The 576,716-nt window shown below is 42.0% G+C and overlaps 1 protein-coding gene across 1 annotated transcript; it reads right to left on the reverse strand.

Moving 5' to 3' along the window:
* Positions 1-36,390: 36,390 nt before the first annotated feature.
* Positions 36,391-463,107, reverse strand: CDH4 (cadherin 4). Its single transcript, XM_027697374.1, has 16 exons — positions 462,965-463,107; positions 460,767-460,878; positions 206,221-206,444; positions 191,309-191,485; positions 134,046-134,201; positions 125,832-125,976; positions 112,633-112,805; positions 78,960-79,097; positions 59,800-59,985; positions 54,142-54,395; positions 50,641-50,783; positions 46,150-46,383; positions 44,853-45,086; positions 40,585-40,724; positions 38,489-38,653; positions 36,391-37,090 (listed from the first exon to the last, which is right to left on the reverse strand). The coding sequence occupies exons 1-16, from the start codon at positions 463,028-463,030 to the stop codon at positions 36,884-36,886; spliced, it is 2,754 nt and encodes a 917-aa protein (XP_027553175.1). The 5' UTR covers positions 463,031-463,107; the 3' UTR covers positions 36,391-36,883.
* Between the last annotated feature and the right edge of the window lie 113,609 nt (positions 463,108-576,716).

Below are 576,716 nucleotides of genomic sequence, written 5' to 3' on the forward strand. Positions count from 1 at the left end.
TATCTGTATTTGCTAATGTATTTTTCTCTCTAAATCTTTTCTCCACTTGGATTTATTTTTCTTGGTAAAGTAAAAGATGAGTCTACCTGAGGGGATGCTGTTTCCTAAAGATGCACTTTGGGGTGATTTTATATTGCTTTGTTTTGTCAGTGTTTTGGAGGTATGTGACTCTATGAATCTTGACATTTAATTGCTGTCTTAGGGGTCTTGGACTGAGATCAATGGATAGTGGGTTTGGTTGTTTTTTAAGCAGGGAAGGTGTCTGAAGAGATCTGAAATATTTTGGGTTTGTCTAGTGAAGGTTTAATAAAACACCCTCTCCTTGAGGGCAACCTGCTCCTCAAACACAATTAACTACAATGGTTTGCAGAAGAAGATGGGACATAAAACACAATTTAGAACACAGTTATAAAAGAATATAATCAGGGACACTTTTGATTATCAGCATGAAAATCTGAGAAGTGTTTCTGATGCTCGGTACTGAAAATTTAGCTTTTGGTTTGGTTTTCTTTAATTCCTCCTCTCATGGGTGACTTAACTCACAATTGTGAGGGCCTAATCCTGCTAATACATTAATTTGATGATTATTCCTTGCACACAGACAAATCTGTCCACAGGCTGCTGCCCCCAGCACCCTGCTGTGGATCTGGCACTCGGCCCTCGGGAGATCAGTGTCTCTGGGAAAGCGGATTAGCTCCTAAAGGGATGTACTCACCTGACACCCTGTACAACACTGACCTGAGAACTTTCATTGTTTGTAAACTCCAAACTGTCTTTCAAATTGTGCCATGTTATTAAGGGGAAACAAACACCTTTGGCTTTTGGCCAAAACACTGTCAGAGCCTTCATCTAATTGTAGCAAGAGTGTGGATGTAATTGTTAATCACCACTGGCACAGTGTCTGCAGAGGTAAGTGGGGAAGAAACTGACCTTCTGGTGTTGCTTCCAACAGCAAATTGAGGGTAAGACAAGTTGAAGTTAAGACATGGTGTGCTGTACTTGGCACTCATTGTTCAGTAGTAGCTTAGAAATACGCTGGAGAGGCCAAGGGAGGAGGGAGAGATCTGTAAGACCGGGGTCTTGGTTTTGTTGTAAGCAATGTGAGTTTTAAGTGCACAGTCAGCCCTTTACTCTATACAATTTTTCTCAGCTTTTAAAAGTTCCTGTTCTCTTAGCCTGAAAAGCTGGGAGCATCCATCTCCTTCCAGTAGTTTCAATTCATGTAATTTTGGACTGGGAAATTGGCACCTAACTTTATTGTCAGTACTGGAGTGAACACTGCTTCATGCAGCCACTGGCACTTGTGAGAGGTTCTCATGGCAGAGCAGTTGCAGATTTTTGCTGATTTATTGTTTTTTTTCCTAATGATAAAACTGGTAACTATTTCTGAAGCTGCTCAGAAGTTTTACGTTTCAAAGCAAAGTCACAACTGAGCAGAGGTGGCATTTACAGGGCAACACATGTGTACAACAGCACTTCTCTTGTGTGTTGGTGACCTGTAAAGAGAGAAATTGTGACTCTTTCCTGGTCCCAAAGCTTGTGCAGTTTCACCAGAGGGTTAATGTGTGAGGGAATTTACTGTCCCTTCATCTTCATTGTACAAAGAATGATGCAGCTTCCCTGTAGCACCCCCAAAACTGAAGTTTGCCACAGCTGGGACATTCTCTCCATGTGCAAGTCTGTGAAGGTTTATTGTACTTTTATTTTATCTCACTTTCAGCTCCATGCCAGGGACAGGTTGCTTCTCTCTTGCCTGTGTGTGACTTATAGTGGGCTCTCTACTCTGTTTTACAGAAGTCTTGGTCTCTCTCTTTTTTTAACACCTTTGATTAGGTAGTGCATAACTAATGCTCCTGAACTATTGATACAATAGTTGATTGATACAAATATTGATACAATTTGTGTTCTTCTAGCACAAAAATTGAACAGAACAAATAGGTTCTGAATTCAGCTTGTTTTCCTTATTTCACAGGTTTATAATTAAATAGATACAAGAAACCTGTTGAAATATGTAGTGAGAGATGCATGCTTGAGTGCCCTGATAAATGCCATTAAATTCACAGTAGTTAAGATTTTGTTGGAGGTTTTCAAGTTTTCCCACATTTCTGAGATTTCCTAAATTGCAAATGATGATTTTAACCATTGTCTTACATTTACAGTTATTTGTCCATCTGCAGAGAAAAGTCTTAACCTTTGAGGGTAAGTCGGGTGGGGTGGCAGCTTGGCTGGGTACACGGGGCAATGGCATCTCAGCAGTGACATTTCCCTGCAGTGTGTGAGTGTGGACCCACATGCCCAGGTAAGTGTGCAGAGCCCTGTGCTTATGCAAGGTGGGAAGACCCCTTCTCTAAAGACTTCCAGTGCTTGTGCCAGGACTTTTGCCCATCGGGGCTTTAGACAAGTACAGACCAACCTGTTATGTTAAAATGTGGTGTAAAGTGCCAAGAGGAAAATGTTTCAGTAGTATGGGTTGATCCTAATCTTTAGGTTTTTGGGAATGTCATGTAAGCAGCCCCATGTGTAAAGCTTGGTCCTCAGTATCTGGGGAGGTTTTTTAGCAAGTGACATTTCCCTGTTTGTGAAAATTGCCGGGCTGACAAATTTGGGAGATTCTTGTTTGTTGAAGGGGTGAATAGGGAGCGCAGCACGTGCTGCTGACCTGCCTTTCATTTGCCCAACACAAAAGCCCTCCCAGTTAGCATATCCCCCTGGCTGAACTCTGGGGGATTAAAACTGCATTTTAATTGCACAGATCTGTCCTCCCCCTGCAAAGTTGAAATGACCAAACCCTGCACTCTACAGTTGGCATCCTGGGAATGGATTGTGCCAGAGACCGGGACAAGCCAGGACTCCTTTATTTTGTGTGGTAGTGTTACATCCAATGCCTGCGAGGAAGGGAATAAATACATTCTTTAAAACTTGCTTTTAGGCGTTCAGTCACGTTCCTTGTTTTCCTGTGGCACCTGAGAGAGGCTTGCCCTGTGCTGCCTCAGATGTGGGAGAGCGAGCAGGAGCTCTGAGGGCACTGCGGGGCGGCTTCGTAGCTGCTGCCTGATTTTACTTTGTTCTGCTCCTTCAGAAATAGCTTTCCTTGGGAAACACAGTATATTTTCCCTTTGTTTTCCTGCTCAGCTTATTTACTGTTAGTCTCTGTAAGCAGCTGGGTTGCACCCTGTTTGGTTTCCTCCTGGGAGTTTCCCTGTTCCGAAGTCAATAGAGGACTTGTACAAACAATGCGAGCAGCGTTGGGGCTGTGATATGTACCACGCTGCTGTGGAAGTGCTGAATAAATGCATAACAAATCTGGCTTTTACTGCACTGTGAAAGTACTGTATGGTTTTACTTCAGCACTTATGTACTTTTTCAATCCAATAACAAAATTAGGTTGCAAAAAAAAAAAAAGTTGCGAGTGCTTTCTAGTTTGCTGTGATGCATTTGGTGCTCTAATTTCAAGCAAACGTGTTGGAGTGTTGCCCAATTATGGCAGATTGGAATATGAAGAACAATATATCTAATTTCCCAGGAGAGCAATGTGCTGATGTTTAGGCACAGCTTCTTTAAGTGAAAACAAAAATCCTACTGTCTTGTCAAGTGTGTCACTGTTTAGCACCTTGACTCCTTTGTTCCACTTTGAGAGGGACAAGAGTAAAACCTAGGCAAGTTACAGGTAAGATCCTTCACCTCGAGATGGAATTGATGGAATTTATCATTTCTATTTGAGAAATAAGAGTTAAGTTCCTTAAAAAATTATATTCTCACTGATGCACAGCAACCGTGTGTGATTTGAAGTTGTGCATTTTTTCCACCATACAATAGTTTTTCTTCATCCTTATTATTCTTGAATGGTGGGAATATGTTTTGTGTATATTTACTTGTTCTTGATGCAGATATTTCAGGGTCCCTGTTTGGAGCACAGCTCTAAACCAGTTGTGCTGTCAGAGCTGAGTGTGCCAGTGGAGGTGGGCACCATTCCCATCCAGGCACCAGAGGAGGGCTGTCCCTCCTGTCCCTGCATGGCCAGCTCTGCTGCTGCTTGGTCCCAGAAAAACTCCCCAAAATTCAATTCCATAATTGCAAAATGACTGAGAACTCCTCTGGATAGGGATGAGGGCAGGAGCTGATGGCTGGCAAGGAGGGAATGAGAGACTTGGACAGCTGAGGTGTGAGGCAGCGTGGGATGGGTGAGCTGGAAGCTCTGAGCAGCTTCACTCCATGGGAACATGCCTGAGGCTGCCCATAAATTTGAAAAATAAGTAAATTCCCTAGAAAAATAACCAGGTACCTACACAACAGAAAGCAGGTCTGTGTGAGCACCCCCCATCTCCTTGGCAACGGAAGCAGGCAGGGAGTGTGGGGAAGGTTGTGTGTGATGGGTGAGTGGGGTCAGCTGGGTGGGCAGTGGCCGTGGAGGAGGTGAGGAGAGGCTTCATCCCCCCCAGTGCCAACATCACATTCCTGAGATGGGAACTGCTGTCTTGGGGGATTTATAGGCCTGGCTGGATTCTTCTGTGACTTTAGGAAGGTGCTTTGTAAGTGTGGAGGAAGGTCAGGATGTGCTGGGAGCCCCTGGGGCTCCTCATGGCATGGGCTGCCCCAAGGCACTACCCCTGCTCCCAGCCCACCTAATTTATGGACAGACACATGCACACATGTAATATATGTGTCTGTGTATATATATTATATATATTTTTATATAAATGCATCATACACATATAGATATTTATAAAACTCTGCTTTATATGTATAAAGTCTCCTCTGCAGGGATGCTCCCTTCTGCCTGTAGCGGGGCCGGCTCTGTGACCCACCAGATCTTCAGTATTTCTGGTCCTGACAAAAGCTGATTTTGCAGAATTGGGGAGTGTAAGTGTCACCCAAAACTCCTTAGAGGTGTAAGAGGGAATTGTTTTGTAACTGTGCAGCAGGGACCCACTTGGATGTTTCGTGCTGGGCATGGAAACTGCAGTGGGATGCTCACTGTGAGGGTGGTGGTGCTAATAGCTACTTCGAGGAAAGCTCCTGGTTTTCCCCCCCACGCATCCAGTGAACATTTCTGTTGCACATTATTTTGTAGCTGGATTTGGAAAGGGAGCGGAGGGAGGAAGTGTGAGAAGATGAGAGAAAAACAAGAAGTAAAAATGTTGACAAAGTAGTTCAACACTCAGCGTGAGTTTAATGGCAGAGCCAGGGTCAGTGCAGAGCTGGGTGGGAGGGAATAAAGAGGTCAATGCTGGGGTCTCCCTGCCCTGTGGTTGAGGGAGAAGGAAATAAAGATTTCTGGGAAAAAAAGTGTTGAAAAAAGGGGGGATCATGGAGGTATCTAGTCCTTGCTGTCCCGTGTCTTCACCTGTCAGAGGGATTAACACCGACCGCATCCCATCCCTGCCTCAGCTGAATTCCTGCTGAGGGAGCACGTGGAAACCCTCAGCTGGGAGACGCTCGGTAATTGCTGTTATGTCATTAATAAGGCATCGTATCCGTTTCTCCCGCTCAGGGAAGGGCTGGGAGCCCGCATGGGCGGTCGGCTCACCTCGGCAGGCAGCAGATGGTGCTCTGAGCCCGGTTACGCCGCGACAGAGTGCTCCATCCCGGCTCCATCCCCGCTCCATCCCTCCTCAGGGAAACACAACCCTGCCGAAACCACCGGCCGCGGTGGGGGCAATGCCTTTCTGTTTAATGCAAAGTATAAATTATTGATTTGCTGAGCGCTAAATAATAGAAAGTGGGAAGGGGAGAGAAGGGGATGTAGCTTGGATGATGCGGCAGGAAAAAAACCCCAAACCTCCAATTAAAACAATAAATTTAGAAAAAGGAACGAGGAGAGCCCAGTGTGCTTCAGCAGACTTTGATCAGAATGGCTGCCCCGGACTACTTATTTATGTATTTAAGCCTTTTTGGAGGGCACAGTTGCTGAGTGGAGCAGATGTTGGTGAGCTTACCAGTGCGAAGGCAGGTACAAGCAGGGGGAATTAGTGGAGGTGCAGAAGAAAGTGAAGCTGCTGATTAGAAACATTTACAAACAGGACAGAGATGTTCAAAGGGGACTTCTGGTGATGGCAAGATGTGAGAAAATCAGTGTCAAAAAGCACGGTACACACAGAACCAACATTTTAATCACTGCCTCCTAATTTCCCTTCTTCTTTCAAGTGCTGCAATTCCTACAAGTTACAAACCTATAAGGTTTCATGTGAGCTGTGTTTGGAGAGGGTGGAGATAAGCTGGGCCAGGAGCTGTGGCTGCTGGAGGTAAAAAATCCCAAATATCCCAGTAATGTGCTTTGGGAGTGCTGTCAGGCCATGGAAGTGGGGGCTGTGGAACAGGGTCTGCCCAGGCTCTTGTCACTATTGGGTTTGCTGCTGCTTCCTGCCTTTGTGGGACAATTCCTGCATGTGGAGGAGTGGGCTGGTGTGGATTTCCCAGCTGCTGGGATCCAGGCTCTTGGCCCTAAATCCCATTAATCTGTGTTGAGCTGAGCTTTGGTGGGATTTCTCTCCCCTCATCCATCACTGAGGGATGCAGTGATGGAGAGAGATGGGTGCAGGCCAGGCTGTGGGGTCGGAAGTGGGATGACCCTGCTTCCGAACCATCCCTGCTGCTGGCCTGCCCCTTCTCCCAGGGTGCCCAGGTCACTGCAGACCTCCAAGATGCTCCCAAAGCCACACTCTAATGTCACCCTGTGGCTCAAGGGCTGGCCTGGCCCTGGTTGCCAGCGCTGTCATGTCCCAACCTGGACTGCTGCATCGATTCCAGGTCACACCACCCCACAGGCAGCGCCGTGCCAGGGAATGGCTGTCAGGGAATCGCTGTGTTTCTAGGTCGTTAAGTCCTTTGCTCTTTAATTCTTCCCCTCCTGAACACCCCCAAGGTGTGTTATAATCACCCCAAAATGCAGCCACTAATTGTTTGGTGTCCCCGGGGGGGAGGAAGAGCAGAGTCACATTAAATCACAATAATCAAGAGCTTCTGCAACAAATGAACTCGAACCTACTTGACAGGAGGAAGCCGAGGTGGTGCCTCGTGCTCTGTGAAGGGCTGTGTTCAGTGGTAATCTTATTTGTAATCTAATCAATATGTTTACTGAAGGAGAGAATATCATCAAGTATTACTTTAAGACACTTAGGGGATGTGATGCCGTTCACAACTCAAATGCAAACACGTCTGTTGGCTGCGTTTGCTGATGGGAAGAACACGCTGTGTTTTAGAGGGGCTTATCTGGGGAGCAGAGGGGACCCCACCTGCTCAGGGTGTCAGGGATGGGCTGTGCCTGAGCCCTTCCTTGGCTCCCCATCCCACCATCTCCACATGAGTGTCTTGGCCCTTTCCCAGGCTATGGGCAGGCAGTTCCCTCCCTGCTGTGGCTGATGCTGACGACTGCCCTGAGCCAAGTCTGTCCCATGAGACTTTTTCTGAGTGTGTGTGTTTTCAGGAAAGTTTGGAGGTTTTATTAAAAACTTACAGGGCACCACATGACATCCATAACAAACAATTAGGCTCTAATGCACCCTGTGGAGGAGTTTCCTCCTCATCCCAGGCAGTTAGAAGGTGCCTTTTACCCTGAAACATGAGGGTTATACGTATAAAAGTGTATAATGTTTCCCTTATAAAATTTTTATCCTGTCTAATGTATCCCAAAGCTCTTTGAAAACTGAAAGCAGAAGCTCTGGAGGTTTGGCTGCAGTTGTGGGGAAAGGGATGGCTGCTGAGTTCAACACAGCCCCTGCAGACTGACAGCGAGGGGGGACATTGTGTCCAGCCAGGGCAGAAACATCATCCAAGACAGGCAGGATGGGACCATTCCCAGGGGTCTTGGCAAGATGTGCCATACTCCTGAAGCATCTTTTGGGGTCCAGAGCCCATGGCATCACACAGGCATGCACCCAGCCCACTGCTCCAAAACACCTCACATCTGAGCTGAACTGACAAGGAAGCTGGTAGGAAAATAAAAACGACACGAGAAATAAATGCTGCCTGTTTAATTATTTAAATTAAGACTTATTTGAAAGCTGTGTTTGCAGAAAACACACCCCCTTCCCTTTTATTTTTTAATGAGTTCTAGTGCATTGAAAGTGTGGGGGGGGAACCAATAAACTCCCCCTTGCAGTTTCGTAACATGTTTAATTAAACAGGTAGGAAAAACCCCTTCATCCACCGCTTCCAGAACAGGCAGCATCAGCATTCCTTCCCAGGCACAATATCTCCTGCCTATGGGACAAAGCTCTAGAGGATCCAGTGGGGTTGGGGTAACCCAGGAGGGGTTTGGGATGCAGAGCAGAGGGGTCAAAGAGCTTCTGCTTGTGGAATCCAAGGGTTGCTGCCAACCCTGCTCATGTGAAGGTTTTCCTGCATCCCACTGATACTGCAGGGGAACGGGCTTATCCCTTTCCTAGTGCAAAGGAAAAAGTTCACCACATCTCTCCCTGTATGGATCTCATAGGATGAAACCCAGTCCTGGGGGAGCTGCTGCTGGAGGGCTGGACTCTGGGGCCAGCAGTGCCTCTGTGGGATTCCAGTGGTGGATGGACTGGGCTGGCACTTGCAGCCCAATCCCAGTGGGTCTCGGGCATTGCTGTGGCTCCAGGGACTTGGCTCTGTCTTTTCCGTCTGTGCAACCAGTGAAAAACAACCCAGGAAGGTGGGAAGGACTGGGTGAATTGGTCAAAATATCCTTAAAATGGCATTTTCCCAGGTCAGAGGGAGGCTGTGGGGGCACAGGACACCTGGGCAGCGAGGCCATGCACACCCTGGGCATCACCCGGGTCTCCATACAGGGTAAATTTGGTTAAGCCTTGGAACAGGCTCCCCAGGGAAATGGTGGAGCCACCATCCCTGGAAGTGTTCAAAAAACAAGTAGATGTGACACTTCACAACAGGGTTTAGTGGGCAAGGTGGTTTTCGGTCAAAGGTTGGACCTGATGGTTTATTTTCCAACTTTAATGATTCTGTGATTCTATGATTCTATGAATGCACCCACTGCTGTGCTGTGTGGAGCTGGCACAGGGCTCCTGAGGTGGCTTTTTGTGGGATTTCATTATGGGCTTTTTTTTGGAAGTGGAATGGGTTTTTTTGAATAGCATAAAGAGTGATTTTAAATAGAGCCCACTCATCATAGATGGCAGGGTAGTTATAAAATCCAGTATTTTAGGAGAGAAACGCCAACACAACAACCCGCAGGCAGTTGGAAAAGCCGATGGATAAAGGGTGGGTGGCTGTGCTGGAGCTGGTGCCTGGCACCGTCCAGGGCTGGGAAACTGCATCCTCCTGCCAGGGAGTGGGGGCAGAGGAGTAGGTGATGGCATTTGTGGCACAGGGAAGTGCAAGTCCGGGTGCCTTTGGCTGCCCAGGGTGGGTGTGTGGGATGTGGACCGGGAGCAGAGGAGAACCGGGAGCCGTGGATGGGTTTCCACCGGAGCACGTTGTAGGGGTGCTCTGGGGCTGATGCCTCAGCCAGGGCTTCCCCTGCCAGCTGCTGTCTCTCCAGGAAAGTTGGGTAAATTGGCAGCTTGTCCCCCTGAACACCCAGCTGCTGTTGCTGCATCAGAAAGCTTGGGGGTGCTGGTCCCTTAACTTAGGGGATACTGGAGGGGAAAATACGGGAGAGGTGCGTTGTTCTGGGATGTTTTTCCAGTGGACCTGCTGGAGACAGGTAACTCCTTCGCCCATGCTGGCTCAGACAGGCTCTTTCCTCCTTGTCTCCACTCCCTTCAAACTGAGTCTCCCCGAGCTGGTGCAACGGGGCCCTACAACCCCGAGGAATCCCCGAGGAGCCGCTGGCATCCCATGCAAGGCAGGAGCACGGAGCTTGTGTTCCTGCTGCCTGCAGGCAGGGAGCAGTGTCCCCACGCTGATTTCTCTGCAAACCTTCGGCTGCTGTGTGGTGACTGCCACATCAGAAACGCTGTCCCTGGATGCCCCGACCCCTGTCCCTCTGTCCCTGCCCATCCTCGCAGCGCGGATGTTCTGCTGCCCCCACACCCACTGACCGGGAGGAATGGATCTGGATCTGGGGTGTTCTCCTGTGCAGGGAGAGGGCTTTGCTTTCATTCTGTTGTTATCAGATAGACTGAGTCACACCAAGATAAATCCTGCAGATATTACAGCCTGTGTGTGCCTTAAAAAGATGTATGTGGATGTTAACACTGCCAGTTGTCACCGTGCTATGAGGGATGTTGTAGAAATAGAAATGGAGAAAATATAATAGATACTTCAGATTTGCAGCCTTAATAGCTTTACAACACATCTAATTATTATATATCTATCACATCAATATACTGCAGCACTCGTGGTATTTTTATTTAGCTCCATCTGGTGTATGATAACACACTTCTGGTACCAAAACAAGCACGAATTGGAAAGGAATTTAATACACAGTTCTGCAGAGAAGTCCCTTAAAAGACATCATAAACCAAGCACGTGCCATGTAAAACCAATACTGCAGTTTGGATAGAGAAGGTGCTTCTGGGTGAAAAGGAGGGATGGGAGCAATTACAAGGACACTGGTCTGGACACGTTGCTCCAGGTTTCTTGCCTGTAGCCTCCAAATCCAATGTCAGTGCTGTGTTTGCTGATCTCTTGGCACTCAGCACGTTCTCTGGGGTACAGAGATGCAGAATGATTCCAGGCTTCTTCTGGCTTTGTGAGAGATATAAGGGTGAAAAGAACAGGCACAGGAGCACTGGAGATTGAGAGATGAGAGGGGAAGGAGCCAGCAAAGCACCCTGTGGATGTGGGAATGGTGGAAGGGAGAAATACCGAACAGCTAAAGAAACCCTGCTCACTGGGGGCTCCTTTGCCAAGAGTCTTTGACCTCCCCAGCTGTGTGGAAATGAAAAGGGCTTTACTTCAATGGCAAAACCAACAAAATAAATTCCCTGCTTGCTTCCCGCTCTGTTCCCCAAGCGAGGGGCAGCGGTGAGGGGATGTGCCAGCCTTGGTGGCCCCATTAACTGCAGATGGAATAACACTGGGGAGCATTGAAGAATTTATTTTAAAAGGGAAAAAGAGGCTTTGTGGGGGGTAAAATCCATTCCCAAGCAGTGTGGGGTGAAAGAGAAGATACATATGCTGCCAGCATCCCTTGCTGGGGAAACCACCTGCAGAGCCCTGGGATGCGTGAGCACCGAAACCCTCCTTCCTCCTGCTCTTGCAGAGATTCACCTTCGTTCTCCCAGACGAGCCCTAGAAAACATAATTGTATTGAACAACTCTGGTAACGAACTCCTGGGTCTGCAGAGAGCTGGTTTACAGCCAGGCTGGCAGGGAGCAGGTGTTAAATCCTTGGCTCCACCTGGCCCCGGGTGCCCCTGGAGCATGTTGGCACAGGCCACTGACCCTCCGGGCTTTGGAGCCGCTTGAATAGAAGCACTGAGGAAACAGGGGCTGTGTTTGTGCTGACAGAGAACCACATGAGGCCTCGAGGGACTGCCCTTGACACAAGGTGGGAGATGGAGGTGATACAGGCAGGTGAGCAAAGACCTCTCCATTTCGCCGTCTGTGAGTTCAAGCGGGATTTTCCGGGGAAATCTCCCTCTGCCTCACTAACAGCACAACGATGGCAGCACAGACCCCAGCTTCGGGCTGGAAAGGACAGTTATATCACAAGCTCCTATATAAAACTGACCTGTAGCTCAGTGCAGCTGGTCCCACACTGGAGGCAGAGACACGCTCGGCCATCCCACAGCAAATGACAGAGGGGCTGCTCTGTATTTACTGCTGGATTACTTTTAATCATATGTTTTCCTCCAAACAAAGAATTGCCAGCTCGGTACTTAGAGATCAATGCATTTTATTTATCATCTCCAGGCAGGCACTGTTTCCTATTAGCATTTTCCACACTTTACAGTCTAATTAAGGTCATTCGACCAGCAGAATGCTGCTGTGTGTGTTTTACACTGCTATACCTAATTATTTCTTTTAAACCTTGTGTGGAGTAGCCTTTGTCAGACCAGCAGGTCCCTGCTGCAGGCCAGGGGCTCAGCATCAGCTCCCTCCTGCTCCTGGGCAGGAGTCAGCACAGGTGGGGACATTGCACATGGTCTCTAGTGATGTTTTTTTTGTTTTATGGTTTGAGAGCTCAAAAAAAGCCCTGGAAACTGCTTGACATTGATCCAGACTTTTAGCATGGGTGGCACCAGGGCCTCTTGCCATAGTGTGACCTCTGAGAAGTGGGAAAGTCCCACGTGAGCCCAGTCCAGACACACCTGGGCAGTGGTGCATCTCCTGCAGTTTTCTTTGATGTCGTCCCCACACTCTCAGCACCAGTGTCACCGAGCTTGGCTTGGTGTCACATCTGATTTCAGAGCAAATAACCTCAAAATCCTTTGAAAGGCACTGCTCCCCCTAAACAGATTGTGGGACCTGCACCTACCTCTCTGCTACCTTTAAATCAAACTTCTTTGAATATATTACACCACAGAGCCATATGTTCAGTGCTACTTCCCTCGGTGTGTCATGTATTTCACTGGCTATAGGCTTCCTGAGATATATGGACCTTGCCAAAAAAAGAAACACTGGACAAGCTCTCCTCCCTTCAGCAGAAACACACTTCCAGGTGGTTGGGGAGGAGGGGGATGAGAGTGGGCTTGAAGGGTGACCACTAGATGCCACACATGGGCAAATCCCTTAAATTTTGCTCTGCAGACCCCATTCTGTGAATGCTGCAAGGACAATCCTTCAGCTGGTGATTGTGTCCTCCCTCTTGTAGGAAACCCCTGCAGTTTTTTGCATTCTGAGTCCTGCTGTGCCCATCCCAGCTAATACCCAATGCCCTTGGTATAGCCCTGTCCCACTCGGGATTTTTCACGACTTTCAGTTTTTCATTTCCACATTAAAAAACACTCAACTGAATGAAGAAATTGGAGTGTGTTGGGCAAAAGGCACATTAATAAATTTTTGCTGCCATGGGGGGACAAATGTGCTCCTTTCCCATCTGAGCAGAATAGAATCTGGTAAAGACCTGACAGGTTTCATGTTCATTAATATTAACACACTCAACGGGGCCATCAGTTCCCTGTCACCATGGGGGGAACCATGGGTCCTGTTCTTCTCCCAGTGTCCCATCCTGGGATGAAACATAGAATAGTTTGGGTTGGAAGGGACATTTAGCAGTGAGGCCCTCCCAGGTTCTGTTTTCCAGTGTCCTTTCTATCCCCCTTGTTTCTTTCACCCTCTGGCTGTGGCTATCCCTGAGCAGGGCTGCCAGTCCCATGGGTGATTCTGGTTTTGGGGGATGATGCTTGGGGTGTACAGAGGTGCTGGACCCCAGCACATCCATGGGGGCTGCCCTGGCTCTGTCTTGGCAGCGGCTCCAGCGCTGGCCAGGCCCCACTGAGCGGGCACCGCCGAGTGCAATTACGGCTCTGAAATGCACTTTCCTGTGAATACGTTCCAGTACCAGCTAATATATGCTCTGATATTGGCACTGCTCTCGCTAATATTCCTGCCAGCGAATTCTCTGCTCTGCTTGAATATTCATGGGAAGCGAATGTGAGGAAAGGCACAGCCTAAATGAGGTGAGTTCGTTTAAAAATTCAGGCTCCGAATTCGGTGGCTATTTCTTGCAGCACTCACCCAAGCGTTAGCTCCCACACTATTAATTTTAGTCTGTGTTTCGGACTTCTGAGCAAATTTTCTGTGTTTTTCCCTCACTGGATCTGCAAACTCTTCCCCCCTTGAGATCAGTAGCTTTGTAAGAAAACAGCAACTCTCCTTGATGAACTTTACAGTCAAAGGATTTGTTTTCCCTGACTCTTACTTAAATTATTCTGCCTTCACCTCCCCGTGCATGGTTCAGAGCCTGTGGTGGCTCTGTGCTGAGACTGAAATGATTCTTGCTTAGGCAAACTCTCATTTGGACTTGTCAAAGGAATTTGGTGTGCTTGTAATTAAGTGCCTCTCACACCTTCTTTAACCTCACTTACACAAAGCCGAAGTGCTAGAAAAGCCTGTAAGAGACAGGAAAGGCTCATTTGCACCTTGAAATGCCCATGTTTTGGGAGATCAATGCTGTCTGTATGGAACAAAACCATAAGCAACTTTCAAGTGCTTTTTTCTTGTGCAGTGCCTCTTTTGCATATTGGATTTATGTCTGATTATATGGTGTGAGATAATAGGAAGGCAGCCTCTAATGCATTAACTCCTTCACACGTGCAGTGGCTCCAGCACAGCTCAGCTGAGCTTTCTTGTGCTTCCTCCCTCCTAAATATAATCACACCCGACCGGATGATGGAAAAGAAGCACTACTGTTACAAAGCCAAGCGTGAGAAGTTTAGACTGTATCAAAATTAGGGTAATTAGTGTTTGCATTAGGCTGTTTCTCAGCTGTACAACTGGTTCCAGGCACGGGATAGGCGGGGATGCAGGAGGGACTGTGCTCTCCTCTTCTTCCTCCCGGGAGGTGACATCAAGGCAGGATGACCACTCGACCTTGTCCTTGCCCTCTGGCTCCACGGTGGCCTGAACCATCCCTGGGTCCATGACGAGCTGGAATTGAGCAATACACACTTTGCCCAGCTGCCACTCTGCCTACAGCACTGTGGGGGTCGGAGGAAGCAGGTACCTCAGTAATCGTCCATGAGCCACTCCTGAAAAGCTGTGAAATTTCCAATTAGCCTGGAAAAAGTGTAGATAAGCATGTAATTCTCAGCCTAAATTAAATCAAGCATCCAGGCACGCTCTTCCCTCAGCTCTTCCCTCACTGCTGCGTTACATCCACCACCACCATCTCCTCCCTGCATCCTTTGGCATAGCACATTTTTCTTTTTAATTGGTGGCAGACATTATCCTTGGAGTTTAAACTTTGCTAGCTGATGGAAGCAAGGAGCTGTTTCTTTATTTGATTTAGAGGAAGGCTTTGCTGTTGGGAGGATCTAATCCATCAGCTTTTTGGGGGTTTTGTATCCACTCCCTGTCTGTGTCAGACTGGCTCTGGTCTGATGCAGCAGAGGAGAGAAGGAAGCTTAGTTTGAGATACAGGTGGGAGCCCTGGATCTGGCTCATTTGGGAAGCTCTGCCATAGGGTTTGCATTAGAAACATGTTGATGCTGCTGAACATGGAAAACCAGGGGAATATTAATGGTCCATTTATTAAATATCTCAAAGTCCATTTAGGATCCCGTAGAGACTCAGTAAATTAGAGTTCAGGAGGCAAACTGGTGCTGTTGCATATGCAACATCGAATTTGTGTGGCCAGCCTGCTGTGGTGAGGGACATCCACTGCTGATGGGTGCCCACCAGGAGGACCAGACCCCAGGGTTTCTGTGCCACTGATGGCTCCCAGATAGTTCAGGAGACGCTGGGGATGATACAAATTGGAAAACTTGCTACAAAAATAAATAAATGTTGCATCAGGTCTCAGCTTGCTCCACTGGAGCAGTGTTTTGGATGCTTGGAGGTGGCATTTATAGAGGTAGTACCCACTGAAACTGTCCTCAGCGCAGTCATCCCATCCTTCCCACCTGGAGCAAGCCTTTCCCAAGGATTCCTGATTTTTCCACCTTTCAACATTTAGCAAACAAAACCCAACACAGATCCTTTTTTATTTAACTCTATCCCAATATAAAACTGAAAAATGTCCAAATCACAAGGATGGCCAGGGAGCCTGTTCCACCCCAGCTCAATTGCTTTCCCAGCACTGGGCTCATCCAAAGGAATACTGACCAATTATTTTTCTGTCTATGCAGCAATTGCTCCTAATTGCTGCCTCCATTGTGTGCCTTCTGGTTTGGAGCATGGTTAGTGGGAGATTTGTGCTCATCTTGAAAGGATGCCTGCTTTAATGATCGGAGAGAGCGTCAGTGAGCTGGAAGTTCACAAAGCAATGCCCTTATTTTCTGATTTCCACTGTGAACTTCTCCCATCTGCAGCTCCTGCAATTTAATACCGAGGGAAACCCAGAACTGGGCAGGGAGATTGAAGGATGGATGGTGGTTCAGCTGGTAAACCGTGGTGGGGGTCTCAAAGCTGATTTTTGGGGACAAACAGTATTGCACAGGGGCTGGAGGTAGAGGGCTCCTCTGCTATGGGCTGAGCTTTCTGCTGGAGAGAACTGGAAGAGAACTCACCTTCCTCCAGCCATGGGTCTCACTTGTCTGAGTGGATTTGGACATGGTGTTTTGGCCTGTGATGCCCATGGAGGGACATCAAGAGGCTGGGAAGGGCTGGAGGAAGGGAATGGTGCTCTTGCCTGTGTGCAGGAGGGAAACACCACTCCTGCAGCCACACACCCTCATTTTCTTGTGTAATTCCATGGAAATGGGGATGACTGTCTGTGATTAGATGGGTTTTGGTGGAGGGCTTTGATCCTGTCAGAAGAGACAGGAGAGTGACGGAAAGAGAAGAGAGTGCAAAGAAAGGAGAGGGGAGGTGAGAAGCATCATGGAGATGGTCTTGACAGATGGGGAGGAGGTGAGGGGGGGTGGAGGGAGATGTTTCCCACCACTGCTCGAAAAGGCAGAGTGAGGATGGGGGCTTGGGCTCCTTCTCAGAGAGAGCTTTCTCTTAAACCTAAGCTGTGATTTCCATTGGTACCGTCAGATCAGCCCCGAAACACTGGCAGAAAGGGCAGTTTGACATCAATTACTGCAGTCCTGTCTCTCCCTGGTCTGGCAGCAGCCCGGGGAGTGCACTTCGGAGACAGATGTGTTTGACTTGCAGACGTGATGTAGAGCAGAATATTAGGCAGTGCATTGGGCTTGGTGATGCTCTGGGTGTTTTAGTGGGAACTGAGATCCCGAACATGCTGGATACAGTGGCCTCAGCTAGTGATGCACTGCCCAAATCCCTGTCTGTGGGGCAGAGATCCACGCAGCCACAGGGAGCTCTGGAAGTCACACCTGGCAGCACTCAGCATGTGGGGACAGAGCAGGCAGGGCTGGCAGTGGGCAGGCTCCATCTCAGGGCCTCCCAAATGAAGCATCAGGCATCCATGGGCTCGTGGATGCTGAGAGCTGCATGATAATTGCTGATAGGTGTGCAATTCCCCTGGGAACTGAAGGATAAATAAACATAATACAAGATAATTAATATCATCTCTCCCTTTTGACCTTCCTCTCTTTGCTGTGGAGAGCTGGGGAGGGCCGTGTGTGGGGTCTCACCTCCACCTTCCTCCAGCACAAAGCCCAGGGTTGTCCTGCAGCTGTCACCATCCTGCCTCCCTCTTGGCTTCCCCATCCATGGTGGATCCCAGAGGATGAAGCAAAACTTGTCTGGATGAGATCTTTTTGTAAACACAGCCTCGACACCCCCACACTTTAATACAGCACTTCCTGTTCTCTGCTGGAGGTTTTGTAGTGGAGGCTTCTAAAAAAAGGAGAATTTCTGGCATTATTTACAGTTAAAAAGATTGGGTTTGACACATTTATGGCCGAGACAGTAAATATGACTTATGGCAAATCAATTTACTGCATTTGACTGTGACATCCGTGCTGCCAGGGATTTGATTGGGAATTGACGGGGTTGTTTGCTGGAGGGCTGGGAGATGCCACCACCGTTGGCATTACATCTGCCCGGGGTCTGGGCTGGAAAACCAGGGACTCTTGCAGAGTACTGAGAGCTCAACCCATCCCTGCCATGCCTTTCCTGCTTTTCCCAAACCCTGGGAATCACTGTCAGGGGCTGTAATGAGGCTGATGCTGTCTCTCTGTGCTGAGTTGGCATTTTCTCAGCTTTGCCAAACTTTTGGGTTTCTTTTCCATCCCTCCCCCTTTTCCTCAGAGCCCATTTGGATGTCTGAAAACAGAGATGTTGAAAACTGAATTTATGCTACAAGGCAGAGTGGTATAGATAAAGGGGGGTGAGGGGGGAGCTCGAAAGGCAGCTTTTTTATTTTTTTTTAATTTTTTTTTGCTGATGGCAAGTGGTAAGCATGTTTTATTTATGTATTCAGAGATCCTCCAACGTTATGTTTTTCTCCTGACTGATGCATTGGCTGCAGTGACAGCTTACACCGAGCAGGCTGTGCACGAGCCTTATTTACCCTCCACAGGCGCCTTCCCGAGATTGACAGTGAATTATTCTGCACCTTGAACTGCTGCTCGGTTAATGCAATGCAAATTCGGCCTCTTTATTAAAAAATGATTGTTTTTTTTCAAATGTGCAGATTATTTTTTCAATGAAAGGGGCTCGAGGCTTTTCCGAGATGGAAGAAACAAGCTACCTTAAAAAACTTTAGTAAACTCTACCTTCCAGGTGCCTTGTTCCCTGACTATGGTGGCAGTGGAGAGCCTGTATTAGGTGAGAGCTGAAGGATGGTGATTCCTTTCTCCCTCCTTTTGCTGTTGGAGGAGAGGTGGGTTTTACCTGTGAGAGCCACCCTGTGCTTTCCCAGTGCCCGCTCTCCTTTCCCACCACATCGGTGAAAACTCACTTGTCTGCTTCTCTCCAAAGCACTTTTTTGGGTCCTGGTGGCCAAAACCAGACCAGACAAAAGCTCAAGGTATAAAACTGGAGAGAAATTAGAGGGTGCTCCCGGGGCAGCTGCCAGGCTTTGTAGGAAATGCTCATTCTCTGACACGTGTGTCCATGAGCACACATGTGTGTTTGGGAGAAACTTTTATCAGCAGGAAAGCTCCTGCCAAGGCCGTTTTGCTGGTGCCAGGCAGCTCTCCCTGGCGGAGCACGGCTTCGGCCCCACTTCAATCCCAGCTAGGAAACTACTTTGGCAAAATCATTGCTAAACGAGGCTTTTAGCAGCGTGCGGTGTGGAAGGCATCCAGGATTGTGGTTTTCCAAGGTAACAGCCAAAGGAAAGAAAAAAAATTAGACCAAAAAAGAAAAAAAAAAAAGGTAAGACTGAGCTTTTGTTAAGTAATTAAAGAATTCCGGCTCACTGGAAAGCCCCAGGGCTGTGCTTCTGCGGCTGATCAGAGCCTTTGTTTGCACGAGGCTGGTAAACAATTTGCAGTTCTTGGCAATAACCTGAATTATGTCGTACAAAAAAAAAAAGAAAAAGGAAGTTGGAAATGCTGGGTTTATATTGTTATTTCAGGGCAGGGAGAGGAATGAGGGAGGGAGTTTTGATGGTGCTGGAGTTCACTGAGGTCTGTGTGGAGATGCCCTCACTTCTCCAGCTCTGTCCATGGGATGTTTTGGGGTAAATAAATGAAGTTCAGGAAGAGCAGAGAGAGCCCAGGATTACTCAGTGCTGGAGCTCCTTCCCTCAAACTGGGTCTTACCACTGCTTTTAAGCACAAAACATTAATATGCTCTGTATGTATCCTGGCTCTGTGCTCACAGCCAGGAGATTTGCATGCGAAATCTCTGCTCCTGGAGCCTCTACACCCACATCTTTAATTAAGCAATGCCCCATGTTCCTGCTCCATAGGATAACTGAATGTATGCAACTCGAATGCACAGGAGAGAATTTTGTAATGATTTTGCTGTTTGTTTAAGTGAGGAGGGAAGTTAACTCTGTGGGTTTGCCTGACCGCCAGCTACACTTGGGTGGAAAAATATATAAATAAAGCGAGCTGTGATCTCCCAGCTGGGATGAGCTGCCAAAACAGTGCCTTCACCAGCACATGGGGGAGAAGTGGGGATCAGAGAGGCCTTAGCACTGCTCCCATCTCCTCCTGGCAGGGCCAGCTGCTGCCTGGGTAGGGTTAGCCCACACCCAGTGCTTGGCAAAACTTTGGGTTGGGGCAAACTCAGGTGAAGGCGAGATTTGAAAGCTGGAATAAAACCAAAAAGCACATCTAAAACATCCCCTGCCTTGCCCAACCCTCCAAGGATGAGGTTTGCAGTGGAGGCTGGGAGAGTTCATCCCCCATGAGCTGAGGGCACTTGTTGGTGTTCCAGCCCTGCAGCCCCATGTCCCTGCATCACACTGTGCTGCCACTGGTGCCTGGCCTGCCTGCCATGGGGATCCTGCCTCAGGGATGGGATGGAAGGCAGGAGGATGCTCACTTCAATCCCCTTCAGTTCTGAAAATGGATTAAAAAAGACCTAGGAGACCCCTCCTAGGAGGAGATGCTATTAGGAGAGTCTCTTTTAAACTCTGTTGACTCTGCCCAACCTTGGGTCAAGTGGTGTTTGATAGCGTGGTAAAGGACACATACTCCATGGCCTTTGCAAAGCCACAGGAGATATTTTTTTATTAGACACAACCACTGTTGTGTCAAAAAAAGCTTCTGGAAGAGGCACCACTCCTCATTGCACTGCAGGAAAGATCATCTGAATTAACATGAGCTCCTTGGCTATTAAACGGAAATTTTAAATGGGGAGAAAATTCTGCAGTGACTGCTAAATTGTGTGTCAGCAGAAAGGGGAAAAAGCAACGTGTGTCATTCCTATTATCATCTTGAAATCCATCTTCCCTCTACACGCCATGACGGTGGATAATCCCCCAGACGATCCCTGCATCGCTAATATTTGCAGAGGCACAATTCCTATTTGGGAAGCCTTTTGCTCTGCATATCTTATCCCCCACCTTGAAAACATGGTTTGAGATGATGGGAAACGCTGAACATGCTGTTCCTGGGGGGTGAGTTTTGCCATTGGTGGCAGCAAACTGGCCTCTGAAGTCCAAGGAGTCAAGGGTTTATTGGAATGCCCACCCAGTGCCGGCGTGCTGAGGTGGGAGCTGTCGTGTCCCTGCGTGCTGCGTGCCCGGCTGTGGGTTAGACCTGCTGCAAGGACAAGGCACGTTTTCATAATAAGAAAATGTTGCCAAGCCCAGTCAGGGTGAGGGTGAAAAGGCAAATGTGTGTACCCAGGGCTGCAGGAGTGCATCTTCAAAAAGAAAAATAAAATCTGTGCTGCTTCTTTATCGCCTGTGGATGAGCACGGAGATCAGACAGGGATGCCAGGGCATGATAAATTTTGCAGCACCTGTGCTTTCTTAACCCCTTGGTTGCACTGGATTGATCAGATGGTTTGCTGTGGTGGGTTTAGATGTGAAATGCATGAAGGTGGTGAAGGGGTTCCTGTTTCCAAGGTGAAGTTGCATGTCCCACAGCTCCTCCTCAGGGAAGGGGTGACACCTCAATGGTGGGATAGCCCAACTCCAGGGCAGTCTCACTGCTCTTCTAGTGTTTATCATGATGATTAGCCAAGTGGCATGGGGTGGTGGATGAGCTCATGCTGGAGGGAATTTAAAGCAATGTCACAAGTAAGTGGTAATGCACAATTTGTTAGCCTTGGGACTCAGCTATGGTCCATCACAAGTCTGCTCTCCAGCAGATGTCCCGGGGGGTGAGGGAAATGATGGCTGCAATCTTGGTCACAGCTTTGGTTCTTCAGGCCAGGCTTTGGTGCTCTCATGGTGAAATGGGGCTGCCTGTGCCAGGTATCACTCAGTGGGCAGGTTTTGGAGACAGCTGTGTGTGTTCAATGCCTTTGCATTGCTGCCCCCACAACAACTCATGGGCTGTGGGAGGGGAACTGAGATGGGTTTGTTTGCAGTTGAGGAGTCAAGACATGGGAATGAAGTGAGTGGTGGAGAACTGGACCTCGTGTGTGCAAATCTCTGCATATGGCACTGAAAAACTCCTGACCAACTCCCTCCCTCAGAAAAATAACCTCAGCACTAATAAATCTCTCCCTTCAGGTCCCCATCCTGCTCTGCCTGACAGGGGGCAGGAGCACAGGGATGCCCAGGAGAGAAAAGTGCAGAGGGGAGAGTGATACAGAGTGAAAAAAACCCAAGCTAATGATGTAGGCATTTGTGCAGAGGTTAAAAATGAAGCAATAAAACCTTTACACAAACTTCCAAATGCTTCGGCAGCTGCACGCCGCAGCTCAAAGCGGGGAATAAATAAGGGAAGGCGCAGGCAGGCAGAGGGAGGCTGACAGAGCCATCACTCCTCCCCAGCGCAGCTTCAGCAGCAGCAGTATGAGAAATATGTCCCCACAGTGTCCCTGTGGCCCCCAAGACACGTGGCCTCTGCTCCCACTCCTCCTGGCTGGAGGAACAGAGGCTTGGGGTGTCCTGATGCCTCCCAGTCGGTTTGGGCCACACTATGGGCAGCAGGAGGGGTGATACATGAGCTGAGTTTTCCAGGTGTCTGAGCTCACAGCCTGGCCAGCACAGCATGGTGGGTTTATGTTCCCTGGCAGCCTGGCAAGGGGGGAATTAAAGCCTGTAAGTAGGATGAAGGATTTATTGATGTCCCTTTCAACCTCTTGGGGGGGAAGCAGGGTGGTGGGTGAAGGAGGGGTATGTCCCGCTTGGATTTGAGGAAAAGTGAGGAGCAAACAGGGAATTCTGAGTTCTCACAATTTTTCTGCTATGTGGATGGAGAGGATGGGCTCAGCCAGGTCTGGGAGCCTGGGGAGGCTGCAGAGCACTCTGTAAAGGGGTAGTGGATGCTGTTGGGTGGCCCGATCACATACCCCATGTCCCCATGGGTGCAAACACTCCCTGTCCTGGTGATGCCTGTGGGGGCTCAGCAGCACCCCAGCTATGGGGTGGATGACACGGTCTTAAGCTCTGCCAGGGGAGGTTTAGGTTGGATATTAGGAAGAAATTTTTTACAGAGAGAGTAATCAGCCATTGGAATGGGCTGCCCAGGGAGGTGGTGGATTCACCATCCCTGGAGGTGTTTAAGGTGAGACTGGATGTGGCATCAGTGAGATGGTCTGGGAACCACAGCGGGTTTGGATCAAGCGTTGGACTTGATGATCTTGGAGGCCTTTCCCAACCTGGTTGATTCTATTATTCTATGGGGCCTTTCCTGGGATTTGGAGTGGGGAGAGGTAAATTCAGCCCGTATCTGGTGCAGTGATGCAGGGCTCAGTGCTGAAGACCAAGAGGTTGATTTTGAAGTTGGTCCAAAACGAGGGGCTCTCTGAGTCTGTGTGCAGTGTGCAGCACAGTGTGAATTTTGCACAGGTGCAGGTCCTTCCTCTTGTTCAGGAACCACCTGCAAAGCCAAGCAGGACTCCTGGGCAGGGGGAAAAATGTTTGCACAATTGTGGGCAAAAGCCCCATGAGCTGGAATCCCAGAGCACATGCTCCTGGAATCAAAATAAGTGAATGTGAGGGGAATTCCCACCCTGTGCACCATTATCTTTCAAATGTCTTTAAGTGGCTCAGTGTAATGGGACTGTTTTTATCCTTTTACTCTTTGCCTAGGGGAGGTTTGAGCTTTCTCCTACCTTGTGAGCTGGAGAAATTTGTGTAGATAACTTTCTGATCTTTAAGCTGACTTCCTCTGCTTTACCAGCCTTCAGAAGACAGTTTCCTCCATCATTTCCTTCCCTGGCACTGGGCTTTCCTGCCCTGAAAAGCTCCAATTGCTGTTGTGATGGAGGGGAGAGATGATGAAAAATGATGTTTCCTGAGCACAGACTTGTTCCTAAGGCTGATGCATGGAGGATCCCTCAGCCCTGCCTTTGATTTGGCTGGAATGGGGGTGCCGTGGCAATGAGCTGAAGCCCAGTTAAAGCCCAGCATTTCAGTGGTCCACAGCAGCTCTGCATCGTGGACTCCTCCACAAAGATGTTGTCCAGGCGGCAGGCGAGAGCAAGGAGCAGCTCCTGGGAGGACAGGGACGATGTCACTTGCTATCTCCCAAGGCTCTCATGCAGTTTGCATTGACATGAGGCTTTTATTAACTGTGTCTCTGATTAGAGGTGCTAAAGACACAGATAATTCATCATGAATTTCCAAAGGCAGAAACCTGCTGCCAGAAATGCAGTCGGACCTCCCTGGTGGGTGCAGCCTCCCACCTTCCTTCCTGCTGGACTTTCTGAAGATGAACCAGCAGCCACAGACATTGTCAGTGCTACAGCAGCACGAGGGTGCCCAGAGAAGGCAGGTGGGAAAAAAGGCTTTTTAGCTAAGTGAACTTCAACATAGAGCCGGGGGGGTCTCTCTGCTCCCTGTGGAAAGTCCCTCCTGGCAAAGCAGGCAGAAGCACTGGGTCATCCTGCCCACAGCATGCTGGGGCTCCTGACCATGAGCCATGTCCAGCCCTGCTTGGAACCTCTGCCTTATAAATGAGTGTGCAGAAGGAATGTGAGCATAACGCAGCTTCCCAGGAAGCAGTTCTGCAGCCTCTGCAGATGAACTCACCATCTCCTTAGCTTAAGGCCTGGGTAAAGAACTAATTATTTGGACCTAAGCTTAAATCTGTATCCACAAAGATGGATTTGTGACTCTTGCCAGCTTCCCCTAGAGGATTGCAACCTCATTTTGTTCCTCATGAACTTCTGCTGAGGTGTAAAATAACAACAATCTTGAGAACTAAAATCGCTGAAGGATGGATTAAATTATAATGCAATCAGTCCAAAAGACCTTCTGTCTGCAAGGAGCAGCATTAGGCTGTCCTGGAGCAGACAGCTGAGCACTGCCTGGGCAGGATTACCCAGCCTGTGCTGGCTGTTTTGTCTTCACCAAGAAACTGCATTTCCTGGGCAGAGCGATTACGATATCATCTGCTGAATGTTCCTCGGGAGCCTTGGCATCACCCTGCCCAGGCCTGGACTCACTCTGAGAAGAGCTCTATAAACCCACGACAAAAAAAGACAGATGGCAATGAATATTTTGAGGTCTGCAGCACATTCCTGTGGAAGAATTGCTTCCGACCTGCCATCTCCACGCAGACTTTAAATCACAACTTGAGCAGCAAGCTCGGTCTGGGGTCTGTTAATATGTGTTTGGAGAGGATTTAGCATAGCAGGGCTCCAATCCCCACTGAGACTTTCGAGAATAAGCTCCTATAAATAACTAGGACAGAGCCCATGGGATGATTGTCAGGCATTTGAAATACCCTGGGCCGTGGCCTCAGAGCCCTCACACAGCATGGGAAGCAGCTGGGAGAGCAGGAGCTGCCTGGCTGGGACTGACCCTGCCGCGTCCTGCCCTGCTCCCTGTCCCACTAAGCCCCTCACCTCGGGGTCCAAAATGCTGCTTCTCCAGCTGCCCTGTGCCACCACATCTCTCTGTGGCCGGTGGAACAGGGTTTATTCCTCCAGCAGCAACTTGGGGCTCCCAGCACCTGGCAGGATGTTGGACAGTGACCTTGTAGCAAACAAGGCATCCCACAAGTGCCAATGTGAAGAGTTGGGTTCCTCATGATTCCTTGTAGCTGGCTGCAAAAGCTGTGGAGGTTTTATCTCTGTTTGGGGCAGGTTTAAGGTCTCTTTGGCAGGGAGACTTTTTTTCCTATATAAATTCTGTTTTATCTGCTTGAACCCAGCACTTGAGCTGACAGAGCACTCCTTTGGCCCCTTGTTTTTCACAAAAGGTGCAGGGATCTAATTATCTTTCTGGCTCTGTCCAATTTAGTTTCTCCTTCTCAACAAGCTCCACAGTCTGTGTAGAGCAGGAGGAAAGCATGGGAGGGCAATGCAGGCAGAGCACAGCTGCTTTTGTTTAAGAAGCCCTGCTAAAAAGACATCTCCTTTCCAGAGATAACCCTGTGTTGCCCTCTGCTCCATGCTCAGCCCACAAAGGAGCCTCCACATTGTTAGGCCACGCTTATTAGGATCCTGTGGGAAAAGTGGTCCTTGAGCACCCTGCCCTGATACCGTCCTGCAGAAGTTTGGCTGAGCCTGGACTTGACCCCTTGGCTCTTCATCTGTGTTGTTCCCAGGTGATGAAATGCAGAGTTTCTCTTAAAAAAACACCTCTTATCCTTGGGCTATAAGTTTACAGCAGTCTCCTACGAGAATGAGGAAGCCAATATGATGTGGCTGAGCTTCCATCTGCAGAGATGTGTCATGGTCAGGGACTAATGACTGGACATCATTTCCAACATGTCTGAAGTCTCATTTTTTGTTTCTTTGCTATCTCTGAATGAAAATACTTTGATCTTTCTGTTTGTTTGTTTTAGGGCTGTTTTTTTTTCTTTTTCTTTTTTTTCTTTTCTTTTTTTTTTTTGGTGTGTGTGTGAAGAGGTTGCTGTGCTGAAATATTTTTTCTTTGTGAAATGGCAGGTTGAGTGGGTCCCCCCCCCGTTGCACATGTAGTTGCTTCTGTGCCACCAGGGTCCTTCTACAGCTGCAGAACCATAAGAACAAATGGGAGAGACAAAGCATGAACAGAGGCAGAACAAATGGAAAACCAAGATGCTGAGTGAAATATTTAGAGAAGCATTTTAAGCAAGGAAAAGGTTGTTCTTTTTCTATTTATTATATGGTTTGGAAGCAAGGCACTGCCTGCTTGCAGGGGGCTGGGTACCTGCAGCAAAGCCCTGCTTTCTATTTGCACATTTCCTTGCATTAAGACAGGGAAGATGATAAAATGCTTTTGATCAGAGGCACTTAAATAGCAGGATTCTCCTGTACAAGTGTGTTTTCCTGCCCTGATGTACTTAGGAGCATGTGTTAGCCTGGGCTTGGGGGCTGTGATGATGCACAGCACGTGGTCACGATGGCATCTCACACTGGGGCAGGAGGTAATGCAGATTTCATGTCAGCCTTGTCCCAGGTCCCCTGAGCCAACACAGTCATGGTGCTGCAGTGATGTTTGGTTGTTCTGGGATATTTGCTCTTGTCTTCATGTCTTTTACAAGAGCACAGATGTAATGTCAAAAGAAACCACTTTGGTAATGTACTTAAAAGTTAAATATTTTATACAGTACTATAGTAATGTGATGTATTGCCTTCCCAACATCGCTTTTTGCCTGAGGTCTGGAATTTTGGGTCATCTGTAGGGCTGGATTCCTTCGTCGTCTCCTCTCCAGGGTTTCAAGTGCCTTTTTCACATAGTGCTGAATTTCTTTCTGTCCCTAAAAAACCACTCAGAGCAACTCAATCACAGTTCCTGGTAAAACATGGGTTCTGATTATCCGACAGTTATTGTTGGAGCGATTAGGATCGATGGCACTATATTAAAGCAAGGTACTCACTTCTTCTCAAGGCACGGTGTGAAAGAAAATTCCTCATGAATGCACATCAGCCTGTGTGCTGGGTGTCAGGACCTCAGCTGGGGAACAGCCAGGAGACACAGGCCAGGGAGTCCTCACGTAAATGTGTACATCTACGTCTAATTGGCACTTACTGATACTCCAGCTATAGTGGTTGGATGATGAGGATCTGCCTTAGCGACTCCACAGGCATTTGCAACGGTGCACTCTGGGAATCTTGAGCTGTACACCAATGTAAAAAATACAAAATGCATCCCACAGCTTCAAGCAATCAGCAAAGTGTTGGTCTTTGACCAAAACCAAAGCACATGCACAGCACCAATATCATAGTCCTGTTGGTGCAAGGCATCGTCAGCGGTGTCTGGCACTGGATTTCATCCCCCCCCAAACATCTGCCCGGGGAAAGCTCCATGGGATATAACAGGACACCCCATCCTGCCTTGCTTGTGGCACGAGGGCTGATGATGGGCTGTTCAACACCTGAAGCAAAGGGCTGGGTGTTGTACAGAGAGTAGCAAGTGCTCACAGCGCACGTTTGCAGAGGACTGTGGATGCTCTCACCTCACCTGGCGGCTGCATTCCAATCAATATGGTTTTCACAGACCAGGATTAGTTGTGTCGCCCTTTGTACTCCGAGGCAACTCAAAGTACTTCATAAAGTAATGAATTTAGCTATAGATAGCACAGGTTAATGGCATGGCTGTTATGTACTCGGTGATAAAGCTTCCAAGTGGCCTCAGATATTATAAATCTGGTTTATGAAGAATGGAAGTATTGACGGAGACCCGGCTCTGCCTTATTCCTTTTGCAGCCTCCCAGGGATTTTTGACAATCCACTTCTGGCAGCTTCCAGCACAGATAGAGACTCAACTCTCAAAGGAAAACTGCTATTTTGGGGTGAAAATTAACCCATTATTTATATTTGCAAACATTTGTGAGCGTTTGGAGGCTAAAAGAGAACCAGGATAAGTATACACCAGAGGGGCTGTGCTACTTCTCCAAACCAAAATAGGTTTAAGCTATCATGAATGATGCTGACTGGACATGCCCAGCCCAGCTATCCATCCTTCCTCTCTCACCTCCCAGAGGAGCATCGTGCCTGACTGCCCAACTCAGTTCAGCAGCTGCTGAGCATTAGATGATGATTCTTCCATATTTTTATTACCAGATCTAAAGATAGATTTTTAAAGGTGCAAATGACAGGTCAGCACCCAGCACCAGGGAAGCCCACGGCACTGGATCTTGCTCAGCAAGGCGAATGTATCAGGAGCCGCCCACACAAAGCAAATTAATGACTGAAAATGCCCCGAGTGGCAGCTGCTGCTCTAAATGAACTCCTTGTAGGGTCAGTTTGTGGTCTGGGGTTCACTACCCTGCACACAGCGAGACCCTGACACCAGGGTGTGAATTCCCAATTAGCTGGGGAGGGACTGTTTCCCTTTCACTGCAGGTGGAAATAACCCTTCCTGAAGCCACTGGTCACTAATTAACACGAAACCACAGCGTTCCTTGAAGCAAGGTTTCCCTTCCAACCCTGACAACTGAGCACAGCTCACCAAAGCCTCCAGGCGTTTCAGCAAAGGTTTGGGGTCATTTGGGTTAGGCTGGCTTAAAAACCACCTTCCCAAGGAGGTGGATGAAAGGTGTTGATGGAGACGTCCCTCCTCCCACTCCTCTGATCTCCATGGAGAAGGGGCTGGATGAGGGCAGCAGCAGGGAGAGCAAACCTGCCAGCGAGCCATGGCTTTTCAGAAAACCCCAGGAGTAGCCAGGAGGGTAGATTAAAGTTTAATCTTTCAGCCCTGGCCATGGCACGAGGCCCTTGTCACCAGGTTGGAGGTGTCCTGGACTGCAGCCTGGTCCTCGTGTCCCATCACAGGGAGACTCTGCCATTACTCACAGCCACCCCCTGCCGCTGTGTGACCACTTACAAAGAGAATTGCAGCAAAAAAAAGAAAAAAAAAAAAGAAAAAAAATTTTTCTCGTTAAGAAAAGAAAGTGGAAAGGGGGGAAGGTGAGGCGAGGAGCAGGAGAGATGGATTGTGCTGGGGCGCTGAGAGGAGTGTGGAGCAGCCCTACATTAATCATAGAGAGAGGGGAGGGGGGAAAATCCTACAACTCTATCCAGAGAAAGTGTTTGCTGTTGTGAAGCGAAGCTGCTGCCCGTGTCCAAGCTCTGCCTGGCAGCTGTTCCAGCCCTGCTGCTGGTGGGGAATTGCCAGTTGCCAGGCTCGGGTCAGGCTGGGAGCACCCGACCCCCTCCGCTTGGCATCCTGTGCCCTCTCTGCTTTACACCCACATCCAAATCCTTAACGTCTCATTAACTATGTTTCCCCATGCAGGATCTGCCCTGAGTGGGAATGGAGAACATCATAAATAATAACCAGAGCATTGCTGGGGCCATCTGAGCAGAGGGTCCTGCTGAAGCCTGTCCTCTTTGGGGGCCCTTGCTTGTCCTTGGCACCTTTCATTTTACCCCAGGATTTAGAAGGATGCTGCTGCTTTGGTTCATGAGTGCTCACGGCCTGGTGCTGCTGTTGTGGAAGAAGTGCTGGGGGTACTCTCAAGATAAGTAGTGAAAGGAGCTACTTAGCTGGGCACAGGCTTCCCACAGGTGTCTGTGTGTCCCAGTGTCCCCTGTCTGTCCCTTCTTTGTCCTTTGCAGCACTTCTGACCTTACTAGTAATAATAAATGTTGGGAAAAAGGCCAAAGCTCAGTCTCAGGGCTCCTGTCAGCACCAGTACACAGAAGCACGGGGCAGAAGGGATGTGCAGGCCAAGGGACTGTGAAGGTGATGGTGCTCAGCTGCAAAAAAGGACCTCACCATGCCATCAGAATAGCTGAGCACATTTTGTTTTATATGGAAGGAATTTTGGAAAAAAAACCGGATGGCATTGGATTATTTACGTTTTTTAATTTTTTTGAGACAAGGAGACATCTCGACCAGTGGTTAATAAAAGATTTTGTCTTCCCAATGCTTTTTCCACCTCCACCCAGGAACTGTTTTGACAGTAGTGCAGTAATAGCATACAGAGTTTGGGTTGGTCTTTTTTTTGTTACTGCTTAATGTGTCTGTTAACTCAGCTTTTGGTTCAAAAATCGGTTCTGTATTGAAAAAGATGCGGGAGAAAAAAAGGTCTTGGTAACGCAAAGGTTTTAGTCTGGAGAACAAAGAAAAGTTCAGTTATTTTGCTTATCGAAAAAAATCATAATCCCCGTGTGCTTTGGCTTGATCTGAACCGAATTCTATTTCAAATTCTGATATTTGACTTGAGAGAAAAAAACCCCAACCCAAGAGCCTATAATAATAACTGTAATAGTAATAGTTGTTATTTTTAATTTTGGTACAGAAGTCCCTGGATTTAGGGGAGGGTGGCTGTTTCCATCAGCTTAGTAAAACTATTCACATGGTCAAAGTTAAGCACGCAGCTAAATCATTTGAGGAACAAGACTTTCTGCAGGCAGATAAGAGTCTAATAACACGATGATGAGAGCCCAGCCTTCCACTGATAGCAGAAACCAATATTTGTGATGCAACAGTCTTGCATTATTCAGTAGTTAAAGATAATTCTAAGAAACAGAACAGCTTGAGAATTAGCAAAACTAGCAATAAAATATTCTTAGCTGACTCCGGGGGGAAGTAAATTGCCATGTACAGGATTTGCATTCATCTTAATGTTTATTAACAGCGAGACAGCGCTGCTTTCCACGTGCTTGGCCGGAACAGCTCCATGGATTGCTGGAGCCACGTGTCCTCCCAGCCCCACTCAGCCCCAGGACCTGCTGAGGCCTTGCTACCTCATGGCATATGTGGGTTGGTGTTGGGGTGAGAGTGATGGAAACCCAACTATCTGCTCAGGCCCTGCAAAGGTCACAAGGGTGATGTAAATGATCGCTGCCAGTGCTAATTGCTAATTGTGTGCTCTGCACTTGCTGCTCAGTTTGGTACCTGGAGGGTGTTCGTGCACCCTCTGAGGGCTCTCGGTGAAACCTCCAGGGAAGAGCAGGCCAAGAAAACAGGAATGATGTCCCTGAAGGAGTGCACACAGAGACGTGCTGCTGTACTCAGCCAAGGGGTTTGCACACTCTGCTACGTGCACAGCAACATTTCCAATCATGTTTTTGCTCCTGCACGTGCAGAGGTGAGGAAATACAACTGGGAGAAGCAAGCTCAGGCTTCCTCTGCAGGGGATCAGCTGGCCCAGGGTGCTCAGTCATTCCCTAGACCTTTCTGAACCATTCCTGTTCCCTGGCAGTAAAAAGGCTGGTGGTCAGAGCGCCAGCCATGGGACAGTGGGCAGGTGGAGGGGCTGGTCCTGATGCAGCAGTTGTGGGGTTACCAATGTGTTAGCAGCAAGTAAAGACCCCCGAATGTGCTGGAATTCTGCTAAGGAACAAAGACCTGGTGTTGAAGAGTGAAATTGCACCCAGTTGAATTGCACCAACAGCTTGATGCAGTAGAAACGCACCTGCATTGGGACGGAGGAGGAACATGTACCACCTCATCCATGCTCCAAAGAACTGTGGGCTGGGGAGGAGCAACACTCCTGCCCTTAATGAATGCAAATTTCTGCAGGAGCACCCAGGATCTCCAAAAACCCCACTGATGTCTGCATACCTGGCCCCACACCTGCAGCCAGGCCACCCTTTACTGGCTCACTGATAAGAGCTGTGAGCAGTGACTGAGCTGGGGTGGCCATGTGGGGAAGGAAAATGAAATAAACCCCTAAAAATAATAATAATTAAAAAAAAGCAAGTGAGACTATTCAAAAGGGGGACTTTATTTTTAATTACACTGGAGCCAGGCGTCAGTGCGCCAGTTCAGCTTTGATACACAATAAATCAGCAAACCTGTCACTCAGTTTGGAAACCAAGATTGCAGTGGCACTAAAAACACATTGAAAACATTTACTTTCTTCCCTTTTTTTTTTCTTTTTTTTTTTTTTCCTCTTTTGTTTTTGGTACAAAAATGGTACAAACAACAATACAAAATATTTGTGCTGTTGACGGTTACAAAAAAAGGTTTTTGAACTGGGTTAACGGACGCAAACTGCTTTTTGCGCTTCAGCGTGAATACAGCAGAACAGCAGAAGTCTTCCTTGAGAACAACCACAGTCATGCGGGCTGCTACACAGCTTCTCCATCGTAAAGGAAACATGCAAAATCATTGCTCAAATTAAAAAAAAAAAACAAACCAAAAAAGAAAGAGAAAGTGCTCCAATTATACATCTATATGTTGTTGTTGTTGTTGTTTTCCCCTATCGATTTGTAGCTTCAAGCACTAACTACATTATGTACACTGTGTGTGAGCAGTTGTATGTGGGGTTTGTGTGTACTGGAAAGAACTTCTATTTTCCCCATGAAACTGAGTTAATTTGCGTGGGAGCCACCTACATTGTCTGGCTGCTGTTTTAAACATGATTCATCATTATATAGCATCCCCCCTAATATTTTTTTCACGCTCCAAAAGACATCACAAATAAAAGTCCCATATTTTACCTTTAATATGTTTTCTTTTTTTTGACTAAACAAAGTTGCAATCTTGGCATATTGTGTGGTGCAGACTCTGCACTGTCCATTACCATTCTCCAATGCCCGAGTGTCTATGCTACGTGAAGTGGTTACAGGTGATTCAGCTGCCTCCAAAGTTCTTCTTACTTCTGAAGGCTGGATTTGGACCTGACTATCCCTAAAAACCCATGAGGAGAGAACTCCCCATCACTGCTGTACAACCCCTAATGGCATCACCCGATCCAACAAAAAAGGACCAAAAAAAAAAGGAAAAGGAAATGCAAAACCAGAAGTGGAACTATGACTAGTGTGTAGGACACCCAGGACAGACTAGCCTATTTACTGTCACTAATTACCTGATGAATGTTCTCCTTGCCTTGCAAAGCATTTCCATGCTGATGGTTCTCCCAGTTATTAGGCTACATGATAAACAGACCACCAGGGCTGTGGTCATGCTCTGCTGGAGGTGGCTGTCGGTACAGCAGTGACATTGGACCTGCACAGTCCCTGGCTTGGGGATGTGCAATCCTCAACCTTAGGAGGTAGGGAGGCCACTAGAGGTGTCCAGCATGCCTCAGTGTCCTGGGAACTCACCATCCTCATCCCGTAGACAGCAGGGAGAGCTGTGGTGGTGTGCTACGGGGTACAGGATTACAGGGTGAAACAGTGGTGTTGCAGGGATGGGATCCCCTCCACCTGCCTGAAAGCAAGTCCTTCCCCACAGCCTTGTGGTGTGCAAAAAGGGGGGGGCCATTTCTTCAATTATTTTAATGCTTTAGTTTAGATTAGTCAGGGAACAAGGACTCTGGTCTCAATGCACTCATCACCTGTGGCCTGTAAGAATAAACAGCAACTGTACACCAGCCAAAGTGGTTGTTTGCCCACCCCAGCTCCTTGCAAGTCACTGTCACCTGCAGCTGCAACTGGCAACACCGTGTCACATCCACGAGGATCAGAGGGGGACAGAGTGATGGTACAGTCACCTTCTCAATGAGACCCCTTGGATTAATATAAGTTTTCTTAGCTGGGCTACAAACCATCAGTAACATTAAGAAGCAAACAGGTCTGTAAAAAAGCAATCTGTTTTCATTGCTGGATGTGCCCCTTTCTTACCTTCTGCCGGTCCCACTGCAAGGAGATGCTGCTGCTCCTTGTGGGGCTGTAAAACTCAGTGGGGGAGGATGCAGGGAGGAGAAGGAGGAAGAGGAAGAGGAGGAAAAGAAGGAGGAGGTCCTGCAGAAGGAGACTGAGCAGAACTGGGTCAAAACACACTAAAGTGGTTGGTTTGATTTATAGGCTCGTGGGGCTGGAACAGCTGGATTGCAAATGCTGCAGAAAAAAATATCCGCTGATTTAAAAAAAAAGTCGCCAATGGAAACAGGTTGGTTTATTTTTAATCACTCAAGCAGTTCTGTTTGGACTCAGGTTGCATAAATGTTCTTAAAAGCCTGAAATGTTTCGTCAAGCTGAAGTCTGATAACAGCTCCTTTCACTGCATGGCAGGTCCCCTGGGGACAGCGGGACGACGGACGCTACCGATGTCCCTGCAGCCACTGTCCCACATCGCTGCCAGCCCCTTCCCTACCTGAAATCCATCATCCCAGCCAAGCCGCAGCAGATGTCACACACCGAGCGCTGTGGAGCAGGGATTTAGCTGCTGCTCCCAGGTAAGCGGTGCCAGGTGGATTGCAGGACACGGCTTACAGCGGAGACCTGGCCGGCACTGCGGGATCCACACGAGCATCCCAGGAGCTGCACAGAGCCGGCAGGCAGCAGCAACAACCCAAGGGATGGAGAACCACTGGCATGACCCGGCCCTGGAGCTGATCCTTCTCCCGTGTTGGTGGTGAGGTTACGGTGACAGACACAACGCGCCGACGGGCACCAAGAAACACCAAGTTCATTTTTATTATTCACCACTGCTGTGACTGAGCAGCTTCTGTCGAGGTGCAAAGCCCAGATGGTGAAATACTTCAAGCCTGTGGCTTTTCCAAAAGAAAAGGGGAAGAACCAAGAATGCCACGGGTGAAGAGCAGAGGCTGTGGGGCCATGGAGCCTCTGTGCCAGGCTGCTGGGAAGGGGGGCTGTGAGGATTGCCAGGAGTGGCCAGGAGGAGGGGGATGGCACACGGCAGGAACTAAGACTTTCATAGTTGTCACACAAGACAACTGAGTTCAGAACTACGGAACAGGAATTTGGAAAAGTGTCAGGTCCTGGCAGTTTGCCAGGCACTGCCCTTCATCCTGGTCAAGGCACGTGCTGCCAGCCCATGCCTGTGGCGTGACATCCTCGCCCTGCTGCTGCCATTGGTGCCGTCCCTCTCCCGAGGTCCAAGCCATTGCCTCCTGGTTTCCTCAGGAAACTTGGGTGAGAGTGAGTTTGCTCTCCGAGCCGTGAAAGACAAACTGACCCATTGACTGACCAACTGACTGACCAAGACAAAAAGAAAGATCACATCCTTGGTAGTCAATAACATACCAGTAACACTGGAGTCCCCTCGGGCAGACTTTTTACCACATTCCACTTCATACAAGACACATTTCAAATGCTCATTAATTTACAGAAATTGCATTTTATAGAAAATATGATACAATGAAATATAAAATGCACTAGGAGCATTTCAAAAATCTATAGAGACGATCTTGCAGCCCAGTATACCCTCTGAAAGGCGCCCACTCACCACCGCAAGCTCTCGTCCTCTCATTCTCGCTCTCGTGTGCACGCGCTCGCTCCCCCCGCCCCCCCTTTAACTCTTAGCATTCAACTTGAGAATTAATAGAGATATCAAAAAAAGCATGATTATCCCCTGGATAATCACCTTCCAATACTGTGCACATTCTTGGATTTAAATGAAAATATATCTAAGCACTTTTACAAGTTTTAGCGAACCCACTGCAAAATCGTCTGCAGAATATAAAACACAGGTAATCCAAGATTTCATAGCACATTAATTAAGTGGCTCATAATCCATTAAATGTGGTTTATATTACACATCCATGCAGTCTAAATCATTTTACAAACATTAGACATAAACCCACTAGTCCAAATCAGTAAAGGAAAAATGTAATAAAAAAAGCTAATAACTATTTGTTATTGGTTAAACTGACCCTACATATAAACTAGGTAGTTTGCTACCATTTATAATACTGATGTTGAATTACGCCTGGATGCTGCGAAACCTCTTGCTTACTTGGCAATGCTTGAGCATATTAACCACAAGATACTTAATAGGCCCTTGTTGCACTTCTTCTCCAAAAAAACACATTTACTACAGATAGCAGCGCCTACCCATCGAATAGAAAGGACACACATTAGCTGAGTTACACGATGTTGTTGAGCTTTGGCTACTAATGCTCCAAGGCATTAATGTGATACTACACTAACTCCATACTTACGGATGGGAAAAGTGTGGATAACCTGTCCCTGTCCTTCGCACTGCCTCGGCCTCGAGCGGAGCCGCCACACAAACCCTTGCCTCACCCCAGGAGAGCAGCACCAGTGTTGGGCATCCTCGGGGATGCGGGACACCACCACCTCACCCAGCTGGTACGGACATCACTCGAGAGGTCGTGGGAGCCAAAACACGGCGATAGCATAAAAACAAACAGATGGGCCTTTGGTCATGTCACGATTTACTTTGTAGGGTTTAGGCAAGGGCTGTTGGAGATTTCTGTTGCAATAACCAAAGGCTTTATCAATGCTATAGTTCTATGCAGCTACATTGAGTGTGACCAGGGCCCGGCAGAGGCCCTGGTCGGTATTTTGCATCTGATAACACTGAATTATATACAACATGATGACTAGTTCACCACCTGCTGAGGCTTAAAGATGGCTGTTAAGATTTTGACTCAAAACATCTTCCCCCCCCCCCCCCTTCTTTTCGACCCCAGAATGAGTCACCCCCTTAAAAAAAAAAAAAAAAGGCAAAAAAGAAACAATCTCCACAGTTCCTTTTTGTTAACTCCTTCCCAGCTAGAACTGGCTTAGGGTCACAGGGAGTGCTGCCCAGGATGGTTGTATGTTTGTTTTCATCACTCCTGAGATTGAAGGGAATCTGACACATGCACCAAAAGGCACTTTCAAATATATATATATATATATATTTTAAAAACAGTGCTTCTGTTCTAAGAAATTCAAGTTAAGACAGAGTGCCTTTCACTCTCTTTAGTCATAAAGCAGGTAAACGAGCAATATCCCAGCTGACATTAAAAAACCAAAATAACAAAAAGAAACCTGCAGCAGAGACAAGTGTTCATGCGAGACAGCTCAATATTCTAAGAAAAAAAAATGGAAAGGAAAAAGAAAAGAAAAAAAAGAAACCTCCTATATTGCCACTAAAAATAACAGTACAGTCAGCAGGGGATATTAATTAAAAAAGCTGCCACATCTGTACAGTTCTTGCTCCTGCATCGGCTCTTTTTGTTAACGTTGTCGTCTGTGGGTTTGTTGTTTTTTCTTTTTCTTTTTTCCTAAATTTTTTTCTTCTTCTTCTTCTTCTTCTTCTTCTTTTTTTTCCTTCCTTTTTTTTTTTAATTTTTTTTTTTTTTTTAAATAACATGAGGTCAGTTTAATCTTCCTCGCCTCCCCCGTACATGTCCGCCAGTTTCTTGAACCTGGGCCCCCAGTCGTTCAGGTAGTCGTAGTCCTGGTCCCCGGAGCTGGAGGAGTTGAGGGAGCTGACAGAGCCGGCGGTGGAGCCGCTGCCCTCGTAGTCAAAGACGAGCAGGGAATCGTAGGGGGGGGCTGTGGGGTCGTTGTCTGCTGCCCGCAGGCCCTGGGGGGGCAAACACACGGTGTTAATACCCACCACGGGGTTTTATGGTGCTAAGGAAGGGTGTCTGGGCTGCTGGGATGTTGGGGATCCCTGCAGCACAGATAAAAAGAGGATGGTGAAAAAATGAGGGTCCCAGATGCACCTCTGGGTACAGCCCTCCCAGCTGAGCCCCAGCAGAAAACCCAGTAACTCCCAGTGCCTCTGAAAAAGTGGAATGGAGCAGGAAGGGGCTTGTTTCCCAGCATCCAGCTCTGGATTTGGAAAGCTTTGTGTTCTGGCCAGTGGGTCCTTTCTGGGGTTGCCTGTTGAGATTTCCAACGAAAGAAGGAACAGCACCCTTCCTCTCCTACAATTATTTTAATTCTCATGATTTTCTTTCCCTTAGGAAAAACAAAATAAAAAAAACCACTCCTAGCAAAATTCTGCAATTAGGACAGACATGGGGTGTGAAATCCTGGGCAGAGGGTTGGGAAGCATCGCTGCTCCTGTGCGTTGTGGGCAGCAGTGTAGGCAGGCCATGGAAATGGCCTCGGGATATGGAGAAAAAGAATTGCTTTGCTGCAGCCCAGCATCAGGAAAAGCCTGGTGGAATAGACCTGCAATAAAGCAAAATGCTCCACCTTCAGAACCCTCAGCCTCAGTGTGGGGAGATGGAGCTGGTTTCACTGCAGTGGAAAGAGTTGGGATGTGTGTAAGAGCGAGTCTTCACGAGCATGGATGTGTGTAAATGTGACTGAAGGATGGGCAGGAACAAAGGAAAAAGGGGTTTTAATGATGAAAATGAGAAAAAGCACAGCAGGAAATGCATGTAATAATAGAATTAAATGGCTGTAACATTTATTCTTCTGGCTTAGGAAATGGATAGCGTGCTTTGTCTCCGAGGAAATAATGCATTGATTGGTTTGTAACCACTCAATCACTCAAAACTAAAAATGAGATAAGAAAATACCAAATGGACAGATATTTTCTACAAGCAGATAAAGGAGCAGTAATCGAATATAAAATAAAGAAACCCTCTCTGATCTGAGATGAGCCTCTCTGTGCTGCAAACTCTTTGAGGCTTTACACCAAACAGAGCTTACGAGGAAGGCACAGACTGCTGAAATAATTACGAGTTCAGGAGCCAGAAATGGCTCATTCTGCCTGGGTGCTGAAAAGCATGGTGTTTGTGATATCCACAAGACAGAAATCTTGGGCCTTTTGCTTCCACTTTGGATTTTACACGTTCAATGCCTTTATTAAGGCAAAGTCCTTTGCTCGTGCCAATACTTCCCCGGGCTTGCATCAGACTTCTGGTGTGAGCAACAGCATCACTTGCTCCATGCAGTCAGGGAAACCTGACTTTAGCTGGCTGCTCAAGCTTTTAAGATGTGACACAGGACACCCTACAGAACATACCTCATTAATAAAATCACCAATATCCCCTGGATGTGGGATTACTGGTCTGATAGGATACTGTGGTTCAGCACCAATAGGTCTTTCATCCACCCTTCTGACTCCGGGTGTCTTGTTCAGCACGTGATCCATGGTCTCTGGCTGCTGGAGCTGGCTTAAATCGTAATCCTGTGACAAATGGGAAGGCACAGTGTGAAATCAAGGGCTTTTTATTCAGATCATCTACTCACCCAACGTGCAAACAAGTTGAGAGCTGTAATTCTGTTTCCGCTGAAGTTTGAGGGTAAATCTTATCCCTGGGCAGGCAGCTCCTCTACCTAAATTACAGATGAACCTGAACTCTGAGTAGCTCATAAAATTGCCCTCCTAAGAGTGCATCTTGTAACATAAGTTAAATCAAGTATTTAAATATTTTCTGAATATTTCACACAGCGTCTAAACATTTAGGATAAAAACCAGGCTTTTGTGTGCTTGTGCAGAGGTGTATCCATAACTTTTTGATGAAATACACAATATAATGTAGAGACACAGTGTTGGTAGACATATTATTGCAATTACATTTCTGCAGAAGCAAAAACATTAAAATGTGTATTGCATTTATGCATGTAGGCCTTTCAAAGTAATTATGTTCTTTTTGCTTGTGAAAAATCCCAAGAGAATAGGTTTCTATCATGGAATGAGAACCAGGTAATATTTCATTAAAAATGTATTCATGTAGGTAATGGTGTTTTGCTGTTCTTCCTTTGCTGTTATTTTTTAACGAATCCTTTCTAAAATATTTAAGCCTACAGTGTAGTTGCCTGAAACCAGATACTTCAGCTAGTTGGAATGCTTATAACAGTACTTTGTTCTACTGGTAAAACCATCCCTGTGCTCAGACGGGGATGATTGAAACTCCAGGAGCAATATTTATAAATAACTTGACAGTGACAAGAAAAAAGAAATGCTAATTGCGAGGATTTTTCTGTGGAATAAGAACTTCCCAAGTTCAGGTAAGTCCCTGCCTCAGCTTGTCATGGCAGCTCTCACCAGGCTCACCTGCTTGCCTTTGGATACCACTGGGACCTCCACAGCAGCATGTGCTGCAGTGGTTTCGTGGGCTCCTTGAGCACCAGCCCCGGTCACTGACCTTTAACCATGCAGCCCAATTGAACAAGCAAGAATAAAACCATTATATGATGTAGAGTCACACAATTTGCACGACCATTATGTTTGGGAGTGTCCCGGGCTCTTTACTAAAGAAAGTAAAAAACCAGTGACTTAAACATGAGTGACCAAACTTTGCTATTTTAGCAGAGGTAACAGATCAGTAGCAGTGGAAAAGCACATCCCAGGAATGCAGGCCAGGGAAGTTTTCGTGAAACATCAGCCTCGGTGTCTGTGAGAAGCAGCACTGCAGAAAAGCTGACGTGTTCAGGCAGCCCTTGGCTCAGGGCTCTGTCACCCAGCAGAGCTTTGCCACCGCGCGCTCCGTGGTGACAGAGAAAACCCCCAGATCTATTTGGACATTTCTCACGAACCACGTCCAGAAATTAAAAGAAATTAAAGGCACATTAGAGATGATTAAGTAAATGCAGGGAAAACCCACGGAAGCTCAGGGCTCAAGCAAGCCAAGCCAAGAGCCCGCAGCCACGGGGCTGGGGAAGGTGGCAGCTGTTGGCTGGTTTTACAAAAGTCTCTGATGGGGAATGGTAAAATACACAATTTTAACGTCTGAAGTAACAGAAATACTGTTTGAAGATGAGTGTCAATGGATTGATTTATAGTCCTTTCCCCAGGAAGCTGCCCAGGGGGTAGAAAAATCCATGTGTGTCGTGAAAGAGGGGGGGAGCTGGATGCACCAACACAATGTGGCACCAGCCTCCTGGCATGGTCCCGCTTGCACAGGAAGGTGTCCCAGTGACATGCTGAATCTCCTGCACTTGCTGGCTCTCACCAATGTCCACACCACACCAGGGAAGCCAGTAAAGCTGCCTGGTCACAAACAAGGGGAACACAATCCTTTGCATGTGCTGTAGTGAAAATTATGTGGTTTCTGCTTTTTTGAGAGTATAGTTTGCACAGCTCCTCCTTGGCCACAACCCACAGGTTCCTCTCACCTGGTCTTCCTCTCCACCTCCCTCTTCGTCGTACTTGAGGATGTTGTCCCTGACGTCGTCCTCGGGGTCGATCAGGAGCTGCTTGGTGTGACGCTCCTTCTCCCGGCGCTTCATCCACACCACGAACAGCAGAACCATGGCTGCAACGGGGAAGAAGGTGGGTGAGCTGGGACCTCCCACAGCACGAGGCCAGGCTGGAGTGTCCTAACACCTCACCTGCCCTTGTCCACTATGGAGAACCTCACTGGCTGCTGGCAGGAGGAACAAAATGTTATCGTACTGCATGTTCTGATTTTTAAAGAAGAGATCAGTGAGAGACATGAATACTGTGACAGGTCTCCACTGCAAACATTTCTTGAAGATCCTGTCACCAACGCTGATTGAGATGACGTTTATCAGGAGTAAAACAATCAAAGGAAAAGAAAACAGAAAGTGTGAAAACTGCAGCTTTCTGAAAAAAAATCCTGAATTTTTAGGATTAGATTTCCACCTTTATTTTATTCTGGGGTATAAAATAAAGACAGAGGGAAGAGAGCTGCAGACAAGGAAATGGATACAGACACCCAACACCTGTGCACAAGGGGCTGTTCCAGCAGTGTGACACAGGTTCAGCCCATTCAGGTGACAAGCCCTGAGTGTGACAGTCACTTTGCTGTTGTCTGCAGTTGGTCAGGCAAGACTGGCCTGGGGAGGCTGCACAACACTAGGTCCTGTAATCCAATTTGGACTCCCCCATGTTCTTCTTTGGTCCATGAGGGAAGCTCTTTAGACTTCCAAGATCACATTAGCCAGGACATTAGCACGTGCATTTGGCCATCCACTTGCAAAGCAGATCTGAGATCATCTGAAATCCTTTCAGAAAGCAGGGACAGCTTTGCAGAACAAGGGAGAGCAAATCTGGTAGCACACAGCCAAGCTCCTCAGGCATCAGCATCTGCATGCCAGGCTTGGCTAATCTCTCTCAGTACAGTAACAGGGACAGATGAACAGTTCTTGAATCATGAGAAATTTTTCCCTTCTTGAACAGCTTTACCCACAGGGAACACTGGCTCACTGCTCCACAATCTCACCCTCCAAAGGGCCACATGCATCCCAGGGGCTGTGTGCTCCCTGGGAATTACTGCATGGAAGTCAATATGGGAACTGAAGTCTCCATTAACATAAGGCAGCCAGACCTTGTCTTCTCCAAGAACCTGTTAATATACTCACTTTCATTCTCGTACTCAGTAGCTGCAAATAATGTAATTAAAAATGAAGTTAAGCCTGGGCAGCTGATGCAGTTACACCTCCCACTGTCTGCTTTCCCCTCCATTCTCCATGCAAGCCCCACAACAAGCTGCAAAAGTGGCAATCTGCAGGAGAAGGGAACGATGGGCGGACAGTGGAAGTGGGAACGTGTGGCCCAGGCTCATTTCACCCGAGTCAATCCTCAAGTGTGGCAAACCACTGCAGCCAACACAAGCAAACCCAGGCAGGATGTGAGATCCCAAACTTTGTGGTTTTCAGCTGAGACCAGACCCTGGGAATAGGGCTGGGCAGCCCAGCCTGCAGCCCCTCCACGGGGGGAGGTGGTTAGGAGTTCTTCCTCCCAGCGCTGAAGTGTTTATGCCCAACAGGAATTCAGTGAAGTGAGCGGAAAAGGACCGGGCAGCTCATTACTGCCATTGTGTGCCAACTGGCGGCCATCCCTGCCTGCCAGCCAACAGAATTGTTTCCAGATAGTTCAGCATTTCTTTAAGGCTTATCCCACATCTATTCAAGACAGAAAAAAAGAAAAGGAAAGAAAATGTAACTCTTATCTGCAATATAAAACCTCAGCTATTTAGCAGACTATTGAAGTCCCTTTCTCGTTGTTCCTTTTCAAGTCTCTCACAACAAGATACCTGACTGGTCCACCAAGACAATATTATAATGGCTACTAGGTTTATCTTTTTATTTCTTTTTTTTTTTCTTAAATGATACTTTTTCCATGCACTTGTGGAAAAAACCGTGCCATTAATGCCTTTACAGCTACCTTGGAAAAAAAAAAGACCTTCAGAGTGTCAATGGTGGATGTAGTGCACTCTCCTTCCTTTTATTCACTCTGCAGAATGGGAAGTGCTATTACTGCTGTTAGACCCATTTTCACTCTGCATGTAGTTTTCCTTGAAATCTATTGTCTTCACCCTTCACAATTTTTTACTGCATTGCTCTTCTAAATGTGTTATTTGTGCAGCTAATACATCAGGTAGCAAGAAGAAGAAAAAAACCCCCTTTGAGCAAAGGTAAAGGCAGAAGCTTCCTTCACAGGAGCAATCTTGGATCTGTCCTCTTGCTGCTTCTTCCTTTTAAAGTCATCAAACTTTGACCTGCTGACTCTAAAATGGACAAATAGCACAAAAAAATCCCGCATCTGCCTTTTTCTAGGCTATTGTTTAGAGGTCATGATACGACACAGATAGAAAGGAGGCAAAACACTGGGAGGATGTAACAGTAAAACTGCTCATTGCAAATTACATTTTTCATCACTGATACAGTGCTTTGCAGCTCTTGAAGATAAAAAAAAAGTCAATTAGAATTACAATGAATGTAAAAATAAGCTTTTGTAATAAAAACCGTAATTTAAAATGGGATAATGTATCTGAAAATGGAAAGAGGAATCTCTTAAATCAAATGTCCTTCAGCTGAAGTTAATTTCAGTCAATAGGATTTTCAACTGTTTTAAATCGTATTTTAGCACTGGATTTATACAAGAGCAGCAAAAAGAAGACCTGCGTTTAATCACTTCTGTGGCTCCAGTGCTAACTTAAGTACACTCCCCAGTGTACTGAAGGTGGTGGGGCTGATGAACACCGTGTTTTCATCTGGGTGTGAATTCACCACAAAAACCCCTTTGCTGAAGGGAGCAGCCAAAGTATTTTTCTACTGGGACCCCACACGCAACGAAGGGCAGGAATTGCCCATCGTGGCTGGGCACAGGGATGCTTCCATGGGTTTGGCTGGGCTGGGTGAGGAGGGGGGTCTGCACAAACCCCCTGTTTCTTGCTCACTCTCCAGCCTGATCCAGTAGATCAATTACAAACCAATACATTCCCATCACTGGCCCAGGAGGGTGGATGTTTGCCCAGGGATGACCCATTCTCCTAATGGGTCCATCAGGTGACATTTGTAGCATACGTCGCTCTGTCTGCTCTCTGTTAAAACACATTGGGGGTAAATATTAAATGTGATTTAGCACCATAACTCCTATTAGCTTTAATGAGAGTCTCATGGATTCATCCTGTGTTTCTTGATGAATATTTACCTCATTGTACATTTCAGCTCTTGTTTTTATCTATTCCTACTGTGCCAACTGCTGCTTGAAGTTATAATGATATCATTTTTATTTTTAAGTGTGTGCACACATGGCTATTGGTAATGCTCAGGACTGACAGCATTGCTGGGCAAAAGGGATAGTTTTGCCTCAAGGAAAGGGATGGCCACCCCTTCTCTGTGATCCACACCCAGCCTTCCATTGCTCCTGACAAACTGGGGATTCTTCCTCTAAAAACACTCACAGTCCTCCATGATTAAGCAATCTGAGGTCATTTTACAGGCAATGGGAATACCTAGCATTGTTCTTTTCCTTGGAACAACCAGAAAACCACAGTCCCTCTGCAAGGGACTTGCCAGACTCTCATAACCAGTGGGAACCACCAGTATATCCATAGCCAGGCAGGGACCTGAGAGCTATGGGGGTGTCTGCAACAGGATTTTAGAAGAGTGCATCACCTTTTCCTGCAAAATGTGGAGAATCCTATCACACTACCTACCTACAAGTTGTTGTCAGGTATAATGAGTTTTTAAAGCTACTCTAAGTCTTAGAAAGACAAGTCTGATGCAGGTAGAGCTCATTCTGCTGATGCTGCAGTGAAGGAGGTTCGAATGCAGATGTGTGAACCAACCCCACAGCCCAAAGCTCAGGGATCTGTCCTCTGCACAGAGCTTGAAAAACACCAGTCATAGGAACAGGACAACAGGCAACAGGTTGGGAAACAAGAAGGAGGGTAGATTTAGAGTAGGTACTAGGAGGAAATTCTTTACTGTGAGACAGCAGCACAGGTTGCCCAGAGAAGCTGTGGCTGCACCATCCCTGGAAATGTTCAAGGCCAGGTTGGATGAGGCTTGGAGCAACCCGGGATAGTGGAAGGTGCCCCTGCTCATGGCAGGTGGTTGGAACGAAACAATCTTTAAGGTCCCTTCCAACCCAAACCATTCTGTGATTCCATGCCAGCCCCTGTGGCACTTACTCAGTAAGATGATGATGCAGATCAGGATGGCAATGATGGCCCCCGTGCCCAGCCCTGCAGCTGCCACGGCCCCGATGGTGGTGCAGTCGCCGTTCTCGTCGCAGGGACACACCTTCACCTTGATGACAGAGGTGTTGTACAAGGGGGGGTTTCCTGAGTCCGTCACGATGATGGGCACATCATACACACCCGCCTCCAGGTACATGATCCGTAAACTGAGCTGAGCGTAATCACCTGGAGAGACCAAGATGGACAGACAGATGACAGACACTGGTAGAGCCTTGCAGCCACACTTGTGCAGGATCCTCTGCTAGAGCAGAGTCCTGAAGAAGAGGCTCTCAGCAACACACCCAGGCAGGACAGCTTCAGATTTCTGCCCTAACAGTCTGGTCAACAACCAGCCTGTGCTTTGCAAACTACCGTGTGTTTTCACTGTGGCACTAACCTGCCTCGGTGCCATTTGCAAATCCAGTTGCCTGTGTTCAAAATGGCATCAAATGCAAATAGTAACACATGGATAATGCTTCCTGAGGCTGGGCTGCCCCTGGCCACTGTGCAGGTTCTGTTTTCACCCACCCTCCCACCTCAGGATTTTTGGGAAGCCCATTGCTCATTGATGACACGCTCAGCCAGGTAATCCCACTGTGATACAGGGATTGAGCCCTGAGCTGTGAGGGCACAAGCTGTTGCTCCTGGTCTGGCACTCTTTGCCAGACCTCAGCAAGAGCAACCAGCTATGAAGCCAAAACCAGCCCATAACTCCATGATATTTTCCATCCTCTGCTGAAACTACCAATAAGCAGAGCAATTAGGGCCATTTGTGGTTGCACGCTGCAATATAAAAATCCTTCACATACTGGTAATCTTCACACTTACCTAGCCCTCCTGGTTCCATGGTAAATTAAAAGGCTGCCTTTATGCAATTATGGTCAGAGAAATGAACATTGATCCTGATTGTGGCTTATGACAATTACACTGGAGGAACATAAGGAAGACTGATAATAGCTTTTTTCCCCTTGGCCATTATGGATGATTTATACTCTGTTCACCACTGATAACTGTTCATAATTATGAACTGCATTAAAAAAAGCCAAGTGCCAAGGCTCTTAGAGTTATGCTGCAGGTCTGATACAAATCATTCCTGATTAACTATCTTGTCTATAATGTCAGCCATAATGCGCTTTAAAAAAACAAAAATCGGATAAAAAGAGTAGCAAAGTTTGGAAGTTGGAAACCGCACGTGGCCTCATTAGCGAACGAGAGCCCAAATGTCCTCAGGATTGCCTGCCCCATTTACCATTCAGCCGTGTTATGGTCCAGTTCTTCCTCACCGCAGATGGCACACTTGGCAGCTCGAAGACGAAGGGCCCGACGTTTGGATCGATGTCAGCGTCCGCGGCTGTGATGTTGATGACATTCAGGTTTGGCTTTTCACAGATCTGTGCCTCCTTTGGCAGGAGCTCGGGAGCGTTGTCGTTGATGTCGATTAGGTAGATCTGCAGAGTGCCGGTGCCGCTGGCGGGGGGGATACCTGCACGGGGGAGGCAGAGCCAGACACGGACCCGTGGCCATCACTCGGGAAGCAGTGGGATCAACAACGCCACGGACCAGCCCCCTCTCTGCCTTCCCATTTCAATAAACCAGGCTATTCACCTTCCCTCCTTGGACCTTATGAGGGACATACTGCACTTTCATGGTCCCTTGCTTTATGAGTTATTATTAAAACTTCCCCAAGCCTCCTAATGTTGTTTTTCGTTCCTGCAGAACGCTGAGGTTGAGTCCTGCAGATCTGGAACCTACAGCAATGTCCTTAGTCAAACTAAAATTACAAGCAGGTGATGCCAAGCTGCTCCTGTAAATCTTGGTAATGGCTGTTTTGAAGAAGAACAAACACTGGAAAGATAGCTGACAAGAGGAAGAAGAGGGCTTGGAGGGGAAAAAACCCCAAGTAGTGTAAACTTTTGTTCAGCATTTACTGTAGCACCTGTTGGCCAGGTACAGATTTGCAGACCATTACACTGCTTCAAAGAAAGCCCAACTCTCCAGCCTGTACCACATCCAGCTCCAGCTTTAGTGGTGAAAGGTCCTTGTTGGCAGCCTACAGTAAGAGTCAACCACCACTGAACACGTTTGGTGATGCCACTGACCCCCACAGCAGCTGATGTCCCAATATACAGTTCTCCATCCTCTCTACATCTATCCCAACCAGCAGGGATTCTGCAGCACAGCAGTCCTGGTCCTCTGGCCCCTTCTTGATGGAGAGCCAAATTTGTCTGACTAATGACCACTTAAACAAAGTAATACCTGTCCTGGCAGGAGAGAACAGCCTTCCCAGAAATGGCTCAGTATTTTTTACTTCTCTCCCCACACATTTCTCTGGCAGCTCTGTGTTGGCCCGATCACTGACTGCCTCCCTTCTCAGGCAGCGTTGCTTCAGCAATTATTTTTTAAGTATGTACTTTCAGTCCTGGCTTTTCCTCCCAGTGCTGGATACAAAGCTACAAAAACCACTTCCCCACCAGAATTCTGCTTCCACAGACTTTCCTTCCCACATTCCTTTCTCCATTTCTCAAGGGAGCCGTGAAAATTCTGAAGGAGCCTTGGAAATGCTTCTTTCATGGTTCCTGCATAAGTTCTTCAATCACTCATCTCATCCTTTCATCTAGTAAGCACGGGGGTAGGTGCTTACCCTCCAAAACAATGTCTTTTGATCAGCCTTGAAAGGTTATGGAGGGACAGAGAGACCATCAGGACACTGGGGCTGAACATGAAAACTGACTTTCAGGATGAAGCAAAGTGATTTTAGTGCTTTCACGTTACCCAGAATATCTTCTGGGATAAAAGCAAGGCTCCCACTGTAACCTCTGAGACAAACTGAACACAAACCCTCAGTCCTGAGAGGCACTAACTGGCACGTGGCTGAAATAACCTGCAATTGCTGCACATACAAATGCAGTTTTGTTGGGCTATTGAGTATTGTTGGGCTCTGTGTCCTGGTACTTTTGTTTCTTTGTGCTCCTGAGTGCAGTTCTGGGGCAGTTTCAGGAGAAATGAAAAGCAAACAATTTTTTAAATGGCCAAGTGGAACCATGGAACATTTGACATTATTTCAGCTGTCTTATGTGGAGAGAGCAAGGACACAGATAGAGCAGGTACTGATATAAAATGAAGGATCCTTTGATTTTATGCTTGAGAAGAGGACTACCATCACATCCCTCACTTCAGAGGAGAAGCTGGTCCGCTCCCTGAAATTAAGACTGAAATACTAATGACAAAAGAAAGAGGAATACACAACCTCTACATCTACACTTAACTTTTGCATTCTTCTTCACTGCCTTTTTCACAGTGCCAGAGTCCACACTCCCGCAGAAAGGTATAAGCCGAGGTTTCACGTTCAGCTGCAAGCAGGAGTCACTCCCATCCTGCTTGTGCAAAAATTTCTAAGGAACCTGGGCCACTGTCCTGATAAATCATGGCAGAAATGAAGTAAGCTGTGCCTGTGGCTGACCAGCATCTTCCTGTCATTGAGTGCAGAAAAGCAGGAATATGCACTCAGCCTGTTTTCCTACAGTACTGGGCCCCACGGGTGAATTCCCATGAGGTCCTCTGATATTGAGGAAGGGGCAGGAACCTCCTTCCTTCACAGACAGACTCTCTCTCCCCTATTCAGCTCCCTATTTCATGAAACCTGCTGGAATATGATATATTTAAGTTCTGTGAGCTTCACTGTGAGATTGGCTGAAGGGTTCAAACACTGCCAGGCTCCACACTTGTGTAGACACAGTGTGATCCAAGAGACTCTGTCTCCTGGGAAACCAGGTTAAAACTGTGCTGTCAATTAGGATTCCCCTTTTACCCCCTTACATTGCAGCCAAGACTTTTCCTAAAGTGAGTATCTTTGCACTGTAGCCCAGGGAGAGAAGGAGAACATGTCCAAGGAGTATTTGGCTAAACTTCTTCTTTTCCATGTACTGAGAAGCAAAAAGAACTTCAAGGAAAGAAGGCACTGCTGCTTCCTCAAAAAAGAAAGAAAAATCCCCACCAAAACCCTTGACTCAAACCCTTTCTTTGATGCTGGAGAACCTGGAACTTGGGAGAAATGTGGAAAGAGTCTATTAGCCTAGATGAAACTTCAGCTGTTATCCTAAGCACTCTAGACAGAATTTTAAATAAGGTGTTGCTTTATGTGCATTTTAATGGCTGCAATATACCAGTGATAGATTAATTTTTCAGACTAAAGAGATTTATCTAGGTCCTCACTTTCTGAGCTGCTGAATGATGGATGGATGTGGAGGTGCCGATGCACTGCAGCATCAGCACCGAAGCCAAGGAAAGGGGTTAACTCCACATCACATGGTACTAAGTGCCCAGGATTTGCAAGGTCAGACGGTGAGGATTTGGTTGATGGGTTCAAGCTCTACCACTGCTTTTGTGAACAGCCTTGGCCAACTCATTTGACCTGTTTTACCCTGCGGTTCTTGCAGGTGACCATCATTAGACCGGCTTGAGAATATTTTAGATTTTGCTGCCCTGGCTGCCTTCATGGAGGTGAAGCTTAAGATGGGGCAGTGGGACCAGTCCTACCATTCATGGCACATAGAAGGGGTAAAATGCACTTCTTGGTACAGCTCCTCAGCCCTGAAACTCTTCCAGGAGTTTCTCTCACCCCTGTTACCTGGGTTGCAATGACTGAAGTGATGCCTGGAATCCCAGAGGGAGAAAGTTTTCATTAGCCCTGCGAGCACCACCATATCAGCTCATAGTAGCCATGGCACCTCCAGCCTGAGGGATGACAAGATCTAACACAAACACTGCCCTGAAAGCACCTACAGAGTTCGAGCAGTATACAAAGGTGCTCACAGCCAAGGCCAGACTTAACTGTGCTGCTGAAGGATGGCTCTGGTTTGAGTGAGTGCTCAGCACCCTGCAGCAGGAAGGAGAGGGCGGGAGAGGAGGAGGAAGGCCCTCTCCTTACCCTGGGAAACTCCTGAGCCCTTGACAGAGCCTTTTCCAGCTGGAGGAACTGATGAATGAAATATCAGCACGGCCATGTTTAGGTATGGTTAGCAAAATTCATCAGCTTCTCCTAAACAGAATTAGGAAGAGAAATACAGGGCAGCAGCAATGGGCTGCTTGCCTTGAGCGAGGCCAGTGCTGAGGTCCTTAGTGCTAATTTGACCAAAAAGCACTGAGTGATCTTTAATGAGCAGAGAAGAGCAAGCTTTAACAGGACTTCTCCAAGAGAGAAGACACTGAGTGGCCTCAGTGGCTCTGGTGATAAAGCACACCAGCACCCAGATGCTCTGATGGTGGTTGCACATTTCAGGAATGGTAGTGGCAAGAAAGTGATCAGCTCCCATGGCAGACAGACAGACAGTTCAACAGGTGGGCTTATTTTTAATACCCTCCTGCCATCCCCCTACAATTATTTCTGGTTTCCTGATGGAGGGCTTCCTGAACGCCTCTGGGACGATTACCAGGACTGGTGTGCTTGGCAGCCCTGCGAGTGCACATCCCTTTGATATTTTTTTTTAAGTTCAGGCTACACCGCTACACTGAACTCCCCAAATCGATTTTCCATTTGTCCTCCCTTTCCCTTAATAACACTCTCCGTATACTGTGCACATTTAATTTACTCCAGCAATTTCCCGTCCCACTTTCACATTTTTGACCATAAAAACCTGGGAAAAAGATAACTTATACTGACAACTCTGTCAGGGCATCATTTCTCTTAATGCATCACATTAGAGTCTTATTGAAGCATGAACAATGTGAAGCCTGGGCTCACCGTTGTCAGCCGCCAAGAATGTGGCCTCGTAGACATTATTCTTAATGTAGTCTGACTCTCGATCAAGGACAGCAGCAGTAGTGATCTGACCATTTGTGGCATTAATGTTCAGCCAGTTTGCAGGATCTGACAGCTTAGAGTATCTACAGAGAAAGGAAATAAATACATGGCAGTCTTTTCACTGACATACCCTTAACATTGCTTGAGATACGGTTTTTCTGGACTCCTGACCTGTGATTCAAAGGACCTTTGGATAACTGGTTTTGTTGACAAACACAATGCTTAATTGAGTATATGGTTTTTGACCTTTGCAATTATTCAATTTCTTTCGTTTTAAAGGTTTTCCTTTCCACTGTGTGCCACTTACATGCCAGTTTCCTGCTGCCAGGAGTGGCCATAGCCTGAGGTCTCTGCAGCCAAGGAGAAATGGGGTCTGCAGTGACCACTGCATTTGTATGCCTCAATTAAAGGATGGATTCCTGTGCTCTCCTTCTCCTGATCTTGCCCTTCCTAAAATAGGTATTGCTTTAAAGTCAAGGATGTTCCTGTTTTCTGCCTATGAACAACAGTTTGGGAATACCACATTGGAAGAATGCCACTCTTTTGTATCAGAATTGCATCCTCATCAGCAATTGCCTTGGGGACACTAATCAGACCTCACAGCTGCATTGAGGTGTGGACTCAAGGGTGAAGCAGCTTCAGGCCTGCTCTCCTGCAACATCTTTATATGTTCCTGAAATAGCAGGGAAGATGATCCCGTGCATGTGGGAGGTTTGAAGAGAGCAGCAACAAGGAATTCCCTTGGCAGTCCTCAGTATCCCCAGGGCTGGAAGGACTAGTTGCCTCCCATCTACTCAGTCAACTCACAGCCCATGTCTGTTCATGCCCTATGGAACCAGCTTTGACCATGGTTTGTTTTGGGCAAACTTTTTCCATGTTCTCCAGATCAATGTGTTCTGTTCATTTTTCTCACTTGTTTTCTTGCTTTACTCATTGCTCTTGATTTCTACCTCTGTTTAGTACAGTTTGAACTGAGATGGACCATTACTATCCAACTGGAAGCTAATAAATGGCTGAACTATAAATGACTGAAATAAGCAAACAAAAGCTGAGCTTATTTTATGGCTAACTCGGACCTGCTGATAGTTTTATATAATTTTTTTGTAGTTAGATACGCAGGTGAGAGCACTAGCAGCTTCTGGTGAATATCCCTTTCCAGAAATGGGCTGTTTGAAGCAGAAATTTATAGGGAAACTTGAGCTGCATCAATCCATGTGAGCAGGAAAGCAACACCCAGCTGCACAAGCCCTTGCCAAAGGAAAGAATTACATTTTATGGAGCTAGACTCTTTGGGATGTTTTCATTTCATTTTAATACCACTGCTGTGAGGCTCCTGCCCTTTCTCTGCTAAATGACCAGGGATCCAGTTTCAAAGCTGACTTTCTGAATGTATCTGTGGCTAATGAGGATAACTTGAGGTGTGACAGTGGCCATGCCAAGCTGTGCCTCACTGGAGATGCTCCTGCTTCCTTATCTTCTATTTGTAAAAACTCTATTTCATCAAAGACTATTTAGAGAGAGACTGAAAATTGTATGCAAGGCTCTAGCAGCTGGATCAGCTCTGCAGAGTGTTTATCATGGATCTGTATAGGCTTAGCTTTTTGGGTATATTTTTTCCTAACTCGCCAATGCCAACTGTGAAGTAAAAAATAAAATATCCTTTGCACAGCTCACAAAGACAGGACCCCAAAAATGCTTCTTGCAAAGCCTGGGCATTGGCTGTCCTGATGCAACAGGAGAGAGATTGTACTGGGTTTGGAAATTAAGTGCTGGTGAATACACAAAATGTGTGTCCTGGAAGCCCTAGGAAAGAAACAATTCAAGTAACTGGCTGTTCATATTCCCAGAAAGTCTTACAAGACCCTACACATGTGATGACAGGAATGGCAGGTGCTCGTTTGGATTACAGATCACCCACCTCCACCTTAGAGGGAGCACTCAATCAGAAATGAGCTGCTCTCTCCTCTGAAAACCAGCCTTGGTACAGACATCAGGGAAATAAAGACCCTTCAAAGGCCAATACTTCAAAAAGAACCTAAGAAAAATGGGCTTGTTAGTTAGGATGGTCTTTCTCCTCCAAAGTCGCAATACCTGTCTAAAGACAACAAGATGAGGCAGTGAATAAACTATCATTTCCTAGACCAGACAGCTCTGTGCCAGGTGAAATATTTCAAACTGTTCCTGACACAAAATGTCACAACTGATGTAAGTTTAAGTGGCCTCAGCTGTGGTCACATCGTCTACTCAGGTTTTGCTAAAAATACTGCAGTCCTTACAGGCTGGGAATAAAAAGAAACAAATTTCTATGGATGTAGAAGTATCCACAAGCAGGAAATACCATTTCCCGTCTGCACAGACAGACCTGAAATAATTGTGGAAGTGTCACAAGGACTCTCATTTTCACACACACTTTTCTGCCAATTATTTCCTGGAGGGAAGGCGTGTCAGTCTCGCTCGTGGACTGTGGATTCAGTCCCCCGTCTGCCCAGGTGGGGCAAAACAGAGTGAGTGACACCCTCCCGGTCACTGCACAGACTAAAAGTGCTCTTAAAATGCTTAGATCTGACTTTTACAAAGCTAAAATTTTGCCAGCTAAATCCTTTTCATAGGGAAAGCAGCTAAGGAGGAGGTTGTGTTTGGCAGCTTGTCTGAAGAGAAATGGAAGGTCAGAACAAACTGCACTTACTGAGAGCAGGGAAGGGCTGCTGGGGAGCGTTAGTGAGACACAGACCAAGTGCCAATGGCCTGTGAATGGGCGTTTGACTGCTCAGGCAATACTGAACTATATGACACCTTAAAAGCCTGCCCAGAAGCTGTTTGTAACCTCGCCAGCCTTGCACTGAACCGGGCTGACAGCTCTTCTCGCACTGCACTTTTAAGCCAGGCTGAACCTAAATCCTCTGAAAGCAACACAGGGCATGATTAAAAATCCCAGCCATTCATTCCCTTCGAAAATCCAGGCCCAGCCCTTTCTGTGCCTCAGTTTCTCCACCTGCAAAACAGAAATAACAAAGCTGCTTTTTTTCTAAACCTCTGTGTTTATGAAGTGCATGGACAACACAGGTCAGAGCATCCCGGGAAAGGCAGAGATAAAGGGTACAGTGCAGTCCTGACCTCTGTAACAACTCAGGAACTTCTTGTTATCAACTGCTTCATTTGAAGGTGTGATCTGCCCTATGGCAAGCCGGCAACACGGGATCCAATTCTGCCTGCCCTCCCAGACCCAGCTGCTCAGAGTCTGGCTTATCTGGAGGATTGTGAGTTTACAGGCTTACGGGATACTCTGCAAGCACTTCACTGCAGGTGCCAGTCCCTGCCAAGCATTTCATTCATATCACATCAGTTAGTTTGGAAATTAGCTTTCAGCTGCTTGGCTCCCCAAACTTCTGCAGCTGAACCCCCCACCTGTACGGGAGCGCCCTGGGCTGCCTGGTGTCCCACCTTACTGCCTGCTGCATGAAGCGATCGGGGTCCACCGCTGAAAACGTTGTCAGGACTGTTCCTGTTGGCACCCCTTCCTCCAGCCTGATTAACTTGTGGTTCGTTGGGAAATATGGTGCTTCGTTGACATCTGTGACTGAAATGGTGACTCCTGCTGTCGACTGGAAGGACATCTGGATGCCACTGGCCAGGGGAGCTTGGTTTGATACCATCACTGTCAGCATGAAAGCTCTGTTCATCTCGTAATCGACTGCCTAAAACAAACAAACAAGCAAGTATAGAGCCAAGCAGAGAATGAATTCTACCTTCTGGCTGAAAGCTGCAAGATTAGAAGGCAGATATCGTTGCCTCATCTTGTTTCCTCCTGAGCTCAGTTCTTTTGAAGGTGGAAATCCAGACCAGCTTCAATCCAGTGCAGGATTTCGCCTTCCAGTGTTTGAAGGGTCAAATATTAAAACAAAATCCACAAAGGAAAAATTACAAACAGCAGGGAGGATTTGCCCTATTTTTCGTTCCAATGCTAAATGGTTTCCAAAAGAGAACCTTCCTGTGAGAGTGGAGCATCAAATGAACAAACCCACCCAGGGCTGCTCTAATGCAACAGGTGGAGCCTGTTAAGAGGGATGGGACGGGTACTTAGCAGTGCTATTAGCACTGAAAACTGCTGACTTTGTAACTAGGACGGTCTATGGGACCCATAAGCCTGAAGGGCTCTTTATTTTCCCTCTTAAATGAGTTTACAAGCAACGGTGGAGCTGCCAGGAACAACGCCTGGCCTGGTTAAGCAGGTGGTCCTTCCAGTGGGACCTCTGGTCCTCCTGCAAGGCACCTCCTTATCCCCCGAGGTTTCCTGTACACTCCTACAGCTGGGTATTGCTGCTGGGAGGTCACAGATCTCTCCTCAACAGGCATGTGAAGAGGATGTGTCTCAGGAGCCAGATGAGTGAAAAGCCTTTGCTGGCACGACTGACTGAACCCAGTATAATAATAATAATTTCTAAACCATCCCACTAATTATTACGAGGGAAGTTGCTAATCATCTGCCAGGGAGGCTTGAGTTATGCAGGATCACACCTCTGCTTGTTAAAAAACGCTTTGCCGTGATTTATAAATTTAGAAGCACAACCACTCTCCCTAATACCTTCTCCAGCGCTGAGTCTGCAAAGCAAACACTCACGGTGTAAAACACCACTGACTTCGGCAGGGCTGGGCTCATTTACATCAGCAAGATCTGGCTGCCATGTCCTGTTTAATACCCAGTATTGTCAGGAGAGAAATCAAATCATAGGAGGCTACACGAGAGAAACAAATTTCAGGGGCAAGAGGTAAAACAACGGAATCTCTATTTGATTGAAGTGCAAATGTTCCCATTGCTAAATGATTTCCTGACAGGCAGGGCCAACATTTAATAAATAAAAGGAAGCATAAAGATTCCCAGTACACCCACCCTTGCTGACTCACAGACTTGTACTGCATTCAAAAATGATGCATTGTAAAAGTTCCCAGTTAAACACTGTTCAAGGCCTTGAAACAATTTGACTAATGTGTTTCCTCAATTTCTTTTCACAACCCTCAAATTTATATTCCTAAAATATTAATTCTCTCTTTTTTTTTTTTTTTTTTAATGCTGGCCTGTTTGCTAACCTGCTCACAGCCAGTCTGCACCTCCCTCCCCACAGAGGTTCAGAAGGAGCAGGGGGGCTGAGATCAGCAGTTCCATGGGGAATGATGTGGGAAACTCCCTGCTGATGATGCTCAGAACAACACTGACCACACACACCTCTGCTAGGATGTGGCCTCATGCAAGGTAGTTGTTTTTTCCTCCCCAAAATGTAGAGCTGTTTACTCAGCTTCTTCCTCTCCCTTCTGGGAGCAACAAACCCAGGGCTGCAGAAAAGCCATGCAGGGAGCAGGGTTGGACTGGGATCACCCATCCCATCCAGAGGCATAAGTGTGGCACAGGGTGGCACAGTGTCCACCACACTTCAGTCTGCAAGACAGAGATGGTCTGCCTCCATCTCTTCTGTGCCCATCTGAGCCCTATTTCACACAGTTTTGTTGAAAAAAAAAACGTAAAATCAAGGTCCTGTGATGTCCTGGCAGCATTCGTGGTATTGACCCCTGTGGGACAGCAGCCCCTTGAGGCAGACATAGTCCAGCCCTAAGGCAGAAGTTCTTTCACACCATAATAAGCAATTTCTACCAGAACAGTTCTTATTTCTGCTCCCTAAAACTGCCTCCCTCTGAGGATAACAGGACACAGAGCACCCTGTGTTCTTCACACGGCTCTAATCCCTTCTGCCTCCCTGCATCTCACTGATAAAAGCTGCATATTGGTCATTCAACGTGGCTTTAGGGACATGGTGCACTTGGCATTGCCAGGTTAACAGTTGGACTTGATGATCTTAGAAGTATTTTCCAACTAAAATGATTCTTTGATTCTATGACAACAGGATCCTGAAAAAGCCCACAGAGCTGCTGTATTTGGGACAAGGACTTGGACACTTGGGACAGTGTTGGACTGTTGCCTGCTTTTTACTCTCATGTCCAAGAAGCACTTGACACGAAATTAAAAAGCAGCACTTTTGCAGATACCCCTTGTTGGATGTTTGTTATGGCACAAGTGGCTGTGAAATATCCCCCTGGAGATGCTGCACATCCTCCTCCTTCACGAGCATCTCCGACCTCGATGCAGCAGCGGGATGCCGAGGGCTTGCCACGTGTCCTCCTTTTCTCAAGGTACTTTTAACTGAAGTGAACAAATTTGCCTGATGTTATAGTTGAGGCAAATAATAACTGAAGCTTCGGCAGCATCTCCATTAGAAATTCACAGCTCTGATCCATGCAGAGTTTATAATAACATTTTACTTAGCTGGCTGCCACAGGGCAGCCACTGCTGCTCTGGGAGATTGTCTTCAGACTCTGCGGTGTCTCATCTGAGTGGGAAGTTTCTCTCTCCCCTTGATCAAGGCTTTCTTTGAAGATTAGGGTCTTGCACAGTTATGGAAATGGTTTGGAAAGGCTAGAACAGAAAAGGGAAATGTTACACTTCTGGTGATCAGACTGGAGCTGCAGATGGGGTTTTGCGGAGGGCAGCTGTAAAATGGCCCCCATGAGCATCATCTGAACTCCAAAGGGCTTTTTGGTTTGGAAACATTTCTGGCCCTCCATTTCAGGCCCCCAAATTCTAGTGAAGTGGTGGGATTCTTCACAGAACACCCTTCTCTGTTCTGTTGCTGTGACTGCCGTGGCCCAGACACAAGCCCCTTTGCTTGCAGCAGTGAGGAGTTACATGTAAGCAGCTTTAAAGAGCCACATTAAAATCCAGCCATGTAGGGTCTGTAAATAAATGGTTCATCACTTGACTTAATTTTTTACCTGTGTTTTCAACCTACATCACTAATCAAATCAGCAAGACACTGCTCCTACACTGTGAAGAACAAGCTCTGACTGGCCACCCAGGTTGACGTGGATACATCGTCCAGATCTTTAAGCATATTCACTTATTAACAGAGAACAAAATATTTCAAAGAAGAGGGTGGAATCCTAAGAGTCTTCCCTTCTTCACCATGAAAATTTAATCACAAGCAATTTCACTCATTCTCCTTGCTGAAAATACACCAAAAAGCCTCCCGGCTTGACAGGGGTAGGAAACTCGGGCACACAGGAGGATCAGGTGAGGTGAGATAGTGAAGACATCCAGTGCAATTTCAAGCTCTGAGCTCAGCTTGACAAGATGGGATTTTCATGTGGTTCTCTGCATTGTGATCACTGTGGCTTACACAGCAGTGGAAAGTCAACACCAGCATCACTGGTGTCTTGACAAATCTGCCCTGCGTTTTGCCTGCAAGTCCTGAATAAGGGATGGTTCATTATGCACAAGTCCTTGTGCAGCAGTGATGATCATGCAAATCCTCTGTTGTTCACTTTGAGGTGCCTTTAAACTAAAGTCCTGACACTTTGCTATATTAAAAATAAGGAGTCCTCCTCTGTTTGCAATGAAAATGTTGGCATTTTGATTTCAGACTGGCTGCTGATATCAATGGAAGCTAAATTCTAGCATTTTACTTTGTTGAGTATTTTCTATTTAAGTAGAACATATAGAGATATGGATATATGTACACTTAAACACATACATTCACCCACATACACATGTCTAGAGCTACTGCTAAGCTTGAAGAGGTTTCATAATGTTGTACCAGGTAAGGCTGTCAACCATCATTACAGAGCAATAAAGAGTGATAAATAAAAGGACCCTGCCGAAATACCATCTGGCAGGTAAGATGATGTCTCCCTTGAAGTTTCAGCAAAGTAACATCTGCAGACACACACACACATAGCCTAAGGGTCAGACAACAGGACAGGCTCACAAGCTCACACATTCCTACCAGTGTAACCTCACTGGCATTTCACTGATGTCATTTTTCCTAATACCCAAACTGTGCACATTAGGAATGACTGCAACTTGTTTAGCTAATAAGAAGGAAGCAGGGCTCTTTTTTCAACAAAGAACTATTCTTAAATCACATTGCTCCTTAAGCATTAAGAATTCATCCTAAGTTTGTGATTAAAACTTTTTGTCAGAGAAGGCCAGACTTATCAGAAGATGCTGGCTTTATCCGTCACAGTGGGTATTATCCTTCCCAGGTGCAGTGCAGGGTGTTGTGCAGCTCCTACATATCACAACAGCCTATGTGTGATGTCTTTGCTTTTTTCTGTAGTTAGAGGGAGCATCCTTAGGCATCTTATCTGGGAAGGGCTTCAGTGAATGCTGAAGGGATCCAGTGATGTTCTGGCTGTGTGTAATGACTGCAGAAACACTCCCTGGCCTCAGAAACCGAAAGAGAAGCGAATGCTCAAGTGAAGATAAAGTCATGTTCTTTGGAGGCAGGGAAGGAAACACAATTTGATACTTGCTGCAGATACCTTGAGGCTTCCAGCTCTTGTAGGAAATGGAGGGAAGAAGGGATGGTGGATATTTACAGCCTTATTTCTCAGAGCTTTTAGACAAGATCCTCTGCTGATCTAACCTAGGGGGTGGCTTTCACTTGAGTGGAGCTATCCTGAGCTGAGGGTTTGTCCCACACTGTGTGTTTATCACTTAACACTAGGAAAAGGAAAACTTCTCTAAATTTTTTCCTTCCACACAACTCAGTCAGAGGGAAAATCTCCTTTGCTTCTGTTACCAGAAAACTCACTCCTCCTGATATCTCCCCTGCACTCCCTGCTTTCACAGAGGATCACTTGACTGAGCCCTGCAGTGAAACACTACCCTTGATTCACAGCAAACCAGGGGTTTTCTGGCTCAAGAAGGGCAGGGCTGCACAGCTTAGGTCTGTTCCCTCTTACACTGCTCAAAGAGCTAAGCAGAAGTAGGAGGTGGAAGTCAGGTTTGGGTGCTGGGAGGACCCTTCAGCATGTGAGGCTTTTTGAAAGCTCATGGTGGGCTGGGCTGAGGTAGGAAACCCAGAACCAGGGCCATATGCTTGAAGTGAGACTATTCAGGACTACTGCACAGAGAGATGGGAAACAACAGATCCACGCACTTATCTTTCCAGGTAGAGAAGGCGTGAAATAACTTCAGGTGCCTGGCAATCCCTGCAGCCTTAGGTAGCTGAAAGGGTGATAAGCATGGATTTGCTTTGGCTTCCCCCTTACCTTCACCACGGTCACCATGCCCTCGTTGGTGACGGGGTCTGTGCGGATGGTGAAGTGGCCGGAGGGGTCCCCGCTGATGATGCGGTAGATGGCATTCCAGTTGGGGGAGTGAGGCTGGTCCCGGTCCATCACCGTCAGATTTGCCACCACAACCTCCACTCGGTTCTCAGGAACCTCTCCTGAATACTGCAAATAAAAAATAGGAGTGGTCACGGTGGGAGCTTTCTGTGCATCCTTGTGGCTACCTCCCTTCTCCCCTACGTCACCAGGCTGACTGGAAAACCTGTCCCATGCAGAGGATTGTGGTAACAAGCAACACATCTCTTTCTCACATCCCTTTTTTCTGGTTTTCCTATTTTTTTTTTAAACTGTGAATACTTTCCTGAACCCTTCAGAGAGTTTCACCTCTCAGCCCTGCTATCACACAGTCACTGCACGAGCTTCAGCAAATGCTCCAAGGAAGCAAAAAAAAAATGTTCTTGATATGCTCGTTCAGTTACAGCAATGAGAGAGTTAATTGTCAACAGCAGGGGAAAATGGCAGACTAAAATGTCTAAATTTTTTAGGATGACTATGTCCCTTTATCCCAAGGTATTTTGCCTCACTCAGATTTCAGTGATGGCATTTTATTGCTTCTTCAGTGATTTTACTTCATTTTCCTTCTTTCTTGCCTTTGATTTGATTTTGTCTCATTATTTGAAGTGTTTCTTGTGATTTTGCCACAGCCTTTCCTGGTGCTTAATTCTCTCATTTAGCACTGATTTTTATGGAGCATGTCCCGTTCAGGCATATCCTGACACATTAGCTGCATTCTTTCCTGCTTTCCAGTCCCTGATTTATCACACGGCTGATCAGGGATCCTGGCCTGTGAATACTTCCAGTGTTTGGGGCTCAAAAGCTGCCAGTAAGACACATTCCCAAATTTACAACTGTCCTCATCTCTCAGCATTGCCTTTTAGCAGCACTTGCAAATCAACACTCTGATTGGCATATGGCAAATTAAACACTGGGGAAATGCTGGGAGCGGCTGGCTCAGAGTCTGTAACCGAAATCCTGGCCCCAAACTGCAGGAGCAGAGCACTTCTAAAATCTGGCCTTTGGTGTGCACAAATGCCAGGTTGTGTAAATGATAATAAATCATTCCTTTGTTAGCACAAGAGTCTGTTTCCCCTGTAACCCATCTCCATCCATTGGCATCTTCCAGTTACGGATGCCTATATTTAGTATATATTATTTCACCACTGACAGGAAAAATATTCAATCTGCCTTATGCTAATGTAAATTTAAATTTGCCCTTTAGTGGTATCCTGAATGGCATCTTGCCCTCTTTTCTATTATGCACCTGTCCTAAACAAGTTTTCATTAGTGAATGCAGATGGCATCTCTTTCCAGCCATGCCGAGTGGTGGGGAAGAACAGTGGGAAGCTGCAGGATAATTCTAATTTCAGTGCCCGCTACAGCTCTTCTTTTCTCTTTATTTCCCATGATTTCACTTGTTCTTTACCCATTCTCTTGCCCAGTTTGGAGTCTCTGCGGCACTCAGCTTAAGCACAGGAAATATATGGAAATTTATCAAAAGCCTCTTGAAACATCCATTAGATTATGTCATATGTACATTCTATTATCAACCTCGTCTGAAACCCGCTCCAAAGAACTGAAGGAGATTAGTTAAACAGGATCATATCTCCCTAAATCCACACTAGTTACTGCCCATTACATTAAATTAATGTTGTGGCATGGCTGCAATGAAAAGCTGATGAGCCCCCAATCTCTTTCAGGAGGTGGCTGCACTGATGACAACATAGTATCATACTGTAAATCCAAAGGAATTAAGCAATTTGTGAAACCATCTCAAATCTTTGACCCAGCATCTGTTTTATGCCCTGCAGAATTGACTCACCAAGAGTAAGCCATTGGGTGTATTTAAGATTTTTCAGAGGGCCAGTCCCACAGGCTGCTGAACACCTTTAGGAGGTCATAGCCCAGGTGCTGCCAATGAGTTTGGGTTACATGGAAAAGTCCCCCACAATCAGCAGCAGATTTTACAGCAGCTTCTCTAAGAGCCATCACAGCACCTGTTTTCAGCCCATAGTTATGAAGCTTACGTGACATATTTTAAAATATGAGGTATATTAAAAATCATAAACACACAAGCACGTGCCAATATAAAGCCTGGAGGAAGATCACAACAGCCTATAGAGGTTTTCCATTAGGGTAAATACCACCATGCTCAGTATATACTGGGCAATCCAGGAGTTCAGCCAGTTGTTGACCTCTGTTAGGTATAGTTAGGAAATTATCAGTCCTAAGCAGCATTTAGACTGGACATTGCCTATTATGCTTACAAAGCAAAGTATTTTTCTGATGAGAACAGAGCATCTTCTCTGAAATTAAAGGAGCCATTCAAAGCTATTCAGGGTGAGAAGGAAATCTTGGAGAGATGTGCTATGAAGAACAGAACAATTTTCATCAGCTACCAATAAGCAGCTACTGGGAATTCAAAGCTGATCCTGAATTTCCTCCTTCTCACACTCCCCCACAACTACTATTACAGGTAAATGCTGTAACGTGTATTGTCCACAATTGTCTTTACCTGTAATGAAATTAAGTAATGACAGTAAATTACACCTGCTAAAGGAAGGATGGCAGCACAAAGCTACCCACACTTCTTTAATGTCATTCCCTCCCTACCCTGGAGTAATTCAGGATAATGAACATCTTTCACTATGCTGCTTTCCAGCATTCCCTCTGCTGTAAGTTCTCTTTCATAAGATTACAATTGATTTTCAAATAAAGAGAAGAATATCTATTCAAACAAGGTAAAACAATGGGCAACGGAGGAGCTGCTGGAGTAAACACAAGATTGATAAAGCAGTGCTTGACCTGTACCTGTAGCATTTACTCATATTCCCCTGTATTTAATTTAGCTTCACTTTCAATGGTTGCATTTGAAGTCCTTAATTTCCAGAGTGCTTTCTAAAGACCATTCACCAGGATTTCTATGGCTGATTGTTACACACTTCGCTTCTCTTCTCAGATAAGGATTTGTTCTGAAACTGGCATGTTCTAAAATCCTTAAATTCTGTAGGATCTTTTTTCCTCCCCTCCTATAAAAGCCTGTGCTGGCAAAAGCCCATCTCCCACTCCTCTGGAGTGGGGCTGTCTGAAGTCATGTCTTGCTGAAAAGGCAATAATTCATTCTGATTTTTGGTTTGGTACTAAAATTGGTTTAATCCCAGAGTTTGTCTTTCATCTCACTCAGACCTGACAGCACATAAACACACAGACAAATATCACTCTGGAGGAGAAAGGGATTGACATGGGGGACAAATGATGAATTCACACCATGACTTGACTTTGTGCAATAAATCTGGAGTCTGGTCCGTGAAGCCACGCACAGCCGAGTAAAACCAATTAGCTCACTGCAGCCACTCCCAGGGAGGTGTGGAATTGAGACAGATGAATATAAAGATTATTCTTCAGTTTTCCTTCTAAAGGGAATTCCTTTTTTCCACTGTTCTTACTTTTTTTTTTTCTCCCTAGCTGGTTTTGCTGAAAAGCTGTGAAAGCAAAGACCTGCTCACATGAATGTCTGCAGAAAAGATCTTTCTGTCGTCTCCAAAATTCGCTAATGATGACGCAACATTTGTTCCAGGCAGCAGCAGTTTATGAAGGCAGAATTGCCTGGAGAAATAGTGTTTCATGACCTATAGCTATGGATTAACACAGAAGAATAAGGGCATCTCAGTCCTCTTATTAGACTTTGAGCCCTTCCCCTGACAGCTCTGACTGCTGCAAAGTGCTGAATCTTCTCTCTGAGTCCCTTAGGCTGAGAGAAACCGAGATGAGAGTGAAGGAGTGCACGTGTGCACGTGGTGGTGGGGAGTCCCATCCCTCCCCAGTTTCTGCTCCCAGCACTCAGAGGGCTGCATTTGCCCACGCAAACTGTGGGAGCAGCACCCAGCCTGAATACAACCCATAGCTCCTCACGCTTCAGGGCATCCACCCAACCCCCTGCTGGCACCCCAGCCAAGGGTTTACCTTTTCTGCATGATATTTAACAAAGATGCTTGAATAGAAGGCAAATTAATAAACAACTGCGGTCTGGTTGCAGCAATCTGTGTAAAATGGGAAAAAAAAAAGTGATGAAAATCTCCTAATAAATCATTAATTGTGATGTGCCTGCCCAGCCGCAGCACGGAAATAAGCAAATGCCATCCTAATTGATTGCTTCTTATTCCATCTTTATAGGCCTGCATTTTTTACTGTGGGGGTTGAATAAGCCCAGAGGTGTAAAAAACCTCTAGATTGTACTCTGTGTATCTGCCAACTTGATATTTAGATCAATAATCCTCTTTCCCCCCCCACCACTACTCCTACTACTGGTAATTTAGCTTTTCTTCCTAGCAGCCTAATTGCTGTTTTCTTAAGCCTTACTATCAATTCTCTGACCTTTAATTTCCAATATTGTTTGCTGTATGGATCACTGTGCTGGGGCTGCAAGTTATCCCAGCCCCTCTGCACCGTGTGGGTCAGACTTGGCTCTGAGCTGCTGTGACAGTCGAACAGGGACTGCCAGGTTCCCCCTCCACTGCTGCCAGTGTGCAGAAAAGACCAAAAGCTCTCTCAAATCTCCACGAAACCTCCCTGAAGTCAACCTTATTTTGCAAATCAGGTTTTGAGATGCTCATTTTTTGTTTTATTAAACGACTACTCACTCTGGTGAGGTCTTGAGTGATGACCACCGATGTCCTCGCTCCTTTTTGAGGCTGCTCTGCACTACACCAGCCAACAGCCCCTCTGTGAGCTTCTTTCCTGCTGTTTTTTCAGGCTCGTGGCCACAACATCCCCTGCACTGCAGCATCCCTGCTTCAGTTTCACGTCCACTTGGATCTACTCCACGGTCCAACCATGTACGCATTCATACCTCAGACTAGTTATGTGCCATGTGGCAAACACTTCCCAAAACGTGATCTATAAAGCCCAAGGTGCTCTTGCCAGTTCACAGCTTTGCTCTGCTGGTACAAGGCCCAGCTGGCACAGTGCTCATTCAGAAAGGAGCTGCTCGGGCTGCAGGCACCGGCTCGTGGCAGTGGGGCAGGAGCCAGCCTCGCCCAGCCAAGCCAAGGGAAGCAGAGGACAACAAGCTCACCAGCTTTTAAAGGATGCATTGGAAGTTCTGCCTTTGTCTTCAGCAGTTTGTGTTATTAAAACATCTTGCCAGCCTGCAAAGGAGCCCTCTCTGCTCTGTGCATGGTGTGGTGGGGCCAGGGCACCCACTCGCTCATAGGGAGTTTGTACAGGAACCCTGAGTGATGTTCGTGCTGGTTTTGCTGCTGCTGGGTGAGTCTGACCAACAACAGCAAGCCCGAAATTTGGCACTTCTGAAGCTGATTTCATGATGGAGCACAGCCACCCTCCATTGTGTTCCTGATGCAGGTGACAGCCACTGGCTTTACGCTTTGCCTTTACTGCTGTGTCTTCTTCAAAATGTCAAGTGATGACTGATTTTGGATTAATATACAAGTTTTACTCTTTGAATATGAAGACAAAGCAGGAACAGAGGAGAATAAAGTAATACCCTCTCTTTCAGAAGCAGCAAAAGAAAACCCTCTCACTTCAGACTCTGGTGTGTGGAAGGAACGTGCAGGTTTCACCTTGGTTCAAAGACTCTTGGAGTACTTGCCAGGAGTTCAGAGCACATAATAGTAAAAGGATATTAAAAAAAAAAAAAAAGAAGTTTGCATGTCTGACAATGAGCATTGATTTTTTTTTCATTATCAGATGTTACATTCTTGTGACAGTATGAAAAGATGCCACCAAAATGATGACACAAGACACCATTCTGCTGCAAGATAACCATTTCCAGATAAAAATATCTTAAGAAACGAGGTTCAAAGTTTGCATAGAAATTTAGATATTTTATAAAAATGCATTACAACACAAAGAAGATTTTTACAATGTTCATATGAAAGGTTTAAAAAGAGATTAAAATTATGTCCTTGGGAAGGCATATAGCCTTGTCAAGTAAAAAAAATTCTACATTAACCCCATGTAGGAAAGTTGTACTTTATCTGTATTTCAAAGGCTATAAAGAACCACTTTAATCAACCTACTTGACTTTGGGGACTTGCACATCTCACCGAAACTTGTGAAATCTGCCATAGTGTGGTTTCCAGAACACAAAAGCCTTTAATCCGTAAACCGACACTCTTGTACATTCAAATCCTGATACTATCTCCTTGTTAGGAACTAAAATTGTGAATTTATCCAAAATGGGATCTCATCTCATCTAAATGATGTAGCCTTTGCAACAGTGACCTTTAACAGTGGTTATACTCAACAATGAAAGATTTTATGTCAGGAACCAGTGGAAACAGTATACGTTAAAATTCTGATCTGATAGCACAGCCTTTTATTTTCCAGTTTTAGACAAGGATCCTTTGAACATTTCGTTTGCTCTCTTGTCTAACATACCTTTGTTTCTTGCCTACGGAATGAACAGCAGGAAAAGGTGGCTGATACTTTTCTGCAGACTATTTGATTGTCAGGTGTAATTAGTAATGCTCTCTTTTAAATAGAGACATAGATTTTAAAGCAGCTGGAACTGCCGACAAAGCCTCATTCTTAAAAAAGCCCTTATATACATACATTTATATAATAGAACATTTTTGCACAGATACCTCATGGCTTTACAGTGGTTGACAGCCCTATGCTTCCCTTCAGCTGCAGATGCAAAGGCTAAAGTGACTTGCCTGTCTCCTGAGGCAGTTGGAGAACGGGCTGGAGCTGTGCTCTGTGCTGGGGCAGGATCCTGAGAACATCATTAATTCATGTGTTACTTGATAAAACCATTAGGTCAGCCTGGCTTAGTCTATTGATCTCCCCAGTGCATTGTCACACAGCCCTGTGATCCTCACTGAGCTCCCGAGATGGAAAAGCTCCCAGATGGGAAGGTTGGCAGAGAACTGTGTGCTGGGATGAGAAGGATCACCAGCACAACTCTTCGCCAGCTCTGCACCTGAACAGGTTTGTGTGGCTGGGGAAAAGCAGGCCAAAAGAACAACCAGCTGGGAAGCTCCACCACCTCAAAGGCCAACAACAGTTTGGATACAATGACCTCGAACTGCCAAGGCACTGCCAGCACCTTGTGCATCCGTCAGCATGGCAGGGAGAGCTTTCCAATGCAGAGGCTGTCCCCCTCACCCTTACTCTCTAAAATAACCATCTTCATCAAAAGGGGATGAAATTCATTCATTTGTTGCCATATCAAGCCTCACATTTCCTTTCTTCAAACTGCAAAGCAGCAAAGAACCACTCTGTTCTGAACACAACTTTGAAAACACATTTTTCCTGATTTACATGTAAACTGGAGCGACAAAGATTGTGAGACAGAGCTCAGCTCCTAAGTGAGCAAAACGTGCTCCACAGGCCTGGCTTTGTATTTCTTGGTGAAATGTGCAGAGAAGAGGACGTTTCAGTTCAGGCACCTGTAATAAAGTTTCATAAAGAAGGGCCTTAAGCTGATAAATCTGGTTTAGGATTTTCTTATTAACTGCCCATTCCTCATAATGAGTTTTTAATTTAATTTTTTTCAGATTTTAAGGCATATAAAAGCTGCTCATGTACCATTGGGATCTGAAGACGGGTATTTGGGAAGGGGAGAATTTTAAGAGTACTGAAACTGAATTTTTATGTACACTATAATTCTGGTATGGAGATTTTTAACAAGTTTCCTTCTCAGCCTGTCTGCACAATGACTCCTCCTCAAACCTCCTCTGCACTGCAAGTGGAATCTCTGCTGTTTCCAGATAAGAATTAGCACAAAGGGGGATTTTTTTTTTTTTTAAGTGAGTAAATTGGAATTCCACAATCAGGCACTGGAAAACCCACAAGTCTGGCCATAAACAGGGTTCCTGACTGGACAAGCATCCTTGTAGGAGAAAGCTACTCAAGCAGATGTTCTATTATAAAAGTGTGGTTTATTCTGTGCTTTAAAGACATGATCTTCTGTGCTGGTGCCACAATGGACAATTTTTTATGTCCCTACTGATGCTTAAAATGTAACAGCAATGCCTGCCAGTGGTGTGAGAGCTTGCACCTACAGGAGATCTGTCTGCCAGGGTTTCTATGGGAAGGGGTGGAGTCCCTAAAATCTCAGAATCACAGAATGGTTTAAAGGTCACCTCGTCCAACCCTCTGCTATGAGCAGGGACACCTTCAACCAGTTGAGAATCTGGCATTCCAGAGAAATGCTGCCTGCCTGTTTATAGAGCACTGAAAAGACTATATTAAATGCTGTGTAATTCATCAGACTTGCCATGAAAAAGAAACTTCTTGATGAAATTTTGTTTACAACATTTCCTGTGGAATGGAGCAGAAAGATGTAGTGAGAAATGGGAGGATACTGGTCAGTGAAAAGATGGAGTCATTATATACGTGTAAGTTTAGGCAAGAAAACAATATTATTTCTTCTCTGTTATTTTTTAGCAATTAAAACTTGTTATTGCACTACGCTGAACAGTATGAAAAACTCTTCCATGTTCAAGAAAACCATGTGAAACCTTTCAGCCATTCTCTCTGATTTTAACTCTGGCTGTTGTTTGCATTCTGACCCTTTCTTCTACAACTGGGAAGTGTTAAGACATCCTGGACAGTTAGAAATATTTGATAAGAGAGAACTCACAGCACTACCAAATACTTTGCTAAATCTCCTTTTTCTTTCCCCCCCAGCATGTCACTAAAGATTTCATAAGTGAAATGTGCTTAATGAAATTCCAGATATATATCCTCTTAAAATGACATCGCTCAGAAGCAACTGTTTTTAAGGCAACAGAATACTGAAGACTTAAAAACCTGCCAACCCAAGGAAGTTAACCAACCTGAGGAGGGGATTTATTCCAGTGCTTTACAATAGAGGAGTTACAGAATGTATTTAAATTTCTCAGCCTCGCATCAGTGCCTGAGATGCTGTGAACTTTTAAGATAATGAAATAATCCACCAGAAATGGGTATTTGCCTGGGACATCTGGTAGACGTGGAGATGGACCTGCCAGAGCTGTGTGGATGTCCAGCCTAACCAGGGACCTCCTAGATGTCTACGTTCAGGAGGAGGATCTGGATATCTAACAAATATCCAAAAGCAGAAAGAGGCACAAAAATCTAGAAGAAACCAACAAAATTTGAGAAAAATGCTACAGGTGGATAGATGAATGTCAGACAAGAAACATGGTGTGGGTAGATATATGATATAGGAGCATCAATGTCTGATTTCTCCTTGAAATTTTAGCTTGACTGACACCCCAGAGATGACAGGAACAGTGTCTAACCCACACACACACATCTGGTGGTGGAGACCACAGCGATTTCCATTGCAGCACACCACAGAGTGAGAGTCCTCTGATGACATTTCCTTTGACTACAGAGATGCTGTCAGTGACACCAGTCTGTGTCACACCCTGTTGCACACATGTATCACATCTCCCCTGGAACCCCCTTCTCACTGGACAATTCCTCCACAGCACTACGGGAGGTGCAGGGCGGGGTGTGGTCTGCAGATTCCCCCTCCAGATATCCCGTACAGATTAAACAGGGAAGGAGAAGGAGGAGAGAAGTCCCTGCTAAATGAGACATTGCAGGGACTGCAGCAGAGAGACAGCACTGCCAGATGCTGCAAATGAGCCAGCCCCTGACAAATGGGACACGACAAGTGATGGCTGATGGGTGCTGTGGTTCCCCACGGGCCGGGGGTGGCCGTGCCAGGGTACAGGTATTGTCTGTGCTTTGATAATATCAACCTGACTGCACAAACCAGCAAACCAGCAGGTTAGAAACCCAAATGTCGAAAGGAGCTGTTACATATCACCACAGTGCTGCTGATGGATGTGCATGTGCTGTTCAGCCCCCTGAATGACAGCTCCTGAACGCTCTGCAAGGACAGCAGAGCATCATGCTGTATGCTGGAGGTGCACAGATGCATGAAGTACATGGGTACAGAGGCTGTGCTGTTACTCCTGGATATCAAGGACATGAGCAGCACTGTGGGCTCTGCCTCCCGTGTGGAGCTGCAGCTCTGGCTGAGATTGCTCTCCCCGGCATCGAGGGCAGGTTGAATTATTCTTGATTTTACACCAAGTAGTACATGTGTCCAATCTGAGGGAGACCAATAGAGTATTTTTTTTTATATTCCCCCTTTCTTTTTTTGTGACAGAAAATTGAAATCCGTAATGAAACTATCGTTCCCATTTTTTTTAATCGCTGGTCTTCGGCAATTTTAAACTCTGAGGTCTGAAAAATTCATTACTACTAACTTCCATCAAGGGTGTTCCTGAAACCAAAATTACTTAATCAACTCAATTTAGCTTCTTGTGTAGACCTAATTCAGAAAAACTTTATCTTCTTGAATTGTTATTGCAATTAATTTCCCCCCCCTTCTTATTCTGCAGCAGACGACATTTCAGTAATTAGATATTTTATAAAAATGAGTTATTCATTCAGAATGGCTTCACTTTTATATTTGATTAATCATATTACCACCGAGGTCTGGGTTTTGTCTCCAAGGAAAGTTTAATGACCTCATTTTAATCCTTCTTTTAACCACCAGGCAGGTATCAATGAAGAGAAATAAAATTATCTTTTTTTTTTCTTTTTATCTGCTTTTTTTTCGCAATCTCAAGATTACATTTGATGCTTTTTCTGTGTGACTGACCCATTTACAAGGAAGAATCTAGCTGATTCCAATTAGGTTCAGGACAGAATCAGGCTAAACAGAGCCTTGAACTGTGCCTTAATAACTAATGCTCAGTGTAATGGAGAGGAACCAGAACTGCTTTACCATGTGGCAGCCGGTTTAAAGAACTGTACATGATTAATTTGGTGATAATTTGAAAATGAATGTGCTGAAAGGAAATAAACAAAACAAAAGCCACTGCAAATTTAGGTTTTGATTAATAGGGTCTATTAAGAAGAGACTTCTATCAAGGAGATGACATTTTTTTATATCAATGCATATGTACCCACACAATGTAATGGAATAATTCATATAAACCACAATTTATCTGGAAGTAGAGACTTGGATATGATTGATGACTGTTTGCCTTACATCAGCATCTGTCTATGCTTTGGATCCAGCTATATGCACATCTATATTTGCGTATTTATACATATACATCTATGTATCTCTATCCATTTTGCAGACTACACTAAGCAGTCTCAAAGGTATTTCATCCTTTCTATCATATCTTACACTGGTGTAAAGGCATAACAGACATCACAGAAGAGGCTGATGCTTTTTTCATTAAGACATGAGGAATTATTGTTTTCTCATAAAGCGAGAAATATCTTTCATTTCAGATGAAAGAGGTGATAAAACAAAGCACAAAAGTTGAGTATCCACAAGAGAGTACGAAGCGTGTCTTGTGTTCCATAGCGCTGCATTGAAAGAGACCTTCAGGCACCTGAAGATGCTGTGCCTGGGAAAGCTCACAGGGAATCTGCACCCTGAGCTGGGGATCATCCTCATTCTTTAACAGAATTAAACTGTGTAGACATCACACTTCCTAAGCTCCATTGGACAGGCTTTGCATTGAGGTAGGATCCATCTCCAAAGGTCAGTTTGACTCGAAAGGCAGGTCAAGATGTAAATAATTTCTATCAGGACCTACATACTTTTCTAACCACAGTTAACCTGCATATCTGCAGTGCCAAAGCCCCTGGAATTATTGCAGTCAGTCCTGCACAAGGCTGAGACAGGATGGGAAGAATGAATATTGTTTCTGCTTGTGCTCTGTTTGTTACTGCTACCTCTTGACCTAACATCCTTAATCTAATTCATTGTTCATGGCAAAGGTTTTCATCAGGACCTGCAATGAGAGGCAGAAAGCCCATTTCAATTTAGAAACACTGTGCTCTTATTTAGGAAAACTAGACTGATTTGTAGTTTGTAAGACTTCACCAACTATATATTTAATGGAAAGTACACAGAATTAGGTAGATGCTCATGTACCCAAATGCTGCTGGGCATATTCAATTCACTTGAAGACAATTATTTATTTCAGTTAGATGGTGACAGCTCTGTAACAGCCCAAGCTTTGCTGGGTAGTTTGGCTGAGCCTCGTTTTGATTGGAAAATTGCAAGTGAACACAGTCATCTGGGATTTTCCATGAAAGCACAATTGATTTTTAACAATAATGCCTGTCTGCAGGACTGTACAGAACTCCTGGTTTGTCTTCAGCTGTGAAACAACACAGTCCTGTACATCCTCTCACCGTCGTATTTGGTCTTTCCCCTTGCCAGCTCTGACCTGTGCAATCAACTTGATTTCTGCCTCTTGTGACAACTGCTGCTGAATTATGCCACAAGCACAGTTTTGATGATTTAAAAATACTGTAGGATCCAGGCTAAGCTACGTTCAAATGTCATTGTAGACTTTCTGAATGGCACAGGTGTAGTGACGGGGACCATGAGATCTGAATGGGCAAGTCCATATGCAACTTTAGACTATACACTGGCAAATCAGGTACACAGTGCTCAAGATTTAGGCCCTTGATCTTTTCCAGGGTCTAGGAATGGGGAGGAGGCAGACAGACAAGTGCCCAGGTCCTGGCAGATAGCTAGCTACCCACTTTCACTAGTTTTTCCTGGATCAGCCTGGTGAGGTCTCTTCTTAGGAAGCCCTTGGCAGGCATCCTGGCCCAATTTTCTGTCTGCAGGAAATCCCACTGACATCCCGTTCCTGCTCGGTTGTCCCTTCACAGTGTAAGATTAATTTGTAAAACATGAGCATGCATGTAAAAGGGATGTGTCATAACACTCACATGTGCCCAACACTTCCAGACACCTCTGCCTATAGATGTGTTTAGGAAACCCCAAGGCAGCTGACACGGATTTGGTTTTGGTTTCCTGCGACCATTAAACACAATTTCTCCAAAGCAGACGTATTTACATCTTTTCATCACAGTCATTTGGAAGTTACAATCTTTCAGCCTGAAGGAAAAGCTGAGGGTTTTTCCTGCTACTTTGCTATTTTGGAACTCACTGTCAAAACCAGAGCTCAGCGGGATTCGACTCAGGGGGCTGGAGCCCAGGTAAAGCATTCATCCCGAGCTTTGCCACTTGCAAAAAAACCCACACTTTTACAGTTCACATCAGCTATTTCTGCAGCTCTGAGCAGTGCTGCATCATAGGCTGATGCACAGCCATGCTCTGTCCTCAAATAAACACTGAGCATAAGAACAAACACACACAGAACAAGGAATACAATTTTGGATTATGCTTGTTTGCTTTTCCACAATTTTGGCAAGTTCACAGAGCAGGAGGCAAAGGGAGCTCTACACCATGGCTGTGAAAAAGGAAATACTAGTGCTCTGAATCCAGTCCACTGAAACTGGATTACTATATCCAAATTGGGTCAGAAGAAAGGAAACTGAGCAGAGCGTGGAGCACAGCAGGGTTAGCAAGGTAACCAGGGAATGGAAAGCTATAAAGTAAAAGGGTTTGGAGGATCTTGGCTTGTTTTGTTTCACAAAACGATGCACATTAGTAAATCAGGGTGGAGAGGGAGAGAAAATGGGAAGGAAACATCAAAATGGAAGAAGGAAGAACTATTTCTGGTAAAGGACAAGGCCAGCATGGCAGTGAAGCTCTAAGAGCATGCTTCCCTCTCCAATTCCAAAGCACTTCCCAGAGTGGGCTCATTAGCATCTCCCATTGTGCTCAGAGGAACCAGGATACTTGCACAGACAAAGGTCAGACATTTTTGGTGGTGTGGCGCCAAAACTAAAAAGTCCTTTTAACTTGCATTTTTCTGTGTACTTTTGTTCAGGAAGTGCTGAGTTCACTGCAGATTCCATTGCTGCCTGATCCAGCCCAGCACGAGCCAGGTTACAAACTTGACGTCACTGCAGCAGCCAGAGATGGGTCTGGTCTGACAATATTAATTAAATTGGCCAGTTAAAAAGTGGCTAGAACTGCTTTTCCTGATGTACTTGCAACAAGGACTTGTTCCTCCACTGATTAGCCAAATCCACATTGTAACCAGAGTACCCTCACCCAGCAACACATCCCCTCCTGCTCCAGCACAGCATCTCTGAATACAGGTTTCTCTGTACCAGCTACTCTGCTTTGAGTTCAGCCAGTCTTTGGCCTTTGCCAGGCCAGCAAGAGCCACCACTGCCCGGGCACTGTGAGCTGGGAAGCACCCACACATGCCTGACAGTCCAGTCCTAAACCTTTGCAGCTGTTCCTAACTGGAGTCAGTGTCAGGATCAGGCAGCAAGGCAGCACAGCGGGGAAGGGAATGCGGTCCTAGAGCTGCCTCTTTAAAACAGACTCCACTGGATTCAGCTTTGGAAGAGGAGATTCTCAAAGCAGTGCCAAAGGGCAAATTTTAAAGTAGCTTTAAATAAGACCTCCTAAGGCTCAGGAGCTTAAAGAACTTGAATAGCCCAGTTTCTTTTTTTTCCTTTCTTTCCACATCATCCCCCTCTTCCCCTTTTTCTTTTTTTTTTTTTTTTTGTTTAAGGAGAGGTTGATTGCCAGGCAGGTTTTCCCAAGAATCCACAAGCTCAAGTAATCATGAGCACTTTAGCCCTGTGAAATAATATTTCCTTTACACCGGCTACTATAAAAACAAGTTCTGCACAGTAGGCAAATTTAAAATAACTTTTAATTAACATTTCAGACACAGAAGTCTGATCATGCAAATTCATCTGCGTCTCCTCTCTGCGCCTGATTGTTCCTGATTGAATAAGATAAAAATAGACTTTGTATGAGTCAAGTGTAGGCACGGATTTCTTTCACTTCTCCTCCCCTCTGATTATGCATTTTCTTAGATAAAGTGGAAATCCTTGGATGGTTATTAACAGTATCATAGGTCAGACTGGAAAGGGCATCCTGCCTGAGAGGAGTTAAAGATTTCACTGGAATTAAAGGCATTCCTTCTGTGAGCAAAAGAGATGCTTCAACCTCACATAATACCTTACCTGAGCCTATCCAGCATTGTTCTGTCTCAGTTGACTTTTAATCTCCAAACTACCAACACTAATTTCATTGCACCCCCTGTATCTGAGGTGAGCATCTGGCCAGAGGCTATGGATCTATATTAATATGGAAAAACCACGACTCACTCACACACAGGAGATAAATATTTGAAGGGAGGCTGGGGAATTTCCACATAATTAAGACATGTCAGAGGACATGACCCTGTTATGAGTACAAGGGACTCTGGATAAGGGAGGGCACACTGATACCTTTATCTTGTAACAGTAATGAAGCCAGTTTCCCAGTAAAACCTCCTGCAAAGCCTTTGTAACACAGTCCAGTTAAAATGTCAGTATTTTACACCAGCTGATGATTTGCCAGATACAAAACCCACGAAAAATGAATGAGCACAGCTAACCACTCTCTAAAAGCCATGAAAAACTTGGGCACGGAAGATGTGGAGTTGGTGCTACCTCTGCTCTCTGGCAGAGGGAAGAACTGTCTCCCTTCATTTATTTTTGCAGCAACAATGTCACATGAAGAACACAACACAATGAGCAGGCTGAAGTCCCTTAGCTGGCCAGAAGAACATTCCTTGGGTCACAGCCCTGCACTAAATCATTGAAATTGTCCCAAACAGCTGCCTGTAATGTTTATTGCATTTCAGGGGATGTTTCACTCTTCTGATGTCTCTAATGAGACACCTCCCCACTGTTGGCTGCTCTCTGATGCTTCTCAGCTCAGGCAGGTAGCACTGCAGATCAAGAAAACACTCATCATCACAAAAAACAGAGCTGGAAAGGACCAGAGGAGGAGCCTCAACTCCTGCTGTGCCCCAGTGCCTCACAGCTTGATGCAGGAAGTCCTGGTCACGACTATGAGGACTGGCCATGACTCCTGCTGATGGAGACTGGACTTGGAGCAGACCTGAGTTCAAAATTGTTTCATCCAGAGACTGTGATTTCCTCCCTCCCGTATAATTTCAGAATCCTCTGTATGGGAAGGTGGGGCTGCTTCTTCCCCTGCTGTTTTACAGGACCCTCCCCAGCCTTTCAGGTGATGGACCAAAGGGTGTGACACCCACAGTGATCTGTTTTCACAGAAGCACCCAAGCATTTTGGAGTTTTACTGGAGTACCTTCATTCTGTACCTTTATGGATCTTCTGTGTGATTTTACTGCTCTTTTTCCACTCCTCACCTAGCACTACATTTTGATGACAGCCCATTTGATATTTTGGATGTCTGCAGGTCACCCACTCCAGTGGATGTGTCATTTTGGCATATCTATGCCTGTCTGAACTTCCACATGGTCCATACACTCAGTCTCTTCCCCCCCTGCACTGTGTGCTCGACCACAGACGTGACCTGACTTTCTCGGCCATCGCAGTGGCTGTTTTCTTCTCTCCCATCCCGTTGTTAAATTTTACACAGCAACATTAATTCCTGCTGCTGAATACATGAGCTGTGACACCAGCATGGTGCAGTGTCCTCCTGAGCTACATTCCTATCCAGAAACGATTAAGTTTAAAACCACCCTGGCTGAATGACAGGTAATTTAGGAGCACTATAGGGTGGGCCTTTGTATGTGTCTGGGATGAATGCAGTTCCTGAGTTCCTCTCATCTGGAAGCTTTCCAAGGGCAAGCCACACTTTCAGTTATTCAGCTTATTTTGTTTTTACAACAGCATCTCAATACAAGTATTTAAAATAAAAATACACGGTATCTCTCCAAACAGTCCACAGACTTAAAAGGGACCATGGGCTTCCTTACTCTCTGAGGAGCTGTAGATTTCCTGGAAAGCAATTTTTGCTACTTTTTTAGAGGTGTTAAAATGCAGATCAGACTATTTGAGGACAGCAAGGAGATTCAGCTGAGGTTTAAAGAGACTGATCAGCCTGATGCTGTTCTCTCTGCCAGTAAGGGAAAAACCATATTATACTTACACGGAATTCATCCTGGCTATACCCGGGAGTATATCAAAGATATTTGTTTCCATAGAATCAGAAAGTATTATTGTAAAACACCCTTGGTTTTCAAATCTTCATAAAGAAGTCCCATGTGCTACTGTGTAAAGCCCTTTGGCCCTTACAAAACTCTTTCTTCGGTGATTGAAATTAGAGAAATAATGGTACACATCAACTCTGCTTAAAGCAAGAGCAGCATTTTCTAATCCATTTACCACAATTCTATGGGTAATTCTCTTGATGGTTTTTATTCCTTCTAGGTTTAACACACAGAGACATTAAATACTCAGAATTCACCTGAAAGCAAATTTCCATTATCCCACCTTCCAGCAGATTCAGCTTTGGAAAGTGTTTTGGAAAGCCATTAAAATATGCCACATCTGGAGGGATGCTGCCCTCCAGAAGGCACTTACGTGCTCATGCAACTAACCCTGACACAGCTCATCCCACTCCCAAAACCTCACCTTCCAACTTGCATCTGGAGACAAGGACCAGGCAACCTGGGTCATCTGCACAACCTGTGCTGAAGTGACATGGCCACTAGATGTCATTCCTTTTTCACTCAAATGGAGGGTAAAGAAGTATTTACCTGGCAGAATAAGGTCCCCCCCAAACACTAAGGAGCTGTGGGCCCCTCTTCTGCTGTGGTGCAAGGTCCCACGGCCCCACAGACACAAACTTCTCTACGAGTCGCAGCTTTCCAGAGAGAACAACCCTGTCCTGGCAGGAGAAAGGACCACACAGCCCATGACCTGTGCCAGATTTTTATGGCTCTTCATAACTGTATGTATCATCCTGAAGGAGATATTGAATCACAACTTTACAGCACAAAGCATGGTGTATCCACGATGGACAGGAAGCACATGTGTGCTGTTACACCCACCCTGTCCTCGCTGGAGCAGCAGCACAGCCTGCAGATTGATGCCCAGACCTGAAAACGTACTGGGTGCCCGTTTTACTGTGACTCAGGAGGAATTCAGTGCCTTTCTTCTTCTGAGAATCCAGGCCCAAGTGTCACTTGGTCAGAAAATGCTGGCACTGTTTGGGAGCTGAGCAGCCCAGCTCCTGATGGCAATGGGAGGGAAGGACCCAGACTCCATAGCTGGCATTGAACTAATCTGGGTCCACGAGGGCATAAAGTGGGCTCTCCATGATCTCCGCTACATATTTGCAGTTTTTAAGGGTATCACTAAGGGGAAACTTTGGTACTACATTAATAAATATTTAGAAACCCTTTAAGAAGGAATGAGAATTCAGAATAATATAAATAATAAAAACATTCCTCAAGGGATGTTCAGTGGCTTGAGCACAATGCAGTTAGACTTTCTATATTTGTAAAGATTTGGTGCTCATTTAAGATACATCATTTAGTGCTCCTTGTTGACCCTCATATGAATACAGATGGGGGATGCACAAGGATTTCTCATTTTATTGGCATCTAGACCTCTGCACTGCTCTGTGATTTCTAAAATTACTATGCACATTTCAGATGTTCTACATCTATGGACTATTAAGGCTGGAATGAACCAGACCACATCATTTCACCTTTCAATCCTTGATTTTTACAGTAAACAGCACTAAAAATTTGTCATTTGCATCTCTTTACTTTTTCCCCCTTGCCTCCCAGTAATATCTTGGAGCACGTGAGAACAGAATAGAGAAAGACTGTGCTAATATAAGTAAAATCTTTAACTGATTAAGAACAGATGTACTGAAGAATGTCTACACATTTGCTGCCAGCACACACAAATACATCTGTTAGAGCTATCAGGGAAATACAAATTTTACCAGTTACCTGTTACCATTTAGAGCACTTATTGCCTCCTTGAAATCATATCCCAGCTATAAACCCCAAATATCTCTTCCTGCTAGGTTCTCACTCATAAGTACTAATAACTCTGATATGTCTACAGCCAGTTGCTGAGAAACAACTGCATCCTCTTCAGTGCAATCAGACATGGTCTGTTTGCCATGTTATTTCAGCTCCTTTAGTACCTCGGAGAAATCGGTCACCAAACAGTTTTGCTGGTTCATGAATCAATCTTCTTTTCCTTTTCCCTTTTTTCCTCCTTTTCCCCCAATGAAAGTCTTTGTTCCACAGTTATCCATCAAAGTTCCTCCTATCTGCCCAAACCAGCTAAGAGAGACAGTGGGTATCAACATCCCTGAGTTACGAACACGCCGTGTGTCCCCGAGCTGATGGATCGATACTTACAGTGCTGGTGGTGAATTCAGGGGGGTTGTCATTCACATCTGTCACCGTAATGATCGCTGTGGCCGTGTTTGAGAGACCATAGTTAAGATTTCCTTCCATATCTGTGGCTTGAACAATGACTATATACTGCTGAACTTTCTGGAAAAAAAAAAAAAAGAAAGAAAAGGAAAAGGAAAAGATGAGAAACAAAAACGTGTCCTGTAAAAATGCCTTGGTTTATTTTCCATATACAAGTGTGATATTTAAGCAGACTCTAAAGAGATAATTGGATTTAAAATGTTGGTAAAAAAAAAGGCAGATAAAATTTTCTATCACATTAGAAAGGATTTTTGCATATATTGGTGGACATCACCTGCTTTATGGGAAAATAAAAATCTTATGGGCAAAATTCCTTGCTTGAAACTGAGGTGTTTATTAATTTTTAAGCATTTCACCAACATTAGTCTCTCTCTTCTGAAAACCAGTAAAAGTTTTGTGCATGTGTTCTCACTGAAAACATTGCTAAGAACCTTATACCCCCAAAACTGACATCAACATTGCCTGGTGGCCTTTCAGCTCTTTCTGCTCACACAGTTCGATGCCCACAAAGCATTTTGATACTTAAAATGCTCTCCATGTTTCAATCCTTAACACAATCTTGGTAAATAAGGAGAATTTAAGTCCAGCATGGAAGAAAAAAATAATTCAATGCAACAAACAGAAGTTCAGTGGAACTTATTTAAATTCCTGAGCATCCCCTACAACACGGCTCTCAAAGAAAAAAGCTTCACAGAGCCAGCCATAAAGATCACACAGTGAAGTTCTAAAAGATGCTGTATGTCAATGCAACTGGAAAATAAACCTGAATAAAACAGGAAAGGCCATCTGATCTTGCATGTGGGTACATCTCCCTGGGATGTCTCTTTACTTGGGAATATCTGTCTGCACTGAGAAAAGTCTCCTAATCTGTAAAACTGTCCTTAACAATAAATTTTCATCTGGATCTGTAGAATTTACTACTGATCTCGATGTGTGTCTTGCTCACAGAGCACTTAACAGGCAGATAGGAAAGCAAAGCTCCTCTCCTGAATTATGGGCAAAGGGATGTGCCGAGAAACAGGGAGGGATCCAGCCAAAACCAAAAGGTGTGTAAACCAAGTGGAGGCACAACTTTATGCAAGAAAAGCTTTTTGTAAAGTCAAGTGGAGGGACTCTGATGCAAGAAGAGACCAAGCTGGACTGCTCCTGCTCTCAGGAGCTTGGTACTGGGGCTGCTCCCTCCAAGTGCCCATGCCAGGGGTGTGTGTAAAATGTCAAATGTCCTCTGGAATTTCAAAGGGCAAGAATTAGGTCAATTAGGTCTCTCTATTCCCATGCAAACATTCTCAAAGTGCTGTAATTGGCTCAGTTCTTTAATTCTTCTGAGTTGCCAGAATAAGAGATCTGAATTTCAGCTTTATCTTGATTTCAGGACTTTTAATTGACCTGCTAAATTGACAAGGCATCACACTCAGGGATCCATCAGCACCTTGCAACTGGAATATATTATGGAAATGCACTTTCATTATCTCTTCCTAACTTGTATAATAAAACATGAGGGAGAAACTATTGTTAGCCCTTGTTTTGTCTCACGCAAGAAGGTGCTGTTCATTACTCCATTTGTAAAGCACCGGGTAAGGCTGAAATGTCCTTATTAGTGAACGTAATTTCCATTTCATATTTAGCTTTTCTTTCCTTATTCTCCCTTATAGACAACTTGGGAGGTTGATGGAAGTATTCCCTAACAGGCCAAATACTTGTGAGCCAAATTTGGTTTAAACCATATAATGGAGGAAGATATTTAAAAAAATAGCAGCAATCAGGTTTCACATAAATTAGAAGAACAGGTTGGAGGCCCACGAGAGACTCATTTCAACAGTGCATTTAAATGGAAAAGCCACCTCTAATGTTCCCGGCTGCAGTGAGAGAGACCCATAATCCACACTGCTTCTGACCTGACAGGGTGGCTGTCACAGGTTATTGTCAAAGCCTCAGTCCTTTGGCAGCAACTGCAGGAAAAAAAATGTTCCTTCTTTTCTATCAGCTGAGAGTGTGATGGAACAGCTCCCATCAGCAAGTGCTTCTTACCCTGGCACATCACTGTTTTTCCATGTATCTCCCAGGTCCTGCTCCCATGTGTGCCCACCACTGAGCCCCCAGCGAGGGCATGGCAAAGGCAGCTCTGTTTGTGTCAAAAGCACTTCTAAAACCTGCAAATGAGTTATGCAAACTTCAACCTGAACTCTGAGAATACACCACAGACCTTGGGTAAGGTCACGCTCCGTCTGCACAGCACTTACTCATCCCAGGACCAGCCTGCACAAGTCCCACCCCCTCCAGCTCCTTTCAGCTGCTCAACCAGCGCTTCCCTTGGAAAATGAATCCTCTTAAGAGATTGCAAGGAAGTAGAAAGTCTCGTTTAAGAGTTTGGTTTACTTCTCCATTTTACTGCTTATTAAATTACACACACTGATGACATGTGCGTGTGTGTACTCACAGACCTCAGGTTTACAACAGAGTTGTTTTATTTAACAAAATGCTATTCACTGAGCTCTGTAGCACAGTGTTAATAAAAAACCCCACATAAATCCAGAACATCGGATTAAAGAAGTTTAAAAGCCAGATGATATCAATCAGATCATACAACAAAAACAAAAAAAAGGAAAATTACAGGAATTTAGTAATGTGCAAATGTACCAGTCACAAAGAGCTGGTGCAGAAGGATGGGAAGAGGGGAAGGATGGCAAAGGAGCACAGCACTTGTGCAGCAAGTGCAGGGAGTCCAAGCCTGGTGAGAAAATGTGAGGAATTACAGCAAATCTCAAATGGATGGAGTGATCAGGTAGGACCATGATGGGAGTGCACACGCTGGAGATGGGCGCTGCATCCCAGGGTACCAGAGGCAGCTGCAGCCATCAGGTAACGCACCAGAAGTGAGCTGCTGGTGGAATCTTAAGAGACATCACCAAAGTTGCACTGATTTCCATCAGCTGAAGACAGTACTACTGTGTTTAGAGCAAAAGTGGAATCTGATATGGAGAATGGCCTTGGTTGGTACGCAAGTGTCGTAAAAACCTGACGTAAGAAACCACAGAAACATTTAGGGTGGAAAACACCTTTAAGATCATTGAGTACAGCCATAAAGCCAACACTGCTAAGTCCACCAAATGGAAATAGTCTGAGATCTGCCAAGCCTTCAGGCTCATGGTTGCCATCCACATCCAGTTCCATCTGAAAGGCTCCAGCACTGTGGATATATGAGGGTGCTCCTTTCAAGTACCTACTTTTAGTTTATAACCAATTCAATCTCCAGTGAGATTGGCCCCAGCAGATAACAAATTACTGATTTTTTTGTTTTTCTGTAGCTAATCTTTTTGCTTTTGTGCATTAAGCTGATTTTATTGAACTATTCAATCAATTTCAATTTCAGCATGTCCTTCCAATTTGTCACATCATCTCCAGGGGCATCTTAGTTTGTTGTCCTAATAGCATTATTATTGTTACGACTATTAAAAAAAAAAAGGCAGCCTCATGCCCCTGAGCACGAGAGACATTTTCTCGATGGCATTTTGGTAATACAGAATAATTCTCCTATTCTCTTTCTTTACAAAAATGACATTTTAAACAGCACAGGGCAGAAACTACAGCATAGAGGTAAACCAAAATGGTCCTAACATTTGCTATATGTTTGCTCTGATGGTGATGCTGTGGAACTAAGGAAATGAGACTCTGCCCCAAGGGGGTCTAGACTAAACCCCCCTAAAGCCTGTAGGAGGTCCTGTGGCCAGTATTTTTAATAAATCTAACAAATCTTCATGCTACAGCAAAGTAAATGTGCTGCTTCTACTTAAGCCAAGGAAAAAAAGACCTCATCTTGATAAGTGCAGAGCTTTTAGTCTGACCTAAAAACTAAGAAGGGTTCTTGAAGGAAAAATTATGAAGGAAGGAATAATTAAAGGAACCATGGCAGATCTAATCTGTCTGCTCTTCTGTCAATCATCTGATACAGTGCCTCAAAGAAATACATCAGCTAAACTACAGAGGATGGGAATTAGTTGAAGAAATTGGTTAAGCTGGTTAATAGGAAGTTGGTCAAGGGCTCAGTTAAAAAGGTATCAGTGCCCTGTACAGGAGGAATGACAGCTTGGAAGAAGGGTAACCTGACAATTAGGTGACAGAAACAAGATGTGATTTAACAGCACAAAATACAGGATAATGCAGCAAGGGACCAATAACAAAACTTTTCTGGGAGTTGATTTACTGGACATGGGAGAGGAGAACTATCCCCATGCCCCACCAGCTCCCTGTTGCTGAGCAAGACACAAATGCTGTTGGCAAACTCACTGTGTGCAGTATCAGCATTGCAGACATGGCACTCCTAATTCCTTGTGCCAAGCAGTGGGGGCTCATCGGGATGCTGGGAGCAATCCAGGCCCTTCTACTCACTGCTGAGCAACCCGGATCCAACCAGGTGCTGGCAGTGAAGAGCCCATCACCGGAGAAGAGCCTAGAAGAGCTTGGCTTGTTTAGTCTAGCAAAATGAAGGCTGATAGCAGATATGATTACTGTCTATAAATACATCAGGAGGATAAACACTAGGAAGGCAAAGAAGCAATTTAAACTAAAGGACAATGTTGACACAAGAACAAATGGCTATAAACTGGCCATGAATAAATTTAGGCTGGAAATTAGTAGGTCCTTCACCACTAAAGGAGTGAGAGGCTGGAGCAATCTAATACAGGGTCTGGGGAGCAAAAACATTCAGAAGAATGTATTAAATTAAGGCTAACATCCTTTTGGTCTAGGTAGATATTATGACAAACTGAGCTAGCAGAAGGCAGATCTCTCAGCATTCTCTGCGTACAAACAACTTTCTAGAAAGAAAAAGAAGAAAACCCTTTTCAGTCCAAATACCACAGAATGTCTGTGTGAAAATGGTTTAAGACCCACCACCGACTGCTACCACTGAACCAGCCCACTCCATTGGCACACACAAAGGAACAGGTGCCCTAAACAAAATTACAGCTATTGCAAGTGGCTCTTCCCATCAAGACAGAGTCTGGCATGAGAGGCACCGGCTCAAATCCCAGCTGAGCAGAGCATGGTCTTGCTGAGAGAGGTTCTAAACAAAAATAAATCATGTTCAGAGACAGAGTTTAAAAGAACAAAGTATTTTAAAATGACGTCCTAGTAATGAAGGGCTACCTGTGATCCCAGTTTTCCAAAGCATATGCAGAGTGTTTGAGAAATATGGCTATTCCTGGTTTACACATGCAATTATTATACATCACACATGAGCTGGGTAGATGTGTATAACAAAGTCCAGAAATGTGGTAATTATGTGATTAAATTAATCTGCATTATGGACAAGGGGTTTGCAAAATTAGGACCTACATTTTCAAAGCTCTGTACAAATATTGTCCAATTAATTACCACTTCCTGAGAAATGTATGACTAGCTAATTTTAGCATCACGTCTGGTAAAGCAAATAAGGGTACCAGGATGTAGGATGTATTAGTAGGAATCTACTGGTGAAGGAGACAGAAAATCTAAATCCTATTTCCTCCCATGGCTATCCTCACATCTTGTTTTTATCTGTGCGTTTTTTTCATGTCCCGTTAATTGTGAAATACTGATGAGAACAATATGAGATGTTCTTCTGGTTTGTTTTCAAAATAATTTCTTTGCATGGTAGTGAAGTCTTGATGTTCACTTTTTTGGGTACCAGATAGTTGATGGTGAACATACCATTAATAAATACTGCACCAGAGCCAGGAAAGCCAATTTAAAAACAAATAAACAAACTCCCCCAAACATTAATTTGACTCTAGCAGAAATATTTTTCCCAAAAAGACTTAACTAGCCACCATTTACACAAAGCCCACAGGCAGACCTTTTAAAGCATTTATCCCTTAATACTCTCTACTTAGCCACGGTTAATTCCGAACACAGATTCCCAGCAGAAAGCCCTATTCTCAAAGCTCTGAGAAGAAAGCAGCTTGCACAGAACACTCAGAGCACCCAGCACCTTTCACAGCCCCCCAGAGGTGGTGGTGAGTGAGCTCCATCCCTGTGCCAGAGTTGAGCAGAGTCTTTGATATACCTTGACCTTTTTATTTCTTACATATAATGCAGCATCACACCATGTCTGCAGCATCCTTGGCAAACATCAAAACCTGGACCTGTGAATCTTAATGCACAGGCTGTTAGATGCAGTTTTACTCCATCTCAGCCTCCCTGTGTAGGACCAGATATTACCAGAGGTGTTCAGGTTTCTGATAAGACAAGTGTAAAACAAGGGAGGGGACCCAATTTTTAAAACTAACTGGGCTACAGCACTAAACAGCCAGGTTTATTTTCTCCACTTGGCTGGGGCTATATTGGCTTTTCTTCCAGCATGGCATGGTGTTCCCCACCCACAAGCCTCAGGTGTATTGGATTTTATGAGCTACTTGTGATTACAGAGCCCCTAAGCAGGGGCAGTGCTGGTCTATCTCTGTCCAGCAAGGCACAGTTTACTCCCCTGGAAACGGCAGTGTGTTCATCAAGCTGCCTCTCTTCCTTAGCAAAGGGATTGTTGTGAATGCTCTGGCCTGACATGCTGGTCAGACCCTGTGTATTCCTGTATTCCTGAACCTGCTTGTCATCCAGCATGGATAAACACCTCTGTCTCAGGAAAAGCCTCATCCCACCACCCACAGCTCTCCCCCTCATTCTCCCTAACACACTCCCACATACTGAGCTGGGCTTTAAGAAGGAGGCAGGGAGAGGATGACTTCTGGTGCCAACTCCCCACACAGCAGAGGATTTGTGCCAGCATCACTGAGCCTGCCTGACTCAAAGAAGGAAAATATTTACCCAGGAGTGGTTTTGTTGACAGTCAGTGCCTGCTTCGACTCACTGGCCAGAGCACCCACACCTCCAGTCTGGAAGAGCTGTTCCACACACCTTCGGAAACCAGCCTAACACATACCATGTTTTCTGAGAAAAATGAAGGTCTAGAGGCCACAGGCCAACCTCAGTGAAAATCCTCAGCACTGCCGCTATATTGACATCCACCTTTAATGCTTCCTCCTGGCAGCCTGATTAACAACCAGCAATTAAACTACTTAACACTTTCCCTCTCAGCACCTGAGACTGTAACCAGTGGGATCTCACAGCTTATACAACTCATTCTCTCTTAAGCTACTGCACTTTAAGATAATATATTAATGTGTTACAATTTACACCTTTTAACCCATTTGGAACCACCAGACATGCCATCAACTTTTCCAGTTTCTCCCAGGGTGGGTGTTGAGTCTCCCACATAGGTGTCAATGGCACCTGCTCCAGCTTAGCAGCTATTTTCTCTTTTTTGTGGCAGCTTCTGAAAGACAAACAGCTTCAGGTGGTGGGTACAACGCTCAGCAACAGAGAGCTGAGCTTTCCTATGAAAGCATGAGGAAGCGCTTTAAAAGTTACCTGAAAGAAAGAGAATATGATCTTTTTATCACACAGAGGTTATAACATCAAAGAACGCTGGAAAGCCTTTCAGGAGTCTACTCTGTTTGGCCTTTTAGTAGCGTGAGACCAAATAGTTCAGTGACTGTTGCCCCTGGCTGCCTTGTCTTGTGTTATTCAGACAGTGAAAGTGGTGAAGTGGAAACCTTTCCAAGGGATGCACTCGGTACAGAGCAGACCCCAGCAGGCACCCTGAAAGCCTTCCAGCATCCTGGCCATATCTCCCTGGAGCCTCCTGAACAGAAGATACGTGAACAAAACAGAATTGCTCATCCACCTCATCTCATGGTGAGAGCCAGGACGTTGCTGAACAGCCAGATCCAGGAGCAGGGCCACTGACTGAGCATCTCAGCTCAGAAAGCGATCTGCCAGTTGTCAGGGATACACAGGGAAGCTCAGAAATAGAAGCTCCAAGCACTAAAAAGGCCCGAAACAAAACCAACCCAACAGCAGACAAATAACTGAAAATGGTAACACAGACTGGGGATCCTGATGGATCATTTTAATGATTTTCTTAATAATGCCTGGTGCCAGCAATACTGTGGGCTGTATTAAACAGGATCAGAGTTGCTTTGAGTGCAATATGCTGCAACCACATTCATCTAAGATATATATGTGTATATATATATTTTAGTTCTACCCCTGAGGGATTAGACACTGAGCCTGGGCTATCAAGGTTTTGAAAAAAACACCCAAGCTGAAACCCCACCGTGGTGGAACACTGTGGATTATCAATGCAGCAACTTCTGCCTGAAGAAAGGGACCTATAGGAAAATACATCCACCAAAACAGTCAAGTGACCTAATCACCTTGCAGAAGGTTTGCCAGGCTCTGACCCCAGCTGGGCATCTCTCATGGCAACAGCATGTTTTGAAGTGTGCTGTGTACAAGGTTAATAGCAAGGTAGGGTCTGTTATTAACCTAATACTTGTTCTAGATTTCGAGTTGCAGAGTATGGGCATCAGAGGTCACAACAGTTTTTATCTGATATTTGAGCACAGACATTTGTCAAAACTTGAATGTGTTTGCTTAAAAAACTTTTAAGCCCAAGGAATGTTTTTCATATCTGAAATAGTGCTTTGAAATTGTAGCTCATCCAGAATGTAAGCAGTACCTCTATATTTAAAACTGTGACAGTATTTTCTGGTTTGGGGAAATTTTATAACATGAACATAACATTTGTTGGGATTTTTTTTGGTTTTTTTTTTTAGACTGAGCCTTGGCAAATAAGACACCAAGCCTGGAGCAAACAGAAAATAAAGACTGGGCTGTTTTCAGAAGATAAGTGAGAAAAGAACACCATCACCAAAAAGACACCAGCATTCTGTAGCATTTCTTTTCTAGTCTTGAAATGCTTGATATACCAATATATCACTTAGGGACTTGATAGATTTCCCCACCCCATAAAGGCACCTGAGTTGGGCACAGCAATATTGAAGCTATTCAGGTGCTATGAGCTGACTTCAAAATTATTCCCAGAAACTCTGGTGTAACAGTATCTCTATCCTGGGATAGTCTCGACTTTCCTGTTCATAAAGACTGTCAGTTAATGAGCTTCTCATATGGTTCTCTCATTTAATGCCAACATCAGAATCACAGAATCATTAGAAACTGGTTACATCTCTCTCTTCAGTAATCCAAACTACAGACCAAGCAAGTCCACAAAGAAGCAGAAGAGAAATAAGGAAAATGAATTCCACGCTTCTGACAGTCATGCAAGGGAGTGGCAGTGAGCTGGTACGAGCTACAGATAAATTTCATTAAAAAGAAAAGATATGAAGAGTGTCTTGGATAATATATTTTGATTTTGACTACAGCCACTGTGCCAAAACAGAGGAGGGTTGTGATTAAGGCTGCAGGTTGCAACTTGGAAGACGTGGATTTTTTCAGCATTTTCCCAAACCCTCCCCAAGTGACCTTTAATAGCTTGTTTAATTTTCCTGTGCCTCAAAGAAATTGAAAATAACATTTCAAAATGAAATTAAAACTCTTTCTTATGTCACAGTGATATCATGAGACTAAAAATCCACTCCTGGATTGAAGCACTCAGACACTGGGATGAAGAGGGCTGTAGAGCATCTCCAGCACCCTTCCCTCTGCACAGGGAACTGGCACAGAGCTGGTGTCTGTCTGTATTCCTCAAAAACAAGAACCAACTCCAACCCTGCTTTCAACTCCCGTCAATATTTTGCAGTCTTTGTGCCCCAGAGATGCCAGGTCATCTCACAAAGAGCACTTAAAGGGAGACCTGAGGAATAAGCCTTCTAAGTCTTGGCTGAGGCAATTTTTGTAAAACCATGAAATTACATTTGGCTTTTCTTGGGCAGGGAGAGACGAGCAATAGTTCAACGTTGGGTGGTCACACAGCTGCAGAGAGGTGCCCTTTGGTAAATATGCCAGCACTAAATTGATGCTGCTTCCAGGTTGTGTTTGCCACTTAACTGACAAAAGGAGTGAGCGCTGAGACAGAAAAAGTCCAAAATCTCAAGGCAGACTGCAGAGAAGGGACAGTAAACAACAATCTCAGAAACATTTTTTTTTTTAAATAAAAAACAACCTTCTTTGGACTTGTGCAAACCAAATTCTTCCTACAGTGTGTAACTTCTTGCTGATTACCCAAAGGCCAGGCTTTAGGATAAAAAAAATATCCTAGTTATGTCCGTTGCACTCTTATAATCCAAAAAAACCTTTGCTGTCAAATGCTGCCAGAGCAATTTAATAAACAGGGAGAATGCCTTAATGTATTCTGAAACCTGAAAACCACCCATCATTAGCCCCACATGCTGTTTTCCTACTTTCCCTGCTTTAAGCCATTTAGCTGTTACAGCTGTTTTTCTTGTAAGCCTGACTTCTGTTTTTATCAGCCTGATTTGTTTTCTGGAACATCATGCTTGATTAGAAAGAGGAAGAAAAACCTTTCACGATTCAGGTAAAACTGCTTTCTTAAGCTCTGTCAGGCTGGAAGCTTGAAAAAGATCATCAGAAAGATCAGTGTAGGTGAATAAATATTCATAATATTGCTCATTATTTATACTTGGTCTCATTTTTGCAGATAGGCTTGAAATTCTACACTCACTCACTGCTATAGTCAGATCTTTTTATTCTGAGGAGCATGAGGTTTTTTAAAACCTATCAATGCAGCAATTAAAAAAATAAAATCAATGTAAAATATTCAAACCATTTTGTCTAATGTTGTATGCATACATGTGGCATGTACAATACAAGGATCCTGGATTTTAAAATTATTGGCAGTCAGGAGCACAACAGAAGTCTCAGGAAATCTGTACTGTATTGACTCCTTATGGTCTGGATAAAATAAACTCATTTGCTGTCGTTTGTTATTCTTTGGTGAGAATTGTTCTAAGAAAATAGCTTGGCCAAGTCCCTGCTAGGTGCATATGATATGTGCCTTCACTGTTATGAACTGAAGGGAACATCCAAACAGTGAAGGAACAGGTTATAGCCGGAAAAGCAGCTGATTTAATTAAATTTGGCAGAATGAAAGGTTAGTGGAAAACAGTCAAATAACGGAGAAGAGATTAATGTGAGATGTTCCCTATTGTATTTCGCTTAAGAGCTGTGCTACCCAGTATGGGCAGGGTCATGTTGTGTCAATTTGCTGAGAGAGAATGTGATTGACAACTACTGGAAAAGAAATTTGGTTTGGTTGTGAAGTCACAAATAGTAATGGGGGCTTTTGTCAAAACCAGCTCTGCCTGCAAATGGCTTTGTTTCCCTGGCCTGGAAGAGGGCTGTGCTCCAATGCCCCAGTCATGATCAACTGCCCAGGTCGAGTCAGCGCAGACTCAGCTGGAAGCCCCTCCCATTTAAAAGCCATCGTGGGTACCACGCCTGGTACCACGCTGATGTTGGTCTGCTGGACCAGTGCTGGGGACTGAGCAACACAGGACATACAGCAAAAAGTCCTTCCTGCCTCTTCCATCACCCTCCTCTGCAAACTTGGACCCCTGGAGGCACGGAAGTTTGCCAGCTCTTGAGTTGCTTTGTAAGGTACTGACCCAGCCGTGCTCTGGCTGCCCTATAGATGCCACCTGAGTTAACCTGCAAGACCTTCTAACTACAGGAAAGTCAATGTTTAGGTGCAAACAGGGGCAAAGGAAAAGATCTTCAGAAGATCTTCAAAGCGGTGAGAAAATTAACTAAAAGCTCATCCTGTGAGTGAAGTATTTTGAGCTGGGTGGAAACCCAGGACATGAAACAAAGACATTTGTACACGAGCAAGATTTGATCTTTTCCATTTTCTATATATCAATAATGCCAAAGATGTAACATATAGGAAATAAAACCTGCAGTTGATTCAATACTTGATTGTTGTGCTACATTTTGGTGTAGAAGAAGGGCTACAATTCAGACTGAATCTGATGGAAAAAGCACTTAAGTCCAGAGCAAAATACGGTAATAAAGTTTGTGATAACTTACCAAGTGCTACACAGCTACAATCATCTTGATGGTACAAATCACTCACTGAACAAGATCTAGGATTAATGGAGGATAAAATGCTATACTTTTCAGAATGAGGCATCTCAGCTGTTTTTTACAAGCTAATGAATCTAATGTTTATATCTAGCCGTATTAGACAAATATAAAAGAAAGATTTTTCATTAAACATTTTATTAATGGATTTGAGTGAAGTCACAAATGGGCAATTATGTGTACTCTTACAAAAGAAAGGCCACCAAAATGAAAAAATATTTGCAGAGAGAGCAATCTTAATAGTGCATCTCCTGTGGAGCTTCCTGATGGTTGTCAGCATTCGCTGCTCTCTCGGGTACAGCATCTGGGGAACAAGAAACAGAGCAATCCCAGGAAAATACTGACTGCTATATTGAGCAGTCATGGTCCTACTGCAATAGGAAGTGGTTGCAGGGCATTTGGGCAAACATAGTTTTGGTGATGCTGCATCCTTTGGGCTCAATTGTACCCAAAGACTCAGCAGAGAAACAGTATGATGAGGTCTGAGCCCCAGCCTCTGGTGGCTCAGATGCTTTGCAGACGCCTCCATGCGAGCCCAGCTCCAGCAGAGCTCCGCTGCCCTCCACAGTACCTGCTCTCTGCTTTGGAGAGTGCAGCCCTGTACAACTCAATACACTGCCTGCTCAGAGGGTTTCAGACAAGAGATAAAACTGGGGAAATGAGGAACAGGAACAAATGACTTCATGATAAACTGAAGAACTGCTGATAAATGAAATGACTGAGACGCCGGGCTGGCGGAGTGCCACTGCGAGAGCTCGCTGTGATGAGCAGGGACATTTTCCTTCCCATACTGGGCCTGTCAGCCTTAATCAGATCTCTGTTAGCAGAGTCCCTGTATGTCCAGGTGACACTCCAAAGAGAGCAGTCGCTGTAACCCAGAGACAAACTGCCCCATGTCAGCGGTAGGAGAAGGTCCGGTCAGAGCAGTTTTTCTGAGAGTTTACAGAGTGTGAAATTAAATGCTGTGTTTATTAATTTGAAAGAGGAAGGAGTAGAATGAGAAGGGTTTTTAATAATCCTAAACTGTCCTAGCTGTACAGGGAGACCTTTGGCAGGGTACCTTGGGCCCTTTCTGGTGACCATGTGTGACAAGAGGATGGAGCAGCAGCCACAAGCCATTGCAATAACTGAAGGCACAATTTAATTTTCTCAGATCAGGGCCTTAATCAAGCAGCATTTAATTTCTATGCTTTTTGTCATCTAAGGGATGTGCATGTGTCAAAGGCCTTTAGGTGACCAGGAGCAGGTTCCACTGCAACAGGGGAAATTTTGTAAAGGAGTCGGCACCACAGAGACCCCTTGACAACCTGTAATACAGAATTAACTTCACATTGCCATGAGGTATGAAAGAAGAACTTGCCAACCACCTTTATGTGATAAAATGCAATTCTTGCAGTTACAAAATTGGAGGAATATAACAGTTTCTTGGCTATTAGCTGCAAGAGGAAATTTCAGCACTTCAGTTCTCTCCAATTCTGGCTACATTTCCTCTTAAAAAACATTTACGTATGGGAGTGCTAAATTTCATACAAGAAGCAAAATGACCCTGAATTTAGCAGGCTACATTATCAAATACTCAAAAGTAACAGACTGAAATGAAAAATTGCAAAGCATAATTCTGCCAAGATAATTAATCCTTGTTAACCCATGACCTGATCATATATGATGCTGCTCTGACGAGCTTACTGAAATGCTATAAATAATTCCAGCATATTTTATTTTCTTTGTAGGCATAAATATTGACAAATTCATACTCATTAAACTTCTGCGAGCTGGGAATTATCCCCGTTTCTCAAATGGGGAACAAGCAGAGTAATTAAGACTCTTTTTCAGAGGCATTCATCAGTTTGGGGAGTCCAGTTAGAGATGCTGAATGCAGTTTTAAGCCTTATTTATGCGTATAAGTAAAGCTGTATTGATCAAATCCACCCCCCCAACATTACTTCCTTTACCTCCACCCTCAGCTGAGACCTGTTTCTATGTGCAAGAAAGTCCCTTTTGCTGAGTTGCACCAGTTTCCTGAGCTCAGTTACTGCAAAAAGAAGCTTTTTGCCCCTCTGACTAGACTGACTACAAGTTTTGGGCAGCAATTCATCCGTTTCAGACTCAGTGACAGATCTAGCCCAGCAAAACCTAACTTCAGACTGAGGATATGGGTACATAAAAAAATTACTCTGAGACAAGCTGGGCTATGGATTTACAGTGCCTTAGTCACTCCAAAGGATCTGCTTCATGCCACCTGCAGTAAGCCTGGGAGATCTTATCCCACTTTAGGCTACCATGTGCTACCTGTTACTTTTTGTTGCAAATGATATCTTTATTCTAGTACTGATACTTTCTGACCATTACAAAGGAAAGGGGACATTGTGGGATAAAGAACTCCCTTTAAAACTAACTATTTCTGCTTTGGTTGTGATGTGGAATTCAAATGAAACCATCTCAGCTGTGTGTGGTCCATGTTCTAAAATCTCAGCTGCCTGTATGATTCAAGGGAAATGTCCCCAAAACTGCACCAATATTTTCTTCAGAATCCAGTTTAACCTCTTAACCCTGTAGAATATTTAGAAGGACCTGACAAGATTCTAAGTTTAATACTCTCCAAAATACTGGTGAGATGTGCATTTTTGGAAAAGAAAATTAATATTTATCCTACTCCTACAGCAGAATGTGATGTTAAGCTTCTGTAGAGCTGCTCACCTGAGGTTCCAGAGGTGGTGTATGAGCTTACACTAAATAAATGTTGCATATGTTGCTTTATTTCCTCCACTTCTCAGACAAAACCATGCTGTGAAAGCAGAAGGACCAGAAGCTGAGATACTTCACTGTAAGCAAGAATCAAGGCTGTAGGACCAGGCTCCATGTGGACCTGGTGGGACCAACCTCTTCAGGCAGGATGTGAAGGGATTTAGGACTCTGGTCCTTGGTCTCTCCCAGAAGAAGCTGGAGGCTGTGATAAGTATGTGTCAAGAATTTTGTGAGATGGATTAACTCCCTGTGGGGAGTAAGGTGAGATCATGAAATGCATTTAATTTTATCATAAGTTGCACTCACATTTGTGTCCCAGAGGTGAAAAGGTTTTATCTCACCCCACTAACAGGAGTGTTTACCTCTCTCTCAGTTAATGGGAGCTGTATGGATTTTTTATTTCTCTTTTCTCCTAGGAAACGTCAGAACAGTCCAGATTTAGAAATGTATTATCTGACAGCAGAAACAAAGTGCCACCTTGAACCAGCTGTAACAGGTCCTTATTTTGAGTCGTTAAGGTCTCTAACTAAGCCATTACCCCACAGAGTCACAGATGGAGAGGACAGTTCTTGCCCCACAGTCAGCTCTGTCACTTTGAAGTGTGAAAGTGGAATACACAACACACATCAGAGAGATTCCATTTTCCCTGCCCTGTTTGAAACAGGAAAGACCATCCTGGGCTGGCACTTTCTTTGGCAGTAGGGGGTGTGGATGCAGGGTTTTATGGCTTTGCTTCTGGAGTGGCAGGTGGGGCTTGTACATTAGCCTGATGTTATTTTTCAGATTCTTTTCCAAGTGGAAGGGGATGTTCAGCCCCGTGTGCCCAGTGCAGCTCTGGGGGCTGGGTGTGCAGCACCTGGCAGGACTGGGCCTCGGGATCTTCACAAAATGGAAGAAAAGCAAACAAACAAATCAACAGATGGAAACCCTCAGATGGAAGGGGACATACTGGTTATTTATTTAAAGAGCTGTTAAGGTCTAATGGAAATTTTCAAGAAGCATTCCATTTAGAACCTAGCAGAGGTTTATTTAGCCCATATTTTCAGTTTGTTTTCAATCATTTTTCATGGCAAAGAACATTTGCTACCAGTGCTCATCCCAAGCATCTGCAATTGTGTATTCCCTACCATTACCCTGGTTGCTACGGAGACAACTGAGATGCCACAAACAACAGAAAGCTCTTCTGGTGTGGGAACAGTGCTCCAAGGAGAGAAATAACCCTGGGAAACATGATACCTTCCAGCCCTTGCACACAGACATGGAAAATGGGTGAGATCTATGGGACAAACAATGTGCTGGACCTCGAGTGTAAACAAAGTGTCTCACCAGAGCTGCTTCCCTGTTGTCAGCTGCTTTTCAAGCTGCACAAAAACCACAATCCATATTCCTCTAGACCTGATGCCAAAGAACATTTTCTACCTGGATTTGAATAATGTGAATATATTAATTAAAGTTGATAATGGCTGATAATGATTTCCATCAGCAGTAGAATGTTGCTATATTTATCATTATCTATGAGATCACCGTACCCAACTGTAATTTATACAGAGAAGACTTCAACTAACGTGACTTGCCATCTTAACAACTTTGCTGATAACACCTTTAAAGCCACGGAACGCTGTTTTCTCAGACAATGAGACCATTGCTCAGTATGGGAAGGAAAGCAAAGAGAGGAGATCAAGTCTCCCAGGTTTTCCTTTGAGCTGCTTGCCCTTGGAAAGGAGTTGACTTTGAGCCTGGCCACTGCACTGGCAAAAATATAAGGACAATTCAGCACTTGAATATTTGTATTCAAGGGGAAAAAGAGGGGATGACCAGATCCCACTAAGGAAGCCTCCAAATCCTCACACAGCAACGGATCATTAATGTCTAAAACCCAGTGGGACAAAACTCATAGGATTGCCCTGGTACTATCGCGATCTGGATGTAGGAGGCATTTTTCCTGCTGCTGCTGTGCCTGGGGTCAGTGGGGCTCCTGGTGGGAAAGAACCTTCCAGAAGAAAAATTAAGAGTCAGACACCATGTCAGCCAGTGACTGCGCTTTCATGGTAATATAACCTAAAACCAGCTAAACTACATCTGACTTTAAAATGTCTTTTTTATACCAGGTCACTGCATATAGACAGGTAACTGAAAATTCTGGAAAATAAAAAAAATTCAAAATAAGCATTTTCTGTAAAACAGGTCTTAGTGATCTAAAATTCATAAAACATGAATTCATAAAACATGCAAACCACATTCACTTTTAGCTGGCACAGCCAAAACTCAGAAACATCAGTAACTGACAGACAGAGGTCAAACAGTTTGCAAAATAAAATTGGAAAAAACAACCAGGAACCTCAAAATCTCTCAAAGCTGATGACATCACTGCTCTTGGTTTCAGCAGACAGAGGCTCAAAGACAGAACCACAGGAATCATCTTAAATATTTGTTGTTAAGGTAAATCTAAAATGATTGTCTAGCACAATGTTAATTACATTGTACAGCAATCAAAACAGAGACGCCGAGTCTAATGAATCCCTACTCTCACCTTTGGAACCGAACTGGAGTGTCTTGTTCACCTCCTTATTAGCCCATAAATATTCTAATTAGGAAGCAACTCCAGATGAATAGGATTAGCAATAAGGACATTTTAGACTAGGTACACAAGAGATACTCAAAACTCTCATGTCTTATCTAAGGCTCTCCTGACATTTATAATCATGTAGAAACGCTAAATTTACATAGCTCTGCCTAATTAGACATGGTTGCAATTATGTTTGTGGGCTTCCTTTTTTTCCTGCCCAAGTATAACTTACACTGTCAACACAGGAAGCAGGAACTGGATAGAAGCTCAGCAAGAAATAAAAGTGTTTTCTGCTATTTATTTTTTGCTGGTTTTAATTTGAAATGCATATTTCTAAGCCTTTTTTTTTTTTAGATTCCAGGCAAGAACTTGCTGTTACAGATCCAAGTCCAGATCACTGCTGCTTTAGATGTAAAAATGTACTTTTTTTAGATCAGCAGCATCCCAAGAGCAGGCTCTAAAGCAGGCCAAATTTTGCAAAAGGTGACACATGTTCTGCCTGTAGCAGGTGGGGTGCTCCTGCTCTTGGTGAGAGCAAGAAACAAAGAAACTTGTTTCCTCTTAGGACTGGAAGTTCACTGAAATTCTCACCCTGCCTATGGATTTTGCTACCTGCCCTGGAGTTTTTGGTTTCCAGTCTCCCTCCCCACCCTGAGTCTGACATTTCTGCAAGAATCCTGTGTTTGTCTTCCTTGGCCTTCAGAAAGCTGGTGAGAAGCAGGTAATTCATCATGTTGTATTTCTATGCAGCAAATGTTGGCATTATTGGGAAGTGATTTGATAAATGATGTGTACATTATAAAACTGAATTTCAGTATACTGTCTTTGATGTCTATAATCACAGATAGAGTTCTTTCACCTCAGATCAAACATAAATCAAGGTAAGTGATACGAACTCAATTCAACATGCTTACAAATTTCTCTTTCAGAACTAAACCATAATCATGAAAACTCACCCATGTCAGCAGAGTCACCTGCATGGAGCTCAGGCTGCAGCCAAGGCAGGTGGAGATACTCATACATATGTATAAACCCCTGGGATTGGGATAGTAGGGAATTTCCAGGGCAAACATCCACAAATCCTCCTTACTGACGGCTTAACGTCTAATTCTCTCTACTCCTAAATACTTTGTTTATTAGAAAACCAGTATTTTATTTGACTCCCATGTCATGTTTAAAGCTCCATGCAAAAGATCACAGATTGGCCTGGGTTGGAAGGGACCTTAAAGACCATCTTGTTCCAACACTCTACCACGGGCAGCAACACCTTCCACTATCCCAGGTTGCTCCAAGCCCTGTCCAACCTGGCCTTGGACACTTCCAGGGATGGGGCAGCCACAGCTTCTCTGGGCAACCTGTGCCAGGGCCTCACCACTCTCACAGTAAAGATTTCTTTCCTAATATCTAATCTAAACCTACTCTTTTTCAGTTTGAAGCCATTAAATGCCTCATGCCAGCAGAGTCACAGAGCCCTTGGAAGCCAGGCTGCCTGGTGGCAGAGGTCAGTGGCTCCAGGCATTACAGGACTAAAGAAAACTGTCTTAGTAAAGGCTAGCAAGAAAACAACCAAAGAACAGTATCAAAACCTCCTGCTTCCAGCTTGGAATGTGGGAGAGGTGGAAAAACAACAGTTCTGCTCCGGTAGGTTTATAAAAGCCAAAATTAATCAATTAGGAAACCAAGGCTCTTCCTTCAGCAAACAGAAGCAAAGCAGATCACACAGCAAACTGACCCTCATGAGCACTCCAGACTGTTCCTGCGCAGCCCACACTGGTGACATCCACCAAGGGGCATCCCAAAAGCCCAGCTGCAGCCTTCCAATGAATGTTACACTCAGGCTCCACTGAGCTAAAGAGCTCAGAGCATGTTCCTGAATATCTGTGTCTCAAAGGATGTAACCAGCATGTTTCCTTTGGCCGGGACAAGCTTTCTTATCAAGCTTTCTGATCAGGGGTTGCCTCGGTCAAGACAGTCGGATCTGAAAGCCTATGATGACAGCCCAAGGAGCTGAAACAAAATCAATAACCATACAAACACCATCCCATCCTCTGCTCTGCTATATTTAAGATCAATCAATATGCATAAACGACTAGTGCCAGGCACATCTGCACTAGTCTAGCACATAATCAACTTTGTCTTGTCTCAGCTTAATATAATTTTCCACCATATTAGCAGCCTTTATGATATCCTGTCTTTTCAAATAGACATAATTCAGAATCACTACATAGTTCAATTGGATTATTTGAGTCGCACACAGACCCACACTCGCACACTCGCACACAAATCCGCTCTCGGTGACAACCTCTCTTCACTCCACTGCAGTTGGCATTACAGCCATGTTTAAAGTGTTTGCAAGGAGGTGACAACCGAGGCCACAGTCAGCTTTTACCGATACCTCTGGCAGAAAAACGTCTGTGGATGTATACTTAGCAGACTGGGAAAAGAAATGAACAAACTTATCAAATGCCATGCTGAAGCATCCATTAAAAACTGCACACACTTTTAATGACTTGGGTGAGGGTTGCTGTTGCATAAATTTATTTAACGTTAATGTCCCCAGTTTGCTGTAAATTTCACACTGTGAAATTACCAGGGCAGTTCTAATGGAGCCGAAGCCTCCAGCTGCACTCTATGATAAAGGAGGAAATAATTATGAATTCCTCTGGGAAGCCAAAGAAAGTCAAAGATCTCCTTCGAAACTGCTCCCAGCTGAGCTGCTCATCAACCAGCTGAGGAGGTGCAGAGCTGCTCCCAGCGCCGGGGGAAGCGGGATGAGCAGGACTCTCCTGCTGACAACGCCTCTGCCATCAACTGACATTTAATTTGGAAGGATTGAAAGCTGGTGTCTGCAACAACTTCTGCCAAGAAACATTATGAACAGTCAAGACAGAGCATGGAAGTGGTTTTATGTTCCAAGTTTGGATGATACTGTGTAATTTTACATCTAATCACCTAGCGCGAGACGTAACCAGCACACACACAGCTCCGAGAGCTCGTGCCTGAAGCTCTGACAGATGCCTGTATCATGAGAGGATGTTGCACTGTGTGAGTTGTTCCACCTAGAATGGCATTCTCTATAACCCTTTGAATCCAGAGCTTAAAGCCTTTGCCAGAGTTTACAATAAGAGTGAAAAAAGGATAAAAACAGTAACTGTAGAAACTCCTTTGTGCCACCCTCCTTAATGTTCTGCCCCTACAAATGTCTCTTCCTTCCATTTATGGTTCTCCCTTTATCTCCATGTTCTTTTTCCCTTTCTTCTCACCATCATGGACCGCCCTGGCCCATGGTGCTCTCCCTGCAGCGGGAGAGCCCACCTGGACATTGAGCAGCTGGGGAACACCTGGAGACCCCACACCTGCCTCCTCCCCACCACCACACTCCTTATCTGGCAGTCAGCATCCTCCCTCTGGTCAGCTTTGAATTCAGACCCAGTCACGAGCAACCTGATAAAGGCTCAGACTGCACCTCTGAAATGATAAAACACCTCATTCCTGGTAAAGGATTCAGAAAAACGTAAGAAACAAAACCACCTAATGGGGCAGACAGGCAGTATTTATTCAGTTGCTCCCTGTGCGTCACTCACAATAACATCTTGCAGTGTACTTCAGGCTTGTTTCCCAAGAACAAATATAATTCTTATTTGTAATGCAACAAAGGATAAAGCAGGTTTCCTGATTCTGATAAGCGACTCTCTGATTATGTCTTCAACAAAAACCGTCACGTCTTTCAGATTATTCTTTCATGTTTTATTCTGGTTTGGAAGAGAGATGGCACAGACTCTGTGCCTTGAGTCGCTTCATTTATTTTCTCATTTATAAAACCGGGGACCCACCGGAGAACACTCCAGTGGTACTTAAGGACTTCTGAACGCTGGATTGAACCTCGTGGACTGGTCCTGCAGCGGGGTGTAACCAACGCAGGGCTACGGCGAGTGTCCCCCTTTATCAGGTAACTGCATCCTGTGGGATGGTAACATCATCACCGTGGATCGTGACATAGCCCTCTCCTGGAACAGCAATCACATGGCTTTCCCAACAAGCACCAAACCAAGGTGCTGCTGGGAAGCCTGTCAGCAAGACGCCTGCTCGGTGCATCACTGTGCTCCTGACACTGGCTTGATGCTCTGAAATGGGGTGAAAAACGTGAAATGAAATGTGATTGCCTGCTTGGACTCCCTGCTTGCATTCAAATTTCTCTAAAAAAAAAAAAAGTGCCGTATTATTTGCTGTGTCTTCTTTTAAGGTAGTTGTCACCATACGATTTAGAAAATCCAAACGTACTAAGAATGGGATTTTCTGTGTCAAAATGTCCCATTGAAATTCAAACACCTCCTTCTCACAGTCTGTGCAACACTGCGAAGCAAACAGGGCCTGGACCTTATTGGGAAAAAATCCCCAAACAAATGTTGTGTTTATGTAATGATGTATTTATTTAGGGCCACTTCAAACAGATACAGCTGGTTAGACTTGAAAATAACTGCATGTGAAAACGCAAACAATAATTTATGTAACTTTAAATGAGTTTTTGCAAGATGTTTTGATGCTTTTTCCTTGAACGCTCCCCTGCACATCTGGTTATGAAGTCTGCAATTTAACCTTCCTTATTTCCTATGGAAGTTGTATGGAAAGCCCTGTGATTGTGTCCCTCTCCAAACTGCCCTGGTACAGCTTCTGGGGTCAGCAGAGTAAAGCAAAATCCATTTCTCAAATGTGTCAGTCAGCCTTTGAAGATGCTGATACTGCAGGCAATGGTCACTCTGAGTTACATTAACAGCTCTTATTGCAAACAGTGGAATTAGTTTTCAGAAGAACATCCCTAAATACCCATTTTGATATGGTTGGATGACAGCAGTGGCAGAGACCATATAGAGAGCTGAAGGGGCCTGAGGATCAAAACTGGTGGAGAATTTTATGACAAAGTGGGTTTTCATCAGAAGATGCTAAGAGTGAAACTGCTCCCAAGGACGGGCACTTGAAACCTCTCCCTCACTTGGAATTTATTTTTACATTGCAAAAGAGTCCCTTTAAAAATGGTTTTAATGGTCTGAGCTAAGTTTGACAAAAATTGATCTTTTAAAATGTCAAACATCATTTTAAAAGACCGATATCAATACAACATTTTCGCAGCTATTAAAATAAAAACGCTGATTCTCTCCAGCTTTTTTCTTTTTTTATGACTGGTAATTACAATTTTAAAAATTCATTATTTTATCCCAATCTGGGGGTGGGAAACTCTTGTGGGGCATTTCCTGCCTAATCAGAATCATCTACATAAATGATTGCTGATGCTTCAATCTCTACTCTGATGGATAGAGCTGAGAGATTCTGCAGCTTTCTACTTTAGGGGTTCTTAGGAACGTGGCCAAAGGAGCTGCAGGTGGGCTACCTACCCAAAGAACCATCCAATGTCCTGCAGGTTTCCCTGGTCTTCAGGCTATTTTACTAGTATTAGCAAAGTTTGCTTAACTGCTTTGTCAAGAGCTGATACCCTGAAGTCACACAGGTGTCCAGTGTCCCTCCAACATGTACTGGTGGAAGCTGCTCATCTGCAGGGCAGATTTTCTGATAGTGCAGAGCAGCAGTGCAGCAGTAACCCTTCCAAATTTTCTCTTTATGCTCAAATATGCTTTCTTTCAAACCACATCTAGCTGCTGATTTACAAGCAAATACTGTTCATTACCTTCTCTGTCAAACTTCGTGTCTTCTGATATCAAGCATTAAGGGGGGGGCAAATGCACATAATTTACAGATCTAGTAACTCATTTCCCATCACACTCCCCTGCATTGCCATGGTCACAAGAAGATGGAATCAGTGAAGATGAAAGCATTTTCAGGGCTCAAGTTTAATGGCTAAAATAATTGCAGAAACATACATATCTCCAAAACAAACCACTTCCAGAACAAATAATGCCTGGAGTATCCTCTCATCTCCTACTTCACATCAGCACAAGTTCCCCTGTGAGCAAAACACATACAATACATGGTAGGGTATTTCAGCCACAGCAGATCTCTGTGGCTGGGCCAGTTCCTCTGCTGCAAGCAAACCACAGGGTTTGCACAGAGTTCAAGAGAGAAAGATGCTGCTCTTCTGACTTCTCTGAAATTCACCTTCAGCAGGTGACCACAATGCTTCCTAAGTAGGTATTTTATTTGGCATGTGCTTGCTTGGGTGGCATCAAGCCCTCCCTTTAGAACAGCAGATACCTACCAGAAAGCCTTTCCAGTTCTACAGGAGTCACTTGCTATCGACTTGCAAGCCTTGATTCCCATCCTCAGGCAGCATAAATCAGTCTGGCCAGTTTATCCCTGTTTGAGCATCTGCCCAAACCTTTAATGGTTAAAACAAGGTTCTTCCTCATAACCTCAGATGAATTCCATGTTAGTATGAATGTGAAACTACAATCTATTTATTTTTTCAGAGAGCTGTATAAATAAGACTGGAAAGACAAACTTATTGAACGTCTGGATAACATGAGTCACTGCATTTTTATGCAATTAGTTCCCCTTCTAAATTTGAGCCGTCAGATTTGAGGTCACTCAGTATGTGACCTGTTTACTTTAACTGAAAACTACATTTATTTTTCTAGAAAGGCACTTGGAACAGAAAGCATTTTAAGTGCAAAAAATGAATAGCTTGAATAAAACATGATTGTACTGACATGTACTCTACTTAATGAGGATTTCTTACATGAAATCCCCACAATCCTTTAAAAACTGGAATAACAGAACAACAATGAAAGGAAAATATTTAGCCTAAAAATTAGGAGAAAAAATGGTGAGGTTACCATGACAAAAGAACAAACTGCCTCACTGCTCTGGCTCTGCTGCTACAAGTTCCTGGATGCTTTAATGTGCAATCCTGGGAAAAATAACACACAGCTCTGTCCTGCCTGCACCTGACACTTCGCTGGCCTTATCCACAAGACCCTCTCTCAACCTGCAGTGAGTGGAGAATAGCCTAAACCTCGGTACCTGATGTTGTGATTATTTATAGCCACTGCACCAATGCTTGGAGGTGTCTAACAAGAACAGTTCTGCCCTTGAAAGAGCCACCTCCTGCCACCTTTCCGGATACTAATTAGTACAGAACTCAAGGAAATAGATAGTATTCATGGTGCAGAACAGCAAACACCCACATTTTGGTTCCTGCGCACACATTTGTGTCTTTTTGGAAGTATCAGATCCTCAGCAACTATATATTCCATGATCCTGACACTGTTCCAGATGGGAAGTACTATGAAGACACTAGATACATCAGCACATTTAAATTATATTTTACAAAGCCTGTAACAGCCTCTCCATTGTTTCCACTGATAACTTACTATTTTAAGAATATTTCACAATACAAGACTCTGTATCTGGTTTTGTGACAGTCACATTCCTTTGCATTTAAGCTGCCTTTTTCTTATGCTCAGTTAAGAAAAGTCACTGCTGCAGGCTGAAACATCCTGTAAACTCACTCATGCTGTGGTAAATGTGTCCATGATAATATTCAAGCAAGAAATGTAGCAAAGATGCTCACAGAATAAGCTCTGCTATGAAAAAAGTAGTTCTAGGTGTAAGAAGAAAGAGTTAACAAAATCTCTCTTTAAAATGCTAATAACAGACAATGGTCTGTGGATAAGTTAATTAGTGGAGCCAGCTTGCGTTTAATTATTTCACTTGACCTGGTGCTGATTTAGACAATAATCCCTTTAGAGAGGGGAAGGGGCTGTTGGAAAGTATGTGATGTAACACAAGAAAAACTTTAAATCTGCCTGAGCTGAGCAGGTAGTCTTCTATCTAAAATTGGAATGATACACTCTTCTCCACTGTGAGACAAGCTCAAATAGAAAAAGAAATGCAGGTCTGAACCAGAGAGATTATGCTAAGGACCTGGTGAGCTTTCCACTCCGATACTTAACTTTTTTTTCCTCCTCCCTATTCAGCTGGGATTTTACCATTGAATAATGTATAACCCAACCTCACTGTAGTCAGAGGTGGGATTTCAAGAGCAACTTGAAACAAGTGCAACCAGACTGTACCAGAACTCTCTGAACATATCAAAATGTGTATGAAGAAAGAAAAGGGCCTATAGACTATTAGTATATGTGGAATTCTCTTATAGGAGAGGCTCTGAAGATTTTCATATTTAAAAGAAAAGGGAACTGAATAGGTGGGGTATCAGTCCTATCCTATTCTTGCTCAGACTCTATAACTGGATCCAATAAAACTCAAAGCTTTGTTTTATCTGAGTAGTTCAACCCCAAATCATGAAACTTTTCAATTTGGTAACATCTCCTCAATAGCTCACCCAAATACGAATAAGAAGTCATTACAGTGCCACATGTGAATCAGTACAATCTCCTCCAGAGGCTCCAGCATCTAAATGCTCACAATACTTAAAGGAAGCCAGGTTATATAAAATAGAGAGTCTAAGCCAAATGGGAAAAAGAATTAAAGAAACAAATTGGGAGCTGCTCTGGCAGGCAGTAAATAAATAGTGTCATATGCATTGCCTGAGTGGGAGGAAATTCTTTGTTTCAGCCAGGCTAGGACTCACTCTTGGTGGAATCAGCTCCACGGGAGATATAAACTGGCTGTAGGTTTACATTTATACCCCAGTTCTCTCTGTTGTGTGGTTAGAGGATCATTCTGTGCTCTGCATCTTCAGAAAGGACACACAGTGCACTGGGACTGGAGCTGAAAAACTGCACAGAACAACTAGACCAATAAAAGCATTGCTCTGCTTGTTCCTCTTTATTAAAAACATAATCTGATGGGGAATGAAATGCCCTAGGACAGGACGGGGCCAGGACTGGTGCAGGCTGTGCATGGCAGATCACACATCTAGGCTGACCTCACACAGAGTCACAGTCAACCTGTGCCAACATATTCTCACAGTTTGTACAACCAGTTGATCTCCATCCCATTATACTTTTGTCCTGATCACCTTGCCAGTGAATTTTTTGGGGAGGGAAATAGCATTGGCTGTTTTGCTGTCTATTCATAGGGCTCCCACAGGTTTCAAGCTATTACCAGCCTCTTTCTTTGGAAAGCTCTTTTATTCTTTAAAAGTTTCTTCTATCATCTCCAGATACTATTTTTTTTAGTAAAACACATACTCATGCAATTTTCTTCCAAGGCCCATGGCTCAGAGCCCTTCCTCTATCTGTTTTACTTTCTATCTACTTATCAGGCTTTTTTAAACGAAGAGCAATCAAAACTCACTTTGCATACACAGGAGCTCTAAAACTGATTGGCAGCCTTGCATTTAGAGGGTTGCAGCAATCGTGCAGAAGACCAAAAGGTACAGATCGTTCTAGAAAGCCCTACCAGAAAGAAACACAGCCACTTATTTGAGAAACTCAAACAGGGAGACATATTCCTTCCAGGAACTGTAAAAAGGCTTCAGAACCTCCACTATTCCTTTCTTATTTGAAACAAAGGGTGTGATTTCTATGATAAGGTGTCACTCACATCTTTCCCATCCTGCAACAAGGGCTACGAGGAATCCATTAAGCAGTGGTGGATCAACAGTGCTCAGAGCAGACTCAAGCCCTCCCCATCTGCTAACTTCTGGTACCTCAAATTACTACAAGTGGCCCTCCACTGAGTGCACAACACACTTCTAAAGGCACTAAACAGGGTTAATAAAATGGATCTTCTTCACTGATGAGTGGTAATGCTCCTCACCATAATTTGCTGAAAAAGGTCATTCTTGTCTGTAATGAGAAAATGAAATGCATGCTGGAATGATGGACCAAACTCAAATCAGTCCCACGTACAATATAGAAACATAAACCAGAATCCAACATAAATCTACTGGCTAAATTCAGCTTATGGCTAATCAGCTCTTCCTTTGACAGGATATGCCGCTGTGGAAATGGGATAATTTTATAACTGAATAATTTAACCAGTTTTATCTTTAAGTAATGATTTCAGGCATATTAATACATAAAGCTTCCAGTATTTACATTTTCGTTACATGGCCCTGAAAAATTACAAGGTATCAGGGATAACGGAGTATTCAGTGATAAATGACGCGTACAGAGTGGCTTTCATCCCTCAGAGTGACTCTGTGCTCCACAAATCCCTGGGATGGCACGTGGCAGCCAGGCAGACAGCGAGGGCAGAGCACCAGGGCAAACTGCTCCTCAATAGCAGAGGGAAACTGTCAGACACATCAGGGCCAAGGCTGGGAGGGACAAGTAAAACACAGCCTGACAGACGATGCTGAAGCATTTTACCTGCTTATCCCTGCTTAGACTCCAGTAGTTTATGTCTGGCTTGAAGACATGTTCCACAAAGACTCCCAATCACTATTTGAATGCTGTGAGAAGTGGAAAAGCCACTTACCCCAGAAGTCTGTTACAGTCCTTCATCATCTCAGTCACTGGAAAACACTTTGGGAGCCTGCAAGTCTGCAAGCTGAACACGGGGGCTCATGGTCCAAATTCATAGAAATGGATGTGCCTCACTGGCAAAATAATTACTAATCCCTCACTCTTCTTCTCCTCCTTTGAGTTCAGCTGTGGAGGCATTTTTCTGCACGTGTTTTAATGCAGTGATACAGGAAGTTCATCTTTAAAAGCAAGATACTCAGCAGAATCTAACAACCTTGTTTTAGTTCTTCTCTGGAAGAAGTAATGAGAAGAACATGAAAACCAGAATCCCTCTCACTTTAAAGGACTCCTGTAATAGATACAAATAGCAAACACGGTGGATGCTTGATTGTGCTTGTCAGAAGGTGACATACTCATACCAATTCTGCATTACTCCTCCCTGCTCCTTGGAGATGGCTAATCTCAGTGAGGAAAATGGGAACAGAAACTCTCGGGATGCAGTCAAGCCATTTAGATGTCACTTTTCCTCATTCTTTGTATTTTGTCAGTATACATACACGACTGATAATCCGCCCAGGTAAACTCATATATCACTGATATTGTGTGGGATCCTTCAGCCTCACACTGCAGCAGACGTTCCTCCAGCCCTGCTCAGAGGAGGAGATGCAGCTTTGCAGAATATCACATTGATATTCAGTGAGGGAAAATAATTAACACTGGCAACGGTAATTGAGAACAGAATAAATTCCTTTAGCTGTATTCCAGGGGTGGAAAAAGGATCGAACGGTGCTGGACTATCCTGTCAGAGGAAGGTTTCCTAGTACATAAAGTCAGACTCAGCCTGAGTTACCTGTTGGCTACACTTACAGTATTGTCTGGCTGGAAAAGACAAACCCAGATTAAACCCACTGTATTTGGGTAATCTTAAACTACTGGAATGCTCTCAATGGGAATGTTTCACAGCAGTCTCAATGGCTAAACTAATTCCTATCACCAGTGCAATGCCTTGTTTACTCCCAGTCAACACCTGAATGAAGGAACAGGGAGGTTTCAAAAAGCTCTTGCAATGACCTGGAGATAAATGTCCCCAAAATAGTTACTGCAGATGGTAAAACCTAATCCCCCCTCGGTGTTTGGAGGAGCAATGTACAGTTGTTTATTTTTTTTTAACATAACATTTCGAATTTCTGATTTATCAGAAATGTCTAGTTGCACCAAAACCAGAGTGCTGGAAAATAAATCAACTGTCTCTGCTAATAAGAAGAACTTCTCCTCTTCTCCATAAAAATCCTGCCATTTCATTCATAAATAAAATAAGCCTCTAACTCAGTTGTTGGCAGGCTCTCCCTTTTATCTTTCACTCACTTGAGAAGGACTAGCAACATCATGCTTTCGGAAAGCCAAGTGCAGTAATCATAGAATCGGATTTCATGTATTTTTAAAAGCATTTGCAGCAGCAGAGATCCAATCCCTTTTAAAAGAAATACAAACACACAGAAATTTGGAAGAAGCAACTCAGAGCTCCTGACTGTCTTCATTTCTCCAACACCAGATGAATGTGCTGGGAAGGGACTCTTTTCTAAAGGACATCTCAAAAAGTTAGCAACATTACACTACAAGCACCGCAGAGCCAAAATACTTATTATCTCAAATAAGCCTGGATGACATTTGAGATGTCTCAACATTTACTGGCCTGCCAGCAGAGTGTGGGATCAACCACCTGCTTTCCTCTCATTCCTTTTTTTTTTCCCTCCTGCTTGCTCAAAGTCCGTGTTCATAAAATATTTAGGGGAAGCTCTTCAGAGGATGATATTGCCTACACTATACCCCCAGTGCAGGTTTACTGTGCTACTGAGACAGATACTCTGCCACTGGAGAAATCAAAATTGGTGATGGAGTTGAATTACTGCACCAGGAGCACTGTCAGACTGACAGTCTGGGCTTGATCCCACCCGGGACACTGGGCTGAGTGGCAGCAGAGAGAACGAAGTAACACACGGAGCAGAGCTGGTCCCTTATGCAAGGTTACAAAGAGAAATGCTACTTTTCAGAATGGAAAACAAAAATATGAATGTTCTGCCTGATTCTGAGACCCTGCTGGGAACAGCTGACCCTTTCTTATCTCTTGTAATTTTCTTCCCAGTGGAAAAAAACCCCAGAATAACTCAATGAAATGTGGAATTCAGATGTGCTGCTAAACGAAGCCATCAGTCAGGTAGCATCTCCTGTGGTACCACCCATTTGTGCACCAGCCTGACATAAATTAAGTCAGCTACCATAGTCCCTTCCTACCCCTGAACTTTGCCACAATCTATTCATCTCATATGTTCACAGCCTTCCCTATTAATCCACACATTTTGTGCTCCCACTGCCGTATGATCTTTCCCTCCTAATTTCATTAAATCAGCTACGGATTTCCTATGCTGCCCTTATGTTTTCCTGCATTACAGCAAGACTCTGCTTTTAACCTTCTCATCGAAGTCTGGCTATCTGAATGTACTTTTGAACCTCTGATGCCCTCTAAATCCCTATCATTTTCCCTCTTAGTTCAAGGGGTAGGTGTTCTTTTGTTCCACCTTTGGCATTTCTCACCCTTAGGCATCCAGGCTTACACTAGGCTGTTGCTAAACTGTCCTCCTTTAATAATTTTTATGATGTGCAGTCCAATTATCTTTATCTTCCTTGGGGATCCATTCAATTAAGTGCAGTTATAATGAGTGAATGGACACAAAGCTTTGTCACCATATTTACACCCAGATTAATGGGAACCAGGTAAGATAACTTTAAAGCCATCAATATTTCAATACTTTGGCTTTTGATTGTGCTATCTTCAGTGTCAGACACATTTAGGAGAGACCAGCACAATTTGAGAGGCTGAGTTTTTAATTTCCTCCTTGGTTTGTGGAAATGACAGTTTAGAAACAGCAGCAAAAATACATGACTATCTTAAAATAGTTTTCTTGCAGGTTAAACAAAACACTTCCTGTGACACAAAACAAGCTGGAACACTGTATCCAGTTTGTTCTTTCACGGATTGAAGGTAATGGAAACCAGCAAAGAACCAGTATTTAAGTGGAGATGCTGAGAACATCAGGAAATCTCATTTAATGAGCATGCAACAGAAATGCTGAGCTAGAAACAGCAGTTCTGAAGTGAGTTTTCTCCCTTCTGAAAGAGAAATGCTGGATCTGGAACATGGACCTGTCTCTCAGATATGGAATAGCTCTGGCAGTTATTTTCACACCTGCTTTGCATTGCAGAAACAAGGGAGAAGGGTCCAATGGAAACTGAAAACCTGGTTCTGTATCACCACAGCTTAACTTAATTGTGTCTCAGGCACTGACAAATGTGTCAATAAGCTTTTGGAGAAATAACTGGTATCCAGGGAATTTATCTTGGTTGTACTAGTTTCAGCTGAATAGGTCAGATTTGTTAACATTTTAATTTACACAAATCTGCATTCCAAATACTGCTCTTCGGCTCCTTTTCCTAACGACAAGAAAATGTCAGCAGCAACCCCAAATTTACTCCTCTAATAGCTTTCTCAAGATTTCAGGAAAAACAAACAAAAACAAAAAAACAATCTGTGATACAGTAATGTGAGTGTTTAAACACATTTTTCAATTTAGATGCAATATAATTTTATGTTAATAACCCAGAAAGTTTTGCCAATTCCAGATGTAATCCTGACAGTAGCAGAGAGAGCTGGGAATGAGCATGTCCCATAGCTTCAGGGCAGCCCCAGGATTGTGCCCAGAGCTGGTTGTTTTGCCTTAATCCAAGTGTCCCTTGCCCAACCTTCTACTCAGCTTGGGACACTCAACACAATATTTCCATATACAATATGCCAGCCTGGATTTCCTGGACCCTGTGCACAGGGGAACTAACATGAAGCACATGGTTCCCCTGCAAGTTTTTAAAATGCTTCAGATGCAATGAGAGAAACCTGAAAAAACATGACTAGTCTGCCTTATCCTTTCCCCATAATTATCACCTGCCTCTTTTTTCACCTGATTTGCTGAGATTAAAACCCATCTCCCACCAAGATATCCCAATCTGTGTTTCTGGAATTATTATAAACTGGTGACCTTTCTCTACCCATAAAGCCCCTCGTTAACATGCTGTCCCCCACTGATGTCAGGGGGGCAATAATAGCTCTTTCATTTCCATAAAATCAGCATTTTCCTGCCAGAGTTCCGATTTCTCCTCTGAGTACTCTGCCACTGTCCCCCCGAGGGCTGCCAGCAATCTCTCCAGCACTTGCTTCTCCTCCTCGACTGCAAGCCTGCCGCAGGCTTCAGCACTGCTTGGGATAATCTACCTGCTTAAGATTCAGCTAACTTCTAAATAAAAAGAGTAGGGAAAGGTCAGATCTGCCCTAGGTTGTGCTTGCAGAGTCTGCCACATCAGGTGGGAAGGAGCAGGCGCTGGTGCTCCTCCTGCTCCCCCAGCTCTGTTGCTTGTCTTCACATCTGGAAAGCCCTCTGCTTGCCTGACCTTCTCCTTGGAAAGCTCTTTCACACAGTGTCTCCCCCTGGGGCACCTCTCCCTGAGACAGTGCCGAGGGGAAGCCCCAAACCTGTGCCAGCCCCTGTTCCCATGTGGTCCCGTTGGCTGCCCCGGGGCTCTCCGCGTGCTGCCGAGCTGCTGCCGGGGCTATTATCTGCTCTCAGCAGCTGCCTTTGGGATTCCTCCCAAAGCTGCTGTGAAGCAAAAAAGTGGCCCCAGACGTGGGAATGAAATAGGCACAAACCCCAGCAGAGAATGCCTGTTGACTGGAGCCTGGCAGAGCACTTAGCAGTGGGGTCAAAAGCCACTGGGCTGACGGGCACAGGAGAAATCTCTGCGGTGCTGGAGGTTTCACCCCTCTGAGGTTAGGGTCCCAGACAGGAAAGCCATGCACCAGCCTGCATGTGGGGACTCCTGCTCACTCAGTCCCTGCCATCAGGGAAGGAAAGGAGACAAAGGAGAATAAAACCAGTTTCTGCTGCCTTCTCTCAGAAACGCAGCATGCTGGGCTCTCCTAAAATGGGTTTTACTGGACTTGTTAACTCTGTGAACTGCTTGAACAAAAACATCTGAGCCTCAGACTATGCAAGTCCTTCCTTTCCTATCTGCCACAGAGCCATACTCTCTGTGGCTCATTGCTCAATGAACAAATGATCCTTCCCAACATTTAGTTAACCAAGATTCCCCAGACCTGCATTCCTCCATGACCTGCACAGTCCAAAGGGGAATAAAACCAGAACTTAAGTTCTGGGGTTCTCTCCGTTCACACCCATTGACCCCTGTCCCCTTCTTCCCCATTCACTCCATCCCACCACTGATGCACTGATTTTTGTTTAATGTGTGAGGTATAAATGCTTTGTCCTTGAGCCACACTCACAGCTAGAGGAGGCAGAGCTCTGGGAACCACACTGTATGGCGTACATTGGCAGAGTATGGTTGTGTCAGTAAAAATGAAATTTCTTCTGCATTTGGAAAAGCTGTACATCGTAAAATGCCAGGAAGAAGAGGCATTAAGAGCAGAGCCCTACAGAAAACCAAAATCACTGGAAGACATTTTCCTAGTTTGGAAGAGACACAAGGATGCCATCAGGCACAGTAAAGTGTACTGAGTATGGGCTGTGTAACTGCTTTCAGAGATAACATCCAAGACAGGTCTAGAAAGGGCTATAGGTGTCTGGCATTTATTGTCTCCCAACAGAAAGAGGACAAATGACAAGTTATTCATCCCCTGCTCCTTCTGGAGTATTTCTACATCTTCGAGTTTTACAAATTTACGCAAGGAAAATATCAACGCCGGGAGTTTGAAGATTCTCCCAGGGTTTCATCGACCGATATGGATTAAGACAAAAATATCACATCAAAGCCATGATGCCCCACAACTGCTGCAGAAGCAAAGACCACGATCTCCACGCTGCAACTCAAACTTTTAGAAGCTCAGTATTCAAGACAGGGCTTGGGCTTTGCAAGTCAGCAACCCTCAGTAACAGTACACCTGGTAAGACAGCTTCAAACTCACCTCTCTGTCGAGTCCAGCAGCCACAGTGACAATGTCTCCTGTCTCGCTGTTAATGGTAAACATGTTTTGTGATGGGCTCTGTGGGGTCTGAGTCACGATCCGGTACCTCACCATCCCGTTCGCTGTGGTAGCGTCGTCTGCGTCATTTGCCGTCACCGTCATCACGTAGGTACCTTGGAACGAGAGAAGATGAATTACCAGGACTATCTCACTGCAGAGCAGATTGCAGTCCCATTGACTCGGGGTCATGCATTTTGCTCAGAAATTCTATGCAACAGACTTCCCATTTCAATCCAGCCAGCCAGGCAAGGATTATGGAAATAGCAACACTGCTGAGACTAGATGATCTGGAAGGATACTGATTACACATAACTGGTAGATAGTGAGAAGTCATATGAGGGTATCTATGATTAAATTCTAATTTTTTCAGTGATTGTAAGTTTTAGGGCAGCATTTTTTGTCCTGCAATTTCACAGATTCTCAAAGGGGATTTTTTTTTTCTCATCCAATCACTGCATCCACATGCATTCAGAAGTAGAATTTAATAGTAGAAAGCCCATCAGACTTCTCAGCAGCTTCAGAAGGACACCATCAACATGCCCATGCCTAGTGCAGGAAGCAACTGCCTCCTGCCTCCAGTTCTTGGAGAAACATCCACCTTTCTGGCCCCTCCTGGAGAAAAAAAATCCATTTCTGCAGAGCAAATGGAACAGCTGCTGCCCAGCAGGACAGAAAAATCAATGATTTGGTATGTGTGGCCAGTGATGTATTGAATTGTTAGTTTGTTTCTTGCTAATCACCAATGTCTTCATTTGCCTTGCAAAAAACAATCTTTACTTTCTAGATACTGTTGGGAGTGCACTGATGCACTGACAGACTCATTAGCACTGGAGTTTGGCAGCAGGGTGTTTTGCTAAAGTGGGAAATTATCATTATGAGGGTAAAAGATGTTACTTGATTGGATGGACTCCTGCAGCTGCATGGTCCTGTGACCCCCCAGAGCTCGTAGGGCCCAGCTTTATGCTTGTTATATTGGTAGGAGAGAATGACTAGAAGGGCAGGCACACACTGCTCACGAAAAGCAATCTGCAACAGTGGATGAACCTAACGATATGAGACCTGAAAGCAGTGGGGGGCAAAGAGAGACAGTGAAACAAGACATACCCTCTTTTAGTGACCACCAAACTCAACAGCATCAATGGAAACATGGAAGGTGCCACTCAAACACTGCTCATTCGGGAAGGCTGAACAGATGGACCAAGTTCTGAGCCTTCTGTGCTGGAGGGATGCAAAGTGGTCCCAACGAGAACCTGAGCTGATTTGAGATGGAGCCACACGTTGTGTTACAAAAAGAGCTGAGTTTGTTCTGCTCGCTTAGTTAGATGTGAGCCACTGGCAAGCTCGAGGACGTGTGGCTCCATCCACATCACACCAAGTCTTCTCTCGTACGCCCAGATCCCCAGCTTGGTCACAAAGCTACCGAGCTCCCAGTTCAGGGAAAGCAGAAAGCTCGAGAGCTTGCATCTGTTTGCAAAGGACTTTAAAGATATCCCACGCTCTAAATGGGCAGATCTACCAATGGCTGCAGTGTGCCCAAATTCTGTACTTTAGCCAAGTGTCTTTAAGCCACTTAGCACACAGGAAATCCCCCCAGTACCCTCCCCAGCTTTGGGAAACCAGTTTCTCTGTACTAGCAAGAAAAGGCCTCAGAATTTTGTATTTTTGCACTGTATGAAGTGCTGTGCTCATCTCCTTCCATCTGCCTCAATCGGGCTCTTTTTGTTCTCAGTGGTGATACAGATCTTCCTGTGAGTTTTCTTAGTTCAATAAGAATTATAGATTAAAAAATAAATGAATGTGTAAAGCAAATCCTAATGATGAATACATCCCTGTCTTTCTGCAATAATCCTGATTCACATTTGTGAAATGAAAACAAACTATTCAACAACTTTAACATTTTTTTGATCAATAAACTTCAGGAGAGGGAAGGAACACTGAATTGAAACAAGGCTGTGCAAGCAACAAATTTTCTCTCTTTTCTCTTCAAGCATTTGTTTTTTTGCTCTTTTGCAAAACTAGTTATCATGAGACAACTGATACAAATAATGAAGCCAACCCTTAGATAACTACAGGGGAAAAGTACAGAAGAAATTTAAATAGGAAATATGCTGAATGAGATGTTTGATTTGGAATTTATGTTATCTTAATGCATTCAATACTGAAAATATCTCTGAACAGAATGTCAAAACCTGGGGCTAATGAAAACAGAAGCGGAAGAGGAAAACAGAATCTATTTTAGGACATATGCAGTTTTAGGACATATTCCAAAAAACAGGTGGTATTTTGTGATGCACTTCCAGCACAAAAACAGCTCTGAAAATTACTGGCACTACTAGGTTCAGATAATGGCACCCACAGCTGTGGTCCCTCCTCATGTGGGATCTCTTGGACTGCACTGTAGATTCCAAAATGAACCAGGGCATGTGTGAGGTGGTGGGTTCCCAACCTGCAGGGGAACCTAACAGGCTGCAGCCGTGGTGGGAGAGGGTGGGGGACAGCAGCTATATGTGGATGGAGAGTACAGTAGGTCTCCTTCACTCTTTCCCTGACCTTTCTGCTTCTTTCCTGCAGTGCAGCATTGGACTGAGTACATCTGCTCTAAAAAAAAAGGACTATTTCAAAAGCATTTGACCTACATCCCCATAAAGGGAGATGGGACTGGACAAATGTCTCTAAAGTCATGAACTGAGCACCAGGGAGCTGTATTTCAAGAGGCAATCTGCTCCCTATCTCCTATCTTTAATTTCGATTATGAAACCCAACCACAGAGAAAACAGAGAGGAACTTGGCATTAATTACTATCCTGTAACTTAATAAAACGCCCTCTGCACAGGGCCCTGTGTGGCTGCAGCACTCTGCAGTGCCTGATGGAATTGCATCAACCACTTCCTTCCTGGCTCTCCCTGGGGCTGACCTCTCCCTGTCTGACCACAGTCTGCTGTAAACTGGTTGCAAATTACTTCTTCCTCTCTGCAGTCTGGATGGTGTCTGATATCTCTTCTCCCTTTCCTGTCTACACACTTCTCCCATCTGGCAGTGTTGCCCCAGGAGGGTGACAGCATCTCCTGTTACCCGTGCTGAGGGCACCTCTCCTAAGGAACACTCAATTCTGGGAGATCAGCGGGTGTAACCTACATCACCATCTACATTCCACTTGGTTTTCTTTACATTTAGCCTGTTTTTAAGCAAGAAATACATTCTAGATACCTGTGTGCTGCAGTGAATGACATAAACATATATCTGCACACTAGAGTACTGAACAGAGCAATGTGGATATATGCTGCTCCAGTGTTTAACACCTTCTGGGTGCTATATAAACTCTGTCCCTATACTAAGATGGTTGGTGATGATTTACCTGCAATAAAAGTAAATAATGTCATGTCCTTTGCATGGAGATACATCTTCACATACTTTATATTAAATAAAGGAAATATATCCCCATATCCAGCCCCTAATACTACAAAAATTAAGCAAATATACACTGGCAGAGTGAGTGCACAGCTCTAACACGCTTGAGGATTGAAGCTGATATTGTTTGGGATTAAGTGACAAAGTGCAGACTCCCTAGTCTTGCCCACAGGATGTGTGTATGCATTTTGTGGAAATCAAAGTATTAAACACACCATCCTTACATCCCAGTATCTACCCAAACAGAGACTAGAAGCAGTTATTACAGATCAGAAACAATGAGAAACTCCTCCAACTCACAGTCAAGACCCTCACACTGTACTCTGCCATTTTTGTGTCAGACCCTGACAGTGGTGATGAAGCTACAAGTATAAGAGTAAAGAGGGAAAGAGGGACTTTACACTTTCAGTGTCTGAGAGAGGAATCACCTTCATCTTTCTGCTCTGCAGGGTTTGCAGAGCATCAGCATCAAAATGAATGCATCAAGTGCCAAAACCCGGGCCCAGTCTGTGCAGTGATTCACAGAACAAATACCCAGTCCAGACGGTCTCTGATGTAACTGCATTAAACTACACACCTGGCCTTACTCAGGTGCATAACCTGTTGAAAGAAAACCATTTCTTATCAAATAAGGCACATGGTATGTTAAATAAAACACCTAACCTAGTACATCATGTCAATACTAAATCAAATTTGTTGCATGTTGAACAGCTCTTCCGAGCAGGAGATTGAATTACCATGCACAGCTAGTGATGACAAGATTACTGTGCATTAGCTTTCATTAACTAATGTGCCGAGTTCATATATCACCTGAGTTAAAATTAATGGATGGCATGACGAAGATCTATCAATAAAAGGCAAGACCTCGAGAACCTGTACCTTCACAATGCATTCCCTTTGATTTCCCAGAGACCACAATTTCCTAGATGCTATTTTGTCAAATGAGATAGTTTTGTTTCTAACCATAGACAAGACACATGAGAGAAATGCTTGAAAGCACTCCTTATGGAAAATATTCCTGTTAGATTAATTAAGGTTTCTACAGGCAAAATAATGCCTTACAGAATCTGAGGGGATGGAAGCAAAGGGAGATAATTTATACCTGTATATTCAGCTTTGTTTATCAACTTTAAAATGAACTGCATCTTCTCGTAAAAGACTGCAAAGAGATTTTGTTAGGTTCACAATATCTCATTTGATCTGTACATGTTAAGTAAAAAGAGAAGCAGAACAAGGAAGATAACTGCCCTGAGTACGTGTAAGCAGATAAGCACACAGCTGTAAACAAATGTCCCCCGAAATCACTCTGGAATCTGAGAATCTGCTCAATTCTTTCCAGCTCAGACAGTCCCAAAGTATGCTAAGGACTGATAATTCACATCACGTTGTCTGCAATCTCTGCTATCCCATCTATGCAACTTCATTTCTCCATAAAGATGGAGCTTTTACGGTTTTACGGCATATAAACAATATCTTGGCATAGTTGTGCTCCCAAAGTCTTTGTTACAATTGCTTTATAATTGCCATTTTTCTAAGCTGGTTTGATATCCATTAGTTAGATTTAATGCATGTTAAAAGAAAGAGCTAATGGGCACTTATCAGGAATCCAAATAAAAAAATAAAATACAAACCTCTTTCACTTTGCCCTTAATACCACATTGCTGTAAAATCACATAATCCTCTCTGTCTAGTCCTATGATATAAACAGAAAAAGCTAAAACTTCACCCAGTTTTTACTGACAATGCTGATTCTCTACCCAGCTTTATCTTACAGTTTATGTTTTTAAATGGCTGGTAAATGGCTGCAGAATCATTAAAGGTTGGTTAACCTTCTCAGTCTAATTTTGACCTACAAGATACTTAATTTAATCATTCCCCCATAGAAAAGGATTGAATCATTATGTGCAGACATGTGGTGATGGCCATATTACATTAGATCTTTATTAACCCAAGTTAATAATGGCTTTGTACTAATGGAAACCTCCCCTTACTCCTCATTTTTTCCCCCCAAATTTGAAAGCTCACTTAGTGAATTCTCTGCATCCGATGCAAGACAGAGAGAAGACAGTAATTGCTGCTGGAATGATTAAATACTGAAAAGCAGTGTAAAATTTACAATATTTCCTAAAACCAATCTTCCATTCAGTGGAGTTTCCTGATACCAGTTTCCTTCCTGACAGAGGATGGGAATCTCATGCCCCTGCTCATGACATACTTCACCCTTTAAGTGATTCCACCCATGGTAATGAGGTCTCAAGGACAGAAGGACACACTAGAAAAGCAAAGGCATCAAAACCAAGTTACAATGAGAAGTGTGACAGGATCCTGAACAAGCCCTCGGACTACAACTACACACTGCTGTAGCGTTAAAGACAAACATCTCAGCTACAAACCTGTATCCTCCAAATTAAATGCATTCCATTGCTGATGTGAAGCACTTTGACATACTCATTGCTTAGGGTTTCAAATGAAATTGGGGAGCAGACTCACCAGCAGTGCTGAGTGGAGTTACAGAGGTGAACAGGAACATGGACATGACATCAAAATGACAGAAGTGCCTAAAACTCTACTGCAGATGTAATAAATTGTAAATATACTTAAATTAAATGGCACTCCACATGCTCTAGATAAAAAACTAAATAAAAACAGCACTTCCCCTCTCAATGCTATTCCTCCTGTCATAACTGATAGCTCCTGTCATTCTCTTTCACCATTATTTCTGTAATCATTGGCAAATTCTGACCTTTCAAGCAGCTAACCTAATTCATAACGGATGCCACTTCCTAATTAGTGGAGACATCGGATTCTCAGCTTCAGACAAGGCAAGAGCCAACCTAATGAGAATAAAGAGAGCGAGGAGGTCCGGAGAGACAACTGAGCGAGTTGAAGAGGCTGCTGTCATCCAGAACGGAAATAATACCTTCTTACTGTTAAAAATGGAATAAATACCTCCGGAGGGAAAATGAGCGGATGCACCGACTGCAGCACACGCACGGGCCTGGGCAGATTTGGAGATCACTTCTGTCCAGCAGCCTGCAGCCTATTAAGACCCCTGTACCACAGAGAAATCCCACCTGTAAAACTTCAGGATGGGCAAAAGCTCATCCAGCCGCTGAGCAAAGAGTTTTGGCTGCATAAATTCATGAGGCTCAGCTCGGCTGAGTTCCTGCACACGAATCGTCTCGATTTCCAGGGCTAATTCAAAAAAAGGGAGAAAATATGACTTAGGACAAGATATCCTCAACATCACCACTGAACTGCGCTCCACAGCGCAGCCAGGTTTCATGCTGAACTGAAGGCATATGTGACTCCAGAAATCATGCAGACCCAGCTGCACAGAGCCTGAGACTTGACGCAGCTGACACAAGGCTTCAATCCAATCCTTGAATTTTGACACTATAATATAAGGTAACACAAGATAATAAAGTGATGTACTAATATATATATATTTTAATATATATCATACTATGTTTTCTGTAACTGCCAGTTAAAAGGAGGCAGAGAGTGGGCTATTACAGTGCTGTAATTCCCTTCTAGAGTGGTCTCAGAACATGATTTTTACAGTTTTTTCTTTTACATGAACTTGGCCATTTTTTTTGGAGGGAAAAAACATCAGTCTGGGGATTTGCATTTTTTTCTCACTTGCACTCCTGTAATTCACTTCCTTGCTCTTGGGACTGGAAGCTTCTGCAAAGGAAATTAAGAGCACAGATTTCATAAGCACTCACCTCGAAAGAAAATGGAAAGCGCTACCACATGTGTCTGCAGAAAAACAATTTCTTATGTTACAATTGTGCTCGGCTGAGCAAAAGAACTTGAAAAAGAATATTGTGGATCCTAAGTCTGTGTGTAATGTGTGAGAGAATAGAGTTGGGTTGGACAAAGCCATTTTTAATAGCATATGAAATGCAAGGGTAAGAGCAGCACCTGCCCAAGGTGCAGAAGATGGCACTACATCAATGATACATTTCAGCTCGTGATGTACCCAGAAGTAATGCACCCAACCTGTGAAGAGCTCTGGGATGAGGAGAAGAATCTGTTGAGACCTAGTCAGGCCCTGAAGATTTTACCTGTACATGACCCCTCTGAAACATTTGGAATTTATGTTATTTTTAGCTTCCAGTGCTACCAAATGGAATGTGCACCCCGTGGCAGCCCTAGTCCATGAACCTGCTCAGGTGTTCTCTTAAATTTGGACCTTCCTAAATGAAGAGTTCTAAAATTAACTTACTTCTAAGTTGGAAATGATATTTGAACGTTGTCACTATGAGTAGAACAATGGCGTTTTTGGAACGGGTTGTAATGGCAAGAGGGGGTTTCACTCTGTGTCCTATAAACTTGTAAAAATGAAGCATCTTCTCTTTAGATCTCAGGTCCTGCCACCTGGTGACACCCACTCTGTTCCTTCACTGAACAAACAACCTGCAGGACACAAGGCATCTCTTCATGAATTGCACTGTCTGACTGTGGAAGAGGAACAAGCCAGAACTGCAGAATCCAAATTCTCCCCAGGAATACATATACAAATGCAACTGTACCCCTTAAAAGATTAATTTCACAAGCCTTAAATTGCAGTTTAATTTGAAAACTAATTCAGCCTCATAATTGGCTTTCTGTTCAAATCACTGAGGCTAAAGATTTAAATTCTTAATATTCAGATGACTTTCGAGTTTCTGGCCCCATCTGTGCATTAGTCCATGGTGTTAATCTCTGAGGGAATCTCTGCTGGCATAGAAATAAAATAAACAAACTGGGACACTAGTAGAATAATCAGCTTTTAAAATCCTTGGGTTTTTTTTATATACCGCTTATTTTTTATGAGACTTCTTTAACTCAATTTGCCACATATAGATTTGGCTTGCAGCTATTTCATTTTTCACGTGGCATGTTATCAACAATTATTGTATCAGAGTTCCATGAAATAAGGAGGAGATAGGGAAATTTTAAATTACAACATTTCTCATGTAAGAAACACTAATATTCCTTTCTTTTGGAGGACTGTCCATACTCAGCACTCTTTCACACCAATCCCAGGGAGAGTGGTAGGAGTAAACTACACAACTCCAGGAGAAAGAAGGAGCTGGATGAAACTAGAGTTTAAAAGAAGCCGCTTGGACTTTTGCTATTGACTTGAAAGGGACCAAGATGTATCCAGAGAGTTAGTGAAGCGGAAAGGATGAATGGGAATGGAAAAGGCCAGTCTGACAGGAACAAATTGTTTTGGAGAGATGAGTTAATTTTTGACAATCTTTCTGTTAAAACAAAATAGATACAACCCAGAGCAAAGCACCCGAGTCGCTGCGGAGCATTTCACATTGACCTTTTCAGAACTGAACGCTTCATTTAAGTAAGACATCCACATCCTTCCATAAGGAACATTTTGTGGTGGTTACAGCAAAACTAAGCTTCTGCAGAGATGGAAATAATCTTTCTCCATCACACTAATGTCTTGTGATTAAATTCCCTTTTTTTCCTTTTGTATTTAAGCATTTTCATTTTATCTTATTGAGCAATTTTTCTTTTGGAAACTGCAGAGTTTCTTTTGGAAGAGCACTCTGCAAGGACGCCCCTGGGATCCCGCACCCCCAGCGGTATAAGGGCAGGGACTGGGCTCGTGGCAGGCAGCCACTGGTGCTGTAGAGAGGGGAAAATCCCACCTCAAGTCCCAGTTCCTTCCTGCCATAAGGCAGTGGAGCTTGTGTGAGGCTGCTCAGAGATGCTGGCTTGGAAAAGGCAGCAGAATCCTCGCAGGGCAGGCGGCGCTGGGCAGCGAAGCTCTGCCACCCGTCCCGCTTTGTCAGCACTTGAAAGGCAACTCCTGCAGCTCCGGGAGAGCTCTGCTGATTAAGGCTGCCAGAGGGAGCAGGGGAATTTCTGCTCCAGCTTGCAGCTGCATTTTTAAAACTTGGCTGTGTTCTTCATATAGAGGCAAAGTTCAAAGAGGCAGAACATTATTCAACATGAGTAAAACATGGTCTTTTAAGATACACTTTCAAACAGCGGCACGTTAAATCAAAACAACTCATGGAGGGGGAGAGTAAGGAAGAAAGATGGTCCTGTGGAAAAGGAAATCCTGCATCACTACTCCTGTTCTGCATTTTTGGAAGGGTCTCCATTTATACATTTAAATTGTCAGCTGCTTGACCTGAGGCTAGATAAGCTAGAAATGCATTTAACTGTTTCCCAGAGAGAATAAAAAAAAAGGAAAGAGATGCAATTCAGTTTAAGAGCCAGCAAACATCTGAGGATGCACAGGAGCCAGGCTGCGATATGTGTTCACACTACAGAGAAGTTCACCAAGAGTGAGCTCCTGATTTCAAGAACACTATGCTACAGCGCAAGACACTATTTCAATTAAGTTATTATAATCTTAACCAGCAACAACAACCTATTACAATTAATAATACTTGATGATTTCTTTTCTATTCCTGTCAAGGGTTGCTTCAAGGTGACTCGCAGAGAGCACACTCCTTGGGAACCCAGGCTGAGTGCTCTGCAGACTGGGAAGCCCCTTCACTTAAACCCCATTAGACTGTCTAATGAGTCTCTTCACGTTGCTGCCAATTCTTTTAGCTCTTGGACAATTTTGTATATTCATATTTCAGGCTAAAGCAAACTTGCTTCTGTGGGAGGTCAAGTGCCCAGCAGTATCACACTGTGCTGTAGGCTGGAGTATGGCTCTTTCCTGCATTCCCATTTCCTTGGTTCACTCTACCCTCTTTTGGCTTATTCACTGTTGAGTCAGTAGGTCACATCCTTACTTGGCCACCCTCCATCCCCTGCTGTGGCCAGGCACAATTTCCAGCTCCCTGGCAGGGTCAGAGATGAAGCCCCACACTGTGTTCCAGCTCAACGCACCCCAGCCCTAAGCGGGGACCGTGCTGTGCTTCGTGGCACAGAGTCCTCCAGAGGCACGGCCCTGCCTGCTGTGCCCACACACCGTGGGCCTTTGCTTCACCCTGTACCCTGGCTGTGCTGTGACAGCACCGCAGAGCCCCTTCCTGCTCACTGGAACGGGATCTGCTCTATTGATCCTGCTAAAGCTTTACTGGGGCTTTCCCTGCAGCTCAAGGTCACTGCGCCCTGCTCAGCCTGTGCCTAACAGCAGATTTTTGATGGTGTTGCTCTGCAAAATTTCCATTGGTAGAGATTGAGCTCCATATGTCCTTTTTTATCTGTTTGTGGTTGTTTTTTTTCTTAAATCTGTGCAAAATCCTGACTGACTCCAAACATCCATTGGCTGCTCATTCTAGTTACCCTTAGAGTCAGCATTTATTTGGGACACTCTATAATCCAGCTACTTTTCTCATCAGAGGTGTGCAAAATTATTAAAAACATTGCAGATACTGTCATAATCAAGTAATCCTGCATTTTTAATCACAGCCATTATAAATGGACATATGGAATATGCGAAAAATAACAATTGCACAGGGTATCCAGGGAAGCATTTTCAGTCCTCAGGCACAGTTCAACAGCAGTGAGCACTGGAAAGTAAGTGCTGAACTGTAACATATAATAAGATTTTTTAGTTTGCTTGAAGCATGGATATACACACATATGCAGATATATTTTTATAGATGCATATACATATCTAACTTCCTGTTGAATCAGTAATGAACACATTCCACTGTTACCTCGAAGAGTATGCAGTGTCTTTCATTTGCCAACCACTGCCACAAATAATCATGAATTCTGGCCAAATATTTCTTTTCTTGCAACGGCTGGTGTGGTATTTCCTTAGTTATTATAATACTCTGAGGCATCTTGAACTAAAAAGTTTCTAAATTTTTGCAAGATCTACGCTTAGCTAAATACATTGTCTAGACTTGTCTCTGCACAAAACAGGGACACATAACTGTGAGGCAAAGGAGAAGCACTTGGATTTCACCAGTAACTCCATGACCTCTCTATCACTTTCTCAAAGGCACAAGATCATGTTTCTTGCCAAGTACATGGAATGAAGGCCTCCGATACCCAATTCCTAGGAGGCTCTACAAAAGTAAAGAACAGAAATTCAATACTAATATAAACCTTTAAAAGAATACCGATTAAACAGGAAAGAGAGAAAAAGAACCCCCAACCAAATACATCAAAGACAAATGTAATTGCTTTTGAATAAAAACAGATTGCTTTCTACCTTCCTGCCTTAAAGGCAAGCACTCCAGCCTGGGATACAGAATACCAAAAATCACTGCTAGAAGCAGAGGCACAAGTATTTTGTAGGCAAAGTTATCCTATTCTGATTTAATAGCTCAAAGGCTTATCTGGATTTCAGACAAGAAGAGGATGCAATTTACTGCTTGTTTCACACAGATGAACAGAGCTCGTTAAAACATTTGGGAACACTTTGAATATTGATCTGTCCTCGAATAAGATGTAAGAAATTCGTTTTGCTATGAAAATGTATCAATCTTCAAACCTTGATATGCCCCAAAGTGGCCTTCAAATGAAAGCTGGAAAATCCTCTGGGAAGATGCCATTAAAGCCATCAGCTCAGGGGCGTCTCACGTCCCCTCCTCCAAGCAGGACTGGGATCAGGACTTTGAAGCTGGGACATCACCACCCAAAGCAATCAGGGAGGGAGCCCTACTCGTTCTTTCCACAGAAATAAAGTCACGTTCTGTTCCCACTCTGCGCCACCACAGCCTCCCGTTCCTCACCGTGCTGGAAGACAATCAATCATGGCTGCGAATCACCTTGTTAAAAACAGTGCCCACCAGAGACTTCCCCGTGACACCTCCGGCAGCGGAGACACCGTGATAAATGTTTGCTGACACAAACCAAAGTCACAAGGTATTTAACCCCTCAGCTGGCAAACAACCGAGGATACAATGTGCCTAGGAAAAAATCTCCCTCCGATTTCAGGAGGCTTCCAATTGTACTGGTGCTACAGGACAATTTATGCTCAAAGAATGGATACACTCATATTAGTTACACTCAGCAATGACCTATGACAACCCTGCTACCATTTTTGGAAATAAAAAATCAACTTTATAGCTGCAAATAGAACAGTAAAGATCCTTATACCTCTGGTTTTTTTCTAGCACATAAACATGTCCATGCAAAAATCATCGCTTTTCCACATACAGCTTACACCACCACTAATTTTTCACCCATAAACTTTCTGAAATTGTATTTCAGGTTTTCCCCATTTCGCCCTCTGTTAGAAGTCTGTGGGAACAGAGGATGAGCCTGCAATTTCAGTGGAAATATTTCCCCTTCCATAGTTTGCATAAGGCCCCAAGTAAAAAAGTATTTTCTGCACACCTTGGGACACAGAGTTATTTAGAGTCTGACTGGATGCCAGATATTGAGTTGGCAAATGACTGGATTAAATGTCATGGAGGCGGATATTCAGCATTTCAGACACCGGGTCAGTGAAAGGCCACTGCTGGGCTGGCTTTCAGTGCTCTGTAATTAGAAAACCAGCCCTGTACGTGGGTAATGAGCATGTGAGAATGGCAATACAGAGCAGATCTCTGAAAAACTGCTGTTTTTACAAATTCCACAGCTAGGAAGTGACCACCAGGATCCAGGTTCCCTCCAAACCAAGTCTGCACTTTGTCTTCAGAAAGACACACAAGACTCTTCTCACCTTCGTCAGTCTTCCACAAAGAGCCAGGAAGAACAAACCTTTCCCTCATCCCCTCTATTCCAAGCGGAGGCTAAGCCACCACACCAGATGAATGGCTGAGAGCCGGTGAAACTTTAAGACTTTTTTTTGACTGTACCTGGTTTAGAGCCTTCATCAACAGATCCATTATAGACTTGGTTGATGAACTCCGGTCTGTTGTCATTCATATCAATCACATAGATGTAAAGGTCAATAGGATTCTCCACCTTGTTTCCATTCATATCCACTGCATGAGCCCGGAGCTGGGAATGAGCACAATGAAAGCACAATATCAGCAATTGGATTTGTTGCAGAGTAAGAGACCGTTTTGCAAGGATTGACTTCACCTCATAAATACTTTCTCAAAATTCAATGGAGCAGGTATCTAATTCCAGCAGAAAGCACTGCCATAGTTTCCATCTAGACTCTACCCACAGACAGCTTTTCAGGGCTTAACATAATACTGAAATAATATTTTAAAACTGCGATTGTCAATGGAAACACTTTAACTCTGGTGCAGTGATGCTATCTCCTTCACTGCTCACAGACCACTGTATTTTAATTTTTAAGCCACGGTGAACTTTGTCTGACAGTCTGAAAAGCAAATTTTGCTTAGTTCCAAATACGGTGAGGAAATGAGTTTGAGCGAGAGGTTTCTTATGGGAATCTGCAGCCTTTCACACCCACAATAACAGGGATTAATAGTGAAGAGATTTCAGAATGACATTAGTAGTGTTTATTGTTTGTTTAATCATGGTCTCTAGGAACAGCAACAGCTACCGACCCCATGGCTCCGTGCACCAAAAGACATTTAAAAAGTCCCTTTCCCTCAAATAATGGGAGCCCCTGTGACATTAAGAATGAAATATTTTCCTCAGGCTTGACTAAAATACCCAGTGCTAATGCATTTCAATAACCACAGTCACAGTGTTAAGCCCTCAGTTAAAATGGAACTGCAGCTTTATCTTATTAGCAATAACCATCAGTAATAATGCCCAAAAACAAGAGCATCTGTTTTCTGAACAGAAGAGACAGATACAGCATGTCAAAATGAGTAATTAATAAAACAAAGCAATCAACAATACTCAGGAACAATCAGTAACCAGGTGAAAAAATGGATAGCTTTCTCATTAAAGGGAACAGATGGCTACTCTGAGTGGTGTGTGGCTGAATGCGCTGCCGACACCGGCTTCGGGAAAACTCTGACGGTGAGGGAAGAGCTGCACGGCCCCTGACCATGGATGGCAGCAGGGAGGCACTGGCTGGCCGTGAGCATTGCAGTCTGGCTATCATCCCTCTTCATTTCAGCCTCTCTGAGCACTGCTGAGCCTCCACCCTGCCACAAGAACTGTGGACAGCACTTGGGATGTCTGTGTGACATCCAGCTGAAGAATGAAGGCTTCAGAGGGTGTCAGCTTCACAGAATCACAGAATGGTTTGGGTTGGAAAGGACCTTAAAGCTCATCTAGTTCCAACCCTCTGTCACGGGTAGGGACACTTTCCACTAGACCAGGTTGCTCCAAACCCCGTCCAATCTGTCCTTGAACACTTCTAGGGATGGGGCAGCCACAGCTTCTCTGGGCAACCTTTTTGTGCAAGGGCTGGCTGGGAGAGCGGGGCTGAAGGACAGGACAGGGGATGCACCAGCTCGTGCCATCCAGAGGGATGGAGGCCTCTGGTTACTCCCAGCAGTTCCCTGCACCATCGGGCTGCTGCCGGGAGCCAGAGCTGACATGCCAAGGAGGTCTCAGCTCCTCTGATGCATGACAAATAGATGTGCTAATTGCATCAGCACTGGTTCCTGTCTTTTGCTCTCGCTGTGTGGGTGATTGATGCAACTTTCTCCTTCATGTACGGTGCTCAGAAGTCCAGAGCTTTAACAAAAGAAACTGCACACCATTAGGATGGGCTGGATTAACATTTAATCAAGCAAAGAGAACAAACTGCCACGTGAAATGAGCTGGGAGAAAAACATTTTTTTTTTGAAGAAAGTTAAGCAGCACTTTTTCTTTAAAGCCTGAGGAAGCCCAGCTTTACCTTCAGTAAAGGATGTACCATTTGTATTTCATGAGTTGCAATGCTCTTAATATCTGCATTTCTTGCCTGCATACGAATTGCTTTGGCTCCCACCTGTTGAGCTATCCTTCATCATGTCAGATGTACCAATTCAATAACTTTACAGTCAGAGGTCAGACTGTCTTTGAAAAAAAGTAATTCGGAGCTAAAATTAAAGTTATTATCTTCAAACTGAGGCAGCACTGGGCCCTCTCTTACAGCATTTCCAGCAGCGGAAATGGTTCCATTCAGAGATAAAGCAGAGAGCAAAGCTGGTATCTCCCCCCTCACATCTGACTCTCCCCCTGCAAATTTTTAATTAGATTTGATGGCTTTTGTTTGAAATCTCCAGGAGTAAGGGATTTCTCAGCAATGCACATCTATCTGCTTGTTGCACTCATTAAGCACATGTATCCATCTACGCATTGCTGCCTGCACTCAAGGAAAAAAAGATTCAATAAGCAAGACTGCAGGAATCTCATCAAACCTGGGTGACATGCTCAAGTGTCACCTCTGTCCTGAGTCCTCAGCACTGGGCTGAGTTATGTGAGGGAGGGCAGTGCTGGGGCACACTGGTGTGGGTGCTGGTGTCCTGACTAACAGCATCTGGGGTGTCAGGAGGATGGTACATGTCCCCAAACCCAGTGCAGCAAAGCCTGTGCCTGTGCCGGCCTGTGCCGGGTTGTACCGGGGTCTGGGCGTCCATAGCTGCTCCTCTTCTGCTCTCGGTTGTTCCTGCTGCCCTTTCTGCAAAAGTTCTATCTTTCTCTCCTGCTCCATTTTTACCTGATTTCAATGAATGTTTCTACTTTTTTCCCTCTTGTTCCTGCTTCCATTAATTTTCTCTATCTGAACAACTCTCATGTGCAACGCCTCCACAACATGTTGTTTCTCTGTGGCCAGTGCCAACCATGGCAGAGGGAGAAGGGAGTCCTGAGCCAGAGGGCTGAATTTCAGCTCAATGGGAAATCTTCTTTTTAGAGACCATTCCTCATTAGACATCATCCTCAGCAGAGAGAGCAAACAAAGGAGGGACTCCAGGGGAGCAATCTGTCTACTGGGAAGCGAGCTGGATCTCCAAGGCAGATCAGATACTCCATTTCCCTTCCTTAATTCATCTTCTCCCTCATTCTCCTGTCCTCCTTTTTGTATTCATGAGGCATCCTCAAGCTGGAAAACACACTTTGTTCTGGAGTCATTCTTCAGACACTGAGATGGGGCTCATTTCTGTGAGGCACAGTCTGAGTCCACGTGGTGCCCCACGGCTCAGGCTGCCACCTGCCCCCAGGCAGGTATTTTGGTGGTAGACTGATGGAGAGGGTGAAAAGCAGATGCATGTGAGTGCTTTGTAGCACTGGGCAAGGCACAAAAGGTGATGACTGAGCTCCATCAGACACACATGTCATTCTGAGATGGAAAACACACCAGTGAAAGGTCAGTGAGCATCACCTGGGCCACGGGACACATGCCAGACACAAGTCACGCACGAGTATTCAAATGGGAGCTGGTGGCTAGCTGAAGAGACAGTTAAGAAACATTTATAAAGTTGGTTTGAGATATTTACATTTTCCCCAAGAGGGAGAACGCAACAGGAGTGAAGAAGGAATAAATAAAATCAAATGAAATACCTTGCAAAGGATTCTGAAAAATTAATACAGGTAGCCAGCTAATCTCTAGCTGATGAATGGCTCTGCTGTACACCAGCCAAGGAGCTGGCTCGATATTCTTTAACAAATATTGCTTAAAAGTATGACAATTATTGCTATCATATTCAGCAGCAGCTAGCACAGGTCTCTGAGGTTTTCCTACTGACAGTTTCCAGTGTAAATGTAGCTGTTGGCATACAAATGATTCGGTATCATGATTATTGATTACACCGGAGGCTGGTGGTATCTGAAGGTAGTTAGTCAAAGTCAACACAGTGAATTGTGTTAAATATGAATATTACTTACACACTAATACTACTAATACAAATATACATTATCAATCAGTGACAGAGCCTTTAAGGAATAAGCATACAATGTCATGCCTAATTTGTGTGCTCTTAATTGTGATTAAAAGTTCCATTTAGAGCATTGTGACACAAATGGCTGGCATTACTCAACATGGTTCAAAATACTGGAATCAGCTCTTGTATCCCCTAATTTCTAGTAAACTTTGTCTCTTGGCATTTAAAACAACTCCTTCTCGGTCTATAACCCACCTGTTCTGCTCCAGCCATTTCTGAGGCAGTATTTCACCAGGCTGATGCTGAAGGCACACACATATGTCTGGGACTGGATTAGGAATTGCTTCAAAGTTTCCCTATGATGCACATTACTTGAGTATCATAAGCAATGACTACTTAGTGACATGTTTATGCTGATGTCTTTTGAAAACAGAGCTTGAAAAATGCCTTGGAAAACTAACTTACCAATTTTCTATCCCTTGTACTTGCCAGGACTAACTGCAGCTTAATATGAAACCGGTGTCTGGATCAGAAAAGACATTCAGAGCCACTAATTCTGTCAGCAGCACAAACGGGACTTTGGGAACGCAGCTAAATAAGGCCAAGAGAACTCATGCATATTAAATATTACTACCTGCTGAAACTTATTTGGCATGCAGGGAACATTAGGGGCTGACTGTGAGGGGAGAGGCAACACACGCCTGTCACAGTGAGACAGCACCAACATGGAGGGAATGTGCCCCACAGCTGTGTGTCCTGTGCTGTGTGTCCTGTGGCTGTGTGTCCCATGGCTGTCTGTCCCAGGGGTCCACCTCCAGGCACAGGCACTACTGGTGCTGGGGTGGCTCCCACAGCATCACTCAGTGCCACACGAGCAGTTCCCTACTACAACGTGGTGTTGGTAAAGTGGCTGCAAAGCCCGTTTCATTTTTCTTTGCTCGTGTTTTCAGCTGACTCTGCGTCTGGGATTGTCTGCGAGGTCCCTGGAGAGTTTGTGCTCTGGTTTGTAGTGCAGACAAAAACAGATGAGGCCAAAATACAGCTGAACTTGTGATCACTGGGAGTGCCAGCACACACGGCACCTGGACAGGGGCTGGGAGTCCCAGAGGCACATACATCTCTGCATACATCAAGCTCGGAACGATCCTCCCTAAAAGTTCAAGAATGATGTCGAAAACAGGGGAAGTTCTGCTGCAGAACTCCTGATCTAATTAGAAAAAAATCTCTTTCACCTTAGGGAATGAGGTAGGTTTCATCAGACAAATGGCTTGCTGAATGCGGGGGGAGTTAAAACACTAGTATGTTAAAAATGGTAGTCCTGAAGCAATACAGATAATTATGCATAAGAAAATATGTGTTGAAAATGTGGGAGTTAATGAAACAGAACTCTTCATATGTAGCCCCACAAACACTTGCAAATTATTGTTCTTTTTTTTTTATAATTAGTTTTTAGATTACCTGGGAATGAAAACAGCAAGGACAACACTTGACAGTGACAGAGATGCTGAAAAGCCTCGATTCTGTTCAGGGCTGCAGAAAACCTGAAGCTGTATAAATGCACCCAGAGTAGCAAGCCTGTATTGGACACAGAGCCCATGAACTGCTGGGTAAGAGGGACCTGGAGTGGTGCCTTGCAGCTCCACTGACATTCTCTACCCCAGCTGAAGAGTTAAGCTACTAATCCAAGCTAAAGGAAACTACAGCACATGTCAAACCAATTTAAAGGTGGCCAAGTTCTACAGTTCAGATCCAAGCCTACACCTCAGTCACTGCTCTTCTAGCACTCACTTCAAGCCTGGCTCCATGTTGTCTTTCCTTTCAGTTAGATACTTGGCTATAGAAAGTGGCATAAATTCACTGACTTTTTCAGAACTTCCACCAGCCAAGACTTTGGGCTGTATCTTCTTTCTGGAAGTCGGCCAAATTTTTTCCAGTTTCCAGCACTGTTCACTCCCACTGCAGGTTTCTGCTCTAGTGTTTGGGTCATTGCTTTGTTCATGGTGTATTTATAAATGCTTTGTGAAGAGTTAGTAAACGAACAATTGATGATTCAATAAATCATCATCCACTGCTACCAAGGCTGAAGGATCTAAAGGGCATTTACAGCTACAACTTAAAACACTCTCCATCACCTTCTACTGTTCTGCTAACAAAGATTTTCTATCACTCACTATTCCTGTCTATAAGGTCTCATAACATACTTATCAGTTATTCACTCTCTATAAAATACATTTCCTGTAACCTTCAGAGTGTGAATATGCTTATTTACATATGGATGTCACTAGTTCAAGGTTTCTGTAAGGAACAGAAAAGGCTGGAAATCCTGTGGTATGCACAAGGCAGACTCATCCCATCACCTTTGACAAGGCGAGAATTCAATTTATTGAATTCACTGTAACCGGTAGGGTCAGTTCATTTTTAGGGGGCACAGGATTTGTTATGATGGAGGACAAAATCTTTTTCACCTTATGTTTTTGACTGAGCGTCTGATCGCAGACTTCACAGCGGCTCCCTCAAAAGTGTTAACTTGTGTACTGTATTATTGACTACACTGATAATAACCTGGCACTGTTGAAACAATATCAACAACGCTGAGATGACACACACTTTATCTCAAATATTCCTTTTTCAAAACAACCTCTCTTCCTATTTTCTTAGGCACAACAAACAAAATAATTGTTCTTGTTCACAGAGGATAAAATAAAATAAAATAAAATCTTCTTTTACCCAGGGGAAATCTCTTTTTCCACCCAACTAAAGAGGTAATCTATTTTCTTTATCCTTCCACCCCAGTCCAGAAGCTGTGTCAACATGGTTAACTGGATACCTGATAAAGCTGACAGAATGTGCCTCTCCGACGGCGCAGTTCGGAATATGGTGTCAGTGGAAGCGACCTGTACCACTTCACCGACATTAGAGCACCCCTGGAATGGCTATTACGGTGCCAGTAGATGTGGCTAAGGCTGATAGCAATCCATGAAACAACCTTTCACAACCACTCCAGGAGAGAACTAAAGCGTGGACGCAGAAAATGTTTGAAATTTTGCAGGGCTATCATGCAAGGGGTCACATATTTTCTTTTTTAGCAATCTGTGGGACTGTATCTGCTGTGCAATTATGCTGTGCAACAGAGGGGCTAGGATTTATATCAAAACGTAGCAACCAATTACACTCCAAGCATTCTGCAGGTAGAGCATTTTATGAACTAGGATAGCATGAGGCACCACTTTTGAGTGTAATTAATCTTAATTAATTCCCTCATATTTAATATTAGCCTATCTGCGTATTTAAAAACCTATCTGACACACCCCCATCATACTGCCTGAGCATCTCCTAGTGAATTAAAATGAAAAATGACTATAGCAATTATTGCATGTTTAGCTGCAGTAATGATTCTTAAATTAGTAATTTCCCAAGACGTGCTAATGTAGTGACTGGCTTCTCATGGTTTTGGGTGGTTCAGTTTACTCATAAATTTGCATGGATTTAACAAGCAGTGCAAAGTTGTGCCCTTTTAAACAAATGACTCTGACTTTATGTCCGAAAAGGACATCAGTGTGTCACCACTGTCATAGAATCACAGAATTGTTTAAGTTGGAAAAGCCCTCTAAGATCATTAAGTCCAGCACTGCCAAGCCCACTGCTAAACCATGTCCCCAGGTGCCACATCTACATGTCCTTTAAATCCCTCCAGGGATGGGACTCCACCACTACCCTGGGCAGCCTGTGCCAGGGCTTGACAACCCTTTCTGCAAAGAAATTTTTCCTAATATCCAATCTAACCCTCCCCTGGCACAACTTGAGGCCTTTTCCTCTTGTCCTGTCACTTGTTACCTGGAAGAAGAGACCATCCCCAAACAGCTAGAATCCCCTTCCAGGTTGTAGAGAGTGAGAAGGTTCCCTCCCCAAGCTTCCTTTTCTCCAGTCTGAACACCTCCAGCTCCCTCGGCCACTCCCTATCAAACTTACTCTCTAGACCCCTCCTCAGCTCCCTTGCTCTTCCCTGGACATGCTCCAGCCCCTCAATGTTCTTCTTGTGGTGAGTGGCCCAAAACTGAACCCAGGATTGGAGGTGGGGCCTCACCAATGTGAGTACAGGGGGACTGTCACTGCCCTGGTCCTGCTGGCTACAGTATTGCTGATACACCCAGGATGCCACTGGCCTTCTTGGGCACGTGGGCACATGCTGGCTCATGTTCAGCTGCCACCAACCACCACTTGGCATTGGCTTGGCTGATTTAGCGCGTCCCTTCTTGAACCCAGCAATTCTGGTGCAGTTCTGCTCTGAGCTTGTGAGCCCAGACAAAACTCTTGGTGTTTGATGCTTACATGGTAGGAAGCTCTTTCCTCCCTGTCCATGGGGCGTGTCACGTACATCCTGCCAGACACAGGGTCAATGCTGAAGACTTCCATGGGCGGCTGGTCGGCTCCCACTCCAGTGATGCTGTACCTGATATGGATCTCCTTGTCCTTATCGGAACGGATCTGCAGGGAACAACGGAGACAGGAATCCATAAGTTCTGGACAAAAGCCAAATGGATGTTTAAGCAACTTTAAAGAACTGAGCCTGAAAGCTGCACAGATGTAACACCACTGCCAATTCTGACAAGGGAGCTGAATGCCAAAGGTTTGGAGAGAAGCCATGAAAAGTGTATTCCACATAGTTTCAGCTATTTTACTCCTCTTTTATTCATGATTATTCTCTAGAAATCATTGAAATTGTGAATTTTTGACTCACTCAAAATGCACAAAACCCACTGTTTACATATTACTGAAACCACAGTTTCCTTAAAGTGCCCAAATTTTTCAGCCATACCCAAAGTCTCCCAGCCATTAATCACTTCTGAAAATGCTGTCTGCAAGCTCCCACATCCTATTCTCAGTCCCTGTGACCGTGCACACAAATACTCCCATGAAATTTGAAGAACGGGGCTGTTTGCTCCCTCTTTGTCCAATTCTGCTAGCTTGATGAGGCCAGGTTGAGAATCCCCAGTGGGATATTACCATTTCAAGTGATTATTTGCTGAGGAGAATGATGTTTTGGACATTGTTTCTGAAAGCCCTTCCCTCCCATACCTTGCAAACAACACTGCAAACCAAGTACAGCACAACGAGTTACATGAACCTTGGATACAGAGCCAAGGAAAAAAAGAAGGGAGGTTAATATGTTGTCCTAGCAACCCTGACTATCTCTTTAAAACACAAATTTAATTTTCTGATCAAATGCTGAAAGAAGTTCTTGCAACAGCATGACTATTCCCGAAAGAAAGTGCAAGGTACAAATAAATTACCACCCCCTGCACCATCACAAACTGTCTTGGCACTGCAAAAGCGATGTGCATAATTTTTTCCCTAACAGGTCTATGAATACAACGAAGTAGTGGGAAGATAATAGAACCCTAGTAGCTGAGTGCATGTTATCACTTCTGCCATGGCAGCTGCACGCTTGGAGTGTGCTCAGTGGGTGCAAGAGACCCTGCGTCCCCCAAACAGTCCCAGTTTGGGGAGCAAGGATCCTTTCCCAAGGGAAGAGGAGGCTTTGCTTGTCAGGCAAAGGGATTGAGAAGGGGCTGTGGGCAGCTCTGCACTCCCCCTATATGTGACCTATTGATATTCCTTCCTCTCCTGAGGCAGGAGGCCGACGAGGTGCTGAACGTGTCGGTGCAGAGCAGTATCAGATCCCTGGCTCCGAGACTCTCCTTTGATACCTTTGTCCAGATCATCACCACGTTTGTACACTGTTTTCTTTGTACTGCCTCCACCAAACCGTCCGTTCCCGTTAACAGCTAATCATGTCACTTATTACAAGACACTGTCGGGATTGATCCGCGCGGCACCTGCGCTGCTGGAGCTGAAGGTCAGGGAATAGAGACAGTTTCATCTGTCTTTTCTCTGAAGGATTCACTGCTTGTTACACTATTAGAATCGAGGAAAACTGATTGGACTTACACTGGTATAGTCACTTAAAAAAAGGGACTGGGAACACTGAAAGTGCCCTCACGATGTCATACGGGTTTTTGTGGGCCTAGTGGGTATTTGCAACAGAGACCCAGGCAGACAGGCATGAATCCAATTTCCATTAGCAAATCTGTGGGTGAAGAAAGGTATATTAAAATCAAGCTTTGCTTGCACAACTGCGGTTTTAATGATGAAAGCTGACTCCCCATCTCAATAATTGAAGACCACAGCCCCCATTTTCAGAAGGTCAGCCCTCACCCTGCCAGAGGAAAGGGCTGGAAATCAAACTGGTTTCAATGTCTGTTCAAATGCACAGCTCAAGTCAGGGATTTCAAGAACCAACCCACTATGTCCACATCTGTAGCTTAAATTAAGTGATAATCTAGGAAGACACTGCTGGACCTCCAGCTTTGAGCCAGGGTGGGGTTCCCACCTTAGAAATTAAAAAGGGTAATGTGGGGGACACAGTTGTGTGTCTTCATCAGTGCAAGTCTGCACAGCTCCAAAGAATCCATAATGTAAATTTTTTCCTTAACAAAGGTGGAAAAACCTACAACAAACCAACCAAGGTATCTCCACTTTTCCTGCCTTTTTGCTCACTGGAACATGGAAACTGGGAGGGTCTCCCCATCCTGGCTCAACTGTGGCTGTACTTGAGCACAAGCACCAAAGAGCTAATCAGTCCCTCCAGAGAACCAAAATGGAAGCAGTTTTAACCCGAATCTCAGAAGAGGAGAGTCTGTTAGTTCTTCATGGACATTTTTCTGCTCTATTTCCTGTTGCATATAGTATCCAGATCCCATTGTGATAGAAGCATTAGAAATGCATAGAGAGAGACAGAAGCAGGGAAAAGGAGCCAGGATTTAAATATTCAGTGCTAAAGGCACTATATTTTATTTTCAGGAAACGCAGATAAACAGAAGCTCTCGAAGAAAGCTATGTATAGTTTAATAAAGTGTACGCTATAGGATGTCCTTGCAGCACTTTTATTAGCATTAATAGGGTCTAAGCTGTCTGTATGTAAATCATTGCAGATCTAGGAGATGAAATATATCATAAGACCCACACGACTTACCAATTATACTGAGAGAAATCCATGAGCTAATTATACTGCATTGAGCAAAACAAAGATAGGGGGAAATATGCTGCAAATATTCAGCAGTGACTCATTATTTGCTGTTAATTGTGATCATAATACAATGGTCTGCCTGTTACCTGTACTTAAATCCATTTGCAGTAAGAATACAAGGGTGTGAAGTGTTCAGAAAAAAATCATGTAAGAAGTAGCACTTGTCACAGAAAGTTGCCAAGACCATTCACAATGAAGCATAGTACATATTACTACCAGGGAGATATTTATCACACACATGCTTTTTATATTGGAACATATAATTTTAGCACTCTTAATGAGATTTAAAATAAAAAAAGATTTTTCAGTAATCCTTTAACATTTTGACCAAAGGTTTCATTTGCCTAATTCCCAGGGTGCAATTTAGTAAATCTTGTTGAGAAGTTAAGAACATTATCTGAACACAATGTAAGGTTTACTTCTTTTGTTGAAACCATTCCTGAAGCAGTTTACCATAATAATAATAATAAGAATAAAAACTCCTCTATTCCCAAGGAGCTCACTAGATCAGGAGAAAAAACCTACTGATTGGGGGAATTTACTGGTTCAGAAGGGAGTTACTTTTTCCCTCATTTATGCCTGTGAAGCAAGAAGAGATCCATATGATAATCTTCTGACTGGAGAACACACACAAGAATTTTCCTTTCATTTATCTCTCCTTTTATAAAGCAGTCAAGAGGTATGCAGGGCTCTGGGTTACAGAACAGATGGCAGAAGGATGGTTTTCCTTAGCTGCATTTATACATTTTTTACTCGGAGAACCCTTGGAGCTTTGAGCTTCTCCACTGCCAGGCATGAGACAACTCTGCATATGATGATGTGAGCAGGATGAATGATGATGGCTGATGACTGTCATAAGGGGAATTTGCTTGTAAAGCAGCTTTTATGCTCTAAAAAACCCCTCCGGGATGGAGCTTGGAGTGGATTGTTACACTGGTGAGGGAAAATGTCCCAGATCAAAAGGCAATTTATGTTGGAAGATGCAATCCCTTGTTCCTACCCTACCTCATGGACACAGGTGGCATTTTCCATGCAGGAAACCTCACCTACTCTGACAGATACAAATGGACCATCTGGGAAATGTGGGATCAGCCACCAAAGCCCCAGAGGGAACATGCTGCAGAGCCAGGCACTGCACTGGTGTTGCCAGCCCTCTGCTTGGCTGTGGCCAGCAAGGACAGGGTGGCCTTGCAGCCCAACAGCGAGTGGTTGGAGCTCAAAGCATTGATGCATCATCCAAAACAGAGCACAGGGGCTGCTGTCAATGTTTGCAACTCAGAACCAGAATGCCACGAGTCTGACTCAGCCCTTGTTTCTATAGACTATTTCCAGGAACAGGAGAAATGGTGTGATTTCACAGATGGGCATTTTCTACTGTGGGTTCTGATATAATAACTAAAATGTGTGAAAATGAACATTGCAACTCCTGAGATAATACAGGGCTAAGCCCTTCTGAGCTGGCTTTTTCCTCTGCAGCAATGTCACATTTAGACAGAAAAGCAGCCTGTGCTTGTGGCACAGGACTGCATCCTGCTTTTATAGGTAACATCTTAGGGTTTGTGCATCTCCATCAGGATTTACTGGGCAGCTAAACCATTCCCACAAGTTTTACTGGTGAACAGAATTTCAGGTGATGAGCTCCTCTAAGGCACCAGATTTTGTTGCTGTTTTTCTCCTGTTGATCCATGTCCTAGTGCTCTCAGCACTTCCCTTTCTCGCCGAGGGGGTTTGAATTCATGAGCCCTCCCTCTCACCCGACAGATGACAGAAGCCACCACAGATCCCTGTAATGCTCCCATGCCAGGAGCAGAGGTGATACAGACTATGGAGAGCTGTGTGGTCAGCAGATTGGAGGGCACCAGTGAGACCATTAATGGAGCATGACATTGCCAGAAAAAAGGTCCCCAATGGAGACTGTTCAGATACCAGGAAAGGAAATGCCTGGAGGCCTAGGAAATGGGGTGTGTAAGGAAAAGCTGAACAAACAAAGACAACTGAGCCTACAGAAGAGGTGACTGCAACAACAGTGCTCCTGTACCTAAAAAACTATATTTAGAGAATTTCATGATCTCTACATGATCTGGGTTCTGCCCATCACCATGTAATGGTAACATATGAGTGCCTGGAAATGTATCAGGAGAAAGCAAAGCAGGACATTTATTCTCTGCTACATTTTCCTTCCACAGAGCAAACTAGAAAATAAATTTCCCTTTCAGTTCTTCATCTTGCTCTATAACATATGGAGTCAAGAATGCCCTTCAAAAAACACTTAGTTTCCCAAATCTCCCACAGAATACTATGCAACATTTGCTCTAACATGACCTGGGGATACTTAGACTTGATTTTTTTGTTTTATAAAGCCCATTATAATTATTAATGAACACATAAAATAATGTAAATGATAAGCAGTGTCTTTTATTATTAAGCTCTTAGCTATTTTGCCCATTAAGAAAACCAAATTAAAATAATTGAAGACTATAATCTGTCATGCATTCAAAATGCTCCATAGAAATTCAGACAGGCAAACATATTCAAAGCCTTTAAAAGAGCACACTTAAGAGTCAGTCTAAGCATTCCAGGATTGGCTCATTAATTTTAGTGGAAATATTTTAATTCAACTACTCTTACTGCTTATTGAAATCTTTGCTAAGGACTTACTTATTTATTTTTAACTGAATTTGCAATATGTTTAGGACTCATTTGTATAAAAGTTCTTAACTCTTATTTCACAGTTGTTTTAGAAGCCAGTAAAGAGACACATCTCCAGCCCTGTATTTCCAAACAAATTACTATGTGTTGCTGAAAGAATCACATATGGTTTCAATAAAAAGATACAGAAGTCAAGCAGACAGAGAAAAATTAATACAGATTTGGAGACCCAGCCAGGTGAAGGTGACATTTATTAACTTCTGTCTCCTTTTATCACACTTGCCAATGATCCCCAGCTACGTCCCAGAAAGAAATGAAAAAACAAACAAACAAACAAAAACCCCAGAAGATCCTCTAAAACATTTCCTTTGTCTTTGGATAAAAAAGTCTCTTCTGTGCCTTGCAAAGGGGATGTTTGGACATGGCAAGGGCAGCTGCCATGTTTGAATAAAACCAGCAATTCTGCCAACTCCAACACTGGGTTTAACAGCAGCCTGCCCTGCAAGTCTTCATCCCCCACTGGACAAAAGGACTATCGACTGAGCTGAGTTTCCCATGGCAGTGGTGTTTGCAAACAAGGTTAATTGGGAAAGATCTCTACTGGCAAAGAAAGAAGGGATGGAATCGCACATTCATACTTGTGGATTTCTTTTTTCCCTCAACTGGGACTTGTTTCATCTCACAGAAGATTTTCTAAAAACTGTATCTGGTCTCAGATAAACAGAAGTGAAGCAAGCCTTTCCAGAGTGAAATCTATCCTCCTGTCTTGAAGGCTTAAGTATACATCAAATTTCATGGAAGAAAGGTTTTCTCTTTCCACATATTGTAGAGAGAGAACCAAGGACTACACTTAAACTAGATACCCAGTTTTCACATGATTGAGATTCACTGTGATTAACACCTTTCTTCCAGCAGTTACAAACAGCATTTCACTACTATCATTGCTACTGTCCAAGAGCTTAAGTTTCTCCCTCTTCTTTAAAATACAAATCCAAAGCCAAACTATAAAACACTCCCTTTGTCCCGATGCCTGGATCTCTCCTATGTCAGGTTAAATCCTCCTCTGCTCCAGCTGAAATCTGTGCAAACTGAATTATAACATATTTATTTTGATGATAAAAGAGATTACAAGTAGCATGCCAGAAGGATTAAAGCTGTCATTTATGTTATTGATGTAACTGATGATGCAGCCTGCATTGGAGGAAGAAACAAAACTATGAGATGTTTGAACCTGAAAGAGAAGAACCTCTCCTGCCTGCCTGGCTTGTGCTGCACCACCTCCAGAGGAGCCCATTCCCATTAAGCTCGTCTGCTCCTTACCAGGAGGATTTGCTTCCTCTGCACGGACACTGCGAGTGCTTGGCTAAGGTGCTTCCCCAAATGTTCAGCAGCTGACAGCTTCCAACATTTCACAGGTCCTCTGGCTTCCATGTGGCTCCCTCTGTCCAAGGGCCCCTCTCCAACCCTGCTGCTCCCTTCAGGCCAATTACATCCACAGGGACACCCTCCTCTGGAGGATTCCCTATGCCCATTGGTAGCTTTGATAGTTTTCACTCCTTCTCTCCCTTCCAAGTTTTTTTTTAATTGCTTACCAGGATTTTTCTCCTCTACCTGGAAGAAAATGTAACACTGAGCAGATGGAGAACAGCACATAAATCAAGCTCAATAAGGAGCTGGTAATGCAGTGGGAGAGGAGAATTTCTGCCTGTGACTCTGGCCAGTAACTGTGTGTGACCCCACACATAAGCACAGGATGAAATTGAACTCGTCACACTCACAGTCTAATTCAAAACTACCATTATTCTGCTCGGATAAAAGCAAAATAACAATCCCTTTGCCTAGGAAACCGAATTTTGTACATGATCAGGTGAGATGCTACAAGCACAGAACACCTGGTGTGCAGCAGCACATTCAGGCCAAGGGATCTGCTGCAGCTTGACTTTGCTTTCCTACCTGCTGAAACAGCAAAGAATTTATGTTTTAGCATGAGTTTTCCTGACACAACAAGACTGAGGTCTGCAGGGCTCATGGGGCCAGTCTGCTCTCTATGTAATGGTAGCTGGGCCAAAGTTTCTGAGTGGTGACTTGGGACTGCCAGCAGCTCAGATGATGGCAGACCTGCCAGGTCTCTCTTTACCAGTAAAAACACGGTAAATTGCAATTTGTTGCATGGTCTTCATGATTAAATAATTAAGTAATTTTCATTACTCGCTATTATGAAGGTCAAGAAGGCAATGTGTCTGTATCAGGAACAGGCCAATGCTAATGGATCTTCCACAACTAATGGTAATTGATACGGCACAGCAATTTCTAAAGCAATATGTGCCTTTCTTTGGGCCTTTTGCAGCCAGTTCAGTTTTTAAGAACTCCACTGTGGAAAGGCTTCAGACTGCAGCAAGGTGAGAGACAGGGAGGAGAGTGTCTCTGATGGGAAGAGAAGATTACAGTGGATCAGCAGAACACCTCCACGTGACCAACACCTTATCACTGCCAGAACATTGATAGCAGAAGCAACAAAACTCATTTTTACTACTCTTTCCCTTATCTGTCTTACAAGAGAGCAGATTCTTCACTGCAGTGACTGAAGGCATCCCAGTGGAGCTGATGTGCTGCTATCAGGTGAATTTTGGCCCTGAAGAACTGAGGCTCGTTCATACTGTGCAAGATGCAAGTGGCTGATACAGACTGACTGGGATTTGAACCAGAGGCACAAGCCCTCCTCTGCTGTGGAGGATGCTCCACGACAAAAGGTGAAAGGAAATACCTCTGAGAGTTCAAAACACACTGCTCTTATTCCTGTGCCAGAGCAGTCGTGACAGGCAAGAGAAGATCATCCTTCAAAATCTATTTATGAAGGGCTACACACACTGTTTCTTTGCCCAGGGTACCATCCTGCAGTGCCTTTCTGCAGCTGACCCCGCAGCTGTCTGGGATGGCTACGCCCAAACGAAGGCAAAGCCAAGAAAAATAAATCAGGGCAGTGGGGATTTGTCCTCATTTCTTTTTGAAGTGTATCTGTCCTGAAGCCTTATGTCATTACATCGTATCTGCCACAAAACCAGCCCGGAAAAGAGACTCCAGCACCTTTCTGGGAAGAATTGAGCAGGAAACCTGAATGCCCAGTGAAGAAGATAAACAAGGGCAGCAACTACTGACCTACACAGGAGTAACCTGACCACTGTAACTAATGATCAAGGCCCTCAGCTGGTATAAATCAGTGTAGACTCTCTGGCTTCAAACAGAGACATGCTAATTTATTTCAGCTAAAAATCCGGCCCGTGGCACTTAAAAATTTAGCTGCACATCAGAAGAACAAGTGAAGAATGATCTTCTTACAATGACACACAACAACTTAACACAAGCAGCAGTCCCCCTGTAGGACAGTGAGCTCGGACACAGGGAACAAGCATTCAGTGGAGAACAAACCCACTGGTGTCCTCAGGAAGGGAGTTTTACACAGAATCAAGGGGTATAATTGGTCTTAGTATGACCTTTGCTTTTGCAGTGAGCTCTGGCTTTTCCAGTCACATACAGACATGCATTGAACTCGCAATGGCATGATGCCTACAGATATTACTGATCATGGACGAGTGATGCTGTGACATGATTGTGAATGCTGGTCTCAGCATAAAATAAAGCTTTTGGACCTGTCTGCAAATAGCTAACAATAGGAAACAACAAAAGCCTCCAGTGTGTCTATTTTGGAGAACAAAATCTGCTGAGGCTCATGTTTGAGACACTACTTTGGGATGCTTGCAGAGCAGGATTTAAAGCTCTGCAGCTCTCAAAGTCTCTCTAAAATGTTTAATTATAGGAAAAGCAAACCCTTTTGTTTGCTCTGTAGGGTAGATTACACGGCACAGTGTATAGAGAAGTTATTTCAGTGGTCAGTAAAGGGAAACACCAACGTGAGGAGGCAGGAAATGAAGTTCTTGTTATGCACTAAAGGAGCAATGCCAATGGGCATCTGTGCCGTAGACTCAATGATCTGTAAGGGTCCCTTCCAACTTGAGACAGTCTATGATTCCGTGATTTATTGCCCACTCAACAAAGCCAGTGTGAGATGACTTTGGTCCTAGTGCTTCGTGCATTAGGGACAGGAGATTGCCTGCATGGAAATTTCAAACCTGGCTGAACTCTGCTCCTTTGGAACGAATTCACAGGGCTGAATTTCTGGCAACTTTTTCGTTGACTCTATTTCTGTGTGGGTTTGATCTAAGAGCCCTGCTTGCTTTGACTTGAATTCATGTTAGACTTATTCATATGACTTATTGATGCACTTCCCATGCACACACTTTTAATGCAAGAGGCAGACAGGCCAGCTTGAGGACATGGTGCCATAGATTTTAAAAAAAAGAAAAAAAGCAATAATTTCTGAGATGTTGTAGAGCCTCCTCATATTTCAAGTCCATTCATGGCACATTCTGTTTTTGGATTTAACCCTCCAAAGCCAGTAACAGTCCTCAAGGGTCCCAAACACAAGCTTCCCACCCTCCCAAAACCCCAATAACAATAACTGCATTCACATCATCCTCCTAACAAGGGTGGTGGGGTCCAGTCTGGTCTGGGATGCTAATTCTCAACTGCCTTTTTAATTGCAGATACTCTGACAGACATATTGAACTTCTTGTTTAGTTTTTTTTTCCCAGCATTATTAATTGATAATTTAATTTCTGATCTGGTGAATTACATGCAATTCCTTCCCCATCAGTGAAATGACAAGTTTAGAGCAGAATAGTTTAGGTAAGCAGATTGTCAGTGCTTATGGCTGTAAGACATAATTATGTACAGCCAACTGTGTAACGCGCTTGAAAAAATTATAAGCCTAGGCACAGAAATTAAAATTATTTCAAGATGAAGTTGTACAAATACAGCTGCAAAAAGCTGCAAAATCCTATTAATTTATTCCAACTGTAGTGGGTAGTGCAGGGGGGATCCAGCCCCCGCCGTCCTGCCAAAAGAAGTTTAACTTCCAAACCCAGCAAATAAAGGGCTGGATGTTTAAATCTAAAATATGGCTCCAGAAGACTATTTCAGCTATTATTTATGTACTCATAAACTTCTGGGCATCAGCTGGGAACTTGGTATGATGACTCCTCAGCGTCAGGGCAAACATTAAATGCTGAATTACCATATGTCAGCTTAGGGTAGTTAATAATTCTACTGCATCTTGGACAACTTGAAGGCTTTTCTGAAATTGCTGTCAAATAGAATCTTTCTTTCAATCAATAAAGCAGCACAATGAAATACACTATTTGTGGTGTCGAAAAGACTAGATTAGCAAAATACTGTAAATGCAACTGGCAGGGACAACAAACTGCATCTCTTAACCAGAGACGCCCAATAAGCACATCAATACTTTCAACGAGGTGACCCACACGAGGGAAAGGCACGTGCCTGTACATCACACACCTGTTTCTCTGTTACCCGCACTTCTGGTTTGCCACCAAAGCCCTCCCAAGCCCTGAGCTGTGCATTATCTGTGGATCTAACAGGCAGCAGGTAATTACGGGAGCGATGTTTGTTCTACACCGCTGGGTCCATCAGTCGCAGCCGGAGGAGTGAAATAGAGAACGACTGCGAGCAGGGGGAACCCGTCCGACCTGCTGCTTGTTTTCCAAGCTGTGTAATAGAGATATCCCTGGCAATGCTGAGGGAGGGTGAGGACCAGCAGCAATCTCTAGGAACAGCCAAATCAGGTAGGAAATGCAGAAATCTGCACACTGGGCTTCACTTAGAGGGGTGCTACCAACTCGAGATTGCACTTCTGCTGCTACTTTTACTCTCAGTCAAGCACAGCTACAACAAACACACACTACTACAGCAAGTAAAACAGATTGGAAGAAATGTTGTTTCCTCTGTGCATTTGACAGCATCAATGACACATTTACTCAACACTAGCAAATCAGGACCAGATCCCCAGTGCAACTATGTTCCTGCAAAAGCACCTGAAACCCAAGTCAAACTATTCCTAGGGTTTCCTGCACATCTTACTATGGATATGCAGAACATCTGGTCCTGGCTTCCCACAGTCCAGCCACAGGACACTGTGGCTTTTATGTGAGCCCTGGAAGAGATTTTTCCTTAACACCAACTGAAAGCAAAGGTGTTGCACTGCAGATGGCTTTGCTGTGCAGCACCCAGCCTGCTCCTCGCTGCCATGAGCAGCCCTCCAGGAACAGAGCTGGGAAACCCTGCTCCAGTTTCTTTTTTTGAAGCACAAATGAAACCTGAGCTCTTACAACATCTCTGTGTTTGTCATGCTCTTTGTTCTCTTGCCTATATTCACTGTCATGTCAGATTTTATAGTTCAATTGTGAGTCAGAAATACGCTCTCTGGGTCTTACAGATCCATCCCATGCAGCACACACACCTTCCCAAAGCCTTGTTGGAGACTGCTGACAGTAGGAGTGGAGCTGAAACATAGTGGTCCCCAGCAACCTTAAAAACCATCAGCAGTGAGTAAATGAAAACCATTTTTTACAGCACATTTTTTGAGCATTTTGACTTTTGGTAATTCAGGTCACTCCATCCGATGTTCCGTTGCTGATAGATTTAGTTGTAGTGGTTGTTCTTAGGCTGCAGGGCCCTGAGAAAGTGATGTGAAAGTTGGTGGTGGCAGGAAATTGCCTTCATAATACTTTCAATTTAAAAAAAGTTGATAATGACGCAGGGAATGGGTCCTGTGGGAAAGCATGAGGCTTGAAAATAATCCACCAGCAAAAGAATTGTGAACTGCTGGCTTTTGGCATTTAATTGGGATGGAATTACAGGTCAGTCTCCTCCACCAATACTATGCATACTCAAAAGGTGACAGTAAAAACAACAGATTATTATTATTATTATTTCCTACAGTATCTTTTTTTTTTGAATCAGAGGAAATTAAAAGAAAACAGTCTGCCACGTACCCAAATCACACAGCTGCTTTCAGCATGGCTTCTCTTAGTTCAGCTGCTTTACACCGACTTCTACTGGCTGCCAAGCTGACCCAGTATTTCTGTGGTGATTAGAGTGGGATATCGCTTCATGTTTATTTCTAGGAAAGCTCAAAGTTGGCTCTTGTGCCTTTGAGAAGTTGGATGTATGTGGGGAAATGATGTTTCGTCAAACTCTAAATCTTCAGGGCTTTTTTTTCTCTTTTTCAGTAAGAAGCAGGAGGAAGATTTCCTGACCCTCTGAACTATCCCTGGGTTTGAATACGCTACATGGCATGCCTGTAAACACAAGAAGAAAGCTCTTGTGTGAAACTTCTTAAACTGCAGAGGATGACGGACAGCAAATGGGATGCAAGCCAAGGAACATGACAATTAGCACAGAGAAAGTTTTCAGGGTTTATTCCATCAGTCAGCACTTAAAGAGGCTTTGAAGGGGAAAAAAAGATCCTTTTCATATTAATCCACTACTTCTGCACTTTCCCCCTATTCCATGGATTTAGTACTTAGCTGCTAAATATCTATATGCAGAGCTTTATTAAGAGGAGTTGGTTTACTTTTTGAAAGATTCCACATCCATTAGTTCATAGAGAGAAAAGAGGCAAAATCATTTCGCCTGCTGCAGCACCCAGAGTTTAAATGACGATTTACTCTTCCCCAGCTTTTAGTACTTAAAGATGTGGATGAGAGAAGAGCTAGCATTTCTTGCAATGGTATTTCTGGTCATCACCCTACTAAAGAGTCGGTTGTGCTACTGATGATAAAGCAACTCAGTGAAAAGCAAAGGGAAAATCCCTCCCATTTCACCCCATTTCTGTTTTATCTTGGCAGACTTCACATCTGAAGAGGCACCTTACTGTTCCAAGAAAAAATATTTTCTTTTTTCTTTAAAAAGAAAAAGTTCTCTCAAGCAAGAACTTGGGCAACAGCAGGGGACAACGCCATGCCAGTATTAATTAGTGAATTCCAAATGAATCATAGTTTGTGCTTAGCAGGGTATGCTTGAAAACCATGTGAACTTTTAAAATGCTGTATTGAGCATACTAGTTACAGCTCACTTCTTATATATTTTTTAATAAGACTAACAAAGAAAGAGTTGCTTTGGAAGGGCATCTTATTCATTTCCTTCATGGCCCTGTTCCCAGACATTTGTGTTCTTGCCCATCTCTTTATTTGGAGGTTGACACCCCCCCTTAGCTCATCCCTTTTGGTTCGAGGCCACTACTGGGGGACAGCATTTTTACTCTAATTAAGAGGTGGCATGTGTGGTTGGCCCCACTGCAACCAGAATCACCAAGCAGGGGGTGCACTGTGACATGCCACACTTGTCATCTCCGTGCCTCTTTGATCCTGAGCCCCCAGGACTCCAAGACGTGCCTTCCCTGCCGAGGGACGATGCTCCTGTCTCTCTGTGCCAGCAGGTCGGTGCTTCCATGCAACCAACTCCCTGCCTCAGCACAGGAGGCAGAACCTGGCAGTGGGTACACATGGCAGCTACTGCAGTGATGGACTCTGATCTTAATTTCAGGATTATTTAGGTTGTGATTAAGCTGGGGCACCTGCCAGTGCAAGGCTCATCAATTCTCTTTGATTTGCAAGACTCTGCATCTGTGTCAGAACTTCAATTTCAATGCAGACTCCATTGCTGTTTTTCCTCTCTTTCACTTCAATATTGAGTTTAAAAGACACAGGAGCTGAGAGAAGAGACTGATGCACTGGTCCAGGGAAAGCAGCCATAGGAGGCTGTGAGCATTCACTCAGGTAGCATGCAAGGAGAAAAACATGCCCTTGGCAAGCTAAGAAACGAGAGATTCCCAAGTCTCCTTATGCTTTCCCTTATCCTGGCAAACACAACTGAAAGTGCACAGAAGAGCTGGGGGCTATTGCAACCTAAAGAACAACTGCAGCGTCCACAGGGATCCAGAACATTCAGAGCTATTTTAATCAAATTACTATCGATTAGGGACAAACTAGATTCTGCTGAAGTTAATGGACACATTTCCATCGACTTCAAAGGGCTCCAAAACAGCCTGTAACACAGAAAACAAGCAAGTACCAAAATGAGAAAATGCATTTGAGTCTCGCCCTAATTGCATGAGATGAAAGAACTCTTTCAGCTGAAACTTTTTGAAACTGTTCTGCCCGAGACAAACGTCAAACAGCTCAAATGGTCAAAATTCAGCAAAGCTATAAGAAATAAGGAGAGTCTGACAGCAGCAAGTGTGGCCAGCTATGGGTACCAGAGATCTACAGAGAGATGTATCAGCCCTACTGACAGTTCTGAAAGACCTCCACTAAATTATGTAGGCAAAAGCTTGGCAATTTTGTGTATGTACAGATATATACACTAATTTGGTTTTACTTTCCACTCAAATTTATTTTCTCTAAGAAGGAGATTTTTCTTCTTTCCCCCTGGAAGTGTTAGTGTGTTTAATTCCACACTACAAATGTATCAATTGTCCTTTTATCTTCACAGGACCTAATCATTTTCTCTGAGGGATGAATATGAAATCATGACACAAGCAATTTGTTTAAAGTAGCCTCTCTTACTGCCTAGAACGTTTCATTGTCTTTAAAGCTATATATTTATGTGACAGCCAGACATCCAATAAAACCCACAAATCTCAAGGCCTAAGAGGTATAAAAGGGATTTCTTTTAAATTTTAAAGGGAAAAAAATCAGGCCTGAATACTGGGGGTCATGACTTTACTGATCTTCACAATATTAGGTTCTTCCCAGAGTTGGTGCAATTAAGTGTTGAGTCAGTGAGAAATAAGGATTTTCCTACTTAAGCTAAATTGAGAGGGCATTTTAAATACCTTGAAGGGACCAGCAGCACCATATTCCTGTCAACTCCAGCATTACCCTTCCCCAGCTTTTATTCATTCAAGAGCTTTAACAGGTAAACAGATAAATCCCACTTGAGGCCACTTTTGCCATGCTGGAATGGCAGTGGAGGCTGCAGTGGCTTTCTTGATCACACAGTAGTTGAGAAAACTTGTGGCAGTAATTAAAGGAAGAAGATTTGGGGTTTAAATGCTCCATCCTGCCTAGTTCCCTCTTCCATCAACATTCAACAGGATGTTTTCGTGTATCAGAATAAGTACCAGAATCTGCCTTTATATATATATATATATATATATATATATATATATATATACACACACACACACACACATATATATGTATTTATGGATGGATGAATATCCCAGCACCACTGTTACCAACCAGAGAAGAATTCAAACACCCAATAAACATTCCAGCTACTAGAAACCTGATCAACAGCTCTTCTGGCAGAAAAAAAGACGGAAGTCTGTCCACCAATGGCCCCAGTCCCAGGGTTTAACAGACAAACCCTTCCTCCATAAAACCCTGCACGAAGAAGAGATGCAGAGCCCAGCAGCAGCTTCTGGGATCTCTTTTTCCAGCTATGCTGCCATGTCAAACCACCATGTTCAACCAGGGGAGATGCTGCTCATCACTTTCCTTCATGTTGCTCCCAAGTGTCACCTCAGTGGTCACCTCGGAGCGTGTGACTGGAGCACTGGGCAAAGTGTGTCCAACCTCCATGTTGCTTCAGATACCCACAACTGGGATGGAAAGACATGGTTCAAGCACCTCTTAATGTCCTATTATCTGTGGATCACTGACAGAGTTGATTATAACAGTCTGACATGGCTCCAAAGGAGCTGTTATGGTCTATTGTATCAATAGGTACCTAGGGAGCCTTTAATCCACAGATGCATGTGGAACAGCAGCATACTAAAAACACAGTATTTTTTTTTTTGCTTAAAAGTTGCTCTTGCTTAAGCAGTAAAAAGAAGCAAAAGCAATGCTCATGGTAGAAATAAAAGCCCTGTCATTTTTCCCATGACAAGAGCACAAAAAAGTCTGAAACCCAGGATTTTTTCCCTTTCATTTGTGATATAAAAATGATCCAAAATGTTTACGCCAGGAGACAATTTGGAATGACTTGTTTTCCTGCTGGGCTATAATCTTGGTCAGCAGGAATGCTACTGATGTGACTCAAAATGTATTGCTGCTGCAGTGTGAAGGAAAGAAGGGGTGAACTGTCACAATTCTTAAATTAGCAGAAATGGGGTTTTGTGTATATGATGTGTGAAAGAATGAAAGTAAGCACGGGGAAATATTGTTTGTTTTCCTTGGAAACTGGTAGTTGGATTTGATTAAGAAAAGTGTACTTCCCTGCTCGGTTCTCATGAGGTTCCTGGATACTGCAGAGACAGGCACACGTACAGAGATACTGAAATATTGCATAGAATATACAATTATCACTTATGAAGTCATAGGCTCCTGCTTTTTACAAGCAGATTCTTTCAAAACAGTGATTTGCTCAGTGAAGTCTATGAGATGCCACATACCCAGAGCACAGAGACATTCAAATTTGTTTCCCTGGAAAACGCTGTTAAAAATGATTCACTTAATAAAGAATTCTGTTTACAAGCAAGGAGTTAGAAGATGCCTTGGAAAGACCTGATTGCTCATTCTTTAAGCAGTATCTTTTTGCAGATATAATACAACTTTCAAAAAGGGGTATGAGGTACATAAACATTGAGGATCTCTCATGAGAACATCACTGACTTTTCAGTCCTATTCCCTTTTAATCCTGACAGAGAAACACAACCACTGGAAGTTTTGCAAGAGAATAAGCAAACATTTGTGATGCTACCAATTAAATCCTTACTTGTACAAGGGTCTTAATGTTTCCACTGACAGTCATGACAGAAGAGCACCATCATCTCCTGAGAATTTTAATAAAAAATCCTTGAATTCAGAACTGCCCTTGTGTGAGTTGGCACACTTCAAACCAAGGTCTTCAGGGGGAAGAGAGGCTGGGTTGCAAAGCCTGTACCATAAAAAATTATTTGACAGTATGTTTCAAAACATTATTTAAATAGAGACTTCTGTTTCAAGTTATTAATGCTTTTAATATGGATTCTCATCTCCTCTTTTTATTACATTGTGTGTCTTTCTGGTTATTTAAGGGGTTGGGAAAAGAGCTGGTCAGCACTTCTGAGCTCCCACTGCTCATCAGTGACAGATGCTGACCATAAAGTTAAAGCCAACACAAAAAAAAAAAAAAAGAAAAAGAAATCAACCCAGAATTCTTTTTCCTCCTCTCAGGGGAGGGAAGGCAAACACATCCATTCCTCCCCCTCCTGCTCCTCCCAACTTCCTACCAGAGAGCAACACTGGAGCCAGAACTGAGCTTGATGGTTGATTTTAACTAAGAATATGGGAGCATAAACTCTTTACAACTATTAAGCACTGTCTGACCCGGACCAAAACTGCTGTCCCATCAGGGAGCACTAAGAGAATCCCAGGAGAGCATCCTGCATCCTCAGAAGCAGAATCTGCAGGTGCTTGAGCAGCGTGTGCCCCCTCCTCTCGTACCGCACTGTCCTTTCCTCAGGGCAACAGCTGGCTCTGACAGCCTGTGTGTTTGATGGTCTGGATATCACACACATGGGAAAAGGGTCACGGTTTCCAAATCATCTGGTGGAGTAATGGGAGGAGACAGCTCCCCGGCAGCACGAGCCAGAACATCTCTGAGCTCTGACATCGCGTCAGGGCACCGGGACAGGCACAGGAAAAGCAGAGATCTCCTGTGTCCTGAAACATCTGGTCATCTACATCAGACCAGGGGTGGTGTCAGATCGTGCCAAAAGCATCTGGGCTTCTTTTTTTGCTTCATTTTCTGCACCTTCATTCTGAACTAATTCAAAGCACAGATCAGCTGGTGAATTTTTAGTGATCATGAAAGCTGGCACCATTAAACAGAGCAGAACAGGACAGGTACAGTCCAAAGGTGAAAAACTTCAGTCCTACCTACCAGTGTAGTCCCAGGCTCTCCCAGCAATAGTTTCTTATTTGACATGCTGAATGTTTAAGTAACATTTTCCACATTAACGGCACAGCAAGGAAATAAAGAGCCAGACGATTCATGTTCATGAGTAAACGATGTACACAAGGAGAGAAAGAGCCCTAATCCATTTGGAGTCTGAAATCAGATCTCCAGGGATGCTTTAGATTATTGCCCTACAGGGTGCCCAGAGTCTGCATCCAACTTAATGGCTTTCCTGATACCAAGATGCTCCTAATGAATAACAGGGCTGGATGGAAAAACTTTTATGAAGTCGCTTGCAACCGGATTAAGTGTATCAAGATGTTTTCTTTGATATTGTCTTGTCAGTTCATATCAAGTGACTCTTCCATGCTTTCATGTCAGGTAATTCCCAAGAAATTCACGGCTACAATCAAAAATAAATGTGTGACTTTCAAATCAGTGAGAGCTGAATGATAGGAATTTTAAATTGCTGGGATAAAACTGCTTGCTACTTCATAACACTCATGCTGCTTCCAGATTTAATACCTGCCTTTTCAAACACTATCAATTCACTTAATATGTCAGTGGGGAATAACATTACTTTATTTTATTTTCCTTTATAAGGATCATGAACCATTTTCTCTTACAGAAATGTACCAATTACCCACATGCCAATTGTCTCAGCCACACTCTGATCTTACAGTGTGGACATTCAGCTCAGGTGCACACAGAGCTTTCTGATGCTACAAAAGAACCACTGTGGGCTAAATTCCGGACTGATGTAAGCAGGCAAATTTCTGCTGACATCAATGGAACTGCACTCCCCAACGCAGGTTCTGAGTTTTGCCCTCTGCCCTAAGAATCTGACAAATGCCGATGGAAGTGAGAAAGAAACCCTTCATGTGAAAAATACCCAATTTAAGGAATTAGCAGAGCAAAGCCATAGAAACAGAGGGTAAAATAAGAGACCATATTGTTCCATTTCTGCTGGGATAGGCAAGTTGGGTCTTACTCTGCCAGCCGGGACATTTGAGGATGGGGAATTACCACTGGGGCACAGCAAGGGGTGTTGGTACTGCTCCCTGCTCTTGCAGGACTGCTTGGTATGAGGAGTACAACAGGAAAAAAGGGAGTCAATCTTCAGGAAAGGCTGTGTCCAAGAAAACACTGAGAGGTCAGGTATGCATGGGGGTACAGCTTGGCCACTCAGTGTGGCACACGGGATACGATGTCTGCAGGGCACAGCGAGCCAGCGCCAGCACTGGAGGCCGTGAGCCTGAGCCTGCCCTCGCTAATTGGTCCTGCTGAGGATTTGGGGGTGTCAGCCAGGGCACAGTGCCAGGCTAATAGAGCTGTACAGCTGCTGGAGCAGGGCTGGAGCTCTGCAGGGCACTGCCCTGTGCTGGGCAGGCTGTCCTGGCTCCTCAAGGCACCGCAGCTGCCTCACCTGTGCTGATGTTGCCCCAGCTGTGCCCCGGGGAGCTCTGCCTCCTGCGAGGGTACAACAGGCTCTGACTGGGTAAAGGAGCTTCAGTATTCCAAAGCTGCATCCACTGACCACATCCCAGAGCCACCACCTTGCTCCACCCTTTGCAAGCTCCCCTGGAGGAGATGGGGCACAGCTCTTTGACCCAGGTAACAGCTGGCAATGCTGGGAGCTCTGCAGCAGGGCCCTGCCAATTTATTTGTGGTAATAGACTGTCCCACTGTTTCAGCACTGTTTACAGTGATTTATTCAGAGTATATCTGCATATATATTATACATGCAGCTCTCACCAACGCTGGGTAGACCTTATTCTGCATTGATTGGGATGTGCTGGGAGATACGCCAAACACTGTTAGCAGAAAGTGTCACATTGTACTGGGAAGCCTTTACCTTGAACTTAGGCAAACTCATCTTACCTGCTCTTTTGACAAATACTAATGAAACTCCAGTTTAGGACGTTACCTGCTATTGATGATAACGCAGGTACAGACATAAATGCTATTCTCAACTGATTGATGATATCCCAGGCACTGGGGGATATCAGCCAAAGACATAAACAGTGCTTTTTAGACCTGAAATGCTTGTGGGATCTAGGTAACACATCAAGAATTGAACTGTAGAAGCCAGCACTTCAAAACCAAAAGTGCTTTGCTCCCAGTGACTGGGCATTACATGATATTCCTAAAGGCAGAGAAAACATGGGATCCTCAGCCCAAAGCCCACACAGAGCTATGGTCAAAGCTTTGAGCTCACATGGTGCTCCTTAACATAGCAAGGTGTCCCTCATCTGGCAGTCCATTTTTATGATATCTCAAGAACAAATGCTACTCATCTGTAAAATTTGCTTCAGTCAATTGAAAGGTTAAAAACCATTGGGTAGAATTTTTTAAGAAAGGGGGCTAAAACCAAATCAGACTAACATTATTCGTCTGATTTCCAAATATTCAGATGACTCCCACTGACCAGCCTGGCTGAGCTAACAGTAAACCTGTGAGCATCTCTCCAAAACCTCACATTGCCAACTCTGCTGGAACACCCCTCACTGAGCCAATCTGACCCCCATTTGTGGGGCTGGTGTAACCCTAAGATGAGTTCATGGATCAAAATCATAACATGAGTCCAATACTGAACTAGGCTATACATTTGGGTGATGCTGTGGCAGGGAAAAATTAGGAAGAAGAGAAAGAAATCAGTTACAGCTGCATGATAAAGGAGAAGATCTCACTGTATCTGTAGACTGCAGTGTAAAACCTGTATGAGCCAGTAGGAAAGATATTAATGAGCATCAGACAAATCTAACAGGAGGTATCAAAAGCAGAGACCAAACAGGATGCAAATAATGAAAGAGAGAAAAATGTGCAGTAAGAATAACAAGACTAAAACCAGTTTTGAATCTCTTGGACCCCAAGTAACAATTTAATTTGCACTGACCTTCAAGAAGCAGCCATAAATCTGATTTTAGATAAGGAGGCTGCAGTGTTAGTGCTCATTCACAGAGCAGAATCCTGCCTGTCCCCTCTTAGCGGCGCTGAAGACAAGGGATCGAGGGGACAACCTCATCTTGAGTTTTTCAGCCGCTCCTGGCAGAGCCATGGCCAAGTGATAAACCCCAGGGCACTGCAGGAGCCAGGGATGTGTTACAGGGATGTGCCACGGCTGGCTTGTTCTCCTACAGCCCAGTGGTTTCATGGCATATTCCTCTTTTTAACAGGTTGCTCTAGAATTGATTCGAATCAGTGAGAGCTGTATTGATCCCCCAAAGGGTTTGACTGTTACACAGGAAGAACATTTCAAAAGACCTGATCCTCCTCATTTTTCACACTTATTCCCAACGACGCAATAGGAGAGAGCTTGAGGCTTCCTCTGTATTCCTCCCTTTTACTGCTCTACCTTAAAAACATTTCGAGAAGTGATCCTTGGTTGGCAGTAGCATATTGGGCAGCTGAATTTCTCCATGTAAAATCAGCTGGTGACTTCTCAGCGTGGCTTCCTTGGCCGAGTGCCCTCCAGGCAGGTTGGCAGCCCCCATGGCCAGCAGCCAACCTCCCAGGGCTCCTGCTTGGACAGGGCCCTTCTGTGTTTTATTGGCCTTCATTTCATTTTCATTTTAATGTGACAGTAAAATTTTTATCTGATAATCTAAACAAGGTAATAATTTTGTGCTATAAAAGTGCCTGTCTTGTGCTGTTACTGTCACCATCGTATATAGGAGAGTAATATTTGCGACATTATACAAAATTGTTATTCTATTAAAATGATAAAACGGCAGAGGTTTTATTACATGAGTGATTTTCCAGGCACTGAGATGCCCTTTACTGCAGACAGGAATAATAAACACATTATTCACCAACACATTAGGGAACAATCCTGTGATTTTGGAAAACAGTGGTAACAAACAAGTAAGTTATTACAGCGACATGCTCAGGAAATGCAGCCCCAAATCTTATCTACTGTAACTAAATACTGCTAATAGCCAGGGACTCTGCCTGCTCTGCACTTCTGCACTGTGTTCCCAAGAAGTTGGCAAATCATAAGACAGACACTGAGAATTGTTCATGTACTTTTTGCAATCCCATCTAATCCAGGCCTTGGGATTTTAACCCTTTATTCCTACTGAAGTCTTAAGGATTTACCATCTGTCGCTGCAGAATCCGTGAAGATGAAGAAGGGGAGAGGATTAAATTAATTAACAAATTCTAATCCTGAAACAGTGTTGGCGATGTTAGGGCTCTTTGAATTCTAATGAGGATTTAAAGCAACGCTGACAATTTTCCCATTAAAAAGGAGGAAAATAATGTCACATTATCACATCTCCAATCCCAGCCTACCCTGCACAGCGCTCATGGAGCGTTTTATCCAACAGGGACTATTACAGGGATTGTTCAGTTATCCAAGGCACCTTCTCAGCCATGTCTGTAAACAGGAGCACAATCCCATGTACACAGATCAGAGCTACGTCAGGCTGTTGCTTGAGCACATTCTCAAGGGTCTATATATATTATTGTACCTCCTCCAAGTTTTTTACAAGGTAATCCTAAATCATGTAACACAACCTGGTATACCTGACTGGCCAACAGACCCCAGATTTTATACCTTCTTCTCCAACTCCAATGGACTTGCGCCCATTGTCACCAAGAACTGCTGACAGTCTGTGTCTGCAGGAGATGAACAGAAAGGTCAAAATGACACAAATACATGTGTTTGAGATGTCTCAGGTCACCAGTCACTCCACAATACCAGGACACAGCAAACACAACACAGGAAGGTAAAGTCAGGCAGGCAGAGCTTCAGAAGGGAGAACACAGAGTTCCCTTCCTAACATGTTTTGATTTTTTTTCATAAAAAACAAGCACGGGATGAAAGTCAGAGTGCACCTGGATGCAATGCAGTGATGTACAACGTGCCCTCTCTGCAGCAACGACATATGACGTGCAATAGAACAACAGTTCATGGCCCCACATGCCATCTAAAACTCAAGACTTCTCGGGGAAAATTTAAGCCCTGTTGGGAAAGGAATTTCACCAGGGGACCTGGGCCCTTTGCGCTGGGAAGCAGCTTTATATTTTCTGACATTGCCGTGAATTCAGAAAGGAAACATATGGAAACCAGATGACATATTTCACAAACTGCCAAGCAGATTTTGCGTGGTTTTAGAGAACGTGTACTCCAGGGAGTGTCCACAGCAATTTGATGGTCCTGATGGCTAACATTTGTTTTGCATCTTCATGCAGAAGAAGTGAGACATGACCATTCATCTGTCTCCTGTTTCTGTACAGGTGTGTGTGCATTTCTCAGGCATGCTAGAAGGACAGATGTTGCTGGCAAATGCCTTTTAAAGGAAGGAAAATAACAGGAGGGAGGGGGAGAGCCTGCTGGAGTGGATCAGAGGCTCGGACTGCTCTCCCTCCCGGAGAGCCCCGTCGGGCAATGCAGATGCTCTGGCTGCGGCATCGCTCCTCGGAGCATGGGGTCTTTATGGAAACTCCACACTACACTGCAAACAAAATCAGCTCTCTTATTAGTCTCCATAGTGGAATAACAAACTGCAGAATTCATAATATCTAGAGACCAGTGGCTACATTTTGATTTTTGAGCTTTTGAAACCTCTGTGCGCAAACAAACTCTTCAAAACAAATGCAAATTTGGCAGTTTATGCAGCAGTGAAAGCCACTTGGGGGGATTAAAGGCTGATGTACTATCAGCTGAGGAAATGAGTAGCCCTGAAACACAGAACTAGAGCTCCAACATTTGTATATTGATCCTCTATAAACTAGTGCTGCAAGTAGATTCTGAAGGACACCAATTCCTTAGTTTTTAAGGCTTTTTTTTTTTTAAGTAGGAGGAAGCTGAAGAGATTTGACTGCTCGCATGTCGTGAATCTCATTTTCACAAGAAGACCCGGAGTTTTAGAAGCACAGCCTGTAGCACACAAGCTCCAGATGACACTATTAATATGTACCAATACCAAATCTACCGAAGCCAATGGAAGTTTCTGAGGCCCTGTCAAAAAGTATTTTATTTACATTTTGCTGCTTGCTTTAGAGGACTGATTCACTACACAATGTGATGCATTTGCAGATACTTCTCCATCTCTGCATTCTTAAAGAGGTAATGGGTGATGAAGTTGTCTGAATCCTGACCAAACAGCATATTTGTTCCTTATTAAGGATGGCTCACCTGCTCATCAGGATCAGAACTTGTAGCTGCCAGTAAGCTAAAAACGTTATTTCAGAAATTACAGAAAAACTTAAGCAACAGAAACCTGAACCCCATTCAAATTAGCCTGTCTCCTTTGAGACAGACTGCTAGCCTAGCAAGAATAAAAAACAACTTTACCTTCTGTACACTGTGCTGCAGAATACTGTTATCTCTAAGACATTTTGTTCACTTCTTGAGAAGGCCTTATCAGGGAGGCACAGTGTGTTAGAAAGCCTAAGTAACCATGCTCCAAAATCGTGTGTGCATGTGTGTGGGTGCATATCCACTGGCAGGACTAAAATAGATTTAAAAATACTTCCACAGAGCCAAACAAAGCTGGAAGATGGGCTGGTAATTATATGTACATTCCAAGTAGACTACACACGGTGGGGGGTTTAAAGCATTCATATAAATTATACCAATCAGCACAGAAAGGAGGAAAAGAAAGACTGAGGACATCAAATATGACACTTCTCAATAACTGACACACACACAAGTACTAAATCATGACAAAACAGTGCCTTAGAAAACAAGGACTAAAATGAGTTCCATCTACAGCACTGCTGCCCCTGTAAATGCATGTGATCATCTTAATGATGTATTTTGAGGAGACATGATAAATCACAGAGTTAAAAGACCCCATGGAATGTGAATACATGTGGAGATTTTTCTTTTAGAGGAAAAATGGTATTGCAAATGAACTGGGGTACTGCATATTGCACAGATTTTTTTTTTTTTTAATTGTGTGGTTAAATGTGGAGGTTCAACAGCTCCTGGGGTGTGATAAGAAAATAGGTTTGTTGAATCTCTCCCCCCCAAGCAGAGCACAGGTTTTGGTGGTTCTGGAGTGCTTGACCTACATGCCAGCAGAGCCAGCACGACACTGTTTTGTTCAGAAATCTCCAGTCATGGTGCCTTGGGACAAGGGAATTAGAAAAAGAATTAGGATAATCTTTCCAGGCAGAAGATTTAAAGTCTGCTACAGTTATTCTCGATCGATCCCCAAAAGATTGCCAAGAAGTGTGTATCTTAAAACTGCTGCTAATTAGGAGGTTTTAAGACACTGTTATAAAACACCTTCTGCTTGGCTTGTAAGGGAAACCATTTAGACTACTAGTATAGAGAACAAAACAGTCATAAAATGTTATTTGTAGCTTCTATTATATTACCATTACACTATATTATCACCAGCATAGTTACATACCTAACATAAAACCATTTAATGAAATGTTTGAACTTTCAGGAGACCTACTGGTAACCTTCTTATTTTTAGCAATGGGGCTGACATTTGTTGTTTGCCGCAATACAAACAATAATAATTACACATTGAGATGCTAATGGGGATGAAAGCTAATATTTAGTGCTGCTGTCTGTTCATGACCGTGCACACAAATACAGAGTCCAGGATTAGTAATTTCAGAGGGTTTTTTTTAGTTGTTGTTGTTTGGGGATATAATTTATTTATTTATTTATTTATTTCTCCCCTGCATGGGATTTTTAAGTTTAGATTAGATGCAGTGACAAACAAGCAAGGAGGTGCTTAAATGAATGCACAAGGACAGACTCAATTCTCCAAACTGGAGAACTCAATGTTCTTTTCGTTCCTGGAAGAACGGAACAACCTTTGAAAAGTTTTCATGATCAATTTGCACTCTGTGCATTATGGCTGTTCTAAAGCATGTATTTGGAATGCACTACTACATCTAAATGCAAGCCGTGATGTTGTCTGAACATTGATTTTATTAGCCTGTAAAGATGGCTAATCTTGCCTGGACAAACTGCATGCCCTTTAACTATTTCTTAAATGGGAGCTACAGAAAGCCTGTCCCACACAATTACTTGAGATGTCATTATTGAAAGGTGAAAGAATAATGAAAACATTCCCTAATTTTTTCATGCTTTTGCTCCCTCATTACCTTATTTGCACTTTTCTCCTTGCTGCTTGTCTGGATTTCATTGGTGAGCCAAAGGCTTCTGCTTTTCAACTGTGGTATCCAAACTTGAGCTCTGTGGGATGGTTACAGACCGCTTAACACACCAGATGTGAGAAAACAGTCAGAAAAAATATGGAGTGCCCTAAGAATTGATTTTGTGTGTGTATGTGTGTGTCTGGGGGGGTTGTAGATGATTTATTCTATTTTCTGTTTGTTTGCTTGCAATGGCTCACAGAAATAGCTTTCTTAAGACTTCTGTAAATGGGGAAGAACATTGCAGGTTTAGGTAAACACAATTATGCCTGATCACGAGGCAATTACAACATCCCATTTCTAGCAAACGAAGAGGGTGCAGACAACAGGTCTGACTTGACTTTCCATTTGAAAGCTCAGCTGCTCTGATGTCTTTATTTCTCTTTTTTTTTAACATGTTTTCTCATGATAATTTAGGATTAGCAGCTTTGAGAATCAAAACCGAGAACAAAGTTTCTTGAGCTTAAATTTAATTCTGACTTGATTGCGATCCAATGCCTTTGTACACTCGCCAACTGTGCCATACAGCATTACTGAGTAGAGGATCACTGAATGATCTTTTAGGTCCTGAAGGTTTTTTTCTTGTTGAAAAATGGAAAAAAAAAAAAAGAATTACGTTGCCTCAGCACATTTCAAAATATTTGACTAGGAGTTTAATATTACAGGATTTATCCCTTAGATCCACTTAAGTGATTGTAGTTTAATACTGAATCCCTGGAATCATCTGGTATATGAGAGGGACCAGGTCAGCTCCTGGTCATGAAAGAGCAGTTAGACTAACACAGCATGTCAATTATTATTGCATGCCTGTGACTTACAGGTGTGCCAGCTTTGCTTTAGAGACCACTGGAGTACGAAAAAGAAAAGAAAAAGACCACTAATACTAAAAAGAAATGAAGCACACAAAGGTATAAGATGTTAGTCAACCTAAATGCAACGATCTACTGATCAGCCATAAATCCTGGGGCAAACCTCTCCTCCACCCTGAACCAATCCACTGGCACGTCTCACTCCCTCCATTCCCTCCCACTTTGTGGCTATTTCCCGCTATCTCTCCCAGGGGGGCTGTTTGCATTAGAAATGTCACTGCAGGCGACAGCTTATTCCACTTTCACAGTGAAATACTCCTCGAGGAGTGTCTGTGTGCAAATACTGAGGGTGCAGTAAATTCCCACCCCATCTTACCACACGCTCCAATTTGATCTCTGTTAAGCTTTTAGACACAACACAGAAAATAAATACTCAGAACAGCCAATCCCTCTGCTTTGAGAAATTACCAACCTGCTACAAGAGGTGGACAAAGCTGCTCCCTCTGCAACCTGCCCAGATGCAACCTGCACACCCCCAAGATCACCATGCTCTGTCTCCAAGCCCCCTGGAGCCCTGTGCTGCTACGTGTGAGCTGGGGATGGGTTATGACAAGTGTGAGACAACTTTGATTTTGGGGCAGCTGGAGTTCGGAGGGAGATTCAAGGAAGAGCTGGGAGTCTACCTGGAGGAACCTATTTCAAGTTGGATCAAGGCTAACCCTACTCCCAGTGCTTATGCACTGTAGCTCATATCATAGTAGAGAAGAAGAGAAAGTAGCAGAGCCTCCTGGATCTGCTAGCAGGAGACACTGCTGTGTGTTAGGGGGAGGCCACAGGAGAGAAATGGTGAAATTCAGAGGGAACACTAGCTTCCTATGAAAAGGATTGATGCAAGAAAGCCACAGGTTTAAAATAGCCTAATTGACCCAGGCATAATGTAGTTCACAGTCACATGGTGAAAGTCAGGCAGTATTTGAATGCTTCCTCATCATTTAATATAACATTTCTGCTAATAGAATATTTAAATCCTATTTTATCAAAATCTCATCACTCAAGTGTAGGAGCCTTTTCCATTGCTGGAGCATACACTGTTATAAATTCATGAAGGTCGTAATTATGAGCAGCTTCAACACTGAAAATGTGTTTGGCAAAGATATTATGCCCTTTCTAAACAAGATTTGAGAGACTACAGCCCACATTCAGAGTTACAGGGTTTTACTTTTATGTGCCTTGCAAGAAGCAGGATGTTCCCTTTTCACCAAGATTCCCACTTGGACAGGAATGTCCTATGGCCAGGAGGTCACCCCAAAACCACCACTGCCACCTACCCCAAAGAGCAGGCACAGAGGAACAATCCTCCTTTCTCATGAAACTGGAAAAGTACCATGCTCAAATCCTTATTTAATTCAGCCATTTCACATCTGGATAATTAGTCAGGCAGGAGATCATTTCCCAGGATACAAGGACTGATTACCCGTAAGTGAGTTGAGCGTCCCCAGCCCAGCACTGTAGGGGACTTGGTGGCCGCAGCACAACCCCAGCAAGCTTTCCTCTCTCTCAGGAGATAACACTTTTTTTTCCCACTTTTCCTTCTCTGATAGGGGAACTGCTTCTCTGCCCAGATCTAAAATGAGGATGTCCCTCCAGGGCCACCGCCGAGCTCTGAATGTTTCAGGCAGAGCTCAGATCTGAGCCAACCTTGGTGTTCCCAGGTCCCTTCCCATCACTGACTGTTTAGTTCAACCCCTCTTTGTGGTGCTGGGATTGTGCAAGGCTCTGCTCAAAGCTGGACATGTGAGCACTGCCCAAAACACTGCAGAACACAGCATTGTTACAGATTCCACAGAGGCCAGGTTTGCTTGCCTGCTGCAACTGATGGTAATGCCAAGTGCACATATGGGCCATGGTTTCCTCTCTGGAACACCTGGGCAATCTAAAAAAGACCCATTTTGGGCAGCTGAGCTGCTCTGTATTTACATTATAAGGAAGGAGATGTGACAGTTTTACACAGGGCTGGCTCTGAGCAAAGGCTGCTGCATGGGGAAGGGGTTTGTGAGGCTGTGAGAAAACCAACTCTGCTCCCTCTGGCCTCATTCAGCGATTTCTAAGCCCTGGAAAACAGCCTGGCTGCAGTCACTGCTACCACAACAGAGAATAAAAAAATAAAACTGCAAAATGGTAGTGCCAAAGCCCAGGGCAACCACTTCCATGCACATCCATCTCTCCCTGCAGGGATATAGCTCATCACCTTCCTGGCTCTCCACCCTCATCCCAGCTCCATCATCTCTCCTGTGGTGGGAGCAACCAGCCACTTCAATCCACCCACAGTGTTGGGAAGCCTTGAACAGGCTCTAGTTTTCTGTTCTCCTTAAAGGAATTACCAGGAATTTGTTTGGGAAGAAAAAGGAAAAAAATGGTTAAGAGGTTTATTCTTTAGCCAAAATTATTTTCCAATATGATGAATTATCCTTCCATGGGGAAAACTGACAAGGAGGCTGAAGTCATCTGCATAAAAACCAAACGGAAATAAGTGGCAGAGCTGAGATTACATGCACAGAGATTAAGATTATACATGTTTTACAGCCTTGTGCTTTGTGCGTTTAAACCTGTGCAGGAATAGAAAGTTGTTCTCTGTGATCCAGGCCAGGTGAGCCAGCCAGTGGTCCTTCACTGGGCATTCCCTTGGGGAATGTCACTTGGAAGCCCCTCAGAGCTGTTATTTGACAACTCCAGGGCAAACAGTAAATTTCTCCATTTCATCTGGAGGGCAAAGCTCTCGCTCTCTGGGTGGTGTTTTCTCTGTGCAATTTGCACAGTATGGCACATCTGGGTGCCCAGTGCTCATCAAATCAAAATGTAACCTCACTGTACTGGTGAGTATCATGAACAATAACTCTTCATTTCATGCTCAGGCAACCAAATTCACCCACCAGCTACAGCCCCCTGTATGTGGGGTACGCAAGAACAAAAAACACAAGCCCACATGTCAGCTGAGAAGTTAATGTCTACTATTTAGCATTCCACAGCATGCTAACAAATCTTCATAACCTATTTATTTTACCTGATTTCCCCTTTATGTTCAATAAAAACATAATTTTTATACAACCCTAATGGCAAATTCCAATGATTTTCCAATTCTACAACTGCTCTACAACTACTGAAATCAGTGGCAATTTTCAAGCAATCCTAACTGGATATTATTTCATATGAACTGTCTTATGGTTATCAGAAAGAACTGTTTTTATTTGAAGAGCATCACTACTAAATAAACTAAATATAGTAGGATTTGACTGATTTTCCTACTAGCATACCTAGCAAGCTTGTCACGGTCCAGTGTCAGAGGTGAACACTCTTTCCATTCAGATCTTAGCTTTTGCACACAAGTGTCAGGTCTGTAACTTTTCTATTTCTACCATCAATGGTAAAATCTGTCATGAAACACAATGAGAAATCACATTTAAGATAAGAAGATGTGCAGAAGCAAAAGGCAGCACACATAAAAGCTACTGCACTAGGTTTTTTCTTCATGGTCGTGACTTCTAGGTTGCTTTCCAGCAGGATATATTCTTAAAAGCCTTTTGTTCACATTCTTTATTCTCTTCTTACTTGCAAACACTTAAGAATCAAAGCCAACCAGCTACACAAAGAAATAGACAAAATGCTCAGATGCAAATAAAGGTTTGAGATATGTATTTTTTAATAATCAAAGCAAGCTTCTTGGGTCTGAAGTACAAAATTCTAGAAGGAAAAAACCTAAGCCTTTGGTATCTAGCTATGAATGTCGGGCAAGGGGACACAGGTTGACAAGTAAATATTGAATTATACAGAGCCTTTGGTTAATATTTATGTTCACGCTCCAGATAGTCTAATAGAATTGATCAGATCTGCACTTTAAGACAAAACTATGAACATGCTTTTCATAATTGGTCTATCTGCTAAAAAATGACGTGTAGTGAAATGAAAATATTCCACAGTAACAGCATTTTGCTTACAGAAAAGTGTCCACAGTATTGAGCTCTCTAGTCACTTCTCGCCAGAGAGACAGGAAAATTCAGTCTAACAAAACAATTCCTGATCAACTTGACCTTTTGATTGAAAAAAGGAATATTTGCACCTAACTTGGATTCCCCATTCCACATTCTGCCTGTGCCAAGAGATAAAGATAGATGGAAAGATAGATGGAAAACTGTGTGATGGGATGAAATGATTCAGGACGGACTTAAAAAGGCAGAGAAGGTCTCTATTTAACTCCTTCTTTGTAAGATACTACCTCCAGCCAGCACTAAGCACAACCACTGCAATTTGACTGTACTATTAAAGTGGCTTTTGGAAGGCTTTTATATTTATAAATGTACCAGAAGAGAATTCCAAAGAAGGAAGTGTAAGTTGTTAAACTAACAAGACAAAAACCAACATAACCACTGAGCTTTAGAAGCTGAAATCAATCGAAGCCCTTCCATTGACTTCAGTGAGCGCTGGATCAGGATTTAAAGAGATTACAATTCTGAAGTTCATCTCTGTTGCAGTTCAGAATTTTTCTTTTGTTTCACATCACATTAAAGATTCAGCATCTCTCTTCCTAATGCTCTGAAATATAGTGTGATCTATAAGAGAACAGGAAACAGAACTAAAGGGGGAAAAAAACCCCTCCTACACCTCATTAAGATCTAAAGTTTGTCCTTAATGTGTGTATGAACTCAGAATGAGTCTCTAAATGGAGACATTTTTTCTGCTACAGGGTAAAGTGATTACAAATGTCTCTGAGCAAAAGCTTAGTGGTATTTTATGCAGCTGGCACTGCAGAGTTTGAAACAAATCCAAGAAAGCAGATTGTATCTTTAAGGTTAGAAATCAAACTTTCCCTTGCTAGAGTGCACATTTGCTGGTAACGGAATGAGCTCTAACACCAGCTATGCAAACAGGAGCTCTGCCACTGTTGTGTTACTGTCTGTATTCCCTATGGCCTTTTCATCTATTCATTCCACTCCCAAACTATCATTAAATGGACATTATAAAGTCCTTTTTGTAGTTTTCTGCTTTGTGTATTTAATTTTTTTTTTCCTAATACCCATTCAGGAGTGTGCCAGACATCTTTTCCTTAAGCTTTTTAGCCTACATTCTCCTGTAGACCTGCAAACACCATTGGTGCCTTTCTCAATCAGCAGAAGCAGGAGTTTTAGTTTACAAGTAGAAATATCCCATACTCCTAAACCTCAGTTACAATAAATCTCACAAGAATAGAGATATCCTCATCTACATACTGTGATTCTTCCCAGGCTCTGGAGGCATTTCAATGCCAAGCATACATTTTGTATATACTCTTTAAAGATCATTGAATTGAGTCTCAAAAGCTTAAGAACCCCTAAATAACCTTATAATGACATCCCACCTTGCCTTCACTGCTAAACCCTGCCCTCACTGGGTGAGATGGGACTGGTCTGCAGGACTGCCGGGCACAGCGGGAGCAGGCAGGTGGATTCCTGGGATGGAGCAGCCCCAGGAGCACAGAGATGGCTCTCCACCCATCAAGCAATCTGTGCTAAAACCGCACAGGTTAAAAACAGCCTCTGGAGGTTCATTTGGCTCCCACGCAGCGGTGGGAGCCACAAAGTGGTCTGCTCTCCGCATGATGAACTACCCAACGACTGGCAGCTGTGTTCTAATTTAGCTCCTGACTAGTCCTAATGAATAACCTCATGTACAGCATGGGCCGCAGAGAAAGGATTTGTCTCCTATTCCTAGCTAGAGGCAGATGAGGAAAAATCCTATTTTTGGCTACAATTGCCGTTTGATCTTTCACAAGCAGCCCGGCTTCTAATAAAACTCCACTCAACTGCACTCAGTGGGGACACTGCGGTGAAGAGCGGAGGGCATGGAAGATGCAGGCTTGGAGAATGGCAAATGAGTCTGTGAAGCAGCTGGATTTATGACCCACAGTTTGATCCAAAGTGGTTTGTGGCCAGTAATTCCTGATGATACTGTACAGCACTGGCTTTCAGTTTGCTCCGTGCTACTCCTGCAGATGAGGGGAATCTATTCTTTCCAATATCTGTGATTGCGGCAGAGAAACTTTGGCTGTGCTGCCATCTCACCTCTAGAACTTGATCAGGTGTATCCAGCACGGGTACAAAAGCACATCTCCTGCTTTGGCATGTAGAGCATGGAGAGATTATGCTCTTGCAGCACACTGTCATCAGTATTCCTTACATATTTGTAAACGTCTGGGTTCAGAGAGGGTGTCAGGTTAATACGTAGCTCCGTGACTAATATCACCGTAGTCGATGGGAGCAGCTCTGTGATTACAGCCTGACTCAGCACAGGTACCAGAGCAGCTGCACAGCCTTGTCTGTGGGATGCCCTCGCGGGAACATCCGCATGGGGTACTGACCTCAGCACATCCTGTACTCCAGCATAAAACCAGCTCCATAAATTCAAGTTTCCCTGGAATGCACTAAGGGGAAAAACCAGCAGATTACCCTGAAAGTTTGCCCACTTGGCCTACGACCCAGGGAAAGTGAGTGCAAACATACTGTATCTCCCTGTTGGCACAATTCAGACCCACAATCTCTTTTCACAGGTACCTGCTCAAACACCACCTTGACTCCATTTCTGGCAGATATGTGCCACTAGTAATTGATAGACAAACAGACATATTTACTCTATGTTTACCTTTCTCTTTACCTCCATTGCACAGGCTAATGTGCAGAACCAGGCTCCCTGACTGCTTCTGCTGACTGCAGTAACCCTGTGGCCCTCATTAGAGAAAAGCATTTTGGGAAACTGTATCCATCCCATTTTCTATCATCAGTCCTTTGTGAAAGCTAGACTGAAAGCACCTTGGTGCTAAATCTACCTCTCCCAGAGGTAAAATGCAAAGAGCAGAGAATGATGCTCACCAGCAGAGAGAGGAAGTGATTAAAGGAGAGAGCAAGAGAACAGAGAATGAAATGTTGGCTTTAAGAGGAGATGCTGGGGATAAACATTGAAATTCTTCATTTTCAAAGAGGTGCCTTTGTTTTGTTTTCTGCTTCAAGGAAATCAAGATCACTAGTCCTGAAAGCCACGTCAGGAATTAGCCCGAGATCACCCGGCAATCAGAGACAGTGCTCTACTCGCTGATGGTGGGAACTGCACTGATCCTCTAACTACATTTCAAACACCTGAATTTTCCTGTCATATTTTCTATTTGCATAAATTGATATTCTCCTCAAAAAAAAAAAAGAAAGAAAAAGAAAGAGTGTTGTGGGGGGTAGCAAACATTAAAGCCAGTCTGTCAGTCTGCCTCTGCCTGGTTTGTATTCTCACTCCGGTGTATAAGTAATGCCTTTGATTGCTTCCACGATGGGGCTGGTGTCACCACGGCATTTGAATCACGGCATTTTCTCTTTGTATCGCTTCTGTCAGTCAGGAACAATAAAGAACTTTTTTGTTAAAGCCTTTAATTTCACGTAGTAATTACCTATTTGATCAGACAAAAGGTGCTGTGAATGAAAGTCATTTACTTGTTTGATGTGACTGAGACTGAGTGTCACTACAGCTGCAAGACTGTCAGAGAAAACACTAGTGGCTGATTAGATAAGCAGTCCTGCCCAGAAAAAAAAGAGTGAAAATGGAACGGGGGAGGAAAAGTCAACTTCTACCTCATTTAAATACAAGGAAAATGAGAAAACCCTCAGAATATAATGAATGTAATTATCAGAAGATGCAACTTCTCTACAGCTTCACCGAGGTCAACTTTCCAGCCACTGGGTTAAACTCCCTCCTCTCTCCCTCCACTTCATCAGCCAAGGCCAATTTACAAAGCAACCAACAATCTGCTTGGCACTTGCCGAGCACCTGCTGCTGTTCACATGCACATTCACACCGCCACAGAAATCAGCTACAAGGACATGAAGAAGGATCATCTGCTTATGCCAATCTACTACTACTGAGATGAAGTTTTGTGTTTGAAATCTGAAATGTTGTCGTCTTGCCAAGACGAGCCTTTAGGGACCTTCTGGGGCACAGAAGGAATTCCAGGACACAGTGGGGATGACTTCAGCTTGTGGAGTCCTGCTGGACCCCCCCAATAAATTACTTCAAAAATGTGAAAATCTGTGAGGCTTAGCTGGACACCCAGCCCTCAGCCCTGAGAACCTCCCTCCCAGATTCAGTTCTGGCTCTGGCACAGACCCAGCCACAGATGAGAGAGGGACTCTGATCCTGCCTTCAGATCCAATGCCCTACCCCAACCACAGTCGTTTGCCTCCCAGTATCCATGATGGGACCGTGTCTCATCTCTCTGCACAATAATCAAGATTTTAAGAATGGAAGAATATTTTCTGGATGTGAAACTGATGAAACAGAACATGCAGGAATAATTCACTCTTCTGATCATCTCGACTTCATGCCAGCAAAACAGTTACTCCACAGCAGTAGAATCACCCCTTTCCCTTTCGTACACAGGAGCACGCACAAAGCACAGGGCTGGTGGCTCTAGCTCCCAAAACCTTTCTCTTCCGTCCCCTTCCCTCTCCCCATCCTGCATGAAAGCAGCAAACGAGGGGACTGTGATTTCCAGCAGTTCCTTACTGGTAAGTGTGATGCAGGAGAAGGCTGAAATGCAGGCTCTCATCTGTGCTCGCTGCTGGCCTCCCTGCACCAGCTGGTTAGAGCTGCACATGTTTAAAACATTAACTGGAAATATTTTATTCTGTTGGATAACGTATCAAACAACACTGCAATGAAACTTTCAAGGGCTTAGAAACTGTGCCTGGAGGTACTTGAGAGGTCTCATGGACTCCTTCAGCAGCACGTTGCCAAAGCGCTGCAGCACAGCCCAGAAAAGCCCAGGATGGTTATTTTTTTTCCCTCCACACCTTTAAAGTGACTCAAGACAAGTGACTCATGTAGCATGGAGGCTGAATGCCTTAACTTCTCTTTCTACACTCGCAAACAAGGCAGAAGGTAGAAGACAAAAGGAAAGCCCTCAGCTGGCTGACAATCTAATACTGTTTAGTGAGTCCTCAACTCCTGAAAGGCTCCTGGTGTGATGCACTGGCTCTGCTGAAAGAGGGGGTTCCTGCACTGGCCAGTGTCTCCTCAAACCACACATTCCCAGTCTTGGCTGGGAATTGCTTTTGAGGAGCTGCTTCTATACCATCTCCCAAGGAACGGCTCTAGAGCTACAGACACTCTCATAAAGGCAAAGCCAACACCACAGGAGTAACAGTTCTCTAAAAAACCCAAACAGACTGTTTCCCTTTACAGGCTGCTCTCAAAATCTAATTTCACAGCATGATCAGTTACTGCATTGGAATGACTTGGTCTCTTATTCCAGTAGCATAAAAATGAACATATTAACAAATAATACTCATAAAATTCACTGGACAACACAATGGAAAGAATTACAATGCATGAAGAACTAGGTTACAGAAGTTACATCGCTGTTTCAGTTAGATGTAATATGCATCAACCTGGAGAGCCTGTACACAGAATTAAGGAATTAATTTAATTTTAAAGTAATATTTTATTCAGTGCATCCCTCAGTGCATGTAACTGCTAAGTGAAATGCACTGCATGCTCTACAAACACATCACTACCTTGTAAATGAAATACTCATGATATTAAAACTGATACAACATTTATTAAAACCATTATGCAAAGAACAAGGTTGGATAGTTGAACTGCTGAAGGCAAGCGCCAGCTCTGGCCTCGCAGACGTGCACACGCTAAGCAGCCTGTGGCTCTGAAACACTAACCAGAGATGTCTTTTCTGAAGGGTGAGTGTTCATTCAGTCAGAAAGAAAGAAGCCCACCTCTTCTTTCCCAAGGTGAGTAAGGAAATGTGTTGGACTCTCTGGCAGAGCCGTGCAGGAGGTGAGGGGGCGTGGGATCTGTGGGAAGTGTCACTGCCCCGGTGCAGGGCACCAAGGTGTCTGCTCGGTTCCACATGAGGTCACTATAAGAGCATGTTAAATCCTCCACAAAGCTGAGCTATTTGGTTTGATATTGTTTCTTCCTTCTAGACTAACAGTAAAGTTCAACAGCAAGATAATTCGGGATCAGACCATGACCTGTTTTCTCAGGGCAGCAGAGGTTGGAGCACAGGGAGGATTTGGTCTCTTGCCCTTACAGATCTGCTCTGATGGCCATGGGATATTACAATTCCCAGACAGAAAGTAAAGGAATCACTGATTTGAGAGTCCTAAAGTGGATAGGGAGGGGCTGTGTGCCAAAGGGAACTCGTGCTGAACCCAAAAGGGTGATGTCACCTTCTCCAGAATGGGTTTGTGTGGCTCTGGACCATCCTCCCACCCCCTTGCCGAGTGTTCTTGCTGGTTATTCTCTCCATGTATTTTCAAGACATTTGACAAGTTTTTCAATGCAGCTACCTTTACCATCTCCTCCTTTTCAAAATCAAGCATTGTACTACTAATTAATCTGTAGGGGATAGATCTGACTGCTTTAAAAGCACAGTTCTATTGTGAATACTTGAAGCATATTTTTAAAGGAAAATCTCAGAAATTTACTTTATACTATTACTTCATTCCAGCCTGTGACATTTTTAGCTTTGCACAAAGGATGCCTCTCTGCAGAACCCTGGCAGTTCAGCCGAGTTACACATTATAAAATCCCCCTATTTGTTACTGCCTTCAAGCCTCTTCAAAATGAATCCTGGTTAGGATATGTGAATGTAAAATGCTCTTGTTTCCTAATGAAACTCTTTGAAACGCACTGTAGGAGAAGCTTGATTTTACCCTTCCTCAGGCACAAAGAGGAGTTCTTGCCTTTAAATGTTCTGTCCTGAAAGATGAATTTGCACAAACCACATAGAGCTCAGGTTGCCAAAAAGGGAAATACAAACTCTTCCCCAGCCCTTTCAACAAATCTCAGTATAGAACAGAAAGAAATTAAGCATACATTCAGCAAAAAGGAATTAAAGGAAAGATGAAGGGAAAATCCTTTTAAATACTAATATTCAGCGAAATTAATCTCCAATCACATCACAACAGAGACAGGTCCTCGGCAAAAAGAAACAAAAAATGCACCTAAATATACTGCATCTTTCTCCAACCAGTGTTCCAGGAATTCATAGGTACATACCTGTAGAAACTTACTGCCAGAACCCCAGTGCAAGCTGTGAATTTGCTATGTAAGTACCATACACTGTGCTCCATGTCTGGGAATGGTAAACCTGGCCTCTCCACATTTATTATAAACTGGTTAGGGACCTAACCTGGCCTAGTTTCTTATTTCTAAGCCAGACTGAGCAACAGAATTAAAACATCTCATTTGAGAACACAAGTTTAAATTCAGGCACTGCATTCATAAAAGTATTAATTTTTTTGACTTTCAAATATTTGAGCATTGGGAGATTACACTGTAGAAAATGTGCCTGACTGACTTTTTCACTACCACCATGATTTACTGCTCCCTTTCACGAGTCACACACAATGTCCTAAAATGCTGAGGACTTTTTGGTCAGACACTTCTAATCTGATCAAGAGAACACCGTGACATTTTGTATGGCAACACACTGATAAAAGCTCTCCCACACTTCATTATGTAAACAGGTATAGCTGCTAATTAATGAATTACAGTAGAGAAAGAAACTGTTGGCAAGGCTGGAAACTTGGTCCAAAATCTCCCCTGAGTAATGCTCAATCAAGTGAACTAAGCCCTATTAGTGCTTGCTGGCAGGTGCAGCTTTAGCACCTGCCGAAAAAAAAGTGGATTTTTCACAATATTCACATTTTTTCCTTCCCGTTTTTCCCCACTTACCAGGAATTTTTAAAACGACCTTACTTTGCTGCCACGCAGCTGATACCATGACGTAGGTGCAACAGCTTTCCACATCAGGCACGAAAACAAGGAGCTGAGGGTCAAAGAGTTCCTCCACGAGGAGGACACGCACCCGCGCGGTGCCACCTTCTCCTCACCTCCCGCCATCCCCACACGGCAACGTGTTCAAAACACAGCGAAGCCGTGAAGGCAGCAAGCTGTTCAGACACGGCTTGGCTGCAGAGGAATCTCAAGGAAATTAAAGACTGTTTGGATTCAAGTGGAGTTTTCACTGTTTCCATGCAGGAGGCAGCGGGACAAATTTAGGAGACCGCACGGAAATCTTTGGACGGCGGTAGGGAATACAAGCTTCTGTGCAGTGGTAAAGTGTTAAAAAGCAAAGTATGAAAACTGAAACCCATGCTGGTCTGAATAAGGAAAAATTACTGTCTCTTAATCATACTCCAGGCTGCCTGGTTTTTATGGGATGCTATTCCTGTTTAGTTTAGCATGATGAGGATTTCAGAAGTGCAATTAAAGCTTTATCATCAACATCAAAACCAGCACAGTTCGCCCAGCACTAGACTTAAAAAATACTAAATACTGTACTCTCACCAAGAGGAAAGTGGTTACATTTTCAGCACATATAGCTTGGAAACCTGGGGCTGAATGAACACGAGAATTACAAACCATTATTTCAGAAGCACTGCTGAACTGTGATCCAAATGAAATATATTTAGAAAGTGGGATTTTTCTTTATCTGCAGAAAATTAATGAAGAACAAAACCTACATAAAAATTAGACTCTTAATTTCACCAAAATACAGTCATGTTTGAAAAACAGGGCTTTGTTGATTTTGAAAAGTATCATACTACTGATAACATTATGGAATGTGAACACTCATAAAATAAGTTTCAGTTTGGCTGAAAGTTATTTTTAAAAGTAGATTTTGTAGAAATATCTATAAGCTCAAGTTACCACCAGCAACATCTTAACAACTCCAGAGCAAATGCAAAAAAGGGTGGAGGGATTACTTGGGGGATTTGGGAGACTCTGCTCAGTTCTCAAATATTCCCTGGATTTCCTTTCTGACTTTTGCAGAGTCATTTAGGCTCCCTCGGCATCAACAGCATTTGTGCCTGCAATTCAATCGTGAACTGAAGTCTCAGACCACGTACTACTAAATATCTGAGAAGAAAATCCTGCCAGCTAAAGCCACAATGCCATTCCTAAGTGAGAACTGGAGCCAGAGTAAGACAGGTTGGACCTCAGCCTTTTTTGGGTAATTTACTGCTTAATTTCTATCAGTTTCTTGTTTTAGATTTTACCAGGTGTCAGCCATAATTCAGCTGCGATTGGTTTTGTTTACTTGTAGTAAGAATACACGACACACTACTTACTATTCAAGTGCAGTAACACAGATTTATACAACATTTTCGCATACCTAACAAAAGCAGATAACTCACCAGGATGGTGAGCCAACCTATCCATTACAAAATAAACAAATCAGTTCATAGTTCAGACTTCAAAAGGGAACCAGTAAATGCCCCATGAAAATCTCTGTAGGCTGGGGTTTTCGCAGAGCAGGAGCTGAGCAGCTCCATGGCAGCATCCTTGGGCAACACAATCATGGTCCTTGGCCAGTGCAGATTAATGAACAGCAGGAATGGAAATGCTAATAATTAAGAAAAGGTTAAAATGTTCACACTGTGTGAGAATGATGCATAAAAGAATACAACTGCTAAAAACCACTGCAGTGATGAAGAATTTTATTTTTTTTTTTATTTTTTTTTTAGAAAAACTAAATTCCAGCTGGGAATATATTAAGAACAAGAAGAAAGAAATTCTCAGAGTAGAAAACTGATGCAAAACAGCAAGTGAAAACCAGTGAGCTCTGTGGCATGGAGGCACTACACGCACTACAAACTAAAGCTCCATCCTGAACCAAAAGCCATTTGAAAAACAAATTCAGGGAAACATCCAGACATGACAAATCCCAAAATTACTATAAAACCCAGACATTTTTCCATATGAACAGTTTGTGTTCAAAGCAGCATTTGTCCCTTAAAACTCTCCTAATATAGCCATAATTCAGAGTAAGAAACGGGGCCAAATTTTCCAGGCAGGCAGGCGTTTGCTCTGACTAGTTAGTGCAGCATCACAAGCACTCAAGTGGTCAGCTCTGCATCAATCAAACCAGCAGCCATTGCCACAGTCACTGGCCACAGCTCCCCCCTCATCACACAGCCTTCGTGCAAAGTTCACACCCAAGACTTTGCAGGCAAAAATCAACAAGTTTGGTCTCAGCTCTCCTTATTCTTATCAAACCCCTCGCCCCGTCAAAAACGAGAAAAGGGCATCTATTAGTCATCAAGTGCATGTTGAGGACACTGAAAACATGCCTAGGAGAATTATTTCCAGGAGTCTGGCAAGGGGTTCTTCTTGCACTAAGAGTGGTTGAAATTCAGCATTTAAGAAGGATGTGCTCGCCAAGGCCTCTCTGCTGTAGCACCAGCATCAGGGCAGGCTCTGTGCAGCCACAGCTACACAGGTCCATAGATCTGAGCCCCAGCAGCCACCTTTTGCTGCAGATTAAGTCAGCTCTAGCTCCCAACCCTCACCTTGGAGGAGGATCTGACCCGCTGTCCACAGGACAGATCTTCCTTCCTTCTTTGCAGCAGGCACGGAGACCAAAATGTCAGTGAATGTGTGAAAAATTCTCCTTTGCACCCCAAGGGTCAGGAGACCCTTCTGCCACCTCAGAGTAAACACTTTGAGAGGAATAGCATTTGTCCCAGGCTCATCTGCCTTTAGCTGGTGCCTGACACACAACCCCACCAGTCTCTGCTTCTGACAGGCTGAGAAATATTTCTTTTGTCCATTTAAGGTACATTTGAAAACAAAGAGAAGATAAAATTACCCACTACTGATATCCTCTAAGCTGTTGGGTCAAAGCCCCAGCTTTGATCTCTGTCAGCAGGTCAAGACTTTTCAGCTACAGGAAAGAAAAAGAGATCCTGGATCCTCAGACAGACCCTGTGCCACCCTCCACCTCCCAGTGATTCCTCTTGTTGGATCTGGACTGATGGACCCATTCCATCACCAGCTATAGCTCATGGGGTCGTGCACAATCACATGCCAACACTGACCATGGCTGTCTTCAGATGTCTGATTTACATACACACTTATTTCAAATCAATCCTCTCTATATACACATATATACACATATATACACACACACATATATTTATATATAAATATATATAATCACATATACATATTCAGAGGTGGGATTTGTTGTATCTACAGAATTCACTTTAAACTGACACACTAAGAGAGATCACTGTCTGCCAATTGTACCAGACCTCCCATCTTCACAATGCTTCATCCTCCAAAATTTGGCAGTCACATTCTGCTATCCAGGAACTGCTTTTAGCAACATAATGTTATGTTGCTAAAGTTATAACTTCCTATAACTAGTAGAAAAGTAACACAAGGAAGAGTGAGGGCCCTTCTTCAGACAGGGACATTGAGATTTTATTAGTATCTTTTGCTGACTATTGCTTTCATACACTTGTCTGAGATTACATGCTTAGCCTAAAATTTCATTTTTACACACAATTTCCACTCACTTAACAATTATTATTTGCAAACCAGTGGTCTTGAACATAGAAAACGTCATATAAAGATTTTTCCTTAAAGACAATATTAGCATTGTACCAGAAAATACCTAAAAGGAGAGCAGAATCTGCAGAACACGGGTTGTCCCCACCTGTCCAACAGATTCTGTCAGCAACTGGTTTCCTAATCACCACAGATTCATTTTCCATTTGCTTGCTGCAATTATGCTATTGAAACCTGCAGGTCTGGGGTTTTTTTCTTTCCTTCCCTTACTCTAAACAGAATTCATTTTTAATGTCTATTGCAGAAGGCCAATATGATATAAAAACCCCAAACATTTCACTACTCATGCACTCTTATTCATAATATCACATCAAATTGCTGAAGTAGTACCATATGGCGCTTGAGCACCAAGCCAGAACAAGTTGTTCAGCTTGTCATAATCTCAAAAGCTGCATAAAACTTAAATAATTTCTCTATGAAGTGGAAGATCTTTGGGTTTAATATAACTCATCAGAAATGGATTCTGAATTTTCCTCCTATTATTTCCCATGTTTTCTCTGATTCACATTCCATTTTCCAGTGTAAGCTATCAGTATAAGCAGCTACAACTATGGGGCTGAAAGGCTTTAAAAGCATCCTGTCCATCCTTTCTTCTTGATCATTCATCTTCAAATTGAACAGATAAATATCTTTCTCAATCAGCCAGATATATAATTATAAATAAAAAAAGCTCAATCAGAAAGACTGAATGAAAAAGATTAATGAGATCTCCCACACTTTGATTCAGCCCTTCAAGCGATACCCTTGGTTGTGGAATGTCCACACTTCCACCCACGCTGTCCTGCAAGAAAACACAGCAGCCTTTCAAGAAAACTGGAGTGGTGACATTTAACTGGTACATAAATCCATGGAGAGACAACAGTGGGAATGTTCCAGGTTTCATCACAGATTGCTCTGTATTTACATTCTCAATTTCTGGAGACACTGCAAGTCTATGTGTTCAGGGTTTTTTTGGTTTGTTTGTTTGGGTTTTTTTGTTTGGTTGGTTTTGGTTTTTTTTTTTTAATATTTTTTTACTCTCATGCCTGAGAAGAAAGGTTTGGAGTGATGCAGGATTGGAACTGAAGGTGCAAGAACAAGAGACAGACAAGACTTCAGACAACCTCAGAGTTTTTGGGGATTGTGGCTGACTCCTGATCCCAAACAACTGAGCAGCAGCACAGGCACCACCTGAGATCTTCCCAGGAACACACCACAGCAAAAATTAAAATGTGAAGGTAGGACCCAAAACTGTAAAACAGGAGAGGAGTAAGGGGAGCACTGGAAATGTGAAGATATGAGGGAGGGAGGTATGTAGGCTGAGGTATTGCTCTGGAGGGCAGAGAAGGGCATTATGGAACTCCTTCAAGGGAAAGTTTATTTTAGCAGCAGCTTAATCAATTGAACAACAAACAGGACAGCACCAAACCAAGCAGAATTTCCTAACCTTTCCTAGCATATATGTTCAAGCCTCATTCACATATGGGATTAGGACAGGCAAGAACTGTAGGCTGGGACAGGAATAGCAGAGACAGCTATTACCCAGCCTTTTCCTTAAAAATAAAGGAGAATGAGGACATGTCTTCTGGAGCTAGCATGGATTGGGAGTTTCCAGAAAAACATTTCTATCGTGGTTACATATGTGACTGTTCTTTTTTCCTTAGCTATAAGGAGGAAAAAGTGGCTTGTCACCAGCCCAAAGGGAAAAGCACTTGGCTGCACTGAGGAAGACAGGATGTGTTGCATCTGTGGCTTCACAGAAGGAAAGGAACAGCTCTCTAAAAAAAGGCAAGAAGCACAGAGAATATCTAGGATAAATAAATAAAAGGAATCTGTCCTCCCTCCTGGATGAAAAGATGATGTCAAACTACCCAAAACCTTCACAATGCACAGGTGGTATCAGCTCAGAAGGGGGAGCAGCAGCCTTGTGTTGTATATCCTGACACAGCAGAGAACAAATAGGGAACAGTCCTGAGCTATGAAGATCCACCTTTTAAGGACATCTGGGCATGAGGCAGGATTTTCAAAGGCACCAGGTATCCAAATCCTATCAGACTATGAGGGAATCTAAATCAACAAGGACTAATTCTTCACTGTGCCCGATCATCATCTGCACATCGCCTGAGGTAGAAATGGAGCTTCTCCAAGAATTAACAGTATTTTGGGTACAAAAAGGGGAAAACTGCAAAACCAGACTAAAATACTAATATGGGCTGCTCTGACATGACTTGGTGGAGGTCTTCTCAGAGCTCCAAAGGGATACTCTGTGCAGTTCACAGGAATATGAAGCCAGCTGACAGTGGACTGACCAGCACCAAGAGTTCAGGAAACAATATTTTGGGTTACTTTAAATGTTGTGTTGAAAGCACCTTATCCCAGAGAAGAAAAAAAGGAAATGAAAAAGCTGTTGTGTGCAATTAGCAGCTCCCTTTGATGAATCCTTTCCAATGACACCACCTTTTTGCTAATACTTAGTTCCTTGGAGAGTGATGTCAATGGAGCCAAGGCAGTCAGAACTTCAGAGCTGAATTATGAGAGGAGATGACTTGTGAGTGACAGCACCCATTAACCTGGGCCAGAAAACTCAGTGCCAATCAGCATTAACTCCTCCAATTCCTGATCCACAGTTCCAGCAAAGACCAACGCAAAGGGAACCTCGAGTTTTCCTCAGTTTAAGATCACACCATTCAGCATTTATTCTCTTCTTTCAACAATATCCCCACTCAGTGCTCAGTACTTATGAATACCCTCTATCCAATTAATACCCCATTAAGCCGCCCGCCCGCAGTGACTTTATCCTCAGACCACTGTATGGCAGCTTTTAACTCCATAATACCCCGGCATTATTACCGTATTAGACTACAAGGGATTGATCCAAAGCTCACGGAGGTTAATGAGGGCTCATTAAACTTTGAATTGGGCCCTAACTGCTCAGCAAACATGAAGTGAAACAGTACGTGTCAGATGAGATGACAGAGGGTGTAGTAAACTTTCAGGCGAAATATTGAATGATGATGGTGACAAAGGCAGGCAATGGCAGGGAACGTGTGAGGAAAGCAGCTATGGGAGAGAATTATGATTATGTTACACTTGATATCAAGCAGGACAGATTTGTGCCTATATAAATAGATATGCCTGGCCTGACTCTGATGTGATTTTTGTCATCATATGGTTAGACATAGCATAATATTGACATTATGGCTTTCCCTCAGATTTTAGTTTTGAATTTCAGCTGGAGAGTATGATACTAAAGACTTGAAATCAGTAGGACTCCTTCCCTAATTACTGATTAATCAAGAGGTAAGGTTGCCTACATAAAGATTCATGGGGAGAAGGAGGAAGTCTCATTAAGAACAAGAGGTTAAAAAAAAGAGGAAGGGAGGGGGACATTTAACAACTGAATGGATACAGGAGTAGAAAAAGAGCTGATTTTCTAATAGCATGTTATACCTGAATGTTAAATTTTGTATTCATGTCCAACTAAAAAATTAAAAGAAAATGGTTTAATACTTGTAGATACCATGGGTTATGGCCCAAAAGGCATTAGAGAAAGTTGTTTTTCAACAACTGCAGAAATACATATATGTTGTGTCATTCTGTCCCTTAGGTACTCAAAAGACAGAGCAGCTGTTTCATAAATTCTGAATTGCCTTTTCCTTTAGCATACAAAAATCTGTGCCATAAACATAACACTGTCTGAAAAATATTCGGTAAACCCAGACAGTTGTTGGAAATGCTTCCTCCGATATTTAAATTCCTCTCTTAACAGGAGTTCCCCTGCAAAAACAGATGCTAACGAATAGTGGTTTTGCCATTGAGCTGAATGGGAATGCTTTGGTGCAGCATTTTCCTTTTTCCAAGGAGACATTACAGGGTGCATTTCCCATGACTGAAAGAAAACTGCCACCTTGCTTCTCAATTCTTTGCTTTCAAATAATAAATAACTGCTATAATCTTCCATAAAGGATTTATGCTCTGATGATGTCTGATTCTTCTACTGTAATTTCTTTTTGTTAGAGGCAGTTGAATGCCATTTACTGGTAAGTAAATTGTGTCATCACTTCACTGCAAACCACACCATTGAAAATGTAAGCTGGCCAAACATTTATTTTTGTTTTCCAACTCACACAAATCTCTTCAGAGGACTGTGGATTAACTAGCAACACTTTTTAGTGCAGATTCTTAATCTTAGTTTCCTTTCCTCTCTCTACTAATATGCTCCCTTCCAGTGATGTTACTTCAGAAATAACTCCAAACAGCTCACAGGGTTGTCAGAAACTCTGCCTTTCAGCTGCCACACTTTTTTCAGTGACTTGGAAATAGGAAAATTGGAGATTTTCACTGAATTTTTTGTGGTCCCACAGTAATGGGGGCCCTGCAGCTCTACCTTTTCCCCAGAAGAGTTTAACTGGCAGAGCTGTTGGAGGACAAGGGACTGCAAATTCCCCAAAGGTTCAAACCAAGGGGTCCATGTCCAATCTTTTCACAACACAATCATGCTTTTCATTTTTAGACAGAAACAAGCCCACACAGCCTTTACTCTTCCTTAAACTGCCCCCCTTTTTACAAGAAAATTAGCTTCTTTGCCTCAATAAATGTTACAGCTCTCAAAGCCTTGAAGCACAAATCAAACAAATAAATCAACTGCAAAACAGCCCAAAAGGGCTACAAACTCAAGCACAGATGCAAGAACCTCCTCAGGTCATGATGTTTTGATTAAAATGAGCAGAGATCACGAGTGGAAGAAGCAGTCAGGAAGGCAACTGTCCTGACAATGCCCACCAGCACTACGGCATTTAAGGGTCTGTTAATATTTCCACTAGAAACTTTTGGTTTTAGGGGTTTATAATGTGAGTCGTCGGAGGCTTAGTCCTGATTTCCAAAACCCAATTACTAAAGGGGAATTAGTCAAGTAAAGCTTTGCAAGGGGAGGGCACGCCCGGGTGGTTTGCTACAACAAGGACGAATGCACGGCATGACTTGTTTTTTCAGCTGCATACACACACCCCAAAAACCGTGCACAGACCTGAGGCAGAGACACCTCACACATGTTATGTGTAAGTTTTCTGAAATATCATCTTACTGGAATAACAGCCCATGCTGAGCTATCATGCCCCAGCTGCCACGTCCCAGCTTTGCCCTTCCATGTCCAGAAACAGAGCAATGAGGAGCTGTGCCAGGCTGGGTGCAGCTCAGCAGCTCTCCAGCACTATAAAACAACACCACAAGCCACACCAAACCCTCTCTTCATTCTTTTGCTGGCTTGCTCTATTCTACACAGCACACCTGAGCTTTGGCCAAGTCCTTTGCTTTCCCCTTCACCCACTTCTAGCTGAGCCCAGCATCACGACTCAAAAGCCACTCACCTTTAAGTCTTTCACCAGCATGTCTCCCTCATCCTTCATGAAGAATTAACAGCCCCTGCTCTTCCTAGAGGCTTTTCCCACAGTGTACTCGTAATCAGGGTCAGCTGTAGTCAAACACACCTCATTTCTCCATGGAGAGGAAGACAAAACGTCCCACACCTGTGGCCAACCCTCTGTCCCTCCTAATGGGTGAGCTCACCTGCCCAGCAGCTACAGGGGCTCTTAGGGGATGCACGAGTTTCTGTTGGTTCATGAAGTGAAAAGAAATTCAGCTGTCTTTACCTAGTGCCAGAAACATGAAACCAAGGTCTACTGGGTGGCTTTTCAGGGCAGGTTCTGGTGTGTATTAGAACAAAAAGGACATATGCAAAGGCTGATGTGTGTGTACATCTGGAACTATGCTCTCTGTACACTACTGCTGTATGCAGAGGAATGTAATTAAAATTGGAAATCTAATGAAAATGATAAGCTTGGCCAAAGAGGTCAGTACTGTACAATGCTGGGTGATTGGTCTTAATCCAGTAAGGCACTATTTGTGCACCAAATAAATTTTGAAGAGCCACTGGAGTTGCTTAAAGGCTCAAATTTAGGCACATACTTAAAATCGCTGCTGAACAAGGGCCAAAATGTTCAGTCCCACCATCTGCAGATATCCAAATTGCCTTGGGCAAAATGTTTCCCTTAACATAATCCAAGGTTTTGTTTGTTTGTTTTTAAGTTGTCTAACTGTTCGTATAGGAGGAAAATGTCCTTTAAATTAAGGAAATTAGCAACAAAAATGAATGTTATTAAATATATGGTAATTATTAAAAAATACGGTAAGAACTATGGGAAAGAAGAAACTGCAAAGAAATGGGGCCTTTAATGAGGCTAAACTACTGTGCATCCACTCTTTGCTACCCCATCATCTAACCATGGCTTACTCCTCTCATCAGCCTGCATTAGAGACAGCTGGGAAAGGATTTGGATGGTGACACCTTTATCACTGAAAATCTCAGCTGTTATAAATAAAACAATTAACCACAGCAGTGAGAGCTTAAAATTAGCCCAAGAGTAAATTCTTTAAAATTTTAAAAGCTGACATCCAAAATTCCAGAGTGCTGAATTTAATTCTTCAGCAGTGCAGACTAGCAAGAATATTTGCAACAGTAGGGAAGTAAAAGGCATAGATGTGGGTTTTTTTCTTCCTATCTCATTCCAGCCTGATACAGTGAATATCAGCAGCAGCCTAGCTGTCAAGGTTATATCTGCACCATCATTCTGCAAATCCAAACTCACACCCACACAACACCACTCTGTCTTTGGGACTCCATTTCGACAAATCAAGGAAGCCAAGTCCCACAGTCACCTAATGTGGGTGATGAGTGTTAAAGAATGAACTCCTGCAGCAAAGAGCCAGATTGCAAGTTCTTTGTCTGTTCCTGTCTCGGCTTTTTTTCATTATTACTGTTTTACTTTGGGAAAGGCATGAGAGAAACCAAATATCTTTTCCAAGCAAATTAACCCTCTGTTTTTGTGTACACTCTCTTTACAGGTTTTCAATAGCTTTACGAGCTGTGTACATTAGCTCTGACTATGCCTTCCTGCCTTTGCCTGTACACATAATGACAGCCATACTGAGGGCTATTACAGTTATCTCACTTTCAGGAGAGGATGGGAGGTAATGATATGTTGCAATATGTGCAATGGGGTATTATAGCTAAATACTCTTTGGAGTGACTGATGAACTCTTTTGCAGTGTGCCTGGTGTGACAGTTCGAGGTGAGGGGTACTTATCCTTCTGTATTTCCTACATTTCCTTCGAACAGGAGCTAAAAGGTGTTGGCAGGATGGGGGTGGTGGTGGAGGAACTGATGGAGATGCAGCACAGAGTGGAAGCTGCTGCTCAGTCCCTGGCTGTGGCAGAGAAGCACCTTTGCATCACTATGAGAAACAAGCCTGTACTTTAGCAGACCTGATGCACAGCTGTAGCAGCTGAATTTAGACATGGAATAATGTGAGTGACTATAACCATCAACAAAAGATTTCTGAATACTTTATTAAAACCCGAGTCCATTATGAGATTCTTCAAATAACCCAAGCCCAGATGCTGATAACCAGAGAGTGCTGCTCATGGCCATGGCAACAGCTCTGTGGTCTCAAACAAAGCCACTCACAGCTTCCCTGCCTCTGTTTCTTATCTGTGAAAGACAATCCTCAGCTATGCAAACAGGTTGAAAAAGTCAGATCCTGTACAGAAAAACAGCTGTGCAAAGGCTGTATGGATCATGGTTGGACTCTATGATCTTAAAGGCCTTTTCCAACCTAAACAATTCTATGATTCCATGTCTCTAACTCACAATTTTTATTTAACCAGTAGTGATTGGTAGTAGGGTCACAAATACCTGGTGGTATATCCCACCCCACTGCCTCATGGGGAGGCTGAATGACTGCAGAACACTTTGAAGCATTGACCACAAAGTCAGACCACAGGTCTGTTATCCCAGTCTCCTCTCAGTTTGACTTGCTGTACCCCATTCTGCTTAAACTTGAAGAAAATCAGAAATATTTTTATCAATGATTTTTGAGACTTCTGAAATGTCATTCTGATACTTCCCAATGAGAGTGGGAGCAGTCTCACTGCTGCCAGTAGCTTCTGAGAATCTCAGTTTTTATGTTGTGTGAGAAATTAAAAGTTGTTCCATTTCTTTTCATGCAACTGGGATGCTATATTTGATAGAGATTTATCACTTCCAAATCACATGGCATTTCATGATTTAGTAGGTTTTTTTTATGATTTAGTGAGGCATTTTTCCGCTCACGTTACTATTCCCAAAGCATCCTAGAAAATGGCAAAAACTCAAGGGCAGTTTTTTTAGCTGAACTGGGCAATAGGAGTCCTTGATAGCTGTCTACAAAGTGTCAATCACCTTTAAATCCCAACTGCACTTACGATGGTTCTCCTTGAGTAAGTGACAAGGCCAGGCTGGCAAAATGAAATTCTTCAGTAATACATTGACAAACTCAGAACCACAGAGCACCAAATTCCCCCTCAGTCTGGATTTGAATGCATAAATAAATAAGGCTCTTGCATTTATTTCTGCTAGAAGATTGTATTATTCCTTTCTGCAATTATTGAAAAATGCAGAGCACAGGCAAGATTTAGTGTCTGAGTTTTTGCTGCAAGACTTATGTCAGTAGAAAGGCGTTTTTGCTCTTGGGAATCAAAGTGAGATTCACCCATTTGTGGCAGGTGTTTTAAGCACTCAGCCTAACAACCTACCCACGCATGGCACTACAGCAATTCAATGACTAAATTAAATCTCTGAATATTAAATTAATGATGGAAATCTAAAATATTAATATATTCTAATTGAATATTCTCCGATAAATTATCTAGGCATTCTCAGCAATTTGATTTTACTTTCATTTCTTAAGGAACTTTCAGCTGCATAAATACAGCTATTAAAGCAATTCAAAAAGGGAACATTTTCTGCTCAGACAAGAGAACTCTAAACACAAAGATTCTAAAAATTTCTTTCATATGATTGATTAAATCATAGAGCCCAAGACAGCTGAATCATTAAATGACTGCTTTCCTTCAGTCCCTCTGGCTTTAGCAAGGACAATATAAATTCCCTATGGGTCTGAATACAAGGAAATACAATATGTATAATTACAGTATAGGCTTGAATGCTGTTGTAAGAGAATTTTAAATGGAGCATTTATGCTGTAGCTGCACTTTTCAATCCATAATGCTGTACGTGCGCGTGCATGGAAAGCCCATAAAACACTGGGCATCTGCTTCCTCCAACCCAGATTCCCAAATGGCTCACACTGGGGTAGCCCCACCAGCTTTGGCAGAGACTCGTGAATTTACATCAGGATCTGTCCTTCCCTTTCTGTGAATGCTGGAGACTAAGAATGGCACGGTTATACGCCAGGGAGAACTTAAAAAAGGGGATGTCCTTTGAGTAGTATATATAGTGTGGGATATGTTTAGGAACTTGCTTTAAACTACATGTTTTAAAGAAATTTCAAATGGACAAGTCAAGAAAGTAACAATGTGCCATATTTCCCTTTCTCCATTCATTCCATGAGTCATGTGCCCAGTCCTGGTTTGGTCACACACACACGAGTTCAATTCCAGAGCCAAGACTGTGGCAACACAAACATTTAATGAACCATTTTCCTGCTAATCTTTCTCTCTTTGGTGTCAGGTTGTTTTGTGGTGTGAAATCACAGTCAAGTGCAAGAGCTGTCACAATCTACATCCTTGAAATAGCTTTCAAAGAAAGGCTGTGCCTCCACAGAGCAACTCGATCTGCACAATGTCCCATTTCCTCTCCACCCTCTGGGCTCACTCCTTCTTATCTCAATCTGAGTGTCACAACAAAGACCAAATCTCCTCATCTCTGAATTTCAGCTGGTGATATTTACGCAGGTACCAAAGGTGAGATGCACTGAGAGCCACAACTAGCCATTTTTTTCAACTCTGCAGTGTATTTGGTAAGGCAAAAGAAACACCTGTTCCTGTGGAGAACAAGGAAGATCTAGGCCTATTTGTAATCAAGGCTGTCTGCATCTCTCTCAGGAAAAGTAAGGTCTGATGTCCTTTGGGAAGCATTTGCAAGGCCTTTTCTCAACAAACCTTCTCTCACCACAGACAGATGCCATCTGTCTTGCAGCTGGGAGCTAATGGATTCTGCACTGCCAATTTCACAGCAGTGAGCAACGCTGTGATAGAGGAGGCATGAGGGATTTCCTACAATAAAACTATTTAAAACAAGTGCAAAAGCACATGCTGAACCAGTCCTGATGAGCAAAGGAGATGGCAATATCGAGGGCTGATGGTCCAAGCCGGCAGGGATTTCACAGCTCAGTATGTCTTACGTATCTCCAACGCCAGGATTTTAGACTTTTGGAGAACTGTCTCACTACACTGGTTTCCTGCTCCAGGATGGGCTGTGGAGCTCTACAGTGTATTCAATGTCACAGTACAGCTTAACATGTGCTAAACCCACCCATGGGGTCTTCTACTGTGTGAAGAGGAGCTCTCTGCATGTGTTGCCATGGTCTTGGCTCTGGTATCGATCTCTCCTCTGTGTGTGTGTGTGTGACCAAACCAGGACTTGGCTCATGACTCACGGAATGAATAGAGAAAGGGAAATAAGACACCTTGCTAATTTTTTGACACGTACATTTGAAATTTCTTTAAAACATGCAGTTTAAAGCAGGTTCCTAACGTGCTGCACTAAACCCGACCCACCAACAACACTTCCGCTAATAAGTTACGCAAGAGTCTTCAGCTACATTATACTCTGCTAACTTTCCAAAAACTACTTCAGGACTTTCTGATTAAATTTACATAAAATGCATCCTTCCTTCTTATTTCCTGTTACTCACTTAGATTATTTCTAGTATTCTTGTGGCTGAGATCACCAGCGCTCGGATGTGAGAGCGCACGCTGTGCCTGCAGCATGCAATCAAGGGGGTTTGTAAGAGCACCAAGATCCTGTCTCGGTCATCCTCAGTGGATTTTCATGCTGGTGTAATGAGAATGAACAAGTTGTTTAACATAAGAGATCTAATGGGGAAATACCACATTTTTCAGTTCCAAGTTAAATGAGGGCAAGGTGGAAAAATGAGCGTCTACAAAGTTCAGGACAGGAGGCTCCTAAGAGCTCTATAAAGATCCTGGAGATGAAATGGAAGTTTGGAGCCCTCATGAAGGTGAATATGGTTGCAGTGGTTGATAGAACAGCCCATTACCATGGCATGACCACAGACCAGTCCTGCACAAGACTGCTTTCTTAAAAACAAATTATTTCCATGCAGCCCATTGAGATGGACCAAGACTTGCCTTGAAAACTGATTCAAGACTCCCACTAGAAGCAGTTAGAGACTTGCACAGGGATGCAAAACTGAGATTCTTTTTGAAGTTCAAAAGAGGATGAAATACAAGATAAGCTAATAGATAATTAGATAATAGATAATTAAGAATTAGCTATGCATGTAGCTAAAAAGGATGAGTCAGTGAGAAAATAGATGGTGCTCAGCAAGGGGGCAACTATTTAATATATTATCTTAGTTGATCAGTGTGCCTGCATGAGTCATTTGCTTGGAGAAGGAGGGGGATTTCACATTGTTTTTGTATTTTTAATAGGCATTTTCATGGACCTCACAGTTATAATAATGAGAGTACCTGACAATTAGTAATGAAATTATCCTCACTACAGAGAAATATTTCACAGCATGTACAATATTATTCCTAATACAAAGGTGGAAGTGAAGCACAAGGAAATTAAACAGAAGACTTTCATGAATGTTTGCAAAATAAATAAGCATATATATCAATAAAATTTGATAACTGTTTTCTCAGCTAAAAGACAAAAGCAAAATTTGCAAAATATTTTTTTTACTAATAGAAAATATTTTTAGCTTATAAATATCAGATGTTTATTTAAACTCTTCGAAGAGTAAGTAAATCTTTTCAGCAGCCAAAACTAATTAGAAATTCCTATTATTATTTTTTTAGCTATCATTTTTCTGACATACACTTCCTAGTTAGTGTGGTTGATGTATATGAACAGACACGGATGTTCCTTTGAAAGAAAAAACCCTGTAATTAACAGGGGTTTTTTTTGGCAGGGATAATGTTCCTTTTTTCTTTTTTTTTTTCCTAAAAACTTTTCATTTAACGTATTTTATCAGAATGAAATGGTTTAATGAGCAGAGAATTATAGTTGATCCCAGCTGAACCAGATAGGGCTGCCTTTCGAGGTATGTGGCTCCCATCAAGCTGCATTCACCTTTGCTATGATTTAAACTTCATTCAGGCACAGCCTTGCTAAAAATACTGACAAGTAACTAATCAACTTCCATAAAATGGAATTTTTACCTTCACAATAGGAAGCAGGAGTAGGAGGGAACCTGAAAGATTTGCCTATGCATTTCAAATTAGTCTGACCTATAAAAACGCAAACAGCAAGTGGTACTATGACAATGTACTTCTGGTAGGGTTTTTTTGGTTTTTTAGTGTTCAGATTTTTCATGCCATCCCTTCCTCTCCTTAGAGGAAGCCAGAACCAAAGATAGCACTATAGAGGGACTGGTTTCCATTAGTTATACCTAAGAAAAAGTAAGCTCAGGCAGGGCTTTCTGGACCAAAAAAAAGGTCAGTGTCCAAGAACCTGCTGGTTCCAGGTTTGAGTGTTTTATATAAAGCAGCAGATAAAACTGTGACAGACCTGCTTCTGTACAAATGGGATCTGAGCTGCAACTTCACATGTGCACTTCTGGTTCCAGTTTGTGAGCAGATGGACACAAAAATATTCAGGGCCCAGTGAGCAAAAGCATAGGAAATCAGATCAAAACTGTTACCTAGATCTACGAGACAGCAGAATGCTCCAGGGCAATCTGAAGATTATGTGGATGGAAATAATCAGATAGTGCTGGTCTTTGAAGACGTTGATTTGTCCTATTCTGGATAATTAAAGACACAGGGGAAGCTGTAACTCCTGCTAGGAATCACCCAAGCTTCATGTTCAGGCGCTGGCAAACGGGCCAGATGCTGCAGATGAGCAGAAACTCAACCCGAGCCTAAAACATCAGGGGTCTCACGCTTAATCAAGTTGCACTCTTTGTATGATCTTCCCTGTCATTATGATGCTTTCTGTATGTCAGGTGAAAAGGAAAGCAGCCCTTTGTAAGCCAATTTTTTTTTTCCCCCCACCCCACTTTTACTTCATTTTCAGTGTTTCCTCCAGCTTCTGTTTTCAAAAACTGCAATGGAATATATTGCTGAAAATCTGGGAGCTCTGTGTTTCCATCAGCCAGGTTATCTTTCCAAGGTTACTTGTAGTTTAAGTCATGAATATAAATTCTTCTGTAGCTATATAAAATTTATTATTTGCCATTTTTATTAATACTGGAATTTTGCATACTCGAGTCCTTCTGTTTCATCTCCAGACTGTAGGGGGAAAAGTGCCACAGAGATTTCAGTCCTTATAAATCAACAAATTTGCCATGGTAAGCTGGTGCCAAGTTGTCCTCTCTCTGTCTAGTCAAAGCTCAAAAGAAATCAGCAGGGAATGGGACAGGGCCCAAGTTCATTTTTCAAGTACTCCTCTTATTTTTCACAGGAATTCAGGATTTAATCTAAATTATTAATGTGATCTAGGAAGATATTTTTGACATATCAGGTTATTTTCCTCTTCAGATATTTCTTCCGCTTAGTAGGACAACACATTAACAGGTCACTCCATACCCAGCACTGCTGACCACACAAAGACTCCTTGGCTTCCCTCCCTCTTTTTCTAGGACAGACATAAAAACATTTATCACCTGCTACTTTTGATTTCTTTTTGCACAAGGAAATGACACCAACAAGCCGAGTTTACCCAATACTTGGTGAATTGGGAACACGCACCTTCAGTCATTGCATGAGTCACTGCAAAGTTCACCTGAACTTCCAAAGGACTCAGCAAGTACCTTCCTTCCTCCAAGACGGGCTGTAATGATGCAACTCGTGAATCCGGGCCCTGTTTCAAGAAGACTAGATGAACTTCCTGAGAAGGGATGCCAATGACACACCACTGCTGCTCAAAATAACTTTAGAAATTTTATAATTGTCGTCATTTTCTTCCAAGGGAAGAACTGAAAGAGTCTGCCAAGGAATTTTTTTTGTTTAACAGCTAATCACTCTACTGCTCCAAAAACTGAAACCAGCACCCACAAAAGGAATAGCAACATGTATTTGTATTTTGCTAACACTTACCAACAGCAATAACATATCAACCAAATGTCTCTGTAAAACACTCCTTTTCCCTTCTTTTTCTTTTCCTGTCATCCCATAATCATCACAGAAAACCACATGGGTAAACCTGATCTCAGAGATTATCCTTGTGAAGAAAGAAACCAGAAACACAGAGAGGATGCAGGATCCATCTGCAGCGGGGGCAGGCAGCCAACCTCCTCCAGGCCACCACACATCTGCACCCGGCATCGGAAGGGAAGGACACAGCACCCCTCGTCGCTGGGTGCCACCAACCCAGCCTGACACCTGCAGCCGTTTTCTGCATGAGAGAGTGGGCAAAGGGCCACCTTGGCAGCAGTGCCAGAGTCTCTTGAGGGACTGGCTGGAAGGAGGTGATCAGGCTGCCGTCAGCTGGGGAGGGAAAATGGGGCAAGGCGCTTCGGAAAAGATGGGTTTCAGCAGCATGTAAAAGGCATGCTTCGAGCCAGGCTTCCCCCTCCAGAAACTTGGGCCACACCTACTGCTTCACCAGACCCACTGCAAGATGACCATTATTATTACTCTTTCTGTTTCTTATTTTAACTCACCCGAACCAGCTGCTGTGGGAAGGGTCCTCTGGAGTTTTCTGGCACATTGATGGGCGGGATGACCCAGTCCCTCTTCTGCCTCCGCAGGCCATTGGCGCTCTGATGCTGCCGCCACGGGAGCAGAGTGTCACTTTGCTGCTGCACCAGGTCTCCAGGCAGCGTCTTCCTGCCTTTTGGCTGTTTTGGAAACAAGAATGCAAAACCAGTTAAGCCTCTTCCTCATTTCTTAGGACTTGTCCCAACAGCAGCACTTCCCTGCGTGCAAACGGCCACACGGAACAAAGCACAATATGCTTTGCTGGCAGCTCTGCTGCCACTTCATTTTCACAAATATATGGAGCTGTCACTCTCAAATCAAGATGCCTCCCAGAATGTATCATCTTCATTACACCAGCTGCAGGGAGATTTAGCAGAACACTGGAGTAAAGAAGTATCTGCAAATTTCTAATAAATACAACCTACCAGAACACACAAAAAAAGGGAGAGGATCCCTTTACAGTCCATGTTATGAGTCCAGCTTTATAGTCTGGCACTGAGCACAGGCAAGGCCACAATAACCTGCAGTCTGTGGTTCTGCAGACATATTCTGCAATCCAACCAAACCCCAACCAGAGGGAGAGTCAGACCCATGGCTGCAAAAGTGCATCAGTTCAGATTCTTAGTGCTTCATGACATATTTTGTGAGGGCTGGGTTTTGAACATAAATCCCAAATACACATCTCCCCACACTGCCTGCAAACTGGAACACATTTCAGGCAGTAAATTTTCATTATTTGGGATGCCTTTGAGTCCTCCTTTATGATTTTTTTTCGATTATGGATTCTGCCCATGGCGTACTTTGGCACTGGAAATGTTACAAGGCTGTGGCATAAAAATGGAAATGCTGAGACCTTGGTTTGGACTTAGAGAGACTGCCTCATTACTAGAAAAACTTCTGCCTTACAGAATGATGAATCAATGAAATGTAGATTTGGAAAGGCTCTTCAGAGGATATACAGTCCCAATACTTAAATACTCTATGGCCTTCTAGGATTTCAGCAATTACTTCTAGAAAATCTGCAGAAAAGATAACTAGCAAAGTTCTTGTTACCATATGGTGACCTGCACTCCCACCAGAAAATGTTTAAACTTTCATAAATCACAAAGACTGCAAGTCACATTCTCTTCATTTGAGGTAAGATCCAGTGGGAATACTGTTCTCTGAATTTTACAATTTTCAGTTCTTCTTCTCAAAAAACCCCCCCAAACCCAAAATCCCATGCCCCCAAACACAAGAACAGTGTGGGAAAACCTATCAAAGGATTTTCTGAGGCTCCTGCCATTTTAAGCCACACTCACTTCTTGTCTCACTCCAAACATACAAACTCAAACATCCTACAAGCAGTTATCTGTAGGCACTGATTTCAGTGGGAATCATTGCTTTGGGGCTTAGAGTTTGGTGTAAATCCATCTATTAGCGCACTTCAATTCCTGATCTGGAAGAGCAATTCAACACAAGACTATATAAGTATATGAAAACTAAACAGTATATGAAAGGTAAAGAGTATCTGAACTGAGAGGTGGCTCCAAAGCTGTGTGGCCCTTCTGGATGCCGCGAGCTGGGCACAGCAGCCCATTGTCACAGCTTGATCGTGGCTCTGATCTCTGTCACCTGTGGAGGGTAGACATCCACTGGCTGCAAGGACTGGAAGCATTTGTGCAAAAATGCAGCTATTTTTACGCAGTCCTTAAAAACGAGCCCATTCCAGAGCTGAATTTTCACAGAACAGACAAATATGGTATTTTCAGTCACACATATAGGCACGTTTCTCAGGTCCTCTCTCACACTCATGACACCAAGGTGACTGCAGGGTTGTCTTCACCTAAGTGCTGTTTATACACTTTCGACAAGCTTTGTCACTAAGCTGCTGCAAAATCACAGAACCCTGGCTCAATATTTAGAAGTTGTTCTAAAAATACTCACTTAAGTGTGTAACAAACAAAGAAACAGAGTCACGATGCAGCAGTGGGAGACTTTCTTGGGAAAGTCAGGATACTTGTAGGCACTGTTGACCTCCTCCTTCCTAGGGGATGCAATATGTTATATGTGATAGAGTTTTCATCTAAAGAGGGTGTTATTACCAGAAAGGTATCTGATGAAAACAATGTTATCTAAAGAAGACACACAGAAATGCACGTCAACATGAAACAGGACTGTGAGACGTGAGTCACAGAAAAGTGGATATCCCCTATTTTTTTAATTGGCTTGTGATTCCCAAATGAGGATCCTTTGAGAGCAGGTATTTGGATCAGTTTATATAATTGGCAAGTGAGCATTGGGACAGATTATGAAAGGATGGTCAAATAATTTGTGCTCTGCTGAGTTTACACAGTGGAATGAGTCTGAACTAAAGACAGACTTGAGAATTAACATGAATCCCAAAGCTCCATGTATACTGAAATAATTAGTGTCAGCTCAGCAAGGAAATACCAGCCTTTTTAGTCTGTATGAAATACTTGCTGGCAGGTGACTAGACAGTGACTAGCTTGCTTGTCACTCTTGATGATGTTTTCCTACATTAGAATAAATCATCAACATGACTCTGAATTTGATATGTAGACTTTCAAAAGCATCTTGCAACAACAATTTTTTTTTTTAAAACAACAGCTCTTTTTTATCTTCATTTGTTGACAATGCATTCTCATGACCTTAATTTCTCTGGTGTTGTTTAAATACGTTGTACATGTTTTCTGCTGTTTAAAAGCTGTGAGACAAATGCAGTAACAAAGTCTGGTGAGTATAAATGCCAGAACTATTCAGATCTTTGACTGAAACATCCAAGAACATCTCTGGAATAACAGCATCGACTAACAGCGAGCCCCAGAAAACTCTCCTGTGTTTTCAAGTTTACAAGAATCTAAAGTTCAACTCAAAAGCAGAATGTGACACCAAATTCAATTAATTCTAAAATACAGCTTCCAATCCTGGTTTTGCTGAATAAAAGTTTTCACTGAGATAACAACTGCTCCTTCTCTCATGGCCTCACAGGCCATATGCTTTCTGGAATTTCAAGACATTTTGAAAACATAAAATATTATCACTACCTTTTGCAGCGTCACTAGAACACAATCTGCCCATAGTCCTTCCCACAATCAAGCTGAGAACCTCTAGTGTTGCTGCTTTAGGGTGGTTTCCCTGCTGTTGTGTTTGTGAGGTGCCATCCCCTTCCTACACATGGCACAAGGGAGATGGGCACGTGCAGTCTGAGAGAGTCATCCATGAAACACGTGCCCAGTGGAAAGTGAAGTCCACTCTCCATTCCAAACATTACATGGTGACATTTATAATCCGTTAGAATAGGATCAAACACCAAACATGGAACATGTGAGCGTGGTCTCTGGTGATACATAGATAATTAAAGGGGGATACAAAATAGTCAGGCAATTCAGTAATTATGCCTGTCTATCACTTTAGGACACTGATAAGCTAGAGAAACACAGCGGAGCCATAACAGATGAAAACCTTTAAGATCAAGGAGAAAAAGTAATTAAAAAGTGTGGGATGAAGAAAAACAACAGGAGAAAAGCCCATGCTGGGATATAAACTTGTTAGGAGAATTTGGATTCAGTGGGATCTAATGCCTTAGTGTTCATACCGGGGCAGAATCTTTCAGAGCTTGCCAAGGATGAGATGCAATGTGTGCTGGGCTGGCTGTATTATTTAAAGTCCACATTCTGCAAGCATTCTGCAAGAAAAGGAAATTTCTTCTCACAGGCTGCTCCAAAGAAGGTGTAGGGGTGTCTTGAAGTCCACCTCAGTAACTTCAGTGCCATCTCACAGGAGTCATTTCCAGTCCCTTTTCAGTCCAGCATTAACTTTAACAATGGTGAACACAACCTGCTGTGTTTGGAAGAGGACACAGAGCTAAACCCCTAAGGGACTGTCAGACTTCAATCAGATTTAGGAAACCTTCCTCCAAACAGGTGACATTGTAGGGTGTTTCAACTAATTCCACTTACACAATGATTCTTGAGAGCTCAGGAACATTCCCTGTCTGCGCTTGGCACCGGCAATAAAGGCTAAGTCAGAATTGCCACCTAGGCAGTCTATAAGCTCCTGTCAGTGTTGGTCTGTGGCTCGTCAGCCTTTCATTCGTTGGGAGACTCAGACTAAACTCAACCTCTGCTCAAAAGAGAGGTCAAAAAATAATTCACTGACAGAACAGGACACGTGGGATCCCTACAGCCCCTCAAGCCCCGTCCTGCTCGTGACAAGAAGGCTACGAGCCACTGACTTTTTACTAGTCCACAAATAAAACCAGTGAGTGTGAAGGAACACCAGCTTTCACCTTCCGCTACACTTAGCAGTAGCCAGTCTCGCCAGCTGGCTCGTCTCCCCTCCCAGCCAACCTGCCTTTGATATCCGTCAGCCTCTGGCTACGGAGACATCTGGAAGTTATTATCCAGCAGAGCGTATCACAAACCCATTTACATAATATAATATCATATTTTGTGTTCCTGCTTAGCTGAACATTTTGGATCACTCGAATGTTTGGGTAAATAAGCCACCATTCCCTGCATATAAATAACAGTGAGTCTTAGGGTACGTTTGTTGGAGATTATTCATTTTATAGGGCTCAACCTGCAAAATGAAATGCTCTGGATTCAGCACTAAAATATATTATTCTTGCAATTGCAATAAAAAGTACCTGCAATTGGAGGAGAGGAAATAAGGCCTTTATTTCCCAAGTATCAAAATTATTTATGATTTAACCTGTTTTATTTATATGCCAGTCTTAATATTTTCATAGGATCTTTAACACTTCACACTAGACATTTTTCACAAAAGAAATAGTACTTGGCTTGCTTTGTTTCTAGTGTCACTCCTAGGGTTTAACTATGGGAACGTGTTTTTAATGTATTTTTATCAATACAAGGGGATAAAAAGCCACCTTTAGTCCATTGCTCAAACATATTTCCCTTCAGCTCCTATATCAATATACATTTTGAAAACCGGTACCATTTTCTACCAGGGGAAAAAAAAAAATCTATTTAAAAATATTTAATCTGAAGCATTTTTTGCTTGTTTCCATGGTAGCTGCAAAAAGGACATGAGAAAATGATATTTACCAAACAGAAAATAAGACAATGAAAATAGAGCTTAGTTTTTTAACAAAGGGAACATGAGAGCACTGCAAAATAAACATTTGCATGAATTCTGTTCTAAGGAAACAACATTTTGCTGACATCAGGGACGGCAGTGGAGGACGAATGAGCCCTTTTTTCCCAAAATGCACCATTTCCCCAGTTTTTGATCTTTTAGTAGAGAAAGATATTTCATTTTGTGTTCTCATGCAGTAGAATGAAAGGGTTGCAGAACAAACAGCAAATTTATTTATTTTAGGGTAATTGATTCCTTTTTTATTTAGGTCATTGCTGAATTTGCCAAAGTTGGAGACGGGAAAAAAAGTAGTTTTAAAAAGATCAAACTTTTTATTTTAGACTTTCATTTATTATAGTCATGCTATGTGAAGGTATTATTTAGGAACTGCACAGGTAGGGAATCCATAATCTATTTTTTTCATTATCCACATTCTAGAACTCTGTGATGACTATCTATATTAGCTCTATTTACTAATAGTTGTAAGCTGTGGTAAATTTAATCAAAGACAGCTTCGTGTCACATCCCATTACCATCACGGCATAAACTGCTATTCATGAATGATTTGTGTCAAAGTGCTCTGAAAACCAGTGTTTTAGCTGCAAGATGTTCCAGCATTCACAGTTCTTCAGCAGGGGCATTAAATTAATGTGTTTGCAGAGAAGCCACTAATTGACGAGGAGATGTGATTTTGGCAGTAGACTTCCACTTTAAAGATAATGAACAGTGTTCAGACACAGAGAAGAACCTCCCCTGCTCCTAAAACTTTAGTAATAATTTCTGGTATAAACAGGAATAGAGGCAACCAATCCTGACAGGGCATTTCAAGTACCCAAGCAAGCTGTTTGATCATCACGACTTCCAAAAGCAAACAGTGGAATCGCGGCATTTGTAACCTTTATCAAATCTCGCTACGTACAGTCAGGAATGTTATGTTTGGTTAGGAACTCATTAAACAAAATTACCTCTCCATTTATAGAAACCATACAAGTACAGTATAAAACATTTTAATTAAATCAGCTAGTTAAGCAAAAATTCATTACTTTTTGTTTTTATCAGCTAGCAGTGGGGCTGCATGGAGCAGTTCACATTAGAGTCAATTAGTAAGAAAAATTGTCAGATTTGGCAAGAGCATGAGCTTCCAGAACACATCAGCTGACAGGGAAGAAAAAGTTTGACTAAAAGCTAACCAAGTTACTGCCCTCAGAGGAGGAGAATGAGCCATGTAACACACAGACAGGCATCAGCCAAGCCAAACCCCCTCGTTCCCAAGGAGTCAGAGTCAAAGCTCTACATGCCCTGTTCCTTGAGAGCTGAAAAATGAGGCATGAATGCAAATTTAACGTTGTTAGGTAGCTGGATGGCTTTGCGGGCTTAGGAAAATTTTATCTGATAGAACTAATAGAATGTGATCAGTGTGACTGAGGAATCAAAATGTTCCTTAGCGTTGTAGGGCTGCAAACCAAGAAAAGAGGTGAAGAAGAGTAACAGGTAAAACCAGGGGAATTTCAAATAGAGAGAACCCAACACACTGGCTTGTGAGTCAGGCAGAAGATCCTTTCTTTGCAAAAGGTCCAGCAGGGCCCTTTGTGAGCAACTGTAATTAAATGCTGAGTTAAGTCTGGACCCCAGAGAAAAGAGACACTCACCAGCTCTGGGCATAACCCACACGGTTGCATTAGAAGGCTGTTATTTAAAAAAAAATAAACACATGTTATTGTCTTTGATCAGAAAGCCTCACAAGGTTGGTGGCCCAGGTGAGGACCCCGTGGAACACAGGTTGCAGGTCACATACACATTCCCCTTTGGGGCCAGAATGGGGCTTTTCAGGCAGCTGCTGACCAGGTGACCCTGCTGGGACAGGAGGTGTTGATTTCCCAGTACAATGTAATTGAAATTTAGACATCCCCTGACCTCACCCACACCTTCTGTTTGCTGAACGTTTGGTAGGCCATCACCAGTTCAAGTTGGAATCTGGTAAGTCACAGAGCATTTCAAGAGGCTTCACTTTTGTGCTACAGAGCACAGACACCTGCAGGCAGTGTGCTCCTGTTCATTACTGAGCAGACATGAAATGTGAGCGGTGTCTCTGAGGTGAGGGAAGTTTTGACTGGGGTGGAGAGGCAGAGCTGTCTTCAACCTTATTCTACGGCTCTGCACAGATGATTAGAGGCACCTCCTGGCCGGCGCACTGCCTTCAGGTTCAAATGCTCTTCCTCTTCCATTCTCTGGAAGAATCACACACCAAAGCAGGCACATAAGAACTCCATCTGCCTTTGGTGGAATCTTTTATGGTTCCCACAGGTTTCCAGCACCTGTGGTACTCTTCCTGTCGTTGTCAGGCTTTGAATATTGCAAGAGTGTTCAATGAACAGAAGAAGATGACAAAGAAGATGACATCGTCCCCAAAGCACAGCTCTTGATGTACTTTTCTTTCTCATTTTAAGGCTTGAACATCTTATCCCAACGTGAAAAGTTCTGATGAGGCTGTTTCCTTGCAAAGCTCCCCACATCAACTTGACCTTTTCACATTGCCTTTAGTAACATCTAATCTTGCAGTGCTTCTCAGGTAGGGTTGTTTAAGAAACATCTAAATTACTGTTGTACTCTACCTTCTAGTGTTTATAAAATGCCACTTCTATCTTCAAGTTAATGTCATTGTCATAATTGGGAGAAGCCATACACAATGGCTTCGGAACTACAAGTACTTCTCAAGAGCGTGGCTATTAAATTACAAAATACTCATATACTTGTTACCTGTTCAGATACCCACAGGTCGGGAATAAAGGTGGTAGATCTTGTCATATGTAATATAGCAAAAACCTCTACTGCAGGTTCATCTTGCCCCTCGAATTCTGCACATATCTTGAGAAAAATGTATGAAATATCTGGGCTAGCAAGCTGAGTTCTTCCTCCTGGATAAAACTTCTAACAAATAATTTAAACCAGTTCCAAAACATAGTTCCTTTGCTTCCAGAACTCAGACTACTACAAGTGTTCTTCATCACAGAAAGAAGAGAGAGTGAGTTTACTCCTTAACAAGCCTACTCCTTAACAAGCCTGTGAAAAATTTTAATCTCATTTTAGTTTTCTAAAGCCATGAGGTTCAAAAGATACATGAATTAAAATAATCATAATGAATTAAATGTAACAATAGTCCTTCTCTTCACAATGTTTGCAAGTACAAAGATCACAAGAGATTTAAGAGATCACAAGCACCACTGCTACTTTAGCACAAAGCAAAGTAATTCAGTCTGGTACTTCTCCTCAGTGCTAGCGTGAGAATTTGCCCTTTCAAGTTATCCTTTGGTTATTTCAAGAGGCTCTTGAGAAAAGATTGTTCTTCTTTTATTCTCCAATTTCAGAGTGCACCTAAGCAAACGCTTAAATTTGACCATGAGAACACATTCCATTTATCTCCACTTGCAAGATGAAATTTAAGGGTGACTTTAAATTTAGTTTTGCTGGATGGGGACAGTGTTTGAGATCCCACTGGCACCGCCAGGCCCTCAGCCCACCCTGCCCAGCTGGACACCCATCCCTGGATGCTTCTCCTCTCTCCTGCAGCTGGCCATGCCACAGGGTCACCACCACATCCAGCAGGAGGGTGGGAGGAACCCAAACCCTTTTTCACACTGAGCTTGTACCTACCAAGCTGTCTCAGCTCGCTGGGCTAAGGGGAAGATACGTGGACACTCATAGCCCCTAGAAACAAGGTTTATTTTAATGGACTTGCCTGCATGAAGGAGTTTTTGTCTTCACTCAAACTCATGTTTACACCCCACTGTCCACAGACGGGTTTTTTGGGATATTCAGTCCAAAACGTGTTTTTTTGAAGTGGCAGTCAGACTTCAGCAGTTACCAACAAAGAACATGAAATCAGAGGTCAAAAGCTTTGATCTCACAAGGGCAAGGCACACATCACAGGCAGGAGCACACAGCAGTCCAAGGGGTTTGTTTTATCAGAAAAAACTTATTTCCGTGTAGGCAGTTCAATCCTCAGGACTTCTTTTTGTTTGAAGGAAGACAGATCTGGAGTGAATTTCACTTATGGATGATCTTTCTAGCCCGGCTTTGAGCCTGACCCTTGGTAAGATGCTGACTGCTTAAGAACTAAACACAGCAAGTGCAGCGCTTGGAAACTTCCCGTAGTGGGCTGATTTTCCGAGGCAATGAGCACCTGTATGTCACATCTTATCTTGGCTTCAGCACAAGGCAATGGGATTCAGCACACCTGAAAATCAGGCCAAGGAAGTTCACGTGTTTTCACAAACATCACTTTCATCTCTTGCAATGATTACACGCGAGATGTCCAAGTTCACTTAAGCGTGAGGTCAGACAAGTTCACCAGATGCATCTTCATTAGGCTTGCACAATTATCCTGAGCAGTCTCACTGGTAACAATTATACGATACTCATTTAGTAGTCATCTGCTTTCTCATCTTTTCCACTGATCTGATTTGTTAAAACCCCAAACAATGTCTCAGAAGTTACCTAAAGGAAACAGAAATCTCTGTATGTACCCACCCTGATCAATAAATCGAGGTCTTGCTTCACTGATGAGATACAGAAATAAAAGTTGTTGGATCCCCCTCAGAGGCAGTCAATGAGGATAGCCCAGCATAATGACTCAGTCTTTAAAATATGCATCAACACGGTCAGAAAAAGGCAGGATGACAAATACAGCCTCGTTTCTTCAGCCCGTCTCTAGGGATAACACAGTTTGATGGGCAAACTCCCATCACCTTGATGCCATGGATAACATCTCATCCCCATGCAGGGGTAGGAAGCAAGAAAGGAAGGGAACAATTGTTTTCCCGTTTCTTCCAGGTGCATCCACTTGAGGGCATCAGGGATATTGGAGTCACTGGAAGCACAGCTCCCACTTAAGCTCTCATTTTCTTCCCTCAAGGGAAGGCTACATCTTCCCAGCTCCCCAGCCTTGTGCAAAGCATCCTGGCTGCACAATAACCCAGGTCATGAAAAGGAGCAGTGCTGAATAAGCCTTTCCTTGCCCGGAGACCTTTGTGCTTGTGATCAGCAATAAAAGGCTGTACTGGAATTTAAAACCTCAGCCAGGTAAAATACCACAGATGATTATTTAAAGGCTTTAAATAAAAAAATAAAACCACCAAAACCCTCTGGCTGTAAGAGTCAGCTTTTCACATTCACATTGTATGGCTGTGGACTCATACCTGGGTTATGAAAGAAGCCCAAAATAAGATGAGGCATAATAAAACACAAGCTGGGCTTAAGCAAGGATGGATTTCTGACAGCAGTTCTCGATGTTTTAAACGCTAGCTGCAGACTCATATATTTCCAAGTTTAATTGCACAATTCCCAGTGACTTAACATTACAAAAATTTACATATTTCCATGCTCAGGATTTGAGAAGCTCAAACAACGAGAAAATTTGGTTGACATATAAATGATTCAAAGAAAACAGTATTTTTTTTCAAAAATAAGTCACTGGCAGCAGATGACTGACATCCTACATGTGCTGAATATATCCTCTACCTCCAAGCTCTTGTGCTATGAATTCCTTTCTGTGTTGTATTTCTATGATCCTGATTTTAACTTATGAGGTGAGAACTACAGAAAAACAGATACATAAATAAATACAGAAGAAAATTTGCCAGATGTGCCTTAACACGCTTAGACATACGTAGGGACTGAAAAATAAAGAAAAAATCAATGAGTGAGAGGACCAAAACTTCAGATGGGATAAGCCAACCTAGGGAGTGAAGGAAGTTGATTAGCAAGGAATGATGAGGAAGAGTTGGGACTGAGGGACACAGAGGGCAGGGGGGAGTGAAGCCCAAATGGCACAATATATCTACTCAAGTACTTGGCAAGACTTGAGTTTCTGCAACCAAAAAAGAGGACACTGAAAACTGAAGTCCTCAGCAATGTCACTGTTCACAAACATGATCTTCATTTTTTGACTTCTGGTTGAATCAATATCCAATTTCTCAAAATAATAGCATGCACTCTTAAAAAAGAAGACTGCTAATTCCAGATAAGTAAAGCTTGGCTTTATGTTGTTTTCTTCTGGAGCATTATCCCACTCAAGTTCATCTTTCATAAATGCTGACACAAGCCACAAAGACTTTATGTTATTTCAGAAAATAGCTTTTCTCTTTTCTTTTCTTTTCTTTTCTTTTCTTTTCTTTTCTTTTCTTTTCTTTTTTTCTTTTTTTTTCTTTTCTTTTCTTCTTTCCAAATTACACCCACAGCTTCGATAGATACTTTCAATTCCAAGAACAGGCAGCCAGACAAGAACAGTAGAAGAAACTTTATCTTAAGTATTTATTGTTATGCCAGAATATCGCTCTTTTTCCTCTGGGGTAATTCAGCACTCCTGTGGGAAATATGTGACCTCATTTGCATTTTCTAATTGAATTGCTATCAGGTTTCCTGCAAGACTGAACAAAAAAGTTTCTAGAGTTACTAACATCACTTGTATTAACCAGAAAAAAAAAGTTTACATTCAAGTGTTTGCTACGGAGGAGGAGAAATGTATGCTTCATGTATCAAAAAATACATTTTTGAAGTATTTACCTTCTTTGCTATCATTTTTTCCTACTAGCATGACACTTTACTGTAGTAGTTGGAATTCTTTCATTACAGTGGTTACTGCTGAAATTGGCAGGTTTTCCCAGGTTATTCTAAAGCATCTAAAGCAATTAGCACATTTATAAGGCCAACCCTATGAATGAGGAGAAATTGTCACTGTATTGGCTCACTCACCATTAAAATGTCAGCTTGCACCAAGAGCAGTGCATAGCTGAGGGATTTGAGGTGCAGGTACAGCCACCAAACCCTCTGATTTTGCAATGAAAGCACACAAGGGGAGGACTATCCTGACAAAAGCCATCCTGAGCTACTCTCCCACCCTGGAACCAGACTGGCCACCACCAAAGCTCTCCCAAGCCCATTATGCAGATTTCCAGTCTTAACATATTGTGACGAGAAAGGATCACAAATCCAAAGGATCATTTATTGAGAGTTTAATCCTCCATGGTCTCCTGGAAAGTAGCCACTGCCTCCTCCACTGTGCAGGCAGTCTTACTCCTGGTCTCCCAAAACCTCAGCCACTATCCCAAAAATGCTGACTCCTCCTATAACATTTATTCTGTATTACAACCCCCACAATAACCCAGATGTTTAATAATGGCCATTCTGGGAGGGCTGGTTTTCATGAAGCTGTAATCCATGGATAATTGTGAAGTAAATTCAGATTTATCCTTTCAGAGGTGGTTCAGGGGGACAGTGGTGCTGCCCTTGCTGGGAGATCCCCACGGGAACACAGAGGATGGGTGAGCAAGGCACAAGGACTTGTTTGTGCTGTAGGTGCCAACAAACAGCGACCAGCAGGTGTGGTAAACAAACTTTATGTCGATTATTTTTAATGTCTGGGAACTGTTCAGCATTTTCATGAAATCAGTCACAAATTTACAGAGTAAAACAGAAATGGATGGATGAGCCTCAACAGAGATCTGGTCTCTCCCTCTCTCTCAGGTCACCTCCTCCTTTCTCTCCCATACTTGCCATCTCCATATCCTGAATATAACACAACAGTCTGGAATGTCTTCAAAAAAATTATGTAGTAGTGCTTGAGACATATTACACTATACAAAACCAAATGTGAAATCTGCTTCTAGTAAAAGGCACCAAACATATAAGGGTCATGGCCTGAAACATACTGAACTGGATATTGTTAGGTTTGGGGGTGTTTTTTTCGTCATAAACACTATTATTTTTTAAAATAATCTCATAATCACATTTATTTCTTTAGCAAACAAAGGATTACTTTGCTTCCAAAAACCACTAGCATTTAAATAAAACACAAGTCTGATGCCTGCTATAGGGACCCACCATGAAACTGCTTATGACCTTGTCATTAGTCTTGTTTTCCGTATTTTTCTGGCCTCAAACTACACACTAATAAGGCTTTTAGAAAGCAGGGATATGAATTTTAAGAAGCTTAGCCCTCTCTCTTTTCAACCAGAGTTCAGCTTACATTAACATTAGATGAATTTCCAAGCAAATATTCTGCTAAAACAGAAATGTGTGCTTATTTAGTTTTCTTTCTGCCACACTGAGAAGAAATTTAAAGCAGTATATAAGACATCTTACTTTGTTCCTTCAATATTTAATTACTTTTAGAAGGAAGCAGTATTTCTTTGGTTAGAAAATGGCAAATAGAGTTGACATAACATACAGGGCTTAATTACATCTTGCACAAGCCCAAGCCTTACTGAAGAGCAGCAGAAGTGTATTTATGTGACTCTAAGCCATGCAAAAACTCAGAGGTCAGTCCACTGGGTAGCTGCAAGATTTAAGTCTGTCCAAGTCTTTTCTTTTTTGTCTCACACGTGGCAAAAATTCTCCCAAATGGCACAAACTCACAGGGTGAAGTTCTAACAATATGACATGGAAAGTCCTTCCCTCTTTCCCCATCCTGCCCTGCCCTCTCTGTCCAAGCACTGCAGAAAGGAGGAAAGGAAAGGCCACTCCTGCTATTTTGACCATTGCTGTGCTGCATTAATCCCAACTACAGCCACAGCCAAGAGACAGCCCCTGTCCCTGAAGGAGACAGGACTGCTCCCAGGACACACACCTTCATCCTGGCTCCGCAGGCCTTCAAAATCCAGCAATAAATCAGGCTCTTTAAACAATTCCCTGCCAAATCCTGCCTAAATGTAACCACCAACCAGCCCAGCATCGCATTGCTGGAGTTGGCACCAGACAAGATAACTGCATTTACTCAGTATAGGAGAGGATCTTCAGCCCAGACTAACTCTGAAAATGAAAAGGTGAACTGCTACTGCCAAAAATGACATAGAAGAGGTAGGAAAGAGACAGCTACTCAAGGAGCAGATCAGAAGAAATGTGTTTTCACGGAGCAGCCCCCCAATTCCAATGGTTCTGTGCAGCCCACCACTGCATTTAACTGAGGGAATGCTGCTCTCAGACTGCTGGGCAGGGACAGACCCCTCCTGCTTTTCAGCTGAGTGTATGGAACTAAAGCAGAAAGAAACCATCTGTAACCTTCTGTCTGACATACTGAATGGCACTGGCTTTTCACTGTCAGGGCTGGGGAAGGGAAGGTGCTGGCACTGAGCAGAGGGGACATTTGGCACTGCAGTGCCACGTTGTGCTTCGCTGCCTGCACCACGTGTGAGCATGTGTTCCTTATCAGGCAGCAGCAATGCTCCCTGTCCTTGCATTGGAAGGAACAAGCCCAAATCTCCCCTCTGGAAGCTGCAGGGCTATGCAGATGGCTCACAAGAGAAAGGAATAATTGTGGAAACCAGGAAGATGCCTTGGCAGCATGGCAGAGCAGCCAGTGCGTGAGTCCAGGTCTGGGCTGTCACAAAAGAAATCTGAACTTAAAACCGTCAAGAACATGGTTGACTTTGACTCTGCACCCTTCATTTGCAGGTTTTACTTGAAGTTAAGAAAGATTGTTAGCACTGAGTTGCAAACATGATGTACATAACCTGCAGTGTACAACAGAGCCAAGCAGTCACTTAAAAATACAAAAGTATGAAGTTAAAAACCACTTCCCTCACTGGCGACCTTAAATCATTTCTGTCAGAGAGGTTCAAGGATCATTTGCAAGAAATTGGATGCTGGTTGTGGTATCTCCTACCTGGACACTTCCTTATGAAGCACAGACCAGGCAACACAAACACTCCAACGCCGCATGAAACTTTGGGGCAAAGGAAGAACGAAATAAGAAAAAGAGCTCCAAAAAAACTCTTACCTTGTGTCCATTGTGTTGGGACTTCTCTGCCACCAGAAACCGGACCATGGCCTCCCATCTGCCCAGGGTCTGGGGATCCCACGCCGTCACCACCAGGATCAGCTGCTTCGAGGGCATTTGCACGTGGTGGGCAGCGAACAGGGTCCCGTCCGCCCTCACCTTGAAGTCCAGGCTGTTGGTTTCATAGCGAACTCCCTTGTTACCAGCACAGTTATTAAATTTTACTAGAACAGAGAGTAAGAGATGGAAGAAATGTGTGAGATTGGCGTGATAAGGAAAGCAATCAAATACAAGTTTCAGACATTTAATTTTCACTGATGTCTTCTATATCTCTAATAACCATCAAGGAAATGATTTAACTGTTTCTTCGACCTTTCAGGAGTGCTCTTGTGCTTTATCTCTGTTCCCCAGGGAAGGAGCTGTAAGCCATTTTTAAAGTATTTGATACAGTTTCATTAGATCTCAAACACAGCTGTTCCCCATTTCTACAAGTGGATTTCTCCCTTGTCGCCATTATCTTTTAAATTCAACTGGAGTCTATTACCCACATTGTGGGTATTTTTTTGCAGGAAATGTTCTCCATTTCCCTAACCCTTCAATAACCTACTTACCATATAGCCTATTTGCACATTCTTAACTGAAATTCAAAAGCCCATAACAATTCCATTATCAGAAATATAAAAACAACAAAAAAATTAAACACAGAAAAAAAGTTAAACCATTTTGGAACACCCATCTGCTGCTGGAACTGGACTCCCACCCTGAGCTGCATGCCCACCCTGGCTGACCCTTCACATGTTACAGTTCCTGCGAAGAGGAACTGTAAAACTGTGCTTCAAAAACCATAATGTGTCATTTAAAAGCCTACTCCGTCAGATCAAAGCTCCCCAGTCTCTGATATTTTTATTTTCCTCTTTTTTTGGACAAAGTCATTCACAGACTAGTTTGAAAACTATTTTTATTGCCATTATGAAACATGTCACATACATTAGGACAGAAAACAAAAACTCTATTATACGACAAAATTGACAAATCTGATCGAAACTGAACCTGCAGCTAATAACACAGGAAACAAAACACTTTCTGCCATTCGAGTAATCCACGGGGCGGAACACACATGTGGTGAAGGCAAACATATTGTACCCGTAAAAACATCTCAAGTGAGTGAGAATGGATGTACCGCGTTCCAGCTCGGATCGTTAGATGGTTCTCACGCTGTGGCTGCTGAGTGCTCAGCAGACATGCTCCAGCCTGCCCTGAGACAAGGAAAAACCTGCTGGCCAGGTCTGATGGGGCTTCAGCAGGCACTTAATTCCTGCAGAAGAAGAGCTGGGCCGGATGGATCCTACCTAGACTGGCTGTGGTGGGAGAAGGGATGCAGCAGCAGTCCAGGCAAGAAGAGCTCTTGAGACAGTTGTACCCCAACCACCCCTTCCCCCCCATGCCACAACTGACTCCTCTGTAGTGCTGCTTTGAGCTGAATCAAGGACTAATCCGGATTTAAATAAAAATCCAAAGGATGGCATAGTTGAAGGAAAAAAACCAGCCAGGGAACGGCTCAAGCCACCCTGCTGCCAAAGCCCCCCAGCACCATCCAAATACAGAGAAACAAGGAGCAAACTGTAGTGGAAGAAGAGAAAATCCTTCTCCTCCTTCACCAGACTGCACCCCTCACTAACCAGGGTGTGATCATGTCATGACTGTACATCTTACAAAGGCTTTCTATGCTGTGTGTTTATTTAGATCCCATTTGTACATTTTTATGTGTGTGAAGTGTTACCTAATGCTGCAGCAACTGCTGGGCACAAACTGCAAGTGTCATACATTGATTTGTAAAAAATAAGGTGGATGAAGTTATCCAGTATATAAAAAATCTGAAAGCACTGGATGAGGCTAAACACACAAGGTTTATTGGCACCTACAAGAATTGGGATGGCCTCAGAGACCTGTGAGGGGAGATCCCCCTTCCTCCTGGGACCACCCTGCTGGGAGATTGCCTTCATCTCTCAGGAATTTCTGCAAATCTCCCCTGCATTCCCAGATATAATAAATATGTGCAAACACATCAAGTGCTTCACTTCTAAAATGTTATTTATTTTCAGCTCCATGCCATCAGCGCTGTTAGAAACCTGGCACATGAGCTGGTGCATTGCTGCACCTCTCTGCTGTGCACTGGCCATGCAGAACACAACTCCCATCCCCACCTCCCGAAGTACCCACGTATCATACATGGAAAGACATCTGAAGAAGAGAGAAAGGAGTGATAATGACTGCACATTAAAAAACATCTCAGAGCTTACTTTGATTTTATTGAGATTAAAAGAAAGCCTTACAGTGTACCAGTAGTCTGAGAGAAAAAAACCAACAATCTTCCTATATGTGTATGTGGTGATTTCAGTATTCAAAGTACTTAAACATCTGCTTAAGACACAGCGCGTGGCTCCAATATGCTGCTCTGGTGTCATATGTCACTGTGTCGACTTTTATGCTCCATTATCTAAAAATGGCTACCTCGTAGACAAAGTCCCTCTGTGACTTGCTAATTACTTCCATTAGTTTAAAACAAACTTGACTAGAGACGGAGAAAATCCTGAGAGAAATTGTCTAATTTCTTTTTTTTTTTTAACACGCACCGTCTCTGCTCCACATTGCTCCTCTCAGGTAGCACAGGTGGGGTGAACACTCAGCAATGAATTAGCACAGCCTGCTCCTCTCCTAAGAGCCTTTAGGAACTGCAAGCACAGAAAGGCTTCAAGGACATGAGGATTCCATAGTGTTGAGTCACTCTGCATGGCAGCAATGGGGCCATGGCTCCCCTGGGCAGCTGTGCAGGGGATTCCAAACACACAGGGATGACCGTGCTCAGCTGCTGTCAGGCAGAGCTGCTGCTATTGCTCCAGGTACTGTTTATACACAGCAGAGAAAACATAGGATAGCTGAGCTGCTCACACTTCCATCACAGGACTGCAAGGACATGGCTTAGTGCTGGGTTGGCAGTGCTGGGTTAAAGCTGGACTCAACAATCTTGGAGAGGTTTTATAACCTAAATGATTCTGTGATTAGAAATCCTAAACTCCTTGCTGCTCTGTGAAAAACTATTCCTTGGGATTTTACATGACTAGTGAGATGCACTGTTTTATACATACATATATATAATATACACACACACATATATACATATATGCACACACAGAGATCCACATAATACACTATAGGTATCTTATAAATAAATACCTTATCTATACAAATTTATATATAAAATACTTTTCCCAAATATATGTGTATGGGTATACAGGGAAAAAAAATCAAGTTATTGTTCTATAATAAATAACATAGTTCAAGGAAAGAAGACCTTATCCCTGTTTTCAAATTCCACCTCTTACCTCTACTCTTTGCTCTCACGGAGACTGAAATTAAAGTTTCATTCAGCAGCAGATAACTTTTGCTTTTCTTTTTTTTCCTTTTCTCCTTTAGAAATCTCTAAGTCTACGTAATTTGCAGTTGATGCAACTCTTGACTTTCAAATAATGTAATAAATAAACAAACAAACACTAGCTGTGTTTATTAGACTTAGAACTCTCTGTGGACACAAATCAATCTTTCTTTGACCAGTCTGAAGCCTAAAGAACACTGCATGAATTTAACATTTAAAAGCTGCAGCATCAGTAATTAGGATTTCGGATAAACAGCAGAGTCACACATCTATCATTTTTACAGGATGGTAAAAAACCCCAACTTTTTTAAAACACGCTGGATAAAATGTTCAGTGATGCTTATCGAAAGCTTATGCTGAAAGGAGCATCTAATGCCTGATGAAAGAAAAACCAAGAAGGCACCCTCATTAGCAGGCTTTTAGGTTTAACCCTTTACCCTCATCATTTTTAATTGCTTCTCTATGAAAGGAGGAAGTACAACAATTTGATACGTTGAAACAGGTAGTGAGTGATGGGCAGGAAAGCTGCAGGAGTCTGCAGCAAACTGCTGGGCATCTGAGACAAAAAAATGGTATTTTTCTTCAAAAAAGACCCAGGGTGAAAAAAAATTCAACAAGTTTTGCATTGTTCCCTTTTATTATTTAGCTTGTTAAGCTGGCTGGACAGAGTCAAATGATCAAGTGAGGATCTTGAAAGATGTACGAATACACTGAACTTCCTTGCCCCCCAAATGTCTGAGAAATATACTGAATTTAATGGGACTATAAATGGTACAAACCAAAGAACTCACTTTTAGCCTTATCCTTCTAGATTCTCCTTTAACTTCTCCTAGTCCATTAAAAAGTGCCCCCTCTGGCAAGCTGCACAGGGCTGGAAGAGCAGGAGGGATAATACTCATTTATTAGGATGTACCCCCTGGCAGGGCATCATCCCACAGTTCAGGATACAGGTCCCTTCATTTGGAGGATTATCACTGCAAAGATGTTTCTCTCCTGATGAACTTTAAAGCAGCAAACACACACCACTATTTCCAGCAGGATCCATCTGCTTTTCAAGCTGTGTCTCTTGACCAGCTCCCCTACACCCGGCGCACCGTGATAAAACTGAGCTGCCAAATCCACCCCTCCTGTGAACACCATTAAGGTGAGGATGGCTTAGCTGTGACCTTTGGAAATTTCAGATGTCTGGGTAACCTGCAGAGTCCTCAGCGTGTACGGAAACGTCCCTTTTGTGTGATCATGAGCAAATCACTTGTATTCCTGCCCTGGCACTCCCGGCCCAATGCTCCCAAATGCCTGCACTCATCCATCTCCTCCGGCCTCTGCAGGGGGTTCAGCCCTGGCCAGCATTCCCCCTGCACGTCACCACACCAGAAATTAAAAAGACCCAAACATGTCTTTAGTGGATAGGAACCTGTTGTCTAAGAACAGGCACGAAACCATTCAGCTAACCACAAAAATGCACCCTGTGAGCACATCACAGCCTCACAAAGTGATTTCTCCATTAAGTGCTAATGGGAAGCAGAGCTCGCTGTGCCTTGTTGGAAAGCTGCATTTATTTGACAAAGTAAGTACGTGGCATAAAATTTTACACAGCCACATTTTCGAGGCGTCTTTCTTTATGTTCACGTAATCCCTCTGTGATTCAGTGAGAAAACTGCTTTATAGCAGTGGGAACCAACTGCAGTTGAGTGAATTCCCTGTGGCCACACTGGAAACCTCGAGCAAAGCTGGGATCTGAGTCCTGAAATTCAAACTGCCAGCTGACACTGCCTCCATCACCCACATACAAGGGACAAAAATTATAAATGGGGAAAACGGGCCTTCATAGGCACTTCAAAAAGCAAACAGAGGCAGATCCTTAACCCTACAAACTGCTGTATATTTCCATATTAGTTCCGGACAAAAAAAATTAAGGAATGTCACACAACTTATTATTGCAATTGTTGTGTGAAATGGAGCCTATGAACAAACAAAAATCCATGGTGGAATTCTGTGACTAAAATATCTTGTCTGCAAAAGGGAAATGCTGAAAGAAAGGCAAAAAGATTTTCATAGAATCATGGAATCATCAAGGTTGGAAAAGACCTCTAAGATCACCGAGTCTAAGAATTAATCTAACATTGGGCCCACCACTAAACCATGTCCCCAAGTACCACATCTACATGTTATTTGAACACTTCCAGGGATGGTGATTCCATCACTTCCCCAGGCAGCCTGTTCCAAACCTGACAACCCTTTCAGTGAAGAAATTTTTCCTAATATCCAACCTAAACCTCCCCTGATACAACTTGAGGCCATTCTCTCTTGTCCTACCTTGTCCTATTTTGTTTCTCTTGTATTAAAAGGATGGATATGTCCAGGTACCACAAGCATTTTGACCCCTCTGAAAGAATTCAGAGACGTTGCTGTCACAGTGTTTTGTGGAAATTAAAACTGACTTGAGCCATCGCACTTACACCACGTAAGTCCAGAGTCCTGTTTCTATCCCACTCCTGCTTACAGTAAATCCCGTACTAGCACACAATACACAGCCAGATTTGCTTCCTGCAGTTAATAAAATGCTCAGAGCCCTTCTCCTTCCGTACAAGAAAAACAACACATAAATAGGAAAAAAGGATGGCTGTAAAACCTGATGGAGACAATGTGTAATTTTCATCCTCCCATTACTAACTTTATAGGTTACATTTTCAACCACGTCCCCATAAAAGATATCACACTAATAAACTCTGTGTCTTTATTTAATATTTATAGCACCACAGGAGAACCAAACTCTACTGGTAGAAGGTAAAACCAGCAATTCAAACAGCTGCTTCAGAGACTAATAAACACATCCCTAGTGATGGAGTTTAAGAGTATACAGTTTAAAAAAATGCTTTGATACAAAAACCTGTTGGAAATAAATGGATGTGTGTTGGTTGGTATATGAATGTATATAAAAATGTGTATGCTCACACCCTGAGCTTCACAAAGCATTGATTATTCATCAAGTGTTCTTGGAGTAAAAACCAAAAATAATGAATGAGTTCGAAGAATTAATGAACTGCCCCACAGTCTATCATCTCCTGAAAACAGTTACCATGATTTAGCATGTTCTTAATGTTATTTTCTTGCAATTAATGGCACAGGAATCTGCTGCAATTTTACCTATTTCTCATATGTCAGGTCAATGTGAAACATTACATCCAATTTTCCAGTGCATTATTTATGATCTCTAAGCTATGACTGCTAATATTTGCCTTGCTGGAATAATAGTAAATTACCATAACAATTTACCATATGTAATTATGTTAAACAAAATCTTTCTTTATTTATCTTCTTGTAATCTTCAGTTACAGTGAATCCTCCTCTTTGGAATCTGCAGTAATACAACATCCACGACATTCCCAACCCATTACATGCTTGTTAGAAATCCCTCCATGTGCAAGTCAACTTGTGACACCTCAGAACTGCCAAACGAGCAGCAATCGATCTCCAGCAGAAACTAAGACAGATTTCAAAAGGCACACAGAAGTATTTTACTTTTAAAAGTACATTCTGAATTTCCCCTCTTTAAATTCCGAAGTTCAACCCCCTCCACGACCAAATTATCCGTGTAGGTTTTAGGCTCACACTAGTGAACTCCTGACTGCCTCATGTTCATTTGCAGCTGTTTTGCCTCCACAAAGCCAGGACTGTAGGTTTTATGGGGAAAATGGCAAACCTTGTTCATGCACAAGTAATTTATTTAAAAAAAAATATTTCTGTGGGCTTGATGGAGCTACATGGAAAAGTCATCTTTTCATTTCCAGAGCCACCTAAATGCTTTTGACACCTTTTCCAGCTTTATATTCCCTTTCATCAGCTCTTGCTTACACAGAGTTTCTGTTTCCATGACCAGATGAAAAGGAACAATACATTTCAGTGGGCTGAAACAGGGATCCTTTCAAAAGTCATTCTCTCGCCTGCACAGTCAGCCAGTAGCAATGAGGAGTTGAGAGTATATTAAAAAAAGATCTAAATTCCATGCAAACAAAACCAAACCAGCCCTACAGTAAACAAAACCCAATTCCCAGACACTGACTGCCTCCTTTATATCCCCACCTGCGCTATTTTTCATTTACTGGAAGCCAATTCAACTAAAATACATGTTTTTAAGGAAGAAAAAATGAAGAAGTATATTTCACTTTTGGTTTGGAATTGGAGGGGAGTACAGGCCCCTGGAGAGAAGGACTGTAGAACATGATAGAAAAGATGAATCACTCTGGCAACAGCCAGCCAGCCATTAATTTTCAGGAAGCCAGGAGTTGGTCCAATTAAACCAGGCTCCTTTCTCTACATTAACATGCTTTACTCAGTTTTTTTCTGAAGCTAAAACATCAGCTCGAGACCCCAAAGGCTTTTCTATTTAGGATCAATCAATCTACTTTGCTGCACTGTAAAACATACACTGTCAGCTCTGAGGCGAGCTCAAAAAAAAGAGCAACAGTAGAAAAATTTGATAAATCGACATGTTCTGGCAGTCAGTAGAAGGATTCTTCCTACACTGTCACTTATTTTTATCTGATTAGAAACAAGTATTAGTAAAGGGAATATTCCCTTCTATTCTCTTCCTGGTATTTAGCATTGGGTTAAAGAGGATTCTTTTTATCCCCGATTTTCTACATCCAAGCCAAAAGCTTCCTACCACAAAGGCAGAGAGATACTACCCAGATTTCAAAGGGCAGCAAGTTTCAATTGGATTTGCAGGATGTGCACTCACATTCAAGCATTTTCTTCAGCACAGGAACATGATCCTGCATCTGTTGGTGCTCATGTTAAAGACATTTTTCACTGCTTTCAATGTTTTCATGCTCAGGGCTTTACTGTGGGTGTGCAACCTCACCTCCAGGTTTCCAGCACCTCCTTTGGCAAGGATTGCTTTATTCCGGGTTTCATTGCCCATTTGAGATCCACTTACTCTTCCTCAACCCTACTGAGACATTTCAGGAATGGTTAACTAGTACATGAGCCAGGCACTGATGACAGAGGCTATAAGGAGGACACTTAACATGGTCTGAAGTCCTCTGCAAAGAGGCGCTCTGGGCTGGGCTAACTCTCAGGGTTACTCCTTTCTTTGGTAAATGCCATAGTAACTCCCTGTTGTTCCCAGTAGACATCTTCACTTTTGGACAAAAACCTGTCCTAGTAGTTTCAGTATGACAGTCCTCCTCTGTTTTCAACAGCAATGTAGACTGAAAGCCACTGGGATGTGCAGCTGATGTTGCAGCTTCAGATTACAAGGCGAATAAAGAGAGCTTGGCTTGTGTAATTCTGCAGATACCAACTGCACCACACGTTTTGGCAGATACTGAGTTTTTATGGGCAAACATTTTTGTTCTTTTCTCTTCTTTAAATTCCATGTGTCTGCAGGATAGTACTGAGATTCACTATGGCACTAATGAGATCATTTTACAATTAAAGGCTAAGTAGAAACAAACCTCTCACCACTCTACAGGAGAGTTTGGGTTCTCTGATTAAGCAGCAGTAAATAAACCTGTTTCACTCTTGGTCCTGGTGCATGGGCTTTCTATGATTAACTCTCCAAACAAGATGGACTGATTGACCCCATGGATTAATCAATGAGTTTCTCAGCTTCAGAGCAAAGTGCAAGTTGTGGGAGTTACCTGCAGCAGGATATGTTCTAATTATTATTACCAGCACAGAGTACATAAATCCCAAGGCGCTTTATTCGGAGGTTTTACTCTTAGCGCTAATGATTTCCACAACACTCCCATGTTTGTCAAACTACCTGCGTGGGAAAAGATTCCAAACACCACTATGCATTTCTTGAGGAAAAACTGCAGGTTGTATGGTAGCTTGGGGTGATAATTATAAAGGGAGGAGCCTGGGTAATGGTAGGGCAATCTCTAGGTTATAAAAGCTGCCCACCCATTGTACCTTCATCCCTGGAAGAAGCTATTGGGAGGCTGAGGCTGTATTGGAGGGAAACTCCATGTGATGCATGGAGCACTCCCAGGCAGAGCAGAGAGCCCAGCCCTGCTGGTACCAGGAACATCCTGACACTGGGAGCAGTGGTGGGAAGTGGGAAGGACACAGAGCTCCTGCACAACCATCCCCACCAGCTCCCACCTGCTCCACAGACAGAGATCTGGCAGCCCTGTGGGGTTTCCTCTCAGTCACAGATCTCTTTTCAGCTTTCCAGAACTGTATTTGAAAGACATGGGGAGCTGCAGGAAGATTTTTAGTGAGGGGAAAAAAAAAAGTGAACAGAGCCCATTTGCAGCCTAGGAAAAGAAGTTGAAAGAGATGCTCCAACCGCAGCTGTGTCAGACAGCCTCGGGCTTCTCTCTCCTCACACTCTTCAAACAAACAAACTCTCAACACCTCAAAACAGAGGCTGCTCATGTCAGGGGGAAAAAAAATATCAGACACACCAGTAAAGACACTGAACTCCTTGTGGATTTGACTTGTGTGTAAACACCGACAGCTTTGGGTTTGGGTGTTCTCATCTCCCTCAGCCCAGCTTAGGTGTGAAGATACGCTAGTCCAGGGAGTCAGATCACAATGCAGGAAATGAATAGATGTTTCAGGCAAGAATATTAGAAATTGAAGACTTTGTTAACTGGAAGAATCAAGGCAGGGTAGCTATATTTAACTAGCAGCTGCTGTGCACCTCTGCTCTTCTGCCTGCTCAAAAAGCAGCTGTAGTCCTTTACCTTCATCTGTAATCTACACAAGTCTGCAGGTTTCAAGAGAAATAAATAATATGTAGAATAAAACCCTGCTTGGTACCTGGTGGTCTCAAGTGCTTTGACATTTGGAGAAATTCAGAGCATTTTATTTACAGAGGGAGGCTCCAGATTCTGCTTCTGGCACTTGATCAGAGGGAGCAGGAAGAGAAAAAGTGGCCTCGATGCCCAAACTGCACTTGAGTGGGTAACAAACACCGGGCAAGTTGAGAGATGGCAGGGCTGCACAGCTGCAGAAAGCCAGAGCATCCTGCCCCAGGGCTGGGCTCCAGTGTCCACTGACTCCACAGGAAATTCACCCACAGAGCAGGAAATTAACTGGAAAAGCAAAATCACAATAAAACCCAGATCCACGCGATCTGGTGGAGGTCATCACTGAACCCAAATGAACCTCCTGGCCCCTGCAGCTACCCTGGAACAGACCTCGTGCATTCCTGCAGCCCTGGAGCTCAGCTGCTGCTGGAGTCATAGGGATGAGATTTAATGTAACTTTCCCTTTCCTCTTTCACATTCACCCCCTCTGACCCTTCCTTCTACCGCGGTATCCAAGAGAAAGGCATCCCTCCCCTCGCCTGAAGAACGACTTCAGGATTCAACTCCCAACCTTAAATTTCATGAAGCACTTTTGCAGGGCTCAGTCCCTTCAATTAAAACCGAGAGAGACTGAAGCCAGTAAATTAGAGAACGTGACAAATGCAGCACAAAGCACTGAAGATCCCAGAAGGTATCAAATTTAGTGTTAAAGTAAAGAAACAATAGGGAAGTCCAAGACATTTCAGAGTGTAGTGAATCAAATTAAATTGCCTGAAATTCCACATGGAATACATTTGACAAATTTCTTTCCCCCTCTTCAGCTTTCTGTTTGAGATGAACTGTCGTCTGGCAGCTTCAAACGTCTGGCACAGCTTCAGCTTCAGTTTGCTGGGGCTGAATCCAAACACGAACCTGAACTTTACCAGTTCTGCTCTTTTTGTAAACATACTTGCTGTGGCTGCCAAATGCTTTCCAAAAGCACACAAAACCCAGAATCCAAAAGGAAAATATTGTCTTGCTGAAACAAAATTTGCATTTTACCACCTATGGGCAGCATCCCGCACGCAGTGCCGGCGGTCGGGCAGAGCCCACCTTGCCTGTGTTTCCCCACACGTTTTGGAAGGGGACAACGAGTGGGGAGCTGCTGTGGGAGGGATGTGTCTCTCATTCACCCAGTACAAGCCCATCCCACAGCATTTCAGCCCCACCAGTGCCAGTGCCACTTCTTCCCCCAGGGCTGCGCAGGCAGCTAATAATACAACAATTAGCAGTAGGATTCCTCAGACGTGCTGGATAAGACAAGCAGTAAAATGTCATTACACCACGTGTCACTGATAGCAAAGACCAGTTTAGATTCCCCCAGTGAGTAGTCTCAGAACAAATTCATTTTAAGGTAGGGAACTTCAGCAGCGGAAGAGACGGATATAAAGAGGGTTATGATCAAATTGCTCCTGAGCCCAGATAGCATCAGCCTGGATATATCAGATTCTTTTTCTCCACTTTGCTTTTAAAACATAATTGGTTTTGCAAAAGGCTTACAACAACGCACGCTTCTTTGACACAGAGTGCCATTCTTCACCAGCAGCATCCCACTACCTGCATGATTCTCTTCATAAATTCTTTCTTCCTCCATTTTAAAGCTTTTTAAAACTCTCAAGCTTCATAAACTATCCAACTGCAGATGGCTAAACCAGGATGGCTAAACTGAGCCCACCTTTAGGCTGAAGAGCAGCAAATGACAGAGCTGTTCGAGTTCTGGCACCAAGCAGGTGCTGTTAGAAAAGCATATTTTATTGTCCACCAAGTCTCAGCCTCACCTCTGAGAGCCACATGGAGTTCCACCACTGCCTAAAATAGACAACATCTGGTTCATATAAACTCTGATTTATTGCATGTCTTCACTCCCCTTGGGTTTTAATTACGAGTAGATCTTGTAACTATTATATTTGTATTTGTTTTATCCATCTAGATATTTTTCTACACTATTAACTACAAATGAAAGCTCGTTCTAAAAATAGTACAAAATTATACTTAAAAATATGCATATGGTCTTTATTAAGGAAATCCCTATACTGAATTTTTAGATGAAGTAAAAACACCACTGAAACCACTGATTAGCAAACAAGCCCTTACCTGATTTAGTATGAGACTAAAGAAGTTGCTTTCTATTACAATAAAACCCTAAAGAAAAGAGTACAGAACTGACTGCTGCCTCTCATCCTAACCAGTGTGGAGGCAGATAAAAATCCCTCATTACTGCACCACTCTGACTACTCCCAGGGTTTTTTCTGGGGGTGTGGAGCCACTTCCAATGGTCAGATATCCTCATTTTAAAGCACCTCTCTTCTTCAGCAGACAAGATAGAACCAGACTGTACCTAAAGAATAAAACACACTTCCTCCCCTGGGTAAGAGAATACAATCAGGAATGCAATCATTGGAAGCCTTCCTCCTGAGACTTTTTTTTTGTCTAAGCTTTTTTTTTTTTTCCTAATGAAACTCTTGATCTTTCTGGGAATAAGCTGATTTAAAAGTGACTTTTTAATTTGTATGATTGAATAACTACCACCACAACAGAACATATAGTGCAATAAATAAATACCACTAGCAAACATCAGAACTCCCTGCCTCTGCATCATCCATCAAAACCAATTCTGTAAAAAACAAGGGATGTGACAAACCCAAGCAACTTTTCTCCCCCATCTTACAAAAAGACTGAAAACTATTTCTTGAAATGCCCTAATGTTGCTATTAAATTATGAGTCTTCTGAAAATGTTTAGTGGTCGTTCACAGCACCCTCCAGGAGGACCAGAAGATGTTACCTCCACAAGCCCAGCACACTGAGTGGGCAGCTCAGGTCCAAGCACTGAGGCAGAATCCTGTCCTACTCATGGCACAGAGGTTTTGGGAATATGATGGAAAACAGAAATTGCCCCAGATGTCTGAACTACTGAAATCTGGAAAGCAAAAAGGGCTGAGAGCTGAGTTTTCCCTCCCCCAGTGTCTGCACACAGCGTGACTCGCGTGCTGAGCCATCTGCAGACCAACAAACCCTCCAGGTAGAGCAACAGGAACGTAAGAAATATTTTGGCTCTGTATCTATTTTTTAATTAAAAAGTTTTGCATGTAAACAGATACCTTCTCTTCCTCCAAATCTATACTGACATCCACTACTTATCATTCTGAAGCAATTGCTAGGGGAAACGTGATTAAAAAATTCCATATTCCATGGAAGTGTTCTTAGAACTGCCCATCATTGTGCCGTCTGGTCCCCTTTCACACCAGCTCAACTGTGAGAGTTTTAAGCTGAAATCAAAAAGTCGGGCCACTTAAAGACATAAAAGTCAGTTATGAGGCTGAAATTTTATTTTTCATTTATTGATTGATGGGTTGGAAAAGAAACATCGACTGGCTGATATCTTTTAAAGGTTAAACAAGTGTGATGAATGGTAGCAAAGAAAGCCCTACCAAACCTTGATTCCCACTTCTTTTACGAACTACAGGGATATCAAGGCTAAGCTGGATGGGGTTTTGAGCAAGCTGGTATAGTGGAAGGTGTCCCTTCCCATGGTAGGGAGGTGGAACAAGGTGATCTTGAAGGTCCATTTCAACCCACACTATTCTGTGATTCTATGAACAACATCCTAACAACACAACAACCCCAGTATAGCAACAGGGACCACAGAGGGATGAAGGCACATGAGCTGGAGACTCATCCTCTCCGCACAGATGTGGAGGGTGCAGCTGGCACTGACCCCAGGACGCTGCACTGGCTCTTATGCCCCGTTACCACCATGGGTAGCAGCACTTCAACACTTTCCAGTCACACATTTGCAGTTTTTTCAAGAGCAGGCCTCAGTAAGGACTGTCAACTACTGCTGTCAGGGATGTCTAGCTCAGTGTAAACACTCCGCTAGTAACGTGATGAAATTACACCTTCAGGTTTATTCTAACTGCTAAAATAAATCTTTGCACAGAACAAGTGTGCATTCATTTATACTGCAGGGCTATGACCACAAGTTTTAATTTTTACTATTTAATTATTCATCCTGGATCAGGTCTCAATTTAAGCTAATATGCAAAGATGAGGAAGAATGGGCACTTGTTTATCTCAGTTTTTTCCAATTAATTCAAGTTGTTCAGTAATCACATTACTTTTCTACTATGTGATAAGAAAGAAAAAAACAACCAGCAACTATCCAAAGAACAAAAAAAGACTCCCTTTATGCAAGAATCAGGATGTTCTACAAAATTTACTTGCATGGATAGACTCCAATAAACCCATTAAAATATTCATTTATAGGGATGGCTCATATTATTGACTCAGCTTGCAAGGGAAATTTTTCTTCTTTTTTTTGCCTTTAATGTCTATAATATTATGAGTGAATTGACCTAATAACAGATTATATGATGGAGATCGGCAGAGGTTTCCTTAAATTGTCCTGGAAATACGAAATTTTCCTAAATTTCCCTCTTGCTCCATATAGGCAGTGATAATATGTGGTACATCAACCAGCAAATTCACATCAATTACCTGGTGCTATACCTGAATTAATCAAACCCAAAACTTCCAACCCACCAAAATGCCTGCTTAAAATTAACCATGTCCTACCTTTTTTCAATAAAAAACTTGGGAAAAGTTGAAGTAAGAAACTTCAGTCTTGAAGAAACTCTGTAATTCATATAGTTTTAATGACATTTCTGACCTTTAAAACAAAAAGCATGAATAGCTCACCCAGACTATTGGGCAAATAGAAAAAGTAACAAGAAAAGCCAGCAAAGAAAAGAGGAGCTACCCAGGAGGAATCTTCTGTAGCTCCAATATACAACATTTCTACTCTGTAAAAATAAAATGCCACTAAAACTTCGCCAGCCACCGCCCTCATTTAGTCCGATGAGACTTTCTGTTGCTCCCCCACTTGTTCCTTTGATTACTCTGATGTCCAGAAGTTTCTGATAAACAGTCTTGTACTAAGAACATATCATTGTTTGAAATGCAGTTGTCAGAACAGAATATTACTTTATTTCTCTTGCATGTAAATACCAGCAAGAGCTCACACTCTGTCATTTGAATTACCTCCTAAAAATCATCCAAACCTCGAGGAGCCCTTCTGATCCAGGCTCACAGATACAGCAACAACTATATTGTGTCTGTATGAAACACCAGGGTCCTGGGCTTTTAAAGACATCACTGCTGAAATAGGTGGCCTTGATTATTTTTGTGCTCAAGCATAGGCATCATCTGGTGATCAGTCCCTGCACTTATATGCACAAATTAATTATGCTGAAAATTTTTCAATTAGCCATTTGCCATCGCCCTTGTCTGACTGGAGCCTACGGTTGGGGTGGTGTTCCCATCTCACAGCCAGGTCATCACACAGAGGAGGGGGCAGACACTGAGCTCCACTGAACCCCAACCAGCCACACCACCAGTTCCATGTGCTTAACCTTCACGCTTTCCTGAATGTTTACAAAAAAATCAAACAAAACCAAGCAAATCTTTTTGTAGAACCTGACTGCCACAGGCAAGTCCTTCTTCTCTACAGGACTCTCCCCGTGAATGCACCTCCAAAACACTGTGGACCTTGATCTCAAGTGGGGAGGATGAGGTGATGGAGCTGCCCTAGGAGCCTCCACCACTGCACATGGATGGAGTCTGGGATGTGCAACAGTGCAATGCTGACACGTTCCCCTCTGTGTGCACGTGGCCAGGACACCTGCACAGCGCCGACCTGCAGCAGACTTGGCTTGATAACCACTTATTTCCTCCAGCACCAAAGGGACTGAAGCTCTAAAATGAAAAGGCAGGGGGGAGGAATGCAGCCATTTAGGGAAGATCCACCCAACCAGCAGTTTCAGAATGAAAAATACAGGCTGCCTTGTTTAAAACCACTGTCCTATGCTTAGGCAGCCCTCCCCCTCAGGTATCTGCACTGCACAACGCCCCTCTGGAGGGTGATATTATACGTTCGCTCTCTACCCTGTTATTTCTGGCTGCTTAAGCAGCAAAGGACCAATATCCCATTCAGTTATGCTCAGTTGGTGCAAGAGAAATCAGTGAGCGATCTCTCTGCAGCTCAATTCCCACACCTCGTGCTCGTGTGGCACTGCTGCTTTCTGACAATGATTGATGACTTCTACCAAGCCTCTGTTACTGGGAACCAAATGGGTATTTCTTCATGAGCTACCCGTTATCACGCAAACTCTGTGAGCTTTAAGGGTAGAAAGCTTATCCTCTGGAACAGACTTTCCCATCTGAAACACCTCCTCCTTTCTCCTGTGATTTACTGTTCATTTATCTTTACTGGAAAATTGGTCTTTCCGAGTTACGAGCTGGAGACATCTGAGGCTCTCGTTTCTGGAAAAGCCAGCCATGGAAACCCTAGAAATGAAATGTCAACACTCCCATGGGCATATTAGCTGGTTTTAGACCACAGTTAATGACTCGTCAATCATATATTATTTCACATTAAATTTTGTTTACATTCGAGTCACAGTGGACCGAGCAGTGGTGTACGTATCCACCACCCAGTTTCCAGTGACCATCAGCAATTAACAGCTTCTGTGCACCCTACAGTGGGTGTTTTCCAAATCCAGATTGACGTGTTTCAGGCAGACTGGCTCTCCAGACAGTATTTCCACAAAAACTAATTCACACCTGAAACACAGAGCAGACACGCTCTACTGTTACTTCCTGCCAGCTCCAAGCCTTACAACTTAAGCTAAACAGTATTTAGTGATTTACTCTGCTTAGCTCTAGCTAGCTAGATTATTAAAATATTATCTTCTGTCTTAGCAGTAAGACAGGGTGTGTGTAGCAAGGTCAAATCATGTCTGTTTATGTCACCTTTTAATTTAGCTGATTTGGGTTGAAAGGATTGCATTAGAGATGAATTACTCCTTAAGAGGTCTCTTTAAAGCAAGGAATTTAAAAAAAATCTGAAACTCTTAAGGTCTCCTAATACATGTGACTATTTTGCTGTGTTTCTGCCCTGAAAAAAAATAATTACTGACGCAAGAAAACTCTGTTTCTTCTAGTAATGAACAGTAGAAGCTTGTCTGAGGGAAAAAACAATGATTAGATTGTATGTGTTACTTCCAAATGTAAAGCCATTTTACTTGAGACAATATTAAGATGCTAAGATGCAATGTTTGATCATTAATTTTGGCTAACACTACACATTAGTGTTGCTGCAGTCTTACATTTTTTTCTTCTCCCTTGGTTTTAGACAGCCTTAATCATGCTTACAGCCGATCCTAATTGCTGAATCCTATCACTCTCCACCTTCTCTAAAACGCTCGGGGCAAAAGAAATAGTGAAGATTAATGGCAGACGTGTAATTAGACGAAAATGTAAAGATCTCGTGTTAATCATTCAGAAATAATTTGATAAATATGAAATTCTGAAGAGTTCTCACTAGAGTAGGAGATGATAAAACTGGAGTGCTGTGGCACAAAGCTGAGCACATTTGTATGTGCCACACTCCTCGCGACTGGAACGGGAGAGCTCACGCCCGAGTGTGTGGGCATGCAAGGGAGGCTCCATTAACATAATGGGATTCAGCATGGAAGACCATCTGTTTTAATTGAGCGAGCTTATTCGTACAATGCTTTGCTCCACTAATCTTGTTTAGATTAATGTTAATGTTCTATTAAAAGGTAGTTTATCATCCCACAATACTGAGTTAAAGCGATCACACCCCACAGTAATATTCTCAGCTCTAGTGGAGGCAGAGAGCTCGCTCGTTACCGGGCTATTGATCAACTCACAGCACAATTATTAAGGCTGGGAACCTTGGTTAAAAGTAACCAGAGGTCCTTTGTCCAGTGAGCGTAAATGCACGGATAAATAGTTTTTATTTAATTAATTTAAAATACAAAAGAACACAGCCCGCAAAATAATTCTCAATTATGCCTTTGGGTAACTACAGGAATGATGCTTTAGCTAATACCACCTTTCAGGTTGTAACAGAGAGAGCAAGTGTCAAACTGGGATGGGTTTCTCTCAATTTCTTTTCTTCCTGCGACTCATCTTCTCACCGTAACCCTTGGTCTGTCTTTAGTGCTTCTTTTAATGAGAAAGCAGGAAGCTGAGTGCTAGCTGGAAGCACACCTATCATTAAAAATGCAGACACAGGGCAAGACAAAATGTGCAACAAAGCACCTTTTGTACGTGGATCTAAAAATACTAAATTGTAGGAGGCATTATTATATCCTGAAGGTTTAACTTTTTTTCCCTCAAAATATGGCAGAATCTGAAAATGAACTTTTGTATTCTCCATGGCTAGAGAATAATGTACCTAAATGTTTTGGTTATTATTTTTAAAGGCTATATTTTTTAAAACAAAATCATGTGCCAGCCAAGTAATAAATTATTCCATCCTTGTTTGGGGGTTGGGTGTTTGAGTAGCAAAATGGATTACAACCTGCTATATTTACAACAAAAATACGACTATCATCAGAAAAATAGATTCTACACTCATCTGAGTTCAACCTTCACCCCTGCTTTCTTCCCTTCACCTTCATAAATGCTATCTTGAGCTGCTCGAGCCCAGGTTCAAGCCCCTGGTGAGGATCCCACCTTCTGGCTGTTCCTCCCACCAGTCTGGAAGAGACTTAAAAACCCACCATTTTGTTTCCTTGTACATCCCTGTGTCCCCTTTCTCCACTGCACCCGGCAGCCTTCAGGGTCTGACCCCTCCAACACTTCACTCCCATGTCACCAGAGCCTTGGCAATTGCCCCTCTCGTTCTCAGCCAAGTAGCTTTGCTCTTTTTCCCTTGCTGCTCCATCGCTCTGGAAGAGCTCCTGGTGGGCCAGCAGCAAGGGTACCTCCACATTTGCCTCCTAAAACATCTCTTCTGCCAGAGCAGACCGAGCTGCTGGGCAACTGCTGCTCGTGCAGGAGTTAGAATCACAGAATCATTTAGCTTGGAAAAGATCACTGAGGACTCCCTCCCCCCTGCCCATCTCAAGTCATCAGTTTTGCCCTGTCTTACACCAAGATGGCAAACCCTCACTGACAAGGATCAACATTTTGGTGTTTGTCTTGCACACCTCCTATTTTTATGGTGTCTACAACTGCAGCTGCTCAATACCACTGCGGCACAAATAAAGTAACAAAAGAAGTAACAAGTGCAGCCCTCCCCCTCCTTCCCAAATTTCAAGTATGGCTTGAAAGAGTCCACTTAGAATTTTTATTTCCTAAGGGGATGTTTTATAATTACATTTTGGACATAGAACAAGGAAGATGAAGGATACCAATAGAAGATGAAATATATGTGAAGAAATTCTTCACATGCCATTCTAAAAACAATAATCTCACAAAGCAATAATTCAAGGGAGATTTCCTCCCCCAATACCCAAACATGCCAGTCATTAATTACAACTCAGAAAAGCTTCTCTGCGATACAAAAGCATCACCATTCCTTCTCTGCAAAATTGGGAATCTGAGAAGAATAAAAGTTAAATGGTTCATCCAAGAAAACCCGGCTGACAGTTGCCAAACTGCAAAACACTGCAAGCAACATCAGATGCTTGTTCTCACATTGGCTGTGTCGATGTCGGCAGCTCCTCACTTTAGCCTGGGGTAGGTTTCAAGTTTCTCAGTAAAACTAAACCTGAAATTAGTCCATGCACTGAACTTTTGAAAATCCCACCTGAGCAGACTCCAAAATACCTAAATTATGTCAGACACAAAGGCAATGCCTCATTTAAGAACCTCACTCTGAGATTAAATCCGCTCTGATTGGAGCGACAACAAGACTGGCGGAGGACACGTGTTATGAGCCACAATTTTTCATGGGAATGTTGGAAGAGACTTAAATGAACCCCTTAATTTGCAGAGTGGAATTGTTAATGTTTCCCTTGGAAAGACAAGACGCATTTCTACCTCTAACGAGCGATATCCATCCATAGCTAACGAGCCACACAACCTCCAAGCGAACACTGACAACTTCACAAGGGAGACGCACAAGCCACAGATTACACCAGAAAAGTTGATAGTGATCAGGGTTAGAAACCATTGATTTCCTGAGGATTTGTCAAGCAGTGCTCCAGGCTGTGTCCAACACACAGAAATTGCAAGTGACAAAATAAAATTAAAATACCCAAACATCTCTGCCCTCATCTGTTATCACCATTTCTTGTCCTTTCCAAACAACTCCCTGTGTTGAGCACCATCTCCCCAGCGTGGCTGTGCCCCCCCTGCAACCATCCCTTTTGCAACTCCGGACCTTCAACAACTCTGGACTAGGGGTGCAAGGGGCTTGTTCTTTATGGTGTTTGCCACATTTTTGAGGCAGCTGCCCTGGCTTAGAATGGAGAGCAGCTGGGATCTGTATTGCACAAGGTCCTGCATGAAGTTATGAGGCTGCCTGCAAGCACTTTGCCTTTTTGCACTGAACCCAAGACATGAGAAGTGGGAGAGGCAGCCAGGGAGTGTGAAAACGCTGGGGCAGGGGGAGATGGCATGGGAAGTGTGAAAGGACAGGGACAACACTCATGGAATCACAGTTAGCAGACAATTAACTTCCCTACTTTATTGTATTCCATCATCAGCTGTACTGAACATTAATGTGATCAATCAGGTTTTTCTTTAGGCTGAAGTTACACCGTGCAGTGTGTTTTCAGCAGGGTGGGCATGGACCTGCCTGTCCTTCTGCTGGGCTCAGTGGGAGCGGAGAAATCAAACAATTTGTGATGTCAAACTACCTTTGCACCCTCCCTTAGATTTCCTGGCTACTTCCCACATTTCCATGTACAGGGGGGAGAGGAAGATGCTCCACCAGTGCCAGCATTCTTGGGGTCACTCCAGTGACAACACTGAATGAGGTGCCTGTGGGAGGAGCAGGTGAGTGCCTGTAGTGACATAAAAGGCACAAACCTAAACACCTTCTTTGGTCAATAATGCAATGCAGAACGTGACTGGCATTTTTTCCTCTCCAGACAGCTAAGAAATGCATTCAGGAACCTGTGCCTAAGCTGCACAGGCTGTTAGCCAACACACTCTATCTACACATGACAAATTACGCATTCAGCCATTGTTTGAAAGTTTTGAATTCACTGTTGGTGGTAAACTTTTTACTAGAACACACAGATGGTCCTGCCTGATCTTGTTAATGAAAAACTCTCACACAGCTACAAAAACAGACGTGATCATCTGTTTTTCAACATTCTGAAAAAAACCTACAGAGGTGTAAGGTGCTGTACAAATGAGAATAATTAGCTTGTGCCATCTGTGGACATTAAAAAACCCAGAGTGTCTGTATTCCTGTGTTTTATAATGATAAGCATTATGTCTCCAGCAAAGTACGTACTTAATAACTTTTCAATTTATTGTGACCTTCTGCTCCAATTTACTTAAGGAACTATAATACGAGCTGTGCCTCGCACCTTTTTCACCTTATAATTAGCAAGTAATAAAAAATGTTATTAAAAAATAATAAGTCTGAAGCTCTCTGACAATTCACTGATTAATTCTTAAGATTTTGAAGTACGTTGGAACATACTTAGCTAAAACATCATTTGTATCCAGTTTTCAGCACCGCTGACGAGTGCTGGTGCATGAACAAGCCTCGCAGCTCACTCACAAGTAATGGCTGCAGGAATTCCACCCCTTGGTGTTACACAGCTCAATGACAGGGTCACAGTTCCCAGGTCTGTCCAACCCAAGTTTAGTGGTGGGCTGTGCTTTGTCCTTGTACATGCAGTGCTGCACGCCTGGGTTCTCTGGCAGGAAGGGCACAGCACTGCAGCAGTTGGGACTGGATGCCCTCAGCATCCAGTGAGGAACAGCTTATATAGATGAGTGCCTTAGAGGGAAAACAGGAAAAACCATCAGCATCCAGGACTGGATTTCACCTGGTTCTGTATAACATCCCCTGGAGGCATTTAAATATGCTGAGGGCACAGAACTTATACTCCTCAGCCTCCAAAAATGGGAAGTGACTAGGAAGGCTGGTCTGACAGCCTGTACTGGCTTTTTTCACAGCACTCCCACCGTGAGGGGAGAAATTACCATTATTGCTGCAAAAGGAGTCAGGTCATCTGCATGACAGAATGAAGAGCATGTTAAACAGCACTGCACAAGCTAAAGTTGCCCCCAAACTGGAGATCCAGGTAAGAAAGAGGAAACCCAGTGAGGAGGGCTCAGAGTGGAGCCCTCACTACACAGACCTTTGCTGGCTACCAGGAACACTCAGGGAAGCTGCTCCCCCAAGCCCACTCCCACCTCTCTCTCTCAGCAGGCACTGGTGTGAAATTTATCCTCCACGTGCCATTGAGCTCCTCTCTCTGAGGTGTGTACTCAAACACTGTCATATTAATGGGTTTCATTTCGTATTAAGTGAAAGCAAATAATGTGCAGTGAGCAAATGCTAATTCCATGGAGTGCTGAAAGCTGGAATGCTGTTGCCTTAAAGCCAAGCAGAGTATGCACTGCTGCCACTGCCATTCCTAGTGCTCTTCCACTCATGAAATGCTCTTATATTATTCACACAGAGAAAAAAGCAGATAGCTTTCGGCCTCCAAACCGCTACGGAAACCTTTTCTCAACAACATTTCCTCCACAGAAACAGACCTGAGCTCCAAAACAGACCTGAGCAGAGGGGTCAGTGAATGCTATGTTTTATTTATTATCTCATGATTTATCATTATTTTGTTAGACACTGGTAGCAGACCCCAGGGGTACAATGCAAGATCCAGACCATAATCGCCGTGCCCAGAACAGCCTGACACCCAGAGAAGATTAAAACACGAAAACACATCCTGTGCTCACCTCGTAATCCTACCATGGAAGCCTGTAGCTGCAAATATACAGATGCACAGTCCTTACTTTCTTATCTGTTACATGTTTTAATACCAGCAAAGGCCTATCTCTATTCATATTTGACTTGAAACCAGGCCAGCTCAGTGAGGGAAGTGACAACAGCCACTGAAAGCATTTTTTAATTGAGTAGCCCCCCCCCCCCTCCTGGCACAATTTTGGGGTGTAACTCATTTAAAAATCATTCTGTACTTGGTTTGTTTTTTTTTTTTGATTTGTACTTTCTGGTTTGAGCTACTGCTGTACTGACTCACCTAAAAATGTGCCTTAAAACGTTCATGGGTCTACCTACTACAAATGGCTAAGATTAAAAGTGTGAACAGGCCAGCCCAACTTATATCATCAACTCTTTCTCACCCATTTTCTAAGTTTCTTAGAGACAGGGGTGAGTTAGTCAGTCTTTGCTGTCAGTCCAAGGACTTAGTGTTGTTTCACCTTCTAAACCTTGTTTCCTTCAATTGATCTGATTTCATCTCTATTCCTGAAATACCTCCAATTTTCCCTCCTCTGACTGCATTTATTATGGCAAATGTCTGCTGAAGGTTTGAGAGTACCTGACTTTACTTTTACTGCTGTATTCATTTAAGATGCAGCATCTCCTAATTAATTTTAAATGGTTTTTTTCCAGACTTCCACTGGATAGAAAGCAGCAAAGCTCTACTCTGAGATGACTTGGAAAAGCCTGCATGCATTGCTATCTCTTAAGTGCACTCTGAAGTCAAATCAATTCACAACGTCATGTTCACAAAATGGGAAATGATAAGAAAAGAATGAGTTCTGTTCTACAAATTACCAGCAATTCAGTGTGGTGCTTTAATGTCATTCCTGTTCTTCAAGGATGTCACTGAATGCACCAGGCAAGTAAAATGCCCATATGAAATTAAGACATTAAAAGTAAATGTTTGCTCCTGTGTTTTAAAGAACCTCGTAAACGTCAGAGGTTTTTATTTCATGCACACCACAGCTTGTAGAGACACAGGAAACCTTTGGATCTAATGGGAAACTGATGTTCCTTTCAGCACTGTGGTGCCCATTAGTACCTGTCTGAGCGATGTTCTCCTGGCAGTGTGAGCAGCCCGACACACCAGCTGACCAGGACAGCACAGACGTTTAGTTCTTTGTTGTTTTAAGCGCCAGGGGAAGAACAATTCACATACTTCTCAAAAACACTGTGTGAGAAGTCTTGTGTTCCTTAATGTGGTTACTCCTACAGTCAGACACAGCCCTACTCGCTGTGTTACCACACACAGCCCTGAGTCCCCCAACTTCTTCCCCTCTCCTCCACATCCTTCATTTCAGTCCTGGCTACTCGACAGAAGCGTAACCTGGAACGCAAAGACAGCCAGATGAGGAGAGCTGAGGAAACACGTGTTTGGGGTACAGTGGATGACTGCAAGACGAAAAGGGTGCTGAGGCTGGTGATTCATCACTCCTTTGCTCATTTCTAAAATTTTAGGGTACACAAGTAATTCTGGGGTTTACCAAGTACACTAAGATGAGCTTAGCAGAATACCATTACCCTGCACTGTGATTTTAGCTGGATACTGCCAGCATAACAAGGGTATGTCACATTTTCTCAGTATCTCCTGGTACCAAACAATAAAAGCCCAGTGCAAACACATCAGGCCGGAGTGCCAAGAGAGACCAGAATCTCAGCAGTTCCTGCTGAAACACGGATAAAAAGTAACTAAGGACATGGAATCAGAGATGCTCCATTCCCACTACAACACACACAGCCAGATGGTCAGCCCCCAGTGACTCAAACCTTGCCGTAAACCTGGTAACTTCATTAGGTGATTCAAAGGCAGCTCCATCCTTAAAAACCTGGTTTCAGCTATGAGAAGGCAACAACTGAGCAGCTGACCCCAGGCACCTTTGGAAATGGAGGTTGATCCCTCCTCACAATCTGGGTATTATCCTGGAAGAAAAGGAGTGGGGAAGCTCTCTGGCAGGAGCTCAGCCTCCTCAAAGGCAGACTACCCTTTGGAAGAGGGAAACACAAGCTCAAGTCGTCTGTTTTTCACTCCTGAAAATGATAGCAAGATTTTTGTGTTTGATTTTTGACTTTACATGAGTCAAATCAAAATTGAGGGATTTCCACATGTGATACTGAACACACACTTTTGCATAAGGGATTTGTGTTTTGTAAATTATACCCCTTAGTCATATCACTAGTCATTAACCTAATTTAAATTTCAATAAGGAGATTCTCCGTTTTTGTCATTAAAATTAACTAGCTCCTCACTTCGAAGATACAAGCAGGGGGGTGAGGTGAAAGGATATCAGCAAGTCTGATTAAACCCACTTTTTATTCTGCAGCTCCCTGTACTCCCCTGCAGTGATACAAAAGCATTCCCCAAGTGACTTCCCCTCACTGGTGGGTAAGGTGTCAGAGCATCCCTTTTGCAGTCTCAAAGGCCACTCACTGCCTGCTGTTCCTGCTAAGTGCTGTCTGTCACGTGCTGGGGAGGTTTATACAGACACTGGGATCATCTCACAAGTGCATTTCTACACCGTGTTCAAATGCAGAAGGTCATTCCAGGAATTACCCGTTCCAGTAGCAAAGGTAATCCTTGGGAGCACTGTGCCAGCCTGTTGGGTATCCACGGTCTAAAGTTATGTGAACCTCAGGACTTTGCCATCAGAGCCTGCAGTGACCCCTTCGCTGGCCCCCCGGGTTCCAGGAATACAGCTGGATTCAGGAAGAGCTTGATCTGCCAGGAGCCAACGGGATAGGCTTTTGTAAAAGTATCAGTCAAGAGATTCTGCCAGATCCACCAACACATGGGACAAGAAAATGGATGTGTGTGTGAGGCAGAGCTGGGATGGGAGAGGTGTCCTGGGGGTCTGGGGGTGTCCAGCCAAAGCACGGAGCCCCCAGCTCCCGGCAGCGACAGGGATGTGCTGCAGCTTGGGAAGAACTGAGCATAACAAATCAGGACAGGGAGAGGTCCAGCTCCTCTGTCAACCTGTGTCCTGCATTTCCAGACCAGCAGGGCAGGAGCCAGAGGAATTTCCAGGCTTATTTGCCTCGGAGCATATTATTCCACAATTCTTCCTTCCAGGAGTAGCTCTAGAGCCAGGAGTCAGGAATAACAGCCAGCAGTGATTAACGAAGTGAGTGTTGAGGGAAAATACAAACATAAGACTTTTCTAGGGCTTCACTTAGAAAAAACTTCCTCTCTACAGAATGACATCCGAGAATTAACTGAAGTGACTCAGATTTTGTGGGTCCTGATGATGTAGTAGAAAATTAACAGGATTGTGTATTTCACAGAAAACAGGTAAGAGAACAGGCTGAAAAGAAATGTTACTTTAATTGGATTTTTTTGTTCTCTTGTTATCTTCAGCACCTCAACAATGCCTGCAGTACTTAAAACCTTCTGGGACTTAAGAAAGCTCCATTTCTTTGATCCATTCTCATTGGAAACTTATACGAGCAACATTATTGGTATGTAGGAAAAAAACATATATACATGAGTATGCAAAGGACACCGTACATTAACTGGTGTAGGGTAAACTCAGACCACGCAACCAGCAACAGATGTAACCCAAGAATTCTAAATTCCAATCAAATAAATCCAAAGATTAATTGCAAAATCCATCAAAGTACTGTGGGGGAAAATGGTAAACTGTACATAAACATTCAGGGACTTCTGCAAATTCCCATAGCCTATAATTAGATTTACTGAATGCCATCAAATCCGAAGCTCCAGTGCAAACATAGACTGTTTCTGTTGTTTTAAGATGCGTACACAGATACATGAAATGTGTCTAATTACCCACAGTTGTTTTGTTTCCCTGTTTAATTTCAGCAGCACAAATCCACTCAGTGCTAGAGTTTCACATACCCTGGAATAATTAACTGCAAAATCTAAATGTCTACCAAGTTAAAAAGACAAAAATGGAAAATAGTCCTAAGCACTTGATGAAGCTGTTTTGTCAACAAACTCAGGGCAGGGATTGTGGTGTCTGCACCTCTCATATAATCTATATCCAGATTCATTAAATTCTCATCTTTACCTTTCTCATTACACAAGAATATAAACAAAAGCCCTTAATCCTGCAGGTTCATCCAGGTGAAGAGCTTGCACAGAGCCCTTACAGGTAGCCAGGCTCTGCCTGCAGCAGCTCTCTGAATCTGCAGAACCAAAACAGGTCATTTCCAGCCACAGGGTCTTTGGGAAGTATCACCAATTTCCCTCAAATCCCTAAACCTCTTTGAGGAGTAGTTTTAAAGAAGATTTTGGAAAGCAAATTCACTTTCCCATATGCAACCACATTACACAAACAGGTTGTCTAAGTGACAAGGAGACAGCAGGAATGCTGCAGTGCAGATCACACCCTGTGCTCAGCTCTTTGCTTTCCTATCAGAGAGGAATTCAGCTTATCAGCATCTGCAACAGATGCTGAATTTACATCCAGAGCTCCAACAATGCAAGACTTGCTGCCTCTCATATGCAGTCCATGTCTGCAGCCACGTGTTGGAATAAATACATTATTACCTCTAATAAATGCACAATTATATATCAGTTTAAGACTAAAGTCACAGGATGTCTAAATACACACACACACACACACACACGGACAATTTAGGAACAAAATTATAGATGACATTCTTCACCCTTAACTGCTCCATGCAAAATATTTCCCAAACTTGAAGAAAGAAGACACTGATCTGTTTGGTAGCTAAAATAATTTTAGAATTACCCAGAACACTTTTTATTATTGTTGGTGCTTGCATGTTTAATTTTAGAAGAGTAAATCATGTAATTGAAGCTTTGACATAAGGAGTGATTACGTTCAAATGCAGCTCTCCATGCTATGAGAAAATATGGAGGGATGATTTCAGATTTCTGGATTTAAATAAAAAATACATGCATTTTAGAAGCACGCTACAGATTACTGTATAAAATGGCATTTTTCTGCAAGTGCAGGACTTTCCTAGTGCAGACACTGGAGAGGACAGTTCCCAAACATCAAACATGCACCTGAGGTCTCCCATACAGAGGTCACGCTCTGTGGGCAGGGATGGGCACAGGCACTGGCCAGGACTGGCTTTGGGAGCTGGAGAATGTCACAGTGGCACAACAAAGAGGTGCTAGGGCCATGTAGTTTAGACTGAGACACTCTCCAGCCCTGGAGCAATCCAGGATTGAAAAACTACAAACTACTGTGAGCCATTACAGCTGTAAGAAACTTCTATACAAGATCTCTGTCTTCCAGAGGAGGACGACTAAATCTCCTCTCTAGTGCCAAACAGGTCTCAGTGCCAGGCAATTTCTGTTGCTTTCTCTTGCTCATCTTTTCCTCTTGTTGAAAAGAGTCAGCACTGCTGAGTTGGAGTAAACTGATAGCTACGCAAGATAATTTTTTCTAAAACTTTTATAATTTCATATTGCATTAATAGGCTTAACATAATCTTTTAGACTTTGTTGGAAATTGGACCCTAAGGGAATTAAAAGCCTAACTCACCTTGACTTTCCATTGTATTTTGAGTCTAATTGGCTTAGCATCTTTTGAAAATTCTAGTTTTAATTATTTGTTACGTTAGTTCTTAAAGTTACAGCCGAGTAAGAAAAGTGAAAAAAAAGCTGCTTATCCCACTTTCTTGGCAGGGTAACAACCTTGCAAGCACATCAGCTGAATCTCTTTTAGAGAGGCACTTCAGTTTCTCCAGTTTCCAGAGGCTTGGAGCCATGACCAGGAGAACGAAGCTAATCAGGTGCTATTCCACAGTTGTCTAAAGAAGTTTACCAGATTCACATCTGCCCTACTGCCTACAATTTTTACTGTACACATGTGACTTCAGATGTGCCCAGCACCCTGCACTTTCTGCCAAGCACAAAAGACTGGCATTTACTTATCTATTTCTGTTAGCAGGACACCAGGATCAGGTTGTAATTCAGTATAATCAATACTGCTTTTCTACTCCTCCTGAACGCAACTTCAAAGAGAGTCAAAATGAGAGTGGATCCTGGAGTGGTAGGTAAGGCACAGACACATCATAAACAGTATTAAAGAAATATTATGGGGTTGCCTCCAATTTTTTTCACAAACCAAAAGCTATACATAAAACCATTTCCAAACAGATAGGATGAAGGGTGAAAGATGGGAAGGTTTGCATCACAGATAAGAACTGGATCTAGGATGTTAATGTGACTTACACCTGATTTGTTAAACTAAACCATAGGACAGGGATCAGGTTGCAAAAAATGGTACTGGGAAAAAATATTTTCCTACTTTATCTACCTAGTGAGAGCCAGCCTGGATCAGCAGGGAATGAAAGCTGGTGCTGGGCGAGTCCCCTTTGATGGTGGCTGCCAATGTGGAATTACAGCTGCCTCCCATGGGCAGGCTTCCAAGCTCGGCTGGAACTAACTGGCAACTTTGCAGGCAGTTTCATTTGCTCATAACATGCTAAGCAGGGAAATAATATGAATCAACTACACATAAATGAGGTGGTTTTTAAGCAAAAAGGAGAAATAAAAAGAGGAATACACTCAAAGGTGCCTGCCCCTTTGGGTTATTACAGCAAATAGCCAGGGCATGTATCCATAAATGCAGCTGGAGCCTAATTTCAGTCTTGTCTTAAATAATAGCACATTCACAGATTTCACTGGCATTATTCCCAATTTACATTCCAGTAAATTGTACCATCTCCATTCCCTGCCTCCCTCCAGGAGCGGAGTTACCACAGGTTCAGGGCTCCAGAAATCCCTACAGAGGCTGCACTTCTTGGTCTGTCCTGCCTCTACACCTGGGAAAATGAATGCTGGGCTGAAGTATAGGCTATGACCCATATGATCCATATGTATCATGCCCCCAGGGCAGAGCTCCTTTTGCAGAGGGGGGAGAGGAAAGAACATATTTGCCCCTCAAGCTGGCAATTTAAAGCAGTGTCTCTGTTGACAGATGGTCTCTTTTTTGTACAAGCAGTGCTACAAGACCAAGGTGAAATGCATTTTGGGAATGCTTTAGGAGTACCTGTGTTAGAAAGACTCTCTCTACATAAATTATTGCTATTATTATTATTAGCCTCTAAAGTAGGTTCAATCCTGCAGAGATGCTATCATAAGAAATCTGAAGATTATTTTAAAATGTAAACAGTTTGTTGGAGTATTCACTACTCAAAAGAAAGGTGGAAGTCCATGAGAAAAGCAGAATAAATTTTCAAGCTGTACTGAAAGCAAATTAACTTCATTCCTCTTCCCAGCCTTATCACTATCCATAGCACAACTTTTAACATGGGGGGCCAGATTTATTCCCATTACAATCAGGACATCAGGCTTTGAATCCTCCATACATTTTCTGAATCACAGCATCAGGGTGCCCTGAGCTGAGCTTCTCAGTATTCTCTTATTCCTCTGATTTGTTTGTCCCTGTCTGCAGCCTGAGCAACCTTTGTGGAAGTGTGGAACAGTCAGTCAGTTAACATGGAAAATACTGAGCAGGTCAAAGTGTGTCCTAGATGACCACATTTCACATTAAAATTCAAATACATCGCTCATGTATTGTAATGAGAACATGCAAAACATAGCTATAAATATAATCATTTTCCAATATTCAGTGAAATGTAAAATCTTTTGGCCATGCTTTCAGAATATGACATTTTAAATAGCAATTCTACTTCCAGAGGCAGCTGATTTCAACACTCACCAAAATGAGGCCTTTTACATTTGCATTTTCTATTGGGAATTTTTCCACTGGGTGCTTCTGTCACCAACTTGCAGGTGAGAAGGAAACGTTATATATTTAAATTGTTCTGAGTAACACTTTGAGGAACTAAAATAAAGACTTGAATATCTATGTCAGAGAATTTTCCTTAAACTACATGGCAGAAACAAACAATATCCTTTTTCTCACTATCACACTCCACAGCACTGGGAAAGGGGAGCTGTTACCTGAGGGATGGCACAAAGGTAGAGCAAAAGGTCAGTCCTCTCTGACTGAACACAAAATTAAGGGAACAGGCTGCAGATGGGCAGGAAGACATAGGTAAGGAAGGAGGCATGAAAAAGAGGATATATTTCATCAGTATGTCTTTTTTTCCCTTAATTCTTACAAAAACTGACAATATAAAAGTGTTTATTTTCATGTTCTCTAGATTATCACTGCATATTTACGTACTGGATTCCACGTTTGCCCGGTTACTTTGCCTCTAAACTTACAACAGCTCAGATCTCCTGAGAGAATAAACTGCATTGATCCTAAAATACACAGTCATGAATATAGTTTTTAGCAATATTGGCATCAGAGAACATCTGTTTACTTTGAGTTAATCAAGATTAATATTTTATCTTCTGTCTGGCTAAAACACCCACCTATGTGAAGCAATTTGCTTCAGCTGTAAGGATGCAATCTTCAAGCAACATAACATTAAGTACATACCCATTTTTTGACAGGTTGTATCAGAGTACTGTATGATTAAGACTGACTGTTTTGCTTCACAGTCAATCCCATCTCCACATCCTGAAATAACTCTGGATCTATGATAGGCACACACACAGCCATACATTTCCATGCTTATACAGACAGACAGCGTGGCCTCGTGGACACCTTCCAGTGATGTAAAGAAAAGTTGAGTCATATTTGGAACTTTCTTCCAACTCTCTATTTTACCAGTAAATATGGCACAAGGCAACTGAAGGCAGACAGGGAACTCTCGTGGCCTCACTGACCTGTTTTCTTTCAAGCAGTCACTGCCAGGCTTATGGAGAATTCCATTAATTCCTCCAGGCAGGTACCCATCATTAATATGGGCAATCTGGAGGTACGATTTCAAAGCCTTAAATTCCTGCTCTCGGAAAACACGTCTGTTTTGATCTTTCTATGCAGCCAACCAGTGAAAATGTTGCACATATTTTCTGCACCTATCCAAAGAAATTTATCTTTCACACCCTACTTCATGCCATATGTTGGAAGCTGAAAGAATGAAGGATTTAGCTGTCAGTCTCTGAAGGCAGTACAGGCCCTCTTCCAACTGCACACGGCGTCAGATCTCAAAGTATGACATTTCACTTTAGCTTCTGTCAGCACTATCTGCAGTGTATCACTGGTGCACTGTTGAAAATATTCTTGATAGGCAGCTCATATGCGCTGGATAAAGTGCTCATTAATCTTGCCTTTTAAAGTATTGAGAAGTTGGGTGGTAAATTCTTAAGTGAGCACGCTCGGCTCCTGCACGGAGGGATGTTCCCGCTGTATTTCCCAGCCAGCAAAGGGAGCCTTCAAAAAGCCGCCTCTGAAGCGATTCCAGCTCTGTTTGTTTGCTTTAGGTACGTTGTTTTTCCTTACGGAAAGATCTCCTTCCTCCCAGTGGGTTTCGTGCTGCCAACGGGGCACAGCCACCGCTGCCACACGAGTGATGCTGCAGAGCACAAGCCCCCGCCGGGTACCAGCTGGGGAAGGGTTTTACCATCCCCACGTCCCTTTGGAGCGGTGGCACCTGTGGCTGGCCACCAGCCTCGGGATACAACCCCGGCTCACAACAAACAGAATTAATCCTCTCACCCACACAGCGGAGGTGAATTTTGAAAGAGCGCTTTTGAACCGCCTCGAGAAACGCACGCATGGGGTGATCTTACGACTGCTCTTCCCTCCATGCTTGAATATTTTGGTGCTTAGCAGGAATAGTTCAGTCTGCAAGAACCTGGTTCTCTGACAAATATTTTAAAAAATGTTTCCGCAAAACAAGGACACTTCATGAAACATTTAATGAAAATATGGATTTTTGCTTGTTTTTAATCCCTTCCCTATTAATAAAAGATTGGGTTTTTTAAAGATTCACTATTTATTTTTCTCCCTCTGCAACCTAATACAGCAGAAGCAGACAGTAGGTGAGGCATTTGCCAACAGCAACAAGAAAACAATAAAATGAAACAGAATAATAGCCTGCCCCATCCGAACCACCCTGGGCAGAAAATGTATGATATGAAATTCATTTTGACAAGAGACTATCAATCACTTCCTCCAATTTGCTATTACCACTAAACTATTTTATGCTTATATTGGCATCCATATAAGAGAACCTGGCTGCACAGAACACACTAAATACTTCAGTAATAGCTGAAAAGCTGCATTTCATAATAAAGCCAAACTCATGTTTTGGATGAAGTCTTCCAGTCTTTCAGCTTATTTCTATCAGGAATAAAAAGCCAAAGAAGAACCCAAAATCTCAAAGAGACCAACCATTCTCTCTGAAGACAGATTTATACTGTGATACCAATAATAAAATAACTGAATGTCATTTATTTTAGCTCCATTAATCTTCGTACTCTGCAAATATCTCCACACTAGGTAGATATGCTGGTTAAACCCTGGCATGCCCACTAACCAACCACCACACCAGAAAATGGCATAAACCTGCAAGGATCGGCTGCAGTAGAACCTGCTGAAGCCTCAAAACCTCTTAATTTCAGATCAGGCTGGTAGGAAAGTCACTGCACCAACTCCAGGTCTACCTGAGGTCCTGCAGGAGAGATGCAGAGAGATGTTCCATAATTCATTCACAGAGAAGTATGAATGAATCAAAGGACTTACCCAGAAAGGTTCCTCAGACTCCATTCATTCTTGCGAAACAGCAGCACAGGCTCAGCATCCCACTCTCACTAATTCCCATGCCTTCTTTTCCCATGGTAAAGCAAGTTTTGGTCTACAATCTCTGACTGTTCAAACTTATTAACATGCAAAAATGCCTACACCACGATTTAATGAGAATATAAAATCCTAAATTTTATATTTCTACGCTGAACTCGGGGACCTCTCTCAGCAATATCATTCAGCCACAAACTCTAACAGTTTAGTGTTAACTCCCCTCTGCCAATGCCTTAACACATATATCCTTCACAACCCATCTGCTTTGGAAAAATCTGGCAGAGGAGAAGTTCTGGCAGTGCCTGTGAGCTTATGCCCTACAGCACACAGAGGATACTGGGAATATGGATACATGGACAGCAGGTTCTCCAACAGCAATGTCCTGTCCCCCCGTGCCAGCTGACTGACAGCTCAAGCCCTGTAGCTGTGCTGTGGATCTACCAGGAGAAAAATGATCTCCAAGTCTTTCCTGAAAATCACCCTGTCTCCATTTCTATCTTCCCACAGCAATTTCCAAGCCCCAAGACCATATGGCAACAATAATCACTGGGCTACCAATGGTGTCTCAAGTAGAAGGGGAAGTGTGGACGGCCAAAACACACCTCCCCGGAGAAACCCACTGCAGGAAATTTGGTAACGAGCCCTAGAGCCCCAAAAACCTTTGCTCACCACTAGCCTGAGAAAGAAGGCACACAAACCCTGAAGGTGACAACCTGCTCAGTGAAATGGAGCTTTGCCATGCTTATCAGCTGGCTGGGATCACAGGGAAGGAAGCATGGTATTCCAGAGAAGGAAGCATGGCATTCCAGGAGTACCAACAGACAGGACCACGCTGGTCTGAAAAACGCTTTAAGTGACAGGAAACATCTGCTAAGTCAAAGTCTAATTATCACCCAACGACAATACTTGTGTGTTCTGCCATGTGCAAGAGGCTCAGACCAACCCCTACATGGTACATGGGAAGCAGAAAGGGAGACCTCACAACACATCTGTCTTCCGACTTACTAAGTCCACAGAATGTCTGGAATTGGAGTTTGGAACAAATACCATTTGATTTAGCCCTAGAGAAAGTAGTAAGAAACTTGTACAAAATGTCTTTTAAGTAAAACCTGTTGAAGCCTCAGACCCCCATATTAAGTCCTCACACACTCCATCTCACCAGGGTCAAACAACCAAGCAAGAACTCGACTGATGTATAAATTTAACGACAGATGCTCACGTACAATCAGTGTGTTTGTGCCAGAACGACTGTTCTGGGCATCAAACTGCCATTTGCACACAGAGGTTCCCTGAAATGATCACAGCCTATGGATGCACAGGTGTGCAGGGACTTCTACCTGCAAATTTGCACACATACCTCACAAAAAAGCAGAGCTTAAATTAAATGAATGTCCCCAGCATTCTGCCCCCGGTGTCTAGTTTTGTTTCTACCCAAACAGACGGCTAAATGGAGAGGACAAAACACCAGGATATGATTGAGGAGTTCTTTGGAAAGGCACCTGTGTGGTACATGCACACCAGGTGGGTCTAGCTTGCCTGAGACAGTTTAATTGTACCACACAAAATACACAGCTCTGCCATGTCAAAGCGTGTACCTTCACTTATCAGCACCTAAAGCCATTTTCGGTGAAGCAGAACTGAAGTGTTTATGTGAAAGCTGCTTATGTGGCCAGCCACTGGAGAGTTCTCCCTTTAAAGTACCATGAAATAGGCACACTATTATGGGAATTAGGGACATTTCTCAACAGAGGCCAGCTGGCAATCACAGGGAGACCCGGTGCACCTTCAGTGGGATTCTGCACGTCTTGCCCTGACCCACCACACATCTGGATAAACCCAGAGCATGACAAAGGTTTGGCTCCAGAGGCAAAAGTCTCCTCTGTGAAGACCATAAGAGACCCCTTGTGCAGTGCTCTCGAAAGGGAGAGCCCTGGGGAACATTGAAGCAAACTTAGGATTCTGGAGAATGTTTCATGAACCTGTCTCGTGTTTTTTATTCACTACTCTTTTACTTAGTAGACACATTTGGAAGTGCTGGAGCTTCCTCTGTGAAAATTTAACTCACAGGGAAGGCTCTCTTCCAACACGTTACAAATTCCAATCAAAAAGTTGTAACTTTCTGCAAGTGCCACGTACGGTTTGCTATTAACCTTCCAGTGGCTGCCATCACAACGTGTTACATGGGAGAATCAGCTCCATTTATTTCCCCAAGGAAGTATTCATACTACCACAACAGGTAAAGCTGGCTTGAAAAATTCTGAAAGGACTTGAAGTATAAATGTTGTGTGATAAACCTGCTGTGAAGCATTTTGGCTTCACTGAGAACAAAACCTTACAGAAGGGATATTTAAATATTTCCAGTGTACATTTTTTTCAGACACACAGTCACACAAGGAATTTCCATGCCTTTCCTGGGGGTAAAATTCCAAAATCTCACTGAGTGTGAGACAGTTTAAAAACCCCTTGGGTAACATCTCCACTAGGTCTGTGCCAGCAGCTGTAAGGGTTTAGCCAGAGGCAGTGGGGACCTTCAGCGTGGAAGGTTTGGACATTTATCCCCCCCTAACTCTGCTGTGCTCCAGCTAGAGCAGCTACTGCCTTATTTTCCAATAGGACTCACCACAAATCTAGCAGTGAACACAGCACAGACCCACTATTTAGAATGTTTGGCCTCATTTATCATTTCTGTTGTGTTTCACATGAATTTCTTTCCAGAATGTGGTGGGTCTATTAATGACGGGGAAAGCTGCTGGTTTAACAGCAATAGAGTATCCCAATAACGCTTTTGTTTCCAAGTATTTTCATCTCAAGACTACAATTTCAGGCAATTAAACATTTCACCATCCCTGGGAAACAAGTAATTATTGTCACTTCCATTGAACAGACTGAGGATCTGGCAAACACCAGTTGCTGACTAAACCTAACCGGGAATGGGATGTTGGGAGTTGCTGCACAGGATCAAACCTGGCAAACGTCTCTCCCAGCACGCTGCTCCCTACCTGGGGCGGAGGAAGACGAGGGAAAACAGTGGGAAAACTGGGCAATTTATCCTGACCCCAGGAACTGCAGATCAGCTCAGTTCCAGGCAGTTTCAAGCTGTCTTTTATTTATCAAGTGTGGCATTTCGAAGCTGTGAATGCTTCTCAGCCATTTCAATGCCATATTTCCCGTTGAAGATGCTCACTAAATTCTTAGTGTCAGTGACATCTTGTGGCAATGAACTCTTTGCTACAGCATATGGGAAATGCCAGCATGAGAGGGAGAGACAGAAGCCCAGGGACAGGCAGAATTCTGGACTGATGGCCCCTCGTGCCCCTTTTAGTCTCAGGCAAAGCTCAACCCCGAGCAGTCCAAGTTTCAGACCCTGCTCAGCCTATAACTCATTATACAAAGGGCTATCCAAGTGAAAATTATATAAAAAGCTATACCAAACCCTGGAACTATACATGATTTTTCACATTTCTTGTCCTTTGTACCACTTGAATGCTTGGGCTTCTGAAGTCCATATGAATCATTCCAAAAGCTTCCCAGCTCAGAATGTAAATTGGGCATAAAATACATTTAAACAAATCGTTTGAGTTCATAAGGACTCCAATAATTTTGTTTTCTCTTTTTTTTTTCCGTTCTTTCTTTTGTAGAATAAAAAAGGATTAGTGCATGTCCAGCTATCTAAACTGAGCTTTTTTAGGGAAAAATGTTGACAAAGGAGAATGTATATTTTTGTAGCTCTGAAATCCATGCAGAAAATAAGTACTTCTAAGATAAATACCGCAACTTCATAACTTCAAAAAGTATTTGATTAAACAAAATCAATTTTCTTTAGCTGCATTTCATTTCCCTCTGTTCTAATACTTTCTTTTTTAGACTCTCCTCTCCTCACTTCATGCTGTTGGTTGAGCGAGTCTAAAAAAACCCACTGAAATGCCCGTGGCTGATACACAGCCTGCTTAAGCAAGTGGGAATCTTCTTTACTCTCAGCAAATCTGAGGTCAAGCCCTTTGATAGCCTTAACCAGACGGGTATTTTTGCATTGTGGGTGTTTCTCAAACACTCGCAACCTTCAGCTCATTTACACATCTTTGCACGTGTCAGCACTTGCTGACGGTGGGAATTCTGTATCTCAGCACTGCTACTGAGCTAACTTCCATCCAGGTTTCTCGCCCAGGATTTTAAAAGTTGGAAGTAAGAAGGATCCTGGCAAGAGGGATGCAAGGGAAGCCCAGCAAACCAGAGCAAGGTAATCGGGTGTGTTCAGATTGCTAAAGGTCACAATAAATGACGTGTCTCTGAAATACTGAGTGCACAAACCTGCGTTGGAAAGTACAGAAGACGGACAACAACCAGCCTTTTACAGCCTGAGGAGAAAACCAGTAGGAAAGGAGGGAATTTTAACAGGTAAATGGCACAGCATTAGATAGTTCTAAGTACCTCTTTTGTTTGGAAAATAATCTGAATGGTCTGCTCAGCATCGGACACATATTTTGGGCACTGGAAATCCCACTACTGTATGTTACAGACAGACAGAGATGTTAAATTCTAGCTGCAGTCATATCTCAAGGTACATGGAATGTTCTGGAAAAACACTGGACAAAATCAAAAGTTTTTGACAATTACTATTTAAACATTTGTTCAGCCTCCTGCCTACTCTCCTGATAATTGTTTCTCATTTAGACAAGTAATTAAAAAGCAATTGTGCTATTTTACACGTGTTGCCATCAATTTACTTTTCTACTGCATATCTCAAAAACTGCAAAATGAAAGCACTTCAACCTGGATTTAGACAGTCAAAATTCCACCTGTGTTCCACTTAGAGAGATGTCTCTGCAGACCCAGCAATCAGGAGCCAAAAAGCCCAAAGCTGCCTGACTGTGGGCCTCTGTGAAAACACCTTGTTCTAAAACCACAGAATACAGAAGAGATTGAGTTAAAAGGGACCTTTTAAACACACCCTTATCTTTGAGGGCCTGGCTCAGCCAAAGGGTTCCTGAGCAGAGGCATTGATTCCATACACGGTATCAGTCAAGGTTAATTCACTGACTGGATTTAAAGACAGGTTATTGATGATTTGTGTCATAAACAGGGGTAGTAACTTCTTAAAGATATATATATATATATATATATATATATATATGTACAACTGGATCCAGAACTTCCATGCAGCATCTGTAATGCTCAGTCCTTCATCTGACTCAAAGAAGGTTTTACACTAAACAGTTGTAAAATATGGTTTTAGGTAGGTCTCTTGTTGGAAAAAAAAAACCCTTAAGAATGGAACCTTGAGGTACAGATATCTGAACTAGATAAGGAAGGTTTTCTGAGTACTTAGGGAAGCGTCTGATCTGCACTTATCAGAAAACTTGAAGGAATGTAATACATCCCCGGAAGGGCTCCAAGCTCACAAAAGGCTGAAGATTAAATGTCGGTAACAGAAACCTGGAAGTCCCATGTCCTCAGAAAACCAAAACTCTGTGGATGTTTGTCACTAAGACCTGGGTTTATTTCTATGCCAGATCATGTCTGTTTTGTATTTGTTCATCCTTAAACACCAGGGCATGGATTGGAAAAGCCATACACCTGCACAGCCAGGTGACTCTGTCTTTGTACCAACAAGATGGGCTGTTGATATCTGTGGCCTTTGGAAATGCATTTTGTAACGTCAGCACTGACAGAATGTAAGCAAGAGGTTTGGGGTGTCTGCAGAGAGAATGAACCTCAGTAACTCTGGGGATGTGCTGGAGCTCAGAACCAGGACACACTGGCTGCCTGGACAACACTGTGAATGTGTTAATTCTTCTTTTCTTCCTCACTTTGATCAAGAGGGTGACAAGGAAGACATTTCATCTGCTCACAGACAATAGCCAAGATCTGACCAGCGCATCAGTGTCAAAGAGAAATACAAAGCACACACGTTACAGAGAGAAAAGCAGCACCATCTCCTGTAGAATCCTGAATCCTGTGAAGTCACCTGCAAAGCCTTCCAGGAACAACTCAGATTCTACAGTCAAGGCAAGTGTGTTAGACTGGCTCAGTCATCTTCAAGAAGGCAAATCACTGTAATTCCTTTTCAAGGCACAACAATTTCAAGCTCCCTTTCTGTCAGGCACCTGAGCACAAGTGGTCTTATTTCCAACAGTAGCAAGCACCAAGGCTCTCAAAAAGATGAATGGAAGCTGTGATTGCTCACCACTGCTGACAATCAGGTGGCTTGTAGTTAAGTGTCTACATCTGCAAAAGAAAACAGCTGGCTCACAGGCTTCATTTTCACTGCAAGTGCAAGCTGGGGTGTTTGAGTGCAGACAACAGCCTGAATGACTTCCTTGCAAAGTCTTGCAGCCTCCAGCAAAAAATACTAAAAGCAGTGCATGGGTAATGCTCCTATTTGCAATTTGCAGTTGTACCTTCCTAAATATTTTAAAGGTTTGACATCAGTTGTAGGCTTAGGTACCCAAGAAACGTGTGCCTTCTGCACTGAGGGTTCCCGTGGGATCCTGGCATCAGGCAGCTCTGTACTTACACTGCAGGGAATACTGCTGACTGAGGGCCATTTGCTGTGAAGGATGGACAAGAAACTAAAAATGTCTTTAAATAAATTCTTTTTAAGTTGGATCCATTAGGCTGGAGCTCACTGAGGCTGTATATTCTTACTGTATTTGGGGTGGAGCAGTGAGCTGTCAGATATGCTTAATAAATCTTTCCTCCATTTAGTCCATTTATTTTAAGAATCAGCTGCTCAGTAAAATACAGAGAAGGATCACTTCTCACTGGGAAAATAGAATCAGCATTCCTTGCTCTGAGATCCTGTCCTTCACGCACAGAAAAGAGTGCCCATAAATCTACAGTGGTGGATCTGAGAAGCTCAAATAGGATTTATCTGGATGCCTTCCACACACTGCAGCTGTATTTCATAACCACTTGCAGTGCTCACTAAATTTTGATGCGGCTGCTCTTGAAAACACACTTTTCATGGGGGGGGGATAATTAACTGTGCACCTTCTACCCACTCAAGAGGTATCAGGTTGACTACATCTACAAACAAGATCTGAAATCTGTTGCTACTGCACTGTAACTCTTTTGGAAAGAGTTTAAAGTTCTAGGCATGATGGCATTTCAGAAATATTTAAAAACAAAACCTGGACTCCTTTCTTTGCATTCTCACCAAGATCTCATTTGCCACATTATCTCCCAGTTCACTGCCAATGTTTCTGCTTCTAAACCATTCAAATGAAGAAGCATTATTCTGTGTGTAGGGAATGTCCTGACATCTTAATCAAGTTAAAGAAGAGGGAAACAAAAATTCCTCTTTCAAAAATCTTAATTTTTTTTGGGGGGGATGAAATAAAATAATAATTTCATCACCTACAGCACCATGCACCGGTTCAAAGCCTGATCTCGAGGAAAGCAAGAAAGAAGTAAGTGAATACGGAGAAGGGTGTCAGCTGCTATACCAGGGAGAAAAGGGATTCAAGTAATGAAGAGAAATTAGGCCTAAACATTAAGATAGAGGAGGAATTCGTCACAGAGGGGCTTCTTAATGCAGCACATCACTTCAATGCATCCTTTTTGCCTTATGGAGAGATTTACAATCTCTGAAAGTGTGTACTAGGTGCTTGACTTCCTATGGCTTTTGAAAAGAATTAGATGCTCCAACTGTCCTCTACGCCTTTGGAAGTTCTCTCCTCAGACCCTAACTAATCCTTATTCACTTCACTTGGTCCATTTCCAGGCTGAAAATTAAGCACTCAAGTGCTTTGCATAAGATTATGGGATGATGTTGCAGAGGCAAGGCTGAAGTTCCACCATGTGGAACATTTCAAAGGACCAGCATCCTGATAAAGGCACAAGAGTGCCCAACCAATCCTGCTCTGCAGGGCAGCCTGGGAAGAGCTATCCAACCCATATTCTCTATTTCTGTGTCTTCCAACCCAAAATCTGGTTATGTAATGACAAGCCCGTAGTTTCAAAACAGAGCTGCAGCTTCTGTGAAAATTAGAAGTTTTTCCTAAAGGGAGGATTTTTATGCTTGAAGTACAATAGATACTCATGTAACTATGAACTCCCATTTTAATTTTTCTTTTTGCCTCATCAAGTACTTACTGAGCAGAAGGTACTACCTGTGATAAATGCTACCTGTCAAGACTTTACTTTGATCATGCTTTGAGAAGGAAGGATTTCCAAATCATTTGCTTGGAAATTTTTAATTCTTAAGTGGGTTGTTTGTTTGCCTCAAAGGAAGCACTAACCTATTTTACATTGTCAAAAATCTATTTTTAAACAAAACTTTCCTTTGTACTTTAAACATTCCCCAAAAATACTTCTTAGGCTCAATTAGAATGAAGTAGATGTTTAAACTACTGTCTGATTCAGCAGCTCTGTCACTGTGCTTACCCAGTGCCTATGGAAGGATCAAATCTGGCCAATGGCTCTGTTCACCTGAATTAGGCTGTTGAGTTAATACTGTCATTTGTCATGGCACTGAAGTCCCTCTAACTGTGTCAAATCACAAACAGGAGAGATTCTGAGGTTCTCTTGAAATTCTTTTAAAAGTCACAAGCAGAGCACAAGTATTACAGCCCTTTTACTGGCCCTTCCTATGGTTTATATTCACTGTCAAAAATAAAAGTAGGAGGCTTGGTGTGGGAGGTGGTTTAAAAGGTCACCTCTATAGCTTATAGAAAGGATTTGCTGTGCTTCACTAAGCCCCAGACACTGTACTTCAATTTTCCCAGTTAAATTTGACTTTGCAGGACTGGGAGGGAGGGCTGCAATTTATACAGTGTGGTCAGCACAATCCACAGAGATGCATCACTGGTGAGCAGCATCAGGAGGATCCCTGGACTTGGCTCTGCAAGGGAGAACTTTGCAGGAGAAAAAACAAAGCAAAATGGTTTGGAAATACATTGATACCCTGAGCTGTCATGCTGTCAGTGGCTGGTAGTCTTTTTATGGAACAAGACAAAAAAATAGCCAAGATGCTGTTATAACCCAAACATCACCTGTTAACTGAGGGATTCTAGCATTAATATTGCCTGTTTTATTGAACAGTAAAAGTAATGGAGACTTTGCTTTCTGCATTTGGAGGATGCTCTTTTCCACTCCTCCATCTCCTGTCTGAGGGAATTACTCATAGGAAACACAAGAACTAGAGCCCTTTGTTTTGCACTTGCTGCTGTTAGACTCAAGGATTTCATTTAAAATCCTTTCACATTAAAAAATGGAAAATCTTTGAGGAAGGGAAAAAATAAAGCTTTTTCCCCCATTTTATTTACAGACACTGCTAAGCCTCCTTAAGCTACTTTCGACTCGCTGTCTCATACCCCGACAAAGCAGATGTGAAGGAGGCAGATATAAAACAGTACAGCACACACAGCAGGGCTGCCAACTGTCAATAAATTTATGAACAGTTTGGAGATCTACAGGAGTTTTGTGAAAATTCTTATTCTTTCAGTAAAAACTGGCAAGCTCTCCTTGATCTTGGCAAAAAAATCCATAAAATTACAATTTGGGAACATACTGGTCTACTTCCACCTGAAAAAAACCCCCCACAAAAACATAATTCTGATGTTGCTGGATCAGATCAATTCTGCATGGAGCTCTCTTTCAAATTCCTGTGATATTGGAATGGATAACAGAGTTGCTGATGTTTAAAAGCAATTGGCAAATGAATTCTGCAACGGAACGTGAATGCTGTTTTGTTAACCCCTAAAATAGAAATACTTTGTTTCAGAAATAACTTACTGACACCGGAGTTTTAAAAATAACCACCCAGCATTACTTTTATGACTAATCCCATGGGATAGTCCCCTTTCTGCCCCAAAACTGGGTAGGTCGGTATTCAAATGCTAATCTTTGCAAACAGCTATGAGCTCCATTTTCACCGATTGACTGGAATGTGCAAAATCTGTGCTTCCAAATGTAAAGGCTGTGCTGGAACTGTTTTGCATAACTGGCTTAATATGCATGAAATTATAGGGGCATCCTACAAATTAGTCATCGTGTGCTTTGTACTTGCACCTGGTTCAGTATCTATAACCTGCCATTTGCTGGTGTGGGTCCAGTGGGTAAAACCACCCCCAGCAGACACAAACCTCACTGTACAACCTGGTGCAGGTGTAATTACAGAGGTCAGCTCGCTACCCAAAGTCATTTACCACACCGGGCCCCAAGCTTCCTCGCTCCACAGCTAAACCCTAAATTCAGGTTTAGCCTCTCTCCAACTTTATGGGTTGCCAAGGTTTTATTTAGAGAAGTGCAGCGAGAACGTTATCAGAGAGGGGCCTTGCCTACAAATTTGTATTGTAACGGAGTTGAATTTATTCCAGCTGGCTTTCTGCAAATGCAAATAGGACAGCCAAAGATTTTACATTCAAGATTAGGCAGAATTTGAAAGGCAGGAAGTGTGTCTGCCTACAACAGCATCTCATGAGGTTCCACATCTCTTACTGTGGTTGAAAAAATTATGAAGAAGCTACAAAATCTTCATTCTTCCCAGTAGGTTTCCTGGTCCTACAGCCAGAAGTCAAAGATTTTGTGGGCTCATGCTATCTGTCAGTTCACAATCATTTTGAACACTTCAGCCACTAACCATGTGTTATCCATGCTGCGTTTCTAACAGCCACTTTTATCAGCAATAAGCGTTCAAGGCCAGGTTGGACGGAGTTTTGAGCATCCTGGTCTAGTGGAAGGTGTCCCTGCCTGTGGCAGGAGGCTGGACTAGATGATCTTTAAGGTCCCTTCTAACCCAAATCTTTCTATGATTCTGTCAGGTACTAAATAAAATCAAATTAAGGAACTGAGACAATATCTTCATCTTCTTCCTTTTTTTGGTTTGGGTAATGATAAACATGAGCCTTTCACAACTGTCTCTTTGTATTATTTTTGAAATGTGTCTAAAATACATAAATTTGAATAGTACAAGTGAAATCAACTGAATCTGTTTCCTAGAATCCTGCATGTTCCCACCCGAGCTGGGGAGGGAAGCAGAGAGAGCAAGAGCACACATACAAACCCAGACAATCATTCTGGTGGGAGAACAAAATTGCCTTGTATCAAACTGAGATTAAGTGAATTTCTGAAACTGCTGAATGACTTGGGAGCTCTATTCACTTTAAAGTACTACGAGCTGTCATTCCCATCTTTACACAAAGACACTCAGTTTCTCAAAAAGCAGCTTGCAAAAGTATTCAACATTTTCTCTGCTTTCTATACGTATTTTTTTCTTTTAAAATGATACTGCTGCTTGTTAGCAGGAATAACACAGACCTTCTGGATCCCCCTCCTTTCTGTTTGTATATATTATTTATGGGGAGCACTGGCTCCAACCCTTGCATTTAGGATAACACTTGCTATTATAAAATATTATTGTGACCTTTTTTGAGTTCCTAACACTGTATTTTTTTGCAGGTAGCCTCGGAGATTCAGAAAACGCCCTGAAGGCTTTTCTTTGGTCCATGAAATTTGTTTCAGATTTGAGGGGTAATGATTCGAAAATCTCCATTTTGCTCTCTCCCTTTGTCAGCAGCGTTTTGGCAGTCTCAGATAACATCTGGACACATGGAAGCAGCACCCATGGCAGCAGCACATTTAACTGATGTGCAGGGGTTGGGATGGGAACTCCTGTCCGGGCCACGTTTGCGAGCTGGTGCACTGTGACACCGGTGTGGCACATCCTAAAGGGGCTCTGCAACACAGCCACTGTCCCAGGGCCACACCACGGCCTGGGACTGCTCAACTTGCTCTTTAGATAGACCCCTAGGAACTCCTGACTTCCCAATGCCATGTTGGTGAATTACATCTGACTTCACACAACACACGTGAGCAGACACCGCGGGAGAGCGGCTCTGCCTTTTGCCCATTTATGCCACAGAACTGACGGGCAGAGCCCTCACAGCACTTCAGCTCTACGTGCTGGGGAGTCCCCAAATCCATGTCCTACCACCAGGACAGCATCCCCAGCTCCTGCACCGGGTGGGTCCAAGATGAAGCTGCAGCTCGGGACACGTCCAAGGGGCAGCCCGAGGGGAGCAGCCGCTTTGCAGCCGGTTGTTCCTACGACAAGAGCACTTTCAGCTCCAGTAATTCTCTTATACTGCAGTAGGGACAAGATGACAAATCTGATTATATTGCAGTCCACTCTTTCACCCAGCTTTTCAGAATTTACAAGTTCACCGTATGCTTTAATGGAAGAACAACTTGCCTTTCTTTTAGGTAACTATTGTTTCAGTTTTAATGGATTCAATCCCTTCATGCATGCACTGCCATGTATATTGAGCAGTCAGCTCCTGTATATTCATGGGCAACAGTCCTTTTGGCAAAACCGTGCACTGTGTGCCTGATGTCAGTCAGACAGCAGTTAAATGATGCTTGCAAATGGGTCTTCTCTCTTTAGGGGCATCAGTACCTAAATTTTAAAAGACACTCAGATGTCTTTTTACTAATTACATCCAATTAACATCAGAAACATATATATATATATATAACTAAACTCAGGGAGGGAGGAAGAAAAATAGATACATAGATAGATAGATTGATAGATTCTCTAATGCATTCTGCCATCTCACAATTTACCTATATTCCACTGCACCAGATTTTTAATTTGTTGGTTTTTTTTTTAAATTTCAGAGAAGACACTTTGTTCAGTGTGCCAGTGAGAGAAATTTCACACTAGGTACTGCAAAGAGCTACTTACTGGCACTATATATGATTTGTAGGTAGTTCACACTAAATTGTATCTCCCATTCCACTGTGTGCTACAGAACAGAAGATGTGCCTGCAAGAACGACAACGTAACATCTGCACAGAGAATCTGTGAGTATTGTACAATAAGGCATGTTCTTCCCACATACCACTTGTGCAAATGTGGATGACCTAAATCAAGGGCCACATTTTCACACCACTTATGTCAATGGGACATTGCCACCAAGCAGGATAAAAGATAAATTTCTCTCCCAATTACATTGAGTATAAAACCATAAAATACCCTGGAAGGAAGGATGGTGGAGTCACTTTACTTTCTTCCCTTTTTTTTATTTTTAGGAGGGTAAAATTATAGATCTAGTCTAATTTTTTTTTTCTTCTGGTATGTGGGTGTCAGGATGTCACAGGTTCTTCTACACCTCATGAAACATGATTTTGCTCATGTTTCCCTCACACTGTAACAAAAAGCCAAGTGGGCGGTATGTACTGGCTTCCAGAAGTGCAAAGTCCCATTTATGTTTTGTATTAAATTCAAATGTGGTCTGGAGGAAATGAAAGACTTTATTCTGCAGAAGGGATGGATTTTTACTCCTCAGCATCAGTGTGCACGCACCTGCACCTGTGTTCCCACACTCAATGACACCAACCTGCGGAGGAACCCCGAAAGAAGCACAAAAAGCTGCAGGAACCATAATCCAGGAGAAAATTCTGGGGCGTGTAGGTGTGAGGCTATTTAAAGGCTTGCCAAAAATGTCACAATGTTAGCAGATTGTTTTTCTTCTTACACCTGCAAAGTGAGTGTTTGCAGGCACACAGTTTCCAACACATGTGGAGGCAGTGTGGAGGCACAGGTAAACATTCTGAGCCTGGGCAAACACTGGCTTTTTGTTCCCCTCCTTATATAAAGACCAAAAAAAGAGCAGAGTGGCAGCTTACCAGAAGGATTTTACAGAGAGCAAAAACATGGAAAACAGAAGCAAAAATCCAGAGCAGTCTCTTGCATTAGTGGAACAGCCCTTCCCAGCACGAACAGCAAAGCCTTAAGCCATTCCAACAAATTTTCTCCTGGGAATATCTGGTCTAGAAAAGCAAATGAGAGACATCCACCCCCGGGTGGGCGGCACCCGCCCCATCACATTGACTCTGGGGACTCTGTTGCAAAGGAATTACTGGTTCTCTCTATCTCCCTGGCGAGAAAGAGGAAGAAAGAAGGATCCCACTGGGAACGTGAGGAGGAATACTGCCATCAGCCCCCTCGCATGCAGAAGCGGGTCTGCACTCCTCTAAGATTTAACAATGGCCATCTCTGCCCCCAGCTGCAGCAAGGGTTTCCAAAAAGCCCTGCAAGCACCACCAGAGGAACAATCACAGCACAAGTGGAGTATTTTTTTAAGATGATTCTTTCCCTCACACTCCTTTCATCAGATATAGAAAGATCAAATAAAACCCCTAATTACAGTATGTGTATACATGCTGGCTCACACTTAACTAATCCCTATACTAACGAGTATTTTAACATCTTAATTCGAAGAATTCAAGTCTTTGGAGAGCTTTTCAAAAACACCAGCAGTTGGGGTGCCTGATGTTCTTCCTCCTGAGATTTTGTCACTTAGAAGATATATATAAAAATGCTCCTTCCCAAAGCAAGGCCCCAAATGAAATTTTTGCCCCTAAAACCATCCTTCATTATTTGCATGTAGTTAAACAGTTTCCATTTTCTGTCAATTTAAACATTATTTACAGTACAATGATGCCTAATTTTAATTGAATATTTAAATAAATGCTTTCTAATATATGAATACTCAGTGCCTGCATGAGGAGGCAACCTTGCTACAGATAATTATATCCTGCTTTGGTTTGGAGTTTATTTCAATGATAAAACAACCAAAGGAATGTGTTTAGCCATGTTTACTCTTATATAATTGAGAAGGCCCATATCTAACTTGCATCCAAACTCATCTAATGAAACTGTTTAGGCACAAACTAACACGCATAATTAGTCTAAATGGACAAGTTACATCCTGTCAAAAATCCTTCCCTTTCCCAGATGATCCCCTCTAGCCCACTGCACCACATGTGCAACTTTTGCCAGGACATGTGGGAAGGGGGTCTTTTGGATGAAAAAAAAGGTCAGTTCCTTTAAGGCAAATAAGTAAGAAGAATAAATTCCCTTATGCTTGAATATTAATTACTTATATGTGAATAATAAACATGTCCCATGAGCCTAAATGATCCACTCATGTTTGTAAATGAGCTATCCATAGAGATTATTCCCACAGAAACTTCTGAAGACCCAATCTTGCTGCTGCTGAAGTCAACAGTAACATCTCTATAAACCTCATTATGCTCTGAATTTGTCAGATCCGTAATAAAATATTGCAGTCTTATCATTATGGGATAGCATTTCTCAAACTCCAAACTTGCTGTCAGTTTCTCTAAGCTCTGGATACCCAAATCCATCCTTCCAGAAACGACGATTTCATCCATTCCTTTCAAAATACACACACACACACAACTGATTTTGGGAGCTGCTCTATCCAAGCCAATACCCACCACTAATCCATATGGATACATTCTCAAAACAGTTACCAGTGCATAGCAGAATTTCCAAATTATAATTCCACGTAGCAGAACTCACAGAGGTTCCATCTCCCTTGAACCACTGTTTCTGCCAAATGAATAACACTTAAAACCTAAATGGTGCCACACATTCCCAAGTTCACCACCGCTCTGCTTGCTGGAGCTGTGCAGATAATTAAAAGCCATGCTAAGTTATATAAGAAGATTATTTTTTTTTAAGGAAACAGTGCTTTAAAGGCTTCAGTTTGCTTCCCCAGCACTTAGCCACATTTGTTCTGTTTCTTAGAAATGTTTTATTTTAATAAGTGCAGTTTTATACGGGTTCTACTGCTTTAATGTAAAACACATGCATATGAATGTGCAGTATTTACAGGAGATTTCCCCCCTGCATCCTGCTCTATTTTGTCATATTGTCTGCAGTAGATATGTGATTTTTATTTTCCCTTTAGCAGTGAGGTAATTTGCCCATGTTATTTGCTCTGTGGGCATCCTCATAACACATTCTGAATTTATTTCATGATGTCTCTTGAAAGCACTGTGAATCCAAGACATGCCGAATCAAACTAATGAAGTAATCCCTGCACTAACAAACCCTCCCTGTCTCAGCTCTGTTAGAAGCAAAAAGGACATAAGACTGATAGACAAATATTAAAGATATAATTCTTTTGGACTTGGTCCACATGTTCACGAGATAATGAGACCTTAACAAAGACGCAGAGACTCATATGAAATATTAGATCTGACATTTCATTTGAGGTGAAAATCGCCAGTCCTCCTAATGACATCTTTTCTTACCAGGTACAAAAAAAAAAAAAAAAAAAGGACTGAACTGTAAAAACTTGCTTTTTTACACAGCACTGATTTGATCTTACCATGCCAATCTTCATTGAAGAATTTTAAAGTGAATACAGTGAAAAGCTGGCAAGAAAAAAAAACCACAACAAAGCAAGCTGCTGGTAACTCACTAAGAATTCCTTTAATTTTAAGAGATCAACGCCATGAAACAACCTTACTGATATCCCCATTATTCCCTAATCTGTGGCTGGCTCAGGCCCCTAAGACTTAAAATGCTCTACAGGAAGCAGAGAGGCTGAATGTAAAGTGAGAATGTGCCTTCTTCAAGTCAGTGGTATTTATCTTGAAATACTGAGGGGGTTAAAACCGGTTTACATCAACCCAGACATTTCCATTCCTCAAGTTGCATCTTCAGCTCGGTCTGTGACCTTACAACACGATGTGTCAAAAAGAAGAGGCATCTGAATCTTTTATTCCAGCTGTAGTATTGCGTCCTGCATACATTTATACGTTTTGTTTATGCTCCGATGTCACATCCCATTCCACACTGGTCACTCAAACACAGCTGCCAAAAGTTATTTTCATTAAAGCCTTTCAATGAGTTGGGAGGGGAAGGAGGTCAGGTTCTGAGATGCCTTCTTTTTTTGTTTGCTTGCATTTTGCTGGGTTTTTTCAGATGAGAAGAGAAAATATCAAGAATACAGAAGAAAGGAAAAGCTTCCCAGACAATACTGCAGAACAAGGGAACACCATGGCAGATATTCACCCCAGGAAGATAAAAGAGACATTCAAGTAAAAAGTTCCATTTCACCTGTTTATTCTTAGCAAGAGATGACAAGAGTTGTAAAGCAGTAATAGCAGTACCTTCACTAACTCAGCAGCTTTATCCCAGGAAAAGCAAGGGTACCCCACCATAAATGGTGTAGAAAAAAATGGTGAGGTGTCCTCCCAGCTGGATCTGTTTCTAATCCATAACCAGACCCCTTAGGGTCTCCACAGAGCTCCAACATCATTCCTAAGGCTTGATCTCTAAAACCACTGTACACAATGGCCCAACCCAGCCAGGATGCTAACAATGTCTTTAATTTTAGTAACTGAATTAATATATCTGCAATTGTTGGCTATGTTCTTTCTTTCCTCTCCTCTTCACCCTTTCGGGGAAATTCCAGAACATGGGCAGGCCTATGGGAGAGCTGGAGAGAGACTTCTGTGTAACAGAACAAGGGGGAATGGCTTCAGAACATAGGTTTAGACTAGATATTAGGAAGAAATTCCTCCCTGTGAGGGTGGTGAGGCCCTGGCACAAGTTGCCCAGAGAAGCTGTGGCTGCCCCATCCCTGGAAGTGTCCAAGGCCAGGTTGGACAGGGCTTGGAGAAACCTGGGATAGTGGAAGGTGTCCTTGACCATGGCAGGGGGTTGGAACGAGATGAGCTTTAAGGTCCCTTCCAATACAAAGCATTTTATGACTTAGAACATTGACTTGCTTAGAGCAATCATATCAAGTTAACCCCCCATCAATGTTACCTGTCCATTCAAAAATAAAGTTCATGGTAAACTGGGATCATCTTGGAGGATACAGAGGGGGAAAAAAGCAATTAAAAAAAGAGGCAGTGAAGGGGAAAAGGGAGAAATGAAGTGACAGCAGACAGTGCCAGTTAAAAATGTAATCTTTGCATGTGGCTTTAACATTACCACACTTAAAGGTCTGGGACATGTCTGATGCTAAATGACCCCAGTGAACCATAATGCAACCTTGCTCTCCTGGCCTACCCCAGCTTCATGAAAGATGAATAAACATCAGCTGGTGTGCTATTGTGTGTGTGTGTGCTCAGAGTAATCTTGAGGTATTATTGTGAATCCTTCCAGACTGTCTAAGCCCCTACGAAGGGCATGTTATAAAAGGCATTCATCATCTGCTAAGAAGCTACATCTGGGACATTCCAGCTCCTAGGTAGTCACTAAAACCATTTAACAGGGAGAAATGGCAATCAGGAAGATAATCAACTTGTACCACCCAAGAGAGAATTCACCCAATCCCTCTTTTGAACATTCATGTATTCTTAAGGAGATTAAAATCTGCAGTTGATTTTTTAAGTAAAGCTACAGACAAAAGAGGGATAAAAATATTTTTTAATTCTTCCAGAATATTAAAACACAATCTGGAACGATGAATATCAATAAGAACCCAAAGCAGTCTCATTGGTTATGAAAAAATGGACTGTTACATGCTGAACTGGAGAGGCTAAAAAACCCCTTATTTATAGCATCATTCCCTTGGTAGCTGTAAATAGCATCATTTTCACGGTTATAAAATGCACTGGCATGTGCTCTGATTCATTCAGCACAGGTCACTAGTTAGATCCAGGACAGCAGATAAGCACATGCTCTAAAAAGGTTGTATCTAAGTCCCAAAACATGGTCACTATAAACAGTAACACTGCTAATGCACCTTAGGGTTTGAATGGTATCCTCTACTTGAGAATTTCTTCTGCCCAGATATAACTGTGAATATACAGTTCTTGACAACTCTGGTGATTCGTAATTATTTTTGTTGCTGTTAACATGCTGGACATATTCCAGTGAATTCCACAGCCTAAAATGGAAAAGCTGTTTATCCTAAATTATAAATTTTCATTGTGAACAGAAATATCGATCTACCAGCAGTAGCAATTTTATTTACCCAATATCCATAAGAACAGGCTTACAGAAGTAATTTTAATTATTAAGTTATGTTCAGCAGTTATATGTTATGTACAAATTTTGTTTCTTTTGTTAATTTTAATAAAAAAGTCCATTCCATGCCTGCTGTGTTCCTTTCCTACAAAGGCATTTAAAAGATTAGTCTTAATTATGGGTTCCAATATACAACATGAGAAGGGAAAAAAACAACAAACACCAACAATGATGGATGGACTGCATGGCTTTCTGCTAATTTCTCAGCAGCACAACCCTGTGGCATTAAAAATACAGACAAAAAATGACTTCTAAAGTTACTGAGGGAAATGTATCAAAAAGCAAACTCATGTGCTGTCTGTGTCACAGGCTAAATCTTGGAAATTTCCTACAGCTATATAATAGATGGGGTTTTTTTGGTGGGTCAGGTTTTCAGAGAGCATTTTGCTGGTGCAAAGATTCAGCCCAGTGCCTCGCAATGAGTGAATTATGTACACGATCAGACTCATTTCACTGGGTGTTAGGGAGCCAACTGGTTTAGACATTTAGCAAATCCCACCAGGCACCTGCCTGCATCCTCGGGGAACCAAATCCCTCTAGACAGCCAGATGAACACTAAAAGTGTCTACACATCTGCCTAATTCAGACAAGGAGGAACGTCCTCCTGCACACACTGTGGGGACAAGGGCGCCCGTGGGAAACACAGCCCCGTTCTGGGTCTTACCCATCTGAGCAGATCAGCACCATGGATCTTTCCACACATCTGCAATCCTGTAACATTCCTCCGTGCGCTGGGGGATGAGCAGTAAGAAACATTAACAAGAGATGTGGTGATGATGGAGCTACATAAACACTACCTGGTTTCAAAGCTTTTGCTGCTGCCACGTCCTTATCGCAGACGAGCATCTGCAGCTGATGAAGGTGCGAACAATCCAGTGTCCTGGGGACAGCTCAGCAAAGCAGTTCTCAGTTTTCCAGCTCTCAGTTTTCCATTTCCAGCGCCCCGTCCCCCCCAGCCCAGCTCATTTATGGGGCCCAGATGGACTTTCCTCACTGAGAGATGCTGCGTTATTGGCTCCTCATGCCAAGTCCCTCCGAGCTCAGCAGCCATCCTGCCTGCTGGAACTGAATGATTCATCAGCCCCTCTCTATTTGTCTAGGATCTCAATGTGCTCGTTCTTTTCTTCTCCTCTCTGCCCTTTTTCTCCAGTTCAGCTCAGTCTGAATTTCATTACAGCCTTTCTTCCCAGTGCCTCAGTACATCCACATTCATCCACATTAACTCTGAATGGCAAAGTCTCACTATCTGTTGGGAATGCTGACAACAGATTGTTTCATAATTAATTGAAAGGCAAAACCTGGACATTCTCAATCAATGCTGATGGGAATTACTTTGTCCAGCTTCAGTAAATCAGCAGTGCATGGCACAGGGAAACCAATGCTCCAGTTAAATACTAGTTATTTCCCTGTGAGCTAAATATACGATTTTAAATTTGTGCTTATTTTAAGAAACCTTTTAAAAGTACTGCTTCAACGGTGAGTAGTGTAGACATTTGGGGGTAGCTTATATCTGGTTAAATCAGCTAATATTTGCCTTTAAGCCAAGATTACATAATATTATAGCTTCCACTTTCAAAGTCAATGTGGATGTGCAACAGGGATCAGACATCCTGGGTATACAACTATCCTAGAAGAAACACGGAAAAACGGCTCTGCTTTTTATAGCACCCCATAAAAATGTGAAGATCAATTCAGTGCACGTATAATCACCCTGGTGCCCATGGCTGTATCACATCTGTGACACAAAGGACATGGTGTACAGTGCTTTGCACCCAAGCTGCTGTTCTGCCAAGTACAGACCAGACTCTGGTTTGGGTAAAGCTAAAATAACTGTGTGAAGCCGTTCTCCAGACATATTAATGCAGTTTATATTTGAGTGCATCACATGAACTGTAAGACAGAAATGGCCATTTGAGATGAGGCCAATGGTCTAGAACCTCCTCCTCGGTTTCAGTCCATCCCTGTGCTGCAGAGCCCATCCAACAACCTCCCAGCAGTCAGCTATGGACGGTATTAGCAGCACAAGGATGTTGCTCATTACTCCCTTAATTAGAGCTTGCTCCAAAGAACAAAGGTTTATAGTCTGCACTAATCCAACTCTGGCCATCTTTCCTACCTAAGTAATCAGGGCTCTCACAAATCTCACAAGCTTTATGTCCCATATGATTTAACACACTGGATCAGATCGAAGGTCCTGCCGTGAATTACATCTTAATCCGCCAATGGCCAGTACTAGATACATTAGATGTATAATACAAAGGTACATAAACATACATATTTTCATACATACATGCATGTCAGTGTGCCAGTGCATACAATTATACTGCATATAATGCATATATATAAACAAAATTTCTAATAAGGAGCAATTTTAACTCCTTCCAACAGACTCAAAAAGCTGCCATCACACAGGTCTGCAGAGGAAAACAAGTAAAAGCAGAAGTTGAGCAAATGAACCCTCACAGTTTTGCAGGTTGGGAGTTGCTCCTGTGGCAGTGGGACCCCAGGCTGCTGTGTCAGCCCACGATTCATGTCAGTGATGGGGACAACGTGCCCCTTATACCCTGTCTGTGAATGGCTGCACTCCAGAGCCACATGTGTTGAGGGGCAGGGAGCAAATGACTGCCAGAGTTTGGAATGGGCAGAAGGAAAGGCCATGATGCCCTTTGTTATTCCTTTTGGTTTTGTTTTGGGGTTTGTTTTGTTTTTTTTTTTTTTTAACAAGAAACTGGGAAGAAGAGCTATGTTTCACAAAGAAATTTATCACAGTTCTATCATTCTGAGAAGCTGATGGAGCAGCTACATTTTCAAAAGGCATAAGCTTTTGTAAGGAACAAAGTACTGAAATGTTTAACCATTTGAAAGGCTCCCTGTATCACAGTTTTGCTTCTTATGCTCTCACTTGACTGAACCATGGAAAGTAAAGAAAGTGTATTCTCTTAACACTGGGTCAAACCAAACTTACACAGATTTCAACTAATACTTTTAAAATGCTCCCTTTATTCTGTTCAAGGCACTTTATTAAAATACAAGTTAATCTCGCACTATATATTAGAGTATTGTACCTAGTGACAGTATAGTAAAGGATCTGTCAGGCTTTTCATTACAAAACCTTTTTCTAAGCCACAAAAAAAAAAAAAAAATAAAAATCCCTCTGGGCTGAACCTTGGCATACAAGAAACTTGAAAGAAATCCATTTTGTGGCTTTTGAATTCTAAGAGCGCAAAGAAAATTGATTTAAAATGTTTAAGCGACTATGTTGTGCTTATGTAACCCAGAAAAGAAAATTCGTGTTTCTAAACAAAATCTTGCTAGTTTATTAATCTCTACCACAAGTCAGGCAGACTTGCTTTTTAAAAACATGTATTCCCCTCAAAATCAGAGATGTTCCACCCTTCCCAAATGCAGTTTTTCATATAGAGAACTTGTACAAATGCTGCATAATCTCCCACCAAACTCAGATGGGAATTGTACAGAAAATATCCTTGATACACCAAGAATGTGCTCAAATGGGTAGACACAAGTGATTTAAAAAAGACATGAAAGAAAATAATAGAAAAGGAAGAATAATGATGACAACAACTCAGGAAACCATATGAAAACCATCTGATTTCTGCTGCTGAAGGAAGAAGGGACATTTGCAGCATGATGGTGGCTTCTTCACTGCCCCTCTGTTTTGGAGAAGGCTGACTGGGACTTCCAAAGCAACTACATCATGCAGTATTATGCTCCTCTCCCTGGCAAGGCACTCAGCTCACCTTCCTGGTGCTTTTTGCTCACCACCAACACAGGCACAAGCCCCACATAGTCCCTTTTCCTTCTGCATGCTGGGATTTCAACACCAGACAACCACCAGGCAGGAACTACTTCACAGATTCCCACAATATGCTGGGTTGGAAGGGACCCACAAGGATCATTGAGTCCAACCCTTACCCCTGCACAGAACCATCTTTAAGAGTCACACCATGTGCCTGAGAGTATCATCCAAACACTTCTTGAACTCTTTCAGGTTTGGTGCTGTGACCACTCCTCTGTTCCAGTGCCCGACCACCCTCTGGATGAAGAACCTTTTTCTAATATCCAACCTAAATCTCCCCTCTGCTGGTACACACAGGTTGTCCCACAGCCCATAAAGTCCTCCTTCTCCTCTATAGACCAGATGACCTCACCATCCCCTCCCTCTGCTCCTTTTAACTTTCTGTGTGCTGGAGCCAGCATAACCCCTGCCCTGTGATCAAAGTCATCACAAAAACTGTGGTTATTTCTTCCCTGAAGTTTTGAACTCCTGGATCGATGGGCAGGTTAAAGGAGGCAGACATTGACTCCTGGCAGTGGACCGAGGGCTGGATCCTGACTCAGCCCTTGCACTGACACGCTCCTGCTGAACTCAATGGGAGTTAATCCGTAAAATGACTGGCTAGAAATTGAATCAGGATGTCAAAAGTCAGTTCTTTATCTTCACAATCCAAAATCTTTATTAAGTTCTCACTCAACCAAAACTTGGCAAAATCAATGGGGCAAATCTCAAAGTGCTTACTCGGTTTTTACAGCATTAGGACTAAAGCAAATTTCTATTGACTCAAGTAGGAGCTTATTCGAGACAAGACTCAAGAAACAGAGTGAAAAACCTTGCTAGATGGCTCAAGAGTAATTTGAAGTTTTATTCCCAGTATGTTTTTCTCTCTAGGATGAGGAAAAAGGGGTATCTGCATCCACAGAAAATCCCTAGAGACGTGTTCTTGCCAAAAAGCTTCTGCAAAAACCTTAGTTCTTCCTTCAGCGCCCTGTTTCCACCAGTGCTGTTGCTCACCCATCTAACACCTTCTTTTCACCCCTTCCTACTGCATGAACAAATATTCTTCACATTCCTTAACAGATTTTGGGGTAGGAGCAGAAAGGCTGAGAAATTCCTTGTAAGGCAGTTTTGTAGCTGCGACTGGTGCTCTTGTTTCTGATTTCCGTGTCAGGTTAGCCAACTGTGCTCTCCCTCATTTACCCTTCCTGCCTCTGAATTCTATGGTGCTGCATGATACCATGAGGGTTCTGTTTAGTTCCTCTCCTTTCCTTCACCTCTGCAATGAGTTTAGATTTTCTGTCTGCTGGTGACTGGGATTTTGGACTTTTTGACTCTGGCTTTTTTAAAGCTTATCAAGTAAAAAGCGCTAACATTGCCCAACTAAATCCATTGGCACTAAAACTACTTCTAAACTGCCTGGCAGGGCCACGGTGGAGTAGGGACACAAAGGCACCTCTGCATCCTGCAGAGTTGTGATCTGGCTCCCACATTTTAGGTACAGTCCCTAAGTCCTCCAGCACAGTGTTTCTGTGATTTGTGAGAAGGCATGTAACTGGCTATATCAAATTCTGTACCTTTGATACTACATTGGCAAAGGTGCTGGTAGGAGTTCAATTACTGAATCCCTTGTTCAGTATGTTTGCTCAAAGGACAACAATGTCTTTCTTCATCTTACGGGTTTATTTTACAGCTCTGAACAAGGTTGCAAGGTTTGGAACCGCTGAAATGGAATCTGTCCTAAATAATCACAAAATGCGCCCTCTGCGATTTAATAACCTTACAGAATAGGAGTATTTGTGTACACCCACTGAAATAAAATGGGAGCACAATCATCCTGTGGTATCATTACAGGGCTGATGGAAGTCATTCTTGAATTTAAAGGATATTTTATGCAGATAACTCTACTAAGTACATAAGGAATTTAGGCACATAATATCAACAGTTTTCCGAGACGAGAGTTCATTCTGAAGTGAAGCAGCTCATTTATCTCTCTCAGTAGTGCTCTTTGCACTATCCACTTTAATTTTCCAACAGAAAGGTGAATAATAGAATTATTCAGATAATCCTCCACAACCCCTCCCCCGGTCCCAAAATCAATACAAACTTTGATTTGCCTGGAATTCTCTCCCAAATGTACAATGAAGATGTAATTCAAATACTCACAGGTACGCACACTTCATACAATATGCAGCATTAGTGCCTCACGTTGCCTTTGATTTGGCATTCTTTTAGCAACGTGGGAGCTGCCTGGATGCTCTTTCCAACGCAGACTAGGCAACAGGAGCTCCTATGCTACCCACCTTCATTTACAAGCTGATATTAAGAAAAGACAATCATTATTCTTTGTCTGGTTTCTAATTTATTCTGTAGCTGAAAACCTCGTTCCAGCGCAAAATTCTCCATCCAGTACGGATGCAAAGAACTACTTACAGGTTAAGCACAAAGGAAATGTTTTAATCTGTGGATTGCTTAGCGTTTATACATTTGTGCTCCGACAGATAATTGCTTTCTTTGATTAAAAAAAACCAAAGCAAAGGAGAAAACGGGCTGCACTATGGCACTATTGGGTTTATTAAAAAACAGGACGAGGTGAGGCAGTAAATTTCTCTGTGCCCCAACTTCCAGGATCCTGTATCATGATACAGAGCTATTCTCCTGGCTCGCACTGTCAGCAAGACCAGATGGGTCTGATTAGTTCCAACCCAGAAATACAAATGGTTGACAGTCTGTACGAGACAACAGGGAACAGAGAATTCAGTGAAGTGAAATGCTAGAAACCTCCAACTGCACACAGATATTCGCTGCTCCTCAGGCTACAATAAAGGAAACGCCAGGAAACGAGTAAGTTTGGCCCACATTCAACAAGCATGCTGAGCTAAAAGTAGATGGCAATCCACTTACTGCATGATTTCCTTTGTCTAATACATCAGTTACTTAAATATAGTTTAAAAGCTAAATCCTGATGCAATACAGACTGGAGCGATGGGAGGAGTCCCCTGATCAATGATATGGGTGTAATTACACTCTCTGCTGTAGGTGGAGTTGAAAGTCCTTGAGGAATAAGGCAATTTTTTCGTTTATTTATTTTAGTGATGAACAAAATCTGTAGAAATGTTCGCCTTGCGCTTACAGAATCACACAGGAATTAGAGAGGCAAAAGATTAAGCCTACTAAAACTGGTATTATGAGTGTGGCACCCTTCAAATTGCTGCAATTCTGCAGAGTTGCTGAATTCCTTCCCTAGGAGGGGCAGAATTATGAAAAGTAAATGATAAACTCGTTATAATTGTGGAATACTTGTTTTGTTTCATAAGCTTAAATTATTTCTAGAGTGTTGCACAGGAAGGAGGGCCCATCTGCCTCTGAATACAGTCACATGAATATTAGGAGACTGAAGTAGGATGGATACTTGCTTAGGATTCAGTATATCAGAGTAGGTCTCAATTCCCCACTCTTCCAATCCCTGTGCCATCTATATTCCTAGAGAGGTACTGAAGATCTGTATTGGAGATCACGTAAATACCTTAGAGAGGGGAAATATAATAATCTATTTCAAAAAAAAGAAAAAAAAGCTGCCTCAAGGACAGCCTGGGTAAGCTCTGTCTAGTTGATTTAGAAAACAGTTTAAAGACTCTGATAAGCTCATTAGTACCAATGACTAGATATATGCATTCAAATCCCTGTAAATACAGGAGGGCAACATCATGGATAAATATCTTCCTTTATCTTTTTAATAAAGAGCTCCTGAGGACCACAGATTGAAGGATGTCTGGTTTCCTTCTGCAGTCCCTCGGTTCCCACATAAATGGACCAATTGTTGTTCCATTTATTCTTTCCTGATAGAAATGTAAATCCAGTTAGAGGAATGCGAGGGTGACACTGTCAAAAATCCCCATCTTTTGCTAAGAATCCACAACGAGGTTGTAGAAAATACAAATTAGGAGATGGGCACAGAGCAGCTGGAGCTGAGAAGCAGTTGCAAAGAGCTCAAGAGCCGCCACTCCAGCCACCAGATGCCCCTTCCCAGGGGCACAAACACCACGTCACACTGTGCTGCACATTTGTAAATGTAATTCCCACTCAGTCATTAATTCCAGTAAGATTCATCCTCTCCACCTGAAAAAGTTTACATCAGCAGGTTTGTCAGCTACAAAAACACAAAGAACCCCTGGAGATGTGGTTCCTCCTCGCTCAATACACCCAGAGACCCAGACTACCAGCTGAGCTGACAATAGCCTGGGGGCAGAGAAAGGCTCACAAATATCCCTGTGGCAAGCAGAGTCACAACTGCTTATTGCTTTCATTTTTCCCAGAAATTTTAATCTACATACATGGTTTTAACAGTATTCTTTTAATAATGGCAAATCATGAAACCTGGTATTTCTGCCATGACCGGCCCTGGAAATGATGTCAACTCAGGAGACATGAGTGTCACACAAACCCTACCCAATTCAATGACAGTATCTCTGCCATCTTCAGGAATGCAGAATCCAGCCCGTGACTGTGTGTCTTATGAAATTCTGTTCGCTTTTTAAGGCCTCCAACCTCAGGAAAGATTTGACATCGTTTCATTGCTCATTAAAAGCAAAGAAGTTTTTAGTATTCCTCACTGTCAAGAAAACTTAAAAAAAGTCATCTCTGAAAGCTCTGAAACTAAGATACAAACATAAACAACGTTAAATGTGTCAGGTCCCTTCACATCACTCTCGGGTTTGGGGGTCTGATGCCTGTTTTCCATTGGCAACACTATGACATGTTGTTATCTCCCATGCAAAAACTGCCTTAAAGTAATAACTACAATATTTACCTACTTCACAGGGGTGTTGTGAGAATTGACTGCAAATGTTTCCACAGTGTTTTGAATATGTAAAGGACATGTTTTAAATATTATTCTTATTTGCATATGACAATGCAAACAAGCTATACCCTGGATCTCAATCAAAACAAGGTGAACAAAACCCCAAACCTGTAACTGAAGGGAGCCCCACTGACAACAGTAACATTAATCTACACCCAGCGCTGCATCCTGCTTCAGATGGTCAACTAAGTTCTTCAGAGTAAATATGACTGTCTGCATATTCTGCCTAATTATTTAAATAAACACAGAAGTGTTTTCTGAAAGTGCAGGGAATTTGCCACTCCAGCAATCCCAAACACCATCCCTGAATACTTGTGCTCACACACAAACGTAGCAGAACTCTGCCATTTATTACTGAAAAGACAACAATGATTTGAAGATCAAGGGCTTGTATCTACCACATCAGTCACGGGAAAATATTGTAGAAAATCTTTTAAAATGCAGAAATGGTTCTTCTGGGTGACATTCTTCCTTCTTTAAATCATTAGGAATGATTTAAAATGGGCTGCAGTTTATTGGCTGCCACTATTGCTATTCCATTGAGTGGTATCAGAGGCTGTTTAACCCTGTCACCCTGGAGGAGGATGAGTTAAGTTCTGTTCTCAGAACAAATAAAAGGAAAACATAAGAGGTCAGAAGACATTCACATACAAACAAAAGGCCTTACTCCTGCTTTGGATGTGTGCTTTCTGGGGAACCACCTGTAGGTACCTAAAGCTAAAACATTTTCCAAATCCTGGTATATGAATATATGTGTACACCAAAGGAAGAATCCTTGAGAGAGTTGGTTTATATTTAAATCAGATTTTTTTTACCGTTTTTTTTATTTTTTTATTAGATACACGGATAAAGGCCAGAGACGAACCAGAATCGTGGCTGCAAACTTTACACCTGGGTTGCCCTACATTTATGGGTGGCTTTTAAATAGAGTCCTGGTCTGGGTCTTGTTTTGAATTATTCAAGGCAGAAGCACTGTACAAATCCAAGTCTAATAAAGCCGGGGGGATCTCTCTGCCATAACATCATTACTAACAGCACAAGAGATGGGGGGTTTGACTAGAATACAGAGATGGAGAAATCCCTGGAAGAAAACAGTAATTATTACAAAAGGTCCTAAAATGAGCTGCAGGAGTGCTTGTGGGGAGTGGCTGTAGCTGCACAAAATGAAATGTGCTGCCATAACCTGCAGCCCCTCCGAGCACAGGATCCACTTCAAAGGAGCTGGGCAAAGGCCCAGTGGTGCTGAGCTGCCTTGTCCAGCCTGCAAAGCTTGGGAAGGCAAATTACCCCCCCAAACAGTTCTGATTCATCTGATCATGTCAGCAAGTTCTCATTTGTGTTTTACCACTTTTCCTTCCCGAAGCCAAGGAGAGAAGTCACAGCCCCATGTTCTCACTCCTGCTGGTCTCTGCTCATGGGAAGGGAACAGAGGAAAATAAAAGCAGCTACATTTCACCCTGAAGTTGCAAAATCCTCCAGGCTACCAGACAGAGAACCAGTTTGGCACCTGCCTTTGCAGTGGTCCCATAATGCTTAAACTTATTCATCCAACACAGCTCCTCCTGGCTGCTGAGATTCCCTGAGCACACTCAGGCCCTCTTTCTGCCCCAGGTAGATCTTCAAACACCCTTTCCCGCAGCTGCCACAACGCAGGCTGTGGATGCTACCTCCAGGCTGCACATGGATTTCTACACACTAAACCCAAAGGTGCCAAGCAAGAGAAAAACAGAAGGGAGAAAAGAAACACTTGTTCCAAGAAACTACTTATAAAATACCCATGGAACTGTGTGCTGGAGAGAAAAAAACTGCCACTTGCGCCTATCACCTGAAGCTTCATCCTGGAGGAGGAGAACAGGAAAAGAAAAGAGGCAGCTCAAGTAGAATGTTCAGGAAGAAGCAAAACTGCTGGGTAAACCTGTCATATCACCTGGGCTCTCTCCCAACAACAGCCAAAAAATCATCTTTGGAGAGTCTCTATCTGGACCAACACAAATAATGCACCCACATATCCAGAAATATCCCATGTATAGAAGAGGTTTATCTTAAACCCTGGTGCTACCCATGAGCTGCCTTTGGTTGTGACACAAATTCAAATCCCCCCCATGGGAAAGCAGGGAAGACAGGTTTTGTGTTTGACCTCAACACAGTCACCCACAATCCAATACTTCTATTTTACAAACCTAACTGCACTTCAACTGCAAAGGAGAAAGATGGAATAATTAAATTTAATTCAGGAATCCAGAATGAGGAACAGAGGGATAAATCTTAATGGGAACATGGGATTAATATCTTAGCATAAATAATAGTCTCAGGAATCGCGTTTTGATGATTCAACAGTTCTGCTATAAATAATTCACATCAATAAAAGAGAGATAACATCAAATTCAGTTGGAACATTGGTTAATCTGAGCATAAAGTGAAGGACTTCACTCAAACTAAAGGACAGCTGTAAGTAACTGCTCTCGTGTATGGGAATCAGCACTGAGTATTTTCTGCACATTCACATGCGTTACAAATTGCTTCCCAAGGTTACAAAAGAGTAGATAAGGGGTGAAGAAGGATAAAAAATCTGGCAGTGGACGGAGCTTAAATGCCTAAACTGTGCAGCAGAAAATCAGCAAAGAACAAACAAGTCTGCTGGGTGAACCTTTGCGTGCAGCGTGAGAAATATTTAATCATTTCTAATTTAGAAAAATATCAATGTTTGCTTGTAAAGTGTAGTGACAAGAAGGGTATCATAAACCTGAGCCTATATATCAGGACTTTCTGGTTGCCCACTCCAATCTGTCTTCATGGTTTCCACCTCAACAGCACAAACAGAGAATAGGCCACCTACACTAAGAAAAAGCCCTTGTTCTGAAAAGCATAAAAATACATATTAAATAAGTCACGGAGCAAGGAAATCTAAGGGTGGGGTGGTGAGGCACAAAGGGATAAATGACTTGTCCAGTCCCACAGAGGAGATTGGGGTAGGGCTTGGTATCACACCCAGGTTTCCCAGGTCCCCAGGTATAACACAGACTGTCTCAGACTCACCTTCTCCCTGTCACTGGTTTTGAATGTGATCAACAACGGGGTCGATATTAATAATGTATCTGAAAGGCTTATTATTTTTCAATGGTGCTCTTCACCCCGGGGAGGTTTCCAAAGCACTTTAACAATTATTTATATATGGAAGTCAGTTTTCCCAAAGAAATGCAGCCATCCCTGTGATGCAAAGTGGCAGCTGTGCCGCAGTGCAAAGCAAGAGCAAAACTAGCTGAGGCCAGAAACTAAGGGAAGAGAACTGCACTGAGTAGGAACTGCGGGAAGTATTTAGGTAACAGACTGCAAGATTTAATTACACAAGTTGGAATCTGGCCAGCAGTCATGAACAAATGTTTTCAGTGGTGTGTTTAAATATTTTAATTTGCTTTTTTCATAAATGTTACTGTAAAAATAATAAAAAATGGAAAAGGATACTTGTTAGACAGAGAATTCCCGGCAAATGATAAAAGTTGGTATTTTTATCCCCAAAAACTCTGTAAAATATATAAAAAGTTCAACTCCTATTGAGATTTCCTTGAAAAAGACATAGATGCTTTACTGCAAAACACAGAACTTCATCATCAGAAAAACAGGCACCACCATCACTGTCTGTAATGATTAGCAAAGATTTCATTTTTCTTTCCTTAGCCATAATAAAACCCTCCAGGTTACCTTGACTTCAGCAGATCATAGCTCAGACCCATGTCCTCAGTTCATTCAGTAACTTCACTTACAAATCTTTTTTTGTCCTCCAAGTTCTTCCAATGCCTCTTTTTTAATGAGCTGCTATTCAGCATGTCAGAGTACACCCTCCCTGTCCTGACCCACCTGTGTCCCCTCCACATGTGCAAGCAGAGCCAAGGTCACCAAGACATTAGAGATCTTAATTAGCACCGCAGGGCCCTCTGAGCTGACCAGACTATGTTCTGCTGTTCATCACATCCCTGAAATTACCCTTCATCTCCCAGGCTTATGAAGATCTGAAAGACTGAATGTAGGAAGCTCTGTGACAGACCATGCATCAAAGGCACACCCCCAAGAGAACCAACACCAGAACATCATCATGTACTACCTTGGAAATCCCTGCTCAAATTTAACTATTCCCTCTGACTAAAAGCTGTTGTTTCCTGGCAGCGCTAGAACGGATTAGCTTGGAGAGAGAGAGAGAGAGTTTTAGCTTTCTGTGGATTAGTATTAGGGCAATTAGAGATTCTAGTGGAGATACCAGTAAGTCATATCTGCATGGAGAGCAGAAATAGGCTATATTTGGTACATTATGTCTTAATGACAGACAAGGCTGCGATCAAACAATGTGCTAAGCATGCACAGAACACTTACTACTGAGTATTGGGGCAATACCATATAATTATGCACAAATAACATATGTCATGGGTGATTGATAACACTCCAGCCCACCTACAAAAGACATGTGTTTTTCAAAGTTGGGTCAAATCACATCCCATAAACGACTTAAATAATTTGTTTGCTTTCAATTTTTCATCTCACACTTTGCATCACCTTGACATCTGTCTGTCACTTCAGACTCAAAGAACTTCTTTCAGAAAATCCTTTTTGTGGTGAACTTCATTATACATCAATGGAATCGTATCTGTTTAGTGTTTTGAACATCTTGGGGATAGGCTTGCAAAAATGTGGATGTGCCAGGATAAAAGTCAGGATATACTATTAACCAGGCATGCCAAGGGATAATTTAGTTTTTCTTGGTACTGTGCTATGGTATTTTTTATTTTCTTGAAAAAAATGCAAGGACAAAATTTAAACTTACACACTACCTACTGGAAAAAACCTCTTTTTTGAAGGCATTTGGGAATTTTTTTACTTGTACTTTTTCAAAAAATCTTTTCCCACAATTTATTTTATTATGGTCCATTCAGTGGACTGTTCAGTGTTCAGGGTGTTAAAAACTTTGATTAACATAAAAGAAGTTATTTTAGAAATCTGAAATAACAACCTACTTGTGTGAGAAGCAACATGAAACATTTTGTTGGTGGCTCCTCAGCAATAGTACGTCACATTTTCCATGGGATGTGGTGCCCAACTAACACATACCTCTAATATCTCAAAGTTAGCAGTCCTTTCAAACAAATGTACTGTTTAAAGAACAAATGGAGATAATTAATTTCCAAGATCCCAATTTTCAGGATCTGTCACAGCTGTCCTCCTGCTAGGTGCACGAGAAAGACCTTTCTGCCAGAAGCACTTCCAGACACACCTATCAGCTTGGTTCATGCTCCCATGTTCAACTAAGCTTTAAGTCAGAAGGACAAGTCTGGATTTAGGCGATGTCAGCTGCACACAGAAGGTTTGGTCAACAAGACTTCACAGAATCACAGAATATGCTGAGTTGGAAAGGACCCATCAGGATCACTCCCCCCCTACCTCCCCCTTTGAGAAAAAAAAACGTGGAAATGAGAAGCAAAGGATGGTGGAACAACAGACGAGAGGAAAGCAGTAACACTAGAGGAGACACCCAGCAGCTGGCAGTGCAGCTGTATTGGCATCCACCTCCTCCTCTCTTGAGCACCTCTTGTTTTTGCTGCCTGCCCTACCTTCACCCATCCCAATTCCCTCCCAAAAGGTCAAACAGATGATGTGATGCATCTGTTCCAACTCCCACTTGAATCAAAGGCATTAGTCCCTGGATGTCCTGCTTTTCTTGGTGCCACCTGGCAATCCCTGCCCGTTGAGTTGAGGCAAATCTCACCCCAGCCACGGACGCAGGTTCATGGCTAAGGTAGAACAGGAACCATGGCCAGGGTACCACACTACAGGGTCCCCATTCCAGTTCTGCTCTGTTCACAGCCCTCCTGCAAAATCACACTGCTGGGAGCACCTCCCATCTCCCTGAGAGTGGTTGTTTACTTCTGCTAATCCAAACCTGGACTATGAAATATTAAGATGATATTAGTGAGAATACAGAAAAGTCTCTGAAAATAGACCAGTCCTGTAGCCACAGCTTTCACTGCTGTTCATACATTAATCAATAGTTCATATTTAATTAATTAGCACCAAGTTCACTTGGTGATGAAAGTAGAATTTCCATGAATAGGAAAATAAATTAATGTGAAAATCCAGCTACTACCAGACTGTTCTGAAGACTCTCTCCCACTGACTTACATGTGATAATGGATGTCCCTTCTTTATATTATTAGGCTTTTTAGCTTTTTCTAATTTTATTTTTTCATAGAAAAAGAAAAGAGCTTTCCCCACCCCACCCCCCCAGCCGAGCAAGAAATATCTTAAGCTCTTATTGCAGAAAAGCCACCTGCTTAATTTAGTTAGATGGTATCAGCAATCTATGCATCACCAGGCTGCAGATCAGCACTGACTTAGGAGCACATTTAGGATGTGTTCATCGTAACTTCTCCAGACAGCACTCGAGTCTAAAAGTACAGAACATTTACCAATTAGAAAGCCAACCCAAAGCATCTATTTCCAACCAGAAATTTAATAAACTGCTTATATACTATAAACACCTCTACTGCTGCCGAGCAAAGTATGTTTAATATTCAGGATCTATCTGCAATGTTATCATGTTCTCTTCATTAGAGCATCAGTTTTGTTAATTAGCATTTGCTCATGTGAGGAGTCCCCTTGACTTTAATTGATCCATTTTCATGAATACGTAGAACATAATTTTATAGTTAAAGAATTCAGTTCCCAGTGAATGCAACCAGCCGCCGTTCTCAAAGTTTAATTCTTAGTGTAAGGAAATAAAAATGAGTACAACACTTTCCATCAGATAGAAGAGAAATGTGTGTAAGGAAGCAACAGGAACAAGAATGAGTCCAAGACAAGACACCTGGCTATCAAATTCACTTTCCCTGCTCCCTCACCACAGCAAAAAAAGTGATGCTAAGAAACACAAGATACTTGGTTAGAGGTAAGGTTGTACCTGTTATAATGGCAACTCCTTCACTAGCACTGCTTGTGTTTTCTGAAAGGCCAGGAAGCGTCTGCCCTTCAAATGTCTGGAGTTAAGAGACCATGAGATGATCTGCTGAGAACTGAGGTTCTAGAAGAAACAGAAACAGCACAAGCTCCATCTGTTTCCCAAGGATTTTTCTCAAGCTCTTGCTTCTCATAACTGCTCTGTGCTTATACCTGAACCTTCTTGTTTATACTCCTTATATTCTTCAAACTACAGGCTTCAAGATGGATTAAGGAGTTTTTTAAATGATAGCTAACAGTAGGATAGTTCAATTAAAGACTGTGGTAGCTGAAATTTGGAAGCTTTCTTAAGGATGGTAATTAAAGATGGAAGCCAGTGTTTTTCTTTCAGAACTCCTTATCACATTTCAAAAATATCAGATTACTGATGTAAACAGAGATATGAGTTTGGGTCACAGCAAACTCCTGCAGGCTGACAGAGTGGGTGGGAGCACAAGATTAACCCCATCTGTAAAAAAGTTGTTCACATTCCACCATGGGCTCTGTGCCTTTAATTTTACCCTTAATCCAGACTGTGAGGACACCGAGCATAAGTTCACCACTAACTCTTTAAATTTATAAAGTTAAAAGAAGTCTCTTTAAATAATTCAGAGAGATTTAATATGTTTCAGGAAGCAAGCCAATTTAGTGAGCTAATTGCTGTGTATATTTTTTTAGAGGCTACCTTTGAAAAGGTGGCTGCAATCACCAGGTGCCTTTAGAGTTTTCTCACGTGACTGGTTAGAGACAAACATCTAATGGGCTGCAAAACCACAAAAGAAGAATGCTGGTCTTTCAGATGAATTGCTTATTTTGTGACCTTGACATTTCCCAATTTTCATATATAAGGTAAAATTCTTTTAACAATGTTCATCAAACATCTAAAGGGACAGAACTGAAGCTATCTGAAATTGAAAAATAAAGGCCTCTTCAGTCAGCATCTGCACCTAATCTGGATAACTCCATAAAATATCACCCATTTTTTTCCAGAAAGGCACTTGTTTCCCAAGAGACTGACATTAGCTGTGGTGAGACAGCTGACCCAACAGCTGAAACAGCACAAAGATTACGGTCAGCATGTGAAACCTTTTCCAAACACATCAGGATTTTTATGCTTTAAAACTATTTCAAATCGCTAGAAAGAGAAGAAAAGGAGAAAGCAGTCTAACATCTCTTTGAAGATTCACTACAAAGTTACTTCCTTTAGTTTGGTAAAGAGGTAACCAGCAGGCCAAACCAGGAAAGCAGTTCCTTTCATGTGACACAGATGGATGACCTAACAATTCTGTTTCAGACCACATTATGCTTTGATATATTAACTGTAACATAATATTTATCAGCTAGTGCTACAAATAGCTTTGAAGATGAAAAGCCCCACAAACCAGGTTTGGGTGGTTTTGAACACAATTTAAAAGATGTGTTTGGAAAACATTATTTTCTCAAATGAAATCTATTAAAAAAGCCTGGCAAGGTGGCATTACAGGGGCTTTGGGGCTGGAGGTGGAGGGATGAGGGGAATGAGGCAGAGTTAGCAAACAACAATTGGCAAGAAGTGCTCCTCAACCACAGCAAGTTGGCAATGATCTGCTGTCAAGTTCACAGCAATTAGCAGATATAACCTGATGCACGTGCTCCACCACCTCTTTAGCTGGCAAAGTCCCAGTGACCACCTTATGGAGAAAAACTCTTTAGGATGGGCACTGCTCCATCACACAGAAGGCACAGCATCCCTCTGACACCCAGGTACTTTGCAGGTTCTCAACCTGCAGCACAGGTAAGTCAGAAAACAGAGTATACTTGGATTTGTTCAGACATCTCAGCAGCTGCTTCACGTTTATGTTTAAATTTATTATTAAACTTATCATATGTTATGAAATAATATGCTGTTCCTTGCCCTGCAATGCCCAAACACTTCAATTACCACATTCTTTTTCTTTTGCCACAGTACACTGGTAAGGCACAAAGTATTTACTAAAAGAGAGGGAAAAATAGCAAAACACAGGAAATTATCTATATAGCCAATAAAGGGAATCAATTAATTCATTGAGACACAAGATGCTAAATTACCACGCGAGTTGATGTAGCCAGTGGTTGTTATCAACAGCCTGTGGAGTCATTGCCTTTGCTGCTGCCAGAGTGGATGTCACAGGATGCACACTATATAATTTAGACACTTTACAGTCTGGATCATAAACATATTGATTACATCAGCAAGGGGTCAAGTAGACAGATAATAAATCATTGCCAATCTACTATATTTAGTTCATTGCTTTTGATGAACTCCATGAACAGTTTCCAAATCTCACAGACCCAAGTATTTTTACTTGGGCATGTGCTGCATGTATATTATTTTTTTTAGACAGCAAGATTCACTCTTACTGGTTTCTTCTTTATTTTTTTTTTTTGGTTCATTATCAGTGGAGCCAGACTTGATGGTGTCACTGATGGGGAGGGGGAAGGAGGGGGGTGTGCAGATATTGCAATCAACTTTACGCTGATGGTGATTTCCTTATCATAAAGGCTGAGAAACTGCTTTGGTAGGTAGTGAAGTGGATGACCAAAGACAGCGTGAAATTTGGATTACAACTGAATATACAAAAGGAAGCGGCAGCTGCAGCAGGGAAGACAGAATTTCAGTTAGCTGAAGAACAGCAGAGGGAAAAGTTGAGTTTGCAGAAGTGGTTCTCCCACTGGGATACTAAAGACAGATCCTGTGGCAACGTGAAGACCTCCAGGAATATTCAGTCCTTACAGAACTGAGCCCTGTATTGCTGTTTTCTTCCCAGTCGCAGGAGGGGTGTAACATTTCAATGAAAGGATGATCAAATGTTCTCTATCTGTCTCTCTTCCCAAGTGTGAAAGCCATTCAGAAAAAGGAAAGGTCATCTGCAGCCCTCCAATGCTAAGAGTTCCCTGAATCCATATTTTCTTCTCTGGATGCTCTCTCTGACACCCGACACTCTCCTAGAGAAACAGCTTCTCTGTTGAGCTGAGGCATATAAGGATTAATGAAGTAAATAACTAAACTAAGTCCTACCTTTTTACAATCCTGCTACTAAATACACGTGTCACTGCACAGAGTTGCCACAGCAGAAACATCAACCCACCAAGTTGCTTTTAACCACCCAGCAGGGGTAAAAGTCTGGTCAGGGCTACTTGGAGCTCAGCTTAGGCTGGGCTCTCCCATGAGTTCAAATGTATGTACGCCTACTATTTTAAGAAATAGTTAGTAAACTCCTGCCTTTAATTATTTTTAAACAAAATCAGAAGGAGGATACTCTTTAGATTTTCCTCCTTTCCAGTGGAAGACTTGATTCTGATGGAGAGACAAAGAAAGAAAGAAAAATGGGAAGAAAAGGCAGGAAAAGGAGTAAAAATTAGTCTGCTTATATGTTTCCAGACCATTTTCTGGGGAAATGATCTAATGCCCACATCTCATTGTCTTGGCATGATTATGCAGCATATTTCAGCCCACTCTGGTTCACCGTGAATTCCATTCTGTCTAGCCCTGTGAACACCACCTCTCTTCCTACAGCCTTTCCTTTTCTAGAGTTTTACCAGTAATGCTGTGAATCAAGCAAGAAGACAGTTTCTGTTACTTTGGCAAAGTTTTCCATTCCACTCACATTCTATTTTAGCTTCCCCAGAAAGCATTTTATTAGTTGGAGAACTCATCGTTTGAAGTAGAGGATAATCAGTTTAAAAGGAAGGGATGCAGACAAATGCCAAACTATGCACAGAGAATTTGAAATATCCATTAGACCAGGTAACTGAAAATGAAATGCTGAAACATTCTCTATACACTGGAGTCAAGCTACCAAAAGAATGGCAAAAAAAGTAAGAAGAGTGGCAATTAATGCAATTCCTGTGTATTCAAGACTAACATTAATCAGTAGCAAGAAGAAACTATGGGTTTGTAAACACCCACTGCTTTCTCATAGAAAGGTAGTTAATATAGGAAATATCCAGCACGGTGATTTGTTTCTGCTATTCTCTTTCACCACCTTCCTCCATTTTCTTTTCCATTGTAAGAAACAACTGCACAGAAAACATCTGCTTTTTGCTGCTAGATAAGAGAGTTACAGCAGAATATTATGATGTGATTCTAAGAAGAGCTGGCAATTGATATTAATTCAATAGTGGGTTTGATTCCCCCCCCCCCGAAAAATATTTTAATGGGCAGAATACATTACTGATAAAAACAGTTTATCAGTCATTTAATAGGATGGCAAGCTATAGCTTGCCACATAACAGAAGGCATGAGAAAAAAAATCTTAACTGTTCCAAGTAACTCATAAAAGCCAAACTACAGAGCTACTCACAAAATATATGGTCATGTGAGAATCCTGTATGATAGGGAGCTTCTTGCTCCTTGCAAAATGCCCCAGTGATGTTGGAAATGGCTACAAGACCATCCATAGAGGTGCCAGAGGGAAATCTCTGATAATACACAGACAGTGAAGGAGATGCAGCTTCAGCAGCTGAACAGGTAAAAAAGGCAAAAATGACCACTTCCATTAAAAAAATTCAGAGAAACTAAAGTTAAATTGATTGTGCTTGTGCATGTCCACAGGAGCAAGGAGAAATAAATCCAGAAATAACTGTATGTGGTGGTGTGAAATCCAACATTATACCTGTTCCAGGAACTGCTACAGGAGGTTCAGGAGGTTGTGGAATGCAGTGATCACAGACAAGCTCTCAGACACACTGCCATGTCCTACTCTGAATTGAATAGCTCAGCCACTGTCCTGAGAATGGGCATTAAAAACAAACAACCCCCCTCTGGATTCCTACCCTGAAAATATTAATACATTTATTAGCTTCAGTATGAGTAACTTTTTCTCCAATTCCTGCAATAAAATTCTCTTTCTCATGCAGGGAATTCTTTTACTTTCTCCTTCACATTTTCCTCATTTTTTGAATATCACTGCTCAAGAAAAACAATATGGGGAAACAGACATGAAAGGAAATGCCTGTGAGAGAGTACAGAGGAGAGTTGTTATTGGACTCTCTTGTTTTGGTTTTGCTGGCATTATGAAAGATAAAATGTTTTTAAACAGAATCTCTCTCACAATTACAAGATGTGAACAGTTAAAAGAGCTCACAGTGCAGGGCTGGGCTGTATCCACAGCTCTACCAGTGGGTACTGAATGACCTTGCACACACCTTTCTGCCTCAGTTTCTCTAAGTGTAAAATAACTGCAATGATATTGACTTCCTGAAATGCCTCATTGCCTCAGAACATACTCATGAAAAATACTATTACAAGAGCTGAGCACAATTATCAGTTTCCGAGCTGTCTGCTGGAAGCTGGTGAGGTGAATCAGCTGACTCAGTAACGAAAAGCAAGTTTTCCTCCTCAAGGTGTTAGATGAAAGTGTTATCTGAACGACTTAGGACTTGACCTTCAACAGAATTCAGCTCCCTGGAGTTTCAATTTCTAGCCCATTTTTAGACGTTCAGAAACAACTGCATTTCCAAGTGAGCTTCTCCCACCACAGATCCCAACATTTGCACAAAGGTTCTTCTACAACTCCCCCAACTCCATCTCACTGTTGGGAACAGGGACACGGCTTCTCCTGAGGATCCCTCCATCCCTCATGAGCACCATGGAGCAGATTTCTGCATCTGAACCTGCACATTTTCACATGGAAAAAAGACAGCACGTGCCAAATTGCTTTACTTTTGCTCTAGAAAAAAGCCTGACCACATGAAAAATGAGCATGGAGACTTCTGTCCTCCCCCTGTACCTGTTTTAATCCTACAGGCAACTCCAATCAGGGAAAGCTCTAACAACAAAAATTAATTATCACAAAAGACACAACAAAGACCTTAGGGCAGAAAAAAAGTTTTTTTCCCCCCCCCTCCCGGCCCACAGTGCCTGCAGGGTCTTATTTCAACAAGAAGGTGTTTTTACCCTGGAAGGGAAATGTAGTCTGAGGAAGGGAACAGCATTTAGTCACTGTCTGGGTGTACAGGACGTGTGCGTGCCCATGCGAGTGTGTAAATCTGATGCTGTCAGCAAAACTTGCTGTCTTCTGACAGACACTCCATGCAGCCTTCAAAACTCCTACAGTCAATCCTCTCACCTGTCAGCCTGAAAGATAACCTGGACTGCTCTTCCCTTTTCTTTCCCCATGAAAACACTAGCAGAGGTACAGTTCTGTCATTTGGAAATATGAAGATTCTGGGATTCTCTGGCACAGTCTCTCTCCGAGGGGTTATTTCAAACATTTTTATCTTCCAGCTCACTTAAAACTCTAACAAATAAAACTAAATGATGGTGTTAATTTTGCCTGCAGCTCCATGTATTGCTGCAGTCTTCAGTCTTCCGCTGCGGTCCAGCCTCCAGCGGCGCAGGCAGCGGAGCTGGAGCGGTGGGCCCTGCCTGGCTTTATGAGATGCCTCAGCTAATAATCTGGCAATTTATCTTCTTCCACTCTTCTCTACTGCTTTCCACGGGGGGTAACAAAAAATTTTCCCAAAGCTTTTTTTTTTTTGGCTGCATACGTGTGTCTATATAATTATCAAAGCATCACTTAACGTTCACTAAGACAGATCGCGTCACTGAACAATTCATTTTCAACACCCCAGCCTGGTATGACTGGGCCTTTTGGCATAATTGAATCCAGACTACTGCTGTCAAAACAGAGAATTTATGAATAATAAATTGATTGTAGCCAGCAAAGCTAAGTCTGAGAGATAGCAGGTTATGCCAAGGAATAAGAAGAAATTTAAAAATGCAATAATGATTAATTTAGAATCAAACCTTCAATGCTTCCACGGTGGACAATAAAAGCAAATAAAACTGTCATTCTTATATGACATAATCTATAGTGCCACAAAGTGCATGAGCTCACAGAGAGAAATAAGGGAAGCAAAAACATGCATACCTAAAATGTTAGTGCAAATATAAGAATTCAACACAGTGGTTGCTGTCATAGCCCTGATGGTTTCTAGGTTAGGTTATCATGGTTTATAGGAAGAGGTGATGTGTTTTATTAGATCAACTGATATGCTGAACAGCAGCAGGCAAGTGTTTTGGCATGGCATGTGTTTGTGAGATCTCTGAACTCGGAACAATCACAGTTCAAGGCTTCTGTGTCACCAAAAGGTGAAAACAGAGAGACAAGGGAACTCCACCCACCAAAGAAACAGTTGGAATTAATGGCCACGACTGAAGGCAGAAAATAAGCTGTAGGGTGCAACTGCCTTTACAGCAAAGGCACTTATGAGATGGAACAAAGGGTCAGAAGGAGGAACACGTTCCATATCTCACTGCTTTGAAATCATGACGAGCTGCCTGTCTGGAAAGAGCATTTTAACTGCACAGAAGTTACAGGAGCAAGGGAGTCACAGGGTAAAATCCTATAGCCTGTGATCTGCAGAAGTGACTCGGTGCCCTCCCAGTCCCTCGGGGCCTTGGCCTGCGTTAACCTCTGCCTGTCCTGTGACCACCCAGGGCTGTGCAAGCCCAGGCTCCACACTGCAGTTCATCTCCTAAAAGGAGCTAATTAAGGCAGCACAGCTGGTTCAAAGAGGGGACTCCAGCAATTTCTACTGCATCTCCTGTTACTCCCGTTGTCTGGGAAATAGTCTTCTCTTTTGCTTTCTCCAGCTCCCGGCTCTGATCTGATAGACTGAACAATCCCACTAAGCCTCCATACATGGCTGTTTCTGGATTCCTTGTGAATTCATAACCACTCTGATTTCATGATCTTCAGCCTTGTTTCAACCATCGTGCCTGAGAGTTTATCACGGCAAACACCTCCAGCTTTCAACACTTACTCTGCACGTGCTGGCCAAACTCCCGCAGGTCAGAGCACAGGAATGCCGTGCATGGACTAACAGCAGCAGATGGTCCTCCAGCTTAATGGTTCCCAGGGAGCCCATGGACTCGATGAAGTAATCATTAGCAACACATTATGTTGGTTTCATGACAAATTGTCCTCCAGGAACGTAAAGTTAACACAGGATCAAGACCTCTCTTCAGAAGTTGGCCATTAACAGCTGGTCAACTATTCTGCTTTTAAATAAAACGAATAATCGCAACTGAACTCAATTTATACAAGCCACATAGAAAATATCATAGCTGCCTCTAAATCATCCTTCATTTAAAACAAGAAGTTCAAATAATCTAAACAAGAAAAAAATGGCATGACCCGGAGCCACCTTTTTTCACACAGTAAATTGAAAGTAACCACTTTCAACTCAGTGGATTTATGAAGATGGGTGCTGGAATAAGGAGGAAATACTGTTTGGATGAGGTCTTCTCTGGCAACACTTTGACTACAACATTATTGACTTTTTAGCTGAGGCATGTCCTGATACCTAACATCCAGAATTCCAGTTCCTGTATTCCCAGCCTAGCACTGCAGTCGCATCTGCAAAGCTTTGTAGAAACCCACTAAATCTAAAAAGCTCTACATTTAAGCTGTGAATTCGAAAAAAACCCTCCACCATCTGCTAGTAAATGAAACCCTGGGTTTATTGGCAAGATTTTCAATAAGGAAATGGTTTTCAGGACAAGATTGATTCCAATGACAAGATACAGTAATTGGGGCAAACAAGGGTAAACTTCCAGAAACTACACTGCATTGACTACCTGCCTGAAAGCATCTGTGGATTTGGAGATATGCAGGTCAATTCAAAGGGCAAAAGTCAGAATTTCGGGATAATGAAAATAGCAGAGGCTTTCTGCAAACCCTTGTTGACTTTGCTAAGAACACAAACTCTCAAAGAAGGAGACAGAGAAACCTCTCTATATATTTGTATGGATGCCTGTATTTAGAAAAAAATTTCTCTGTGCCCTGACCTCTTATCGTTGCTGGTCTTATATTCTTTTTCCCTTGTATGGAGTGGCTCTATCATTATTAATCAGACATGTTGATATGACATTAATAAGACAAGCTAAGTTCTCCCCCACAGCCTGACAGAATAAAGAGTAGCTGATAGGCTTATGTTCTTCCAGAATTGATGGATTTTCTTATTCCCAAGTCTTTCCCCTGCCAACTGCTCTCCCTTCTCATCTAAGAGGTCTGGAGAGAAACAGGACAGCATGGATGGGGGATGGAGTTAAATATTCCACAAATTTATCTTTACCCACCTTGTCCTCTCTTCCCTTCCACCCACTGTCAAACATCAGGATAAGGCAGTGACAAGGGACTCTGGATCCCACGGAAGAGCTTTGTAACACTCTCCCCTTCAGCAGACTCTCTCTCTAACACACATATGTTTGACTTCACTGAAGAAGTTGCCAGGGAACCCAGCCATGATGGAAAAGTAAATCTATTCAGAAGGAGCAATGACGCTTCCTTTCCAAGGAAGGACCAAAATAGTATTAAGTACACTTCCACCATCTTTTAGGAGTGGATATTAAAAGTGCTTTGCAAACAAACAGCCTGCAGCATCTCTTAGATGGTCAAGTACTGTTAATTTTCAAGGTCAAGTCTCACACTGTATCACAGGGATTAAAAAACTACAAAAGGTCAAGAAACTCTCTCCCAGGCAGACGACTGTGGTTTATTTTGTTCTTTCTTTTTCTGGTCCTGTCTTGGGGTGAACCTCAAATTTTGGGATAGAATACAGTCATGCCCATCAACAAGCACTCATGTACAAAACAACCTTCTATTCAGCAGTTCAGCAGCTTGCACAGGTACCTGTGGATTTATAGTCTTCGACAACAAAAAGAGACACTTTCACGGAAACATTTCAAGGAACCTCTATTCTTCTCAGAACTAGCAAAAAGCTGCAGATGAAAGGGGTTTTTTTGATACTGTAATGTTCATCACATCTCAGCCCTTTATGCTTTCCAGCTCTGGATGTTACTGGTCATATTTTACCATCCTTCAGACTACAGTAAATCTAGGCTAAATCCACTGATTTAGCTGGAATTACTCACGTTCCGAGCTCATCTCCTGGAGCATGAAAATGTTATTTGTGGGAAAATGAGTTACTGTATTTTTCTCTCCATTAACACTGATGTGTTTCACATAGGAAATACTGGAGGTAGTCACTGTGTGCACTACCAATGATGAGAGAAATCAGTAGAAGATCAGAACCTAATTGTTAAATGATCTTTCTGATTGTCAGAAAATTAATGGCACACTGTGGGCCATGTAGTGCATGCCTTGGAAATCTCAGTGCAAGTTCCCAACTCATTTAAATAATTTCAGTTCATACATTTAATTTGCTTTTAATGCAGACATTTAATTTGCTTTTGTTTTGTTTTTTAAAGCAAACCACCACGTATTAGGAATCTTTATGCACGCACATGTACATACACAATTTCCAAGAAAGTGCTATTTTCAAGCAAATTATATGAAATGTAAAATTAACAAAATGCAAATAATATAAACAATCCAAATTAAATATTAAAACAATGCCGTATTTGAATGACTGGATTTTATTTTCATAAGAAGCTAAACCATAAACCATTCTTACCAATGCAACACCCAGCTGTTTGGTGTTTAGCAGCGGAATAACATTATTCTAGTGCAGCTGCTGTTATTGTTTGCTGTATTTCTGCCAACTCGTGGAAGCCAGAGATGTTCGTCTCGCAGAGAGGGACAGCTCTGATGAAAGCTCCACTTTGACAGATGCTCCCATCAACAACTTTGTTCCTCTGATTGACTACACGGTATTTTAGGCAAATTAACCTGTCCAAAAAAATTCTTTATTGCTATGCTTGTGGCACAGATGGAAATATGAACTTGACAATGCTGGGTACTAGCTTAGCAATTAACTGAGATGTTTCAATAGACTAATGAACTTTCATTCAAAGCATGCTCCCCGTCAGGAGAAGAGACAGGCTGTTGTTTGAGGAAGTGTTGTAGAATGTCAAATAGATCTTGACAGTGATGCTACTATGAAATCTGAAATATTAGAAAGGCAGAGAAAGGAAGTCATTTAACACCTTTATAATCTCGGGAGATCTGAGATGAATCTTTATTATCAAAGTCTGAAACTCTATCGCATTTTACAGTCCTTTTGCTGTAGTTCACACCCTGTATAATAACAGTTCTCACTCACTACAGCTGTTCCACTTTGAATGGTCACCAGTTATAGAGAAGAAAAAAAAAATCAAACCATCATTCTTCTATTTTATGAAGATATTACCATCCAATTAAATAATTATCCAAGAAACTATTACAGGAAACTCACACTATCTGAAATATTAAGGTAAAAAGAGAACTACGCATAACTAGTATATAGAGATAAATATTAAAAGGCTTAATTTGCTTGGGGATAAATGAATGCAAGGTTCTAGGGCAGCCTGAAGAAAACACAGAAAAATGACTTAAAAACATGCATTTGATAAACTGAATTGACATTTCTGGGATCCAGCTTACACTGTGTATCTACAGTATTGCAGTAACTCTGGACAAATCATGTCCTCATTGGCTCAATTCACACACGTTACCAGGACTGGGGACAAGCAGAGCAGGCCAGAGAGTAGCATTTTGCTGGATCAGAACTGAAAATCTGATTGTTCTCACAGGAATACTTCTCAATCCCATTTATTCAACACAGACAATATATTCTCTAATTTTTGACAGTCACATTATAATTCTTCTGTTGGGGAGGAGCTAAACCTGTCCCATTATAGCTGGTACCTAACCTTGAGTGAAAACCTGCACTGTGACAAAATATAATCCACTTTTCCTACATACCTCGTAAACAGCTTGACTCTCATCATAAAATATTAAAGTCTAATATTGCAGTTGGTTCCTTCTGAGTATCAAGACTTGGAGTAGCCCCAAGCATGTCAAACACGCATTGGAAACGCTACATTTTTAAAGCAAGGCAATGTGTTAACTGATATACTGCAATATTTAGTCTAAAAACCTCTGAACAGTTTTTAAAATTCTTTAAACCATTAACTGTTTGATGACCTAACAGTGCTAAAATGACCACTAAAATTTAAAGTGGGCTTTTTAAAAAGTCGGCAATAAATAAAATAATAGGAAAATACTGCTCTGCTGCTACATTTAATCCTACAACAGGAAAATTGCCTCCCCTACTTAAACTAACTGCAATATTCCCACTGGTTTCAAAGCAATTCCACATATTAGCTTGTAACTTGGACAAGTGCCATACTACAGTGGTTCTTTGAGCTGACAAATTAATAAACCAGGTAAGACGGGCAAACAGCCCTGACCTGTGTCTCCCTTCACCTTCCAGGGACACCAAGGGCAAGGCTGGATCTCCTGCTGCCATGCACTCACTGCTCCAGAGCAAAGCCTCAATACAAACCACTGGATAAAACATTTATCTTGATTCCTTTCTCAAACTGTTACATGCTGCTTACTTCTATTCCTCTTGAAATGATGCTCATAGCCATAAGTATCAAACTTAATTATGCAGACTATTATTGTACATGGCATACCTGTTTCTTACATTTAACCATCAGAGCGAGCTGTTTAGCTATGACAAACAGGAAGACATGTTACCAGTGCTCTACTTCTTATTAAGAATAGAATCACAGAAAACAGGCTATTTTTGTCAACCAGAATCTTATAGGAATGTTTTCTATCCACCACCTCAGAGGTTCCTGCCAATATTTCCTGTTTCATACAATTTCCCAATATCAATTTATGAACATTTCTTTATCTCTGGAGATATAATACAAAACCTGAGGCAGCCAGAGGGTGAACATCCATTTAAACATCTTTCAGCAGCTCTACATGATATTCACCAACACGTTCCTCACCTAAACCGCTTGCCCTGATTCCACAGGATCAAGTGATGAAACACCACAGTTCAGAGCTAAGGGGGACAATTCAAAGCAAGTAGGGTTTGGGAAAGAGACTGTGTGAGGAATTACTGCAGCCAGAAGGGTGAAGGTAGGTTGAATCCCTCGAGAGAAACAGCAGCCCTGTTAGTGGCAAGTTGATGATCCACTGATAGCCCTGTGAGGAGGCAAAAATGGGGATCTCTTTGTTTAAAGGCGGTATTAGAGCAAAAAGCTCTGAGGACCTTTGGCACCTGACACATCCTGCTGAGATCAGTACAGTATTTCTGTCTCAATGCACCTGTTTTATGTTCCCCAACACAGAGACCGGGCAGGGTGATGTCAGCCTGGAGCTCCCCAGAACGGCTCTGTCTGCGAAGGCTTCATCGTGCAACAGGGAGAAATGGGCAGACAACCTATTGACTACACAAATCAATTCCTTTTGTTGTCCTGGCCCATGAAACCCTGGCAAATTTTGGCGCCAGTAAAATCATCCGAAATTCCCTTTTAACTTGAGGATGAGGTTTCTGGCTCTTTAAAGCAGCCTGCTCTGATAGCAGGCAGTGCAAAGGCACCGCTGAAAGAAACACTGCAGGGAAAGGCCAAGAAAAGTTCTGTTTGCAGGAAAGGGGAGTTAAAAGGCTTGCCTCAGGAACTGTAATCAAACAGCCAGATTAAAGACAGTGCTGGATCTCCTGAAGTCCACAGGAATCCTCAGGAAGGCCCCGCTCACGCCCTGAGAAGACAATGAGTCAGTGGCTGCCCTCTCTGTTTGAAAAGCTTCCCTATTTCTCCCTCCATTTCATTTGTATCACACCAAAGATGAAAGACCTGGTGACTATCACATGCCTGGTACCTCCTGCAGCACGGGGTGCGTCAGAGGGCAGAGAAAAGAGATCCATAAAACAGGAGGGGAATAAAGCTGGGGGGACTGGTGAGGGACTGCTGATGTAACAGCAATAGTGCAGCCCCATCTCCAGTAAGTGATGGAACTAACCCTGTGTGGGGAAGGATCTTGGATGCATTTATGATGCTTTGAAGTGATGGAAAGAGGAGGATAAGGCAGCATTACTTGAACGAGGAACATATCTACAGATATACAGACATAAACATATATACATCAAAATATTTACAGCCCCATGCATTCGTAAATCACTGTGCTGCCTTCAGTCTGCAAAACATTGCTGGTGATTTCTACAACTAATTACCTGGTATTTTCCCCCTCATTCTCCTAGTTCTTTATTCACTATAAAAATGACAGTTGTAACTTCTATAAAATGTTGATTCAATTCAAGACACTTGGTAAATTTACCATCACCAGTTCCAAAGCAAGCTAAAGGAACGCCCTACCAACCTGTTCCTGGTTTATAAATAAACTGTACTTCCTGATGCAGAAATTAAATGTGTTGCTTGGGTAAGGTGGTGAACTGCAGCCAGAATTATATTTTATGGAAATCTGTGACAAACAGGCTAATAACCATTCTTTATTTTTCATCATGTTTTTGATACCTCACCAATCTCGCCCTTGCAGTTGCTAATTCACATCATCTACCAAGTTCCACTTTTCTGTATGAACAATATACCCTATAAAAGATGACTTTGAGCCTTCCTCTGCAGATAAATCTGATATACACTCCCTTATTTACTATTGATTGGTCAAAAGAAAATCATCCCATTCTTACTTGAACCCTAAACAATCTTTCACTTTTCACATCAAAGCTTTTTACTTCCTTGAGACATCAAACTGACAACTACAGCCCCATTTTGGTTGAAATGGTAAATACTGTTTTAGTGCTTGCTGCTGCCCAGTCATGGTAATTGTGGGTGTAAACACTTGTTCTTGTTTCAGAACTGGGAGCTGGAGGCTGCATCCCGCCCATCATATTTAATTATCACCATGAGCTCACCTCCTCCTCGTGCCTATTCCAGTGATGGATCATAGCTCATACTACACTGGTAAATTTTTCATGTAGGCACCATTTCCTTATTATGGTTTGCATTGTGCTTAGCACAGTAGGACTCTGTCCCTATGTGGCATCATAAAACAGTAAGACTAAAATAATAGTAGTAATTATCAGTAGAAAATAATTAGATGAAAAAGACTGTGACCTCCCGGTGACAAATCACAATAAAACCCCAGTACATAAAGCATTCAGGATTCTTAAAAGCACTGGCACCAGCGGAAGTTGTGCTGGTGATAGAGACAAAGCAAAAAATCACTGATAGAAATACTGTAATGCCCTCTGGGAGCATTTCCATCTGCTGTAGACATGTCTGTGCTCCTCTGTAATGGGGAAAGACAGTCTCACCTGGAAGTTGGTGAGTCACTCACAGAAGGAGCATCTCTGTCTGCACTGACTACACAGAGAACAGCAGGGAAAGAACAGGGTTCTGATTTTGTCACCTCATTTGGAGACTAATAGTAAGGAATTTAAGCCCTCCCCTCTGATAAATGGACAAGGACTGTGTGACAGGAGCTTCATAAGAAAGGTGGGTTTTATGCCATTAAGCCTGCAATGTTTTGCTCTGAACTTACTTCTGTTCAACGATAAGATAACTCAGTATCATTAGAGAGGTTTCTCAGTGATTCAGAAGATGACACATCAGGAAGCAGTGTGCATCTTGCAGAGCACTTAATGCTCAAAATCAGAGACCTTCAGAAACAGAAGCTTTTCAGAGAGTCGATGATAAGCCCCAGCAGCCACTCAGAGTCCTGCCCAGATTCACTGGTGTCAGTCAACACAGCTCCACTGATTACAATCACAGTTAAATACTAGACTTGAGCTGAGGATCCATCTCATGGTTGCTTTTGTTCAGAGGTCTCTCTATATACTTCTTTCTCATTTTTCAGTCAGGCAACATGAAAACACTAATAGAAAAGGAGCATCCCCACGAAGGCGATAATGAGATGGTAAATCTAGCGATTCTCCTGGAGTTCCTGTAAGCAACAAAAAGGGAGCTGTTTGAAGTAGAGGTTTCCATCGGAAACGCAGAGGGTAATCTTTTAAATACTGCATTTATTCAATAAAAATATTTTAGTGAAGCTGCACAGGCTACGTTCCTGCAAGGGATCCTCTCCAATCCTCTGGGTAATGAGTCCACAGTCCCAGTTACAGGGAGGAACTCCAGGATCACTCTGCATCTGTTCTACAGACAGAAGGTGCAGGAGGTTTGACTCCAGCAGTTCACATCCCTAGGGCAGGGGGCATATGTGGCTGTGCCACTGCAGAACAGCTTCCTCCATCTCCAAGACCTGGTTGTATATTAGCACTTTCTCTTTTCCCTGTAGTACCTAGAAATGACCTATTTATTTGATGCACAGCTCAGTGCCTTAATAACTTTGCTATTATTGATGGAATTTGCATCCTTACTGACGTTTGGACTGTGGAATTATCAAAAATACCATTAAAAATATTAATGATTCTGTCAGCAAATGGCACATTTTTAATGGCACCTACTGTATTAAACCAAGTATGCTGTGAGCAAAATGGATATTTATTGAAAAGTATGTTTAGTTTGCAAAGCTTGGGTGCTGTCCAGCCTGACTGGCTGTACGCATTAAGCAAATCCCCATCCAGAGATTACAACACAATTTCCTCTCATTAGTGTAAAGTGAATGACATTTTGAACTTTTGTGGGAAGACATATTTCAAGAAATAAGAGAAGCTGGTGTCTGGAAGCTAAACCACCAGGTCATTACTGCCACAGCACTGTGTGATAACTCAATAGCAGCCACAAAAACTGACCTGCAAAAGCATCCATGGAAATGGTTCCTTCTCAGCAGTTACAGCACACCCTGAAAAATGTACTACATAACTTGGTAGAGATAGACTGTTAACCAGCTCTGCTCTCTCATGGCCATACCTTTCTATCCCCTTGTAAACTGAGAAGGTGGTAATGAACCTCTCTCCACGGGTACAAAAAATACCAAGTCCCTTTACTAACTCCTCTCCTGATGACAAGAAAGAGATGGGTTTGTACAAGCCTGAGACTGCCCAAGTCTATGGGTTCTGCTTTCAGAAGCAGCATCTGGCTTGCTCACTTCCAGTGCCTCAGAGGCACAATTCCCTTCATCATCTGGAAAGGGGAAAAAGCTTCCTCTCCTTATTCCCTTCTTTGAAAAAACTCCTACACAGAGTGCTATGTGGGGAGGACTGCTGGTACTCCACTGCTTCCCCAGAGCGCCTGAGCTGCTGTAACTCAGCTGAGCACCATCTACTGAAACAATCGTTTGTTTATATTAAATCTTACTTCAAACATTATAATGGTATCATTTTATATTTATACAGAGCTATTCATCCCAGAGGATCCCAAAATGTTTCAGCTACTTATGGGCAGCAGCTGTTTAATAGCGGATGGTATGACTGCACAGCAGTGCAGGGCAGAAGCAGGCAAGAGCTCTGCATCCAAGAGAAACTACAGGGGGAATTCAGGCAGGTGAAACAGAATTACCCAAACTGCAATTTAGCCAAGACGCCTGGGGCTAACATCTCTGTGCTCACAAAATGTTGCCCTTAACAATTCAGAGGGCATTCATCTGTTGACAAATAGAGAGAAATGTCTTTGGGTATTCATGCAGCTTGCTCCACTCAAAAGCAAATTGAAAATTATAATAAAGCCTGTTCCACATTCTTCATTCATTAAAGCTGTGTTTGTGCCATGTTATTCCTGGGCACATTAGCATCTGCTGGGAAGAGCTCATTAAATGACCATTAGCCTGGTCTCCTCTCCTTCCAAGACAGTGCAGGAGCTGAAAAGTCTGTCCTTCCTTCATGGCACCACACATGGAAATGGCAACAGGACAGAATTAATTTTGGCAGGAAAGATAACACAGAAAGTTTTTTGTTGGAAGCAACTGTGAAATAGAAGGAAGAAAGTGCAGGAAAAAAGGCTTCTGAACAGCAAGTTTAACAAGAGGTACTGCCACAGTTATTGAGGAACAACTGCCATCACCCACAAAAAAGCCCCAGACAACCTTGGCCACTGATCTACAGGGACTTGCCTCACATTCATGGAGACCTGGTCCATCAATGAGTCAACAGCTAACTTAAGGTGTTGGAATGACCCTTAAAATAATGGTGCCAAAGAAACATTTAATGGCCCCAGAGCTTTCCCAGACCCTTCTATAACCAGAACATCATCTGCAGCAACTGGGGGTGGCACCAGAACCAATGGGCAAAGCCTGCACTCCCTTACAGGAGGAGAAGAACTTGTGGGAACAGCTGAGTTGAGGAGAGAATGAGAAAGAATCAGATTTGACATGGGAAGCACCAAAACCCAAAGCAATTCTCAAGTTCTCGTGGTCTCCCTGCTACAGATCAGCTCTGAGACAAGGCAGAGATGACACATGTACGTTGCTTTGCTTTTTTTTTTTAAAATAAATTATTTCTCACTCCTACCAGCCCATCACAAAACATGAGAGCTGGAGTTAACAGACGCAAAAGTAATATTGAAACTGCGGAAATGAAAAGACGGGAAGAATCTTGCATTTCAAAAGTAAATAAAAGAGGTTGAGGGCTAAAAATTGTATTTGGGGATTTTTATTTTATGGAATGCTTTTCTGCTGGAGAGAGTGCATCGGGGCACTGGTTTTATAGACTGTATAGACATCATTATCTTCCCCCTCTTACTCTCTTCCATATTACACTTTTTGATTTACGAGAAATACTTGATTTTGAATTACAAAAATATTGACTTACAAGGAATTACAAGGAATAATAAGGAGTAACAGAAATTGTCATACAGGATCAGGGCACTACAGTCATCTCCCTTCTTATCAAGTCTGTGACACTCTTTCAAAATATCTAATTTGGAGTTCAAAACAGCCGGTTGTTGGCAGTCATGGAATAGTCTAGCAACCATCTTTGTAACCACTAAATAAAATTTGCAGATTTACCAGTCCAGATTATACCTTTCCCTGAAGGTGAGGTTATTTGGTGCTTTAGCCTCATTTCTCAAAGAACCAATATTGAAGAACCTCTACGTCTCTGTGCTCCCCTCACTCACTCCTCTCCAGAAGCTTTGAACCCACTTCAGCTGATCTTGCCAGAAAGACAGAGATCTCAAGAACCTATTTTTCCAACAAGTTCCAGAAAAAATAGGCAGCTGTGGAGAAACTCTATTAGTAACTCCACTGAGCAAAGCTACAGTGCAAGCTCAGCTCCTGCCATCTTCCCAGGAATCCCCCCAGAGAAAAGTTCCCAGAAAGGCTCAGCTATGGACAGCACTGCTGCCACAGCACGGGCTCTGGAGCAGGCAGCTCCAAGAGATGCCCCAGCAGGAATTCAGCAATTCACCTTCTTGTAACTGTTTGCTAATCTTTCCTGTAGCAACTGCTCCGGCCAAATAGGTTTTGGAAATTTCCCAGCGATCCTGTGTGTCAGTGAGCTCCACAGACTAATTAGACACCACACAAAAGCTTTTCCTTCGGGGTGCCTTCGGTTCCACTGTCTATCCCCCCCCTTCCTTGCAACCCAGAAGGAATTAGGTAGTCTGCATCGCAGACAGTAATTACTATCACCTTCTCCTCTTAATTGATCTGGCTCCAGTGAGCAATAAGAAATTAAAATAATTAGCAGATATGCCTAGTGTTCCTCAAGTCCCACCTACACTTAGTACTCTATTTACTTTGGAATCAGCTGGGCCCATCACTGCGCTGTGCTGCTGCACTGCTCTGGCTCACCACGCCGTCTGACTCACCAAGTCTGGAGAAGTTTCCCAACTCATCCACAAAACCCAGCTGTAGCTGCTGCGATCGGCAAACACTCCATCACCAGCACTGCAGCCCTGGTGAAACAGCTCTTTCTGAAGCCTCATTTGGAAAGCAACGGAGGCTCAGTGCTCTCCTGTCCCCTGGAGAGACAGAGGATTACGGGGAGGTCTTCGTGCTGTCAACGTTTATGCATTTGCTCCACTTTCGTGGAGAAACACATACATACAAGTTGGAAAGAGAAGCTAAAGTCTTGGAATAAAAATAGCATATTTAAGGGATTAATTTCATTTTTGTTCCTAGTGATTTCAGCGTTGCATTAATTAATGTTCCATCTTGACTGCTGAGCACGGACAGATTTATTTTATTTTAATAGGAGGAGAGAGCTTTGAGCACCATGTGGTTTTTCCCAAGCATTGCTCCTCCAGTAGCTAAATGTGGAGCTATCACTTCAAGTAAATTGTGCCCTCTCTCTGCCCTTAGCAAATAGTCAGTGATTTTGTTTTTTAATTTTTCCTTCTACGCACAAATAATCTGCATCTATTGCCCTCCTTTCAAGAAACAAGAGAAAATCCAGACCCCAGCAAAGTTCGATCTTCCCCTCCCTGCACTCTGTAAATTTTGTCAACAATATTAATCCACATCGAACAATTCTGCAGAGTACAACAACAAGCTGGTTACACAGACAGGGATGCATTCGGAATTTAAATGAGTTCCTGTTATTCTCATTCTCTTCAAGCCTGCACAGTGCTGAAGAAGCCTGTCTAATGTCTCTTAAACAGTGAAAAAAAATCAATTTAAAATATTTTTAACTATTCTGCTAGTACTATTGTCTGTACTCCTGATGGAGAGTGTTTCTTGATTTGCTCTCCCTCCCCAATTAACGGCACTCATCAAAGACACACATTGCCCTGGTCGTCTTGACAATGTGTTATGATTAAAAGACTCAAATACTTTCACCTTATCATGCATTTAAAAACATAATGAAAAAAAAGAGTAATTTAACATCCTGCAAGTTTGTTGTTTCTTCATTCCTTCTACTTTTAAATTCTTTCATTGTTATGCTTTTTAATTTCTATGGCAATACTACTGATGAGGCCAACTCATTGTGCTAGGAGCTGTACAAACAAAAATAATGATATAATATGCCACTCATTTAACTAGCTTTCATACAATATATTCTCCCACCCTCAACATATTGTCTAATGGTCAGGCTAATGCTTATTAGGGAAATGGTGAATATTTGTGCCTATTTAAATCAAATCAGGTCATTGCCTGTTCTTCCTGCACAACGTTCACTGAATTAAAACACATTATATTCCCTTGTCTCCTCTTCTCCAGCACATCAAGGGATTACTCAAAAAAAGAAAAGATCTTGGCTACCTTTCAAAGTAGGCTCATCTGTCTGTTTGTGTCCTCTCAAACAGCACCAGGTTGCATAAGTTAATGTGGACTGTACTCCTCCACTTCTGGCTTCAAAGGATCCCTTCCACCAAAGAGCTCATTAGGGAACTCTCCGACCCATCACCAATAATCTCTATTCCTTGCTCTCTTCTATCACTCACTATAACCTAAAGTTCCATCCTGCTGTCTTTAACATTCAGGGAGGCCTTTCTTCAGATCCACGTGAACTGGACACATGAACAAGCATGTCTCTGACAGGTAGAAGTGGCCAGTGCCTGCAGGTTCCCTTTCACCAGGTCAAGTAACAGAAATGAAGGCTAACATTGAAAGAAATGTTGGAATACTGTGTGAAATGCAACCAGCACTCAGGCTGAAAGATATATTTCATCATTAGAGTCCCACCTTAGACAATACTCCAATCACACTCTGGCCCTACAACACTGTACCCCAAAACAAAACCCCTAACATAACTCAGAGTGGACATTTTCACAGGAGAAGCTGACCGCTATTTGTACGTGGAATTGCCTGTGACAAAGGAATGCATTTGATTTCCAAGGTTTAAATATTGCATAGTATTTTCTCTGAAATCTTTGCTTGAGAAAAAAAATCCCTTGCTCTCATTTGAGCTAAAAATTTTCTTGGTGTTTTCTCCTGGGCTCTCAGAGCTCCTTTACGCATTTTATTGTAAAGAAAGAAGGAAGAATTATGGTAATTTAATGTTTATTCTTCTTTGTGAAGCACTCTCGGCTCTTCTGTATAAATAACTAAATGCTCTTATTAGTCCTAACATACTGAGAAATACATTCTATTTGAGTCTGCTCAGTGTGAAATCTATGGCAAACCAACTTCTGTCTCTTGCCCTTATTTTTTCAACAAGAGTTTGATATTTCCCTCTAGTTTTTTCTCACCTGCTGTTCCGACAGCAGCATCCCCCCAGGCATTAAGAATGGGTAAGGATGGGGAAGGGCTGTGCTCTTACTGGGACAGCAATTTTGTATTCTGTGATCAGACAATCCAGTCCTTACATTTATTTCTGCAGCGCGGGTCTGTCAGCAGACAGAACCTGCTCTACAGGCTCCACTGGGCTGGGCAGACACCAAGGGAACAACCAGCAGGATCAGGAGCACTGATGCCACTATTCCCAGGGACTACTACTAGAGAGGCTCCCAGGATCAACCATCAGGAATTGCAAAGCCCTGGGATGCTCCCATCACGTGGCCACACCTGTGCCGGTGGGGCAGCCACAGTGGGAACTGCACTAACACGGCACATTCCTCTTGTTTTAATTGAAATGAAAGGTTCAGGAAGGATTGTAATTTCTGGAGAAAACTTCACATCTCCAAATATCTCTGATAGCATGTCAAACTGCAGCTTTTTTCCCCTCAAGTCTGAAATTTCCATGCACTTTAGGCTAAAACACTTTCAAACGAGCAGAAGGACACAGAGGTTGCTTGTGAAGTCAAGGAAGAGAAAAACGGCAGTTCAAATTTTCAACGGACTGAACTGCCCGGTGGACATATCTCTCACTTCTCACTAACGAGGTAGAAAGCTGAGAAGGAACTGTGCTCCTCACTCAAGTGAAAGAGAACATGAAAATTAAGTACAGCATCTGCTTCAGCACCGGCTCTGGAGACCTCAGCAGAGAGGAGCAGAGATCAAGCCAACCCGAATTTCAGCATCGTCTCTCAATGTACCTTTTTGCCATGGGGAAACTATAGTTCTTCTACTGCAATTTTATTTCCATCCATAAAATGATGATGATAATATTAATTACCTATCTGAGGCAGTTAAGATGGGGTATAGATTTTATTTCTACGTTATGGCACATTTCTGTAGAACTATAATAGCAGAAATGTTTGAGCTTTTCTAATCTTTCCCACATTACAGCTGCATTTGTAAGCACCCAGAGCTCAAATTGGCAAGTATTTGTTCTCTATTCTCATATTGATTTCAATAGGACTTCTGAGCGCTGAGTGTTTTCAGGAGCAGTTTACATGCACAGGTCTCAGAGTACCACATCGTCAGTGAATGGAAATAAATGCATGGTAAAGAATAACAGCTGCAAAACACAGGGGGATATCCTACGTCAGATGCAAAAATCCACAGCCTCAAAAGAAGAAAACAGTTCAGAAAAACTTGTTATTTTTCTATGAAGTATGGAGATTAGCAGACATTAAACGCAAATGCATAATATTATACATGTATCTCTATAAACACATGATTTTCTGTCTTTCTGAAACTGTTCAAAATGGTAAGGAAAACTACACAAATGACTTGTTGATTGCACTGTGAATCTAAGAATTCTCTAATTATCACTGCCATCTCCTCATAATTTCAGAAGCTAAGTTGTTTAAAAAAAGAAAATCAAATCCTGACACTAATAACTGTATCTTTCAAGTTATTTTTCCTCTCTCAGTTATTGTGTGTGCTAATGTTCCTTTTTCATTTTTTTCTAATACTTTTACAAACAAATGCAAATATTGATGATTCAAAGAACAGAAATCATTTTTCAGCAAGTACATAAACCTCTGGAAAAGAAAAGAGAAATGCTGGGCTTGGGTAGCACATGCTGGGGCCTCTCTGCATTTTAAGAAACTTCCTGTGCATTTGAGGTGGGGAGGTTGATTGTTGAGGACAGTCAAGCTCCACGCTGATGCCTGGGCCAGTTGAATTTGGGAGCTGCTCAGCTATAAACTGTCCTGCCAGCACACCTATTCATGAAATCCCTCCTGGCTCAACAGCCTGAGCCAACAGATCATGTAACACCAACTATAACCCATAGCCCTTGCAAGGCCAGTGGGTAGCATGGAGATGTCTCCTTCAGCCCATTTGGCAATTTTGGAGGTCAAGGCACTACACGGCATTAGTGGGAATGCAGGGATAATGATGAATGCTCATTGTTTGTCAGGCAAAGAGGTATTTAATATATGCCAGAACACAGTGAGGAACACACACCTTATTTCCTCTGTCAATGGAAGACACTCCTTTTCCTTCTTGCAAATCAGTTCTTAATAAGAAACTTGCACAAAGAAAGGTGGCAGCATTCTTCCTTCCCACATTAAGTAGACTAAGCTCTGAATTCTCCTTTTGTGTAGTATGTTCCTTTAGAGACATGAAGGCAGTTAAATTTTTTTAAAGGGACATCATCCTGCATAGCAGAGAGGTGAATTTATATTGATGTTTACAAGATGGTGCTACAGAAAAACTCCCCCAGCTGGGCTTCTGCCCAACAGAGTTAAACGCTCCATCTTTTTGAAGAAGGCAGCTCCTCAAGAACATCACTGAGGCTGGATCACAGAAAGGGGGAATGACATGAACTTCCAGTCTTCAGGCTGATCAAAATGCAACTTGTGCAGAAGGGGTTGGATGAACCTCAAGTGCACAGCTGCTTGTTTTACAGTTTCATTTTTTACATTCTGAAAGTTTATGTGATCTAATTAGCTATTTTATTTCACAAAAATATATTTTGGCACTGTTGGACTTGGAACAACTCAAATGCAAGGGGTTTGCTTAGGAGGGAGGCAGACGAGCTCATGGAAAATAAGCATTATGCTTCCTTTTCAGAGACATTAGGATGGGGAAGCAGAGCTGAGCTACACTTGCATGGAGATTACTTCACCAATTTGAACCTCTTAGGTGCTATAAATTTGTTTAAATCTAGCTAAGAAAAAACAGTCACAATGCCTAGCTGGAGTACCTAAGTATTATTCCATCAAAATGAAAAGGCCAAGAAAGCAAGAGGTGGGAAAAACACCGTGTGCCCCCGGGTTATCTGCACTGCTGACCCCCAGCCCCACCACGACGAGCACCAGGGATTTATCACAGGGCCATCTTGCTTCCAAAAGCCCTCTGGTTTCTCATCACACCGCCTGCCCTTTCCTGTAGCAGCTCTCCTGCCTCTGATTTTATCTGGTTACCCGAGAAGGTGGATTATGATACTTCTCATTTCCAAGCACCAGCACTGTTAAAGGGTTATCCAAGGTGTGGGTTTTGCCAGAGAAAACAGAGCAATTAGGTTCCTGTATCTGTAGCTGTTCGGCAGCAAGAACACCCTAGGGAAGACATCCTGGCCATGAATATATCCAAGACATCTGGATAAACAAAAACACATCATCTCCGGAGCCAAATGTCAACCAGCCACTTCTAAAAAGCACTGAGATAAAATATCCACCGGTGCTTAGAGAGCTGATACAGACCTGCTCACTACTTGACCCAAACCAGCTCTTAAGCAGGAGCTAAGATTCATCCTGCTCCCACATAACTCTCTTCTGAGAAAAACTTTTTTTCACAGCCAGAGGACAAAAATATGCCCTTCCTCCTCTGCCTTATCTTTGTAACGTGAAGGAAAACCACCCAAATTAAAACGCCTCAACTGATACATTACCAGGAGATTTGGAAAACAAGACAGAGTCTCGTGTTAACATCTTACTCACTGTTTTCACGCCACCACTTGTGATAAAAGCAAAGTATTAAGGCATAAATTAATCATAGAACAGCTGCATACTTAATACATACAGTCTACTTGAATTTAACTCCCAGGCTCTATCCGGAAAATCTGAAGTCCTAGGTTCATCACTATGGGATAAAAAGTAAGGGGGAAGGGCTGAATCTCCACAGTTGTCTTCATCCAAAACCAAATACCCTGACAACAAACAGGGTAGGTATCCTCTGGCTGTGAACCCCCACCAGGGATACGGGATAACCAGCACTTACTGCCATCACTTCTTGCATTACAAGAGCAATTTGAGTAACCTGAGGCGAATCATTACACTGCAGAACATCCTCAAAATGTTCGAGCAAGAAGCACTTTGTTTAAAGGATCTCTGAATCCAAACATGTCTAATCTACAGAAAACCTCAACTTCTTTCTGCTTGTCCTTCCTTTAATCCAACTCACAGGAAATGACATTTAGCTCCAACTGACAGGGACCGATAACAAGGATAAAATATCTTTTTACTTCAAATGCCCATCTATCACTATTGAAAATATGAATGTCCCTTGATGATGCAAGAAGGTGCATTTGTTTCTCTTAAAATACCGATGGATTCATTTCTTTTCATTAAAGGAATAAATCTTATAGTGTATCTTACTGCTAGCAGCAATATGATTGGCTCCCAATCTGGATCAGGCCTCCCGTGTTTGACAGTGTACAAGTGTTTGATGAAAGACAGCCCTTACAGAACAACTGGCTGATCATGGGGAAATAGCAATACTTCACAGTCAAAAACATGGCACAGATAATAAATGATGGAGTTGTCAGAAAAATAACAACTTATGCACTTGAACATGCAGATGTGGAAAGGGACAGAACTTTTCCTATTATTTGTCTGGCTTTTACAAGGTGCTTGTCCAAAGTCACAACAGCAGGCTGGCCCCTAAATCTCAACTTTCTTGGAAAACATATAAAATGCACATTCATTAAGCACCTTCTATGGCCAAACATTAAATACACTTCTCATTGCTAACTTACCTATTAACCAGTTATGCAGAAGTAACTCAAGCACAGTGGCATAGGAATGCTGGTGTGTAGTGGTGCACATGCAATATCCACAGGCCCTGGGCATTTGTTAGGACACGTGGTGATGTGCTGAAATGGTTTTCACACTATTATTTGCTCTGCTCTAAAACTTCTGACCAAGGAGGTTCTAATTTTCCTGTTCCATCAAGCCCCACAGGTTCTTCCTACTTTACAAACTTAATCATCAATTCGCTTTTCCTTGCTCCCTTTTTTAGCTAATTTTTTGGACAAATTTTCAGAAAGACGATGCAAACAAGCATTTTTTAAGGGATCAAAGATACTTAAAGTATTGAATAAACAAAGTCATTTTGAGTGATGACCAAAAGGGTTATGCAGGACAGAAAAATTTTTGCTGAAGTCATGATGTTCTTCAGCTGTGCTGTGAGTGGTGACGGGTTACCTCGTGTTCCTCGCACGCCTGACTGCTGGAAAAGAGCTACAAAATGAGGCCAACTTCCCAGCAGAGACAGGATATCAAACATAAATTAATTGCATGGGATGGTGTGCCAGGAGTTGGACAGTCAGTTCTGGCCCACACCAATCCCAAACATTAGCCCCATGTTTGTCGGACAGTTTTCAGCAGTGAGTCCCACACACTCTTACACAGCCACATGTATTTCAACTGAAGGAGGCAGCAATGAATACTCAATCCCATAAACATGTTACTGCATGAAGACCTTCTCTGTTATAATTTAGGATAGATGCTTAATCAATTGCCTTGATTTACTAAGCTTTACTGCTTTCTAAATGAGTAGCAATCCGTAACACAGTTTTCAGCACGGTTTTAGAACCCTTGATCATTTACCCCCTTAAATCAGAGGGAGAAACACAGGCTGCTAGTGGGAGCAAGTCCTGATTTGATATGCAATTCTGTGACAGCAAAACACACCGCAAAAATGCATTTGCTGTTTCAGTTGACATATAACACAATATTCTGAAAGAAAATATTAGCCTTGCCACTGCTCCAGCGAGTGATATGTCCCCTCAAATTTAGTACATGCAATAGGCTACAGGATGAAAACATCCCGAAGACACCAGAAGAATTTATAAGTCAATGATCTGCTTATGAGGAATGGAGAGTGCTGATGCAAGCTGCAGTCTCACTGATAAAAAAATGGATTTCCCATAGCATTGCCTATAGCACTGGGAACTAATTGGCCTGGGTTTCCTCCTGCTGACTATCCTGTGTTCATTTGGGCTTGCTCTGGAGGACCCAATCAATCACAAGCCCAAGCTGCAGCTGACCCGTAGGCAACCACAATTAAAACTCAGTTCCTACTTACTTAAAGGTAGAAAGTGAATTTAACCTGATCTAAGTAAGGGAGAGAGTGCTTGAAACCACTTGCAGTCCCTAAGATGTTCTATCACTTTAGACAACCCGTTTCCTTTTCAGAGGTGTTTTCACTGCCCACAGCCTTTAGGAGAGCTCACACACCATTTTTGCAGCTGGTTCCTCTGCCAGGTGCAGGGTGGATACAGCAGGATGCTACCGCAGCTCAGGATCCTGAGGATCAGGCACATGGTTCTTAAGGAACTCAATGACTTTCTTTAATGAATGCTCTGCCTAAAACTAATGATGTGCTTGTGCTCACAGCACTTTCCTGGGCATTTGGCAATTTATTTGCCTATGTGCTACAGAAAAGTAATGCACAAGAAAAAACCCTCTCGGAATACACCATGAGTTGCAATGCATTTAGAAGCAGGCTGTGCACATCCTTGGAAATGCAGACGCAAGCACCTTGGACTGTGAATCTGTGTCTGCCCAGGTGCTTCCTGGAGAGACAAGTTCTACAGAGCTTTATAAAGATGGGGAAAGGGAGGTGGCAGAGGAAGAAGCAGCAATCCCAGTACACGGATAGCACTTCATCCAGGACACAACAGGGGATATGAATGGATATATTACAGAGCTTTCATATCTCTGCTTCCAAGTGCTTCTTCTGGGACACAATGTCCATGGCTGCCTGTCCATGGTGAGCCTATCCCAGCCTGGCATCTCATTCTTTTCCTGGCAAGAGACCAGCATTTGCTCATCTCACTGAGTCTCAATCTTAACCTCACTCTTCTCACATGGTGCAATTTAACTTTTAGGAATTTACAGCAGGATTAAATCTGGCTCAGAGGTTTTTAAATGTAGAGCACATACACGAGACAGAAAGTGAACCTCTTTCGTGTCACTACCGCCTCTAGACAAAAGCTGTACTGAACACGGCAGGTCATAGGGAAGTCAACAACAGTTACACAAAAAAACCACCATTAATAAATAAAACCATCTCACAACAGCTTGTATATATGAGCTCTGTATTTTCAGAGGCCTCATTTAAAAAAAAATTATAAATAAGAAATTACTTTCAATGGATGCTGAATTTTAAAACTTTGTCCCCTTTACACTCAGCCAGGTACCCCCAAAATCTCTTCACCTCTGATGTATTTTTCAGACTGCAGTTTTATCATTCAGAAAGTTGCACTGGTTTTCTCAAAAGGAATGAGTTAAGGGCAAAGCAAGTCATATTTCAAGCTGCTCACATTTTTGACCAACTTGAGACCTCTTTGTACATTCTTGTCTGAGCCCTCTTCCCCACATACAGAAACACACGACTAGTCAGGTTAGAGAAAACAACTGACCAGTCAGGAGTAAAGGGAAAAGTTCCCCTCTGAAACAGCAGGAATTTGCTTTGGATGACTACCAGGAACACATTTCTTTGACTTAAACAATTGTTTATGGAAAGTATTAGAATTTAGAAATACAGAAATTGGTATTTCACAGTCAAACTAAAAAGATGCTAAAACATAGGATATACTGACCTCTTTGCTGGATAATAATACTCATGTGCATTCTCTCAGCACTGAAGTTCCTTCTCCTTTGTAACTGTCTACAAAAAGACTGTTTCCTGTAAACTGTAACAGGGTTTTCTAGCATCAGAAGTGGAGCTTGTCCACTTTTTAGCTCCACTTTAGAAACACAGAGCGTTTCCTGCTCACAAAGTTACCTCAAGAAAGTAATTTCCATTTAGATACAATAGGACAGGATGACAGCAATTCAATTGTTGCCCAAATCATAAGTTTTTCAATTCAATCAAGCATTCATTCTCTGGTTTTGGTGACAGCTACTGTTGGGCAGAATGCCCAACAAGGTTAACTGGGCAACAACTACAAACCAAACACTTATTATAAGCAGAATTCTTTTAAAGTCAAGTTTCTGAGCCCTGTTACTTTCTCTGCAGAGTGAACATCTACAGAGTGCAAACGCTGGGAAAAAATGCAAAAGTCCAAACACTGAAAAAGTCAAACCACTTCAATTTTGCAAAACTGTATTTCAATTGCGACCTGGAATGAAGGGAATAAATATCATTCAGGTTTAGTTCCTTTAGAAGTAAAAGGTACAGCAATTCCTGTTTCTTGGGAGAAGATACCATCCCCTCTGTTTCTCTGCTATGTTGTACTTCCACCAGACATCTGGTACATTGAGGTCCCCCATGAGAAAAAGGGCTGGGGATTATGAAACTTCTCACAGCTACTTACAGATTATTTTATCTACCTCTTCATCCTGCTTGGGTGATCTATAGCAGGCTCCCACAAAAATATCTGCCTTGTTGGCCTTCCCTGATTCTCACCCACAAACACACTCAGCCTTATTGTCACCATCACTGAACTCTGCTTGGCAGCTCGTTTAAAAGGAAGAAAATTCAAAAAAATTATGGGAAAAAAAATTGTCATCAGGACCTGCATTTAACAAGATCCCAGCAGAGCAGTGGCAGAAACATGAGAGCTGAATTTCTGAGGACAATCTTCCTGTCTTTGGACCAGGACCTGCCACTGCAGTCACAGGCAGTGACAGCATATTCACTATTCCACCGCTGCCCAAGAGCAGACGTCTCGTTCTCATTTCTTGCTGCTTCTCCCTGCTTGGTGCAGACAGGTCTGGCTTTGTAATTGCCAGTCCCTTCAGGTCAGAGTCACCACTCTGCTGTCAGGAGATGCAGGTGAGGCAGAGCACACCCCTACCAGCTTATCAGAAACAGCACTCCCTTCTTCCAGCCCTGCTGCTCTTTCCATTAATGGGATTCTGCTTATTCCACTGTTCTTTGTGCTTAAATCCATAGGGCTCCCCAGGTTCTGAAATTAAAAATGGTTTTGAGAGGTCTGCTTAGATGTACCATCTTATTACACCGTATCTTTCTATAGATATGATATTGGAAACTCCAATGCCTGAGGGTGCCACTTTCCTGGTCCCCATCCATGGCTCTTTCAGACCATTGGATTTTAAGCAGTACATGCCAGAAAAAAAAGAAAAAAAAAGGCTTTTTTCTTCCTCCTCTTCTTCTTCTTGTTTTAAGTTTCTTAATACTGTCACATCAAATCTCAATGCAAAGCAATGTGAAATGTCGTACACTAAAAATAATGTGTTGGAAATGGGTCAGTACTGAAATATTTGCACTGTCTACAAACTGGTCTATTATTTCCTCCAGTCTGAAGCTCTTTCAACCCAATTCTCAAGTATACCAACACAACAGGGAGTTAAATTCTGATGAATTTCAAGAGAAATACAGACAGAACTGAGTATTTAGGTCACGGTTAGTGAAGTTATTTTGAGGGGATTTCATCATTTTTGTGTAAAATAATTAAAATACTTGCCTTTGACTTCACCCCTCCAGTGCTCACGGCTGCAGAAAGCTGCTAAGGTGCCCACTAGGTACTCACAGTGAGAAGAGAGGCAGAAAGAGCACAAGTGGAAGAGCACTATTGGACCCTTGATGTTGGAAGGGACCTCAGGAGGTCCAACCTTCCACTCCTACCAGGGAAAACAAGGGAGTAGAAAAAAGGAGCAAGATGGCTTGTAAGTTTTAACAAACTGAGAAAGGAAATTGAAATGGCAAAGATGGCTTGGGAGGCAGAGAGAAGAACTGTGTAAAAGCTTTACCAGGTAAGCAACCAGCTGGCAGAAAGCACAAAATGACAAGGAGGGATGTAGTTCTCACTACCTTTATGTGAAGAACAGACACACCAGCTTGGTGGGGTTATCAAACAAGCAAATATGTGGCAGGAAGTTTCCGTAGTTAATGATATCATGTACTTCTGCCACGTGCTGAGGTGCAGTAATGGGAAAGTACCTCTGCTGCAGTTCAGTGAACTGAACACAACTGCAGCCAACACTGTCCAAAGAGCTGTCATCTCTTCAGTACATAATTAACTTGAAGCTGGAGTATTACTCTGGGAAGTAGCTGGCTTGGGCTTTGGTTGGGTATTGAACAATGACACCCTCACAGCAAGAACAAATGCCCATTCCAAGTTATTTACTCCTTTACACTGAACACACACATCCTTCGAGGAATGGCTCCAATCCACCTGGCACCCAGAAACGTAGGAAACAGTGTCATAACATTTTAGAGTTTAAAGTGCAGGCACAATGTGCCAAATTGAGGTAACAGATGGAGATCCAAACATTGCTAAGTGCTACCTAGCAATGCAGCATATGCAGGGCCTGGAAATTGTGACATCACCTAATGAATGAAAAAGTCTTGCACCAGTACTACAATTGTATACTTAATCCAGAGAAAAAAGAGAGACAAGTAAGGAAGAATGGTACCAAAGGTAAGAAAGATAACAGTGCCAGGAACAGAAAAGATAACCACCCTGGTACCAGTGAGTGACAGAAGTGTGGATACTTTGCAGTCCTCATCTTTCCCTCTTTCTGCTTCAACAGCTTTTGGCACTTGGATAGAGACAACCTGTGAGATAGTTTTGTGTTGAGAGGTTTGGAAGGGTAGGCTTGTATCCAAGAATTTAAGATAAAAAGCTATGCAGACTTACAGAATATATCCACCTCCTGGGAGCACAACATGTACTGTACAACTGGAGGGTCATCAGTTGGATTATTTTTTTTAATTGTTAAGCATGTATCAGTTTTACCTGATCTTTAATTTATATTATTTGATAGGATTACAATGAAGAGAAAAATTGGTACAGAATGCTGAACACCCAGCTTGAAAATTCTGGCCTTCAGTAAGAAGATGAAAACACTTTTTACCGATTCAACTTTCATTCTAAACTCATGTAATTTAATCAGATATGTTCACAGCTAGAATTGCTGCATGCTGGAAATCCGTCCTGGCAATACAGAAGCTACTACTTTACCACTCCACAGATAATTTTCTCATTACATTATATACTACAGTTAGAAAAAGCTCAGTTATATTTACAAGCACACAGTTCAACCACTGATTGTAAAAATACGCATAATGGATAGCTAGCTTGCCCAAGTAATTAATGTGATTATGCATGCAAAGCAGGTAAGTGCAATAATTGGGTTGCTGTGCAAGCTGTGCAAGTGCACGCACAATTCTGCACACCTAATGTTTTGGGAGCTTTGCCCACTTGGGGAGATTCTGAAGTTCTGTTTTGCAATCACAGCCTAGAAAATAAAAATAAGATTATTTCCTGTGCCATAAACTGACCTAAGCACCAATGCTACTTTCCCAATATAATTAAACGTTAAAAGCCTTTAATTAAAGAATATAAATCAGAATGAATAATTTCAGACCAGAGCAGGTTCATCATACAGGCTGCATTCCTTGCTGAAAGTGCACGAGAACAAAGTCATAAAAATGCCATTCACACCTTTTAATTGGTACATTTGAGTATTCTTTTTATTGCTCTGCCAAACCAGCAATGGTACCACTTTACTGCTGAAAACACTTTTACTCTCCAAACTTCAATCCAAGTGTTGATGATGACAAATGGTGGCCTCTGCTTCCCTCAAGTCCCACCCAGAACAAAACAATTCTTTGTCCTGAAGTGCCTGAAGCATACCTGGGCTTGGAATTTAATTCTCTTTCCTACTGTATTTCCTTCCATCTCAAGCTCTTAGATAGGGATTTTTATTTGTTTATGTATTTATTTTGGGGACAGAAAGTATTACTGGTTCCCTTGACATGGTTGTGTTATTGCATGCCGAGAAAACGTGGGGAAGAAGCTGCTGTGGATTCGAAGTGGGAAATGGGGCTGCACTTGTGCCTGCTGAGGGGCACAATCATCCCTCTCTCGCCTTCTCCTTCCCCCTCTGTGCTCTGAAATGCTGTTGTGCTCCCTGGCAAAGTGATGGGTATCTCTATATTGCTGGCATAAGAATATATTTATGATTGTGGATACAGCAAACTACAGCAGGGTAAATGCAATCAGGTTCACAGATAAACCTGAGACCTCTGTAAATCTTGACTACAATGGAAATTAGAGTGAGATAGAGAGTGGAGGAAAGGTTTCTTGAATTTGAAAGCCAACATTCAGATTCAGCTCAACAGTATTTACAAAGCTTTTGTTCCCACTTTCTACAAACAGTCAAGCTTTCAGGCTTTGCAGCAAACATTGAGGAATACAGCAACAGATTTTGAGCTTGTAAATAATTTCCAACTGTGTATTCAATTCTAAATTTCAGTTTATACTGTGCCGGGTTATTGTGTAGCAGTCAAATACAGAAATGGGAACTTAAGCACGGGATAATACAGAAATGCAGCACTAAAAAATTCAGCAATAATTGAGATGCAAAAAGAAAACAAACCCCAGAATGATGCAAAGACTTTTACAAATATATTCAAATATGGAACCCCTGTAAGGATTTCGTGGTCAAATCTTTAATACAGAAGTCCTCAAAGGAAAACATTTGAATTATTTACTCAGCCCTGAGCAAGTGAATAGAGAATGAAGCAGATGAAAATAAGTGATCAGAAATACTTCTACTAAAGTTGTGTTCTAATAGTAGAATATTGCTAAATAATGGGAATTAACATCTTTGTAACCGTAAACTATGGATAAACAAGCATGCCAGATCTCCCTCCAGCCCTGCAAGCACAATATGGGTTTACATCTGGTCTCAAGAAGCACCGGGCAGATCTCAGACAGTTCGGTTCAGAGGAGCGCCCAGGAACTCAGGTTCTCATCCAAAGCTCACTCAACCTACCTGAACCTTCTGGGCCGGCAAAACGACACTGGCACTCTCAGCACAGGCATTTGCCTAACATTTCTGGCACTTACTGCTTCCAGTCGGGCTAGAGATACTGCAGGAATAATCCTTCTCTTTTGACATTCCCTATTGTCGTAGTGGCAGGAAGCTGGAAGTGTGGAGATGCACAACATGCAGAATCAAAGAGGAAAGCATTTAAACAACCTGAAGCAGAGTTTGCAGGGAAAGCCTGAGAGCTCTGTCGTCCTCCCATGGTGTTACAATCACAGAACCAAATATTTCTTTTTTTTTTTTAGCACTTTTAATCCTTAGGAGATTATCACATAAACAACTTGCTTCTCAATGGGAAGTCTGAGGGTCAAATGGTGCCTCTCTCCAGCGTTTGAGGGGTCCATCCCACCGTGCTCAAACAGCACTGCTCGAGGCATTAGGACAAGTGTGGGGCAGACCCTGATCTAGCTGAGAGTTACAGGAGCTTGTCAAGAACTTGCAGAAAACATGGTTGGAGCAGCTTTGCAGATGCTGCACCCTGACTTTCCTCTGCAGCTCGTGCAGGGGTCCTGGCCCCCTGTTCACCCACATCAACAGGGGGTGGATGGTGGCTGTGGGGAACCACCAGGATCTCCACGCCAAGCAGAGGATGGAAAGGGTCTGATACACTCGGGGGTCTTGCTCTACTACGGAGAGCTGTGGTATGAGGGGCCTGGGGAAGCCACCATGCACCAGCTGATGGAGCCTCCCCTGGAATGGCAAGGGAGGAACACATCTCCAGAGTGAGCTGGGAATTTAACTGGGGAAAAATGCCACTGTGTAACAGGAGGAGGCGGCCTTTTGAGCACAAAGTATCTCTGAAAAATCAGAGCTTCTTGTGTAAGACCACTATTTGTGTCAGTATCTCCTATGATGATACAGATGCACCACCCACCATTTGCAAAGCACCTGTTTTACTGACCATAAGGTGTATAAAAGGAACTGCTCCCCAGCCAGCCTGTGATTTCACACTAATGGCATGATGCAGAGAAGGCTTTCAGACAGTATGTAAACAGAGAGAGCTATTCCACACCTATGGACTTTCCTGGTAGTGCACAAATGATGGAGTATCCTTTATAATCAGTTAAGTAATTCTGGGAGGACTGGGGGGACCACCCGAAAAGCTGAGGTTAACAGTTAAAACGAAATCAATAACCGAAAAACCCGAAACCAATGATTTGGTTATGCTGAGAGGACAAGAGGTTTTCCTCTGGAGTTGGGAGACAAGATTTTTCTGGCTGGGAGAGCTCTGATGCAAGGAGCATGCATGAGCACACTGCTGGGCTGGGCAGCACTGTCCAGCCGCCGCAGGAGCCACTGCGAGCCAAGGACTCGCCAGCTCTAATCCGAGATCTGTCACCACTCACTGCACAGCCTTGGGCAAGCTACTTAACCTCCTTGTGTCTCACTTCCACCATCTGTAGGACTGGGCTAACACTAACTTGGCCAGCAGATAGGGGCATTCAGAGGCTTAATCAAGGATAGCTGGAGTGATTAAATTCCAGCTGCTTGGTTTGTGGCTGCGAACTCGCTGCCCAGCGTCAGCTCCCGGCACTGTGGCACACGAGCCAGGCACGGTGCCCTCGGAGGAGGGCAGGGAAGGAAGGCTCTTCCAACTCCAGCAGCCAGTGTGCTGACTTGGCATCACCCTCCTCTAAGCCCTTGGCTGAGGCACACCAGAGAAATCCCATCACTCCCAGCCCTCTGGAGCAGGGAACAGAGCCAGGTCGTGCCTCCAGACAGAGCCCCAGTGAGAAATGAGCGGACTGCCCATCCACACAAGGGGAACTGGAGCCAGGTACACCATGCTCTGACTGTGAGCTACAAACGGTGATGGAAACACAAAGGCACGAGAGTTGTGCCCCATCTGCCCTGCTGAAGCACTGCTGACCAGCATCCAAGCACCCCTGGCCACAAGCCCAGGCAGGAGCTGAGTGCAGCCCCAGCTCAGGCTGCCTGAGACTCCCTAAGGGAGCTGGTTGGTCAGTCCCACCCAGAAGTGAATCATGGACTGGGGCCACCAGGCAGCACCAGAACTGGAAAACAGAGGACTCCTGTATAAAATCCCTTGCCAGCTCCAGATTAGTTCTTGCTTATCCCACCACATACCCCCCGTTAGTCTTGAGCTCAGTGCCTGAATCCCCTCACAGACACCTCCCCACTTCAGCTCACTGCATCTCTCCTCATCACTTTGATTCTGTCAAACACACCTCCCTCCTCCGTGCACTCCCTCGCTTTCCAGGCAGTTTACAGCAGATTTTTCGTGGTCATCAAACACCTATTAAAGCAGAGTCCACCTTTCAGTTTTTCTCCTGAGATGGTCCATTTCAAAGAAGTGTCCATGCCCTTTTCAGTATTTATAGGACTACTCAGGAGAAGAGGACCCATACATAAATAAATGGGTATTAAGTACATCTTGAAATAAACGTCAAGGTACAAGTGATTGCACAAGTCGCAAGGAGACTCTTTACCAGGAAAGAGAAACTATTTCACATGCAATCAGTAATCATGGCATCAACAAAGAATGAAAATAAGACACAGTAAAATAAGTCAACCCTGTAAATCCATGAACCAACCTAATTTCCAAGATCCATGCCTAAAATTAGATGCCAGAAAAGTAAATTATATGTAGATAAAGGAATTTCTTTTTAAACTTTCTTTCCAGTACTCCAGTTCCTTCCTGGAACTTTTTCAGCATGACAAATCCATTTTTATGGATTCCAAAAATTGGACATGGTCAGAAATGCACTCCTATCTAGAAAATGGAGTGATTCCTACCTGTAGGAAATTGAGTGCTTTGATTTAGGAAAGACTGGAGAGCACTTGCCCACTACCTGCAACACATGTGGTGTAGAAATATGTATGGGCATTTCAATCTTTCACATCACCAATATTTAAGTCAGTTCCTGCACAGGCTTTGCCCACTGGGAAGAAAAATTCCCAGACCTGGCACACTGACCAAAGAAACTCCTGCACGGAAATCTTTGTCACCCTGCTTCTTTTTTATTTAAACCCTTCATCATCCTATTAACCTGTCACATATGCTACCTGACTTCTGCACACAGTGTCAGACCAACCCACGCAGGGCAGCAGAGTGAGGGTGAGGAAGAGCAGTCCTGTAGGTACAGAGAACCATGATGTGTTGGTACAGAACTGTTCTTGTGTTGGTTGGTACCACTATGATACTGTGTTAGGGGTGTCAACAGACTGTCACCAACCCTTTCACATGAGATCAAACACTGTTGCTGGCTCTGAATCCCAGCAGGAGCCAGTCAGAGTTCTGCCAGAGCAAACACCAAGAGAGGATTGTAGTATTTGGCTCTGGGTTTACAAAAACAACTTTATTTCTCCCTGAGTCCTCTGACCGAGGTAATGAAATAACATTTAAAACTCAACTAGGGCACCTCAAATACAGATCTCTGTTTTAACATGCAGACACTTGTGGTACCACAGATTTAATATGCTAATGACTGAACAGATGTTTAGGAAATTGTGTGCACTGGCAGATGCTGACTGACAAAGGATCCCTATTTCAGGTGTTTGGCTTCCATGGGTTTATACATGTCACAGCCAAAAAGTCTGCTTCGTGTTTGAAGAACAGTAACTACAGAAGCTCCTGTGCTTTGCCTCCATGGCAAATTAAAGAGCTGGATAAGTCAAAACTCAATCTCTCCTCCATATACAATGGCTTTCCATGTCCCAGCTTCTTTTCACTGTGGTGCACAACTGCAACTACCACACCTTTCACTCTGAAGAAGTAACTCTGGACTTGCAGAATAATTCACATCAGAGCCTAGTCCAGGTAAGGTACAAAACCACACAAACTGTTTTTAAAACACTACAGCCTGTAACTTCACTTTCTTATCGAGTGATGCATGCCACTGGATTACAGGAGACTACTCCCATTAGGAAACATAATTCAATACAACAAAGGTGGCAAAATTGAGCCCAGACTGATCAAGAAGATTTAACTTCAAATTGACAATATTGCTGAGCAGTGAGGCAGGGAGCACAGGCATAATTTGGTTTCCTGCAGCACCACTCCAAATGATGGCTATCAGTATTCCAATCAGTGGTTGATGGTTTTATTTCCCCCATGAGTTTCTCCAGGTCATCCCTGACAGTTAGAAAAGTGCTTAGTCGTTTGGGTTGCATTGAGCAGATGGTTCCTGATCAGAGATTAGTACCAGGGCTGGGGGTCAGCAGGCTGCCAAACAAACTCATCCACGGGCTGTCTGCTGCAGTCACCCCGGGGACAGCAGTTTGCTGACCACTACAGACAGGTGACACGCTCAGCAATGTTACTGTACATGCCCAGGTCTCTCTACAGTAGAGCCAGAGCTTGCCTGATATATAATTTATATCCCTGCGACTTCACTGCCTGGTGTTGCAATCTCACTTTCGGCTTCGGGTCACTCAGTATGGACTTGTGAAGGAAATGGAGGGCACACAGAGGTGGTGGGAGAGAATGATTAAAACCCAGTCCATCCCAGCTCTGCAAGAGCCCAGTCCCCACATCTGCGTTTCGGCCAACTCCCATTTTTCAAACCTCAGATCTGCATGACAACAGCCACCTCTTTTCATAGGTTTATTATTGTTCCAAAAAAAAAAAAAAAAAAAAAAAAAAAGGCAAGCAAAAGAAAAGAGAGTGGAAAGATGAAAATCAACAAAAAGCTGGAGGGATTGCAGAAATCTGGTATTTCAGGGCCAGGGCACTGGGGCTATTGCTATGCACGGTGCATACCATCTATTTTCTTTCTCCTGATGTGGTTCAAGGGTGAGGTTTTGCACTGACCTGACTATCATGGAATTTAGGTGCATATAAATCAGAAATGAGCCCCAGCTTTACAGTTGTGGACTCTCTGAGTGGTGCTTATTTTTACTAAAACATGAAGACCAATTCTTTCTGAGCAACGTGCCTGTATGGTTTTTGATTTGAGGTTTTCCCAATTCCAGTAGGGTTTTGCTGCCACAGGAGGAAGACAATGATAATGTTATGCCTTAAGATCCTTGGGCAAAATCACCTTTTGCTAGAGTAAAGGTGATGAAGGAACAAAGCTGAGCTTTGCTCTCCTACTACAGTAATTTTAAACAGCATTACTTATCTAACTACAGTACAGCAAGAGCTATTCTAAGGACAAGAGACAAGCATACAGTACATACCACACAAACCAACCACAGGGAGCCATGCCCTCCACACCTGTGTCTGTACAGAGCAGAGGAAAAGAGGAGGAGAGAAAAAAAAGTAGCTGGAAGTAAGTTGCTGAAGGTAACTTGGAAAGTCACTAACAGTGAGAACCACAGTCTCTCTCCCTGTTTTAGTGTCTTCAAAACCATCTGCACCATAACAGCAAGTGACTGTTAGCAGTCACCTTGTTTCAGGGAGTCAAAAAATGAAGGAAAATATATCAACCATTTTACACTTCTGAAGAAGACAATCTTATTTCCTCCCATTACAGCATCCTGTAAAGAATGGGTGCACGTTGCTTAGATACAGTACTACACATGCAAAAATAGGTTCCTAACTGTTCTCAATTACACAACAGTATTTGTTTGGGGACACTTTTAAGTCTTGCTTCCTTGATTTCATTTTAATCTATTTTCTCATTTGTGCTTTAATTTTTATATGCATTTAATTCTGCACTTCTGTGACAGAATTAAGTCAGATCTCAACCCTGCAAGCACTTACATGCATGGTTAACTTAACATACACACAGCCTCACTGTGAATTTATGGATGTCAAATTGGAATGATCAGGGTTTCATTGTTTCCCATTTATAGTGATGTTTGCCTCATTCATTCCTATTATTCTTCTATTTCATTGATTTGTTTTGACATTCATGCATTTATTTCCAAGCCAATACATCATTTGAATGTAAAAGATAAAACTCTTCAGGAATTTAATGCAATGAAAATGAGAGATCTGGACTTCTAAAAGAGGAAAATTGGGAAGTTAGCCTCATATCAGAGAAGCACATTTAAAATCAAAAAATAATAGAAATTACAGCTAACCTGCCTTGAGAACTATTTTATGGTTACAGCTTGAAATCTGTTTGGAATTACCATAATGGCAGCATAGCTCCTCTCTTTGCAGTGCTGTTTCTGTGTGCCTGATGGATCTCTGGGGTTTGGGTTCTGAACCACACCCTCCTAGTAATCTAAGCATGGATACCCTCCAGCATCTCTAATAAGCAAAAATATTCAGGTATATTCAGAAAATCGGGGGGAAAAAGGAATGTTATATATCATAGATGAGCCGTATTTTAATATTATAACCTACTCTATTACCACAGCAGCAGTTGGTTTGGATTCTGAGTCCATGATAACACTTGCTGCTTCTGAGTCCTGAACCAGCAAAACTGCACCTCCTGACCAACACCCTCCCTGATGTGGAGCAACCTGGGTGCAAAATCCTTGTCCGCTGCAAACAAACACATCCAGCTACATTTTAGGACTCCCAACTGTTTTCAAGGGTTGGGTGCTGTGTCTTCAAGCAATTGCACAGAGCATTATGCAGCAGGATTTCTTTGGAAAAATACCAACCAACTTTATTAGACGACATGCTGCACTAGCAGGGAAAGCACACACGTAGTTTGAAGACTTGAGAACAAGCTCAATTCCCAAGTACATTCTCAATTTAGGCTTTGTACAAATGACTTGTTCCCTGCAATCCTGGCGACACGGGAAACCTTCCACATTTACTTTGGGCTCTCACTTCTTCTTGCGTCAGTTATTAAATAACCCTCATCCTCCTCAACACATGGGCAATGCCTCCTGCACACCAGTTCTGCTTCCACCCACTGTTGGTACAGGTGACCCAGACCAGCTGTCACATTACATGGCAATAGCTAATGTCATGTTTTGTCCCAATAATTACCCAAAAAAGTGCATTATTTCAGCAGCAACAACAAATAACCCAAACCTCAGCTCCAGCCAGAGGATTGCTGTGCTTTAAAGCTACCATATTTCTTTGCAGTTTTGCCCCCAAATGAGTATGTACACAAGCACTGCACAGGAAGCAACAGCCCTACTATGTGTGTTCAGAGAAACTGTTGAACACACAAGCCCACAAGGATGAGTTTTCCTGTAATAAACTGATACATTAGAGAGTAGATTGGAGAAGGCTGGACAGATTTTGGACAGGAGGTCTGCTCACAGCCATTGCACAGGAACTCCCACCAAGTGCCAGACATATGGAAAATTTCAAACTGATTGGAAAAAAATAATAAAGGAGACATCAAAAAGCTTCTTGGACAAATCCACCGAGGCAGTAAAAGAAGGTGTGTGCATTCAAAGGGTGAGAAATGAAAGCCCAGTTGTGGTGTGCTAATTGGAGTAGGGCTGGGCTGCTTTCTCAAGAGTCAGTAGAACATTAAAGGAATTATTTCTTTTTGTTTCATCAGATGGCCCTAAGAAATGACTCTGGTTTGCAGGAGAAGCCCCAAACGGTGCCTTTTTATACACCCAGAAAAATTCTTGAAATAACCAGCACCACTAAGTACAAAGTGGGTGGACAAAAGCTCCTCTCTTTCCGAATTCTACCTTTCGTAACATCACTGTGCTGCCTTTCCTTGCTCTGGTGGTTCAGTTCATCATCACTCCTGAATGAGAACCCCCCCAAACCAGCAAGGCACAAAGTTCCCCTTTTGCAGAACTTTCACCTCTAGTTGGCTGCAGAAATGAAAAAATAAATCGTTACACATTTCTTTTTCCCAGTCTGAAGGTAAGTTTTTCAAGCCAAACCACATCATTATTTGTGTGTCAGGGGAAGGTTTTTATTGCAGTTAATAAAAATGTAGGTTCTAAAGCACAAGCTACAGCAAATAGAAAAAAGTATTTGTCCATGCACTACCATACACCAGCCAAAGCTGCCAATACATACTACTTGCCACAATTACTACTTTGACTTTCCATCATTTATATCTTGAACTGTGTGTTGGTAACCTTTCAATATAGGATTTGTTTCTGTTCCCTAATCTCCAAAAGAGATTTCAAAGCAATCAAATTCCACTGATGCAAACACTTGAAGCATACAGGGAATTTTCCTTGAGTGTTTACAAATGTTTTTCTTATTCATGAACCGCCTTGTAAGCAAGAACTTGTTTGAACAAGTATTCCTGGAAAATGAAAAAATAAGTTACAAATATGATTGTTCATTAATCCCATATGCAATATTCAAAGAGTTCTTCTTTCAAAGGTGTTTTGAGAATGAATTCATTCATTTGTGTAGTGCTGCAAAGGTGTAAACTGCTATCTAAGTTTTAGGTATTATTACAGTGCCAGGGTCTAAACATGCTCGTGGCCCCTCTTGCTTGCACATCTGAAAGGAGAAAGCAAAAGCAGCTGGGAAAAAGATAGTTGAAAATCTGCCTAGCATAATTTTTCACCTAAATATTACTTTTAATGTATAATCAATCTTTATGGTCTGTTGCTGCAGGGAAGGTGTAATAGAATCAGGTTTTCATAAAATTGCGAGTTGTATGAATCTTTCAGAAACGAGATCCCAGCATTCTTCATTCCAAATCAATATCGATTACTCCTTAAGTTACATATAAATTGCTTTTAGTTGCAGACATTTCATGTCACACAAACATAGTTAATAATGGGAAATATCCCTTCTACCACACTAACAATGCCATCCTACTTGCTGGGCTCATCTAATGAGAAAGATTATTCCCTTACTTTTCTCATATATTATTTGAAATACACTTTAGCCAACCTGTGTATCCTATTTTCCTCTTGTTAGAGCCGATCTGTGCAGAACTTGCCAAGAATCAACAACACAACTTGCAGGTCCTGACCAAAAGGCCATTTCTTTTAAAGCTGGTATTTCCCTGCTGAAGGACTGAGCCCATCTGAAGAAACCTTACTCAAATCCCCTCAGCAAGAAGCACAATTCAAATTATTCACACCAAGGAAAGAGTCATGAATCATGCAGGAAACAAGGCAGAAGAGGAGGCCCAACACACTGGAAGTGCTGTATGGGTGGATTCCTAAGAACGGCCCTGGAAATTCACACATGAGTTGAAAACATAAAAGTGAAATTCCTGTTCTGGTCCATCTTTCTGCTGTTTTCTCTCTATTTGCAAAATATATTTAAAATATAAATAAATTTTAAAAACCCCACCAGAAGAGAGAAATTGATGTTCTCAACAGACTGGAGATAAGACATAGGGCAAAGAGTTGGAAAAGCAGGAAGTCACTTGGATGAAAATTGAGGATCAGCAGATTCCTCAGCCCAAATGGTGCCATGCATTTCGACCGCTGTTCTGCCACTGCATTTTATACACGGCCAACACAAGAGTCTTAGCATTTATTAGGGAGTATTTCTACAAAAGGAAAGGCAAAGTTCTCTCCGCAATAAAATGTTCTGCAATATCTTTCATGGCCTTAAACCACAAAATGCTCCTTACATTTTATCTCGGCATTTAATGCTTTTTAAGTTTACATTTGAGCTGTGATGATTAACTTTAAGAAACAAAGTAAACTGCATGTGCTTTTTTAGCCCCTAAGGACAGTTATTGCTTCAGAATATAACTGTGAAGATATTTTTACATTGTAGGAAACCAACTATAATGTACATTACAGCTCATTTTCCAACACTGGATTGCATCATAAATATATTTTAAGCTGCCAGTGTTAAAATTATAGAGGAAAATTAAAACAAGCGTAACCCATATTATTTAAGATGAATTTTACAGCCAAGTAAGAACCAAAATGAAATAAAAACACACTATTTGCATCCAAGAAAATTTGGTAGAAATAATATAAAAAAACTGTTACGGCTAAAACCTACTTAGCGAAAAAAGTAGATGAAAACATTTGCCATCTGTTGAGAACATGGAACTGGTTTTCCCTATTACAAGCTGCAGTCTTAAAGCCAGGGATTAATATCCAAAGCAGTGTCACCTCCTGGAGCCCAAGTGGAGAGGCTGGAGCTCTGTTGATCCCCAGGAGCTTCCAGTCCCTTGCAGAGCCAGGCACTGGCACTGCACCAGGACAAGCCTCTCCCCAGGAATCTGGCCTGGCCACAGATGGCTTTTCCTGCTCTCACTGGGCTGGGAGCAGAGCTTGCTAATCAGGAGGTGGAGATTCAAATGTCAACAAGTCTCTCCAACTCGCCCAGCTCTGAGGAAAGACAGAAATTGGCTGGAAACAGCCGGATTTGGGGGTTTGTTCTGGTTTGCTTGGTTGGTTTTTCTGTCCCTTAAAAGATGCAAATATTAATTCACCCCAAATTAATTGTTGTGGCTGACAGTCCTAACAGGCAATGTGGTGAACTATGAAGGCTGAGGAATATTTCCTTTAAAACACGGATGCATACTTGATCAACGTTATATTCTCCTTTTCAATTATACGCAGATAACAGATTTATAAAAATCCTGATACTAATTACTGCCTACAATTAGAGCTCCTGCTCAGGGCTAACAGTGCATGAGCACATCACACAATGTGATTTTGTGCTTTGTGCCACGTTTGACCACAGGAGAGCAGAGAACACTGTCATGATGAGGGATACATAATTAAAATACATTGGCCTTGTCTTATACGCTGATGTTGGTACCAAAGACCAGAACGAGGTAACGAGGACTTTGAGTCTCTAGACACAGAGTTTTAAGAACACTGAGGACTAACTCTGGCCAGGAGCTTGATTTTAAGTCGATAAATCTGCTTGCTGCAGCAGCAAAACAGAAAAGCCACAGCTAGTTCAAGACTTTGGGCAGAAAGATGGATTTCTGTCCTGACATCAAACTAAATATTTGTTACTTAATGACATATTATCAGGGTATTTTTTTCATTTTCATCTGTGTCTCCTTAGTAGTCAAATATATATTTTACTTTTTTCTATTCACTACCTCCAAAATGTCTTTGAAAAACTACCAGAATTTGCAGTGTCAGGTGTAAATGGAATAAGATACCAAGATTTCACAATGGTGTAAACTATTACAAAAAACCACTGGCAACATAAAATACTTGAACAAAGCACACATCTGCAATAAACCTCAAAAATCATGTCTGATACATAACAGAAATTTTTTGCCCCCATCCTTATGCACTGTCCATAATACACTGGGCATGATCTTCAGATGCTGTAACTCAGGGTGGGTCCATCACTCCACACCAACTTCTAGCAGATTTTTCTGGCCATTTTGCTCTCCTCTCCTTACCATTCCTTGAAAATGTGAATAAACCAGTTCTATGAACAGCAGAGTTAACTAAGGGCACTACACTGCGCACAACCAAGATGTCATTACCCTCGCCCATCACACCAACAGTTCAGACGCACTGAGGAAAGCAGAGAGAATCTTTGTGGCCTCACTGCTTTTGAGAAGTCCATCAGCACGAGCAAGCACCCACTGGGATGCTCACCAGGGTCGAAGGACCACGGGCTGTGGGTAACCTTTTCTTTCCTAAAAAATTTAAACTCAATTCCAGCAAACCCTTAACTAATAGTTGCTACAATCCCAGTGAAAGTGAACGCCGAAGTGGCACCGAACACCCGCTTCCTGCCAGAGATGCAAATGAGCCAAGCAGAGGCATTAAAATAGGCACCAAGACATTAATAATTAATTTAGAATTCACCGTAACAATACTAATTATGGTGTGTCATGTGGTATTACTGAGAACATAATATGTGCTTCTGCAGGAAATTAATTGTAATTCACCAATTAATGTGGTCTTGGGAAATGTGTTTTTACCAATGCTGCCGGGATTTAAAAGCCGGATTTAAATCTTCACCTCGGTGACATGTTTTCTGAAAGTAGAAAGAGTTCAGAAGGATTTGACAGCAATTTTATCTACACAAGATACAGGGTTGAGCTTCTCAGCTAAGTAGCCTACAGGGAGAGGGACCGGAGTTTTGTTGGGTATTTCAGAGACCGCGTGCGATTCCTCTGTAAGGCTTATCTCTCATCTCCTGGCTATACCATGGATCTGAGAAATCCCTCTCATTCAAATCAAATATCAGTCCAACTGCTATTGTTCCTGTCCTTATTGGAGATGCAATCCCCTTGATAAAGAAGGATGCGTGGTGCTTCTTTAAGCACTTATCAATACTGCACCCGCAGCAGAGAGCAGGCTTGTCCGGGCTGTCCATCTCTGAGCAGCACACCCTGACAGGGGCTGGAGAGCCTGCACTTATGAAAAACAAAATATTACTGCAAGGCTGAGGGTGGTTTTTAGCTACACTTTCACTTCACAAAGTCAAATTCAGAGGCTTATCTGAGCAGGGAGTCTCATATCCCTGTCACACGGACGCGCAGGAGCAGCGAATATCCTGTAGCAGGGCAGGAGATTTGATCAACATTTCCATACTCATTTACAACCCTCAGTACTGCTGATGTTCACCAGGGTGTGTTGAGCCCCTGAATCTCTGATGTCTACTCTGGACAGCATCTTCAAGACACCTCAGCTCTGAGCAGTCTCCATGTGGGTAAGGCAGGCAGGAGTCCTGCCCTCCAGAAAACTGCACAGGAATGGTATTGTCTTAAAAAGTGCAGAAACACAGGTTCATTATTCAATTATCAGGGGAACATTAATACAAAATCAACTGTGCGTGGAGGCCTTTGCAGATACCAGGTAAAAGGAAAGGTCTCCAAGAAAGGGAGTGGTGATGTCCCTGACAGTGTCTTCTCCCTCTGGCAGAAGAGGTGAAGGATTCAAGGGCACACATGAATTGCCTGGCACATGAACAGAGAATGCCCTGTGTCATGGTGCAGCAGAAGCACCTGACTCACACATACCATCCTTTTAAAAATGATTGATGGGAGACCTTAATAAATTTGTGGCTTTATTAAGCCCGACCCTTCCTTCTAAAATCCCATCTCTAATTCTCTTTTCAACTGCTCATATGTCTGGATCAAAGAAAAGATGGATGTTGGTGAATTTTAAAAACTGCTGAGCTTGGAAACTGTTCTTAAAAATTACTAATTGTGCCTAGCTAAAAAGCTGAATCACACTTTTATTTAAGTGAGGAAACAAGTCTCTTTCCCACCCCTAGAAATAGCAGGGAGGAGGAAACATGGAAACATTCCCATCTCCAAACTTCAACCAGAGCAAAGCCTGCACAGCAAACAGAGGATGTTTTGTTAATTACCTCTTCATGGCCACAGACGGTTTTGTCAGGATAAAATCCCAGCATTTTACCCCAGACTGCAGAGACCTGCTGACCTGTGCCTGGCTCCTCCTCCCTCCCTTCAGCAGGTGCTCCAGCATCAAGAGATTCCAGGTCCCCACAGCTGGGGCAGCTCCAACCACTCCAACTCCATCTCCATCTCGTGGAAAACGAGATGGAGATGACAAAGTCAGCTGCTTCCTAAAATAGCCTGTAGGTAAAAAAATCTGCCCCCATGCCAACCAAACTCAACGTTCATTTCAATTACCAGATTTTCTCAACACTCTCTGCTAACAAAAAAGTTGCCTCACCAGGTTTTTTTGGAGAATTTTCCTTCTCAGTTCCATCTTCCAGACAGGCACACTTATCATATTCAAGGCTAGACCTGCAAGCAGGATGTAAATCACTTTACCAGCTCAGCTGCCATGTATTTAATAACTTATTCACAGTTGCAGGAGGGAAAAAAGGTGAGATTATATGCAGGGGAGACAAAGAATGAATATAATTTCCAGGAGTTACACAGGACTTTTCATAAATACCTAAAGTATGATGGTGGAGAGAAGCCCCTTTACATTGCAGGGGCTAAACCTGGAGTTTTGAGTTAAATCACGTTGGAGGTGTTTGATGCCCCTTGGGCACGGGAGGGAATCGCTGCTTGCAAGCAAGAGGCAAGAGAAAGGAGAGTCAGTTTGCTGGGGGAAAAAAAAAGAAAACAGGAAAAAAAAAAGGTTTTGTTTGTCAGACAGGGCTGTACAATTGTCTGCAAATGCCAAGGAGGGCAGAACTCTCTGAAGACATGTCAAGCCCCTGATCCAGCTGTCAATTGTTCTCGTAGGCAGAAAATGAAGGATGACATGTGAGATGAATTCGTACAGTGGAGCCCTTCCTCTCCCTCCATCCAACCTCTCCACAGCCAGGGCTGGGAGGAGAGGGAATGTGTTATGCAGATTTCACTATTAGCATGATTGACCTAATATTGGATGACTCTGTACCCAAGTGCTTATGCGAAATAATAACCCTGGCTAGTGAGCAATTATTAAATACAAGGAATTGTTAAATCCTTGCATTGTACATATTCTAAAGGAAATTAATCATTTTGAACTCTGGAGAATACAGTTTTATAAGAAGAGAAGAAATAGCAAATACACAATAGGGTATTTAAATGCTAATACAGTCAAACAGTTTAAAGCATAGCACACATTTTAATATTGGTTTACTGAATACTAATTATGCTCTCCTAAGTAGCAGTAAGTAGCATTTATTATGATTTGCTGAAAGTATTGATCCAGAGGGTGACAAGTGCAATTTCCCTTTCTTGCAAATATCCTTAAAAATACATATTATCAGATTATCAAGTCTTTTTAAAACATGTTTTTCCTTGAATATTCTACTCCAACTATCAGTGGCAGCTCAATACGTTAAAGCCCAGAATTATTTCAGCTCAATGGTGTGAGGCAAAAAGATATTGTTATCCATGAGCCAAAATTTACTCTCCTTTACTGCTCAAGGCTGACAACTTTGCATGTTTTTTGCATCTGGTCACACACTAGGCTACACGGGATGGAGAAGAGTCTTCAATAGCCATTTTCTGTGTTTTATCAGCAGAAAAAACGCTATTAAAACAAATGGACCGTCCTTTGGGATGTGTTTGAAGTGGTGCTGAGCTCCCCACCAATCTGCTCTGCTCAGATCAGAGTGGTTGGGCAGGAGGGGCTCAGCCTGAGCTGTGCCCAACTCAGTGCACCAAACCCCCCTGTGCAGTGACTACACACACACGAGCACTTCCACAGCCTAAACAAGCCCCTTGTGCCCATGCTCCTGTTGAGAAGTACCAGCCTGTGAGCCATCCACTGATTTAATTAAAAGAAACTCTGCTAAACTATGTCAAATGAGCAAATTCAACCACACTGCTACTAAATCAAAGAAAGTTGGTTAGGACAGACACTAGCACAGAATTTGTCCCCTGGCCTGTATTATAAGGCTCTTCCAAATACATCAAGCAACAGCTCTCACGAACACAAAGCAATTAATTCTTACATTTTAATTGTAATCTTCAATTTGATTAACATACAATACCTGCTGCATTAAATGCAAATTAAATGTGAACTTAGTAAATTCAATTTAAAGCTTTTCTGTTTTCTTTTATCTGTTACATCAAAGATAGCAAAAAAGTAGTGGTTTTATTTTTTTCATGTGCTTCAAAAATATAATGGGAATAGAACTGACTTAACGGGAACATGAATGCAAAAGTAGATTCAACTCTATTAACTTTTACAATTTTGCTGTAGAAATTGTTTCTCTTGATATTTTAATTTCAACTTTGCTGATTGCAGAAAGAAGCAAGGTCAGGACCTCTGCTGCTGTTCCTCAGACTGCACAGGACCACTTTGCATAATTCAAGCAGTTGTAAAAAATTAGCACTGCATGGTATGATAAATGGGTTTGTGTTTGTCTCTCTAATGTAACAGGATTAGGGTAAAAGAAAGTACCATTTTTATAGTTTGGCTGAAATAAACATTACAAAAGGCCAATTTACACTTCCAAGATTACTTGTAATGACACAACGTTTAAGAAATTATTTCAGTCCAGCATTGTTCTGCCATATAGCTGTAAGTAGGCCATTCACTAAAATATCTCAGCCGTTTTTCTTAGCAGCAACAAATCACAGATTTTTTACAATTTATTTTTATCACTAAAATTAAAGAGAATAGTGCTGTGTTTACACTGTCACAAGGGTAATGTATCACGGCTGTAACAAAGTAACAAAAGAACCTGAAACCAATGAAATTACCATCATCTTCCCTATTAAAACTTACTGCCAGAAACTTTACAATCCAAGACATCCACTTTTATATCAGTCAACTAGATACTAAAAAAAACCCCAAACCAAACAGATTATAAATAGTTCTCTCATAATTTGCTGATTCTGATGGGTGAAAATTCACACACACCCCCTTTTTTATTCAGGTATACACAATTAACAAGTTACTTTGTGCAAGCAAAAATGGTCAAATCCTCTTCCTCCACTCCCACTCCCAGTAACTCCTTTTGGAAGAGAACTTAGTCGTGGCAGGTGATGCACAGAGACAAAATGGTTTTCAAGAGATTGGCAAAGAGCTTTAAGCTGAATATCCTGTTTGATTACGACTGTGTGCAAGTGCAAGTCGTTCAAGTGCTGCTGGAACACTGCCAAAGCAATTAAGGTTGCTGATTTGGCCATGAAGCTGAGAATATATACAACAATTTTACACCCCATCATGCTGTGGTAATGGGTACTTGCACCCAGAGATGAGGGAGGAACACGTATGGACTAAATCAGTGGATAGTGTATTTACCAAGAGCAAATGGCTTTCAAATGAAACGTAAAGCCCCTGCCACCAGTCCAGCTCCAAAGCTGGGAAAGGCTCTGGGTCTTGCTGGGTCCAGGATGGGTGAATGCTGGCTGGGTTTCCCAGTTTTCCTTTCATGTGGAAGGTCCCCAGAAGGAGCAGGCACTAAGCTGCAACGCTGAGGCACAGCCTCCCAAACCTGGGGATGCTGATGTAGGAACGCGCACTCAGCTTACACATCTCCCAGCCCACTTATGCACTTATGGAATGACACAGAAAAGAAACAAGCAGGTGCTGTGGCAGCCTTTGGGAAGGGCTACAGGAACACAACCACACACACACAATTATTGTACAGCTCATGATTGCTTTGGGCTACGTGACCATCCTGATGAGGGGACAGCACAGACGTCTGCAAACACGTGAAGGGATGGATTTTCAGACTGAAGGGTACAGAGTTTTACTGCAGCTCCAGGACAGCAGCAGAGCTCTCCACCAGCCAGCAGTCTTTACATACTGCTTAATATAATTATCAATATATGGAGAAAAGAAAAAAAAAAAGGCAAGTAAATGAGGAGTTGCCATAGCAACTGTTACCTCCTAGGAATAAGAAATATATGGGACCACCCTCACCAAGGGAATGTATTTACTGTTTCCTATTTTGAATGTTCAGCAAAGTTATGCTGCTGGACACTGCTGTGCACACTGGTGACCTTTGCTGGGTAACACTTGCATTTTGTTGGTGTGTTCTGCCTCGAGAGAGGGCCCTAATTTCCAGCCCTGAGAAGCAAGACCAAAGGCAAACTCACCGATCAGCATGGCAACATCTGCTCCTAATTCAAGAGCCTGCTGATGGTCAGCACTTCTCCTGCTCAATTACAACATGCTCCCAATTTATAAACCATCTAAATAACTCTTACAATTAGAAAGAGAAATTCAGTCCAATCTTAGCAGTGATAAGCATGTTGGACCCATGGGTTTTCCCATTTGTTTGTGGATTTTTAACCAGGCACTGTTTTTGCCTGAATCACTATTTCACTGAGAGTGAACTTCCATGCAAAGTATTTTGTGGCCTAAAACCCATTGGCATTAACAGGACAAAAAGCACATGTCAAAACACTGAGCTGCACCAGAAATGGTGCCAAGTACATGATACAAGTATAAGCTCAACCTTTGAGGAATTCCAGCCTTTACACAGTCAAATTTAGGCACATGTGTACATGTTACTGCTGTAGAGTTGAAAAATTTGGATGTGGAACAAGGGGCACAATATCACTAGTTCAAGATCCTGATCAGTTTACAGGACACAAAGGCAAACCAAAAAGAAACCAACACATGGCAGCCTCATTAATATAATAAAATCCTGGAGATCATCTTCAGAGAATGTGGCATTTTGTAGAGACCCCATTTTTATGAATGGACTCCACAAGAGAAGGAAGCAAAGATGAAAATTCAAGATTTAATAGTAGCAGGAGCAGCAACAATAAAATAAAATAAATCCAACCTAAATTCCACGTAGCTGCCTCTATAAACCTAGATTATTTTCATGAACTCAGAAAACAATTTAATTTCTCACCTTGGTTGAGGACAAGCTTTGTCTCTCTGACATCAGCAGACTGGTCCCTTTCTTCTCCATTTTTGACTGTATTTATTTCCTTTTCAGCTTATGAATTTCCCTTTCTATTCCTGTTCTTTGGAGATGCACTGCTAATTCTGCCAGCAGAGACAAGAGGTAGTTCATTCCCACTACTTATCATTTCCTTGAATAACAATCTAAATAATATTTCTAATCCACAGAGTAACGTTACATTAGCACAGTGCAAACACACTTGCATGTAAACATGAAATATAAACTCCTAAAAAAAAAAATCAATATTATCAGCTGGAAGTAGAAACAGTATGACAATGCTGAAACACAAAATAAAATAATAATTTAAAAAATAACAGCCTCCACTCTGCTGTGCATTTCATTAAATGAAGCAGACTGGATTCAAATCAATCTAAGTCTATGCTAGTTTTAAGAAAAGAAAGCAAAACTTCAACCTTACTCTGTCTTTCGGAAGCAGAGACACAGAATTCAAATTATCCTTTAAAAAAAATTCTCATTTTAGAAGTGTCATGTATTGAGGAGCGATATCCGAACAGCTGACAGGGGCAGTGAAACATTCACTTGGTTGGGTTGTACCATATGAAAGAAAGAAATTCACCCTTATTTTTCTACCTTGAAAAATGGAGATTTTTTTTTCCTGCCCCGCAAGATGCCAATTCAGTAACGTAATGGAACGAGACAGGAATTCCACGTGTGTGTGGAAGGGCAGTAACAACACAGCCCAGACGGCAGCAGCTCTGCCACCAACTCTGTTCTTCCTGAAGGAAGAGGGAGAGACAAGAAGCAGAAGTGTGAGGTAGGAGGGTGGGAGGGAGGAGGATGCCTTACAGGACAGTCACACAACACACTCTTCCCTCCAGGCACAAGACGGCCAGCGAGGAGCAATAACAGCTTTTGCTGCAACAGCAGCTGTGGCAGTAGGAGCTGCAGCCTTAAAAAAGACACATCCCCGTTTCCTCTTTTCCTAGTATTTCCTTTCCTAACTTTCTAGCTTGCTTTGCTGCCAAGGCTAAAATAGCATCGCTCTGTGCATCACATCATCTCAGAGAGAGCTGTGAACTCCTGCGCTCGCCCGCCAGACGGGAGATGGGAGCCCGAGCGTGGCGCTGGGAAAACTCTTGGAGAAGGACTGAGAAATTGTCCCTGAAACATGGCTGAACTCCTGCCTCAGTCTCCAGTGCAGAATAAACGACTCCAAGAAGAGGTGCTCGACCCACTGAGATGTGCCCAAATATAACACACCCCAACTCCAGAGCCTCTGCAGCGAGTATTTGATTATTTTATCTGAGCAGAACAGCGGCAGCAGGAGAAACCACCAGCACCCTTTGCTCCTCCCCGATCCTCAGGGATGTGGAAATCAGGATGATCTCCTCAGACATGAGATAGTTGAGCCCAGGATTCAAGGACTTACAGGAGGAGAAGGGAAGGCAAGTTGGCAACTTTCACATTTTGAGCTCTAGGCTCGTAGGTGACACAGAGGACAAAGATCCTTCAAGCACAACATCCTTTCACAGCTCTGCTCCTCCCGTTTAGCACTTCACTGCTTCTCCCACAAGTGTCTGGAATGACTACCCTGTATGAAGAGTGATGGAAGCACATGTCTGACATAACTTTTTTTCTCCCACCTCAATGGGGGTTTTTTTGGCAAGTTTTGTTGATTTTGGCCTCTCCTCCCATTTCAAATGAGGAGAAAGAGAGAAAAAACTTTAAAAGCACGTCAATCCAAAGAAATATATATTTCTGCTTTGGCTGGCAACTTGGAAAAATCAATTATTCAGGTTATTCATGCAGCCAAACTTGTAGGCAGAAAGGGACTGTCAGCTGAATTTCCTGATGGGACACCACAAATGCCACACCGTCCTACAAACCCTTTAGCAAAGCCTACTGAACCCAGCCCTAGGCTCCATCAGGAATGACTTCTAGCCATGTCCATGTCTGACATCTCCACAGACGGGCACGAGAAACTCCGCCCTGACAAGATTCACACCTTTGAAGCGCTGCCATATGACACAAACAGCCAAAAAAATTACTCAGGAAGGGAAGGAGGGCACATCCACTTCACCCCACCTTTATTTCAGCGCGGGGCAGAGCTCCAAGTGACTGCAAGGCACAGCAACAACAGCAACAGTGAGAATTCTCAGTGCTCACACAGCCACGAGGTCTTTTTGATGTCAAGCACACTCAGTGACTGGTGATGGCAAAAGTGGGTGTGGGGAGAAGTTGTCAGGATTTGATGGTTTAAGTGAAAGACACTTCAAGGGAGAAGAAAATGTTCAAATTATAAAAAGCCCTATTTCACTCATGCACTTTAAAATGGCAGTAATCCATTTGATGCCAAAAAGAAGAAAGAAAGAAAAGAATCAAAGAACAATAAGAAAAGATGCTCTGGCCTGTAATTGTACTCTCTTCTCTACAAAGTCTGCAGACCTTTTTCTTCCTATTCTATCCTGAATCTTCCACAGCTGCAAAAGCCCTCAAGCTACAGACAGGTTTCAGTCCAGTAAGACTGTCTGTGGCTTATTACAGCTGAACATCCATGATGAAGGACTGAAATATCCTCAAGTTTGCACACTTGAACAACACTAGAGATAAGAACAAACTTTAAAATCCTGGATAATCCTCACTTTACTAATAAGCAATTTTATCTAAATCCTCCTTTAAAAAATCGTGCTTCCCTGAGTGATACTAGGGGAAGGAAGTTACCACGTCCAATTTCCAGCTCTATTCAGCAAGTATTAACCTGAGCCACTGCCAAGTCATGAGGGCTCTTTGGTCCTCCTCATCCCAGCTGCCAGGAGTTTCATCCTCATCCTTTCTCCTGACAATTTGAGGTTTAGCTCTCTCCAGGCTCCCTCCTGCACGGTGCCAGTTATCCTGCTCCCACTGGCCACTCTAATGCAGGCTTCCATCTCACAGCACCCACCTGCAGCATCACAAAATACTTATTCCCTCAACACCCTTGGGAAGCAAAGAAGTGGAATTACGCTTTTATGGCTCTGAAACTGCAGCAAAGGAAGGGGAAGACATGGATTTGCAAAGGCACTTACATTTTGAGGCCCTCAGCATTGAGTAAACAAGTTCCTTTTTTGGGTACCCAGAGCAGAATCCACAATATCCAGTGAAACCCCAAGTCTCCCTAGTCTCCGTTCACAAAGAAAGGCATTTTGGGACTAACACACTTGCACCAGGTGAGAACTGATCAGAATTCTTGGAGGAAGCAAAGCTTCATCCAATATATGACAGTTAATTAATCAGCATGTTCTGAACCTTTCACTGAATGCAAAACACTTCCCAAAGGACCCTCCAGCAAGCATCGCCTCACAGCAGGACAAGCACACACAAAAGAAAGGCGCTTTTTTCTTTATCTACACCCAAAGAATTCTTCTGAGAGGCTTGTTCCATGATAAGATCCCCAGGAAACTACAGTGACTTGCAAACATCCAAACAAAACCTGTCACTGCCCATAATCAAACTCTGAGTCCAAGTGATGCATTTCTTCTAACAGGAGGAGCTAGAGCAGGTCTTGGAGCCTAAGCCCAGAGCACCAATTCAAATAACATAATGCAAAATTAGTAATCAAGAAATGAGCCCAAGAAGCAGCTGATTAGATGTGTCTGACTGCTCCAAATTTCTACAGGCGGACGCAGTGACAGGGTAGCACAGCCACACTTACACATCTAACTCATTAAATCCCAACAGCACCATAGGGATCTACCCTTTGGAAAGTGAGGGAAAAACGGGCACCACTCAGGTTGTCCTTTACAGGAAGCAAACAGGGGCCTTTTCCAAGATGAGTCATTATTAAATTGACTTGCGCTGTCGAGGTATGTATTGACCTGCAGGAGCTTCATTGTGTCGCTGCAGTTGGAACACAGTTGTTCAAATGTTAGTTGGAGCACAACCACAGCTTGAAAACATTTTCATTGTGGAAACTCTGCCTGGCTTCAGTTTTAATTTCGTGCCCTTTTTAGAAGATTAACTGCGAACCGCAGTATTCCAGCTGGCTCTGCTCTGACAGAGCCAATCCAGCGGCAATGGAGGATTCCTGATCAAACCAGGATCTCCTCATGGCACGGAACGCTGCGTCCCCCCGTGGCTCACAGAGATGTGTCCCTAATTAGTGCAGCCACGTCAAAGGCAGGTTGCACACGTGGCTGGCAGGTGTGCTGGGGGGAGAGCAGCACCTCAGCGACGCCACGCACGCAAACCTCCGCCTGGTTATCTCTGCTCCCAGGTTTGGGCAGCACAAAACCAGTAAGCTGTAACTGTAATACAGGGGATGAAAGACAATAATTAGCGCTGAAAATAAATTGAGTACAGTTAAACAATCTCCTTGCTGCAATCTTCAATTAAAAAAATGAAAGGAAATGAGTGAATAATTCCTTTCCTCCTTAGGGAATAAGGGAAACCAGATCTTCAGAAATAGGGAGTATAAACAGCAAGGCAAGATCTATTCCCAAACAAATTCATCTACAAGGCAAATACATTAGAAGTTTTTTTTCCATTAAAACATATTTGTTTCTCAGCTTATGAACCAAACAGAGCAAACTGCACATACATTTGAAATTCTACATTAAAAATGTGTGCAAACATTTCCAATAATCAAGATGACTGTGAAATGTTTGTGCCAAGTATTTCAATAGCTCTTCTTCATTTGAAGATGGTTCATATCCATCACATGGTATTGGTTCCAGGCCCAGTGTTTCAGCCTGAAGTACTCAAACATCATGAGTCAGTTCCCCTCAAAATCATTTCAGTGACTTAAAATGAGACACAACACACACATAACTCTTGGGTTCGTTTGAAACTGTCTTTTATCTCACATGAATCTATATCACTCATTTTCAGGCTGCTTTTTTCTAACACTAAGAGTTTATGGGATTTACTACAAAAATTAATACATTAAATGTGAAAAGGGCCATTTTTTCACACTCATTCAGGAACCGGAGGGTTAAAAGACCATTTATGATGAGGGAATCCCTTGATTATGAAGGTGATTTGAAACCTCCCCAACTCCCATCCAACTTATTTGATTGCAGAGGGTGAAACACAGCAGGGAGAGGACCAGTATCCCCCACAATGACAGTGGCACTGCATGGGACACTCTTCACCTTAAGTTACTGAGCTGTCAAGTAAATAATGCTCAGGGTAAGGGGAACAGATCCCTGGAATGTGGCATGTCAGAGTGCAAACACACCTGGGCGAGCTCCTATTTCCGCTTAATCTGGGTTATGCCTTTGCACCAATTCCTCTTTTTAAGATTCTAACTTGTTACTTTTATGGCATTTTCTCAGCAGCCATCACCACTTCATCTCCTGTCCAGCCTCACCAAGCTGTGGTAACTCCAGACTGCCAGAGACAGCCACGCTGCCTAAATGTGCCAAACAGCAAAACTGGGAGATTTCAGCCCAAAAGGAGGTTTCACAAGCCTAAAACCCTGCATCCAAAACCCAGCACAGAACCCCATCAACCCTCCAAGCAAAATGAACAAGTGCCAAGTGCTCATCATGCATAGGGAGTAAGTGGATGCAGAGTTCTGCAGGGATTTTCTTTAGTTTTAAAGTCAAATGCTCTCTATCTCCTTGATAGACAGAACCTATGGCTCTATCCTTATAAATATCAGCATAAACAACATGAAAAGCTGCCCAGATATTTTTCCTTAATCTGAGCCTTAAGACAGCCTATTGTCACTTTGGTTTAAAGCCAGAGAAGCTCAGGATCAAAACATTCCAGCAAAGTAATGATTCTGCAGCCTGTTGGTCAGCAGTATTATAAAAAAGAAAATAAAAAAATCCCACCCTTACCCTCTCCAGGGTTCATGGGGAGCACTGCATAGAATTGTCACAATAAATTAATATGACAGTATAAAAGCCAATACTCACCCTGGGATTACACAATAAATAGACTCCATTAAACTACTCTGTAAACTCTCCTGTGAGAAATTTCTCTTTGATCCAGAACTTAATAGGAATTATTTAATCATAATGAGATGGTAATAAAACAGCATCACCTGAATAAGCTATTTTATTACCTGTTTTATAATTAGCTCTTCTTCATTATAATTCTTTCAGATACTGGAAACTGTGCTAAGGCACACGGAAAATAGGGAGGTGATTGATGACAGTCAATGTGGCCTCATGAAGGGAAAATTGTGCCTGACAAATCTGGTGGCCTTAATACAACAGTGTTATTGTGATGGTGGATGAGGGAAGAGCGACTGACATTGTCTACCTGGACGTGTGTAAAGCATCTGACACTGCCCTGCTCAACGTCCTTGTCTCTAAACAGCCAGACATGGGTTTGACAGGTGAGTTTGGGGATTTTTGCTGGGCTAATTTCCATTCCACAGCTACACAAGCACCTGTGTTGGCACTAAGGAAGTGACAGCAAAATCCAAGAAAAGCAACACCGATCCTGCCTGGTGTTTACAACCAAGTCCATGATTTAACCCATCTCTACTGATGATAACACACTTTTTTTTTCTCAAAGACTAGGCAAATTTGGTTGCAGTTTCTGCAAGAAAAAGTTGGTTCTTTGCTTTCTCCAACCTTGTGCCAAATGTCAAGTTCCTGCACCAAAGCAGTGTCACACAAGACCCTAAAAACTGCAAAGACATGACACAAGCTTGGAAAAACAGGATGTTTTTTCACCAAAGCACATTGTTGAGTATGACTAGGCAACTGTTACTGAAGCTTTCCAAAAAGTACCAGCACACACAGGCACACACCCCACGCAAAATACTCACGTGAATGATTTATTTGCCAAAGTTACTGGCAACCAAAAAAAGGTCTTAAAAGGGAAAGTGTTGAGAATCCATAACTGAAAATAAGGGTAGAGCATGTGCATACATGGAGCTATTTAAAAAGTAACGTGACATAATTAGATTCTACATTTCTGGAGAGGGGTTTTCATCACACAGACGTACAACCAGAAACCCTCACGGAGCGTCCCACAAGTTTTAGCGATCGTACACCCTGTTCAGCTGCACATCTCTTAAATAAGGCTGCAGTGTTTCACCCTTATATTTCCTCTACTCTAAAGCTTTAAATAAAAGATATGAAATCTTGCCACTACTATGAATTTTTCTCCCTGTCTGCACCTCCTTCATGAGTATTTTCACGCAGATGTCGCAAAATTTAAGAGTATTAGAATGATTCTGTAACTCTTTGGTATTGCTAATAATTTCTTTCAGTGTAATATGAAATCCATCAGACTCCTTTTTTTTATTTTTAATTTTAGGGCTGTCTTTGAGACCTCAAAAAAAGCATTAACAGATAACTTGACAAGCCTTTAAATGCTGTTGAGCTCATAACACAGAACTCATGCCAGAAACCAAAGCCCCGGCTGTACATGGGAAGTGTTAGGCAAGTTTCACTCCAGTAAGAATGTAATTGGATTAAAACACATCATTTGATAATTTTGCAGTTAGTCACCGAAATAAGCATGTAAGTAATTTCAATTTTGCAGAAAACTTGTCATCTTAGCGGAGTTGTACAATTTGGTAGGGAATTTTTTTAGGAAATTTTGAAAGACAGCCCTATTTATAATCCCATCAAAGATGCAAGTGAAACAAACAAACAAAAAAATAAGTTGTACAAAATTCTGTCAATATCTCAATTTGTGAATTACCCAGCTCTTGATATGCAACTCTACCACAGTGATTATGGGCTGGGGCCAAGAAGGGGCACGTGTGATAAATATCCCTCTTTTTATGCCTGCATAAAATGCTCTTCTACCATGAACAAAAAAAGTAGACAAACAATCTGTGATGACAAACTAGCATTTAAAATTTCTAGGCTATCTAACCTCCTCTGCACGTACTCTGAACAAACACTAATAAAGTGTTCAGCACTACAATGTAGCTGTTTGGGTAGCTAAATAGTAATGGAGCAGATGCTTAATATCAGCCTTTAAGCCTCCAAATGTACAAATACGATTAATTGACAGCCCAATTTTGGAAGCTCAGTTGTTAGAAAAAGAAGTGTCTTTGAAATTCTGAATGTAGGCAAAATCTTTTTTTTTTGGAGGGGGGAGAGCAGTGTGTTATTTTAGCAAAATTAAAACCTTTTTAGTGCAAGTATCACCTTTACTGGTGCTCTTCCCACCCCATCCACCAGTATTGAATTCTACTTATATAGATTCTTGTTGTTACATGGAGAAAGTCAAAGTCTGAGCAACCTGGATTGTCTTTTTTAAAAGGACAATTGCACTATTCAGCTCTTCCCAGTGTAAGCAATTTGAGGTTATCAGTCTGTTTGCATGTGTTTTCACTGTGCTCAGCACAATGAAACCCTGACCTTAATTACTGGCTATCATCATAAAACCACCACGGTTAATACCCCCAGCACTGAATCAGAAGCTTTGTTTTATACATGATTACTAGACAGTGAACCTTCCCTGATCAAACTGAGCAAAGCGGTGCTGAAAATAAAATAACCATTTAAAATAAAATCAGTTTTCATAGTCTAAAGTGCTGCTGGAAATAGGACAATATAAGCTATTCGTTCCCGACGCCGTTGCTGCAAGTACAATCTATGGTTTATAATTAACAGATATACAATACTTTTCCCCTGCTACTCCTTTTTTAAGCTCTCCTACATTTATGACTGTGCTAATTCCCAGTGGAAGTGCCTACACTGCAATGCTGCTGAAACTCCCCTCGTAGCACAGTCCTGCTAATGCATGGCATTGATCCAGCAGCAATTACTGGCTGGGTGGTAGAAAAGTTACACTCGTTCCATCTTTATTTTCCCCCTGTGCTGCGGGGTATCCGTTGCTGGGGCTGTGGGATGTGTGCAGCACCTGCTGCCAAGGCTGATGTGCTCCCATCACAGTGGGATGGCAACACCAGGAGCAGGAGGGTCTGGGGATCTGCTCCCAGCTCTGCTTGATTTTCCTCCCTGTGACCCAGACTGGGGCAGCTGTGGCCAGGTCTGCACTGAATCCAACGCAGGGCAGCTTTTCAAATGCACTGCTGAGGCACTTGGACCCTGACCAGTCTTGTGCCCTCATGAAGCCCACTGGAGAGGGCAGGTATGAGAAAGAGGTTCTTCCCCCAGAGGGTTTTTGGGCACTGAACAGGCTCCCCAGGGCAGTGGGCACCAAGGGCACCAAGGCTGCCAGAGCTAAGAAGCGTTTGGACAACGCTCTCGGGCACAGGGTGTGACTTTTGGGGATGGGCCTATGCAGGGCCAGGAGTTGGACTGGATTATCCTTGTGGGTCCCTTCCAACTCAGCATATTCTGTGATTCTGGGAGGTGATGCCACCCAAGCAAAAAAAAAAAAAAACCCAACACAAAAACCCCATTAGATTTTAGGGAGATCTCTTTCCTATCCCTGCCCAGTCACACCTCTGAAGCAAGGAGAAGAAAAGAAAATAAAAGAAAGCCAGGCAGGGTTGAATTACACTGTCACATCCATCACTCTGAACTCTATCAATTCCTTTATTTCTTCTGTACCATGAAGAGCAAAGTACACACCTTAATTTCGCTGACACTACCCCTGCTCAGTAAATAAGCATTCTGTATCAATATTTACTTCCCTCTGCACAAGGCAATAAACCACTGCTGGAATTCAAATCTTCATTGCTCCCTTTCAGAAGTCTCGGCTACCCTGAAAAAAAATCAATCAGCTGGAGCAGTCACTCCTGAAGGGTTCATAATAGCTCAGCTCAGGCACTGGGCAAACCTTAAGATTATCAACCAAAAGCTACTTCCCTACGAATGCTGCCCTACTGCTACAAATTCTTCTTAAAATTGTCACCAGCTACTTGGAACAGCATCAGTTGCTGTTCAGCGTATTTAAGCAAGGCTCAAGCAAACAACCAGACAGAACAGGCTCAGATGGCCACAGTCTGAGGGGAATGGCCAGAGCATCCTTCCAGCTGGTGATTCTTCAAGAGTCACCTCAAAACATGCTTGAAGCCCAGCACAGAGCAGGTTGGGGGTGAAAGGGGAGTGCTGGAGCAGCCCACAGGAGCAGCAGTCACCCAGAGAGCCCACTAAAGCAGCTCCTGCAGGCAGCAGCAGGAGCAAGGACAACAGTGGAAGGCACAGAAAACTCATGGCTTTTGCTTATACCAGTGTTTTGGGGTTTTTGTTTGTTTGACTTTTTTTTTTCCCCTCAAACACTATTTTCAAGGGAAGCTCTGTCCCTGCCAGAAGCAGGAGGGAGAGCGATTCAATTAATAAAAACAGATTACCTTTTACCAAGTTAAATAAAAGCCAATAAAAATGAAATACCAATGCACATGGCAGATTTATGCTAACCACTTCATTGCAAGAGAGAGACACCTGGGTATGATATTAAAAAAGATCAAATTAAACCTTAGTGACTGCAACAGCAGGTGACAGAGCAGCGCTTTCCCTTACAACATCTTGTGACTATAAAGTACATCCTTTCCTTCTCCTGAACCCACTTTTCAGGCAGCTCTTCTTGGGAAAAGTAAATGCTATTTTCTGCACTTCCCTGTGTCCTTGCATGGAGAAGGGGAAGAGGGCTGACACCAAAACCAGTTCCCAAACTCAAGAACTGTTTTTCAGGAGTACTTCTGACCGGATTACAGGGCTACACTTTCTAAATGATGCAAAAATCTTGTTTTTGCAAAGTACCACTCTGCTGCAGCTGAAGTTGTGCTGTAATAACATGTCTATAATGAAAACACAAAGCCACGTAAGGAGCCTTTTGTTTAGAAACTATGAACAGTTTGACATCTTCCATCATAGCCAGCACAACGTCAGAATTCTTTTATTAGCAGAAGTCACAAAGATGCAGAAAACAGTAAGATCCCGTATTATGTAAATGCTAACTGGGGACAAACAGCTTAATGCCTAACAACAACAGCAGGCACTATAAATCTAACTGCTTGGGGTGAAGGGTGTTTTGCTTATTATTTCTGAAAAGTCATTATTACTTCAACCTTATTTACACACACAACATACAGAGCCAAATGCATCGTATCCTTGTTCGTGCCATGCAGAAAACAATCCCTGGAAATGAGAATTTCCACTCTGTACCACAACACAGGCACAGTCCTCAAGGCTAACATAGAGACAACCAACCAAAGGCTGCAGATCTGGGACTCAGGAAAACCTATGGAGTGCAGACAACCAGCTCCTGAGCATGGAATTTGCTGGATTTTTAGCAACACCATCAAAACGTACTGTGATACCACAGCATGTGCCTGCACGGGCGCCCACTGATTCCCTGGGTGTTTACTACAAGAGTGGGGCCTCAGCATCAGGGAAAGAACCACTTCCCACCCCCGCCTCGATTTTGTGAAACGTCTAAAATTCAATTAGTTATGCTTTCTCTCTTCTTCCACAGCCTATGCAGTTGATTTCACACTGTGACAAATGCAGCTTGGCTTTGAATTTCAGCACTGAAAGTTGACTGCCCAAATGCGTGCAGAAAGCAAAAAGCAAAGTGATGCAATCATGGCCAAGGTGAATTAATTTAAATTTTAAATCAACACATGTAAAGCAGTCTTTTTAACACTACTCACCTTGACTTTCCTCCCTCTAGAACGAAGCACCATTTTAAACTATCAGCAAATCCTCAATTTCATGTTTCCCGTTATGTACACAACATTCTCTATTTTATATCTTCACATCACGGAGAATGCCAGAGATTAAGTGTCTATTTACCTTTTAGCACAGAGGTAGGACTGTTTAATTCCATGGCAGGATGTCCTAAATGACAAGCTGAGGATGAACAGTCCTTTGGCACATTGGGTACTTTAACACGCAAAAGTTAAAATCACTTCATGAACGGTACGTGGAAAATTGGCACGAGGAGGATGATGCACATGGTGCATTTCTAAGAATCCCTACCAAACACAATTTTGTCCTTTAGTGTTCTCCCCTTTCATGATATATTTGCACTTACAATCAACTTAGCACTGTCTGGACACCAACCACATAAGCCCTGAGCAGTTGCAGGGAAAAGCAGGTCTCCTGAACACCTGGTCAAGTGGGGGCAAGGAGAAATCACAAAGTTTGGGGCCAAACTGTGAGCAAAGCCAAGGATGAAGATCTCAGTGGTGCCCTGACCTTCTGCAATTGTCCTCCTGTTCATGTGAGCAACTACAAACAAGCAATTTTAGGCCCCACTTACAAGCTTTGCAATATATTTCTCCATGTGCCCTTTTATCTGAGACTCAGTATTAAAAAGGCTCTTTGAAAATTACTTTTGTCTATTTAATTAATCTTTTGCCCATATAAAAATCTTAAAATGATTATGAACACATTCAATTTTACTTCCATTGATTTATCTCCATCTGATGACCTATTTTATCTTTTATAAGGCTCACAATAGCAGAACTGGGTCACAATGTAAGTAATACAGTAGTAATGTACATTTTAGTGAACCCTGTTATTAAACCTCTCATTCCTCTCTGCTCTGTTCCAAATGAAGCCTATTACAGCAATTGGATACTGTACTGCTTGGATAAAGCTCTGTCAATTGGACTGACTCAACCTAATTTTTACAGTCTTAATCCTGACACTTAGTGCAAACCCAATCCCACCAAGGGAATGCTACAGTGCTTCTGCATGAAGGTGGATGCAACCACAGCGGCCACAGCAGAGTGATGGGAGACTTTAGAAGAGAGGTGGAAAAAACGGGAGGAAAAAAGGTCACCTGCAGCCACACTGGGGAATGGTCAGAATTCCCTCCCTCTGAAATAATTTCAGAGCAGAACCTGCAGTGAGGCAGGAGCACTAAAGCTGGACTTGGTTTTCAGCTAAAACCCAAGGAACTGATTCAGCTACGTAACAGTGACAAGCGCCCTTGCAAAGCTCCAGAGCATGGGAACAGCATGGGATCATCTGACTTTGGACTGGAGATGAAGCCCAGGAAAGTCAGTGCCTGTGAAGGGCGTTGTTTGGTTTGCTGCTAAGTTTCCAAGTCCCAGAAGTCAAGCGCTGCAGTCTGAAATCAAGATAAAACGAGCTGTATCTACTTTGCTGCAGGCTGCTTATCAGCAGCGTGGAGACATCCCAGACACTCATTATATACAATATACATGAGCGATGTGGAAATAGTTCCTTCCAATTTATTGTAGTATCAATGTCCTTAGGTGATAGATTCTGTCTTTGTGAATACTATTAAGAGCACTGGCACATGAGTCTTCTGAAGACTTCTTTTTTCCAGGTGAGACCCACCTCAATTAACCCAGTGAGTACAGGGGAGATGAAGTATATAGGCTGCTATTCAGAAGTTGCTTGAATTTCATTTCAAATGGAAATTCATCACCATGGGTGAATTCACCCACTTCAGAGGGCTAATAAGAAAGCATTCACAGCGCTTTGGCATCCTTGCACAATAAGACCTTTAAGTGAAGTTAAAGTTTTGCATCCAACTTGATGCTTCGCTGGGAGATCACTATTTGTCAGCATCTTTCACTGTGTATTTTTTGTATTTTTAAAATATCTTAAGATATTAAAAGATAAATGCATTCATCTGTTATTAAGAATTTAAAAGGCAATACTTGGAAGTTAACTCTAGAATTAATACACTCTCTGTTTACATGAATTGAATGCCCAGTTGCTGCTGCCATACCAGTGCATTTGGTATTCAACTTTATGCAATGACGATAATGGGTAATCGTGGCATTGAAAATAAGATTCTTTTCTGCTTCTGACCTTCTACTTGCAGCTCACTTTATGAGAAGGAAATACAGTATTTTTACAGTAACCACCAGTCTGTCTCCTTTTGCTTTACAGACCAGAAACCCAACAAAGTCTTTCTGCCACTGCTTCTCAGGTCTATCCTATCACAGACAGAAAGGGAAAAGTACTTATCCCTACTTGATTAAAATTAATGTTCCTTCTGCACACCACACAGAGGTATTATTACCTAACCTAGTCTTCAAGGAAGGAGAAAATCCCTTCAGCTTTATTTTGTCAATCTTTGCAAAAGTCTGTAATTCTTTTTAATACCTTCTGCCCATTGTACTTCTGGAAACTGTTAAAACTGGAACAGGTCCCCAAGTAGCATGGAATAGCCACAGTCACAGATGATATTCCGAGAACATGGAAATACTGCATGTCCTCATTTTATCTCCCATTTATGAAACAGCTTCAGAAGCCCCTCTCTAGAACTTAGTGAAGAGGGAAAAAAACCTTATATTCACTATGCAGAGGGATGAGTCTTGAGATGTAAAGCACCACAGAGACTCAGTGAGAGGGCCTTTGGTTGTTAAAATATAATTTTTATATTTACACTACTACATATACATTTCTATTAGTATACAAGATGCATATATTTGTGTGTGTATATATATACACATATATACAAATATACATATTTAGTAGGTAGTCAGAAAGCATTCTAGCCCAGAACTTGAACAATCTATTCTGTTTCAACCCATTCTCAGGATCAAAATGTACAGCTTTTCTGTGGCAAAACAAAGAGAACCATTCTCACCACAGCAATCACCAATTAACAAAATTACCTTTTCCCAATGGCTTGCTGCCTCGTTTACCTTTCCCATTCTTAGTAGTGTTGCACTGTCAGACAGAGAAGAAAAATGAAGGCTACAGGTGTTCTTTAAAAACCAGTAATAATGCATCATACAGCATGTGGAAGTTCATGAAATAATGATGCCACGAGGGTTCACAGCGGAGCACGAATCGCGTATGATCAATTCTAATCTACTACAGGTGTGACTGTCTCTCTTACTTAATAAAAGCAAGACAGGATTGAGAAAGCAAGAATGTTTTCCATTAGGAAGGGGAATAGTAACAGGCATTTTATGCCGGGCTGTGTTTTGAGGCAGAGACACAACTCTTCATCAGCTGGAACCCTCATGAAACCCAACCAATATTGTGATTCTGACAGCAGACACCACAGCCTGTTTCATAGACACAACAAAGAAAAGGCAGTGATTATATTTAATTTTCATGCAAACTAATGTATACTGATTGTTAACTCACCTCAGGTTATTACAGTGCTTTTTTATGCAATATAAATCATTAAAAGAAATGCTCCTATGATCCAAAGCTCTACTTCATGTCTCACGCATGTGGTACCTTTCAGATGTGTTACAGCCTGACTAGTATTAAGTATGTTTCTTTTGTAAAATCCTATTTCTGGGTTGTTTTCAACCAAAGCACAAGCTGGCTGGCCAACGTGCATCTTTCCAAGTGCCTGCCCCAGGTTGAAAGCTCCAGCTGAAACAGGTCAGCTGGGTTCAAGATCAGTGTGAATAAAACATTCGTACGCATTAAAACAACCTGGCAACCTTTTATTTGAAAAGGTGTGGCATCTGCATAGTTTTAAGCAACGGCTGGGAATTTAACAGAGGGGGCTTTGAACCTGAGTGATGCCCTTCCTCTAGTCCTCTGAAAACTGGACTGTCAGTTCCCACACCATCAGCAAAAAGCTGATCCGTATTTACCTGTTCAATATTTCATACATAACAGGTCAGGGCTCCAAGGGAAAACACAGGTGACTGACATGAAAGGCAAAGGGTGTCAGGGCAAGGCAAGAAGTCGGGTAAAAAAAACCTAAAGGTGTGTCAGAGGTGAGGAGCACAAGGCTGTGATGAAGGGCAGAGGCTGGAGAAGGGACAGGATGTTCACAGGTACAGAGGGAAACGTGGAAAAGATGCAACTGGCATGGCTTTGATAGAGATCAGAGAGCCCAATCAAATGGTCTCCAGGACATCCCTAATTAAGAATGGAGTCCTTCCTCACCTTCACCAGTGCCAGCCTGGATGGAGGAAGGCAATCTTTCCACTGCTGTCTGTGATTTCATTATCTTAAGTGCAGGGGCTAAATATTCACAGCTGCAAATGGACTCAGTGGGAGCTGCAATCTGGTTGTGTAAAGTGCTGTACATTGCTAAGTAAGCCAAAAAAAACCAGGCCCAACTCATCACAGATTGGACACCTGAAATTAATGGGTAGTTTGGCCTTAATCTCTTGTTGCTCGATTCAATACTACAACATGGGGAAAAACTGGAACCCCCTTACCTCACAAGGAGTTTTAATTCAAGAAAAGAAACTCCCAAGTGCTTATGATCCAGTCAAATACTAAAATGATGAGCACTACAGAGGAGCCCGAAAGGAAATTAATAACTCTGTCTCCAGAACACAGTTTGAATTACAAGCAGAAATAAGGCATAGGGGACACATTGATTAATGAAAGGAAAACAAAATATTGAATAGCCTCTCATTAACTGAGCATCCTACTTTGCGTGCACTGACTGAGGCCAGGGTCCTGTGCAGAAATAGCATGAGACCATATAAAGGTTTCATTGTAATGCAGATGCACACAAGATGCAAAGAAAGGTTGCACAGACAATCTTAATTTGAGGATTTCTTAAGGTTTGTGTGCTCTGCTTTGCAGCCTAACATCCTTTAATGCAGGTATTTTTGTGTGCAACAACTTTCTGAGAAACATATTCGGTGAATGCTGAAAGGGCTGAATATTTCCACTGGATAAATCAATTGCGCAACCTCACACATAGCAGTGGAAAGTGTATTTGACACATGATTTATACAGATGCAGGGCTTTAAACATCCAAGCATACTCCTAGTGCTTTCTGATCAGCTAATTCAAATAACTACCCACATAAAAGCTCCTTTGAATTGACATAAGTGTAAGGGCAATATTTTTACATGATATGGAAAACAACAGTGACTACTCAATTAGGGAGAGACGCATGTTTAAAGCACATTTTGCACGGTGTGATGTGTGCCATTAAAGTTACTCAGCAGCAATGACTTCTGAACTTGGTAATTTTCCTCTTAGTATGGTCATAGTAGTATACTTTTAAAATGGAAATACATTTCAAAGAAATAGCCCAGAGGTTATGGAATATATCACTAAGCTAATCACAGTAAAGTAATATCGTAGGCAACATTAAAACCCCAGTGATAACTGCCCCAGGTATTTAAAGTAACAGCAGCATTTTCTGCACTGCAACCCAGCCAAAGCTCTGAAATTGAAATAAGACTATGCATTTTCCCTCTGATTTAAGGGCTTTACACTGAAACATGCTGACCTCTCTTCATCTAACTTGGTGTCATAACTGAATACACACGTACCCTTTACTTTCCAACTGCTTTCTTAATGGTATTTCCCAGAGCTTGTGCATTAAAAGAACAAACCCAGGACAACTGCAAGATAAAGAGCAAGGCAAGGTGATGCCTGCAAAGTCTTTGAGGACAAAAGCACTGTGTTACTCATGCACAGCAGCCTGTCCACCCCAGCCCCTGTGCCCCAAACAAACTCATCAACACGCACTCAGCCCACCTAGACGTGGTTTTCCCTTTCTCTCAAGGTGAGGAACCAGATGAATTTCACTGTACTTACTGTCTCGTCTGAGGTTCAGCCAGGACTGAAAAGCATTTAGTTGTGGCTGATTTATCCTACACTTAAACCAGAAATGTAGTTACAAGACCTTCTGTACCACACCAGCTGCCATCTGCCCTCACGCTCCCACATGACACTTGAACGGGGCATCTCAGGAGCCACAAAAATGGGCCACTTCAGTCTGAAGAGACTCAGCTCTATTTTGGGGGGCTGTGCCACACTGTGTGTGGATCAGTCCAGAGGGAAACCTGCAGCAGTCACACAAAGGGGTTACAGAATTGATGCAGCTGGAGCACAGCAAGCCAAGCCCCGGCAGTGCCTCCGACCACAGGCACCATCACCAGCAGGAGGGACCAACACAAACACAAGTGGAGACAAGGCACACACATGGGTAACATTCCCAAATGTCCAAGGAAGGAGCAATCACTGCTTTGAACAGCTCCGAAAGTACACTCAGAAATCCTAAAGTGCTCCTCAACCACTTACAAAATCACAGACACAGTGAGCAGAGCAGGATGTGTGTCCTGGATGAACAGCAGTGAAATACTTCAGAGAGTGTCTGTGCCTAGAGAGCACAAGGTGCTGCTCTGGAATAATGCCCAGGAAGAAAAAAAATTAGTAAACTCTAGCCCAATGTACAACCCAGCTTGCCAAAATCAACGAGGTCCATCTGTCCAGAAGTGCTCCCTGTCTTCCCAGGCTCCCATTTCCCTGACTCTATCCCTTACCAACACCATCTGCCCCAAAACTATCTGACACTTTCTAAGAGCAGCAGAGATTGGGTGGAATTTCTTTATTGTGGTCAAAAGCATAAGCCACTTTTATTTGGTTTCTGTTAGGAACTGGAAATAAAGCAAATCTACTTAGAAAACCAGTGTAAAGTGCTAATGTATTGCTGCATTATCTGAAAGATGGTTATTATAATCAAGACAGCTCTGCTTTACTCTGCAATCTCCTAATGAGAGACACTGGCAAATGTTATTCCAGATTTTTTTTTTCTTAAAAAAAACAAAGAACACCTTTCATTATTTTTTACTTCTTTATGTATAAACTGCATTACACACAAACCTGACACAGCTTTATTGGCTCTGCTTCTTGAGTAGAACAGGCACCTCTTACAAAGGAGGAGATATTAAAAATGTTTTAATATGATGCCATTACTGCTACTTTTCTTGTTGAGATTGAAAACTGCTTGACTTACTGCTTCAGGAGCAATGCACAGAACTGTTCTGTGTTTAAGCAGTCAGAAGCATTTGTCTCCTTAAACAAGACATTATAATCATTCCTTTTGTAGCTTACTAAAATAACATCCCAGAAAGACTCCTCTAAATAAGGATAAACAACATGGTGGCTTGATCACAGCATACTGCCAGAACAATCACACTTATAATCTTAGCACTGACAGCATATTTAGCAATCTCAGTTACAATTACTTGGTCTCATTTCACAATGTCCTCGGGATGATGATTCTGAGGATGCTAAGAAAGAATTCAGGAACTGTCTCCAGAGATACAGGCACAACTTGGCAGCACAGAATAAGAAAAGTCAAAAGAAGTCACTTTAAAAGAACAGTAGTTTTGAGTGAAATCTCCATTTTTTAAAATGCTTATCTGTGAGCATTTTTTCTCAATATCTACTTGGAAGAGCATAAGGGAGAAGTTGGAGGGTTCTCTTCAGAATTTGTGAAACGAAGGCATGAGGCCACATTACAAGCAGTAATACCAACCCATTTTCCTAATGTTTAGTCCTTATTTTTATGGCATATATATTTGCCACTACTAAAACCTGCAGTGTCTGTGGTTCCCATGTCTCATTTCTGTCCTTTCAAATAAGAGCTCTTTCCAGTCTGGTAACCTGATGGGAAATTTGGAGCATGATTTGTTAAACCAGATCAGAGCAATAGCTCCTACTTCAGTAGTAGTCATTTCTGAGACCAATGAAGGCAGATGCATGTTTTAAAATAATTTAAAAAGTGAAAATAGCCTGGCATCGTATTTTTCTTAAGCAAAATATTCAAATATAAGCAATGAAGTCTGAGGAGCGTAATCAAAAAGAAACACCTTCTATGTTAGAAATGCTCCAAACTGCTGTCTGTGTTGTTTCATCATTTTTTCCATTAAATCAGACACTTCTTCTAAATCAAGCCCTTGGGGAGTAGGAGACAAAAGTGATGAGAATGCAATGTGTGAATATAAAAGTGGAGCATGTGTTTTATAACTAACTCTGTTCAGAGATCAAGGGAAATGTCACTGTTTATAGCCATCAGTAAAGAATCAATGTAATTATATTTGTAGTATCAATTCAGGTCAATATTCTAATACATACACCGTAAAGCCACAATTACAATTTACATCTGCATCGAACAGTGCATTTACCTCTTAACCTTAAGTAAAAAAAACAAAACAGAAAGCTCTTGTTTTCCTTTCTCACACACACATCCCCTCATTATTTCAATCTTGAAACAAGGTGTAGTTGAGCCACTTGGATTAAGTCAGAAAATAACACAGTGCAACTGGATTTGCTCTGAAACCTCAGAGATCTGGGTTCAGGAGTGAGACCAGAGCACCAGTTCTTTAAGGCTTTGAGACCTGGATGCAGTAAAAACCTTCACTGAATTCCCAGACTTGGAGCAATTCCCACTTTAAAAAAAAAAAATCTAAGAGCACTGGACTTTTCTGCACTTGCTCACCCAGGCACTGCCAGCTTGATACTTTTTGGGAGGGTTGAATTTCAGGGGAACCAATCTCTGCCACTACCAACACCAAGTTGCAAACTTGCAAACCAAGTTGTGTCCAAGAAAAATGGTATGACAACCCATAATCCCCCCTCCACGGTTTTTACTATGAAGGCAAAAATTATATATATTTACCAAATAATATCTCTGTAGCACCATCAAGGACTGGTTGAAATGAATAACCACAAGACTGTTTCGACCTGTCCACACACTCACATACAAGTTAACAGTTAATGTGACTTTGTAGTCAACAACAGTAGAAAAAAACCCACAAAACCCACATTAAAAAGGTGATTCTTGGTTTTACTCCATTCAGTCTTTACCTTCAGTCAGCCTCAGACTTGGATCTAAATTAAAAAATCCATTTTGCACATGAGTCTACCTCCTCCTTCAGGAGCCCACCAACACCCATTTAGCATTCACAAACTTCAGAGACAAAAATGTTCTTACAAAGGACAGCATATCTGTGACAGATTTTACCAAAAACTGAAGCTCAAGAGCTTTACTTGTTCCACAGGCATCCAACTTTTCAGCATTCAGAGAACTTTCCTGCAGTTTCAGAATGGAGACACTTACCTAGAGAAAAACAAAAGTAATAAAGGACACATTAGGCAGAGCTAAAACTTCTGGGAAAGTTTTGCTTTTTAAATTATGAGATGGCATTGGACAAACTTTCATTATAGATTAAAATTACATCTCATAAATACTTTATTATAGCAAGGTTTCATTGATAAACAGATATCAAGAATTAATACACCATTAATGCGTATTTTTCAGAATGGCTAACCAATTTTAAAAAGTTCAACAAAACTGGAAATTGCTGATGCTTATCACAACTTTCAGCAGGGATTTGTTAACACTCTCAATTTAGGTTTAATCAACCCCTTGCTCACCAGCTGGTAAAGCGAGCTCCAAGCCCAGACTTTTACAAACCCATATACACCAGGCAAGCTGATATCAAAGCAAAACTTAAATATTAAGGTTCAAATTCAGGGTGCAACCCAATCCAATCATTTTCAAATAGCAGCTCCACCTCTGGAAGCCTCATCCCAGCAAAGAAGATCAGCACAATCAGGAGCAACACCTGGAGCAAAGGCTGAGGTAGAGCAGAGAACATGACAGAAAATTCACTGGAAAGAAGAGTGGGGAAAAATCCAGTAGGAAGAAAATGCGTAAAGCTGTTTTAATTATCTGTCAAACCTGCTCATTTTCACCCTTGCCTGGAAAGAACTTCCCTCTAACACCACTGAGAATGGATGTTTCATTCACCCAAAATGTCCTTGTGATTAGAGCTGGCAGAAATCTGGGAGAGGAGCTCAGCCTGTGTGGTTCCCAGTCCTTAATCCTCCTATTCCAGACAGGATTTTAGCACAGACTAAAGTCCCAGTGACTCAACTGGACCTATGCAGATACATAAAGTTGAACATCAGCTTAAGGGCTACCTGGAAGGAAAGTCTAATGGCTTACATCACTCTCACCCATTTCTCCACCAAACAAGGTAGCAATTCTAAGTTTAAGAAAAAAAGAAAAGAAATTGAAAGGAAAAAAAAAAATAGAAAGTCTGCAATGCTATTTTGATCCTTCTAAGCCTTCAGGACAAATGCTTTACAGACCTTCTAGTCTTACAGAGTGCAATTTATAAAGATTAAAGATTAACATTTATAGAAAAATGCCTTTCCTTAATACTGTAGGGATGCCATAAAAAGTAATACTTTTCATTATAATACCACTTTATGGTACATGAGAGCTTTAGTACCCCACAGGTCTTTTTCTCCCCAGTATCTGGAGGGGAAAGAACACAGATTGCAAAAAGTAGATGCTTCTTTCTTTCTTTTTCCAGCTCAGCAAATATATATCATTATTTCAGTCCCTTCAAGGTGAGCTTTGTTGTGAAGAGAGATAAGGCCCAAAGCAGAGGCAAGGTTGGAACAAAATTAGTCATTGTATATGCATTTTTATCCATTTTGACAATGTAGAATTTTAATGAAGGAATGCTACAAGGATTCTGCTCTGAAACAAGCAGTTTAATTCTCTCTGTAATTCAGAAAGCAAGTTTAAGTAATGACTTTATAATTCTTAATTATCATGGAAGAATCCTTTTTACATTCTCTTTTTCTTCATTACTCCAGTATATCCTACCAGAAATTTAATTTTCATTTTCAGCTTCGGCAATAATATTTTTCATTATTTGGCAAATAAAAAGCATTACAACGAACGAATTAGAGAGGGGCACATGCGTGAAACGGCATCCTCTAGATTATATTTGTCTCAGTTTTTGCATCCAAGCAACTTTTAACATTTTTCAGTGGTTGTAACAAGTGCTTTTCCAGCCTTTTTTTCTCTCTCAATGTGACAGCTCCACACTCGGCAGCCACAGCAGCCACCAGTGCACTCACTGGTTTTCATGCTGCACTACAAGGGATTCCCGACTGTTCTATCCCCTCTGACCCTCCCTGAAAACAAAACAGGAGTAGAAGTGACAGGATGCATTCACAGCCAGGTCAGTGGGATGAGGATCTGTAAGGTCTGTTCTCGTTCTGGCTGTTGGGTGCCCAACACAACCCACCCCAGTGCTGAAGGCAGTTGGAATTGGGGAGATTTGCCTTGAAAAATTGGCTCAGCTTTTCCCAGTTCTACCTCTGCTGCCCCACTAAACCCTGTGAACTCTGACACTCAGGTTGTACCCATTTGGCTGAAACTCCAGGAGACAATGTACAGCAAACATCTTCATCTCTGCCCATATAGAAGTTAGAGTTTAGCACAATAAAATAAAATAAACCCAAACCCTCAGAACTAATTATCTGCAATATGTATTCTTATTTTTATATGATTTCGGCGCTTGCCATCAAAATATCACGCTCATAAAAAATAGATTTGCCTCCTATACAGATGATCTATTACCACCACAGCTCGTGTTATTTCCTCAGAAGAAAATGAAAAGCTCCATTTGAAACTCACTTAGCAGCTGGTTATTCTGCATTTCATACAGAAAGCAACACCCGTAAAGGTGAAAATGAATAATGATCCGTTTGCGAAGAAGTCACAAAAATTCAAATGTAGGACTTATCCAGAGCTTTGATACTCCAATCCTCTTAGAGAGTTTATAAAATAATGCTCTGCACACTAAAAAAATATAAAATAAAATCATTCCACCCACTGCACTAAACCAAAGGAAATTCATTTTATAAAAGAAAACCAAATTAAACAAATTCGGAGGCCTGTAATTCATTAGGAGCAGCCCTGGGGTCCCTCGGGAACAGCCTCACACTCTGCAGAGCTGGGAAATGTGTAGTTAGAGACTGGAATCAGCTGAAAACTTGCAAATCCAAAGAATGGCTCTCTCTGTTTAATTCACTTTAATGCTTCAGTTGGCTTTGGCAGTTCTCTCCCCTCGTGTTCTGCACCCATAAGTTTGCTCTACTCCTGTCTCTTCATCAGACCAAGCCACTTCTCACTGCACAGCCTGTTTTGACCTCCAAGGTGGCCGCCAGCCCAGGCCACCCCCGTCCAGCCTCAGCCTCCTCCCACACATCCCATCCACCCACTCCAGCCCTGTCCACTTGGCATTTCTGTGGGGATCCATGATCCTACCAGACTGCAGAGCATGAGCTCCAACATCTGTGCCTCCCGAACACAGAGAGCCAAAACACACCACCCTGCAGCACAAGGGAAATAAAAAAGGCAGAATGGACTTGGTCGCCTCTCTGAATGGCAGGGGGTTGGAACTAAATGTTCTTTAAGGCCCCTTCCAACCCACACTATTCTAGGATTCTGTAACTGAAACCAATCCCTCAAGGATGGCCAACCTGGCCAGCACAGACTCAGCTCCCTCCTAAGGTAACCAAGCCTGTTAGAAGTGAGACAAGATACCAAAGTAACAGTGAAAAGTGCGACAGTGCCAAAAGCTGTGCTTTTTGTAGAAAAATTCTCTCCTTGACAAATATTTTGCCACATCTTTACAGTTTTTATAAAAAAGACTCAGGTCCGCATTCAGAGTTTTTCTTCTTCAACAGAGCTTGACCACAGACTCAGGAGCAGAGAAACAAACACATCCTCGTCCAGCAGAGAAGCTGCTGTGCGTGAAGTTTTATTGAGACAAACTCCATCAGGGAAAGAGGTTGTGTGGAACAACAGCGGACTTGGGCTGGAAACACAGTGATAAACATCTGAGCTGAGTTTACAGTCCAGTGGCAGTACAAATGGTGCTGAACACCTCTCACAGATCTGCCTGGCCTAGCTCAAGCTTGTCAGACTGAGAACTTGCATAAGGATTTGTGTGCAGCATCCCAGATTACCCATGAGATGCCGGAGCTATCCCAGTGTGGGGCGGATTGCTGAAGTGGTGCAGCCAAGTTTAACAGGCAGGGACAGGAAAGCTTTCAGAGTGCAGACACACATGTGTATGAAAGACACAACCCACCAGAAAAGGCTCATATTACCCCTTTATGTACGTACAATATGGAAAACACTAGTTGCATTTTAAATTTTTAATGCATCCCAATGTTCACAGAATTTTTTATTTTTGCTAAAAGGAAGCTTCTAGGCAATGTTGCTCCTGGTGCACTTTGAAACACACCATCTCTTTTTTAACAGCTGCAATGAATTGGGTGATGCACGTCAAGAAAGTTAGACTGCTTCTAGCTGCCTCGGTAAAATAGGTCAGGAGAGCAGGATACAAGGAGACTAACCCCCACTGACTGGAGTAACATCTAAAATTCTGGGTTGTACCCCACATTTTTCAACCTGTTCTTCCATTAAAGCACCCAGTGCAGAAAAGAAGTACAGAACAGCATGTGGTGCAGCTATAAACGTGTTCTGGCATCTGAAGGTGGTGATAAAAGCACTGGGGGAAGAAGGCAAAGCTTCGAGGCACCTCATTCTCAGCCAAAAGGGAATCATCCTCTGAAATGAAATGAATTGATGGGGACAAATATGGTCAGAGTCAAGAGGAATGATCCATATTAACTGCTCTCATGTCTGAAATATTGTGGAGCACAATCCAAACAATGAAAACGTGCAGAGAGGTGTGGATTATATTGAAAACATGCTCCTGCCAGGAAACAAAGCACAAACTAACCCATTCTCTGAATCTGCAGTGACTTGAGGGAAAATAAATAGATCTTTAACCAATCTGGTTCTAACTCCTTAAATTCCTCTTTAGTAATGGTAAAAGCTTAGCAATCATTACAAAAAAAATACTTAGGATTTGTGTCTGCCCTGAAAGATTTCCAGTCCCCAAAGGACAACCTGTACCAAGACAGGGTAAAGCCTAAAAGAGGGGCCCCATTCCAGCAGCAATGCACTTTAGTCTCCTGTGCAAGATAATAAATGAGCTCAGGAGCATCTCACTACTGTATAAGAACTGACATTTTACATGTAATGCCTGATTAATTTGTCCCTGAATCAGATAAAGACTTCTGGTCAGAAATGGGTCAGGTTGACCAGGATTAGCAGGTAGGAAGAGAAATAGGAGGGATGAGTGAAAAACTGCAGCATCACAGGGCATCAGAGCCATGTGCTGTGCACTCCTCCAGAGAACAATAAACTATTCCACAGTTACAAGATCACAATGTTCTACCTAACCTACAAAAATCTTTCCTTTTTGCTTAAAAAATTATTACTTTTTCGACCTCCCATTAAAAAAAAATATAAAAAGGGGAATAAAACCCTGTCAGTCACAAACCCCACAGCATCTTCACCAGTAGACCTTGGCAGACAACCTCCCAAGGAACACGCACATGTAACAGACCCCTTTGTAACACCACACTGACACTCTGCAATAGCTACTCCAGCTGAAGCCCCAGAGATAAATGCTACAAAAACGAGCCAAATTACAATGGGACTCTGTATAGCAGGGCAACAGAACATACAATTACTGTAACCTTGCCCTGAGGCATTTCACAGAGAGATTAAAAAAAAAAAAACTAGCCTGCATTTAAGTATTTAACAGTTTTTTCTTAAGAGGAGAAAAAGAAGAGGCTTGTTTTCCTGCTCCTTCCAAAGCAGAGGGAAACTGAATGATGGTTCTCCTTCCTGAAGGACAGGTTTGTTGGGCAGACAGATATTGCACACAGTGGTTTCCCTCTTGTATGGGAGGGAAGAAGGACAGTGCAGAATTGCAGCAGCTCGTTAGTAAATGAGAGAGGCAGATAATGAGCAGAGAGAAAGCAGTCACTCCCTCAGTCCAGACAATGACCACACTACAGTTTGGAGAATCTTTTAGGGTCTGCAGAAATTGGTTCCCTGAAGACTGTAGTAAAGACCTTGAATTATCCCTGACACCATCCCTGTGGTGTCTGCCTCTCAATCACAGCCATGATTTGCAGCATATCCTGAAACGCCTGTGCCTGAGGCATGACAAATGGATGGCACTTGGGTATTTATGTCAACTCATAAAGACTCCACAGCCCATTTCCCAACACCAAGGAAAACTACAAGGAGGTTGGAAAGACCAGGCAGAGCCTCCACAACTGGGTCTACTAAGAACTAGTCTCTGCTGCAACAGAAAATCCTGCAGGACGTAAGGAGTGATGTGGATCAATCTCTTAATAAAAATCTAATTTAGTTGTTTCTCCTAAAAGAGACATGGAATCCTATTCCCACCCAAATATAAAATGCTCAGTTATTAGCTGAACTGGCTAATTCTTCGTTGTTGTTTCAGTCTTGTTCAATAATATCCTCAACATCACCTTAACAGTTGAGCAACCAACCGAGAGAATGGCTTTACTCTCAGGTACCGCTTAAGCAAAATAAATCTTTTATTTTTTTTACTTCTTTTCTAATTGGTAAAAAAGAACTTATCTCTACGGATCCTGTCTAGACAACCATCATAAAGTCTCTGCTATCCACCACTTCGCTTCATTACACGCACAGATGCACAAAAGCCTGTTTTTGAGAATATCAGACACAGAGGATACTACAATACTTCGTGCACATCTATAGGAGGTTAAATGCCAAGTGAGGCTCTGGAGCATATGGCCAAAGCTGTGCAGCTTTGTGTTTGAAGCAGTAAGTGCCTGGGTTGATTGGGAGCACAACAGCTTCATCCAGTTTTACTAGTGCCTCACTGGCACTTCAGCTTAAACACCCCTTAAATAGCAAACACCCCTTAAATACGAGGCATATACACAGGAATGTGTTCAGGGTTCCTCCCAGACAGTATCATACAGAAACAGGGCATCAAGTAGAGCCAGGCAAGCAATTAAATGCTTGCATTGACAACCACAGCCACAGGGATCTCAAGGGCTGGAGCAGGTAGGAAGTCAGCTTGGGACCCAACAAAATGCAGATTAGGTTTTGCATCTGAAACTTCGAGCCAACATCAGCTATCAAGTAAAGATGCTTGTGAAGGATATGACAGTTCATGTGGAAACCACAGAGAACTCTGAACTGTATTTGGTGACCACGGCCCATGGACTCACCTGCAGCTACTTGGGATTGCTATCGATGCTGCAATTGAAAAGTGGACCCAAGAAACACACCCTTGTGCATGTCAGCCAAACCAAACAGCAAGAGGGGGAAAAAAGAAAATGAAAAGCACCAAAATAAAACCCCTCCGATCCTGCGAATTAAACCGACTCCCCTGTTTTTCGAGGAGGAGGGGAAGAACCAAATTTTGAAACTGTGTCACTGAGACATGTACCCCCCAAACTCACAGGTGTTCACTGCTCAAGAGTAAATCTCTTGCCAAAGTTATCACACTAAAAATGAATCTGCCCAGTTTCCCCTCTATAACTGAGCTGCTCTTGGGGAGACGGCTCCAACTGCAAAGAACCAGTCTGTGAAACAACATTTACAAACAGCATAGCATTAGCATAGATATCTGCTATTATTTCTTAAAAATGGGACTTTCTATTGCCCCACAGAGAAGCTCAAAGAAAAATAAATCTTTCCTCCTTAAAGATCTGAAGATGAAGAACCCAAAACTCTGTGATACCTCATAATGCAGCCCAATCCTCCTCAAGAGCTATTTTATGCAGACACAGGCTTTGATGCAAGAGGAATTAAAAGGACAATATTAACGAGAAAAATTGGATACTATTTCATCTCATTGTCTCCAATAGTGCCATTAGCGGCACTTAAAATAATGATAATTCAGGATTATTTTAATTATGTTTCACGCTGTTTCAGGGCACACTAATGAAGGGCAGGGATAAAGGAGTAGTTCATTGTGGTGGGCGCTGTCAGTACTTCCCAGCACCCCACATCTGGGACGCAGAACTCAACTCCTCACCCTCAGTATTAATTCCCTGTTGACACCTCTAACTCAAGGGCTGTCAAATCCTAGATTCCTGGCCAAATTCCAACCGGATAATTAGATTGTGTCTAAAGTGCTTATTTATTCCCTGAGTTTTAATTGGATAAACACATACATTTTCTTTTCTGGATAGTCACGAATGTTGCTGAACATTTTTCAGTACTTTCAGAGTTGACTCCCCAGTTGACTGATGCTGCTCCAGGTCAAACCAACTCTATCATGTTCTAATTCTACGCTGGCTAATCGTCCACAGATTTCTATCGACAGAAACAGTACAACTAAAAAGAACAAAGGATTTCATCCTTCTTCAAAATTAGATCATAAAGCACTTATGAATCAAATTTTCCCCCTCCATGTTTATTAATAATTTTGAAGCTTTTCTATCCTCAAACCTAGCAGCAAATTAATTCTTAGTGTACCACTTGCAAATTTCATGCAAAATCCCATTATAACACAGCCTTCAGTTTAATAAAACAGACTTTCATATGCCAATTTTTTTTTCCAGATTTCACTTTCACGCACCAGAACAATGTTTGTTTTATCTCCACCATCAGCAAAACACTATTATTAATCATTTATATTCCCATATGGACGCAAAGCTTGAAGACACGCAGGACAGCATTCACACATTTTTATGGGGTGTGAAGTTGAGAGGCGTAGATAGGAACCCAAACTTCCACTTCACTACTGCAGTCTCTGAACGATGAGTCAGAGTCCTCAGAAAACTTCCTGGACTATCTAAAGAACTTCAGTCCCCAACAGACTCCTGAATTAGATGCCTGTTTTGAGATGGTGTCTGTGTCTCGTGTTTTCTATTGGATTAATTGGGAAAAGTGTCTAAAGTGTCTTAGGGTGAAAAAACCCTCATTGTCTACTAATAATTTTTACAGGTTCACAATTTTTTTTGTAATCAGACAACCAAAACACTAGTTTCTGCATAGTTTTATAACTTTGACAGTTACTTTAAAACAGGAATAAAATGCTCAACTTGAATTTTCCTATTCATAACACATTAAGTATCTTAGGAAATCAAAAACTGCTCCTCTGTGCAGCCAGTTTCATACTCATAATTAAAAAGCAGATTTTGATGTACAGTAAGCACATCAGACAGATAATTAATTGCCTTTATAGCACAGGGTACTCTGTTACAAATGTCTGTACCAAGAAAACTGAAGATACCGTTTCTACTGAGCATTACTAAACCCATTAGAAATACAACAGAGCAGAGCATTTTTGCTGTCCCTCCCTACTCCCAAGTATCCTGCTGAGAATATATTTAGCCTGAGATGGCTAAAAACCATAAGTGTTGAATCATCATCACATTCTGGATGATCTTCTTTTCACCTAAATCAGCCTAAACTAGGGACTGACAAGTGTGTGTTACTGTAGTAGAGGCATCATCATGCACATCAGGTCCAGCAGATAAAAGGGCTCTGAGGCACATCATTCTACAGGAAATGAAGCGTCAGTGATGAACATCGGTTTCTCATTTTAAATATTAAAACAGGCCACGGGACTTTGCCCTTTCTAACTGGGACTGAAGAGACAATTTGAAAGGTTAATTAAATGACTGACACGTAAGGGCACCACGGTGCAGGATCTGCAGAGTAAGGTCTGTCCATGGAAATAGGTGGCTGTGAGTCCACAGGCAGCATCCAGAGCAGGACCAGAAGTCACATCAACATAAGGATATGAGGGAAAGTTGAGGCAAATCCACTAATGGGGTGCACTCACCGTGCAGGAGTCACAGCACATTAAATCCCAGTAGGAACATTCCCACGGGAGAGCACAGACACCCTCCCGAGTTTTAGCTTTCGAGCTGTTTTTCTCCTCAACATCAACATCCACACACCATTTAATGTGCTTTAACTTGTGCTGCACAGCCACCACAGGAAAACTTTGTGGCACTTCTCAAAGCAAGATAGGCTGGTGGTTTTACACCACACATCTCACAACTGGAGTTCTTGTTTTCTCCACATCCACACTTCTCCTTACAGATTATTTCCTTGTAGAGGTATTGCTGAGCATGCAGCAGATGTGATGGAAAGCAGTTTGGCCCCACCCATTCTGTCCTGAGAACCTGCAGCCCTTTCTGTCTCCCTGCAGTCCAGTCTCCACAGGCATTACTTCATGAAATGAAATAAAACATGGCAGAGCTTTTGTGTTTTACCTGACTCTGTTATAGGAGTGGTGAACAGCAGCAGAGCTGCAGATACAAACTCTGACTGGGCTTTTTTATATCCGCACCTTTGTCCCCATAAAATTCAACTTTTCCCTTATTGTATCTCCATGTATATTAGTGATTGATGTATAAACACCTGGAAGAAGTGTTAGTGCCTCACACAGTTTTACATCGCTTACACAAGTGACATCTATTTTAATAAGATTCAAGCCATCATCTCCAAGAAACGTTTTTCCTCTTCTCTTTCCTCTAAATTTTTCTTCTTTTTTTAAAGCAAGCTGGCCAAGGAACTGAAATCCACACAAAGAAGACTGAGATTTTTTTCATCCTAGTTATTCAGTAGGGAAAAAGAAATCCATACATTTATTGCAGGCTTGGATTCCTACTACAATGTCTTGAAGTGTTCAACAATTCCATAAAAGCTTTGTAGTGAGAAATATAATCTGCCATACCACTACTAAGACTTTCCTCTGTTGTAACACAGGCCACAAGAGCAGTTCTTTGAAGCAGTAAACAAAAAATGCTCAAGGCATTAAAAATAATATTTTGAAAAAGAAAAAAGAATTAAATGTTGGAAACAATCATAATTATGTTTTAAAGAGAGGGTTTGATTGCGGAACTTCAGTTACCTAGGGCATACTAAATACCAAATTCATAACTCTTCCCCATAAGAGAGAAAATGGAAAGGTCTTAATAATCTAAAAAATATTACAGTATCATTCTCTATTTGGAGTGAATCAATGATATTTATAGCCCCAGAGGTACTGAATTTCTTTTGTATCAAAGAACACCAATAATAATGTACAAGTCCATTATGGAAGTACATCTCAAGAAAGTGAGCACTGACTACGACTACAAAAAAGGGAAAAACCTCAACTCAGTATCTACAATCCCAAAAAAACATGTCAATCTTCTCCCACCAGATGCAACAATCAAATAATCCCAGGTGTTTGTAGCTCACCATAAAAAATGCGATGAAAAATGGAGACTAGTAACTATCAAGACATTTTACATAGTTTGACAGGAAAACTTTACAGCTTAACTTCACCAAAAAAATATTCTAAGCCAATTAGAGTTGCTTAAAAAATTGTGCATATATATAAAAGAAAGAAACAGGAGACAGAGAGTTTGCATTGACTCTGGAATCTGAAGTGACTCAGAGACACAAGCATTCTCTAGAAGCAGGACGAGAAGGTATGACCAGGAATGAGGAAAGCATCTGGCCTGGGAACTCCACACACCTTCAGCTGAATGATTTTTTGCCCATAAAAAGAGCAATTCACTCTCTGGTTGCTCCCTGACACCCATGAAGAGTGTCCTCAGGCATCATCCAGCAGTTACAGAGGGGACCCATGGGAGTCCTTAAAGTAATCAGAACTGCTGGACTGTCAGCAGCAGATGATGCCATGGAGGACAACACATCCCTGCCCTACTGTTACCAGGAGATGCTAATTTTGTGAAGTCTTTTCTCCTGTGTTCTGCTTTCTACATTAACTATATAAAGCAGAGCCCAGGAGAAAAGACCCACAAAGAACTCGGCAAGCACGGCATCAAAACAGGATTGGTTACCATGGCATTGGCATCCAAGCTGCACCCAACTGCAAACTACTCAACATCTTCTTCCGCGGGACTTTTAAATACTTGCTAAGGCAGTCAACCAACTCAAATAACGGGAATTTAAGCACACGTGAAGTCAGACTTAGCTTGCTTCTTTTGAAAAATCAGCATCTAACTCAATTCCTGTTTTCCAGGATGGAAATACCGCCCCAGTCTAAGGCTTTCAAAAGCATGATACAAATTCCAGACGGTGCTAAAATCAAGCTCAGCACATGGGCCTGACACCATCCCAGGGCAGCACGTGCTGTGGAACTCACCATGGCTACTCAGCAGGGAGACAACCAAGACAAGAGTTCTCTCAAGGGTCTAAGAATAGATTTCCTATTTAGAGGCACAACAGATATTGGGCACAGCTAAGCAAAAAATGCTGCTCATATTACCAATAAGAATTAAAACCTTGTGCCCAGTGCACTCCAGATAGCCAAGGAGACAGTGTTCTTGCCCCCAAAATTTTCTGGGTCAAAGCATAAAGCAAACACATGGAATGGAAATGAACACAACAAATCAGTACTTCATAAGCTATAAGCAGCATTGCTGGCCTTCTAGAATAATAACTGATTATTGCAAAATTGCAAGAAGTCATTACACTGTAAAGGAAAAAAGATCCTGGATATCAGAAAGGGCTCACACTTAAATCTATATGCAATATGAATTCATTTTGTTTCTCTTTATACTTTGCTATTCTTAGACAGATAACGGCTTCATGAGACCTGATTTATTGTCCATATGTATCAAAATAGGAATGTGCTCTTAGGTTTCAAAGCATTAAATGAGATTTACTCCACAGTAACTTCATTCTGACTTACCGAAGCAGGATTTTCCATGCCCGGCACTTCTGCCACAATAGAAAATCTTCTCCAAGAAATGCAGAGCTTAGTGAAAAAGTTACTATTACCAGTGTCTTGATACTTAATATTGACAGCCCGGGCCAGCCAATGTAACTGTCTATGACTAGAACTGTCTGGAGGAAATAATGGATTATAAGAGTGGAAACAGCAAAACACAGCTGAAAAGAGGTGAGTGCTGTCCTCAGTACACCCGAGGGCTCTCAGCATCCCAGGCTGCTCCCCCATGGTCCCCATGGCCAAGGCTGCTCCCTGCCCAGAGCCAGGGCAGGAGGTGATGGGCACAGGGCTGGTTTTGGGTGGGAGAGTTAATTTTCTTCATGACGTGGGCCATGGCTTGGATTTGTGCTGAAAATGGTTTGATCACGCAGGGATATTTTGGTCACTGCTGGGCAGGGCTTACACAGCATCAGGGCCTTTTCTGCTCCTCACCCCACCTGTGAGGAGGCTGGGGGTGCACAAGGAGTTTGGGGGATATTTCAGACCATATGGTGTCATGCTCAGCATACAGAGCTGGGGCAAGGAGGAGAAATTGGGGACACAGGGCATCTGTGTTCCCCAGTCACCATCACATACAATGGAGCCCCGATTTCCCAAGGATGGCTGAACACCTGCCAATGGGAAGTGGTTAATGAACTCCTTACTTTGCTTGCGTGCACAATTTTTGCTTTCCCTGTTGAACTGTCTTTATCCAGGAGTTTCCTCACTTTTACCTTTCCCACTCTCTTCCTCATCCCACTGCAGGGGAGTGGGTGAGCAGCTGTGTGGGGCTGAGCCATGGCTGGGGTTAAATCATCACGGGCACAAACTGAAATGCAGGGAACTCCACTGAAACATAAGAATAAACCCCATGATCTCCACAGGTGACTCCCAGTCTCAACTACTTCACAGTTCTGTGACCTCCAACACGTTTGCTGTTCATGTACATGAGCATTACCAGCACAATATTTAATAACGATATCCTTAGCTACGTATGGATTTTGAATCCAATTTAAGAGAATGATAAAACATCCTGGATTTTAATAGGATGTCACAGTGACAGTCGGGTCAATACAATCCCTGATTCATTCCTCACATTGCTTTCTTCTGTTCTCACAAAATAAATCATGCCAAAAGAACATGCAAGTGTTTTACACCATTTTAATGCTGTATATAAAGTTATTTCACAACATTTCCGTGAAATAAAGAATATCTTTTCCATATTAGAAAAATCAGAGAAACTCAGGGGCAGCTTACAACGTGATTTTCCAAGGGCTATGTATACCTAGGTAATAACTGAAACATATTAATAAAAAAAAATAAAATAGCAACAATAGGAAATCCTCCACACAGCACATATTCATGAAGTACTTAACTAGTTTTGGCCATTCTTCCAACAATTTACTCATAACCAAAGGGAAAATTCAGATTCTTATTTTGAATGCATGTACAGTCCATACTCTTTGTCTGCATTTTGTGCCAGGTGCTGCTCAGTATCTACATGCTACTTGTTTCACTGCTCCATAAAGCTTTGCAATACTAAATTCTATGCAAATAGCTATAAAATTATGCAGTTGGAAGAAGAAATAAGCTGTGTCCATCACTTCAAAGATGTGCAGTCGTGAAGAGATATTGCTCTGTGCGAGCAGCGTTTCTGTTCTGATTCCATCCTTTTCAGATACTTAGGGATGGACCAGCATCTATTACAAGATACTCAAAACAACAGCTGAACATCATCTTGCACTGCTTTTTTCCCTGCTCAAAGCTGCTTTTTCTCCAAACCCCAGCTCTGAGAGGTGAATGTTTTGCCTGTTACAACAGGACCCAGCAACGTTTGTCTTTATCCAACTCTTTTCTTCCTAATATTATTTTAAAGAGTTTACATAATAACAAATGGACTATCCAATATGTGCTTAAAAATGGCTCAGGCAGCCTCTGACAAGGGGGTTATCACATCCATTTGATAAGTTTCATGGGAATCCATAACATTCCCCTGAACTGTCACCAAAGAACAGGTTGCAAGGGAATGAGGTCTTCCAGAGGAGCATATTATAAAGGCAGCTTTTATGATAGACATTAATGGAGGTCAGAGGCAAGGCTACTGTTCTCATTTATGAAGGGAAAACACTAGATCATAATGATGGCATGAGGATGGGGAGAATAATAAAGTCATTTCCCTGGTTCAGGAAAGATTAGCACATTTTGCCCAGTTAAGTCCTTTTCACTATAAAAGTACTGCCTAAAGGTGCCTTTAAGTATAGATTTGCAGACAGTTAGAACTAGGTGTGTGTGTCACATCAATTGCAGGAGGCGAGTTTTTGCCCAAAACTTATTAGGAATAAAGACCCCATTCAGAGCAGAAAATCGATTCAATGCTCATGGCACTTCTTGATTGAGAAGACATGGCTCTTCAGATCAGAGCAAACAAACAGCTCCAGAAGTAGACCAAAACCTAAACAACAGTAAGTTTTAATTCCTGGCTTATATTAGGAAATTTTATATGGTATTAAAATGCACAGTGACAGTTCAAGTTTCTTTTTGTGCTTGTGGGTATAAGCAGTGACCCGTGCTTTTGAGGTTATGTTAACCACTGCTAAGTGCATACTTGTTACTCATATAATTCTTCTCTAAATTAAGACAAAAGAAGCAAAAAAATAGCCAGGTAGAATCAAACATGACTGCTGCCTATTAAACTCTGTCAGTTCCACCAGATCTCACCAAGCTTGGATCAAAGGCAGTCACACTTGGACACTTTTCCTTTAATAGCAGCATTCATGCCTGGGCAGTGCTGGGAGCCTTTAGCTGTGTTCTGATGCTATCTCAGCACTTGAATGAGTGCTGCTCATTGTACTTAGTGTCTGTGTCTTTGTACCTTCATTCAGTTCTGAATGAATGCTGAATAGTTGGTAGAGAACTACAAGTATCTCAGAGAACACCTACTCCTTTACAGGAGGTGGCAACCCCAAGCTTGTTGCCATTTAACTTTGGAAAGACAGAATGCAGGCACGTACAGTACTTAAAGACTTTCATAAAACTTCAGCATTCTCCATGAACTGCCTACAGTCCTATTCCCAATGCCACCCCAGCTCAGAAATCCCATTTGAAACTCACAAGAGCCATTAGAAGAATCAGGTCTTAAATTCAGAGCAGCAGATTAAAGCTGTGTTAAAGTGTAAGGTTTAATCATTATGGTAAAAGTAAACAGGTCACGACCGTGACCTAGAGCAGTGCAGCTACCAATGAACAGCTGAAAACTCTTCTTGAGTAAAAAGGAAAATTATTGCCCTAATTTAGAAAGGTTCTCAACCCAGCAGAGGTACCTGCCAGCACTCTGATCTCAGCTCTATCATTTAAGTGGACAGGAGAGCACCCCAGTGCATTCCAAACATATACATTATTAACTTTTATCCAAGGCTATTAAAATTTGGAGGCCAGTATGCTGGGTTTTCCCATTTAAACAAAAAAGCCTGTCCCCTGAATATTCTTCCTGGGCATTCATTTCCGTGCTCCAAGAGAGAACGCCCACTCTGCTCCCTCAGCAAACACCCCTGCCAATGTTCCAAGTCTATGATCAAAGTTTCTCTTGGTTTTCAGTGGGGATTTGGAAGCACAACCTTTAGATGTAAAGGAGTGTTAAAGAAAAAAAAAAAAACACAACCCAACGCTAAAACCAAACCCCTCGTGTTTTGAAGACCTTACAGTTACTCCAAAGACTTGCCTAATACATGCACCAAATCCTACATCTCCAGGCTTTAGCTTATTAAATGGGGAAAAAAATGTAAAAATGCATGACCTGGATGAAAGTATCGTTCTTTTCTGCAGTGTTCCCAAGTTTTTGAAGTTGGGGACTTTGTTCTGAACAAAACTACTTTGGTAGCAACTCTGTCTCCACTGGATGAAAATCTGTGTCACGGAACTACCCGACCTAGTTTGGATCCACTGTCCAGTTCTGCTCTAGAGAGAATTCTGATTAAACTCAGAGTTATTCTGCACTTCTTTTGAGGGTTGAGACATTCAAATTAGCTATTAGATCCTTAGCAAAGTGGGTATGAATATCTTGGAGCTCTTGTGCTAACTCAGACTAGTAGATGTATCAAGGACTATAATTTCTAGCATTACACAAACCAATTAACCTTTGCCAGCGGTTCACACTATTGAGAACTAAATATAATAAAACATTTTAGAAGTATAGTGTAATTCATACTCAGAGTGGTTTCTCAGAGGTGGTTATGAACTGATATGCACTGAATCACAGCATGTTACTACGTTGCTCTATAAGGTTCAAATTAGACTCTCCCAGCTCCAAAAACCTGTATCCAAACCCTGGCCCTTGTTTCTCCTAGGTTAGCTAATTCTTCTGCAAACAAAGCCAACAAATAAGCACAGAGGACACATGGAGTTTCAAAAAAAAGATTGACATCTTACAGAATTGTTCACTTCTACCCTGAGCACATGTATATATTTATAAGTATTCAAAACATTATGCATTTTTGGGTTAACAAAGGATGTGTATCTTTAACGTTTGAGAAACTGTAAAGAAAGGTGGGTAGATGGATAGAAAAGATGTGTGTTTAACAAATACTATTCTCAATTTCTGAGTTTGTAGACAAAGGCAAAGATGCCCACACAAGACACTCATGGGATCCTCCATGAAAGAAAAAATACACCTGGCAATACCAGATAAAAAGTCTTATTTGTATGAGAACACTGTATTAATAAAAAGTGGGCAACCTACTTAATAACCAAAAGATGAAAACCATCAACCTTTAAAGCTCCCTTTCTGTAAACATATCTTTGGAAGACACAGAAATACATGGAGGCTGTTCAGACAGTCAAACACCAGGGTAACAACTCCCCAGGGCCAGGAGGTGCACATTTGATACAACTGATGGCACACCTCCCCCAGGAGTTACACATTCCTGCAGAAGGCAGAGACTGGAGCCCCATGAACCCAGTGGGTATTTGAGCCAAGAGTTCATTAAAACAACCTGAAGTGTGTCTGCTCACAGATCTCAACAGCAATGTCAGCACACAAACTAGAACAGATTTGCCAACAGATTACCCACTTTCCTCCCTTTAACAAGTAAATTGGCTCAATTGCAGCGATATTTTAGTGTCTTACTGAAGGTCTATTTAGGATGTCACCGTTCTTTAACAAAAAAAAGGTTTCCACCACGCTTCATCTCTGCGTGGAGAAACAAGTGCACTCTGTGTATGGATTGGATATTGAATTGCAGAATGCCAATTTGAATTCTAAGATCTGATACAAATTATCTCCTGCATGCACAGACCTACACAGAGCACTGTCATCAATTATCTGGGCACAGAATGTCACATGGAGAAATACCCAGTGCATAAATGGCACTTTTGGGTGTGTATATTTTTCCAAATTAGCCTTGTTTTAATTGTCAGAGGGATTATCTTGCTTTAACAGTCTGTTCTGTTGGCTTCCCTGGTGCTTATCAGCTATGAAGTCAAATTCCAATCATCAAGTCTATTCAGCTTCCCAGGCCCTCCTCAGACTCTTCCCTCCCTTCGAAAAAGAACTGAGGGGGAAAAATAAAAAGCTTCCAGCTGACCATCCAGGAGTATCTAATCTAACAGGAAAAGGTGAATCCTATATGACATGCATTTTGTGGTCGGGTTGATGGGAAGCCTGAGGGTGTGAAAAAGGCAGACCAAAATCCTTAACAAACCTATAAAGTGAAAAAAGCAACATCTGCCCATGGAAAAACAGGAAAAGCAGGGTCTAATACAGACTGACACATCATAACTAGTGTTTATGTATATTGCCAAAACCATTGCCCTCCGAAATCTCTAAGTAAATTTCAGATTTCGTCTCTTAATCAGTTCAGCATTCTGCTCTTGTCCAAATGCCTTGTCAAAAGGCATTATCATGACTTAAAAACTTTAAGTTCAGAGGAACGCTAGAGGAACTTAAGCAACATCTATGAAACATGGCACTTCTCATCTTAATTTTAAAACAGTTTTCACTTTCATGATATGAGGCACTATGTTCTGTGCCCTCAAAATTTACACCACCTCCCAGGGCTGAAATAAGAAAGCATGTTGAATAATTCCTCTCTTATCACTTACTACTGAAGTGTAAAGTAAATCTGCTGCTGTTCAATAAAATTCCTCCTTGAAATCACAAGTCTCTCAGTTACTCTTTCTGTCTCAGTGGCATTGAGTATTCCAGGTCAGTGCACAGGTTAAGTGAACAACCTCACAAATGCAGAAATAACACAAACTGAGATTGTTCCAATTTCCCCACAGTAGTACTTTGAAAAAAAGAAAATAATCAGATCTACCATCTCCTTCCAGATCCGCACCCCGCGCCTTTTATTTATTTAAGATTTTCCTTCTTATGGCCTCCTTAATGTGACTGGCTCTCTCTCAAGCATTCATTTTGTTCTCATCTGCAGCATCCCCACTCTCTCCGAGCATTCCTGTCGGGAAGTGCCTTCTCCCAGGGCCAGCCTGATCTCATCAGTGGTTGGTTAAAGCCCTCTCTGAAAATGGATTTGCTGAGTTCTGACACTCAGTATTCTGAGACATGGGGTTGTTCCCCACACACACACACTTTTTTCCCCCTCTGTACTCTAAGTAGTTCATTAACCCCACATATCTGCCAATTAAGAGATTTTTCTCCTCGAGAAGGAACATTCTCTCTATGAAACCCATTTAATTACAGAAAAATGCATAGCTTAAATATAACAACCTCCTCTCCTGTTAATTCAGCTGTGGTGAATTTTGCATGCTCTATTTTTTCCTCTGGTTATGACATAAAGGAATGTTGAAAAATACTTCTTTTTCTTTCCTTTTTTTCTGCTTTTAAAAGAAATTATTTAGAAGTTCCTGCAAGTTGGGTAAATCCTGATGGTTTCACTCCTTTGGGGATTATTCCCACAGAGATGAGAAAGCACAACTTTGGGAACTGCCAGAAGTGTGTATTCTAAGAGCATCTCTGGGTCCCACAACTGTACTGGGAGAATGCTCATAAATACTCTGTGGTTTTCTCCTAGACACATTCCTGTAGGAAGAAAAGTAATTTTCCATTTCCAGGATGACTGTGAGTTTAGGCTTTTTGTCCAGGCTGACTCAGGACAGATGTGAACAGGTACAGGACCTAAACCTGGCTCGTTCCTTGCAGGAGGCAAATGCTTTGGTACCCTGTTCCCAAACTCCTGAAGAGACAGTCCCACAGTCCCAGAAGAGACTTTCCCTGCTGATCAGCAGATCTTCAAGGGACCAAGCAGGAGAGAGGCAGGAAAAAAGATTCAGGTATCAAAAAGGGTGTGAAGTATTATTACTGTGTTTTAAACACCATCACCTATTTGGCATAATTTGACCAGATGCAATGGCAGAAAGGTGGGAGGGGGTGTTTAACAAAGCAAAGCTAGTTTGGTCGTAAGAGCATTTTTACAATACTAAAAAGCCACTGCCTTCTCAAGTTTGCTTTCCAAGTCTGTTTCTCAGCTGGCATAAATTGATAATGTTGCTCTGATGTAGCTCTTTTTATGTGTGCTCTGCTCTCTGCAGTGTTCTTGGCACAAGGCACGACCATCGTGGGGTCTGCTGCATGATGAGAGAACACCCCACTGATGATAGAAGATAAGCAGAGTAATTAAAACTCATATTTAAAGTTATGAACTCTGCAAAGAAATGTATGCAGATCAACAGTTCTCAAAACACAGCCTCTAATGAAAAAAAAAAAAAGGTGATACCATTTGAATGCACTTATTCCCAGGCAGCAGTGTTCATTCTTGTACCTTTCCCTTAAGTGTAGAAACACGAGGGACAGCCAACAGAAAGCATACACAGGATTAGGTGCAAACTAATCCTTACCTTCCTGTTAGGTACTATATGGAAAATACACATCCAGGCATTGCACTGGCTGTTCATTTCCACAAAGCTTTCAGTATCCATCTCCCGTGCACAGCTCCTTGTGGAATGACTCCTCCTCACCGCTGCCAGCAGGTAAGGAAAATTCAAAGCGCTGCTTGGTCAGCATGACCTCACTCAGGAGACGAAGCAAATGAGCTGAACACACCTGCCCAGCGTGTTCCCTGTCAGACAGAGCCCAAAGTAGCTCCCGAACTCCAGTTCCTACCGAGCAATGCAGCACACAAATCACCAGGTGGCCCTATTATGTAGCAGTCATTACCGGAGACAGCCCAGCCCTGCGCAAGCCCCGGCTTTCATGCAGAGCAACGCTGCGTGATTATTTGAATAAAAATGTTTCCCATGGAGACAGCTCCCCGTGGCTTACACCTTGTTGGGGACAAAAGAAACGATCCGGAGATGCTGTTAACCTCTGGAAAGATGTGAGAAAAGGCTCGGCTGAAGGCGGAAAAGGGGAATGGTGGCAACGACTGATTGTTTAGTACAGGATTCGTCGTGGTCACCAGCACATAAACTCTGCCTTTGGGAAATTCATTTAGGGCATTTTCCCCTTCAGAGCCTGCAGTGGGATAATCAAGATGGGAACTGACCCTGTATGCAATTTGAAGGATGGCATCCTGCATTAAAACATAAAAATTATTCATACAGTGTCTTCCCATTCATTTTACTGGCAACTAAAGCAATTTATTTCATATTTTTGGAAATCAGATTTTAGCTCAAATACATGTGCATATAAGCAACAATTCTCACTGTATATCACAAGTTTAACTACCCGAAGCTTGAAGCTTCTACAAAATTATAGATGCACATTAAAAATTCCTATTCTTACACCCCAATTAAAAAGAAACATATTTTCAATTACATTATCTCTCTCCTGTGGGCCCAGTCACTAAAATGTGCAGCAAAAGCAACTGGATTTACAGCCCTGGACTACTTGGGGACAAGTAGGGATGTACAAGTGCAAGCATCAAATTACTTCAAAAGTGGCACCAGTACTAAGTCTTTATACTGTTAATTTACCTGCTCAGGTTAATGTGATCAGTCAGTGCATAAAGCTGAACATCTGTGTAAATCCTGGCTTGGTCAGGACTTGGTCAACAGTTGCACAAGTAGCTGCCATAATTAATGTCAATCTTGAAAAGACAGGATTAGTCACAGCTAAGTACCTTCTTCAGGCTGTAACACACCGACTTCATAAAGAAAAACCCATCCCTGGGTATTTTCAGATGTGCTACATCCAAATCACTTGGCACACACTACTTAGGTGAGCCAACTTCCCCATCAATAGGCACTGATGAAACACAAGCCACTCTAAAAAGGAAATCTCTGAGGACCAGAGATTAAGCTCTATTTGCCTTAGGTCAAGAGATCTCCCCTGGTCCCCAGTGACCACTTGTGTACATCACACAGCCTTTGCACAGCTCAGCAAAACCGGCAGCCAGAGAAGACTTCAATGCTGGAAGTCCACAGGGACTGCAATTCAGAAGTGAGATGCTTTAGCTCTGTTGGATTAAGGAAGCTTCTCCCTCATTTGCCTGTAGCCTGTGTGAACCTGAAGTGTTACATGGGCATCCAGGAACTGCACCAACAGGTAACAAGAAAATACCAAAACATGAATCTATCATTCCACCCCTTCTTTTATGTCACGGGGTCCTTATCAGAGCGAAGCATGAGATGTGTTTCAGTGCAAAGTTAGGTCTCCAAATGAGCTTCTTGGATTACCAGCCAAGTCAGAATCCTGCCCTAAATCTACAAGATATAAATCACTAATATTCTCTCACATTACAGTGACATTTTAATTGCATTGCATATTTTAACATACTCAACTCGGGTCTTAGCTAAGTTGACTGTATTTCTTGATTTCTTTGTGGTATTTAGTCATTTATTATAAATTGTCATGGTTATTTCTCAAAGTTTCATTTGCATACCTTCATTTCCTTGCTTAATGTAGACCCAGAATTTGATGGACATTTGCAGATATACAGACATTTCCACAAACAGAAGACAGAACCATAAGATCCAATGCAGATCTCAGTGTACTAACACAAGAAGCAGCAGCAAAAAAAATCCACAACTGTCAGCATAAAGTCACCACATTAGAATTTGTATCAGCACTGCCCAGGGAAGATTCACCTCTTGCAGGGATATTGGTACAAGACCATTCAGAATATGCATTATGACAGAAATCTTCCCTTTTGTATGCAAGTGTTTCAACCAAAAAAAAAAAAAGCATCTGTATGCAAGAAGTGGATGTCAATTCTGATGCATATGCTTTGTAAGAACATAAAATGAAAATGCACTGTGCTTGCTCTGCCCTGCAACACCTGTTAACACTCCCATCTCAGCAGTTATGAAAATCAGGCCCAGAGAAATAACCAATGATTTCTAAACCTTCACTTGAATAGAAAATAGCATTTCCTTACTTTTACACTGTAGTTTCTTGGATGTTTTTCTTGAACAACATGAAAAGAATAATGATTCTAGCAATGAAGAGCCCTTGTAATAACTGATTTCTACAGTTCAGAAAGCACTGCAAATTCAAGTTGGCATTTAAACATCAGCAGAAGCTGCTCACAGCCATACACGTTATCCCTTTATGAGCACTATTCTTTAAATATCTTCCATTTGCATGTGAAGATCTGAAAAGAAACCAGACTCTACTTGAAGTCATAATGATGATCAGCACCAATACCCACAGTGCATCAATCTACAGTATCCACTTGGTCATTTATTAATTGTTACTCCATCATTTCAGGCACTGCTCAAATTAAGTTACCCCCTCTCCCCCTTGTTTTCCACATTGAATAAGGGCTGAAGTCCCCAGTAGGGATTAACAGTCAACTCACACTGCCTACTCTGGGAAAACAAAGCTTAGGCCAAGCAATTTAAAAGCAAACAATATGGGACAGGACAGTTGTTACATAAAGAGCTGCTCATGTTCTGCAACTCAGTTGATGTAATGGGGGAAGAGAAAGGAAGCGGAAAATGGTCCCTGTCATAGTGCAGCTTGTCCTATATAATGAGGGTAAAGTGGAAACTTGTGTAATAGGATATTAAAAGCTGTAATTAGTTCCTTTTCCTCCAGTCCACTGGAATCTACGTGTAGCCATCAAAGACGACCTGTGGTAAATCCATCCTTCCCTCTTCCTGGCACAACATCTGCTCCTGTGCTGAAGCTTCCCAAGGAGCCCCAGCCCTGCCAACATTAAGGCCCTTCACTCTCAGAGTGTGTGAGCCAGGCACACTACACTGTAATAAAGCAATCCAGCCACAGCTCCCACCCCAGCTCTTCCAGTCCTCTTAATAAGCCCTTAGTGACAACCACTCCATGTGTCACATTCTCAGCAAAAAGCAAATTACCAGGGATCAGAACATTTCTATTTGAACTCAGTGATTCCTAGGAAAAGTCATCATCTCCTCTCCCCTGCACTTAACGTTAAGTAAACCAAAAGGAGTCTGAAGGTTTGTGTTTCCTGATGATTTCATCATATGAATCATGGGTCAGGAAGCTGTTTAGATGCTCCAGTTTCTTATACAAACTATTCCTATACAACATCTTCCTCCTATGGCTTGTTTGTTGTTGGGCTTATTATTTTCATTTTCATTTGGTAGTTCATTCTCAGGACATGCATATTCTCTTTGAATAACAACTTCAAAAATGGAAGTCTTCTGTTCGCAGCAGCAATCACAGCACATTCCATTAAAATAGAGCTTTTAACAATATCTGTGATTAAATCAATTTGGTTTGCCCTTTTTAAAATACTCTGGAACTCTCAGAAAACATACTGCATTCATTTATTTCCAAACCAATGTAGCAAGTACAATGAAAATAAAATGACATTATATATTTGGAGAGATTAAGACATGAAAAAAGCATATGTAATTAACTGTACCTAGCTGGACAGTAAATGGCAAATAACTCCAGCCTGCCTTTGCAAATAGAACTCTTGAGTTTCTATTTTGTGGAATGTCTCATATGAAATAACAGAATATTCACAAAAAACAAACAACATTGCTGCTGCACCAGAACCCAGGACTGCCTACTGAAATAGCTCCTAGGGAAACAATGAAAAAAAGCAAGTATTTAATTCACCCAGGAAAAGACAAAATATTTTGAATCATGGTTAACTGTAGCAACAGGTAAGTTTTTATGTCTTAAAAGTAAACTCTGCAGCTCAGAAGCCAGCGAATTAGTTCATGTTTAACACTGAATTTGATAACCAATGGCAGACAACAAAGATGAGAAGGTGCAGAGAGTGAGAAACATCTCAGATTTTATGACTGCTTGGGATTGTTACATGTAGTAGAGCAGTGATATATTTATCTGCTTACAAAAGTGATTTACAAAGGAGGGATGACTAAGACATGACCAGCTACTCTGAACATCTCAACCTGATGGAGCAGGATCAGACAGACACGAATGGCATCTCCATAAGACAGCCAAAAAAATCCCATCACCTCAACTGCCAAGAGCCAGTACAGCAGATCTTTGCTATAAATCAAATGAATTTGAGTCTTCAGATACTTTTATTTTAATAGCTTCACCAGCAATGTCTTCTTTTGAAATTAATATATCTGCCTTAGTGGTTTTCAGTTTTCCTTGTAAAACAATGACAGCTAATAGGAAAGCACTGTCATGTATCCTGACTAAAGGTAATGTATATGTGACAGCTGTGTGATCATCAGTAGGAAAGTGTTTCCAAAAGACAAAAAGAATAATTAAAATGAGCCTGCAGTCCTGGCTTTGGATTTAAATGTTTAAATGTTTTAATTTGAAAGAACAATGGCTCCTTGAAGCTCCTTCACAACCAGCTCTGACAGCCTGTCATCTCCTAACCAGTCCTAAGTAACAGTTGTGCAAGTCTGAGCACCAAACAGCAGATTATGCCTGATGATCCTTAAAACAGCAGCGATGCTTCCAAGAGAGCAGCGGAGATGAACGAGGCTTTGCAGCCTCTTGAAGCCTTGATTCCAATAACGAAGCCTCTTTGGAAATAAAGCTCGTGAGAACAACACAGAGAGCCTGGATTTTGTTCAACTCTCTTTCCACGTGCAGTTTGTGGCACTGCACAGCAAAGCCCTGAGTGTGCTGCATCCTGCCCACTGTGTTTATGAGTGGACTAACAGCCTTCCCCACAGCTGATGGGCTCCCTTTTCCATAGGACAGCTCATCCCAGAAGGCAAACAGACTCCCAGCATACGGATATACCTGCATTCACCACTGAGTCAGATGCCCATCAATGGCAAAAGATTTGCAGCTACAGCCAGACAAGAGTTCGTCATTGAAACACAAAGCTTCACTCAAGAAGCATCAAAAGCACCGAAAAGTTTCATTTTTTCCCATAAAAACCTGACTTCTCCTTCCTGTGGAAGATTCTGCCTGAAAACAATTTGATTTATCTAGGTTAACAAAATATTTTAAAACAAAGAACTTCCTTTTCCCCTAAACAGCTCCAGGACAAAAGAAAAAGGGTCCCTTTGCTAGTGAGCTGCTTCAAACATTTTGCAGCGTTCCTCCGCCGCCTCCTCTTCTCTCTCTGAAGAGGATCATCCTCCCACTGAAGCTGGTGGCTTCACACAGGCAGCAATATGCTTCAGATTAAGGGATTCTACATTTTCCCTCTCTCTTTTGAGACAGACATATAATGAAACAGTAGTAGGATGGTAATTATTTGCATTAAAGGAGAAACTCCAAGTCCCCATCACAAAACACAAATGTGAGCACATCTGAAGTGTCTTCCACTTAACTACAAGGCAGAAGTCAACACTCACAGGATCAGATCCATCCTCAGACAGACCAGAGTGGCCCATGAGAAAGTCTGGATAAACAGCATGGAAGATAGATGGGTTGATTGCATTTCAGTGACATCAGTGTCACAGGAAGGAGTTGTTTCCGGATCCTGCTTCTCCATTGCTTCCTTTCATGGTAAAGCAAAAGGAAACAGAACAATACAGGGGTTTAAAAGCACAGGTTTATTAGAGAAAGGCCGAGCATTCAAAGATTGAACCTTGTCAGCCAGCAAGGCAATGCATCACCTGGCTGAAATAAAACCTTCTACTCTTGCTGAACTGCCTTTAACCACACAGCTAAAAGGGATTAATTTTTTTTTTTAATTTTAGCTTATATGACTCCTAAAAGAAAACACTGCTGTAAATATTTCCTTTAAATAAATACTTTTGGATTTCATGGACTTACTAGTGGTTAAAAAAGAAATCCATCACAGCAAAGTAAGAAGGGGAAATACCAAAGTATTTTGCTGTGATTTGGGATTTTGGCTTCCTTTAGCTGTTTTAATTTTTCTAGTGTCTGAATTATTTATTTCTTCTCCCCTTCAGGGCATGCACACAATGCTTCAAAAACAGTAAGAATTGCAAGATCTTTTTTGTTTGTTTGTTTGTTATTCAACTAAACGAGAAGCAGAGTCAGACCTTGGACAGCCTCGGAGGCAGCAGACGGAGCTGTCAGATGTGGGACAGGAGGTGCATCCACTGTAGTTTGCTGCATCCTCAAGGTTTCTTTCCAAAGATCTGGGCTGGCACAATCCTGGAAGGGCCCTCAGGGTAACACACTGCCCCTGGATGAGCATTTGAGCACTTGGCTGTGCCCATCAACACAGACACCATCAGCTCGTTTCGGAATCCCCGCTCACTTCAGTGGGTTAAGATTTCACCCTGAAGAGTTCTGCAGAAACCAATTTCTCTGCTTTTCCATATATATTGATCAATTCACAGGCCAGTATTTGCCTTCTGTTACTGCAGAGGATGGTTCAGTCCAATAAACATTCTCCAGATGTTATTGAAACACAGATACCCAGATCTGCAATAAATTCTGCGCTGAGGCTGATAAACCATAATCACAAGCCAGCATTAATGGAAAGCCAAGTTACTCTTACTCCAGACGTGCCACTTTGCAACTTTTCAAGTGTTCAATAAAATATAAAAGTCTCCCAAAGAGTGCTCTACACACGGAATGTTTTCCCTGTGCTGTAAAATGCATCTTATTGATTTATAATGTATTTTCAAGGAGAACAAAAGCTAGTCTATAAAACTAAAATTTAGGAGAAAGCATGACTGTTGTAAAGGAAACTCCATACCATTAGTGAGGGGGATACATATTCTCATAATTTCTCTTGGAGAGATTGTGTTAGACTGTTGTTTACTTCCCATAAATGGGAAATAAAAGACAAAAAATGTAATTATAAGTAAAAAATAATCAGTACTTCTCCTGTAATGCAAAAATTTAAACAAAGCTTTCTATTTAATACATTGAAAGCTGCTAAACTGCATTTATCAAAAGTGCTAAAGAATAGGATCTGAGCCTTAAACAAGCATTAGAGGAAATCAACTTGTTTGCTCTTCTTGAAACTGAATTTTTTAAATAATTTACCAAGTTTTCACAGGACTGTAATCAAGACTTGAGCATGTTTAGAGCAGTATTGCTGCTTCTATCTCAATAAATTTTTGTTTACAGAGTGTTTTATCGAGCTAAAGTGCAAGGAGCCACTCACAGATGGATATGGGGAAAATGTTTTTGATTCTTGTTATTCCATTAAGGCAATATTTATGTTTGTGCAAAGGAACAGAAATCATCTCTACCTTGGGAAGAGATCTGTGCTGATGTTGTTCAAGCCTGCACCGTAACTGCATTGGTTCTCATGATAACAGGAGAAAGTCTGTTACCATGTTTAGCAAATCACTACACCAGAAAGGGCTTTTATTGTAAAACATCCCAGAGAAATGGTGAAGAGGCTCTGTAGATAAAATAGCTCTGTTATTCATTTGCTTAGGGAAGTTTACAGCTGTGATGTAAAGGACTAGCAAAACAATTACAAGTGAGAGACAGTCAAAGGCACGAAACATCACCCATGTGGGTCTTGCCCTGTCAAATACATCAGATATAAATCTCCCATTGAAGACTTCTTGTAGGAAGTTTTCTATCTGGAATATTACAAGATGTGAAAGCTGTAATTCCTGAACTTGCAGAGATCTCAGTATACACAGCCCTGACTGGGAATACTTTTAATTACTATTATGTTATACACCCCAGAAGACGCAAGAGAATTCTGGAAAAGCTGTTGTTCCACTCACCCCTGCCATCCTTCACAGCCTGTACAGCCTTTGCTTTGCATGGTGATCCCATGCAAAATTCCATAGGAATTTTTTAGTTTTAAGTTCAAAAGCACATTAATCCACAGCACCACTCAACAAGTCAGATTGAGAATGCAAAGAACGTTACCTTGTACTTGCTGGAGCAATAGTTTTGCTAAATAAATATCATTGGAAAACATTGCCAAAACTGGAAGCCTTTGAGCCTGAAGTACAGGGAAGGTTGGTTCATCTGCATCCTCTAATAGGAGACAGAAATGGAATGCCCCAGTGGAAGCAGGATTCCTCCACCAAATGAATTCCACTCAGTGCTTTCAGAGGTGGGTTGTTTCTTTCAGTTTTGGGGTTTTTTTCATTTAAAACATACATTTGCACAGTTAAATTCCCCTCAAACAGCATAAATTTCATAGTTGATAACATCTGTAATTAGACTTTGAAATTCACACTGCTATTAGCTGTCCTACATGGCACAAGTTTTGCCTGAAAACAGCATTTAAAGCTGTTTTCCTCTTCTCAAACTATCGAATTTGAAAGCCTATTGATAGGATGAATTTTTCTTGAAGAATAAAACTAAATTGAGTTTATTTGAAAGATCAAACTCTAAGCACGAGATTGAAATAAATGTTTGGTTGCAACAAACTACCTGCTCTATAAATCAAGCTCAGAGAGGATATAAACAAAGAACATGCACCAAAAAAAAGGCAGACATTGATTCCACAGAGTCAACCTAAGAAAATGAAAACCATAAGAAGGAACCTGCATGATTAAAAGCAAAGGGGTTACAAGACAGCTGAGAAAGCATCAGCTGAAACACAGGTTTCTTTAGTCAAAATTCAGAACACAGAGGATGGCAAGTGAGGGATATCCCCACTGTCAGCCTTCAGGTGTACAACACCACAGCACCAATATTGCTGTATTTATCATGGAGCAATTTAAATCTGACCTAAAGACATGCCAAGAGAACGGGTGCATCTTTGTCTTAGATGTTCTCCAAAAGCTGCATAAATCAGCATAAACAGCATCACTCCCCAGCACAAGCTGGAAATCTAAACCCTCCATCCAAAGGATGTGGTGATGTTGGTACTTTGGGGTGGAGAGTGCAAAAGAGCTGCAGGGCTATTTGTTTTTCATCCAGGACTTGTCTTTGTGCCAGCTACAAGAAGTTTTGCTACCTCCCTAGCACAGTTTGCTGTCCACTGCTCTCTTCTAATGACTCCTGTTGCCTTTTGGCCAGCTCTGCCACACATCCTGATACTCAGTTAACATTTTGCTTGCTGAGTAAACTTCCCAGGATCTTTTACAGCCCGTGGCATTGTGCTTTAAGAGGGAAGAGAAACAAATGTAGACCCTAAATCTTAGTTGCAAATATTTGTTTTGCAGTCCAAATGAATTTTCCCTGCCAGTTTTTCCATATGCAAGGAGCTTGTTGACACAGGGGTACTGCATTAGAAGCATTATCTACTTCAGTGTGTATGGGTGGACAACGTGTGCTGGTCCAAGAGTCGATTCCAACAGCTGGAACTACACACACAACAACACAAGCAGTAAATTATTCACAGGGTTTTTTCCATGTGGTGAAGTGCTCAACGGAACAAGTACTAATTTGAATAATTAAAAAACCTTTTTCCTCTTTGCCCTGCAAGGCTGGATCCCAAGTTCTTAGCTTGGACCCCCATTTCTCCTCCATATGGTATGTTCAATTACCATTAAGTTTTCGAGTGCTAATAGTGGCCCATAACTTCAAGTACTGCTATTCAGAGCCAGTGCCTTTTCCCTGATTAATTACTATGGAGAGATGATACCTCTGGGAATCAAATACATCGTGTGCTTAACTCCAGAATAGACAGTTCTTGTCAATAATGTATCCAAGCAGCTTAAAACTTCAATAGCCTGGTTTCTTATATACTGTAAGTGGTGCTGAATATTCAGTTTTATTTCTGTTTCCCTGCCAGTAGGAAATAAAGAACACACTTTTAGCTAAATGAGAACTGAAGTGCATTGGAAGAGTGCTATAAATTATATTCAGGCCACCAAATAAAATTCAATTTTCAGGTAATGTGAAGGTGTAATGCGTCTGGAGAAGCTGTTTTGCATATCACACAAGACAGCAGGCAATAAGGAGCAGGGAATGACTAAAACCTGATCTGTCACATGCAACTCTTTGATTGTTCCCCCTACTTTACCTACTCTAATCGCACTGTTGCAGTGTTGATTCAGAACACGGCGGCCCATGAAAAATGTCACCGTTCTGTCGATGTTGCGGATCCGCTGGCAATTTCAGCAAGCACTGGATGCACATAAAGGGTGATAAGGCACTATATCCTGCCATGCTCAGCAGGTTTTCCATTTCCTCCTGCAATTACACATCAAACTGTTTTAGCTTCACAAGCTTCGGCACTATAAATGGCCTCAAGGCAGGAGTCTGCTCCGCACACTGATGAGTCTATCTTCAAAGCAGAGTGCAAACTCAGGTTTTGGGGAGAGATTTTTTTTTTTTTTAAATACCCTTTTTCCAGAGCTTTTAAGAGTTTACTTAGAGATTATACCTACCATTATCTCCATGTACTCCAATTAACAGGCAGTTTTATATCAACATTAACGGGAGCTGCCTGTAAGAGGAGATGAAAGCTTTGCATACACAAGAGCAAGTCACTGTGCAAGAAGCCTGTTCATGGAATTACATCTTTACATACTGAGCTTTTTCTTTTGCCCCCCCTTTTTCTTTTTTCCTACAAGCCTACCTGGAATTCCAGACTGATAACAGGCAGAAGAATCTGTTTTTCAGATGCTCAAAACCTTGTCTCACACTACAGCAATGCTGCCAGAACCGTATCTTTCTCCTGTTGCTCCATTTAAAGCAATTCATACATTGTGGTATAGATACTTCAAACAGTTTAATTTCACAGGTGTAACACCCTTTCCCAACCTCCTGCATGCCTGTGCTTCATTTGTAAATGAGGGGAGGCAGCTCCTTACCTCTCTGTAAAAAGCTAGAGAGTCCTTAGGGACAGGTTGTTGCAGACTTTTTTCTGTCCTCATCAGTTTTGTCTCAGGAGATACCAACACAGATTGTACCAACAAAATTACTCTGACACTGCCAAAAAGCAAGCCATCCTCTGATTGCATACCTTCTCCTCAAGTGTGCTAACACTTTGAGACTATATATGAAACTCCTGCCTTTCTGATAGATTCCCCGAGATCTTTACAACATGATTGGCAGTATCTGAATTTTCAACATGCAAGCTGAAGGCTGGGACTGATGCTAAGAGGGAGACAAGGCAATGTTAAAGCTCCTGCTCTCGAGTATTCTGGCACTGTGACTGGCTCAAATGCAGATATCTAACCCCATAAAAACAAGGAATCCTGGGGTGAGCCAAACAAATGTAGTGGCATCTATGGATCGGGGCAGAGGACAAATCCCACCCAGAAATCACAGCTTTGACTTTCTCACGCTTCTCGTGTTGGCCACGAAAAGTGAGATGCAATATTACAGAAGTCATTATCCATTGGCTATGACCAAAACCTCCATCCACTTTTGAGCTTCAGAGGCCTCAGAGTACCCTACCAAGCTCAAAGCCACAACGGCTGTTACAACACCTGCAGCTCCTGTCACACGTGTTGTCCCTCATACAGTTTCTCAACAAAAATTGGAAAGGCCCAGAACTCCTACAGGTGTTTCCAGCTGCAGGACGTGCTTGTGGCTTCTCCCACAGCCCATCCCTGAGATACCATTAATGAGATGTTGGGATTGAGAGAAGAAACCACCATTCCCACAGCTCACACAATCCTCCATCCCTACCCATCCCCTCTGACAGTTGCACAGCAGGGATCTGAGCTGCCTGAATTACACCCTTTGCTCAATGACAGCAGCAGCAATGAGACACAAGTCTTGGGACTGGCCTGAAATAATAGATGGTTTGTGTGCCCTCCACCTCTGTGAGACAGCATGACAAAAGGACTGTCAGGGAAAACGTGAAGCAGCAGCATTTAGCCACTGACAATGAATAGGAACAAACAGTTCCTTGCATGCCATACCTGACAGCTTGTTCCTGTGCCTCTCCAATGACCCTATCCATGAAGAACATGGACCTTTCATAATATGCCTCAGGGTGTGTTATCATTCATTCCCAACCTCTGAAAAGCTCAGCTGTCACTGCTGCCTAAAATTGGCTTTAGGTTCTTTTAAATAATAAAAAAAGGACAAAATATTCTAAACTAATGATGTTTAACATACACCTGATTTTCTTATTAAATCAATTATCAAAGAATATGCAAGTGTGTCAGCCCTCCTAACCAGGATGTGCTGTGTCCTCTGTAAAACATGTTTTAACTTCCTGAACAACAAAGACTTTCCAGGAGGGAGTCAACAGCTTCAGGGAGCACATTCAAAGTAGCAGAATCATTGCTCAAATGATCCGACTTCAAACTCCAAGCTGTCCACTTTTATGCACAGAGAGCACATCAAACACAGGGCTCCAAAATCATTGGCACTGCCAACCAAACCAATCCCACCAACAGGACATGGAGAGACGACAGCAAGGAGGGCAGAAGAGGGTGTTCAATACCTTAATAAAGCTTTGACTATTCGTGTGTTGGTAAGTAAAACACAAGACCAGTGAACCACGTCAGTAATGGGCCCAAATGGGAGAGGAACTGCTGGCATAGCAGGAACTTCCAAGTAAACACAGGGATGATTTATCTACCTATTTGATGGTGATCTACACCCTTGGCAAGAGCTGCATCTGCCCTGGACATTTATCATCATTGCTACCTGCATCTTTGACTCTACCTCTGACAAGATATTTCCCAACCCTTGTACTACTGCAAACTCAGACATGTTTGGCATTGCTTGCTTCACTAACTTAACCACCTGCTGTTCATAATAAAATGGCTATTTCCTTATTTCTTGGCATCTTCTCTTAGGTGGCATTGCTACAACACTTGCTGTAATTCCCAAGTGCCGCTCCGGATTGAAATCTCATCAGGGATAGGAAACACCTCTTCAAAATTCCAAAAATAAGCAACTATTTAAGTATGGCTGAGCAGGTTCTTTTGGTGATTTTTTTTTTTTTGTTTCTGAATATGAAGATGTTTGCTGTTCCTTCCATTCAGAACTACAAAGAAGAGAATGAGAAAAATGGGCGAAATGACGTGACGAGGCAGGTGCAGATGGAGAACACCAATGTGAAATTAAGGAATAAAAGGACAAGTCTAACAAACTTCCTATATAACAGCTGTTTCTGCATAAAATCCATTTGGAAGGAAACAAATCAGGACTCACTGATTAAATACTTATTTAAAAAAGCCTCATGAAATGTTGCTTAATATTGGCTTCTCTAACCAGGGCCAAAACCAAACCCAATCCAATCACAACCACACCACCCCCAAGGTGTCTTTTAAATGTGAAGCAGGTCCAACCTTGCAAAGGAGATCTCAGTGCTGTTTACAGCACGTCCTCTCACAGGGAGCTTTGCTGATTAAGGACAAAGATTAAGCCCTGAAAGTCTCCTCGTGAACAGGAGCCCAAACAAGCTGTGGTCAGAATTTAAGTGGCCTGTACTAAACTTAGATTATATCGTCGGTGAATAACCCCTGCTCCACCACAGTTAATAGTGTGGTTGAGAGAAGCACATCTCAGGTGCTGCTGCAAGTTCTTTTAGCTGGGGATGCTGGTCAGGTTGGTATCAATCAGCACAAAAGCGGATGTCCATCTCCAGTTTTTCAGAAAAGCCATATTTCAAAGAGACTTTAATGGACTATTAAATACAGAGGAAAACTGAACCATGATCACTCACTTAACCAAGAAATGATGAGCATTTTCAAGCAAATCACTTCCACATCCGCATCAGTAAGTGATTCCAGGGAGTATCTTTGTTCCCATTATTCTAATGTGAGCTTTCCACAATCCATCTGCAGTATATCTTGCCTGAACAATTATGTCAAGCATAGGGAAACAAAGCTGGAAGGAGGGAGGGAGGAAGAGACAGCACGACACAGCAGCCAGACGGGATGCAGAGTTGTGGAAACAGCCCCACATGAAACTGCAGAGACCAACTACTAAATGTTCTGCAAAAGAGAATTATGTTTCTCAGATATATTAGAATTATTTGAAATTCAAGTACATTTACAGAATAGTTCAGCTCCTTCAAAGCATAAATTGCAAGAGATGACGTTCAAGTCATTTCTATTACCTTGACACTGTTGACAAACGCATCATTGAGTGATTTTATCACTGTACAAACTCATCATGACCATCAGCACACCACTGCTGGTAAAGAGAAGCACTTTATAAAATGCCCTGTGTGAAATCTGAAATTTGATCTGCCTCCTATCTGACAGCTATCATGTATTAAACTCACCTTTAACTATGGTTAAAGCCAAGTGAGTGCCCAAGTAGCCTTGGATACCTGCACTGAGAATAGCTGAGCAGATGGAGTTCAGAGAAGCTAAATAACACCAACATTTAGAGCATCTAAGTTCATCCAGTATATTTCCTCCAAGTACAACTTGCTATCTTCAGATGCATCATCAGCCATTTATATGAATCCCGACAGGCAGTGAAGATTCATGTGCAGTGACACCTGAAAACAGAAATTAATGCAGGTGGTTTTCCTGTCTGGATGTATGTTTTGCGGGAAAGACACACAGCTCTTAATCCTGCTAAGTGCAGTACACAGTAACACCAAGAAATTATGGGTACACAGACATCTTTATGTTTTGCCTACTTGGCAATCTATGTTTTCTGTACACAGATTTATTTGTAAGTGATCCATATGCATACCATTCCCAGAGTTTGTGTAAAGTCATACTTCAACAGCAAACAAAATAAAATAAAATCACTGTGGGTGTGGTGAAGGGCAAAGAAGGGAAGGTTGGCACACGGTGTAATTCAGACAAAGAGCTCCAATTGAATCTAAACTGCAAGAAATAATAGAATTGGTTCTGATATCAAACACCAGTGATACTCAAAAATTGGGAGGTTTTTTTATTAGGATTTTTTTTTCATTATCATGATTTGGTTGTTTCAAAAAAACCCCAAAAACCAAACAACACAAACAAACAAACACACTTTGGGTACTTTGTGCTGCTGAGCAGCCAACAAAATGGGCAAAGTTTGGATGTCTCCAGACCTGGCACTATTGGATACCTCCAGCTGCTCAGTTTGTGTTTCTGCCCTTCAGGACTCAATCACCTCTGTGTGAAGCAAGTTCTTTGTCTATAAGAACATCTAATCTACCTAAAGGTTATAAATGATAAAACAAGGAATCAAAATTCAGGTATTGCTGGATCAGTCAGGCAGTGGATCCAATTTGCATCCTGCAAGCAAACAAAATTTCTGCAAACTGGAGCCTGGAGAAACAACAATATCTTCAATGTGCACATTTCTTGCTGTTTAATCAGAACTGTTTTCTTTTATATTTTTGTGTATATTTGATGCAATTACTGGAAAAGTTTTTAGCTTGTTATGCAGGTTGTCAGAACAGATGATCTAACAGTGCCTCCTGGCCTTAAAACCTACGAATCTTTGATATATTTCTCAGGAGCTGGAAAAATATTACCATTACTTTTAAAATGCCTAGGCATACACTTCTCTGGCAATCTGCAAGGTATTACTCACATTTCATTTACTTAATGCTCTACCTTCCCAATAATTTGAAATAAACTTTCCATGGGGGAGGCATGTCAGGGTATGCTCTCTAGTATTTCTTCGGAATTAAATTCTAATTGCAGGGTGTTATCTGCATTGAACTGAACCTTTTAAACTGGAATATTTAAAACGTTAAAGTCTTGCTGAGATGACTCCACCTGAAGCGTGGCTGGTCCCTGCTTCCATCCCTCCCAGCCTGGCTACACCAAGGGAATTTGCTGTGACTGACTGGATGGACCCGGGAGATGATCAAGTTCCTGATCCCACTCTCACAGCCCAGGCAAACACCAGAGGCTGCAGCACACACGGCTTCACACTGATATGTTTTCCTTCTGCCCACATACAGCACAGACACAGAGACAGGTTGGGACTGGAAGTTAAATAAAAACTCAGAAAAGGAAAAAAAAACCCAAAACCAAAAAACAACCCCAACCCAAAACATGTTTTGAAGCTGGTCTGAAGTACCCATCTATTGAAAAAAAGCTGTTTTATAAAGCAGGGTCCAGTTCTTCTCAGCTTGTAATACCACCACACCAGGAAATTTGCAAGTTAAAATACATTTCTAGTGCACCAAAAACATATGCAAAGCCACATTTTTATGCCATTTCCTGTCTTATTTCTTCTGTGTGCCAGCTCAGGGCTGTGCTGCTACTATTTCATGGGCTTATTAATATTGCAGCTGCACTACAAGAATTACTATAACCAGCACCCAAACTGAAGCTACACGTAAGGGGTCAGTTTGTCAAACTCCCAAAGAACAACATTTATAATGGCTGAATTAGAGTTGCCCTGAATATTTTCCTGCCAGCAGCAAGTCTCTGCCTTATTAACTATTGACTTTGTTCCTCAGCTGCCCAGTAAAACTGCCTTTTTAAACCTCATCTGCATCAACTGGGGGTATCCACAAGCAGAATAATTTTCTGACTACAGTATTGGAAGTAATGGAAATGTTTCCTCCATGAGCACAATTAGACTTTTCTCCTGAAGTTAAGCTGCTTTCTGTGATCAGCAGCCACTTTGGGTAACTAAACATGATCTTTTTTTATACAATAAAAACCCAAAACGTGCTGCTTCTCTGTATCTTATTCTAATAGCAATATGCTATAAAGATCCATCACTGAAAGCATTTAGGTCTGAGATTCATTTCAAATGTACCCAATGGCCAGCTGGAAGTTTGTGAGACACTTCCAGGGTACCCTCAGGATTTATGCTTGTAAATCCATTGTTGGCATCTTTCCCACATTTAGCCAGTATTCATATCCCACAGCAAGCAGCAGTCAAAAGCAGAAACAGGATGACATCACTATAAAATATCTCCTGAAAGCCCTACTCTGTCCCTACCAGAGTGAATCAAACTGCAGAATCTTCCTCCTTACTTAGAAAACCATAATTTTGTGAAGAGGTAATTTCTCATCTCTTAACCAGTCTTTCTTCCACTTGGAGTTTACGGATTGGGTAAACTGCTTAGTTTTAACCTCTTTTATTATGGTTTTTATTTTGCTTGGAATAGTTCCTGAACAGATTCTTACCCTTTATTTTCTGTGGGGGGAGATACTTTCAAGTTGAGTGATGGTGGCCAAAAGACATCGCAAAGTTTGGAAAAATCTTCTCAAGAAGAAAATGAGAAAGAAAATAAGAATAGAGAGAAACAACAGATGGAAAGGAGATGGTCTTAAAATGGCCTGAGGAGGGAAAAAAAGAAAAGATCTGCCATAGCTGCAGGCCCAAAAATGAGGTTTTCCTCTATCAGAAGGAACATCCACATAACAAGTGCTGGTTTTAATGCAAAGGCCCAGAAAAAGTGTGGTGTAAACCCAACACTCCCAGTTCCTTCCCCATAAAAGAATATCCTTCCTAAAAGAGATGATCCAGATTGTGGGCAAAGCTACACATATTTTCAACAGATCTTTCTCTTTTCATCATAAAAGCCAGCTCCAGCAGCTCTCCCATGGAATTCACTGTGAAATAAAATTTGCAACCTGGCAGCAGCGTCTGATGAGCAATATACAATCCTTCCTGAAAGGCCCAGGAGGATTCTATTGTTTTGAGGCTTAATTTTCAATTTGCATCTTTAAAAAGGTATGATTTCATCCAAATTCACTGGTCTGCTCATTTATATTTATCTGTAAGAGACCACATTTTAGTTCCTTTGAGAAGAAACACAGTAAAAAAATTTTATGTTCAAAATTATTCTAAGAGCACTACTCATATTTCTTGTTTTACTGCAATCTGCTTGGACAGAGATGTGACTAATTTATTTTGAAGGGCCTGATTCTGCAGGCACTCCACAGTCAGTAATCCCTTTGTGTTCTGTATGTAAAGCAGCAAAAAGAGGAGGTCAAGTAGCATCAATCGGCAGAGTTTCATTGCAGTCAGTGGCTTTGGGCTGATTTACACCAAAAGAGGATAAAGCCCTACACGTCAGAATGAAAAATACAGAGGTATTTTGCCCCATGCTAAACAAGCCTCTCCTTAACAATGACAAGCTGAAAACTAACAGCAACTGGAATCAATTAAAATTCAGTGCAAAGCGCTGGTACCTTGCTTCAAACCAAACAAAAACTTGTGCCTCCCAGCCTACAATATCTTGGGAATGTTCACGCCAGCTCCCTTCAGAAAAGGCTCTTGACTCTGTTTCTATAATGAACATCTTAAGAACTGTAAATGCAACATTAACTGGTGGTAAAACCTCCAGGATACACAATGATTTTGAAAGAGAGCAATTAAACAGCGAGTTATTTTTGAACCTGTGTCCCTGTATAAACTATTTTCCTTGTAGTCCATCTGCCAGAGAGCCTTTAAGGCAGACAGGAAGATGCAATACCCATCCCAGAAAGCTGCTGTTACACTAACAATTCCAAAAGCCCCACGATGCTGACTATCATGAGTCTCATTAAGAAAATGCAAGTTGCTCCACTATCCTTAAATATATTAGTTCCATGGGCATTGGGCACAGAAATGAGATGGAGCTCTTACAACAAACACAACCAAGAGCAGCATCACGCTCTCCACGCCTGCTTGTGAGTCTGGAGAAGAAGCCAAGGTCCTGCTGCTCATGGAAACCCAGTCCCAACTTGGCCATTTGTGATTTTTTTTTTTCCACGGAAACTATTGGATTTTCAACAAAACAGAGAAGGAAGGATGAGGGAGGGAGGCCTTCACAGCTCTCTCGGCAGAAATGAAAAGTTTCTCCCTCATTCACGACTACCAGATGGCAAAACAAATTCCACGAGGAAGATGAATTTTAGGGTTGGTATTTTTACTACACACGTTCGATAAAGTAAATAAAGAACGCGAAGAAATTTATGTAACTCGGAGGAGATTTTTCTCGGCACACAAAAATTCGGGAATGAATTTAATTGCTGTACCTGAAGAAAGAGGAGCTATAACTAAGGAAAATTCTTTATCCTACACAACGTTCATTTTATTCACCTCATTGGGAATATTGGACAGGATCAGCTATTTTCATCAAAGCTCAAAATAATCTGGGATGAAATCCTCACCTACCGGAAGCAATGGCAATGTGATAACTTTTATCTAAGCAGGATTACAACATATGGATTTGATGTGCTTACAAAGACTGATTCCAGACTGATTTCTATTTGGAAACCTTCCCTCCTTACCTTTTGTATTTCCTCTACAACACTCTTCCCAACACGTTCATTGGCAATTCCTCTTCGTAGGCAAAGAAAATCAAAAGGTCAGAGCCTTAGTTTGTACAAATCATAGTGTGCATGAGTAAAAATGTACTGCTAACCCTGACATTTCAATAACTGTTTACCCAACCTCACCTGGAAAGCAGCAAAAACAAGCAAACAAAATCAAGGAAAATTCACTTCATGGTTAAGAGAATCACTGTTACCAGTGACATCAAAAGGCCTGCTACACTTATTTTTTTCTTCTAAAACCTGGAAATCAGGTTAACTGGAAAAGTCTTCCTGTAAAACAAATACATAGAATACAAAAAGTGCAATACAAAAGTTGGAAAACAGGAAATTACTGTATATCTGAGGTCCCTGAAACCAAGGAACAAATAAAGAACTTGAAAACACATCTCCATCAGTCAATCTCACAAACATCTGGAGACTGACTCACGAGTTTTGGTTTGTTGGTTTAGTTTTGTTTTTTTTTATTTTGAGGTTGGCACAACTCTAACGTAGTATGCTATGATTTAGCCAGCCAAATGAATCCTTTGGAGTAAAACATACCGAAGAGAATAAAACAGATTAGATAAATACTATTTTTATGTATTTCACTGACTTTCCCAGTCAACGCTGCATTTGTGAGACATTCCACACTGCAATGTTCAAGCAGATATCTAATGGAATGGCATTAAGTAAGTGAGAATTGAACTAACAGAGCTGAAGTGTTCAGCAAAACCTATCACCGAGGCTGCTCCATCTGCTTTTACTTATTTAGGAAACAGCAGGTTTCACATATTTGAGATGAAACGAATGAGAAAACATTACAGCAACATAACTTCCTTCAACTGAAAATATCCACCTAACAGATTTTAAAACAGATTTCTAATACATGTAGGAAGGGTTCCCTGATTATTTTTTTTAATTGGCTCAGTAAAGTACAAAGATGTTTCATTTCTCACAGGTTTACTTCTGTAACACTTATTTGTTTAACAGTTTTGCAGTGAAAATGGTACTGCCAGCTCATGCTGCTTCTTCCCACATAATGCTGCTAGAACCCATCCTCTAAGAAAATAATAAATGGAGCGTGGGCCCCGCTGGTGTAAAGTGTTTATACGGGTGCTCAATCTTGCCCACGAGCGATGCCAAGGAGCAATTCCTCAGGCCCATTTTCCTTCCTGCCTTCTGCAGCCCTCTCACACCTCTGATCTCCTTTGCATCCATCCATGTGTTGTTTCCCACCTCTCTGGCTACACGTGAGCTTCACTCCCAGCAAATTTTGGATACTCCAACCCTGCATTCCCAGTGCTGCAGACCCTGTCCTGCCCTCAGCACCCTTGGCACTTTTACTCCAATACGGTGATTTGATGGTAAAAGCCACGATATCATCAGTCCTGTGCTTCCCTAAGGTAACCATTCCCTTAGTACCACAAATACACACATTTATATATATATATATATATAAAAATATAAATACAGAGAGCTATGCACTCTGTATTTATTGAGCTGAACTGGGTCCTTTGACTTCAACTCAGCACAAACTGACTACAAAATCTCCCCACTCAAATCTCGCACATCCACAATATATTGCACACCATGGACTTCCTGAAACACCATAATCTCTGACTACATCTGTAGCTTTCTCTCTTAAGTGTACTAGATACACATAAGGCACTTGAGAGATGATTAATTAAACAGTGAAACTACAAAACTGGAGGAAAAACATAAAGGAGCAATTTCTCCTTCAAGCCATCCCGCACCTGACAGCATTTTCCATTTCCCTGCGCAATCATCATCAAGAATCATCATGCAGCTTTCTTGCAACCATCATAATTACAATTAAGTTTCAAAGAATTTCCTCCAAGCCAGGTGCTATACACAGTTTAAATGTCACTGGTCATTTCTGAAATGCTAAGAAGCGTAAAATTTTTCTGATGGTTAATGTGACAGCAACCCACCATTGTGACAGAGCGTGCTAACCGAAAATTAAATAAATTAGCTCAGTCTTCCAAAGATGGTATTGTCAAGGATACATGGGGGCAAAAAACAGGAAACCTCACTTTTGAAAGTAAAATGGAATTCTCTTATTCTTACTGCTACACAGAAAATTGAGTCAAATGAATGGAATCAGGCAAGAGAATAAACCAGAAAATATCTTCTCATTGTCAGGCTGCCAATTTAAACCAGCTTGGTATTTGTCACAACTCCATAAGCTTTATGGTCAATAATAAATGAAAGCAGTACATATCCCTATCATATTAATTTTCCATGGTTGCCAGTCATTTGTATACTTCAAGAAAATAATTAAAACAATGCATGAAGATCTCCATATTTTCTAAAGGTTGCCTACTGTAACATTCAGATTTTAGTTTAAAGAGCAAAACCAATAGTTGAGACAGTGGAAGCTTAAGTGAAGAGAACCACTCTATGATGGATGGAAAATCATCTGAAAAGTTTATCCATCCACCACAACCCCTTAATGAAAGGGCTGACATGAGCTAAACTAATTAAAAAAGCAAGCAGAAATAATTTTCTTATTTAATAAACCAAAACCAATTGAAAAGTTGAATATTTAACCCGTAAGTAGATTGGCATTTCAGAACTTATTCTATGTTCTGAGAAGTTATTTGTGAAAATAAATTCTCACCTGAAGAGTTATGCAGTAGAGTTTTCAATTTATATTATAAATCTCAGAATAACAAGCATAAACCAACGGTTTGTTCCAACAGGGTTCCAATCTTGTGTTTTGATCAGGCTGAAACAAACACCTCTGTATTTTGTCAAGAGCATGCCAACAAATCATAACTCCTGTTCCACACTGATCTTGCCACAGCAAAATTTACTATTTAGTTTTACTGATCTTTTGGCTGTTTCTACAGAGCTATCTGGTTCTAATACAAGTCCATAATAAAAAAAGCCAGTAGTGAAACCAAACAACTCTCCTACCTTGATAAAAGCATCAGTTCCCCCACCCTTCAGAGCATAAATTCTCTCTCTGCCATTTCCAAGGAAAAACACTGTGACTATGTAAAACTGCACTGCACACCAGGAGGGATCAGCAAATAGGACTGACCTCCATTCTGGTACAGCTCTCAAAGGTTGACCAACACTCAAGTCCACAGTCAAAAACTGAAAAAAAACCAGCAATATATTATCCCGAGTTTACAAAATACAGTGCTAATTACTGGCAGCAAATCCATGGGCTGCAAGATGCTCAGTCATGGCCAACATCTGATGTTCCTGTTGGGTGTTGATGCTCCTTCAGCACCGACAGTCCCACGGAATTACAGATGGGAGAATAAGAGAGGATGACAAGGAAGTCGGATCAGCCTCTAAATAGGCCTGTGCTGGGGTTAAAGCTTCAGCACAGCACCAAACAGCTGTGAAATGCTCCATTTTCAACAAATTATCATCCACTTGCACATCTCCCCGAGTCTCTGTGAGCCATCTGAGGCCTGCGAGGTGCACAGGAGTTGAAAAATCAAATGGCCAGACATCAGCTTTTATTAGCTGCACATTGAAGAGCTACATCTCATGCCCCCTGCATACATAAAGGCAATACAACATCATCCAATTTTGTTTTGTCATTTTTCTGCATAACTTAGTGAGTTAAACATGTTATTATCTCCCTTTTCAAGTATCTCGCTAAAGGCTAAAGCTCGTGTTTATTTGTACAGACAGAAGATACATCTCACAACTGAAAAACATGTTGGAGGTTCAAACAAATGCACTGGTAACAAGAAAAGGGCAATTGGTTGATAAATGGAATATTTTGTGTAACCCCTTTAATTGCTAAATGCATTTTGCTCAAAAGAGGTGACATTAAAGGGATACAATGGCAAAAGATGAACTGTACATTATTTTTTCTGCCCTGCAACTCCAGTAAAGTGTCTATCTCCTGTATAAGGCAACTCATTCAGGATTTATTCTGGTGCAGTCAGGTTGTCCCAAGACACATAATATTATTAGACAGATCAGTAATAGGTTAAATTTCATAATAAAGCCCAGAGTAAATTGTGCAACAAATCAGACTACAAATTTAACAGCGGCAGCTGCTACTGATGCTAATGTAAAACTTTATTTCATTTGGTAACAAAAAGGGAAAACATGGGCAAAGAAAAGCCACTGTCAAATAGTCCAAAGGCAACCATTTTTGCAAGACAAGTGATAGTTTAATTTACTGGCCATGGTGAGTCTTGCAGCGAAACAAACTGCAATCTAATTACTTGCTGCAAAACAAGAGCTTGATTTGATTTTAGGAGAGGTTCTCTCTAATTCCCTGTTATTGTTTTGTCACTGTAAACTTAGATATTGCTACAGGGCCAGCAAGTTTAATTTTCAAATCAATCCTTGATTTACACACATCCTGCCTGGTGTGCATGTGAAATGTGTACGTCCCCAGGCAGGACTGATACACAACCATATATAACTGGAAAAATACCTACCTTACTTCTACACACATGGATCTGGGGGGGTTAAAAATAGTGATTAAAGAAAGCCTTCGACCACCTGCATAGGGAGAAAGTAGTACTGAAAACTCAGGGGCCCAGAGAATACAAAGCCCATCAGCAAATAAGGAAATCTTAGATGTAAACTACATTTCTAGAGTATCTCTAAAGCCCCGGGTATGTGTTAAAAATTAGAGTCATTTTACTAAGCTACAGAAAGTATTACAAGATTTTTACTTTCAAGAGGTTGTTCTTAGCAATGTTAAATTGTTTAGAAGTTACTCAGTTTAGGATTCCTCAAATTCCTTATTTGAAAGTCCTCAACGAGGAGCACCTCAGCTCCTACTCGATTGCGCCATAAGAGATCCCACGCAATGCCAGCTGTATTGTTTAAAACCATTCTACACAGCTGCCCCACACGTTTTCACTTTGACAATCTGAAACATGATGCCACTTGAGGGTCTCAAAGTTGTGGAGAAAACTGTAAAGGCTGGAGCAGTGCCTTTGGCAGTGTCTCAGGAACGCTCGAGGAAAGCCAGGTGAACTCTGTGCTTGTGCAGGGCTGTCCTGGCTGAGCTGCAGCTCCACCAGCGTTCCCAGAACAGGGCTGGCATTCCCCAGGTCAGCACAGTCCTCCTCCGGGAACGTGGGAGGATCAGCATCCCAAACCACTGACGGGATCTCACGGTGAGCCCAGGGAGCTCCAGGGACGGGACCTGGCACAGAGCTCCCCTCCCAACTCTTCCTTGGACAGACCAACAGCACAGGACAACCACATCCAAGATTCATTGGAAATGTCAAATTTAACAGCATGAAGAAATGTCTTTTGAGTCAGAAGATGAGAACTCAGGGGAGTTAAATTAACAACATAGCACAACATTTTACCAAGTAATAGCACTATATTTTTTCTTTTATGGAGCACTGCTCAGGGCAATATTTAATCTCTTGAGTTTAATGAACTTTTAAAACTACTCAATAAATACTCAAGGCCATGACAAGTACAATCATAAGATAAATTTAGTCTTACTGCAGTGGACTATATCACTTTTTGTTATTAAAAAATGTTAATTTTAATATACTGGGGGACTTCATTTCTATAAAATAAGGTGTCAGGGTTTCTAAATTCCTATCACATTGGTTAGTTTCCATTAAAGATGTTAAGTACGTTGTCATTTTTAATAAAAATACATGGTGAGCCCTTCTTTCTAGACTAATAATAGAACCTTGGATAAATAGTGCTATCTATAAAATGTTCCAGCTCTCAGCAAGGCTTCCTTTAGTCACTATAGAGGTTAAGATTTTGTGAAATTACTTGATGAATTGAATTCATGTAGCTAAAGAATTTGTGATGGACCTCAAAGTGAAGACCTAGCTAATTATTGCATATTAATGTATTATTAATTCATAATATAATATTACATACATAATATTAATGCATTGCGTTATGCATTTAATATATTAATATGCAATTAATATGCATGCTAGAACAAACAAAAGGCACTACATCTGTCGGAACACTAAAATAAAATTACATTCAAAAATACATAGAATTTCCATTTCAAATGTGATGAAAAAAAAAAATAATCAAACAACTGAACTGGACCAGCACGTCTGCAAGATCCTGGCATATGCAGACTGAACACACTAAATTGTTTCACGGCTTTGGAGGGATTGAAGACTGCAGTAGATGGGCAAAATCACTGTCACACTGAAGTCAACAGGAATTTCCCACTGTCTTTAGTGAGACCACACCCCTTTTCCGTCACCATTTATGCAAACAGAGCCACTTTCACAGTAATATCACTCACAAATAATGCCTCTAAGTTCTGCTATTCCTGTCAGCATGCATCCTGAAGAAATGCATTAAAAGAATGTAGACAAAAGGTAGGAGGCACTAAACTGAGGTAATGAATGTAGGCTGCCAGTCATCTCTAATTTCAAAGCATTTTTATTTAGCTCTACAAACAGTATCTGCCTGCAGTTGTTCAAAAGCAGCTCACAATTCTCTGTCTGCACCATCTCCTTGTATCAAGATGGCACATCAGAAAGCAAAATCAGAGGGTTTGTTTGTGGCACAACAATATCAAAGAACAGAATTCAACATACACAGGTCACACACTGTCACATCCCCACGCACTGTTCAAGACAGAAGAGCCAAGGACACCATCCATGTTGCCTTCATACCTAAATACATCACTCCTCTAATGCCTTTAAAATTGACTACAGCTGTGTATATATGCTCTCTGAGTTATCTGACATGAAGGACTAAGTAGTCTTCCCATTTATTTTTCATTACCTCCCTGAAAAATGGAGAAAATCAACTGCTACAATTCTTTTTGAAATACATTTCGGAAAAATCTGTATATTGATTTAACCTCTTTCATGCCACATTTCTTTCAATTCCCAGAAGTCTGCCTTAGTAAAACATCCCTATTAGCTTGAAAGAGCAGCCAGGATGTTCTCTGAGAGTTATGCAAGGATTCTTCTTGTGAGAAGTATCTACCTCCAAAGACACAAAATAACACTGTCCTTAATTTAGCTTTGCATGCATAAGAAACCATTATTCTTCATTTTTCCCTAAGATAAAACTTAATAGGCTCCCTGCAAAAAAAAAATTAAAGCCAGCACGCATTTTTCTTCTGTAGAATATCTGTATGAGATCTCACTACACTACACACACACTGCCCTGCCTTCATGAAGTTCTGTGTGGTGTCTCTCAAGCCATCCAGGTAATTTGTACTGAAAGCATCCACAAAAAGCATTCCAGGTTACAGAGAACTCATTTCACCGCTTCCTAAATTTTTTTCTCAGTCTGATAAAGAGGTTTAACTGTTTTTATGGGACACAGGAGGTTGTCAATCAGGTCCAGCACAGGAGTGCTGTGCCCCATCAGCCACCACCGAGAGCTGCTGTTACTCCCAGCAGAGCTCTGCCAACAAGCCAGAGGGGCCACGTGCCCACACCTGGGCTGTCCTCATCACCTGCTATTGTCACAGCTAATGTGTTCTGCAGGTACCAAAGCAAAGCACTTACACTTCCCATTTTCCCTTTAATAAACCTTCTCTGCACCTTCTCCCCCACTCCAAATGATGTTGGTTCTTGTCCCTTTGTAGGAGCTGCTCTGCCAGAAACGCTTCCCCTGCAATTTGCTGAGACAGGCCAAGGTACAGCTCCCATCTCTGCGGGTCTTTGGGGATGTTTACCTCTCTGATAGATAACACACAGCTGGAACTAGTTTTTAAGATATAAAACCACCTAGATTTAAAATGAGTTTACCGACATGAACCTTGCTGAATATTCAACCCATCTCCTGGATGACCCGATAAATCAGGAGAGATCATTCACTTTGTGATCCATACCTGCCTTGGCAAGAGGAGGGACATCAAACTCAGTCATGACAGAACTTCAGCAGGAGAGCTCCTCAAGGGCTTTAAAACAGGTTCTTACCAAGAGCTTCCTAAATAATGCTGATTAAAGCTGCATGTGATGGTGAGGGAGCACAAGGTGCCTTCACCTCCCATGTCTGTCAATCTGTAGGTGTCCCAACAACAGCTCTTCCAGAAACCCAAGTGGTTGTGGGCTTCCCAACTTCTACCCACTCCAGGAGGGACCAGGGAGGTCCTCACACCCATCAGCTCTCCCCATTCACCACACCATTTTTCAGGGGTGGATGAGTGAGGTGGAATTCCAATTGGAGCCAGCATGGCTGCACAGGCTGGGCTTGTCCTCCTCAGGGAAAGGAGGCACAAATTAAATCATTTAATGAATTAAGCACAATCACAACAACAGCTTAGTCTTGCCTTTCTTCTACACTTTTCCCTTCCATCACTGGCATCAAGGAAATTAGGATCAGTTCTTGGGATTTAACAGCTGGACAAAAAAGGAGAGCAAAGAGCTCTCAAAGGTTGGGATCTCATGCAGTTAACAAAAAGTTCTTGGGGAGGGAAAAAAATTACAAAAAGTCAGGACTTTTTCACCTATCCACAAATCCTGGTTCTCAGAATTAATCACAAGACTCACTTTTCCAATGAACCTTTCTGTTCTTTGTTATTTCCAATGTTTATATAGGGTCTTCCAAGAACAACAACATGCTGTGTATTTAATAACATCCTTTTTAATTAATTGTTCTCTTATAAGCAACCCTATAGTATGAGTTGCCTTCAGCTCAGCTACTGCAGACAGTCACCACACACACTATTACCACCAGCCAAGTCTCATCTTATAAAGGTTCTACCACCCTTGCCACTCCGAGCACTAGGGAATAAGAACAAATGAGGGTATAAAAAATGGCTCTGACATGTAACTAGTTAGTTCAGATGGCTGAAATTGCCTTCCCAGTTTTATGAAGACATTTTAAGACTGCAGAAAAAAAACCTGGGTGCTTCTGTTCCCTTTACTCACTGGACAGAGCTGTCGATAGGAAAGCTTAAATGCTGAATATATTTATTGCATTAGCCTTACTGTACTAGACATTTCATATCCTGCTGAAAAGATGCACTTTCAAATTTGCCAACTGTCTTTGCTGAACAAGTCACCCAAAATAATTGTGTACATTCAGCACGGTTTTCCTGAGGATTTCCTTCTCTTTAATTACATTAGAAGGCTGCTGCTTGTAGCTGATGATAGAGCCTTGTCAAAACGGAGCCAGTGCCACCAAAAGCAGAGCACAAAAGGCAAGATGACCTTTCTGCTGTATACACAGCAATCAAAGGGAAACAAATTAGATGGAAAACAAAAAGGACCTTGTTTTTACTACAACCATACAACTAGGCAGAAACTTTACACGGGAAAACTGCACCTGATTTGCCTTCAAACACAGGCCCAACCAAACAGGCACCTGAGGATCTCGTATTTCCTGAGCTGAGCTACACAAAACCCTTTGTTTGGGGGCTGCAAGGATGATGACTCAGCAGATTCATCACTGGGAAAAACAGCCCATCCTATATTTGCACTCATGCTGCTTCTATTCCACATGCTGAGCTAATTCACATTTCATCTGCCAGCCCCTGCCCATCCTCTGCCTGCCTGACACCTGAGCTACCTTCAGGAATGGTTGTGAACAAAAAAAAAAAAAAAAAACAAAAACAAAATCTATGTCTTTACCAAGTAAAATCCATTTTTTCCAATTTCAGATGGAGGTTTGCAGCCTTGTAGGAGTAACGGGCCACAACCACTGACATTATAATTCAATAAAGGGAAAAGGAATCATATCTGTCAGTCCATCTTTAGATCACAGGGCCTCTTCCTTGTTCCTCCTAGCTGACCTCTGTAACAAAGCTGTCAGCTTGGAAGAGCTTAATATCTTGAGAAGATAACCCCCTTAAAATTTCTTCCCTGGCTCACTGACATTCTGTCAACTAGGAGAAAACCTGGTCCAAATTTGGGATCGCTGGGATTTCTTTCAGCTTGCTGAGCAGCATGCCAATGCTGTGTGCATCTCCCTGGGTAAAGTCCTAAAGAGCCTGATCCAGCAAACTGTCAGGAGTCCAAGAACTTCACTAATGCCTCTTAGTAGCACGCTGTTTATAAATTAGGAGAAATTTTTGGGCAGAGAAGGTTTAATTCTATTTGGTCTTTTAAATCCGTAAGTAACATCATACTAGAAAACACCAGTGTCAGCCCACCTGCAACTCTCTGTCTCCAAACTTTACTGGTACATTTGTAAGAACAGGAATTTCACCGTCCTTTCCCAACTGCAGGGGTCTGGAGTTCTCCTGGACCAAAATGGGCAACTCCACCACAGACATGGATCCGATTTCAACCTGACACTCTCACACACAGGGGGAAGTGAGATAAACAAAGGAGCCTGTGAATCTCAAAGGTTTTCCATTGTACTCTTAAAGGTACAAAATCCCTATCGCCACCCTATTATTGGCACTACGTTTTTAAAATGCTTCTAATGGGCAAATCCAACCAGATTTGTTGTAAGAGTAGATGAATTTTAATTTAAACTGCCTGCTGTTGGTTCAATGAGGTATTATTGCTTGTCTTTGACTTGGAGGGGAAGTTATCAGAGGCTGTTGGGTGTGCACTTTTTATTACCTTAAAATTCAATGTATTTCTGACAAGGTGCATGGAAATACAAACCTTTTATGGATCTAAGGACACCTGAGTAACACAATTACCAGTCTCTGACATCAGGCTTTGCACACAAAGGCAGAGATGGGTAGATCATTACATCTCTATCACAGAATATGGCATTATAAACTTAAGCAAAGGAGTGGGATGAAGCAGAGACAACAATGATTAATGTATGAACAGTGTCCACCCAACCATTGAGGCAGTAATAAAGGTATTAATTTGACTGCAAACATTAAAATATGTACAGTAAGATGGATTTTTGAACAGTGCAGTGTGGCATAACCTCAAAATCATTCATTACAATGAATAAATAGCTTAATGAGATTTGAAACTTCCAGCACTCTCTGTGCAAGCGAGTGATGAAGTGAAGCCTGATATCGGCACCACTGAACATAAATTATGCAAAAGTAATACTTTTAATGTCATCTATTCACTGGCATTGTTGCTTTTGTTAAATATTCAAGTGTACATCTTTCTGGGATAATATCAAATTAGTCTGTACTGGAGTTTACAACAAATTCCCCCGCCAGAGCCTGATTTGCATAAAAGTAAATAAAAGAAAAATATGCACATGTAGTGTGATTTCCTTCCACTGATTTATTTTTGTGAGGAAGAGAAATACATCTTATCAGGGGCAGAATGTCTCTTTTTGGTTTGGTTGAGGTGTATTACTCCCAAAAAGTCAGTTGCCACACTAAACATGGTATTCCATGTTAAACAGCAGGAGTATGTAACACACCACGTTAAACTGCAGGGGTATAAGAAGAACTGCTGGAGCACTTTTTCCCCCCTATTAATTTAAACAACTTATTAACAAATCAAGCCATTTAAATTACGCGCCTAACCATGTAATTAGTTAAGTAAAACCACTTAGAGCACATTTTTCTTCCCATTTTCAACTGTGATGTTGGAGCTGTTATATGCTAAAGCAGAAAGAAAAGCAATTACTCTAACAATGATTTTTTTAAGAGGTTGGTACACAGGTTCTGTGCAGCATAGACAGGGCTGTGGGTTTTGTTTAATGATAGTTTATTTCTTTGCTGTGAACAGACACAGCTCCGAGTTTTGGATTAATTTCAATAAATATAAAAATCTTTATTCTAACTGTTCCAAAGCACTTGTTATTTACATTTGCAAGTGCAGGATTACTCGTGCATGGCTGCCTGTCAATTAATCCAATATCACCCCGTGGATTTTCCCATTTGTAATTGGAAAATAGAGCTTTTCTGGTTCTCTGCAGAAACAACAGCTATTTAACTACAGGTGGTGCTCGCAGAGGCAATGCACACATTCTTCAATGTTTATATAGAAAATAAAAACCCTATTTCCTCCAGAGATAGTACAGGCATTTTTGGGGGTTACTTTCCTGTCTCTAATGTTAAACTGAGTTTTTATAAGTGACAGAACAGAAGGAAGAGTAGAAGCAATGGGTGAAAGAGATTAACAACCTTCACAGCGTGCCCTGGTTCAACCCCGGCCTCTCTCTCACTCCCCCCGGGTGGGATGGGGGAGAGAAATCAGAGGAATAACAGTGAGAAAACCTGTGGGGTGAGATGAAGATGATTCTCAGTGGTGCATGAGAGCCACTGATCCCTCCTGCCCGCTCCCCACAGGTTCCAGAAGCAGAGGGAAAGTGACCCAGCAGAGCGTTGGGCCAGGTCACCCCACGAGAGGTGGTGGCAGGGGATGGGCTGACAGTCACACAGCCAGGCTGCATGAAATCAAATGGAAAAGCTGATGGATTACTGGGAACACTGGCTCCCAGAACTCCTACATATTCAATGCAAAAAAAGAAGGAATAAAGATTAACCCAGTGTGTATTCCCTACGGTGTCCCAGAGAACTTGGGTTCTTACCAAGTTCAAAATCCAGTAAGTTCTACCACATGGCACCTATTCATCAGCTTCAAAGTGGCATGGAAAAAGTTATCAGTGTGGCTTTTCAGTCTCCCAAGTCTCTTGGATTTGTAAGGTATTTATAGCCAATTATTTACATCCCTTCTTAAGCGATTTCTTAGAAAGGATTCACACAAGCATTTTAATCATAGGATATTTCTCCAGGGACTTTCATTTTTACTGGATGCCATTACACCAGTCACAGTGCTACAATGGCCTTGGTACGAGCAATCATCCAAATTCAAGGGGGTTGTATTCAGGAGGAAAATACAACAGCTCTGATTGTCTGACTCGACTGGAGAGCATCCTTGACCAACAGCAGGTGGGGGATTTACTCTTAAGGCACACACAGCAGTGCATGTTGCATGCTCCAAAAAGCCAAATACAATTTAATGTACTAATTCATACAAAGTTTACAAAAAAATGACTCAGCACAGGAAATTTAATTCCCAAAAAGTAATTCTGGGGGAGATAAAACCACAGAGTTCAACTCTGCTGCAGGATAAATAGGTGTTTACCTTCATTCAAAGGCAGACCTGACAGTGGAAGAGTCATCTCAACTACCACAACAGCATTAGCATCACCTAATTACCCATCAAACACAGGAGCAAAGCTTGCTGACCCAGCCAACATCTTTCTTTTCTTCCTCAAGGCTCACTCTGTCCATATCTCTGCAACACACGGCAAGACGCAAAGGTGGCTCAGCAGCTGCCACAACAGGGGCTGTGGGCTCGTGTTTGCACAACACATCCCAACCTGATTACATGCTCCAGCAGCCATCACTTCTCAAAACTCAATAGAAATTAATTTCTCAACAATGAGGGCAATTAAAAGGTCTGCATACTATAGAGTAAGAATACCTGCCGACACACCAGCCAAATAAAGCTGTAAACAAACCTGAAATCCAATGATATTAAAAGAAAGACATCAAAATTCCATGTTCTGATTATAGGACTGTTAATATGGTTAATGAAACAGTTGCTAGTTTAATACAGTGTTAACTCCAGTACAGCTTGTGGTACAGTAAGTTACACGCAGCAACTAAATTTTGTCCTCTAATTAAAGGACTTAATAGGAAGTGAAAAAGAAAGCCTGCATTATATTTGTGGTAAAACATCATTGTTAAAAGGTCCTAAACAATCAATGCAATCAGCAGTTCTGGAGCTTATTTGAGGTCTTGTTTTCACCACTCAATACGAGTTGCTTCAGTGCCCAACCATGCTTGAAATCTGAGCAAAAAATAATGGTCATAAAAAGTATACCTATGACCACATGAGCAACTGTAGTGCCAGTAAAGCAGCAATTTCATGACAGCAAAGTCAGGTAAATAGGGGTTGTTAGAAATGATTCAGGAATGCTGTGGTGATGCCCAAACAAAAATGGCATGGAAAGCCTTCCCTTTAACTAACTTTGATCACAATTCAACAGTTATGTTTTTAGACCTCAGCAGCCAAATTATGGAGCAAAAGAAAGAACAGTTTTGCTGGAAGTGGGCTGAAGTACCCAGGCACTGGGCACAGCTCCTGGTGACCATCAGAAGTACTTCTTGTAAAACACTCTGGCCAGTATAAATTCCAACAACGTGGCTTCTTTTTGGTGACAGAAGTTCCTTGTGCCCCAACCACACGTGTAAGTGAAATTCCTACTCCAAATCAGCAATGCCTGTGCTATTGTAACTATTCCAGCAGGTATAACAAACACAGAGCACACCATCTCCACAAAGGCAACATATTTTCCCTTCCTTGAAAAACTCTCCAAACTCCTGAGTGCCCACACTGAACATCTTTTGGTATTGACGTATTTTCTCAGGAGCTGCCTGAGAGCCCCAAAGAAAGCTCCCACCATAATGTGACAGGAATAAAAGAAGGATGACAAAGTGCCTTTCCTCGGCCCAACAGCTGGTTTTAACTAATTTTCAGTTATTGAACAAGCCAGCACAGGTGTGGAACGTTTGTGGGAAACGGTGGCATGCAGACAAATAGGAATACCAGCTTCCTGCAGCTCCCAATCATGCAGAATAGAGCCTGTGCCGGCTGCCACCGCCACCGTCACAACAGACACCACAGGGTGTCATCAGAATTCAGGTGGAGTACGCATTTCCTTCCCATAATCACTTCATTAAGCAGTTTGCAAGATATCTAAGCTGCTGCTGTAACAGCCCATAGTCTATACTGTCTCTGGCCACACATTCTAGCATTAAATCAAAGGAAAGTGGATGTCAGATGCGAGTTATGATTTGGGAGGGCATAATCACACTTAGGTTTCTTCTATTTTTGAAGAATAGAGTAAGTAAATTGCACTGGTTTTGCTGAGCCCAGACACGTTACTAGCTTGGTCTGTCACATGTGACCCCCACTCTTGATGCCACCACAGCTCAACCCTTTATTTGTTAGTGGAGCCAAGCCACAAACCCATAATGGTATTACAGCAGAGGAAGGGAACTCTGGTGGCCGCAAGGGAGAAATTCTCAGAGCCAAAGATCACTCTGGGAAGCTTCATGGAATAGGTGGATTAAAATTCATACACGTTTTTGCAAGAAGTTCTTTGAGTTATGTAAGAAATCAGACCTCTTGTTGCAAAAGGTCCTAAACTCTGACTGAATTGCAGTCTAACTCAGGAAAAACCACCAGTCACCCAACGTAAAACAGGATCCAGCAATTTCAGTGTCTAATCCAGAAAACACAATACAACTGTCCACAGAACTGTCTGGGATGGAACTCCATTTTCTCTTATGAAAGCAAAAGGGTCTCTCTGAAACTGGGCTAAACAGCCAAATGAAGATTTCACTTGCTAAAAATGGGTACAATTAAATAGGCAATCTTTTCCCGGAAGCCAACTGTAAGTTTACACTCTCTTTAATTTGGTTAAGTTCAAAATTGAAGCAGATTTTTTCCCTCTTTAGTACCAACATGTGCTTCAAAATATTCAACCAGGAGAAGTTCTGCATCAGGGACAGACACCCAACACACCAACTGGCCTGGGCTTGGTGGCCATCCAGCCCCAGGCTCTGATAAATCCTCCTCACATCACTATCACAAAGGTACTCCCTGCTTTATTCACTGGGTCTGACTCTGCAAACACACACTTCAGAAATAATTAGGCTTGCAAGTCCTCATGCTTAAATTTAAAATGGCTTTTTTTTAGTCTGAGTAAAACTACCCTCAAAACTCCTCTTGGGACTAACTCCAATATCTCAGGGAATGCTGGAGATCTGAGTAAACAGGACTTTCTCCTCATAATTTGTAAGAACCCAGAAAAAAATTAAGAAATAAGCCTGACAGGAATGGCAAAGTCCTCAAAAAATGAAGTGTCAGCTGACAGCAATCATCATTCCATTCCAGAAAAATTCCTTTTCAGTTTAAACACCATGACACCTCTCTGCCCTCAAAGGACATTCCACACTTGCGTTTTCTGTTCATTCATCAGCTGTTTAATTTCTTTACTGAAACAGACACAACTAATTAAGTGCTAATAATCACAGTGAAGGACCAGGCAAGACCAAAGATCTACCTCAATATTCCCTGAGAGAAAAAGATCTCTTCAGGTCATCAAATTGTGTGAAAACTTCATATAACTTCATATAAATTAAAAAGCATGTTGCCATTCCAGGATCAGAGGGAAGCCCTGGGAGAAGATTCAGCTGCTGGTAAAACCACAGCATTGCTGTGACAAGACAACACACTGAACTCAATTGTTTCCACATATTGCATTGCAGAACTGATGGAATACAAAAATATTATTTTTAATGTGTGTTAAAACAAAAAAACCCAACGTTTCCTTTGTTCAGGGAAGGGTGTTTTTATGAGGCTTTGCCTGCTGCCTCAATGTTCCAGCGTCAAACAAGGTATAAGATACATTAGAGATTTTTTCCTTTGGTAGAAGAATTTTCCTCTTATTCCCATCTATAACCCTTGCAGGAACTTTATTATTTTTGACAATTCTACTTCTTGCCAGCTGGAATGGGGTAGTGGATCCAGCCAAGTTGGTTAAAAAGCTACTAGAAAGTCAATAAGGGAGAGAGACAAGGGGCACTTGAGCTCCATCTCCTTGGAACAGGCTGAAAAGCTCTTGATGCAACTCTGCCTACTCAGAACTGCCAGAACACAAAGAAAATAAAACTCCAATTATTTATTTTACAGAGCTTTTCTAGACTAGACAATTAATAGGAGCTTTAAAATATTTTCTTTTTATGTTCAGCATTTAATGACCCCACCTGTCTGTGCTTTTAAAAAAAGTTCCCTCCCCAAGACCCACCTTGACCTAAGAAACTCTGACCTAGGCAGTAGGAAAGCTGAATCCATTTGTCTTTTACTTTTAATTAATTTTCCCAGATTTCTACCATTCTCTCTTCTCAATGAGATATAGACAAATCCATTTTTTAATGCTTGTTACTTTCTAAGTCTGAATGGATGCCTCATAAAAACCATGCAAAGCTGGTTCGGTTCTTGGGGCAGGGGTGAGACAGCAGCAAGTTCTTTACTTGACATTTCTAACACCAAAAAAAGCCCAATATAAAAACAACCTGAAGAAGAGCAGTACCCACTTCATTTGCAAGCACAAATCCTTAAATTGCCCACACAGCCCAGCCACACACACCTGGACATTTTTCACAAACTCAATTAAATGCTCCAGTGCTTTTCAATATTTTTCTACTTGTCAATATAAGGAGATGTGTGCACATAGAAACCTCTGCCTTTGAAGCAGCCTTTTTATCTACTCCCATTACTTTAGGGACAGTGCTGTGCTTTGTGACACACCAGCACAATGCTACATAAATGGCCATGATGAGCCACACTGTGCATTTCCACGTTCTAAGGTATTACAGTTGGGTTTAAACTGGAATCTCACAGGTTTCCCCCCAGTCCCTAACAGGGGAAGTCCCTCTAGAGACCTTTCATCTTTGAGATTATACCAAGAGGCTCCTAACATATGAAAACTACAAAATATCAAATCCAAAACTGAGTTTAGAGTAAGCAAGATGACACTATTTTTCCATCCTTAACAGAACTAGTTCACTACTACCAAGTGAAATCTGACTTGAGATCTCTGACATTTCCCCCTCTTCCTCTGTTTTTATTAAAGGAAAGATCATCTGTGACAGGACTGCTTTGGTTTTGTTTCTTTTTCTGAATTATTAAGCAAAATTTCTGCTGTGGACCCCACTGTGCACTTCATTCAAATAAAACTACTGGCACATTGCACCAAAGCTCCTCTTTCACAAATGGGAAACTAAACCAAAAAGGAACTAGGGCTATACAATGAGATTATTAAGGAAACATTTGTTTTTTAACCACCTCAATTCTCAGTTTGCTGCTGTACTGTAGCACCAGGCTCATTGCTTTCCCTCTGCCTACCACGCAATAGGTTGTATGAGTACCACAGGGACTAAAGTAAATTCTTTGTTATGTCTGCACAAAGTAGTAAATGAAGCATGCAGCTCAAACCTCTCCTGCAGTGGCCAGATCCTCAGTGCTTTTCCTTTTGGAGGGGGAGATTTAATGCTGTTTTCCATATGCTTCATCTTTTAGCTTTAGCACAAAAAGGAAAGGGAAAATCTGAAGGCTTCGTTTCGCACTAACTGCTCCCTTCAGATTCTGAGACGTGTCTTGATGAAAGCTCAGTTGTGAGGGAGCAAAATCAAAAGAGGAAGAAATTTCACCCCGTGAGATGATACTTAAAAGGGGGGGGAAAAAAGACCTTGGAAAAAAGTTCTTTATTGAGTAATTAGCCATAATCTTAGATAAGACAACAGATCAAACAAATTCTCTTAAAAGAGTTGCTGTGGGAAAGAGCGAGAGGCTTTCAGTGAAGGTTCACAAATAATGCTAAAAAATTAAAAAGCAGAAACACTGGCAAACCTTTTCATCAAAATAAAAACAAACCAGGCAGTTGTGTCTGCTCCATTTCAGAAGACAAAACGGGTCTGGGAAAACTCCAGAGGAAAATAAACTCTTCCCCGTCCTCCTCAAACACTGGGTTCAAGGAGGTCCCTGCTTTGCCAGGATTTCCTGCTACTTATTGTGAGGCTGCTTGTCCAAGCTGGAGCAGGGGACACAGCTCAGAGGTCCAGAGCAGGTCCCCAAGTGCTGCTCCTCAGCTTTAGGTTCACAGGACATCTCCTGCCTTTTCCCTCTGCTGACTCTTGCCACCCAGTTAAAACAAGCAAGACTTCAAATCTTAATCAATTAAGAATTCTACATTTTCTCCAGCATAGCATTGCAGGGGCAGTAATTTAGAAGGAACTTTTGTGTAGTGTGATCTCCTCTAAGACCTGAGCCCACCTTAAGAGTCTAATTTCCACAAATGCCATATAGGAATTACCGGGATGGAGGGTTCCCATGGACACCTGTGCCTATCAACTCTAAACAAACTGTGGAAAAGCAGCAGGATGAGCTGTGTATAAACCTGTTGGCCTGAATCAAGTCTTAAATAAAAAAATCACACTCTACACTTTACATCCTCTTTTTAGCCACATCCCTCCTTGGATCCATCCATACTACATGTGAGTAACTCCCCAGTCCCAGAATAGTCACGCTTGATTCATGAGCTAACACTTACAGACCTGCCAGATGCTCTACCTCAGATGACAAATTTTGTTTTATATATGCAATGAAGACTTAAAATCGAAAACCCAACTATAAATATTTTGATGAGAGACTTTTTGTCACATTGTGAAAACTCAATTAAAGGGCTGGTTACATGTGAGAGTGAGTGCTGTCTAAATAAAGCTGGTGTTGTCTCGCCATGGGCTTCTTATAAACCCAAACTAAGCATCCACCCCTATTCCCAACCCACATGTGGCTCGCCATCCTCTCCAAAGGCTGGGCTGAAGTGTCCCTGATGGGTCTGTCATGGTTTTCTTTGACAAGGAGTTTGCTCAGACTCTGAGAGCAGTGCACTCTCCATGGCCAGTGGGGAACCAAACACAGTGGAAGGGCTGGTGATGCTGTGATGAATTGAGCAAAATCAAAACTAGCTGGGCTTTTGAGCCACAGGAATGGCAGATTGTTCTAACTCTCCGCAGTCTTTTTGCTCTGTAATTTTGTGTTACTCTCAAACACCTGAAAACATTTCAGACAAAGAACTAAACACGCACTCACTAGGATGGCAGTGGGTTTTTCTTCCCCCCCCAAAAATGTTTGTTAAAAGGTGCTTTCCCAATCACAAAAACAAAACATTACAGCTGTAATTTTTTCCTTGCCTTTCTTTTTTTTACTAATAGATTTTTAAATCCTAACTTCAAAAATACTATAAGCAAAACTATTTAGTGCACACCTGACCTCCCTTATAAATGTTTTGCCCCTTTCATACAAGGCACTATTAAACTTTTCAGAGGTGATTTGGAGTTTAAGGGCAGGATTTGCTGCCTGACCTTCTGGGCATCTGTTCAGAGTCATTCACCAGCCGTGACATCCCAGGGTGCCCTTCTCTTGTACAAAAGCACTGTGATACTGAGCAAGCAGTGACCCAGGCCATGGATCAATCCATGGTCTCAAGCATCAAACCAGAAAAGATGAATTTTTGAAACATTTTTCCTCCAGATAGATCTTGACACACAAATTTTATATTTTGTACATTTATTACATGACTGGTTTCAGCTGTTATTTAAATCCTTCTACCTCTAGAATATCATCATCAATACTGTTTGTCCTTCACAGCAAATTAATTACCTGAATGTTAAAGACAGGAAACACAGTGCAAGTTAAGAAACAAGAACTCTTCTATGTACATGATTAAATGGAATTAGGAATCCTAGGTCTGCTGCCTTAATCTAACTCCTCAAATACTCAAAAAAGATGAGCTGCACCATGGACCGAGGGGACCAAAGCAGCCTTTAGGTCGTTCATGAACACAGCACATCGTGGGAGATGCAAGACAGGATTGCACCAGTGACTGAAAGTATAAGGTCTAAAAACAGAAATACACATCCACCCAGAACTTGTAATAAAACAGGTTTTGCACCATGGGAATGTATTTTCACATTTTTGCAAGGTTTCATCTTACAGGCTTTACTTTACTGAAAGAGGCAACACATGTCAGGACCCAGGAGTTATCACTTGACATGTCTTGTGATTTTTTTAATTGACTATACCCAAACCTGAAGCTTAGATTTTCCAAGCTAAAAGGATTCACAGCAAAAAGGATTAGGTTAGTTGGAAGTGCAACTATTTTTTGGTGCATCGGAGGATGTTGTACACACATCAACAGGCACAGAACACATTTCAGCTCCAAGTTCCATACCTGGGAGCATCAGTGTTTGTTTACAACAGTATTTTACACGATTTGCCATCAATACAAATTCATAGGAATGCAAAGCTGGAGCACATTGATATTTGGTACCTCTTCTCAAACAGGTTACAAATAATTTAAAGGCAAAATGCTCTTTAAGGGATTGACAATGCCTGGATCTACCAAAAACATGAGGAAAACAACATGGGAGTGAAAAGCAACTGATCCAGGTGATGCACTAATTACATTATTGCTCTTTAATGGCATTTTTTTATTATACAATTATGCCAGAAGCCTCAAAGACATGGAAAATATATGTTCACTGGCATTTAATTGCTTTATCATCATGAGTATAATCACAAATGAGGACCTTCCAGAACTGAGAGCCAACTGAGGCTTTTACTCATTCAGTTCTACCTGTCACCATAATAAACACTCCCTGGAAACCTCCCATGTGCTGTATTTTAAAGTATTATGTATAGAAGAGTCTCATTTATGTATTTTGAGTGGGTGGTTGCTTTTGTACAAAACTGTTTCCCTTTCTCAGGGTGAAGTGCACCGTGCAGAGGGACGAACAAAGGCAGATGTAGGTTCTCCCACATAACTACTCGTGGCACACACTTGGAGGGAAGCTGCACATCCCATACTCCAGGTGCCAGAGGAACTGTGTTACCTGTGCTACAGCATCTGCTCATGCACCTTCCCAGCACAGATGAGCTTCCCAAGCAATTCCCTGTGTGCTGGCTGCTCGTCCAGCTGCTCGTGCCCACCTTGGCAAGTGGTTCCCCATCCTCTCCTCGTGCTTGAACACTGTTCCCATCCCACTGTGAGCACGGGCAGGAAGAACAAGTCCATGCAAGCCAATGATAGTCAGGAGATAGGAATATCTCAGTAGAAATTTTGCATGCAGAGCATCCAAAAGACCAAATACAGTATTAACAAAAAAACCAACCAAACAAGAACAAACAAAACCACCACCAAAAAAAAAAAAAGAAAACACATTTCCACAGTAAAAATAAAGCCTCTAAAAAACTCTAAAAACCCCTTCACAATAATGCCCTGAAAAAGACAGGATTACTCTTAAATTAAGTATGGCTTGCCTAAATAGTTGACAAAATCTCAGTTCAAACCCCATAATCTTGAAGAGCTCAGTCCTTGGAGTTAGATCCCACTTGATAAAGCTGTAACTGAATATCAACTTTTCCTAGATGAGAAAACTGGGAGAACTCTTTTCAAGGCTATTTGAAGGTAAAAATTATTTTGCATGAAAGCAACAATTAATTAGCACTCAGCAAGGTTCCCTCTACTCTATGCTGTGAAGTAAAAGCAGGTCACTTCTGCAGCCCCTCACACCTGTTACAGGTCACAGATCCCTACCTGAACACAGTATCTTATTTGCTGTTTCAGCACCTCAAGGTTAAAGCCTATTTTCCTTCCAAATACAATAGCAAGACATTTTTTCTTCTGGAGTATGACTGCACCAAGGGATGGAATCAGAGATGCTTCTATTTGAGAGCTGAAAAAATACAATCACTGCTATGAAATTGTACATTTTTAAAACCTAATAATTTGTGCCAAGTTACACAGCCATGCTCCAGACCTCAAGGCTGTAGGCTGCAGAGAGTTTGTTCCTCTTCATACCCTTTTTCCTAGAGGGACACCTTTAACAGAAGGGCCACCACATCCACCCTTCCTTAAGCTCTTGCTTGCACGAGATGAATTCTTCCCTGTCTTTACTGACTGAGACAGGGGGCAATCTCCATTTGATTAGTTAAGACGGCTGGCTGGCAGATTTAAATTATTTGTATATCAGTATTGATGCTGCTCCACATTTAGTGTAAATGCAATTATCATTAGGGCACTCAGAGCCATCAGCTGAGAGTACTTTGAGGAATGTCAATGCCTGAGCAGAAATAAATGCAGGCACACGCACACAGGTGGACTTGGAATAAATTCTTGGGCTCTCCCCTGCCCTTCCCCATCAAATTTCTCCTCTAGGTATCTGCTCTCATTTTCTCAGACTTCTTACAGCAAAAGCTACTTGGGAAAAGCAATCAAATACATGTAAGACAAGCTTAAAATTTCACCCTCCGCCCTCCCTGGAGCTGTGATAGGTCTCATGAGGTTAATAGTGTGCTCTGCTGGAGTGTCAGGAAAGGCTCCAGCCCCATTCCCATTAAGAACCCAAGAACCTTGGCTTTGTTTCTGGAAAGGAGCTCAGTCTGGGTCATCTCCACACTCCCCATGCTGTAACTACACTGAACAGCTCTTACAAGGCTGGATCAAAAGACTTGGAAGGGTCTTCATAAGAAATCTGGAACACAAACTTCCAGGAAGAAAACAGAGAAGACCAGGGGGAATTTGAACTCTTTTGATGTTGCCCCTCAGGGAAAAGGCAGTGACAGGGCTGCTCTGCAGCCACAGCCCTGCTCAGGCACCAGCAAAATGAAGAATCCACTGGCCAAGACATCAAATCACAATATGCAAAAATAAAATGCAGGACACTGGTCTAACAGACCTATGTGATTGATATTTTGACTCTGCGTTCTAAGCTTAGGTTAAGAGAGACTTGCACAGTCTTCACATCAACAAAGATGCTCAAACAAACAAAAAAAACCAACTACCAGGCATTTATACCTCCCTACTAAGAGAGCACAAACAGCATTCAGGGCTGACTAAGGGGAGCTCACCAAACTAACACTGGCTACATGCCTGAAACTTCTCATGGTAATGCCAGAGGAGATCAATCCCTCAGCCAGGAAAACAGGGTCAAGAGCAGAGCCTGCTCCCAGTGGAGCAGGGAGGCCAAGTGACACGGGATGGATGGGCTGCAGAGCTGAGAGAGCACTAAAAGAGGTTAGTGGGGCAGCTCTCCCTGGAGCACAAAGGCTCTGCCAAGCTGTCTTCTGAAGAGGAGATTTCTTCCAAAGAAACAAAACCAGCAAAGGCTGACACCAGATCCCACAAGCCAGATTCCCCCTACTTGAATAACCTGGGTGAGAAGAACAAAACAAAACACCAAAACAAAGACTCCAAGCTTCCTCACTCTGCTCTAACACTTTAGTTAGGGAAGTGACAGTAAGCTGCAAACAGAAGATGATTTCCAGCTACAAAGAAAAAAAAATTACCCTGAAAAGCAAGAATTTAATAAAGCCACTAGAGCTTTTTTCATTGCACTATTAGTTAAGATTTTTGAATACATAAATGAGAATTATTTGACTGACGGCCTCTTTATCAATAGTATAATCAGCTTTCTACTGTTGGAATAAGTAATTTATTTCAGCAGTAGAAACATTTATTTTAACTGTAGAAATATAACCCTATTTATTTCCAATCTGCAAAAGTAACCCTTGGTAGTGTAAACTAATTTAAAGAGAAAGGCGATTTCTTATCTGCAGAAAGCAGCAATAACACTAGCAAAGGACAATGGTCTGCATTTTTATTAATGCAAACATTAACCTTCTATTTCCACACTTGGATTTCTAGCCTCAGAACAACATTATTATCTACAAGGGAACTAAATTTATGGCAATCTAATTTCATCATACATTATTTAAGTATCAGGACATTTTATCTATTAATCTATCCTTTTACCTCTTCAGTGTTAATATTCCCAGCCTGCTTACAACTTTCAAGGGCAAGTCTGTTTCATCACCAGCTGTCATGGTTAAAAGTTATTTCTCGTATTTATAAAGCAAATGTAAAGTAGGAAGCCATGTCACAAAAGCTAGACAGAGAACATACTTTTGCATACAGTCATGTGCTGATTCCTACTTGACTGAACACGATCATATTTTTAGGTTCTATAATTAATAGCTAACAGCTTTAAAAGTCTCACTAAATATTCATTATTAGAGAGAAAATTGAAAAGGTCTAATCCATTTTAAATGTCTCTGACAACTGCCATTAAAGCATTCTTGTGCAACCTGTCACAGATATTTATATTCAGGCAGCGCTGAGATGGATCGTAGGAGTCCACATCCTGTGTTGTTCTTCCTCTGTTAAGTATGAGTGGAAGAAGTGTCAAATGTTATAAAAACACCTTACACTCAACTTCTCTCCAAAAACACTGACATCTGTATTGGCATGGAGCGACAGGGAGCGACATGGAGCAACCTTCTGAGCTGGAAAGGACCTCTAAAGGTCATCCAGTCCAACCCCTGCCATGGGCAGGGACACCTTCCCCTATCCCAGATTGCTCCAAGCCCCATCCAACCCGGCCTTGAACATTTCCAGGGATGGGGCAGCCAAAGGTTCTCTGGGCAACCTGTGCCAGTGCCCCCCCCCACTGTCTGTAATGAATTTCTTCCTTACATGTAGTACATGAAGTCCACGAGTGCCAACCTTTGAGGCTGCAGCATATATCAGTTTTTTAATGCTGCCCACAGGGCCCTCAGGATGAGTGGAGAGAACACAGAGCCATCACTTCAATTATTGCTGTTTGACCAGGAGGGACCCTTCTCTCAGCTCGGGCAAAGCCAACTTCATCAGAGCCTGAAGCTGGCAAGGCTGATTCTCCTAAAGGTCTAAGATGCTGCAAATGTCAGTCCTGTCCCTTAACAACAAAGCCCAGGCTTGCATTTTCATAACAATTAATACTTTTTCCCTGTTGCTTAATATAGTTTCAAAAGCCAAGGGTTTCAAAGTTCATTTTACAATTGACTGAGATGCTGTTTGGATCCCATAATAAGCTTTGCTTGAAATTGGCCACTCTCAAGTCTGATTAAAAAACCATTATACATAAGCAACACATATGATCTTTTTGGTATATATTTTTCAAGGATTACAATTTAATTTTATTCCTTTTCTCATGAAATCACTTGGAAGTTATACTGCAAACCTCAAGCAATGCACACAGCTCCTGTGACTCCAGGAGGCACAGGGTGCCCGGTACAAGGAGTTTAAGTGGCATGGGCAGCTCCTAAAAATCAGCGTGTTTCTCAGAAAGCTAAACCACAATTTTTCAGACTGAAATGCACGACTGGCAGTAATCCATAATCCTGACACAGTGTCATGGGTGCCAAAGGGCCTCCAGTGAGTGCTGCCTTTGCATTTTTTAAAATATTTTATAAGCTCAAGACCTCAGAATTAAGTATCTTCACTTTGCAAGCAACCTGCCATCTACTAATACTACAGCAAAACCAAGCCAAACAGAAAAAAACAATCAAGCACAGAACAAAGGATCTCTAACCCATAAGTAAAGTCTCTTTATCCCCAAATCCTCCACTTCAAGGGCTTGAGTGCTAAAAGCTAAGAGCTTTCAGCTTCATGCCATTACCATTTGCTCATTTTTAGCTGCACCAAATTGCTTTTGTTGCAAATCAACACTGAAAAAAAGAGTAAGACAAACAGATCAGCCAAACACATGTACAGCTGACGCCTCACAAATGAGCAGGTTTCCTATTAAGGATATTGGAGAATTAAGCAATAAGGAGATATTTACAGGCCAGGCCAAAGATGGACTGTGTTATAGTGAATTAGGGCCCCAATCAATTTCCTAATTGCCAGCCCGCAGTGTTTACCAACCTGACTCCAGAATTACTGCATTCCCTGCTCCAAATAAAAACATAAGACAGCCTATTGGTTATGTAAATAAGCTGATGCAGCTCCATTTAGCACAAGGGCATGATTTTTTTGTTTATTTTCAAAGAATATGGAGGCATGGAGCTCCTTACACAGAACTATCATCCCCACTGCCCTTCAGTCCATATATCAAAAGGGAAAGCAAAAGGGCAAGGCTGGAACAGCCTAATCAGGATTCTCCTTCCCCAAATGCTGTCATAAAAATCAAACATTAGTTTTTAAAGAGAGTTTTGCTGTGATCCTTAGTGGAGGAATACAGACCTGGTCACAGCCAGTATTTCATTAACATTTCACAAGAACTGTGCTCTGGAACAATATCTCCAGGTAAAATCTGTAGATGATTTTTCTTAAATAAGGTTATGGATACAAAAAAATAATAATGAAATAGAAGCACTGTATCAAGTTGTCTCCCAGATGAAAAATTTTCAAAGTGATACACAGACACCTTACACATCTTTTTCCAAGCTTTGTAACCTTAGTATTTCTTTAAAAGAGATTACAATCTCATCACACCAACTGAGTGAGGCTGAATTAGATCAATAGTTCTCCCAACACCACCTCGAGTGCCTCTGCTGAAGGGAAAGCAATGTCACAGCCTGCACTGGAACTGCTGTACCTGCAGCAAGTGCACAACACCTCAAAGTCCACACAACGCCTGGAACACCACCAGCAGTGGGTCTTCCTAAAGCCCTTGGACACCTCAGCAGCAACAGAGAAGGATGTGGAGGAATTTAGATGAACTTAGAGACAGGCACATCAGTGTGCTGGTAGCTGTAAGCAGGAAGGACATCTCTATAAACACACCTCAAAGCCAGCAGGACACACTGGAAGCCTGGTGACCCACTGCAACTCTGCCACCAGTGAACACGCAGCATCACCCCATCCTAAGCATCATCTGACTCTCCTTCCCCCAACCAGGTTTTACTCTCCCCGAGAGTTTCCAGTTCCCACAGTCATAAAAACTTTAGGAGCTTTTCCCAACAGCACGGATGTTCATCATCATAACTGTCATTTTCAGAAACTGTGCATATAAAAGATGCACCCAATCTATATCTGCAATCCATATTCTCACTGTTTGCATTAACCATGAACCTCAAGCTTGCAGACAACACAGAAGCAACCTAGAAAGGGTGTGCAGAGGGGTGGGGGAGCTGACCCTTCTTGTTTTATCCAATTCAGAAGTCCTATAATGCAACTATGCCAAACCTGTGAAGCTGCTTTAGTTCAGCCACTGTCTGTACTGCTGAGCAGGGGTGCTATGAGATGACCTCAAGGTCCTGTAGAACTTCAGTCATTCTATGATCCCAGGTCTCAGCAGGATTGCATATCCTTGTAAAAGGAATGCTGCTGCTCAGGGCTCCTCTGGGACAGTTTTTTCTCCACCTCCACTTTTTTTGCTGCCCTTCCAAAGCCAGACACAGCACGAAAGAAACCAGAACACTGAGAATGCTGGAACTCAACAATTCCATTCTTTTAAGTGTTCTCTCACAACTCCAGGTATTGAGACCTCAAAGAAACCATGCCTGGTGATTCTGTAGCTTACCAGGTAACACCAAAAAGGACTGAATACTACTGGAAAGTGATTGTATCAATTAGCTATCAACATTTAAAAACGAAAACCTAACAACACAGAAATTCACTCATTCCAGCTTTATCTCCTTTTCTTATGCCTTCCATCTGTTGGTATCCACATGACATCTCACAGTGGATTAGAGATCCTTTAGTCCAGAGACTACACATCTTTCTGAGGTTTTTTTCTGTGCTCAGCAATGACACTCTTAAGGTGCTATTTCAACACAATGCTTTATGAATTATTGTTACTTAATATCAACACACTAAACCTGGAGGAAAGCGATTAAAATTCTGTGTGTGCTACTGCCATTAAACAATTGCTACCACCCAGCCCTCCCCTTGAGGTTAAATGTCTGTCCTGCTCTACCTCAGGATCCCTCTAACATCCCAAAATGACTCAGACTGGAACATCACAAAGCATGTTAATTTTGAAAAGAAGTGAGAAACATTTAAAAACAAGAATAATGAAGAATGAACAGAAATCATGGATTAAATGCAAGAGGAGAGAACAGTATTGGTCCCAGAGTAGAATTTATGAATAGTCTAGCAGCTGGCATGTGAAGTTTCTGCCCATTATGATTTTTAATGTCCTAGCTATGATAAAATTAGAGACTGGCAAGATAAATTAGGCCAAATAATCCATTCCCCACCAATACAGGATGGATATAAACTGCTTAAGAAAAAAGCATCCCAACAGACTATGACAATACCCTTGACACTGACCTTTAAGTCCAGTTTTGTGAAAACTCTCAGTGTTGTAATTTACTTACAGAAAGACACATGAAGAATTTCAACTGTTCTTTCTATTCAGGGATACATATTCAGAGGAATTTTAAATATGAAGGAAGCTCAAAATTTTCTGAAGTAACTGATAATTCCACCAGCAAGGAAAAGATGGAGTCACACACAGCCAAACTGCATTTGAAATTAAATTTACACATGAACTGTCATGAACTTATTGATCATAAACTGAGATGGCTACTTGGAAATGCTGGTCTGCCCCGTCCTCCAACAAAGTTCTAAGAGCTATTACTGAAAATTGTGCTTAGACACATCCCTGTCTTTAAAGAAATGACAGATCTACTGCTGATAATGTAAATGCCTGGAACTGAGGCTTCCTAACAAACTCCCACAAGTGACAACAAGTTGTGGATGTTTATCTTACACAATGCCTGTTCATCACTCCTCTCAAATATGTTTGATAACCTTCTCTCAATGCTTTCATCAAACCAGTGGGTTTGACCCCAAACCAGTTCACACATTTAAATTAACATGCAAATTATACACTTAGATCACCTAGAATCTGCCTTTGAGGGGAGGAAATTGTCTGACAAGCTTTATGATGACATTTCAAGAATGATGCAGCTTCTTGCAACGGGGCATTCGAGATGAGAGAAAGCAGCACTCAGCCACACAGTCATTCTGCCTGTGTTGATGTCTGGCTAAAACCTCATCCTGAGGAAAAAAAAAGCCAATTTTTAATATCCAACTCCTAATCATTATCACCTGCTAGAACAAAAAGTTTCAGGTGAAAATTATATTGTTAAGTCCAACAGCTGGCTTTGAAGCTTTTGGTAGCACCTTCAGCTGCAGAGATAATGGAACACCCTCCTGGAAGACTTGGAAAGTAGGTTTTAACAATAGAAGCTCCAACACCTTTTCTTCCAGGTGCCTCTTGACAGTTTCCCCAATAATCCAGGCCGGGAAAAGGCACTAGAATTCTGGACAAAAGTAATACAAACTGCCAGGAAAATCAGCCTCCTGAAAGAGCTGACAGACACAAGGGCACTGGGTAGATATCTCTAGCAGGTATCTGAAGTTATGACAATCCCTCTCTGAAACACTTCTGGAGTCAGCAGCATGCAGTGTGACATCAGGCCTTTCAAGTCAACAGGGAGCAGGATGCCCAGCTGAAAATAGTAATTTGTGTTTTCTTGTGCTCTGTCCCCACACCAGGAGCCCAATATTCTGTGATCAGCACCGAGGGAAATGATCCCTCCACATCAGCAACACCGTCCCCACAGCTGGAGCAGAGGGAGGATCCAGCTCAGGGCACTGAGTTCTGCAAAGCCTCCGTGGAATTATTAAAACCTGTATTTACTTCAGATCACTGGATATGCCAGAAGTGATCTGGAAATTTTACCTTAACAGTAACAGACTAAAATACGACGACTGAGGTAAGATTTTAAGAATGATCTCACTTTTCTTTTTAAAGCACAGATCATGCTTCTTGACTTCAGCGAATTTGCATGGACCAAAGCCCAAAGGGAAGCCACAGACTGCAGCCTCTCAATCACTGACACACAGCAGCAACAGGGCACAACTACCAGGTCAACAGAAATGCAGGAACAATTCTCAGGAGATTTGTACTCTAGAAAAAAAAAATACAGTTGCTCCATCCTTACTGAAGTTGTCCCTTTTTTTTTTAAGCTTACCTAATTAAATCAATAGAAATACCTACAAAGCTAAACTTATTTCAGTTAAAATGCAATTATATTTCTTTTAACTTAACTTGAAAAAAACCCCTGTCAAATAGATTAGATATATGTATTCCTCCAGTTAAATTAAACTTCAGGTAAACTGATGGAATAATTCATCTCGAATGTCAAGAAAACAACAGGAAATGTGTCACATTTACATGCAAAAATAAGTCCTGCAGAGTCCTCAACTTAGAACTTCTGTTGAACATCTGGCTTAACACACAGTTAAATTTCACAGTTACCAAAAATTCTGAATTCAAAATTTTCAGAGAATTGATTGTTTTTCATAATTAAGAAAAGTATTACTTATAGCACCCTGGGGTAGACGTGGGGATCCACAGACAATCAGACTTTTAGGAGATTATGGGTTCCAGCTGTCTGCCTTGCCTGGTAATCTCCCTAAGGTGCTGTTTCCTCATGATACCAGTAATCACTTTTCATGGGTTTACATAAAAGGTGCTGTATATCATCAAATCAAAAAGAAGGTTATTGCTCTCTTCTTGTTATGCTGAATATGTGGCTTAGTGCTAAAAACAGAAAGCCAAAATAAAACGTGCATTTTTACATTACAACTGACCTACTGGTTTTTATTCAATATATAACAACAAGCACTGAAGTTGCCCATTAACAAATTGGCTTCAATATTTCATATCAAATCATGTAAATATATTCACATTTTCAGTAGTTGTGCTTGTCCAGTACTGCTGACGTTTCAAGTTATAGCCAAGCTGAACAATACAAATCCATGACTTGTCAACATCCTTCATCTTATTAGTTTCACTCAGCAACAATCTCAGTCATCATGTTTATTAAAATACAAATTGTTCTTGTATCCCGTTGAAAACTGTGGGAGCTTTGCCATGGCAAAAATGCCTTGTAAGTTCTTTTGAGGTTCGAGCGAAAGCTCAAACATTTCCTACCTGGTTTGCTTTTTTTTTTTGAATATGACAGAAATAAGCCCTGCATCACTCTTCTGAGGCACAGAAATAATCTACAGTTAACATACAGGCATGAAAACAGCAGAAAATGAGAGGTTTTCCTGGTTTTACTCTCCTCTATTCTGCTGTCAGCAGCTTCTCTGGGTGGAGCATCTGAGCTGCCGCCAGTTCACAACAACTGTGTGACCTTCACAGTACTTGGAACTTGGGACTCTCAGAGCCTTCATAAGCCAAAATCAACCATTCTAAGCCATTTCCCACTTTTTCCATCTGGAAACCTGAATTTCAATGAACTTCTGTTGACTTACAGTCAAAAGGAAACTGAGTATCAGGAAGCACCAACCGCAGAATCATAGAATGGTTTGCGTTGGAAGGGACCTTAAAGATTTACCCTTGGGCAATAAAAATTGTTCTGGACAGCAAAATCTAAATTAAAACCACCAGTGTCTTATTGACAGGCAGTGCTCTGCAAAAATGAATTCCCCAGCAAACCACACCTCTCACCTGCAGGAAAGCTGCAGGTACAATACCAGTGGATCAGGTTTGACTGAAGTGCCACTGCTGTTCCTTCCAGCCACAAGTATTCTACACCTACTGCTCCATTAGTCTATGGCTTATGGGAAATATTTATTGCTCCTACTCAGAACTTTAATATCATTCAGGACATGTTATGATTGCAGCTTTGCTTATTGCAACGTTTCCTTTCTAATTTTTTTTTTTGTAGGAACTCAAAGATCCTTTTAAATATCTAATACAATCTAATACAGAGACTGCCTGAAGGAGCAGGGAGGACAAAAACAGAGTTTGGGTGTAAAATCCAGGAAATTCTGTGGTCTAAATAGACTTTCACTGACAAGATTAACGCTAAATGCATGGCCAGACACTGTGAAGAACCTAAGATTCCAAAGAGCATAATAAAGAAAACATTGTTATTTACAAGGGAAATCTATTAGTATCTACAGTTAATAATTAAAACCGCACCTACTACTCTCCAATCAATGTTTAAAGCAATTCTTGTGAAAACACCCTATCAGCATGTACACAGGCCTTTCCTACTACCTGCACAACTTTCTATTAAGCCTGTGCCCAGGACAGGGATCATCATTAATGTATCTAAACATTGATAACATTAATGAAGGCACTGGAAGCACTGATCATTTGGTCCCTGGGAGCTGGGTGTTGAAGAAAAGCTCTCCAGCAGCACTTCCTCAGACAGGAGTTCCTGTGGACATCTTTATTAAGATGAAGCTACACAACCCATGGTGAAGGTGCCAGAGAAGCCAGTTACGACAAACTAGCAGCCCAAACACACGAGGCAGCGTTCCTGACACAGGCAGGAAGAGTGGGAAGAGCATGAACTGCGGCTAAGGAAACGTGCTTGGTGTTCTGAACAACAAAAAGAATCAAGTAACATGGATTTTATGATTATGTATCTTCTATCCATCTATTTTAGCATAAATAACGATCCAGCTACAATCAATAAGGAGTCCTGTTGCTGACTGCAGCAGAGCCAAGGTCTTGCTTACACATTTTAATTGTGGTAGGGTTTTCCCCCAATCACAAGGATTTATCAAGAATGAGCTTATACTCCTTGGTTTTGACAAAGACAGCACACGCAAATTCTGGACTAAGTTGAAAATTCATAAAATAAAGCTAGCTGTCTTACATTGAGAGATTACAATAGTTTTGTCATATAAATGTCTTCTGTGACAGCCACACAGGCCACATCCATCAGCAGCTCCTGAGAGAGCAGCCCAAGCACAGGAAGCCCTAAGGACCTGCCAAAGGCCTGCAAGCAGGAGCTGCAGAGGATAAAAGCTGATGCTGAAAGCATCAGTCCTAAATACTTAACAACCCTGACTGCAAAAATCCCATCATCCCTCCCTTCACTGCCCAGCAAAAACAAGGGCAAGAAGTTTTGCAACCATCAGGCCCGTTACAGTGTCTTTCTAAACATACTTTGAAAGCAGCAGGGGAAAAAAAAAAGCAAATAAACAAATAAAACCACTCACCATATTTGGTGTCAGTCTTTACTGTCAGTGCAACTAAAACTCTTCAAAATATCGAAAGCTCCACAAATGTTATTAGGAAAGATTTCACACTTTTTTAATGGATATTTACACTTGGAAGCAGTCTTTTAATTACTTTTGTTATTTGCATCTGATGGCTTCGGGGAATGTTGAATTCAGATATGAGACTATCGAGGACCGCTGGATGAAGTCCAATAAAAAACTGAGATCAGACTAGTTAAATTAGCCATCTGTGCTAGATAAACACAAATCAGAACTACTTTTTAATATTCTTCAACCCAATCTTAAGTGAAGCAAGAACTTCAGAGAAGGCAGCAATTGTGATAAGGTAGACCCCAAGGAAGTTGGCATCCATCTGGTTTATAATGTATCTTAGAACTTCAACTCTGGCTACAAAAAAAAAAAAATGTCCTAGATATGGCATAAGAAAGCCATGTGATAACAACCAGACTTCAGTCTTTAAATTGTCATAGAAATGAATTAATGAATTACGTTTGTAGCAGTTACTGTTCTAGTTAAATTATTACCAGGAGAGTGGATTTATAATGTGCTGGTTCCTGTTCTCATTACAATCCATTCTCACGAGAACTTATCGTCAGAATTTTAATGCCTCGCTCATTCTGTGAGAGATAGCTGTAAAAATATATTAATTTGACCTTTTCAAAATTTTGTTATTTGATTTGGTGCCTATTCTTATTTGCTCCTATCTACAGCTCTTACATTTGCTCATATCTATAAAAATTACTAGGAAATGGAAGTATGTCAGTAAGTCAGAAGACTTTTCTGTTCGGTTTTTTTTCTACCCAGGGTGAGGAGTGCAATCTTATGACACTCCTTCAATACCACACACAGGCCAAAGTCACTGCCTGAAACAATCATTACACTTGGAGCAATGTTTCATCAATGGTAAAGGAGCTGTGATACCCTAAAAGTACAGAGAAATACAATAAAACCCATTCCCAGGGGGCACAGCCAACCAGCCCTTCCAAGAGACATTCCCAGAGGATGACCCACATTGGGCACCCAGCTCGAGACAAAACCAATCTCTCTGGAGACTCTGCCCTCTCTGTACTACAACAGGGGCCTTGAAGACTCAGATTACAACATAAAGGTGGTTTTAATCCTCCTAATTGTCTCTGCTTGTGAAAATACGCCAAGAAGCTGAGCTCCCAGGGACCTGGAATTACCCTGTGAGACGGCCCCACCAACCTGTGCCTGGTGGGAAGCAAGGAGCACCTGCACAAAGAGGACATCACAGCAGTAAAAGGAGCATTTCATCTCTCGCCAGCAGCCCACAGGGACTGCTCCCTCTTGTGATCCGTGCGCAGGCTTAGAGTCACTGTGTCAACCCTCTGCCCACCAAAATATTCCTTGATGACTTCATCTGAATTAATCTTAATTTCATAGCACACGGGGAGGTTAACAGAAAGCAGATTTATCAGACAGCAGAACTTGACCTTTATTTCACAGCAATTCTGTACAGTCAGACTCGCTGTTCTCTCTTGAGGTCTGGCACTGCCCTACACAGCTCTGTAGGCCGAGGTGTTCAGGTGCCATCCTCCAGGCAAACTGATGAGCTGCATTTACAAGTTTTGGGTGTTTTACGTGACACCAGACCCTAGAATTTTTTTTTTTTTTAAATTAGAGTTATAACACCAAACAGAATAGTATGTTGCCTATCAATCACTGATTTTATTAATCACTCCTTAGGGTTCTCCTTAGCCAGTGTACTATTAAAACTACACATAGCTAGCTAAGTGTGTGCTGCCCAGCAAACTGGCTATAAAATTCAACTGCTGTTCCACAGCACCTGCTGTAAACTAACAAGAAACAATATTTATCAGCAGCACGTCAGACAGGACCACCAGCCCACTCAGGACCCCAGAACAAATCTCACAGAAGATCAGTACCATCTGCTCTGGGAGAAAAAAAAATGAAACACAACTTCAGGTAAACTCTTATTTCTCATCTGGTAGAGTTTTCAGATTCTACCCACCCTGCTCAATTCAACCCTTCTGTTCTCACAGCATCTGCAGTTATGATTTTCCCTTTTTACGTGCCTTGTTAGCAAAGGCTTCTCTGTGATTACAGATAAACACACACAAAAGGTAGTCAGGCAGAAATACATATATAGATATATTATATATGTACACACACTCCTCTAGGTCCTGGGTTCAGTTTCAGATGGAGCCAGGCACAAACCAAAAAGTGTGACAGAGTAACACTTTAGGCAGTCAGTGATGTAGGAACCTCAACTTCAGCGATAACACCACTGATGGATTTTTGTTCCTGAATTGCTTGGGTACTTCTGAAAATTCCACCCGTAACACCTACCTCATCATTACAGGAATAAAAGTTGTTTGAGCCAGACCTGACAGCACTTCCCATCATATCCATCAGCAGCTGACAACAACAACAGCAACATTCAACCCCAAACAAGGACAGCAGGCGAGACAGATACCTCCCCGTCTCCAGTGATTTGTTGCTCAGAGGGTTTTGGAGCTCTAAGTCACATCTTTTACACAACACTGCTCAGCAACCAGCTCCTCTGGGTGGGAGTTTGAGTAACTCTGTACACACACCAGCTAAGAGAGCTCATGAACCTCCTTCTCGATGGCAAAGCCATCTCAAAAAGTTTTTTTCCCATGTTTCAGTCACTGATACCTACCTTTAGCTTTCATTTCAGATGAAATTCGTGTGTACTAATTCTCAGAACACATTGGCATCGTTTGGTGTCTTTTATGCAGTCAACGAAAAGTCCCTGAGAGTTGAAGATGTGCTGTGCAGAGATGTTTCTGCTACCACATTGCTGATCCAATGAAGGTAATAACAGACAGTGTTGTAACAGCAAAGCTGCTGCGACCTTGAAATGTTAATTCCCGGAGACACCAGGGATTGGAGATGTCAGCATGGCAATGTTTTTGGCTTCCACAGGGGATGGAGTGTGTTTGCAGCTCTGCTCTTACAGCAACCCCTACAGTTTAGTGCACAGAGTGGAACTGATGCCTGTCTCCATAGAGACCTCCTGTCCTGCTTTCAAAAACGGAAAGAAAATGGAAACTATGACAACAGACAAACCTGTGGGATGAGAAGGCATAAACAAGTCAGCAGGAAGCCCACGGTAGTACACGGGGGCCAAGCCTCGTGTTTTCCTTGTTATCCAATATTAACATAGATAAGTAAAGTACTGGAGAGCTGAGCCTGCACCACCAGCAGTTCCAAACCCACACCATCACCAAAGCACAGTGGCTGGGCATAGGGTTGGCTGCTGGTATTTGGACAGAGGAGGAAGTACTTCAATTTTCCTCCCATAAAAACCACAGTCTCAGTCCCACAGTGCTATCACTGATATCTTGCCATCACACAGAGACCAAGACACAAGCATTTAAGGTACTACTAGACTTATCACAACATCTTTACCCAAGATCATTCAGGTAGAGAAATTAAAGTGATGTAATTAGCTGAAGATGACAAAAAAATAATTAAAAAGCAAATCTTGGTTTACTACGCTTTCTTTAAGACAACTTAAACAAAACCACTCAGATGACACTGCTCTTGTAGACAGCTCTAGGCAGAAAACAGCCTTCTCTGTATGAGATATTCCTATACTCCTCGCTGGACTGAAAAAGCTTTTCCACTTAAAGGCAGAAAAATATTCAAGACTTTTTAATAGAAGACATCCCTATCTAAAGAGCACCCTTGGTATTTGTAAAGCATTTTGCAAAAGTAATTTGCTTTAAGGATGATAAAGTCAGCTCTTCATTGTTTTATTAGAGAGCCTCCAGAAGGTCATTACCTCCAGCACACCGAGGGATCCATCTCCTGGATAGCAAGAGAGATGCCAACGGGCAGCTGTTCGGCAAGTCCTGGAAGAATTAGAGCCTATAATCAACTTCTGGTCAGTTTTTGCAGACACAGCCTGGATGCATGGCCTCAAACATGGTGCTGGATCAGTTTGAACCTCATTTACCAAGCAGCAGTATAAAAAGATGTTTGGTTTTATAGATGCAGTATTCGTTCAGTGACTCCTGGCTTAGACTCCTATGCCCCTTTCCTACAGAGGAAAAAGGACAGCACCATCACCAAGGTATGGTACACCCACCTCAGGGTGAGGCAGCCACCCAAAATAAAGCTCTCTGTATAAAAAAAAAAAACTTCTTTACTGGAAGCACAGGGCCTCTCCAAGTGAACAGTTTTTCTGTGCTATCTCTACATAAATATCAGTGCTTGATATTTGCTCTTTAGATGTTTAGCTATTTCACAGACTTTGCTCAATGAATTCATTAGCATTTGACCAGCTTTCCCATCACACACACACACTCTCACTCATCCTCAGTTAAGGGGATTACCAGCCACTAAACTCTTCCCAGCCTAATGTTGCAAAGCCCAAGTTGCCTGGGTTTGAAGCAGCGCATTGTCCAGAACTGTGCGTGCAGAAACATTTCAGACTCGTTCCATTGTCAGTAATTAAATTTGCTGTTCCCATCTGGGACACAATCTTCCCTGAGTTTGCAACAGAATCTCTTTGTCTCATTGCACTGATAGATTGAGATGATGTTCTCCCCATAATTATACACTTCAGATAACAACTGAGATGGAAAGGGACTACAGCCAATGAGGTCATATTTTCATACAACAGTATATTGCATAAATATAGATTTATCAGATCATGACCTGGGATGCCCTTTAGTAGGTACATGCTACAGTGCAAGTACTATTTTACAGATTTAGGCATGGAAGGTTCATCAACTGATAAAATAAATACTGTAATTAATCAATGTTTCTATATGACCAGTAAGAGGAACCAGGTTGGATAACCTGGTACAAAGATACAATACAGTTCCTAATTTTAAAAGGAATTCACACAAATTTTTATTCCTTTTTTTAAACCACAGATGTTCAGGTTTGTACAGAACAAGATGTCTGTTCTGTAGATGTACAAGAAGTGCTTTGTGAATGCTTTCACCAGTCAGATCTTCACCCAGAGAAACAGGGAACAGAGTTAAACCCACGGATGGACATTCCCAGGCTTGTTTAACAGCACCAGCAAGCAGGTATTTGATGGTTGCCCCACAGAGCCACGTGTGAATCTATCCATGGAATGCCACAATGAGATAAGGAAGCTTTATCATCTCTGCTGCTTATGGAATAACTGTACAAAGACCTCCCGAGGTCATACCCATAATTTATACACCCACGAAAAGGGGGTGCTCAGGGCAACCCCGAGATCCCCACACAGCAAGAGCCTGAGAGGGGGTAATAGTGTGTAGCCAGGGAGAGATGCCACGAAAAAGGAGGAACCCATTATCAGATCTGAGCCACATTCCAGAATGCACATCAAAACACAAGTGGTAGATGGGCCATGACACAGACTCATTTTTCAGGGGTTCACAGATAAGGAGCTACTGAGGCAGACAAAGCACAGCAAGAATGTTTCTAATTTTGAAAGAAGTGCTCCTTGTCTTGCAAGCATTAGCAAGAGAGGCCCAGGCATTTGAGACCAAGCAGCTCCCCCTTCCCCACCTTTTTGTTTGTTATTAAAGGTCATGTTTATAGGCACAGTCATCAGTCAAACATCTGAAGGGCCTGAAAACCAGACAACCAGCTGTAAGCACACCTGACTGCAAATAAAGTCAACCAAAAGGCTGCAAACAGTTTTAATCCTCTTCCAAAGTCTGTCAGAATCAGAGGCTCCTATGGATTGTAACAGGCACTTGATCAATCCCTTTTGACAGTGTTGAACAAATCAGGGAAAATAATTCAGTTACTCAGTTCTGTGTTTAATTTCATTTGTTAACAGGTTTATTTACTATGGAATCCATCAACAACATAACTACCCTGCTAAATCATCATCGCCAAAGGCAGCCTGCTCTACTTTTAGCAAGCACAGTGATTTATTTTCTCAAAAGATAGAGCATTTCTCAATGAAAAAAGGAACTCAAGGAAAAAAACCCACCCAAAATACAAAAAAAACCAAAAAACCAAACAGCTGAGAAGGTGTTGAGTTTCTTTCCTCTTTCTGCCCTTCCCCCTACTATGCACCAGCCAAAGATTTATTCAGTCTCACTTAAAATAAAAACTGTGCTTTGGCACCACTGACTGTTCAGGAAAACTACCCAAAAGACATGAGTACAACTGGACTGATTTCCCCCAAAAATCATCTCAGCTGTTGAGGGGTGGGGGGGAAAAAACTAAAAATCACAAGAGCAATAGTGATTCACAAGTTTGAAATGATCTGCATGACGTTTTTGGTAAGATTCAGCTCTGGACACACCAAGGGGTAAGATTCTATCACTACCAAAAAAAAAGAAAGTTAAGAGTCTCTCTCAATTTTTAAGGTTCTCATCTCACCACCTGTTAATATACTTATCTGCAGAACAGGTGTGTGCCTGAATAATTTGTGATATGAATTCTGACAGGAATTCTGGGACAAGTCAGCAGTGGAAAAATTTCAAACTACTTTTCTAACTCACGTGGACAAAGGAATTTTCACTCCACAGTACATCCAATGATACTGAAACGTATCAGAGGCCAACACCAGCACTGTGAATATCTTAAGGGAAATGAGACTTGCATGTACCATGGAGGAGAGACCAGAACGATGCAGTTGCTTCTGTTAATGAATGGTCCATCTCTTAACAGCCAGGACTTGTCTTATGTGATTTATGCCTGTTGATCTGTGATTAACCACCACCACCACAGCAAGATTTACTGCAGTTCATACTATAATTGGAAGTAAATTGACTGCTTATAATAAAAAACCGACTAAAAACTGTAGTAACGAGTATGGTATAGGCTGCATTTCCTCAGAGCTTTTGGGAACAACACACATTTGTCTCATCAATCACAGAACTACATTTTCATGTCAATCAATCACCACATTAATGGGCTGCTCCATTTTCCACCATAAACATGCATTTACTCCGTAGAGATGCTCACAGAGGGTGGGAAACAAACACTCGCCCCTCAGAGGGTGCTGCTTGAAGAACTGAGAAAGTCAATATTTATCTGATGGGAGATAAAAAAGAAAAATCTGAGGTAAGTTTTCTCCTTAGTGGGGGGATGGCACAGCAAGCAGCTGGTTTGATGGCTTGGCTCCCATTGCCACCTCCCTCAGGCACAGTCTTCAGTCGGGAGCACCATTACACACATTTGTATTTGCACAAGCTGGTGCACATCAGAAACACCCTCAACCTACCCAAGACTGAGAACAGAAAATTATCCATTCTTTGCATCTAACTACAGGGTAAGCTCAGCTGCAGGTTCGTGCCTTATGGCCTCTCAATAATTCTCCCCACTCTTCTACGTTCAAAATACTTACAAACCAAAGAAGTATAAAACAGGCTTGTGTGAGCAAATGGTGGAAAGCCTGCTCGCCTTAAGGAGCCAAGAAGACTGTTTATAATTAGCAGTAAATACATGTACACTGTGTAACTGACAACTCTCTATCGAGGGGAAATCAACGTGTAGTGCCAACAGCATCGAGAAGAAATAAATACCCTTTACAGAGTTCATACAGAAGAACCTTAAGATGCACATTTTTATATAAACATACATGTTGTTTTACCACCATTTAAATTCTTCGCAGCTCAGCCCTCTTTTATATAAGAGAAACCGTGCATACTAAGAGGGGTGAACTCCATCAAGATGACTAATACACAAATGCAGCAAATTCCCAAATAAAATCAGAATAGCAGATAGGAAATCAACAACAATAGCTCGTTTGTGTGTGTGAAGGCAGCCTTAGGGCAGCTTTAGTTAACGTCTCAGCAAGTTACACAGGGTTTACACGACTATTTACTTTCCAATTCAATAAAGCCTGAACAGTTACAGTACAGCAACAGCTCCTTCACCACGTGCTATCTACACCTTACCCCAAGACAAAGAGCCCTTTCCCAGAGCCAGGCAGGTTTTTGCACTCTGCAGGATGGTGGAAGGAGCAGCAGCACGTTCACTACAGTGTCACCTGCTTGGTATTGATGCTTTTGTGGTCAGCATTGCTACAAGCAAAGATCCCCCCATCACTGCCCACCATCTTCACCAAAAACCAGCAGCGTCCCTTGTACATCTCAAAGCCCTTGTTTGCAGAGCTGTAACATTCCACACAGGTCACACACAACAGCCCAGGACCAGCTCACTTAAAGCTGAGTTTTAGGGGCCACGTGCCTGAGAAGGAAAGCAAAGCCACGCGCAAGGCACACAAGCCCTTCCTCACAGAAAATGGACATGTAGCCATAAAATACATATGAGGCAGCATGGTGAGCACCTCACCATTAAGAAATATCAAAAAAACCCCAACAAACAACAGAATTCTGACTCCCTTATAGGTGTTCTCACCTGCTGCAGAGTCACAGCCCCACAACCACGCAGACTGGATCCTCAGTTTTCCACAGTACTGGTTCCCAGCACCCCCTGGCCTCCTTAAAAACAGGTCACACACATGCAACCCATCATTCTAATGGCACAGCTGCCCCAAATTTGGGGGATGATGGTAGTTCCAGGTGCATACCAATACTCAGCCTTGGAGCAGAGGATCACTGCCTCATGCCTGCTTAAAGTTTGGGGGGGAGAGAGGTTGTTACCTCAGCCCCTTTGCAGCTGGGGGAGGAGAAAATAAAGTTCCTCTAGAGATCCTTATGCTCTGCTGAGTAGAGGATGCTGGGAAGCATCAGGATCTAGGAACTTCAGGTATTTTAGGATTAACTAAAAATTTACTTGAGGAGGGAGAGGTGTCTCTTACAATTTTGAAATTACACTATTAAATTCTACCCCCGTAGTTTATTGAGCTACCTATTACATGCCAGAAGGTCACCATCACTTCAAACACTTAAAGAAAATGTGTATTTTAACCTTTTATTAATGTGTTCTTCTGTTCTTATAGGATTGAAATATGACTTAATTTGGAGCAATAGAGAGCTCATTCACGTGGGAAGCATCAATATCTTGTTATAATGGGCTTTTAATTAAGCAGACATTGCACAGCACTTGGTATGCTAAAGTAAATGCTGCTAATGTTTCCCCTACTATTGCCCCATCCTACAAAGCATAATGCAATCACAAACTCAAGTGAGAAAATAACATCTTTATTGAATTTTCAAATTTATGAACAATAACAGACCCAAAGCTTTTATATGCCAGTAGATGGCAATCTTCAGATATAGTAAAAATGTGACATTAGAAAATGCAAAATTTCAAATTAAAACTGTATGAGAAAAAAAAATTCAATTTAAGGGTTGAAATTTGTCAGAAGTTATTCAGAATCACTCAAGTTTCACTTTATAAAAGAGAAAAGGAGGACAGAGAATGTCTTTTATTGGTTTGGGTTTACTTATCATCCTAAAAAATTTACTTTTTTTTAAACAACTTAAAAAAAAGAGCAGTGTGGAGAGCTACATTAGTATGAAAACTGAATCTTTTATTCTGGACAAGTGAAGTATTTGAGGTGTTCATTAAAACTCTGGTGCCCCTGAGTGCCCCTGAGAGCCCCTCACAGGACCACTTTGACTTGGGCAGACGTGGCCTAGAGCCCACAGCTGGGTACCCACCTCGTCAGGGAAGAGGTGGGGAGAACTGAACTGATAGAAATGAGAGAAGTTTGAATATTTCTTTGCTATTAGGAAATAAAACTATGTACTCAAACTTTGGTTTAAAATTCAACTGCATCTCCATCTCATAATATGTGGACAACACATCACCAGGTGACCACTCTCACAAGAGTGCACTGGTCTCTATTTAATTCCTGCTCTTCAGAAAAGCTGCACTTGAAATTCTGCTTATTGTTGGTTCTTGATTTTTTTAAGACCTCAGGACATCATGAAATGTGATCATACTCATAACAGCAGAAGAAAGCCAATAAACAGTTTCAATATCCAGGCTGATCCCAACTCGGTGCAACCCCGGGAGTTGCTGGTATCTCATCTGCCACTTGATTGTGTCCACTGATAAAAGAACACACACAGCACATACAACAAGAACATTCTTCCTATTTGACATCGTATTTTTAAATGCAAAAATAATTGTAAGATGCAAGTTAAAACGTAAATATCGTTTGTGTTGCTGAATTTAAATATTTGCATGAGATTTATTCCAAGACAACTCCTCCCACACTCACACAAAAGAACTTCTACTCAGTCGAGCTTGATTTGTTTTGGTTTTTTCATTTTCATATTTCCTCTTCTACTTGAAGCAGCCGCATTTTACTCAGACATAGAATTCCACTCTTGTTGAGGAACTTTACTCCTCTTTTATATTCATAGAGGTGAGATCAAAATCAAGCCTAATCTAATGCCAATGCAGCTCTCAGGGTCACCCTTACTGACCACTGGCTCTGGTGGCCTCTTCAAAACTCTGGTTTTGCCTTTGAGAAGTCCAGCTGCTGTCCCCACATCACCAGGAGAACATCAAGCACTAGGTCAGCTCTGAGCAACTCCTGCTCTGCCAAAGGGAATATCCAAATGAAAATGGGTTCCAGCTATAGGATCCATACTGTGAGGTGGAATTACATCCAAAATTGTGTTTGTAATAGAGGTTGAAAATTCACCACCTGTGATCTTCAAATATATAAAAATCATCCAGGCACAGCTCGGACACAGGAACCCTCCAACCTGCTACCAGAACTCCCCAAAGGAAAGTCTTGGCCTCCAGAGAACACAAGTGGGGCAGTTTATCAGCTTTCAAGAGAATGATGGAAAAGGAAACTAAAACAAAATCCATAACAGCTGGAGCAATTTTCTTGGAATTAAAATTAAAAAGCCTGACAGTGTCATAAAAATAAAAGATCTCAGAAAAAAAATGATGCAAAGGATGTTATTAAAGTAAGGTTTATGAAGTTCGAGAATAATTACAGATAATGTGTATTTATTACTCCTGTAGGATCAATCTGTGGCACAGATTTTCATATCTGAAGCCAAACGTACAGATACTCATCATGTCTGTAGTTATCTTTGCTCTCAACTCCCACTCATCTCCCTGGCGACACATTTACTGTTTCCATTTGTGATATATCAATACTTTTCATTTTATTTATTTCAGTTTTCTCTTTACAAGAGAGAAAAAAAAAAAAAAGGAAGCTTATTTTAATCTTTGATAACAACCTCTCCATTTCCAAAAGGACCTAAATCCAAGGAGTAAAAGCCCATGTCCAGATTGTCAAACCAGACTACCTACATAATGGCTGATCCATTTTAAAATCAGATAATAAAACTCCAGAGTTATAGAAATACCTCTAAAGACTCAATGTATTCTACGGGCAAGAGGAAAGAGCAGATTTTCTGTTCTTTTGAGGACACCTATCCCAGCACATAGCAGGGCAAATTAAGATCTCTCAAATTGAAATACAATCTCTCTCACTGGGCTCAGCAGTCACGTGTGGAAGGTTAGAGGTAGATTTCAATTTATTGAAGCCACAGGATCAGCTCCAAGACCAAAAATAACCTCAGCCCTGCTCCCACTGGCACCGGCACAGCCCAGCCCTGCCGTGCTTTGCCACACGAGCGCCGTGCCAGGGAAGCTCCAGTGGCACAGCCAGCCAAGAGAGTTTCCTCTGCGTGACCAAACCCTCCCAGACACACAGATAACACCTTCAGGCACCACTGCCTGCATCCTGCATTTCCCCCCAGCAATCCTGCCCGGGGAACTCAGCTGTGAGATCCCCTCAGCAGTACGAGCACACAGCCCCAGACAGACGTAATTGATTTTTCAAGAGCACTTAACTCTTGCAATCTAGACACCTTGACTTCGGTTCTCAAATGAGAAAGCAAGAGGCCTATTTTTAATTCTGAGACTACACTTTACCTTATTAAATAATATGGAAGGCATCACTATTCGAAAGACAACATCCAAACGTGCAGGGGAAAGAAAACCACCATGTACGTATTTCTGCAAATAAGTTTTCCTTCATGCCAAATACATAAATTCACGATAATAACTTGCTTAAAAAAATAACTTATTTTCAAGGGATATCTGCATCCCTTTTCCTGACATATGAAGAAGTTTCTAGGCACTAGAACTATAACACAGGACAGCAGAATACATTAGCTACCCTCTTGGCCAAAGTATGGTGAAGTCAAAATTCACTTTACTTTCCTGCATTCTCCACTTGTCTCGGGGTGACCAAGTCATGCATTTCCACTTGAAAAGCATGACAGATGTGGAGAGGGGTAAAAAAATGTTTGGGTTTTATATGAAGTTATATATGGAAGTAATCTTACACACTGGTTTTGCTTTGCAAGCATGATTTAAAAAAGAAAAAAAAGGGAAAATAAAAAAGAGGATCAAGTAGCCAGGCAGACAAAACCTCACTCTTTTTGTTTGCTAGGAATAGCACTTTGATTCCCCATGACAAAAGTTAACACCAGCTCCTCAAATGGGTTAAGAAATTTTGCTACTGAATAATTTCTTTTTATCATTATATCACTTAAATGTTAACTTGATCAAAACACACCATTTAAACGCGTCCAGGCTGTCTCTAAGTCTTGTACCAATTATCCTGCAGCACTACACCTCTTCAACATTTCCAGGAGAAACATCACCACCTTAAATACCCTTATTCCTTCTGAAAATATTCTTACCTCCACGCCCTACCGTGGCACCTAAGATCATTAGAACTGAATAATTAAAGAGAAAGAAATCCATTCCAGTTTGAAACTTTGAAAATTTAAACCAGCTAAGAATCTGACCCAGAGCTTCAACCAGCAGATCTCTCGGTGCTGCCCCCGGCTCTGTGAAACCCTGTCCGGTGGCACTTCCATCAGCACCCGGCTCTCCTTGGAAGTACAGCAGCATGACACCTATTCCATTATCCTGCAAAGAAAAAGTCAGTATTCTTGTACACCATCAAATAACCAAATCTTCAGCCTTTTCAATGGCTGTTTCAAAATACAGAGCTGCTGCTCTGCTCAACGCTGCCACGTTTTATTTCTCTTCTTTAAATCAGCAGGTATCCCCAACCATGGGCAAAACCTTTCATGGAAAAGTGGAGAAAAGCAAGGAAGAAGGGAAAAGAAGACCAAAAAAAAAAAAAGTTTTTTTTTCTACTTCTGAAAAACTTTTAGAAGAATTATTCTTGAGGAATTAATGGAAAGAAACTATTTTTTATACACAGTATTAAGTGATTAAAAGCTTGTTCATCACTTTGCTTAGTTTAATTTTAGAAAGGCCTACTTGCAGATTCTTTGAAATGCATAATTAATTGATAGCAGCGTGGTTACATCAGTACAGAATGGAATGATAGATGTGAAGTGGTTTTTCCACAAAAAAACACAAGCAGTGCAGGGCACAATTACAAAATCCCATTCACTCCACCCTCCAATGAAGCCGTTTGATCTGCACATCTGATTGCACAATCAGCCATAAATATCCCTTGCATTAAAATTCTGACTGGTTTGCAACTCGTTTCGAACTCGTGCAAGATTCTTTTTTTGTCAATTGGATCTGACAGAAAAATTAAAATAATCCTCTTTTACCTCTGCATTATCCTTTAAGTACTTAAGTTTTAATTATATCTCAAGTCTACCTGAAGACATTTCGGGCAACTTCCAATAACGTGCATAAGCAGTTGAATACAGTGTAAAAGTGCATGTAATTTTCAAGTCCCCAGTTGTTAATGAAATCCCAAACATTCAGATTTTAATTGAACTAGATAAAGATTAAGAAGCTTAGCAGCAGCTGGCATTGCGAATTAGTTCTCAGCAGATTTTTATGTTGTACTCTAAATCATTGCTTTTGTAATCTTCCTAAATTGTCCTTTATCTTGCTAATGCAGATATGATTCTCAGAAAGCATTAGGCTTCCACGGTTCCCATTGCCTGTAAAATCTTGAACTGTAAAATCTTAATAGTCTTTTTTTAATAAGTATTATGATCTATATGTATAATGTGCATTCAATAAAATCTTACTGTAATTAGAAGAAAAGTTTTTAGGTTGTTTTTTTTTTCTTTTAACGTGACCTGTTTTACAGATGAGATTTATTAAATAGCATAAACTGTTGGAGCTGCTTTAAGACCTATTTAGAGCCGTCTGGCATCAGATGAAGATACACTGTCAGACCCAACGCTCGGGGCTCGGCTTTCCGGGAGCTTCATTAGGAAGTTTCCTTCTCCTTCTGGTTCAGGGAGCTCAGCACAAACACTTATGCCGCCTGAACGTCTGACACTGTATTATCAGCACTGATCAAATAACCTTTTCCTTGCAAGGACTTTCCAAGACTCAAGAGAAAGGATTAACACCAGCGTCCATCACCAACTCCCCCTCTCAGTGTCCTCTCCCTCCACCCCAAGTCCGACGCTGGGAAGGGCCCTGCACATGCAGGGTCTTTCTGCAGACTCTAAACTCTGCAGAGAGGGTCTGTATTTGAAATAATCATGACAAATGCTCTCTCAGGACCTGTTCATGCACTGTAACAGCTTTTAGGAGAGTTACAAGTGCAATTATTACTCACATAGTAAAAGGGGTTATATTTATGCCTCTCAGTTGAGGATGCGCTGGTTTTCTTCACATTAATATAAATAAAATTGGGGTTCCTGTCTTTATGGGAGGAAAAAAAAAGAAAAAAGATAAATACTACTGCTACCATCATCATTAAGAAGCAAGTAACACTTTATGCCATTTTTCTCCCTCATAAAAAATTCCAGCTATTTTTCCAGCTAAATGTATCGGCCTTTCAAGTCTGTTGGTAAATGACCAACTAATGCAGTTACGTATGCACTGAAGAAGAAAATTATGAAGAGATAATGCAGCCAACTGGCAATAAAGTTTTGAACAGAATGGAATTTTAACAGTTCCACTAAGGTCTTTTATTATTAAGAATCTTGGCTGCTCCAATTCGCTTCCTAATAAAGGAAACGTTTGGCAGAATAACAAACACAAATGTCAGAAGAGAGGAAATATCTTCACCTGCATTTGATTATTTATTTATTTATGCACTGCAAGCATGGTGGTGTCCAGACTTAACTGATGGCATTTCAGTGCACTCTGCTACCCCAGCCTCTTCCCAACTGCACTTTTCCTACTCCTCATGAGCTGAATTCCACAGCAGCAGCAGCTGCCCAGCAGTCAGGATGCCCCAGTGCAGACACAGCAGCATCACGATGATGAGTAAAGCGATCATCAGTCTATACCTGTCTTCAAAGAATTATGTTTGGTTCAGCAAGCTCTGAGATCTTGGAATGAAGGATGCTCTAAGTAGCGCTAAGCAATTTTCTCTCCCTCAAACCAAAATGAAGCTGCTGGTTCCTCCTGTCTCTTTAGGCCCCTTATTACTTGCCATTTCCCCTTAGCAATCTTCTCATTCCAAACACTGACATTCTGGCAGCCCAGCTATTTTCAGAAACTATTATCTAAGTTCGAAATTGTGATTTTTCTGCAGGGTCTTTCTTCCAAGGAAGCATTTTGCTATCTAAACTTCGGCAAAACTTCCAAGTAGATTCCTGGAAACAACTCTACTTAACTGGGTTTTTTGCCCTAAAACAAGGAGTTAACTTCACATGTTGACTTCTCATTTGAGTAGTTTTCTGAAGTACAGTTTTAAAAGCGACTTCAGTACTTAAACCTCAATTTACTGAGCTTTTTATAAAATCTTGACAAATTTTTTCCTAACATTAAATAACACATTCTTCGGATGTTCCGAGTTCACACACGGTTTTTTGATGCCTGCTGATGATTCCAAGGTGCCCTAAACTGAGCATTTGTTGAAAAGCCTGTTAAGAATTTTGCACTTCAAATTACTCCCATAGGAGCAAAGGAACTCAGCTCCCAAATTGTTTCCAAGGCTGAAGGGTTTCTCTTGCTTCAAGATAACCCATAAATGAGAACTTCAACCCAGTTTTTTTTTTAAACAAAAAATAAATTATGCAAAAGAAATTGACACCAAAAGGAATTTTGTTATGGACTTTTTGAGAACATACTCAGTTCCAGCCCAGGGAGTCAATCATCCCTCCCGTGGCCTTATCCTCGAGTTTCTTCAAGATTTACCAACACACTTTCACAACAAGAGAAGCAAAACCAGAAATATTTCATTTAGAACAAAAATGAAACATTTAATTTTCCTAAACATACAGAGAGGCATGCACAAGATTAATCATTCAACAAAATGTTTTTCTTATTGCATGAAAATACGCAGGGTGGGAATGTAAACAAATTATAATTATTTGGACTCCTGTTAAACAGACTAGTGAGCCTTATAATTAGCAACATAATCACTTTAAGACAAATACACTACATAAAATAATGGATCCTCAGCACTGCTCCACATAAAAATGCTAACAATTTCTGCTTTATTAATTAGCCTGTTGCTTCATCAAAGTTTGGAATTCGGAACCTCAGAGAGTTGCCATCTCTGTTGACAACACTGTTGGTTGGACAGAGATGCAAGAGCAGAAAGGAACCTCCATATAGTTCTAGCACAGCTTTAAGACCTGCTTGTGGGGCTGCTGATTATCCAGGACAATGGATCAATAGAATTCCTGTATTTCAATCCTTTCCTCTGAACACACACCCACCAGCCCTAATTGATTTTTCTGCTGGCTAATGACCAACCCAGATGCTCACTGACTTGAAAACCACTGACCAGCACTAAAAAGTGTTGTGGCCACGTCCAATGAATGGAAGTGATTGAAAAGAGCTAGATAAGCTATTTTTCTGATATATAACCACAGATGCAACTACTTCTATTCCTCAAATCACAAGAATGCTTCATCAACTGACTGCCGGAGTTATTGGAATCAGCCACTCAAGTGCCACTTGCAAGCATTAAAAATTCCTCAGAAAATTCCACGTTTAGGTGTGTTAATGTGTTGTCTTACATGGGAAAAAAAGGAAAGAGAGAAAAGAGTAAGGAGTTGACACCATGACGTAGACCAGGAATGCCTGCAGCAGCTATAAAGGGAAGCCAGAAGTGGGGCAGAGCTGTGCAAGCAGGAGCTCGGGCAGCAGGAACAGGCTGAAGCAGAGAAGGTGCCACATCAATCACCAACATGCAAACCAGTAAGGATAGTCCAGGATCAAAACTCATCATGTGCCAGGGTCACTTCAGAGAACAGAGAAAAGGTTCAGTGACAATCTCACATTAGAAGTCCATAAGCCCATCAGAGGAATTTACTAATGAAAATTATTTTATCCAAAGAGCTCTCCTAAGGCCAAGTAGAAATTACAGGTTTCAGCAAGTCTCCACAGAGAAGCAGAAAATTACATTTTAAAATACCACAGGAAGTTGAAGGATTTATGAGCAATATGGGGGTCCTTAATGTGGGGTCTCTCATGCACAGGGGCCATATTATAGCGGGGACTTGCAGAACTGGGCTCTGCAAAAGGCTCAGTATCATTCAGAAAAGAACTTCTCAAAGAAGAGCAGGTTATTACAGCCTTTGATTGAACAGAAAGTTCTTAGAAGTGTTTGTGCCTTTTCCAAAGCATCACAGAATAGCCAAGGTTGGAAGGGATGCCAAAAGATAAGATGAGCTGGTCTAACCTCAAAATTTTTATTTCTTGACTGCTCAGTAAATTGGTCTGTGACTTCAATTAAAAACAAGCTCTGACTTGCATCCAGAGTTACAGCTTTTGTTGATTTCAGGAATACACATCACAAACATAGCATTTATTTTCTTAAGTGTAAGAATTAAGATTTTGTTGACTGTCAGCATGACTTATTTTAATAACTTTCTTGAAAAGGTCTTCAGAGAAGGTGCATCACCAGCAGGTACTACTGCCCAAATTACAACTGGAGTCAAACACTCCACCCCAGCACCCACACTGCAAGAACCAGGTCCTCTCTGGATGAACATAAAAGCTTGGGTTTGTTTTTTTTTTTTAAATATTAAATGAAAAAGAAAATCCTTTTCTACTCCTGTTTTGCTCTCCCTTCCATTATTTGAAAACAATTTACCTGCTTTCAGACTCTGGCTATGATTACTTTGTTTTCACTTCATCTGCATGCAATGAATAATCTCGGTCACGGCTACTGAGATAAAAGCCAAGAGAATTCATTTGTTGTTCCACGCAGCCACGAGATGTTGGTGACACCTGCACCATCAGGAATGGAACTGCACACCGAGAGTGCAATCTGCTTCATCAGGGACCCAAACACACCAATCCCACTCTATTCATTTCCCCAATAACAGCAGCAGTTTTCTGGACAAATATATAATGTCGTGAGAACAGATCTATAGTGACAGCCAAGGCCAACTGTATAATGCTCGTCTAAGTGGCAATGAGATTCATTAATTAGGTTGCTGCTTTAGAGTGCTGTTCCCCTGCAGCTATACTCTGCTCAAGGGTATTTTCAATAGTATTGAATAGATGAAGCAATTACTAAGCAAAATCCACTAACTGATGGCCAGTGTCACATTCCTCAGGCCACCTTTTCAACGAGGGTGTGTATATACATATATTTTTTTTTTTATTTTTTTTTTACTTGAATGAGCAATTAAATTTAAGGGAAAAAAAGGCAAAGCAAAATCCCCAGCGAGACACCTCAGATGTTCTTCACTTTCAGAGGTGTGATCTTTAGAACAAAGCAGCAAAGCTCCCCATTCTGCAGACACAATTAAGATGTAGAGGGGCTACAGGACACCCACCTGCCTGACTGCACATGCAAATCAGGTTGTTTGCTATCTAAAGGCACACACTTGCTCTCACAATTAATGGCAGGCAAAGAGAGCTTTACCTACAATTATTTGCCTTCTTTACTGACAGCAATATAAGCAACTTGTAAAAATAGTAAAAGCTGGATTCCAGCTCAGTGTTTCCTGTTCGGGTTTCTGACTTCCATGCTACTTACTGGTTTATTCCAGAAATACCATTTTTATAAGATGTCATAGCCCTGAGCATTTAAATTAAATAAACACAGCACAAATATTTTGCCTTCACTGTAAACATGTGGAAAGATTTTCTTCTTGTGAATTGTCGGGTTGGCTTTTCTTCCCTTTCTGCTGCTTCAGTTCCTGTGATGACTGTGCCTCATTAAAGTTGGGAGCAAAAGTAAAAGAGTTTTCAGGCAGAAGAATTTTTTTCAAAGTTCAGGATATCTGTAATTCTAACTGATCTTCCACCTGGCATTAAATCTTCAAAGAATGTCAAAAAGTATCTTAGAAACTTGAGATGCCTGACTGTATACAGAGAAGGAACAGATGCACCTCTGTAATTTGCCCATAAATAAGTAAAAATGAACTCATCAACTTTTCAGGGACACTTGCATGCAAGCAGGCAAACACATCCTTTTTTTTCTTTTCTTGTGTTTTTCAGGGTTTTTTTACAGTTTTTAAATATCTTCTGAACCAGACCTTACAGGGTGCTGGCGAAAAGCTTTAAACACTGATGTGTTTGTTTTTAGAAACTTACTATGCACAAGTGCCATCTAGTAACTCTCATCCCGAAATAAAACCTTCAGGCACTGCCTTTGGCCTCCAAATTCAGAGGGACCCATATACGGCAGTAAACTACACATGCACAAAATACATAATTTCTCCCAGAAACAGTGAAAACTCCGTCTGCAAGAGTTTCCTTTAAGGTCACAGCAAGTCAACTGCTGAAGAGAAGTTATCATCATAAATTAAACTGCTCCTGGAACCCAGCAGACACTTCACTGACCTCTCCTAGTTTCCCCCACTCTTTTTCATCTCCAGTTTTAGGCATGCCTAAAGTGCATACCCTTCTCTAAGCATTCATCTAGCTGAGCCAAGAAGGGAAAGAAGAGAAAATCCATAAATTTGAAAGACACTTAACTAAAGTTTTTAACAGAGACAAGTTTCAAAAGCCTGATCTAAAAATTAAGTCGTGGTCAGTCCAAAATCACTTAGAGCACCCAACTCTGAAACTTCATCCTTACTCTTTACAGACTAATAAATATATTCTGAAATACTTATTTGGGACACGGCCTACTCCTTCTTCCAACTGAATAGACCTACTCATCCAAAATGTAAACACCAATACTGATGCAGGAGAAGTGGACTAAAGGACATGAATTTAAAGAAATTCTTCAGAGCAACCTATGCAGAAATGGCACACAGTCTGTGGCTTGCAAATTCAAAATAAGTCAGCTGCAGAAGCACAGGTGAGGAACTCCCACAGCAGGAAATCCTTCAGGCTGATGGCATTCCCGAGCTAGACAAAAGCGTCTGGGTGGGTGATCAGATGGGCCATCGCGCTGATGCTTTGTTCTTTTCTGGAGGCTGTGCTGGTGTCTGTAATGAGCCTGAACATCGATGTTTGAATCACGTCTATGAAGTAATCTTTTCATTCTCTTATCCAGGAGGAGCAGAATGAAAAGAAACAAAGAAATCAGCTGGTTTCTGACTAAAAAGCTTCAGTGCCAATTATTAAGCTGCGAAAGGAGTGAGATGTGCATCAGTGGCTGACGGCACATGAGGTACTGTACGATTATTATTTCCTGGTTATCTCATGTCATGATACTGGCAGACTTCTTTCTCTTTTCCTTGGCATTTTCTAGTCCTCCTTCAGGATTCCACAATGAAAACTGCCAGAGCTCTGGGACCAGCTGTGCTGATCTCAGCAGTGTCACCCAGCCAGCTCAGGTTGTCTGGGCTGGTCTAAAGGCCACGTGTGTGTGACCTCTGCCTCCCATGTGCATCCGGAGAGGTGCAAGCTTCCATTTTGCTTTTACTCCTTTCTCCCATTCATAGATGTTCGAGCTTGAAGAACCTTCTTTCTCAATTATTCAAGTCGAGAAATTGCCTTTCTTCCGCCTCACAGTCCTTTCTAAAAAAACCCACATCCTTAAAGACAACAACAACAAAACCAAACCCAAAAAATAACACACCAAAAACTTCTGGACAGATTTCCATGTCACCCTGCTCTAAAACAACATCTGAGCAGGAGATTGAACAGCGACCCAAAGGCATCTCCTAATTGTTTTATTAATTATTCACTTCAAGATAAAAGCTGGGAGACCCCACACACAGCCAGGATCCCACTGTGCCATTTGCTTTATAAACTCAGGTCAGGAAAAGGGTGATCTCCACCTCAAGGATTATTTGCAATCTAAGAAAAGATAAAGAGGTAAATACAGAGGAAGACAAGGCCCAACTGAACCAGTATTAGTCAATAAGTAAGAACATAAAACACATTTAGTTTGTGGGTTTGTTTTAATTTGAAAACATTTATTTCTGTCACATCCTTAAAGAACTAATAGTAATCCATCACATGTACACCTGGAAGGGAGCAGGATGTCTGATACCTGAAAGACATCCATCACTTTGCCACCACCGAGGTTATACAGAAGTGCTCCTGCTACAATAGAGAATATATCTCACATCTGAATTTGAGGAAATCGTTATGAGCAGCATTTCCCTCCTCTAAGCTTTGATCAAGGAGACTCAAGAAATATGTTCCACCGTGCTTTGATTTCACTTGAGGGCTTTTTGTTATTTAAATAGTGAATAAAGATGACAGGCAAATAGTCTAATTAGCCCAAATATCTCGTTTCCTGAAACTTCCGGCAATTTTTAAACATCCATTGCTCAGTGTTATTATGATACTCTCCATTACCCACCCTGAGCTGCTGTGGATCTTTCCTCTGACACAGTTTTCCATTTATAGAAGGAAAAGAGGCATTCACACCTGCACCATCCCTGACCTCCCATGTGAAAGGGCCCCAGTGCTCCAAAGGCCAGCAGGACCCCTGGGTGCTCTCACCTGCCACACACATTCCAGAGGGTCAATGGATTATATTTGGCTCAAGCACATCTGCTGGGAGTCACTCAATCCCCACTTGCAAAGTTCAAGGTTCAAGGCATATTTCATTTCACTTGGGAGCTCCCTCCAAAGGCAAGTCCCCCACCTGTTTAAAAAAATCCAGCAGGACTCTTGCTCAAATTCGAGTGTTCTGGTCCTCCAAAAAACTCCTGCTATTCCCTTCTCCCGTAAGGAGACACACTCATCAATATAGACCACAAAGAACCTCTGTGGATCAGCAGGACTTTATGACAGGAAGTTTCTTACCCACATGTCAAAAGGAAGTTCCTGAGCACATGTCAAAAGGAATCATGGCAAACTTTATTAATGTATAAAAGCCATGACTGCAGCACTTGCCATCAGCCTGCAGTGTGAGGTGACAGAGTCCTCACAGCATCAAGTGCTTGTGATAATTGAAGTCTGAAAATATTTCACAGGCAGCTGAAATATTGATTTATATTTAGGGAATATACTGAATTACCACAGATCGCACAAAAAAGGGGACTAGAACAACACTCATGTATTTTGCTGTTGAACTTTAGCTTGGCATTTCATGAAAGGCCATCTAGTTTTAACCTAGGTAAGCTGGAAAGATTATTCACCTAATGTCTTCTCTGGAAGACTGCAATCCTGGTGCTAATAAGGGAATTTAATTAGATGGACAAACCTTGACAGCAATCCATTTCCAATGTACTTAGTATTGAAATAGGCCTGGGCGTTCCAAGATTTGTAGAAGAAATCCACTACTCAAAGTTAACGTGGAAAAATATCTGAAAGTTTTGACTAACCAAGATGTAAGCTCTTGTTTTTCTGACTGCATTTGTGTCATACATCACATTACAAACGATTACACCGACAGACAAAACCCCTGTTCCAAATGCATATGCTATAAAATTTGAGCAGAATTGATTTTTGCCCTCTGCATTAGTAAATCTCACTAATTCCTTGGAAATCAGCCGAGGACAACAGCCCATTCAGTGCTTCCAAGGAGGACACCAACTGTTCCACCTTCCTCCAAAACCCCAGGCTGGAGGATCTCTGCTGAGCACACGGGCACGACCCAAACTCTTCAGTGTGTGTCAGACAAAGACACGCACACAAAGTGCACAGAATGAAAAAAATAGAAGTACAAAACCAGTACTTTCTAAAATTGTAGAGGGAACCAGCCTGCCAGCAGCTGATGGAACACTTGAGATGAAGTAGCATAATCAATAACAGTGCTGCACCTTTAAAAACAGCAAGTACAACGTGATCAATTCATATCTCGGGGAAGTAGCGCAATAAAAATCTGCAACTACAATGAGCTAATTTAATGATACTTTATCAAGCACTCACGTTTCCAACTACTGTTGTTCACAGCAGAGTGAAGCCTGTGTAAAAATATGTCATGAGTCAATATGGCATTCTAGTGAAGAGAAAAGACCCACATCATTAAAGTCTTAAGTAAGCTCCCATTAAATAAAATACACGAAATTAGCTCCTGCAAAAGAATTTAATTAGGCAACGCATGCAGGTTAAACTCACAATCTGCCATTGTGGTCTTTTAAGCCACTCATTTTCTTAAAGCTTTGCCATAAGAAGGATTTTTTTTTATTGTTATTATTTTTATAATATGGTTAGAAACCACAGTTCTTTCATGAAAAGGACAAAGTATCCCTTGCAAACAGCAAGATACATTTTCATTGCTGCTGTATATTGAGCACTGCCTTGTTAAGGCAATTTCAATCATTTTACACATCTTCATTAAATCAGAGATACAGTTCAGCTTTTCACAGAGAAAAACCTCAACAGCTGCAGAGAAAAGGAGGGACAACAGATTCTTAAACAGAAAAGAGAAATTACCAGTTATCTTGCTTGAAATGAAACCTCTGGGAAGCCCCATCTGCAGTCTCAGTCATTACAAATCACAATAATTACGTGAGCTCTCAGCCCATATATAAAATTTCAATACCTATGAAGAGCTGCAATACTGCAACGTCCACAACACAGAAACATTGCCAGCTCATTTTGTGAAGCTTCAGGCTACTTGTAACACCGAGAGAAGATGAATCAATAAAATGTTATCAGTAAAACAGTTTGATTCCTGCACAGTTAAGCGCGCGGCCACTTCTATATTTCAATCCCCTCAGGTCAATATAATTTTACACAGTTACCCAATTCTCAGCAGTGAAATGATACTGTAGATGTTTCAGATATTCTAAAGCACTTCTTTCTATATGGAGGAAATAAGAAAAAAAAAAAAAAGAGGGAAAACACACCCCACTTGTTTCCTATCTGGTTCAAAGTTTCATCTTTAGGCCAGTCTTAAAGGCAACTCTTTACTCCAGATCCAGCCAAGTCCCTCTCAACAGTTCACTCAGCCAAATCCTGGGTGTCCCGTTCACCCAGTGCTCAAATAGGCATTAAGAAAGAAAAACAAGTCAAATCTGGATTTAGCCTTTCACTTGAAGTAAATCTGAGATGTGAAATAAGATGTAATTTCTGCCTACTCAAGAAAATCAGCCCGTTTGAGCAAACTGAACTCTTCACCAATGAATTCTGCCGGGTTACTCACCACAAGGGCTGAAGAAACTGTAAACGCTGCTGACAAAGACTAACTGCACAGTTAATACAACATTTTGCCTCATATCCAGATAATTCTTCATGCATACTCTTAATTTCCAGCTTCCCACCTGGGTATGCAACAAAATAATGCCTCAGGTTAATCACAGACCTCCAGAGAGCTGCATTTTTTGCATAAATAGGAGCAACAAGTATACTTCCAAACCCAAGGAAGAAATAATCATCTCTAATAGACTACAGTGCTCCAGAGACAGGAAATATTCAGATGGAAGCTCTTTTTAGATACAAGTCCACTTTCCTTGACTTAACTTGACAACTCTAATGAAACGGTATAAACCTATTATTGGACCAGTCACGGCACTGAGAAGTCAAAGGCATCTGATTTCAGCAAGACAGGATTGTAGTCCCAAAAAGCCAAAAATACCAATTGCATCTCATTCATTTGCTTCTTTAACTCCTGCACAGGCAACAGACAAAGAAATACCAGTGCATTCAAAGGGAAAAAGTACTTCTTAGTTTTTTTTTAATTGTACTACAAGTCTGTTTATTCCTGTTCAGTTCTCAGGAAAAGTAACAAGCATTTTAATAGATAGAAAATCCATAAAGTATCATCTACTCTCCTGCCATAGCTCTTTTGAAAGGTTAGTTATCTTCAATACTTAAAGAATGTTGGAAATATCTGAAGGGCACAGTCCCTTGGTTTATATGGTGCAATTCCCTTGCCACATATGTCTTCTTAGGAAATTACATGAATTTCCCAATTTCTGGCACTAAATTTTTTACTAGTTTAAAAATTAGCAGAAAAGGCCCAATTGCTAAGAAATAAAGCATATAAATTTATGGAAAGACAAAGCTGCACTAAACCATTAATTTTTATATTTTGTTATATCACCAAAACTGTTCTCATTACTTTCTTCTGAACATGTTTCATAATTGCAAATTCTCAGACAGTAAAACTTAAGTGATCTCCATACTCTGCTTTCCTCCTAAATAATCAACCAACCACCACACAGGAGGAAGAAGCCTGCCTATTTTACTGGAAGACTGAGTTCATGAAAATCCAACTGCATCAATCCTTCTTTTATTATTCTTTCAAACTTCCCAAATCAAATCACTTTCTTGAGCTTGGTTAGAGCCTTCTGAATAGAAATTCCACTGGGGAAAGAGGTTTTAGATTAACAGCACAATACATTCAGAAATCAATAGATAAACCCTCTGCACAGCAGCACTACCGGAGTCCACGAGACTGAACCAGGGCTCAGAAAATTGAACAAACCACTCACAAACACATTTCCTAATCTGCCCATTTTTGTTTTGGCATTGGAACCAGCAACGTGAATTTCTTCTCTGTATCACAACCTGGGAATTATTGCCTGATGTTCTGATTCAATAATAGTTTTTAATTGTGAAAATATATTCATCTTCGTATTAAAACTAGAAGGTTTTGTTTGGTGGTGCTTTTCATTGTTAAGCTACAGAGATAAAGCTGAAAGGTCATAACGCAACTCAAAGATAACCACAAGTGTGGGGTGCTTGTCCTGATATAATGCAAGCCCCTTAAAGTGAGAAAACAATGTGATTAGACAGTCAGGAGAGGGAGAAGGGAGGGAATGAAACTTCTAAACTTCCTGTGAAAATTCTTTAAGCCTGGTCTCAAATTCACTCCAACACCTGACTTGGACAGGATCAGCTTAGATTGTTCTCTACGCAGGAAGCAGGATGGCTTTTACTTTTTGATCTGTTTGACCTTTTCTCCCCTCATTAACAGTTGTTTTCTCCATTTGCCAGACTCCCTTTGGACGGATCAGGAGGATTGAAGGGGAAAGTGTAAATCTGAGCAACAGCAGCACTTGGCCGAAGAAAGCCGGACCAATTTCGCTACGAGCTGCAGTCGTGAAGCCCAACTGCAGAGCACAGCAGAGCTGGCTATGCCTTTTAAATACACAAAGCCAGTAGTTGTCAGTGAACAGAAAACATGCTTTTGCCTCTACCCATGTGCCTATTATAGCAGTCACAGACATCCCACTTCTCAGCCCTGTAGGATGCAAACAAGACACAGCTCAACACAAAGTGCATCCCACCGCTGCACCCTTTGGTTCAATTCCAATCCCGCTCACCCCAGACAAGAAATGTACCTATACTGAGACACAAAGGGAAATGGGCATCCCAAAATTTTCATAAGCTTGAACAGCTTTAATGGCACAAGCCCCCAGGCTCAGGCAGGACACCTCGGTGGTGCTCCTGTTGTGTTACATTCATTAACTCTTACATTCATTATTTATTGTCCTGCAAATTCTATAAGGCAAATCTGAAGTAATGTTGCCATGACAAACACACACAGTGGGGTTTTCACACTAACCTGATCCCCATGATGCCCCTTCCCTCCATTAACAGAACCCCACTTTATTATATCCCAACAAGACAATCAAAATATTTTCAGCACCGCTGCCGTCAGCCCCACAAAGGGGCCGCCCGCCAAATCCAAAAATCCTTTGCAGCGAAGCAGAAGAGCTTTACACACAGCCAGACCTCTCAGATGCCATGGGCTAGGATACCATGCTATAAGGCTGCAAAACTATGGCCTGTGGCTCCAGTCCAGCCTGCAGAGTAATTTAATCTAACTCACAAAGAAATGAGGAAAATGGCCTCTGCTGTGCTGAATCAGCAGTGCTGGAAGCCGTGCCACCCTCTATCAGCTCGTAAGAGAGTGCTTTGTCCACGGTGCCAACTCTGTGTAGAGCAACTATTGGGCAAAAGAAAGGACCAGCAGGAATATTATGTGCCAGATTTTCAGTAGATGTAAGTCAGGATAGTTCCAATGACTTAAGGAGTTGCACTGATTTACATCATTTCAGGATTATAAGGATTTACATCCACTGGAAGTTTCACTTCTCTTTTTTTGCCTTTTAATTAAAAGAATGGTGTAGACTTGGCAGCAATACGAGCCTTCAACAGACTAAGATTTGGGAAGGATCCTGAAAAAGTTTTGTTAGGCTCAGGGAATGGCAATGAGCCATTTCTAGTTTAAAAAGATACAGTGACTAAATTAAAATTCAAAAGATGTATATAAATTCTGATCTATACATGAGCAACATACATCAGAATATATTTTCACTCTTAACATTGGAGCTCTCTAAATATAACAATGGCAAAAGAACAGCAATAAATGAAAACTTTGTTCATTCAATCTGGTTATATATCATGAACAACTATCAGCACAGATGTTATCCCTATTTATGAGTTACAACTAACGCCAAAACAAATGCCATGTATCACTTAATTTTTTTTCTCCTAACTGTGAGTGCCAAAAAAACGACTGCCATTGGGACTAGGGAAAAACACACAAGTGAAAAAGACAGGGGGTACTGCTCAGGAGGAAGCCAGGCTAAGTGGGCAAATTCTGGTTTGCTCTGATTTCCAAATAAACTCAGAACTAGCACCTCATGTCTCATGACCTCTGAGCAGTTTCTGTTGCTTTCCTGCTCGCCTCTCAAAGAAAGATCCACAATAAAACTTAAAAAAATGTGCCTAATACCCTGTCAGAAACGTGCATGTATCTCATTTGTTTCCCACAGGTGACCATGATGGGGAGGGAACAGAAGGAAAGTGAGAATCTGATGCTTGAGGTCCTTAAAAGGGCAAAAGATTGATACTTTGAGACTGAGAGTGAGCAGAACCTGTAGGTATGGCCATGGGAAAAGCCACACACAGTTTGCTCTTCACTCTGTTTCTGTGGCACAGTGACCCACTCCCAAACCAGCTGAGCCTTCAGAAACACTTAAAAATAGGCTTATAAATAAACAGGACACTGTTACCAGTGCAATTCAGCTCATGTGTTACACAAGAACTTAAAAACAAACTGTTTCAAAGGCCAACTAAGGAAAGAAAAACTTGAGCCAAAATGCCTCTATGCTAAAGAAATGCAGCCTCATTCCATCACACCTTTTTTTCACTCTTCACCTCTGAACAGGTCACTGTTAAATCTCCTTCTTCCAATGAGTCCAATTTAAATGTGTTCTTCAAAGGCTTCTGCAATTTTAGGAGTATTAAATTTTATACCTCCTAAGCTATTTATTAGCTGGGGAAGTACTTAATTGACATTCACCAGATATTAACATTTTTGAGGACATTACTGATTTTGATGTATAACCTTGAAGCTCTTTTTTTACTTTTTGTTGTTAGGTTTGTTAGTTTGTTGTCATTTTTTTTTTCCTCTTTCAGGAAAACTCTCCTAAGAACAGGAGGTTTCTCAGTGTGTGGATTCCCTACCAATGTCTCCTGGAGGTGCAGACAGAGATATTGCAATGAGAGATTGTTCACAGGGGACCCCAATGCAGATGAAAGGTCACGAAATCACTCAGACTGTTCAACTGTTGCAGAAATATTGTCTTTGCTTTAAGGCTCCATAATACTTCTGGCATTGTCCTGCCCCAACATGAACCATGGCCCAGCAGTTTTGGGGGGGTACCCAGGGCTTCAGGCACTCAACAGTCCACATTTCTCCTTCCCACCCACCATTATTTTAATTTTCTATTATTTTTTTTTTCCAGAACAGCCCCACTCCACAGATGTTAAACTCTCCCTTTTACAGCACTGCCAAAGGACACAACTGCTGCATTAACAGAACTCTGCTTTGTCATCATGTCTTCCCAGGCAATGAAACTTGCTATATTACTGTATAGGTAAAACTGGCTGTGCCACTATTGCTCAGTTTTGCTGCTGTTTAGCAGGATACAGCCAACATTATGTCTCAATTCACAGTAGAAAGGGAAAATAAAACTTTGTTTTATTGAAAATACTAGGAAAATTCATTCCAGTGAAATGCATCCTCTGCACTGAGCTCTGCCAAAACACCACAGTTAATTCACCACTCACAGAAACTCCCACAGTGTCACGCAGTGGGTACCCAGTGATCAGTGTGAGATTAAACCTCTGTTAACACAAACCCAAACATTTCTAGCTGCCCCCTGTCCCACACAGCCCTTCTGGGTGGGTTTCACACAATCATAGAATTGTTTAGGATGGAAAAGCCCTCCAAGATCAAGTCCAACCATTCCCCCAGCACTGCCAACCCATGTCCCAAATGCCACATCTACACATCTTTTAAACCTCTCTGGGGATGGTGATTCCACCACTGCCTGGGCAGCCTGTGCCAATGTTTAACAACCCTTTTGGTGAAGAAATTTTTCTGCTACCCAACCTAAACCTCCTCTACTTTCTTCTAGTCAGGAGGTATCCAAACCATACCATATAATTGGAGTAAGTTGATTATTAGCAGATAGAGCAACCAGCCTTTTGAGTTTCTCTTGTATCTCAGACTCCAAGCAAACAAAAAAAAAAAAAGAAAAATCTTTCAGTAAACTTTGCACAGAGATAATCAATCTGCTATTCAGCTATTTGAACAGGCATCTGGAGTTTAGTGTTCCAGAGCTCACTGAACTCCTCCTGATGAGGGTCTCTGCTTGTAGTTTGAACAGAGCACAGGGAAATCTTTGGGTGCAATCCAAACATTTTTGATAGTTGCAATCCTTGAATATTTCATCGCTCCAAACCTTGCCTTGACCTATAGTTTCTCCTTCATCCTATCAACCGCACACATATTTTTCTTCATCCTCAACCTGTCCCTTCTCTCCACGGGCAAAAGAAAAATCCAAACAACATGAAAAATCCTTTTTTTATAATGCCATTTACCCACATTTCTTTATGCTCTACAGAGGGTCAAAAGGAAGCACTGAATCAAATGAAAAATGTTCTGAAGCCCATGAAAAGATAAATAAATGAAAGCATAATTTCCCAAATAATTCAGGCACAAAAATAAAAATATTTAAAGCTTCTGGAGATGAGTAAAACAGTTGCCTTTCATGTGTAATTGTGTAAACCTTCTGTTTTCAAGGGAGCTAAGCAACCAGCCAGCAACAATTAGGCTTCTAAAAGACAAGTAGCAAGACACACAGGACCTGAAACCATGACTTTTTCTGACTCCCCAGGGAAGCACTTTCACTAGGAGCAAAATGCTGGAAATCCTCTGGCCCTACTCTTTTTTCCCCCTAAATTGAGATGCTCCAGAATGAGATCTTATCAGCAGAGGGAGTCTCTTCCCCCAGCACAGCGAGCAGCAGGCATCTGCCTTTCTTCAGTTACCAAAAACACACAGGCGGGATGGGCAAAATCAAAGACACACTAAACAGGAAAATATTTAAGTGTGGGCTCGGCCTCCTAAAAAGCTCTAAGAATAATACAGATATGATACAAACAGTGCAAAACCCAACTGGTTTGTGTAGGGCAAACACTTTGCTTTCCACACTTTACAAGATGAGATGGCTCCCAGGATGGGAACTGGGACACGGCAAAAGTAAAAATCCCCAGCCATCAGTACAGTAAAAACAGGCTAAACCAGAGACTCCATACTCCACATACAGGTACAACTCTCCCACTTACTATTTTAGCTTTCATTTAATCCTATTCTTTTGCTCATGTTGGGATTAGTAACAGCTCTGTCAACAAAAACATCTTCTACTGAACACACCTACAGCATCTTGAGGGAGGCCAGCCTGCAAATCTTGTCCTGTAGCCTGGACAGACCTCTGGTCCTGGGCATTTAAACAATCCAACTGAACAGAGAATTCCAGCAGTCCTTCCCCTCCAACAGCAATTTCTTTAAATTGAATAAACCTATCCCAGGTTTTCAACCTGGATTGCTTCTAGATGGCAAAAATTCAAAGATCTCAATGTTTGTAATTCTCATAAAAGTCAGAAAAGTACTGACAAAGGAAGACGTTTGGAATTGTGTTCCTACAGATCGCAGATACACAACATCAAGACATAAAAGGCTCAGCTTACAAGCTCCCATTTAAATTTGGGTTATTGAAATAACTCTACCCAGAGCATGTTTGGATGGCTCATGGTCAGAGCAGAAGGCTCCATCACATGGGTTCTGCCACAGCCTGTTTTGAGCTGGGTTTGTTCAATGTGTTTATTAACAGAGCAGATAAAGGAATGCAGCATATGCTTGTTACATCTGCAAGCCATCCGCAAGCAGGACGCAACTGCAACACTGTTGGAGGTCAACATTAGAAGTCAAAACTATCCTAACAAGTCAGATAAGTCTGATTGAAAAAAAACACACGTAATTCAACAGAAGAGGAGCAAGGTAACATCATTCAGCAGGATTAATCAACTACACATATAGAAAATGACTGGGTAGGTAGCAGTTCATCAAAAAACGATGTGGGAGGTTATACTGGATCACAAGCTGAACATGAGTCAACAGTATCATACTGTTAAGAAAAAAAGCAATCATCACATTAGATAAATCAACTGGAGTATTGCCTGCAAAACAGGCAAAGTAATGCTCAGTGTCTGCTCAGCACTGAGAGCCCTGGCTGGCACCACCCCAGCAATGTGGAGCATCAAGTGAATAACAAAGGTAAGGGCTCAGAGGAGGGACACATGAAAGGGAACAAATGAGGGGTTCAGCCTAAAGAAGCCTAAAAAAATATTTTCAAGAGTGCTGAAGGGAGACGAAAAAAAAGAAAAAAGAATTCAGCAATTGTTCTGTGTGTCTGTGACAAATAGCAACAGGTTTAAATTGCATCCAGAGAGCTTCAGCTTAACCACGGAGGGAGGGAAGGGAAGCAATATCATATATTGGCTTTGGTCCCCACGAATGGACCTTCAGGACAACATCGGGGACAAACCTATTACAAAGGAGCTGCTCGTGCCCTGAGGGGGGAGAGTGCATCAGACACCCCCCTGAGCTCCTCCAGCCCTGTTCCTCCAGGAGGCTGTGACCAACACACAGGTCCAGGTAATATCACAGACAGCTCTCGGTGACATCAGGGAGACTCACGGGAAGGAACTGCGTGGCCAGAGGCACCTACAGGGCAGGTATCAAACACTCAGGGTTGATTTATACAGTTTTCTATTCACCACCACAGACTATATCAGGAACAAACAGGGTATCAAATTTTATGCTTTAAACTAGTCCTGATTCGCACTTTATCAACTGTAGCAATTTCTTTATTTTCCAACATCTTTCCAAGCTTGTTTCTTGATGCTTTTCCTTCATATACCAATAATTCCAATCTGCTTTTCCTGCTATATGGTGAAATAACAGAAATTTGTTTCACTGACCTGCCTTTTATGATTCTCTAGACATGAACTGACAGCACAAGCTGATCCATAGCTTTGTATGGAATAATTTCTGTAATCTTGACTATTTGTCTTTGGATAATTGCTACATGCATAATTATTTTAAAGACAATTTCATTTTAAAAGGATTGAAATTACTACTAGACAAACTCAGTGTAACAAAATTTTAGACTAAGAGTGATTTTTGTGACTAGCCTATGAACTGCTAGAAAATTGTGATTTATAATAGGAACAGTAATAGCCTTTAATGACTGCAGTGCTTCTGGGTATCAATGAAACAGCCTGGCTCATTTCAAAGCAGAAAGGGCATCTATTTTGTTTTTTTCTTCTTCATGGGTGGCCCATACATATCTTCAGGGTCCTTGGAGGAGCTTCCAACATCCCCACAGTGTGTTCCACGCAGTGGCTGCTATTTCCATGCTAATGTTAATAGGCTGTAGCTTATGTGACCCCTCCAAGCAGCAGCTCCCGCACAGCACAACGAGCAGAGAGCTGAGTTACCACCACTGGCTCTCTATCACAAAACCCTGGCAAGTGGCGAGAAACAGTGGCAGGAAAGTAAAAAATAATTAAAATTTCGCATTGGAAGGAAGCAGAAAGCAGGAATCTGCAGAGGCTGGCGGAGAGAGATGCTGGAGCCCGGGGTCACGAGGCATGGGGCAGCGAGCGCGGCTGAACATCGCTGCTCCCAATGACAGTGTATCCCATATGCCAGAGCATTTGCCACTGCTCTCTCCCTCTGTGCAACTGCAGTTTGAAATTAATACAGAAATTAAGGGTAATGAGTATAAGCAAGAAAAATCGTAAGCCTGTGGCAAAAAGAAATCTTGTTCAACCCAACTATTTTTCATATGGCAGAAAACTTGCTTGAAAAACGTTCTCCTGAAAGAAGCAAAGCCAGTTTTTTTTAGCCAGTTCTAATGACAAATATTTTGGGAAAATGGGAACTCTGTATGTTCTCCTTTATTCTACCAGAAATAAAGAGGAAACCAAGAGCTTTTTCAATTTAAGTGTAACATTTCCTTATGCCAGGAGAGAAACTATGCCTAGGTTAAGTCTGGACATTAATGGAAGCAAACAGCAGAAGGCTGGTCCCTGGTGTTTCAATTATTCTCTCTTTAGAGGTTACGCTTCCAAGAAATTAGAGAAACACAATTTCCCAGTAAGGATCATGTTTTGCAGGGTGTTGCAATGTTTTTATTTAAAGCTGTTTGATTTGTGTTTGCAGAAAAGTTCAGTTCATCACTCTGCCTTCTCTTCTGTTCACCTGCAAAGTTTTCCACAGGAACAGAGCACAGTGGAGGCTGGACAGGCTCCTCTGTAGAGCTGTCCAGCACAGGGTCAGCCACAGCAGGCTCCAGGATCATGTCCAGTTGGGTTCCAAGTATCTCCAATGTTGGAGACTCCATGACATCTCCAAGCTACCTCTTCCAGTGTCTGACAACCCTGACACTGAGAGTGTCTTCCCATGTCTAAGTGCAAAGTCCTGCATATCCATTTCTTTCTCTGTGCCCCACTGACAAGAACCTGGCTCTACCATCTTGACACACTCTCCCAAGGTATTTATACATGATGATAAAGTCTCCCCCTGAGTCTTCTCTTTTCCAGACTAAACAATCCCAGGGCTCTCAGCCTGTCCTTTCAGAAATACCAATAAATAATTATTAAACCAAAATATAAGAGACAATATATCACAGCATACTGAGCAACAAGAAAACCCTCAAATGGCAGGGCTGGCCAAGGACATTTTTGAGGTTTACCTGAAAAAGCAACACTGGGGGGTCATTTAGGCATCAAAAGAAAAATTGAATGTGAAGCCAAACCTCTCCAGAACCTTTGGCTAGTGCATAAAAGGTTTACATACACAAAACAGATATAGATTGAGTCCATCAAGCCAGCAGAGACTCCTACTGCAGTGCTCCACATCAGGATCCTGGAGAAATCTGTCTCCAATCACTGCCACAGGTTCATCTCAAACCCTCTGTCAAACTATTCAGAGCTGGAGTTCCCAGAGGCAAATACTGGTCTTTGTTTTTCAAAGATCACTTTCTGGTCTTAGTTCTTACTATTTCCATTCGCCTAAAAATAAAAAACTCAGTTTGATACAGCAGCAGCACCAATTCTGAATTTACCAGGAACCTCGAATCAAACAGAAACTCCCTTCTTTCCCTGTGTTACTCAAATTCATTCCATGAAAAAATATTAAGAAGCAGATTTCTAATGAAATCCTATCCTCTGTAGTTTTAATCTCTTCTTGGCCTTCAAATAAGACTTTTAAGCATTATCTATATTGCTAAAATATTCTATGAGCTGTGCACATGGCCCATGCTGCTGTCAAACCAAGTGCTTCACCAGCTTGAGTTTGCAATGAAATAAGCCACCTCTACAAAAACATTACACTCATTTCCAGGGTAGAAATTAAGGCAGAAGGAGGCCTGCATATAAATATCAATGAAATTAGGCAATGAGAACTGGCATTAGGTCAATGAAAATTAAGCAAGAAAATATTTCACTGCTAGAATAAATAAGTTTCAATTGCCACATGCAAAAACCATAATTTCCAGAATGCTTTCAGCATCTGCTCTGTAAGATCAGAGCTCATGAGCTCTGTCAGCAACAGTCAGTTCCTGTACAAAGAACTGCCTTTAAAATTAACATTTTCTAACCTTAAAAGACCCAACATTATCAGTTTGGAGTTCAAAACAACTGGTATTTCACAATAAATAACAAATTGATACTCTTCCAGACATGGCTTATTTCCTAAAAGCCTAAGCATAAATAAAGAAATTAATAAATTATTCAACAGAAATTGTTGTTTCATTTTCTTCCTTAATACATATTTAGAGTGCCTAATTTGAAGCAGTGCAGTTCTTTAACAGACAAATCTCTGAAAGCAGAGAGAAGCTTCAAGCCTGTTGTTGGAGAAGCAGATTTATTCAGATAAAAATCAGTTAACTCCCCAGAATGCAGAAAAAAGTAATTTTACTTGGGTTTGAGGAATTTGGTTCAAAGCTCTGAACTAGAAAGCAATATATACAGTTATTAAACAGTGTAAGGGGATTAACTCTACAGAGTGTTATTGACTACTCCAGTCTCATTAAGTGCAATTTTATTTAGATAAAAACGTCATCTTAAGCATCATTTTTGTGTCAGAACTCAGATCTGAAGAACAACATTAAAAATAAATAGGCATCAGCAGTTCCCTGATCTGCAGCAGCTCTTTCTGGGGTCTCCCCTGGAACTCATGATTGAAATCATGGTTTTGATTTGCAACTTGCCCATCACGAGAAACTGCTTTTAAAAGTTGTCCTGCAGAATGCAGGAAGTGTTTTTTGAGAGGCAGCTCCACTGGAGCAAGTACAAAGCTGATGTCTGTCTGCCTCTTTTCCCTCCAAGAAAGGAATGAAGAAAGGTTAGGGAAAGAGTTCTGCATTCCCGGTGGACTTTCTCCTACTTTCAGATTTTATTAGGGAACTGTGAAGCTAATTACGTGTACGATAACTTCAGTAACTGCTTTTCATGCAGAATCACAGAGCAGAAAATAATGAAAACATGAATGGAAAAGCCTCTCTGCTTTTTCAACTCAGAGCAGCTTGGAGAAGGCACTGGCTATTTCAGACTGCAGCAGAGCTGCTGTGAGGAACAGAAACCCTCAAGAGGTGCTCAAAAACCCCACCAAACAGCAGAACAAAGCCCAGCATTCCCGAAGATCTTCCCTTTCCAAAAACATCTGAACAACACACCAAGGGGCACTGAGAAGACACAGCCATGACCAGGGGCAGAAGAGGCCACAGGCAACCTCCCAGACACGCTTCAGGGGCAGACCCTGACCTGCAGAACCCTGTGGGAACCAAGCTCCTACCAAAATTAACAGCAGATGGGTATCTGTGTATTTTTTGGACTCTAAACCAAGGAAAAGCAGGAAGCCTACACTATCTAATGTATCCCATGAAGACTGGGGATGCCAGGGTTCTTTGGTCTATCTGTTTTATGCTTTCAAAACAGTATTCACAGCCTTCCTAAGCTTTAACACTGGATAGGATGAGGGCTCAGTAGGATGGAGGTTTTGAAACCTCATTGGGAGAACAAAAAGCTTTCAACCATGAAGAACATCCTACCTCTAAAAAACTTAAGAGGCAGCCTCTATACTGAATCCTTATTAAAAACCAGGTATTTCGGTAAAGCTTTTATGCATTTTCTTCGTTTCCAACACAAAATAATGCTAGTAAAAAATCCCAGTATGGAAGCAATTACATTTTTATACATTTGCATGAGCTTGGCTACCTTTGGTTGCGTACACTTGCTTAAAGCAGAACATGCTGGCAGAGTTTATTCATCTTCCCATATGAAAATAAACTGTGCTTCCACACACTTTTACCCAAAACGTAGCTGCCTACACAAGTGAAGTTATCCTGCTACAGCACTACAGGAACTGCTTGGGGTGGGCAACAGAAACATGAATCACTGCAGAGGAAGAGATGCACAGAAGAACAAAAGAGGGATTGTACATCCCAACTGCTTGTGCTGTCTCCTGGTGGCAGGTAAAGCTGTGAGCTGTTTGGTTTAGGTGTATCTGAGAGGTGATGTGCTGTACTAGATAGTACTGCACTGGAGGAATAATGCATTTAACACCTTGATGTCATCCCACCCCCTCCCAGTCACCACAGCCTCCCAGCACACCAATAAAACCCGAGCTTCTCATTTGGGAAAATGTATTTCTTACTAATTACAACCTTTAAAAACCCTACAAAAAAAGGAAAAGGGCATAAACTATCAAGAGTATCAGCCCCCCCTGGATCACATTGCACACCACTTTTAGCATCCTGCTCCTTATTCTCTCTTTCCCTAAGAGGCCACTAGTCATCATCACTCCCCTACACCTCAGTTCACACTCAGGGATCAGATCCCCTGAGTCACTGCTGAACTGCCTTTGGTGCAGCACTGCATGTTGCTGCTCCCCACCCCTCAGGACCAATGTTCTCACCATGTTAAGTTAACATTAATAATTAAAAAAGAGAAAAAGATACCCGTGCTGCAATCGTCCTCTGCCATACTGCAGGCTTTGAGATTTTCCCCTTAGGCTAAAGAAGAAGATAGTTAACAAACCTATTTTAAACATTATCGTGCATCAGTGATCAAGGCTAAGTTTATTATCCTGCAAACAAACACAAAGACAAAAGAAATATAACAGATTACACCCCAGTAACTTTCATTAAGAGATGCAGGGACGGCATTTCCAAGGAAGGCACTGGCTCCACAAATCACCTCAGCTAATATCCCATCATCAGGCCACAGGGCTGGCAGTGATGTGCAATATGTGGTATTTGTGGCACTGCTGGGGAAAACTATTTTAAGTCTAATTAACATGGAATTTTTAGAATGCAGATGCTTTTCATTTATACATAAAACAAAATGCCGTGACATTTCTCCCATCCATTTATCATAAACAAGTTAATTACTGTGTAACAAATAACTCCTGCTAGAATCTGTATGTTTTGAGCATGTTAGAGAGCTGACTCAGGCAAATAAGAGGAACCACAAAGTAGTAGCTAATAGCTTATGGCATACTTATAATAAAACAATGACTCTGTAAAAGCTCTTGTTGTCAAATTAAGGCTAAGCTATTTCCATTGGAATAAGCCAATTATAAGCAGTCATTATCTATTTAACTTGATTCAAACCTAGAATACTATAAACACTTTCATTTTGATACATTCATAACACTGCATACATTTGAGAGCTGGATATTACAAAGCTTAAAAAGGAGATGTTGGGTTTATTGCCACGCAGCTTATCCTGATCCATGGAACATCCAAACTTCCCCGGCTGGTGGAAGTTCACCACTACGCTGAGCTCTACATACTCCCTGGTTTCTGATGAACAAGCCTTCAGGCAGTATAAACTGTCCCACATCTCCTTCCTCAGGACAAAATGAGGATTCTGCACCATGAAGACCTTATATTTGCTCACTGAAATCCCCTGAGAGCCACCTGAACTACATATACACTTCCCCCCCCAAATTCCATGAAAGCACTGACAGGTGAATTCCTGCCTATATTTTTTTTTTTCCCAGGCAAACAGTCCCATTTGGCCTGAAGATGAATTACTGAATGCTGATGAATAAGATGGTGGTAGCTGGCAGCAAAGCTTTGCGTGGTAAGATGGTGTGAAACAGTACATATGTCAATCTATCAAACACGATAATGTAAGCAATCTGAACCCATTTTTGGTCTGAACTATTGTACAATACTTCACCCAGATGGAAGAAAGAGATAAACATTTTATGCTTCAGACATATCAAGTGTTAGGAAGTAAAATTAAACCTAAACTGGAAAACCACCAATTTTACATGCTAGAGTATATATAAAAAACAACACAAGCATGAAGAAGAATCTTCTTGCCCATTATTGTATAAATTAATTAGATATATTTGCTTCCTATGATAAACAACAGCATGTATTTGACTGTAGATTAAAAGGTGTAAAGATGATAGTTTATTTATTAGCAAACACAGCATTTGCACTTTTTTCTTCCTCCTTTGGTTGACAAAATGCTTACAAATCATGGAGCTTGTGACAATGTTATCAGGTCATGAATCTTACAAGTGGGGCATAGATACATAATGTCTCCAGGGTGAGTTCAGTCCTAAATCAGAGGCAGGTTTGCCATGACTAATGTGAAACTACAACTGGTCCCAAAAGGATAATATTAAATGGAAATATATTTTCATTCAAATCAACTTGACAGCCTATGTAAATACAATTTCATATTTAAAAATTATTTAAAACTGAAATGAAATGACAGCACTGTGCTCTCTTCAAAGTCAATGCCAGCTAATGCCTCTAAAGAGACCTTCTGCTCCATCTCTGTTGTCCACCTCCATAAACACATAGCACAATTTATCAAGCACTAAACTGCAAAAAATACTCTTCTGAGCAAATATATTTATGATATTGCTTTCTACAGTACTTGGAGAACATTTTTTATCAAATAATTTCCAAAGCTAAAAAAGCATGAAATCTACTCAGTTTCCAGACTGACCTGTAAAGCCAGTGTAAATCTTTGGGAAAAATTGCTATTATGTGTGTAAATGATTGGTATTTGGTCTCTTCAATGTTGCTGTATTCCTGGGATTCTCTATGTCGGTTCCTTATCTGGTTATCTTTCAAACTGAAAACAAACTCCCCAATGTTCACTAATTGATGCCAGGCCAGGCAAGAGAATTCCTGAACGGCAACACTAAGACAACTGGGCCCAAAAACAAAACAGATTGCCAGCTCATGTAGAGCAAAAATGTCCAGTCCTGGATTCTGCTGAAGCCAGAGAGAACACTGACAACTCTCCCTCTCTTCTGAGAAAAATCAAAGTAACAGAGCAGGTGTTTGCTCTGGAGGAAGACAGAAATCCCAGCCTTCTGGCAGAGAGATGCATGTGAGTAACTGTACTCAGGAGAAAGCAGCAAAAGGTTTATAAACCCTTGAGTAGAGCATCGTTCTGATGTGCTCCCCACCTTCCTGGGGGTGCTTGGGGGGTGGGGTTTGATCTTCAAAAATTCTCTTGGAGTAAAACAGTATTTTTCTGTGTCATGCAAATCTGAAGTTTAATTATTTTTAACTTGAAAGGGAGACAAATCAATACACAGGATAATCTGTTGTTATTTGGATTACGAAGACGTCTCAGAGTTTACAGTCACAAAACTGGTTATAATCCCGCAATTACTATAAAGCTAATTGGTACTTTCTTTTTGCCTATGTTTTCATGTTGTCAGTGGGGCAGTAATGAAAATGAATGCCACATTTGTGAACAGAATGTCTGTAGGCTTGTTTACCACATTTCCAACAACAACGTCTGCTTTATCATGCATTTCAAAGCAGGGATAATTTAGGGATCTTTGAATTTCATACATAAAAATACTTTCTAAAATATCAAATGTAGAGCTCCTTCAGACAGGGTGGGAGTGGGAGACTTAAGAGTGAAGTGATGACCTCGCATACTACAGCAAACAATCCACCTGGAGCAGACAGCACACGGACTTCCAGTGATTCATCTGTATTCAAAACTGTGCTCAGGTAAACCACTTAGTGTTTCATCCTCCTACAAACATAATTCTGCAGACAATTTCACCATCAAAACCAGCATCTTTAAGCCTCCTTTCACCTCCTGAAAATACAGTTATTGCAGAAGCTATTAAGCTTTTTATTCCACTTACCTTTGAGTAACTTCTGCCCTTCCACGATGTTTTGGGAGACGAACGCTGTGTAGTCTTGCTCTGAGAAGCCAGGCTTGCATGTGGGTCTCACTGTAAGATCCCCATTGTGTGCCTGCAAAAAACAAGGAAAATGCACACCATGACTTTTGTCATTTGGGAGAATGTTTTGTACCCAATGATGAGGTGTTTCAGGCATGGGCAAACCTGCACAGTAAGGCAGTGTGCAAGCAGAAGCTGCTGGTGTTAGAGTGTCTATCTGTTGGAGTGGATCCATACTGTAGCTGCAAAAATAAAATGGGCCAGCAAGTAGTTGCCTGACTACAAGAGAGCATTGTTTGTAGGAAGACTGGAATACTGGGCACTGTCAGAAGAGGGGAGGAAACAAAGAGCAGCAATTCATCAGGGCGAGCTGTGCTCGCACTGGAGACACGGAAAGGCCTGATGTTACAACATCCAAATCACTGAGGTTTGCTATTGAGAAACCGGGCAAAGCACAGGACAGAAGGGGGACAAACAGCCAGCTCACAGCAGCCTGAGGAGCCTGAGACCAGGTAGAGACACCCTTCCTTCCCCTTCACCCTGCGCCAGCCTCCAAGGCTCTGCCTGCTGCTGCCTCTGGGACCCTCCAGGCTCCACACTTGCCCCAGCAGTGGGAGAGGATGGAGGGGATCTCAATGAAAAACGTTAACAATGCACAGTCTCATACACAGCGTGCCAGGATCCAGGGACAAGCATCCAGCTAAACACTCAGCTGCAACTTTGGACTGCACAGAGGGGATCCAGTCCCTGCCACAGGGACAAAGTAGTCCAGTCACAGCAGTCCAGGCTCCTTGGGATTCCCTGGCAAGGAAGGTCCCAGACCCCAACTCCAAGGAACTCGCTGACAGCACACAAGCCAGTGATTTATGCCTAACGAGTGCCAGGTGATTTACGCACAAACAAGTGCTGGTGGCAGGGGATTTCTAACGCGCCCGGGCTGTCGGCAGAGCCAGCCAGAGCATCGCTTAGCGATGCCGGCTGCACCTCCGACGCCTCCAGTCCCAGCCGCTTGCCGAAGCCCGGGGACCGGGAGAGGCACTTCCCCGGAAAGTGCAACTCCAGGCGTGCACCTGCCTCCCCGGGGGGAGCATCAGAGCTCCCCTGAGCCCCCCGAAACACTCCCGGACGCAGACGATGCTGCATTAGAGAGAGACAGAAGGGAAGCGGAGCGAAGGGTCCTTTCGGATAAGCTTAGTAAGCAGAACACAAGCCAACGTACTCGGCTAAGAATCACGCTCGGGAGACGGATGCCAGCTACTGCATGGGAAGCGCAAGGAAGCGGCGGCTCTGTGGACTCTGACCGTCACTGGCAAGATGTTGCCATTAGGAAACATTTCTAAGGGTCTCGCGGAACATAACAGGCTTTGAATCTGAAATCACCCCGTTATTATAGCGGTGCTCGCTAAACGAGAGCACATGGGGGCTATTCCTGCGCACCCAGCAGCCTCCCCAGGGCTCGGGACATCCTCACACATTCAACTTGGCACCGGGGGATCGAGGCAGAAAAATAAACGGCTCTTGTTCCCGCAGCCAGCGCAGCCCGAAACCCAGCAGCAGCCCCGCTCGCTCTGTAACACTGCAGCCACGCGTCCAGGCGCTTGTTGATGTTCTACAGACACCCCTGCATTTCAGACGGGGTGGGAATAAAACCCTAAAAATCCCAAACTTTTCAGACCATCACCGCCCCCTCACAAACACGGTCGGCGTCCGCCCGGTGGGTTTAGGGGCTCGCAAAGATAAAAGTTCAGGGCCGCTCCGCGGGGCGGGCGGCGGGGAGCGCAGCGCGGCGCGGCGGCTCCGCGGGGCTCGGCGGGCGGAGCGGCTCCGCGCCGGGACGCGCCGCTGCCCGCGAAGTTTCTGTCCGGCGAGGCGCAAGCAGGGAGGGCAAGTTGCGCCTGCACCGCGGAGGCGCAGCTTAAAAAAAAAAAAATAAAAAAATTTAACAATTAAACCCCGCAACGACGATTTTAAAAAAGCGGGCGAAACGGCGGAGCGGCGGCGGCGGCAGCAGCAGCACCCATCGCCCGAAAAGCCCCGCGCGCCGCGAAGTTGCGGCGGCACCTCCGGGCGGTGCGCGGAGCACCCCCGGGAGACGGCAATGAATGGGTGACGCTCGCCCGCTGTGTCCCCCCCTCCGCGCCGCGGGGCGCCCCACTTACCGCCGCCGAGCCCCAGACGGGAAGGAGGAGCAGCAGCACCAGCGGCACCCTCGAGCCGGTCCTCATGGCCCCGCCGGGCGGGGGGCGGTGGCCGCGCAGAGCCGGGGCCGGGGGGTCGCCGCTGCCGCCCCGCTCCCGCCGCTCGCTGCCCGCTCCGGGCTGCAGGTGAAGCGCGCGCCGCCGCCACGCCCCGCCCCGCCGCGCGCGGGCACGCGCCGCCTTAAAGCGGCAGGCACCGCCCCGCTGAGGGGAGGGGGCCGAGGGCGAGCGTGGGGAAGGGGAGGGCGAGGGAGATCGCCGAGGAAAAGCGGCAGGGGGGGGGGAGTTCGGCGTCGCCCTGCGGAGCTCCGCGGGGAACGAACTTAAATGACCGAAGGTAAAAAATTGGCGTATTATGAGAAAAAAAAAAATAAAAATACCCCAGCGCATCCAGAGATGATGGAGACACGGGGGAAAAAAAACAAACAAACTAACAACCCGGAGATGATGGAGACGGATCGTGGAATCGTCAAGGCTGGAAGAGACCTTTGAGATCGGCAAGTCCAAGCGTTCAACCCTGCGCAGCCTAAAGGACCAAAGCGCATCACCCAGCGCCTCCTGAACGCCCCCGGGCATGGTAACTCCACCACCTCCCTGGGCAGCCCATTCCAATCCCTGACCGCCCCAACAGTTCGAACGTTTTTTCTAGTACCGAGTCTGAATCTCCCCTATCTCAGCTTAAGGCTATCACATTACCTCAAGCCATTTCCTCCAGTCCTCTGCATGTGTCCACGGAGGAACAAGTAGAACATCCGTTGAGGGGAAAAAGTAGCATATAGAGGGGAAAAGTGATATATCCCTGGAAAGGCGTGCCCAGTGGGGAAAAAAATAATGAGTCCACATGAAAAGCATGCATATCCCATGCGGAGAATGAGTGTGTCCATAGGAAAGACATATATCCAGGGGTTGGTGAGTGTATCCCATGAGGAGAGCAGAGGCCAGGCCGTGAGGGAAGGTGGCGTTAGAAGGGCAACTCTACAGGAAAAATTACCTGTTGGGGAGGAAAAAAATAATATATCCAGAGATAAAAAACTGGAATACCTGGAGAAGAATGACAACAGAAGAAACCACAGCCCTGTCGTGGCAGGGACCCTCTGCTTCACCTGCAAAGGGCTTTGCTGGTATGACCCCACTGTGAGGGCAGAAGGTGCCTCCGTGGCAGCCGGGTCTGGCTCTGTGGGATGAGGGTCAGGACGGGCTCTGGGCGGGCAGGGATGGGGGTGCAGGTCCCTGAGCCCCCACTTCAGGCTCTGCACTCGCGCTGGGGAGGGTGCAGCAAGTGCCTCTCCAGCAGAGAATAATTTAGGTGAGCTGAGGATCAGGTAGAGAAATTGGTAGTGCCAGAAACAGCTCCTCAGCCGTGTCCGTGAGCCAGCCTGAGACTGGCTCTGCTTTTCTTAGAGGAAAATAGGCTTGTCAGGGCTAATCCACATCCACATCAGTAGCAGAGAAAGCTAACTCCACTGAACTAGCGGTTTTCTGGTGTAAAAATAAAGGAAGATCAACACAGGGCCAGAAAGTGAAACTTCAGTCACACAGAAAACTGAGAGCAGAAAGTGGTGGTTTCAAGCTCCTGCTCTTTTCCTACAGCGTGACCCTGGCACCCAAACACCATCCTTTCCCTCTCCCAATGCAACTCAATGCCACATGTATATTTTGTGCATATAAATCCCACAACGATTTGCATAAATAGATGCACACTATCTCATGTACGTGCAAAATCAGACACTGCAGCTGAAAAATCTGGTCATTAAACTGTTCTGTGAGATTCTCACGTTTCTGAAGGAATGAGACACATAAATCCACTGACTGCATCTTTGGCTATTGAGTAGATTTAATAGCATTGTGTTAACACCTAGAGACGTTAGCGGAGAACTGAGGCCTCATTGTATTAAGCTCTGTAGACACGAATAATGAAAAGATTGTTCCAACCCCACCAATTTACAGTCTTAGTGGATTATGGGGTTTATTTTGTTTTTAAACAAGCATTTCTGAGTTTGTTATATAACATGAAATAAATCCCATCATTGTATTGAGTTTAACGTAGACCCTTTTTTATGAAGCACTTCCACAGAGGGAGAAATAATCGAGTGACACTATCATAGCAAAAATAAATCCTTATGTATATATATACACACATATATATATAAATTTTTTTTTTCTTTTATCCTCAAAGTTTGGAGTAGATTGTTCCAAGTTGAAGGGCAGTTGCTATTTAAATAAAACTAGAAGTACTCTGAAATCTACTGGGAATATTTTGGATTTGGGCAATTACAGTGTGGATATTTCTTTGTGAATACCTGTAGCTGGTTATTTTGACTCTTGCTGGACTACAGCTGTTGCTATGCATGTGCTCGTTCTGTTTGATAACTTTGTTAATATGACAAGTTCTACAAGTATTGTCAAAATAAGTCTGACACCACAACAGATTGTGAAGAAAAGGCAGAGCAGTAGCGGAAAAAAAAATAGAATTCTTCAACATGTTTACAGTTGATTTCTAATCTGATGGCAAATTGATTTTTTTTTCCCAAAGTAGTTTGCCATCCCTCTTTTCTAAGCTGTGGTAACAAACTCTGTGCTCAGGAAATGAGGCTGCAAATGGACTGAGTACGAGTCCCAGTTATGTTTCTAATAACACTGGGCTGTGTGAGACAGTGGGTGCCTTCTCAAACTGAGGTGTTTCCAGAAGGGTCAGAGGAGAATACAGATCCAGCATTCAGACAATACAAATCACTGGTTTACCTGTGTGGTTTCTTTCACTCTACCATTTTCCTTCAACTCTTTACACTCCAATTAATTTTGGAAGGAATTACAGTTTTTCTAACTGATTAGCTACCATTTCAACTACCTCCTTGTTTAGAAGCACTTAACATGAAGTGCTTATAAAATATCTTCCTTCAGATCTTTAAGGAAAATTAAAATATGGCATTTACATTTTTGTACCTACTGAATTTTTCACAAACTGTTGCATTTAAGATTACAGGTCTGAGCTGGGCCTGAACATATGTTATTTGGGAGGGTTCGCTTTGGAGTCTCACTTCACTTGGAATCTGATGGGAGACTGGTTAGGAACTGGTGTTCTGGCACAAAATGGAAATAGGAAGCTCTACTGTCTAACACACGAATGCTACAAGATGTGGGTTTGGCTGGATGAAGACATTTAAGAGCGTTGCACATGCACAGTAAATCAACTTGCTAAACACCTCAAGAACAAAACTGCTGATCCTAAGAGCCAACTTGCTGCACTGCACAACACTCAAGAGAATAAAAGGCTCATATATGAGACATCTACAGAGCTGACTGTGCCAGGATAATGAGGAGCGGAGAGAACACAAGGGATTTTTCCCTGCTTGATGCACACATGTAATTCCTATTGACAGCAGTGGGAGTTGCACATACATATCAAGGGGACAATAGAACCCTTAGTGGTGGAGATGAGTATGGGATGTGAGCTGTGTGACCACCGAGAGAACGAGGGAGAGGGAGGTGTGATTGCTGAGGGACGGTACAACATACAATAAAATTGTCAAGCAGCCATCAAATATGTGAGAGCATGGGAGTAACAAATTAAATGGACAGGAGGTGAGAAAACAGTGTCTCAAGAGACTTTTGCCTTCTTAGCTTAGGGCTGATATTTGAATTCCTTATTTGGGAAATATTCCCGCTGGCTCAACCCATTTAATTCTCTGATAAGTAAATGTTTTCCTGTACTCAAGTAAATAGTTGCAGCCTAGATGCCAAGGATAAAAATGGAGTTTATTAAAGAAGTGTGATAAACAAGAAGAAATGAAATTAATACAGTGTGCAGACCACACTTTAGGTTTCTTTTGTATGATCTGAGGACTCTTGCTTCTCAAATAGAAGAGAGCAATCTGACTGGTGATTTACAGAATCATTATTAGTAATTTTGGTTTGTGTTAGAAGTATTAACAAAGGACAGAACAGAGCAATGATAACGATTCTAGTTTGATAGATGGTGGTAAATTATGTGTTTATGTCAGCAGTTCAGAAATTAGATGAATGAGAAATGCCTTCAGATTTAATCCACATTTGGGATCTTTTAAAGATGTGTAGGGAAGAGGGGACAAGATGAAACTGAGCAGTAAAGGGGAAGGTAAATCAAAGCTATGGAGAAATTAATGATCAGCAAAAGACATAAATATCTACCAGATCTCAATGGAAACCAACAGAAGAAACAAAGGATGCTCCTGACTAGGAGGGCAACAACCGCAGAAGGAAAACTAACAGTAAAAGTCAGAGTTTGGTACATTTATGTAATTTTTTTGAGCAACAGCAACTGGAGCTACATGAATGGTTGGGCACAGCTCAACATTCTGGATTGCTTCTGATCTGGCTCCAGTACAAGATCTAAAGACAAAACGATGAGTCACAGAGGAAAAAGTGACTTGAGGAAAGGAAAAAGCAGCACTGAACAGGAATGGAATATGCACTAGTCCAAGCTGATTCTGTACCAGCCTGCACGTGCTCCCTGTGTGCTGGAATGGTGAGAATGACACAACCATCCTCCTGGTTAAACAGCTCTTTTGAAGTCCCATTTTCAGTCCTGCCAGACGTGCTGCAATGCCAAGGAATTTGAACTTTCTCTCTTTTACACTATCTACTCATCCGTACATTGTGGATCCAAGTGATTCTTCTGAGCTGGTCATGTGAATGGCAATGAGGAAAATACAACTTCAGAGGCCCTGTACAAACCCTTCCTGCTCAGCTAATTACACTGACCGAGGGAGGCCAACTTTGGTGTAGTCTGACCTCCAATTATGAGACACTCTGTGGTCTCCTCACTGAACTGTGCAGGCATTAATGGCAGCATGCCAGCAATGGCTATATTAAAATCAATTTGAAGATCCCAATTCCATGTCTCTTTCACCTTAGGTGAGGTAACACACCTTATAATAATGTAGCTCTTCATAAAATATTGTAAAACAAAATTGACCTATGTGAAACAATTAACAGTGCTATTTTTTTCCCCATTTATTGTATTCTTGCAAAAACAAAGGAAAAAGGGAAAAGCAGACCGGGAGGCTTAATAGGTCTGTGTCTTTGCGGTGGATGGCAGTTTAAAAAAAAAAAAAAAAAGAAGCAGAAAAGCAGAATTAGGTTTGTTCTCAGAGTCACCAAGGAGAACAAACTGCAAGAGATCCCTAACACAGCAGGCAGGCAGCTCCCAGGCTGCTCCATGAGGCAATGCTTGATATTCATGGAAACAATGAAACCTCACCAGATTTAGTAAAAAAGAGATGAGTAGCCAGTCTGTGATTTTTACAAGCAGCAGGAAGGCCACAGATTCCCATTTTCCCCAAAGCCTCCACAAAGCTACTGATTTTAAGACACTCCTCATATGAGTGTGTGTTTCAGCATCATTGTGCCATCAGCTCAGAAACAGAGTTACCCGAAGTGTTCATCACCTGAAAGGGTCACACTCAACTCAGGCTTTACCCTGGGACAGCAGTCTGAGAACTTTTATCAAAGTAATACAAACCAAGTGATTCCCTCCACAGCCTCTCCATGCACCTCCTCGGAGGTTACAGTTCTATAATTTTCACTCATCACACACCAGAAAACTCCAAATTAATATCAACATAATTAATAATTTCCAATAGGGAGTGCTGAAAGAAAATGAGAATTTTTAAGACTTGCAGCTTGTGCTGTTATTATTGTTTACAGCAGCAAAGCTCATCACCACTTCCTTTCTTTCCTCTGTAGTGGACATGACTCTATATACATTGAAATGTGCACACTAATGTAATTTATTCCAGTCTAGATCTCAAAATAAGTTACACTGCTACAAGCAGCAATATTAATAATTGAACACTCTTTTATCTAGAAAAAACGTGAGGTCCAGATCAGTCTTTCTTGTATTACTGACAGTACGTGCTTTTCTTCTTTATCAGGAAAAAAAACAAGTATGTTTTCCTCTGCACAGATTGGTAAAGCATAAATAGAAGTGATATTCTGAGCTCTCTCTGCCTTTCGTGGCACCCAGCTTGTTTGTATTCCTCCCCAATACTTTTTCCTCCTGATATATCCAACAGTTTTAGCACCACTCTAAATTTTGTGTGTGTGCATGCTAAATGCTGAGGCAGAACTCCTCAGAGAAAGCCCCAGTTACCTATTTAATATGAAGTAATTTTCTGGAGCTGTCAGCATTTTTGGTCAAAAACCACCTGGAAGACAAAGCACTTTACAAGAGACAGCTTTGACAGCCTATGGATTTAAATAGTAGAACTGAAAAGATAAGGAAAGAAAACTTGGGAAGAGAGAGAGAGAGATGTGCTCTTATAGGAGATTACTTCATGACAGAATATCACACACTCAAAGTAAGGCAGCCTATTTCTACTTGGGAAAAGTAGTGAGAAATTTACAGTGTTTGCCTCCTTACAACTTCCATCAAGTTAAAGATGCATATGAAATTTATTTGAATATCTGAATCACTCATTTTGCTACAAATGAGGATAATAATATGAAGTTCTAATAATAATATTACATGGCTAAGTGAAATAAAGCCTAGAAATAAGAGGGGACTATTTAGGCACACTGTATGCGTGGTCAGAATAATATGGCCTGACTGCAGGCCAAGAGTAATAAAACCCTAAATCCTCCACACATGCATAAACAGAAAGGAAGAGAAAGTGTAGAGTCCCAAGGGTTAAATTTTGGAAACTACCATTGGTGGTTACCACCTGACAACTGCTAAACTGACACAGGCTGTTCTTTGATGTTGATGGGGTTCATGTATGAACCCAGAGAGTTCTGTACACAAAGTAACTGCTGCTTTTGCCGGTGCCTAGAAACATCTGAACTGCAAAGATTAATTTTTCAAGTTCATGCATTCATCTAACGAGATTATCTGTGGTTATCCCATTAACTCTGACCAGCAGATCCTGGGCTCTCACATCACCTAATCCGTGCCCAACTGCACACAGGCTTTCAAGTCAGACTGGAACTGTGTCCAGGACACTAAAAATATTGGTATGTCCAAGACTGGGTAATCTCCAGCTAAAAAGTGGTTTTGATCTCTTTGAGAGAGAAATACTATGGGAGATATTCCTGCACCATCTTCCATGTGAGCTACAGGCAGACATGTGGTTTAATAGAGCTTATTGTAAGTGACATTACTTCAGTGATTGTGATTGTGCTAATCCATCAGTAGGAAATGGCAGAATCATGTAGCAGGGTTTATTGTAGCCTGGAAGCAGCAAAGGATTTAAATGGGACATTTTTATTAGATATTAAAAACTAATACAAATTATGTCTGGCGCAAGTTATGGGCTGAATGGGGTAACCTGGACTTCACCTATCCAGATATTTCAACGGAATGGTCATTTACAGAGCTGATCCCGAAGTGCTTTATGAGAGATAAATCTAATAACCTTTCTGAGAAAACCTCAGCAGGATGCAGACACTGTAATAATCCATATGGAAGCTCCCACATTGTATTGTATGCTGTCAGACAACTCAATTATTTTCTTCCACATCTAACATAAGCTTCTGTTTAGTAAACATGATGAGAGTCAAACTTTTACATATATATATATAAAGTGCTTAATTTGCATGCAAAATTGCCGTAAGTGTGTATGCAAATAGGAAAACTCATGCACAGATGACTAATTAAGTGCATTTATGTGAGAAATTACCCAATGCACGCATGGAATCTCAGTAATTGTACACACAACTCAGAAGTGTGAGTGTGTTTGCAATTTGGACACAGAACTGATTGAAAAAATTGTTCCTCAGTACTGTGTTGGAATAACTGATGTGGAGCACAGGGCCAGAACTAGGACAACTGAGGGGGCTTGGGAAAAGACCTGCAAAAGCTTGTGAGGAGCTTTACAGTAATAACAGAATTTGCCATCTCTACCATTACCGTTTCCCTATTCACTGATAGCCATCCTCTGCTAATCCATGGCTTGAAAGGAGTAATTTCTGTAACTCCCATAAACAAACAGAAAAATAGATTCTGTGCGATAGCACAAGAAATGGTGTCATTAAAATTAAACCTGAAGTCTGTAACCTGCTGTTGCCCGTCCGGGATGTGTTTTGGAAATAAAGAGCAAATTTTACTTTATGTGTCTTGATCAAGCCCCCTTTTGTCTCATGCAGGCAGGCTTTGTAGTATGACAGCACAATATCCCTTTGGAAGGTTCAGTGAGTTTTGGTGAGAAAAGGGGTATCTGTCTCTTTTAATTTTCCAGGCATTGATGTTATTAGGTGTTCCTTTATCCCTAAACACTGATGAGTTCTCTTTATATCCCCAAAGTTAGAAAGTTCACGCTAACATTGTTAAAATTCAATGCAGTGAACAAGGTCTTTCAATATGATATGATAAACATCCCTGACATCAATGTCCTGCAGAAAAAAATACCTGTCCAAATTGTTTTGATATGCTCTGGCTCCTGAAAGCAGGGAACATCCTCAGCCTGCTTTGTGATGTTTTCCTATTTTCTGTTCATTGTGTTGATATTGAGAATAACAGCAGGTAGGGGAGCACCTTTTTCTTTACCCATGACATATAATTGGAGGTCAAACATTTCAGTCAGCCACTAACACAGGCAAAAGACGTGTCTGCCTTTGTGGGCACAGTCAAACACGAGGAACACGCACGAGGGGGGCAGGAGGAAAGAAGCTGGAAAGGGAAGTGCTGAGATCCCTTGGCTCAGAGCTGAAGGGATGCTGTGCTGGAGGGACAGGCTCTCAGCAGCCTTGGGAGGCTCTGAACGTGAAAACTCAGGGAGGGGGGAAGAGGGATGTACTGTTTCAGGTTGGTTTGACTCGGAACAAACTTCCTCAGATTAGATTTCAGAAGGGAGCATTTGAAGTAGACTTCTGCCACTAAGTGGTGCTCTATACAGTACAGCATCCTTAGGATGCCACAATTCACGAGGAGGAGCAAACCAGAACACTGTCAGGCTGATCAGAGTGATGCAGACACTTAACAAGTGTCCATTATGCTGATTTAATCCTTCTGTGCCACTGGATAAATCAGGAGGAGGAACAGGCCAATCCAAAAGATTAAACAAATCCAAAGATTGAGCCCTGGCATACAGTATCTGAAGCAGAGGATTACAGAAAACAATTCTAAATTTTAAAAGCTTTGTTTGGCTCCTTTCTGTTCCTTTTTAATTATTAGTATTGTTTTCTCCAAGTTTATGGTTGTTAGAACCTAAAGTACTTACCAAATAAAACTGAAGAAAAAACTTAATATTTGCAACTATTCCAGAACTTATTTTTTTTAACAGATGCCCTATTTTATATCAATTGAAAGAAAAGATAGAATGTATTCTTTCTGGAGTACATATCTACATGTAGATTTAATCCCTCCCACCCTTCAAAAAAGATGCAATTTAAAAATAGAGTGGAAATTTGGAAGGAGAATGCAAGCTTGCAACTTCTGCTCTGCCCAGTCCCAGGAGAAGTGTAAATACAGCAGACAGAGGAGCTCTTTTGACATTTTGACACCTATGTTGTTGCCTACAAAGTTGGATTCGTTACCCAGTGTGCAACAAGCCAATAATTGCACACTTGGGAGAGACACTGATCATTTATTTCAAAGTTGCACAAGCCTGGGTGCTCAGTGGGATCCCACAAATCGAGCACGGGCACCAGAATTTTTGTGCTGTTACTTATACACAAGAGATAAAAAACATACACAGAAATTCAAAGTTAGTAACTTCCCAAGTACAACCCCTCTATTATGATCGGTTACTAATTTTCATACAAGTCACATAATTCCAGTTAACTTCTACACATGGGGAAGGCTCTTGACCTGGGCAGGGTCTTTTTGGCATGTAGGTGCTATTTTTAGTTTTATAATGAACATAATTCAGCTATAGGATACATGGACCCTGAATATTTTGCCAAGTTAGCAATGTATGAAGAGACATACATCAACATCCTTAAGACTTGTTAGTTCCAGGATGACCTTGAGTAAGGAATGCTAAATGCTATTTCTTCTACTGATACACAACAACATCTTGATTTACTACATCCTTAAGGTTTGGTAGTTCCCAGATATCCATGACTAAGGGATGCTGACTGTGGCCTGTTCCACTGTTTAGGTCTCCTTTCTTGCTGATAAACTGCCTGACTTAAGATAATCTTGCCACATTCCACATTTTGGAGCAATGGGAGCTCTTGCCCCAAGCAACTCTACTCACATGTTGCCTCTCAGTCTTGGATGCAGTGGTGGGTCCTGGGGAAGGATCAGTGGGCAAAGCTGTGCTATCCCAGGAATGAAGAGGCTGAGTTGACAAAGCTTTCCTCCTGTTTTATGGAAGGAGGAGGAATTTGTTTAGCCACAGTCCAGGAAGCAGCTTACTCCTTTTCTCTGCCGTGGGTCTGCCCTAGAAAACAAAGAAAGAATGGAGAGAAAGGGTGGAGCAGTGAACACTCCCACATGTCCCAGAGTCCCACATGGCCTCTTGGGGCATTTCTGGGCTCGATGGAGCACATTCGGTGCTCTGCATTTAGACATCCCTATAGGTGGTGTGTCTGCAGCCAGGCCCAGACACAGTCGGGGGCCAGCGGTTTTTAGCAGATTTAAGGACCCTAAAACACTGCCTCCCACTCAAACTCAATGAATATCTGCCTATGTGAGTTGTTCTGCTGAGCAAAATCCATCAAAAAAAGAGGTGGAACTTCTGGGGAGAGGATTAGTGCCTTTTGTGAACTGTATTTGTGTGCAGGGTGCTGTTTTATTCACAACATTCCCAGAGAAGTGCTTTAAATCAAGAATCAAAAGCTGAAAGGGTATCAAAGCTGTACAGGAACTGATTACTACTATAAATTTTGCTGAAACAAGCTGATGCTTTGCTGATTCTTTGGTCTTTTTCTGGTAAAAATATGTCAGTGTTAACTCACAGCATTGACTTCTCTGTATTTTTCATTTTTGTTCCATGAGATTATTTTTAGCTGCTGTGCATTAGCTCTGCTTCTGAAAAATATTGATAGGTAAAGGTTTGAGGTTCTTCCTGAAAAAAAACCCAAATGACTTATTGACAGAAACGCAATGATACATGGATATCCATAAAATTAATGTCATGTCCCTCCAACCCCCCTGGTTTTAAATGAAGTTAAGAGACAGACAGATGTGAATTTCTCAGGAGAGAAAGAAATATCACAAGTAAATCAGCTTTATATGAGAAAATCTGATAGAAATAACAGCTGAAAAATAAGTAAACTATTAACAGTAGAAACCATTTTCAATTTTAAGGGAAATGGCCAAAGTACCTAAAGTAACTTTTTATGAGTTATTTATATCATACAATAATTTCTGAGCCCCAAACAATAGCTGGATGCAAACACAGAGAAGGGAACAGTAGCTCTGAAATGTCCTCTAGAGAGAGCAGCAAAAATGCAAAATTAAAATGCCATGAACAGGGTCAGCTGCAGGTCCAGAAACAGTGGGATCCTTTTGAAATTTACATTTTTTAGGCATGCATTTACATATTTAGAAATAAATTTGTCGTAGTCCGAAATGTCTCTGGGAAGTTTTTGAGTTTATCAGCAGCAGAAACATGGAGCAGATCCTTGGCCCCTCTGCAGTCATCCTCAGGTTTCCCAGGGTTTAATCAGTGTATATCATCATTGTCTTTCTTGTGATGGAGGAATTTTACAATGTGCTACGTTTTCCATGTGTTACAATCCGTTTTCCCAAGGCCAGCTCTGTGTTGTGGTATCAGCCCAGCTCTGTGCCTTTCCCACTCCTCAGGCACTTCCTTCTTTTGCTTTAACAGACTTTTTGATCAGAATAAATCCAGCTGTAAGCAAACGTTCTGAGCTGGTGAAATCTTACTGTTCAGTAAGATCCTCCAAGAAAATACCACAAATTCAGTAGCAGTGACCTCAGTTCTTCAGCTGAGTTTCAAATTGTTAACTGACCTTCTAATACTGATTTTCTTTATATTCTTTTGCCTGTAAATTTGGCCTCGGATCTTGCTGCATACAATTAACTCTGGTTTTTGAATATGTGAGGTTCAGAGGTTGACAATGTTCGGTTTATGGCTTCTGGAGCCTTGTCCTGGTTATGCTCAGCCTGGGTCAGACACTGTTCCCACAATCCCAAGAGGAAACACAGAGATCTTCCAAAATGTCCCACCTTCCAAAATGTCTCATCTTCCAAAATGATGGTCCCACCTATCCAGCTGCCTCCTACTAGGAAATTAATCTAATTTTTGTTTTTCCCACATGGCTGAGCCTCCTTATTCCTGGCTGGACCTGCAATGAGGTTCAAATATGAATGTCTTCATTTAGGAGACATGGGTGACACACACATTAGACTTTGGACACTGTCAGGGGCTGTTTTACCTTCTGCAATTACTTGGGAAAAACAAATGCAACTACTTATATTTAAAGAACAATCAAGGAAAAATTCTGGAAATGTGGCTTTGTGTTACTTAGAGACCAAGATTTCTCATTGTTACTCTGATTCACTACAAACTTGTTTAAATATTAGACATAATTCCTACAGTGATAGAAAAGGATAAACTCCAGCTCAAACCTGCAAGAAATTTTTTGCTAAGAAAAATAGGGATAATATATTTGGAATATAAATGAAGCACTGGGTAGGTTTTCCCCCTCTAGAACATGTACATCATGTATGTATATTAATCTGTGAACTGCAGACCAAATATTGATTACAATTTGAAATGAGATAGAAAATGTCATTTATGCCAAGTATCATAAAGAGTCGGATATCCTCTCATCTCTCAGAGTTTGTGAAGAATGGAGACAACAGCATTCCCTCACAGAAACTATAAAGAAGTTAAAGAGTAGAATCAATATCATAAGAGGAACCTCTAGATGCACACATCCACCTGAATTCCCAGCAATTTAAAAGGGAAATGTTTGTGTTGAACTCACTGCCTAGGGCTTTAAATTGCTGTATACTATCATGCATTATGGACTGTATTAATTATCTAATTGAGACATTTATATGGTCATCAGGCAAGTGGGGACCCGGAGACAAATCCCTAATTAAGACTTGGGAGTTTGATAAGAGGCTGTTACTGCGCCGTGATAAAATACTATTTTTGTCTTATCTTATGAAAGTGTCAGGGCAGATTATGTTAAATGCTACCTACATGCATAATCAGATGACATATCTCTGGCAAGGCCCACAGATAACAGTCTGCAAATGCACATTTATTATTTTACAGTTCAGAGTGTAAAAAGGAGAACAAAACCTGTAGATCCGGAGCTGCAGCAAATCCACCTCGGCTGTGCCTGGTGTGTTTTTCCTTGGGACTTGGGGACACAACGTTTCCTCTGGGCTGACAGTCAGAGCAGCTGGAAGCCTGTTCATGTCCACAGCACCTGGAACCATCCTGTTGGCTCTGCGTTGCTGAACTCTCCAGGCATTCCCTTTCTGTTCCCTGACATGCTTTTTATGCAGTAAACCATTGGTAGGTGGATTACAGACACTGGAAATTTGATTATACCAAGGGAATTATCCCAAAGGTCTGATTGCCCAGGTTAACCTCCATCAGCCCCACAAAGAGAGGGGAGCAGGGCAGGGAGTTGCCCCTTCAGCTTTCATTGCTCCACATCTCATTTCATTCAGATCACAATCCACATTTCTTGGCGTTATGAGTTTGTTGTTGCTGAATATGTAGTGCAAAAATACCAGCTCTGAAGATTTTTTTTCCTTGACAAGTTTTCTGGGAAAATTCAGAGCTGCTCTATTTTTTCCATGCAGCTTCCCCATCCTTCTTCTCAGCTGCAGGGTTGACTCGAACTGTAGCTTCACTTAAGGATCTCTTTCCTCCTCAGATGTTTTGACATCTCGAGGAGGATGGACAGCTCTACCACCAAAGCAAAAGAAAGTGAATTCAGAGATAAATACATACATGACAATTGTTTTTAATATTTTTCCTCTTGGTATGACCCAACACTGTTGATAGCAACGGCAAAACTCCTGCCATATCTTCCAGTTTTGGGGCTCAGCTATTACTGAGGAAGGAAATGTTTACAATGTTTATATATGTATATATTCATATAAATAAATAGATAATACATATATGTGTATATGTATTGTATCCATGCATATATACATTTATACTCACAGACTAAATTTGACAGTGTAATTATAATCTGGAATTATTCAAAGCCCACATTGTAAAACTTCCCTGACCTTCTACCTGGATAATACATTTTTTCACTTTCTGTTATTTACAAGTGTGCATAATACAAACTGACAAGTGCTATAGCTGCAGAAAAGAGGCGAGAAACAAGGACCAAAGGTCCTTGCTAAGTAGCAGGATGAAAGATGGCTTTGTGTAATTTTGTAGAAGGATTCAGTTTTGCAGATTTCCAAACAAGAACTGTGGATATTAATGGGAGTTTGCAAACAGCAAGCTCAATAACAAAGCAATCCATTAAAAATATATAAAGTATTAATGTATTGTACCCCAGTTTGTGTTTAGGGGGCTGTAGAGGCTAATGTCTAAATCACAGGAAAAAAGCCCCCTCTGTGCTCAAAATTTGTAGGTGTCATTACCAACCAGCACATCATTAACATGCAAAATGTTCCCACATAATCCCCAAAACACTGCTTAGGTTCAAGCAAGAGATTTAGGAGACCAGAGTTTAACCAGCCCCTGTCTCTCCCAGAAGCCCAGAGACATCTCAGCTCTGTCCTCTCAGCTCAGTGTCTCCTTCTCCCAGTGCAAACAGGGGCTGCAGGGCTCCCAGGTGGCGTCAGGGGAAATCCATCAGCTCCTGAAGGACTGGATGCTGCCAAAACAAGGATTACTGAGGGCTGGAGCTGCTGATGTGCACCAGGTACACAGCTCTGTACCCTGAGAGCTTGGAAAACACGGGAGATTAACTGGAAGCACAACATAACTGTTCAAAAGCCACACAAACTGGTTTGAGGTGTAAGTCATGAGCTTTCCCAGTGTGATGGCCCAAGGATGGAAAAGACCCGGCCACAACAACTGATACATTTCTAATGTACAGATTTGAAGGAAAAGAAGAAAAACAACCACTTGTGAAAACTTCATGGCCCCTCTGCAAGCTTGCTTAACCTGATCACTGCTGCTAAAAATGATGGAATGAACATGACCCAACAAAGCCTCTGTGGGTTTGATTAATGGAGTGTCCCAAAGTAAAACAGTCATGCCGAAAAGCTGGAGAGAAATGCAAACTTTTAATAACATTTTCAAATTATTTAATCATACAATCAGGCCTGACCTTGTTCAATATGAAACTTCATTACAGCCTGGAATGTTAATATGGAGTTCCAAATGCATCATAAATTACTGGTTTCTTCAATGATGCATGGGCCTGTCCTGCTGTGGCCAACTGCAATTTTAATATTTTCTTAAGAAATGAAGAAATGAAGGATTAGCAAATAATGGCATGATCCTGAAATTACTGTTCTAGGAATCACAGTTTATTAATCGGCTAAAAAGGATAAAGACATTACTCACTTCCCTTAGATAAATGATGTAGCCAGTGGTTTGTGGGGAGTTTTTCTGTGGAAATAAACTCTAAATGCTTATTTTTGAATAGATCCTTGAATAAATCCATTAATAACCAATTCAACTGACCTACCTTTCTGTAGCATGACAAGTCTGACAGTCAGTGAAGGAATTACTACGTGTAACTGGCAATTTTACCATCAGAAACATTATTTTGTATACAACTAGTACCTTGTAACAACTTAAAAATGGTATTCACTGCTTGAAAAGGGCAAAATGAAAGCACTTGCAATACTGACTGACAGAGATCCTTATTTGGAGCTTATTATTTAACAACAGAAGAAGAAAAGTGAGGGGAATATTTCAATGTCTTGAGAAATCAGGGGAACTGAGAGGCCACTGCACTTTTAGCTCAAAAATACATTTTGTAAATGATCTGCAGTAACTGCCCAATTTTTGGAATTAAGAACAGAGTATTTCTAGAAGCTTGGGGGTCTTCAGGAATAGTCCAGTACAGTCACCCAGTACAGTCCTCAGGTTTAATGGTTCCATTGATTTCAATATGACTGGACTGAAATATAATTTTCTCTCCTGAATCATTTATCAGGCATCATAACTGCACAGCAGTTCTGCTGTGGGTCAGACACTGGCCAAGGAAACATTTCCCTTCACGTATTAACATGCTTGTCTTCACTGAGGTCTGAAGGTCCATGTTGTGCCAAAGATGAACTGTTTGCTGTCAGCACTGAATAACAACAGCACAGTCCTGGAAATAAAGCTAATCAAACATTCTGCAGCAATTAAAAAATAAAATTGCGTTTTGTCATTTAATTTTCATATAATGAAAAGCATGAAAATGTGGAGATTCAAGCAGCTCAAGTGCTCAATTAATAAATATTTCAGGATAAGTTCAATTATCATTATGACCAGCACCATGAACCTTTCCAAGCTCCCTTTCTTTCCCCCTAAATCTCTGCTAGTGACTTCTTCTTTCTTTTATATCTGTACCAGATTCATTCTAAAGGCATTTAATGTAAATAAAATACACACAAAACAGTTGGGCTTTTTTCTAGGATACTCATCCAAAGCTTTGCTTGCCAAGAGGCAGCAATACTGAGCAATATTGTGCAGAAGTCTATAATTTGCTTTGTAATAATCTCCGTTTGCTTTGTTTTGTTTTATTTCTTCTGGCCACGAGACATGTCAGGAGTTTTCATGGGCAACCCATTGCCCAGAACTAATTGGCTGGAATTCACAGTAAGGGAAGAGTTTCATTGTTTTCAACCATAACATTAAACAACTATTTAGCACGGGGAGAGAATAATGAAGAATAATTATTAACTGAAGAAAACATTGCAAACACATGGAACATGGTAAAACAAACAATTAGGCCCCATTGTGACAGTTCTGCGAGCGTTTTACTCTGCCTGTCGTGGAGTCACATTTGAAAGCTCCATTTTACTTTGGGCAATGGTTCAAAACCCAGAGACACATCAGTCCCAGGCTCCCAGAGAAGTGCCAGACTGTAAGTGACTGACAGCACTTCCCACTGCAATCTGGGTTTGTCTTAGAGAACTTCTATTCAGCTCTGCTTCGGAGCAAACTTCATTTAACTGAGGAATTCGAGCAAGGTCACAATGCAGGGAAACTCTGCCTGCAGACACCAGCAATGCTTTGGTCTGCTGTGCAGTCACACATTTAAAGAACAACAATGCCAAATACCTTCTGGAGCAACAACTTCATGACACAGAATTGCCACAACCCCCAAACTGTTGGATTTCTAACTACTCAGCCATGCCACAGTCTGTTTGTAAAGACCATGACGCTGCAATGTGACTTTGCACTTGCATTTATCTTAGTGCAAAAATATAACTGGAAGAACAAATAGAAGGGAAAATACAGCTGGACAGTGCACTGTGGCAATTACAGAGCTGAGAATTAAAGCTACAGAGAGAAAAAAAATGTGTTTTGGTGATGAAAGTCATCTCTAGAGTTACAATTAAGATGAAATTTATTGCCTCTGCTTAACATGGGTTTTATATTTATTCATTCTGATAAAAAATTATATCCTGGATCCAAAGCTTCAGCTTCCAAAGTTGCAGAATAAACGTTAATTAAATATTTGATATAAAGTCTTTTAAAAACCCACAAAAATTACTCAGTTTACTTAAAATAGGACCCAGCAAAATACAAAGCGTGGTATCAGATCCCATAATGAAGCCTTTCAGTCCCCTTGAACTCTCTGAATTTAATGTGAAATATAAAGGACTAACTTTTATATTTGTTTCCCTCTGGTATAAACAGACTGAGTAATGAGCTGCTGTGTGATAGGAACTGAATGTCACTCAGAAGGCAACACATTCACAGCTCACTGGTGGCTTTGCCCCCCTTAATCTTCACCTCATATCTGAGATGTTCTTTCCCTTTTTCATGGATGCTCATTATGTATCTGTTACTCATTCATTTTACTGGGTTTGAATAAGTAGAGACTTGTAGATATGACATAATCTACCAAAACCTACTAGAGAAGTGAATATTATTTGCTGAAAAGCCTCATGCTCCTGAACAGCTTGTCAGTCTGCTCGCTCCTCAGAGGTCTGTTTCCCCATTAGTGCACATTTCCCCAGTTGAAGATTTAAGGGGTTTTTTTCCCCACTGTCACAATAAAAAAAGAGGAAAAGGAAGCAGGTGGTGTCATTTGTAAAGTCCAAGTGTTTTTTTAATGATCATTCTCTATTTCTTCAAGTGCAGAAATTTCAATTCCGATTAAAATGAAAAAATGACAAGCCATTACAGACAGACCTCCATTCTCCAAATGTTCCCCTCTGAATACACAATATGTTTTCCTATACAATGCATGCACCATATTTCAATATTAATTACATGCAGGTCTCTTTTGGGTCACATGCTAATTATATCTATTTAGAATTTATCATGCTACTTCCAATATAATGTGCTGTCATTGTGTCCTGTTGTTTTTCCTTGCCTGAGGCAGGAGGAGGCTACAATAAACCCGAAAATACTGGCAAGAAATGTTCATTTTAAAACATATGGGGGAAAGGCTGCGCTAAGGGCCCTGTCCAATGCTCATTGAAATCAGCAGGAATCATTATGTTGAACTCAAAGGAAAATGATTTGAACCTGTTAAATGTCTACAGTTCTATGTGAGGAGCTGTGTGCATCTCCCAGGGTAATGAAATGGTTGTGCCATAACTGCCTGTAAATACCCAAGGGGGCATCAGCCTCGTGCCAGGAGGATGTGCACAGAGGGGTTTGAGCTGCCCTGATTCTGAGGGGGTTAGACTGCTACTAAAAACCACAAGATAAAGAAGAATCAAACCCCCTGTTCCAAGTCCTCTCAAGTTTGGTATGTTCATCCATAGCCTTGTGGGATCAGTGGATCTGTGCATCAGGAAATAACACTGCAGTTTTTGTTAACTAACCACTGCTATTGGATTCAAATGGCACATTTTTAAAAACCTGCAGTATTACAAACACTAAAGATATCAGCACATTTGCCAAACTTACTGACTGTGTTTACAGTTTCCTTTTGCCATGACTGGTATAAGTCTTTCAGCATTTACCAACCCAAGGCATCTTCTCTGTGTGAGGAATCCTTAAATTTTCCAGCACAAGTCACAGCTGAAGTTAAATGGTGGTTCCTCTGTGCCACCAGCTTATGAGCACAGAGCCAAATTTTCGGCAGAGAGCCTCAGCACATATGTACAATTATTAATGCTGAAGGTTTACATCTGCTTTCAAGAAATAGGTACCTGTGGGATTAAACAGGGATAATACAGAGAAAAAATGCAGGCACCAAAGATAAGCATCTTGGCCTGAGTTATGCCTCTCATGTTTCCTAAATTGTTAGCGCCACTTTACCAGTCAGCAATGACACGAATCAGACAGTCAGTGACTCTAGTCCAATATGCAGGAGATTACCTCATCCAAATTTCCATGCATCCTTATAACCCAGTTACTGCCACTGTCAGTCCTTTTACCTTCTGTGCCTTTCTGGCTCGTGGACACATCAGGGCTGTTCTAAACACACCTCTCAGTACTTTGGTGGTGTCTGTGGGTAGCCTGACTCCTAGAAATAAGATTCACAAGATACAAATATAAAATGGCGTTTACATGTCTGCATCTCACTGTTATTACCTTTTTTTTCTTGACCTATAATGAGATGTTTTCAGAATAAGAAGAAAACCGTTAACATCTAACCCACTAACTGTATTTTTTTTTGCTGATAGGTCTCAGCAGAGAGCAAACCGATATTCAGGAACAGAAAATGAATTATCCGGAGCCAAATGTAATTTTATTTTGGTGGGCCAACAATCAATAGAAGAAATGCACAGTCATTTCAGTAATTGCCACAGCTTCATGACAAATACTTACTAGAAACTCCTGGCTGGGTGATCTCAGCCTCCTGTGTTGCAAAGGTGCTCAGGACAAGCAGCACTGGGTTTCTTTAATGCACGAGAGCTCAGATGTTCAGGGACACATGGAAATTAAGCAGGCACGTATGCAATTTTATTTTAATATCCAAGGTCATAAGTCAGATTGTCTCATCTTGTGTAAAAACCTTATAGTGGAAAAAGAAGCTCAAGTCTGAGAATTTCACTTTACTTACCTACATAAAAGGTAGCAAAGCCCATTAGGTTGGTAAAACCACATATGAGGACCTGAAGACACTAGTCTGGAGATCTAAAGGCACAAGTCCACCTTCTCATGTGGAGCTGATTGCTCCATTCCTGCAAGGAATGTAGGATCCCTACTGCAATTAGCTCTGCCTCGTGGAAGTGCCGCAGCAGCTGTAAATCCTGCTTTGATAAGTGCTGAGCAAAAACGAGCTCCCCTCTGGGCTCAGGCAGAGAGCAGAAGGTGTGGGAGCAGCAGCAGAGCCCAGAGGACTCTGCTCAGCACAAAACACTGGGAGAACAGACACAACATTCCCACCTGCAAATGAAGGAAGGGGTGTTGTTATTACAATAATGATCTGGAATCAGACTCCCAAATACGTCAGTCCCTGACTGAGCTCCCAAAGGTGGGGTGGTCTGGGGCTGTATCCTGGGGGAGCAGCTCAGGGTGTACGAAGGGGCTGGATAAAAATTTCTAGTGTCTGGTGAGGTGAGGAAGAATTCAGACTTGGAAATGATGTGGGAGAGATGAGATGGCAGCAAGCTGCTTCACAATTCCAAAACCTCAAATCTGCGTCCATAATATGAACCACGTGGGTAGGTTAGTATGAAATGATCACTAGTTTTAACTATGGATCATTTTGGACCCTTTTGGAAGACTGAACACTGCCCTGCTTGGGGAGCTCACGGCCTTTTGAGGGACTTTTGAAGCTCAGGGAGATCTGATATAAGTCTATTTTTAAAATGCCTTTCAGGAAAAAAAGAACAGTGCAATCACCAGTTGTGAGGAAAATTATAGAAGAAAAGAGTAAAAAGCACATTTTTCAAATCCATATAACTTATTAATCCACTTTCTCCTAATTTGCCACAAGAGGTAAAATCCTGTTTTACTTAGATACTCTGGGATTTTTCCCCAGTGGCCATTTGTCTCAGAGTTTTCAGTTATGCAGATCAGACACCCGGGACACCAAGAACATCTTCATTTCCCTTTTTGTTCTGACACAAGAAATATTCTTTATAGTATCTGAGGGAACCTCCAAAGTATAAGAGAGACTTTAGATTATAATATTTCCTTCGAAGGAAAGCTATTCTTTTATATAAAGGAAAAAAAAAAGGAAACAAAACAACAAAACATTTAAAGAGTGTTCAATCAAAACCAACTTAGCCTTGAGTGTTGTTGTGAGAATAGAAATGTCTTCCACCAGAAATCTTTCCTACAGGTAATGCCATCTTTAAGCATCCTTTTTAAAATGTAACAGAAAGTAAAGAGTAAGGTCCCTACTTGTAGCATAATTAGCAAATTTTGGAAGAAGAAAGGGAATAAAATATTCTACACATGGTTTTGCAGGGTAGGAAGTGGAAAGGAGAAAATAATTCTGTTGAAAAAAATCCCCAGGCCAGTCATAATTGTACATTAAAGAAGCACTAGTGTGTTTCTGCCTGTACAGGAACAATGTGAGACCCAAAGAAAGACACTCATTGATTGGAAATAAGAATGAGAATGCCTAAAGAGCAGCACATACCTTTGGATAGCCAGCGACTGAAATTGTTCTCAAACCTCCTGCTGTGAACATATAAATTCAGAGTTACAGACAATTCCTAACACCTCAAACAGGAGCAGTGTCAGCTTGGTTCAAAGGGACAATGGGGAAATGCAGCCAGGATGCTCAGGTTTGTTCCTTGTTCACAGCTGCATCAATCTGTAGTGGTTATTTGAGTTGGCAGAGACTAAATCCAAAATATTCCTGCGAAAACCTTCCTTTAGTCCAATCTGACAGCACGGTACCTTCAATAAACTAGCCTGTCTTCTGCAGCCAGGGTATGCTGCACTCAGCAGCAAGAGGGATCCTTTGGAATCTCTCCAGTTCGTGTCCTTGCCCAGCCACAAACTAACCCTATGTTCTGGAAGGAGCATCGTGGTGTCACCTCTGCCATCTTTTCCACACTTGCCTGATCTTCCTGCTCTTAGTGCTGATGGATCTTCAACACTCCAGGCCATGGGAAGGAAAGCTGGCAAACTGGCTGGATTGGATGCATATTTGTAAGGGTTTGCTCCCCATTTGGGACAATCTTGAAGGACCCAAGGGCAGTTTATACCTCTCCTATCTGACCCTTTAAGAGACAGAATATTTGTCCCCTCAGCTAATGACTGAGTCCACAATAAAGTCTCAAGTTTCCTCTGCCCACAAGCAGTGCAAGACTGGACATGTCAGGCAGGCAGGTGCTCCTACTCCTGACTTCCACATTTCCTTATTCTGAATACACACATAAAATAAATAACAAAATACACCAAGTATCCAAGCAGACATTCCTGCAACTCTGGGCTGCAATAACTGTGTATAAGCTGAAACACAGCTCTGTTCTGCAAAACTATAGCTTTATTTTGTTTTCTTAACCCGTTCTTAACTGAGATTCTTCATTCTACACTGTGAGCACAGGCTACCTTTGTTCTTGTTAATTAAACAGCATGACTAAAATGTATATTGCAAATATAATAACCTGACTGTTCTTTCCTGAAATGGTTGTTCTGTGTACCAGGGGAATTTAAATTAAAATTAAAAAAAAATCCAATCTAGTTGTATTTGGCCACATGTAGCCATGCTAATTTAAAAAAGAACAAATAATGACTGATTAGCATTTATGTTTCCAAATTTTTTGTGATCTTCCATTTTTCTGCTCCCAAGCTTCTGAGGCTGAATTGCTTCCCCACAAGCCAGAAAAGTATGAGTAAACATTTTCAGAATAGATCTCTCACCCCCAGGATCCACACTTGATTTTGATATAAAATGTTATTAACTTTAGCTCCTGGTACAAAAGGTCTTGATCAATAATTGTTTCTACCTGTCTATCTTATTTCTGTGTATCTTCTAAGACACTTTTGGGCTGCTGCCAATAAATTTTGGTTTGTAAGCACATAACAGTGTATCATACACCTCAAACCTGTGTGGGTTTATCTTATCTTTTCATTAGGTAGAAGATGGGGTTTTTTATCTACATAGATTAGATTAGTTTAAGGTCACCCTGAGAAGAGAAGAGAAGAGAAGAGAAGAGAAGAGAAGAGAAGAGAAGAGAAGAGAAGAGAAGAGAAGAGAAGAGAAGAGAAGAGAAGGATGAAGTAAGGGAAAAAGCAAAAGGGTGATACCAACTGTTAGAAAATGGAACCCATATATTCTAATGTAAATCATCCCATCAGACCAACCTCTTCAAGTGATTCTTACTAACTTTTTGAGTCTGGGAATACAAGAAATGAAAGTAGACAACTTCAAAGGGGATCCTGTGAACACCTGTCTATCCACCACCTCTAGACAGTTCTTCAAATATATGTTGTCACCTTTCGGCCATAATATTTAAAAGTTCAAATAGTACAGCCAGATGATCCTAAATATCTCCTTCATTGTTTAATTCCTGAAAAAGCAAAATCACTGCATTTTGTTTCCTTTATTGACCACAGTGGTAATACCATCAGGTGTGAAAACAACAGAGACACAGGAGCTGCTAGGTTCTGATTCTGTAAGGTGATACACAAGTGTAGCAAATTAACTGAAGGGGGGCACAAATTCACTTGTTCTGTCAATAACTCAGTAAATATTAAGCCTGAAGGTAAGAAGTGCCACCTAAAGGGTGATAATAAGTAAGGCAATCCCCGTGAATTGCCCAGTGACACCTTGCTGTCAATGGGGATATTTAACACAACACTGCCAGCACAGATTCCCAGTCAGGGGCTGGGAATTGGACTGAATTGAGAGAAAAGTGGCCACCAACATACTGAGAGGCCAAAGGTGTGAGTGGTCAAGTCCCCAAAGACTGTAAAAGCAGCAGAAAATAAGCATTCTGGCATATTCAGTGGCTCTGTATATCACCCATTCATTCAACTCAAAACTTCCAAATAAAACGTTCTTGCTGCATTCTTTACTTGCTAAAAATCCTGAACTCAGTATGTTTTCATCACCCATGGTGAAGCCACCATGTGACAACTCACCCCAGGGTGCACATTTGCCAATAGCTGTGATAACAAAAACACAACTTTCTGCAGCACTGTTAGGAAAGTGTTTTAAAAGAGCTCTCCTTTGGTAGTGGAGAAAGAGCTGTGAGTGAGTGTCCACAGGTAAAGAAAGCAGGAGCCCCTCTGCCATCTGCATCACTTCAAACTTTCGTCTTGAAAGGACTGAGCAGGAACTCCAAAACAGAATAAATCACACACCACGGATCAAACATTTCTAAACTCATAAAATCTATTTCCTGGTACGTGGTGCTTTTGCCACAGCTACATTTTAGCTAATTTCTGGGTGAATTATATTCTCTTGGTGATCTGCGTTCGGAGCATTAGTAAAACATTAAAAATTCTTGAGGGTAAAATAAAAATCAAAGGAGTTTTTGAATGTTTGGAAAATAGTACAGAAAAGGAGGAAGTGGTAAAGAAGAAAGAGCAGCGTGCCTGGAGGGAGCAGGGGAGGTAACTCTTCTCTATTCTGTTGATAAGGGAACACTCTCAGCGTTCACTCTCCTCATTTAACATTCGAGGCAACTTTCTGAGACAAAACATAACATGAGTCTTTGAACTCTTCATTGCTGAGAGTCATTCTCTGCCTCACCAGAAAGGGCAAAGAGCTTCCTCATAAAAATGTTGCTACCAAGACACAAATCTCATCAGCTGGCTAATTGGGTGGGAGGGGTGAAGGGAGCAGCTCACACAGAGATCCTGCTCACGGCAAGAGCTGGCATTTTGTGTGGAGTGCCTTAACCACAGATTAGAGCAAAGAGTTGGAAACCCCTTCTGTAGCCAGAGTCATTCATGGCCTGTGTGACTCTTCAACCTGCAACCTCTAGCTCAGGTTCAGTGGATTTAACTGGAACACAGCCCTAAACAATCATCCAGCATTGATATGTTTTTATGACCGTATATTTAAGACCCTTGTGCTTCACACATCATATTTAAAAGAGGTTCTGGGAGGTGTGTGATTTCTGTTAGATTCTCCCTTCCTCATGATCTACATTGTTTCTCAAGATCTGCGCTAAAGATGGAATTTTGGAGGCAGAGAGAGTGGGAGGCTATGAATAGTTTATTCACAAAAAAAAAAAAAGTTAATTAGAACTGAAATTATTCATCATTTTGAGTCAATCTTGGCAAATAACTTGGACTGATTAAAAAAAGTAGGGCATAGGTGACCATTCACAAAACTGGCAAGTCAGAGAAGTCTGGGTACCTACATGTCTCAGTGACATTCTTCTCATGCAGGGACATGTGGATTCAAGTCTTCCTTCTGCTTGGTTCAGAGCAGGATTTGGGGAAGTGCATCTCCCATGTTCCAGGTGAATGCCTGACATCAGCAGCAACAAAGATTCATCTCTCTTATGAAAAGAAAAAATAAATTGGTGATATTCTGAGTTTAGATATTTGACTGGTTGGTCAGCATCAAATGAAAGATTTCACTTTTTGGTTTGTTTTTGTTTTTCTTTTTTTCTCTTCAAGTGAAACAATTCCACTCCCCCCTCTCCCTTAAACTTATACCTTATAAGCAGTTACCTTCCTTTCCAGGATGAGTCTCTTAATTTCAAAAAATGGACTTCTCGTTGTGGTCTTATAGGGGATTCGTCTCACCTAACTTCAGATCCCTGTAATGGACAAAATATCTTTGAATTTAATCCTCCTTAGATCACTTATTCATCTAAGCTTTTCCACGTATCTGCTATCCAAAAAGATGAGTCCCATGTAGGTGGTTTAATTTCCCCAGCAGACCATCAGGGCTGAGGAGCAAGGGGTGCATTTCCATGGTAGTTATCTGGATTTGGTGATGTGAATCCCGTCCTTGATGGACTCCTTTTTCCCCACCTAAAATTGCTATTAAAAGCAAACAGAAAACCCTTTCATAATCCTGTATCTTTGCTCTGATACCGAGATACTTTAGAAAACAGACAAATTGGTAACTAGTTATTCTAGCCCTCCTTTTCATTTCATAAATGCAAATTAAAAATACTTATCTGCTGTATAAAGACTTGGCATGTTTAAATAACTATTATCCTTTAAATATTTTCCAGTGATGTAGGAATCATTATTCTAACAGATAGAATAGGCATTAAATCCACAGGGGAGTCTTTATAAGATGGCTATTTCTCTCTGTTTGACCGAAGCAGCAGTTGTAATGTATTTATTCAGGATTTAGCAAATGGAATTCAATTAGAACTGAAATGGTGTTAAATTGAGTAATTCCTATTGTATTTGTCTGACAGCAGGAGTGGCATGACCTGGAAAGTTAAAAGAAGCAGCGTTCAGCCAGGATCTCTGTGTGCTGTAGCACTTGTTGACAGAATGTCACTAAACAGGGATATATCCTGCTTAACTTCTTAATCACCTGCTTAACACCTGCAGGAAAAAATAAGGACCAAACAACATCTATAGACGTTGTGTGATAAAGTCACACCTTCATAGAAATAATCTCCTTTACTCACAGCGGCTGAAACAGAGCTTAATATTCATTGTATTACTCTCATGTTTGAATCAAGTGTTCTGATATAATACCATCCTATGCAATGAGAAAAAATTAAGTATTACACAGTATCTTGTGTCTCTGTAAGTTTTTATTCAGGGACAGTGTGATTTTTAGGAATGCAGCAAAATATTGTCTTTTTAAGGAAGTATAAAGGCATGAGCATTTAACACCTTCTGTCCAAGTGTGTGCAACTACACACATCAAATACAGAAAGCTCCAAGGACACACGTGATGAAGGTCAAACACTGAATATAATGTATTTAAAGCAAGACATTACATATGATGGGGTATGAGTGAGTGTCATGAAACAAGGCAGGTATGTGACTTCCCTATTTTTTGAAACCTTTTTCAGTATGAACAGATGGGGCTGGGGTAGCATCTCCTGTGATTATCCCTGGGGAATGCAGCCTGATGCCGTGGAACACCAGACGCTGCTGCTCATCAGTGGAGTTCCATCCGCTCCTGCCTTTGCTTGGCTGTCCCTCATGTTGAGCATCTTTCACACACACACAAAAATCAGCCTGGAAGTGACATCTGGCACATGTTGAACGTAGAGGAAAACAGAGAAAAATTACATGAGAAGGGCCTAGTAAATTTAAGAGCCTTGTTAAGGACATTGCCCTGCTAACAATGCTCTCAGGTGCTTTAGCTGCTGCCTCAGGTGCCCCACAGCAAGACTGCATTAGAGCAGGGACCACAATGTGGATATAAGTAATTTTTTTTAATAGTGGCAAGCAAACCAGTTCTCTTGTTTTGGTCCTGAAACACAGAATCTGACCTCAGCTGATGCAAATAATTAATTTTTCTATTATTTCTATTCTTCAGATCTTTCTAGCCTTAAGCACCTCCATGACTTCGCTCACATTAGTATTCCTACCAGTTGTCAAATCTCCAACTCACCAAAATAATGCAGCTCGTGCTTAAAATTGAGCATGTGCTTTACTGCTGGTGGCTGGAAGGGGCTGGGATGTGAGTTAGACTTAAAGGAAAGAAAATGTCAGTAGAATCCTCACCCAAACCCCGCCGTGCTCCTGACAAAAGGGTTCTGCTGTAATTAGCATGCAAGGAACGGATTTTCACAGGAACAGAAGTTGCTCAATCAGGTCAATAGAATTCACAGTTGAATAAAGCTAGATTTTGTTTGTTCTTTTTAAAATGTAGATGTGATTGGTGATACTGAAAGGCATTTCTGAGAGCGTTTTGGTGAGCAATTTTTAGGGGACCAAATCCAAAGCTCCTAATTCAGGAAATGGGTCCGTTGTTTGTCTAATTGAATGTATTTGCAATGACTCTGAACCAAAAATTGCTTCTGATGAGTATACACTAAATAACTATTATTAAATATGGAAGTATAACATTTCTAAGAAGCATTTTACAACTTTAACCTCAATTTGCTGAAAATACATCCATGTGATTTTAATATAAAAAGAATTATGCTGTTTAGGAGGAAGAATGATGCCTTTAGCTGCTCTCTAAAATATTCAGATGTTCAGAAAAGGAGGCAAACATATGATAAAAATCCCACTGGACACCACAGTCCCCTTTGGAGCACTGGAAAGCAGATGGTGTCTTTAAAAAACATGACAAGATCGGTCTTACAAAAAACCAGATGCTCCCATTTTCCAGGAAAGATCACTGGCAACTAAGAAGTTCACACAATAAACTTCTGCTGACTCAAGAAACATATTAAAGAGTTTGGAATAAAGAAAATTATCCAGAATATTTCAAGAGAGAAATAACCTGAGGCTCAATAAATTTTTTTTTCCACAATTATTATCATTCTCACATCAATCCAGATCTACTTCCAAGAGGAAAGATGAAACTATAAAAGCCCAAGGAGGTGAAAACATCACCTAGAAATTTCAGAAAAAACCCCCCAATAACTGTCCTAAAATCCTTAAATTAAAGACAAATCTGGAAGTATAAAAGACAAAAAAGTGCAAAGTATTAAGAGATGCAAATTTGGATACATAGATAGTGCTTAGTTACCACTAAGTCTGTGAGTTCAGGACCAGCTTCCTAGAGAGCTGCTGGATCAGATGCATGGAAATCATTCCTGTTTTCCAAACATTTACCTGTTTGTAAAATGCCACGTGGGACTCTGCAAGGAAAGCAACAGAACTGCTGTGATATTGTTTCTATAGATTCAACACCATATTCCTTTATTTTCACCCCAATATGTCCTGAAAAATAAAACCACATCTCTTTTTCATCACACTGTTTTTGGTAGGAATATATCAGTCTGTGTGGATTTCACTAAAGCACGAAAAAGCTCACGAACTCAAATTCTATAATTAGATTTTGTGAGGGAGAGTAAATTATGAGAGACTATGTAATGTAAATTTTAAAGACATTAAAGACATTTCTACTTACACATTCAGAAGGAGAGAAACCATAACTGTGAAAGTCATCTGATCCCAGCAGGAATGAATTTTCATTTGTTGTTTCCATGTGCAGCCCTGGGTAATTGGCCACTTGTGTTATTGCAGGGGATGAATGTTCCTCAAAAAAGTGAGATATGGACATAACGCAGAAAATCCCCTGAGCAAAACACTCCACTGACCTGCAGTGGTGCAGTTCCATTAATTCTGATACAGTCATTACAGTGTATATAATTTAAAAAGCACCCAAATTCTTACTTCTAAACACCAAAATGTACTGACATGTCACAAGTGGGTTTTCCTTGTCTTTGTATCTGTCATTGACATGCAGCCAATGGCTGAAAACAACACACCAAGTATTAAAATGAGATGCAACACCTTCAGGAAGCATTTAGGGGTAGGGAGTTCTGTGTGCTGCTGAATATTCCTGCTGCTCATGGAATGACCCTCAATCTAAGCACCATTTTTTTTGAGTGTTGTGGGTAGATTTCTACGAATAGATCTTGAGTGTAAGCAAAAAGAGGAAAAGAATGTTCTGTGACAAAAATCCAATTCCCAGTTCTTTTAATGTGACCTTGAGGAGCTCATAACTGTTATATGAGGATAATAATAACAACAATGTAATATTTACAGAGGGTTTATAAAAGAGAAACTCTTAATGTGTGTGGAGTGCTCCAGGAACAGAAAAGTGGGGATGAACATTTAAGACAGGTATTTCTCAGGGCCATAGGCAATTCATACAAACACAAACCAATAAAGGTAAAAAAAAACCCAAAAAACACTAAGAAGAAAAAAGAACGGACTTCTCACAGAAGCTTCCTGACTGCTACATTCCAGTCCCGCAAAAGTAATTTAAACTGAACATAATTTCCATTGTGAACCTTTCTCAGGCCTTTCACAGGGCTCGTTTTTGCTTCTTTCATTACAATTCTGCATTTGGCTCATCTTCCCCTCCCTTCTTTCTTTTAAATCACAGTCAAACTTAGATAATATAAGTTGAAAATAGAGAGATAAAGACTTTCTGCTACATTTTTCTCATTGAGGTTAGAAGATAATTCTGTTTACTTGGTTCAGGTAATATTCCAGTTGTATTGCAAACTGCTGCCAAGGAATGAAAAATTGATTTCTCTTTTTGTAAAGTACAGCCTACATGAGCACCTATAATCTTTATACATTCACAGTGATTTTAAAAGAGGCCACATTGTACCTAAGCATGTTAAAATCATAAAATATTCTACAGGACATGCTGTCCTTGGGCTCCTTTAAGCTGGAACATCTGCAAGCTCACACGGATGGATCGGTGCTGCCAGCACCCATTGGAACTGCTGACAGGGGTGGGATGGATGCAGAATAACCATTGGTGTTCTTGGGCACTCACAGCTTCTCCAGGAGGCCCAGAACTTAGAGAAACACATGGATTTTCACCCAACTGTTTGTATTTATGGTTGCTGTAGCCTGTGTTAGTGCTTTTCTCAAAAGCAGAGGATCCTCAGACACAAGTCTGCACATCGAATCAGCTCCACGTTAATTCAGCTCAGACCCTCGGATGGGAGATGAATTTTTCCTTCCCCAGAGAGGAGTGGTTCTCAGATCTGTTAATTTACACTTTTTCACCTGTTACATCTGAATTTTCCTGTTTAAAGAGTTACTTTGTGTTCATCAGAACGTGGTTTCAGAGATTCAGAGCCAAGCGTGTGGGGTGCTGGGAAAGAAGTGCTACATCTTTCCTTTTACCTCCATTGCTTCCCAGCCAACTGGGTTTCAAATTCATCTTATTAAAACTTGAGTCATGAAAATTACTGACTCTTCGCAAACACAAAGCTCTGAGTTAACTTTTTATTCACATGTCACGAAGACACTATTTATCAACTTAATTAAGGTGTAGAGAACATCAGACTCTCATTTTTCTTCCTAGCAAGCAGGTTAAAGAATGTTAAAAATTATATTAACACAATTGGAAAATATGCCACAGTAAAATATGGGAACGATGGGGTTGTTTTGTGTGTTATAAACCTGAGTGCATTTAAATGATATTTCCCACATGGGCCTGAAACTTTTCTGCACCAAGTGCTACAGCCTGAACAGCAACAGGATTCATCATCTGGCTCTGCATCTCAACTGCAGCCCTGCAGAGCAAAATGCCCCAGCCTGGGGCAGGGGGAGCTGGGCAGACCCGTGGCAGGGGGGTCATCAAAGCCTTCAGGGCTTGTCTTCACAGGCAAACTGCCCCCTGGAAGCACAGGAGTGTGACTGTGACACCCCAGTTAGAGCTGCAGAGCTCCTCATGAGGAGAATCTTGTTCTGCAACCAGGGAGCCTTTTCTTTGCGTGGATTATGGTGCTTTGAAAGGTACAATTATACCCATGGAGTTGCAGTGATGAATTCCCCCATGCAGACAAGTCCTCACATAATGCCAGGCTCGTTTTGTTTCCCAAGCAAATATTACAGCTTTAAAGCTATCATTGTTTCATTTGCTTGTTTGGCATTTACCTTCCTTTTGATGTTGATATTGCTTGACATATTATTCAGTCAATTGTTAGATAGAACAATTATTCCCCTTAACTGCTATTAGAAATGCCATCTATTTCCTTTTGTTAATCTCTCTGAGCTAAAGTTATTAACTATCTAATCAACTAATGTTGTAACTACTACACATTTCACTGCTGAATGATCTGTACTTGCACCAAACATAAAAAGGAAACCCTGACTCTCTTTCCAGAGGCCAATCTTCTTCCCACTGCTCTAGGATTGTTTGCATCTGTCTTATTGCATGCTCACAGTTGAATGAATTTAAATAATTTGCTAAAGATATAGATACTATAGTATCAGAGAGCCTGTTATTTTTTTCATATACTATCAAGCATGGATACAATGGAGGAGAAAAACCTTCAAACTATGTAGAAACAATTTTGAAGAATTTGCTTATAAACTAGCCATGAAGATGCACATTGCAACTGGTGACACAGATTGCCTGTGGCAGTGCCTTCCTTTAGTTCCCACTTGTTTCAGCAAATAAGTATGATAATATAAAAATCAGATCTTGAATGTGAGCACTCCAAGCCTCTGAAAGCTATTTTATGTTTGGTCACTACAGTATTTTAAATATTCTAAAAAGTGGATTGTTGCAAAAGGTGTGAGAGGGGTTGACTAACCTAATAGGACCAAGGTCTCTTATGTCTTCTATCTGCTTTTCTAATATTAAATATACAAAAGATATGGGGAGAAAGAGTAGACGGGTGGGAAGAGAAGAGGAGAAGATGGCAAAGACAGAGAGAACCCCAAATGAAGGAAGAAGTCAGTAAAAAAAGAAGGAAGGAAAGGATATAAAATAATTTCTTTAAAAATTCTTTAGGGACACCCTTTGAGCTGTTTATTGGTCAAACACAAATTAAGCAACAAAAGTAAAAATTGAACACCCTACCCAATAACCCACCTCCTGACAAAAACCTGTCCATCAGTTCCTTTGCAGTGGGACAGTTTCTCCAACTGCCACAAGCTCGTTTGTCTCTAACATTTTGTTCCTCTCTCCTGTGTACACTTGATTGGCCTTTCCACTTAAGCCCACTCCAGTTTTGCCAAATATAACAAATATAGTTTCTCTATTTACCAGTTCTCAGGATGTCAGGGAATGCTGAGTTTCCTGGGAGCAAAGCAGCTGCTGGGACAGGCTGCTCTTTCCATGGCTGGAGCTGAAGAGGCCAAGCCACACCACGCTCAGCATCCCCCTTCCCTGACTCAAATGTGCTGGGCACTCCTTTGAAGGAGCTGCTGCCCAAGGTTTACCTGTCAAATCTTACAGCAGGATGAGGTAACAGGAAAGGAAAAAAATTATCCTGCAAACCCTGCCATGTTCCCCAAGCGTAATTTGATGGGATTTCCCAGGGACTGCAGAACCAGTTCTGCACTCTGGGCTGATCCACAGGAAGGGCAGTACAAACCCTGCATTAACAGAAGTAACAATGCAATCTCTTGTTTTTAAATCAGATGTCAAGAGGAAACTTCATCATGGCAATGCAAAGAGACAGTGATGGACAGCCAGGTATTTATTGATTTTCACTTCAAAAATTTGGTACTTTGTGTCTCAAAAGGTGTCTCAGTTACCCTGGAAAGGTAAATTTACCTTTTGGGAAGCCCAGCTCTGCATAACCTGACCTTCCCTGTCCCTAACTGGATCTTTCAATATAAAGAAATGCTATACCCATTTTACAACTTCAGCAAGGTGAGAAGTAACATCTTATGATTTACTGTCTCCTTTAGCAGTGAGGCATAACACAAGTGCCATCCATCTCTGGCACATAGACTGTAATATTTGCCCCAGCATGGATATGAATTCATGACCTTCTCTATACATTAAATATTAGGAGTTCTTGAGTGCTTCTGCACTTTGTCAAAATAAAATCATCTCCCCATAGGAAAGGGACATTGTAAATTAATGTGAAAATAAAATTGCTCAACAACTTTCACAAACTGGAATATGGTAACCGAAAAACTGTTTCTTGTGAAGACAGAAAGACAAAATAATAGCCTCATTGCATTCAGAGCACTAATGTAATCAAACAATAACTGCTGCTATTAAAGTGACTTGTTAGGTGTTCTTCCAAAGCTTATCAGAAAACCTGTGACAGGTTTTGTTGAGACTTTATTTAACACCTTAGTCACTCACTCTGTCATGATTCGCTTCTTACTTGTTACTGTAGGTGTTCCAACCTCTTGCACTTTGATGTTTCACAAACTTTGCCAGCAATATATTGGATTTGTCAACCAATTCTAAACTTGTCAAGTTTCTGACTCTTAACTTAAACCTGCTTTTCCTCCTTCCACAGCAAAACCTAAGGAAACAATAAAAAACCCAACAAGCCCAAACTCAAACCCATCTCTGAAATGCAGCCAGTGGATTCTGGGCAGTCTGGGGTGAACACTCAGCACTGCCTGCCAGCTCTCCCTTTGGAAATCCTGGACACAGGCTGGGTTGCTCACACTGCAACAGGCACCAGGCCAGAGTAGTACATAGGTGTTGATCTCTTCCTCTCATTTCTCTTCCTTCAATTCAATTAGAAATGAGTTTTGCCTTTTTTCCCAACCGGGTCTGATTGGGAAGTGCAAATGCTCCTCCTCAGTGCCTCTATCACCAGCCCAAGGAGTGAATCAAGGCCCTGCTGTTCTGCAGTGCCTGTTCCTGGCTTCACCCACCATCAGCAGTCAGAGACCTGCAGGAGGCCTGTGCCTCTGGAAGGACCTGCTCATCCAGATGTGGCACAGTTCTCAAAAACTTAGCAGCTGTTCAGTCCTCCTGAAAATTCAAGCCCTTTTTTGATGCCTGAGCAGAAGTATAAAATCCATCTTTGATAAATGCATCTTCTCTGTCTTCCCTTACAATGTACTGGAGCACTTGAAACAAAGCATCTCCCATACCAGCTCCTACTCATCAGCAGTGTGCAGTTCCTGGAAATAATCTGGTTTAATTTGAAAGGAAAAAAAAATGTCCTAGAATGCATTAAAACCATGTTACACTTGGCACTTTCTGAGTGCCATGAACTGATCCATGTCTTGGGGACAACAAGGTGGACTGAAAATATTCCACAGACCACATCCTACGTTTCAAATGTAATGAAGAAAGAACAAAGTAGAAGAGTAATTTGCCATTTATTCTCAGGTGGAGGGCACTTGGTCCAGGACTGGGTAGGAATCCCATGGCATGCAGATAATATGGTTTTTCCATTGGAATAGTATCCCACAAATGCCTTTGCGTTAACCAGAGTAATCAGTGCATTGGGAGCCCCAGCACAGACACTCCCTGTACAGAGGGACAAGTGCCTCTATTAGTGTATCATATCTACTGAAATCCAATTGCATCTCAGGCTGGTGCCAGCAGCTCTAGTCAGAGACCTTTCTCCTGAGGACCCTTTTCCATTCCTTTCTTCTCGTTCAATGAAGATATTACTTCTTGAGTACTAATTATACATCACTGAGATCTAAATTATCTTCTTTTTCTGCAAATGGCAGAGAAGACTGAACTCTGCACCCCACAGTCCTGGGAGGTAATTTCCAGACAATATTGCACATTTTCTCTGCAGCTTTTTTGTTGGTTTTTTTTTCAGGTGCTTCAGTACTGAAGTGGTGCAACACTGCGTAAATTATAGTTTGCAAATTAACAATGGGAGTTTGCACGGTGATTTAGAAGACAAAGAGTGTCCTGTGGAGAGAAGAGAGATGGAACAGGCTGAAGGCCACGTGAGGATGTGGTGACTTGAGAGGGCAAATCGTAGGCTGCAGTTATCAATTTTGTGTTCTAAGTCACAAAAAGGTTAAATAGCACTGATGTAAGATGGTGTAAAATCTGCCCGATAAATGGAGCTTGAGGCAAAATATATCTCTTGTTTTGTTCATGTTCTTCAAATATAGTTTATAAATAGAAGGGAACATGTCAACAATTTATGCCCCTGTATGGAACCAGAAACTCAAAACAAACCCAAGGCTCTGGCTTGTGCCACTCCTTTAAACAACAGCACATGCAAGGAAAGGCAATGACTCTTGTTTATGAAGATTTATGTGACAAGAGAACCAAAGAGAGAAGGCAGAAGGAAGCACCACATACAGCTTAGGAGAACTGGCAGGCTAAGAAAAACTTAATGAGCAATTTGGGGCCAATTAATGACTGGAAACAGCCAGGAGTGATAAGCAAAAGAACTTTCCAGTGGGGATCACAAATGCTGCGTGTTCTTTGTGGGGTAGAAAAAAAAAAAAAAGACTGCATCAAGATAATCTGCATTCATTTGTTTCTCTTGCAAAATGAAATAATCTGCAGCATTTGAAACTGGATTAATCATTTAGGTAAAACAAAGACCAGTGACTCAGCACACCTCCACTTTTATATATGACCTCTGTGCCAGACCAAAATAGGTATTTATGGCATGAATTATGTATAAATATACACACATACATATGCATACATACATGTGTACAGGACCATGATTTATTCATTATTCTGAGACATTCTGGATAAAACAAGTGCAAACCAGTACTGGAGGATGTGCATTTACACTGACAGAGTAAAAAACTGATGCACATTATTTATGAAGCCTGTTCTGTCGAAGTGTGTTGGTTTTGATGATCCTTTTGGAGGCTGTGCCACCCTTATCTGTCAAGTAAGACACACACCTGTCTATGGCTTCTCTGAGGGAGAAAAAAGTGCTCCCCAAAAATGTACACCTTATTATAAATAAACACCAAGGCACGGTCAGATGAAAACATGAGCCTGGATATATGTGTGTTTTTAATTGGCACCAGACACAAAATGTACCCAGCATGTGTGTGCACAATCCCACAGCCACAGAGAATATTGGCAGTTTCTAAATCAAGGTTTGTATTTTCATTTTTGTTGGCAATGAAGAAGGCAGAGAAATAACTGTCAGAAAGCTGGAAAGCAGCAAAAGGAAAAGTAAAGATATTCTTCTTGTTTGTCAGAAAATAAGAAGTTCAGATGCATCTTGTCATCGAAACAGTTTTGTTCCTAATGCTTCATTTTTCCTCCTTGTAGTTGAAAACTATTATAGAAACTAATAGAGGTGGGCAGCAATCTGATTTTCTGTTGTATGTGTCACTCTGAGATTTTGACAGGCTTTAGGTTTTTATAATTAAACAAAACAAAACCAGAAAAGAAGTTTATTGGGAATGAGAATCTGATTTGTGGGTAGTTGAAATGTGTCATTTGGGTTCCAGAGATTTACATTTTCTAACAAGATAATCCACTTTCAATTTTTCACAAAGAGAACGATCAGAGCTTGTTTTTCTGTGAAACGTGTTATTTTGATTAATGAGAAAAAAACGGAAAAACATTTCACTGAAATATTTTTGTTGTGTAGAATTTAAATTTTATGTCATGCAGGGACTCTGGCTCAGAGCACTGATATATAGCACTACAAAAATGAAGGAAGCTCCATGACAGCATTAAGTTAATTCTGGATTTACTCCCAAACCCCTAAGAGCAATATTTACTTCTACATTTTTAATAAGAAAAAATGTGCACAAGGTACAAAATATCCTCAGAATCACTAATAAGAAAGAAGAACAAACAGAAAAGAGGACTGCAAAATATTGCAGAAAGGGAAGGACCTACACGTGAAGCAACATTTTGCGTGGAGTTTAATGAAGCAAACATTGGAGGTTTTAAGAGATGACAGCAAACATCCATTTCCTTTATTTGTACTATTACAGTTTCTAAAGAATGTAACTGGAGATTTTCTCTGGACTGAGAAAATGTGTGGCTGTTACAGCAGGAAAGGCAATTATTTTTTCCCTTCGAATTTGCAGGTATTCTTAAAAAAAATTAAGTCCTCAAATGTGATTCTTTTGTATCAATGACAATCTTTCCCACAGCCTCCCAGAGAGAGCGTTCTTGGGGAGAGGGTTGTGCGTGAAAATCCAAATATTGTCTGTTTTCAGTCAAAATAGTTAATTTTATAGCAAAATTTTGCCTCCAAATTGCACTGGCTCAGACCAGAACAATCCCAATAAAGTGGGAAAGCCCCAAATCTCTTCTCCCTCTCAAATCCATAACTACAGTTGATATCCAATGCTGTGCTTAACTTTTTGACTCTATGAGTTAATCTTGAATCTCCATCTGTTTAAAACCATTCAGCATCAACTTTTACAACTCTGGCTTTCTAAGCAAAAATTCAAAACTCTGAAACTCTGTTCACAGTGACGAAATTCCAAGTGCGTGATGGAGACACACAACGTGAGTCAAGACCATGAATGGATTAAAGGAGCCCAAGTCCTTAGTCCATTATTCCCACCAGCCAAAGATGGACAATAATCTGTAGGTCATCCAGACTCTCCATGGAAAACTGGGAGAGCTCTGGCACCAGTCAGGGCACAGAAGTTCACAGGTGCTGAGATGACATCTTTGAGCTGGGGTTGAAAATAAATGCTATGTGGGAGTTGGGAACTACACAAGAGATGAGGCTCTTAATTATCCATTGTATCAAAAGCCATTTGTGAACAAACACATAAATCACCTCTCTTTGGTTGTTAATGTCCTGGTTTAAGTCCATTCTGTCAGAGGGACAAGCCTTTTTCCTAGTGATTGGTGTTACAGGAGTGTTGTAAGCAGAGCCAGATCCTATTTCCCTTTTCTTCTTGCAGACTTCGAGCTCAGGAGGTCATTTTGTGCGACAGCTGATATTTGTTCTGCATAAATTCTATTCAATTTCATAAATATTATTCGAGAAATGTAAAGAAAATGAAGATTCATTTTTAAATAAACTGAAAATGAAGATTAGTGAGTGTGGAAGTATTCAGGATTGCTTTATATTTTAAAGCCAGGATTGTCCAGAAGTGCTAAAAAACCATAGTGTAAAGATCTCACCTAATTTTACAGTCAGAGATGTGCCCTCACCTCATGGCACACAGGTTCCTGCAATGGGCAGCTTCAGTGACTGATGGGTCAGATCTCTTCTCCTCTCCCTTAAAATACCTCTTTTCCCCAAAAGAAAATTTTATTAATGGGATTCAATTACAAAAAAACTTAATATGCCTATTGGGAGCAAACGTGGCCTTCATTTTAAAGGGACTAAAATCAGCTGAGACTGTATCTGATGAAACTGGAGGAGCTGAGCAAGTATATCAGGGGTTTACATGGCTAATGAAAAGAAAACTTATCATCTAGTGCCAGCTGTGAACAAAACCAAGCAATTATCACCTCTGGATTTAATAAAGAGAGAAAGAAAAGCAAAAAATATAACTGTGGATCTGTCCTTCCTGCCATTTCAATAACAACAACAACCTCCTGAAGTAGTTACCATGTATTCAGGAAACACTTTTATCCTTCACTGTAGTATTTGCAATAGTATTTTTAATTTTAAACATGAGCATAATGTTAAATTTCAGAAACAGCAAATAGCACTTTCCAGTGGCATCCTCTCTATTTATAGCATTTTCCAGAGAATTTCCTTTCAGAGAGGAAGCCAGAAATATTTACAAAAATTTCACCATGTGAGAAAAAATGTTGGGGAACAAGTGTAAAAGATGAAGAAGACGAATGTGAATGTCTTTATAAAATATACCAAAGCTGTTAATTTTCTTATGGCCAAAAGTACTTGTAATGACTAGAGGGAAAAACTTCCTAAAAAATTAAGAGTTTGCTGGGAACAAGGGGTTGATTTGTGTTTGCTAACTTAGACTAATGAAAGCAACTGCCAGTCATGCTTGTTCCTAAGAAAATGGCTTGTAAAGGTTAAAATAGAGCTAAAATGTTGAAAGGTAATTCAGTGCTTGGTGCTATAGCTATGAGAATATGCTGCATACATCAAGAAAAGAGGATAAAATGTGCCCAAACCATCCCAGTTATAGTTAATAAAATGTCAATATAGTTAATAATCAAGTCAATGCTGTCACCTCACCCCCTCATGAGCACAGGGAGGATCAGGATCTGCTCTCATGCCCTCCCAGCTCAGTCAATAATATCCCTGGGTGCAGCTCCCAGGGCTGGGTTTCCATCACAGGCGCTGCAGAACAAACAGAGGCAGTGACATTATTGGCCATGAACTGGGGGCCATCCATTCCTGGAACTGCTGCTGTCATGTGACAGTGCTGGAAATGCTCTTCCAGGGAATGGCTGAGCAAATAAAAACAGCCAATAGGTGGGAAATTAGAATGGGACCACAGAGGATTTGCTGGAAATCTCTCATACAGCAGCAGGCAGTGAAGGCAACTCTTAACTCTAAGACAGGTTGCCTTGCTGCCTGCATTAGCTTTGGGACATTTAACAAGCATCTCATGCACTGAAGAGTTATATTTGTATTTTATTTGTTTAAACAAAGACTCTTTTTTTTTTTTTTTTGGTAAATGGATTACTTAGGCCAGTTATTATCATTATACTCTGGTATATATATATATATTATATCTGGTTTTACTGAAAGACCTTTATAATTCAGCGAGACTGCTCGGGCTGTGCTGCGTGGCACTAAAGATATTTCTCTCATTCCAAAGTGAGACAAATTTTTGATCAAGTGTCTCATTTCCCCCGACTACCCCATCCACACCCAGTCTGTCAGGAGCAGTCTAAGCACTCAGTTATTATAAAAAACCAACCTGCATTAAAACCAGGAACCCTTCATGCACTCTCAAAAATCAGATTGGATGTTTTTACAGATGTTTTTCGTGGAGTGTAGCAAACACCACAGCATTTTATTTATCTCCTTGCTTCCAAGTTGCATTTTCCTCCCAGAGTTGTCAATAAAGGACTCACTTGTCATTCTTTGAACCTTATCCAAGCCCCTAATTGACCTCACTGGGTTACCCAGTCCCACACCATTGTGGACTCCCTTCATCCTTTACCAGGATATATAAATGTTGTTCCCAATCTCCTTAGAATAAACAGAGGAAAAATCCTATAAAAAAGAAAAAGAAAAGGTCCATAATAGTTACCTTCAAGTGAGGGAAGCATCAACTCAAAAAGGAATTGGTAGGAGGATGTGTGGAAAGAAGAAAAGAATTTGCTTATTTTGGGATTGTGTATGATGCAGAAAAAAAGCCCAAGGGACTAAATTGTTGAGTTGATCCTCTTCCTGCAAGAGGAGGAGCTGATAGAGCAGGGGAGGTTCCTGGTGGCCCAGGACTGAGGCAGGAGTGATTCCACATACCTTGGAATGTACAACACTGCCCATGGCAGTGGCAGTACAGGCTGCCACCAAATAGCTTCAGTACTGTAGATTTCTTTGGAAAATAAGTGAGGAATAAAGATAGAAAAACCTGGAAAACTTTTAGAATACAGGTTTCAAGTCAGGTGTAAGAAAAGCACGTTCAATAAGAGCAGCCTCCACCTGTGCACCCCATGTCAGCCCATGCTGAGTTGGAGGCTGTTTGAGTAAAGGCCACATGAAATAAGTTCATATTTTAATATACTGATACTCCTTCAAGACTGGTTTTATACCAGATAAGCAAAACTGCCAGGTTCTAGTCATTGAAGAATTAGGCCCTGTGGGTTCCAAGTACAGACAGGATTGGGACAACCTCCTCTTCTAAGCCCAAAAAATAAACCCTAGCAGGTAACAAAGCCAGAAGGAGAGTGAAATGTAAAGCTGAATTTCATTTCATAGTAACATATTTTCATGCTGCATAACATTTTATGAATTCCACTTGCTATTTCACTATTGAAAGGGTTTTTTCTCCCCTTTCTTTCTTTCTTTCCTGATGCCACTGATAACTGCGTTTGGCTTTTTTTCTATCCCGGCATGATAATTTTGCAGTAATCTTTCATAAATCTCAGTGTGTTCTCAGAAAGTAAATGATGGCATAATTTATCACTATTGAAAATGCATTTTGTGCCATGACAGTATAATTAGACATTCTTTTCAGGAGACATATTAAGTATATACCAATGTATTAAAGCTCCTGTGCTGCAGATCCATTTAGTTGATTTATTCCTTGTCTCTGGCTACCTTGCCTTATCATGATACCCACACAATCGTGTGTTCTCATTGAAAGGGAAGAAAAAAAGAAGCTCAGGCGAGGAAGCAACACATTGTAAGAAACAGTATCCGTAGGTTAACTAATTCAAGTGGGAACAGGATGCAATTTGGCTGCACTTTTGTACCAATTCAGAACGCATTAATTATGCAGTGATCAAAATAATTTCACATGCATAATGCTGACCTCATTCACTAGAGGGCAACAAAACCCCAGTTTAAAAAGCCTCCACCTTCTACTTCCAATGACAGAGCACTTTTAATAAGATGCGGCGTGGATTTCATAATGAACACCCTATTAATTTTACATAAGTGCAAAGTTACTTCTGAAAAGCCAGTTAGGCTGCTGAATACACATGATGGAGCCTCCCAACAGGTGCCAGGAAGGTGTTCCTGGAGTCACAGCCCCCTGCAGCAGATGGGGGGGTGTGTTCATTTCTTTGAGCATCGTTGTTTGACCCAGGTTACCCCACTGAGCTCCATCCCCAACCCCCCCTTGAACGCTGTGGTGCTTTTGTAGATCAAAGCCTGTGGGTTTATCTGGAGATCATAAAGATACCGATGCTCAAGCTACTTAAACTGTGGTAATGAAAACCTCTCATCCATCTGACTGGGCTTTGCTTTTGATCAGTGTGGTTTGGGGGCCGTTTCCTGCCCGGCTCTACCCCTCAGCTGCCTCTTCTGACATTACCTTCTCATTCCACAGAGAAGGCATATTTTCATGCTTAACTGGAATGCAATAGAAACCCTTTGGTTGTATTTTTTAAGGATGTTTGTAAGGAAGCCTGAAAGGGTTGATACCATCTCTGCCAACAGTCTAACAACTAATTAGTTTACTATGGGCCACCACGTTAGCTCTGCTAATTTAATTTTGAAAAGTTCACTCTGCATAATAAAATCTGGTTTCTGGATCTCCTCCTCGAGTTGTAAATAAGAAATAGCTATTACTGTTATGGTCTATTGAGAAAGGGCTTCATACACTGTGAAAAAATGATTACACAGACACAGACCCAACCAATTGAAAAATAATTATGTGAATTTGTCTTTTGTCCTTAGATGCAAATAATGGCTAATGCAAATAAACTGCCAGAGAAGTATTTTATGTGCCTTTTATAGCATGAATAAAAATACAGTTAACCCATTTTTGATGAATAGCTGACTATTTTTTTTCCCAGTAGTTTTATTACAGAAGATGATTATTTAGGACCAGATGCAAACACCCATCTCTTAAAGCACTTGCTCCCAGAAACACATCCTTACCCTCTCCTTTGACGAGGTTCATCCCAAGAGGTGACCAGATATATAGAAATGAATTCTAGTGTTTCAGAGGAAGTGCAAAGATTAGGAAGGAGGGAGTGGGCTCAGAAGGGGAGACATGTACAAATACATTTTCCTATTACACACTTGACAGCCCCTTGGGAAAACAAGTCTCAGAAATGTGCAACCTTGAAATGTGTGCATGCTGCAAGGGATATTTTCAATGTGAACCCTGTGTTCTGAGTTTCAAAGTCCTTAATCATTTGGCTCTGCTTTGGAAGAGGGATATGCTGCAGCTCCTAAAACAAACAGAAGGGTTTGATTTGGTTCCCTTCTCCTTGTAGGGAAGGCAGAGTGTGCTGTCCCTGCTACACCATCTTGGCAGGGCACTGCAGCCTCCACACTTCATGCCTAGTTAGCAATATTCTCCTCTCCAAACAGTGCAGTCCCCCTTCCCACCAAAGTATTTAACAATTTCCTTTGAAATGCAACTCATTATACAAAAGCAGAACTAAATAAAAAATACTCCAGAGAGAGAACAGATTGCTAGATATAGATTAGATGTGCAGCCTAATCCTTCACAAGCATTAAATATTTAACATAATCACACCACAGGTGACAGGAAGATGTCTGCATTGTTTAATTAGACTTAATTAAACATAAGGAAAATCTAATACTAATTCAGGTCTAGCTTTTAAATTGATTGCAAAACTCCTTTTTTAAAGTACTTTTGTACCCAGAAAAATGCAGTCTTTCATTCATTAGCTGGGGAATCCTTGCCATGCAATGCTCAAAAGCCATGAAGAGACGATCTGTTGTGCTCAAAAGCCCATGGATGAGTCGAACTTTTCTCTGCTGGGTTAAGGACAAAGCCAGAGGACTTGGCACTTCCAGCAGGCTGTAAAGCTGAGCTCTTTTGGCCATATTTTGTATAAGCCATTACGCTCGGGACATCATTTTTTTCTATTACCTCTTTTATGGTCTTATTGTTTACAAGAAAATAGATAGAGCATTTAATTATGAGATGGACTTAATGTTCTATAACAACTCCTCTACACAATACATTGCCTCTGGAACTCTGCTCACAACTCACATTAATGCAACAAATGAAAAAAGAAAAAACAAATAGAACAGTGTAACAGAGATGTGTTGCAAGAGGAGGGTGATAGCCAATGCCATGAATCATTCCCTGACAATATTCCCACATCTCCCAGTTAAAGTCATGGTTCAGAACTTCATTTAAGCACAGACAAATACAACATGTATTGTCAAAGAACAGTTTATGGAGAAATTTGTGACTTGCTGTTTTATTCCCAGTTATCATATTTAATGACATTAAGTGGAATAGCCTGATAAGGGCCCACCCTAAAAGGAGCATCCTCATGACTGGATTAGAACTTCAAATATTACTTTCTCTACAAACTAAAAGTTAGAAAGGATTAAAGAAATCAAGCCATAGCCTTCCTAGAAATGAATTAATCAATTCAGTGAGCCCCAGCTCTGCTGGGCAGCCACGACCAAAGTCAGTTCCAGAGATTACCAGAATCATCACTGCATGTTGCTGTTGTGATATTATATATCATTGTGGTACCTTAGATGGAATAATTCATTGGTGCAATACTGCAACAAGAGTTCTCCAGCTCTAAGCTGTTATTAACAGTTCATTTGTTCACCTGATGCCATGGCTCCTTTCCTCCTCTTCTGGTTTCTGGGTGACTGCAACTAATTTTTTTGTGAGGGAGCTGGAGCTGCTGTCCCCAGCCTCCCTGTGCATCTCCTTAGGATGTGCTCACCTCACATATAGGAACATGCAATAGGCTTTTGATTGGGATTTGTGGGACAGAACTTTTTTCAGTCTCTTTTTTCTTTAAAAAAATTAGACCCACATGGAATTGCTGCTATAAGTTTGGAATAGACAGAACAGCTCTCTCATGAATTAGCAGAACACCCATAAAAGTGCTACAACAATAAATACCACAATGCAGGTATTTAACACACAAACTCCTGATCACACACAATTTTTTTGCTGTTCTCTGGCAGAAAGAGGTTGAGGCTTTTTGCTCAGCTAACCTTTGTCATGTGGTGCTGGTGAGTCACACACTACTATCTTTCTGAGTCCTCAGTACATCCAGTTGTGTGACATGTTTCTGTCTGCTTTGTTTGATAACACAGCTGATGAAAGCAATAACCATATTCATGGTGCAGTGTCTTATTCACTATTGTCCCAGTCAAATTAGGGTTTATCTACAGAGAATAATTGGGTGGGCTCTGGATATTGCCACACTTACAACAGAGAATAGATAATAAGCTTACAGGAAATACATTTTAAATGATGGGCAGAAATCAAGGGCGATTTCTATTTTAGGCAGTTTTGTTCCAGGAACAAGAAAAAAATAATGGAAACAGAATTCTTCAAAGAGAAAAATGAAGAATGTCAATCAAGGGAAAAAAATCAGAGGGAAGTATTGTTACAGGAGGACACTAATGGAAAGATTGAAAATGAATGAGCAGCACAATATTACCTATATAAAGTATATGGGTATTTTAATTCTAGACAGAGGAAACAAAATGTTTTAAGAACTTTTTACTCACAGTAACTGGGAGACAGTTGGGAGCATTAGCACCCAGCAGAGGGTATTCAGCACCTGAAGGGAGGGGATTAGACCCTGGGGGTGATTCATTCCCAGTTACACAAACTCAAGGTTGATGTAGTATGTATGTATTTTAGGGCTCTCCTCTATAGAAGGTACATTGATAAACTAGAGACAGTCCTGAAGAGAGCAATAAAAATGATGAAGTGGACACAGAGCTTGTCCTGGGTAGTCAGGTCGAATGAAATGGATCTGTGCCGTATGGAAAAGCAGTGACAAACAGGGCACAGGCAGGTTACTGGTGTATAAATAACTGAAGGTGAGTGACTGATAGTCCAGTGAGAGATTACTGCATTTTCAGGAGTTAAATCCAAATTCCAGAAGCCTGTGATTCAGTAGTAGCAGTCTCTAAGGGTGCTAAGAACATCCCACAAAAATCCCCTGAGTAAAATAATCCATACATATATCACTGGCATTGCTTCCCGTGTGTCCTCCCCTCTGGAGAGAGAAGAGAGGCTCTGATGCTCACCAGAAGGAATCCCTGGCTAATCCTCTCCTTCCCACACCTCACCACAAGGGGAAATTTGTACAGGAGCAGCAGGGGAGGGACCTGCCCATCCCTCCCAGCCCGTGGAGGTGCATTCACAGCTCTGGCTCTACCACCACGTGCTCAAATGCCAAGTGCTGTCCACAGGTGAATGCAGGCAGCAACGTTCCCTTCAGCAGGCCAGAAATCCCTTGGGCTTGGTTTTAAGCCAGAAAAAGGAAAATGTACAGTAACAGGAAAACAACTTCATGCAGATTCCCTGTGATGAGTCCAACCCCAGCAGAGAGCGAGGGGCAGAAGGGCCTGAGCAGCAGCACTGCAGAGACCTCCCACGTGCCCTGAGCAGTGCTGACAGTTGGGATCCCTGTCCTCATTCGTGGCTGAAGTCCCAAATATCTCTGACAATGTCTTGTTAGATGAGCTTGTGTTACAAAAGGTACATAATCAACACCTTAAAACAACGATTCAGCTTTCTGTTTTTCAGAATGTGCCACAATGTCTGGGGGTTTTTACCTGTTTTTTACCATGTTTCCAGCACGAAGACATCAGTGCAGAACAAACTACAGGTGACATTAACTACTCTTACACATCCTTTCATAGGTTGGTTTCCACTGGTGTGTGGGTTTCAGCTCTACCACAGCTCTTCCCTGGAGGGCATCAGCTTTGTACCGGAGTTTCAATAGGGGAATATTAATGTTTAAACTATAATGGGTCTGATTTAATCTAATTTCATTAACATTTTATTAACAACTGTGTCTAGGCAGTCATTTTAATCATTTAACTGTATTTTAGGGGTGGGGTGAGAGAGTTTGAGCAGTCCAGGAGAAATGACAATTCAAAGTCAATGCAGTTTTTGTCAAGCACAACTCACATACAATTGAAGGCAGTTGGCCCTTACCAGGACACAGCATGGGCTGTATAAATGTCTTTTGTACTTTCCTGCCCATTGCAAACCCCATGAAAAAATGACTCATGCTGGGGCTGTGCTAAGCCCCACCAACATATAATCAACTATCACATTTATCATAAAAACCCATAGTGTTTCAGATTTCTGAGTTGTCAAAAAAGACATTTTTGAGGTAAAAGTCTCAATGCAGTAACATTTATCACAAAACATGAAAAGATACTTCAGCTGTTGATGAACTTCAAACTGCTGAACTTTGCGTTGGCAGCAAGACCAGATACAGATCCCTGTTCTTCTAATTACTAAATCACAGACATCCAAACACTTGAAAAAGCTCCCCTTAGGTTTTGGCTGTGCTTTGGAGGCAGCTGTGATGCTCTGATGCCTCCCAGTAGAAGGCAGCGATGTGCAAACACACCAGACACTCCAGAGCACAGAAGCTGCTTCTTGCTGGCATCAGACACTGCCTTCAGCAGCTGCTTTCCAAACCACAACTCTGTGATACACGGGCCTGAGTGGAAGAGGAGAAAGTGAGCATCGTTTCTCTTTGGGTGCAATCCAGCTCCTCACTCGGTGTGCAATTTGCAAATGAGCGAGAGAATTTCTCAACATCCTTGTTGCAAATAAAATCCAATATAAAATCCTCTAAGACACAACACACTTCTGAAGCTCCTGAGGTTTCAGCATTGCACAGCGCAATCATTTCTGGATCACAGAGGGAAAAAATTGTGTGTGTTATACGGCGCATATTATACATCCGATTCTGACATTTTTAAAGACTAAAGGACTTGAGAAACAACTGTCCCCTCCTCCCTAAAGATAGAAACAAACAACCAGAACTCAAACATAGAATTAAATACAGTTTATCTCCTCCATGGCATCTCTGTTATATACACCAGATTGGAAGAAGTTTACAATAATAACTTTCCCTCTCTAATATGATACTTATTTCAAGCACTTGAAAGCAGAAAATAGCTCAGAACATTCTCGCTCTAAGCCTGAGTCCTCATTTCTCTTTAAATTCCAGCCTTAGTCATAATTCTTATCCTGGTTTATTCAAGAGTGAGCACTCCATCTCCCACATAAATTCTTCTGGGTTTCCAAGAAGCATAGATGGCAGCTGAATGTGAGTGCAATAAGTAAACCGTGGGATCAGTGAGAGGGTTCTGATACCACAGTGACTTAGTTTAAGCCTGAAATTGAGGAGCAATATGGTAAACTTACAAAATACAGCCTTCTCTGAAGCCTTCAATTTAAGTGTTTGTTCAGGTAAACCTAATCAAATCGGTGCTTTGAGCTTTGTACCTTTGAGAACAAATTTTTCCAGTTGTCCCATTGCTCGTAAATCAGAACAGAAATCCCAAAGAGCCAAGTGCTCCTTCCAGACACTTCAGTGCTCAAACCTGCTCAGCAAATCACCTGATTATGATGTTCTCAGGTTTGCAAACATTCAGAGGACTCTGAGTCGAGGGATTCTGACCTGCATCCACCCAGTGAGGCAAGGGATGTTGTTATTTCTGCATCATTCTTGAGTTTAATACGGCTTTGCTGCTCCACACACCTTTTAACAAGCACCACCACATATTAGTGGGACGTTGCCAACACTGTACACTGTCAAATTAACACTGTTAAACACAAGGTCTTTGTTTACACTGTGAAAATAAGCTGTTGTTGAACAAATGAGTAGGTAAACATTTACAAAGCTGGAGAAAAGGCTGTGTAGTTAAAGCTGGGGTGAGGGCGCTGCATTCCTTTCTCCTTTAAGAAAAACTGGCACAAAATTATTCCAAGGCAGTCACTTGAAGTAGACTGACTTTTCATGGTTAGTTTTCTTCATGGGACTAAGTGAACTTGAGCAAAGCGCCAGAAGGAGCATTGCTTTCTGAAAATATTGAACTTGAAAGCAAAGATGCTCTTTGTACAGATAATGGGCTCATGGAACAGACATCCAGATAACACATTTACATGAAAACTGGGCTGAATATAGCACAGCAAAAGAAGAGACAGCACATCACCCTTAGAAGGAAGGTTTGGCTCCTTAACATCTCTACACTCCTTCACATGAAATCCTCAACAATGGTTCCCTGTGACACCTCCAGGGAAGGAAAGCCTCACCTCACATCCCTGACAGGTATTAAACCCCTCCAAAGCAACGTGACACAAAGGGACTGTGAGGCTCCACCGTGAGTGTGGTGACTCAGGGAGACATAAAAGTAAGCAGGGTGGTGGGAAGCTTGGAGCAGTCCCATTTTTCATCCCATCTTTGTGAACACCCTGGGTCATTCTCAAAGCAATGGTTTTGTCTGGGCCTTATTCAAAGCAATTTTCTGTTGTGACCTCCTTTAGGTCAATGGGACATAAAGGAGCAAAGTAAAGCAAAAAAGGTAGGAGTTGTATTTTTAGCAGGCTGAACTCGGACCTCCTTTAGCCAACACAATTTTGGAATTCAAGATCATCACCACAGACAGTCCATGGAGGATATTATTGAAAGAAATGAAAAGAATCCTGTACTGCTTGTCACGACCTGAGCTTACTGTGCTGATAAAATTTATCCTGCCACAAAATGCATCCGGAATTGGAAGTAATTATAAAACAGGTGAAACCCCAGAAATATATATGCTTTATACAAAGCTTCATGGATGAATTGCAAGATACACCATTCACCTCTTCCATACCACTAAGACTGAATTAAATTTAGTACAAGTCTTATTCCTGACCTGGAATTTCTTCTACTGTTGGCTGGACTACTTGGACAAACATCCCATCACAGTTTTGAAAAGCAGGTGCTGACATTGCTGTGCTTCCTGCCATGAAGCACTTTAGCCTTGTGGATACTCTCATCCACTATTTCTCAAGAATGTGGTGTTGAAAGTCCACATACATGAAGGTATTTTGCTCTGTACAGATCAAATACAGAAAAAAAGAACATCAACTGCTTGCATTGACTAAATCAGTCACCTGGGCTCTACCAGAGCAGAGACTTTCTCGCTGCCAGCAGAGGAATGAATGAGGCCACGTCAGGCACTGGAGCTCCCTGGTCAGCAGAGAAGACAAGCTACTGATACCCAGCAACACACAAGGTCATTGTTCCTCTTGCCCGCCTTCAATAATAATCCTCTTGTACAATGGACTCCACTGGCAAGAAGGAAACCTTGAGATGCTCCTTCAACTCCAGTTGCCTGCCTGCTGAAGGACACTGTCCCAGCTGATGGTGAGTTGGCCAATCCTTAAGAAAACGACTTCCTAGGCACAGGTGAATTTTGGGAATCCAAAGGTTTGGACTATGACATCCAATTTATTTATAGACAATAACTGACTGATATTTGTGTGTGCAGAATACCATTAATATAAATCAGCTCATAATATTTTGGTAGCGATATCAGTCTAATTTGAATTTTATATTGCACGGTAGTATTGAATGCTAGACTTGATTTTTTTAAAGTAATTAATGAGCTAAGCTACCTGAGAGAAAAACAAAATGATGATTATAATTAGAAGTGTTCCATGGCTGCTACCAACTGTTTAGATGTACTTACAGGTAGCATTTCTAATTAAAACCCTCTTGATGCTCAGACATCTCTCTGTTCATTCGTTATTAAAAGAGTGGGATTTTTTTTTTTGCATTAAGGAATCCCTTAATAGAAAAATAATAGAAAAAGTTACATGTAATTACATTCTCTGTGCTATTTGTGGCGAGCAGTTCCTATGAGAAAATGAGCTGCAGGTGTGTAAGAGTAAGAAGTGCCGGCACTGATTTCACTTGTTTGGAGTATTCCACCTGGAAAGAACTTGGAATTTAGGCTGGTATTTTCAAAGGAGCCCGAAGGGATTATGGGGGCTTCAGGGTGCCCAACTCCCTGGGACTCTGGGAAAATTGTATTTTTTGGGGGGAGAGAGGAGATAAAAAGAAATCACGCCAAGTTACTCTGCTGAGAACTGTAAAATCACAGTGAGTTATAAGCACAGTCCAGGGTCACTGACTGTGAGCTGGGATGTGAACATCTGACACAGACAGGCTGGCAGTGAGGAAGGTTGATCAATGTTTTTCCAGTCAAAATGGATTTCAAGCCACTGATTGCCAACAAAAATTTCAGTCATTCATGACAGTGCAATCTGTAATGCTGCAGCAGTGTTCAGTTAGTTCAGCCAAGGCTCTGTGATTCACATGTCCAGTATCAGCTTGAATATCCTACACAGAGAGGGCAAAAAGCAACCCCCAAACCCCATTTGCCAAATTTCAGGGCTGGCAGTGAAAGTTTTGGTTATACCAAGGGGATTTCTTTCTGCTGCTGCCCTAACAAGGCTGAGTGCCTTTTCTCCCCACACACTGAGCTCTACCTCTCTCAGCTGTGGGTGGCTGTCGCTGATCCTCACGTGACTGGTGCAGTTTTGTTTATGATTCTGAAACTCATTAACTTGGAATCATGGAATGGACTAATGGAGTCTGCAGGTGCAAACTGTCACACCTTCACTGCCTTCACTACACTGGTGCTGGTTTATACCATGAGAGTCCCATCACAGAATTTGCATTGTTGTCCTTCGTGAGCAATAGCAGTCATGTTAATAAGCTCCAGCAGCAGGAAATTCTGCCTCCTGCTTTACATCAATGCCAAAAGGTGAAGAGGAGGCTGAAATAAGGTATAATTGAGTCCAGAAGTGGATGTTTGAAAGATGAATAGTTGCTTCAGATGATCTGAGGAGCTGGAGATAATCCATTTCCCCACCAAAATCCCTCTCTTGGCCCAGAATTTGGCTCTAAGTACAAAGGACACAAACCAACCTTCTCTCCTTCTGCAGATTGAACTTTTATAAAACAGGGGATTTGTGCATATTTGCTGTGCTCAATCACTTCATGATCATTAGGTATGAAGTTTTTCTAAAAAGAGCATTTTGAGGAAACATCTTAAAAGGCTTTTTGGAACAACTGACATGGCTTTGAAGCTGAGCCACAGAGTGCAGGATGTGCTCACCTCTCTCCCAAACCACCAGAAACTTTGGAGCCAGAAAAAACAACATCATGGTGGGAAGTGAGGGGACCTGTTTGCTTTGATAGCAGGTGCCTTGCTGTCCATGGTTTGCCCGTTGGAAAGTGTTGGGACAGGATCACAGGTACTGAAGTACCAGGAAAGTCAAAGTCAGAGAGAGAAGGGTTGGGAAAAAAAGGAAAAGAAATGTGTAAAAAAACCCCAACAATATTGCTTGGTCTGGAGGGACAGGCTTCTGGAAAAAGAACAATGAGTGAATAAAGCCACCCTGCTAAGTTTAAAGTGCTCTTTTGATGTCAAGTAGGCCACTTTCTCCCTGGGAAGAGCAAGGAAAGACACAGCTCTGTTGATTTCTTACTGATTTAGAGGGGTGGGGTTTGCAGCTTAATTATCTCGAGTTTTGGTTTTCTTCATAAATTACAGCATGTCAAAACTGTTCTCAGCCACAACCACGAATTTGGGAGTTTGACTGCCCTGATCCAGGTCAGCATAACCCAGAAGAAGAACTATCTACCCTAGAATTTTTATTACTTCATCTAAAATGCTTTGCTTGCTGCTGGAATAGATGTAGAATGCTCGGACAGGTGCTTAGATTTATGTTTGTATTGACCACTTTTGACCTGGATTTGACTAGTGAAATTGCAATATTCATAATGTGAAGCCCTTGGCCTGATTTCTGAGATTCTCTCTCTTTCCAGTCACATGCAATATGCTCCCTTATTAATCTGGATCACAGTGACACTCGGTTTGCAAACAGAGCAGGAAGTTTCTGGCCTTCTCAGAGCTGGTTTACTCAGGCACACAGAGCAGGGTGCTCACCCTCTGCTGTGCACGTCCATCCAGGGATGTGTGGCTCCCTAGTATGACAAGCAAAAGGCTGGAGTTAAATATCAGGACTAATAAGGAAATGTATTTATGTTGCATATCTGAAAGTTGAGCAAACCTGATGTGAAAAAACTTCAGGGTGCTTCATTTAAAATAAACTGGTGTGCCAAATGCTGTGTGATCTCCCCATCATTTACATACTGTGCAGTGCAAGCCCTTTAGAGCTGTTAATTAGCCATGCATGAGATTTATCTACTGATGTGTTGTCATAACAGTGTGATGCAGGTAAGATAACTTTTCAGTAAACAGAGCTAAAATCTCCTGTCCAGCTGGTGAGTCAATGGAACAGGTATCCACAATTTAAGCTGTTTGACAACCATCAGCTCCCTGCTCTGAATTAGCTCTGCAGCATCTTCCAGCAGCCTGTGCAGCCTTGTTAAAGTGGTGCACTGTGTGTAACAACAGAGCTTATCTTTAATCCATACATCCTTCTCCAACCATTTCTCTGTCTCAGGTAGAGGGCTTAAAACACAGGAGTGATGCAGATAATTTCACATGTTAGAAAAAGGGAGAAAAAAACTTCAGGCTGTAATGGTGGAATTAAATCTTTTGCAAATCCCAAGATCATGTTATGTACCCACCATGAATGAACTACAGGTTCAGTATTAGAAGAGAGACTTAATAAAGGGAAATGCCTCTTTCTGGGTCTGATTAGGACAGAGACATAAACTTTCCTGTTTCAGTTGTGCCAATAAAAACTTGACCAACATCTACATGTGCCAGAGATAAATGTGGGGTAATCATCCTCTACAGCTTTTTATATTCAGTTCCTTCCCTGCTTACTGATGAAATAGAAAAATAAGAGGGAAGGAGATCTGAACCACAAAGTGAGAGTGCAGCTCCAGAGCTTTCCCAAGCAGAAGGATTCTTCCTGGCTTATTACATGGGCTAGAAGTCCTAAATTTTGAATGGACTCTCCGAGGTTAAAAGATGTTAAGTTTCAGGCCAATCTTTGGTAAAAAGGTTTCAAAGGCATCGAGGGAGGTTGTGGGACAGCAGGCAGTGGGTGAAGGAGAAGCTGTTGTATTATGCCCTATCCCTCTCTATTTCACTCTGCTTTTTCTCCCCAAGCACCTCAATCCCCAGGGTGGGAGCAGTGGCAAAGGGCACAGTGGCAGCTGCAGCTGCCAGTGCCAACCAACTACCTGAGTTTCACTCCTTGCTTCCCAGTGCACTGCACTGCTCGTGCACAGAAGTCTCAGTGAAATTCAATCTATTCTCAACTTCACTACATGAAAAGGAGATTTTTTCCTCGGTCCTCCACATCACAGTCTTATCTCCATTGTCCATGAAATCCAGGGAAGCACGCTGCCCTATTCAGACCAAAATGACAGCAAGTCATGCTTATGTTATCATTGGGATATTCCAACAAAAAATAGTCCTCGTTTTAGAACTAGGGAGAGAAAACATTCTCTTTTTTTTGCTAGAGGTCAGGTTTAAATTCGGGTCTGTAACACAAAAGCAACAGCAAATGTAAAATACCTTCTGCCTCCCATGGATGCTTCAACACACAGGTCACATATGCACCTGGTCCTGAACTTCAGAACTGCCTTTGTGAACACCTTTGAGTTCAGACAACCACATCACAAAAGAAGACATAAATCTAAAGTTATTAAATATATGCCATAGAAATACTATTCCACATGTCATTCAATTTAACAAGGAAAAAATTAAGTTCTGGAGAAATGATACAATTGAAACTGGTAAAGCAAGCTTAGTATTCTGATAATCCGGGTGCAAGGCCAAGGTAAAAGCCAGTTCTTTTATTTTCTGTTCCTGAGCCAGCTGAAATTCAGAGCCCTGATTTTCACAAGGAGACCTGAAGAAGTCAGCAAGAGGAACTTCCCTTTGAAATTATTTTTCATCAAGGCAGCATTGAATTGTATCTTCCACATCACCACTCAGCAGTAACAGAATTCAGGGTGAGCTCCTACACTGCTCATTTCCTGGAGACCTGCTCTCAGTGACAAGCAAGGTCCAAGCAGCAACAAAGGAGCATAAACTGGTTTTGTATTGCAGCTAATGAAAACTAGAAACTATGCACCATGATCTTAAGTGGATTTCTAAGACATATTGTAAAGTTCTTGGAGAGTAAATGAGGCATAACCAGTCAGCCATGGTGACAGTGCCCACCAGAACAGACACCACAGCCACACACTTACACAGACAAAACTTGCAAGACAAGGCACTCACATGTCAGCTTTGTAAGGAAGGTGGAGTGGGATTTAAAACAGTTATATATTCAGTAATGAAGGAAAGCATTTGCTTGTCATCCACTGCGTGACAGCTGCTGTCATGGGCATTAGTGAGCTGTGCCAGGAATTCCCAGAGTAAGGCAGTGAGGCACTACTCCTGCTGTGGGAAATGTCTGCAGTGGGAAAAGTTTTTCTTGGTTTGTCAACGTTTGCCTGATGTTGTCCACAAAATAACTTGCAGGAAAAAAAATCACAGTGTGGGCACACGTAACACTGAGATCTGTGCACGCAGTCAAGCAGTTCCAGGCCCAGGGTTCTTCCTGTGCAGCAGTGGATCCCAGGAGAAGAACATCCCAGCTAGCACTGTGACCAGACAAGTCCTACTGCCAAAAGTAGTGCTCTTTTGTTAGAGGAAACTTGAGAAATGGGAGGTGAGAGGGGAGATGTTGCTGGGATATTCCTTCTTCAGGTCACATTCATGGGCCTTGATATCTGGTTTGTTGTTTTTTTTTTGTTTAGTTCCTTTTTTTTTTCTGAATACTAGTTGAACTAATAGAAGACATTAGCACTCATTACAAGAACAGGAGTATACTTTTCAAATCTTCTCATGTTCTGCCAAGTGTCATCCCCTAAAATTTCAGCTTCCATGTGACCAATAAAAACTAAAAATCTCAGATAATTCACCCTGTGCTGGCTTTGCTCAATGCAGGAAGATGCTGAGGGCTTTCACTCTTTCCTTGTCCTGGCTGCCAGGAACTATAGCAGTACAAAACACTAGATCTGAGAGAAAAAAATCCCTCTGGCAGAGCCCAAGTGGAACAGAGAGAAGAAGGGAAGAGCCACAGTGGAATTCTCAGGGACAGGGAGCTGAGAAAGATTAGGACCACAGGGGAAAAGGATGGGTTCTGATGTTGATCTCACTGAATCATCATTCAATAGACCTCTGTGAGCCATTTGAAAACAGGACCTATATATAAAAGAATGCACAGTCTGGAGGTGAAGGGTATGGTTTCAAATAGCATTTGTAAGCACACTGGAGCAGGTATTTTTCATACTGGAATGCAGCACGGATTCTCTCTACATAGGTGCTCTGGGTGAGGTAAGTAACATTTCCAGAGAAGCCAGGAAGACTTTCCTGAATGCCATTTTATCTCTATCATCACCAGTATCAGCTCCCCAAAGCCTCAGCCACAGATCCCAACCCCAAAGTGCAAAGCCTTGCACAAAGGGCCCGTGTCAGCCCCATGTCTGTGCTCCCCCAGCTCACACCTGCAGATAAACACCTTCTCCCAGCTCTAGTCTGGTTTGCAGACATTTGTACAGCACCATGACAAAGAGATACAAGGAACTTTGTGCCACAATAGCAGGAATTGCACTAGCAGGGCCCAGTGCCTCTGGAAAAGGTTCAGATTATGGCCTGATTGCACCATACAAAATTCACAGGAGCTACAGAGGGGCAGGTAACACCCAGCAGCAGCAGCAGCCAGAACAAGCAGATTACCAGCAGCAGCAGCATATATTGTAACATATCTCCCTTTTTTTTGTCACTAAGCCATATGAAGCATTTGCTGTAGAATTATTCTTACATCTCTTCTGTTGATAAGCTACTTAGCAAGGTAGAGTTGAAGCTAATCTGAGTGTGGAAAACGTGATGTGCCATTTCACCGTGCTGCTGGTTGATATTTGGTCGCCTTTTTGCAGGTACTTTTTGTGAATTGCAGCTGCTATCTCAAAGCTAAATCCTTTGGCCCATGCACAGGTCATAAAAGGACCCTGAAAGTAGAAACATCTCCTGAGCAGAAAGGTAACACATTTTCTCTTAGTTTGCAGCTGAGAGTAAGGGAAGGAATTGGGGATCTTCAAACAAATTCCTTCAGAACTGCACAAGGAAGCAATAAAATTCTGCTGTGCTCGAGTTTGATAAATGACTTATTAATACACAAAATCTGTTTCTGAAGAAGAAAGTTTGTGTAAATATATCAGGCACCGCTTCTGTGGCCACATGACTGATATTCCACAGTGCAGCCAGTATCTTGCAATTATTTTCTACTGTAAATCTTTTGACAGTCTAAAATAACTCAATCAGGGGTTTTCAACCACTAAGTTTATAATTTCAAGGTTTTCCCCTCCTCTAATCAGCAGTTTTATAACCTACTGCTCTTCCTTCAGAAAGAGCTGGTGATGATCAGTGTTTATTCCAAACCATTTAAGAAGGCAGCTGTTTATTAAAGTGCCAACAGCTATGATTGATTTCTGATGCTCATGAGTGCATCTGTTTTCTAGTTAATGACATCATTGCAAGCAAACAGATACTGCAAGCTGGGGCTCTAATGGAGAACTAAAGCAGCCATGCCTTCTCTATAAAAAATAAATTGATTTCACTCAGAAAAAAAAATCTATTAATATGTCAAATGTTCAAGTTTCATTCCTGCCAATTGGCATTCTTATATGCAACTGGCATTTCCTCAAAAAGAATCTGTGGGTTAACGGTGTTTATATTAAAATCTTTAAAGAGGACATCTGTTAGTTGAAATTCCAAAAGTAGTGACTGATTTATGATCAGTAAATCACATCTGTACAGGGGGAAAAAAAGACTGAACTGCAGCAAAAGTAACATCTGTCATCAGGCAAACAGACCTCGAGAGTGACTGAAAAATGGCAGTGCTGCAGGTTGGGAGAGCTCCCCCTTAATTCTCCCCTTTTTGTGGTGTTTGAGATAAGGAATAAAAATGAGTGTACTCCAAGCTCCACTGAAACTTGCAAAAGTAATAGCGTTTTAAACCTCATTTCTTAGGACTGAATTCCCATCTGGTATAAACTAGCTCACTTTTTACTGGCTTTACCTTTTCCTGCCTCCTCAAGAATGCACTGTGGGCCCCAGTGTTGTTGAGAAAGCAATGATGTTATCTCCTTTTAAGAGCCTTTTTTTAATATAACTTGATTTTTCTTAAAGAAATATAAAGAGCATACACAACCATTTCCTTTGCAACTCCTTGTATCCATCACAGAGGGGTGTGGAGCTAAGAGCACTGCTGCCTACCTGCCTCCTCCTGGAAATCTCCAGGAAATGGTTTATATTTTATGACAAAGAGGATTTGATGTGCTCAGAGAACAAGGCCATGACTCAGGAACCCTCAATTTGAAGTGCCTGCCCTGACCAGAGCTTTAGCTGGGATTCTGAGGATGCACTGAGAGCCAGGGAATGGAGCTCATCCCTGCAGGGGCTCTGCCTGCTGCTGCCACGTGCCTTAGTGCTGGCCCAGCTCCATCTCCTGGCATTTCCCTCAGAATTCCCTTCCCTGTCTGTCTCCTCTCTTTGTGCCTCCTTTGGTGTGTGTGCATTTCGCCTGACTCTGCAATTTAAATTGAATGAGAGGCACTAGACCTTCAAAAACAGCCGTTTAAAAACCTGCACTCAGGAAAAAAAAGGTTTTTTAAAAAACATCAGAAATAGTGAAATCGCACTTTGAGGCCTAAAATAAAGCCTTCAGAATTCTTAGCTTTTGAGTCCTTTTTTTCTTCCTCCCTGGCTCTTGACCTGAGTATCAGCAGCTTCTGAAATTTGGAAACATTATTCAGCACCAAGGCCTGCTTTCTCCCTGTTATTTCCTTGTCTCTGCTTTTCTTTCCACCTGCATCCTTCCACAGGAGCACCAGGGAACATCACTGTTCTCCTCACAGAGAGCAGGGGATGACCTGTCCAAAGCCTGATGAGTCTCCTCATTCAGGTTTAAATATTTAGCTTTCAGACTAAACTTAACCTTACCTAGCAAGTTTTCATTCTTTGTTATTTTCTAACTTTTCTCTCATATAATAACTATATAATATCCTTTCCTAACTTCACTCACAAATTCAATCGACCTACAAATAGTGTCATTCCCTATTTCCTCTTATCTTCTTGCATTCTAAAATAATTAGCAAAGCATATGAGAAACAGCAGAAGGCACTGGCAAATCACTTGGCTGCAATAAGCAATTAATGGCAAAGCCTGTCCACGTTTGGTTTTTTGGTTGAGACTGTAAATCCCTTCATTTTACCCACAAGAGGCTTCTTATAGCACAGCTTGACCCAGAAGTGGCAAAAGCACCAGAGAGCCTTGCACTGGGTCTCATTATTGCTCTATGGAACAGTTTGAAGTCTGCAGATCCCTGAACTTGTCTCATCAATGGCTCCACATGATCATTCTCCATCACTGGTGGATAATAAAACTCCATTTCCTTCAGAGACAGATTTTGTGTGGTATTATTAATATTAAATGTAATCATGCTCCTTAGAATGAAACGCTTCCATGTCGTCCACAGGTCTGATGCCTGTAAGCCTGACTACATATTTCAGTTTTCAAATAGGGAAATAAGCCTAGGGAATTGCATGGGAAAGCTCACCCTGTGCCTTCAGGGAGGTTAGAGACATGAAATAACCTTTTCTACGGTGAAAACATGGAGGGGAAATAATTATTTTGTGAGAGGTTTAGGTAATTCATACTATTAAATCAGTGGACTCATTTTTCAATGTTTGATACCATTTCATTAAATTAATTAGACAACATATTCAATAATGAAAACAAGTTTCTTACAACTTTGAAACAAGCACCAAAAAAAAAAAGTCATGAGGAAACAACCTTAATATTTTTTTTTTAGCTATTTTTAATCTGCTCTTCCTGAAACTAAGGGGAGAAATTCTAAACCTTGACCTTTCCCGCAGCAGCTTCGCGCATTACGCCGCCCTTACTCCAGGGGTAAGTGCTTTTCTAAGCGTCCCTGATGCTGAATTTGATATCCTAAACATTTTCATTAAGCTCATTTTTTTGGGCATGCATTATCACTTCAGGCAGCTGAGCAGCGAGCTCGTGCCCTGCTGTGACTGCGCTGAGCCGGGCGGGCGACGCGCTCGGGATACACACGGCAATTATGCAAACGGAGCCCCGCTGAGGAAGACCCCTCGGAAAGGTGGTTTGCAGGAACATATTGCACGAGTTAGGACTGGGGAATTACCCAGCAGCAGAAAGAGCAGTAGCACTAAAGCTGATTAGATCGTTTGAGGAATTACACTGACGAATTTTCACGTCTTGTAATTCGGCCGCCGTCGTTTCCCGGCCACCCCAAGGTGCAGTTTGTGGGTAACATGCACACAAAAGGGTTGCCACAGAGTAAGATCATGGAATCACACACTTAATTAAGTTGGAAAAGACCTCTGAGATCATCAAGTCCAACCTATGACCCAACACCACCCTGTCAACTATGTACCACGTCCAGTCTTTCCTTACACACCTCCAGGTGACTCCACCACCTCCCTGGGCAGCCCCTTCCAATATCCAGTCAACCTTTCTGTGAAGAAATTCTTCCTAATGTCCAACCTAAACCCCTCCTGCTGCAGCTTAAGATTATGTCCTCTTGTCCTATGGCTGTTGCCTGGGAGAAGAGCCTGACCCCCACCTGCATGTGCAGGAAGATGCTCCTACAGGTAAGTGCACCTGCCCAGGAAGGCTCTGCAGAGCAATGACAGGTGGTACATTGGCACAGGGGTTTCCCCAGTGGTGATCAACAGAGTTAAAATTCCAGAGGGACCAAAATGTCTTAAGGGGACTAAACTATAGGAAATCACATCCCACTAATTCTGCAGCTCAGAGAACAGCTTAGGGGTTTTCATTCATTTTTTGCCTCGGTCTCAGATGACATGTGGCCATGGTTTCTGAATATAGCCTGCATTTAAACATTGACTGTATAAAGAGAAAACACTCCCATTATTTCAAAGCTTTAGGGAGGATAATTTAGCTGCCCTGTTTCCTCTGATTGTGAGGTGGGGAATTGCCAACTGTCCTTAGGCAGCTGCCCAGGGTACCCAACAGATGCACTCAGCATTACCACATTATATGCTTTCAATGCTGTTACTTGAATAAGAGGGAATGTATTATTTGGAATGTATTATTTCTTCAGCCATCAAATTAGTAATATCTTGTTGGTTTTGTGTTTGTTTGTTTTTTTTTTTAATTCCTAGTAAGGAGAACATAAAAGTTCAAGATGAGAAGCAAAATGTACAACAGGGTAAAGGTGTTAGTCTGATCCCTAAAGCACCCAGCACCATATGCACATGTTTGTCAGGGATTCTGCTTCACTGAACAACTCAAACAACACATAATTTCTCTGATCCTGGTTGATCCCTGGAGAAACACTTGCAGGTCGCTGTTTAAATGAGGAGAAAATTGGTTATAAATCAACCTAATTTTCAAATGTATTAATCCAAAGAGAAGCCAAATTTGTGTGAAATGGCAGCATTTAGAAAGGAGCATAAGTAAATCTCAGCAAGAAACTCCCTTGAGTTTTAAGGTTAGCTTGCATCCAAATTTTAAACTAAAATGATACTGCCTGTCTCACTTTTCAGGTCTCCAAATTTCAGCAGTGATACAGAACACAAAGGTATAATTAATCATAAACAAAATATTTACATTTTTGTACACATAATGGAATATTTGATATTCCCTTTCTTGTCTGGCTTTGGGCTAAAGTATGTTTACAAGAATTGCTGTTACTTTCAGTTTCTGAGGTCTTGCAGTTCTTCTGAAAGGAAATGGTTTTCAGTCAGAGCAAGGTGACATGGTTGCATTAATACCACTGTTTTTAACTAGCAAGAGTAAGGGTTTGAATTTAATGACAAATTTCTCTCTGTTCTGCCACGTACCTACTGAATGAAAAACAAACTTGCAATTTTGTCCTGCACTGGCTCACAGGAATTCTCACTGCACTCCACTCCCCAGGGAACTTGATAATAGTTATACCTGTAAAAGGCTTTTGCTTACACCACAAAACCACCACACAACCGAGCTGTGCTCAAAAGAAAAAGAGCTGCTTTGATACAGCCACAGAGCTGCTCCTTTCCATGGCTTGAGTGGAGAAGTAGAGAAAGTTTTCTAAGATCCTACATTTGTGTGTGCAGTTGTTGATAGAATTTTTCACGAGAAGAATTCACTGAGGGGGCTAATCCTGCAAAGCATTGGCTCTGCTGGAGTGGAGAGAGCTTGCCAGAGATGCTCAGCATCTCACAGCCCAGACTGCCACTGACAGCACAGGAACAAAATGACTCCAAGGTCAGAGAAATGCAGGGAACGTAAATCTCTGCCTGCCCCAGACGTGGGCTCTGCACAGTGCCCACATTTCACATTAGAAGTTGCCGCATCATTTTTATAACAATTTTTGGGAAATAGAGGGGAAAAAAACCCAAAACATTGAAGGCACAGAGCAAATAATCTTCAAAGACAAGAAACTGAAGGTTTTAGAAAATATATATACAGTGAAACATAGACAATTTGGGCTCTGTGGTTTTCTCATTAGCTGGAGGACAAATTTTCCTCTCTTATGCTGATGGAGCTGTTACAGAGTTAATGAGTAAGGTCTGATCCCACCAAGCCAGCACTTTTTTATATCAATATGTAGCATGCTGGCACTTAGCAATGTGCTTTTATCTCTAAACACGACAGAATCTTAAAACATCCATAAACCAACAAACCAACCCACCCCTATGGAAAATCCAGACCGGTACTGTAGGGATGCAGGGCCGATCCCATTGATGGTTGTGTCTTCCTGGGGGAAGAGGGTCCAGTGATTAAAGCCCACAAATAGAGCTGAATGTCTCATCTCACCACTGATTTACTGTGTGACCTTCCCCACCTCCTTTCAAGCAAATTATGTAGTTCCTATCACTTTTTCTTTTACCACATGGTCAGGAAAATACTATTCCAGTATTTCTCTAGCCCACACAAATTTTGAGAACCAATTACCGTTTGTGAAATGCTTTGAATATGCATTGTCTGAGCACAACTAAGGAAAAGAATGGTAATTACTCATAGTTTTCATTTTCCAGCACATTTAAAACAATTTTCTGTGCCTCAGCTAAAGCCATCGCACTCAAACCTCATGTCCTTCAAACCCCTGCTTTCAACAGGCAAACATTACAGTGCAAATGTGTAAAACAGACCAGACAACTCTGAGAGGCTTCAGTAAATATGTTGGCTGTTGGATAAAATTAATTATAAAGTTATTCTCTTAACATTTAAATTTACAACACTTTTATCTAGTTGAAGCCATTCCCATACAGCTTGTGTAGTGTCCTTTGGATAAGGATGAACCAAAGTGTGCTGAATGCTTGAAAAGTAAAGGTTTTCCTCCCTGAAGGAGAGGGAATTGTATATACATATACATTTAGACCCACTTATATATAAAACACAGACAGATATATGTGAGTTTATAAAAACACAAGTGTTCCAGAGGAATCAGGTATCTATAGTAACAAGATGCTGGTATTCTAATGTCACTGTGCTTCCTCATAATAGGGCCATTAATGAAATAGTTGTTTGATGTTCCATTGCATATAATGATAGCTTTTTGTGCTGTAAATAGACAGCGATACAGATGTGTGCAGATACATTGTTATTGCCAAAAGACTCCTCAGCAGGGCCATTAGAAAAACCCATCATTCCAGCCTCACTTTCTTTGATTTATAGTTGAAATATTCCCAACCTACATTCAATAGCAAAACTACCTGCAATTTTAAGAATGCAATGGTTTCCCATGTGCTGCAATGTAAAAAAAAAAAAAAAAATCATTTAAGTGATGCCATGAGTTCGTTTGCAATATGGAATGAGAACTGTTGGATGAGGAAGGCAACATCCTCTCACAACCATGCTGCTCCTGGGGTTCTCTCTCATTCCCTGGAAAATCTGTACTGCACTGGTATAAATTTACATGATTTTTTAATCAGATAAGGAGATAGAGCATAGTTTTGGGTAGGATTCACTACAGTATTTTTAATTTGGTTTTTTGTTTGTTTGTTTTAATTGCTTTTGCTACTTCTTCCTATTTTTTCTTCAGCAGATAAAGCAAAATCCACTCAAATTTAGACAAATATCCTTAGCTGATCAGATTGTCTTGTCTTTGACTGGTAGGAATGTACATGTTGCAACACAATTATTTTCCTTTCTTTCTTTTGGTTGTAATGTAGACAAAAAAAATCAGTCTTAAAACTTCAGATGTGAAGGTGGAATAAGGTTCTCTGTGGCTCATTTATACCCACACACATTAACAGATCTTTTAAGACTGGGCTCATTTTCACTTTTCTACCCTCCAAGGCCCAGTGCTGTAATTTTTGGAAGAGAAGGAGCTTCCTGCTGTTCTCAAGGCCTTCTGCTGAGGAACAGATCAGCTCATTGGGTATTTACGACAGCTTTTTCTGACATGTAGAGCATGGCAGCATAATATCCTCCTCTTCAGCTGGACCTAGAACTTCTGTGACAGGCAGTAACTTGTTTGAAAATATTGTTACACTGATTTTTGGTCTGTTTTGAAGAAATGGGAGTTTGGAAAGGATGTTTACTGCAGATGGTGAATGATAAGGGGTCATGCACATGATATAATAAACTGCTTTTAACAAACAAGTGATTTCTCTCCTATTTTCCTGAGAGCTTTATAAGGAAGGCTTCAATCTGGCCCTGAAATTTTACTCTGTTTTTAAAATACTACTTCTCAGCAAGACTAAAGCTTCCAGAAGAGATAACAACACCTTGAAAACAAAAGCCAACACATTTAGACATCCATGCACAGATAAAAACAAACACCTTAGAGGCAGAACCAAGTGAGTATGTACAGTTCCTACAAGTGTGTTCCAAGCAGAATGACAATGAAATGAAGCACAGTGTGCAATGTCCCCTTCAGTCTCTAGGACTGTCTCAGAAATGCCACCCTGTTGTCCCCGGTGTTGATGGCTCTTCCTCACCCACACTGTAACTGCAAAACCACTTTTCAGTAAAATGGCTCTTAAATTTGGTGCCCTGAACAGACAGATCAGCTCTTCCAGCGAGGAGGAGCGTTAAACCTCCCCCAGCCAACACATGGTGATCTAAAACCAAAAGGGACCCCAGCAGATCCCAACAACCTGATCCCTTCCCCATGACAGAAGACCATGGAAGGGAAGTTTGTGTTTCCACACCAGGCTGGAGGGTACCAACCTCAGAGCCCCTCTCACTGACAGACCTTGGGGATTAATATCTGCAACACTTTCTGCTACAGTTCCCCATGAGCATCCTCACAAACCCTTCTTATTCTGCTGTATATTTTGCTCAGGAGTTGTTCTGCTGTGTTTTTATTTACAGGAAAACTGATTATGGAAGAGAGTTATAAATACTGGAATTAATGCTTATTAATTTTTTAGGAGGACACACTTTTTATTCAGTGTTCTGCTGTACATGTGCATATATTTCTGCAGTAAAAGGTAGTGACCACGTTGGCAAAGCAACAGTAGATGCAGGGCTTTTATAACAAAACAAAGGATGGATGCCTTGCTATGTAAAATACATCCTTACTAAGGACATTTTCACCTTGAATCCCATCAGCCCTCACTTTCAGACAAATTCTGTTATTGTTTGTGAGCACTTAAACAGCACAGGATGCTTTTCACAGCTACAGTTTATAACTGCCTGCCCTTGGCTGAGGCCCATTGGAATAAGCACAATGAGTAAACATCCTGCTCAAACACTGCACTTCTTTTGTTAGCCGAGTTTAAGATGTAATGGGTCCATTTTTTTTCCCGAGTAATTACAAAGCATTCTCAGTTTTCCAACCTTTGTGACATGCAGCAAAATATGACTTACGGCACAGAAATAATAATAAAAGCTCTCTAAACATTTATGGCTTCCTGCACGTTGTGGAAATGCCTCTCACATTCGTTATATCTTCCACTAGAAAATTATTTCCACGGTATGTTTTAATGAATCTGGAGATGATTTCGACACCTAGGCTATTGAGAAGCAAAATTATTGTGTTTCCTATTGATAGATTGAGGCAAGCTTTGAGCTGTTTAGTAGCTGGAACATTTTCAGACACAAAGCTGTCCTTTCCTTATAAAAAGGAAAAAATTAAAGACATCGCACACTCGGTGCTAAATTTTGATTTTTCAAATACAGTTAACTAAAAAAAGGAAGGGGGGAGATATGAAGAAAAGCCACAACCTGTCCAGAGCACTGAGTTACTGACTTTGGAGTGCAGAATTAATTTTAAAGAGAGAACCATCTTCATAATAAGCGCATAATAACATTGAATAATATTTTGTCCATAAGCCTGAAAACCATAGCATAGGGTCTAATCAATAACAGCTCAAATTCACTTATCTAAAAACTTATTCAATACAGGCACAGTTCTTTTCCCCATCTGTGTGTCCAAGGAGAGGAGCCTCTGTGCAGAGCAGATCCTGTGGGTGCCCTTGCAGAGGAGCATTGGAGGGGCTGGAAAACCAGCTGCTGCTTTTTCTGAACTGAGGGGGAAGGAAAAGAGAGTCAGAGGGACTGAACTGACTTCTCAGGGCACAAGTGTGTCTGACTCTGGTCACGGGTGACCGACCCTCGTGGTTGGCTGTGTCTTTCCTGCTCTCCAGGTCGTCCCCACAATTCCATGCAGACCATCAGCATGAGGTTACAGTCAGTGTCACACCTGAAGGACACAGCTCCTTCTAATGCCCAGGACAGGGTTAAAGGGAGATAAAAAAGTGACAAAACTACGTGGAAATAATTTGTTGCTTTTAGTTCCATTTGAAAAATTTTCGTTTATTCTTAAGACGTCACAGAAGCAAATAAAATTCCCAAAGGGCAACTACTGTTGTACATTTTTACTCCACAATGAAGAATTCCAGATTAATAACTTTGCACCAGCTCAGAGTTCAGTTTGTTTCCTTCCATGTTTTCTTAAAAGCCTTAACACAGCAAATAGGTATTATAAGTATCTCTGTGGAGATTGTTATTAAGACTTGACTCCGTTCTATCATGAAATGTAAATATTTTCTTTGAGCTAAATCAGAAGTAAATCACAAGCATAACATTTGATGTAATTTCAATGAGGTCTTTGTGACGTTTCTGAATTGCATAGGGAATATAAAACCAAAATGTTGTCTGAGAGTAATTTACTGCTGTGAAGCTCCTCTTTGTACCTTTGTTTTCTGATTCCAAACTTTTTATTTTCTTTCAGAGAGCTAAATGATGTGATATGAAGAATCCTGCAGTCCAGCTTTTCCAACAGGGCTGCCTCTGGGCCCATGCTGTTCCTCCGGGTGTCTGGTCTAAACTGGGCAGTGCTTCTTGCCCTTTTCCCAACGTGCTTGCCTGAGGCAGCTCCCACATCCATATGGAGACTGTTTGCAGATCCAAGCCAGATGTGTGCCCTGAAGAGCCACAGCTCACAGAAAGCAACAACAGAGCTCAGCTCCTGGCAAGGGAACTCGCAGTAACCTGTGCTCCCAAGGCTATTATCTAAAACAAATGATATTTCTCCCCATCAACATTATTAAAGCCTTTGTGTCCTCTGATCTATTTATCACTGTCTGTCTTCCTTTTCTCATATCACACATCTCGGTCTAACCAAATTCTAAAGATGAAGCATCTCTCATGAAGCAGTGGTTACAGCCTTCCTGTCTTTTCTGGCTATACACAGATAATTAATAATAATAATAATAAATAACTGTGTGCAGCTGGATGAATTATTCATAAATGAATATATCAAAATGCTTGACATTATCTTCATCTTCATATATATCCAAGAAAGATGACTAGGGATCTTTCACAGTCATTTTTCTATTAGATAGAAGGGTGAGGGTTTTGCTGTGTGCTCAGTTAAGCACAGTCAAGTGAGTGTAATGCAAAGCAAAACTTCCCCAAACCCACACCCTTTCTGCCAGAGCACAGAGCTGACTGTGCAAACAGGAGGCTTTGTGTATGTACTCAGTGCCCACAAATCCAGATCCATTGCTGAAGCTGGGCAGATATGCCCACTCCCATTTCTCCTTCCATTCACGCTCCCGTGCCTGACAGTTCACCAAGGTTTTTAAATATAACTATTCACGTCCCTCCTTTCTGCAGAACTGCAGTTTTGCAAACTGCCTAAGTAAGTGAATTTTTTTTTCCCTGTTTCCATTATACTGGGATCATTTTAACAGAGCAGAAGAAAATGCCACATAATACATTCTTCCTTATTCTGTCTTACACTTTAAAGTACAATTATAGTCAGAACGTGAATCTAAAAATGGACTCATGGGACCAAAGTCTCAGACACTGTAAACTGGCACAGATTCATTCTCTTCTGCAGAACTGGAGTCTGCAGCTGAGAATTTGACAGAGTAGCTTTATATCAATGAACCCACTTCAAGCTGCAATAGTTTCCAAGGAAAGAGTTTTCCTGCTCACCAGCCTGATAAACAAACTTGTAAATTTAGTATCAGTGTCCTTGATATTGTGTAAGCAGCTGTAATGATTCTGTGGTCAAAAGAATTAACTATGCTGCTATTGATATAGGAGACTGATTTAAAGCTGACCCCCCCAGCTAAATGTGCCTCTCATGTTTGCAGGACCTTGGTTTGTGCAGCAAACCCTGCAAAGCCAACACTGAACTCAGGCAGCAATTTACTCTGGTCAACCCGAAAATTTATCACTCATCTTATGGACTTGACTCTGGACCAGAACTGTGCTCCATGGGTATTTATCCCTCATTTCTCTGGACTTGAAGAAGTATCTATTTATGCAGACCTCCCTCAATGTTTATGGTTGTCCTTCAGGAAAGATGGCAAGAAAAACTGAGCTCTTCCTGTGAGTGGCCGTGACAGCACAGAGCAGTACAGACACTGTATTGTGGGATGAGTCTAAAATATAAATTATATCCTGTTTTAGATCTGCTGGACTGGTGGATAAAGCAGTCTGGCCACCAAATTGAGCAACCTGATGGAGGATAAAGGGCAGCTCAAGCTGGTTGAAGGATGTGGCTTTGACCCACCTCTGGGTAAATCTGGTGCATCTCTAGTTCCAGCTTGCCAGCAAGGTGTACCCAAAACCCAATACCTTACACAGAATGTCACCTGCTTGTTGTAAACGTTTTTGACTTTCACAGACACTTCAGTAGTAAGTTTCTAACTATCTTCTCAGCAATAGGAATACAGAGAACAGTGTATGTTAAATAAAGCAAACTGAAAAAAGTCAAATACATTTTTACATCTCTCTCATTTCCACAAAACAGGACCTACCTAGAACTGTAACACCGCTAAACTTCTAATAACAGACCTCTAATATCAGTACACAATAGAATCAGGGGGAAATATCTAAGCCAAATAATTGTATTTAAATCACACTAGTGATATCTTTAGGTGATATAAAGCAGTGTAGCTCCACTGATGACAATGGTTCTGTAGGAAGCTGAGGGCTGTTACACCTCTGCCCACTCACAGATCAGAGGATATATCACCATGTAAAACCTCAGTTGATAACTTGGAAAGCAACTGTACTCCTTTAGCACTGCTTTGTATTTCAGAAGCTCTCTCCTAACTTGACTTATCAGAACAAAGTGTTCTGTTTATTAATATTTCCCCTAATTACTATAGAAACAAACAAAACCCCAGAAATACCTATACTTACTATTGCTGAAGTTCTAATGCATGACTGTGCTACTGAAGTAAATCCCTATGAATATTTGAAATATTAGATAATTATCTCCAAAATGTGCTAATAGCCCTAAAGCAAATGGATTTTTATTTCATTTGTTACTTGTGACCTCTCAGCTCAATAATTTAGGAGAAGGTGACTGCAACCACTTCCATCTAATGGAGGGGGTGAATGCTGTTTGATTTGTGGATATTTCTGCAATCTCAAAGAATCATTTCTCTAAAACAGAGAAAGTCATATGAGACACAAAGATGCACAAAGTATTGTGTAGCCACAGGAAAACATGAGATTACTGCTCTGCTGCAAAGCAAAGAGACACAAGCCAAGAGTGACAGCTCAGCATGGAAAAGGGCTCTGCATGTTCTTCAGAAAGAAAAACACGTGTCAGAGCAATACCTGATGTAATAATAACTGATAATCAATAAATAATTGATTTTTCTAACAGAAACAATTCAGAGAGGCCCAAGTTTCCTAATTCCCACCTTACTTGCATTAAGAGGAACCGACACAGCAATGTGGCATTTGAGGGCTGGCCCAGCACACACAACATTCCCCCTGCTCATGCTGCACTCTCACCTTCCCCACGCCTTGCAGTTCAAAACCTCCAGAGGAAATTAGTGTATCTTTCATTACAAAGACTGTTTTCCCTCTCCCTGCAAATCTCTGCCTCTATAAACTCCATCAAATAATATGGCTATTTTCAGCCTGCCTTTAAAAAAAAGCCAAAAGAACACAAGAAGACTGTGGTAATGGAGACCCCAGCTGACACCTCCCTTTGTAATGTGGTTTGTCTGCCCTCAGATCTTTTCATTAAACAATTCACTGTCTGAAAGGGGGAAGACAGGACAGGGAAGGAATTGATTTTAGAATTCATCATTAAATGCTCTTGGGGTTTTTTTTTCCTTTTTTTACCCCCTCTTTGTTTTTCTAATAACAGTATGGCATTGTCTGTGGAGAGAATCAAAGAGAGAACATCAGAGAAGCCAGATCATCAGAGGGTTGGTGTCTGTATGTATGTTTTAATGCTTAAAACTCTATTATATCAGGTATTTTCCGGGAACTCTTCATGGAAACTGATTTTTTTTCAGTGCACAAAAATATCCACACATTCATGCACACACAAACCAGGGATTTTTTTGTTAAGTGCTCTTGAAGTGCATGGGCTGGGATGGCCTTTTCATCTCTCCTGGCTGACAGGTCAACTGCCTTACTGCAGCACTACCATGGGCTCCTAAAAGCTTTTTCAGCTTTATGAACAAACTGATAGAAAACTTGTTAAGTCTGACCCTGCAATTATGTTGCATTGAGCAGGATCAGCACAGTTATTGCCTCTTCCAATCTTCCCTTTGTCTGTTTGAATGCAAAGAGCACTGATACACATTAATGGCAACCAAATGATAGTTAAGCCTCAACATTCATTTTTAACCCAACTATTTTGGTAATAAGTCCATTTGTAGATAATGAGGCAGCTGTCAATGGCAGGGATGTGTTATAATCACTCCAAACCACACAGAGGACAGAGGAATTGGCAGAAAGTCTAAGTTAAATCTATAAAGATCCCTGTGTCCTCCATTATGTTAAAAAAATCTTATGAGGAGCACTCACATCTCTTTTCTGCCTAGCACAGTGTAAATAAAGAAATAAAACATGTAACTCTGTCCCACCACAGAGATTACCTTGTGTTTGTAATTTCAGAGAAACATTAGCAAGTGAATTAGTAAATATGAATAGGAAATTAAGTTGTTTTCCATGGACAAAAGATTTGCCTGGAGAAATACCACCAGGTGCTCCGTGAGAAGCAGCCCTTCAAAAAAGCCTGATCTGGCACATTCTGGGTCTCCTCTCCTCCAGCTGAAGGTAGTTGCAGCAGAGGGAACCAGGCAGGATCCCCTGAGCCAGCTGCCTGTGGGTGAGCAGCAGTTTTGGAATGACACCTAGAAGGGCCCTTCCAAACAGAAGGAATATTGTGACTCCAGTGCCACCAACGCTGGAATTCACTCGGCAAGGAACATGTAGCAATTACAGGGAGCCTGTCAAACTGTGCCTGGAGAATTATGTGCATTGTGAATTTTGGGTTGGTTTACTCCTGTTAGCTAAATCATTAAGAACTAGTTCTGATCTCCCACGAATACATTTTTAAATTGAAAGGGTGCCACACAATTTCTGGTTTGTGTATCAGCCAATGATATTTACTCTGGATACCACCTAATACAAGGTTTTTAAATGGAAAGCATATGCTTTGGAAAATTGCTTCTCAAAGCAGAACACCCTTCATCTCTCACATCCTGGGATTCAAAGGTACAACTTTTCTCAGCATCTGAGATTTGTAGCACATTCATGAAGCATTACCTGCCTTCACACCCATCGGGATCATTGTGTTGGCAAATTTAAAGTTGTAATTTAACTTATACTTAGGGTGGTTATTGCATAGTTTAAAGACTTCATTAGCAAGATTCAAAAAGGCCATTAAACACCATTTTTCAGCTGTGGTGAATAGAAAATCTAAGAAAAACCTCAAAGCTTGTTTTAAAATTAGAAAAATCTCCTGTGGTTGCTGATTTATGGTGATCATTCTCGTAAGTTTAAAATCAGTGATTATTGTGGGTTTGTCTATCAGGAAGTGGGATTTTTTGGCACTGCACACTTGGTTACTGATATGAGTCCTGCTTTGCTTTCCCCAGCTTTTCACTTAAGGTAATTATCAGAGGAAACTCTCCCAGAAACAAAGATCCAGGACACGAGGCTCTCATGCACGGAACGTGACAGAAGCTGGACTGACTAAAACCTGCCCTTAGAAGAACCGCCAGTCACTCAAATCCAAACCTATTCATCAGCTGCTTCCAGAATCTGATTTTTAATATTTCTTTTTCATATTTCAAACTAGCTCATGTGAGCTTGGAGGTGACAGGGATTGCTGCTGAAAGAACCCTGAGCCTCTCAGTGCTGTTCCCTTAGAGCTCAGCTCCTGGGCCGTGGGGAGCCCACTCAAGCCATAATGCAGTGCCAGCTGAAAGGGAGGACCAGTTGTTATTTGAGTTCTAAAAATGAAAGCTGGGCCCTGCCCTTCCCTTAACTGCTGTGGGGTTGCAGGTGACCCTCAGCCCTGAACCCCTCCTGCTTGGCTGGCTGAGAGCTGCAAGTGTTACAGCCAAGCCATCGCTCTCCAGGGAGGAGTAGGGGGCAAAGAAATGGTTTTCCCATCTAAACCAGTGCAACTGCAGCTCAAACAAGCCCCCTGCCTGGTGGGTACCTTGGTACATCGTCACTTATTGATCAGCTCTGTGACACAAAATGCCCTGGACCCCTTTCCCCGTGACCGGCAGGGTCTGTGTCCCCGGGTACAGCTCACGGCTGGCACTGAGCATCACTGAGCCCCAAGGGGTCACTGATCTCCCCTCTGCTGTGTCTTTGAGCCTAAACACAAAGGCTTTAAGATTTAGTTCACACAGACCCCAACCAGTTTGGGTTTTCTCAGAGAACTTTTCAAACTAAGGAGTGTAAAGGAATTTAAATCCTGTCTGTGGTGTAGCATGAGAGCTCCGAGTTATAATATTCCCTTACACTCTGTATATGTTTTGAACCATCTGTGGCAATGACAACAAACAGGGAGCCAACAACTTCAGCTATAATTGGTGAGAGCTGTAGGTACAAATAAACACCAGTTTTTCTCTTTAGTATATACAACACGTGGAGCAGTGCTGTAGGTCAGGAGAATTATGTCTCAGTCTTCTGTGGGCAGGTTTCTGATAGAGGTTTTATTTTTTGATGTTGCAAGCTTTCAAGGAGTTATGACATTATTGTTTCTTTCCAGATTGCCTTGATTGAGATCAAAGTTCAGGAGTTGTATTATGTTCCCCAAAGATTGCTTTGCTCCTGTTCTTTCCAAAGAATTGCATGGATCTGCAGTGAGCAGCTTAAGAGGCAGCAAGCCTTGGCTTCACTCTCACTTGCATTAATGAAAATCAGAACTGGTGAAACACAATTAAGCTCATGTAAAAGAGAGGAGACTCCTTTCCTTGGTTTTCTCTTTTGTTATTTACAGAGTGGCTAAAAAGGAGTTACTGAAAAGATGCAACTTGTTTTAAACTGTTTTCATTGTTATATCGCCTTTCACACTCCTGCTTTTCAGGGTAATTCTGACTACAATGCCCTTTATACTTATCATATAACTCCACAAGGGAATTGTTGTATGCAGTGGATAATTAAGCATCTTTGCTGATGGTAGTCTTTGACTATGGCAGGATTCTTACAGAACTAGTCTTATTTTCTGAACTATTTTGTCATTTGCTAATTAGAATCTGGCCTTAAGGTCTTTTAGAAACATTTTCCTGAACTCATCTTATTATCCAAAACTTTTCTCTTAGTTTTCCTAGGCAACATATAGCAGCTAATTGCTAATGTATATATTCACTTCCAACAGAACCTTTCTCCTCAGTGAGGAGTTCTTTCCTGCTGCTTTCTTCTCCTCCAGTGAAAACTTGAAACCTATTGCCCTGAGAAGGGCAGAGAATGGATTTGTTGTAAAAAACAACAGTATTCTGTTGTTATTTTAGTGTCAGTAAACTTTATTCTGAGGATGCTGTATGGGAATATCCTGAAATCTCCTAGATAGGAGCTGAGATCTGAAATCAGGGGTTATACACACTGAGAACATGTGTGCTGTGAAATACAAGATCACTCCAAGGTGGAGTCATGACTTGGAAGCCTTGGAGCAAAATTCAGGGAAATGGAGCAAAATTAAGAGCTTAATTGTGTGAAGACTCTATTCTGTTTTACTTTACACACATGGATTTCCTCTGTAAAGCTAAAGCACTACTTGAATATTTAAAATTAAGCACACAATTAAATGCTTTTCTGGATTCAAGCCAGGCTGCTCAGCAACTTGCTGTATTATCCCTCTGGAGAGCAGTTACTTTGTCTTTTGAAAGCCAATTTGTCCACCCTTAATGAATCACTTCTTGCCTCTGCCCTGTGTTTTATTTCATTGGTTTTTACATACATTTTTATGAGCTGAAACGACCATCCTGCCACCCTTCAAACACTTCTGACAACCCAAATACTCAGCCCAGGGTAGCACTGAATCCACATTCATGGCAGGATGAAGATCCATAATGTTACCTCGGGAATACAAAGTGTGAAGTGCAAAATCACAGTGTCTTTGCCAAACCTGAGCAGAAAATGAAACCACAAAAGGCTGCAGCTCAGGAGGATGAGAAGGGAAGCGAGTGGGTCACCAGCCCAATGTTATCATGATGCAATGTTTCTGTTCTGCTCCACAGAAATACAAACCACAAGAGAATACCGAGAAAAACCCATCACTAACAGGTTTATGTACTTCATAAACACACAGCTAAGAGAGCTGCAGCTCTGCAAACAATCTACCTATGACTGACAAAGCATTTATTAAATCAAACAAGATGCTTTTGGCACTTCCAAAACAATTGAAATGAGAGGAGAATGGATGAAGGGAGGTACCTGTGTGAAACTATCTCAGGCAAGGGTATCAAAAATACACAAGCCATAGGACCCTCTAGATATTGTTTTCCTTGTGATATAGCAATTCATTTTGCTTTAACAAAGACATGAGAATTGATGATAGCAAAACTCTCTTACCCACTAATTATTTTTCATGATAAAATACACATTGCACAGTTCTTAGTTCACTCCTTACTGCTCTAAAATGTCTGACAGCAGGAAATATCTGTGCACTTCCAAGAGGAAAAAGGAAAGTTTAGACAAACTAAAAAGCCTTTGACAGGATCGGGAAAATGGAATGGGGGAAAACACGGACTGGATTCAAACTGGGATAGGGAATGGGGGAAAACCAGGACTGAATGATGACTGGAATACAGAATGGGGGAAAAGCTGGACTGGATCAGGATCGAAATATGAAATGGGGGAAAACCTGGATTGGATTAAGTCCTGAATACGGAATGGGGGGAAAACCCAGACTGGATCATAGCCAGAATATGGAATGGAGGAAAACCCAGATTGGATCAAGGCTGGAATGAGGAACAGGGGAAACCTGGACTGGATCAGAGGCAGAATATGGAATGGGGGAAAACCCAGACTGGATTAGGCCTGGGACCCAGAATGGAGGAAAACCTGGACTGGATCATGGCTGGAATAAGGAATAGGGGAAGAGCTCAGTTAAGCCTCTTGAGGGCCAGAGAACTGAATAAAGTGTTCAAAAGATGTCCCACCATAGCAGCCAAACTGGAGCTGTTCCTTCCCATGTCAGCACCCCCACCCTGCACTGCAGAGACACCCCTGAGATGTGTCAGTGCTTCCCATCCCATCGGAGCAGGGCCCCAGCAGCCTCTCATTGGAAGGAACAATAAAGAGGAATCAGGATGTAAGATATTCTAAGAGCTCACCCCATGCCTCTACCTGGTTTAAAATTAGACCTGTAATCCAGCTGTTTGGGTTTACACCTCCAGTTCCCCTCTCTGGTCATTCCCAGAGTGCTGAAGCTGATGAGAAGCATTCAAATGGGTTTTGCTCATTCCAGGCAAACCGGTAAATGAGAGATGACACAGTTCTGTATCTTTTGGCCTAAAAATTAGCTTAAAAACTGCTGCTTGGCTTTCTATAAAGTGATGCCACCAAAAGATATGTCTTACAGGAGAGGCATGGGTTTAGACTGTGTTAAATCTGTGGGAGCAACAGAGATTCTGTCAAAACAAGGAAACCTTTTGCTTGTTTTACAGCAGCGAAACAACTTCTGAAACACCATGTGAAGCAGAAGGCTCCAGCTCATCAAATCTACATTATATGCATGACTACTCCCCAGAACAACAAAAATTAGCCTGTGGCTGTGAAGAAAGTATAAGATGGCAAGGCGGATTTTATCCTTTTACTCACTACCTGACTTGTGGTGGGAAGACAAAGCAGCTGTTGTAAGGACCATTCAGGATCACGGGCCACACGTACAGCCTGGGAGAATCCATCCCAGGGGTGCAGAGACAGTACAATGTCTGTCCTCATTTAATAAATGTGGCTCTCTCAATTGGATGAATTTGGTTACCTGCAGGAGATTTCACTCTGACAGTCTTTGGAATTAGCTGTGCTGGGAAAACTGCTGTAGGAAGTGTTAGGAGTGTATCCATAACTGAAATGGATACTGTAATAGTGAATGACACCTGATATTTCTGGCACAAAACTGGTACTTAGTTATTTCAAGCTATCACATTGCACCAGGCAATGGCAGAGGGAGCCAAGATGATAAAATACCAGCTACAAATTCGGAGGCCTATTCTCTCCATCTATTTTTAGGTATTCAGGTTGCTATCAGCTCCTATACCATTTCTAGGGGAAGGAACATGACAGACCAACAATTCAGTGGAGGGACTTAGAGCAGCCTGTCAAGCTCAGGTTGTCAGAAAGACCCAGTTTGTTGGTATTCAAATTCCTAGCAGGTTAGATGACCTGAATGCAGCTCAAAAGGAAAAAAAAAAGAAAGAAATCACCTACTTTAATAACCAAAGGAAAGTGGCTCCAAGAGAGGTTGGTAGGAAAGTAAATACTCGTGAAATTATCTTCTCCCTCTCTACAGTTATCAAATAAAATCAAAGTGATATTCAGGATATTGAATTCCAACAAGATGCCCATCTGCACAGACTTCCCTCAGGTGGAAACCAAATAGCTAAAAAGTGACTCTGGAATTCTGTTTCTGCAGTTTCCAAATCAGAGCATTTCATAACTGGATCTGTGATATCAGCTATGGCACTTACAGCAAATTCTGAAAACACACATTTTTTAGGGAACAAGAAGAAAACCTTTTCAGAGGTGAGCAATAAAATAAAAGGAAGGAAATGGCTCTCAACCTACCTCAAAAATTGTATATATTAAAAAGTTCTGACTGTACCTCAGCACAAGTACACATAACCTTTAATACCTTCATTGTTAAGATTTGCCAGTTAAGAAAGTGCTATTATCTGTCTTTTATAGGTAGGGAACAGCACCCAGAGAGCCTGACTAACTTGTTCAGTGTCATAAAGGGATCACATAGTAGAGCTGAGAATTAAACTTTGTTCTCAGAGCTCTCAAATAAATGCCGTTGTTCGTGAGCTCTTTAAATAAAAAGCGTTTAACAGGAAAAAAGAGGAGGCAAGGGAAGGGGAGTGTTTGATCACCAAAGAATTGTGAGTGTTAGGAGGAACAAAACTCAATGCAATTTAATGTAGGAAAATGCTATAAGGCACTTTTAACAAATAAATTAATCTGACCACAAAAAAACAAACCAACAAACAAAACCTAAGAGGGAGGACTGTTTCTAATTCTGTAATTAAATGGAAAAGTGTAATATATTTTCAATATGAAACAGAAAATCAAACATTAATAATTCCTTAATTATGTTGAAAATCATATTAGACTGCATCATCACAGCATTTAAAGGGGAGTTCTTCTGATTCAAACTTATTCAATCTACAACGTTCAAAATGACCAGAAAATTCCACCCTTCCTGCATTTATTATGTTATCATTATCTATAATGGAAAAAGCTAATCAGTTAGGAGGTGCTCTGTGAGAATGCAAGGTTAAAGAGAGAGTGTTTTTCAACCTGAAATAATCAATAATTTAGTTTTGATCAATTCTAATTTCTATGCAAATCAATGCCTTAACCCTGGCCCATCTATTAACTGAAGCCCACGTGGAATGAACTTGATCACACAAGGAGCCTCAATTAAATTCAGGCCTGGAACTTGATACCAAAGTGAAAAATTACCTGTGATGGTCAAAAGCTGATGGTTGGACTGAGTGACTGAGAGAGCAGGAGTGGGGCCCACTGACAGCATTAGAAACTCTGAGATCCCATGTGTGCCCCCAAAATCCAAGGAGCAGCTGAACAGCACAGGGGGTGATGTGCTTTGGATACCTGGAGCATTTTTTATAAAGATATTCTCTGCAATATGGTAATTTCCATAAGAATTCTCTTACCCAGTGTGTATTTATTTATGCACACCACATATTCATGCCTGTCAGGAGATGTCTGCATGAAGATTTACTTTAGTGGATATACTACAGTGTCCCTCCAAATGATGCCTCTTTTACTGGTGTTGAAACACAAACAGCAAAGCTGCTCATGCTTGAAAATCATCCCCATTAGCACGACCTTCCTAAGCAGTTAATTCCTGCTCTGGAATATATTTGTAGCATGGCTGGTATGTGGCTTAAGGTAAAAAAATACTATAGAAATCTGCAATCTGGCCTGTCTTCAATTTTCCCTCCCAGCAAATATTTTCTGTTTGCCTCCTCATTATTCCTCAGTTGTACTCTCTGCTGGAACATCATTCACACAGAATGGTTTATGGTTGTTTTTGTCTTGGAAGACGACAATTAAAATCTCTCACCGCTACTAAATGTTGCCACATTGTTCACCAAACAAGCATTGGAAGTGAACAATGAGGAAGGAGCACACACAGACAGAAGAGAAAAGAACACAGAAAAACAGTCCTGTGCACTTTCCTCCTTAAATCACAATAGAGATCATAAAACCTCCCCAAAAACAAGGGAATACTCCTGAATAGCTGGGAGCTTACACTGACAAACGGCATGAAATCTTCCTTCTGGTGTTTCCTCCTCTTTAATTTAGTTGTAAACTAGCTTGGAATAAATTCTGGAGTCTCCAAATATGCATTAAAGTGAGCATGGCACAGGGAAAAATCTGCTTAGAAATAATCTGCATGTAAGGCTGCATTGTTCAAAGAAGAATTTTTCCAAGCAATGCTCTGACTACATGTCCCCATGAGAGAGACTCCGTTCATCATCTAAAAGGCTGTAATTAATTGGGAAAAAAATAACTGAAAGCCATTACTGGGAAACACATGGGAGGTGAGAGAGACTATTAAATTTATTTCCAAGAGGAGATGGGGAAAGTATTACATTTCCCTGCCCAAATAACCTTAGTTAATATACATTGATCAACTACTGCTTCAGATAGAAGCATGGCTTATCAGTTTATCAACATCTCAAGGTTTTGTGCCAATTGTTCTGACATGTTCTCAATAAATATAATAATAGCAAAAGGCCAAAAAAAGGAAATGGGCAGATCCATCTTTCAGTGACTACTACCACCACCTCAGTAGATCAATACATGTCAGAACGTTCTTATCATTTGGAAAACAGAAATCCTTTTATGGCAATAAAGCTTTAGTATTTTAGTTATTAATTTAGATCAGTCATGACAGACCCAGGAAATTTCAGACTGGCACAGGAAAACCACAAAATTAATCCCAACTAATTGGGAAAAATGTGTGATCTCAAGTGAAACTTCCACCTGTTATGTGGGTTTGAGATTTACGTCCAGATTTTCGATGCCTATTTAAGGGGGCAGATTCTGATTTTGCCTCGTGATGGAATTGTGTATAATAAGTAAAATAAAACTAATGTGCTGTTTCATATTACTGTCACAGAGAGAATAACCAAATTCTGTTTTCTGGAACTGGAACATGAGAATTGTCACACCAAATATTACAATAGTGCCAAATACAGGTTAGAATGTTGCTGCTCTAAGCAATGAGCACAAATAGCTGTTACAGCAGAAAGGGTTGAAGTTTTTGTGGCTTTTCCGTATCTGAGAATATAAATTCTCCTTTCTCAAAGGCAAAGAGTTGTTTTAAGTGGGAGGGTTGATACACCTGGAGATTTAAATAGATCTAGGAGAACTGGATGTCATTATTATTATGCCTATAGCTGTCTATAGCCACTGACAAATAAAATCCAGGTCATCCTGAAATTTAATATTGCAGCTCACTCAGCATTTTTGTAAAGTGATAAATGAAACATTTTTCCTTTAGAGATGAATTTAACTATTGGACTTGAGGATCTTAAAGATCTTTTCCAACCTAAACAGTTCTATGATTCTATGAATCTATGCAATTTATCTGATTTTCCTGATTAGAGTAAACATTGATAGCTACTGTCTGGTTGTGCTAAATAGTGATTCAGGCATTCCTGTCATTATTTGTCAATTCACACAGAACACCAACCAGGTTTTAAAAGCTGCACACATGCAATTCATTTTGAGCCTACGAGCTGCTGCTTCATCTGAGAAGGCTGGAAGAAAGCTTAGATATAAAAATTATATATAGAAAGCTGAGATATAAAAATTATATATAGGTTGTGTACGTTCACGAAAGAAAGATGGCATCAAACACAGTCAACTTTACTCTCACCCAAGGCTTGGGATTTATATAGGGCATATTTCAAGGGAAGGTTGTGGTTGTATTTTATATTTGGCTGCACTACCACAATTCTAATCCTTGGCACAGGGGAAAACTGTCATGTCAGACAAACTCCAGCTGTCCACTGTGCCTGTCACTTCCTTCAGCTTCAAGTTTGCAGCAGAGGGATGGAGGGGTCTGTGAGCACGTTAGTGAGGCCTCGGCAGCGGGACCCGAGGGACAGCAGGAGGAGGAGGAGGAGGAGGAGAGGAGCTGGCTGAGCAGGGAGAAGGGATGGGGAGAAAGGGACAAGCACATTAGAAGTGAGAAAAGTGCTAAGATAGGGTAGGACGGGCAGAGAATAAAAGCCCGGGCAGGGAATGGAAAGCGAACAAGACAATAAAGAGTAAAAAGCCACAGCGTGTTCCTCAGGGAGGTTTGCTTTCTGGAGAGAAGAGGGAGCTGATGGACACTTGTTTTTAAAAGTTCTCAGTGCACAGGTTCTTTTAAGGTAAACCTGGATGGCTCTTGGTCAGCTGCCATGTCACTGAAACGATTCCTCCCCCAGAGGAATGACATCAGGACGCGCATGATGGACTCCACCTGATGTCACTGTCTGTGGCTTCCAGCCATGTGGCTCTTGGGAAGTGCAAAACCAAAATTTGTGGAAGGTTATTCAGAGGGAAGAGCAAGAGACTTTTGTCTCTTGAATGTGAGACATTATCTCCTTCCACCCCTACGTACACACATCTCGAGGTGAATAAAACCTGAAAAATCAACATGCAGGTGTTCTGGGTTCATTAGCACAGAATAACAGTAACAAACAGGAGGTTTAGATTCAGGTTCACTTGTAATGCCTTGGTGCCAAACTGATGAAAAACCTGGTTTGTGGATGTTTCTCCAGTTGCCTGCAATAGCCATGAACTGCTGACAGAAAGAAAAGAGTCTGAGCACAGAGATGAAAGTGCAGTTAAATAATAAACCCTCTGCAGCACTTCACTGTGACCTTGCTTTTGCTTGCAATGACCACTGGAAGAAAATCAAGAGCAAGTCATTGATGCTGGAACATTGGAGATGGCAAGGGCTACCTGGAAGAGATTTTGGAGATGAGTGTTCCTACACTGCATTACGAGGGTAAACACCAGTCCCCCTCAAAGACATTACTTCTTTATTAGGAAGAAGTCTTTTGAAAATGCATGTTCAGTCACTATTCAGCCTAAAATACTTCTGGAAAGTATTTTGCCTATGTTCAGATGGAGATGGATATAACATCCATCCCCAGTCGAGGGCATCTTCATCCAGAGATAATGGAACAGGGAGCCCAGGGGCTGCCTTTCCCCTGCACTTCTTATCAGTGGTCCTGCAGCTGGTCTTGAGAAAAAAAAGAAAAAGAAATAAAAAACTTTACTTGGCTTTGAGTATTAAACCACTGAACGTTCTTTGCAGCTTTATACTCAGTCTAGTATTTTCTATTTCTTTTATTTGGATAAAACTTTGGTCTATAATTAAGCGCCCCACAGTGTCACCCCAGTTTTCAGAGGTCTGGAATACATTGGCATGTGTCTTTTGGGGAACTTTTAAATTGCCTTCCAATCTTTTGTCGGAAGTTGTATGTCCTATACCTCTAAAAATAATTTCTTTTCAGTATAAAAGATAATTTCTCAGAAAATAATAGTATCTATAATGTCGTTTAATTTTCTTTCAAGAAGGGTCCTCCCCTCCAGTTTAGCTTTTGTTTAGCTTCTCAGAACTGTACTTTAAGCTTTTCAGAGTTGCAGATGTACAATTTTGAAAGGCTGGTTCATTAATTTTTTTTCTCTCAATCGTTTCATCAACTGATCATACAATGATTTATAATGAAACTCAGATTCCAAGGAACAAATGAAAACAACCTATAAAAATATGAAACTGCTAATCAAGAGCCGAATAAACCTACTTTCCAGTTCAAAGGAAAGCAGTGTGTTGTGCTTTTATATTATTTCTGTATTTCTGTTCTCTTTGCCAAGACAGGAGATTAATCTTGAAGGAGCAAATGCCCAACCCCAGGGGCTGTTCTATGAGGTGGCACAACAGGCTGAATAATACTGGAAAAAGAGTCACAAACACAAAACAGAGCTGAATCTGCCTCATTCAAAATACTAATGCAGGCTACAGGAATGTGTTATAATCACACATTTTTGCTAAAATAATGACAAGCAACTCTCTCCATATTTTTGTCATTCCTCTGAGAATTTGTGTCCACAGTTAATTTTCAGTAGTTCCACAAAATCCCAAACTAACTGGCTCTCTTCAGTGGTATTTTAATTAAAATATCAGGTTCACATACAGAATATTTTAGCTAATTTTAGGACACATTCAGAGTGCTTTTATCGAATTTCATTAAGACTCACTGCAGGTGCATTAAAACTTTGCAATTTTAGTTTTGTCTGTTTTTTTTTCCCTGAGTGATGTTTCAAGGGCATATCAGAAACATACCAAATCACAAAAGACTCTATTCAGCAAAATTAAGCTTTTCCAGTGCTGAGTAATTAAAGCTCTGCAGGCTTCCATGGCTCTGTACAGAGCTTAATCCTCACTGAAATTTAAAATTAAAGAAAAAATAAAATCTGTTTACCACCACTGTAGAAAACCTTCATTAGCTTTGTATTCTTGACCCTATTCCCAAGAAGTCATTAGGAATCTGCACATGCAATGAGGGAGGGGGGCTCGTGGTCAGAGTTCTGCCATGGCATTGAGAAGATAATTCTCCAGATTCAAGGGACTGCCACATGTGTTAGGGTTGACCTTTCTTTATCCTAACTCTTAGCTGTCAAAATAAGAATGATAATACCTTGCTAAGGGTCAGGAGTTACAGAGTGTCAAAAGGCCTGCAACCCATTGAAAAGAAAAAAACCACAACCATCATGGCTTTAATATATTTGTAGTGTATCTAAAACCAGCTGCATATTTACTAAAAGGAGGCAACACCTCGAGGAACTGAGTTCTGGTGAGTCAAAATAAAGAAATACCAAAGGAATACAAACAGCTAATGATTATCCTGGGAAACTGGATGTGGTAAGGTGACTGCATTTATTATGAAGCATCTTTTATGTCTTCCTGCAGCTTTCTCTAGCTTTGGTCTTGGCAATTCCACAAAATGAAACTGCAGGCTGAGCAAAAGTCATTGCATAAAGTTAATATAGTTTAGTGCCTTGCAATATATGAAAAAGCCCACGAATTCTCTTTCACAGGTTTTCATTTCTCCGAGTCTAAATTAAACTCCCAACATCGTGCGCTGCACAGAGCCTGGAGCTTCCACTAATAGACCTGTTTCTACAGGAAGAAGCAATTGTTTCTCAAGAAATGACTGTGAAGCCAACACAAGAAAGAGAGTGGGGATGAATGTGGTAAGAATGGCCCAAGTGGAACTCAGCCCTTTTTGCTGTATCCTGCTTTTCATTCTTGTGTCATGTAAAAGGTTAATAATCCAAATATGTTGCCAAAATATACTACACTGTGACAAAAGGGAAAAAAACAACACTCTTGCTTCTCACAGTAGGTTTTAGCAGACCCCAAATCAAGTGATGAACAGAAGTTAATACAAATCTGCCTTTAGGTGTTTTGTCCCTTGCAGTCATTTCCACCCCAGCAGTCAAACACACCCATTCTATAAACACTCACCAGCTGCTTCCCTGGTGGTGTCCAGTGTGGTCAGAAGCTGCCCCGTTCCAAGAGAGGACACTCATTAACAGCAACCATTTTTGCCTCTAATTGCCCACAGGATGTTCAAAAGCCGGTTTGGATTCCTCTACAATGATTGTCTGCAGATTGATGTCAGCAAGCTGAGAAGCAGGACCACCGACAGCACGGTGGGGATAGTGTAGGAGTCTACAATGTCCTCATGAGGGGAAGGGGCAGTGCAGACACTGATCTCTGCTCCGTGGGGACCAGTGACAGGACCCAAAGGAATGGCCCGAATTTGTGTCAGGGCAGGGTCAGGTTGGATCTCAGGAGAAGGTTCTTCCCCCAGAGGGTGGTTGGGCACTGACCAGGCTCCCCAGGGCAGTGGGCACAGCCCCAAGGCTGCCAGAGCTCAGGGAGCATTTGGATGACACTCTCAGGCACAGGGTGTGGCTCTTGGGGATGGTCCTGTGCAGGGCTAAGTGTTGGACTCAATGATCCTTGTGGGTCCCTTCCAGCATATTCTGTGATGGTGTGATGGATGGTGCCCACATGGGTTGGTAAAGCAGTGATGGAACAGGGATGGAAGAGACATCAGCGTCCAAACCACTTGCCTGCACTCATATAATGAGGGACAACAAGAACCATGGAAAACCAGCACCTCCCTCCTCCTTGAGTCTCCACAGTACCACCAGAATGACACCCCAAATGAGACCAAAATTGCCAAAGGAGGCTCTGCAGGTGAGAGAAAATCTCCCCTGGCACAGGGATGGGAGCACCAGCACAAACACAAACCAGTGTGTGTCAGTACAAATAAACATCTGTAAACTTGCCCCATTTGTGCAAGTCACAGAAATCCTGCTAATTCAATGGTGAACACTGGCTGTGGGAGAGGCTGGGTAAACAAAACATTAAAAGATGTTTTCCTTTAATTTGGTCCAGCAGAGAAGGGAAGAGAGTGCCCAGACAATAAAGGAATCTATGGATTAGTCACACGCTTTGTTCAAGCGATGCCTCTGCTCAGTTAAACTTGCCCTCCCTGACCTGCCTTCGAGATGTGTTATCATATTTTCTCTGAGTATTATTCTGGAAAAAAACAAGACAAGCAATTCTTTTTTATTGATTTCTTCTGCCAGGTTTCTTGATGCAGAAGTACATTTTATGATCAAACTTCAGTCTTTACTTTTACGATGGTAAACAATATACAGTGCATTTTTTACTATTTTTTTTTTAAAGAAGAGTGTGTGCACATTTGATGAAGGAGGTAGAAGAAATGGGTTGTTTCAAACCATTCAAAGTTCAATTCCCTATATATTTCCTGTTCTGTTCCTTCAACCTACTTAACAAAAACCATCACTGGAGGTTAACAGTCCGGTATTGCCCAGAAGGCAAAAAAAAGTGGAAATCAACTTCTTCAAAACTTTCCTTCCTAATTGCCAATTAAATATTAATTAAGTCTTACTTAATACATACATCTGCAATGCAGCTGAATGCCACCAGAGCATGAGTCACAGCTCTGCTCACTGGCTAATGAAGTCACCACTATGTCAGCCTGCACACCCGGCCATGCAAAAGTTTACAGCTCCCTGAAATTAATTCGTAGTGCATTTGTCCCTTCTTGAAAAATTGCAAATAACCTTCCCATCCTGCCCTTTAGGATGTCTGCAGACATTACTGTGTCTCTCATGCTAAATGAGGGGTATGTCTCCCCGTGGAGGCTTTGCAGGAGAAGGTCACAGGGTTTCTCACCCAACTTTGAAAGAAAAGGACTGGCTAAACCCCCAAAAGGTGTGGCAGGTACCTACACTGCCACCTTTAACTAGAGATAGGTTTGATGTCTCCCAGAAGAATATTCAAGACTTATTTAAAGAGGAAAAAAAGAGAAATCTGCTCTTCTTTTAAGTGTTGATGATATGTACTATAAAGGAGTTGAAAACATTTAATATCCACGGACATGTTTATAAAATAAAGCTAAAAGAAAGTGGTTCTACTTAAATTCCATCTTGTATTTTGTCAGAGAACAGGCAAATGTGGAAGAAAGGATCATATGCAGCACCTGACTGCTCCAGAATGTGGAATCACAGCACTCATCCATAATTTACAAGTTACTGCAACAGTTCATATACAGCTACTTCATACAGTTTTCACCCCATCAGCCAGACTAATGCTGACAGAAGGCTTTCTGTCCTTCACTAAATCATGATGGTCATGAGCCATTTTTCTGAAAATTCTGAAAATAAATGCAAAAATATAGAAATACAAACCCTTGCAGATTTAGTAAGCAGCACTGTCAGAATTACTTAAAGACCAGGGAATTCTTGTACTGTTGTGTGTGGTGGGGATGGGGAAAGCAAAGAACCTGTTCAGATTGGAAAAGGGAGAAAAAATGAAGCAAGACAGAAACCCAGATGTTTTTCTACACACAAACCCAATATAAATGCACTAAATCATCATTTTATCTATCTTGACCTGCTTTTTAAAGAGAATTCTGTGTATCATTTTAGAAGAAACATGAATTAAAAAGCTGTTTATTCAAATGCTGGATTCTTTACTTGAGAGCAATTGTTCGGTGCCAAGAAACAACAAACCTCACGCTGCTCCTCCCCTTGTGCTGGTTGCCCACCTTGTCATTAGGGGGACACATAAACAGTGAGGAGTGTGTTTAATGCCCTTCCTCGTAAATGGAAAACCATAGATTTCCTCTAACAAATATCTTGGGAAAAGAAGCTTTGTGTTGTCAAATATTGAGCAACTTAATCAATATGCAACACTAAAGAAAGCTCAAGCACTCTAAAATACCACCACCTCAGCACGTATGAAAAGCAAGAGTTCAACCTCACAGGTTTTCAGGGGGGGAAACGCAGCAGGTTTAATTTTTCTTTTCAGGAAAAGGACTGTCACAATAAGAACTGGCCTCAGCAGAAGTGCAAATAGAGAAAAATCACGTAAAATACTGACTTAAATATCTAAAATCTGACTTGGAAAGTCCTCCCTTTTCAAAGCAAAAACACCCCTCTATTTCTCTAGAGGAAAGAATACGCCCCAACACTTTCATGGTTTGGGAATGTTTAGAAAAATTGTAAATGTGCTACAAATACTGAGAAAAATCGTTATTACTTGTTTACGATACTTTGCTGGCTTGAAATTTGCATTTAATGTCACTTAAACAACGCAGAAGGAAATGGGGATGTCAGTTTTCACGGTTTTCTAGTTTTAAATACACATAGAATAATACAAACATTATGTTTTCTCTGGTTTCTATACCACAAATGCTGTATATTCCTATTTCTTAGACCAAATCACAAGTATTTCCATGACAGGTATTTTGTTGAATCTTCTGTTCAATTCTGATTTTAGAATGTTTTTATCTTGAATATATATATACATATATATATATATACACACACACACTTTTTATAGATCAAGGATCTCTATCTCAGTAATGAGGCCTTGCCAAGAAGCAGCAATCCAGCAAAAAGTAAGACAAAAATCTGTTCCTACTGCCAAAACTCCCAATTTCAGGACACATGGAGCACGTAAGGGAAGGGCAGAGATCATTTATGTCTCCCGCTTATCAGAGAGATGTATTCACCTAAGTGAAGTTAAGGAAAAACATTCAGAATTGTCATGAGATTCCCAATAAAATTCAGAGTTCCCAACAGCCTTTCCCTTGGCTGCCTCTCCCTTTGAGGCAGGACTGAACTCTTGGCTCTCCTGCTGTTCCAGCAGAGCATCTCTGGGTTGTTGAACACACGTATTTCCTGCTCTCGCATCAACTCAGGGTTCTGTTATTAAATGGCATCACAGCTGGACTTTGGTTTGGATTTTGGTGCTTCTCCAAGTATTTTTGTGGCAAGAAGACTTCAAGGTACCTGTTTCCATAGTTCCTGCTGATCAACGAGGTCAAGCACAGGCTGTGCTTTGGGGCAGTGCTGGGGGTAAGTGCTGCTGCATCCCCGTGTCCCTGGGCAAGCAGGCAGAGAACATCCAGCACACACCAGGTCATGGAACTTTTCCCACAGGACTCTGCCTTTAGACAGAATTAACAAAATCCTGGAGAACCAGCAGATTATTCACCAGCAGCAGTAATTCCAAAGACAAGGTGAAGGGACAGGGGTGTCTCTGACTCACACAACGAGCAGCTTCCCAAACAACTGCCCTTGCACCTCCTAGCAAAGTGCAGCCTCTCTGCCAGCCAGCTCTGAAACCAGCACACCTCTCTAAACCAACATTTTTGTCCTCCACAAACTCATAAAAAAGGACAAGGCTCAATATATGGTGCTCCAGCTCCAGCAGACCTGGCAGTTCATTTGTCCCAGGTGCCATCCCGGGATCTGGAGAGCTCTGGGCCTGCCCAGAGCCCCCGAGGCTCAGCCAGGCACTGACAGCCCCTCTGTCAGCACATGCATATGGTGCATTTTCAAAACCAATTCTGAGTTAGCCCGGGGGCCACTTGACCTGCCCTCCAACCAAATTATTGGCTGGCGAAAATTAAGATCCAAATCGCTGGAGACTGCCAAATGGAAGGTGCAGCTCCCCACACAGCAGTTTTTAAAGGCAGAAAACAAGCCTAATGCAAACTGAGGTTAATGCAATATATACAAGAAAGAGAAATAAGATTAGATGTGATGTATGTGCCAAGAGGCCCTTCTGCAGGCAAGGGAAAAAAGAGAATAAGGTTAACATCTTTGATTTTTTTTCCCCTCCCCCTCTCCAAGAGCTGAGAGGAGTCTTCATAGCAGCAAGGTCAATTCTAATCTTATTTCCTTATTTCTCACAGTTATTTCATTACCTTCCTTCCCATTTTTTAAACTTCACAGCAAAACGTATTTTTTTTCCAGAAATATCTGCAACCCAAGATCAGTTGGAAATCATAGCAGCTCGTTTTAAATAATTAACAAGCACGAAATGTACAAAGAAACCTCTTTAAACAATAGCCACCTGCAACAAACATTCTAAGAAAATGTGCCCTTTTCTTCTCGGAGTGATTGCTGCCTCTCATGAAAACATTAACATTTTGCACATACAAAAAAAAAATGATGTAATTAGCAAGAACTTTCTCTATTTTTGTTCTCATTATTGCTGATTACCAGAAATTATCAGGCAAATAATGGCTGCTTTCTCTTCTTATGATCAATTTATTCACCCTCCATCTGATTTCTCTGGCGAGGAACTGAAATGTGGGCTCTTGTGTCTATGGCACTTGGTGAGAGGAAGAAACTGGGGGGGAGGGAGAGTGAGAGAAACCAAACAGCAACTCTGTGTAAAGTGTCAGAAAGTATTTAAATTATCTCTGCCAACTTAGAATTTTACTTCAAGCCCTGCAACGTTTTTTCACATTTTGTTAAAATTACGGCTCCTAGACTCATCTGATTAATCCAGACTTCACTTATTAATTGCAACAATAAATAAAACCAGCTTCTCACAGAGCAAAAAGATTGAAAGCGTGTTCTCAGTATAAGTTTGAAATGACTAAGAGGTTTAAAAGCTCCAAACAAAGCCCCCCCTCCACCAAGAATCTTAAAAGAGAGACCCCAAATCTCATAATTTCAAAGACACTCCTAATTTTGGGGTGATAACATTCATCTTTCAATAGTAGGGCAAGACTGTTACCATGGCAGCTGCCAAGAGATGGGGGTTGCTTCCACTTGAACACCAAAGCACAGCCAAGTTTTCAGCAGTTGCAGCAAAAGCTATCTGGGAACACTGTTGGAAAAAACCCACCCAAAAACCTGTGCTGAGTTCTACGTTGCCAGAGCTGTTGCTATTACTATCCAAGTAGCTAATTTAAATCTCCTTGGCAAACACCTCAGCAAGCTGCACTCAATCCTTGTGCTGTTGCACAGACACCCCTGTATTTTTGATGAGGGATAGGAAAGATTTCTCTTGCTTGAACCATTTAATACCCTGTTGTTGAGGGCACAGCTGAGCAGGCTCATCTCCTGCCTGGGAGGACACCCCAGCCCCCCTCCAGGGAGCTCTTCCCTGAAGGCACAACTGCAGTTCCCATACTTCAGACCAGGCAAAATGATTTGCTTTTCAAAATGAAGGGAAAAAAAATACTATTCTCAGCCTGAGACTTTGCATTTTAAGCTTTAGCCTGGAGCAAATTATTAAGGCAGAATTACTGTCTAAATCCCTGGAAATAGGGGGTTATAGTGAAAATACTGACAGATCCATAACTATAGCCATGCAAATACAGCAGATAAAAAATATGTATAAATGATAATGTAATTTAATGGCTTAAAGATTTTTTACTGGGGAGGAGGGGAACGTCTGCTTTATTTTGACAGTGTAAAATGTCAGAGCAGAATCCAAGGATGTAGCAGAGTCATACTCTATACTTCTTGGGGATTATTTGACAAGAACAATTTCAGTGTTCTATTTAACGCACTTACGACAAATTTAAGTGATGAATTGATGCCTGAGAGACAGTGTGGTGAGAATTAGGAGAACAAATTTCCTTGTTATGGGAGCAGCTACAGGCCAGTTCAGTGCTCAAAGGCACAGTGAGAGTTAGGAAAGGAAATCTGCACAGAGTATTCTGTCAGTGGAAGTGAAAGTGGAAAGCTATATATTTATTAAACCGTAATGTCACCAGGTTATACTTTGAAGTACCTCAGAGGCACTGACTCCTCAAAGTCTGTGGATACAAGAACAGGATCAAAGTCTTTTTTGGAAAAGCTGGTTGGCTAAGAGAAGCAAACATTGCTGTACAACTCCAGATGTCACTTTTAGTCAAATATATTATTTCATTGATCTCCTCTAATACGGAGTAAAATTGAGCAAACTGCTCTGTAAAAAATGAACCTTCGCTTAATAACCGTGCAGTGAAGTCAGGCATCATTCTAGAGGTCTCATTTTTGTCTCATTTTCCCTGCTCAGTAAATAGTTACAGCCACTCTGAAGCCTGCAGTTACTGCAGGTCCAATTCCACCAGTGGACACAGCAGTTCAGGGGGAGAAACACATCCAAAAAGAACATTGTACAGAATGTTTGCAAAGCACAATGGCAGCGAAAACAAGAAACATTGTGTGTAGAACAACTGAAAAACTAACCAAAGATGTTCTGGACAGAGATCTTCTCACTTGGGTTTTATCAACATTCCCAGAATGGTGAAGGCATCTCCCACTGGTTTTCAGCAGAGGTGAAGTGGTGTCCTGCTTCTGGAGAATCATGAGCTTTAGCTGAGAAACCACGTTCGTTTTGGAGGCTATAAAAAGTCTCCAGGATCTCAGTAAACCAGCCAGCAGCGACAGATCTGATTTTGGGGTTATAGGGCTTGCAGGATGAGTAGAATTTGCACGACTGTGCATTTTGAATGAACTAGTTTCAATTATTATCCATGGCAAATAAAATATTTTTACTCAGCGCTGAAGCAGCCACGGAGAGCAAAATGTTCAGTGCTGCAGCCCTGAGACTCACCACAGAACTGGCACCAGTGGGGATTTAAATTAGGATAGAGCCCAACGTGGAGAGAACTGAGAGGCACGCTGCTTTCTTCCAGGTTTTTCAAAGAAGGAAGAAAGGAATAACACTTGTTATTGAAAGAGCATCTTGGGTATTTATAAGAGAAGAGTACACAAAAAACTGCTACTCTTCTGTAGCAGATTTCATTATTAATAACTTGGAATTCCACTATGGAACTCAGCTGAAAAATGAGGCTGCTTCACCAAATTCAAATTTTCAGAGAATGACAGGAAAAGCTGGAGTGCTGATGTTCCACCACAGTTATTTGTTAGGGCTGAAGATGTGGGTCTGAAACACGGGTGTAACTCTTCTCTCTTGAGATTAGATAAATGAGATGCATGAAATCTAGACAGAAAACCCTGTCCTGTTCACCCTGGCCTGATCCTCAACCAGTGGAGAGGAAACACTTATCACACACTGCTTACGGCCACTGCCTGCTGCCCTGATACCTCCTGGTTTTTAATTGGTGCAATTATGGCTCAGGCAGATCGTGCAGCACACCCTGGGAATGATGATCCTGGGAGACACTTGGCTGGTAAATAGGAAGTGTAGAGCAACCTGAAATGCAGGGGTTGGAAAATGCTGCCTGGTATATTTGCTCAGAATAGTCACATTTGCAGAAAGTTACTGGAAAGAAAGGGTGGGCACCTGGTGAAGGAACAGGGCTCAGGAGAGCTGGACCCAGTTCTTAGCAACATAATATTTTGCAGGTTTTTTTGTCAATTTCTAAAACAAAAACTATCCCTCCCTCCCAGAGTTTGGAGAAATCTGAAAATGCAAGGATGAGAGACCTTTCACTGTGCACAGACACACCTGAGCTGAGGATCCAGGCATGGACAGCTGGGTGCTGATGTCCTTAAAAGCACTGCTTGTGTAAAATAGGGATGGAAATTCAAGGTGAATACAGCAGAACCTGCTGCTGGTGCTGCTTCTTCCAAGCTTTCTGCATTAGTGATGGTAGGGGATAGGATGAGGCAGATTGTCTATCCAGGTAAATATTGTAAATGCAGATGATGGACATTATTTTTCTACATTTTTAGTATTTAGAGTCTGTTGTAGTTGAAGAGTTATGCCAGCTATAAGGACTTATTAAATGCAAATAAAAAACTAACTTCTCTTAATCTAGAAGAAAAGTGAACAACCAACAATCCAGGCAGCATCCCCATAAAATCCTGCTGTTGAGTCCATGGAGTCATCTGTATATGCTTTAGGACTTCATGAAATCTTCAAAATCACATTTCTTCTGCTCCATGTGCACTCATGGTCTGGCCTATTCTCTTCCATGGAGAAGTAAATTATGGCTCTCCTTGATTTCAGGTCATTTTACCAACCAAACCCCAAGTTATAATTGTTTATACAAAATTTACTTGTTGACTTACTCTGTTTTTAACTATTGAATGTGCTGAACTATTATGTGATGACTCCTGTCCCCAAGTCTAACCCAAAAATTGAAGTTCTGAGGGTCAAGTTGGCTTCCAGTTAAAGAAAATACTATTTCTCCATCACTAAAAACAGGCTACTTCCTATGAGCTTTGGATTAACTAGGAAGATACACCCATGGCAAATCTAGAGCATAATGAAGTTATCCTGGACCAAATCTTTCTCCTTTTTTATTTTTTTCCCTATTAACTTTATGGTCAGTCACCCAGCTTTGATGAATTTAAGAGAAAAAATGGAAATTATTCATTGATTTCTTCCCACCTCCCTCTCTCTCCTACTGGCTATTCCCACTAACATTTAACTTTACCCACTAACATTATAGTCAATATTTATACTGTTTGAAAAGAAAGGAGAACATGTCTAGCAATTTAAAATAAAAGTCTAACCAGGAATTCTCCCAGATCACATTAATGCTTGTGGAGCTGAAGTCAGAAATGAGAAAAAAAAATGACCTTTACTATTTTTTTTTTAATTTTCACATTACTCTATTTTATCAAAAGCCACACACTAAGTGATCAAAATAATCTGAGGCATTTGGAACAAGGACCATGTGGCAGTTTACAAAGCATTGGTTGTTCACAATAATTTGGCCATGGCAAGTAGCCAAAGGACTGCTCACAAACATATGGTTATTTATTTCCCCTAAACAGGCACTAATAGAGCCTGTTTGCTGCATTACTTTATAAATATAACAAGCTTCAAAAACAGAAAGGACCACAAGTGCACAAAGCAATTAATGCAAACAGCCCCAAACAGCCTGTGGAACCACCAGCATCCTGAATCCCAGTGTGATTTGCTAAATTCTTTTTCACTATCACTCAACAAATCCCCAAAGACTGGCTCAAACTTAATGTACTGGAACATGTTTGACTCCTTTGTTTAATCACATCTGAAATGGCGTCTTCTGGAGTGACACATCAGCTGAAAGAGTTTAACTGTTGTTCTCAAAGCAGCATTGATCCATGTTTTATTTTAGAGGCTGTCAGAGGTGTCTGTCTATGTAAAGAAAAAGTCAGGGAGCAAAGCCCATGTAAGTGGTGAGAACAACAGGGTAAATTTATTTTGGTAGGAAAGAAATTCGCTTTGAAATGGATTTCAGCGTTTCAACTCTTTCCATGAATTTAGATTCTTTATGCCTTGCCAAGTGACACAAAACAAATCCTTAGTTGCCCGTGGAATGTTTAAAGCCAAACAAAATATTCAATTTTGAATGAAAATTATAGCGGAAAATATGAAAAAGAAATCTCTGTGTGGTTCTCCCCCATTATCCAAATCACACAGCCTTTGTTTACAGTCCCCAAAGCAATCCTGCAACTGCTGCTTCCCAGAGGCAGCTTGAATTTTGAGGTGGACCCACCCAGATATTCTCCTTATTGTTAGCAAGAGCTTGTTTGATTTTAGAATGGAAACTGGAATTATTAGACTTCTGCAACAGGGAAAACTGAAAAGCAAACCAGAAGAGATACAAAAGGTTCATAAGCAGCGATTTCCCCACCTGCTGTGCCCTTGTAGGGAAACTCCCTTCAAAACCTGGTGTTTGGTCCCATCTGCTCTCTGGGAAACTTCTCCCACTGCCACCAACCGTGGGGCTGGAACTTCCCTCCCCTTCCTCCATTTACATGGGCTGGAGCCCCTCAGCCCTGCCCATCATCCCAGATTATGTCCTGCTTCCCAAAGCCCTGCCCATCATCCTAAATTATCTCCTGCTTCCCAAAGCCCTGCCCATCATCCCAAATTATCTCCTGCTTCCCAAAGCCCTGCCCATCATCCCAGATTATCTCCTGCTTCCCAAAGCCCTGCTTGACCAAGGCCCAGCTTTCCCAAAGGAGGGTCACACAAATGCTGAGGGCAAACAGAAGAGATACTTTTTGTCACACGGTCCAAAAACTTTTAAAGGCAAACCCCAGGGAAGTCAACACATCTGATGGCTCAGTTTTCTGTGTAATCAAAGAAGGGAGGCAGGAAGCCACCCCCTCTGCTGGGAAGCATCTTTCTGGACCACCAGAGCACACTGTCATGTTTTTGAGCATACAAATCTTAGGTGAGAGGAGCAAGTGTTGAGTTACAGCCTTAAATAAGAGTAATTCCTTCTGATGGGATCTCACTGGGGATCATCAATAGCTCATCTGGAACCGCTGCTGCACAAATTATGGCCATCACAGGCTCTGTTTTATGCTAATGAACAACACTGACCTCACTGCTCAGTTAGTCAAGATTAAACAACATGATTTACAATCAGAAAATGCAGCTAAAAGGGTACAGATTCTGAGGCTGCAACAGCAACAGAGTAATGTTTGAGTTTGGCATTCAGGGAGGATAAATGTTTAAGGATAAACACGGGGAATAGGTTACAGAATATTTTTTCTGTGTATAGAATAACTATATGACCTACAATGTCACAAGCATTTACTTCTTCAGCCTTTTACAATATACTAGTAGCTGCTAAGAAATAATGGCCAAACGCTTTCTTTTTAACAGGAACAGATATTTTACTGTTACAGAAACAACAAAAAAATAATCAAGATAAATTGCTAAGCAAAATATTCTTCTACCCTCTTCTAATGGAAAATAACTGAATGTCTTATAAATAGAATTTTATGAAGTATTCAGTCCTTGCCTGAATGTATAAAGGCAGAGCTTCCTCATAAATTGTTCTGTTTCCTGGGGTTTAAGCTCCATCAAAAAATTTTACTGGATAAGAGAACTGGCAGCAGTATAAGTAATACCAATTAATTATACCAGAGGATATGCTGTCATTTTAGAATTTGCATATACAGAAGGCTTATTAATAGTGATTACTAACTTTCATTTATCAGCATTCCTTAACAAGTGTCTTTTGGAAATGAGGAAATGAAGGCAATAGTGAGAGGCAGGATATCACATTTCCAGCCCCATCAAGTGACTTTGGCAGTAACAGCTAAATCCTCAGAATCCCTCCGGTTACCTCACTGAGGGATGTTATTGCCCAGCTGTGGAAACACATGGGCAACATCTGGGGGATTGAACAGTGGACATGTGCCAAACCTTCTCAAAAGCAGGAGACATCCTGGAGAAGGAGAGGAAGGAAAAAAAAATATATTTGGGGCGCCAAAGTGCCAATAATGTTTGTAAACTAAAGGCAATGTGGCAGCCAGCAGGAATGCAGAGGAAATTCCAGGCACAGTCAGAACAGTCAGTGACCTTCCTAAATTATTCATAAGGTGTCATTTGTTTGCACCCTGAACACTTACCTGAAACTCACAACCAAGATTTGAATCCCACTTCTGGTTTTGGATAAATAAAAACGATTTTTCCATGACCCATTGAGCCCAATTTGAATCTTGATATGGAACTTTCCTAATTAACCCATGGGGTATTTCCTTGCACTCTCTTTAAATCGCTATTGACGTTTGTTTTAGTGCATCCACACATGGGAGCACCAATCAGACCCTTCTTTGTTTGTGTAACGTGCAGCAGTGAAACAACCAAATAAATCTGATTTCAGCAAAACATTTTTTCTTCTTGGAAAGGATGAGTCTCAATTTGACCCCTGAAAATCCCAACGATTCAATTTACTGTGTTAAAGCTATGGAAATGCAGATGCTAAAGATCAAAAGAAACCAGGACATGCAAAAGTAAAGATGTTCTGACTCATGAAGATCTGGACACCTCATGTGAAAAGCAAGGTCAGTTCTAGGACATGTTCTTTTTGTCACACCCTGGTATCAAAGCAAGCACAGAAACACTAATAATAATAATAATTTTTTGTACTTAAATTCCTCATTCCTTAAATCCAGCTGGTTTTTAGTTACCTTAATGATGCTTGGAAGGTGCTGTCCCTCGTGGCCATGGGTGGTGGAAAGCAGGTTCAGATTGATGGAACTCAGAGGGCAACTTGTGCTGATGGTGACCTGCCACCTACTCTCCAAGAGCTCCCAAACATCAGGACCACATCTTACTGAAAAACAAGACAGTTGTGACAGGTCAATATGCATTAATACCCCTGAGTCTACTTAGGACTCTCAATAAACTGATTTTTTCAGGTTTTTTCAATCCAAAACAACCTTGACTCCTCAGTGTTGCTCGTGGTGATACTGAGTTACATCTTAATGTTTTCCACTTTAACCAAAGGCTCATCACTGGAAGACCCTGAAGTTCTTTTGTTCAGAACTTCTGAAGACAAGGAGACTTCACCCAAGAAAAACCTCAGTAGTTGATTCTAATGACAAACTACCCCAAATTTGAAGGGCATTATTTCCAGTAACGCAGCACATGAATTGATATAATGCCTCCCATTTCCTTGGCAATGATGGGCTCAAACTGTTTGCCCCCAAAGCTTCAGGTACTCAAAGATTAGAATTTTACTTTCTCACTACCATGTATTTGCACTTCAATTCAGTATTACTGGAATCTGTGACTGGAAAATATTGCAAATAACTTAAAGACTTTTTTTCCCCTCCGAGGTTTGTCAATTTATATCTTTTTTTACTAATTATCAACTATTAGCATGTTCATAAAAATAATTTGCTGAGATACCCTTGCAAAACACAAATCCTGCATCAAACATGTACAACATTTTATCACACATCAAGTTATAAGACAATTTGTTTCCATTTCATTCTTTTATGCCAACTCCAAAATTCAATCCAAGGTTTCTCTGTCTTAAAAGACATGATTAGTTTAAATTTCTGGAAGTGGGCTTTTTTCCATTATTCATATTGAAATTAAGTTCCCTTGAGATGGGAGAAAAGCAAGGAATTTTTATCAGGAGACTAATAATATAACCAGTGAAAAATCTGAGCATTTTTATATTGAATTTATAAATCATGCTAGCAGTAACCAAACTGTTTAAATAATATATAGAGTTTAACTATAACGTACTTATTGGCATAAGTAATTTTAGTGCTTCTTAATGTAACAAATCACTCAGAAAATATTCTCAGTTAATCATTAGCATACTCAAGCCTAGAGAGAGGTATATGTATTGTTGCCTTTATAATTTGGTAGGAATGGCTGAGTCATAAAACCTCACACTCTGTGCCACTTGATTTACAATTTCCTGAAGATGTTTGGGAACCCTGACAAAGTATCAATTTATCTCTGTGCTATAAGCCACTCTCTGCAGATAGAATAGCAGGTAATTAAACTCAGGAGCAGGAATTAATTAAAATATACATGTCTGAGAGTGCAAAGACACGTATTTGTGTTTATAGAAACGGTAAAAAACACCCTCTGGCGCAGATACGTGTGAAATGAGCCTCTTCCACAGCGTCAGGATTTGCTGTAGTTTTATAGCAAAGCCAGAAAAACTTCACAGTGGCAACTATAAAAAATTACTGGGGGCAAAGGGGGTCTAATTTTGGGCTGTGACTGAGTCAGGCAGCAACGCTGAGCTGATTTCATGGTCTCATCCTCTGCCCACCCACCCTGACCGTCCCAGCCCATGGGGCCTCCTAGAGCAGCAGCCCCACGATGTTTGGAGGGTTTGGAGCTTGTCTTTGCAGTGTCCTTCCTCCAAAGGAGCCACCCAAGGGTTACACAGTGGCTGGTTCAGAGAGATTTTCCGAACAATTAAGTGGAATCCGCTCAGAGCCTTCAGTGTGAGGAGGGAGTTCAGAGCAGCCACACTCCAGCGCCAGCCGCGGTTACGTGACACGACATTTTAATTAGAAGGGGTCAAAGCTGAGAAATTTGTGTCAAGACCCAGATCTGAACTTTCCCAGATTACTGTAGTAGGAAAAAGTTGAGTTTGGAGCTGTTTTTTAGTCCCATCTCTCATTTTCATATTGGAAACATGTCTCTATTAGCATTGCTATCAATATTCACCCTTAAAATTTCAAGGAGCCACTCTATTCTTCTTGTAGTTTCAGTGACAAACTCCTGTTCCACTGATTCGGTCATTGTGCTAGAAAAGCACAGATCTTTGAGAAAACTATTATTAGAAGTGCAAGCATTTTGAGAAAATTACATTTTGGTTTTTTTTATTTTGTAATTTTGCTACTTTGCTGAGCACCAAGTGATTCACTTACAGCGTCATAAGGCAAAAGAAATAACTTAAACTACAGTGGAAATATTGGACACCTCAGGTTTATCAGGGCCAAGATGCCAGATTTATTTGCAAATTTTCAGCAGTGGAAAATAACCTAATTCAAAATGTTGGGTAGTTTTATGCCACTGTATAAAATTAATTGGTTTACTCTGTTAGGGATATTTTATGATTAGGAGATTTGAGATGAAACAGTGGGTACAAAACAAGCTGAAAACTGTCCACTAGCTTTGGGGGTTTTTTTACAAGCAAACTATTTAGAGATTATTAATTAGCTTGAAAAGACTACTGCTTTTTCAGATGTTTAAATATTAAAAAGGGCAAAGTCCACCAAAAAAACCCAAAACCAAACCAGATTAAAGCTATGCCAATACAAATGTCTTCCATATAAAAATGAAAAAGATTAGGACAGCCGCTACAAAAATCACATGATTTATGTGTCACCATTGCTGGAGACCATTTAACCTTGGAACAATTATCTTTGCACAACATCCACATGTTTGAGTTTGGGAGGAAAGCAAGAGAGTTCCATCAGGGTGGTCTCCTTAGAGCACTGTTTCCCCCTAAATAAAAATATCTCCAGAGGAGCAGGTTGGAATTACAAGCCATACTTGGGAAGCAGAGTGGTTGCACCTCACACAGGAATGTGCTGAGACAGAGACCCCAAGGCAGTTAAGTTGTTGCCAAATAAGTTCAAGAAGCAACAGTTCTCTGATATTTTAGTATTTTTTCTGTACATGTTTTCAAATAAAGTGATGGGTCCTTAAAACACTTCTTAGTGATTTACTGAAAGGCAAGTCTGGTGCTCTCTAGAAAGCGTCACATGTAGGAGGAAACTCACTCAGATACACAGATGTTTCATAGGAAATTTTATCCGATTGATTTTGGGCTGACAATAACCCCAAACGAGGCTTTCTTCTACACTCCTCTGTAACTTTTGGGCTCTCTAACCTCTCAGCATGTCTGCCTGCATATAAAATGACCTTTTCTCTATACTGTGTTAACCTTTCCACTATGATTCCCTTCATCTGTTACTGAAAAATATCATTAATTTGCATTATAAGTTCTAGTGGACAGGAATACTTGTCTTGATTTTATTTTAAGGCATCAGGGACACATGTGATGACTTACCAATAAATAACATTATAACCTTAAGTTCACATGGTCATCAGCACTATGGTAACTGAAGGCAAAAGGGCAGTGGTTGAATTATTCCAACCCTTTCATCTCATCCAACTGAGCCACCAATATTTTTATCGAAAAGCTATGTCATGCTTAAAAGACAAATCTTTCAACTGCCATCTTTTCTCCTTGGCTAGAAAAAAGTTATTGATGTCAACTGTGAATTTCCCCATCCTTCAAGTCACATCTATGGCTCCAGCAAGCCCAGTCACTTTGTCCAAGTTGTTCAGCTGTCGTGCATTAATTTCAGTGTGATTGGAGGATACACTCAAAATATCTCAGAGGACTCTCATGACCTTGTTATATTAGCCCTTCAAATGGATAAAAATTTTATTCCATGGTTCAGCAGACTTGGTTCTGTGATGTGACTCCAGGAAAAAAAAAAAACAACTAAAGGAAAACACTGAGTGCCATGATTTTCCAACACAGAAACGCTAAGGAAAGGTTTAAATCTCTGTGGGTGCTCCTGAAAAAGTGGCCAAAAAACAGCCCTTGTATCTCCCTCCCATCAGTGAGAGCTAAAGGAGAGGACAAGGGACACAGTCTCGAGGACCAGCTACACTGCTGAGGGACATGGGCTCCAAAAAGCTTCCAGGCAACTGTCGCCACATCTGTTGGATCCTTCCTCACTCTGAGCTGTGTGTGGAACAAGCCCTGCTGTATCCCAGAGTGTTCAGTTTTGGATGTGAATGGCTCTGGCACTCTGGCAGCTTTTAGCTGTCTCCTCTCATTTGGTGGCAGTGACAGCTGACAGGGATGACAGGGAAAGCCACTCATTTTTACAGACAAATACATCAAAGCTTTTAATAAATATTTCTTTGCTTGCCTTTGGAACAGGAGTCACTCGAAGCCTGTGATGAAGCACCCACAACATGGCTTTCTGCACTCAATACTCCAGCTAAATCCACAACATGAAATGAAATTCTAAGCCCCATTTTCAAAAGACTCTGTTTTGGTTTAACTCAATACCCGCTGAACTCAATAAGAAAACCCTTTCTCTTAGAGGGAGCAGTTTTAGGTCAACCTCATCCAATTTCTCTCTGCATACTTTTCAAAAACACCTACAAATATCTTCCCTCAAGCACGTTTATAGCTTTTGTCTCCTGGACTGCATCCTAACATCAGGGAAAATTTCTGTTTAAAGGACAGGAGAGATATTCTAAAGTCTTTCCTCTTCTGCTGCCTTGTCTGCAAGTACATGAAACCTGGGGATAAAGGATTTATTACAAGCTAAAGAGGACCATTTTCATTGCTGCTCTTTGACAAAAGGTACCAGCACTACACTGCATAGGGACAAAATAATACAATTTAGTCTATTGTATTCTAGCAAAGGGAAAGGTTAAAGGGGAGATTGAGTTTTTGTGGCCATGTCAGAGGAAGGATTAGCAAGGAAATGTTGATACCCACTGAACAAGATCTACAGTTGCCTTTTGAGTTGTATTAATTTTGAGCGATAGAACAGCAGACAGAAGGAATTTAAAAGCACAGCTGGACCCTTAAATGGCTGATAGCTCTGGAAGGTCCAGGTGATTGCCCACTAGGGATCACAGACATGCATTAAACATGGTAATAGGAGATAAAATCCTTCCTGGAGCTGACCAGTTGGAGTCATTTTGCCTACTCTAGTGCCTGCAAACAGTCCCTGATAGGCAGATATGTATCTTAGGAAGGAACTGTTTAAGAGCTCAACTCAAATTTCTATGGGGCTTCTGTAGGTCTGGAAGGGCAGATATTCTTCAGGGACAGTCCTCTACTGAGGTCCTTGATTCTCACAAAAGATAAAAATCACTAATTTTTCATTCAAATTGTTCCCACCGGCATGATCAGGCAATAAACTGCAGAGATCTGCAGTGAATATTGCAGGTTCTCTAGAAGGATAAAGTAGAAGGGAAAAGTAGCTGAGGACAAACCAAAAGACGCCACTCAAGGTGCAATCTTTTTTTTTCTTTTTAAATATAGTTTCTTGAGATAGCTTGAAAACACAAGCAGTGGGCACAGCCCAAATTACTGCTGATTCCCAAAAATCATAGCCCAAGAACACCAGAAGGGAAATGTAGTAAGATGCTTAATAAGCTTAAGCAGAACACTTGTTTATTCATTTGTCTTGTTACAAGAAATTAGATTTCTAAAATATCTGCTATTGGCCATACAGTATTTTGCCTCCTCTGTTTCAGAAATTTAATTTAGTCCCATTGTGAAATGTTCAGCATACATGGTGGTTTATTTCCTAATCTACCATGAAAGAGACTCAGAAAAATATTTATATTTATCTGGTTTTTTGTGTGAGGAAGGGAAGTAATCACAGCATTGTCTCTAATGCAGTTTCATGCTTTCCTTATAGGCATTATTAGATTAACTCGATAAGTCTCAAACAAATTTTGCCACCAGTGATGATCCAAAGACATTTTCAATTATAACCCTCCAATATTAGGCATATCATGATTGCTGCTTAGCAGATGGAAGAATTGTGCAGTGAAAGCCTTTGCTGAGGAAGTTTTCTCATATCAATGTTGAACACATTTTCACCAAGATTGATTCAAAGCAGAAATTTCTGTGTCCTTGGTCTCTTGCTATTGTCATTAGATAAAAATGCCTTGTTCTGCTGTTGTGTTCATTCCTGTCAGGAAAACAACATGTAATTCTTTTGAAGTACATGGTTAATACCAAGCAGATTATGCCACACTGACCTGTTTCTTTCCTAGCAAGGCCAGAATCCAACCTTAATGCCTTTGCCTCAGCAAGACAAAGACTCCCAACATGTTCTGGGGTTGTTTTTCGTGCCTCTCCAAGTTCTCTGCAGTGTTAAATTAACTGAGTGGGGTTTGTGAACAAAATCAGTAGAACAAGTTGTATTTCTCCTGCCAGCACATTGGCCTTCTTACTTGTGGGGTTTAAGAAAGCTTGTGCTCAGGATTTCTTCTTTTATCTCTCACCAGGCACGGGCTGATTCCATGGTTGTTACTCAGCGTATTCCCACCTTTCTCCCTGAAAGGCTGGGGCTGGATGTTAGTAAGCAGCTCTGCCTGATGGATTCTCATTAAGCTGCAGCTTTTGTGGAGGTTTCACTGCAACTGCCATTTATCTCACACCTGAAAGGATCCGCTGCCTGTAAGACGGGTGGATTTTAAGCCTCCTTTTTCTGTCTCCGGTGCTTTCACTCACTTGCTAAAAACCTGGAGCAGATACTGTAAGTTGTTAGGAGCAGCCATCAAACACAGGGATATACCAGGGCCTGCAGAGAGGCTTAAAAACCCAGGGCTGGCTACGGGAAGGTGCAGGGAGATGTAAACTCTCTTTGGTGTCAACAGAATTTGAGGACACTTGGTACATCACAGACTGAAAACACGTTACTGCTCGTTCTGGAGCAGGTGAAAACAAACCCCTTGCCTGCCTTGTATGGCTTCGACCTGTATTTTAGGCAAAACCCAGCAACTAATGATTTTCTTCCCAACTGTAAAACTACAGAGAAAAAGCAAGACAAGCCAGTGTTCCTTGTTTGGGGCCCAATGAAATCCGGTAAGAAATCAGATTTGATCTGCAAAGCCTCTTTTTGCTTTTCTCTTTATAACTCCCACAAGCAAGCAAGGAAAAATAATGGGACAAAATTCAAGCAATAGATAGACATTTGAATTTTTACTTATGAACAGAAAGCACAATGCCAACATCATCTGCAGCTATTTGACTTTTTCTGTGATACACTTGCAAAAGTGTAGCAGATCCTCTGACTTTAAATGTTAGAGAAACACAGGTTTTACCTGTTGTTAATGGAATTATGATGGACCCAGAGAATTCAAACAACCTTTATGCAGTTGTCAACTGTAGCTCTCACCCTCCTGCCCTCTCACAGCATGTTGAGGGCAGGCTTGTTTTAAAGGTGGGTCTGGTATCCTCAGGTCTCCAGGTTTTAAATCGAGGTAAACTCCCAGAAGGTGGAAAAATCCTTCTCCCAGCAAAGCAAACATTAATTGCAGCCATTGCAGCATCAACCTCCAAGATCCAACTGAAGCTGGAAATTGTCTCAGAGCTCAAGGCCACAAACTTGCAGAGGTTTATGCATATGCCTTATTTTATGAAATGTTAGTGTTTCCCGTTGGCTTCAGTGGAAATATTCACTGTATAAAATCACACAGATGCCTGAATGTGTGCTGGACACATTCCTGAAAGCTGAACAAAGAAGCCAAGAAGATGGACTAATTGTGTAGTCCAGAATACACAATTCTAAAAGCCAGGAAAAGACTGTTTTGTAAGAAAACCCTCTTTCATCTAGAATTTGAGACTGACCAGCACCTAACCAGACAAGGTTCTTGTCTGCAGACAAGGTTCTTACCTTGTTCCCCTAAACCTGTTTGCTGCAGGGTCAGAACTGATCTAAAAAATTTGCATTGCCTTTCTCTCTTTTTTCCTGCTTTTCCCAGAGTACCACCAGTGATGGATGGGATATGGTGCAGAATAATTGCTTGCATTTAGAATGCACATTTTCAAATGCTAGGCTTTATTTTTGGGGTACAAGTTATACCTCCATCTGCACATGAATTGCTGGTGCAAATATTACCATTTGAATGGAAAATGACCTGATTTATGAGTGTGTGCCAGGCTGCCAGCTCTGCAAGTGCTAAATCCATATCCTCATTTCCCAGGGCAGGCAAATTCACTGAAGCTGTAGCTCAGCCAGGAGAGAAACATGTTCCTTAAATATCTCTACCCATCAATGGTGAGGTGCAATTCCAAAAGGCCAGGGATGGCTTATTCTAAATAGAAATAATAGATGTTTGGTGCACAGGTGTGTTATAAGCAATGTTTTGGCTGTGGTTTTATTTCTTTTTTTTTTAATAAGAAGATTAAAAAGGCAGGTTCAGAAAGACAGGCCTTTTCCATTCCAGAAAAAGCATTTTAACTGCCCTCTCACTGCAGTGTGGTTCAAATGCAGCTGACTTGTCTTCATGTTTAATCTGCCATTTACAACTCCATCCCCTACAGCTCACACACACACTCTGGTTTTACACCAAGTCCTTCATCTCAAAAGTTCAGGGAACTTCACCAGCAAACAATCAGACTCTTTGGAGGAACAGTCACATTACATATAAATGACAAACTAAGGGACAATGTGGATAAATAAATTCTCTGTAGGCTTCAAAGGGTAGGATTCAGTATTTCTATTTCCATTTTACAGTCTGCTCCTTTATTTTGGATTAATAAACTATAAGTGGGCAAAATATTTGCTGCTACAGTTGAAAAAAAAAATTTAGTGAGAAGTACAAATATTATCCAGGGACCAAAGATTTTGGGGCAATGATATCTAAGTTCCATCATTTATGAAAGACACAAAGTTTTTGCTCTCTTTTGACTTGCCTGCAGTCCCTGGGATAAAAGGCTAAAAATCTACTGCAATGGAATAAAAAGGACAAAATGTAACATTATACCTGAGAAAAAAATTAAACCAATTTCACAGCGGCAGAAGGACAGAAATTAGAAAGCACATTTGTGCATCAGAGGCTCGAGAAGTGTCTGAGACCTGCACGGGTACAGGAGTAAGAGACAGAGCAGGGATGATTTACCCTGTTTAGGGTTTGGGTCAAAGTTGTCCTTGCAGTGAGTTCTGGATGCCCCCCTGGATTTATCAGCCCCCTGTCACACTAACATGAATATCCTGCCAGCTGGAAAAACCAGAGACCACAACAACACTCACTCACAGAGATAATCCAAAGAAAGTCACTTTACAGCCTTGATCCAAGGGGGCATAGGAAATAAGCAACATCCAGCAGCCTCCAGGGCAGAGTAGCCTCAGTCCAGTGGGAACAGGGAAAGAAATGCTTTATCAGGACACCAGAGAATTGTCAGGAATATTCAAAATTACCAAGGAAGGGACACAACCCATATACAAACTTTTACTATTTACTATTACAGCAGATAGTAAAAACCCGTCTATAAACCCCTTTTTAATTAAACTTCCAAAGGAAAAAAATAATTACTAAGCCCATTTATCCAAACTTATTAAGATTATTTATGTGTTTGTTTCAAATATTACATTAACAAATGTTGACAGTTTTCCAATTAATAAATTAGAAGCCTGCCAATAAAAACAAGCAAAAGGAAACAAAAGACAAGATTATGAGAAATCGTTTCCATAGCTCCTGAACACCTTTTAGAAGAGAATAAAGGCTATTATTGAGCAGTCAATCTGTACTGACTCAGAGCAAGAAGAAAGGGATGCACATCTTTTTTGTACTGGTTTGATATTCCCAATGTATTTTGGGGCTTCTTTTCCTTTCTAACAAACTATTTAACCTTGGCAGAACACACCAAGAACACAAAGGCTGAGACAGAGCATTATTTAACTGCACATAAATTCAGGAAAGAATGATGATCGTTGCCAGTTTTCATCAGTTCAGGTTTTCTGAGAGACATCTGATGCATATTATTAATAGTCCTGAGGAGGAATATTTGTTCACCCCAGCCAGTGTAACCCTAAAATGAACAATCACCACCCTGCTCATCCACAGACAGCTCTAAAATGTAAAATTCCTTGGGTGAGGACACTTCATGCTGAAACATGCTCACTGAATCCTTGAGGGAGGCACAGGGGAAACTTCCCTCCTGCTGAAGCAGGAAAGCTTTCCTTAACCAGCCAAATACAGGATCTATGTCATGTGCCCCCAGATAAATTGGGAAGTGTTTCTCTTCTGTAGGGACAAGTTCTCCCAAACACCTGAAGTCTGACTGGCCCCTCGAACACGTTCCAAACAGAGCCAGGAAGAATCTCTGCTGGGAAAGGCTTTGCCTGGTGAATGAAACCCAGTGTGTTCAGGGATAGGGGGAGACAGAATCCCCAAGGAGGAGGATGGCAGCAGCTGCTACAGGGAGAGACACCTTTCAGATTTAATCTGGGTATTAACAGATTAAATGTGGTTTTCTCATCCTTTTCTCACCTGTGCCTGTAATTGTATTGTCTTTTATTACTATTATATGCACATTATTTGCATTTTAGGCAGAGTTAAGAGCATTTTCAAAGAGGCTTTGTAATTACCAGGCATTCCTCATCTGTGAATACCAGAAACTTGTAAAGCAGAGAGCTGAGGCACCTCAACTCATGATCCTGCTCCCCAGCATATTGGGTTTGGGGTTTTTTTGACATCCCACAGGGGACAAGAGTGTGCTCTTCATTCAGGTGCTGGCACCACAGGGATTAGAAAAGGAAGAAATATCTATCAGTGATCAGTAACAAGCTGGAAGTTCTCATGCACCAAGATACTGGGAACTACAACTGAATCATGTATTTAAGTAATCAAACATTGAAATATAATCCTTTGCCTCCATACAGTTCTCATAGTATTTTTTGTTAAATCAGAAATGGAGATACATGAAACTTAAGGATATTGGAAAGTTTACTTCACTTAAATGCACATTATGTGTTTTAAAAATATAGAGCTGCAGGAGGACTGAGGGATTTGCTAGAGACAGAAAAGAAACATCATTGCCAGAAGTGAACCCAAACTACTGTGAGCAGGGGCTGTACTTCACCCCAAACTTCATATTTTCTGTGATGGTAAACAATTTAAATCACTTGAGGTCTCATAGGATCTTTTCTTTGGTGTGAGTGAACATTATAGGAAAAAAAAAGTATTATTTATGTTCACAAGATTCTAAATGCATCATTTTTCACGCCTGAGGAGATCTGACACTTGATTAGGCTGAATCAGGTGATGCTGTCAGACAGGCTTCACCCACACAAGGACAGCAGTCCTGTGCTGTGTCTGTGCCCCAGTTAAAAGTTTTATGGTCTCAGGGGTGTTGCATTCCTGAGGTGGGTTGTGATGTTAATGAAAGGATCACAGCAGACTCTGCAGTTCAGAGCTTGTGTCCTCCATGGAGCATTGGCTGTTTTCACAACCAAAGACCAGGAGACCTGATCAGCTTAAACACAAAGATTGTTTTGTCAAGTACCATTTATCAGAACTGATATAATTTCAAAATTCTGACCTGAACAAATTTTGGAAATTATGTACTAATTATATCCCAGATATTTTGCAATACTTAATGTATAACCTGACTCATAAGAGGAAAGTGCCCATTCTTGGTTTAATCTTTTCTCTGAGCAAATCCACTGAGATACAGTAGACTGAAATATTAATAAGGTAAAGGCATGTATTTTCTCATATTTATAAGGAAACATGAAGATTTACACTGACAACTGACAGCTATAAAGTTAAAATGAGCTACAGCATTAATGAAAATAACACAACCTACAAAATTCCCCGGTCACACAAAACCTGCACAGCCCTGACATGCCCAGGTGAGCTTCCCTCCCCCAGAGTGCTGATGCAGTTCTCTGCTGACCCTGCAGAGCTCTGCCACAGACTGGCAGATTTTTTCATTGCCCTGAATTGACTACTGAAAACATCTTTTATTTTTTTCCGGCAATTTGGTTCTTGGTTTCTCTGCTGAGGATTTCAACCCAGTGGGCAAATATTCCATGATTTTCTGGTGCGTGCATTTCCTACCTCCCAAATTCCAGCAAGCCTTTTCACTACAGGCCATCAAAAGCCATCAAGATGATCCAGAAGAAACAAAGTAGGTATTTCCTAACCCACCAAATGATTTAGGTGAATGTTTCAAACCAGCCTGAACACCCCCACAGCCAGTTCTGCTGCCATCCTGTTATCAACAACTTATTCTTGGAGACTTTGGCAGCCCCACCTGGTCACATCAACAAATCTCACCGAGTCCCACTTGATTTGGTATTGATTTCCTACAGGGTGTGCTTGAAACAGCAATTTTAGTGATCTTTGGAGTGGAAATGCAGGGCAAAGAGAAAGCTTTGCTTATAGAGAGGGACTCAAGTGGTCACACACCAATAAACTGAATCCAGGGGATTTTTCCAACTGAGGCAAGAAAATCTTTGCAGAAAAACTACACTTTGGGGAAAAAAATGCAAATAGTTTCAGACACATTATCTGCTTTACTAGAAATCTGAACTGCTTCAAATTCCAGCACCTGACTGCTAGCAGATCTGAAAATAGGTATCTTATCTTAAACCTGGCATATTTGTGACAGCTGTCATATTTGCTGACATACCAGAGATTGAAGTGGGGAGCTGTTGAAGCAAAAAAATGAAGCTGATACAGCCTGAGCTAATAATCCTTAGCCTGAGCTGCAAGCAGGTTCTTTCTAGGTAAGCCATAAAGCAAGGTACATGCTCAGTGTTAATACCAGATCTGGATTTGTGACATCTCCAGGAGAGGCAAACTGTTAACGTTCCAGTTGAATGGAAAATTTCAATGTACTCACACTCCTGGAGTATCATCAGAGCTGGTTGCTGCATAAACTGTGTTTTGGGATTGAACAAAGTCTGTTAATCTGACTTCAGAAGAAAAAGAAGCCTGGAGAGTCACCAAAATTGGTTACATGTTACAAAAAAGTCATGGTTACAGCAGAAACTGCCACTGGATGAGAACCAGACAGAGACAGAAGAAAAAGGATCCTTTAACTCACCAAAAGAAATATCTGCCCTTTGAAAGGCTTCACCTGGAGTCTTTTATATATATAAGCCCATAATGTTTATTATGACTGCAAACAAATTGTATTCTTATATTAATGAAAAATGCATTATCTCTATGATGACCTGTAAGTACAGACTTATACTGTGATTCCCTAAAAAGCCACTGAAATCAAGTTTTTCCATAAGAAATCCCTTCCAACTGGATTCTCATACCGCAGTTTAACTCTTTGTTATTAGATTACACCCACCACTATTTTTTGTGGACCAACACCAATCATTAAATCTGAAGTAAATGTAGTAAATGTGTAGCAGTATCAAATGTCCTGACTTCACATGTAAGTTTAGATGTCAACACAGGTTGTGGGGCTGGGTTGCTTTTTTTTATTAGGAAAAGTTCCATCTACTCTGGGAGCCTCTAAACCCATCCCACCGTAAGGATTTTCGGTGGCAATCGTTCTAGGCTTTTGTAATCATTACTCCCCACGCATTTGATATGCTGTAATTCCTACTTTGAAATCATCTGCAGCCAGAAAGAGCAACCCAGAAGAGCTTTGTAAACCAAGAAATGAGTCATCTTTGCCCACTTTTCCTTTTCCTCACTTCTCTCCATCCATTGGCTCATGGCACCTCCAACAGTCACTGCCAAGAGAACGTGGAGACACAACACATTTGTCCTTGGAAGTTTGTGTCAGCCCATTTCTAACGTGATAACCTATTTTGTTTGATTAAAATGCATGAAAGTAGCTTTTAAAGCACATCATACTTTGAAGTTTTAACCTTCCTCAGCAGAATAGTGGAGATTGTTGCTGTTTCCATTTGCCAACACTCAAAATAATCACAGTGCTTACATTAGGTTGGGATAAAAATTCCTTGTCTTCTCCTATTAGTTGGCAATACTTCGATATTTTTGCAGGTTTTGAAGTTTTATAGAAGTTTCAAAAGTAAGTCCTGCAAATCACATCGATTAATTTACTGAGCTCTGGAGAAAAGCTGCCATGACTGAGAGGAAATGCTTATCTTTACATATACAACACAAATTAGATAATGGAAAAAAGTGGGAAATAAAGATTTTCTGGAATTTATTTTTTCAATCATCTGATAGGCCGTGATTTCAGAGGCAACTTTTCCCATTTATGTCAGTATGAAAAAGAAGGAAGTAAAAAGTCAAGGCCATGCACCCTGTTCAGACACTCACCAAAGGCACAGAATATACAATAACCAAAAATGAAAGTTAATACAGATTGCTACCGAGCTTTACTTATTTCTTGTTACTTTAATGGAAGTTCTATTACCCTACAATGCCCTACTTGTGATCTAGTTCTTTAGAAAGATGAAAAGGTCTTAATTTTTTACCCCAGAAATCACCCCACACTAAAATTTTCAGTGGTATTCATGATTTCTTTTGTTAGAATGGAGGACAACATTTAATTAGACAAGTCATTTCATTTTGCTACAGTATTTAAGAGAGGAGGAATTTAGCCATCCACTTTTTCTGATATGTAAAGACTTCTCCAAGCACAAAGAAAATCAGTGTTCACCTCCTTTCTCAGTGTTCTGCAAACAACATCAGCTGCCATTTCCCTAAGCCAATACTTAGAGATTTAAAATTGAATCGCAGTAATTCTTAGTTGCAAAATATGGATTTTACTGCTTCCTTCTAAGGATTTGAACCTCCTATCAGTTGCTCTGCTGTAGCAATTGCAAGCCATTTATTGCAGGGAATTGACTCTTGGTTTGCAGATGTGTGACTAAGGTGAAGTTGAGTGCCTCAAAAAAAGTTTCAGAGTAAGAAAACAGCTTTGTTTTCTCCCTTCTAAGGAATCCAATTCATTCAAAGCTGCTTCCCTCTTCCCACAAAGCTCGAGTTTTAGGAATTTACAGCTTTGAGAAAAACAAATTAGCTCAGAATTATGGCTGAAAAATCACACTGTGGCATGTGATGTCAGGCTGCATCAGTCTGGTTTTATTCTGTGATACAATTCACCAGCAGTGACACCATCCAAAGTGACTTTGCACAATACAACATGTCAGCTAAAAACCTGAAACCAACTGCTTTTACCAACATTATAGCTTAGACAAGTCCACTTTAACAGGTGACAATTCACTGCCTTCGAAAAGAAAGGGGAGGGAAAGAGATAAAGGGATATGGCTAAAATGTTTATAAACCACACAAGAACAATACATACACTGGAGACTCCAGGGGTTTTATTACTTCTCCATGTCATCTACACACTCTAGGGCAAAACTCCCACATTTCTGTCATTTGTACACATGAAGCCAAGGAAAATCTAATTCAGCAGAAACACAGGCCATGGTTGCCAGCACACACGTGAATCCCCACTTTCCTAAACTGATCAAAAGCTGTTTCCCCACACAGGACTGAGATCAAACCTCACCCCCAACCGTTCCCCTACTAATGGGATTCCTACATTCCTCATACACAAAGGCTATTTGGAATTTCCACAATGGACTTTGCTCTAATTTCTCTTGCTGTGCCAGGGCTTCTTGCTCAGTGATCTTTGAAATAGGGAGCTTACTTTTTCTCTTATCTCTTTGGGACACTGCCTGTACTTTCATTAAGGTACCAGGCATAATGCAGAGAGGAGAATAAAGTTCACAGGAAGGCTGTTCGGTCAAAACAGCAAGTCAAGCTACCTAGTTAAAAAGTTAATTGATGTATTATAACACTGCCCAAATATTTCCATCCTTTTATTTCTCCTCATGCAAAGAGTTCCTTTGTGTCCTCCCTCCACCTAAACCCACAATTTCTCCAATTATAAAACTCAAGTGAAGCAAAATTCAAAGTTTGTGTATTAGCCCAGGCTGTGATTCCGTGGCAGGGAGGTGCAGTGGGCACCGGGTCAAATGTTGAGATGAATTGAGCTTGACATCTTTCAGGGACATTCTTGCACATCTGAATTGCAGAATGTGCTCTGTGCCAGCTTAATTCAATTGATAATAGAGGCTTCATAGTGACCACGACACATTTCACACGTACAATCATTTAAACACAATGGGATTTTCTTCTTAGAACATTTCTGGAAACATAATGACTGAGAGATTATATTAAGAGCGTGATACAATGCAAGGCTAAAATCTAAGTGTTATCTTTAGCTTTCTTGGGAAAAGAGCAATTTTAATGCATTTTAGCAGGTCTTTCAGAATCATTCTTAAACCAGCAAAGTTATCTCCACACTGCTGAGACACTAAATATATTCAGTAAGAGGCAGAATTTGTCAGATATTTAGATATGTACTCTATATGGGAAAACACAGAAAACAATTGAATCTTCCACAATTTATGTGGACTCAGAGGAGAATGTCCTACATAGCATCAAGAAACACTACTTGCTATTAGGACCTCAAATGCCAGCTATAATCTACACATCTGTAATCAGCCAATCAACACTTACTTTTCATAGGAAAACAAGAAACCATTTTCTACAGATAATCTAAAAATGAAAGCATTTAATTCTACAGAATCACATGCCTTTTAAATTGCTATCCCTAACTTTACTCCCACCTATAAATCAAAAACTAGAAAAGGTACCAATATTTTCTGCGTCGCACCGTAAAAATTTCAAATCAGATTAGAAAACACGGTTGCCATGGCACCTGAGAACCACAGCTTCATGCAAAGCAATTTAACTGATGCAAAAGAATTGAACCTTACAGCAGCCATGGCATCACTTTTAAACAAACTTTAGAAGAAACTGTAAGGGTGTTTCCAGATGGCTGAATGGCTCCTTGTTCCCTATTTCAGGAAGCTGCATCTCTGGGTCTGTAACTGCTTCAAACCCCCTCTAAGGGCTGAAATGTTCCTACGGTGAAAACTTGATGTTTTTTGAGTCAATGGGGGTTTTGCCACTGACTTCAAACAAGTCAAGGTTTGCCCTTGGCTCTTTGAAGATGGATGGCAAAAAGGAACATTTAGGGAGAACAGCGGGCTCGAGCCAAGGAGGTCAGACTAACCCACGGTGTGGCCTTGTACCTTCGCTCACAGGAAACCTTCCTGCAGCCTGTTCTTACAAAAACTACTTCC

The sequence above is a fragment of the Neopelma chrysocephalum genome, unplaced genomic scaffold (assembly GCF_003984885.1).
Source record: "Neopelma chrysocephalum unplaced genomic scaffold, ASM398488v2 Primary Assembly neopelma1_119, whole genome shotgun sequence".
NCBI classification, from domain to species: Eukaryota; Metazoa; Chordata; class Aves; order Passeriformes; family Pipridae; genus Neopelma; species Neopelma chrysocephalum.

What these genes read in the sequence shown, in the direction of transcription:
- CDH4 (XM_027697374.1), bottom strand. Translation starts at nt 463,030, where the DNA reads ATGAGGACCGGCTCGAGGGTGCCGCTGGTGCTGCTGCTCCTCCTTCCC. An exon ending in CTGAATTCACCACCAGCACT is followed by an intron (nt 59,986 to 78,959) that starts GTAAGTATCGAT and finishes TTTTATTTGCAG; the next exon opens with TATTCAGGAGAGGTTCCTGA. An exon ending in GCATGGTGACCGTGGTGAAG is followed by an intron (nt 54,396 to 59,799) that starts GTAAGGGGGAAG and finishes TGTTTGTTTTAG; the next exon opens with GCAGTCGATTACGAGATGAA.